This window comes from Martes martes (genome assembly GCF_963455335.1).
Source record: "Martes martes genome assembly, chromosome: 11".
NCBI classification, from domain to species: Eukaryota; Metazoa; Chordata; class Mammalia; order Carnivora; family Mustelidae; genus Martes; species Martes martes.
The window spans coordinates 85,040,414-85,596,652 of NC_137899.1; the positions used below are offsets into that span (position 1 = coordinate 85,040,414).

General features: G+C 47.3%; 16 protein-coding genes across 38 annotated transcripts; 10 read left to right on the forward strand and 6 right to left on the reverse strand.

Annotated features, from left to right (window-relative positions):
* Window positions 1–3,857: 3,857 nt before the first annotated feature.
* RBM28 (RNA binding motif protein 28) lies at window positions 3,858–36,400 on the reverse strand. The gene is made up of 19 exons (XM_080818770.1): window positions 36,158–36,400; window positions 30,834–30,992; window positions 30,432–30,526; window positions 29,951–30,026; window positions 29,192–29,284; window positions 28,342–28,413; window positions 26,948–27,128; window positions 26,637–26,779; window positions 25,339–25,411; window positions 22,684–22,793; window positions 19,659–19,732; window positions 18,368–18,503; window positions 17,098–17,162; window positions 15,154–15,312; window positions 12,047–12,196; window positions 11,659–11,733; window positions 8,892–9,154; window positions 8,180–8,279; window positions 3,858–5,478 (listed from the first exon to the last, which is right to left on the reverse strand). Exons 1-19 carry the CDS (start codon window positions 36,273–36,275, stop codon window positions 5,344–5,346), a joined length of 2,277 nt encoding a protein of 758 aa, XP_080674896.1. The 5' UTR covers window positions 36,276–36,400; the 3' UTR covers window positions 3,858–5,343.
* A 5,464-nt stretch (window positions 36,401–41,864) lies between these two features.
* Window positions 41,865–50,619, reverse strand: PRRT4 (proline rich transmembrane protein 4; the record flags this gene model as incomplete). Of its 2 annotated transcripts, none has more annotated exons than XM_080819004.1 (4): window positions 41,865–43,690; window positions 49,322–49,441; window positions 49,779–49,883; window positions 49,968–50,619. In XM_080819004.1, 4 exons carry the CDS (start codon window positions 50,617–50,619, stop codon window positions 41,865–41,867), a joined length of 2,703 nt encoding a protein of 900 aa, XP_080675130.1. The 2 variants fall into 2 exon arrangements, with proteins under 2 accessions (XP_080675130.1, XP_080675129.1); XM_080819003.1 differs by having other exon boundaries at window positions 41,865–43,711.
* Window positions 50,620–67,520: 16,901 nt separating this feature from the next.
* Window positions 67,521–83,510, reverse strand: IMPDH1 (inosine monophosphate dehydrogenase 1). 4 transcript variants are annotated; one of them, XM_080818044.1, is made up of 16 exons: window positions 83,377–83,510; window positions 79,386–79,484; window positions 77,197–77,245; window positions 74,876–74,977; window positions 74,675–74,749; window positions 74,216–74,422; window positions 73,995–74,082; window positions 72,958–73,157; window positions 72,250–72,340; window positions 71,888–71,983; window positions 70,433–70,576; window positions 70,170–70,314; window positions 69,729–69,872; window positions 69,507–69,590; window positions 68,919–68,935; window positions 68,090–68,294 (listed from the first exon to the last, which is right to left on the reverse strand). In XM_080818044.1, exons 2-16 carry the CDS (start codon window positions 79,481–79,483, stop codon window positions 68,194–68,196), a joined length of 1,641 nt encoding a protein of 546 aa, XP_080674170.1. In that variant the 5' UTR covers window position 79,484; window positions 83,377–83,510; the 3' UTR covers window positions 68,090–68,193. The 4 variants fall into 4 exon arrangements, with proteins under 4 accessions (XP_080674168.1, XP_080674167.1, XP_080674170.1 ...); XM_080818043.1 differs by having other exon boundaries at window positions 79,386–79,487; window positions 83,377–83,465; XM_080818042.1 differs by lacking the exon at window positions 68,919–68,935 and having other exon boundaries at window positions 67,521–68,294; window positions 83,377–83,509.
* Window positions 83,511–131,005: 47,495 nt separating this feature from the next.
* On the forward strand, window positions 131,006–132,388 carry HILPDA (hypoxia inducible lipid droplet associated). The gene is given in 3 exon segments (XM_080818557.1): window positions 131,006–131,138; window positions 132,021–132,232; window positions 132,235–132,388. Coding segments are annotated over 2 exon segments (189 nt in total). The 5' UTR covers window positions 131,006–131,138; window positions 132,021–132,081; the 3' UTR covers window positions 132,273–132,388.
* A 12,742-nt stretch (window positions 132,389–145,130) lies between these two features.
* On the forward strand, window positions 145,131–154,522 carry GARIN1A (golgi associated RAB2 interactor 1A; the record flags this gene model as incomplete). Its single annotated transcript, XM_080818653.1, has 5 exons — window positions 145,131–145,283; window positions 148,495–148,679; window positions 148,857–149,106; window positions 151,552–151,670; window positions 154,327–154,522. 5 exons carry the CDS (start codon window positions 145,131–145,133, stop codon window positions 154,520–154,522), a joined length of 903 nt encoding a protein of 300 aa, XP_080674779.1.
* Window positions 154,523–170,067: 15,545 nt separating this feature from the next.
* Window positions 170,068–182,043, forward strand: GARIN1B (golgi associated RAB2 interactor 1B; the record flags this gene model as incomplete). The annotated part of the gene is made up of 7 exons (XM_080818652.1): window positions 170,068–170,316; window positions 171,917–172,101; window positions 173,213–173,465; window positions 175,185–175,306; window positions 177,735–177,772; window positions 180,475–180,644; window positions 181,444–182,043. 6 exons carry the CDS (start codon window positions 170,068–170,070, stop codon window positions 180,642–180,644), a joined length of 1,017 nt encoding a protein of 338 aa, XP_080674778.1. The 3' UTR covers window positions 181,444–182,043.
* A 6,658-nt stretch (window positions 182,044–188,701) lies between these two features.
* CALU (calumenin) lies at window positions 188,702–218,519 on the forward strand. 3 transcript variants are annotated; one of them, XM_080817994.1, is made up of 7 exons: window positions 188,702–188,826; window positions 198,661–198,892; window positions 203,790–203,983; window positions 208,091–208,257; window positions 209,074–209,134; window positions 214,693–214,892; window positions 216,132–218,519. In XM_080817994.1, exons 2-7 carry the CDS (start codon window positions 198,672–198,674, stop codon window positions 216,234–216,236), a joined length of 948 nt encoding a protein of 315 aa, XP_080674120.1. In that variant the 5' UTR covers window positions 188,702–188,826; window positions 198,661–198,671; the 3' UTR covers window positions 216,237–218,519. The 3 variants fall into 3 exon arrangements, with proteins under 3 accessions (XP_080674120.1, XP_080674121.1, XP_080674122.1); XM_080817995.1 differs by lacking the exon at window positions 203,790–203,983 and adding an exon at window positions 204,057–204,250; XM_080817996.1 differs by having other exon boundaries at window positions 188,765–188,826; window positions 203,790–204,250.
* Window positions 218,520–220,595: 2,076 nt separating this feature from the next.
* Window positions 220,596–223,965, reverse strand: OPN1SW (opsin 1, short wave sensitive; the record flags this gene model as incomplete). Its single annotated transcript, XM_080818864.1, has 5 exons — window positions 220,596–220,715; window positions 221,838–222,077; window positions 222,481–222,646; window positions 223,154–223,322; window positions 223,623–223,965. The coding sequence occupies 5 exons, from the start codon at window positions 223,963–223,965 to the stop codon at window positions 220,596–220,598; spliced, it is 1,038 nt and encodes a 345-aa protein (XP_080674990.1).
* Window positions 223,966–236,598: 12,633 nt separating this feature from the next.
* CCDC136 (coiled-coil domain containing 136) lies at window positions 236,599–263,731 on the forward strand (the record flags this gene model as incomplete). 7 transcript variants are annotated; one of them, XM_080818947.1, is made up of 18 exons in its annotated part: window positions 236,599–236,650; window positions 237,439–237,546; window positions 239,366–239,614; window positions 239,692–239,766; window positions 243,799–244,122; window positions 247,117–247,228; window positions 247,794–247,962; window positions 248,234–248,374; window positions 248,710–248,868; window positions 249,173–249,343; window positions 249,757–249,942; window positions 251,815–252,009; window positions 252,499–252,726; window positions 254,158–254,655; window positions 254,988–255,215; window positions 256,243–256,524; window positions 257,211–257,516; window positions 263,391–263,731. In XM_080818947.1, 18 exons carry the CDS (start codon window positions 236,599–236,601, stop codon window positions 263,499–263,501), a joined length of 3,594 nt encoding a protein of 1,197 aa, XP_080675073.1. The 7 variants fall into 7 exon arrangements, with proteins under 7 accessions (XP_080675073.1, XP_080675074.1, XP_080675075.1 ...); XM_080818948.1 differs by lacking the exons at window positions 251,815–252,009; window positions 252,499–252,726; window positions 254,158–254,655; ... (2 more) ...; window positions 257,211–257,516; window positions 263,391–263,731 and adding an exon at window positions 259,347–259,448; XM_080818949.1 differs by lacking the exons at window positions 251,815–252,009; window positions 252,499–252,726; window positions 254,158–254,655; ... (2 more) ...; window positions 257,211–257,516; window positions 263,391–263,731 and adding an exon at window positions 259,347–259,448 and having other exon boundaries at window positions 243,799–244,089.
* Window positions 263,732–268,995: 5,264 nt separating this feature from the next.
* On the forward strand, window positions 268,996–295,918 carry FLNC (filamin C; the record flags this gene model as incomplete). 2 transcript variants are annotated; one of them, XM_080818208.1, is made up of 48 exons in its annotated part: window positions 268,996–269,354; window positions 273,830–274,074; window positions 275,622–275,719; window positions 275,869–276,019; window positions 276,116–276,234; window positions 276,440–276,517; window positions 276,717–276,879; window positions 277,035–277,235; window positions 278,410–278,547; window positions 278,895–279,021; window positions 279,164–279,300; window positions 279,500–279,693; window positions 279,787–279,900; window positions 280,501–280,644; window positions 280,850–280,973; window positions 281,173–281,333; window positions 281,542–281,632; window positions 281,727–281,896; window positions 282,114–282,231; window positions 282,321–282,583; window positions 282,955–283,552; window positions 283,990–284,163; window positions 284,285–284,447; window positions 284,751–284,911; window positions 285,548–285,715; window positions 285,800–285,923; window positions 286,421–286,577; window positions 286,653–286,842; window positions 287,012–287,035; window positions 287,148–287,395; window positions 287,844–287,918; window positions 288,199–288,298; window positions 288,559–288,699; window positions 288,932–289,060; window positions 289,152–289,325; window positions 289,934–290,095; window positions 290,186–290,389; window positions 290,822–290,974; window positions 291,059–291,181; window positions 291,288–291,530; window positions 291,692–291,961; window positions 292,057–292,194; window positions 292,477–292,592; window positions 293,111–293,243; window positions 293,340–293,516; window positions 293,695–293,913; window positions 294,684–294,893; window positions 295,019–295,918. In XM_080818208.1, the coding sequence occupies 48 exons, from the start codon at window positions 268,996–268,998 to the stop codon at window positions 295,204–295,206; spliced, it is 8,157 nt and encodes a 2,718-aa protein (XP_080674334.1). In that variant the 3' UTR covers window positions 295,207–295,918. The 2 variants fall into 2 exon arrangements, with proteins under 2 accessions (XP_080674334.1, XP_080674335.1); XM_080818209.1 differs by lacking the exon at window positions 287,844–287,918.
* A 3,136-nt stretch (window positions 295,919–299,054) lies between these two features.
* ATP6V1F (ATPase H+ transporting V1 subunit F) lies at window positions 299,055–301,470 on the forward strand. The gene is made up of 2 exons (XM_080819028.1): window positions 299,055–299,318; window positions 301,108–301,470. Exons 1-2 carry the CDS (start codon window positions 299,161–299,163, stop codon window positions 301,307–301,309), a joined length of 360 nt encoding a protein of 119 aa, XP_080675154.1. The 5' UTR covers window positions 299,055–299,160; the 3' UTR covers window positions 301,310–301,470.
* Window positions 301,471–302,131: 661 nt separating this feature from the next.
* Window positions 302,132–304,504, forward strand: SPMIP1 (sperm microtubule inner protein 1; the record flags this gene model as incomplete). Its single annotated transcript, XM_080819085.1, has 2 exons — window positions 302,132–302,555; window positions 304,395–304,504. The coding sequence occupies 2 exons, from the start codon at window positions 302,132–302,134 to the stop codon at window positions 304,502–304,504; spliced, it is 534 nt and encodes a 177-aa protein (XP_080675211.1).
* Window positions 304,505–312,295: 7,791 nt separating this feature from the next.
* On the reverse strand, window positions 312,296–336,686 carry KCP (kielin cysteine rich BMP regulator; the record flags this gene model as incomplete). The annotated part of the gene is made up of 38 exons (XM_080818738.1): window positions 312,296–312,740; window positions 312,872–313,178; window positions 313,636–313,800; window positions 314,424–314,525; window positions 314,624–314,735; window positions 314,823–314,995; window positions 315,299–315,441; window positions 316,555–316,654; window positions 316,870–316,949; window positions 317,827–317,947; window positions 318,581–318,663; window positions 318,905–319,078; window positions 319,905–319,998; window positions 320,087–320,169; window positions 320,299–320,389; window positions 320,658–320,743; window positions 321,407–321,583; window positions 323,204–323,374; window positions 323,632–323,820; window positions 323,917–324,010; window positions 324,107–324,189; window positions 324,334–324,507; window positions 325,213–325,306; window positions 325,384–325,490; window positions 325,585–325,737; window positions 325,957–326,038; window positions 326,112–326,197; window positions 326,536–326,629; window positions 326,706–326,785; window positions 326,918–327,011; window positions 329,604–329,686; window positions 330,559–330,652; window positions 330,900–330,982; window positions 331,122–331,218; window positions 333,773–333,849; window positions 333,939–334,128; window positions 334,675–334,841; window positions 336,608–336,686. The coding sequence occupies 38 exons, from the start codon at window positions 336,684–336,686 to the stop codon at window positions 312,490–312,492; spliced, it is 4,713 nt and encodes a 1,570-aa protein (XP_080674864.1). The 3' UTR covers window positions 312,296–312,489.
* A 19,846-nt stretch (window positions 336,687–356,532) lies between these two features.
* Window positions 356,533–367,512, forward strand: IRF5 (interferon regulatory factor 5). 3 transcript variants are annotated; one of them, XM_080818158.1, is made up of 9 exons: window positions 356,533–356,642; window positions 360,889–361,094; window positions 362,892–363,081; window positions 363,484–363,596; window positions 364,037–364,070; window positions 364,254–364,526; window positions 364,767–365,159; window positions 365,245–365,363; window positions 365,664–367,512. In XM_080818158.1, the coding sequence occupies exons 2-9, from the start codon at window positions 360,900–360,902 to the stop codon at window positions 365,910–365,912; spliced, it is 1,566 nt and encodes a 521-aa protein (XP_080674284.1). In that variant the 5' UTR covers window positions 356,533–356,642; window positions 360,889–360,899; the 3' UTR covers window positions 365,913–367,512. The 3 variants fall into 3 exon arrangements, with proteins under 3 accessions (XP_080674284.1, XP_080674283.1, XP_080674285.1); XM_080818157.1 differs by lacking the exon at window positions 356,533–356,642 and adding an exon at window positions 356,976–357,015 and having other exon boundaries at window positions 365,664–367,138; XM_080818159.1 differs by lacking the exon at window positions 356,533–356,642 and adding an exon at window positions 356,976–357,015 and having other exon boundaries at window positions 365,636–366,504.
* A 28-nt stretch (window positions 367,513–367,540) lies between these two features.
* TNPO3 (transportin 3) lies at window positions 367,541–457,176 on the reverse strand. Of its 3 annotated transcripts, XM_080818156.1 has the most exons (24): window positions 456,707–457,176; window positions 444,287–444,447; window positions 427,509–427,709; window positions 426,467–426,540; window positions 424,622–424,778; window positions 413,816–413,959; window positions 410,647–410,822; window positions 410,048–410,186; window positions 408,112–408,258; window positions 405,593–405,700; window positions 403,796–403,887; window positions 401,484–401,623; window positions 398,696–398,887; window positions 395,744–395,835; window positions 394,790–394,866; window positions 392,924–392,984; window positions 390,883–391,023; window positions 386,982–387,098; window positions 385,601–385,695; window positions 384,079–384,235; window positions 382,273–382,440; window positions 377,943–378,055; window positions 370,469–370,560; window positions 367,541–368,668 (listed from the first exon to the last, which is right to left on the reverse strand). In XM_080818156.1, exons 3-23 carry the CDS (start codon window positions 427,629–427,631, stop codon window positions 370,500–370,502), a joined length of 2,574 nt encoding a protein of 857 aa, XP_080674282.1. In that variant the 5' UTR covers window positions 427,632–427,709; window positions 444,287–444,447; window positions 456,707–457,176; the 3' UTR covers window positions 367,541–368,668; window positions 370,469–370,499. The 3 variants fall into 3 exon arrangements, with proteins under 3 accessions (XP_080674282.1, XP_080674280.1, XP_080674281.1); XM_080818154.1 differs by lacking the exon at window positions 444,287–444,447 and having other exon boundaries at window positions 456,707–457,170; XM_080818155.1 differs by lacking the exons at window positions 444,287–444,447; window positions 456,707–457,176 and adding an exon at window positions 430,821–430,939.
* Window positions 457,177–491,759: 34,583 nt separating this feature from the next.
* TSPAN33 (tetraspanin 33) lies at window positions 491,760–548,579 on the forward strand. 6 transcript variants are annotated; one of them, XM_080818000.1, is made up of 9 exons: window positions 491,789–491,925; window positions 514,344–514,550; window positions 536,405–536,462; window positions 537,135–537,262; window positions 537,595–537,669; window positions 538,715–538,810; window positions 540,117–540,245; window positions 540,648–540,809; window positions 541,021–542,138. In XM_080818000.1, the coding sequence occupies exons 3-9, from the start codon at window positions 536,414–536,416 to the stop codon at window positions 541,120–541,122; spliced, it is 741 nt and encodes a 246-aa protein (XP_080674126.1). In that variant the 5' UTR covers window positions 491,789–491,925; window positions 514,344–514,550; window positions 536,405–536,413; the 3' UTR covers window positions 541,123–542,138. The 6 variants fall into 6 exon arrangements, with proteins under 6 accessions (XP_080674127.1, XP_080674126.1, XP_080674128.1 ...); XM_080818001.1 differs by lacking the exon at window positions 514,344–514,550 and having other exon boundaries at window positions 491,760–491,925; XM_080818002.1 differs by lacking the exons at window positions 491,789–491,925; window positions 514,344–514,550 and adding an exon at window positions 522,154–522,465 and having other exon boundaries at window positions 536,378–536,462.
* The last annotated feature ends 7,660 nt before the right edge of the window (window positions 548,580–556,239 follow it).

Consider the following 556,239-nt stretch of genomic DNA (forward strand, 5'->3'; position numbering starts at 1 on the left):
ATAAAGAACAACCTATGGTTACCAGAGGGGAGGTGGGGGAAAGGGGGAAAGAGGTGATGGGGATTAAGGAGTGCGCTTGTCATGATTAGCACCAGTGATGTATATAATTACTGAATTGCTATATTGTACACCTGAAACGAATAGAACACTGTATGTTAGCTACACTGGAATTAAAATGAAAAACTTAAAAAAGAATGAATTCACATGTCCTAACTCCATCTCAGAAGTTTACAGATCTCACTTCAAGACAGTTGAAACATAATGCTGTTGCAGGCTAACCACAAAGGAAGGGACTGTACCTCCTAGATCAGAGTCCTCAAAACTGTCAAGTAACCCCTTCAAAAGCAAAGAAATAGCACACAATCTTAAGACTCTATAAAAGAAAGATTTCTGAGCCAGGGTACCATAACCAAGCAGGAAGACGCTCCTGAAACTTAACAATCTGACTGAAGGCATTTGGTCTTAGATGTTAACGAAATGGTGGTGTTTTTTTAACTAAGCAGTCTAAACCTCTATCTTCATGTTCAATTCAGAAAATTCCATTTCATGAAACTTTAGGCTCTGAAGTGAAGAAGCAAGCACAACTCTCATGCATTAATACTCCCAAGGAAAAGGTAAATGGAGCTACCCAGATAACCCCCAGTAAGGTGTCCCGAAGGACAATACCATATAAGGAATCTGGTTGTTGAGAAAGTGGATGACTGATCTGCATATCACTTTTTAAAAGCACTGAGCACTAACTCTGCTAGGTTGCTAACGCTCTCAGAAGCAGCATCTGGATCTAAGAGAATATGGCAAAGCTATCTGAATGAACACCAATTTTTATCTATTCTAAATGTTAAGACATATGAATGTTAATTTATATATATTTGTATACTCCCCCAAAAAAGTATCTGGTGAGCAGAGTTGGCCAAGAGAAAACAGACTAGCTGACAGGCAGGTGGTGGAGAGTCAGTCCGTGTACACCTTGATAATGTATCTTGCTCCCTCTACGGTATACAGACCCTCCTAGGACAGGTGTGTGGCCAAGCTACTAAAAGAATGTTTCAAACTTCCTAAATCACACTGTCTCAAGAGAACTCTGGAGATACAGCCCCTGTCCTTTGGTTCTTGCCCAAGGAAGGCTTTTAAGTATTTTCAGGGTCTCTCCTTTATCCATTTTTAACCAATGTAGGACATTTTTGAGCATTCATTGGTCCTCCCAAGATACTACGACAGCCATAGCCCTAGGGTTGCAACAGTTCTCAAGTAAGCACCATTTATTATAGCACCAGCTTGGACTAGAGAGTCAAGAACCTTGGACTATATTTCCAATTCTTTCTCTGACCCACTGGGTATTGTTTCTTCCTTTGCCCATTTTTTTTTCATTCAAAAAATCTTTACTCCTTATATGGAACCAGAAAAGACCTCGAATAGCCAAAAGAATATTGAAAAAGAAAGCCAAAGTCGGTGGCATCACAATTCCAGACTTCAAGCTCTATTACAAAGCTGTCATCATCAAGACAGTATGGTACTGGCACAAAAACAGACATATAGACCAATGGAACAGAATAGAGAGCCCAGAAATAGACCCTCAACTCTATGGTCAACTAATCTTCGACAAAGCAGGAAAGAATATCCAATGGAAAAAAGACAGCCTCTTCAACAAATGGTGCTGGGAAAATTGGACAGCCACATGCAGAAAAATGAAATTGGACTATTTCCTTACACCACACACGAAAACAGACTCAAAATGGATGAAGGACCTCAATGTGTGAAAGGAATCTATCAAAATCCTTGAGGACAATGCAGGCAGCAACCTCTTTGACCTCAACTGCAGCAACTTCTTCCTAGGAACATTGCCAAAGGCAACAGAAGCAAGGGCAAAAATGAACTATTGGGATTTCATCAAGATCAAAAGCTTTTGCACAGCAAAGGAAACAGTTAACAAAACCAAAAGACAACTGACAGAATGGGAGAAGATATTTGCAAACGACATATCAGATAAAGGGCTAGTATCCAAAATCTATAAAGAACTTATCAAACTCAATACCCAAAGAACAAATAATCCAGTCAAGAAATGGGCAGAGGACATGAACAGACATTTCTGCAAAGAAGACATCCAGATGGCCAACAGACACATGAAAAAATGCTCCACATCACTCGGCATCAGGGAAATACAAATCAAAACCACAATGAGATACCACCTCACACCAGTCAGAATGGCTAAAATTAACAAGTCAAGAAATGACAGATGCTGGCGAGGACGCGGAGAGAGGGGAACCCTCCTACACTGCTGGTGGGAATGCAAGCTGGTGCAACCACTCTGGAAAACAGTGTGGAGGTTCCTCAAAAAACTGAAAATAGAGCTACCCTACGACCCAGCAACTGCACTCCTGGGTATATATCCTAAAGATACAAACGTGGTGCTCCGAAGGGGCACGTGCACCCGAATGTTTATAGCAGCAATGTCCACAATAGCCAAACTGTGGAAAGAGCCTAGATGTCCATCAACAGATGAATGGATAAAGAAGATGTGGTATATATACACAATGGAATACTATGCAGCCATCAAAAGACATGAAATCTTGCCATTTGCGACGACGTGGATGGAACTAGAGGGTATCATGCTTAGCGAAATAAGTCAATCGGAGAAAGACAACTATCATATGATCTCTTTGATATGAGGAAGTGGAGATGCAAGGCAGGGGGGGTTGGGGGGAGGTAGGAAAAGAAAAAATGAAAAGATGGGATTGGGAGGGAGACAAACCATAAAAGACTCAATTTCAAGAAACAGACTGAGGGTTGCGGTGGGGAGGGGGGACAGGAGAGGGTGGTGGGGAAATGGACATTGGGGAGGGTATGGGCTATGATGAGTGCTGTGAAATGTGTAAACCTGACGATTCACAGACCTGTACCCCTGGGGATAAAAATACATTATATGTTTATTAAAATAAAAAAATTAAAAAAAAAATAAAAAAACAAAAAAACAAAAAAACAAAACCAAAAAAAAAAATCTTTACTCCTTACCTACTATGTGCCAGGTTCAACTCTAGGTGCTGTGCCCCCAGGACCAATGAGAAATCAAGTTCCTCTCACAAAGCATACATTCTAACTAGGGGAACAAACACACACTCTCGGAGAGACTGAGTGCTTGTTAGAAAACAAGCACAGTAACAGGACTCAATGATGGGGGCGGGATAGAGAGGAGGGGAAGAAGAACACTGCTTTGGCTAGGAAAGAGATCCAGGAGGAGTGACAGCTCAGTGGAATGCTGAGTGAAAAGCAAAAGATCTGAGGGAAAACTTCTCCAGGCGAAGGGAACAAACACGAAGGTTCTGAGGTGGTAGAGTCAAAGGAACTGAAGGAAGGGCTGGGAAGCCAAAAATGAAATAAAGGGAGACAGATAGAGACAAGCAGGAGAGGGGGCAGGGGCTGGCGAACCGAGGGCACTGTCTGTTGCGGGAGCTATACCATCTCAGCCTGGGGCAGACTTCATGAGGACCAAGTAGCTGCAGAACCCCACAGAGAGAATGAGGACGTCTGCCTTAGAAAGGGGCCTCAGGGACTAGGGTAGAGACATAAAGGCCATCTTCAGGTCATCCTGGGGTCAAACATTACTCAGCTGACCAATCCTTACGGCCTCCTCTAGCCCAGTCCTCGGGTACTGGAACCCCCTGGCACTATCCCGAACTTACTCTACTTGGTCTGTTCCAGAGATGGGACTCATGCCCCTCTGACAGCTACACTGAAGTTCTTCCAAAACCCAATTCCTTGTGACTTTTACTCATTTGCCTCCATATATCCTTCTGCGCTCTACCAACAGTTAATAACATTCCAAGAATTCCCTTCTCAGGCAAGTCAGACCAGTTTCTTTCAGTTACTCATTTGACTTTCTAAAGTCTAACTTTTTATTATGGGAAATATCAAATGTCCACAAAAGCAGAGAGAATGGTATAATACATCTCCATTTACCTATGACCAGTTTCAACAACAACCAATTCATGACCAATTGTGTTTCCATCTCTCTTTCTGACTTCCTTCACCAACTTGGTCATTACATTTGTCTCATAGGTATGGTATGGCCAACCCAGAATACCAGCAGCTCACTCACTGGAGACGTCCCATTTCTACTGCTAATGATCCCATTACATGTGTGGCAGCCATACTGTTGCTTCATAATGTGAATTCATTCAACTCAAACTCTCCAATCAGAACTTGTGCCTGCAGGGCTTTTGAACCCAAGTGAAGGAATTAATGTTTGCCCCAGTGATTTTCATTTTATCAGATTCAGCCCATCCCTTCAGACTATCATGATGTTTTTTGGATCTAGACTCTCTAATATTTACTCACCATCCCTCCCAGCTTTTGCGATACCTCCAAAATTTGGGGAAGTAATGAGTCATCTCTATCCTCTCTGAGGATAAAAAAAGAAAGGATTAAAAAAAAGAGTATGAATTAGAATGAATGAATTAGAAAAAGAGTATAGCCAAAATGGATCAGAAAAAACCTTTAGTTCAACTGCTTACTCTACAGATGAGAAAACCAAGGCTGAGAGAGTCTGTGTCTGATTCAAGGCCATCCATTAGGTAAAGGCAGGACAACCTAGAGCCTAGGCCTCATGCTCACCGCTCCCTCCACCAACTCCTACCTCTGCTAAGTCCTGAGGAGGGAAAATGTGGGTCATCACCAGTGAGGCTACTGACAGTGGGTCACTGCAAACCGCAACTGCTCATAATAACCCACTTATCTGGCTAGCAATTATCAGGGGTTGCTCTCTGCCAGGCCCCACTGCCCTCAATGACTTTCCCAGTCTCTCCCATTCTCTGAGATTAGGTTGGAAATCATCTTTTTCCATTCTTACTTAATTCCTGCATTATGTAGAACTATGTAACTGAACTAGAGTTACGAATGTCAATGTTCATAAATAATAAAGGATTCACATCTATTAGAAATGAGAAATAAGTTTGTTATTCAAAAAGCCAAAAAATAGCTCATTTAAAGGAAACACTTAACAAAATACACATCTTAAAAATTCAGCCCTCAAGAATCCTCTTTCCCACTGTTTCCATTTGAGAAACAAAGGACTGAATGGGTAACAATTACAGACACAATTCACACAGTAACTTGGATAATACACAAAAAGCATCGATGTTTTTCTGAGATTTCTCTTTGTGGTTCACTAATCACACACTGAGGAGGGGCCCAAAGTTCAAATGTGCACAGCCCAAGGGGCCTCCCAAAAAAGTGGCAGTGCCCTGGGGAGGAAGGGGGGGGTGTCCTTCCCTCAGAGAATAACATTAGGGGGTGGTAACCTGGGAGCTTGACCAAGAATCCAGCTTCTTATCCAGTCCGCTGCCACCATCAACTGTCAAACCATTTGCTCCTCTTTGCAAGAGCTCCTCCTTTAGAAGGTCCCAGTAATTTCTGCTTGTATTGTTCGACCAGCTGGTTGAAGCGGATTTCGGTCTTATTTCCCTTAGCTTTTTTCCTAAGAGCCTATAAATGAAAGGTAAGGAAAAACAAGATCATCAATTTCAAGCACTGAATGTCACCTTGCCTTTATGCCAACCAAGAGAGAAAATAAGAAATCCTGTCAGCCACAAGAGGTGGACATTCAGAGAGTGACCCTTAGAAAAACCCAAATGAACCATCCGTTGGCAAGAAACCAGACCGGGAACACCTAAGAGAAGGTCCCACTAAAACACTGCAGGAGCTGCAGAGCTCTCGCTCTCAACTGCTCCTGCGAGAATCTTTTCACACGAGTCAGCCCAGAGTTTGCATTTCTTGCTGGCCCTTTCCCTCAACAAGAATCCTGCTTACGCAATTTCAGAGATGGAGCTCTATAAGACAGTATGGTGTGGGTCAGACTTCCCAGAGGCACAGACTCCTTGAGTAGGAGAAGCTAATGCTTCTTTTACCCTTGAAACTTAGAAGGAACTAGGGAAGGGGAAAAGAAATCTTGACCTCAAATATTCAAGAATGTAAAACCACAACTTTCTACTAAAAGGAACTAGGGCCGCTTGGAAAAATGGCCAATGCCAGGACCAGGGAAGAAATATGTAAGATGAGCTGGGACATCCGTTCTACCAGAAAGGACTCCACCAAAACAGGGTCATATCGGAAGGACTCAGGACCCAACTGAAGGGCCTTCTGCTGGCCAAAATGGGACAAGAATAATAGCTGCATTTGATTGCAACACATCAAGTATACAAAAACTCAGGAATCTGTAATACTGAAAAGATCTTACTGGTCACCAAAGGAGGGTGGTAGGGCACCAACTCATTACTCTGAAAACTGATAAAGAGAAATGAAATCAAGCATTTATCCTGCCTTTCCTATATAAATGGTTATATCATGGTAACCATATAGTTGACCAAGGAAGATTATTTTCTCTAGAATTCTACCAAAACAATGCAAAAGAACTGGGGGGGAAAAAAAGCCCCAAAACCAAAACGCTAGAAAATCACCATTCTGCACCCCATATTGAAATCATGGATATAGACAGTAATTGTCAGTGGGTGCTAAAACCATTAGATGCGAGGCTGACGGGAACTTCACAAATGGGAGAGAGGCAGACAACCTCTAAGCCTACAGATCTACTGATGAACCTGAGCATCACTAAAAATGGGGCAACCAGACATTATGTGCCTTAGGATGCTGATGCACCAGTAAGCACCCAGCACCACCCATGAAAAACTCTTGCCGAGAAAACTGAACTCAAGGGGCGCCTGGCTGGCTCAGCTGGTGGAGCATGCGACTCTTAATCTCTGGGTTATGAGTTCAAGGCCCACACTGGGTGTAGAGATGATTTAAAAATAAATAAAATCTTTACAAAGAGTAAAAGAAAACTGGACTTGAATCTAATCGAGCCTGTACATCTAACTACCAGTTTATAGGCAATACCATGTATCACAGGAACAGGTTAAATGATACCACAAGGCAGCAAGCAGCTAAACTCAAAATGTAATATTCTTTTTTTTTTTTTAAGATTTTATTTATTTATTTGAGAGAGAGAGAGAATGAGAGAGAGAGAGCATGAGAAGGGGGAGGGTCAGAGGGAGAAGACTCCCCTCGGAGCAGGGAGCCCAATGTGGGACTCCAGAATCGTCACCTGAGCCACCCAGGCACCCGAAAATGTAATACATTCTAAAGAGCAAATCACTCAGTTTCTTCAACAAATTATCAGTATAGGAAAAAGGGGGCTGATGAGGAAGACTGAGTTTTATAGGGAAAAAAAAAGATTTAAGAGATATAAAACCAAATGTAATGTATGAATCTGTCTGGATCTTAATTTGTACTAACCAACTACAAAGGAGTATTTTTGAGGTAACTGGGGACATTTTAATATGGGCTGCATATTAGAGGATATTAAGGGCTTCTTATTAATTTCATTAGATATGATAATGGCATAATATATACATATTTTTAAGGCCAGTCAGTTGAAGATGCATTCTGAGGTTTTTTCTGAGCAATACACCTCATTTTCATAGAAGGCATATTTACATGTAAAGCTGAGTTTGCCTTAATATACTTTGGGCAGGGGGGCAGGATGCTCGAGGAAAAGGTAAAATAAGAGAATTGTTGAAGTAGAGAAAGTAATATGCAGGTTCTTTCTACTTTTATTTTATCTATTTATTTACTTACTTAATAACTTATTTATTTACTTATTTCTTATCTATTTTATTTAAGATTTTTTTTAAGTAAGCTCCATGCCCAGTGTGGAGCCCAATGTGGGGCTTGAACTCACAACCCTGAGATCAAGACCTGAGCTGAAATCAAAGTTAGATGCTTAACCGACTGAGCCACCCAGGCGCCCCTAAGATTTTTATTTTTAAATAATCTCTACACCCATCATGGGCCTCGAACTACAATGCCAAGATCAAGAATTGCATGCTCCACCAGCCAGGTGCCCCCATTTCTTTTTAAGTTTATTTATTTATTTTTTAAAATAATTTTTACATCCAACATGGGTCTCGAACTCATGACCCCAAGATCAAGAGTCACATGCCCTTCTGACTAAGCCAGCCAGGCATCCAGGTTCTCTCCACTTTTAGAACTGCATACCTCAACAGCCTCTAAAAGAGGGTGTTGCAATCCGGAAGCCCTTTCTTTTTGCTTAACTAATCAGAGCACAAAAGTGGCTACCAGCCATGGCAGAGCCCTGCCATACCAAAGCCTCATGCCCTATAGAACTCACCTGCTTGGGAGGTAATGTCTGCTTCTCCGGCTTCTTCTGGTTCATCTGGGGCTTTGGCTTTTTGGGAGGGAGAGACTTCACCTTGCCTTTGTCCCGCAGCCTGAAATGAGAGGTCAGGTAAGTGTCACTCTGAGCTCTCCCTCTAACTGGCTCCTCCGAGGCTGTCTCCACCGCCAGATAAAATGCTTTTTCTTACACTGGCTCTTTCTAAGCCCAGGATAAGTCATTCTAAAAGGGGAAACTGTAACATAATATCCTAAGGCTCAACATGTGTATACTTTTTATTTTGGCTTAAAACCTCAAGGGATTCTCAAAAACCATCATTTATTTAACAAGTATTTTGTAAAGATTGACTTTTGTTGATAGCACTAATCCGTTGCCTCAAACAGGATCTGCAAGATAAGCTCAAGTAAGAGGGCCTCAGCTGACAGAGAGAGCCCTCCGGATGGGAGGCAGCTCTTCAGAAGAGGAGAATGGCACAAAAGCCACCCCAGGAGTTCCTCCCAGGCTATTTCTATTCCGGCCTCCAACTGCTCCCAGAGCACAGCTCTGTCAGTGTGGAGATGCCTGCACATTAACCCTTTATGGGGGGCTGACACAGTGCTAAATGTACCTTTCATCCAAACAAAAGCCACAAAGAGGAAAAGGGTAGAGTAAAACCAAACCCTGGGAGAAGCCCACCGCCGTGCTATGCCGCCACTCTGCATCTCACCTAATTTTGGGGCCTCGGTGTGAGGGGAGCACCAGGACCTTTCTTCTCTTCTTTCCATCAGGCAGCTCCACCTGCTCCACTTCAGCCTTGGTCTGGAACCCTGTCCACGAGGTCGGATGCACCTTCCCCTTCTGCTCCAGGGGGGCCTTGGTTTGTTCCTGCGTGTGGTTTTGAGCTGCTTTCCGTTGCTGTTGCTGGTCTTTTCCAAGTGCTGGTTGTTCCTGCTGGGGCCCACCAGTTGCAGGCTTGGATTTCACTTTTTGCTGCACAAAACAAGAGACTGCCATCTAGTTTCCGGATGAGGTTTATTTGCTGAAAACACTCAGCAGAAAAGGAGCTTTACGCAAGCTTAGTGAAAGAAGGAGAATTCTTCCCCTGTAGAGTACAAATTACAGGGAAGTGAATTCAAGTTCACAGGCCCTGACGTGGTAACAGCTGGTTACCAGGTTGGGGGACACAAAACCACCACTTCCCTTTCCATATACAGGAACAAGGGAAAGTGTATGCACGCCCAAGACTTGAAAGCCAGTAGGAAGAAAGCAAAAAGAAAAGCCAGTAGCATGGGGCAATTACTAAACATGTGATGGGAATCCCAGAGGGAGAAGAAAGAAAGGAACAGAAGAAATATTCGAAGTAATAAGGGGTGAGAATTTGCCAAACTTGGTGGCAGATACTAAACCACAGATGCAGGAAGCTCAGGCAAACACCGAACAGGAGACATACGACAGCCTCTCTACCCAGGCATATCACACCAAACTGTAGGAAATCAAAGACAAAATGAAGATCTGGAAAGAAGGGGAGGGGGTGAGGTAAAGGATACCTTACCTACAGAGGAACAAAGATAACATTACACTGAATTTCTCTTTAAAGCCATGTAAGAAAGAAGAGAACAGAGAAATATTTAAAGTTTTGGGGAAGTCACCACCCTAGAATTCTGATCACCTTCAAAAATGAAGGACAAATACTTTCTCAGACAAACTAAAGGAATTTGTCACCAAGGGACCTGTCTTGCAAGAAAGGCTAAGTGAATTTCTTCAGAGAAGGAAGATGACCTAGGTCAGAAACTCGAATCTACATAAAGAAAGGAAGAATGCAGGGCACCTGGGTGGCTCAGGGGGTGTCTGCCTTCAGCTCAGGTTATGGTCCCACAGTCCTGGGACTGAGTCCCTGAGGCCTGCTTCCTTGCTCAGCGGGGAGCCTGCTTCTCCCTCTCCCTCTGCCACTCCCCCTGCTTGTGCTCCCTTGCTCTCTTTCTGTCAAATAAATAAATAAAATCTTTAAAAAAAAAAAAAAAAGGAAGAATGCTAGAGAAGGAATAATTGAAATAAAGACTAGGAAAAGATGCTATAAGAAGGAAGACATAAAGTATGTTACAGATTTAGCTGCACCGTAGTGGAAGAAGAAAAAGATCCACATTAAATTAGTGTAATCATTGATACAACAAAGATCTACTATATGCCTATAAAGTGCCAGTCTCAGCTTCTAAGGTAAGGGTACAAAGGGAAAGAACAGTGTCTACCTTTGAGGACTCACAGCCTGGTGGCGGATTAGACACATACAAATAGGGTGAAACTAAAAACCTTAAAAAAAACTAAAGACCTTAAGGAAATTCATGAAAGTACAAGTTATGAGGTCTTACCTCCTTTGAGAGAGGTGGTGAAAATGCTACTTGAGGAAGCATATTTGATCTGAATACAGAAACTGGGTAGAAGTATCCTTGAGTCAGGGGAAAGGGGCACTTTCACACAGAGTAGTACGTACACAGGTATAAGCAACAAATAAAGCCATCTGAATCATTTTTTAAACCTCTAGTTTCAGAATCACTCTGAAGCAACAGCTTAAGGCAGTAAGGACAACAAAGCTGCCTCAAACAAGAACCAGATCCTATATTTTCAAGTCCAGGACCACTGTATCAACTCCTGAAACTATTCTTCTATTGGCCAGGCCCATGGTACACACCACGAAGAGTGCAGATGTTTGGTATATAAGCGAATCCAGGTACATTATCCATGAAAGCTATAGCAGTTACGGTATCAAGAATATTCTGGCCTCCTAAGTCCTAGGGCAAGAAGGGTAAGAGAATGAGTACTGATTGTGTGCTGACCATGCACTGTGACCATTTAATCCTTAGCAGTCATGTGAGGCAGATACTGGTAATCTTACTTTATAAACTAAACTGAAGCTGAGAGAGGTACTAACTTGCCACAGAACTTAGGGGTACAGCCTGATTCTGAACATGAGTATTCCTGGTCCCGTTCTTTGCTTTACACCACACTAGATTAAAAACAATACTAAAACTATCAGGCATCACATTTCTGGAGACATCTAAGAAGAAGGAAGAATCACGGCAGAGACAGCTGAAATCTACAGCAATGTAAACTTTCATGTGGGCCATTAACTTTCACAGGTACATCACAAAACACTGTACTGGTATTGTTCACTGCTAATAACATTAGCCTGACTCTCCTCTCTCCTTCCTTTCCCCTCGGCAGAGCTATCGCAAGAAAGGCCAGCAGAGAAGATGGCCTGGAGAGTTCTAGGGAACTAAGAGTAGAGGGTAACAACCTAATGGGGTAAAGACCTACTTCAAGGGTGCAGAACCACAAATTGAGTTCTGAACAAAAATTGTTTTAAGTGAACTACTATTATTTTTAAGTGAACTACACTTAAAAATAATAAATTTATGTTATGTGTATTTGTGTATATGTGTATTTGACCACAATTTTAAGAAAACAAGCAAAAACAGAAAAACATTTCAGTTCTGTACCAGGCTGCGCTGAATCCTCAGTTCCTTTATTTTAAGTTTCCTTCGATCCTCCAAAGAGAACTCCACTATTGGTCTCTGGGTCAGAAAGAGAATAGCATCCATTAGATGTCTTAGTTTCTGAGTGCAAGGAGCTGAGCTGTCCCCCACCACTGCCCCCTCTCCTGCTCACTTACTCTACTTAAAGGTAAGGGGCCCTTCTGCACACAGTCTATCCAATTTAGATTCCAATTCATTCTAATCTTATCAGCTGAATCACTGCTTATTCCCTCCACCAACTGGCTACTCTTTCCACCACACACAAGTCGGAGGACATGAGACATAAAGGAGAGAAATGGTTTTGTGCAAGTGGCCCTCAGAGGAACAGGTGTGCCCACAGGCTGAGGCTCACCTTCAGAGGCCCGAAGATCTCTGGGTTGTTGTTGATGTGGCGTAGGGCTGTCAGGGCATGCTCGTGCTCCTGGAACTCTGCAAAGGCATAGCCCAGGGACTGACCCTTCACCTTCCCAAGTGCTCCTTTGAGGTCTCGCATCACCCTACACTAAGAGTAGAACAAGAGAAAGAAGCCGTGGTTACAGGATGAGAGCACGAACAGGCTCACTGAGAAATCAGGTGACTGGAACAGAACCCTCATCCAATCAGCCACAACAGTCACACTGGAGTCACACTTACCAAGGTCTTATTAGAACACCCCTACTGAAAGCACAAAACTAATTAAACAGATTACTTTCTGGCTTTCTAAGAGTTTATAGAGATCAACAAAAACCTATAAATAAGCATGTAAATAAAATACCCCCCCCCATTTTAACAGTCAACTGTGGACAATACATGCAAGTTGAGAGGTATATTGTACTTTAAACGGTGTAGGTTATCACGGAGACTGAAGTGCTGTCCATAGATCTCATCCCTGAAGAAGCCACTCAGGAAGGAAATCACTGAAGAAGGAAAACAAGGGCGCCTGGGTGGCTTAGTTCGTTGGGCGACTGCCTTCAGCTCAGGTCATGATCCCGGAGTCCTGGGGTCAAGTTCCGCATCAGGCTCCCAGCTCCATGGAGAGTCTGCTTCTCCCCCCTGACCTTCTCCCCTCTCATGCTCTCTCTCTCTCTCTCAAATAAATAAAGAAAATCTTTAAAAAAAAAAAAAAAAAGGAAAAGAAGGCCTGATGGCTTTAGTGAAGAAAGACATTTAGGGGCGCATGGGTGGCTCAGTTAGTTGTATCTGACTCTTGATTTCAGCTCAGGTCATGATCTCAGAGTTATGAGATCGAGCCCCACATCAGGCTCCCTGCTCAGCAGGAAGTCTGCTTCTCTCCTTCTGCCCCTTCTCTCTTTCTCGAATAAATAAATAAATCTTTAAGAAAAACATTCAGGCATGGGAAAGGGCCTGCCTAACATATAGCCTCAGGATTATAGGAAGAAGCTTCAGTTGGCTTTGCTCAGAGCTCAGATCTTCTCTGGCATGATTTTTTTCTTAAATCCTTAAGCTGAATGTAATAGGCGTCCTGGGGCATCAAGGATACCAAACTATAATAGCATATCTTGGAAAAACTGATTGTTTATATGCCATTACTCCTGAAAGCCATAGTTCTGATCTAATAGAGACATCTAGATATTAGGACACATGGATGCTGCTAGTACCTACTTCTAGATACTTCTAGTACCTATGCTGTCCCTACAACTGTGCCGTGTACTATAGGGAAGTTACAAAAAGCTGAACATGAGGTTCCTGTTCTCAAGAAGTTTACCATCTTGCTGAGATCCTATATCTACACACATTAAAGAATTAAAGAGAAAATTCAAGGGGCACTGGGGTGGTGTAGTTGGTTAAGCATCCAACTCTTAGTTTTGGCTCAAGTCATGATCTCAGGATAGTGAGAGTGAGCCCTGCAGGGGGCTCCATGCTCAGTGTAGAGTCTGCTTCAGATTCTCATTCTCCCATTCTTTCGGCCCCTCCTGCTCATGCTCTTCCTCCCAAATAAATAAATAAATCTTAAAAAAATAAAAAATAAAAAGAGGGCGCCTGGGTGGCTCAGTTGGTTGAGTGACTGCCTTCAGCTCAAGTCATGATCCCGGAGTCCCAGGATTGAATCCCGCATGGGGCTCCTTGCTCAGCGGGGAGTCTGCTTCTCCCTCTGACCCTCTACCCTCTCATGCTCACTCTCACTCTCTTTCTTGCTCAAATAAATAAATAAATAAATAAAAGGAAGGAAGGGAGGCAGGGAGGGAGGGAGGGATAGAAAGAAGGAAGGAAGGGAGGAAGGAAAGAAAGTAAGTCCCCTTAAAATGACAATAGTGGGAGTTTTTTAAAAAGTAAGTAAAGAAGAAAAAAAAAAAAAAAGTAAGTAAAGAGAAAATTCAATACAACACAAATATTGTAAAACACATAAATTCACCTAACTGGGAGCGTCTGGGTGGCTCAGTGGGTTAAACATCTGCCTTTGGCTCAGGTCATGATGCCAGGGTCCTGGGACTGAGCCCTGCATCGGGCTCCCTACTTAGGGAGACCGCTTCTCCCTCTCTCCCTCTGCTGCTCCCCACTTGTGCTCTCTTGCTTGCTCTTGCTGACAAACAAATACATACAATCTTAAACAAAATTTCCCTTTCTGATGACAGGTTTTCAATGTGTATCGGCACTTACTAAGTATTGTGGATGCTGATATGAGAAATTACACAACTGACCTCTACGCCAGTAACACTTTGAACAGTTTTACTAAGAGTGGTGTCAGATATGTGCCGATATGTTCACATTCTTTCATGTAATTCCCCAAATACCAATGCCATACATTTTGAAGAGGTTTTCCAGGATTAGGAAAACAGTTTCTAGTCACAAATCAGAGCAAAGCAGATTTATAATACTGCCTGTGTTACTTACTCAGTAAATACAGATTGAGAGATTACTATGTTCCAGGTACTCTGCCAAGAACTGGGAGCAATGTCCTACCTGCTCTCAAAGAGCTCAGTGTGGTCGGAAGAAATGACTGGCAGACAATGACAGGACAGTGTAACAGTAAGTGCCATGACAAAGGCTTGCAGTGGGGGGGGCAGGGAAGTCTTTGTACTCAGAGACTTGGTGTGAATCCAATGTTTGTCTAATACAACTGTCCAAGACCCCCAGGGCTCTCTGTGCTTGCCACACAGCACTTTCATACAGTAAGAGCCTAAATGGCACTAAAATGTCCTTCTAAAGAGCAAACTACGCAGAGTATTTTCTCTGTGAGAAAATTAACATTACAGCACCTGCTATGATGTTGAGAACACAGCAAGCATTCAAATTAATTCATGAGGGCAGACACTTCCTCACATTCTGCTGCAATTTGGACAATGCGTGTGAAAGGCAGTTCTAAGAAGAGAAAACAAATATATGAAAACTGCCAAACCCAGCCTCATCTGTCGACAGTGCGTGCAAAAGAAACTGTCAGTCTGCTAGCAGCACAGTCTGAACTGCTCAATCTGACCCATGATGAGAATCAAACTTTGGAGTAGGCACGGCCCATCTCACCTCCTTGAGGCGCACCCCCTTCTCCCCTCGGGTGGCACTCAGCAGCAGCTTTCTGAGCTCTTTGTCATCCACACTCTTTGGGAGGTTGTGCAGGCACAGCCTGGTCGGGGAGACAAAGATATTCTGGTCCTTGAGTTTCTGATGCTTCAGCAGCTCAAACTGAAAGAACAACAAATTGTTAACAATACAATCCACCCTTTAAAAATGCAGGTTCATAATTCTCCAAAAGGAAAGAACTGTGACCACCACTCCCCAACCTCCAATAACACATATAGATAAAAGAAGGGAAATCACCCACCTACAGTCATATGATGACTAGATTAGGAAAGGTTCAGAGAGGCAAGATGGGGGTCAGGTGGTAAGATCATGGGCTCTAGAATTCAAACTAAATTGGAAAACCATCCCTAACCGGAGAAGTTACATGAAATTTTTTAAGCCTCAGTTTTTTCCCTCTACAAAGTAGAACCGTAGGTCAAAATACCCATCTCTCAGCACTGATTTGCGGCTGAAATGAGGGAATATACAAAAAAATACCAAACTCAAAACACAGCCCAAAGCAAATAATAAGTAATACTGTGATTACCATCTATGCCCAATCCTTATCTGCCCACCAACTCAAGCTAATTATCTAGTCCTTCCAAAAGGAAATGGAATTTATTTAAATACTTGATAGAATTCTATCTCAACTCTGCCACCTTGAGGCAAAAGTGTGTCCATGACCACAGAAATGAATTTTGCTTCTAGAGCATTGGACTCAACTATGCTGCACAAAACACCAGTTCCAGGGCAACGTTTGCTAAAGTAAGAGGATAACATTCTTCTCCTGGTATTTTTTTTTAAATCAGTTAGTAGAAAAAGAGTTTTAAATTAATTTTTTTCTTTTACCAAGTCTTATTTCTGCTGTTCTTAATTGGTAAAGGTGCTAACAAATTACAAAATAAAGATACTCTGAAAATGAATATAAAAGGGTTATTTGAAGAGGCTCTCATGCCTGAGTTCAACAGTATGATTCTTCTCCCAGGAAAAGCTGTGCCTGCTGTGAATTATAATGCATATAATTTACTAAGCTTTTTGCTAGAAAAATTTGTTCTAAGGGAAAATTAAATGTTTCACTATCATCCCATGATCAGAAAAGGGCATACAATGCCCCCTAAATACCATGATTTCCAGATGCTCACTAACAAAAAAAGTTGTGAACACGAGACTAGAAACTGTACAAAGGAAAAACACACTGACTCTTGGTGTCTACATTCTCATCTCTGTTCTTCATCTTCTGTACCTTCAAGTTCCAAAGCTCATTCTCTTAATGATCATGCCTCTTTATCATTCTAGGATGGCTTAGCTATTTGAAAGTACGCTACTTGGGTAAAAGTTAAAAATTACTGGGAATGAAAAACTAAGCAGCAAAGAAACTCAATATCAGTTATCAGGGGGAACTCCCATGATATGGACCCTTCCTAAGATGATTTTATAATCTGGACATAACCCCCTACCAAAAAAGGACATCTTAACTCTTTCTTCTAAGACCCACATCTACCTTCTTCCCTACTAACTCCAGCCCATTCTGATCTTCCTCTCTTAGGTCATTCTGCCTTTACACTGATTATATATAGCCTTACACTAATTATATATAGCCTTAGCCTCTCAGTGTCTATTCTATTTTGTAGAAGCATACTATTTGGCAAACATTTATTGCTGAGCATTGGGAAATTAAAGAATAAGACCCAGTCCTTTTAATGGCATACAACGCTCACATTATATGATGTACAATGTTGGGTTATTTGCTGTTTCACTCATACACTTCCCTCTAACAAGAATGCAAGCAAGCAGGGTCTGTGACTGATGCTTGGCTCTCTGACAGGCACCTCCAGCATTCAACAGTCATTATATATTGATTTATAGTAAGTCATGCAGAACCTGAAGGATGGTGCCTAATCTACCCACCCGTTCTCTTTTGGCCATATCAGCAGCGCTCACACCCTCGGCAGCCTTAGTCCCAGCACGAATCACTGCAAAAAGAGGGAAAAAGGCCAAGACATCAGCAAGGGAATTTTCACTGAGCAACAAGAGGAATGTGATTTGAATGATGCAAGTTCTTTGTACAGGGCCCAGAGGACTATGCTGGCCAGGACATAGTGGCATTTGGGTAGGTCCAGAAATAGGCTACAGGGCTAAGTTCTCAGATCTGTGCTGCTCTCAAGGACTAAAACTGAACATTTTGTGAATTTGTTCCTCTTCTCCTTCCCTCCTCTCACAAAGCTCCATGTGTATGCCCAACATCAGATGGAAAGGCCTAGAGGAAGTTCTGAAAACAAGTACATTTTAGGTATTTGGGATACAAAAATGCTCCACCTATAACCTGCCCTTAGAATTTTACTGTTCTTGGGGCGCTTGGGTGGCTCAGTGGGTTAAGGCCTCTGCCTTCAGCTCGGGTCGTGATCCCAGGGTCCTGGGATCGAGCCCTGCATCGGGCTCTCTGCTCTGCGGGGAGCCTGCTTCCCCCCCTCTCTCTGCCTTCCTCTCTGCCTACTTGTGATCTCTCTGTCAAATAAATAAATAAATAAAACTTAAAAAAAAAAAAAAGAATTTTACTGTTCTTTATGTACTTGGGGTCAGTACTGAGTAAAGCCAACCTGAAAAGAGCCACCTGGCCATACAGAGGCCTAGAACCAACGGCTAAAAGGCCTTACATCACTAGTCCAGGCTGTGCAGCCGTGCAGCAGGTAGGCTGACACATACCATATGACCTAGAGAAAGGGAATCTTCTGGGTTTTTTTTTAATTGAAGCTAATTTCTGATTATCTTTCTGACATTAAGGGAAAGGTACTGGGTGCACATTTTAAATCTATGAATAATTCAAAAGAGTAATTTTAGTCATAATTTTCAACTCCTTCAGAAAAACTATCAGGAATCTTGACAAGAAGTGAAGGTAATTTGAGCTTTTCCTCCCTCTTTGCCCTGCTAATCCTCTAATCTAAAGGTCTCAAGGCAAGCAGGCAGGAAGGAGAACAGGACTGGTTAATCCACCAACTGAGTGAAGGCTTCCTAACAGAAAGCCCCATCTGCTCAAGTGGAATAATAATGTAACACTGTTGACGAGGACATGTGGGTTTTGAATCTGAAACATGCCCCCAGACATACTATTGCTGGTCACAGTCATAGCACGGTGCCCGCCACTCAGAAGCTTGGTTCACATCTCCCTTCCACTACTCACAGCCTTCTCGGGCCAGGTAGAGGTTCCGGGTTCCAGTCGGCTTCTTCACCTTCTTTGTCTGGAGCTTTGCAGCCTCATCACGGGTCACTGCCAAGTCGACCCTGAGCTGCCGGCCATCCAGTTTAAGCCCACCACCCTGTAACAGATTGCAACTTTCTCTCTTAAAATTAATAATGAGTAGAGACTAAGCACCTGACAAGGAATGCCAAGGAAAGGGAAAACAGCAAATCCCAATTATGCTACGGAGCCCAACCCATAGGATGTTTTAGCCCAGACAGCTGCAAATGGACCACTAAGCCTAATACCTAGTAGAGCTGTGCAAAAGTCCACGTGTATACTGAGGGCAGTTAGTAGTAATTTATTTTATGGGAGTTGAATAGGCCCAAAGTAAGCCCAAATTGAGGAAAACCATATATAGCCAATTTTTTAAAATTCTAAGGAAAGCTAATGACATGGTAGTACTAATTCTACTTAAGAGAACGTAAGAGATAATGGCAATACAGGATAACTTGTCTCAAAACAATATATACTTGGTTTTAGAATACACAGAAAAGGGGCTCCTGAGTGGCTCAGTGGGTTAAGCCTCTGCCTTCGGCTCAGGTCATGATCCCAGGGTCCTGGGATCCAGCCCTGCATCGGGCTCTCTGCTCAGCGGGGAGCCTGCTTCCTCCTCTCTCTCTCTCTGCCTGCCTCTCTGCCTCCTTGTGATCTCTGTCAAATAAATAAATAAAATCTTAAAAAAAATATATATATATTTTAGAATACACAGAAAAATCCATCACCCATACATTTTCTCTCATTTACTCCACTTTATAGATGACATTAATCCCTTCCTGTCCCAACCTTTCATGTTATCAGCCTATGATGGAGGCTGGCATACAGACAGTGCTTAATAAACATTAGACACATTATTATACCTGCTTCCTCACTTATAAAATGGGTATAATAATTGATCTTTTTTTTTTAAGTATACTCCATGCCCAGCATGGGGCCCAACATGGGGTTTGAACTGAAGTTAAGAGTCAGACCCTTAACCGATTAAGCCACCCAGGCACTCCAGTAGGTATAATAATTGTAATTACCTTACATACTCCTGTAGAACTGATGTAAGGATTAAATAAGGTACTACATGTAAAGCTGAGTGCCTAACACACACCAAGTGCTCAGTAAGTATCAGCTTTATTACTATGATATTATTGACAGTACTAATAAAGCTGGGTATAAAAAGCAGATGCTGGCCTTCGGAGCCACTATGCCCTAAGTTATGGGGTAAAAGAAATGTTATCTTTACCTCAGTCTCTGGAGAAGCAGCTTCAAGGCATTTCTGAGCTGCTTCTTGAGTCATGAACTGGGCAAACGCACAACCTGCATGGAGAAACAAAATTAAGTGAGATGCCAAACTCCCATGGCCCACCAGGATGCCAAAGATAATGCTACAAATGGTGGCAGCCTGACACAGGGTGGAAGGGGGAGCAGCCAGGTGCTAGGAGATGGCACTGTGCCAGGCACTGAAGGTTCAAAGATAGCTAGGACACATGCTTACAACGAAATTTTATTATTTCTTCATCTTTTCTAATGCTTCTTAGAACTTTAGTCTCACCATTGCTCTCTTTAGTAAGAAAAAGCCATAGGATATGGTAGAGAAATTCCACTTAAATCAGCATTATTTACTGGCTTGCTTTTTAGAGGACTAAAAAATGAGGCAGGAACCACTTAACCTGAAATTAATTACAGAATCTCACTGTCATCAAAGCCACCTGGGAGACATCAGATATTGGTAGACTGGCCTCTATCACATGAATACAGCAGTGAACCAGGAAGCCATAAGCTCAATTCTTGACTCATACCCTCAAATTTGCACAGGCTAACCTATCACTGGTTAAATGCAAAGCCAATCAACCCATCCTAATTTCTAATATTGATAAAAAGCAGTTTTTGTCAGCAAAGGAAAAAAGTTCACCTTACAGTAGGCTCCAAAAAAGAAATACAAGTTTCATAATATTTTATAAGTATTCCTTTATACAAATTGAAATATTCCCTCATATATGAAAAAAATATCATATTTCCTGGAGTTGCTGGGGCATTGATTGATTGGTTCTTTGCCCTCTACAAGAATGAATGGCAGCAGACTGAGACAACACACGTGGCAGGCCAACCCAAGAGTCACCATCCAGGTGAGGTGTTTTCTGACTCCTCCAGGCAGGGCCAAGTGCCCCATCCACTGGGCCTCCAATCACATCTCTCTTTTACAGTGCTGGTCACATGCCATCTTCTCAAACAGAAGAAATGCCTCAGGAGTAAGGGCTATGTTTCTAGGCTGTTAGCATCTCCCATAGTGTCTGGCATTAAGAGATACTCAATAGGAAGAAACAAACAATACAGAAAGAAAGGAAGGAAGGAAGATGGGAGAAATATGTTCTAACTGACAGATCAGCTTATTCATCCAATATGAAGAAAACGGGTACTTCTCTCTGAATGGTAAGAATTTTAACACTGGAAATCCCTAGGTCAGTATTGGGTTTAGTCTTAACACTTCCCTAAAAGTCTACAAATAATTTTTCGCTCTCCTACACAGCGAAATGGCATGCTGACAGGGATAAATGATAGGAGGCGGCCAAGGCTTTGTGAGTAGGCAAAAAAATTTAGTAAGAGCTAGAAAAAGACAATGTATTTGGGACACCTGGGTGGCTCAGTCGGTTAAGCATCTGCCTCAGCTCCGGTCATGATCCCAGGATCCTGGGATCAAGTCCCTCATCAGGCTCCTTGCTCAGTAGAAAGCCTGCTTCTCCCTGTCTGCTGCTCCCCTTGCTTGTGCTTGCTCTCTCTTCCTCTCTCTGACAAATAAATAAATAAATAAAATCTTCAAAAAAGAAAAAAAAACACACACACACAATGTATTTAAAAAAATGCAGGATGCCTGGGTGGCTCTGTCCATTAAGCACCTGCCTTCAGCTCAGGTCATGATTCCAGAGTCCTGAGATCAAGTCCCACATCAGGCTCCTCGCTCAGCAGGGAAAGTGCTTCTCCCTCTGCATGCTGCTCCCCCTGCTTGGGCTCACTCTCTCTCTCTCTGACAAATAAATAAAATCTTAAAAAAATAATAACAATGAAAACTATACTTATTAAGATCATCAACTCTCAGCTAACATTAATAGATCAAAAGAGACTGAGCAAGTCAGCTATTGACTACACTCTGAAAATACCAACCCAACAGACTACTGCACTCAAAAAGAAACAAAAGGTATCAAAGTAATGCAATATCCTACAGTACTAGGAACATTCTATGCAATTCTAGTTTCCAATTCCAAAAACATACTGGAAATGGAGAAGGTCCAAGAGGTATAGCTGAGTATTAGAGCTAAAGACACATTAAGTGATTACTCTAGTTGAACCTACTCATTTTACAGACATGAAACTGAAGCCTGCAGTGGTTAAATACTTTGCCAAAATCACCCAGCTGGTCTATGGCTCAGCTACAATTAGATCCCTAATTCCAGGAAGCAGTTCATCTTTCTTTCCATCATCCTGCCCTACTTATATCTTTTTGGCTAAGGGAAAACCTAAAATGATCAGGTCTCATCAATTTGGAAAGTAAGGTTTAGAACAGAGATTCTTAACCCTTGAATAGATTCCAGAAAGCCCACAAACCCTCCGGAGTGGCATTTTTCTGGAGAGAGAGAGGGTTCATAGCTTTTGCTTAATCAAGAACCAGAATGAATTAAGAATTCACTGCTTTAGGAGAATGACTGCAGTTGATGAAATCAAAGATTATGAAAAGACTGAAAAGATGCTGCTCCCCTAACAACAGTACTCTAGAATGAACTAGGGCTGATCCTTGAAAGTTCAAAAGAAATAGCTTTAGGGAGAAAAATCTAAGGCAGCAGTCCTGCTATATAACAGCCTTCCTTCTGACTGTTGCCATTGCAACAAAATTTCTGTTAGCTTCCATCTCTAACAAAAGCAACTGAAAAAGATCCCAGTAATTTCAAGCAATGTGGAATGATTAATACCCATGAGATGCTATCACATTTGAAATTCAAAGGAGAACAACAAATGGAATTCATTACCCTAAAGTAAATAAGCAAGGGCTTAAAAAGCTTAGACAAAATTGTGGCTGGCAGCACCATTAAAGATGCTGAGTTTGATATCTTGGAAGACAACCTCAGAATGTCCTTCGTGCTTCTACGGACCACAGAAACCTGGGCTGGATGGACTGTAGGCCCCTCATAACAGCACACATTATGCTCTCAAGTAACCTAGTCAGTGTCCACGGCAGCAGTCTCTACCTTTTTAGGGCCTGACAAGCTGACAAGTACCTTTAGAATGCTCTGTGTCTGGATGCAAGACAATACGGACATATTTAAGATCTCCAAATTGCTGGAGGAGCTCCCCGAGTTCTTCTTCCTCTGAGTCAAAAGACAGGTTTCTATGGAAGATAGTCAAGTCACAAGAAAAGTCAATTACTAAAGTGAGATCCTGTGTTCTAGTACAAGGTGAGTAAGACACCAAATTGAGTGGTACCCTTGCTCATGACCACCCTCTGTGGTTCGGGAATAGCACCAATACATAGGGGAGGCCCCCAGGGGCCCAGCCTCTAATATGTGACTCTGCCCCTCAACCATAATTGATTGGCCCTTCTATGTCAATCAGATTCTCTCCCTCAGGAATTTAAAACTTGAACAGACATACACAAAGGCCAGAAGCTATTGATGCAGATTTATTTCAAAATAGCAGTAGTCCACCCAAAGAAAACTTCTGGGAAGCGGAAATCTGAAAATGTCCTATATCTTGATCTGGGTGATGGTAACATGGATATATATGCATGAAAAATTTCACTGTACAAATGTGCACAGCTGTACATTTAGATTAATGCAATTCACAGAATACAGGTTATGCCTTGAGAAGGAAAAAAAAAAGGCAGTGAGTGTTCCCAGAGAAAAGACCCACAGCCTCCTACAGCTGGGGCCCGAAACAGTCCAGATTTTCATCTCCTTCTTCGGGTATGTTCTTCGACAGTTTTGATCCTGTGAATCACTCAATGTTCATCCAACAAACCCACTTTTTCATTTACGTGGCCAAAATTAGTTTCTCTTATTGCAACCAAAAGATTCACAGCAGGCTAATGAGAAAAGTCAAGTGTGTTCATATGTCTGTCAGTCTCTCTTGATTACCCATTTTCCTCTCTGCATTGCTGTGAAATCCAGGTTTCAGTTAAAACTTTACAAAAGTCAGAAAATCCTTCAAAATAATAACTCAAAAGCAAACACAGTAAAGTTTACTAGCTAAGTGCAAAATAAGAAAAGCACTTATTTCTCCTGTTGGGATTAAAAAATGTTGAAAGATTTTCTAGCAAATTTCAATACATTGTAAAGATCTTTCATTTCCCCAGCTATGCACATCCTTCCAGGGTAAAAACAAAGAAACAAAAAAACGGTCCCCAATAAATATTTATAATTTTTCTTCTCTATACTCAGTTAACAACCCCATAAACAATTCCATCTTACGAAGTAACCGAGACAAAACAGATGTTCTGGAATAAGACATACCCTAGCCATGTCACTTCTCCTAATTTGTCTCACTGTATATAGTTTTCTCTCCCCCATCCTTTACTTTCCTAAGTTTCTTTAAAAGATGTAGAAACAGGGACGCCTGGGTGGCTCAGTTGGTTAAGCGGCTGCCTTCGGCTCAGGTCATGATCCCAGAGTCCTGGGATCGAGTCCCACATCAGGCTCCTTGCTCGGCGGGGAGCCTGCTTCTCCATCTGCCTCTGCCTACCACTCTCTGCCTGTGCTCGCTCGCTCTCTCTCTCTAACAAAAAAAAAAAAAAAAAAAAAAAAAGATGTAGAAATAGTAAGGAATGGTACCCTTGGTATTAAGGTCACAGGCTCCTAAGTATGACACTTTCTCCTTCCCATTAGACAGCATCTTCTACAAATACAAAACTATTGATATGGCTATTCCTTACAATACAGTAAGAACAACTATGAAGAGACAAGCTGTGAAGGAAGAGAATGGGCTAAAATGCAGCTTGTGGAGGCTAAACTCATCTTTGATATGGGCATGTTTGCGGGTGTTCTCTGAGTAATCAGTAAGGTTAATATTTTGTGTCTTTTTGCTCATTTATTTCCTAACTTTCCTACAATAAGAGTAAGTTACTTGGATAATAAAAACAACCTTAAAAGACTATACAGGAAGATAAAATACACATCTTTAAAATAAGGCCCAAATAACCCTAGCACGCTGGCACTTAAGAAAGGACAAGAAGGCACGCCTGAGGTAACCTTAAGATATCCTGACTCTGTGAAATGACCAATGTAACACAGTCAGTAGCACTAAAATGGCAATGGCAACATGAAATAAAACCCATCTCCACCTGACTGCCTCCTTAAGTTTTCCTGGAAACAAATGGATGTCTTATTTTATTCTGGACAATACTTTAAAAGGTAAGTTAGGCAGAGAGAAAAATTATCTGGGACAAGTGGCAGTGGCATCACCCCTTCCCAGCACTTCCCCTAAAACAAAAGCCAGAAGCAAGATGTTTCTAATAGCTGAAGAACTGATTTATTCCAAATGATGCTACCTCAATTACAAAAAAGGAAATGTAAATGCGGACAAAATCTGGAGACCCCTGCTCTTTATCTTGTGTGTGCAGTTCTGATTCTCCTATATTCTCACCGTTTGCTATGTTCCTATGGTCAGATGTATTAATGGTTTTAAAGGCATCTAATTTTCTGGCCTACCTAACAGAACTAGTATCGGGGTGGGGAAAGGTGGGGTGCCTGGCTGGCTCAATCACTGGAGCATGAGACTCTTGGTCTCGGGGTTATGAGTTCAAGCCCTACTCTGGGTGTAGAGCCTACTTAAAAATAAAATCTTTACAAAAATAGAGAGAGAGACAGAAGAAAAGAAAAAAGGAGAAAAAAACCTGTGAGGGCAACACAAACAGCAGTTCCCAAGGTACAAAGGCATACCTGATAAAAACAGTTTTCCCTTCATTCACATCAGAGGGTAATTTCCTCTTCTTTTTCTTTGAGACTTGCACATCTAAAGTACAAAGAAAAACAATGTTCTAAACAATAAACACTTTATTCGACGTGTGTGTGCATGCACATGTGTTTTTGCTTATAAAAGTATTACACAGATACGTAAGAAACTTTTAACACTGGTTGTCTCTGGGGAAGGGCCCTAAGCGGCTGAGGACCCGGGTACAAGGAAGACTCAATGTTTTTAAAAATAGACATATGGGGCGCCCGGGTGGCTCAGTCGGTTAAGCATCTGCCTTCGGCTCAGGTCATGATCTCAGGGTCCTGAGGCTGAGTCCCACATCGGGCTCTCTGCTCAGCAGGAAGCCTGCTTCTCCCCTTCCCTCTGCCTACTTGTGCTCTCTCTCTTTCTCTGTCAAATAAACAAAAAAAAATCTTTAAAAAACAATAAAAAAATAAAAATAGACATATATGCTTACATATACATAAAAAATTTCTCAAATAATATGAAAGAAACAGCTGTGGTTACTCTGAGGCACTCTCGGGGGGAGTGGTGAAGAACTTTTCTTTCTATACGACATTCTCCTGCACTATTCTTTTTAGTTTTCTGCCATTATCATGAATTGGCCCAATAATTTTTTTCAAAGTAGAGAATGGTAAGAGATGAACCTGATTATTAAATGGTCATAGTCCCACCAGTACAGAAGCTTCTTTAATTCTAAGGTGTCTACCATTCTCTCCTCATGGAAAAAGCTTATTTCCTCAGATTTTTTGTATGGCCAGGCCAACATGCCAGACTTAACCTAAAGAACCAGTTATTGACCATTCCTCATTCTGTAATGACCTGTCGCCCTCAATAAATAAGTTGAGTTTATGTTCAACATTCTTTATAAAGAATGTTTGATGATTATAGTTTGATTACAGTTTTACAAAATGCCCCAAGAGGTCCTTTAGCCCCATCTCAACTTGTCAGAGTTGTTTAAAATCCACTTGATGTTAGGATACAATATCCTGCTTATCCAGTTGTTCATTCATCTTGGATAAGCAAGAGAGAAGTACCGCCTCGGCATTAAGCCAGGTTTTAAATTCCCTGAGAATTGCAACCCTCAAATACTATTCCAAACGTATTTAAAAGACAAAACAAAAACCTTGAGAAGGAATATAAAGGTATCCTTTTCAGCACTGAAACATAAATCTGACAGAACACCTTAGGGTCTATTTAAAAAGAGGCGTGCGCTGAACTGAAGCACATTTGCCAGTAACTGGTTTTAAATGCAAATGCAAACCTTCGTCCTCTTGCTCTTCACTGCTGGTGTCGCTCTGAGCCAGTTCCTCTCCACCGTCGATACTCTCTCTTTCCCCCAGGTCACTGTCGTCATCAGAATGCTCCTCCTCACTGCTCTCGGGAGGCGCGGCCCTCCGAACTACTCTGCAATGGCACAGTTCAGCACTGAGGATCTGGGCTGCTGGAGGGGTCTGTCCACTGTCATTACACATGTCACCTCTGCCGTGATGGGGACAGGGAAGACATCACTGTCCCTCACAGAGACAAGCCTACATCTGCCTCTGTTGTCTCAGAACAAGCTGAGCTGCTTACCTCTTTTGAATTTGTGCAGGCTTGGTCACCCTTGTTTCTTTGCTCTCCTCCGCTTCCCTCTCCTCATCTTCTTCCTCTTCTGTGTCATCCTCTTCTCCCTCTTCCTCTTCCATATCCTTTTCTTCCCTGCCATTCTCTTTACCTAATTCCTGATGTTTAGGTTCAGTCCTCTTCTCCTCACCTATACACAGAGGTAAAGAAAGTTAGGTATTCATTTAGAATCCAAGATTAAGGGGTGCCTGGGTGGCTCAGTGGGTTAATCATCTGCTTTCGGCTCAGGTCAGGATCCCAGGGTCCTGGGATCGAGCCCCGCATTGGGCTCCCTGCTCTGCAGGGAGCCTGCTTCTCCCTCTCCAATTCCCTCTGCTGCGTTCCCTCTCGCTGTGTCGCTCTCTGTCAAATAAATAAATAAAATCTTTAAAAAAATAAAAAAGAGGGGCGCCTGGGTGGCTCAGTAGGTTAAAGCCTCTGCTTCAGCTCAGGTCATGATCCCAGGGTCCTGGGACCGAGCCCCGCATCGGGCTCTCTGCTCAGCAGGGAGCCTGCTTCCCCCTCTCTCTCTGCCTGCCTCTCTGCCTGCTTGTGATCTCTGTCAAGTAAATAAATAAAATCTTAAAAAAAAAAAAAAAAGAATCCAAGATTAACTTAACACCCCAAGTTCCCAGTTCCTTGGCACTGGGACTAAGACTTTAACTATTTTTCTCAGTATTTTTCTTACTATATGTAAAAGAAAGTATGAGAGAAAAAAACAAAAACAACAACAAAAACCCCTCATCACTGAGACTCCCTGGAAGCCTGTCCCATTCATCAGAAGGTTGAAGGTTAAGCAGGCTCTGAATGAGAGAAATAGCAACTGAGCCTCCATAAATAGCCTGCCTTTGTGCACCACAGCCAGCACAATGCTCACCCAGGGGACCAGCCATGAACTGTCATCTCAGTGAGTTCTGTTCTCAGAGCTCCTGGTGGCTTAAAAGCCACCTGCTTTCTAAAAAACCCTCAAGTCTTAAGTTTCTCTATTCTTAATATTCCATCATTTTATGAGAAGTTGGGAAAGGACAGCCAGCAGAGGGGAAAATGAACTCAGGTCCCATTCCTCATTCACATTCATACCTAGGACTGGGCTTAGACTTAAAAGACCCTATGTTTTGAGCCCAGATCACCAGATGGTACAATATGAATCGACAAACAGCCCTGGGCTCACTACTGAGCCCACAGGAACTCGGAGCTTCTCCTAATTCTCAGTCTCATTCTTTCCATTAATCTTGTTTTTGGTACCTTTGACCCAGTATTCTTACTGACAAGCAGATTCCCTTATAATTTTACCGCAGGTAGAGCTGTTTCCATACCCACCTCAGGACATACAAACCCTCCTACCCAATACGACCACATCTTACCTGGGGCAGAGGCAGACTGTGTATTTTTATATTTATCCTTTGCCACGGCCCAATCCACAGCCACCGTCCGCCCTGGCAAACAGAAAAATAGCATCAGAAAGGTCTTCCTCTTTTTAACGTCTCTTGTAAATGACTTCCTATTCATCGAAGACCGTGACAGAACCAAAACAGACAAAAGAAACTGCTAATTCAGGGAATGCTGGTACTGCAATAAAGCTCAGAGTAGCCTACCCTTGTTAACCCTTAAACTTTTTTTATCAATTTAAACAGTTATTTTGCCTTTCTACCACAGCCCCCACACCTGGGATAAGAGAATAAAAAAGTTAAGAATGAAATAATGGGAACAGTGTTTCCAGTTAGACAAGTTTCCAGTTAGACTAAGCAACAGCTGAAACAAGTGGTCTGGAATAATTTGCACTCTGCACGGAAGTTACCAAGTCTCCAAGCAAGCCCTTCTTTAGCATCTAGTAAAGGTGCACAGCCAGTTCAACAGCCTGCTGATGCTGAAGGGTGCTGAAGAGGGACCACGACCAAGACAGAGAAACCTGCAAAACCCACAGCCCCTGGACAGCAACCTGCATCTATCAGTGATTATTTCAGGAACATTTTTTCATTAAGGATTTAAATGCACACTCATCACCCAAATAAAGAAAAGCAAACAACGGTATGTGTTCTTTCAAGTTTAACCCTAAGATCAAGCACTAGGAATATTTTACCACACAGTTTCTGTATTAGCAGTAAGACTCTCAATAATTCAAACACCTTTTGAAAATGTAGAAAGTGGGTTACTGTGCTAATTCACAAAACAGCAGAAATATCTGGGTGAACGGTACGGGTACAGAAAACTTACCTTTTATCTCTTTCATGTTCATGCTTTTGAGAGCTTTTCCTGCTTCTAGAAGGTTTTTGAACTGGACAAAAGCAAAACCGCGCATCTTTCCATCTGTGTGCAAATGTACAAAGAAGTCATAGACAGTAGGTGGGGAGCCAACAAACACCAAGGACATTATAGCAACCTGGGCTGGCAAGATGACCCAAATCCTGCCAACCAGTCAGCTCCTTGCCCAGAGCAATAGCTTTTGTCCTCCTGCTGGGTATACCCTGACTCAAACTTGAGGAGAAATGCATTTTCTCAAACTATCGCTTGTCTTTTAAAATTTGTTCCAATTTAACTAAAAATGCCATTGGGGGAATAAGCATTATTTTTGAGTTTTTGCTATGTGTCAAACACTGTGCCTCATACTTTATATATGTCATGTGATCTGGGGCTCACAAGGAGTATGACATGACCTTTGTATTTCTATTTTGTTTAAAAGATTTTATTTATTTGAGAGAGAGAGAGAGAACACATGCGCGGTGGTGGGGAGGGGCAGAGGGAGAGGGACAAGCAGACTCCATGCTGAGTGTGAGCTCTACCTGGGGCTCCATCCCACAACCTTAAGATCGTGACCTGAGAGGAAATCCAGAGTTGAACACTCAACAGACTGATCCACCCAGGTGCCCCTGTATTTCTATTTCAAATATCAGTTAGTTCAAGGGTGAATTGGAAAAACACCATTATATTAAATAATCTTAACCTAATCCACAGAAAATGAAAGTTTGCTGGTACCTGGCTTCCGGGGGATGTTTACTTCCAGGACAGCTCCATACTGAGCAAATACTGTCTTCAAGTCATCTTCTGAACACTGATGCCACAAGTGAAAAGATATTATCACAGAAAATAAACATCAAACATCAAATATTAAATTAGCTCATTACAAAGAAGTTGAATACTTTCACTCCTTTTTTACTTTTGAGACTAGGACATCAAACATTTCTAAACACAAACACCTTGCTTTGGATCTAACAAAGAAGACAGATATCAAAGAGCTCTTCCCCTCCTCCCTAACTCAGTAGTAGTGTCCCAAAAGGAAGTCTCCTTTACACTTACAATCCTTAATTGTTTATACAGGCCCATTTTCTGTATCCAACAAGGCTAAGATTCATGCCCAGAAGGAATTAGGTCCAATTATACTATCCTGGTGAGGAGCTCCACCAATCAGTACCAACAGCCTGCAGAACAGGTAGTGTCAGTGCTCTCTGTTACTCACCTTAAAGCTCAGATTCCGAATAATTAATCTGGCTTTCTTATCTGCTAGTTTGGGTTTTTTAGGTTTCAGCTCCTTCTTTGGGGGTTCTGAATTTTCTAAAAAATTAGAGGCAACAAAATAAGTCTGTGATCCAATCTCAGCCCTGATCACAGGAAAGAAGCTACTAGCAAAAAAAGGCATTTCCCACAGGGTTAAGTATGACAACACCCAGGAGCACCAGATTTCCAAAGTTAGAATTAAATAAAAGACAAAATGGGTAATAAAACACATTAGATGATTTTGGACATCAAAAGGAAATTAAAGGAAGTTTTAAATTTAGAGGCTATCCCCCATTTCCCCTCTCCGTCCTCCCCTTCCTCCCAACTGAAGAGGGAAAATTCTCTTCAGTTACTAGAAACTCACCATTTTCCCCCTTTTCCTCGGACTTGTTCCTCTGTTTTTTCTTGGCAATAGTCACATTGATCTTACAGCCTTCAAAGGTGGTAATCTCCTTGAGGGCCCTCTGAACATCTTCCAGCATAGAAAAAGTGACATAGCCAAAGCCTCGACATGCCTTACTCCCTGAACAGTGAAGGGGGAGGGGGAGCACAGTTAGCCAAGAGCCCTAAAACACTAACTTCTCTCTTTAAAACCCTGTAAATTCTCAAAGTCCTAACCAGCAGATATACTGCCCGACCATCCTATTATCAGTTTGCCAAAATCCTCAGGAAGAATAGAAACAAAGTTGGCATCAGTGGCCCTTTCCCCACTTTGTTCAGAAATTGTTAGGCTTCCTTTTCAAATCTGTTGTCTTCGGTGTTAGCTTGTCTTCTTCCTCCCTTTTTTTTTTTTAAAAGATTTTATTTATTTATTTGACAGACAGAGATCACAAGCAGGCAGAGAAAGAGAGGAGGAAGCAGGCTCCCCACCGAGCAGAGAGCCGGATGATGCGGGGCTCGATCCCAGGACCCAGGGACCACGACCTGAGCCGAAGGCAAAGGCCTTAAACCACTGAGCCACCCAGGCATCCCCTTTCTCCTTTCTTGATAATCTTGAGAATACAGAAGATCCATGATACCCATTATAGCCCCAAATAAGAACTCACATCAAACAGAATGGGAACATCACTAGAGAAGGTGGGAAAGGTAAGTACGGTAGCTTTGAGAACTGCAAGGCAATAATGCAGCAGATCAGAAATGAATGCCTGAGGCCCTGACAAAAGAACCTCAATAAACAATAAACGTTGCTTCGGGAGCCTGCAGATACTATTACCATTATTACCAAGCCTTAGCAGTCAATATCAAACTTAACCTGTCCAAAGTAGCTGTAAATCTCTTATCTCACTTTCATCTTCAGAACACAGAGGTAGGTAAAGTGAATATTACCATCCCTTCTTTCCAAACGAATAATTTGAGATGGAGGAAAGTAAGTGAACTGGTTGGTGTGCCAGGGTGTTAGTAGCTGAATTAATTCCTCATTACTGGCCCCATGTTCTTTCCACGGGACTCCACCAATATAAAGGCCACAGAGAAGAATATTAGGACCAAGCAGATGAATAGTTGCAAATAAAAACTTGCCTTTGCCCTTTTTGGTATGCTTTTTTTGATTTAACATTTTTGTGTAGTAAAATTTTTTTAAGCCATCTACTGCATCAAAAAGGAAAAGACCAGGTAGTCTGCCTACGACCCAAAGAAACACAGCTCACATGCTCTGCTTCTTTTTCAACTATACTCAGACCGACGTCAGGGTACAAGCCCTCAAACACAGGACAATGATCCACGTAAATGGTTAAAGCTGACACTATGCACTAGGAAGGCATACTGTGATCTGAAGATCAAGGTTTTTCTCCTGGCACTCCTCATAAAAGCCTGCCCACTCACTGTCAGAATCAGAACAAGAAAAATCAGGGCCCTTCCTGATCAGTACACTGAAATGTGAGGGAGTTCAGCACCAAAATAAAAGCATGTACTCACAATAAATGCCATTCACTGTTCGCACAAAGCACTCTCATTCTACTTGAATCCTCACAACATCTTGTGAAATTGTTCCCATCTTCAAGAGGTTAAGTGACGTGCCCAAGTCACCACTACTAAGACCTCATCCCACAGACACCCCCTCCTTCCCATCCCAGTAAGTATAACACTCTGTCCAACACATCCTGACTATCTGAAAAGAAGAGCATATAGTCTTTTTTTTTTTAAAAGATTTTGTTTATTTATTTGACAGAGAGAGATCACAAGTAGGCAGAGAGAGGCAGAGAGAGAGGAAGGGAAGCAGGCTCCCTGCCGAGCAGAGAGCCCGATGCGGGGCTCGATCCCAGGACCCTGGGATCATGACCTGAGCCGAAGGCAGAGGCTTTAACCCACTGAGCCACCCAGGTGCCCCGAGCATATAGTCTTTTAAAAATATAGTCTTTTAAAAAGGGAATAGAGTTGTTCTGGGTTTTTTGTTTTGTTTTGGTTTTGGTTTATTTTTTATTTAGACCACAAACATAAGACAGAAGGTAAGATTACACTTCAGTTATAGAGGACCCAAAAGAGAATTGCCATTCAATGCCTGTTCTTCCCTGGAACAGAACCACCAAGCATGGGACAGTAGTGTCTCTCAAAGTGTTCTGACAACCCACAGTAATGAATGTAACATATATATTCTTTATATAAAACCAAAGAGGTGCCTGGTTGCCTCAGTCAGTAGAGAATGTGATTCTTTTTTTTTTTTTTTAAGCTTTAATTTATTTATTTGAAAGAGAGAGAGAGAGAGAGATGGCAAGTAGGCAGAGCAGCAGGCAGAGAGAGAGAGGGAAGCAGGCTCCCCGCTGAGCAGAGAGCCCGATGTGGGACTCCATCCCAGGACCCTGAGATCATGACCTGAGCCGAAGGCAGAGGTTTAACCCACTGAGCCACACAGGAGCCCCCGAGAATGCGATTCTTGATCTTGGGGTTGTAAGTTTGAGCCCCACGTTGGGTGTATAGATTATTTAAAAACAAAATCCTTAGGGACACCTGGGCGGCTCAGTTGGTTAAGCATATGCCTTCAGCTCAGGTCACGATCCTGGGGTTCTGGGATCAGTCCCACAAGGGGCTCCTTGCTCAGCAGGGAACCTGCTCTCTCTCTCTCTCTCTCTCTCTCTGACAAATAAATAAAATCTTTAAAAAAAAATAAACAAATAAGAATCAAATAAATTTTTTTTAAAGATTTATTTATTTGACGGAGAGAGATCACAAGCAGGCAGAGAGGCAGGCGGAGAGGAGGAAGCAGGCTCCCTGCTGAGCAGAGAGCCTAATGTGGGCTTGATTCCAGGACCTGAAATCATGACCTGAGCCGAAGGCAGAGGCTTTAACCCACTGAGCCACCCAGGCACCCCTCAAATAAAATCTTTTAAAAATTATAAATATGGGGGCACCTGGGTGGCTCAGTGGGTTAAGCCTCTGCCTTCAGCTCAGGTCACAGTCTCAGGGTCCTGGAATGGAGCCCCACATCGGGCTTTCTGCTCAGCAGGGAGCCTGCTTCCCTCTCTCTCTCTGCCTGTCTCTCTGCCTACTTGTGATCTCTGTCTGTCAAATAAAAAAAAAATTATAAATATGGGGTGCCTGGGTGGCTCAGTCATTATGCGTCTGCCTTCGGCTCAGGTTATGATCCATGTCTTGGGATGGAGACCCCTGTCAGGCTCCCTGCTGAGAGGGAAACCTGCTTCTCTCTCTCCCACTACCCCTGCCTGTGTTCCCTCTCATTCTCTCTCTGTCTCTGTCTCTGTCAAATAAATAAATAAATAAATGATCTTTTTAAAAAATTATAAATATTAATCCTTTACCATATATACATATACTTTATCTTTGAAAAAATTCTTGTCATGACCCACTCAAAACCCACTAACAGTAATGATCTGCAGTTTAAGAAACACGGCTGTAGAGCACTCCCATTCTCTCACGCACCCATATCTATACCAAAAATGACAAAGAACCAGGCTCGTGTCATGGCCTGTATGGCAACCAGAGCCATGGGGACAATCCCAACTCTAGCCTCTGTTATTAACAAAATAGGAGCTAGCAACGGAGGGATTATTAGCACACAGTTAGCATGTCTGCTCGCACACTCAGATACCATGCAGGGAAAAAGGGGTCCACAAGGTGCCAGTTCCCTTCAGTTGTTCTGCGGAAAAGCAAAGAAGCGGCCCCCTACAGAGACAGCCTGATGACTTAGAAGGGAGCTAAATATAACATCAGGTGCCTGTCTCAAGTGTCCCTTGAAGTTTAGGTAAGAGGAAGGAATGCTTCTCCACAATTAAAATCCTTACAATTCTTCCTCATTGCAATACATGCCAACCCTTTCTCACAGCGATGCAATGAGCATCACACAGAGTATGAGGCATACAGCAGGATTACACTTTTGGCTTAAGCCAAAAGCCTTGGGAATAGGACTTGACTCCTCTTTTTCTCATACCCTGCATCTGATCCATCAGCAAATCGGTTCTACCTTCAAAAATATCCATATTCCAATCACTTTTTACCACCTCCACTGTACCATCCTGGTCCAACACCGTAATTTCTCACCTGGATTATTGCAAAAGCCCAGTATTTGGTCTCCCTGCTTCTGTCCTATTCTCCAACGGGGCAGCCTCAGAGAATCTTTAAGCCAGATCATACTCACTGCTCCCTATTCAGTTTCTCATCTCACAGTAAAAGCCAAAGTCTTTGCAATGGCCCGTAGGTCCTCCATGATCTGGTCCCCTAGAATCTCATCTCCTAAGTCTCCTACCTTCACTCACTTACTCTGGTCACCCTGCTCTCCCTGCCATTCCTTCCATATACAAATAGTCCTCTTCAGTATTCCTGAGCTTGCTGTTTCCTCTGCTTAGCTTCCTCCTCCTGGAGAGACATATGCTCACTCCCTCACCTCTGGGAGACCTTCTCTGGGTTCTCCATCCATAGATAACTGCCATTCCTCACTCCTCTACAACCCCCTACCCCACACTCACTGTAATTACAGAGACTCCTTATCCTTCTTCCTGACTTATTTTCCTCCTTAGTATTTACCACCATTATCACTCTATATTTTGCTTGTTTAATTGGATGTCTTCCCCATCTTGAAGGTCTAAGAGCAAGTTTTTTGGCTCGGTTTGGGGGCACTGCTGCATCCTCAGGACCGACAACAGTGCCTACTACATAGCAGGCCTTCAAAAAATATCTGAATGAATGAATGAGTAAATGAGTAACATACTGGTTAGGAGCTTGGGGTCGGGCGACCAAATTCTGCATCCACTACGTACAAGCTGTACGAACTTCAACTGAATTTATCAAATTTTCCCCAAGCCCCAGATTCCTGTCTGTAAAATGGTGTTCAGACTCTCCACCCAAGACTGTTGGGAAAATTAAATGAGATTAACACGTGCGGAATTCAGCACCGTGCCTGGCAATCAGCTGACTCTCAATAAGCCGTATCGATGTTATTAAATGTTAACTGTATTAAATATTAAATGTTAACACTGTTACCAAATAAGATACCGTCTGTGAGCGCCCACAGAAAACGGAAAGCGCTATGGAACCCTGAGGCAATGACTTGACTGTCAGAAATGGACCCCTATGGACTCATCCAGAACCGAGTCCTTTTAGAAAAGAAACTCAATTCCCAGCCCCTTCTCCTAGGAGCGGGTCAAGAACTCTATGGCTTCCTGAAGTCTGGGAGGGTGTCCTCGCGCGGACCCTGCTCCCAGGAACCCCAGCCCGGTCCTCGACAGCCCCGCCCCCTACCTTTCTCAGTCACCACGAAGCACTGCTTCACCGGCCCCACCTGACTGAACAGCTCCTCCAGCTGCTCACTGCGGGCGGAGGGCGGCAGGCGGCCCACAAACAGGGTCAGCCCGGCCATGAGGCCGGGGGACCGAGGCGCGCGAGATCACGAGCGAATCGGGCCCTCGCACGCGAGGCGAGAATCAGGCTTTGGCAGGCCAACCACGCCAAGCGGCCCGGAGATTCCGGAAGTGCTCGTTGCTCAAAAGAGTCCGGAGGAAAACATGGCGCGGAGGGGGGGGTGGGGAAAAAAGCGTTCCGGCTGGGTGAGGGGCGGTTCTGCCCGGGGGCGGAGCTTCTTGAGCGGGGCTCCACCCCTAATCCCAGCACGGCCCCTCCCGTCCCCTTCGCCCCCCGGGGCCGCGGTAGGAGACTGGCATCGCTAGGTCCTACCTAGTTTAAGATCTCACTTCCAGGAGATGATCCCAAAGTGCGACGGCCGGCAGAGGAAGTCGTTTTTTGCTCGGAGTCTCACCCAGGATCTGACACATACTGGATATTTAATAAATACTTTTTTCGGTGCCACCAAAAACACCCAGTTTACATGTAAAAAGTGGAACCAGAACGCACATAGATGCATACATCACACATATTCTCAGAGAATGAGACAACTGTCACACTATAACAGATAACTATAACCATGCCTGTAACAGTGTACAAATTATAGCTACTAAAGCACAAGCAGACACAGATCGTACACAATCATTCTTCCAATAAATATTTACTGAGCGCCTACTATGTGCCAGGCATTAGGGATAAAACTGGTGAGCTAAAACAAGGCAAGAGTCCCTACTCTCATGGAGAATGAAGTCTAGTGGGGATAGACAGACATTCATTTTAAAAACTTACAAATAGGGACGCCTGGGTGGCTCAGTTGGTTAACCTGCAGCCTTCAGCTCAGGTCATGATCCCAGGGTCCTTGAATCGAGTCCCACATCCGGCTCCTTGCTCAGCAGGGAGCCTGCTTCTCTCTCTGCCTCTGCCTGCTGCTCTGCCTGCTTGTGTTCTCCCTCTCTCTCTCTCTCTGACAAATAAATAAATAAATAAACTCTTAAAAAAAAAACAACTTACAAATATATCATAGCAGGCACCCTACAGGATAACAGAACACACCCAAAGCAAGCATAACATACAGACACTGAATGTAGGTCCTCCCAGAAACAGGAGAAAACCTTCCCTCGGGTCAGCTTATCAGACAGACCCAAGGCTGAGGGATCTCACCCACCAGCAGGAGATCTGGGTGTTCCTGGAAGCTGGAAGGCAGAGACTATTAGCCATTCCACTGGGTTCAGGAACTGACCTGGCGCAAGACTGAAGCACCCTGGAAGGGTTCCAGCTGAGAAAAGTTCCAATGCACTTTTTTATTTTAAAAGATTTTATTTATTTATTTGACAGAGAGCAAGAGAGAGATCACAAGTAGGCAGAGAGGCAGGCAGAGGGGGAGGAGGATGTAGGCTCCCGCTGAGCAGAGAGCCTGATTGGGGGTTCAATCCCAGGAGGCCGAGATCATGACCTTAGCTGAAGGCAGAGGCTTAACCCACTGAGCCACCCAGGCGCCCCATCAATGCACTTTTTAAATAACTTCTCAATACTATAACCTGATAATTCAGAAAGTACAAAAGGTACAGTGAAAAGTAAGTTTCCGCTTCTCTTCAAAACCCATTTGCTTTCGATACATTTTGGATGGATGGGATGGCTGGTTGACAGTAATGGAGTGGGGGGTGGGGAGAACACAACATCAGATTTATGAAACCCTAGTCCAAGTATATAATGTGTGCTCAAAAGAAAACACTAGTTATTTTTACACACATAACTCAAGAGAGCAAGTACTGAAATACAAAACAGATTTTTAAGGCTATGGGGTTAATCCTATCCAGGATAAACAGAGACAAGTAGACAAAGGAAGTGGGATGGGTCATTTGAATAAAGTCGGTTTGGGATTCCACATTCCTCCTCTTTTTTTCTCCTCCTCTCCTGCCCCCTCAACACTTTAGAAATCAAAATTCTATCCCCAAAGACTTAACTGCAAGGTTTGGGGCCCTAGGTATAAGGAGGCCTTCCCAATGCTGGCTGCAGCATATCCAGGAAAAGAACCCTAAGAAGGCTGTTCCAACACCCCTTTGGGATGCCCCTACAATGCTGTTTAAAATACTTCTCACTCAGACCTTCCTTAAAGAACAAAACAAAACTGTGTGCCTGTGCCCATCAGGGGGCAGCAGCCACCCACAAAGCAGAGGAATTCTGTGCCCCTAGGAGTAGATAATAATGCTGCTGACCCTTTCTACACTTCTGGAGTTTCAGACCTGGCGGTGGGGGGGGGGGGGGGTGCATCTCAGACTCCCAACCTCAACCTCAGCCCTGTCCCCTCCTATCCCTGCACATCAGGGAGACCACATGGTGCTTCAGTCAGGAATATTTGCTCATCCATCTCCCCAGGACACACGCAGGGTTCTTTATTAAATAGCGGGAGTTGTGGTCCCCTGCACCACATCAGCAACGTGGCTTCCAGGGGAAATAAACTGTTGGCTTCTCCCTCATCCATCACTGTGCAGGAGCCCGGGAAGGAAGGAAGAGAGGCCTGGGCTGTGCTGTCTCCCAGCCAGCCTTTCCCAGGCCCCATCCCTCTAGTTCCACTCCCCCTTGCAAGTCAAACCTTCTTATTATACCACTTATTTCTTGTGCTTAGCACTTCTCACAGCTGTAGTTAGTGCTATTGTAATTATTTATATGATTTGTTCTTTTTTTTAAGATTTTATTTTTAAGTTGGAGCGCCTGTGTGGCTCAGTGGGTTAAGATTTTATTTTATTTTTTAAAGATTTTTTACTTATTTATTTGGCAGAAAGAGAGAGGTCACAAGTAGGCAGAGAGGCAGGCAGAGAGAGGGGAAAGCAGACTCCCCGCTGAGCAGAGAGCCCCATGCGGGGATTGATCTCAGGACCCTGAGATCACGACCGGAGCCGAAGGCAGAGACTTAACCCACTGAGCCACCCAGGTGCCCCAAGATTTTATTTTTAAGTCATTTCTAGATCCAACATGGGGCTCGAACTTACAACCTCAAAATCAAGAGTCATATGCTCTACTGACTGAGCTAGCCAGGTGTCCCTATTTGATTAGTGCTTCAGTGTCTGCCTTCCCCCAAAGACCTTCAAATTCATACATTCAGGGGTGGTGTCCGCCTCGTTTACCTCTCTCTGCTCAGCACCTAGCATATTGTAAGCATTCCATAAAATGTTTTAAAGAGATTGAATGACTGACTGAATGAATGAGTTTGTCACTCCATCCCCTGAAGTACTAAGAACTGGGATTGAAGGGTGTGTGCATTAGGATCTACCTGGGCTCCTCTGGGAAACCTGCCTTGGGTAAGGGCCAAGGCATGGGACAAAAGGGAAGGGTTGTTTCACCAAAGTCTTGGCCTCTTTATAGTCAAAGTGCTGAAGTAATCCTTGCAGAGGAAAACCAAAGAAGTGTTGGAGTTGGTGAGCACTGAGCTGTCTTCCTCCCCCTACGCTTCCCCATCTCATCAGCCCCATTCACAGCTTCTAGACAGAAAAGGAGTTTGTGTATGTGTGTGTGTGTGAGGGAGAGAGAGACAGACACACAACCCTGACAGACCGACTCAGGGTATGTGGGGCTTGGACTGCCCTGTTGTGCATGAAGCCAGGCCCCCTGTCGAGGAAAACGAAAGAGCCAGCTGATAAGCATTAGGGCGAGGAAGAAGGGGCCAAGAGGAGTTGGGTGTGAGCAGAGGCAGATGGAAGGGTTGGTGGGGAAGAAAAAGAGCCATTTTTTCCAAGCAGGAAGAATCCCTTCCATGATACAAAGCAGCTCCAATGCTGGGTCCGCTACAGCCACTATGACACCAGTGAGAAATGCCTGTAATTAGGAGGCTGGCAGTTCCCTGGGCCTCAGCCCAGAGTGACGATGCAGCAAGAATTTCTGAGCCAGGCTGAGCCAGGTGATGGAGGAGACACAGTCAAAAACCACTCCAGTTCCATTCCTCAGCGGCTCCTGTCTCACTGAGCTCCCTACCATGACCCTCACTCTCTCCAAACATCACTGACTCTTCCTCCTTCCGAGGTCCAAGACCCTGGACCATCCTCTCAGGCAAGACAGATCTTTACGTGCACGGAGAACAGTGCTCTAATTCTTCCACTAGTGCACGGACCTAGTCTGGTGAGGCCCCACCCCTCGGGGCCTCCCTGCCTGCTTTCCTCTTGACTCCCTGGCCTCCCTTCCTCAATCCCCATGAGCTGATGGGAAGACTTGGAAGAAAAACCACTTCTATTCCTATTTTTCCATTTCAAGCCTGGGATGTTGTGCCCCTGTCGGTTTTCCTGTGACGTGCAAGACATCTGCCAAAACACTGCCAAATTTTCATTTCCAAACCTAATCTACGACCCTGTTTTAGTGCCACTCTGAACTTAATGGCATTTTAGCCAAATGACGAATGCACACCCCAGAGCTCAGAGCCAAATGCTCTGGACAAGTGAGAGGTTCCAAAGTCCCCGGAGGCCTGGGTCTCTTCATTGTGAGCTCTGCTTTGGTGGGTAGATTGGGGCCAGGGTTTGGGGGAAGATAGGCTCCCTTTAGGGAGGATCTGCACCATGGGAGACGAGTGCAGGGAAAGAGAGCTTGTAAGTCCAACCTTGAAGAGGGCTTGTTGGTAGGCGGAGCAGGTCATGTCCTCTGTGAGTTCCTCTGGGAACATGGCAGAACATGCTGGGGATCCCAGCTCAAAGTGGTCAAGCCCTTGATGTGTGTATCAACATTTCCACAGAGGACTTTACCATGGACTCACTCATCCCTAGCCAGCTGTCCCCAACAACCTGCAGCCAGGCTCCTAGAAATGCAGAGGTTTCTACCAATGGGTATAGAGGTCCCACCTCACTTCCCAGGGCCTGCTTCATCTCTGACAAGGCACTTCCCAGAGAGTCAGAGGGTTTTCACAGGGTCACTCCCAGGGCCCTCACTCATCCCGGCTGTAGGACAAGGCTCCTTGCAATTGGGAGGAAAGGTCACCCAGGTGTGAGATGAAGTCTCCCCACCCAAACACGGCTTGTCTTCCAGTTCTGATGGAACGGCTGCTGCTGTGGGCTGATCTAAGCTTTTCCAAGAAGATTAGACCTTTCTCTGAAAATATTTTATTGATAAATTAACTCTGGAAGCGCTCACCTCCCACCCAACTGCTGTGGAGTCTCCTGGATGGGCCATGGACCCTTCTACAGGGAAGGATCGTGTGGAGGACAGGGAGTCTCACTCACACAGGAATGGGATTCCTGGGCATGGCACAGGTGGGTGTGGGGACTGAAGCCAGTCTCAAGGTCCTTGGAGGACAGCCCCTCTCACTCAGCACCAGAGTGGGGAGTTGGTGGTCAGGAGTGGAGCACCTTGGAGCTTTATTGCTGGTGAATGCCAAGGCAAGTGGGACCCCTGCCAGCCTAGAATTGCAGCAGAGGGCATCCATGCCCAGGGCTCCAGGGGAGGTGGCACTAACCCCAATCAACAGAGCCTGGCTGCTGACCCACCCACCCAGCGACCCCTGGATGGGGAAGAAGCGGGGAGCCGTATCTGAGCCAGGCAGGATCGGGAAAGGGCTACAGTGTGCAGGTCTCGGGCAGAGCAGGCTCCAGGAGGGGGCGTAGGCTGGGGCGGCCAGGGGGCCGCCTCTTCACAGGTCTATGGTGTCGCTGCCCACACTCAACTCGTCGATCTGTCGACAGGCGTCCAGGAATTGCTCCTGCAGCAAAGCCTCTGCGGCCTGCAGCTCAGGAGTAGGCTCTGGGGAGTCGCGGGAGGGTGGGGATAGGGCCTGGTAGGAGCCTGAGCCCGGGAGGCTAGGGCTGCTCCCCGAGGGTCGCGGGGGACTGAGGACGCAGACCAGTGGACAGTGTGGGGGCCTGTCGGGGCTGGAGCACAGTAGCATGGACGAGCTGTCCCGCGAAAGTCCGCACAGTGAGCCCGAAGAGGCGCTGCTGCCCATGGGCCAGGCCCGGGGAGAAGGGAGCTCCAAGGGCACAGGGGAGCCAGGGGCCTCCTCAGACTTCCCCTTGGGCCCGACCCCCATCTTCGCCACCAGCGAGGTGGTGCGGTAAAGGCCGAGCCCAGGCGGGGTTTCCCCGAAGGCAGGGCCCTGGAAGAGGCCGGGGGTGAGCAGCGCCTCGCTGCAGAGGGCCTCCTCAATGCTGCGCCTCAGGTTGATTGGGGAGGGCGGGCGGAAGTCCACGGTGTAGTCGCTGCAGGGGGAGGAGGCCGGAGAAGGGGCCGGGTTGGCCGCCGCGCCTTCGAAGCCCCGGCAGCCGCCTCCCTGGAGCAGGAGGTCGGGGCCAGGCCCTGCCAGGGCGCACAGCTGCAGCAGCTCCGCGTCGCCACGCGCGATGGCGCCACCCAGGGGCTCCTTGTCTGGGGGCCCGGTGACCCAGCCCCCGGGCAGCAGTGGGGCTGCGTGGCCCGGGGACAAGCGGAAGAGCTTGGCCCAGCAGCGCGGCGGCACACGGTGGCTGCTGAGCGCCGGGTAGAGGCCCAGCAGCGCCAACGGGATCGCGACGCCCACCTCGCCCAAGCGCAGGCCTAGCTGGAAGGCCCACCAGGGCCAGGGTCCCTCCAGGCCAGGCTGGCCGCCATAGCCCAAGGCGTGCAGCACCTCGTAGCCCTGCAGGGCTCCGCTCAGCAGCCCGAAGGTGCCAGCCACTGGGGCTGTGCGAGCCGCGCGCCGCCAGGATTCGCGCGGGGCGAAGGGGCTGCGCGCCTGCGGGAGCGGGGTGGCGCCCTTGAAGCCCGACCCTCCCAGGGGCGCTCCGGCCCGCCGCCGCCGTCCCCCCCAGCAGGAGAGCGCCAGTAGGAGCCCGGAGAGGAGGGCGGCGAGGAAGGCGTGCAGCCCGCGGGAGGCGAGACGCAGAGGCCGCATCGGGCGGTGGGCTGCGCTCCCGACGGCGGCGGCGGCCGCCAGCCCCAGCCCCAGGAGCAGCAGCGCGGCCAGCCCGGCGGGACACCGCGGCGGGCGCGGCCGGGCCAGCAGCAGGCAGGCCAGGCCCAGGCCGGCAGCCAGGCAGGGCAGCGGAAGGTCCTGCAGCAGCAGCCAGGCGAGCGGGGGCAGCCGATCACGGTGCCCGTAGGCGTCGTAGAAGAGCGGGAAGGCCCGCGTGGTCCCGGCCGAGAGCAGGAGCAGGTCCAGCAGCGCCAGGCAGGGGGCGCCCGGCGGGCAGCGCCAGGGCAAGAGGGCTAGGGCCAGCAGCGCCAGCACGGCCACCAGGCCGAAGAGCGTGCCTACCCCGTATACGTGGGCCTCCCAGGCCAGCCCCCAGCGAGCTCTGGCCTCTGCCCAATTGGCTTCCAGGGTCAGGAAGAAGAGGGGCAGCGGAGCCACAGGAGGCGGCCCTTCGGGTTCGGGCAGTTCTCCCATGCGGCAGGACCCTGACCCACACTCTGGCTCCACCGAAGGCTTCCCAAGGCCGGCAGGAGAGGAGTCATCTGGGCCAGAGGTGGGGGTGGTGGGGTCTGTGGGCAAAGAACATTCGTCTGAGGCAATTGTGCAGCCTTCCCCTGCCTTCCCTACAGCCAGTAGCCTGTGTGCCAGTCAGAGAGTCTTCATAACATCTAGGACACACGTGTCTTCCCCCCCCCACCCCAAGTAACCTGATGCGGGATTTGATCCCAGTGGGATCATGACCTGAGCCAAAGGCCAGAGGCTTAACCAACTGAGCCACCAGGTGCCCCACACCTGTCTTTAGTAGAGATTCACCCATCTCTCATCCCCTTGTCTTCCCCTCCCCATCAAACTCTTCAACTCTCATCCCTCCGGCATCCCTAACCCATCCTTAGCTCTCTGCTGTTTATTTCCCTTCATCCCTCTGCGATTCTACTGAAAAGGGTTTTTCTTTTTATATATTATTTATTTATTTATTTATTTATTTATTTATTTATTTGAGAGAGAGTGCTGCATACAAGCTGGGGGAGGGGTAGAGGGAGAGGAAGAAGCAGACTCCCTGCTGAACAGGCAGCCCCATGTGGGAGTCTATCCCAGGACTCTGGCATCACGACCTAAGCTGAAGGCAGATGCTTAAACGACTGAGCCACTTAGGCACCCTGAAAAGGGTTTTCTTAAGAAGCCACAGAATTTTACTGAAGGAACTGGAGAAGGCCCCTCTAGTTCAATCCTCCCACCACAAAGTAAGCTTCATAAGAACAAAGATTTCTGTCTGTTCTGCTCACATCTGAATTTCCATTCCCAAAATGGGGCCTGGCTCAGAGCGGGCACTGAGTGGATATTTGTTGAATAAATGAATCCTTTTATTTCTCCAGTGAAGACACTGAGGCTCTACAGAGAGGCAAAGCGACTTGTCCAAGGTCACAAATTGGCAGATCTCAGAATCCAGATCTGAGTACCGGTCTGAGCCCCTTCTCACAATTCCAGAGCTTTTTCATAAGACTAGTTTGCTTATCTCTTATACTGCACCCCTAACTCCGAATTCCCACCTTGGTGCTAGGAGAAACCTCCGCTGCCCTTTTTCATCTGCTTCCCCCTTCCCCCATCTCTTCAGGAAAAGCCCCTACACCCACATGTGGACACATGCAGCAGCGGGGGTGGGGGGGGGAGGTAAGACACTCCTGTTCCCAGCATCTGAAGAGAACACAACCTTTCCTGATCACTGGCCTTCCTGTCTGCCACACCCCCAACCCTTAGCTTACCCATGGCCATGGTCCCCATCCCAACTCAGTCACAAAGTCATTCATCCAAGGCTCTTAAGGTACATGCCCCTTGAGTTCTCACTCTACTTTATAGAAGTTGACATTGAAATGGACTCCCCTGGGTCTTGAGGCTACCCTTGAACTCTCCAGAAGGAATCACTGGGGCCAGCACAGAGGGATAAGATGACTTCTTAGTGAATGAGCTCCTCAGGTGCTCTAGGATTTGCTAACTTGAGCTCCCAGCCCCAGTCTGGGCTCCAACACCTTCCCCACATCCCTTCGGGAAAGGGAAGTCACAGGGCACCAGAGGTGGCTCAGTCAGTTGGGTGTCTGACTCTTGGTTTCTGCTTGGGTCATGATCTTGGAGTCATGGGATTGAGTCTGCTTGAGATTCTCTCTCCCTCTGCCCCTCCCCCACGCACGCTCACTCCCTCCCTCTCTCTCTGCCCCTCTCTCTCTAAAATAAATAAATACATCTTTAAAGGTGGGGGGAGGGGGGAGTCAAGTAAAGGAGGATGAGGAGTAAGATCCCTAATTTACTTTCATGGAGCAAGAGAAGAGCTAAAAAGAGATCCAAGGATTCTTCCCATGGCCAGGCAGCAAAGGAAGATGCTTCCGGCTCAACCTCTCCCTCCTCCACCTAGCAAGCTCAGCAGATCTGCAGCTGCAAATGAGTACGAAGGGAGAAAGATGGTGGGGAAGAATGGAGACACCCTGGTGAGGGTGGGGAGGGCACAGAAGGCAGACATAGGATGAGGAAGGGAGGGTCTCCTGACAGCGAGACTCCTACCCCAACCACCTGGCCGTGCTCCCGCCTGATGTCAGGCACACACTACAGGAAGACCCCAGATGCACTCCCACCCCAGGCCATGCCAGTTCCTGCTAGGAGCATGCAAAACAGCAATCCTGAGTACCAGGCAAAGGGGTGGAGAGGGGGGTGTGCAGAAAGCGGCTCTGGAGAGAGAGAGAGAGGGGAAGACAGAATCAGATATCTGGGGAGGGCAGAGAGGGAGCAGCCAAAAAATTAAGTCTACACTGCTTGCTGCCTCTTACAAATGGCAGCATGGACCCTGCTTCCCCTTCCATCGCTTTCCCCAAGTCTGAGATGGGAAGAGTCCCTTCTGCCTAAGACTGTTAAGAGGATAAATGTTCGATGTGGCCAGAGCTCTTTGGAGTGCATGGTGCGTAATAAGCATTCAGTATGTGTTTGGTGTTGGTATCATCATTATTGGGTGATGTTTATCACTGATCAATCATCAGTTTGTGTTCATGTGACAGTGACTATTTCTGGCCTCAAACTAGTTCTTGATCTAATCAACAAAAGAGTGTTGTCTCTTGGGGCACCTGGGTGGCTCAGCCAGTTAAGCGGCTGCTTTCAGCTCAGGTCATGATCCCGGCATCCTGGGATCAAGCCCTTCGTGGGGCTCTCTGCTCAGTGAGGAGTCTCCTTCTCCCTCTGCCTGCTGCTCCCCCTGCTTGTGTGCTCTGTGTGTGTGTGTGAAATAAATAAATGAAATCTTTTAAATAAATAAATAAATAAAATCTTAAAAAAAAAAAAAAGACTGTTGTCTCTTAGCTCATACTAATCTTGCTTAGAAAGGCAACACATTATTTCACCTTGTGAACCCTATTTGAAGAACACCCTTTAGTTGGACTGATTACCCCTGAACACTTAAGGAAGATGCAGCCATGAGTTAAATGAGGTTCATTCAGCTGGGATAGCTTGTTGATCAGGGGTGGGTATCAGTCTGATGTTAGCAGCATCAAAAACTTGCAACCCGTCTATCAGCTTCATTCCTTTGTCCCCGCTGGCGCTCTGGCCCAACCTACTTCAGCAAAGTGGATGACTTTGCTTGGCTTTTCCTCAGCGTTGGCGGGCTCTGCAGAAAGGCAATGGGACTGTGCCCAGGAGTGCTATGGCTGGAGCCAGACTGCCACCCCTCACGGCCTCCTCTTCGCTCACTGAGCAGACAAGCACAGCTCTCAGAGATCTGCTCTGCCTCGCCTTCTTCCAGCTCCACTTCTTACCCGAGGGCCACAAGAAACCCCATCTCTCACCTCTGTCCCCCAAGCACTACGGCAACTAGAACAAATTTTTAATGTGACTAAGAAGCCAGGAATAAAAGAGGAAACCCAGAAAACAGACAAAGCACAGGCAGAGCTAAGGTCTCAGAGGAGGTAGTTTTGAAGTAGGAGCATTGCTTTCTTGGGGGGAGGTGGGCCTGCCCTGTGGACCCAGGGCTGGGCCATGTCGTGGATGGGGACAGGCAGAGAAGACCCAGCTTCTTCAGCCTTGGAAGAATCCACTTGACCTCATTCCCGTCTCCCCACTTGAGGCTTCCCCAGAAGGAGCCCTCAGTCTCCCCCAGAAGTTAGTAAGTTCCTCCGATCCCTGAGCAGCCCTCTCTTACAAGGTGGTCCCCCTCTGGCCCCGTGACCTCAGGGGCAAGAAAGGAGGTAGGATGTCAATGTGAGGGATTGGTGAGGTCATAGCTGGCCAGGGAGAAGTCAGGGAGCAGGGCCTGCTAGATTTATGGAAAAGTCAGGCCTGATTATGTACCAGCTGCCCAGATCAAAGGGCTGGGAAATCACTCTCCCAGTAGAAGTGGTAGCCCATGCAGCTGCCTGGCCCCATTCCTCTTCCCCACCCCCTCCTCTAGGATCATGGAAGATTGATCCTCTCTGTAAGGGTAACTGACATTCGAAATATTTAACAACTATAAATGGCACAGACGGCAGCCAATCAGAACAGATGTCACCAAGGGTGGTCTAGGAGTAGAGGGGAGGGCTCAGGGGGCTAAGGCCAGTGGGTACTTATCAACCGGTTGAAAGTCTTTCAATATGTAAATGACCAACCCAACTTCTCCCAAGGTGTACTGGCTGGATACTAGCTCTGCCCCAGGTGATGGGAGCCTAATGCAAGAGAAGAGAAGACCTAGATTCAAAGTTTAAACACACCTAGGTTAGAAAGATCCTAGAAGAGACACACAGAGGCTCCCTTTGTCCCCTAACTGCCTCACACTACTCCCTACACATACTGCTGGCTAGAGCAAGGCCCTTGACCTTCTGGCCAAGGGACCTCTAGCCCTCCTGGGTTTATCTGAGAGAAAGAGCCAGGAAGTGGCTGAGTTCCTGCAGCCATCAGTGAGGAGGGGGGAGGGGCGGGGCAGTGAGCTGGGCTTCCTCTGATACTGTCCAGACTCATTAAACCTGCCTGGCCAGCACTGTCACCAAGGCTGACAGACTGCCAGCCAGCATCCTTCCCCAGGGGCCACAGAGCCTGCCCCCCCCCAACCCCAAAGCAGATCCTGCCACTGCTACACACTGGGTTGAGGGGGGAGGGGTCAGCAGCTTCCCCCCCAACACACACAAGCCCAGGAGTACAGCGGCTGCTTGGAAGGGAGCTAGAGTCAGGTTCTGTGTTAAGTCTGGAACTGGAAGAAGCTAGGAGATCAGCGGTTTCCACTGCTGAGCTGGTTCCTACTGTGGCAACAGTATAAAGGCTTTGCAGAACAAAGCTGGGCCTAGAGGTTCCTCTCCATGGCTCCCTTGGCCTGACCTACTAAAGCCTCTCCCTGAGTGTGCCCCCTGCCCTGTGGGTTGGGCTGGTTGGCCTTGGGGCCAAGGGTACGGTGTTAGGTAGGGTCTGGAAGTGAACTTGGGATGCAGTGGGGAAAAAACCAAGGTTAACAGCTCACCCTTAATAAACTTCTACTTCATGCCCAGCCTCCTGCCAGGAGCTTGCATTATCTGGAAGCTTCATGATAACAAGATCGGTACTATTATTAAACCCTAGATAGATGAGAAAATTCAGCCTTGGGGAGGTTAAATAACTTGCCCAAGTTCACCCAGCCAGTTAGTAAGTGAACTGGGATTCCAAACCAAGTCTCAAGATTCCAGAGGCTCTTTCCTCTGCATCACCAGCTGTCTATGCACATATTCGGAAAGGTTTCCTTGAATAAGGATGGCATCTGTCTACTCAAAGTCTTCTCTTCAATGTCTTCCCAATGAGGGGCCCAGCTCTGCTCGTAACTGACAACATGTCCTGTCAGATCAGACGGCAAAGGAGAGAGCCCCCAAGGTGGAGGGTGCAGGGTGGAGAGGCAGGCCAGGCAGACTGGCGTGAAGGGTGAAGTTGGTACTGAGGCTGTGGGAACCAGAAGGGAGTTCCTGCATCTGTCTGCCTCTCATACATCTGTCTACATCCTGCTTTGCCTGGGATTACAAAACTCTCAGAGGACTGTTACTTAACTCTGTGTGGGACTGCCCCCAGTGACACTTGTTTTCAGACCGTTAATATATATCTCCATGGTGGTGATGAAGAGAATGGTGATTATGATGATGAGGACAAGGAAATAAAAGAGTCCCAGAATGCAGATGAGTGGCTAGCACGTAGTAAGTGCTAAATAAACATCAAGTTCAAATGAATCAGACACTTACCTACTGATGCTGTTGCCATCGTGGCAGAGTTTAGGGAGGCGGCTGGGTCCCACAGGCCTGTGCTTGGGAGCTTTCTCTCCAGGGGGGATGGGGGCGGGGACAGAGTGGTGCCAAAGAACCCTGCAAAGGGAGCATGTGGGGTTCAAGGGCCATCCTACCAGCCAGCCTTGGCCTCTGGGGCTTTGGAGAAAATCCTGTCCTTCCCCCAGGGCTTACGCTAAGAAAGCCAATGTACATCAAACAGGAACTGTAGCCACATGGACGCTGGGAGCTAAGCTACTAGGACTCAGTATGGCGAAAAGGGCATTTCCCCATGGGAGCAGTGGCCCGTGTCCCAGGCCCTGGGAGCAGCAAGACAGAGTCAAAAGAGAAAGGGAGGTGCTGATTAGGCCTACAGCACAGTGCCTGGCACATAGGAGTGTTCCCTAAGTTTTCATTGCAGTGAAATAACACTCACCTGGAGAATCTGAAACTCTAGATGCAGAGCTTGGGGATGGAGTTGGGCCTGGAGGGCTTGGGCCTGAGAAGTTCCGCAGTGGGGACAAAGTAGTGCCAAAAAAGCCTGCAAAAGGAGCCCAGGCTGAAGCTTCCTCCTACCTGCCAGGCTGCCCAGCAGGGGCTCTCCTCCAGACGGGGTGGTACTCACCAAAGGGTCCCAGGCGCCCTGCAATCTCTGCGAGACTGGCCCGCAGGCTGGGCAGCAGGGGCAGGGTCCGATGCCCGAGCGTGGGGGCTGCGCCTGCCCTCAGTGCCATGTCAAACTTCAGCTCCAGCTCACTCTGGTGGAGCCTGGGAGCACTGGATAGAGGTGCTGTGGCTGTCAGAGCAGTGTCCCAGGTCACAGTGCCCATCCTGGGCTGATAGGGAGCAGTGGGCCGGTCAGTGGGCCCAGAGAGGGGGGAGGTGGACTCTGGAGACAGGGAGGAGGCCCACGGAGTAGAGCTGCCTTCAGCAGAGCCCCACTCTGGGGGGGAGTTCCCAAGGGAGCCCACCAGCAGTTCCCAAAGGGGATCAGTCCTCAGCCCACTGGCAACCTCTTCCTCGGGCTCCCGGCTTGGCCCAGGAGAGAGCGGCTGGGTCTCCGTGACTGAGATCCCCCAGGCGGCAGCAGGTCCCCGAAGGTGGAATTTGAAGTTCAGTCCCAGGTTGAGAGACAGCATAGAGGCCTCACTCTGAGGTGGTGGGGTCATAGCGGTGAGAGGGACACCTGGGACGGAGGAGGCAGGCTGGGGGCCCACTGGAACAGCAAGCAGGACCCAGCAGAACAGCCCCAGCCCCAGACAGCCCTGCCCTGCCATGGCCCCACCTGGCCTCAGGTGGCCACAGTGGGCAGGGCGCTCAGTTCTTCGGCACTTTTTGAGCCTGAAGGTCCTGGAGAGAGGAGAGGCGCTATGAGCCCTGGCTGCCTGGGGTCGGATGCCCCCCGGAGAGACACTGCTGATCACCAAGAAGCAGGTGGTGGGGGCAGGACGCAAAGGGCTCTGCCCAGGGAGAGTTGCCAGCTCCTTCCTCCATTCAGGCCCCAGACCACATCTCTCACCTGCAGCTCTCCTTCTCTTCCAGCTAAAGCCTCTTTCCCTAAACCCCTGCCTCCCCTACCTGCTCACTCTGGGGACTGGGGTCTGAAGGCGACCAGCTGCCCCTATCCTCTCCCAATAGCTGAGGTTGTGGACTTGGGGTCCCAGACTCAGATCCCTGCCTTCCCTGCCTTCTCTCCTCCCGTCCACCTTCAGATACTCACTGAGGCCTACTATGTGCCAAGCACCCTTCTGCTGATACAACTGTGAACAAGCAAACCTTCACAGAGGAGCTTCGGCCTGCTTCTACCCCCCTCCGGCTCCAACCTAAGGTGCTGGCACTCTCTCCCCCACTCAGACCCCGGGGAAGGCAGGCCCTGGGAGGGGCAAAGCACAGGGCTGCTGTGATCTGGCCCAGCGGGAAAAGGCAGCCAGGCTCCAGCCAGAGAAGCAGGGTGCACTGGTCTGGCAGAAGCTGGCCCATTTGGCCTGCCCCCTTTTTCCTGGGGCTTGGCCCTGCTCCCTTCCCCTTAACCCTAGAAGTATTGGGGGGAGGGGCCGCTTGGCCATCTCGGGCTTCCTGGGGATGATGGCCAGGCAGGGAAGCCCGGGCGCGGGGCTGCTGCAGTGGAGTCCGACCTCCCCCTGAACACCCCCTCCACGCACACACATCTGGTGGGGGAAGGGGAGGGTAAGCCAGGGGCACACGTGCACCCAGCACCCTTACATCACATACACAGCCACACCTAGCACCCGGGACACACTCACCCACTCACCCTTCACACACCCTGCACACACACGTGTACACACACACACACACACACATCCGATTCTGCCGAGCCCCCTCCCTCTTACACAGGTTCAGATCCAAGCTCTGTGAGCTCCCAGCCTCCCCTGTCTCTCTCTCTCTCTCTCTCTCTCTCTCTCTCTCACACACACACACACACACGCACGCCCCTCACAGACACGCACAGTATAGACAGTCACACGGAGGCACACACGCCCCTACACACACATTCACACACTCCGTACAGACACATCACACACCTTCGTCGCCCTACACACCCACCCACCCCTCGAAGGCTCTCTGGCTCTCTCGCTCCCGCTGGCTTTCACTCTCTCCCTCTCTCCCCCTGCCCGGCCCCGCCGACCTGCTCCTCCGGCTCCCTCCCGCAGGCGGGTCTCCTCTGCCAAGTCCCCCGAGAACCGGAGGTCGCGGCGGCCAGGCGCCCAGCTGGACAACGCTCCGGCGAGTGTCGCCGGTTCTCTCGGTCGCGCCCGACGACCCCCTCGGCACGTCCCGGCGACCGCGGCTACGCCGCCACGCCGCCCCCGGTCTGGCCCGCAGCGCTGTCCCCCGCGGCCGGCCGGGTCCGGCTCGCAGCCCCGCACTCCCTCCCCGCGGCGCCGCCTCCTGGCTGCGCGCCCCGCTCCCCGGCAGAGCCGCCCGCGCCGGGCTCCGCGGCAGCCGCGCTCTGACCGCCCGCCCTCCCTCCCCGCCTTCCTCCCTCCCGCCCGCCCCTCCCTCCCTCTCCCCTCCCCCTCCCACCCGCGGCCCGCCCCCCACCCGGGCAGGCAGGCGGGCGCGCACCGCAGCGCCCCGCGCCGCCGCCTCTGTGCCAGTCGCCTCGACGCGCGCTCATTCACCCAGCGCTGCCCATCGGCAGCGGGTGCGGGCGTCTCGCTCGCCGCCCGGCGCCGGCAGCCGCGCACACCCCTGGCGGCCGGTCACGCGCATCCACGCGCCCTCCTTCCCTGGGAAACACAGCCGTGGGCCGGAGTCCCGCGCGCGCAGATGCCTGCACACACCCGCGTGCGCGCGCGACCCCGGCAGCTGGCCCCGGGAAGGCACCCCAGGCAAGAAGAGCCGCCGTGAGCAGAAGTGTAATGGCTCATTAGTCCTCACCACAGTCCTCTGGGTGTCCACATTTCACAGGTAGGTAAATTGAGGCTCGGAGAAGTCCCGAATTTGCCCAAGATTACACAGGTTGGCAGGGGCTTGTACCCAGTCTATGTGCTTCCCGCTCCACAACCTGGTGGCTTCCAACAGTTGTACCGCTACATGGGAGGGCCTGCAACACTTCACAGTTGAACTGCAGAATACCCATCAGTGTGTAACTTTTTTTTTTTTTTTAAACTAAAACTGATCTTTCAAAAATACTCAGAGTTTCAGAAATGTCTGCCAGGAAGAATGAATGGTGATCTTCAGCTGCATGTGAGAGGTGGATTATAACCAATCTCCAGGAACAGAGGAATCAAAGAATGTGCAGCTTCAGGAATATAGGAGAGCCCAGACCAAGGCTAACCTGGGGTTAAAGATGACAAAGGAGCAGGGAAGTCCCTGTGGATACTCTGTGGACCCTGTTGGGCTGTCCCAGTGACTGGCTTAAGCAGTTCCAGCTCACCTGTGTTATCTCTAGTCTCTAAATCCCTTCAAGCGTTCCTGCAAAAATGCTGATATTTAAATGTATCAGGAGAACATAAGACAGGAAGCTCCCTCACATAAAGCTGTCCCTCAAAATCTAGACACCCTGCTGTGTGCCAAGCTTCGTGCTAGATGCTTTAGGAATATCCTCACTTATTCCTCATCACAAGCCACAGAGAGAAAAATTATTGTCACTGAGTGATGGCCTTGGATGTGCCTCTGACCCCGGCTCTATCTCCACCTCTCTTGCTGCTCTGTGAGGTTGGGGGTGGCTGTGTTGAAAGAGTTACTGAGGGCAGATTCTGTCTCAGTCACAGAGAGCTCCCAAAAGGGGCTCACAGAGTCATAGAAATTTCTCGTAGAGAGATGCCCTGGGTAGGGGCTCAGTGAATATCAGATAAGTGAATAATGACACCAACAAAAATAGATGAATTCTGGGCTCCATGTGGGCAATGAGATGTGTTTCAGAAAGGCATCTAGGCTTCATCTTTTTTTTATTTTTTTAATCACAGAATTCCTTCAACTGATGTAAGATAAAATCAGGCAACAACTGATCCTCTCTCCCCTCTCCCGGGAATGTCAACGATGAACTCTGGTATGTATTCTGGGTCCCTAAACAAAACACTGCAAAGGGCATTCCCTGGATGCACCCTCTGGGATCACTATGGGATCTCTCTCCTAGTAGGGAACTTCCCCAAATCCTCCAGAGGCTGCCCGAAGCCTGCTTACGGGGACCCAGCCTCTGGTTTTCTCTCATATACTTAATAAACGTTATCCTGCTAGAGACATTTCCCTTGAATCCTCCTCATAGAAAGGCTCATTTCCTGCTAATCATGTTCACTTAAAGACTTTAAATGGGAAACCAGAGATAAACATACCCCAGTACATTAAAACAGCAATCTTCTATGACCACGTAGAGTTATTCCCAGGGATTATATTTTTTTAAAATATATTGGAAAGGGAAGTTAGGGTTCTGAGTTAAGAAGATGATTAAATACGTGTATCTAATTTCACTTCCTTCTAAAACCCCACTAAAAAACTTCAATAAAGAGATTTTAAAATCAAGAGATAAATCCTCAAGGATGGAGAGAACAGGAAAACAGACAACAGCCATAGAATTTTTGAAGCAGGATGGCAGACGGCCATGCGGTTACTGACTTATCAGCCCTGAGGAAAAAAAGACATCTCAACTGGCAGTGGGGAAAATGGAGAGCCGATTTGATTTACACTGCAGGGTTCTCAGAAGACACAGGAACTGGCAAGCCAAGGGCCCTCTGGAACTGTGGAAGAGGTTGTTAAGATTAGGGCTAGGATAAAAAGCAGTTAGATCCCTAGATTTCTACCCTAACTCCAAGCCAGTGGGCTACAAGTCCCTCACCCATCCCAGCCAGAGTCTGGAAGATTTTCCCCTGAGGAAGGTAAGGTAGAGGGTATCTGGATTGAAGAAGCTCCAAACGCAGTTGTGAACAGAGATAACTCTACTGAAAATGCTGGAAACGGGGATTAAGTGACCATGTCACATGAATGCGGAGGCCCCTAGCCTTCTCCTACTATTGGGCTCCCAAAGAGCTGGGAGTAGGACCTTTGCCCTTTAGGCAGGAAAGACCTGAAGATACTGACATACAGGTTTCCCTCAAAACAACCCAACTAGATCACCCTACAGTGGCGAATCCAATCTGTGAGTTGACTCGGGGTTTTTGACAAGCCGTCTCACCTTCCACAACCTTAATCATGGCCAAAAGTTACCAGACATCCGGGAAATTTCTTTTCTTTCCTTCTTTTTTTTTAAATATTTTATTTATTTATTTGTCAGAGAGAGAGAGAGAGAGCATGCACAAGCAGGGCAGGCAGAAGGAGAACCAGGCTCCCCACTGAGCAAGGAGCCCAATGCAAGACTTGATCCCAGGACTCTGGGATCATGACCTGAGCTGAAGGCAGACGCTTAACCGACTGAGCCACCCAGGCATGCCCATCCAGGAAATTTTCTAACGCAAAGAGAGACAAAACAAACAGCAAAAAGTAACTTGCAGGAAACAGGTTATACAGAGATCGAGGAGTGTCAAAAGCCCATTGCTAATGTTAGAGAAGTAAGACAAGCTAGTACATCCATAAAACAAGAACAAGATTGTATACAAAGGAACAACCAGAACATAGCGACAGTGAGAATTATGTCTTGAAAAATAAAATCATGACAGCGGCCACAAAACATCAGTAGAAAGATGGGAAGATAAAACTGATTAAGTCCCCTTAGGAAGTAAAGCAAGCATACTAAGAAAATACAAGATTATATAAATATATATATATAAAGACAAAAGATAAGAATGTTCGAGGACAGCCGCAAGAGTTTGACACTAAGTTAACAGAAGCTCCAATAAGGAACACACACACACACACACACACACACACACACACACAAACCAGAGGAAAATGCAAGAGAGAAAATCCTCACTAAACTAATTTGAGGACATTTTCCAGAACCGAAGGACATGAGTTGCCAGCTCATTAAAGGTGTGTCCAGCCCTATAGATGAAAGTAAACTCACACCAAGACAAATTAAAGAGAAGTGTCTAGAAACTTCCAAAACAAAGTAACACACAAAAGGTTTGTATACAAAATAACATCCAGAAAGGTTTTGGATTTCTCAACGGCAAGGACAGAAGTTCAAAGCAATGCTTTCAAAAGCATGAAGAAAATTTACTTTCAACCTAGAATTTATATCCGTTCAAGCTCTCAGTGAGGTAGAAAGACAGGATATATCAATTTTCAGACATAAAAAATTTCAAAATGTTTACCTCCCTTGTACAGTTTCTGGAAAAGCTACTAGCGAGAGTGTTACTAGCAAAACCAGAAAGTAAACCAAGTAAACCAAGAAAGCAGAAAACGTGGGGTGCAGAACACAGGATATCCACCACAGGAGAGAGGCAAAGGGGCTCCCTTGGAAGACAGTGAAGGGGGACCCAGGAGGTCAGCTGAGCCCCACAAGAGAGTGCCAGTTGGAGCCTTGTGACCAACCCAGAAGACATGCTGACAGCTGCATCACCAAGATCTTCGATGCCAGTGTGCCATCTTTGGAACCTTGGGTCAGAACGGTCTAGGTGAGCCTACCCCAGTTCCTCTGTGTCCTTGCCTTGTCTTGGCCATGCGCAATGAAGCTGCTGTTCTCCCCTCCATGCCCCTCTGCCCTCTCAGGAAGTGTTCCCCTTTGCCCTACTCCTGAAAGGAGAGAGGAGTGAGCTCAGAAGCAGAGGGCACAGAGCTCCTAGGGCTGGGGGACACTCCAGCCTCCAACCCATTGCTCTGGGTTTCCCAGGACCCCCCTTGTGACCTTGCCCATGGGCTTTTCCAGAAAAGGTTCTTGTAATTCTCAGAGGAGCCAAAGCCATACCAAGAACCAGGGGCTCTGCTCAGCATCCCTTCTCCAGGACGCCTCTGCCTAGTACAAGACCATCCTTTCCTTTCCCAGTTAGGTTATTCTTGCTCCTTGCCCTTGTTTATGAATACACACAAATGTGGTGAAACCATACATAAAAGCTCTGTGGGGCAGTCCTCCCCCAGGAGGTCAGAGCATCCTCCCAGTGTCCAGAAGGCCGGTGCCTGCAGGTGACTGCCTGTTGTCTATAAGGGAAATGAAGAAAAATGGAAAGGAATGGGAAGCAGAGCTGGGAGGGCAAGGAGAGCTGGAGAATGGAGATGGGGACCAAGGAGCCCTATCTTGCTCTGCTCCCCATCCTTCTTCCCTCCTGCTGCTGGCTCCTAGGGTCAGGGAGCTGGGGCAAGCTGGTGAAGGGTCCCTCCAGTGAGTCCCTGCATTTCATCTCTTTGTGTTTTTAGCTCTTGGGGATTAGGGTGGATAGGGCTGGGGTCAGGGAGGCCTGTTGCACACATTATTTTGTAATTAAAAAGAACAAAACAAAACAGTGCTTTAATCTTTTGACAATGACAGCTGTTCCCTAGTGTCCGCTTGGTGGGTCTGTATCTCCCTGTTTCTTCAGCCCTTAGACTTAACTCAACCCTATTGTTTGCCAGCCTATCAGATTCCTCATTTGTAAAATGGGGATAATAATGGTCCTTCCTTTGTAAACTTACTGAGACCGCTAAGTCAGTTAGTATGTATGACGTGCTTTGAACACTGAAATACCATACCAGGGCTTACTACCGTGTTACTACGGTGTTATGGTTCCAGGAGGGACAAATAAAGCTGCTGCAGGGAATGAGGACGTGGGGAAGTTTGGGGGCAGTGGACAGAAGAGATTGGTGGGGGCTGGGGGAACAGGAGTGTGGTGGGGACAAGTGGGAGATGAGAGTGGCTGGGGGAGGAGGCTTCCTTCCAGGGGCCTGAGCTGCAAGATCCCCGCTAGCCAGCAGGGAGAGGTAAAGAGGTTGGGGCCGGTAGGAGCTGGGATGCCATCTGCAAGGTTGATCTGTTTAAGTTTTATAGGGCAGAGGAGGCCCCAGGGAAAAGTGTCCTGGTTCTCACATCCCTGTGAAAAAGCAGACGCACTGCTTAGGAGCCACGGTCCCCTCCTCTGGACCACCCAGGCACAAGATGGGGGTGGCCCTGAGGGGACAGGTCCCCGGCTGGGCCACAAGCCCCTCCTCCCACACAAATGCACTGGAGCAAATTCAGCTGGGCTTTGGCTTTTGACAGCCTGAAGGCTTCCCACAAGTGCCCCAGAGAACTCAGCTGTTCCCCCCAGCAGGGGCGTGGAGACCCGTAACCCTGAGCCACTTCTGCCCTTGACCCTCTCCTCCCCGCTCCTCCCAGGCTTGGAGGACAGGTGGGACAGGTGGGAGCAGCCGAGGGGCATTCAGGGCTGAGGGGGGGGACAATGGAACTACTAGGTTGACACCCCTGTGAGGCCTGACCAGGGTGTCAGTGGAGGGAGCACCCCCCCTTAGCGAGAAGAGGAGCCAGCAGCCCCAGCACAGGTCCCATTCCCCTAGCTCTCCTTGGCAGGCTTTCCTCATCCCTGCTTCCACCTCCAAGGGCTGGGGAGGAACCTTAGAGCAATCTTTGCTCCTCATCTCAGCCCTCCTCCCCTGCTTCCTGAGACTCAATGCCTTGGTTATGTAAATGGCAGGATCTCTAAATGGCGAAGTTGATGCTGGGGACACTCAAATCTCACTTCCCAGAGGGCCTGGGCTGGCCAGGGAGTGAGGGAGGGGACCTTCTCTGTGGCTGAGCTGCAGAGAGAAAAGAGAAGAACTCTTCTGGATGCCCTCAGGTCCTTTCTCTTTCCCTCACCCACCCCTCCTGTCCTCTCTCCTGGGCAGTGAGTGGGGGGTTCACAGTACAGCGGGGACCCACTATATACTTCACATCTATACCGTGGGGATCCACGCCCACCTCCGAGGAACGGTGTGAGATAATACTGACGGGGTTCTGCATGGAGTAGAGCGAGGCTCCTGGTAAATGTTGCGTACATACCCCCTTAGCTATGGAGGCTGTGGGTTCACTGACTGGTGTTCTGTTTCTGCCCCCTGTGCCCGCTCCCGACACAGGCTTGTTCCCTGGTCAGCTGCCTGGAGGAGGAAAACTGGAGGAACTCCTTTGTGAAACCTCCAGGAAGAAGGGCGCAGGCAAAGAGGGCAAACCAGCAAATTCCATTGCTTCCAGTGAGGAGAGCAGATTGCTTAAAACACACTGGTTGTTTTACAAGGTGAAATGAGCCATTCATCGAACTCCATCCCCAGTTTTAAGATCCTAACAATGCATCTGAAGCTGTCTTACGGGGGAACCAGGAGACCTGTGTTCCAGTCCCGTGGGCAGCGCCATGAAGAGTGCTCCACCCCTTTCTCTCAGGGCTGGGCCAGGGCTGGGCCAGGGCTGATAGGAGGGTGAAGTCATGTCTGCAAGGGCAGTGGCAGGAAAAGCTTGGAGGACGGGGCCGCTGGGAGACTCAGGGCAGGCAGGGACTTGGAAGGTGATAAGGGAACCCAGGGGTGAGGAAAGCCTGCTTCATCCTGGTCTCCTGGGGAGGACTATGCTCCTTCCTGAAGTGCCAGACTCTGCCAAGAACAGTGCAGAGTAGGAACGTGTCCTCCCAGCCAGTGTGCATGTAGGGGACCGGGGCGGGGTTGAGGGGTCATTAACATGGGAGCGAGGGCAGGCAATGGTATATTATAAGATCGCAAGAATGTGGAATCATTGAATGGGTGCAGAGGGGTTCTCAAGGTGAGTCCTTGAGAACCATGCTGTTCTGTGTTTCCCGAGGACCAGCCCCATGTCCCAGCATAGCTTCCCCTGGCCTTGGCCGCTGGGGCTGAGTGAACCCTGGCCTCGAGCTGGTTCAGAGAAGAAAGCCCTGGAAAGGGAGGCAGAAGCAGACCCTCGAGCAGGCCTTCTTAATCCTTGGAGAGTGAGCCCTTTCTGAGAATCTGGTGGGAATTCTGCTCCCTCTGCCTAGAAAAATGGACAGACACAGAACCTTACACACCCATGACGGGGGTCATAGATCTTGCAGAGCCCGTCCCTGAAGCCCAGTCCACAAATCCCATCTTTCCTTCTATCTCAACATTGCCCACGTCCCTCCTCTGTGTCCCACACCAGGGCCCTGAGGGTCTCAGGGTGCTTCCAGGCCAGACCAGGATGCAACCCCCAGGTCTTAGAGCCAAAGCAGAGGGCTTCCTGGAGGAAGCCGCTCATTTCCAGTCTGAGGAGGCAGCCTTGGGATGGAGGCAAGCCCGCAGGCTCTGGAGTTGGCTGGGCTCTTCACCTATACCGTGGGGATCCATGCCCACCTCCAAGGAACAGTGTGAGATAATACTGTCGGGGTTCAGCATGGAGTAGAGTGAGGCCGTGGTAAATGTGCTATAAATACCCCCTCAGCTGTGGAGACAGTGAGCATCCTCGCTGGGTCCTAGAAATTTGGATAATGGCCCTCCAAACATGTCCACATGCTAAACTCTAGAATCTGTAGAAATGTTACCTTGCGTGGCAAAGGGGACTTTGCAGTTGTGGATCCGTCAAGGGTTTGAGATGGGGAGATAATCCCCGTGGGCCCAGTGTCATCATAAGTGTCCTTATAAGAGGGAGACAGGAGGGTCGGGGTTAGAGCAGACATGCAAAGGAAGCAGAGGTCAGAAAGACAAGGGGATTAGAAGATGCTGAGCTGTCGGCTTTGAAGAGGGAGGAAGTCGCCACCAGCCAAAGAATTCAGGTGGCCTCTAGAAGCTGGATGAGATAAAGGATTGTCCTCTCCAGCCTCCAGAAGGAGCACAGACTGGAGGATCTGCTTCAGATTTCCAGCCTCCGGAAATGTAAGTTAATAAACGTGAGCTGTTTTATGCCGTTCTGTTTGCAGTGATTTGTTACAGCAGCAACAGTAAACTCATACAAGACGCCTTGACAGGAGGGACCAGAGCCCACGGGGGCAAAGCTTTGATGCAGGAGGGAGTTTGGAGGGGAGTTTTTGCAGTTGGGCAGGGCAAGGAGTGGGCCTGTGATGAGAGAGGAGGGCCGGGCATGGAGTGCTCGGCCCGTGACCTCACCCTTGGCCAGCCACAGCTGCCCTGGCATCCGGACGCCTGTCAGCCCGGGCTTACATGCCTCACTGGGCCAGAAAGGGATCCCTGTGTAGCCAGGCCCCAGGCAAGGGTGGGGGTGTGGCAAAGAAAGCTGGTGCCAGGGGAGGGAGCCCAGTCAGCCCTGGGGCTGTGGAGGCCACACGAGTGGAGGGAGGAGGCCCGTAGGGGCTGGCAAGGTTCCTGTCACCCATGGCCCCACCAGCTCAGTCCTGATCTATTTCTCTCCTGAGGGGGTAGGAGCATTCCTTTCCTCTTCTTTTTCCTTCTTTGCCCCTGGGCTCTCCTGGGCTCCCCTGGGAGAGAGGGAGGGATACAGAGTTTGGGGTCAGAGAGCAAATGGCTGGGTCACAATTGGCTCAGTGGTGGAGTAGCTAGCTGGGCAGCCTTGGGCAAGTCACTTCGCCTCTCTGAGCCTGCTTTCTCCTCCAGAAGAGAGGATGGTAATAAGCCTCTAGGACATGGGGCAGTTTTAAATGACCTAATGCGTGGAACACAGTGCCCAGCATAGCATCAACCCTGTCTTTGCCTCCTCTGCTTGCTGTACTCGTGTTAGGTGACGAATATGAGTTCTACGATTTCATTCATTCTATTCAACAGGTATTTCAGAGCAAGGCTGTTTTCCATGATGAAAACATTACAAAGGAAAACAGACCACATATATACAAACACAGTATGTTTGTGATGTGTTATGGAAAACAACAGAAGAGGAAAAGGAAGTGCTAGGGACAGAGGTAGGGGAGTGGTTTGCTGTTCTGTGCATGGGGTCAGGGAAGGTCTGTCCAATCAGTTGCTGCCGGAGCCGTTGCCCAAAGGCAGTGAAGGAGTGAGTTGTGTGGCTCTCTGGGGGACCCAGAGGGAACAGGCCTGGTGGAAGCATTTGAGGTCAGCAAGGAGGCCGGCATAGTTAGAACAGAACTAGCAAGCGGAAACAGATGGAAAGCAAGGTCGGCTAGAGGGGGACTAAATGGTGAAGGGCCTTGTACACTGGATTTTACTTTCACCCCCGGGGAAGCCACTGGATGGTGTTGAGTAGAAGCATGAAAAGAACCACCCAGGCCATTATGTTGGGAAGTCTCTGGCAACACTGGGGGACTAGGCAGGCACCGATGCAAGAGACGACAGTGGCCCAGACTGCCATTGCTGGGGGACAGGCTGGAAGAAGCGACCAGACCGAGGACATATTATGGAAGTTCGCCAACAGGATTTGCTGATGGATTTAACACAAACGTGAGAGAAAGAGGAGTGCAGGGTGGCTCCACGATTTTTGTTTTTCATCTCAGCAACCAGAAGAAGAGAATTGCTATTTTTTGAGATGGGGTAGATTTATGGAGGATCAGGTTCGGGACGATGGTGAGGACGTGTGGTGATTAATATTATGTGCCCACTTGACTGGGCCACAGGGTGCCCAGATGGTTAGTCAAACGTTACTCTGGGTGTGTCTGTGAGGGTGTTTCTGGGTGAGATTAACATTTGAATCTGTAGACTGAGTAAAGCAGATTTCCCTCCCCAATGTGAGTGGGCCTCATCCAATCTATTGAAGGTCTGAATAGAACAGAAAGGCTGAGTAAGAGAGAATTTGCTCTCCCTGTCTGTCTTCAAGCTGGGACATTGGCCTTCTCCTGCTGTTGGATGTAGACTCCGACTGGATTGTTCTCCTGGTTCGCAGGTATAGGTGCACATTCATGGTTACGTTCAGGGCGAGATCCTATTTGATATCCTGATGGACGTGTGGAGCAAGCAGGTGAATGCCAGCACAACACAGTGAGAGTAGATCAGAACTTTGAACTGAATTCGAATCTTCCAGATCTGTCCCTTGACCCAGTTGAAGCTGGCTTTCTCTGCACAACTGCTGAAATGAAATCCATTCCTGCACAGTCCTGGACGCCAGCTTTGTCCTTCTCGGACCTCTCACCTGTCCTCGGTTTCCCTAGAAAGTTCACACAAGCTCCAGAATTCCTAAATCCCCTCCCCTCCACCTCTGTGGGTTTCAGACAGAGGGGACCCTCAGTGCAAGGTCAGGGGAACCCTGAGCAGAGGGGTGCCCCACGCAGGCTGAGCCAAGGTAGCAGCCGTGTCGCAAAGGGCAGATTGGTCTTCGGCCCTTTTCACCCACGCCTACTGCTCCCAGTCCCCAGCCCCCTCCTGCCAGCTTCCCGGAGGGACTTGGGACACCATGCTCCCCCAGGAGGTAGGGTGGAATGGAGGGGAGGACATCTGGGCGGGCCCTGCTTCCTAACTGAGCTCACCTCTTGCCATCTGGCGACTTGGAAAGTCACTGTCTCCCCAGGCCTCATTTTCCCCGTCGGTAATCAAGGAATATGTGCTGCTCCCACCTCATGGGATTACTGAGGATAAGACGCACCCACCACAGAGACTGCTGCTTGGTCATAAATGGCTGCGGAAAGCAGGGCTTTTAGACTCCTCTCCGCCACCCCCCGCCCCCCCCCCCCAGCTTCTCTCCTTTCTGAGAGATTTCTTTACTCCCGTGCTCCTCCTGTCCTTCAGAAACCAAATTTTACTGGCGACGCTGGCAACCAGGGAATGGTTGCCAAGGGCAGGGCTTTCAGAAAGGCTGCCTGTTGCCTAGGAAACTGCCCCACTCCAGGGTCCCCGAGGTCTCACAGGTCGGCGGGTCCTGGCGCCACCTGCTGGACGCAGTGCCACACTGCTCCTAAAGCCCGCGGAACCAGGATTCCGGCTTCCTTTCCCAAGCAGGGAATGCGACGGCCCCCGCTCTTCTACCCCCAACATCTCCACCGTAAAAAGTCCTTTTCTCCTTTATGTCCCTAGCTTTCCCAGAGGCAAGAGCCATGGAAAGGAGTTAGAGGCACCGTGGACGATGGGAGGGATGGAAGCGACATCCTTCCCCACATAGAAGGACGGAGGGGAGGGGAGCAGGGCTCCTGGTGGTGTTGAGTCCAAACGAAGTTTCTCCTCTTGATTCCCGGAAGCCCAGAACACGTTTCGTTCCCCACTAGCCCGTTTCGCAGGGAAGGAGCAGTAGGGAGGAAGACATCAGAGTTGGGAGTGGGAGAGTGACAGGCTGGCTCATGACAAGGACCTCACATCACAGCCACCTCTGGCTCCCTTCTTCCTTCCCCGCCTCTCCACCCCTGGTGAGCCTCGTCCTGGCCTCCCTTCTCTTGGCTTTCCCTGAGAATCCTCCCACCCACCCTGACAGCTTGTCAGAGAAAGCTCTGGTTGCCTCAGATGATCCTGCCTCAGACCAACCCCAGGGGGGCAGAAAAGAAAGAGAAGCAGAAAACTACTCTGAGAGACCAGGTCTCCTGAGTTGGTCTGCCACCTGAGGCAGCCCCTACCTGCCCTTGGCCACTCTGAGATGACCCTGCCCTGAGAGGTGAAGGGTGAAGCGGACCTGATGTGCAGGGTCAAGAGACAGAAAGCTGTGGAGATGCCTGACGTGCCGGTGGGGGTGGGGTGCTCTTCCTTCCCTAAGAGAAGAGAAACTGAGGCACCTTTCCCCTCTTCCTAAGTAGAGAAACTGAGGCACCCAGAGAGGGAAAGGCTGGTCTCTACCTGTCCCAGGCCAGGTGAGATAGCACCCTCTCACCCACCTGCCTCCTTCCGACTAGCTGGGCTGGGGAGCGCCGCTCACTTGGGAGCCAGACACCAAGCTCTCAGGCCCAGAGACTGCTGTTGCCAATGGCCTTGAGAAGGGGTGGGGCAGAAGGTTGGGACTAAGGTCTCTCGGGTGCCTGACCCTGCCTATCTTCCGTCTGGAACTGACCTGGGAGAAAGGTACAGGAGGCTGGTGAAAGTGACTCCCACACTCTACAGGTGAGGGGCCCCATCCTGGGGACAACAGGTATGGGGAGCAGGGTTTGGGAGCTGGGGCCTGGTCAGTGCTGTTGGGGTTGCGGGGTGGTGGACAGAATGCCCCCAGCCCCTGAATAAGGAGGGGTCCAGGTATAAAGTTAGGGGGAGAGGCACGGACCCAGAGAGGTTGGGGTCGGAGTGTGGCTCTCAGGCTCCAGGAGGAATCCTGAAGGAACAAAAAGCTTAGTTCGAGGGTGGAGGGAGGAGCTGCCTCTCCCCCCTCTCCCCAGGGCTGGCCCCTCTTTCTCTCTAGACCCCACTCCTGGATGTGAGGAGATGGGGTGGAGGGAGAATTGAAGGTGGCGGAGTCGTACACAGCTGGGGTGCTGACCCCTCCCCTGGCTGGCTGCCCACCCACTCCCTGATCGGCACTAGAAGCACAGCTGGGGTGCTGACCCCTCCCCTGGCTGGCTGCCCACCCACTCCCTGATCGGCACTAGAAGCACAGAAGCTGAAAGAGCCTTCAGAGGGCTCGTGCAGCTCCTCCAGAGCTACGGGGTGAAGCCATCTGAGAGCCCCTGCCCTCTGCTGGCAGATGTTGGGGGGGAGGTAGAGTCGAGGGCCACCCACCACTCTTCCATCCGTCCTCCAGGGTGGGCAGCCACAGCCCCACGGCTACCCCCCGGCTCTCGGGCTCTGTTCACCTGCACTGCAAGCCGCACCTCCCAGGGTCCCCTGGTCCCCCACCAGCTGCTGCTGCTTCTGCTCCTGCCCCGGCAAGGACAAGTAACTGCCGCTCTCCCTGGCCCGTGGCTTCGAGGTGCTGGCCACGGAGAGAGTGCCAAGCCACTTCCCATGCCAGCACCGGAGCCCAAGGTGGACTGCCTGGGTGCTAGTGTCGCTGTGGGCCACTGGGACCCTGGCCGGCTCCCTGCACAGATGCTACCGCTCATGAGGCAAGACCTGGGGTGCCGTAGCAGTGAGTCCTGGGGCCTGTGCAGCCACATCTTCCATGGCCTGGTGGCAGGCACCCTGGGCTGCACAGAGCTAGGCGAGGGTGCCGGGTCTGCGCGAGGGGGCGCCTGCACCTCACGAACTAGGCTGGACTGCGGGTGGACACATCCTGCTGACTGTGGGGTCTGTGATCTGCATCTGTCCCAAATGTGGTTCTGGACCACCTCAGAGTGTCCATATGATGTGGCCTTCCTCCCTAGAGCAACTCTCCCCTTGTCCCACCTGGGCCTGAGTGTACTGTCCGGGCCAGCCTGGCATGCGTTCATCTCTAGCCTCTGTTCCTTTGCAGAAGGGGAGGGCAAATAGGGTGTGCTAAGACTAATTTACAGAGCACCCAGAACCTTCCACACATTCTCTCATGTCAACGCTACAATGAGGTCACGAAGTGGGTACCGTGTCATCTGAAAGTCTCATGGCACGTGCTTTGGTGAGTCTCAGAAATCACAGAAACTGGATTCTCCAATTTCTTCTTACAACAGTGATTCTCAAGCTTAGGTATGCGTCAGAATCCCCCGGAACTGAGTGATAACTCAGAGGCCCAGACCCTGTCCAACCTCAGGGAGCCCGGGCTTCTGGGTTTGTTTTTAGCTTTCCGGTGGGGTTGGATACGCACCAAAATTTAAAGACCACTGTGCCTGAATTCCCTCTAGGAGCACCAAAGTAAGGCTAACATACCTCAAGTAACAGGAAAGTCATCGATCTGAGGTAACCCATTCTCCTGGTCAGCTCCAATGGACCGCCGGGGTCTAGCACGGAAGAAAAATTCTCCCTTTGAACCACTCACACCCTTGATGCTGGGTGACTCCGGAGTTCTCTAAAAACCCTTAGATCTGGCCAAGCCGATTCCTGTACGGTTTTTGTAAACCGATGTGCAGGACAAACTACGAGACACAGCCTCGTTTTGGTCCATCCCCTCGAAGTTCCTACCATCCCCTGGTATCCGTGGATCGTTCTCCCACATAGCTGGACCACCTTGGACTCTTAGGTGCTCACTGAGGCCATGGACTCCAGGGTTCGAGGCCTCCGCGGACTCTCAGTGACCCAGTCACTTTGCAACAACTGAACCGGCTCTGAACATCCCCCCACCCCGGCAGTCCTGCCCTGCAGCTCTTTGCTTCTCACCCCTGAAGATGCCACCATGAAAGGCTGGCCCCAGACCAAGGGGCTCTTTCCGGAAAGGTCTGAGGGCTGGCAGGTCCCGGCAGGCAGGCGGAGAGGAGCCTGAGGCAGCCCCTCCCCGACAGTCAGGGGAATGTTTCCAGCTGTTCACGGGCCACAAACTGGGTTTTGTTTCGACAGCCTCTGCTCGTTCCTGCCCCTGGAGCACTTGGGCCATCTTCTTGGCTTACGCGCCTGAGTGGTGTCTGTACCTAGGTGGCTTGGCTGTGAGACCAATGCCCAGTTGCAACAGAGGCAGAGGAAGGCAAGGGGAACGCCCCAGGACCCCCCCTGCCCCCAGGAGATGCAGCAGCCCATGCGTCATTGCCGTCCCCACAGGGCGGGGTTTGAGGCTGGGACACAGGGTCTGAGTGCAGACGAACAGTGGGAGCTGGGCCCCTCTACCCAGTACCCACACACGGGTCTCTGCGGGTGAGGTTGCCGGTCAGGGCTGCAGCCCCACTCTGCGCCTGCCTGTGTCCGGGCTGCACCGTTTGGTGTTGCGAGGCCGCAGGGGGGACTTGTGGTCAGCCACCAGGGAGGCTCCTGACATTCGTCTTCTGCGGCCTCGATGGCCCCAGGCAGCAGGGGCATATGCCCGCGTAGGCTCTGCCTGGCCATGCGGCCCAATTGTGCCAACGCCCCCTAGAGTCCCACAACGCCCTCCTCCCCTTCCTGGGGAGGCTGGGCCTGGTGCCCCCCAACCCCACCCCAGCCCGGCTCTGATGGGGGCTCGGAGCTACCAGGATGGGGGCCAACTGCCCAGTGGACAAGGGGCAGAGACAGGATGGAGAGGTATTAAGACCTCTTGATTTATTCTGATTATTTAATATACAATGACGTAACTGTGACCCCAAAGTGTGCAAAGTTAAAGCCTTCGACTGCAGCTGAGAGGAGAGGGCAGGAATGGTACACCTGGGGATGACGGTGAGTCAGGAATGAAGGGCAGCCTCCTCCCCAGGGCCAGGGACAGGGGTGGGGGTGGGGGCAGCGGCCTGAGGAGCTGGGCCCGGGTAGCCTAGGGCCAGGGGAAGGGGGCAGAGACCTCCCTCTGGCCTAGGTCGGGAGCCCAGAAGTGCCACATGGCTGAGGGGGCAGCAGCCCAAGAAGGGCCAGAGGCAGGGCCAGGAGAGCACCATTTCCGGGGTGGGGGTGGGGAGGGAGGTGCCCTACGGAAGCCAGGAGGGGCCACCTGCCCCAGGGGTGGGCGCCAGGCCGGAGCAGGCTGCAGCGAGAAAGACCTGAGGCAGGCACACGGCCTGAGAGCCCAGGCTGGCTAGGCTCAGGGGGACTGAAGGAGGGGGAACCTGGGGTGACCCCCAGGGCAGCCGAGCCCTGGGAGCAGTCCGAACTCTGCAGGGGTTGGCCAGGAGGGGGCCATAGACCCTCGGGGGCTCCCCTCCTCTCTCCCTGGAAAGGAGCTGCGGAATCCGTAGTGCAAATCTATGGACCACTCAGTTATGGAGGGAGGCAGTGCTCAAAGGGGCACCCTGGGGCGCACCCCCTCCACTGCCCCGGCTTCCACCACCATCCTCAGTACAGCCGCTTCTCGTAACTGTGGGGACAAGGCAAGAGGGAAGCCAAGAGTGGGTTTCTGGACCCTGCTCCCTTCCCAGATCCCCTTGCCATTAGGCCTTGGGCTGCCAGGGCACCCCCACATGGGGGGCATGGGGGAGGAAAGAGCAGGCCCTGTGCCTCTGTGTTCCCCAGGCCAAGGCTCCTGAAAGAACCATGCCAGGTCCAGAGACAGCCATGCTCCTTCTGGCCACAGCCACGGCTGAGCGGACTGTCCTCAGTGCTGGGGGCGGAGATGCAGCTATGGAAGACACAGTCCATCCTCACGAGCAAGCTCAGACCAAGCTGCACCTCCGCCACCCACGTCCACCCCACCCCTGCACACACAGCGGCCTAGGCCTAGGTGGTCACTGGGTCCAGTCCAAGACAGGGTAGCCTGAGGCCTGTGGTCAGGGACATTGGTCTGCACCCCAGAAGGGGTGGTTTCCGCTGGAGGAGAGGCCACAGTCGGCTGCCCCCAGCTTGGTGTTGGTCCTAGGGTCCATGTCCCCTGCTGACACCCCAGGGCCACCCCCGACCCAGCAGCCCCTGCCCCCAACCCAGGTCCCACCCAGACTGCCCCTGCTCTACTCTACGCTTGGCCCCGGGCAGCGCAGTTACTTACACGGCAGAAAGGTATAGCTACGGGAGGGTGGGGCAGAAAGAGACACAGGTTAGACGCCCGCGGGTGTCTGGGGGGGGGGGTAGGCCCTCTCGACCAGGGCGGGGACACATGCCTCTGCGACTACTGCTGCCAACTAGCACTGCCCCCACCCACGGCCGCCCCAGCTCTGGCCCTGGCATCTGTCACTCTGCCCTTGTCCCCGCCAGAGGGCGCGTGCCCCCAGCCTCCACCTGCCTGCCTGACGCTGCCACCAGCAAGAGCCCGGCGCCACCAGCCCCTGCCACCAGCCACCAAGCTTCTGAGCAAGCGAGGGACTGGGAGCCCAGGAGGGTCAGCAGCCACAGCCTCCCATGTCCTGCTCGGGGAGGTGCCCGAGGGGAGCGGAAGGGCCTGCCTGCCTGGGGGCTAAAGGACAGGGTCCCAGAGTGGGCCCAGCCCTGGAGGGAGATGGGCTCCTCCTGCGGCAGCACCCATCACTGGAGCAGATGGTCCACGGGTTCCCTGAGACCTCAGCCTGGCCTCAGAACCACGGCCCCACCTGCCCAACCCGGTGCCGGCCAGCTGGGGCGAGGAGGCTGCCACACTTACGAGTGCAGGCCGTGGACGCCACCCTCGATCTGAGCCGACATGGTCCGCTTCTCGAACTTGAGCTCTCCTGAGTACATCATGGACCTGCGGGCAGGTAGGTGGAGAGTGTCGGGGACACCGAAGACAGAGAGAGAGAGAGGAAGCAGGGAGGAGCCGGGAGTCTCCCAGGGACCCCCAACCTGTGTCCCCCCACACCGCCCCAGCCCCAGTCACAGGACTCACCGCAGGACAGACAGGCTCCGGGCGCCGATATCCTGGCAGCCATGTTGGATCCCCGCTATGAGGTAGGGCACGAACTTCTGAATGGAGCCTTTGTCCTGAATGGAGCCCGAGACACCCTGTGCGATCTTCACCTTATCCCCCTCACTGTGTGGAGGTCAAAGAGACTAAGCCAAGCGGGCCCCCTGGCTCAGGGGAGCCCACCCTGCCTCTTGAGGGAACCAGCAGAGGGGACACCACACAGAAGGCCCCCCAGAGCAGCCCCTCCCTGGGTTCTGAGTCAGACGGCCCAGGGACCATCCCAGGTCCACTACTTGCACCCTGTGCCCTAGTTTCCAGAACTATCATGTGGAGACTGGGCACCACGTGGGGAAGTCACAGGCGGTGGGGACATAGGAGGGTTGTGGCTGGTCTGCCCGGGGCCAGGGTTCCACGGCGGGGCACCTGAAGTATCGTTTCTGGCTGCTGCTGCTCTTCTCCATGGCATCCAAGGAGCCCATGCCCCGGTACTTCTTGAGCCTCACCCCATCGGAGAAGAAGTACTCGCCAGGGGCCTCCGTGGTGGCGGCAAGCAGGGAGCCCATCATCACTGCGATGGTTGAGGGGTCAGTGTCTCTAGCCCCACAGACCTCCTACTGCCCTTGCCCAGCTCCCAGCCCCCCACCTCCCCACCCCACCCTGCCCCGACCCCAGCAGAGCCCCCTCACCTGTGGAGGCTCCCAGGGCCAAGGCCTTGACCACGTGCCCCACGGTCTGGATGCCACCATCCGCTATGACCGGCACCCCAAAGCGCCGGGCATACTCAGCCACCTTGTAGACGGCAGTGCCCTGGGGCCGACCACACGCCATCACTGTGTGTCGGGGGGGATACCCATCAGAGTTCCAGCAGCAACACAGGGAGAAGCCCCCTTCTCCGTGTGCCCCACCTCCGCATGGGGAAAGGGACCAGGCTAGACGGTATTTCTGAGGCACAAGATAGGTGGCAGCAAAGAACACTAGGGGCAACGGCACCCCAGGGACCTGGCCCACTCCACCCAGAACATTTGCACCTTGCAGGATTCTGGTGGCCTTCAGAGTAGAGCGCCCCCACCCCCAGACCGGGGCACATGGGTCTGGGGGAGGGGGTCCCCAGGCTCAAGGTCTCTCTCTCAACCTCTGTGATTTGCGAAGCCTGTTCCCAGGGTGAGGTACTCACAGCCTCCTTTGGGATACAGGTGTGTGTTTCTCTGAGTTTAATTGTCCAGGGTCTCTAAGTATGAGGTTTTAAGCGGGAAGTCTAAGGAACTAGCACGTACCTGGGGAAAAGAGGCCTTCTCAGGAAGCACCTGTGGTTGGTTTTGTCCCTATCGCCTCCCAAGAGTTAGAACAGTGCCTGACACACAGCAGGTGCTCAGTTTGTCGAGTCACCCAGTGAAGGCCCCCATTTTACCAGGGCGGTCAGCTTAAGGGTCAAAACTTAAAAGCAGAGGCTCTGAAGGCTCTGAAGACCAAAAGGAGGAGATGTTTTGGGCAGAGAAGACCAAGACCAAATGGGTTACTCGGTGTTGTGGAGAAATGACCTTCCCTCGAGGGGCCAGATACATCCCCTCAGGCCAAGCCAGGACCTACAAGTCAGACCCCAGCCTCCAGGGAGCACCCCTCAACCACACAGGGATACACAGCAGGGTCTCCCCCACTTCACGGGTAGGAGCACACCTCAAAAAAGGGCTTTGTGACTGAGCTGGATCCCCGTCCCCCATTATTGCCACACGGTGATGAGCTCCTATGTCCTTACACACTCAGGGACATGCTATCTCCATGTCCCAAGTTCCTGCCTTGTCACAAAGCTGATCCCAACTCTGAGCTGGGTTCCAACGAGCCCCTCAGAGAAGGATTCACACCAGCCTTGGCCCTCCAGACTGGGCCTTCTGGACCAGAATCTGAGAAGCAGGCTGGCACATACCCCAAAACTCACAGTAACCTGATCTCACACCAGCCTCCCCCAAGTCAGTGGGCCACAGAGACAGAGTTGGAGCCCAAGTCACCCCTGAAGCACCCCTCATCCTGGGAAGAGGCCCGGCACAGCGAGTATTCAGCACGCATCTGTGGGACACGAGTGGGGCCCCAGAACCTGCGGAAGGCCCGGGGGGCGTTCTTGTTGGCATCACTCTCCTGACACCTACCTTCCTGGGTGATGCAGATGGAGCCACAGCCCATGCCCACGCGCAGCCCGTCCACGCCGGCATCAATCAGGTTCTTGGCCTGAGCCGCTGTCACCACTGAGGGGGTGGGGACAGGGGTTTGGAGAAGCAGGGAAAGAGAAACACTGTGAGGATGGGATGCCCTTGCCTTGCTCTGGGGCTGCCTGGGACCCCAGTCTAGCCCCCCTCACCCCCCCCCACCAACCCCCAGGGACCAAGCCCGTTCATTCAGCCTTCTGCCCCCACGCAGGAGCAATGCCATCACCTAGAGAGGCTGAAGGACAGAGGGAAAGTTATGCAGTGAGGGAACAAGGGCTGGGGGCTGACGGGGACCCTGCACTCACCATTCCCCCCAATCACCTGGAGGTGGGGGTATTTCTGCTTGATGTAGTGCACCATGGCGATCTGATACACGGAATTCCCTTGGGAGGAGTCCTGCGAGAAGGGGGACAGGAAAGCTCAGGCTTCAGTGGCTGAGTCCTCACAGGAGGAAGGGGATCATGAGTGGACAAACTCCTGAAATATTATGAAAAATGTTAGGAGAAAGCTCTTTCTTCTGCCCCCTGGGGAAACAGCTTGACAGCTCTCAGCAGACTGAGTCTCGAAGAGGCCTGCTTTCCCCCAAAGGTTGAACGCCACCGATTTACGGTCTCAGAGCAGAGAGGGCCCCGGCATAGCCACTGTATGGACCGGTCCTCACAGCAAGCAGGTGTTGCCTGGGGCCATAGCCTGTTCCCACCAACTCACTACCGGATGAAACCACTGCATTCCTTCCACCCAGGTTTTTCCTCTGACAGGTGGGCGTGGTCTTGACCCTCAGGGAGTTGTGGCGAGGATCAAACGAGTTCATCCACATAAAGGTCTCAGTGCAGGACCTGATGAGCGGGAGGTTCTCAAAGAATGTGAGCTCTGAGTGTTAGGGTGCGGAGGGCCTGAGCTGTTGGAGGACTAGTGACCCTCCTAATCTCGGCTTCAGGCTTCATTAGAGGCAAACCCGGGTCTCCGTGAGCCTCTCCTCTCCTGAACCACCGCGCCTCCGGCGGTGCCCGTACCAGCACTATGACGTCGGCGCCTGCCTGGGTGAGCAGGTCCAGGCGGTATTTGTCATCCTCCCGGGTGCCCACGGCCGCCCCACACAGCAGCTGCTTGTGGGAATCCTTGGAGGCCAGAGGGTAATCCCTGTTCTTCTTCAGGTCAGTGCGGGCAATGATGGCCACCAGCTCATCACGATCGTTGACAATGGGCAGCTTCCCTGATGAGGAATGCAGAGGTTTGATAAAGGAGCAGGCCTCTTGGGGCGGGAGTGGGACTGGGGGACTGGGGGACCGTGAGGAGGAAACGAGCCAGGTCAGAGATTCCACCGAAGTACCCAAACCAGCCACTAGGTGACAGAACCCACCCAGGAAATGCTCCTAGGGACCTGGCCCTCTTCCCAGGAACAGGAAGCAAAGAAACCTCCTAGCCTGGTGGGTTCCGGAGCTCTTCCTGCCCTGTGGCCTAACCAGGCTGGGTGGGTGGCCCCTGAGCACTGGCAGCCTTTCACCTGCTAGGCCACAGGCCACAGTGGTCGAAAACCCCTAGCCAGGGCACAAACGTAAGGCTGTCTTGCAGGAAGGAACACATACCCTCTCCAACATCACCCCCAGAAAACAACCCAGTAGGAGCCAGGGAGGCATTGCTAATGTCTCCCATAGGGCCCTAATGAATGTCATGTCAGCAGCTCCAATGTCAACTAAACTTAACTGCAGGATTTCTCAGGGCCTTTAATAAGCGAACATACAATTTTTTTTAATGGAATGTGGGAGATAGAAAGCAGCATGTTTCAGACTTTTTGTGTGTGTGTGATGAGCATTTCACAGGACGAGCTTTATGGGGAGACATAGTGTGAAGATGTTGAATAAAGGACAGGTTCTCCTATGCCAGGAAAAGGACCTCAGGATTCATGCTCTAACCCGGGATTGCTCAAACCTTCCCTAAGGCCTGGCCAGTCTGGTTGCTGGGACAAGACAATGGTCTGCAGCAACAGCAGGCCTGGGGTACCAGAAGCCAGACTGGGGGGGTCTGGAGCTTTCTGCCCATGCCCGCGTACCTTTCTTGCTGCGCTGCAGTATCTCATTTGCCTCTTTCAAGGTTACACCCGCTGGAGCCACCACCAGCTCATTCCGTGGCGTCATCACCTGTGGAGCCAGGAACATTTGCCTGCAGGTTGGCAGGTGAGAGAGAAGGGAGCCAGGCCTCCCTCTGGTCCCTGGTCACAGGCACCAGCCTGAGGCCCCAGGATGTGAGGTCCTCCCTTCGCCCTGCAGGTACCTCGCTCAGGAGGGTGGTGTGGTCCTTCTCGGCAAGAAAGTCAATGTCTCGGGAGGTGACAATGCCCACCAGCTTACTGCCCATGGTGCCTGTCTCAGTGATGGGGATACCGGAGAAGCCATGCCGGATCTTGGCCTCCAACACGTCGCCCACGGTATGCGAGGGGCTTAGCACCACGGGGTCCGTGATGAAGCCCTGTTCAAATTTCTGTGGGTAGAGATGGGGAAGGAAAAAGCTGGAGGAAGGATGGAGGCGGCATACAGCCAAGCCACAGGGGAGCCAGGGCTCTCAATGGGGAGAGGGGGCAATGGGCAAATGAGGGCTGGGCCCTGTGTCCCCAGTGTGGGGAAGGGTAGACAAGACCCCACGGCAGTCAGCCAGGGGATGTACCAGCCTGCAGGGATGGCAAAGGAGGGGATGGCTGGGTCACATCTTTCTGGGGACAGGCCTGGTACTTGCCTTGACCTTCCGCACCTCGTTGGCCTGGAACTCCGGGGTGCAGTTGTGGTGGATGAAACCGATACCGCCCATCAGCTGGGGTGGAAGGGGAGCACGATCAGAGTGAGGGCTCAACCCTCTTGCTCTGCAAACCCCATTTCTGAATCCAGCCTCCCATTCAGCCCACCCACCCCAGGGACGCCATCCTGGTGCCTGACTCACAGCCATGGCAATAGCCATGTCGGCTTCTGTCACAGTGTCCATCGGGGAGGAGATCAATGGCGTCTTCAGGGTGATCTTCCGAGTCAGGGCTGAAGTCAGGTCCTGAGAATAGAGGCACGGTCTAGGTGAAGAGTTTTACCATTCACTCAACAAACCTTTACTGAGCTCCCATGGGTCCCCGACACCAGGATGGGCCTGCAGACACAGCAGGGGACAAGGCAGGTAAGGTCCCTGCTGTCCCTCCTGGAAGTTACAATCTACTTGGAAAGATGACAAACACGAAAACAACATGTATGAGATTATTTCAGTCAAGATAAAGGCTCCAAAGAGAGAAGACAAAGCCAAGTCACCATGGCAAGAAGGATGTGGTGGTCAGGAAAAGACCCTTCTTGGGACGTGACACGTGGGAACCATTCGAGTCAGAGTCTGAGGGACTGTCGTGTCAGGCAGAGGGAGCTGTGAGTGTGAACCCGGCCTCTGTTCCGAGTCTTCCTGAGGTGTATTTAAGACAGGAAAAGGCTAGCACAGTAGAAAGGGGGAGAGCAGGGGATAAGGGGCGAGATGCAGGCAGGGGGTGGGTGGGCAGTGAGGGTGTGTAGTCTTGAAGGCCACAGAGAGGAGAGGAACTTAGATTTGCCTCTAAGATGAGAAGCCCCAGGAAGGTCTCAGGCAGAGGAGAGACATGCTCTGCTTCATGTTTTAAAGAGGTCGCTCAGGCTCTGATGTGGAGAATGGACTCTGCGTGACAAGGCCTGAGGCAGGGAGGCCACCAAGCAGGAGGCTGAGCAGGGCCAGGCGGGAGAGGCTGTGACCGGGAGGAGAAGGCATAGGAAGGAGTCTATCAGACACCCATGGAAGTAGGGAACCAAGGGTTTGCCACTCAGGGGAAAGGTCAGGGAGGCAAATACACACTGGGGAGGAATCTGCCTCTGAGATTCAGGCCAACGGCTCCTGGATCCTAGCCTCCCAAGCTCTCACAGACTTTGGTATAGCATTTTTGGAGATTTGTAGGCCCCTGAAATCCATCTCACAGACCCTGGTTCAGAACCATGGCCCTGCAGTCTAGAAAACCCCACCTTCTTCTCTCCCGTCATGCCACAGAAGAAGAGCCACACAGCCTTCCTGACCTAGGCCACAGGACAAGGAGATCCTTGATGGCTGGGAGGGGACCTTTTTGTCCCTTTCTTCTTTGCACCCTGCCCAGGGTCCGGCACAAAGCCAGAGGGCTTGGTAAACTTTGTTAAACTGAACAGCTGAACCAAGACATCCTGGTCACCATCACCAGGTGCATGTTCAGAATAGCTCAAATTTCCCCCCCAAATCTGTCCACATCAGCACTGGCTACACAGGCTAAACAGGAGTCCCCCTGATGTAAAAGTGATTCAGGCACACTCTAGCCTTTGGTCTTTCTTGAGGATCAGACCTGAATAAACATCAGTAACAGCAACAAAGGAATCGATTTCTTTAACGTGCGTGAATTCATCATGGAATAATCTAACTTGGGGCGCCTGAGTGGCTCAGTGGGTTAAAAGCATCTGCCTTTGGCTTGGGTTATGATCCCAGGATCCTGGGATCAAGTACCCCATCAGGCTCCTTGCTTAGCAGGGAGCCTGCTTCTCCCTCTGCCTCCCACTCCCCCTGCTTGTGCTCTCTCTCGCTGTCTCTCTGACAAATAAATAAATAAAATCTTAAAAAAAAAAAAAGAATAATTTAACTTTTCCATGAAATGACTTATACTCATCAGCACCTACCCCTTGGCTTCTATGAGCTTGTCATATCTTAATTGTGTAAAGAACACTGTTCATTCTCTTGGCTCATTGCTGAGCCCCTCCAATAAAGCGAGGCACCATGTTTCCTTGTATCTGTCCAAAATCTAATTCTTTCAGATCCTCTTGCCAATTCCTGTGCATTACGGATCCACAAACAAGTCTGTCCACCTCATCCAAAGTCTCCAGAATTTTACTGGCTTCTGTCATGTCCTTGCTCAGCATTTCAGACAAAATCCAATCCTTCCCTGCAATGGTAATAGGGCTGCTGCACCCATGCCCATGCCCCCAGGGTCTTTTTGAACCTCACCGCGGGCTCTGTCTGCGACAGCCCTCCCGCCCTGTGCTAGGCCCACTGCTCAGCATACCCCTGAGTCCCCGCAGCCTCTGCCCCATTAGACATGACCCACTGCTCTGTGCCAGTTTCTCCGGCAGCAATAAAGGCTACATGCCCAAGATAAGTCTCTCCCACACCCTGCCCTTGAACAAGAAGCCAGCCTCTTCTACCACATACATGGTCCCTCTCCCCCCCAGGTCAGCGGAAGAGGTACTCACCACCTCATCAGCTATGAAGTCTATGAATCCTGGGAGAATCAGGAAGTCGCTGTGGAGACAGAAAAGTGAGTGTTACGGGGTAGGGAGGGGTCCCCAAAAGGGGCAGGGCCTACCATGCCTAGGGGAGGGAGCCTGTGGGTGGGAGGAGGGGCAAAGATTGGAGCCCTCTGGTCCACGTTGTTCCCTGGTCAGGGCTGAAGCACCCCCCTGCCCTCCAACCAGCATCTGGCAGACTCCAGCCCAGAGACCTCGAGCCAAAGCCAGCGGAAGGTCTGTGGACTGGGGTGCCACCAAGGCGGTTGGCCCCGGATGCCCACTGCCTTCAGGGTTCAGAGTTCATCGAGGGACACAGAAGTCCCTGTAATGACACACAGAGCACATACAGTGCCTGCCCTCGAACACTTCTCCATCTTGATAGGGGGAGACAGTCAGCAAACACGGAATGAACCTGAAAACCATTTAGTAGCACAGGATGGCATAAACACCTCAAAGCACAGGACAAGTGGCTCAGCCCAGGGCCAGGGCTGCTGAGTCACGCGGGTTCAGAGCAGCATGGAGGGACCCCAGGGCACTGAGCGTGGGGCATGTTCGGACAGAGCAGGGACTCCACTCCAGTTGGAGTGGGGTACACCACAGACACGGCCTGGGACGGGAAAGGGGAGGAAGGGGGTTTCCCAGAAGTTTAGGACCAGGACACCTGGGCCCTGGTCAGAGCGTGGCAGCTGCCCACACTAGGGTAGGTCGTGGTCACAGCAAACCCGAGAAGGAGAGTGTACGCCTGCAGGGGTATGGCACAGAAAAGTGCTATAGCCACCACCCTACCCCCACCACGGGCTAGACTGCCTGAAATCACAGGGCCTTGGTGGACACACCCAAAAGCAAATGCTCCATACTTCAGGAACACTCCCAACCGGACTAAGCAAAGCAGCAGGCACCCCAGTGCAGGAAGGAAAAGCTCCAGGGTAGATCGGAGAGGTGGGGTCTTTAACCTGCCCCAGACCTAGAGAAACTCCTAGCAATTTCCCTAGTGAGTTTTCCTAGAAGACTCCAGTGAACAATATATCAAAGAGATACTTTCTCCCCCTTCATCAAAGACCCCCAGACAAATCAAGAACCTTAACTGTCCCTCCCCCCTTGGCAGCCCTTCTGTACAGTGAAAAGGCCTCTGTGGTTCATGGAGAGGCGGGAGGAGAAATGCTGGAGTCTGGGCCCCCGGACATTGTCTCAGCATTATCTACATCCCTCACCTGGCCCACACCCCAGCTGCGGCCAGGCAAGGGGGCCACGCAGGAATGACTGGGAATCCTGGTGTCTAGGGAAACTGCCTGCCAAGCAGGAATGCTTCCAGGTGAAGGCAGGGACTGGCAGGAGACAGGACTGGGATTCTTCTGACTTGCCAGCATCCCCACTCCTCCCAGCCCCAGGTTTTGATGCTCTTTCCTGGCATGGACACAATCCTGCAGCCCGTAGAGGAGCTAGTGCCAGGCCTGCAGCCCGCAGGACAACTGGCCCAGGGCCCATGGAAAAGCAAACTAAGCCAGAGGCAAATGGAGAGGTCTCATCCTCCTTCAAAATCCCGTGTGGGGTGGGCTTGGGGTGGTAGTCACAAAATACCCACGCCCAGGGGGGAACGAGTGCTAACCAGTGGGCGGGCAGGGCACAGGTGGAAGGAAGGCTGGACAGGTCCGTGGGGGAAAAGGAGCCATCCCAACTGCCCAGCTGGGCCTCTCCTGGAGGTAACACCCAAGCAGCTGCCTTAGCTGGACTCCAGGGTCCCTTCTGCCCTCTTGTGAAGCTGGGAGAGAGAGGGTGTCCTGGACCAAGGTCTGGAAAGTCCCTCCACAACTCCCACATCTCCACTTCCCACCCGTCCCAAGGTCCCTCCATGGGGTCAAAATGCCCACCAGAGGAGAAAGGGGGCAGGCCGACCCCGGATCCGGCCATAAACGGGGCACAGCACGGAGGGCCCGCTATGTCGCTGTGCCACGTCCGTCTGCTCTCAGCGCGGGCCTCCTTCCTGCCTTTGCCCGGTCCCCCCACCCCCACCCCAAGTCATTCGAATCCGGGCCGGAGAACGCGGGCGTCCCCGAGGGGGGAACGGTGCACGTGCAGGGCCCCGGGCTGGGGGAATCGCGGTGCACGGGTGGGTGCGCCGACCCCCTCCCCCCGCTCCCCTCCCCGGCGCTTACTTGTAAGTGAGGCCATCGGCGTTGGCGAAGAGCTGCTGCGCGGTGAGCCCATCCTCTGGCACGTAGCCTGTGCCGCCGCTGATCAGGTAGTCCGCCATGCTGCTGGGAGACACCGCGACCCGACATAAACACCCGCGCGGGCCGCCCCGCTGCTGTTGCTGCTGTCGCTGCTGTCGCCGCTGCTGTGCTGACGCCGCGCCGCGGCCACGCTGCCGCCGCGGGCCAGGCGGGCCGGGGGCGGGGGCTGCGGCAGCGGCGAGGCGGGCCCGGGGCACCGCCCTCTCCTCCCGCCCCTCCCCGGGGAGGCCGCCGCCTCCACCCCGCGCCGCACAAAGGCCCCGCGGAGCCGGGCCCAGCCGCCGCCTGCAGTGGCACAGCAGCCCCGCGTACCGGGCGGGGGAGGGAGTGTGGATCCCGTGGGGGGAGGGGACTGAACCTGACCGGGACACGCCCCCTCCACCAGTTGTGGTCCCGCCTCCTAGCGCCCCCTTCCCCCGCTCCGCAACGCGCCCCTAGGTTCACTCCCAACCTGGGTGGCCCCAATCTGGGCTCCCCCAGCCATCGGGTCCCCGTCTCCCCTTGTCCTAACTCCCCAGCCCAGGGATACCTCTAACACGGTTTGCCTTTACCCAAGACCAAGGGAAGGGCTCTCTGATGGGGACTTGGAGCCCTGAGGAACTGGTGTGGGCTCACCGCTCCCCAACATACTGGAGTTTGTGATTGTAGGCTCCCCATTTCCCCCAACATCATGCCTAGGGGGCAGGCAATCTCAACAATGACGTTCCCTGACCTTTGGGCGGCCTTGAAGCCCTCTGCAATTTAAAAGGCATTTTTCATAAATGATCACACTTACTCTACAGTCCATCAGCTGCCAACTATTAGATAGCCCCACTTTACAGATGCAAAACCTTCAGTTCAGAAAGCGAGGGAGGATGGGTACTGCCTTGGCTTCCTGATCCAATGCTTCTGTCTGACATCCCTGTCCCCAGCTCAGAAAGTGGTGTATAATCATCGGGGTTTTAACCCCAGAGAGGAAAGTTAGTTTTTATTTGGGAGGATAGTGCCCTAGGAAGGTGAGAGAGGATCACAGGTCTGGCTTAGGCAAGTACACATACAAATTAGGACAGGCTAGGGAAGTTCTGAGGATTTCCCCAAGCAGAAGTTTGGTGGCTCTGTGGGCCCAACAAGACCCGCATTTCTACATGGGGGCACTAACATTTGGTAGCAAATTGATTCACATGAGGAGACGTGGGGTAGCAGAAGGCAGACCCTTCCCTCTGTGTGACCAGCACGGTTAATGCTACTTCCTGATCAAAAGCTAAAGTGCAGATCTCCCAACCCCCAAACTCCATGGTGTCCTGTGGTCCCCACAGCTCACTCCTTGGTAAGGGGAGAAAAAGGCAGGGCAGGGACACAGTCCTCTTCCTGGCAAGGTGGCTGGCTGGCTGTGGTGCTCCTTCCCCACCCCCACCCCCAGCCCTGGGAGGCTGCGTTTGTTTACTGCACCACAGTTTGGTGGCAGCCAGGCCCAGGGGAGGATCGCTGGGATGCCCAGCCTCCCCCAGTGACACCCCAGGACCCAGGAAAATGCAGACTGTTCCATCTGTGTGCAGAGGGGAGGGGGACCTTCCCACAGAGCTAAGTGATGAGACCCATGAGGAGTGCCGGAAGAGACTCAGACGTCCAGTGCCCTCTTTCTTCTTACTGTGAGTGATGGGAACATCACAGACCATCATATGGGGGAGTGAGGGTATCCTGAGGGGCACAGCACTAGGACCTGCCACTGGCCACCTGGAGGCAGAACAGTGAGACCTGCCAGAGAAATGACCCTGCCCACCCAGAGCTGCTCTGGGGGCACCTTTGTAGTCATAGGATAGGGCTGGAATGGCATTGCAGACAAAGAGCACAGACTGCTAGATCTCTAAGGGTCTCTCTAGATCTCTAAGGGACCTGCTCTGGTGCACTATCCCCTACAGAATGGGTCAGAAATGGGTAGGGTACTAGTCAGGATTCCACCAGACCTGGGGCACAGGACAGCAGCTGGATTCTGGTATCTCAAATGAAATGAATGTGACATCTGCCCCAGACTAGAACTTGGACCCAGGAGAGGAGGCTGCTAGGCTGAGTGATGGGGAGGGTCACTTTCCCAGTGATGACAGAATGGCCCTATGCCCCTTCTCCTGCTCCCCCACACCCCCTCCAGCTCTGACCTGTCTGGGCTCCTCATTACTCTAAGCTCCTGGGCTCAGCCTGGGTTAGGCTGTCCTTTTCCAGAGACCGTTAATCCATCCCCGTGGCTTTCCTCCTCCCTCTTCCTGATCTTCCCCAGCTGCTTCCTCCATGGGGAGGAGACACCGAGGCAACCAGTGGGCCTCCTCAGCCAGAGGAAGGGCTGTTGGTCCCCTGAGGCTCCCCACCTAGCAGCTGTGAAGGCAGCAGGGCAGAGGAACAGGCCAAAGCACCTTTTTCAGGGTCGCGGGTCGCGGGGTAACAGTGCCAGGCGGGGAGCCAGAGGACTCCCTCTGCCTGGTCTGGGGCCCTTTGAAGGGACAAGATTTCAAAACACTTTTGAGGGGAGGGTGGGGATGGGGAGAAAAGGTAACAAAAACATTGGCATTGTTGAGCTGGAACAAGGAACATGGTCGCCCAAGTTCAAGCCAGAGAACAGTAACACTAGCCTCAAACCCAGGACCCAGGCTTTCTATGCAACCCTGTCCTCTTCCCACAGCTCTAAGCCAGTGAGAGCAGATGGAGGTCTAGTGAGCAGGTTTGGAATCTCATTACACCACCTGGCTGGGGCTCAGGTTTGACACAGGTTCTTCAGGGACGGGTTGGGGGTGGGGATGCCCCTTTGTGCAGAAGTACAGGGAGGAAAAGGAATGCTTCTTCACGGCCCCGGTCTGAGCTCTGAAATGATACTTTTGCAATACCTGCGTAACCCCCATCAAGCCTCCAAGTGCCCCAGCCTGCTCCCTCACCTCCTCTGGCCTCTCCCTATATAACCCTAGACCCTGAGCCCCACGAGCTGGATTTCTAGGATGGGAGGAAGTAGGGCTGCCAATCCTGAGTCAATTCTAGAGAGGCAGCCTGCCAAGGGAGGGGGGCGGTGGACAGGCTTCACCCAGCAGCCCCTTAAGCCTTTAAAAGTTCTTACATAAGCTGCCAGCTCCTGTGCAGAGCTCCGGGGCTAATTCCCCCAGACCACCCCCCCACAAAACCCAGCTTCCAGGTCACCTCCCCAGGCTGCTGAGCACCAACAGATGGGGCAGAGAAAGAAGTCCAAATCCTCTGGACCAGAAGGACAGCGGGTTTGCATTTCAAGCTGTGATACAATCCAGAGATTAGCCACTGTCTCCTTTGCAGCCAGTACCCCTGGGGCCCAGCTCAACACCCCCACTCTTCCTCCAGTGACTCTTACAGACCCCAGCAGGCTACGGGCAGGAGGGCGTCTTGAAGGTTAGGAGAAAAACCCTGAGGTGAGCTGCACTGGCGGCCTCATCAGACCTCAGTGAATGGTGAGGAGGGGGCGGTGTCCTCACGGGGCTCTGAGGAAGCATCCATCTGGACACTGACACCTGCCAGGAAGATTCTGGAGATAGTTCTAGGAGGAAACGGCTATAGGAGGAGCAAACAAAGTTGGACAGGGACTCCAACAAGCACTGTCTCCACCCCAGGAGCTGGAGCCGCTTGGACCAGGTACCGTCGGGTGTGTAACCGAAATCCGACACAGGGCTAAGATTTCAGGGAGCGTTTTTCTGCCCCGCTCCCAGACGCGGCACAGTACCGAACCGTTGGCCCAGTGCCTGCCTGCATCCCCCAACCAAAGCCAGGTGCGTGGCGTCTGAGCCCGGTTTCAGGAAGTTAGGGGTTGAGGCAGTTAGAGGGCAAGGGTGCTAGGGCCTGCCCTTCCCCTCCCCCGCAGCGTCGCCGGGTTCCCGGAGCCACCGCGCCCGCCCCGGATGCGCCCCGCGCGCTCTGCCCTGGGCGTCACCTCTCGGGCTCGTAGCCGGCCTGCAGCAGACGGGCGCTGTACCGCTGCGCCGCCGTCTCGTGTCCGGGGTGTTGCCGGGCTCCGGGCTCCGGAACGGCGGCGGCTCCGCCTCCCCGCAGCGGCGGCGGTGGCGGCAGCGGCCCCGACCCCGCTAGTGGAGCAAGCGGCCCCTCCATGCGGAGGCCGCTGCTCAGGGCGGGCGGGAGCCTCTCCGCCTGGAGGCTCCCCGGGCCCCCGCTGGGGAGTGAGCGCAGCCCAGTCGGGGGCCGGGGAAGGGGCGGGGCCTGAGGGCCGGGGTGGGGCTTGAGGGTAGGGGGCGGGGCATCCAGGGTATATAAGCTCGGCCTTGGCACTGCGCTCCGCCCAGCGCGGTAAGCGGGTGTTCAGAGTCAGCCAGTCTCTCGCGTCCCGGGATCAGTGAGAGGACACCAGGAGATGGAGGTGGAACTGCAAAGGAACGCCTCCCCCCGCCCCATCGCCTTCCCCTCCGTCTAGACCTTCCAGTTTCTCCTGGCTCCTTCTTAGGAAAAGCAGAAAGGAAAAGGAGCCGGGCGCCTAGGAAGACTGATGGAATGGTCCTCTGGAGCGCCTCCTACGGGCCAGCCGCAGACCTACTTCAACAAGGACAAGATGGGCGGGGAGATAATCCATCTCCTTTTGCCTACTGCCCCCTTTACCTATTCAACAGACTCCCTTAGATTGGAGGAAAATAGGTCTCCTCAGCTTTTAACTGTCACTACCTGAGGAAGGAACAGATAAGGCTGCAGGATCCTTAAGGAAAAAGGCCTTGTCTGCCCTCTTTTTGGGGGTACCCCATAACCAGATAGTGGGGCTGAGCACGCAGGTGCTCAAACTTGTTCATTGACTGGCTAGAAGGCATAACTCTTCCTATTTCACCACTGTTATTATTCTTGTCAAAAATGATCGCGCACCTAGCAAAGATGGCAAAGAAAAGAGTCCTTGCCTTCGGGCAATTTCTTTGAGGAGACGGAGTAGACAGAAAATAAACACTTGACAATTCTTATACTGTATAGTTTAAAAAAAAAATCTGACAATCCAAGAGAGCAAATGGTAAACATTGAATGACTGGGGGTGTTAAGATGTATTTCAAGAAGGCAGAGTTGTGGATCAGACTTTTCAGCAACCATCTCACAAAGGAAATTGAATTTTTGCAGTGGTAGGATCTTGCGTTTTATCCTGTCTGGTATCTTTTCCTATACATGTGCACACCCACTCCCCAGATTTAGGATTAAAGCACAGTTTCTCTGATTCTTGGCTACAGATGAAAATCTTGTTATCATGAATGCCATTATAGACAATATTTTTGCTATTGAGTGAATGTTTGTGTCCCCTCAGAAGTCATATATTGAAACCTAATCCTCAAGGCTATGGTATTTGGAGTGGGAACTTTGGGAGGTGATTAGGTCATGGGATTAGTGCCCTTATAAAAGATACCCCAATAAGCACCCCAACCCCTTCTGCCACAAAAGGACACAGTATCTATGAACCAGGAAAAAATTTCTCACCAGACATCAAATCTGCCAGTGTCTTGATCTTGAACTTCTCGGCCTCCAGATTGTGAGAAATAAACTGTTGTTGGTGTTTTCTTTTGTTTTTTCTTTTTTAAGATTTTAAAAGAGAGCATAAGCAGGGAGAGCAGACAGAGGGAGAAGCAGATTCCCCACTGATCAAGCAGCCAGATGTGGGGCTTGATCCCAGGACCCTGGGATCATGACCTGAGCCAAAGGCAGACACCTAACCAATTGAGCCACCCAGGCATCCCTAAACTGTTGTTTAAGCCATGCAGTCTACGGTACTTTTGTTATAGTGGCCCAAAGGGACTAAGACAATTTTGTATAACAAGATTATTTCCATGGTCCTGCAGATCTCTCAGAGAAGCAAGGTAGTCTGATTTTTTAAAAAAGATTTTATTTATTTACTTGACACAGAGAGAGAGGGAACACAAGCAGGGGGAGTGGGAGAGTGAGAAGCAGGCTCCCCACCGAGCAGGGAACCCGAAGCAGGGCTCCATCCCAGGACCCTGGGATCATGACCTAAGCCAAAGGCAGACGCCTAACGACTGCACCACCCAGGTGCCCCAAGGTAGACCGATCTTAACTGTACACAATGATTAAAGTCATTTCTCTGGTCGCTAATCATGAACTAATCATTCTTTTCACAGAAAGAGCCAACACACAGGTTTACGACTATAGACAGGAGCAGTAATATATCAAAGAGGACTAGGACTTGCTATTCGGTGAGCCTAGGTCCACATATGGACTTCTTACTATATAATCCCTCAAGTCATAAACTCTCTCTGAACCAATTTCTTCATCTTTCAAATGGCGTTAATAGTATCTACCTTTTAACGTTGATTTGCTATTAGTGAGAAAACACATATAAAGTTCCTGACTTGTGGTAGGTTTGTTTGTTAGTTTGTTTTTAAGATTTTATTTCAGACAGAGAGAGAGAGCTACTTGTGGTAGGTTTGTTTGTTAGTTTGTTTTTAAGATTTTATTTCAGACAGAGAGAGAGAGCATGGGTACGTGGGCACATGAGTAGGGGGAGAGGCAGAGGGAGAGGGGACGGGGGAGGAGCAGAGGGAAAGGAAGAAGCAGACTCCCTGCTGAGCAGGGAGCCCAATGGGAGGTTTGATTCCAGGACCCTGAGATCATGACCCTGAGCCACAGTCAGACTCTTACCCAACTGAGCCACCCAAGCCCCCTTCTGGTGAGTTCTTAATAAACATAAGCAATGGTTATTGTAAAAGAAGCAAGTGGTAGCTAAACTTTTCACTCACAGCTAAGTGCAACATATTATAATTTCTATGGCACCGTTCCTTCAACAAATGTTTATTGGGCACTTCCCAAGTGCCAATTACATGGTCATTGTCTCTGCAGCTGTGGCCCTTACAGGCCACTGGGGCAGACAGACAGGCAGGCAGGGAGAGTACAGTGTGAGAGGGGCTCTGACAGAGAGGAGACCCTTCTCCACAGTCAGACTCCTGGGCAGCACACAGAACACAGCGACTTGCTCGGAGAAGGACATAAGTCAGGCTCCATCTCAAAGTCCACTGGAAGTAGGCAGGGTGATAAATAAATGACACATGTATGGAATAAGTGACCCTGAGCAGTGACTGAGACCTGGCGCTGGCTGCAGAGTGGTTCTGTCTTTTCTCCAGAGCTTGCTGGCTACAAATGAAATTTGCTGGCAAACTATTCATTAAAACAATCACATTTTGATGGGATAACCCGAGGGCCGCAGCATTTCATACGAAGGGATCTTACCTTCAGTAATGTCTGGGTCAGTGGTTCGTTCTCCCTGGGATGTTTGGCAACGTGTAGGGACATTTTTGATTGTTCAGACAAAGGGAGAAGAGGGTGGATTACTGGCATCTAGTGGGTAGAGGCCAGAGTGCCATTAAATGTCCTCAAGGGCACAGGACAGCCCTTCACAACAAAGAGTTAGTCAGTCCCAAGGTCAATAGGGCTGATGTTGAGAAACGCTGGTCTAGAGGAACTATTTGAAGAAGCCGTAAGGAAAGCAAAATGACTTAATCTTCCTAAGCCAGCAGGACAAAGGACTGTTTCAGTTGTTTGTACCTGAAAGAGCTACGTATCCATATCCTCGCTGGGACTGTTTCCTCGGCTGAGAAATGAGAGTATTGGGTCAGATCTTGTGGAAAGCCTTTTCTAGCTCAAAACGAAGTATACGAGTCAAATACATATATAGGATTAGGACACAACTAACATGGGGCTACCGATTGAGGGGGGTGGTCATCCCAGGTGCTGATGGGTCTGTACTCCCTCATCTCCCAGACTTCCTGAAGTTGGGTGCATAGTCCATTCATCAAAAATGTATGGAGTATCGTGGGGCACCTGGGTGGCTCAGTGGGTTAAAGCCTCTGCCTTCGGCTTGGGTCGTGATCCCGGGGTCCTGGGATCCCGCCCCGCATTGGGCTCTCTGTTCGGCAGGGAACCTGCTTCCTCCTCTCTCTCTCTGCCTGCCTCTCTGCCTACTTGTGATCTCTGTAAAAAAAAAAAAAAAAAGTATGGAGTATTGCTATCAAAATTTAAAAAAAAAGTGTGGAGTGCTATTATGGGTAAAGCATTGTGCTCAGGTGTCAGGGGGTACAAAGAGGAATTAGATACAGCACTTGCCCTTGAATTAGAGAAGACCAACATTGAGTATATATGCACCAGACACTACGTTAAGTCTATACTTTTCTCAGCAATCCTGCTTCCCATCATTTGTGTCTATTTCTCAGGCAAGGAAACTTGAGGCTCAGGAAGGTGAAGCAGTCTGTAAGACCAGGGCTTGTTTCCTCCAACGCTTGAGCCCTTAAATATTGTCTTAGTGACTCTTATGTGCTCTCCACTCCCACAGAACCGGACACCATTAGCAGAGAATCTAATACAAGGTACGGGCCCCTTGCAGTGAACTTCAAAGGATGGTTCCAATTCTTTTGTGATCCAGATTTTGATCTGAGGAAGTTTTACTTGAAATAAGTGGAGTTCAGGGCGCCTGGGTGGCTCAGTCTGTTAAGCATCTGGCTTTGACTCAGGTCATGATCCCAATGCCCTGGTCTTGAGCCGGCATCAGGCTCCCTGCTCCGCGGGGAGTCTGCTTCTCCCTCTGCCCCTCCTCCTGCTCATGCTCTCTCTCTCTTTCTCCAAAATAAAATAAAATAAAATAAAATAAAATCTTAAAGATAAAAAAAGAAGAAAGAAGTAGAGTTTAGCTTGGAAATATTTTTGTTATGGGTCCCACTTGTAAATTTCTATAGTAGACATCACAAAGTTTCTTGCTAACAGTTGTTCCTCAAGATCTGATTGCAGGAAGAGAGTGGATTGACTTTTAGGGGCAAATCTGAATGTCTCTACCCCATAAAAGTATACCTAGGCCTATAGGAAGCTGTAATAATCACTTTTACTCACACTTCTTGCATTTGAGAAAGCATGTTAACTGGAGCACATGGTGTGTAACAGTGTGCCAGGCACACTAGGGCATACAAAGGAATCTCACTGGGAAAATGAAATGTTAAAAGCTAAATAACAATATAAGGTAATGGCTCTCAACTGGGGCCGGGGTCGGGGGCGTGATTCTGCCCCCCCGGGGTTCACTTGGCGATGTCTGGAGGCATTTTTGGTTGTCCCATCTGGAGGACTGCTGCTGGCATCTACCGAGAAGGGGCCAGCGATGCTGCTGAATGTCCTAAAATGAACAGGAGAATCCTTCACAGCAAATAATTACCCAGCTCAATTTGTCAATAGCGGTGAGGTTGAGAGTCCCCGATATAAGGCAATTTACATGCTTGTTCGTAATGCCAACTCTGAGTGTTACAGTGGGTGGAAGGAGAGACCTGACACCATCAGCCAGAATCATCAGAGGAGATTTTGCAGAAGGAAAAGGACCAGCCTGGGTTCCTGAAGCTATGATTTAGGAAAAGAGGGCCCCTGGAGGGGACATTCCAAGAAGAGAACATGGCATGGGCTAAAGTGCGGAGAGGGAGTGAGCAGGCCAGCCTGGAGGGAGCGTTATCTCTACCCTACAGTCTGAGGGTTAGGTCAGGCAGATGGTGGTAAGGCCCTGCGACACCTGAGGAAACCAAAGCATAGAAAAGCTTAAGAGATGGGGCACCTGGGTGGCTCAGTGGGTTAAAGCCTCTGCCTTCGGCTGAGGTCGTGATCCCAGGGTCCTAGGATCGAGCCCCGCATCGGGCTCTCTGCTCAGCGGGGAGCCTGCTTCCTCCTCTCTCTGCCTGCCTTTCTGCCTACTTGTGAGCTCTCTCTCTGTCAAATAAATAAATAAAATCTTTAAAAAAAAAAAAGAAAGAAAGAAAGAAAGAAAAGCTTAAGAGAGGATCCTGTGATGTCCCCTGAACTGGGGGGAGCAGCCAGGCTTCCTGTCCTCGGGCCCCGGGCTTTCCCACAGGAGTGCAGCTCACCTGAGCCAGGGCCCCACCTGGTACTGATGTGTCTTCTACCGGGAGCCAAATGGAATTTTGGGGGACATCACCCAAACCAAGGTTTCCTTCTGTCCTGAATCCCACTGGTCTTCTGGAATATCACCGCCTCTTTCTTTGAAAGGACACCTATAGAAATGTAAGCACACGCACTCACACGTTTATCAAATCAGAGAAGGAGGCTGGTAGAAATAGAATCACATTCTACATAGCACAAAACACACAATTACTAGTTTGTCCACAGACTAACCAAGGGAAGAGAAGCCAGCCGGTCAGTAGACGCTTCTGGCCAGCTGTGGCATGGTCACCAGGCCACCCTGAAGGAAGGAGCCAACAAGCACAGCACAGTGAGGGAAGGAGGAGGATGCTGGGTTCTCAGGGTTGTCGGAGCAGGTGAAATGGGGCAAGGGGGGGTGGGAATCTCACGTGGTGGAGGGAAAGGGAGAGCCAGGAGTTTCCCACCTGGACCATCAAAAAGAGACATAGGGCAAAGGTGCCAGGAGGGCAGAGGTTCTCCTGACTGCCTGGTGCCTCTCCTGTCCAGTTTCCATTTAGAGGAGAAGGGATCAGAGGCAAAGCATGGAGGAGCAGGGTCAGAACAGGATGGAGAGGCGCTTTAGCCTGGAGGACAGGAGGCAGAGCCTGGGATTTGAGGAAAGGTCCCAAGTGCATTGCCAGGGGCTGCCCACGGGCTCCTCAGAGACAAGGAGTCACTCATCTGAGCCCCAGACACCGAGGACTCGAGCAAGGTCAGGTGAGAGGGAGCAGCCCGTGGAGATCAGCATTTGAAGGTGCTGCAGGGGCTGGAGCCCCAAACCTGGGTCTTACTCTCCCCCCTGCCAACCGCCAGCCAAATCCAAGCCATGGGGGTTGACGGGAGAAAGTAGGACCCACGTGCTAGCCTCACGACTCTTCTCCCACACCCCTCCTAGTCCCGGCCCTGGCCTCCAGGGCTTACGTAACCTGACAGCTTTGCCGCACGTCATCCAGATAGGGCAGGCTTTTGCATCACCGGTGAAGACAAGGCTGGCATCAGGCAGGGCTGGTGTAGAGGTGAGGGTAGAGAGGGGTGGTGGCTGGAAGTCACCAGTTCAGGAAAGATCTATGCCAGGACCACAGCAACGCCTTGGGCCCCTCAGCATCCTCTGGCCCGGATGCCCCCTGCCAGGCCCTTCCTTTCATCCCCCAAGGGCACAGACTAGGGACAGTCTGCCCACCCTCTCTCATTTTTATTTCCCAGCATTTCTCAGCCCAGCTTCATAAGAAAAATGTAAGCAATGTGCAAAGTGCACTTTTCTCTTGCCTGGGAGGCCCTGACATTATCACAGCCACAACAAACCCTGGCCTTCACCCCAACCCACTCCTGCCTCTGGCTCGAGGCTGGAAAGCAAAGGGATGCAGGGCGATGGTGGTGCCAGTGTGGGCCCCGGGGCACCAGGCCAGCCCCCACCCTGGTCACAGCACTGGCCGGCCTGGGGAGTGGCTACTGCGGTGCTTTCAGTTCCCCAGGAAACCAGGCGGGCAGGAAGGGGAAGGTGTCCCTGTCCAGGTCAGCAGGGCAATTGGGCCCTAGGTTCCAAAAGCACCCTCCTCTCCTCCCTGCATGCCTCGGCCCCTGCCTCCTCCTGCCTCCTGCCAGGTCACAGTGGGCAGGCAGGACGGAGGGCAGGGTGAGAGTGGTGAAGGGGGGCCTCTGCCTCGGAGGCGAAGGCCTGGCTGCTGGTAGGGAAGAAGGACAGTCCCCAGAGTGATGGTCCCTGGCCCACCTCATCCCCACAACCGTTGCCTCCCACTTGTCTTATCTGTCCACGGGCACATCTGGGAGTGTTACCTCTCTACCCTGCTCTCACGCCTTGAGACCCTGTGGGATCCCACACTGTATTCTCTCCTGCCCCATCCACTCACTCCCCTGCACCATTCAGGCAGGTATGAGAGGAACGATGGGTTCTCCTATTTCCACCCCTCCCCCAAAGACTCCAGCTTGGATCGCAGCTCAGTCCTCGGGGTGGATGTGAGGGCTGCCCAGGGTTTCCTGCTGGAGACTCGGGCCCCTTGGCAGATCCCCAGGGCCCCAGGCGGGCCTCCAGCCCCACCTGGTTACCTACAGGCAGGCCCTGTATCCACAGCACTGCTTTCCCCTCCCTTCGGTGCCTCAGCCCAGAGCCACTGGGGAGGGCGTTGGCACCCAATTACCAGCAAGGGCAATCTTGGGGGTAAGACTGGGGAGGCAACACCTCTCCTCCTTTGAAGGTACAAGGGTGGGCCTGATGACCGCAGCCCGGAGGGAGACCTCGCTGGAATACGATGCCCCCTTCTCTCTCCTTATCACCCATCATTATAGGCCCTACGCAGTCTCCACTCTCCCCTACCAGAGCTTCAGAACCCTTGCCACAATCTCACCCACCTTCCAGACAGGTCCATGAATGTGTGTGTGCCTGTGAGAGACAGACAGACAGACAGGGAGATAGAGTTACAGAGACAGACAGACAAAGAGAGACAGAGACACAGAGAGAAAAAGAGAAAGAGAGAGCAAGAGGAAAAGAGAGGCTGCCCTAGGGCTCCTCCTCTCTATATCCAGTGAAGATAGGAAAAAGGGCGTCTTACTTGCCTATAGGCCCCAAAATGCTGGGAGACCTCCCTGTTTCACTTCTAGCCAATGAAACCAAGAACCCTCTCAAGACTGAGAGCAGATTTAGGAAGCAGCTTGGAAAGCTGACATCAACACCGACCCGCACCAGAGTGGGTTTCTGTGGCCCCTGGAAACCTGGGGCTCCCGGGGGAGGGGCAACGGAGGGGGCATCCACCACCAGCCCACTGAGAGCCCCAGCAGCTCTGTCACTGACCCTGGAGCGCTGGCTTGGAGGAGGTGGGGAGTGAGCCCTGGCACCCGGCCCTGACCTTGGGTCCATGTGCTCCCAACAGTGTGAGCAGGTGGGAGCTTCAGCAGCAGCTCTGAACCAGGGCCCCTGGGCCCAAGTCTGTGTTGGCTCCCAGCCAAGCACGAAGGGCTTCCTGCTGGTTCATCGCTCCTTCTTCTGAAGCTTGACCATCAGATGCTAGGTGAGGTCACAAGTGAGCTAAGTTCCTCGGGGGGACTTTGAGAAGTGCCGAGAACCATGTGGACACAAATTCTTGTTCTGGGGATTTCATCAAACAAGGAGTACTGTATGGGTCTTTGCCAGTCTGGGGTGGGGACGGGAATCTGAGAACTGGTTTTCCCAGAGCCGCGCAGAGTGGTTAAGCAAGAATAGGAATCCTGGGGGCTCCTGGGTGGCTCAGTGGGTTAAAGCCTCTGCCTTCGGCTCAGGTCATGATCCCAGGGTCCTGGAATCGAGCCCCACATCGGGCTCTCTGCTCAGTGGGGAGCCTGCTTCCCTCTCTCTCTCTGCCTACTTGTGATCTCTCTCTGTGTGTCAAATAAATAAATAAAATCTAAAAAAAAAAAAAAAAAAAAAAAAAGGGAATCCCGGAAGGCAGTGGTCATGAACATCCGGGGGGAACACGGCTGTGTTTTTGTGGACATGAAACCCATTCCACACAACCTGTCAACTAGGAATATTTCACAGATGAGGAACCTGGCTGAGAAAGGTTTGTTTTTGTTTTTGTTTTTTTAATTCACTTTTCCAAATTGAGATACCATTCACAGAGCATAAAACTCCACCAGTTAAAAATGTACAATTCCCCCCAAAAATGTACAATTCAGTGCTTTCTAGTGTAGCCACAAGGTTCTACACCTATCAGTGGTATCTAATTCCAGAACATTTTTCTCACCCCGAGAAGCACCCCACCTCAGCCCATTTGCAGTCACTCCCCATTTTTCCATCGCCCCAGCTCTGGCAACCGCCAAATTACTTTGTTACTATAAATTTGCCTGTTCTAAACTTTTCATATACATAGAATCAGACAATGCATGGCTTTTCTGTGCGGTTCTTCACTCACTTTAAAATGTTCACTTACAGGGCACCTGGGTGGCTCAGTGGGTTAAAGCCTCTGCCTTCAGCTCAGGTCATGATCCCAGGGTCCTGAGATCGAGCCCTGCTTCCTCTTCTCTCACTGCCTGCTTCTCTGTGATCTCCATCTGTCAAATAAATAAATAAAATCTTTTTTAAAAAAGTGTTCATTTACATAAGGGAAAATTCACTCTTTTTGATATGCAGTTCTGAGTTTCGACCATGATTAGAGTCATGGAACCCCCAACACAATCGAGATACTGAACGGTTCCCCTTTGTAGCTGACAGACCCCCTCCCCATCAGCACCCCTGGTCCCTTGCAGCCCCTAATCTGTTTTCTGTTCCTATCATTTTGCCCTTTCCAGAATGTCCTATAGGTAGGGTCACTCAGGACGTAGCTCTTTCGAGTCTGGCTTTTTTCCCCCCGTAGCAGGAGACATTTGAGACCCACCCACGTTGTTGCCCGTGTCCCGTGTTGGTCGCTCCTTCCGTCACAGGCTGCTCACCCACTCACGACCGAACCACATTTGGCAGTTATGAGTAAAGCCTCTATAAACATTCATGCATAGGCTTTTGTGTAAATATACGGCTTCATTTTTCTTGGGTGGACAGGAGTGGGATTGAGGGGACACTGAGTCTGCATGTAATCTTTTAAGAAACTGTTGAATTAATTTCCAAAGTAGCCAAACCCTTTCCATTCCCCCATCCTAATCTCTCTGCATCCTTGGCAGCATCTGGTATGGGCAGGGGTTTTGTTGGTCTTTTAATAAGTATGCAGGAAAAGCATTTTTAAATTTGCTTCAGGGGGATCCTGGGTGGCTCAGTTGGTTAAGGTTTGCTCTCAGTTCCGGTCACGATCCTGGGATCCTGGGATTGAATCCCACATCGGGCTCCCTGCTCAGCGGAGAGTCCACTTCTCCCTCTGCTCTTCCCCGCCGCTCGTGCTCTCTCCTCACTCCCTCTCTCTTAACTAAATCAATAAAGTCTTTTAAAAAAAAAGAAGCACCATTTATTAAAAAAACAAAATAAATTTGCTTCAAATCCCACATATACTGAGCGGCAGAGCTGATATTTTACTGTAATCTACGTGTGTCCAAAATCCATCCCCTCTCTAAGCACATACTGCCCCTTGAACAATTCATTTACGACGACAACCACCACCCTCGCCCCCCCCCCCCAGAGCGCAGTGATGGGGAGCTAGCGCACACCCTCTCCCAGGGAGAGCAACCCGGGCTATATTGCAGTAAGAACAGCAACAACAAAACCCAGCGTCCAGGGACTTCAAATAACAAAGCTTTCTTTCTCATTTATTCTGCATGTCCACTGGGTCAGATGGGGCCTCTCCTCCACGTTCTGCTCCCTCCAAACTCAGGCTGACAGAGGAACCTCTACCTGGAGCATCACCACTTGCTGCCAGGAGGAGAGCTCTGAAGCTCTTACAAAGACATTTTCTGGCACTGGAGGCCAGAAGCGATCCTACCACTTCCCTTCCATCTCCTTGACCATAACCAGTCTACAGCCACACCAGTCCGTGGGGACCAGAGACCAGGCAGTGCAATCCTACCACAGGCCAGAAAGCAGAGACGAGGAAAAATTTGGTGAATGGCTTTAATATCTACTGTGAGCTTTAGAGACCATTGTTGCTTATTTAGAAGGTGTAGGATAACACTAAGTGAAAAGAGTTCTTATAAAACATCACATTATTCTAAAGAGTAGTCCCTTCCAGGATTTTCTACACCCTCTTCACGGTTGCCACAGAAAGCCTTGGCTGGGGGCAGGGCCCCCGGGACTACAGAGACAGGCCCCCTAGCTGCCCTTCTTTCCGGATTCAGGAAGAGCCCGCATGGCTTACAAACATTGTTTCCATTAAGGTCCAACAATGGACAGAAAATTCAACCCTTCTGCCCCTTACTTCATTCCTCAGATTCATATTGTTCTGCTAGCCATGCCCTAATTTCCTTTGATTCGTGACTGTGGGCAAAGCCCTTTCTCCTGGGGTGGGGTGTGTGTGTGTGTGTGTGTGTGTGCGTGTGTGTGTGTGTGTGTGTGTGTTGGTGGGGGGCCCATCAGATGGGCCCATCTGAGCCTCAGGGTCTTAAAGCTACAGGCGGCACATACTGGATAGACCAGGAAGATGTAGGGACAGACACTTCCTTTACACAGTCCTGCCAGAGACCTTGGACTCGGGGTAGGAGAGTCTCCGAGTCAAAGCCACGTGGACTAGAACAGCTGGGTAGTATAGTGAATTGCCATGAGCTTGGCTGACAGAAGGCCTCCCCCAATTTCCCCCATATCAGCTGTGGGACTGTGGGCAGAAACTCTCTGAGTTGTTTCTTCATCTGGAAAATGAGGGTGAGCATAACTTCTGTTCTGCTATGAGGAGTAGCGGTTTGCAAAGGAAGCACCTGGCACATAGTAGTTGCTCAATAGATAGTAGCTATTATTATGACACTTGGAGCTAAATGAAAGCCCTGTGCATTTTCATACAAATCTGCAGAGAGTGAGTTCTGGGGTTTGATTTTCCCTTGACCTTCGGCTTTGGAAAGAAAGGATGAAGGTATTATTATTTTTTTTTTTTTTTTTTAAGATTTTATTTATTTATTTGTCAGACAGAGTGAGCACAGGCAGACAGAGAGGCAGGCAGAGGCAAAGGGAGAAGCAGGCTCCCTGCTGAGCAAGGAGCCCGATGTGGGACTCGATCCCAGGACCCTGGGATCATGACCTGAGCCGAAGGCAGCCGCTTAACCAACTGAGCCACCCAGGCGTCCCGGATGAAGGTATTATTATTCATTGGTTAAAACTAGTCCTTTGTCTGTTATAGAAATAATTCTTTCATTGTTATCGTTTTCATTATATGGGCACACCTCTTCTGCATGGCTGAAATATAAGCCTAGTACCAAAAGGATGTAATTATCAAAAGTCCAAATGGTGATTAAAAACAAATCTACAGAAACCTTTTGCTAAGATCTACTGCCAAAAAGCCTTAAGCAAGAAACAATCAGCTTTCATTTCTTTCAGTTTTTACAGTTTGTTCTTGTTTTAATTCTTGAGTTTGTAATTACTTGATGTGTTATTGTACAATGGACAATAAATAACATCTAGATAAATAACATCTAGAAGTTTAAACTTTTATTCACTTAAACTTTTTCAAAACAAATTGGTTTGAATGGTTAGACTCAAACCCGCGTCTGGGGTTGGGACAAGAGTGCCCCCTTCTGGCACTTTCCGGTACTGCAGGGCCTCTAAAAACAGGCTGTTGGCTTTCCATAGCTGAGAAGGGGGCCCTGGTGAACCCCACCATCTATTTGCATCTTCTCAGCTGTGGGTCTGTGGGTCCACACATCGGCAGAGGGCAGTGGCCCTCAAGTGTTCTGGGGTTTTGTTACTCTTTGGGATCTCATTTTCTAGTGTCCAGCAGTGCCTTCCTTCTGTGGAGTGCCATATAGCTGAGAGAACAGTTTCACACACGTGTTACCTCGCGATAACCCTGTGCTTTAAGACTGAACACACTTATTATCCTCATTTTACATGGACTAATAGAGGTCAAGAGACAGAAAGTGATTGGCCCAAGACCACACAGCCCCTAAGCGGAAAAAAAGTTCTAGAACCCAGGCCTTCAAACATCTAGGGTTTGTGTTCTCTCTGCCTGACCATAATAAAAATATTACTTTTATTTTTTAAATAGCCTATTCACTGTGCACTAGGTCAGTGAATCTCAGCTCGGGCCACACATTAAAATCTCATGGGTTACTTTAAAAAAGGCACTCCTATGCCTGCGCTCCCCCATCCCCACTCAGTTACATCGGAATCTGTGGCTGGGTTCCAGGCATCCCTAATTTTTATTAACTTGCCAATGTGATTCAAATGTAGAGCATAAGGACTTTACACACACCTCATGCAAACCTCATCACAAACCCATCAGCTAGGTGTTATTCCCCAGGTCGCAGGTGAAGAAAACACGGCACAGAAAAGTAAATTGCCAGCTAATCCTGGATATTCTAATACCACAATTCACAGACTGTGTGCCAATGTTCTCCAAATTGCCATAGGGAGGTTCTGCAGAATATCTGAAAATTTTCAGGAACGGGGAGGGAGAGGGCACCAGAATGGCTCAGTGGGTTGGGTGACTGCCTTCAGCTCAGGTTGTGATCCCGGCTCAGCAAGGCTTCCTGCTCAGAGAGGTGTCTGCTTCTCCAACTTCCTCTGCCCCTCCCATCCCCGCTTGTGCTCCCTCTCTCTCTCTCTCTCTCAAATAAATAAAGAAAGGGAAACAAAAATTTTCAGGCCCAGTTAATCCTCGACATCTGTCAACATTCACGTGAGCTACTAGGTCAAGGCAGTTCACTCTTTCTACAGTAGGTGGCACTACATTCCTTTCAGTGACTTATTTTGGCAAAGCCAAACATTTCTACCTGAAGTCTGTGTGGAACATAAATTGAGTGTAGTCGTGTTCAATCTGATTCCAAAGTTAGAGAAGCAAAACAACACCCAAAAGTCACAGTTTCCCATTAATGATTGTGGCAATCTAAGAATTAATTAAAATATTTTTTTTCTTGGAGGACGCCTAGGTGGCTGGGTCAGGTAAGTGTCTGCCTTCAGCTCAGGTCATGATCTCAGAGTCCTGGGATCAAGTCCTGCATTTGGCTTCTTGCTCAGCGGCAAGCCTGCTTCTCCCTCTGCCTACCACATCCCCTGCTTGTGCTCTCTCTTTCTCTGACAAATAAATAAATAAAATCTTTAAAAAGGAAATATTTTTCTTTTAATTTATTATTTTTTCAAATGTCTGCATTGTTAGGATATAAATATTTACAAGTTGTTTGGACCTGACTACTTAATAAAGGGAAATTTCTGACATTTTAAAAAAGGCACCGATGCACTGAGGTCTCCACGCAAATGCCAAGGTCACACAGTAAACGTGCAGAGGTAGGATTTGAATTTAGTCAGTCTGACTCCAGAGTCTTGAAGGTTTAATCTTTCTTCTTAACCAGGCTCCATCAGGGCTTTACTTCTGTGTCCTGTCTTAGAGGCCAAACCATTGACTTAGGAGTCAACCTAGAAATGATAGAGCAGACCTGAACTAAACATTACTATCAAGACCACGAATTGTTTCTGTGTCCTTTGGCACAACACAAAACATCCACGAGCCTCAGTTTCCTCATCTGCAAAAATGGGGAGAACAAACTCAGGTGCACCTCACAATTGTGCAGAGGGTTGGGACATGGTTATGATCACTTTGGAGTCTTTTTGAGTGTAAAACTTGCCCCAAATTTTTCATTTAACAACTATTTACTGAGCTCCTGCCACGTGGAAGGACTCTTTGCTGATGCGGGGCCTGTGTGGGTGAGGGGACCCTCACTACACTACAGTGTGAGCGCCACATTCTTCTTTACTCTCTTGCCACATACAGACACCACTCCTTAAGACTCTCGTGATCCCAGGCTAGTGTCCTACCGAGATGGCAGTCCTGACTGGAGGCTTGGTTCTCCTGTGTCTTAGCTATGGTCATGCCCTGGGTCCTAGCGGCCCTAATGAGAAAGTTCCAGAGTTAGACAGGGCTAATGTTAACCCTTCGGCCTCCAGAGGCCGCGCGACAGAAGTGAGGTGACACAGTAAGGTGCTACCGCGCCCATCCTGAGTCTGAGGGGCCTGGAGACATCTTATTGCTCCATCAGAAACGTCAGCATTGGGAAAGGTGGCAAAGATACTATTTACTTTTTAGCTGAGGATTGAACACCAGGACTTTGGCCAGAGCTGAGGAGATGATTTCACTTATTCTATTTAAACCACTGGAGCTTCCAGGTTGGGCAAGACAGGAGGCTGGGGTGGGTGGTGCTAGGTCAGCCAGTCTCAACATATTTGCTATCTGATGTCCACAGAGTGCCTTCTGGGCATGACATCCCGGGCCAGTCCTGATGCCCACCCCATCCTCGCCCTGGGACTCTGAGTTACCTCATACCTAAATCACCAACCTCACCATCTTAAAAAAAAAAAAAAAAAAAAAATTAATAGAAGCAAAAGCAGTCAGGATAGAAATTGCCCCTGAGGAAACACTGCTTCTCAGACGGCACTGGCTTCCAGCTGGAGGCTCAGCCCTTGACCTGCTTGTGACTAGGGCAAGACCTATGCCCTTCCCAGCTTTTGGGAAAGACTCATTCACTCTGACCCTCCCTGCCTAGCCCAGGTTTGCTGACCTCATGGGTTCAGGTGGAGGCTTAGCTGAACAGGGACCTTTCACCTCCTTCCTGCCCACTCACTTCCCCGTCGCGGCTAGGTCCCTACAGAGTGCCAGCGGACACCTATCACACAGACACTGACTCCTCTGGTTGGGGGAGGGGCTAGACCCTGACCCCCTGCGGGGCACTGGGGAAGGGGAGGTACGATTCTGGCGCGCAGGTCCTAAGGGCTCGCTAGGGCTTCTCGTCAGGTTGCTGTGCGGCTATGCTCAGGAAGGCAGAGGAGCCGCCTCACTGAGTTCTGGAACCATCTAGGACAATCTAGGACAAGCACTGGCGGACCCCCATCCCCCACCCCCGCTAAGAAGCAGTGGCATCCAGGTGACTGGGAGTCCTTGGTACCCCGAAGCACCTTCAAATCCACCTGCCGGTCTCGCTGGAGGGGAGCAGGGGCTCTGGGCCCTGGGGTCCGCCGCCTCTCCCTACCTCGTCTGTGCGACTGTCTGTTCCAGGGGAAAGGCGAGCACAAGCGCCTTCCGCCTGAGTCAGCCTCTCTGGGCAGCCCCGCTCAGGGTCAGCTCCGGGTTGGGAGCCGCCCGCAGGGACTTGCCCGCTCCTCCGCGCTGGGCACTCCCCGCGGCGGTGCTGCTGGGGCAGAACGACCCACGGACCGATGGGCGGGGAGAGCGAGTTCCAGCCTGGAGGGGAGCTGGGCTGCGGGGGTGTGGAGGGGGCGGTGGTCCTGGGCCCCTCGGGTCATCGCCCCCTACCCTGCGGTCCAGCCGGAGAAGGCAACTCCTTGCCGGCAGCAAGTCGGAGGGCCTCGCTGAGATTTCCCTTCCCTCCTGGGACAGACTTGGTATCATCCAGGCCCCTGCATCAAAAAGAGTGGCACGTTCCCCACTCAGAACTTCCTCAGTAAAGGAACCCCGCAGCCAGGAGGAAGGAATTGGTTCCCCGTGGCCCCTTCCACTCTCAGGAAACACGGGGAACGGGTATATCCACAGGAGGCATCAATGAGAGGCCGTGCGAAGGAGAGTTAACGTGGATTCCTAACTTGGGTTTGAGTCCCCATCTGGCGATCTGGGTTACCCTAGGTGAGGGTTGTTTCTCAGAAGTCAGCTTACTCATACGTAAGATGTATAATAATTATTATTGTACCCGTTTCTTAGGATTGCTGTGACGATTGCTTAGTTCCCTCCTGGCTCATTGTCCCAACTTAACAGCTGGTTGTAAAATGTGCCTTTCAGGGCATAGCACTGTACCCCAAAGGGTAGGGATTTCATCCAAAAAGGAAAATACATTTGGGCAGAGGGGTTTCGTATCACCACCCAAATCATATAGGGCAGAGGACAGGAAGCTCCCTACCAACAATTTCAGTTTCCTTTCTGGATAAAGCAGCCCTAATGAAAGGCAAGCTGGATACAAAGAGCGTCTCCTAAAACTCTTAAAACATGACCTAATAGGGGATGCCTGGGTGGCTCAGTTGGTTAAGCCACTGCCTTTGGCTCAGGTCATGATCCGGGAGTCCTGGGATGGAGTTTCATATCCGGCTTCCCCTGCTTTGTGGGGAGCCTGCTTCTCCCTCTCCCTCTGCCTCTCCTCCTGCTTGTGCTCTCTCTCTGTGTCAAATAAATAAATAAAATCTTAAAAAAAAGGGGGGGTGCCTGGGTGGCTCAGTGGGTTAGGGCCTCTGCCTTGGGCTTGGGTCGTGATCTCGGGGTCCTAGGATCGAGCCCCGCATCAGGCTCTCTGCTCCCCTCCTCTGTCTCCGCCTGCCTCTCTGCCTAGTTGTGATTTCTCTGTCAAATAAATAAAATATTTTTTTAAAAATCTTAAAAAAATATGACAATGGATCCTCTCATCTCTACCTGCCCCCCCCCCCCAACACACAAGGTTTCAGCCCAGGCCCCCAGAGCCACAGGCCAGGAGGCAACATGGACTTCTCCCTCTTGGCTTCATATAATTGAAATCTATTGGGCTTTGTTTTTTCAGTCATGGGATATAGATCCCTCCCTTTCCCTTTGTCCTTGTTGCCCTTGTTCAAAGTAGAGTCAGTTCCTTGAGGCACCAAAAATCTCAGCTGAGTCTGAAAAGATGAATAAAGATTCCCCAGATAAAGAAAGAATAGGTCATTTCTTTCTTTTCTTTTTTTTTTTCAATTTAAATTCAATTAATTAACATATAGTGTATTATTAGTTTCAGAGGTAGAGTTCAGTGATTCATCAGTCTTTTATAACACCCAGGGCTGATTACATCATGTGCCTTCCTTAATGTCCATCACCCAGTCACCCCTCTCCCCTCCAGGAAACCTCAGTTTGTTTCCTATGATTAAGAGTCTCTTATGGTGTGTCTCCCTCTCTGATTTCGTCTTGTTTTATTTTCCCTTCCCTTCCCCTATGCTCCCCTGTTCTGTTTCTTAAATTCCACATGTGAGTGAAATCATATAATGGTCTTTCTCTGATTGACTTATTTCCCTTAGCATAATACCCTCTAGTTTTACCCACGTCGTTGCAAATGGCAAGATTTCTCCTTTTTGCTAGCTGAGTAATATTCCATGGCATATATCCATATCTTCTTTATCCATTCATCTGTCGATGAACATCTGGGCTCTTTCCATAGTTTGGCTATTGTGGACATTGCTGCAATAAAAATTGGGGAGCAAATGCCCCTTCAGATCACTACATTCGTATCTTTGGGGTAAATAAGAACATGTCATTTCAAGCATTGAGAAGAGCACAGGCAAGGCCCAGAGGCTTCACAGGACGTGCTGTATGGAATAGTATACAGCTCTGTGTAAAGGAACCCAGCTCCCAGCTGAGGCACTATGGCCTAATGGGTTAGCACATGAACTCCTGGGCTATGCTGCCTGGGTTGCAATTCTATCTCCATCTTTCATTAGCAAGTTACTTAATTTCTCTGTGTCTCAGCTCATCACCTATAAAATAGGATTGTATCAACACTCAGCTCCCGAGGTGGTTAGAAGGATTAAACAAATTGATACATGGGGAGAACTCTGAATAACAATGGTATATAACAGGTGTTCCATACATATTAGGTAATACTTCACAACTCATACGCCCATCTTTTTTTTTTTGTCATTCAACCCCAAGGACACTCTGTATTTTGATTAATCGGAAATGGCTATCTCTTATAAACCACCCCAATGTGCTTTATTTCTCTGTGTAAGTGTTTTAACAAACTCATTCTCCAACACTGGCCTGGAACTGGTCCAATTAGTAGAGAAATTTACTGCAGAAAATCAAGGAGTTGTCTTGTGACACAATGACTCAGTTATACATTCAACATTAGCCAGCAAGTATTTATTGGGCGCTTACTGTATGTTAGGTGCTATGCTTCCCATGCCTTCCTCCAGAGTCCCACATAGGAGAGTTAGGTGGAAGGGAATTGATTTCAAGGTCTCAGAAAGACCAGCCTTTGTCTCTAATGGCACCCCTCCTGACTACTCGAAAGATTTAGCACTGATTTTCACTTTTTTAAAAAAATCATTTATTTATTTGACAGAGAAAGAGCGCAGGCAGAGGGAGTGGCAGAAGGAGAGGGAGAAGCAGGCTCCCTGCTGAGTGAGGTTCAATGAGTGAGGTTCAATGTGGGGCTGGATCTCAGAACCCCAAGATCTTGACCTGAACTGAAGGCAGAAGCTTAACTGACAGAGCCACCCTGACTTCACTTTTTCAAACCCCTCTTAAGGGTGAAGCTTTCTGGTTGGTTCAATATTCTACATTAGATGGTGAAGTCATACATCTAATATCTACCAGCAATAGGAATTCCATTCTCTGATTAACTCATCTTCTGGAGCGCATGGATAACGTCTTCTGTGGGGCCGCAAACACTAGAAATCACGTGTTTATTTGTGCATTTTTACCCCCCTGGGAGTTCTAATTCAGGCAATATAAGAACTAGGTAATAGGACAATCTTCCAAATACAAAACACCAAAAACATAAACATTCTTTTAAATGCATTGCAGAGTTTGAAGAAAAAAGAAAGGGAAATCTACAGAGGCAGAAGACAAATATACAAAACAAAGAACAGAGAAATCTGAAACCCAAAAAGATTCTAAGTGACCTTGAAGCTGGGGCTGTCCTGTGGGTGTTGGCTAATCTCAAAAACCAAACCTGGCAAAGAGTTGGGGCCCTCAGGGCTGTGCTCTCAAGGAAGATGGGCCAGGAGAAATCAGGCCATTAGCAAAAGGAGGGATCAGAGATATGTGTACAGATCTGTGTACATTCCAGACTTGAAAAATATTTTTCCCATGGGAATTTGGAATCACATGCTTCGGATGAATATAAGAATAAAAGGTATACTATGTCTGGTCTGGGAAAACACAAGAGGAAACATTAACAAAAATTTGGAAAGATTGGGGCACCTGGGTGGCTCAGTGGGTTAAAGCCTCTGCCTTCGGCTCAGGTCATGATCCCAGGATCCTGGGATTGAGCCCCACATTGGGCTCTCTGCTCCTCAGGGAGCCTGCTTCCTCCTTTCTGCCTGCCTCTCTGCCTATGTGTGATCTCTGTCTGTCAAATAAATTAATAAAATCTTTTAAAAATTTTTTGGAAAGATTGGTGGTGTAGGGACCTATTCAGGCAGCCTTGAACTGCCATTTTGTTGCAAAACTTAAATGGACCTTGGCGTCCCCACCCCCCCCAGGGGAACTTATTTAAAAGCAAGTCCAGGAAACCAGTCCCAGGTAACAAAGTCCAAATACAAGGGTGGGTCAGGCCAGGTGGAGGTATTCAATCAGTGGGGGCGCACACTGTCTCCTAGCTACCAAGGAGTATGGGCCCCGCCCTGTGGACACCTTTTGGGCGCCAATTCTGAACTAGGTGATAGGCTGGTTCAAATGTCTACTAGGGTAAATTGTAATTCAATTGGTCACCTAGCATCTCTGTGGAGTTTCCTGTGTGTCTTACAATCTCATTGGCCACCTGTGTGTGGCCAGGCCCAACCACATGGCCTTTGCTCTATAAAAGTTAGTCTGGAAAGCAGGGAGGCGTCGTCCTCTCTGTAGGTGCGGACCCGACTGGTCTGTTTGACGGTCGGTTTGATTCCTGATGCTTGGCGCGAAATAAAGCTTTGCTTGACCTTCACTTTGTATCAGTCTCGCTCCTTTAATCACGGACCCATTATTGGGGTACCCAATTTTGGGGGGACCCAACATTGGGGGCTTGTCCAGGATTAAATGACAAGAACTAAGCCAGCATCGGAACTTCTGGGTCTGAATCTGTCTGTCTGGTTGCGGAGCTCCAGATAGAGCCCACGGGGGAGAAGCTGGATGCAGCCATGCTCCCCAGGGCTGGAGTGGATGCGGGGATGCCCCATCACTCTTCTGGTAGATCGTCTAGGGGTCCGAGTCCCCCCTAGGCGGTCATCTGGGTCTGTAGGGGGCCAGGTAACCCCTATCAGCGGGTGAGAGCCGCTGGGTCTGGTTCTGTTCTGTGGCTCGTCCCAGCGAGCGTCTGTAGGGGGCCGGGTAACCCCTGTAGGGGCCAGGAAAACCCCCACCCATGGCAGGCTCTGGGTAAGGGCTGCTGGGTTTGCAGTTGTATTTGTCTTGTCTTTATATTGTCTGTTGTGTTGTTGTGTTTGAAGGAATGGGGCAAACAGTAAGGGGACTCTGACTTTCATCTCTCCATTCCTCCTAATAGATGTGGGGCTTCTCCCTCACTCATTTCGTGTGTTTAGGGCTATAACTGGAGCCAACTTGGGTTAGTCTAACTAAAGACAGAGACTTTAAGGAATATTCCCAAGCAGCTGCTGAAACTTCCTTTGTTTCAGGGAAGTTCCTTGCCCTCTCTGGCCCGATGCGGACTGCCTAGCCCCCTCCCCCTTGCTGGTGGGAAAGCATGGCGTCTGCTCCTCTCTTGGAGCTGATGAGCTCTAGAACTGGGAACCCTTTCTCTGCCTTCTGGTGGCACTTTGTTCTGTTCTTCACTGTCGGGAAACAAGAAGAGCACCCCCTGGACCTAACACCCCCCACTCCGGATCTTCCCACCCGGGTCCCAGGTAAACATTCAAAACGGAGTGGGCCCAGGTGGAATGTAAATAAGTATTTGAACTAAGTTAAGTTTGTTGGGTTAATTAGGATAAACATGTCTTTTGAGTTATCAGTAGTAAATGTGAAACTTCAGAGTTTTTAATTAAAGTCAAATAAGCTCGTGTTATCTGTTAAAATCTGTGTTAAAATCTGTTGAAATCTGTTAGCAAAGAGATGACTAAACTGATGGTTAATTGTCTGTCTCAAAGTTTTAATGGGTAATTGTTAAAGTAGCTTTTAAAGTCTTTGCTAACCTGAAACTTTAAACCAAATGGGATAAAATGCTAGAGCGCTGGTTGCTGGAACTAGGTTTGTGCTTTTGAAATCTGTTGAAATCTGTCTGAGCTAGATCCATTCGTAAAGAATGGAAGGGGGGAGGGTGTCCAACCTGTTTGAATCTGAAGAGTGTCTGACTGTGTGAATCTGTCTGTATGGCTCCACCGCTTCGGCTACGGGGTCTGAGTGGGCTGCACCCTGAGTCTCGCGGGGCGTCATATGGCATAACGGTCATCTACTCCACCGAGTAGCCTGGACTGGGGTTTATATGGACAGACGTTAGCTAAGATGCTCGTAAGTTCCCACGAGGGACGCGAGCAGGACAGCATCTGAAAGATCCCCTTCCCTTTGTCTGCGACATCATTTACAATGGGAGGGAAACCCAGAAAACTCACTATCTTAGGGGAAAAAAAGAGGAAAGACACTGGTATAGAAAAGCTGGTTTTCTCCCTGTTTAAAAGGCAAAGTTTTCTTAGGTTAGTTGATCTGTAAATGGTTTTCTCTTTGCCTGCCTAGAGTTGAAAATGAGGTCTCTTTGACTCATAAGGCTTTTCCTTGATATGCTAAGTTACTCGGAGTACTGCTAAACCAAGGATAAACCTTGCATTACATTTGGGTAACCGCCCTAAAGGAAAGTCAAATGGGAGACGTTAGGGACAAATACAGGTCTTTGATATGTTAAAATCCTGGGAACGGAAATGGGTAAAAATTTATAGAAGTTAAAAGCTGCATTTGGACTAAACCAGAATTACTAACATGGGACTAGATGAACTGAAAGAAGTTGTAACGTTGTGTCTCTTAATGTGTTGTCTTATTTTAAACATGACTGGTTCTGTAATGTTTGCACTTCCAGACTAGGAAAACTTTTTCTTAAGTTATCTGTAACTTACAGAGATGTAAAAGTGCTCATTTGTAAACGAATCAAGGCACTCAACTTTTCTATCTGAACCCTCTGAAACCAAAAGGTCTTAGTAAGTATTCTTTCGTGGCAATCAGTCATTTGCATAAGTTCAATAAGAATCTGTTCTCCTTGTAACAGGACAGCATTGGAAACAGTGGTTATTTTACCAAGGCTTTGACTGGAACGTCATATTCGAAAAGACTCAGATATGACTAGACAGTTTAAAGGAACTAAAGTTGACTTTATGAAACTTGGAGTCGTAAAGCTCTTTGGAACTGTTGGCCTGATACTTTGCTTACAGAGTTCCCAGCAGCCTCACCAGGCGAGTAAAGAATGTCACTCCCTGGCGGGGGCAGGACCTCAGGAACAGTAATTCACCCAAAGTGGCAGGTATTGCAAGCATGTCTGATGGCAAGTACGTGGCTTGGCTTCTGGCCTGGAGAGGCTACTAAAAGTTCAACCTAGAGATTCCTTTTAAGAAGTTCCAGGAAAGCAGATTCTAAAAGACCTATACGATCACAATCACTGTTCTTGCTGAGCTTATGTAAATAATCAGGCCAAATTTGTTAAAAACTGGACTTGTTTTTCAAGTGAATTAGTCCTGATTTGGCTATCTCTGGAAATGAGGGTTATTTTAGAGAGAAAAATTAGTTTTAATAACACACCTTCATGGGTGTTAAATTCTAGATTTGGTTGTCTTTAAATGTTTGTTTACCTAAGCTAGGCAACTTGACGTAAACTTCAGAGAAGTTGCACGATAACTCGTGTAGACGATCTTGCCTTTGCCAGTCAGTCAGCCCCAGAGATAAGGAGGAAACTTCAGAAAGTTGAAGGATTTGAAAGGAAGAATCTGACTGAGTTTGTGGGAATAGTGGAAATAGTCACTGAGGACTATGGGTCATGCTTATGGGGGACAAGAGCTCTCTTACAGACTCTGCAGGAAAAGGGTATCAGGTGTCAGCAATGATAGCACAGCTTTGTCAGAGCCATGCCACTTATTTAGGCTTTGATCTCCAAGAGGGAGTTTCTTGGGACGGTGGACTACTGCAGGCTGTGGATACCGCGGTTCACGGAGATGGCGCGACCTCTCTACGAACTGACTAAGGGAGGTTTGACTCAGACTCTGAGGCCTTGACGAAGGCCAGTAGCCTATCTAAGCAAGAAACTAGATCCAGTAGTGGCTGGGTTCCCCCCCTTGCCTCTGCATAATTGCTGCCACGGCCTTCCTGGTCAAGTTTGCAAGCAAATTAACTTTGGGTCAAAATCTCATCTTGACCACACCCATGCTGTCGAGGGCCTTCTCCGGACTCCACCAGATTGGTGGATGACGAACGCCCGAGTGACGGGGTATCAGGCCCTCCTCCTCAATGAACCAAAAGTGACATTCCAGCCTCAGGCGGTGCTAAATCCAGCCACGTTGCTACCAGAGGTGCTGGCTGACCACCCACGCGACTACAGGGAGGTCCTAACCTAGGTCGCAGAAATAAGGCCGGACCTCAGAGACACTCCCCTCCTGGATGCGGAGGTGACTCTGTTCACAGACGGGAGTAGCTACATGGTCGATGGAAAGAGGTATGTGGGGGCTGCGGTGATTTCTCCTGAGCAGGAACTCTGGACAGCAGCCCTGCCACACAGAACCTCGGTGCAAAAAAGCGGAGCTGATTGCACTCACCAAGGCACTACAGATGGCCAAGGCCACTGCAGGCATTGCCGTCTGTCTTGGAAGGAGCTACATCCTCGCCAACCCAGGGACTTGGTTTGGATGCGCTGCTGCCAAGTGGGAGGCTTGGGGCCTCGCTGGAAGGGACCGTTTGCTGTCATCCCGACCACCCCCATGGCAGTGAAAGTAGAAGGCATCAGGACCTGGATTTTCGCAGGTCACATCAAACAAGCCAAGGATGAGGACGCCCCCCAGAGGTGGATGCCGCTGCGATGGACCCTGCCGATCATGGACTAAAGCTAAGACTTGGAAACAATGAGTTACATTGAGTTCATTGTTGCTCCTATTGTTAAAATATAGGTGGGAAATATAGACAATTAGGGCTTGACATACTATTTCTAAAAAGGGAGGGCTCTGCGTAGCCCTAGGAGAGAAATGTTGTTTCTCGGTAAATCACCCCGGAGTCGTTAAAACAGTCTGCCAGCCATTAAAAGGGATGGAGAACTGGCTGAAAAGTCAAAGACTTGACTAATCTCCAAAGAAAAGGGGGGAATGTAAGGGTCTATTCAGCCAGAGCAGCCCCACCCCGGTTGAACTGCCATTTTGTTGCAAAACTTAAATGGACCTTGGCGCCCCCCTCCCCCCCCCCCGGGAATTTATTTAAAAGCAAGTCCAGGAAACCAGTCCCAGGTAACAAAATCCAAATACAAGGGTGGGTCAGGCCAGGTGGAGGTATTCAATCAGTGGGGGCGCACACTGTCTCCTAGCTACCAAGGAGTATGGGCCCCGCCCTGTGGACACCTTTTGGGCGCCAATTCTGAACTAGGTGATAGGCTGGTTCAAATGTCTACTAGGGTAAATTGTAATTCAATTGGTCACCTAGCATCTCTGGAGTTTCCTGTGTTTCTTACAATCTCATTGGCCACCTGTGTGTGGCCAGGCCCAGCCACATGGCCTTTGCTCTATAAAAGTTAGTCTGGAAAGCAGGGAGGGGTCATCCTCTCTGTAGGGGTGGCCCCGACCGGTCTGTTTGACGGTCGGTTTGATTCCTGATGTTTGGCGCAAAATAAAGCTTTGCTTGACCTTCACTTTGTATCAGTCTCACTCCTTTAATCACGGACCCATTATTGGGGTACCCAATATTTGGGGGACCCAAAAGGTGGTTCTTTTTTTTTTTTTTTTCAAAGATTTTATTTTGTTGAGAGAGAGAGAGAGAGCACATGCTTGAGCGTGCCCTAGTCGGGGGAGGGGCAAAGGAAGGAATCTTTAAGCAGACTCCCAGATAGGTGAGGGGCCCTTTATGGGGCTCGATCCCATGACTCATGAGATCATGACCTGAGCTGAAACCAAAAGTTACACACTTAACTGATTGCGCCACCTGGGTGCCCCATGATTGGTGGTTTGGTTTTTGTTGTTGTGGTTGTTGTTGTTTAAGATTTTATTTATTTATTGGTCAGAGAGAGAGAAAACAAGCAGAGGGAGAGGCAGGCAGAGGGAGAAAGAGGCTCCCTACTGAGCAAGGAGCCCGATGATGTCAGACTTGATCCCAGGACCCTGGAATCATAAGCTAAGACTAAGGCAGATGCTTACTTTTATGCCCCAATAATGGGTCCGTGATTAAAGGAGCGAGACTGATATAAAGCGAAGGTCAAGCAAAGCTTTATTTCGCGCCAAGCAGCAAGAATCTAACCGAACGTTCAGGGACACACCTCTTACAAGAGAGGGTGACCCTTCTCTGTTTCACAGACTAGCTTTTATGGGCAAAGGCCATGCAGTCAGGCCTGGCCACGCACAGGTGGCCAATGAGATTGTAACACACAGGAAACTCCACAGTGATGCTAGGTGACCAATTGAATTACAATTTACCATAGTAGATATTTGAACCAGCCTATTACACCTTGATTAGGATTGGCGCCAAAAAGGCTCCCAAAGGGCGGGGGCCCATACTCCTTGGTAGCTAGGGTGACAGTATGCAACCCCCCACTGATCGATGTCTCCACCTGGCCTGACCCACCCTTGTATCTGGGCTTTGTTACCTGGAACTGGTTTCCAGGACTTGTTTTTAAGTGAATCCCCTGGGGGAAGGGGAGCAGGGACAGTTAAAGGGTTAAACAACAAGGTTTTTGTTTAACCTCAGTGAAAGCCTCTTGCTAAAATATAAAAATATAAAATAGGTCCTTAGACTTACCTGACCCAGCCACCCACGCATCCCCATGATTGGTGTTTCTTTAAAGAAGCTTTGCACAAAGTTTCTCTAGAGGAGCTGCCCCTTCTCCCAGGTTCCACAGGATTCCCTCAAAGAAGTTTGGACAAATAAAGCTCAAATACAAAACAAAGCAAAACAGAGAAAAAGGCCTCTGTGAGCTGTTGGGTCCATGGTCAAAGGAGCAAGACTGATACAAAGCAAAGGTCAAGCAAAGCTTTATTTCACGCCAAGCATCAAGAATCAAACTGACCGGCCAGGGCCATCTCTTGCAAAGAGGCGACCCCTCCCAGCCTCATAGATTAACTTTTATAGAGCAAAGGCCATGTGGTTGAACCTGGCAACACACAGGTGGCCAATTGAATTACAATTCACCCTATAGTAGTTATTTGAACTAGCCTATCACTCTGGTCAGAACTGGCACCCAAAAGGCAGGGCCCACATTCTTGGGTGGTTAGGGAGGTGCTTTCCTGATTGGATGTCTCCACCTGGCTTGGCTCATCCTTGTATTCTGGGCTCTGTTACCTCCCCCTGACCTGACACGTCCTGGTATATGGGTTCTGTTACCAGGGGCTGGTCAGTCATATTTTTCTGGTTTCCCAGACTTGTTTCTAAGTAAGTTCCTCTTGGGGGAGTGGGGGCGGGCAGGATCAATCTAAGTTTACTGCATAAACAACAAAATGGCTCACTCTGGCTAAGCAGGCCCTTACATTCCCCCCTTTTCTTTGGAGATTAGTCAAATCCTTGACTTTTTAGCCAGTTCTAAGTTCTTCTGTTGTAAGGGGTTATATTGAGCATGTACAATTAACATGTTTATCGCTCTAATTTTCTTTTGTACAAATGACATTAGGGCGTTTATAATACAAGGGCCACAAAGTAACATTAGTAATTATAAAACCAGGGGGCCTGCAATTGCTGATTTTAGGAAAGTCTTCTATGGAGACCAGTTGAAGAAACTTTTATAGCATCCCTATCGTGCACAATAGTACTCTGGTGGGCCCCCAGGCCCTTCCCCCCACCGCATTGGGGAGGCCCAGTGTTAGGGCACATGTAAAACTGTAAGGCATCTAAACAGGGGTTAATGGGTGCCAGTTGGCATAAGGTTACATTAAATTGCACAGTCGGCTGATGAATTAGCCATTCACCGCTTTGTATAACCTTTTCCACTTCTCCTAATTCTGTTCGTTTAATTTCCCACCTATATTTTGCTGTCTTATGAGGTGGCTTAGAAGCTCTTACATAAACAGGTAACAATAGGAGCAACAATGAACTCATAGTCTTTTGAGTCTTAGCTTTAGTCCATGGTCAGCGGGGTCCATCGGCAGCAGCTTCTATCTCTGGGGGGCGTCCTCATCCTCGGCTTGTTTGACGTGACCCGCATGAATCCAGGCTCGGATGCCTTCTACTTTCACTGCCGTGGGGGTGGTCAGGATGACAGTAAAGGTCCCTTCCAGTGAGGCTCCAAGTTTCCCACTTGGTGGTGGCGTATCCAAACCAAGTCCCTGGGTTGATAAGGATGTGGTTCCAGCTCCGTCTCTATCTCAGTGTGGGCAGTTTGGATCCCTGTGTGGGCTAGACAGACTGTAATGCCTGCAGTGACTGGAGTACAGACCGACCAGTCATTTTTGCTAGGGCAACCTCTTGTAGCTGAGGGCAGAGCAGGGGGGGAGGGTCTCCCAAACATTATTTCAAATGGGGTCACCTTGTTTAAGCAGGGTGTACATCATGCCCTGAGGAGGGCGAAAGGAAGGAGGTCCACCCATCCACCGCCAGTCTCCAGAATTAGCTTTGTTAAGGACTCTTTAAGAGTCTGGTTCATTCTGTCTACTTGCCCAGAACTCTGGGGCCGGTAGGCACAATATAGTTTTCAATTAGTGCCCACCGCCTTGGCCAATACCTGTGAGACTGAACTCACAAATGCAGGGCCATTGTTTGACCCAATCGCGAGAGGTAACCCAAACCTCTAGTAGTTTTTTGGCTACCACTTCTGCCATCTCATGTTTGGCAGAAAAAGTCTCTACCCAGCCTGAAAAGGTAACCACAAAAACTAACGTATGCTTGTGTCCATATTTTCCCAGTTTCATCTCTGTAAAATCCATTTCCCAATAAATTCCTGGCTCCTTACCTCTTTTTCTCTTCCCTCTTCGCATTCTAGTTCTTCCCACATTTAACGCCTGGCATTGAGCACATCTATCAACCACATCCTGAGCCATATGCCATAATTTAGAAACCTGAAACTGCTTGCCCATAAGCTCCTTAAGCTTGCGTGTCCCCAGATGAGTGCCCTGATATATTTGGCTTACTAATTTCTTCCTAGTCTTAGCCCAGTCCCCTTCATATTCTAGTTTAACCCATTTTTGTAAATATTTTAAATCTGAACTTTACTTCAAGTTGTCTAGTTTAGGTAAACAAACATTTAAAGACAACCAAATCTAGAATTTAACATCCATAAAGGCGTGTTATTAAAACATAATTTTTCTCTCTAAAATAACCATTCCCAGAGATATCCAAATCAGGACTAATTCATTTGAAAAACAAGTCCAGTTTTAACAAAATTGGCCTAATTATTTACAGAAGCTCAACAAGAACAGTAAGTAATCATATAGATCTTTTAGAACCTGCTTTGCTGGAACTTCTTATAAGGAATCTCTAGGTTGAACTTTTAGTACCCTCTCTGGGCCAGAAGCCAAGCCACGTACTTGCCATCAGACATGCCTGCAATACCTGTCGATTTGGGTGAATTTCTCTTCCTGAGTTCCTAAAGTATCCTGCCAGGAAATGACATTCTTTACTCGCCTGGTGAGGCTGCTGGGAACTCTATAAGCAATGTATCAGGCCAACAGTTCCAAGGGGCTTTACGGCTCCAGGTTTTATAAAGTCAACCTTAGTTCCTTTAAGCTGTCTAGTCATATCTGAGTCTTTTCAAATATGACGTTCCAGTGAAAGCCTTGGTAAAATAACCAGTGTTTCCAATAGTGTCCTGCTACAAGGAGAACAGATTCTTATTGAACTTATGCAAATGACTGATTGCCACGAAAGAATACTTACTAAGACCTTTTGGTTTCAGAAGGTTCAGATCGAGAGAAAAGTTGAATGCCTTGATTCATTTACAAATGAGCACTTTTACATCTCTGTAAGTTACAGATAACTTAAGAAAAAGTTTCCCTAGTCTGGAAGTGCAAACATTACAGAACCAGTAATGTTTAAAATAAGACAAAACATCAAGAGACACAACATTACAACCTTTTAGTTTATCTAGTCCCATGTTACTAATTCTGGTTTAGTCTGAATGCAGCTCTTACTTCTGTAAATTCTTACCCATTTCAGTTCCAGGATTTTAACACATCAAAGACCTGTATTTGTCATGAAAGTCTCCCATATGAAGTTCTTTTAGGGCAGAATTCATCTTACAAGAGAATTAAAACAATTACAAATGACAAAAACTCAGAATAGATATGGTTAAATTACCAGGTGATGACCTTATCAAAACATTAAAACTTTGGGAAATGCATAGAATCTCTAGAATAGTTACAGCATTTACCCAAATGTAACCCAAGGTTTATTATTGGTTTAGCAGTACTTACTGAGTAACTTAGTATACCAAGGAAAAGCCTTATAAGTCAAAGAGATCTCATTTACAATTTAAATCTTGTCGACAATAGCTAAAACCTTAGAAAGTTTTAAAACACATGCCTAAATATAATTAGGCATGTTAAACACCTGATAAAACAAAACATAGAAACTGGGTTTTCTGGGCAGGCAAAGAGAAAACCATAACAGATCAATTAACCTAAGAAGACTTTGCCCTTTTAAACAGAGAGAAAACCAGCTTTTCTATACCAGTGTCTCCCCCACCCTTTTTTTTTTTATTCTTAAGCATGCAGTCTTAAGATAGTGAGTTTTCTGGGTTTCCCTCCCATCGTGAATGAAGTTGCAGACAAAAGGGAGGGGGATCTTTCAGATGCTGTCCTGCTCGCGTCCCTCGCGGGAACTTAGGAACATCTTAGCTAAGGTCTGTCCATATAAGCCCTGGACCAGGCTACTCCGTGGAGTAGATGACCGTTATGCCATATGACGCCCCGCAAGACTCAGAGTGCAGGCCACTTAGACTCCGTAGAGCGGTGGAGCCATACAGACAGATTCACACAGTCAGGCACTCCTCAGATTCAAACAGGTTGGACTCCCCCCTCTTCGTATCCCTGGCTAGTGGGAGGTGATCAGTCTCCCCTTCCATTCTATATGAATAAGGGTAAGTTTCTATGGTTACAGGCAATGGGGGATGGTAATGGGGTGTTTTCACAGTCTCTCAAGGCCGGGGCGATTTCCCAATCTCTCAAGGCCAAATGGCCCTTTCACTTGGAAGTATAATCTATGTGAAGGTATGTCAGGAGAGTGTTAAATCACCTTTGGGGCTGTTTTTCTTTCTTTCTTATTTAAACAGGATCAGGCATCTGGTCTTTTTTTTCCTTTTTTTTTTTTTTTTCCCTTAATCCATCCTGACCATATCTAAATTTTTTTTTCTGAAGATTTTCCTTCACAAACCTTCTATAATTTTCCTTTACATTCAGGTTTTGTCCCAAGCCATTTCCTTTTAAACAACTATTTCATTTAGGACAAAATTATTTTTTCTTACTTTTAAGAAGATGTATTCCCATTTCTTTTTTTTTTTTTTTTACATATCTTCTACTTTTCCACATACAGAGTGGTTTTCCTTATTTTTATCAGTCTTAGTTATACCCAGCAGAATTTTGTACTCTTAGAAACACCTTAATCTCTAGTGGAGACTAAATATAAACCAATTGTAAACTGTTAAAACAGAATTCTTAAATGGCAAATTTATCAGTTAAGCACAAAACATGTTTACCAACAGATTTAAATATTCTTCATTTCTTTGCAGTAAGAAGTCAAAAGCACAAACCTACATCCAGTAATTAATGACTTAGCATTTTGTCCTGTTTGGTTAAGACCTAGATGTCCATAATTTAATTCCATTTGTCATCCAACCAAAACTTTAAAGTTTCCAGTTACCAAAGACTTTGAAAGTTACTTTAACAAATTACCCATTAAAACTTTGAGACAGACAATTAACCACCAGTTCAGTCATCTCTTTGCTAATAGATTTTAACACAGATTTTAACAGAAATAACACGAGCTTATTTGATCTTAAGTAAACTTTGATTGAAGTTTCATATTTACTGCTGTAACTTCAAAGACATGTTCATCCTAATTAACCCAACAAACTTAACTTAGTTCAAATACTTATTTACATTCCACCTGGGCCCACTCCGTTTTGAATGTTTACCTGGGACCCGGGTGGGAAGATCTGAGTGGGGGGTGTTAGGTCCAGGGGGTGCTCTTCTTGTTTCCCGACAGTGAAGAACAGAACAAAGTGCCACCAGAAGGCAGAGAAAGGGTTCCCAGTTCTAGAGCTCATCAGCTCCAAGAGAGGAGCAGACGCCATGCTTTCCCACCAGCAAGGGGGAGGGGGCTAGGCAGTCCACATCGGGCCAGAGAGGGCAAGGAACTTCCCTGAAACAAAGGAAGTTTCGGCAGCTGCTTGGGAATATTCCTTAAAGTCTCTGTCTTTAGTTAGACTAACCCCAGTTGGCTCCAGTTATAGCCCTAAACACACGAAATGAGTGAGGGAGAAGCCCCACATCTATTAGGAGGAATGGAGAGATGAAAGTCAGAGTCCCCTAACTCTCTGCTTGCCCCATCTCTTTAAACACAACAAACAACACAACAGACAACAAAAAGACAAGACAAAGGCAGCCACAGACCCAGTGGCCCTTCTTCGACCAGATGTCAAGCCCAAAGGTATGCAAGATATAATCCCAACTCAAAAACGCAACCTGCCGCTGGAGGAGATTTTCTCAGTCCCCTGTGAGCATCTGTAGACCCAGCGGCTGGAGGGGATTTTCTCGGTCCCCTAAAGACACCCGCTGGTGGGGATTTTCTCGGTCCCCTGACCGCCTGGGAGGGCCCGTATCCCCCTGGTGATCCCCCCCAGAGGGATGGGGTGTCCCCGCATCCACTCCAGCCCTGGGGAGCAGTGCTGCATCCAGTTTCTCCCCAGTGGGCTTTACCCTGGAGCTCCACAACCAGACAGACAGACAGACAGGATCTAAAGGGGTCTTGAGATCTTACCTCCGGAGGCTTTTCCCAGAAATTCTGATGCTGGCTCAGTTCTCGTCATTTGATCCTGGACGAGCCCCCAATGTTGGGTCCATGGTCAAAGGAGCGAGACTGATACAAAGCAAAGGTCAAGCAAAGCTTTATTTCATGCCAAGCATCGAGAATCAAACTGACCGGCCAGGGCCATCTCTTGCAAAGAGGCGACTCCTCCCAGCCTCATAGACTAACTTTTATAGAGCAAAGGCCATGTGGTTGAACCTGGCAACACACAGGTGGCCAATTGAATTACAATTCACCCTATAGTAGTTATTTGAACTAGCCTATCACTCTGGTCAGAACTGGCACCCAAAAGGCAGGGCCCACATTCTTGGGTGGTTAGGGAGGTGCTTTCCTGATTGGATGTCTCCACCTGGCTTGGCTCATCCTTGTATTCTGGGCTCTGTTACCTCCCCCTGACCTGACACGTCCTGGTATATGGGTTCTGTTACCAGGGGCTGGTCAGTCATATTTTTCTGGTTTCCCAGACTTGTTTCTAAGTAAGTTCCTCCGGGGGGGAGGGGGGGGCAGGATCAATCTAAGTTTACTGCATAAACAACAAAATGGCTCGCTCTGGCTAAGCAGGCCCTTACATGAGCAAATATCAGCATACCCAATGAACAGCTATGTAAGACCTTTTCCATCCTCTGATAATGGAATTATTAGGTATAGCGTAAAAAAAAAAAAAGAATGTTTTAAATGTTTGGAGGAGAAAACAAGAAGAAACTGAAAACCTGAAAAAAGAACCATAAGCTATCAAAAAAGACAAAGGAGGTTTGAAAAACAAGTCAAATTGAGGGGTGAAAGAGATGAAAGCCTTAATAATCAACATTCAAAACTACACAAGCAAGTTAAACTGCAGATTACTCAGAATGGAAGACAAAGTAACTGAAAAAAAAAATCTAAAAAATTACACAGAAGGCAGCTTTTTGTCCAGGGATGGACAAAGAGATGGAAAGTATGATGGAAAAGTTAAGAGAGATGGTGACCAGAACAACTAATGCCAGGACTAACTGGTGTTCTATAAGGAGACAATAGAATAAAGGGAGGAAATGCTCTTAGAGATAGTGGCTGAAATTGTCCAGAAGCAAAGACTGACAGGAGTCCCCATCTTCTGTCATTAATGTAAACTGTATGACAAAGGAATAGTACTTTAAATGTCTAAGAACAAATAACCAGCAAAGTAAAATTTATGCTTTGCCAGACTACCATTTAAAAGTCAGACACCCCCGCAAATAAATTTTTAAAATAAAAATACAAGTGAGAGTTACCCATGGAATGAGAGAAAATATTTACAAACCATGTATCTGATAAGGAACTTGTACCCAAAATACATAAGAATTCTTACAACTTAATGACAAAAAGACAGTCCAATTTAAAGATGAGTAAAGGAGCAGAAAGACGTTTCTCTGAAGAAAATGTGCAAATAGTTTATATACATATGAAAAGATGTTCAACATCATTCGTCATTAGCACTTGAAACTTTTATTTTACTGTGGAAGTACTATTTGCATATAGTAAAATTCACCCATTTAGAGTGTACGGTTGCTAGGTTATATAGTCACTCCATACATAATTTCTTGAGGAACCAGCATACTTTTTTCCAAAACAGCAACATCATTGACATCCCCAGGCCCAGTTTCTGAGGGTTCCAATTTCTCCACATCCTTGTCAACACTTGTAACCCTCTGGGGTTTTTTTTTGTTTGTTTGCTTTATTTTGTTATTGCCTCTGTGTCTGAAGGTCTATGGGGAGTGGCATTAAATCTTGCTTTTATGATATTTGTATTGCAGGGTCTGTGATCTCTATGTGGGGTTTACAGAGTTGGAAAACAAAAGACTCTGCTCTCTGTTCACCCTTCAGAATTAGGAAATTAGCCTATTAACGCTAAAAAGCTCCCAGGACTATTTTCAACATTGAAAACAATTCTGATATAACCCATACACTCCCTTTCATTAGGGTTCCTAGGTGAACTGAGATGTCAAGTGACTTAATTTTGACTAAAATTATTTGAGCTGCTAAAGCCCAATGTGGGACTCGATCCAAGGACCCTGGGGTCACGACCTAAGCTGAAGGCAGACATTTAGCCGACTGAGCCACCCAGGCATCCCTAATAAATGGAAGTTATTTAATAACTTGTCCATAGGTCAATTTCATGTGAGTTTTATTCACAGTGAGTTATTATATTAACCATATATTATACATTTTAAAATAATTTTTACCTTTTTGTTACTTACACGAACCCACCAAAAGTATGACTATACTATCATGCTTCTAGACCTGTAAGTTGAATAATTGGAGGGTAGGTGGGAGGAAGGGCCCCAAAGGTGAGTAGTTCAGGCTCCAAGATGCCTTGCCCAGAGCTTATTCTTGGTGATGCTTAAAAAGAGTTGTTGAATAAATGAGTGTAAAAAAGAGGAAAATAGTCATCAACAAAATTAAAAGCAAACAGATTGGGAAATATTTCTCTACACAAAATACAATAGGAATGGACTCAACTTCTTAATGTAGCAAGAACTTGCAAAGTTGATAAGAAAAATGAGATTTTTTTTTTTTTAATTTTATTTATTGGGGCACCTGGGTGGCTCAGTGGGTTAAGCCTTTGCCTTCGGCTCAGGTCATGATCTCAGGGTCCTGGGATCTCTGCTTGGCAGGGGTCTGCCTCTCCCTCTCCCTCAACCTGCTGCTCTGCCTACTTGTGATCTCTCTCTCTGTCAAATAAATAAATAAAATCTTTTAAAAAAAAGATTTTATTTATTTATTTGACAGACAGAGATCACAAGTAGGCAGAGAGGCAGGCAGAGAGAGAGGAAGGGAAGCAGGCTCCCTGCTGAGCAGAGAGCCCGATTCGGGGCTCATCATGACCTGAGCCGAAGGCAGAGGCTTTAACCCACTGAGCCACCCAGGTGCCCCCAAGATATCTTTTTTTTAATTTTATTTATTTAAGTAATCCCTACACCCAACATGGGGCTTAAACTCACAATGTGGAAATCAAGAGTTGCATGCTCTTCCAACCGAGCCAGCCAGGCACCCTAACAAGAAATCTTTAATAGAAAAATGACAATTCCAAATCCATGTCCCTTTTGGAACTTGGCATATGGATTTTGTAAGAGAGCCTGGGGGCGCATGAGGATAAGTGGACCACAGGTGTGTGAGAAAGGAGGCTTACTCAGAAAATGCAAGGAGCCTAGCAGCAGAGCTGGGTTTGACCTTTTTCAGACAAGCAAGAGGGCAGGACAGGGATTGCTGTATGTTCTGACAGGATGATCAGATATCCCAGGTTGGGAAAAGCAGCCAGATGAATCCGAGGTATACATTTGATGAGCTTCCTGCTTTGGGAGCAGGAATATGACTTTCCTGAGAAGGGGTTAGAAGGTGAGCCCACCCGTTGGGGAGGAAATCCAGCTCCAGCAGTGGACAGTGGCCTTGGGGAAGAAGACAACATCCCCCCCAGAACTAGGACCAGCTCTGTCTTGCCCTGACAGGTCAGGGCAGCCCAGCCTCGGGAGTAGGTTTTGTTGAAATCTGGGCTCTGATGAGAGCAGCAACTTCTCATTCTTGTGTGGCACAAGAAAATGTCCTTTCCTTGGTCGGTGAGGCACAATGCAACTTGGGAGCTTAGCAATGCAAGTTTGGTTATTGAGCTTGGTTCCAGGCCATTGTCTTGACTCCAGATTCTGGAATGATTTAGACTTTGTGCCCTTCCCACCAGGGGCCTCATAAATGATGTCTGCAGTGATGTCTCCTCCTCAGGGGATGATTTCACAATGCATTCCCTCTGCGGGAAGGGGCTGTTCAGGCATGCTGGCCTCTGGGAGCATGGGGGTGAGGGAAGGGACTTCCCTCCTTTCCTGGCTTGGAAGAAGTAAGGGAACTGTGGGCAGCTCATGTCCACTATGTACTGGGTGATTCACTGTTCCAACCAAAGAACTTGAACTTCCTGTAGTGACGAACCCTGCACACAGTTTCAGGTACACAAAACAACAACAGTCACATGCCTCTTGACTAAGTGACCTGTACCGGGAGGCCTTGAAAGCCACACACCCAGGCATTCTGGGGCCGCGGGAGTCCCATCGACAATAACATCAGCAGGCTGAGAGCCACTGACAGTACAGTTTCCCAAGTGTGCACACACTTGTCCTAATGTACACACTCAGAGCCCAGGGGTTCTGCATGTCCCATCACACACCAGGCTCAATCTTCTCGGAGACCCCCATCTTGCGTGAGTCCCTAAGCTGACATTATCTTTTCTGTGAAAAGAGATTCTCCACATCCCTTTCTTTTTCATTTTCCTTGACTTCTCCATGTTTTGCAGGACAGAAGAGGCAGGAGATAACTATGAATTTACTCCAGAAGTCAGAGGACAAGAGGCTGCCAGGACACCATAAGAGGACTGAGTTATAGAACCTAATCTGCCAAAAGGAAATTTCGAGCATTATGGACCTCAGCCTGCCTGTTTTAATGGAGAGAACCCTGAGGCTGGAGAGAGGAAGAGATTTTCCCATTGCTCCGGGCTGGGCAGTGGCCAAGCCTGAGTTTGATGATGTGGGTGGGACAGACAGAGAGGGTAAGAGTTCAGTCTACCTAAAGTATTTAGTGAGCTTAGGGGGCTCACTGATCTTTACTGCCTGTGTGTGATAAGAGGCTGATTGATCAACAGATAACCACCAAGCATCTGGTTTGTACAAAGCATAGATTAAAAAGATAATATATTTTTGGGGGATGCTTGGGTGGCTCAGTTGATTAAGAGTCCAACTCTTGATACTGGCTCAGGTTTTGATCTCATGATCATGACTTCAAGCCCCACATTGGGCTCCACACTGAGCATAAAGATTACTTAAAAAAAAAAAAAAAAAAGAGGGGCGCCTGGGTGGCTCAGTCAGTTAATTGTCTGCCTTTGGCTCAGGTCATGATCTCAGGGTCCTGGGATCGAGCCCTGCATTGGGCTCCCTGCTCAGCAGGCAGCCTGCTTCTCCCTCTCCCTCTGTGAACTCTCTCGTTCTCACTCTCAAATAAATAAATAAAAATCTTTTTTAAAAAAGATAATATATTTTTAAATCTTAAAAGAGCCCTTCCTCTCAAAGTGATTACAATGTAACAGTGGAATTCAATGAATAAGTAAAATGTTTGTAATACATTTTTCATTTGTAATAACTTTTAAGAACAGTACAGGAGGTTCTCTAGACAGAACATGCTTATCAGCTGAGAGGCAAAACATGGAATGCTATGAAATCAGGAAGGGATACTTCAATATACAAAAGAACCAGAGTTGGGGGGCTGGGGAGGTTTCCAGGGCCAAGTGAGAGAGCTGGGAGCCTGACAGAGTGGATTTTGCTGCCTTTCAGGACCCATCGGGCTTGCGGGGAGGCTTGGGAGGTTGGAGTTGGGTGGGGTGAAAGTCTCAGGACCGCCCCAGGCCACCGGGGTTGAGGTGAAGGGAGAGGAGAATTCTGACCAGACTGTCTTTCCCGGCAGCAGCTTCTGCCCTTCTTGGCTGGAATAAGAGGCTGCAGGGCAGTCCCCTTGACCTCCACTAGCCGCCGCAGAAGAGAGCCATGCAGTTAGACGGCTGGCGGCAGAAATGTCTGGGCATCTGTGTCTGGGGGAAAGGTGTCAGCCTGACAGAAGAGAGAGAATGTGTCCATGGGTACACCTATATGTAAACATAGGGCATATGTGTGTGTAACCACACATGGAAAGGGCGGAAGTAGGTGTTGCGATTATGAATGAAAATAGCACAGAAATCAGGAGAACCCCATTGCCTTCCAGGCCCTCCACCTCCACCTCCATCTCCCTGATGTGACCCCAAGACACCTCTCGGAGCTCCTGTAGCCACTTGCCAAGCAGCAGGAAGCTCACTCCGCTCTGGGCCCGGCCGGGTCACAGCTGACCTGGGCTCCCCACTCTCCATCTATAGCGATCACCAAGACGAGAGGACAGGAAGATAAAAGACTTCCTCTGGGTCTTAATATTTAATACTTTTATGATTCCATGAAGGCAAGAGGGAGCACAATGTCCACACACAGATTTATTCTCATTGTTGGATGGGCATGACTTAATGGACAGCACCAAAAGAGAAAACTTTTTGAAATCTGTGTTTCGAAGTGGTTTCCCTTTTGGTTGTTTTTACCTACAGAAATCGGAGGACTAGGTAGTCCACAGCCTCTGTTAAGATGAGGAAACAGGAAAAAAAAAAAAAAAGATGAGGAAACAGGATCTCTTCACCCTAAATTTTCCTGGCTTTTTTTTTTTTTTTTAATGGCTTTATTTATTTATTTGTTAGAGAGAGACGGAAAGCGCACAAGCAGGGGGAGAGGTAGAGGGAGAAACAGACTCCCACTGAGCAAGGAGCCTCACTTGGGACTCGATCCAAGCAGCCTGGGATCATGACCTGCACCTAAGGCAGACGCTTGCTTAACTGACTGAGCCACCCAGGTGTCCCTCCTCAGCTTTTCCATTCACATGCTTTTTCAAAATTCATTGAATTTTTCTTCTTCTTACCATATATGCTTATAGGAGGAGATTGCAAACTATAGGAAACTATAAACTAATTCATAATCTACCATTCACCCACTTTAAGAACTTCCACAGGCCCTAGACATGCCTTACGTGTGCTGGAGGCTAAAACACTCCCATGACCCCCATTTAAAGTTATCGAGTTGAGTTGAAATTGTCTAGTTGACATAATGTCATATTTCGGGGACCTTTGATTAAGTGCTTATTCATTTTAATTTTGCCTTTGAAAAAATCTTGAAGCAGGGGTGCCTGGGTGGCTCAGTGGGTTAAGCCTCTGCCTTCAGCTCAGGTCATGATCCCAGGGTCCTGGGATCGAGCCCCGAATCAGGCTCTCTGCTCAGCAGGGAGCCTGCTCCCCTCTCTCTCTCTGTCTGCCTCTCTGCCTACTTGTGATCTCTGTCTGTCAAATAAACAAATAAACTCTTTAAAAAAAATCTTGAAGCAATGTGTTTTCTTTTCCGTATCTCAAACATTTTTGAGAGTTCTTGAAAAGTCTATAGGGCACTGGCACTGAGCCTTTTGTGACTAGTGAATGTCACTAATGAATTAGTAAAAACTAATGTCAGTGTTGATATTTCAGAGTCTATCCTGTCAGTCTCTCTATCCGTATTTATCATGGTTAGTGTATACGGGCCACATAGTTTTGAATACTGTTTTCTAACTGCATTGTTCATCCAGGATTTCCCAAATGGGGCTTGGGGACAGAGGTCCATTGTGTCTTTGGGATTCACTCCCACGCATGCTTCAGCTTCTTAGTAAAGGTTTTGGAACCACACACCTCTGAGGTAGAAACGCTTAGAGACAGCTCGCTTCCCTCAGCCCTGTATTTTACAGAAAGAAAACTGAGACCTGGAAAAGCAACTTGTCCCAGGTCAGTAGATAGTTAGCACCAGAATCACACTCAGCATTGAGGCCCCTGGCCCAGGTAGGGGATAAAGAAGCCTCTGATTGCACTGGGTGCCCTTTGCCCATCTTTTGGAACTGGTTCTACCTTCCATGGGCACCCTCCTCTGGTGCCCTGCACTGCCCTAGCCTTCCCACTCACCCCCACCCCCACAACCGCCACTGCTCTTGACCCAATTTCCCCATCCCAACTCCCTTGGCTGTCTTTCCCTCGTTGCATATCTGCTGCTGTCACAATGTTGCACAAGCGATTAATTTTCAAAATGTTAGTTTACATTTTTTAAAAATTTTTTTCTCTAATTATAGAAGTAACACATGCACCTTGCAAGAAAATTTGGGCGAAGAAAATCTCCACCATATCAGGGAGAAATAATTGTTCAGATGTTGCACAACAATTACGGGTAAATAAAACCAATCGTGGAGGAGCTGTTCTTTTTCTTAAAAAAATATTTATTCATTCGATAAGTATTTGTTGTACACCAATACTACATGCCAGACAGCACTCTGGGTTTAGGAACGTAGTAATTGGCAAAATAGTTCCAATTCTTGTCCTCAAGGAGCTACCGTCTAGTGAGGGAAGACAGATGATTAACAAATAAATGTAAAAGAGATTTGGTGGTATTGCGTACTATGAAGAAAAAAATGAAGCAGAGTAAGGGAGATGGACAGAATGGGGCTCTGTTTTATATAGGATGATTTGGAAGGTCTCCCTGAGAAATGACGTTTGATCAGAGTCCGGAAGGAAGTGAGAGAGTGAGCCATTCATTCGACCATCCATTTATTTCACGAATATTTACTGAACACATTTCAGACACTGAGGATACAGTAGAGAATAAAAGAGATTTCCACTCTGGGCCACTGGTCCTCTCCATCACTGCGGCACACCTGCTCTGTTCCACCCAATGGCCCGAAGACCGAATTGTTCAAAAGGGAACAGGAAGTGCTGTCCTGAACATTTTTAATAAAGACTTTAAGTGTCTGAAACTAATCAATATCTCCTTTCCTCCCCAATAAGACTTGTTCAACTTTCTCTGCTCACTGTTTCCAACTTAAGATCTTGGATCTTTATGTTGTGATGCTCAAGCCGGGACGTTTGCACTGATATAACTCTCTTCACGAACCCACCACCATCTCCTCCTTCAGATGCCATCCGTGGTGCTGGTGCCGTCTCCTCCAGCAGAGGACCCCTCCGATCTCCCACACTGCCCTCTGTTGAAGTGTGTCCTACTCTCTTCCAGCCTGGAAACATAGTTTTCAGGACTCATAATTTTTCTCAATGTTTTCTCACCATTTCTTCTTGAATCTCACTATTTGCTTCTGGGTTCAGGTTTCTTTTTACGTGCTTGAAAAGTTTCCTTAGTAAGGGTCTATAGAGGTTAACTCAGTCTTTGTTTGTCAGCTGAAGATGTCTTTAATATGCTTTCCTTTTTAAAGAATAACAGCTTTATTAAGATCTCGTTCACATGTTTTTTTAAAATGTACCGTTCTTGGGATGCCTGGGTGGCTCAGTTGGTTGAGTGTCTGCCTTCCGCTCGGGTCATGATCTCAGGGTTCTGGGTTCAAGTCCCCCCAGTCCCTCTTTGCTCAGTGGGGAGCCCTCTTCTCCCTCTGCCTGCCACTCCCCCTCGGGTGCTTGCTCTCTCTCTCTCTGACAGATAAATAAATAAAAATTTTTAAAAATTTTAAAAATAAAGTGTACAGTCAGTGGTGTAGAGTATATTTACAGAGTTGTGCAACCAGTACCACTGTCTAATTTTAGAACATTTTCATCATCCAGGAAGAAACCCTGTACCCATTTGGTGTCACCCCTCCTTCCCCCCTCCCTCTAGCCCCTGGCAACCAATAACAGACTTTCTGTCTCTATAGACTCACCTATTCTGAACAATCTCATATAAATGGAATCATACAATATGCATCCTTTTGTGTCTGACTTCTTTCACTTAACATAATGTGTTCAAGGTTCACCCAGGTTAGAGCATATATTAGTACTTAAATTTTATGGTTGAATAATATTCCATTGTACCACATTTTGTTTACCTAATCATTAGTTGATGCACATTTGGGCCATTTTGGGGCCTTTTTTGGGCCATTATATATAGTGCTGCTGTGAATATTTGTATATAAGTTTTTGTGTGAACGTAGGTCTTCAGTTTTCTTGGGTATACGTTTCAGAGTGAAATTATCGGATAATATGGCAACTCTATGTTTAACTTTTTGAGGAACTGTCAAACTGTTTTCCCCAACAGGTGACCATTTTACATTCCCAACACCTCCCAAAAGGAGGTGGATAGGAGGTGGTATCTCATTTTTTAAAAGATTTTATTTATTTATTTGAGAGAGAGAGAGGGAAGGAGAGGGAGAATCTCAAGCAGACCTCCTGCTGAACGTGGAGCCCCATCCAGGGCTCAGTCTCTAGACCTTGAGATCATGACCTGAGCCAGTCAAGAGAAGGACATTTAACCAATGGAGTCCCCCAGGAGCCCCGTTTGTATCTCATTCCCCACATCCTATCTTGGGAGTCAATTTTAACAGAAACTGTAGCATGTAATACACACACTATACACTTGGCTTTTCCACTTAATATATTATGGAGATCATGCCAGTATGTACAAAACTGCTTATTCTTTGGGCTGGCTTTATGGTAACCCACTGTATGAATGTGAAATCCCGGTACTGGTCGTTTATTTCACCAGCTCCCGCTGCTAAGCGGCTCTGTTTCTTCCCGGTCTTTTGTATTTCATCAGTGCTGTAGCAACCGCCTCGGATAATCCATTCTCCACATGCAGTAATTCTTCTGTAATGATCATTTCTTGAAGTGATATTCTAGGTTAAAGGGCATATATGTTCTTTTGTTTTTGTTTAAAGATTTTATTTATTTATTTGATAGAGAAAGAGAGAGGGAGGGAGAGCACAGAGGGAGAGGGAGAGGAAGAAGTGGACTCCCCACTAAGCAGGGAGCCCGAAGAGGCTCCGGGATCCCAGGACTCTGGGATTATGACCTGAGCCAAAAACAGATGCTTAATGACTGAGCCACCCAGGCGTCCCAGGACATGTCCTTTCAATGGACCCAGTATCTTAAGATCAAATTCTAGAGGCTATTGTCTTCTTAGTATGGTACTCCTGTGTGGGCTGACTATGGAAACAATTTTTTTGAGGGGCTTGAGCGAAGGATACGGTTCACAAGGAGCCCTCCTTGATTAGCAGTTCCCAAAGAGGAGGTAGACCCTGAAGAGGGTTTGTCTTGAGGTCCTATCTTCCCTTCTTTGGTGGAACAATGGGGACTCACGGAAGATGCTGAGTAAAATATTCATTTGTTCATATATTTCTCCAGTCAACAAGTATTTACTGTGTGGTGCTAAGCGCTAGGATGAAATGAAGACAAAATCAGACTAGACCTTATTTTCACTGATGTTTTCAGGCTTTTGAGGGGGAAGCAGACATTAATATAATCCAGGGTAAAGTAACATAGTGAGAGAAACGTGTATCATGTATATCGTGTCGCTCTAGCCTGTAGCAAGAGTCTGAGGGTCAGCAAAGGGTTCCCAGAGGAAACGTGTTTTTGTTTTGTATTGTATTGTTATTGCTGTTTTTTAATATTCTATTTATTTCAGAGAGAGAGAGTATGTAAGTGAGAGAGAGAGAGAGAGAACACACCTGAGCCACCCAGGCCGCCCGAAGAAACATGTTTGAATTGAGGTATGAAAAATTAAGATAAAATAAATAAAAAATGAATTGAGATATGAAGGATGAGTAAAAGACTAGCTGGAAGGAAAAAGCACAGTTAACAAAGTCGGGAGGCACCAATTCCTGCTACACAGGGTTGCTAAGGGAATTCAGTTAAACACTATTATGAAAGGTATCTAGCAAAATGCTTGGTGCATGTCAATTATCTGGTGAATGCTTACTTTGCCCCCAGTCTTCCCTTCACTCACAGTGAATGCTAAAATCCCAGATCCCCAAGCGGACCATCGCCACCCTAGCTATGCTTGTCCTTCGTATTTCTCTCCTACCCACTTCCCTCTCTTCCTCTACTTCTGCCCTGAAGCCCTGCAGTCCATTCACAGAGGTCTACCTTAGGAGCTAATTAGATTTAGTAACCATCATTTATCCTGCCCTTAGTCTACGCTAAGCACTTTGCATCCATTGTTTAATCTTCATAACAGCCTTAATAGGTTAGAACTATTATTACTTCCATTTTATAAAGGAAGAACTGAGGAAAGCAGAACCCAAGGACAATAGCAAGCAAATCACAGAGCAGGACTCACCTTCAAATCTAATTTCTAACCACTACCCCTCAGGTGCCTTGGGTTGGTAGTTATCTTTTGTAGGTCTTACTTACCCAACTAGATGACAACCTGATTTAGGATAAGGACTTGCGGAGGGGGGTGGTGGCGGGGAGAGGGGGGCTGGCCAGTTCAGTTGGCAGAGCATGTGAATCTTTCCAGTCCCACATTGGGCAGGGATTATTTATTTATTATTTTTTTAAAAAGATTTTATTTATTTATTTGACAGACAGAGATCACAAGTAGGCAGAGAGGCAGGCAGAGAGAGAAGGAAGCAGGCTCTCCACGGAACACAGAGCCCGACGTGGGGCTCGATCCAAGGACCCTAGGATCATGACCCGAGCTGAAGGCAGAGGCTTTAAACCACTGAGCTACCCAGGCGCCCCCGCCCCGGGCAGGGATTATTTAAAAAAAAAAAAAAATCTGCCTCTAAACGGTTTAGTAAGACAATAGCCCCGCCTTACCGAGCAGCTCCTATGTATTTACTTGTATTTACTTGTGTATTAGTTTCCCCACTTTACAGATTAGGAAACTAAAGTTCAAATAGATTAAGTAATTTGGCCAAGGTGGTGGAGATGGGACACGACTCTTGATTTAGATATGCCCAGTACCTACCCAAAGATGACAGCCAATAATCTTTGTACTTAATAGAAGGGAAGCATAGGGCTATATTCACCCAGACCCTGGTTAACTTCAGCTGGCATGACATTTAGGCAATGACAGTGACTATGGGAGAGAGGGAATTGTTGGAGCGTCCATCTCTTCCTTCCGGCTGTGTGAATATAATTTAGAGCTCACAGTAAGCAGAGCCCAAAGGGTTACTGTGGAATTCCTGGGTTCACACGCCAATCATAGGCTACTATGAACGAAGCCCCTTTTTGGGAGTTTGTAGTCAATGATAAAGATAATGTTAGCACTTACGGAATGTTTTCTATGTGCCAGGCTCCATTCTTTGTGCTTTACAAGGATGAATTCATTTAATTTCCTGTTAAGGACTGTTACTATTCTATGTAACATCTAAGGAATCCGAGGTACAGGAACGTTAAAGGATCTGCCCAAAGCCCCCAACTAGCAAGTAGTGGTCCTTGGGACATCTGTCAGTGTGACTTCAGAGACCTAGTGTCTCCTGACAACAGTGCAAGCGTCACTGAGTCCAGCACAAAAACAGACAAAACTCTAATGTAAGGAAAGGCCAAAAATTCCTGCGGGCTAAGTAGAAAAGTTAGTTTTTAAGTGCCTGCCTGCCCGCACGTCTCCATCCCCAATTTCTCCTTTTCCCACCCACTCCTCCCGGAAAAACAAGACCTCAGAGCCGAGAAAGTAGGGGAAAGGTCGCGGTTGTGATTTGGCTCCTCCCATCCTGCCTCTTCCGTCTTTTTTTAAATTTTCTTTCTTTCTTTTTTTTTTTTTTTTTGCAAAATCGCGGAGCCCGTGCAAGCTCCCGGGTTCTTGCCCATCTAGCCCCGGCACTTGACCCTGACACATGGAACCGCTGATCCTACAGCTCCATGGACCTGCCCAGAGTCACCTGCCCTAGCGCTTTGGTCCATTGCCCTCCTCCTCCCCAGGAGGAAAACTATGAAACCGCTGACAGCCTTAGAGGTTCCTTCCCAGAGTCTCCGGAGGACTCAATTTCCTGAGATCCGCCACTGGGTGCTCTCACAGCAGAACCTCTACATTTCTCTAGGTTCGCGGCGGGGTGGGGGGGGCGGGCAGTGGAGAGCTGCTAAGTAAGTCTTCCCAGCCCCCAGGTCAAGGTATGAAGCTCGATCGTCACGTCCTAGCTCTTTGGTTCTACCTGAAAGTATCTCTTAAAAACTACATCTCGTGGCCACGTTTTGGGTGAGAAAACAGGCCCAGTGAGTACAAAGTGACTTGCCGCGTGCAGTCAGGCACAGACGCCAGTGCCCGCTGAGTAGTTCACCTACTTACATAGGACAGACTTTTGTAGAAAGCAGAACTTAACAGGATGTGAAACGGCCGCGCCCTTCCAGTGATATCAATGGCAAATTAAACCTCAGGACTTGGAATGGGAGGGCGGGGCACGTGCCCGGAATCTTGGTACTTCCAGAAAGCGAAAGCTCTACCGTCGCGGGAATTTAAATACTGGGGGTGGGGGAATGGATGGGGATCTGATGCCTTCTGGCAATCTGTGCTTTGTTGGACCGTCTGGTGAGGGAGGCCTTCTCTGCGTTCCCGCCTTCTTCCGACCGGAGAACCTCTGGATTTGGACACTTCAGATGTGTCTCCAACCCACTTGGAATGGGAGTAAATGTGCTGATTCCCTCCAGTTTCCTGCGGCAGAAAAAGGCGGTCTGCGTTAACACACACGCTAGTCCTATTGCCGACATCAGTGACTCAGAGCTCCAAAACGGCTATTCTCTGAAACAGGTCAGACTGGCAGCAGTGCGCTGGGGTCCAGACCTCGGACCGCCCCCGCGTGGGGGCGGGGCCGCGGACGTGCGTCAGGCCGGGGCGTGCGGCCCGAGTGCGCGTGCGCGGCTCCGGGACGGGGGCGGGGTCGGGGCTATAAGAGGGCAGCGTGAGCACCGTCGTTCTGCTCCTCTTTGCCTCCGGCTGAGGTTTTCCCCTCAGAGGTTCGTCTGGGCTGTGATTTAGCGCTCTTCGGGAACTGCCTTTTCTCCGGACCTCTGCGCGACGCGCTGTTATAGCGAGCGGGCCCTTGCTGGTCATTCCTCCTGGAGGTGAGCGGCCGTGTGGGCTTCCCCGGCTTTCCGCCCCCTTTCCCCAGGCTGCGTTGCTCCGCGGGCCGCCTGGGGGGGTTCCCGGGCTGGGGCCGCGCCTCCTGGGCTCCTGCCCTTCGCGTGGTCTCCGTCTGGGTCCGGAGTCAGCCTCTCCTGCCCTGTTTCCAGGGATGGCCCTATGTTTCCTGTGGCTCTCCCCATGCTCTCTGGTGTTGGGTTAGGCGTCCCAGTCCTGCCCTCCCAAAGCACCCTTTGTATCACAGCACTTGGCGTGTTGTGTGTCTGACTGCCTAATTTCTTGCCCAGATTGTAAGCCCCTGAGGGCAAGGTTCATGTCTACCGGACCCCGGCCCTTCGTACCTTCCTGGGTGCTTATTTAACACGTTGTAGGTATTCAGGGTGTGTTTGTTAAATATGTGAACTTGATAGTTTTTAATGTCTTAGAATTATTTTGGCTTTACCAAAAAGTTTATGATGGACTGGAACCTGACTGAGATGTGAGGAGAAGCCCTAGGCAGGTTGCTTTCTTAGGGGCATGTCCTTACCTACCCCCCTCAAAAAGACTCCGTTTAGGAAGGTTTTTGGTCCCTGGGCTGTGGCACGGGGATTGTGCGATGCACCTGGCAAAAGTAAAAGGTTTTATTTTAGACGAGGTCAAAGTTTTAAGGAGTGCTCTTGGATTAGTCCAAGAAGCAAGACTAGCTTTGCAGCCATGGAGTTTACAGTGTAAATATGCTTGGAGATTCTGTTGCAGAAGAACATCTACTGGTCCCTGTCTCCCTGGCTGAGCCTCACCCTTAGTTCCATGGGAAGATAGAAGTCCAGACTAGGAGCATACATATCCCAAAAGGCTGTAGATTAATCTCACCTCTCTTTCCTCAGTATCCAGAGACCTTCGAGAAGTGAAGACTCTACTGCTCCACAGAGAGGGGTCCTTTCAGCCATGAAGCCTGTGTTGAACCTCTATCTCTTAGGTGTGGTGCTGACCCTGCTCTCCATCTTCGTTAGACTGATGGAGTCCCTAGGGGGCTTACTGGAGAGCCCGTTGCCTGGGAGCTCCTGGACCGCCAGAGGTCAACCAGCCAGCACAGAGCCCCGGAGGGTGTTCCAGACCATCCATCCAGAGGGGTGTGATAAGCCCTCTCTCCACCAGCTGTAACCTTGGAACACTGGCCTAAACACATCCAGGCAGGTGTCCAGTTCCTGGGCAGGAAAGCTCAGAACCTCAGTGTTACCAGAACTGTTACCAGGCCCATGAAGGGCCTCCACCTGGATGCTTCTTGCCCTGGAAAAAGAGCCTGTCTAATATACAGGTGTTAGTGGGTTGCCTGTGACTGCGATGGAATGTTTTCACTGTTCTCCTCAGGGTCTGCTGTACGGGCGTTGGTGTCCTTGGCAACATGGCTCTGATACCTCTTAGGGACTTGTGTTCAGCTGTTGGGAGATGGTGTTGTCTTCATCTCTGCTTCGTCAACATCAACCAAGAGTTCCTTCGGGCTTGGGTGTCTTATGGTCAGTTTATGTGGTAGTCAGCTTCTCTTCATGAGAGCTTGTCTGTGTCTGGATGACAGTTGAAGTGGTGTATGTGTTGGCTGTAGGGAGGGGGATGATGAAATAGTCAGTGTCCACCTCTCATTGTTTCACATGGTAGAGTCCTTTCTCCAACAGAGCATGTGTGCGTGCATATTGGTCTGAAGGGGGCAGTGGGATGACAAAGCCTGTGTTATGGCCACCATGTGGCTTAAATGAATTTTTCTAATGAAATAAAAATTGAATATATGTTTCTAGTATGTGTCATTGGCCTCTGCCCTTGAAATTAGTGGTAGGGAAAGATCTTAGTTCCTAGATTTGGGGTTTGACATCTTAAAAACTCAGGAGCAGAAAAGTACTTAAAAACATTTTGTTTAAAACATGATGTCTGGGCTCCAGGGTGGCTCAGTTGTTTAAGCATCTGAATCTTTTTTTTTTTTTTAAGATTTTATTTATTTATTTGAGAGAGAGGTCACAAGTAGGTAGAGAGGCAGGCAGAGAGAAAGGGGGAAGCAGGCTTCTCACTGAGCAGAGAACCCCATTCGGGACTCGATCCCAGGACCCTAGGATTATGACATGAGCCGAAGGCAGAGGCTTAACCCATTGAGCCACTCAGGTGCCGCCCTAAGCATCTGAATCTTGATCTCAAGGTGGTGAGTTCAAGGCTCTGATTGAGCTCTACACCATAGAATTTACTTTAAAAAAAGAATATAATGTAAATCTGAATTTGGAGGCAAGGGCAGTTGGGTCTGCCCCAAATCCACCAGTTTAATGAGCCTGGGCCAAGAATATTCTAGTCTTCTCTTGGCTCTCCACTTCTAAAGAAAAAAAAAATGATTTTCTTCTAGTATCCCCCCCACCTCAGTCTCTGGGGGAAAGACGACTATCAGCCCAGTAGGCTTTTTTTCTTCTATCCTGTTAGCCACCAGAATGCGTGCTCAGTTTTAATTGTTCTCCAGGTAGGCTGGTTAAAATGTCCACACTTCACAGACGGTTATTTCTGCTCACTCCCAGATCTTCACAACTTGGCTTTTACGCAGAAATGGAGGGTTTGCGGTTTTTGTTTTTTGCCTTGCCTGTATCCACTACTTCTCCATGCCCTACTCCATGTTAAGTACATTCACTCCTCTGACCATGTTAATACATCCATTCACACTCTCTTGATGTGTGTCATTTTACATATGGTGAATTTGATTTACCTCAAAAGGTAGAAATGGAGTATGCCTCTACTAAGCCACTTTTGCTTCCTGAGTTGTTCTTGAGCCTAAGTGCCATTACTTTAGAAGCTGGTGGTTTGGGCATCTCTTCTATTTATTGCACTATGGTGGTCACTAGTGCTATTAAGCAAGTGTTTACAGCTTTCCACTTTTTGGGCACATGGTAAAATCTGGCCACCAATCCTCTGGATAGCTGGGGTTCTGTGGCTCATCTATCAGTAGCATAGTACAGTGAAAGATTAGGTTGGCTTTTCGTCTCTGATTTCAGGCACTTTAACGTGCCAGTAGCTATCCTAGAACATACTACTTAAATTTGATACATTTTTCTCATTCTCACACCTCCAACTCATTTGGGGTGTCTAAGTGGGAGAGCTGCACCTTAAGGCTCTTTCCCAAGCAGCTTAATTGAAATGATTCACAGAGTGCCAGAACTTTTGTGAGATCTTCGCTGTAAGAGAGTTGAACCTACTTGGAGATTTTAACAACAGACGTGGTAGCCATACCACTGTTCCCATCTTTCCTATGAAAAGGGTGACCTGCTGTCCCCATTTGCCTGGCAAAGGGATTTTCTGGGATGCAGTATTTTTAGTGCTAAGACTGGGACAGGTCTGGGTTACCCCAGCACAGTCCGTCAGTCATCCTACCTACAAAGCTGAGTTCAAAATGGCATTTGTCCTTGCAAACATTTCTCAGCTTTATCTGTTAACCAGTTAGGGATGAGAAGCAGTTGCTTCTGTGAGCCCTGCAAGCCCACTGATTTCTCTTTGCAGCCCTTGTGCCTGCTTGCAAGCTGGCCATTTCAGTTCTTATCTGAGCTAATCTTGTGCTTTGTCAGTAGTGACCAACAGTATCCGATTCAGCCTGCTAAAATTCTGTTCTCTGACTTTTCTTAACTTCTTAAATAGATTAGATTGAGTATGTCTTCTAAGTTACTGCAGGCAACAGTTTTACCAAATACTTCGCTGCTGTATAACATGAGTTGCCCTCTTCTTATCTTTAAAAAGATTGCTTTGCTGCCTGCCCTCAAGTAAGTTAATGTCAGGCATTGTAAAGTTTTTTGTTGTTTTAAATTATGCAACACCCACCTCTATAGTCCTGTCTCCTTATCAGTCAAGGACACATTAGGTTAGGTTATGCTGCAGCAGCAACAATTCTGAATTCTCAGTAGTTTAAAAAGCAGAAGAGTTGCCTAAGGCTGTGCTCCCAGGAAGCAAAATTAGGGCCTAATCAAGGAATATTCCCTTCCCCCAGGGTAAGGGACCTTCTTCACATCTGCTCTGTGGCTTATCATGATTACTAGGCTGCTGTGTTTCCTGTTCCTCCCCTTCTCCCTTACTGCATTCATCTTATCCCTATTCTACCAATATTTATTAGATGTGTGGGGCTTGTCTTTTGACTGTGTAGTTCTCCATCTCAAGCCACCTCGGAAAGTGATGTAGAGACTACAGTGCATCATTCAGACATTTCTTGATTTTGAACTTGATGTTGTAGCTGAAGGGAATTTTACTGGGTTGTCTTCTTCGGGGAGGTATGGTGAATGCAGAAGGGATAGTGAGCAGGAGGGATAGTGAGCTAAATGATTATTGACTAGAAGGGTCATTAATGGTCTCCAAATATTTCTGCCCTTGTCTTTCAAGCACATGATAGAAGCGCACTTCCTGACACCTTTGTGGTTGGACAAGGCCATAAATTAGTTCTGGCCAAAGAGTTGTGAGTGGAAGTAACTTGTGTCAATTCTAGATTGGAACACCTGAGTACTGGTTCAAAAACCTCCAAAACCTTTAACCTTTTTCCCTCCACTATACTGACTAGCAGTGCTCCCAATGTAGATCCATTAATGTAGGTCCTAGAGTGAGGATGCCATGGAGGGGAGCCCTTGACTGATCCCTGATGAACATGGAGGGTAAATAAGAAAGAAACTGCTGTTGTGTTAAGCACCTGCAGCATAAGTTGGCTTATCCTGACGGATACATTTGCCTTTAGCATCTACCGGCTACTGCACATTTCATACTCCCTCCATGAGATAACATATTTAAGACAGTGGGGCGGGGTGGGGGGGCCAGACATGTGAACAAACATAATGTTCCATAGTTCCATGATAGAAATGTGTATAGGATGTGGGTACATAAAGTTATCTGCTGGCTGGAGGCACACGTTAAAGCTTCTTAGAGGATCTGAATTTTAAGAAATGAACAGGTAGCCACGTTCAGAAAGGGTTTACCTACTAGAGGGAATTGTGAGCCAGGCCGCGGAAAGGAGCCTAAGTATTGCATATTTAGAAAGCTGCAAGTACAAACCTTAAAGCCTTATTAGCTTGAGGCCTTTGCTCTAGTGCCATCTAGTGGAATCTAAGGGAGAAGGAAACACTAACTATACGCTGTGTAATGCTTTCCAGATTTGAAGGGCCCTGCCTCTAAAGCTTATGATAGATACCACAATATTAAGGGTTGGAAGATATGATTTAGTCTAATACTATCCAGTAAAACTATAATGCAAGCCACATGTGTTACTTAAATTTTTTCTAGTGGTTACATTAAAAAGAAACTGCAAAATATTTTAAACACCTTTAACCCAATATACTAAAAATATTTCTACATGTAATCAACCTAAGAAGTTATTTATGAGATAGATACCTTACATTTTTTGGTACTAAGTATGTATTTGTATTGGCATTTTACACTCAGAACATATCTCATTTGGATTAGCCACATTTCAGGTGCTCAGTAGTCCACATGTGGTGAGTAGCTACTGTATTGGACAGCATAGATCTTTTCATTTTACTACAGAGGAAACAGAAGGAAGCTAAGTAACTTAGACAATATCATTGAATTAATGGGTTCTTGGTTGCTGGTTTGCAGCTCTTTCTACAATGTGATTTTTCTTTTTTTGAGGAACTCTTCAAAATGCAGGATAGTAAAATATATTCAATAATGTGCTTTTTCACCCCTACATAATTCTTGTATGAACACATGTGAGTCGTTTTTTTTTTTCCTAAGAAAACCTATTGTAGCAAATCAAAATTGTGAAATGACTGTAACTTAAACAATGTTTACATACTGCTTTGCCCATAGACCATCAATAGTGCCTCAGATTGGATTTGCTTTATGTGGCAAATACATGTATTTAACTCATAATTCATCACTTGAACACTAACTTTTTTAAAAAAGAGCTAATATCATGTGAAAGCTCTTCATTTTTTAAAAGATTTTATTTATTTATTTGACAGATTATAAGTAGACAGAGGCAGGTAGAGGGGAAGGGGGGGGGCGCAGGCCCCCTGCTGAGCAGAGAGCCTGATGTGGGGCTCCATCCCAAGGCCCTGAGATCATGACTTGAGCCAAAGGCAGAGGCTTAACCCACAGAGCCACCAAGGTGCCCCGAACACTAACTTTTTCTTATGTCTCCTCCTAGACTTTGTTCATACACATTGGGCATTTCTATATTGTAATAGTATGAGTGTAATTTGGACCCTTTTTTCCCTATTGCTTAACATTATGAAATGGAGAAATTAACTAATTGATAAAAAAGCAGGTAGTTTTATGTAATCTGAGGAAATCTAAATTGGAGAATATTTTATTCATAAGACTTTTTAGAATAGTGTACTAATACTTATGTAAGAAGAGACAGGAAAAGTTAAATGATAAATGCTGGTATAAGTATGCTTAAACATTCTCTAAAAGGATAGAAAGAAATAACAATAGTGGCTTCATTTGAAGGGAAGTGTGGTGGGAACTGAGCCAATGATAGGGGTGGGAAGGAGCTCTTCACTGTCCCTTTTGAAATTTTATATTATTTGTACCTTGTGAATGCATTAACTGTTTGAAATTTTATTTTTTAAATGCCTATAATCTTTTCCAGTTCTATTTATAATATCCTTCTGAAATTTTAATTGGGATTTTATTGAGCCTACAGATCAGTTTGTGGTGAACTGACATCTTAATATTGAATCTTCCAGTCCATGAACATAGTATATCTTTCCTTTTGTTATTGTTGATTAAGAATTCTTTTTTAAAGATTTTATTTGTCAGAGAGAGCACAAGCAGGGGGAGTGGCAAGCAGAGGGAGAAGCAGGCTTCACACTGAGCAAGGAGCCAGACATGGGATTCCATTCCAGGACCCTGGGATCATGGCCTGAGCCAAAAGCAGATGCTTAACTGACTGAGCTACCCAGGTATCCCAATTAAGAATTTTTTATCTATGTTCATGTGTAATGCTGATCTGTGGTCTGTTGCTTTCTTTACTTGTATTGTCTTTGTCTGATTTGGTAATGCTGGATTCATAAAATGAGTTGGGAAATTGGGAACTGTTTCCTATTCCATTTCCTGAGTTTGTGTAAGATTATTCCTTAAAATTTGATAAACTCCTCTAGTGAAGCCTATGAGCTTAGAGTTTTATTTGTGGCAAGATAGTTACAAATTCAGTTTCTTCTATGAATATATATTTATTTGATTTTTCCTAAATCAGTTTTTGTCACTTTTTTCTAAATCAGTTTCAGTAATATCTATGTGGTGACATTTATATAGAACACCTAAGTTGCCAAATTCGTTGGCATTAAGTTGAAACTATTTCCTTATTATACTTTTTTAAAAAAAGATTTTATTTATTTATTTGACAGCACAAGTAGGCAGAGTGGCAGGCAGAGGGAGAAGCAGGCTCCTTACTGAGCAGGGAGCCTGATGCGGGACTTGATCCTGGGACCAGGGATCATGACCTGAGCTGAAGGCAGACACTTAACTGACTGAGCTACCCAGGAGCCCCTCCTTTTTTTTTTTTTAATATTTTTTTATTTTATTATTTATTTGACACAGAGAGAGATCACAAGTAGGCAGAGAGGTAGGGAGAGGGGGAGGGGGAAGCTGACTCCCCCCATTAAGCAGGGCACCCAATGTGGGGCTCAGTCCCAGGACCCTGAGATCATGACCTGAGCCAAAGGCAGAGGCTTAGACTACTGAGCCCCCCAGGTGCCCCCCAGGTGCCCCCCAGGTGCCCCTCCTTATTATACTTTTAAAATCCACAAGATCCATAGTGATGTTCCTCTTTTTTTTTTTGGCAATTTGTGTATTTTCTCCTTTTTTCTAGATCTCACTAACTATAGGTTTCTCAATTTCTATAAATTTAACTGCTCTTTTATTAACTTTGAAGTAGGTTGTTTAATTTCCAAATCCCTTAACATTTTCCAAATATTTTTCTTTCATTGATTTCATTGTTTAATTTCATTGATTATGGTCAGGGAATGTACCCTTTATTATTTTAATTAGTGGAAATTTATTGAGACTTGTTTTATAGCTCAGCACATTGATATATCTTAGTGAATGTTCAGTGTGCATTTGAAGATAATGTGGATTCTTTGGGTTCTGAGTGTTCTGTTTTATAGAAAAGTGTACAGAATATTTTTTAAAGGAAGTATACAAAATATAAAAAATTTTTTTACAAAAATTACATAAAGTGTGGCATATGGGTGGCTCAGTTGCTTGAGTATCTGTCTCTTGATTTTGGTTCAGGTCATGATCTCAGGATTGTGAGATTGTGCCCTGCCTTGGGCTCTGTGCTGAGCAAGGAGTCTGCTTAAGATTCTCTCCCTCTGCTCCTCTCACCCCAGCTCATATGCATACTCTCTCTCTTTCTTAAAAAAATGAAAAACATAAACATAAACTTAGTTGATAGTTATTCAAGTCTTCTGTATCCTTATTGATTACCTGTTTACTTGTTCTGTGAATTTCTGAGAAAGGATGTGATATCCCACTCTAATTATCTATTTGTTTATTTCTCCTTTTAGTTGCATCAGTTTTTTTTTTTTCATATTTTTGAAACTCTGTTATTGGATACATATACACTTAGGATTGTTATGTCTTCTTAAATTGACCTCCTTTTCTTTTTCTTTTTTTAAAATTTTATTTATTTGACAGAGAGAAATCACAACTAGGCAGAGAGGCAGGCAGAGAGAGAGGAGGAAGCAGGCTCCCCGCGGAGCAGAGAGCCTGATGTGGGGCTCGATCCCAGGACCCTGAGATCATGACCTGAGCTGAAGGCAGAGGCTTTAACCCACTGAGCCACCCAGGTGCCCCTGACCTCCTTTTCTTTTAAAAATGCCTCTCTTTAGGGGAGACAAACCATAAGAGATTCTTTTTTTTTTTTTTTGAGATTATTTATTTATTTATTTGACAGACAGAGATCACAAGTAGGCAGAGAGGCAGACAGAGAGAGAGAGGGAAGCAGACTCCCTGCCAAGCAGAGAGCCCGATGCGGGACTCGATCCCAGGACCCTGAGATCACGACCTGAGCCGAAGGCAGCGGCTTAACCCACTGAGCCACCAAGGCACCCCAAGAGATTCTTGATCATAGGAAACAAACTGAGGGTTACTGGAGGGGATGAGGGTGGCACAATGGAGTAACTGGGTGATGGGCATTAAAGAGGGCATGTGATGTAATGAGCACTGGTGTTGTATATAACTGATGAATCACTGAACTCTACCTCTGAAACTAATAATACACTATATGTTAATTCATTGAATTTAAATTAAAAAGTGTCCCTCTTTGGGGTGCCCGGGTGGCTCAGTTAAGTGTCCGACTCTTTATTTCAGTTCTAGTTGTGATTTCAGGGTCTTGGGATTGGGCCCCACATAGGTTCCTGAGCTCAGCATGGAGTCTGCTTGAGATTCTGTCTCTCCCTCTCCCCCTCCCCCAGCTTGCAGGCATGCTGTCTTTTTCTTTCTCAAAATAAATAGCCTTTAGAAAAAAGTGTACTTCTTCATCACTTGTATTATTCCTTGTCATGAAGTCTTCCTTGCATGGTATTAATATAGCCACTCTAACTGACTTATGATTAGTGGCTGCAAAGTTTATCTTACTCTGTCTCTTTAACTTATGTGTCTTTATATATTGTGGATTTCTTGTAGAGAGCATATAGTTGTGCCTTGCTTTTTATACAGACCAGCGGTATCTCATTTTTAAATGGAATGTTTAGGCCATTTATATTTAGTGTAATTATGAGTAAGATTAGGTTTAAATCTTCTATCTCGTTATTTTCTGTTTCCCATCTGTTCTTTGTCCCATTTTCCCTCTTTTCTTACCTTCTTTTGGGTTAATTATGAATTTTTTAGTGTTCTATTTTATCCTCACTATCGATTTATTAGCTATACATCTCTAATTTTTTAATGGTTCCTGTATTCAAGGATTTACAATAGACATCTTTTAACTTATTACAGTGTAACTTCAAATAGTATTTTACTACCTCGTGTATAATGTCAGAGCAATGCAATAATACACCTTTATCTTCTGCTCTCATCCTCTGTGCCATTCTTGTCATATATTTTACTTACATATATGTTCTAAACCTGATGTTACATATTACATTGTTACAATTTTTAAGTAGTCAATTGTTAGTTAAAGAACCTTAAAAATTATATGTAAAAAAATTATATATATACATATTTAACATTACTACACATGGGGATCCCTGGGTGGCTCGGATGGTCGGGCGTCTGCCTTCGTCTGCCTTCCAGGGTCCTGGGATCAAGCCCCACATCAGGCTCCCTGCTCAGTGCAGAGCCTGCTTCTCCCTCTCCCTCTGCCATTCCCTTTGCTTGTGCTCTATGGCTCTGTCTCTCTCTCTGTCAAATAAATAAATAAAATAAAATAAAGAATGTTTAACATTTTTACTCATGTAGTCATATATTTACAATTTCTAGTAATTACTTACTGTTTGTATAGCAGTAGGTTTATAGTTTTTACTATATTTAGAAATCTTCCAGCCCTTATTTCTTCAAATATATGTCTTTGACTCAGGAGGTAAACAGTATGTCCAATACAGCCCTGACCACATATCCACAACTCTGGGCAGACCACTTTTAGAGCTAATAACGATTCTTCCAATATGTAGTATACCTTGTACATAGTTATTTTTCAGCAAATATTTGTAGAGTCATATGTAGGAAATTTCTTTTAACACTTTTTATTTTAAAATTTATTTAAAAGAAAAACATGTTCATGGTACAAACAGTACAAAAGGTATTTTGTGAAAAAGAAGTCATTTTTCCACCACCATTACCAATGCCCTACCCCTTCTAAGGCGGTCACATTTTTTTTCTCCCAGAAATTTTCTGGGCATGTTCAACCATATATGAGTACATATTCTTTTTTTTTTTTTTTTAATACCTTTTACCCAAGTGGTAGCATTTTATATATACTGTTCTTCATCTTTTTCTGGCTTTATAGGTCTCAGTAATCATTCCTTATCAGTATATATAAAGTTGCCTTATTCCTTTAATGGCTGCAGAACATTACATCGTATGGAAGTTTCACAGTTTAACTGGTGCCCTATTGATGGACATTAACCCTTTACAAGGTAAGGAGAAAAAAATGTCAAGAACAGAGTACTGGGACACCTGGGTGGCTTGGTCGATTAAGCATCTGCCTTTGGCTCAGGTCATGTTCCTGGGGTCCTAGAATAGAGTCCCACATCGGGCCTCTTTCATGGTGGGAAGCCTGCTTCTCCCTCTGCCTGCCCCCCCACCCCACTTATGTGCTCACTGTCTCTCTGACAAATAACTAAAATCTTTTTTTTTTTAAGATTTTATTTATTTATTTGACAGACAGAGATCACAAGTAGGCAGAGAGGCAGGCAGAGAGAGAGAGGGAGAAGCAGGCTCCCCACCGAGCAGAGAGCCCGATGTGGGGCTCGATCCCAGGACCCTGGGATCATGACCTGAGCTGAAAGCAGAGGCTTTAACCCACTGAGTCACCCAGGTGCCCCTAACTAAAATCTTAAAATAAAAAAAAAAAAAAAGTACTGTGATAAAGGAAAAATAATGACCTTGAAGATTGTTTGAATATATGAATTTCCAGTATTATAGACTTTGTATCAATAAAAAAATAAATGTTTTTTCTTCTAATGAGCAAGTCTTAAGAAGAAATAAGCCACTAAGATGTAAACTTCTGCCTCTGATGTAGGCATCAGCTTTGGAAAAACACCAGTAAGAAGCAGGCCTCCCACCTAATGTTAAGAGAATCACCAGGAAATTTAACCCCAAGCATGGGGGGATTGCCCCAGTGTGTGTCTCGGGAGTTTAAAAGACATGGGAGAACTGACTTACCTCCTTGGCTTGCTCCTTGTATAAACACCAAAATGAAAGAGCCTGGTAACTGTCCAGTCATAGTCAGAGGGATAACTATTTTCTGCCCCCTCCTCAACTTCATGCAACCTGAAGAAAGCTTTGAGTGCATGTTTCTTGTCATGGTGCCAAAAATAGATTACGAGGGGAGGAGAGGAGTTGGTGCCACTACAATGCTATACTAGTAAATGTTTGACACCAGCTCTCTGAGGGGGAATATATATAATATATAATACAATAGTCATACATAATACACATGCTGTATATCATTATTACCTATATAGCATAATACAGCATATAATATATAATTATGTACTATATACCCTATAATTCAATATTATGTACTATAAATAGTAATTATATTCATTATATATTATAACAAGTATGTATAATATATATGCATGTATATATACCTATATGTACAAATATGTATTACATATAATTATATATGTTTTCTCTAAAATTTTACTGACATTGGGGCCCCTGGGTGGCTCGGTCAGTTGGGCATCTGACTCTTGATTTTGGCTCAGGTTGTGATCTCAGGACTGTGGGATCGAGCCCCACATCAGGCTCTGAGCTCAGCACAGAGTCTGCTTGGCCCTCTCCCTCTGCTCCTCACCCCACTTACGCACTCTATCTCTGAAATAAACAAAATCTTTAAAAAACAATGTACTGACATAAAGTATGTATAGCACACAATTTATAACTGACAATAAAACATATAGTACTCTTGTACATTTCATATAGGCAGTTGATTCACACAGAAATCCTTCAGTGATTTTTGTCAAACTCTTGCATTCCGAGCCAGCCTATGCAACTGACAAACAAGTGTCGTTTTGACATGAGTGTTGGCTGACTTCTCCACTTACATCAATGACTAAGATGAAAGAGAACTAAGCAAGTCGTATGTTGGAACTTCACATGTTCATCTGTTGACTTAAGCAACTTCTTTGCTAAATCAAGACAGTAACTTTCAATATACTGGGAGACTCCTCAGATCTGTTTGTGTCTACAGACAAATCTGTAACAGCTACAGACCTTTTAAGTTTACTGCATCATTAACATTTCTCTATAACTTCAGACAGCCAACAAAACAATACATCAAGGCATAATTTATAACATTTACTGGTTCCCTGGTGTGAATAAGTCCCAGCACAGCTGGTTTGAAGGAAGTGACCGACAGGAAGTTCCAGAACACACACCTCCATGTGTGATAGGCAGTCGTAGAGCACCATTATATAGTATTTCTACCCTGAAGGTACAAGAGATGTAAAGAACCTCTAGAGAGTAGTAAAATAATTCAGAAGATGAGTGTGGGCCATGACCTTTGCTTTTGTATAATTTATTTAAGTGTAAGTTTATATAATTTAATTTTTAATAATGGCTGTGTTTAACAACAAGTCTGCAAAGTTCCTGAAAATTTAACAGTTTTCACGATCTCCTTTGCTCTAGCTCTGGCACACCACTAGGCCTCACTTCCTCATTTGCCCACTGTTCCCAAAAATAAATAAGCCTCTTTGCTTTGTTAACAGCCTGGTTTTAAAAAAAAATTCTCATTTTATCCCATGAAATGGGTTAGGAAAGATTGAGAAGAGTTGCACGCCTCTGTCCTGAGCTCCTCTGGCCAGGCGAGGGCCTAACTTTAGGCAATCAATTCCTTCAGAGAAAGTTTTTGTCAGGGGCTTCCCCATGGAGGGAGAGGATTGAAGGCTGTGGGTTCCCTGAGAGTCTACCTTGCTGTTCTGATCAGCTCACTGCCCTCTTGGCATAAGCATGGGGCAGTCCTTTTCCTCATGGATACAGAGAGATTGAAAAAGGGACTAAGACTACATTACTGATAGTGTGTAGTGTGTAGGAAAGGGAAGGGAAAAAACCCCACTCCCCGCCCCCCAACCCAGTCCTTCCTTGCTTCTTCTATTTTTGCTTTCCTGTTGTTACCCATCACATTCCTTGATGTCATGCCTGCCATTGTGAGCCGACAGGCCCTCCCTGGCCTGGTGGACAGCCTGTAAGTCAGGAGGGGAGGTGGCGCTGTGGAGGTTGGGGGGAGTAGTGGTCACACCAACATCTCGGAATTGGGCTGGGTCTGCGTGGAACCCCAGAGATGATCCCCAGCTCATTCTTCCCAAGAACCAATGAGTAAAATTAGGGGCCTTCCACCTGAGGTCAGGGAACCAGGCCCTGGAGTGGAACTTGGGGTGGAAGATGGCCTTCTGTGTCAACTGATTCATTCTCCAGAATTCAACTTGTTCTCCGACTCGGTGGTGTTTGAAAGCAACTTTATCCAGGTACCCATGTGCAGCTCAGAGCCTACTCCCTTTCCCTTTCCAAAACCTCCTCCCGAGGGTTGATCCAAAAATGCCATAGCCTCTGAAAGCCCTGGGGAGAGAAGGAAGCCACTAGAGGGTCTGGATCCCAAGTTCAGCCCAGTTTGTGCCTATGGCATCATGGGGCTCCCCACAGGTCCTGTGCTTCCAGGAAACAGAATTATATGCTGCAAAAGGGCACATCAGAGCCCACTCTCCAAGCAGGGTCCATAGACACCCTCCCAGGGCCACTAGGGAGGGGATGGTTGGTTAGAGGGAATGAAGGTTGCTATCAGAATCCCTGCCCTGAAAGCCAACCTCCTCTCTCTGGGATGGTTTAGAAGTAGCTTTGTTTGAGAACCAAGCCCCTAGAATCAGCCTTGCCCAGATTCCATATTCCCTAAAGGGCGGTGATATGGCCAATGGAAGTGAGCATTTTTGGAATGGGAAGCATGGGGCCATTGAGAGTATGGGGTGGTCATTTTGGGTTTTTTTCATTTTTAATTTTTTAAAATTTTATTTATTTACCTATTTGTCCCAGAGAGGGAGCAAGAGAGCACAGGCAGGGGAAGCAGCGGGCAGAGGGAGAAGCATGCTCCTGCTGAGCAGGGTGCCCAGTGCGGGACTCGATCCCAGGACCCTGGGATCATGACCTGAACTGAAGGCAGCCGCTCAACCGACTGAGCCACCCAGACATCCCTGGGGCAGTCATTTTAATATAGCTTGGGGTGTGTGGCTGGCTCAGTCAGTGGAGCAAGCTACTCTTGGTCTTAGGGTGGTGAGTTCAAGTCCCACACTGGGGCAGATTTTACCTAAAAAAAAAAAAAAAGTATGACATCTCATTGAGGGGCTGACCGACTCCCTCTAGAGGTCTAGTGGGGACCTGAGGGGTCTCTGCAGGTGTGCCATGACCAGCTCCTCTGTCGGCAAGGCCAAGGAACTTATGAATTTGTCAATTTAAGGGGCGTGTTATGAAATGCTAACTGCTACAAAAGCTCTGTCAGGTGGTTTGGACCAGCTGATCCCTAAAGCATGAGCAGGGAGAGGGGGCGCCAGTGTCTAGAGAGTTCAGAACACTCTTGGGATTTTGGCAGTTGAAGAAGGCTCCCCAGCAGAGGGGGGTTAAGCCATTCTTCAAGGTATCACTGAGACTTTGGTAAGTGGAAGGGCAGGGGGAGGACATTCCAGGCCAAGGGATTTCAAGTCCCAGGACGAAGGCAGGAGGCTGAAATGCACAGGAGGGTCTGAAGCCAGGAATCCGTGTGACGGAGTCACAAAGCAGCGAGGACTTACAGGAGAGAGTAGAGACAATCTGAGCTTAATTTGGAGACACTTTCATGCAACAATGAGCTACTCCCTGACGGGGTCCCTCAGATTTCAGACAGCCATTCAGGGCTCCAGGCGCTCCCCGGTTCCTGTGCTGCTCTAGAGGCCACCAGCCAGCCGCCTGGGGGGTGTGCTCCTTCCTCACGCAGTTTTGGTGGAGAAGGAATGGTGACATGGGAGATCCAGTCTCGGGATACCAAATTCCAGTCATTTCTATTGGGGTGTGATGTTTTGGCAGGAGGCTTATTCTCTTAACATGTTCTCTTTGACCTGATATGAAAACTGTTTAGATTCTCTGGGTAGATACATAGTGACTCAGGCAGCAGGAAACTCAAGACTGTACCAGGGAGGGGGAAAGCCTGCCTACCGAAGCTGCCCCATGGCGGGGTTTTAAATGTTTACTTGAGGGGCGCCTGGGTGGCACAGGTGGTTGAGTCCCACTCTTAGTTTCTGCTCTGGTCGAAATCTCGGGGTCGTGGGATCGAGCCCAGCATGGGGCTCCATGCTCAGCACAGTCTGCTTGAGATTCTCTCCCCCACTTCCTCTGCCCTTCCCACTCACGCTCACTCTCTCTCAAATAGATAAATCTTAAAAAAAAAAAAAAAAAAAGAAGTTGGGGCGCCTGGGTGGCTCAGTCGGTTAAGCATCTGCCTTTGGCTCAGATCATGATGCCAGAGTCCTGGGATCAAGTCCCACATCGGGCTCCTTGCTCAGTGGGGAGCCTGCTTCTCCCTCTGCCTGCCGCTTGCTCCCCCTGCTTGTGCTCACTCGCTCTCTCTGATGAATAAATGAAATCTTAAAATAAAATAAAATTCTTCCTTCAAAATAAAAGTTCACTTTTCTCGGAGCACATTCTAGTCAGGTTTGTGGGAACTCAAATTTCAGTCCTTCCTGGGGCTTTCCTCTTGTCCCCAGTTCCACGATGGCTGTGAAATGGTTCTGATGGTCCTACAAAGTCTAGAACACTGGGAGAAGGCCCTCTGGTCTTGGGAACATAGGGGTCTGTCCTCAAATGTTCCTTACCCCGGTCCCTGCAGTTCCTCGGAGGCTTCTCTGCCCGCCCTGGACAGTGAGGTGGGGGTGTCTTAGCTGAGATACTGGGCCCAGTGTCAAGCGTCCAGGCTCCTGTCCTGCCCCAGACTCAGATGCTGCAAGAGAACAGGTTCTTATTTCACTCAACATCCAGCAACAAGCTGGGCCCCCCTCACCTTGCAGGAAGCTCCCCAAACCTCCCTCATGTTGGACTGCTTGGGTCTTCCCCATTCAACAGCTCTTTCCTCACTCTCTTCCCCTTCTGGAACTCTCTTTACACAGTCTCCCTTCCAGATCATTAGAAGCCTTATTGGCTTCTTCTACCCAAGGATAGAGGAATAAAATTTCAAAGCCTCTCAGCTTTTTCTTACTAATGCTCCTTTAAAGATTAGATAATGCAGAGGCCCTGGGGGTGACTCAGTGGGTTAAGCATCTGACTCTTGATTTTGGCTCAAGTCATGATCTCAGGGTCATGAGATGGAGCCCCACATTGGGCTCCCCGCCCAGCGCAGGAGTCTACTTGTCCCTCTCCCTCCCCCTCTGCCCCCCCTCCCCACCATCTCTAAATAGATAAATAAAATCTTTAAAGCTAGATCATGCAGAGGACACAAAGAGGAGCAACCCAAGTTCCTGTTACCAGTGAGCTGGTCTCTTTGGGGAGACCCCCCAAAAAGATGGAAGCTGGTCCTGGTCCAGGCCAGTGTGCCACACACCGGCGAGCAGCACAGAAGCTCCCAGCATGTCATCAAGCCGACGTGCTGCTTTCTAGCACCTCCATTCTTCCACCCTTGTCTTCTGCTTCTCTCTGACCCGTGTACCTGGGGCTGATTTCTAGGTCACTAAGCCCGGCAGCTGGATGGATGTATATGAAGGGTCCACCACTGTGATCCTCGGGGTGACGTCCTCGGTGCCCTCCTTGCCACTCCCCAACGTCCTCCTGATGGCCAACGTCACCTGGCCCCAGGGTCAGTTTTCTTCCTGGAGCACTCCTGACTGTGCTCCCGTGGTCACCCTCAGCAGGTAAAGAAAGGCTGGAGGGAGAGGCCGGAAGGGGTGGGAAAGCTGGAGGGGTCTCCCTGAGGCGGCTCCCGGGCAGAGGAGGGAGCCTAGTGAGGTTGGGCCAAGTGCTAGGTAGGCACAGCATGCTTGACTGAATGGGTGAGCTCCTCACTATGGGAATTTCCTGATCATGTCTAGGATTCTCCCCCTGAAGTTCGTGGAGCTACAAATCTGTGACCGGCTCCAACGCATCCTGCGGGTTAGGACAGTGACTGAAAAGATCTACTACCTGAGGCTCCACGAAAAACACCCGGAGGCTGTGTTTCAATTCTGGATCCGCTTGGTGAAAATTTTGCAGAAAGGTCTGTCCATCACCACCAAAGACCCAAGAATCCAGTTCACTCACTGCCTGGTGCCCAAAATGTCCAGCAGCTCCACTAGAATAACAGTAAGTGGGGCCTCCCATCAAGACCTGCGGGGGGGGGGGCGTTGGGGGGGGAGATGGGGAACACAGCACCTCTGAGGACTGATGGGTATTAAAGCCTACCCTTGTGGGGGCAGACTTCATTTTCAAGGGTCAATGACCGCACACACCAAACTCAGGTCTACAGACATAAAGAGCCAATTCATTTACTTTTCCTAAAAAAGAGCTATAAAGTGCTTCGTTCACTCAAAAAAATTTTTTAAAGATTTTATTTATTTATTTGACAGAGAGAGACACATAGCAAGAGAGGGAACACAAGCAGGGGGACTGGGAGAGGGAGAAGCAGGCTTCCCACTGAGCAGGGAGCCTGATGTGGGATCAGGGCCTGAGTCAAAGGTAGATGCTTAATGAGTGAGCCACCCAGGCACCCCTACCCACTTAAAAAATTTGGTGGTTTTTTTTTTCCCTCCAGTATTAAATTAGAAAAATGCTCACTAAAGAAAATTAGAAAATCACAGAAAAACCGCTCCCACTTCTCTCTAACCTCAAGCAATCACTTGGAACATTCTGGCATATTTCCTTCCAGTCTTCCATTTTATTTATTATTTTTCTTTTTTTGTTTGATCTTTATTAGGTTTTGGCATTAAGTTATTCTGTCTTCTTCATATCAACTGAAGAATGGTGCATGTGCTTTCACGTTGTTGAGTATTTTAAAACTTTGAAAATATTTATTCTTTAAAGGTTAGAGGCTAAAATGAATTTGCTAGGAGTCCATTTAATCAAAGTTTTTAAAATTTATTTATTCATTTATTTTTCTTTCTCCAAGTTTCTATTTAAATTCCAGTTAGCATACAGTATAATATTAGTTTCAGGTGTAGAAGTTAGTGATTCATCACTTACAACACCCAGTGCTCACCACAAGTGTCCTCCTTCATCCCCATCATCTTTTTTTTTTTTCATCCCCATCATCTTTTAACCCATCCCTCTCCCGCCACCTCCCCTCCAGCAACCCTCTGTTTGTTCTCTATAGTTAAGAGTCTGTTTCCTGGTTTACCTTTCTTTCTCCCACCCCCCATGTTCATTCATTTTCTTAACAGTCTTCCATTTAAAAATTAATTTTTAATTTATATATTTGAGGATATTAAATATATAATGTGTTTCTGAATGTTGCTTTTTTCCAACTTAGATTATATCAGAAGCATTTTCCCATTTTTTTTAAGTTCTTTATGCACATCGTTCTGATAATTTCATGCTGTTTAGTAGTTGTTTGAAAGCATTAAAACTCACTTTCCTAGGGGCGCCTGGGTGGCTCAGTGGGTCAAAGCCTCTGCCTTCGGTTCAGGTCATGTCCCGCATGGGGCTCTCTGGTCAGCAGGGAGCCTGCTTCCCTTCTGCCTCTCTGCCTACTTGTGATCTTTGTCATCTCTGTCAAATAAATAAATAAAATCTTAAAAAAAAAAAAACCCTCACTTTCCCATTCTCCTGTTATCAGCCATTTAGAGTTGATTCTAACTTTTCATTATTGTAAGTGATGCTAAAACAAGCATGTATGTGTATGGTCCATGTTTCTGATTGTTTTCTCAGGATAGTTTATTAGAAGCAGAATTCAAAGGGTAGGAACATTTTTAAGGCTCTTGATACATTTGGCCAGATTATTTCCAGGAAGCTCATCCCAAAGTATAGTCTCTCCAATGAGTGTCTGTGTCTGTGTCCTTATCACAATTGAGAAGTATACATTTTAATAAATTTTCTAACATAGTAGGTAGAAAAAAGTAGCAGCTCTTTGATTTTCAGTGAGTTTGAACATTGTTTTATATATATATTTATATATATATATATATTTCTTTTTGCATTGTCTATTGTGTTCTTTGGCTATTTTTCTATTGGCAGCTTTGTGTTTTTCTAAATTGATTTGTAAAATAAAGCTTTTTATACATCAAGAATTTTAAACCTTTAATCACAAGTTTCTGCAAATCTTTCCCCCCAAGGATTTGCTTTTCCCTTTCAGTTTGAGGTTCCCCCCACCCCCACCCCCCACGCCTTTTGACACACAGAAGACTTTTCCTGGACCTGCTTAGGGTAGAGGTACAGAAGGAAAGAGTTTGATAGGCTGGATTGCCTAATACCTTCAGGTTTCAGAATCTGGACACTTTCCTCCTCTTGTTTTAGCTGAAAGCTTTAGGTAGGCTGTGCCTGACTTCCAAAGTCAGCTGCCCTGTTTTCTTAATGTCCTGGAGCAGTAGTCATGGCAGCTCATCAGAGAGAGGAGGAGGTGATCCTGCCGGGGCCGGGTGGAGGGGGGCAGTGCGCAACTGTGGTCTAATGATCCTGGAGCTTCATGTTTAAGAAACAGGTGCCCAAGTGTAGGCTGGAAGATTCCTGTGAGTTCCTTCCAGATTCTGGCCCAAGGCGGCCACGGCTCTCAGAGTGCAGACCTGGTCCTCTTGACCTGTCATTTTCTCCACCCAGCCTGAAAGCAGCCTCCCGTCATCCACTCAGCCCAGTGAAAACTTCATGCTGTTGGCGGCCGAGCAGACCAGTGACAGTTTCTTGAATATCTCAGGAAAACCCCAGCTCACAGCAGACTGGTGGGTACCCTCCACAAAGGCAGCTCCAACATCCCTTCCCATGGCACTGAGCTGTGGGTGGGGTCAGGGACACCATCTGCCAAACTAGCCCAGTTCCTTCTTTTATTCTAGACAGTTATGTGTCTGACCTCTCCCCTCAGTTTTATGATAAGCCTGTCCTTGCAAACAGGGTCTATGGCTGACAGGTCTGAATATTTCCTAGGCAGACTACAGGGTTTTCGTAGGCAGTGCTAGATAAAAGGAATGAGGGATGAGTAAATTAATTCAAAGAAGGGTAAGCTAATAAAGCAGGCTCAGGGAGTTAGATATTTATGGTCTCCAGACCCAGTTCACCAGGGTTCCCTGGTGAGACAATTCTGAATTCTCTTTGCCTCACTTATCCGTTCTGTAAAATGGACAGAATAGACAATAACCCGAAGCAGAGATGGCTCCAACACCATTTGCTAAGCCATTGTATGGTACTCTGTGCAATAAGTGATGGAAAACAAAAGCAAGATCATGCAACCAATATGTTGAACAAGTATAACTTGAAGGGTTTCATCAAAATGTTAATTTATTTTTGTCTTCCCTTTATAATTTTTTCAGTGGGAGAAGCTTTCTTCTTTCCCCAAGATAAAAGCTGGTTCTCTGACAGCCTCCATAAGCATATGGGCTTCCCCTCAGAATATAAAAGGTCCTTTGGTCCCTCTAAATTGCAAAAGCAGTGTCAATTCTGAAAGTAAAATGCCTGGTGCCGGATAATTATCAAAACTCTGAACCGTTCACAGCCTCCCTCAGCCTGGCCTCATGTTCAGAGAGCCCTCGGTTGTGGGGACTGGATTGTCACTCCTCTTGTTCTGTTTCCTAATTTTAAAGCTCTCTTTTTCTCTTATGAGCTTTTTTGGGTTCTTTAGAGCCCTGTACCTGATGCCCCCCCTTACCCCCCACTGCAACTCTGGTGATGCTCTGACGGCTTCCTTTCATCCGGCCACCGCCCCCCTCAGGCCCTGTCTCTGCGGGCATCCACACCACCCAGGCACTAGCTGTCACAGCCCCCTTGCCCTTTAAGGGAGACCTCTTGGGCAGGGCTTATTTTAAAGCTAAAGACAGAAGAGAGGAACGCAGCCCCCCTACCCACCCCCCATCATAGAAAATGTAAGGCCATAAACACTTCAAAAAAGCGACACAAGAGGGAGCTCTGGAGCCCGAACCAGAAAGCTACCTCGACCGACCCTCATTCCGAAACTTCAGGAAAACCATTTCACATTAAAAATAACCGTAAGAAAAGGATAGTAATCAAACCCCACGCACAATTATATAAGGAAAAAGGGAGTATATGAAGCATAATAAATGCTTACAGACAACGCAAGCACACAAAAAAGACGTGCCTGCTAAACAAATGAAAACTACAACCCAGCATTTCAAAATGAAAGAAATTAAGAAAGGATAGAATATATGAAAAAGCAACAACAACCCAGAATTTAAAAGACTTATAAAGGTGGTGATGAAACTGAGGAAAGAATCAGACTTTTTTTTTAAGATTGTATTTATTTATATGATAGAGAGATAGACACAGCGAGAGAAGGAACACAAGCAGGGGGAGTAGGAGAGGGAGAGCCTGATGCAGGGCAAGATCCCAGGACCCTGGGATCATGACCTGAGCCAAAGGCAGACCCCTAATGACTGAACCACCCAGAATCAGACACTTTTAAAGAAACAATTATTTCCAAAATGAAGCCTAATACACCAGAGAGGATAACAAAGCAGATCATGCCTTAAGAGAAATGAAAGTATAAAAGAAGAGCTTACAAATTTTTTTAAAAGATTATTTATTTATATATTTATTTGACAGACAGATCACAATTAGGCAGAGAGGCAGGCAGAGAGAGAGGAGGAAGCAGGCTCCCTGCTGAGCAGAGAACCTGATATGGGGCTCAATCCCAGGACCCTGGGATCATGACCTGAGCTGAAGGCAGAGGCTTTAACCCACTGAGCCACCCAGGCACCCCTTACAAAACTTTTAAAAATTTAGCTACACTCTGTTTTTCTAGACACAGTAAGTGGCTGTGACTTTTGTTAAGTTATTACTGTTCTGGAGAGCTGTCTTTTATTATTATTATTTAAGATTTTATTTATTTATTTATTTGAGAGAGAGAGAAGGAGAGGGGAGAGGTCAGAGGGAGAAGCAGACTCTGTGCTGAGCAGGGAACCCAGTGCAGGACTCGATCCTGGGACTCCAGGATCATGACCTGAGCAGAAGGCAGTTGCTTAGCCAACTGAGCCACCCAGGTGCCCCTTGGAGAACTGTCTTAAGGTTTTCTTCAGCTTTATCCTGCTGCCTGGAAGTTAGAATGGGCCTCAGGCAGGTCCCAGTGGGCTCAGATCTTGCCTTTGAGTCTTACCTAACACATGAAGTTCTCAACGCATAAAAGTGACACTTAAGGTTTGGAGGGGTGTCTGTTCCAGTCCAGCGGAGCAGGCCTGAGCTGGAGCCTCCCTCCTGCTCGGCTTTCTATGCTCAAGTCACTCTTGACACATCGCACCACATATACATGCTGTCACTATGCTCAAGGCACTTGTCCTGGAAAAGACAGCATTTAAAAATGGTTCTTAAATTCTTAACAATGCTTTTTCTTTTATTGCTTTCAATGACCCCCCAATTCCTGGGCTCCAACAGTAACACCAACGTTGCCATCAAAATAGACAATCTGGACAGCTATAAGATACCCTCCCGAGTGGCATCTCCGGTCAACTTGAATATACCCATGAGAGCCGCCTTGAGCCACAGTCTCTGGGAACAAGAAAATCCAGATGAGCACTTCCTGCAAGCTCCTGTTGCCAGTTCCCTAGGAGAGAACCTTCTGGGACCCTGACACCAAGCCAAAACAGGGTGATCTTCCCTAACTTCATTCAGCAAACTTGATACAACCTCCTGTAATGCTGTTTTCCCACTGCGGGTCCAAGACCGTGGGAGAGGTATGATGGTGTTTATAGCAAAGTGCTTCTGTTCTTCCACCAATAAACCTCCAAGTGAATTCCTAATTGTTACAGGTTGTGCTCTGTGGGGCTTTGGGCTGGGGATGGACTAATTAGGAGCAGGAGCTCACTCCTTAGGGAAGTAAGTGGGAAAAAATGTTCTGAGTGCTCCATTGAAACCACAAAGCAGCCAAGCCAAGCCAAGAAATCCAGTCCAGAGCAAACAGCCGGTAGTGACACAAGAAAGCCATTAAGGTTGACACACTGTTTGAACCACGGCTCTGCAAATCAGGGCTGGAGGCCTTTCCCTCCTAGAGTTCACACCGTAGGAAATAGAGTGATGGAGGGAGAAAGCACATGGCCATCCCCTCCTTGTGCACACTCGGGTGGACTAAGCACTAAATCCTGGCCAGACTGGGTCAGAAAAGACAGGAGCTGAGAGGATGCCCAATGTTTGTGGGTTTCTTCTTGTCTCCAATAAGTTAAAACAAAACACATTTCGTTGCAGCCTGTTACAGTCCAGCTGAACATTGTTGGTGCTGATGAGGGACATCTAGCAGCAGAACTTAGAGGCTGATGTGAAGGGTAACCTCACTTCCCAATTTATGCCTGTGGTCCTCATACCATTATCAATACGTACCCACACATTCTCATGTCCCTGCATGAATGGCCAACCACTCGACTGCTACGGGGTGTTTACAAACATTTAAGGGCTCTCCACCCTTACTTCCCTTGCCTTGGTTTATGACTCCATCTGCTCTCACCTAGATTACCCTAATAAGCCCAGCTGGTCTCCCAAGCTCTCATCATTATAACAATAACGGCAGACTTCATTAGCAACTTACCTGTGCCAAATCCTATGCTAAGACTTTACAAAGATTACTTAATCCTTACAACTCATTGGGAGGAGATCCTCTTGCTAGCATTTATGTGAACATGAACCACAGAGAGGTTCAAGAACTTGCTCAAGGTCATATAGGGAGCAAGTCCGATGACTCTGATTTCTTCCCAATTCGTTTCCCTTCTGCACTGCTAAAGAGCAATCTTTCTGAAACGTACCTCTGACCACAGCTTCACCCTCGATTAAAAACCAAGCTCTTTGATTGGAAATGACCGGGCCTATCCCTCCAGCCTCTCCACTCCCCAGAGGCTGCTTCCCTTGCACCTCGTGTTCCCACCACATGAAACTTGTTCTGTTTCCTAAATGCACCATGAGCTTCCCTACTGCAAGGGTGTGGCACGTCCTTCGCTCGGCGCCGGCGCCGGGCGCGCGTCACTTCCCTTCCGAGTGTCTATGGCTCTCGCGATACTTGCCCTTCCTGCGGGATCTCCGTGCTATTTCCCTGCGTGTACCTGTTCATGACCTTTCTCACACCCTTACAGTTGTTTACGGGGCCGTTTCCTTGGTGGGACTAGGAACTCTTTAAGAACGGATACCACTTCATATTAGAGTTCTTTGCCCCAGAGAAGGAGCCGACTCTCATTTAAACCAACGGGAATTTATTGGAAGGATAGGAGTTAGCTTACAGAAGAGCCAGAGCCAGAGCTGAATGCCCGGACATCAGAAGAGCTCAGCGGATTCAGGTAAGGGTGGATAATCGAACATCTCACCCATGCTGCAGCAGGCCGGGGGCTTCTCAGGGGAAATGGAGGGGTGCCACAAAAGAACGGCTAGGAGAACAGATGCCCGGTGGCTGATAATAACAAATGTCCACCCCTGTGTGATTCTTTGCTCTCTGTTCAGAGAGGCGCTCTGCCGTGGGCCTCCAGCGTCTCCGCACATCCTTGCTAAGTAAGCCAGATTTCAAGGCCCAAGTGGGTTGTTCTGCTCCCTTGCATGTTTCAGGAGAGGGAAGAGGAGTTTAGACAGATGGTGTTACACTTTGTGTTTTCCTTTGAAACAGTTTTTCAAAGGATCCCATTCTGATGGGCAGACTACACAGTAGCATTTGGGGTACCCCATTGGTGTTAACTCAGAGTCAGCAGCCCGTGGTCCCTGAAAGTTTCTGCGTTTCCCTTTTACGAGGGCACAGTGTCACTGTAAATGGTGTAAGGTCTCTTCGCGGACGTAGGAGGAACACTCATGGTAGGTGGTTTACGGTGCTTGTAATAGGGTCCCTGGTTAGGGATCCCAGCCTTCCCTTCATTCAGGGAGCTGGGGTGTGAGCACCGGCTGGGGACAGAGGAGTGTGAGCAGCCCGGCTCCTCTAACTGTATCCACTAGAGTCGGCTTTCAGTTGATGATACAAATGACCCGAGTCATCGACTCTCCATTTTATTCCTGGGGACCCTAACTCAGGCCTGATCTTTTTAGCTGTCAACAGCCAACTCTTACTACTAGTTCAAGCATAAAAGGAACAGCTCAAAGGATATCCAGTAGCTGACAGACTCTCTGGAAAGGCAAGAGAGAAGTGGCTTGAAGGCTTATACAGCCCATTAATAGAGCAACCACCCAGCCACGCTGCAGGACCACTCCAACAAACACCCCGTGCCCCACCTTACATGCACACTTCAGCTCCCACTAGTGGCCCTGGCCTGGAGTCTGTCGTCCTGCCTTCCAAAATCAGATGCTTCTACTAACATTTGTCCCCCTCCCTCCCCCACCGCCCCTGGGGTGGGTGGGGGAATGTCTCTAAGTCTCTACGAAGTGCTAGCTCCCTTCTTTATGCTGCTTACCCACAAGTCAAGGTCTCCGGGCAGCTGAGTCTGCTCGGCAGAATTCAGCTTACAGGATACACCTTAGCTGAAAGGGAGGCTGAGAACATGCGGTCTGGCTTCCCCTTGAGGAGGTGAAACTCACTATGTATCAATCCCCAAAAAGAAGTACAGGCAGCCTGAAGGCACGAAAAATGTCCCCAAACACCCTTGATTAATTAACCACAGACACAGAATCTCAAAAGGTCAACCCATCCTCAGCTCTGATGACCATGCATAACTATGCTTCTGGTCCTTGAGTGCCTCCAGATTTCTCCTTTTACCACTGAGATTACACAGCCCATTCACTAGCTTAAAAAGAACCTCTTAAACATTCTAGTGCTTTCTCAGAACGTTGGAGAGCCCTGCAAGTACTCAGGACTTTCTTTTTTTTTTTTTTTTTTTAAGATTTTATTTATTTATTTGACAGACAGAGATTACAAGTAGGCAGAGAGGCAGGCAGAGAGAGAGAGGAGGAAGCAGGCTCCCTGCCAAGCAGAGAGCCCGATGCGGGGCTTGATCCCAGGACCCTGGGATCATGACCTGAGCCGAAGGCAGAGGCTTTAACCCACTGAGCCACCCAGGCGCCCTACTCAGGACTTTCTAAAGGGACTGTGTCAGGCAAGGGCAACAGGAGGTACATGAGAGATCCAAGTCAAAGTCAACTTTCTTGTCTCCCGAAGGCTTTGAATTCCTTTTTCTACATCGCTTTAAGGAATTTCTGGTGGCTCATTGTTCTCTAATGTGAACCAGGCCGAATTCAGCTTTGCTTTGGCCAACACAGCAAACTGTAAGAAATATACAGCGCTGTGAGACATAGCACAATTATGATGTCATCTCTGGTAAGAACATCCACATCAGTAAAATCAGCCCTCTCTAAAATTATGCTCTCCCTCCTTGGTGGAGTGCCTTCAAAGTTATTCTCATCAGTATTGCCGACTGTACAGACAGAAATTACCCAGTTCCTTCAATACGTTTTCCTGGGTGAATACTTTGCCTTCCCTGTGCTGATTCCCATACTTATCTACCCACACCCACTGGGGCACCATGGGGATGAATTCTGGTTACCAGCCCAGTAACGTGGAGGGGAATGTTCAGCGCCCTCCTGCAAGGAGGGAAAGTCTCCCTCTCCCTTGGGATGGGTAGCAGGGGAGTGCTCAGAAGGACCCGAGGGTTTGGGTCTTTCGGGTCTTCTCTGCTATCCCTGTGGCAGTTGATGGAGTCTCGCTGTCACCTTGTGCCTCTTTTACACAAGAGACTGGACGGAAGCTGGGACCTGACAGCTGGGACCTGACAGCCTTTGCAATTCAATAACCGAGAGACCCAAATCTCAGTGTTTTAACTTTTGTTCTTTGTAAGTTATTCAGTGTCATCGGAAGCACCCATTGTTTGTTTGTTTGTTTGTTTGTTTTTTAGGATTTATTTATTTTTAAGAGAGAGAGAGCCTGAGGGATGGGGGTTGGGGACAGAGGGAGAAGCAGACTACTTGCTGAGCAGGGAGCCCAAAATGGGGCTCGATCCCAGGACCCCAGGATCATGACCTGAGCCGAAGGCAGATGGTCAACCGACTGAGCCCCCCAGGCACCCCGAAGCCCCATTGTACTCCAGTGTCCTGGAATCCATTCCCTTTATATTGTCCTAAGGCAGCAGGTACCTACTTCCAGCAGACACACTCTGTCATCAAATGGTCCTAGTTACCAGCGACCGGTCATTTAATGAGCTGTGGACCATTGACAGTCAAGTTCTCACCCCAGAATATGACGGAATCTTGATACATTCTACACCATCTCGTTGGGGGTAATAAGCTCCCTGGGGGTCTGTCACCTGCAGCCCCCTCTCTGGTACCAAACTGTACATCAGAGTTCTTCACGTGTAAGCGACAGGGATGACTCTGAGGCAGCAAGAGCTTGGGTTGTATGTCCTTCTGTCCACGTGAGAATGGCTGGCAGAATCAGAGAGACCATTGAAGAAACTGGGAAGGTCGGAAGGGGCAGACCCAGGGTGGCACCAAGGACTTGGATTTAATCTACAGTCTGTTTGGGATACTCGCTGGCATGAATAAGTCCCCACAAAGTTCTCCATCGCTATGTTTTCCACTTAGCATTCAATGTTCCAGGAATCCAAGCTTGGGCCTTGTGCCTCCATGTGCCAGTTACCTTCCTTTCTTCCTCGAAATCCAGTCCTCCTTTCTCCCCGTTCTCTGTGCCCCAGAACTCCTCTGGTTCCTGCCCGTTCTCCAAGCTGATCTGTCTAGGCTACATCAAAGGGCCCATTGCCTCTGGAGTCCAGGTGGGTTTGGCCAGTGGAAGTCCAGGTAGGAGATCAGAGGGAGAGAGGAGAATGGGGTGAAGACAATGACTCCCTCCCTTGTAGGCACAGAAGGGGTGATGTAGGAAAGATGTTAGGGTTCAGAGCCGACAGCCAAGAAAGAATTCTTGACATGTGTTTGGTGCAGAAACGTGGTTTTATGAAAGCATGGGGACAGAACTGGTGGACAGAAAGAGCTGCACTGGGGTCCTATGGAGTGATCCATTATATACTTTCAGGTTGGAAGGGGTTGGGGATAGCATAAGTCTCTAAGGAATTTGGGAAGCAAGGTTTCCGGGATCTTGAGGGGGATAGAGATTCTTAGGAAAAAGTCGTTTATTACTGTCTAGTAAAAACTGAGTCATGAGACCCTTCAGATGTGTATGGGTGGGCCATATGCTTGGGGGATGATTGCCAACATGTATCTTGGTGGGTAGAGATACAGGAAGTTTCCAAAGGAATTTTTATATGCTAAAGTAGACTCAGGAACCTGGTGGTGGGGCTAAGACTGACTTTTGCCCTGAGCAAAGTAGTAACATCGAGGAAGGTAAGTCCCTAGAGAAATGTCACTCTGCCTGTTTCAAGGACTTGTCAGTGGGCTGTAGGTAGTAAGGAAATTTAATTTTTCTTTTGCCTTTGTTTCCCACATCAAGGTGGGCCGTGTCCCTAAACAGAAAGAGATCGCTCATTTCATGGTGGCATCTTCTACTCAAGACTCTCTTAGTTCCAGAACCACTCCCTCTGCTAACTCTTCAGGTCGGTTGTAAGGACTTCGCTGAATTTTACATGCTGAGCAGGAATATCATCTCCCTTACTCCTGAAGTTTACTCTCAGTAAGTTTCCATCCACAGGCCCTCAGCCTGTGCCAGAGCCATGACCAGGCCGTCCTGGCTGCGTGACCCTTGCTGGGCTTCCATCCAGTCTCTTGCTTCTCTTTTGGCTCCTGCCTGTCCCCCAAGCTTGGTTCCCTTCACTTCCATTTGTGGTAAAGACGTGCCAGTAGTTTTCTGATGAATTCCCTTTGGCTTAGGTTGACCTGTCAGTTTCTGTGCTTACAGCCATGAAGTCTAACTAATGTGGGGCTGTTCCCAGAAAAGTGGATGCTGTGTATACCGATATATCCGCCCTTGGTATCTTACTCATTTGTGTGTCCTCCAGTGCCTGGTTCCTGCTAGACACCCAATCAAAGGGTGTTAAATAACTCATTTCTGCCATAGCCAGCACTGGTGCCCACGATGTCCTGCCCACCCCCACCCCCACTACCTCCCCCACTGCCTCCCAACACAGGAAGAAACTATGGCCTTTGCTGAATGGATTTATAATTAAAATTGATTTCTCAGGGGGTGCCTGGGTGGCTCAGTGGGTTAAAGCCTCTGCCTTCAGCTCAGGTCATGATCTCAGGGTCCTGGGATCGAGCCCCGCATCAGGATCCCTGCTCAGCAGAGAGCCTGCTTCTCCCTCTCCCACTCCCCCTGCTTGTGCTCCCTCTCTCGCTGTGTCTCTCTCTGTCAAATAAATAAAATCTTAAAAAAATTAAAAACTAAATAAAGTTGATTTACCAGCAACTATTTCTTAGATGAAAATAACACCACTGAAGTGATCAGTAAAGCTTTGAAGAGCCAATAAACATGCAATTTAAAAGAAAAAAGAAACAAAACATTGTGACCCGGGGTCAATCCAAGCCCACCAGGCTAGGACATCTGCAAAAACCATCACCAGAACAATGTAGGAACACATCTTCAAGTTTCCGAAATGGAATTCCGAGCAAAGAGAAAATGTCCTCCGGGAATAACACTAAGACAGACCCACTTGAAATATGTGATGGAGTGAGATGCCATCACAAATGGAACGAGATGCCATCACAAATACCCTCGTAAATCATAAGAAAAATGACAAATGGGGATGCCTGGGTGGCTCAGTCAGTTAAGCCACTGCCTTTGGCTCAGGCCATGATCCCGGGGTCCTGGGATCGAGTCCCGCATCAGGCTTGTTGCTTCGCAGGGAGCCTGCCTCTCTCTCTGCCTCTGCCTGCCTCTCTGCCTGCTTGTGTGTGCTCTCTCTCTCTCTCTCTCTGACAAATAAATAAATAAATAAAATCTTTAAAAAAAAAAAAAAAGAAAAATGACAAATGGCTGGTCAATTAAGACTCTAGTGTTATTTGGGCCCCTGGGTGGCTCAGTTGGTGAGCATCTGCCTTCGGCTCGGGTCATAATCTCAGGGTCCTGGGATCAAGCCCCGCATCGGGCAATCTGCTACCGCCTCCCTGCCTACTTGTGATCTCTTTCTGTCAGATAAATAAATAAAATCTTTTTTAAAAAATCCCCTGACACTTCCTCAGTAATTTTTCTTCCAGAGACTCCCGCCCTCCCCCTCGGCTATAAGTTCCCACTTGCCCCCAGCTTCATTGGGAATTGAGCCCAAGGCCTCTCCCCACTGCAAAATTCCATCACAATTGTCCTTATACCGACTGTGACCGCCTCCCCTGCCCTGCCACAATAAAGTCTTCCTTACCCTGCTGAAAAACCAAACCAAAACAGAAAACAAAAAAACCCTAAAGCCCACGAGGGTTCGATCTTGAGAAGTACACAAGACTTCCCTGTTTTGATTTCAAAACAGGGAAACAACTGACAGTGGTAAAGCTTCATAAAACAAGCATTTAAAGATGAACATTTAGAATTCTTAAAGCTAAGGTCACTTACAGACGCTATGACTTGAAACAGCCCAAAATACCACAGTCTAGAGATGTTTAGAGGAGGCCGTTCTGGGTTTTGCTCTGTTTCTGCCTCCTGCCTGACTTAGGATAAATTAATTTCCCCACTGGGGGTGGATAATGTTTCTTTAATTAAAATATCACTAAAAATTCTAATTTTGACCAAACACAACATTGGTTTTGAATATTAATAGTCACAATAGGAAACAGACCATGTGTCCCTGACATACAAAGAAATAGTCACAGATGGTTTGTTCTAAAATGGTTTTACAGCCCCCTAAAGTCTCCAGTCAGGCATTTTGCCTTGCACAAAGAAGGAAAGGAATTTCTGTCCCAACCATTCGCTCCCTTCAGTGCCATTCGAGGGGCATATCTAGATGCAAGAAGAATGTGACAGACAACTAGTGGCCTGAGATTGTCGTCACCCACGCGCACCCAGGACGTTCCCTTTGTAAATGCTTTGCATTTTTAAAAGTGTCTCCTCACCAACAATCTAATGTGATTCTCATAATTGCATGAGATAGCTGTTAGGATGAACTATACTTCACAGAGGAGAAAAGTAAAACCCAGTTTGGCCGGGGCAGTGGGCAGCGCATGATTCTCAAAGTCCAGAGGGCGGGAGGACAATGGCCTCTGGGCCTCTTCTCACAGGCGTCAGTCCCCATCGTGCCCATTCCTGTCAGCGTCATCACAGAGACCTTTGGATGCAGGCTTGGCGTGCACTAGTTGCTAAGCCAAGGTGCCAAGCCGGCCGGAGAATCGGCATTCTTTCTTACGTCTAGGTAGCAGAGTGGATAACTGCCACCAGGTGGTGACCCACTGTGGCTGGGACCCCTTGGCTGAGCAGGCTGATCTCAAGCATTTCCTTAACTTCACCAAACACCATTCCATCCCTATTGACTATTTGGAACCCCACTTATCAATTTATAGTGGAGTTTTACTGTTTTCAAGTAGCCAGTTCAATACACCTTTACAGGTGTTGTTGTTGTTGTTGTTGTTGGCTTTTTTTTTGGTAACTACTGCATTCTGGGTATAAGTTTCTGATTTTCTAACTATATTTCATTTTGACCTCTTATATAGAGTCATGCACCAGCATTTACATATTGGAACACATATTATTTTATTACAGTTTTTTTTCTTTTATATTACAGCCAGGCTAGCAAATGAACTTTTTAAAATAAATATAATAAAATAAAAAGTAAAATAAAATAAATAAAATAAAATTTTATTTTAAAAAATAAAAAAAATAAGTAAAATATAGGTAGGTTTTAATCACGAATTTTATTTCAGAAGGTAAGGGGGGAGTTACAATGTATGAGTCATGAAAAGGGGATTTGGGTGTGACAAGGTTGAGAAGCACTATATTGGAGCGTTGACATTTTCCTCAACCCTGCGCTCCTGACTTTGATGGTACTTTGATGGTACTTTGACAGCAACATTTAGCCTACTTTGCTCTCTCCACCCCCACCTCTCCCTGCAGCAGCTCCTCAAAGTTGCTTTGCTCTGCTGGTCCCACACCTTCTGAGCTCTCAGGGAAGCAAGTCCTGGACAGCGCCCCAGTACTGTCCCCGCCATCACCCACCCCCCAGGCTCTCTCCAACCCCTCCCCAGCCCCACAGCCACATCCTGCCTCTTCGACCTCACCCCGATTCACTTGTCATCTCCAATCTCTTCTGGACCATCTGTCTAGTGAGGAGGACCTGGCTGTGGTCTCTCCTGGCAGGGTTTAAAAATGTCCTTTTCTCTAGTTGGGAGTTTATCCTGCTCTCATGGGGTAATGTGTCAATTCAGCCCAAAGATCTAAAGAACCGAGAGCCCAGCTGAGCTTTCTGCCTCAACAGGGACTGCTCCTCTTGCAAATTTTTCTCTTGTTTCCCTTGAGCTGATTACTCACTCCCTCAGGCTGCCTCTCTCCAATTTGGGGGGACGGGTAGGAGTAGGTGTGGGTAATTTGTGAGAACACACACAATTATATTAACTAGCTTTCTTTTTCTGGTATCAGGGCATACCCAGATTTTCTGTTCTATTTTTTGGCCACCACTTAACCTCTTGTTAGGTTGCTACTAGTTAAATTTTTAAAAAAACGATTAATGTATTTACTGTGAATGTCAGAGGGAGCATTTCTGTGACATGGCTTCTTTGCAGAGGCTGCCGATTGTATACTGATATTCCCATCCTTAAATAATAAATAGCAGAACCCCCCAGTTCTGGGTGGGTTCACAGCCATCCAGCTAAAAGCTACATTTCCCAGCTTCCCTTGCACCTGGGTGTGGCCATGTGACTGAATTCCGACCAATGGGATGTGAGCAAAAGTGATTATGCCCTTTCTAGGTCATGCCCTTAAAAGGAATGAGTGTGCCCTCCCCTTCTCATTGGCCAGCATGCAACCGTGATGGCAGGAGCTGGAGCAGCCACCTTGAAGCCCAGAGACAGATAGTGACATATTGACAATGGCAAAGATACTCCACCAGCCCAGGACTGCCTGTCTGTGCCCGTCCACTGTGTAAGAGCAAATCGAAATTCTACTTTAAGTCACTACATTTTGAGGTCTTTTGACTACCTAGACTATAAGTAATTCATGTAAGTCTCATGTCATTACTTTTACCTAGGAGCCTGAAGTTATTTGTACTTATTTGTGTTTTCTTATTTCAAATCATATGTTCTGCGTCTTCCTTTTATAAAAAATTAAACTGTTACTAATAGTCTAATTTTTTTCCCCAAGAACCAGCTTATGGATTTATTTATTCTACTGTGCTTAGTATTTTAGGTTATGTTGGCTTCCTTTATACTTGAATGGATGTCATTCCTGTATGTAAATGTAAATCCTGTTTGTGGAATTACTGGTTCACATCACTTCATTTTCACATCCCATGTAAAGTTGCTGAAGTCTGGAAACAGTCTCATTTTATTCCCCTTGGTAGGAGCACCTGGGTGGCTCAGTGGGTTAAAGCCTCTGCCTTCGGCTCAGGTCATGATCCCAGGGCCCTGGGATCGAGCCCTGAATTGGGCTCTCTGCTTCCCCCTCTCTCTCTGCCTGCCTCTCTGCCTACTTGTCATCTCTGTCAAAGAAATAAATAAAATCTTTTAAAAAAATGTATTCCCCTTGGTAGATTGTCTGCTTCTTCTATACAGATATTTGTAGTAAGATGCTTTTGTTGTGCTTAAGATTTAGCAACTTCCCAAGAGCTATACTGGTCTCAGTGGTTTCTTTACTCAGTTTACCTGGAATAGAGTAAATCCATTTGTGTGCCAAATTGGTTCTTTTGTTTCAGAAATGCCTTTTTCTTTTACGGGTTTGACTACTTTTTCAATTCCATTTGTTCCCTCTTCATCAGGGACTCTAGCTATATGTTCGGCCAACATAAATGTCTCCCACATCCATCATTTTCTTTCCATTCTTTTCATCTCTTGCCCTTCTTTATTATACTTAGTGTGATAGTCTCTGACCTGCTGACCATGTCACTGACTTGGTTTGCTGTCATGTCACCTCCATTTCTTGTGGAAATGTGACTGTCAGATACTGAGCGGGTTTTTCTTTTTTTCTTTTTTTTCCTCCTTACCTCATCAGGTCCCCTTTTCATCTTATTTTGGTATCTCTAATTTTGTTTGTCTACTTGCTTGTTTCATGGGAACTATAAGGTCCCTTGATGGTACAGAGAGGATTCTTGTCAAGGACTTTATTCTATTTCCTGGTATCATTTTTCTTCTGAGATATATTCTTTTAATGTATTTTCCTATGGACATTCTTTGGGAAAGAAGGGTAATATCTTACATAGATCCTATGGTAGCTTTTTGTTAAGAAATAGTGACTATTTAAAAAACAAAACTTTCCTGAATCCATCAGCCCTTAATTTTTATTTTTTATTTATTATTTTATTATTTTATTTATTTATTTATTTGTCAGAGAGAGAGAGTGCACAAGCAGGGGGAGCAGCAAGCAGAGGGAGAAGCAGGCTCCCCACCAAGCAAGGAGCCTGTCGTGAGACTTGATCCCAGGACCCCAGGATCATGACCTATACCGAAGGCAGGCACTTAACGACTGAGCCACCCAGGTGTCCCTCCATCAACCCTTTAGATATAAATTCTATTTTGCAGGAAAAATAGCAGCTAGACAAGCAAACTAGACACCAAAAGGAAGTAACCAGACAGATCCAGAAGGTGAGATATTCTGTAGGACAACTATCTCAATTGCTTCCACTAGTAAGTGTCCTAAAAAAGGGACTGTACTAGATTAAAATAAACTTAAGGGGGATGTGTGCTCCTGGATTGAATACTGATTTGGATAAATCAGGTTGTAAGAATAACGAGTTAATTGGAGAAATTTTAATATGGCCTGGAAATTAGATGAGATGAGATAAAAGTATACCAAAATATGAAGGTAAAAAGTGTTGGCTAAATAATACAGATTCTAAAAAATTTATAAACAATTTTTAGAGCATAATATCTCTTTCTCTGTCACACACACACACACACACGCACATGCACACATCCATGGTTGTCGCAGTGATGTTCTTTGGGAGGTAAGAATATGCTGTTTGTTTTTTAAACTTGTCTCTATTTTCTGATGTTCTACAAGCACATGTACTGCTTATGTAATAGTTTTTTTTTTAAATAGTGACACAGATTTAAATGGGACAGATTTGCCATGAAGATAATAAAGCTTATACTTCAGGGCCCTTTGTTCACATGGAAACTTCCCAGGCCCCTGAGAGGGCTTCTGGCAATGTTTTATCATACTTTTGTGGTAATACCATATTTATTTTCCTTTTTATGTTTTAGAAATGTTTTACTGTAGTAAAATAGACACGAAATGTACCATTTCAAGCGTCCAGTTCAGTGGCATGACGTCCATTCACACTGTTGGGGGCCCATCACCACCCGCAACTCTCGAGCTTTGTCATCTTCCTGAACTAAAACTCTGTACCCATTAAACAATAACTCCCTACTGCCCCAACCATCCAGTATTTTTATTTTTTTTAAGATTTTATTATTTATTTGACAGACAGAGATCACAAGTAGGCAGAGAGGCAGGCAGAGAGAGAGGAGGAAGCAGGCTCCCTGCTGAGTAGAGAACCCGATGTGGGGCTCGATCCCAGGACCCCGAGATCATGACCTGAGCCAAAGGCAGAGGCTTTAACCCACTGAGCCACCCAGGCGCCCCCAGTATCTTTATTTTTAAGTGTCTCCAAAACTGTATAAGCTCTAAGCTCCACAGCACCCTGGTCTAGCCCCAACTGAATATGCAATCAGATATCCTGGTCACTCCTGAGCAAGTTTGAAGCGATACTCAACACTACTAAGTGATTTTAGCCTCAAACCAAAGTACTGTCAACGTTGTCAAGGAGACAAGACCACTGTGGTGGTGAGAGAGAGGGGGGCAGAGGGGCAAGAGAAGCAGACTCCCCACTGACCAAGGAGACTGATGTGGGACTCGATCCCAGGACCCCGGGATCATGACCTGAGCCGAAGGCAGATGCTTAACCGACTGAGCCACCCAGGTGCCCTGCCTGTATCAGCAATTTTTAAGCCTGACTTGGTATAACAGAAAACCCAAATTTATTTCTCTCATATGTAAAGAAAGTCTGGAGGTACACAGTCCAGGAAGGACTAGTAGAGCCGTTTTATGATCATCAAGGAACTGGAGCCCTTTTATCTTTCTATGCTACCATCAGCAGAATGCCACATCATGGCCCAATGCGGCTGCTCAAGCTCCAGCTGTCAAATCTCGATTCCAGCCAGAAGGAAAAAATTAATAAGGAGTGAGAAAGTATGTCCCTTCCTCCTATGTCTCTTCACCAGAGATGCAGGTTGCGCTTACATCTCTGTTGCCACAACATAGTCACATGGCCTTACCCCTAGCTGTAAGGGAGGCCAGGAAATGTAATCTTTATTCCAGAAAACTGTGCCCGACTAAAGATCAGACATTCCACCATTAATAAGGAAATGAAGAGAATGGATATTGAGAATGGCAACTAAGCATCTATCAGAAAGATTTGGTGTGCTAGCTTTTGAGGCTTGATGGGGGCAAGTAGGAAGGGTAGACATCTTAAAGACATTTGATTATTGCTTTAGATTCTGCTTAGAGCCGAAAGCTCAATTCCTCGTAATTAGCTTTCTAGACTGGGTGCTAAACCCTCTTCCACATACCACAGAAATGGGCTAAACAGGCTTGCAGAGAAAACAGAAGAAGCCCTCTTCCCCGCTGAAGGGGACTTCTGGCTGTCCCAATGGCCAAATACATACAAACTACATATCTAGACCCATCAGCTAGACTGTAGCAGGCAAGTTCAACTCATCTCAGCATGTTAACTGCCATCACTTTTGGACTGTGTGTTGCTTCCAGAGAAATGTCAACCTCAGAACGGGGGTCTCTTGACCCCTTCCCTAGAGACCATTCCATGGAGGACATTTGTCCCACGTGATAAACAGAAGAAAACAAGGAACATGAACGCGGCAGTTGCTTTACCAACCAGGGAGTGGTTTCAGGTGCTGAAACCGGCAAACTAGAAGCCACCAGGCGAGGGGCAGATGGAACCAGGTCAGCAGAGCCTCGTGACCGTTCAGCTGCTGCTCTGACTTGATAATGAAATGCAAAAGTAATTCTTCACGCTTGTACATCACATGCACTGGTTGTCCGATTACTTTTCTGAGTTAATCATACTTGATTTTGATTTGATAATACATATCTTAGTAAATTCCGGAATGTCGTCCAAATTAGAATATGATTTCTCCCCGAAGCGGACTTGAATAGCGGTCAGCCTACTTCCTCTTTGCCCTTGACCTAGCCACTGCAGGGTCTGGGGCTCTTGCTTCCGACTCCAGGCTGAGGAATGCTGTCACTCTCTCAGAGGGGGAATGTCTCGTTGATCTAGCGGAACTGCCCCAACGTAGTTCCACTCTTCTCCGCTGGGCACCCCTCACAGAGCCAGCCTCTGGAGAAGAAATTAATTACGTGGACTCCTCCTCCAGTGTGACCTCCTGAGGGAAACAGACCTGCAGAAGTAACCACCCAGGCAGAGCAGAGCGCGGAGCAGAGCCCTGTGATTCCTTCCAAGACGGGTAAGTGTCCTCCAGATAAACGCAGCCTCATCACAGCTGGGGAAGGTGGGGTTTGAAATAGACAACAGCCCTTGAAACTGCTTGGGGTAGGTTGCATTAAGAGTAAGGAAGAGTTAAGGATTCCCATGCGGCTCAGTCAGTTAAGCGGCTGCCTTCTGTTCAGGTCCTGATCCCAGAGTTCTGGGATCAAGTCTCTTATCAGCTTCCCTGCTCGGCAGGAAGCCTGCTTCTCCGTCTCCCCCTTCCCCGGCTTGTGTTTCCTCTCTCACTGTCTCTCTCTCTGTGTCAAATAAATAAATAAAATCTTAAAAAAAAAAAAAAAAAAAGAGTAAGGGAGGGTTGAAAGGCAGGGAAGAAAATACCCTCCCAGCAGCCTTCCTTCCTTGCTCCCTGCCTGGCTCACCCTTTTCCCAGCAACCTCTGGGGGCACTATGTCCCCGGGTTCCGGACAGGGGCTGGGGACTATCAGGGCAGAAACAAGCCCTCTGGAGGAAAAGAGAGGCCCCTCTGCATCTCCCTTTCCCGCAGGCCTGCCCTGGTTTTCTCATGATGTCATCCATTCATCATTGTGAGCTGATTGGCGGTCCCAGGCCTTGGCCAGCCGCCCAGGGCCAGGAGGGAAGAGAGAGATACCAGGCCAAACTTGCAGCAGGCCCCTGAGCATGTGCGGAAATGTTGTCATCAGTTCCACAGAGAAAGACTCGGTGGAAATCAAAGAAGACAGTAAAAGTCACAAGATCTTTTCCAACCTTCCCTTCCCTGAATGCCTGGGAAGAAGTCAGGGGCCTCTTGTCCGTGGATGGGGAGCCGAACCCTGGAGTGGGGCTGGGTGTGGAGGAGGGACTTCTCTGCCAGATGCTTCGTTCTCCAGAATTCAACCTGTTTCCTGACTCAGTGGTGTTTGAAAGCAACTTTGTCCAGGTACCCTTGGGTGGCTCACAATGGCACTCCTTGATTCTTCTCAACTCGTTCCCAAGATGTGGCCGGGAGAGTCTGTCCTGGGGCCTGGAGTGGAGTGAGCACTGAGGCAAGGAGAAGTCAGTGGGCCTGGAATGCAGCTGACCCTGACCTTGCTGAGCCCCACACAGAGCTTCTTCTGCAGACACTTGTCATCGTGGGGACAGAGGTCAGGTGTTCTCTGCTCTGAGTAAAGGACTTGGTATCCGAACCCCTCAATGTGCTTCCTTCTCCAGGCTGTCAGCCCAAAGAGGTGAACAAAGAGGAGGCAGTGAAGGGGGCTGCTCTGGGAGGCTTCGTAGCAGAGATGCTGACTGGTGAAAGAGCAGGAGCAGGGCCCCAAGAGGGACCAGGGCTCAGGGTCTCTGCCTTCTCATCAGGGGGTGTCATTGTGCAAGTGATCTGCATGCCCTGAATCCTACTTTCCTCTATTTATAAAAGGGATTGGACCAAGCTGGTTGTTACATGTGAACCCAGGAAGGAAAGGCGCAAGTACAATGGGCACTTGGGGCATTTTTTAAAAAGATTCATTTACTGGGGCACCTGGGTGGCTCAGTTGTTAAGCATCTGCCTTCGGCTCAGGTCATGATCCCAGGGTCCTGGCATCGAGCCCCTCATCAGGCACCCTTCTCAGCGCGAAGCCTGCTTCTCCCTCTCCCACTCCCCCTGCTTGTGTTCTCTCTGTCTCTGTCAAATAAATACAATCTTTAAAAAAGAAAGAAAGAAAAAGAGAGAGAGAGAGAAAGAAAGAAAGAATAAAGATTTATTTATTTATTTGAGACAGCGAGAGAGCATGTGCAAGTGCACTGCACAGAGGGAGGGCTGGGGGGGGAGAGAATCTCAGGTAGACTCCCCACTGAGCACAGAGCCCACAACTGGGGGGTGGGATGGGCTCCTCCCAGGACCCCAAGATAGTGACCTCAGCCAAAATGAAGAGCCGGCCTCTTAACCAACTGCGCCACCCCGGGGCCTCTCTGTGCATTTTTATTTCCTTGCCTATTCTTCCTTTCCTCTGGCCAAGTGGAACCCAGAATAAACAGACCTTGGGAGCTGCAAGGGGGAAGTGCAGGAGACAATAGGGCCCCTTCAAAGAATGGGGTAAGGACACATTTTTCAAAGAAAATCCAGGAAGCGGTGTGGGAAGGAGTCACAGAAATGTGACACAGGTCCGGGAACTCTTGGGTTATAGTTCCTGTGGGCAATTGTTAATAGGAGGTGGGATAAATACTCCTCCAGTTGTTGAAGCCATATAGGTTTAAACAGTGGTTCTCAACAAGTGTTGATTTCGCCGGCCACCACCAGGGGGCATTTGGCAATCTCTGGAGATACTACCGATGGCCCCAACTTGGGAGGCGGGTCGAGGGGAAGGGTTGCTACTAGCCTTTAATGCATAGAGACGGAGACTGGGTAACCATCGTGCCTTGCTCGGGAGAGCCCCCTCCCCCAAGCAAAGAAGTAGCCAGCTCCAAATGTGGATAGGACTGCGGTTGAGAGACCACCTCTCCTAGAGTACACTGCTGCTTCTGCCCAATGCTCAGGCTGTGCCCCTCGGGCTGCTTTGCAGGTCAGAAAGGGCAGGAACTGGATAGACATCTACAAACCCTCCAACACCATGGCCCTTGGGGTAACCTCCTCCGTGCCCTGCCTGCCCCTTCCCAATATCCTCCTCATGGCTAGTGTCAAATGGCACCAGGGACAGAGCCAGACATGGAACAGACCATCTACAGCCCCAAACATCAAGTTGAAGAGGTAAGCAATAGGGATGGGGACATAGGATGAATGGGGTGAGGGGTGGACCCAAAGCAGAGGCTGCTTTGTGATTCAACTCAAAGTAGGGAGAAACGGAGAAGTCACTGGCAGTGACATTACTTTTTTAGACAATAGTGGCCCAAGACAGAGCATGCACCGGAAGCATTAAGGCCAAGTTTGGGGGAGGGGGGATGGGGTGGAAAAGAGAAGTGTTATGTGGTCAGCAATGAGAAGCCAGTCAGCACACCCACTTTCCTTCTTGCTGCTCTCACCCACTGAATCCATAGGAAGTCTCCCTGCCTTGGGCCAAAGGGCAAGGAAGCAGTGAGGTCCGGCAGATGGAGCACTAGTTATGAGACACGGGTTCTAGTCTTCGGTAGCCAACGACTCAAATCATTTTTGATTCTCAAGCTATCTGCCTCATCCCAGTTTTCCTACTGGTAAAACGAGTGGAACTAAGTCTCCCTTGAAACTGTAACATACAGTGACCTCAGACTCCTCTGGGAAGAAACAGCCCTTTTTGATAGAAGTAATCTGTAGGATATCTCAAGAATCTCTAGAGATTCCCAGAAATCCAGACAAACCCTTCATTTCTCCATGTCGGCTCGGTGATAAACCTCACCTCTATGTTCTGGTTGTACCTATAGAAAGCCCAGCCCAGTTCCTTGAACTTTAGCCCCTTTGGGAAGAGCAGTGAAAGCACCGGGGTCAATGAATGGACAGGCTAGACAGCGCCACTCTGTGGCAGAGAAGGGCAGTTCCTTTATGCGATCAAAGAAACGAAACCCCTGCTACCCAGCCACCTTACCCCAGGGCTATCTCTCTCAAGCAGGATCCCAGGGAACACCAGCCTGAGAATCATGGCAGATTTCAGGGCGACACCCCAGACCCACCGAATCTGAGTTGCAGGGGATTTCTTCAGGTGTCTGCGTTTTAAACAAGCTCCCCAGGTGAATCTGGTCTCTGCAAATTTGAGCACCACGGTGCTGAGCATTCTCTCTCCTACCCCCGAAAGCCTCAGTCCTATAGGAGACATTCCTCATATTAACGAAGATGGGGTTGGATCAGAAGTCACAGGGCTGCCACGGTGTGTCTTCTCTTGTGGCTTCAGGATCCTCCCACTGAAGTTTGTGGAGTTCCAGGTCTGTGACCGGCTTCAGCGCATCTTGCGTTTGAGGACAGTCACTGAGAAGATCTACTACCTGAGGCTCCACCAGGACCATCCTGAGACTGTCTTCCACTTCTGGATCCGGCTGGTGCAAATTCTGCATACGGGGCTGTCCATCACCACCAAGGACCCAAGGATCCTTTTCACTCACTGTCTGGTACCCAGGATCAGCTGCAGCCCCTCGGGAGACTCTCACGTAAGTGGGCAGCATTGCCCCCTCCAGCAAAGGCCAGAGCCGAATGAACTGTGGAGTTTAGGTGAGCTGGTAGGTGAGCTCATAGGTGAGCACCCCGTGAAGGCGATCCCTGCCTTAGACCTTTGCTAATCAGCTTTATTGGGGGCATAATTTACAGCCATAAAACCCAACCCTTTCAAGCATACCGCACAACATTCTCAGTAACTGTACAGAGTTGGGCAACCATCACAACCATCACCCTACAAATTCCCTTGTGCCCATGCACAGTCATTCAAATATCCCTATTTCCTGCCCTACGTAGCCACTGCCCTAGGCAGTCTCTATAATTTCTTATTTCTTAGAAATTTCGTATAAATGAAATCCTACGATACTAGTCTTTTGTGCCTAACCAGGCATGGTGTTTTTTGTGCCTAATCAGGCATGGTCCCTTAGCATGGTGTTTTTCAGGCTCATCTAAATTGTAGCATGAGGCCACTTCTGCGCAGTCACAGACTATCTGTTTTCCTTTTCATTGTGGAGTAGCATTCCGGTGTATGGATATATCACGTGTTGTTTGTCCATTCACCAGTTGGCCATTTGGATTGTTTCCAGTTTTTGACTATTATGAATAATGCTGATGGGAACATTTGTGTACAAGTTTTTGCATAGATGTATGTTTCATTTGTCTTGGGTAGATTCTAAGGAATGTAATGGCTGGGTCATTATTTTTTTTTAATTTTTTAAAGGCTTTATTTGTTTATTGGACACAGAGAGAGACAGCACAAGCAGGGGGAGCAGCAGAGGGACAGGAAGAAGCAGGCTCCCCACCCGATGTGGGGCTCGATCCCAGGACCCTGAGATCATGACCCGAACCAAAGGCAGTTGTTTAGCAACTGAGCCACCCAGGTGCCCCGAGAAATTAATTTTTTTTAAAGATTTATTTATTATTTGACACAGAGAGAGAGAGAGAGATCACAAGTAGGCAGAGAGGCAGGCAGAGAGAGAGAGAGAGAGAGGGAAGCAGGCTCCCTGCTGAGCAGAGAGCGGGATGCCGGAATCGATCCCAGGATCCTGAGATCATGACCTGAGCCGAAGGCAGAGGCTTAACCCACTGAGCCACCCAGGCACCCCGGGAAATTAATTTTTTAAACATCTATTAAATTCCTACAACAGATATTTGATCCCCCTACATTTAAATATAAAACTAAGTAGCAGAAGCTTTATTAAAATTTATAAGAATAGGCTGTTCAGGAATGTATAAAGGTATGTTCATAAGAATAGATGATCTAGGGACGCCTGGGTGGCTCAGTGGGTTAAAGCTTCTGCCTTCAGCTCAGGTCATGATCTCAGGGTCCTGGGATCAAGCCCCCCATTAGGCTCTCTGCTCAGCAGGGAGCCTGCCTCCCCCTTTCTCTCTGCCTGCCTCTCTGCCTACTTGTGATTTCTGTCTGTCAAATAAATAAATAAAATTAAAAAAAAAAAAGAAGAATAGATGATCTATTAAATTACGTCTAAAGTTTTCAGTGACGGTATTATCCTTAAGGCACCAAAGGCTATTTATAACAATACAGGGGACAGAAACAAACAGAGATGGCCTCAGAATGGCCCCTCTGAGCAGCTGACCCAGCAGCCCAGAGGAAGAGCCCCAGTTCCAGCACCTTCATGTCTGGACCGTGATTAGGAAAATGCAGAGACCCCAAGGCCTTAACCACCTGGCTTTGTTTTTTCCCTCCCATCTAGTCAGTACAGAAGAAACCCCAAGTCTCCCAGCCCAGCGAGAGCCTCATGCAGCTGATGGCCAAGGGGGAGAGTGAGGCGCTCTCTCAGATTTTTGCTGACTTGCACCAGCACAATGAGTTCAGGTATGTGCCTTAAATCAGGCCAGCCTCCCGTCCCTGCCACAGCCCAGATGGCCTGGGCCCTAAGATCCAGAAACCAAGCAAAGGGAGGAGCATGAAATGCTGCCACTCAGGATCCAGGTTTTATCCTTGACTCAGAATAACCTTTACCCAGTTCTCTTTGCCTTAGTCTCCTCCACACAGCCAGCACGGTGGGCCTAACTCCAGAGGAATGTTGTACAAAAGAAAAAGGAACTCTTCGATAAGAAGAGTAAGTTAGTAGCACAGGTGGGAAAGGAAAACCTAATTTCTAACCCCGTTCCTAGTCCTTAGGGAGAAAAAGCGAAAACATTGTCCACTCATTGAGTTCGTTTACCTCTTCCCCTGGCCTCTGCTTAGCCTTCAAGCTTCTGTGGTTGCTTTCTAAATAGATAATCTGTTCTGGAAAGCTCCATTGTACCGGCCCATTTCCTCTGTGCCTGAGGAAATGTCCCTGCGTGTGCAGGTGCCTTAGGACTGACAGGCACTGAGAGCACTTAGACCACAGGGCACTGCGACCAGAGGGCAAAGATGATGTGGGAATCGGAGTCCCTGCAATCTTGATTTGTGGTTTGAAAGAAAAGGGAGGACAGAAATAAGTTAGGAAATGTCACCAGAAGAGAAAAACCAGGAAGAAAGGAGAGAGAGAGAAAAGAAAGAAAGAAAGAAAGAGAGGGAGGGACAGAGGGAGGGAGGAAGGGGAGAGGCGAGGAGAGGAAAGAAAAGGAAAGGAAAGAAAGGCTTTTTTCTCAGTGCCGAGAGTGAACCAGTAGAGTTGGAGGGGACAATCTCTTACAGCAGTTCAGAGCTCACCCAGCCCTGGGCCCCAGGCACTGCTCTGACTGTGAGCCCTTGGGTGCATTGCTTCACTTTTCTGGTCCCAAGGGTTCAGATCTGCAGAATGGAAATAGATGATGGTAGTGCCAACCTCACCCAGATAGCGTAAGGTGACAGGAGCTCACACACATCAGTCCTTGGCACGCTTCTCAGCAGATTCAGAGGTGGTCGAAGGACATGCTCAATAAATATTAACTTGTATTATTAACTCAAACGTGGGCTGGAAGTAGAAAAGTATTCGCGCAAGGGAAAGATGTGTCAGTTGCCCACTGCCTAAGAATTTATACCTGAGGTTGTCACTCTGTGTATGTATCAGAGACTTAACTACAGAGATCTGTAGTTAAGAAATTTCTGGGTGAGATGTCACATTGCTGAGCTGGAGACCCCTGGACTCTAGTAGAGCAAGATATATTGAAGCAACTTACTGACCCTCTCAAAATCTGAAATCATGGATTTTTCTTTTGTCATTACCGTTTGCTTCTGTTTATACTCCTGGCCACCATTTAGTCACCTGGCCACACCCAGCTACAAGGGAGCTGGGAAATGTTCTCACCAGCGTGTGTAGCCACGTGCCCAACACAAAGTCAGAGGCTCTGCCGCCCGCAGAAGGAAGGAAGAAGGGGGTCTAGGGGCCTGTTGTCAATCTCTGGCACAGGCAACTTTTAATATTTCTGGAAGGTCAGAGGGGACTTAAGACCAGAAAGAGAAATAGGCTCTACCCAGAGGAAGGGTGGAGAAAGCTGCAGGGGTGGAGGGAACAAATGAGGCTTCATCCTGAGGAAGAGATTGGTGAGTTTAGAAAAAGGGAGGGTGGGCCAGTGCGGAAATGGCGGTGATGGGAGGACGGAGAAGTGGGCAGAGCCGAGCCAGGGCCTGGGAAGCCCTGTGAATGAATTAAGGCTTTAGTGGAGTGGGAGCCTCAGCCTCATTCTAAACTGGGAAGTGACGTGATCCAAGGTGACGCTGGCTGTCGAGGTGACAGTTGATTTGAAGGGAGCCAGGTGTGAAGAGGCCAGCCGGTAAGCTGAGGCAACCTAATCTGGGCTGTCATGTCCCGAATGGATCAGAGGGCTGTGAGGAACAGGGAGAAATGAATTTTTGCTTCACTGTTCTCTCGGGAATTGCTTTGGACGGACATTTGGTCTCGTCTCTTTAATTTCCCAGAACGAAGCCCCCAGTGATGGTTTCTCTCTCCTCATCCAGGCAGGTTCTAGTCTGGTCACAATTCTATCAGTTTTTGCACATTGGCAACAACAAGCAACTTACAGCAAATAAAATGAAAGGCTGAGACAAAGGACCAAACAGGTGGAGTCACACCCACTCTTCCTCAGCGAAAGCAGCAGCAAGGGCTCTGCTCCCACCCCACTCCCCTCTCCCCTCCCCCTTTCCTAGTTTTTCTTCTGGTACTTTGTTACCAGGGGAGCCGCAGCTGGCCTTTTTCATATTTATATCTGCCTCTAAAGCTTTTGCATCAAGAAAAATATAACTGGAAACAAGATTTGAAATGAGAATTTCATGCTCTGTTCTTTTCCTTTTGACCTTCATTTCCTTGATCCTGAAATGGCTGGAGTTCCAGGAGCAGCAAAAAGACACAGACCAAAAGGGACAGCTCAGGTAACGGAGGGAACAGGGCACCCACGTCTCGGAGAACTTTCTGCCCCATAGATGTAGGAAGAAGGTCCCCTCCAGCTCCCCATCCCAGCTTCCTCGGATCTCTGTTGTCCTTCCATACCTGAGTCTGACATCCTCCGGGCTCTTTGGCCACCACGCTCAATTTGGCAGCAGGTCTTAGCGATTTCTCTCTTTGAAATGTTTCTGATATGCTTTCCTTCAGTTCTGCTCCCACAGATTCTACCCTAATCCGCCTTATCACCGCATGCCTGGCCGGTCCAGTAATCTTCTGCTAGTTCATTCATTCATTTACTCATTCCAAAACATGCAGGGAGCCCTTGGTAAGTGTCCAACACTGTGAAGTCCCAATGAGGGCGGACACAGTATCCCCTCAAAAAGGTTTATAATTTGGTGGTCAGATGGGTAGATCCTGAAATCACAAAACCTCTCTTTCTAGGAAACATTTCAGAACTCATGCCTGGGGTACCTCGGGAGCACAAAGACAGGGGTCCCTCACTGCCCCCAGGAGGCTGGTGGGGAGGGCCTGTGAGCTGAGTCATAGAGGAGGGGTACAGGCAGAGCCTTCTAAGAGACAGAGTCTGTGTGAAAGTGCATGACACGTCCTGGAAATAGCAGCCGGTTCCCTAGATACTGCCAGGTTCTAGTTTACCCCAAATCCACTCCTTTTGGCATGCATGACCCTGTGCGAACTTGCCCCCCTTCCCCATCTTACCCGATCCCTTTCTCCCCCTCAAATAGAAGCCCTGTGCCCCATCTTTTTCTCCAGCCCAAATCTGCTCTAGGTAAGCCTTAGCTATCCTTCCGCATGTGTTATTCATCCCGTCTGCTCCCTTCCCCCTGATGCTCCACCCTCGAGCCTACCTATCTTTCCAGACGAATCCTTCCTTGGTCATAACCTCTCTCCCATGATTCCCTACTTGTTTCATAGGCTTAAGTCTTATCTCTTCAACCAATATTCATTCTTCTCATGCCTCTGAGTTATCTGCAGTGGCAAGCCCAGGATTAGGAACGCAATGGGAGCTCGAGAAATATCCATGCGCCACACCACTAAGAAATTATTCCTCCAAACTGGTTCAGGAGGCGGCCAGAATATCGTGTTATATTTAGGAATTTAGAGGAGTGCGTAGATCTCAGAGAAGCTCTGCCGACTTTCGTCCAGTCCAGGGATTGCAACTCAAATGTCTGCAGGTGCTATGAATGGGTAGGGAGTCTAGGTGTCCTGTAAGAAATGGCTGACTTTTCTCTCAACTCCATTGTGAGTTACACCACAGCTGGACTGACCCTTGGTTTCAGCACTGAGGAGGCAGCAGGAGGTGGTGGGGAGGGTAGCAATAAGAAAGTGAAGGTTTCCATGAAGCCTTCAATATTCATCGTGGTGGAACACAGGTCTGGTGTTGCCAGATACTCTGATTTCTCAACAAAAGCCAAAAATCTGGATTCTTACGTAACACAGCCCCTCCCCCATCAAAACTAAAACACAGTCCAGGCTGATACTTAGTGGGCAAACACAACATATCTGGAGGGTGAATTCAGCCTGGAGGCTGCCAGGTCATCCAGTCCCTGCTCTAAATGATGGGTAGAGCTGACCCGGACCCATATTCCCCCAAGCCTGAGAATGCTTTCTCGTGTCATGTGAGCAATGATACAATGATGATGCATTAGTGTTTTCACACGAACATTCCATCACACACACACACTCAAAACATACCCCATGACATTATGGTTGAAGAAGACAGAATAAGTCACACTTATCTCTAGCACTCGAGAGAACAGCTGGAATTTCAGAATCATGAGGTATGTGTCGTCACAGGAACTACAATGCCCATGCTGTCCTAGGCTGATTTCAATGAATCATCCTAGGATGTCCCCAGGACCCTTTACTTTCCTTGGAACTGAAGGAACCCTTTTTCAACTCTTTGGTCCAGATAGTATACCCTTTGAGTTTGGAAGGACAATTATACCCCAGCCTCTGGGAACTTCTGGATGAAAAGAAAACGAGAGCTACCTTTGGAAAAAAACAGTGTCCCAAGGCTTACCTGTGTGGCTGAACCTTTCAACTCCCCCATCAGTGGGTGGTGCGGCCCTACTGCAGTGCTTCCCAAACTACAGTGTGCAAGCAGCCCCCTGGAGATCTTGTTAAAATGCAGATTTTGAGTCAGTATTGTGCATTTCTAACACGCTCCCAGGTTATGCCAAATCTGTTGGGCTGCAAGCCACCTTTACGATAGCTGAAGCCAAGTGGACTGAGAACAGGCTCAGGCTGAAGGGCATCTGGGTTCAAGGCCATTGCCAGTTCAGCTAGCTGAATCTCCTCGGGAAATTCACTCAGGGATCCTCTCCAAGCCGTATTGGTTCCCTCCTTTTACTGGCACTGCCTGGTTCAAACGGAAGAATTGTTAAAACATGGGCTCTAACTGCCTGGCTTTGAATTCTGGCTCTGACTCCTCATTATATGACCCTGGGTAAGTGACTTAACCGCGCCGGGCCTCAGAGTCCTAGTAAGATGGGGACCACAGCAGCACTGATCTCTCCAGCTCCTTGTGAGAATTAAAAGAGCTTTAAGGTACATGATGGTTGGGGACCATGCCTGGCTCATAAGAAGCACCCCACCAGTGTTGGGCTGTGACTGCAAGACTGCTCTGTGAATTAAAGGTACAAACAAATGCATTCCCTTTATGACCTAGAGAGAGAGACTCACAGAGAGGATGGCATCCCTTGCATCCGCGACCTCAGCTGGAGAAATTCGCTCACTTATGGAGAGTGGGAAAGAGAGAACCCCTCTGGGCCGCAGCCCCTTTCACTCCTCAGCACCCTGGCAGCCTCCACGGGGCTACAGCTGGCCCCGCTCATATAGGTACTGTGATGGAAATAATCTGACTGTCTTCATGGGACAGCCCTGGAGTCCCATTTCAGGCCTGGGCTCAGGTCCTAGGGGCCTGGGGGTGATTCCAGGAGGCGGTGGGTGGGAGTGGGGGGTACCAGCCAAAGCCACCTCGGTTCTGTTTGTTCCTTCCCGGTTCTTCTTTACCTCCAATTGGGTTGAGTGAAATCCTAAGTGTGGCAGCTCCAGAGCCTCCCTAGAGGCCCCTGGGAGTTCTTACCAGTGGCCCTGAAGGGACAGAGACCAGGACAACACTGTTGTGGCTAGACCTGCTTTCTCCCCGCTGTGTAGGAGGGGCTGTGTCCTCCTGCACTCCTCCGCAGCACAGTCCCTCCCTCTGGCTTCTTTGAGGGAGTGGGAAGCTGGCTCTTCCTTTTCCTTTCCAGAGCTCTTGGGGAGCCCCAACCTGCTGTCACAGAACAAACGAGAAGGAATTAGGCCAGAAAGTGTGGGCTGGGGGGTGATACTTCTCTGGAGCCCAGCCCTTATCTTTCCATGTGCCAAAGACTCATCCCCCATCCATATTCGTTTGGCCAATATTCATTAAGTACTTCTTATGTGCCTCTGTCTGACCAGAGAGAGATCTCTAAAGAAGGTAGGAGTGGCTTGTGTTTTCTCCAGCCAAATAATATCAATATAACACTAACCCTTATGAGATGCCTATTATTAAGAGTTGACAATTAAAAAACTACCTTAAGTATCTTTGTGTCCACAGACATGTTTTTTAGGCAAGCTGTATCTCATTGGACATTTTTCTCCCCTACGCTAACAGGAAATTCTATCTGAACCCCTTTTGCGCACTGGGGAGAATCTATGCGGCCCTCGCCAACACCACTCACATTCGGCTTTCTGAGGGACTCTGTCTGATGTAGGGGAGGAGAAAGCTACAACTAAGGAAAAATGAGAGTCTCCTCATGTTGACAGCATAGCCTTTCCTTGGAGAACCATTTGGGAGCATGGCTCCGGGTAAGGGCATCATTCCAGCATCATTCCTCTACGCAACTCTGGTCCACACCACCACTGTCCTACCTCACCTCCGTTATCACCACCAGGGCGGGCACAGGAAGCTGTGATGGAGATGAAGTGAAGAAAGGAAAGGGAAGCAGGACTGACAGAGAGGGGAAGAGAACAAAATGGCGGTGAAGAGGAGGCGGAGGGAGGAAGTCAGAGGAGAGGGGAGATCTCACAGAAAGGTGGTAACAGAAGAAAACAGAAGGGACCCGAATGAGAAGCCGAAGAGGACAAGAGAAGAAATACACCACTGAGAGATGCCTCATGAAGCTTCTATTTATCTAATTTAAAACTTGAAAGTAAGGCCATATACCCAAACAAATGTGTTTTCTTCTCTGTGCCAATTATTCTGGATAACTATGAGGGACTAAAAACAATTCCAGACAAGAGCCTTTCCTGAAGTTTCCTTTTTTTCCTTTTTTATTTTATTTTATTTTGTTGTTGTTGTTGTTGTTAGTCCCTCTTTTGATTCAAGCTTTGCACCTTCTTCCTCAGCACATTCCCTAACTTGGATTTGCTAGCCTGGCCCTGGTGTTTCAAATGAAGGTTTGGGTTTGAGGCTGCAGAATGGTTCCTCAGGAGGCAGTATTAAGACAAGGTGTGTGAGGTAGGGGGACTTTCTCTTTCGTGGTCCAACATTCTAAGCTGGCTGTGGTCTCAGTCCTACAGACACTGGCTCAATTTCTTTTGCATCCGATACCCCCTTTAAATGTTGACATACCTTGTTAGTGCTTATGAAACCAGTGATTCCACAGAGAGGAGGTCCTACCTCAAAACATAAGTAAGTCAGAGGCTCCAGGCTTAGAGTAAAGGTAAAATCAGAGGTTCACAAATTATAGATCAAGGGAGTCACCAAGAAGTGTCTGTCTCGTGGCTCACAGACTGGCCACTTTATTTAAAATACACAATATTTCAGGGGCATCTGGGTGGCTCAGTGGGTTGAAGCCTCCACCTTTGGCTCAGGTCACAGTCCCAGGGTCCTGGGATCGAGCCCCACATCAGGCTCACTGCTCAGTGGGGAGCCTGCTTCCTCCTCTCTCTCTCTCTGCCTGCTTCTCTGCCTACTTGTGATCTCTGTCTGTCAAATAAATAAAATCTTTAAAAAAATTTAAAAATTAAATTAAAAAATAAAATACACAATATTTCTCATTCAGTAAAAAATAAACTATGAGTATTTCAACCAACTTTCTAATTAGAAAGTTTTTTCAGATGTCTTGCTCTGATTTAAGATAGCCTATGAGGGTCTTTTCCAACACTGGAGTAGTTAAAAGGGTTGGAGGACTAAAAGGTAAGGTCCTGGATCACCATCACTCTTTCCAGGGACGAGTTTTGTCCTAATTGTTGGTGATTTCAGTATCCACCTAGATGAACCCTCCCATGCCCTGGTCGAGGTTCCTTGAGCTGCTGTACCCCAGTAATCCTGCCCACTACCCTCATCAGCCACTGACTCTTGTGATTTTATCCCAGAGTTTGTCGTTAATAACTGCACCCCACCCCATGAATCCCACTCTCCAGCTCTACTACCTCCTGTCTTTCCCTGAGTCCAGTAATCCTTCCACCCACTAATCGCACAATCTATTGCTGCTCCTGGGTTTTCACTGTCCCCCACTCTCCTCACATCCTCATTTCCTTCCCCTTCAGCCTAGATTCCATAATCAGTCATTATTCTCACCATTCCCTTCCATGCACCCTCAACAACTTTGTGTCTCTTCCACGTGACTCTATTTACTTGGCCAACTCTAACTCTCCACCAACTCCATGCCTGCATCATGCCGCTAAACTTGCCTGGAGAGAACCATGTGATATACTAACCAGTATTACCTCAAAGTCATCTCAGGTTTCGGGAGGGTCCTCAGTGTTGCTTGGAGATCGCACTATGCTCCCTCATCTGTTCTCTCTGCTGAATGGCCACCTCACACCTTCTCTCCCCTCAGACCCCCCAGTGCCTCCCGATGACCCAGCTTCCTTTTTCATTGAGAACATCACAGCAATGGAAAGGGAACTCCAAGCTCTCTCCACCGTGACCACCACTTACCTGGAACCAGACCCGTAGATCTAGTTTCTCTCTTTGTTCCTGTGGAAGAACCGTCTCAGTTCTAAACAAAATCTAACTCTTTCCGTTTTGCACTAGATCCTATCCCATCTCTTCTACTCAAGGACATTGCTCCAGCAATTCTGCCTTTTTCCTACATCAATTTTATCCTCACTCCTAGATCCTTCCCATATGCAACAAGCTGGTATTTCTCCTAAACATATTATTTCTTCCATTTTAAAATAGAAGAAAATGAAACAAAACCTTCCTTGGCCCCACTACCCCTCTGCTCCAATTTTCTCCACCTCTTTAAAGTAAATTCCTTGAATGGGTTTCTAATTTCTTGCTTCCTATTCTCTCCTGAACCCCTCTGGTAGGTTTTGGCACCCACTACCCCACCAAACCTGATCCCCACGTTGCTAAAGCCAATGGCTAATCAGTCGTCCTCTCACTGTTACCGGCATGTGACATATGTGACTACTCCTTTCTCCTTGAAATGCTTTCTTCGCTTGACTTTTAAAACACTACACTCTCCTGGCTTTCCTCCTCCACTGACTTTTCTCAGTTTCCTTTGCTGATTCATTCTCATCAACACCTTCTACCATCTCCAAATCAAAACTCTTGGCTGCATATCACACTAAACCAATTACTCTCAAATTTATATCTCTAGTCCAGAACACTGTGGACTCCACAGACACATACCAACTGCCTACTTGACATTTCTATTTGAATAGTTAATGGGCATCTCAACATGTCCAAAACGAACCTTTCAATATTATCCCTCAAGACTTGCTCCTCCCAAAGTCTTCTCTATCCTAGTCAATGGCAGCTCCATTGTTCTACTTTCTCAAAACTCTGGAGTCATCTTTGACTCTCTCTTTCCCTCCACCCCGTTTCCAACCCATTAGGAAATCCTCTTAAGCTATTTTCAGAATATCTATAGGATCTGACACTTCTCACTGCTAACCACCCTGGACCAAGCCATCCTCATCATTGTCGTCACCTGGTTTGTTGCAAAAGCCTCCTAAATGGGTGGCTTGTTTCTAATCTCACCCTCTTTGGTCACATATAACCCCTTTAAAATGTTAGATCCAGGGCACCTGGGTGGCTCAGTGGTTTAAGCCTCTGACTTTGGCTCGGGTCATGATCTCAGGGTCCTGGGATCGAGCCCCACATCAGGCTCTCTGCTCGGCGGGAAGCCTGCTTCTCCCTCCCTCTACCTGCTGCTCTGCCTGCTTGTGATTTCTCTCTCTCTGTCAAATAAATAAAATCTTAAAAAAAAAAAAAGCAAAGCTGTTTAAAATAAAGTAAAATGTTAGATCATGTCACTTTTCCACTCAAAACGTTCCAATGTCTTCCCATCTGTATTAATTACGGTAATGTTAGCTCTGAAAGAGATAAATCCCAATATATCAGAGGTAGAAAATAACCAATAGAAATTCGTTTTTCACTCAGAAAAAGTCCAAAAAAGTTGTTCCTGTTCACTGAATGGCTTTTCCGCAAGAACCCAGGCTCCTTCTATCTTGTGATGGGCCATCTGTACTACATGATTTCTAGGGTTGCCACAGAAGGAGAGCTTGGAGGAGAATGGCTCATGGCAGGTCTGTAAGACAAGTACTGGAAGTAGTAGACATCATTTCTGCTACTTTTCCTTTGGCCAGAGCTCAGTTACCCATCCATACTGTAGTCTAGCTGTGTCCATAGTAGGAAACAGTCTGGTCAACAGCCAGTCTCTTCGATGTCATAGTCCTAGTCCTTCTCATAGTAGAGCGAAAGCCCTTACAAGAGCCAAAAGGCCCTACATGGTGTCCTCCTGCTCCTCGTCCGCATCTCTGCTCCCTCCTCTCTGACCTCATTTTCTCTACTCAATTACCACAGTCTAGCCACTGGCTCCCACTGCTTCTCGAACACTGCCAAGCATGCTTCAGGTCAGGACCTTTGTTCTTGCTGTTCCTGTTTCCTGGAATGTTCTTCACCACCTTTGGATATTACATGTCTTCCTCTTTATAAGCCTTCCCTGGCCACTCTTTAAAGATTGCAACGCCATCCTGGATAGTCCCAGCCCTCACTTCTCTCCTTCCCTGCCTTATTTTATTCCTTGGTACCTATCATTACCTCCCATTCTCTATGTTTTGCTTTTTTATCTGGACTATTGGCTTCATACCAGAATATAAGCATCATGAGAGAGTTGTTCAGTGCTGTACCCCAATGCCTAGAACAGTGCCTAGTACATGGGAAACAATCCATTTATTTGTGGAGTAAATGTTCAGGATCACTGAAGAACATCATGCTTGAAGAACATCAGCCTTTTGCCATAAACAGTACCTCAGTACTTCTCTGAGAGACAGCAACTGGGACTCATGGGCTTTGGGGGCAGCTAAGGTGACATTTCTTATGTGTGTCACCCTTCAAGTCCTCTTCCTCCTCCACCTACTTTCTAAATCCTGGGCTCCCTGGAGGTTTAATGCACTTTTCTTTCCTCAGAAAGCTCACTCGTTCTCATGGCTCACTCGGCTGCCTCCTGGTCAATGATCCTTCTGAGTATCTCCTCCAGCCTATTAACTCTTTTTGTTTTTATTTTTTTGAAGACTTTATTTATTGGAGAGAGAGAGAGAGAAAGAACAAAAAAGCAGGGTGGAGGGACAGAGGGAGAGGGAGAAGCAGACTCTCTGCTGAGCAGGAAGCCCCATGCTGGGCTTGATCCCAGGATCCTGAGATCATAACCTGAGCTGAAGGCAGACACTTAACCAGCTGAGTCACCCAGAGGCCCCTTATTGACTCTTCTAAGATATTCTGCTATTGTCTTAGGCTCTCCATGTCTTGAACTCATTTCTCTTTTCTTACACCCATTTAATTCATTCTCCAAGTTTCCTATGATTAATAATTTAAATTTTTGAGTGTTCCTTCATTTCTTTCATCTAAGCAGTCACTAAGCTCAGGACTTATTTCCACTTTAAAAATTCCTCTTGTATATGAGAGTTTTTTCCACTTTCCTTGCTCTGCCTTAGGCCAAGCCCTTACCCACAGGGAATCACGGGGTGGAGGGTCCCATCACTGGCAGAGTTCCACTGCCTTATCCAGCTTCCTCTAGGACACTTCTGAGATGGATGGCTCTCCCACTGGACTGCAGTTCTTTGAGGGCTCGGACCATGTCCTATTCATTGTGGGTTTACCAGCACCTGCCACGGTGCTTGACTTCAAGGAGGCATTTCTTAAAGTATTAAAAACACTTCCTGATGCAGTCTCTTCTATAGTTAAGAACCCCTCCTAGAAAGAACCACTTAGAATTTTCAATCTCATTCTACCTCCCACATAGGCACAAATTTAGAAACCTTCAAAAGACCCATAATTCCCACTGCCTTCGGCTCAGAGTCCTCAGATTAAGACTTTATATTACTTAGAGAAACTTACATCTATGCTTTCTCTTCATGCCCAGCCCCACCTTTTTTTTTACCTCCTTCATCCCCTACCTGGCCTAAGAATTTACCCCCCAATCTGTCCCCCACCTTCTCTTGTTCCTTATTACTGCTGTTGCTAAATAGTTGCATTCAGGAATTCCTTAGTCCAGACTGAGTCATAGCTTCTTAGGAAGACCTCTCTGATTACCAGCAAGGGTCTCCGTCACTCTTTTGTCTGAATTTCCAAAGCATTCGTTGTCAGTCTGTCTCCTTAGCACTTAAAAGTGGGTTAACTTGCTTTGTCTTTAAAGCTTTCATCAGCATACTACTTGCTTCAATTGGATGTTAAAGTATGAGGCTTTATGTGCTAAGAACAGAGTAAGTTTATGTTCCATTTGTGTTGCAAACATAGTAGTCCTCATTCAATGTTTGAATTTCATGACATGAAATTGAATGAGTAAGTGAAAAATTTCCTGTATTCCTCTTAAATCAGGGACATGCAATGGGCCCCACCCATTCAGTTCATAACATTATTGAGCTTTTACTATGAACTGGGCAGCAAGGTCAGAGCTGTAGATAAAAACAATGAATAAAGCAGGGGCGTCTGGGCGGCTCAGTCAAGTGTCTGCCTTGGCTTAGGTCATGATCCCAGCGTCCTGGGATCCGGCCCCCTTCCAGCTCCCTCCGCAGCAGTGAGTCTGTTTCTCCCTCTCCCTCTGCCTGCTTGGGCTCTCTCTCTCTCTCTCTCTCTCACAAATAAATATAAAATCTTATTTTAAAAAAAGATGAATAAGGCAGATCTTTACCCTGGAGCTTAGCCTAGAGGAGGACATAGCGATAAAAAGCTTTTTATAGCAAAATTTGGCGAAGTGTATTGAAGATACAAAGTGTTAGGAAGGCAAATAAAAGAGGAATTATGTCTAGCGGGGTCAGGAATGACTTCAAAAGCTAACTGGGACTTCTATTGGCATTCATAAGGCAGAAAATCAGAAAAAAACGTACTTAGTCCTGGCAGAGGAGATCACTTGATAAAGACAGATCAAATCAAATACAGATCAAAGAGATATGAAAGGGCGGCCTGTTAGGAAACACCGAGATGGTGGTGGCCAGAGCACAAGACGAGCGGGAGGTACTGGTAAGAGATAAAGCTGAAAGTTACACTGGAGCCAACGAGTGAAGAGCCTCTCGTAAGCTACATCAGGGGGGTAGCGCTGACGGGAAATAAATTGGGATTATTAATACAGTTGGCGACCGATAGAGTCGAATTAATTCGGCCCGGCGTGCTTGTAGGCTTGAAGATAACTACAAGGGTAATCCAAAAAGCCGTGTGGAGGCCGAGTCACGCGCTGTGAACCGGGGCGTGGCCGCCAGACAGCAGCGCACACAACCCACCCGGAGTAAGGGGCTGGGACCCGTCATCCCCACAGGGCCGGGAACCCGGGTTGGGCGGGAATCCGGTCCACGCACTCGGCGCTCTGGCGGGGACGTGGCGCTTTCCAGCCAATCCCGGTTACGCGACTGTAGGGCCAATGGATGTCCGGGAATGCTGCACGTCTGCGGCGGGTTCGTTGATGATTGGTCAGAAGGCTGCCCGCGAGGCGGATGGGAGCGGGGCGCGGAGCTGCTTCCGGTTGGGCGGTGCTTGCGCGCGTGAGCTGAGCCGGTGGTTGAGCTGCGGCCGCGGGACCCTGGGTTGTGGGTGCTACGAGGAAAGGTAGGTACAGCGGCCCTCGGTTCTTTTGCAGCCTCGTCCTTTTCCGCTTTCTTTTTGTCCTCGGCCCTAGCTCGCGACGCGGCATGGGTCCCCTTCGTTCGGGGTCCTTGTTTCTGCTAGCGCGGGGTACGGGCCCCGAGCCTGCTTGCGACCCCGGGGCCCTCGGCGCGCGGTCTGAGTTGGAGGCCGCCGCTCGCCCTCCCGCGAGCGCTGGGAAGGGGCCTGGGTCTCGGCGAACTCCGGCTCCCGGTTTTGCGTTCTGGGGGTACTGTTCTGTGCCTAGCTCGCCACGTCCTCGCCTGGGCCCGGTCTCTCACCGAGTCCCTCCTGTTTGCCTACTGAAGGTCGGAGAGCGGTGGGGTAGTGTTATTGTAACAGTTCCCTGCCACCTCCCACCAGCCGGCCTACCTGTGTCCTCCAGCGCAGCCCCAAGGCCACATCCCGAGAGGATGGTGCGTCTGCCAAGAAAGTCGTGTTCGCTGACTTTGAGGGTGTAGAAACGGGGCGGGGGGAGGGGGTAGGGGGTCGGGGAGAAAGCCGGAAGACACTATGTGATTAAAACAAACACAAAAAACTTTGATACAATTTTAAAGAAAAGCCGACTGCTTCGAGCTTCCATGTTTGGCTGCATACTGCTGTCAGCGACGGGAAATAGTTTTTAAAGCTTTAGTAGGGAACTGTATTTTACCTTTTTTGTTGCTTTTAGTTGTAGATCTTAGTTCTCGTTTTTGGCATGCTGTGTTGAGAAATAAAGTTAATTTCCAGCAGCTGCCCTGATTAAGAGCATAATTAGGTGGTCGGTAGTTTTGAAAGCAGCTTTTGCACCACGGCAAAAGTTTCCTGCTAAAATTGTAGGATCTCAATTCCTGATTGTATAAATTCCCAGAGTAATGTCTCTGAGAATTGAATTGCGATCACTTCCTGGTGGCATGTACCATAAAGTCAAAGTTAATGAATTGGGAATAAGGTTGCTTCTAATAGGGCTTAGTAGTTGCGAAGTAGAGGACGTGTAATCTCTGATAAATTTATTTTTTGCCCAAGAGTGGAATACACAAGACACATACATGTCTGACCTCATTCCTTGAATTTAGTTAACCAGGTAACAATGGCCATCACTGAAGAATTTAAGTATTATAGTACAAACCTGTAAATTTGTATTTGCGGGTAGAGGATGAGTTGCCTAGGCCTAATCTGAGTTTTACAGTGATTCAGGGGTCTCCAGTAGGATTTGGGGGGGGGATTGGGGAGTATTGCAACTAGGAGGACCATGAACTGATAAAAGTGAATTGGGCATGCCTAAGTGGATGGTACTTGGTTGCAGCTTTAATATTAACTCCTATTGATAACTCTCAATATAATTGTTGGCTTCGTTCATCTAATGATGTGTCACAAGGTATGTATTTGTGGCATTTTCTATATGTTGCACTAGTACAGGAGATCGGTAACTGATATTAACACAAATTTACTATAACATGGGTGTGCCAGGGTGTTAGAAGGACAGAGGTGTAGCCAGGGATAGCCGCTGGAGATGGTAGGCTGTAACATCCTAGATCCTTTGTGAACTCCTAAATACAGGTGTTGGTTGATGTTGTAATTTATGTATTAGAGTTAAAACAGCTGAAATAACACTTTGCCTGTTGCTGCCTGATAGCCAGTTCCGGTCAGGGGAATTGGGGGTTGGAGAGCAGGCAGGAACTACATTGCTGCCAAGTACTGTCCAACTAATCCACTAAAATGTATTGGTATATAAAAAATGCAAGACATTGTATTAGGAACTGTAGAAAGATACTAATTTGTAATAGCTGAGAGTCCTGCCTTTTAAAAATGTAGTGTCTATAGGGGAGCTAAGGAGACAACTTAAAGTAGCCTATGATCATTATTGTGGAGTGGTACAAACAAGTGTTCTGAAAGTTGAGAGGAATGGGTACATATTACTTCCAGATGGAGTAATCATCGTAGATATGTCTTTTCATCTAGGACTTTAAAATTATTTATAGACATTTGGCACCGAAGGGAGGTTGAGCTAAAATAACTACCAAATTCTCAAGGACTTCATGTGTGTTAAGCATGCATTGCAACATTGCAACCAGAAAACAAAACTCCTGTCCCTGCGTTTTGCAAGGCATTCCTATGGCCATTAATTATGTGTTAAAGTTTCATCAGCCCCAAAGGAAACTCTTTTCTCCCAGAGTTTTTATAACTTTTTTCTTAATGTTTTCACTCTGTAACCAGAAAACTTTAAAGTTTGTACTGAGCTGCTTTGGTTATAAAACTAAGGAAACCTGAGTAATGGTTTGTCATTCTCAAAGCTCTTTAGGCAAATTTTGCAGTTTTTGTATTCTCAGCTGTCATATAAATGTGTGCTTTCAGTACCACAAATAATTTAATTAGAATGTGTTAATGATCTGATGTAAATTTGCTTTGTCACTAGAGAAATATTGAATAAATGGTTTGTCATTATATAACTTTTATCAGATCACGAAGGATGACATTATTCCTTGGATGTGATAATCCATTGTGGTGCTTGCACTAAAATTGTAAGTGAGGAATTTCAGATAAACAGAAAACTTTAATTTCTATATTTCATAACATTCATAACAGCCTTAGTACATTTACACTGCTGTCAGGCTGTTCCCCCAACCCAAGATGATGTAGACACTTAGGGAGTGAGATCCTGTTTTTGCTGCATTATAGGGGATTGCCCTTCTTTTGCTGATCCAGCTCAGAGAACTGGAATTTTACTACCACACCCATTTCTCCCACTTGTTAACTTTGAGCAATGGGTCTTTGGTCAACCAAAATACCTGTGGGATCACTCAGTGCTAATGTTCTTGAGAAGTTGTATTTAATCCAGACATCTGAATTTTCCTGGAACAATTTCAATGTTCTGTGACCAATGACTAGGAACAAAGGGAGGGATATGGCAAGAATTTAGAGCTTTCAAGGAAATTTTTGAATGGATAAAATAAACTCTTTCTTAAGGCTAGTCTTTGTTATTGAAAGAAATTTAGGCTTGTGCTATTAATCTTTTCTCCTTACAAATTAACTGGAGCAGTCCATGAAAATAACTGTGGAAGACCATTATTGGTGAGATACTTCAAAAGGATGATAGTTACTTGATATCTTTCCAGTTCGGTTTAATTTATGTCTCTAATATGGCATTATCTAGTAGAAAAATAGTACATGTCACATGAATATATTTTCACCTGAAATTGTTAAACAAATTAAATTGATTTTAATAATTTAATCCAGTACATATAAAATGCCATTTTTCTATGTAAAGTGTAACATTTGATCACAGCTTAATTTACACCAGCCACAGTTCAAGTGCTTAGCAGCTGCATGTGATTCATAGCTATTATCCTGAACACTACAGGTCTAGAGTTTTTTTCAAAGATTCTATTCATTTTATTTTATAGAGAGAGAGCACACGCAGGAGCCAGGGGAGGGACAGAGGGAGAGGGAGAAACAGACTTTCCAGTGAGTAGGGAGCCCGACATGGGGCTCAATTCCAGGACCCTGGGATCATGACCTGAGCAGGAGGCAGACACTTAACCGACTGAACCACCCAAGTGCCCCTAGATTTTTTTTTCTTCTTAAAGAAAAAAAAATTAGATGTTACCCTTGGTGAAGGAGGGATAGAATTTTGGAAAGAAAAACTTACAGGTCATTTGAGAAATAGGAGATGGGGAGATGCTTTTTCCACAACCATTGATTTACCTTCTAGATCACATGATAAAAGTTCATGCAACTAAGTCTTTATGTTTTCCTGATATCCTGTTTTCCATTGATGTGTAGCTGTGATGAAGAGGGAAGGAGAAAGAGAAGGGCCATTTAGTTTTCCATCATTTGGTTTCGGTTTGAAAAGATAGAGATGCTTCAGAAATAACTGCACTAACATAGTTCTTCAAATACCTTGGGTGAAAAGTTTTTTTATACTCTTCTCACATCTTCCCATATAAAATAACCTTTGTCTTGGGGGATATCCTTTGTTTCTACTTGAACATTTTAATGTACTGTATGGATTTAGATAAATCTAGTACAGTCTTTTTTTTTTTAGTGTCTATATTCATAGAATAAGAGGCCTTTGTGAAAGTTTCTAATAGTCAGGAGTTGCTATATTACATGTGGGTACAAAGAGTGTGTATTTTTTAGAAGTTATTTAAAATGCAGGGTTTTTCATTGTCCACTGCAGAGAGATGAAAGTAGGACCATTGGCTTTGTCCATCACGTGGTCCTTGTGACCTTTTTAAGTAGTTTCATCAGTGGTAGATGGAAAGCTAGATTTCAGGGGATGCCTGGGTGGCTCAGTCGGTTAAGTGGTTGACTCTATCCTAGGATCAAGTCCCGCATCGGGCTCCTTGCTTGGTGGGGAGTCTGCTTCTGCCTCTGCCTGCTCTGCCTGTTCTGCCTGTAGCTCTCCCTGCTTCTGCTCTCTCTCTCTGACAAATAAATAAATAAAATCTTAAAAAAAAAAAAAAAAAAGATTTCAGGGTGGCAGTAGATAGTGAGGATCAGAGATAGCACCATAGACACTCCTATGGGAGAAGGAAAGGGAAGGGCAACCTTGAATGAATAGCGAGGTCTGGGAAAGACTGATTTTGGATTGTGGAGACCAGAGAAGGGTTGATGGACAGAGTAGGGGAAGGAGGGGCGTCTGGGTGGCTCAGTGGGTTGAAGCCTCTGACTTCAGCTCAGGTCATGATCCTGGGGTCCTGGGATCGAGCCCCGCATCGAGCTTTCTGCTTGGCGGGGAGCCTGCTTCCTCCTCTCTGCCTGCCTCTCTGCCTACTTGTGATCTGTCTGTTAAATAAATAAAGTCTTAAAAAAAAAAATAGGGGAAGGAACCTTTAGAGGCGTGAGATTAGAAGGTTAATGGAAAGAGAAAGGGAAAGGGATGGATAGATGATAAAGCAGAAGCTCTTGACTTTTACTCTGGAATTCTCTTATCCTTGTTATCAAGATGTTAAGCCTCAAACTTAAATGTAGTTTTGCCTCTAAATCAGCAAGTTACTGTTAATTTCTGTATGTTACATGTATCAAAACTTTGTACAGTATCTTTTCCAGCCTTGGTAATGGGCTTCAGCATTTATTCCTCTTGTAACATTTGGGGTTTGCAGGGGTTGCCAAGGAATTATGCAAGAATTGTTAGGGCATTTTATTCTGAAGATGTAAATAATTATATATAAAATTTTCCTAAATGTAAAGTTCCCTTATTAATAGGCATAAAGAAAATCTTCTGTTGCAGTGACTTGATTTTACTTGATTTTTTTAACCTCTAACATATAGATACTGTTTGGATATATCACAAAATAGACATTTATTGTGGAAAAAAATTGTTTCTTGTCCCTAAAGAGTTTTATTAGTCTAGAGAATTGTTTGTAGTTTGAGATGAAAGTTTTATTTTGCCCTAAAATAAAGGCATACTCATTTTGGCATTTAAGAGAGCCATTAAATCTTTTAATTTTCTTCTGTTCACTGATTTGATTGCTCAGTTGAATTATTGAAGGGCAAGCTGAAGGGTTATTCTAGAGCAACATGTTTTACTTTAAAAAGTTTATGTCTTAAGAATAGATAGGTGAGGGCACCTGGGTGGCTCACTTGGTTAAGTGACTGCCTTTGGCTCAGGTCTTGATCCTGAAGTCCCGGGATCGAGTCCCACATCGGGCTCTCTGCTAGGCATGGAGTCTGCTTCTCCTGCTGACCTTTCTCCACTCATGCTCTCTCTCTCTCATCCTCTCTCTGTCTCAAATAAATAAAATCTTTTAAAAAAAAAAAAAGGTATGTGATTTTTCTTCAGTCTCGTTTTTTAGTCTGGAGAAATAGCTTGAAAATATTTTCTTTGCAACTAGTATTGAAAAGAGTTTTTATAATATTTAAAAAGTAATTTACACAGGTGGTACACTGTGTGTATTCATTTACCAAATATAGACAACAGAGTACAATATTAAAGTCCACTCCACACCAGTCTCACCACCCCACCCCATCTCTTCTTGAATCTGGGGGTTACCACTGTTTTCATATAGATGTTTATTCTTCCACGCTATTTCTGCGCATATGTCTTCTATTTTATACAAATAAAAACAACCTCAGAGGTTGTTTGGTTTCGCTCTTTACATAAATCTTAACATCGTTTTGCAACTTGCTCTTTTGTTGTTCGCTTAACATGTCATAGCGAATTCTCCATTTCAGCGCAAATAGATCCACCTTCTACCTTTGTGTAGTCTCCCATAATATAGATTTAATATGTATTTACTAGTTCTTTAGTTTGTTTTCCATTTTTTATCATTATAAACGTTCATTATGGAATATATTTGTGCAAGTGTCTTGTAAAGAAATTTGGGCGTTCTGATGGGATAGCATGAAACAGAATACTGATAAAGTTTCAGAAGCGTAGCTGAGTTCTGACATTGGTGAGAACAGCTTAAGAAAAGTCCACCTTCTTCCCATTTCCCTAGCAGTCTCATGGTCTTGCTTTCACATTGTTTCTTACGGGTTTTCGTCAGTCTTACCAACCATCCAGTAAGAGTATTTTTTTTGGGGGGGGGGGGGGAGAATGGGCATCCCAGGAGTGACCGCCTCCAGTCATCTCCTTAGAGGTGTTTGTGTTTGACTTACTGATGCTGTCCTATTTACTGTAGAATATTTTCTACAGTCTGTTGATGACTCCTCTGCCATTTCAGGACCTTCTCTCCCTTCCCCACTACACTGCTTTCCCAGGTATGGAATATAGTGTCCTTGTGTGCTTTACAGCCTGAAAGTTATTCATGGCAGCCTCAGGTTGTGCTTTTGTATAATCATCTCTCTAGGTTGTGTTGGGATTAAACCTATTTCTCCATTTGCTTTCCTCCTACTTTTTTTTTTAATTTTTTTTTTTAAGATTTTTATTTATTTGCCAGAGAGAGAGAGAGAGAGAGAGAGAGAGAACACACAAGCAGGCAGAGAGGCAGGCAGAGGCAGCGAGAGAAGCAGGCTCCCTGCCGTGCAAGGAACCCGATGCGGGACTCGATCCCAGGACCCTGGGATCATGACCTGAGCTGAAGGCAGCGGCTTAACCAACTGAGCCACCCAGGCGTCCTGCGTTCCTCCTACTTTTAAGGAATCTTTATGTAACATGCTCACCATTAGCTGTTGTAAGCATTTTTTTAGTTTACTGAATCCAAAGGACTCTATAAATCCAAGGTGATGCCATGTAACTTCCTTTACTATTTGTGAATTACAAGAAAAACATACATTGAAATATGTCTAATCTATTGGCATACTTAATTTCTTTATCTCCTGGAACAATTCATTCTAGCTCCCAATACTTTCAGGCAGGATCACATATATAGAGTTTCTTCATATTAAGTATATTTTCAGGTCAGTTTTTTTTTTTTTTCAAGCTTTTTCTTATTTATTTGTCGAGAGAGAGAGCACAAACAGAAATGGAGTCTGACCTGAGCCAAAGGCAGACACTTAACCAACTGAGCTACCCAGGCACCCCTAAGAGAAATAATTCTTAATCAGGAAGAAACAAGATAGGGTGTTTGTATGATTGCAGCTTTATTATTTTTTTTTTAAGATTTTATTTAAGAGAGAGAACACGAGCAGGGGGAGGGACAGAGGGAGAGGGACAAACAGACTCCACGTTGAATGGGACGCCCAATGCAGGACTCAGTCCCAGAACCCTGGGATGCTTAACTGACTGAGCCACCCAGGCATCCCTCAGGTCAAATTTCTTAAGATATTACCTTGGCTATTTGAGAGGTTAGTTAAAATAGTGGTTCACAGCCTGGCTGCCTTTTAAAAATATTAATAGGGGTGGGACTTAGTGATCATATTTTCTTGAAAGTCTTTGGGTGATTCTAGGGTACAATCTAGAATCAGAACCACTAAGTTAGAAGTCCTGCTGAACGAATTTTCACGTTTTTAAAAATATTCACGAATAAATTGTGAGCCCTTGGACTAGATGATTCCACTAGTGACATCCTGGGGAAGTTGAAGTCTGGCTAGCATAATCTTCAAATTAGGGTAAAGTAATGCATTTACCTTTCATGTGATGCACTGGTCCTCTGTACTGAGCCTTTTACTGGTTTTCTAGGGCTGCTGTAACAAATTAGCACAAAGTGGGTGGCTTAAAAGGTCAGATGCTTATTCCCTCATAGTTGTAGAGGCTAGAAGTTAGAAATCAAGGTGTTGGCTGAGCCATGCTCTGTCTGAAGTCCCTAGGGGAGGATCCTTCCTTCCCTCTTCCTAGCCTCTGGGGTTGCCAGGAATCCTTGACATTACTTGACTTGCGGATGCATCATTCCAATCTGGCCTCTTCATAAATTGGCATTCTCTTCTCTGTGTGACTGTCTAAATTTCCCTCGTTTTATAAGGATATCAGTCATTGGATTAGAGCCCACCCTCTAATCCAAAATGACCTAATTTTAACTTAATTACATCTGCAAAGATCCTGTTTCCAAATAAGGTCATATATTTTTTTTTAAGATTTTACTTATTTGACAGAGCACAAGCAGGGGGAGCAAGAGAGGGAGAAGCAGCCTCCCGCTGAGCAGGGAGCCCAGTGTGGGGCTCGATTCCAGAACCCTGGGATCATGACCTGAGCCAAAGGCAGATGCCCCTAAGGTCACATTCATAAGTACTGGCCCGTTAGGACTTCAGGATATATATATATATATATATATATATATATATATATATATATCTTTTGAGGGGACACAAACCCACAAACAAACATCATGCCTAATAACTACCTGCCTATCCAGTAAGGGGGCCATTGGTTACAAGTGGAAATGAGTAAGAGATTTTCTGAATTTACAAAAACTGACTCCCTGCGTGGGGGAAGGCATTCAGAATCCATGTTCTACTGGTGAAAGATTAGTTAAAATATGAAAGTTGGGAAAATCTTTGCTCTTAATTTTTAATTTGATAGTTTTTTCCTCTGAGACCGTACTGTCTCTAGACAATACTGTGGGGCATCTGTAGAGTGTACTAAACGAGTTACCATCCTGCGCCCTCTCTGCGATTTTTTGGTCAGTATTTTTGGGTAAAGTGTCCAAGCCTTATGCTTGTTCATTAGAGTCAGCTGTGACTGCCAAGATTCTGAAGGTATGGAGTAGGACCTGGGGATCTGTCTGTACTTTGAACAGTACTCCAAGCATCTTCATGCCGGGGAAAGTCGGGGAAACACAGTATAAGGAATGCCGAAGCGGTTGTTCTCTGTCACTGTACCATCTGAATGGTTCGATCTCTGAAGGTGGTTTGAAGTTGACCATGGATATGGGAGACAACTTGTTGCTATATATAGGACAAGGAATCTGCTCAAATAGTTCATGGTTCCTGATCTAATGATCACTGTTATCACCTGAGACGTATTTACAACTTCAGGTGCACGCATTCAACTTCAGAGATTCTAATTGAATGGGGGAATTTTTTTTAAAGCTTCTTAGGTGATCCTAATAACCAGCCAGTTTTAAAGACCAGATTCCTGATGTAGTACAAAAAGTAAAGTTATTTGTAGTCAGTAGGTCTGAATTTAAATAAAGTTGGTCTTTTCGCTTTTAAGTCTTAAGAACTTGGGCAAGAAGGTTAATCTGTTTTTAAAAGGGAGCCTACTTACAGGGTGGATATTTTAACTGATTCTTTGTCAGCTTCCAATCACATGAAGGAAACTGGTGAAAATTCCTCACCATAATATTGGAAAGTGATATTCTACCATTCTTATTTTTTGGATTAAGTAATAGTATTTGGGATAATATCAGATTAATAACTGGATATGAGCTTTTAATTTCTTATTTGATTACAGAGCACACTGTTTCCTGAATTAACTAACCTTTGTTTTTCTTTAAGATCTAATTATCATGGACCTGCGACAGTTTCTTATATGCCTGTCCCTGTGCACAGCCTTTGCCTTGAGCAAGCCCACAGAAAAGAAGGACCGTGTACACCATGAGCCTCAGCTCAGCGACAAAGTTCACAATGATGCTCAGAGTTTCGATTATGACCATGATGCCTTCCTGGGTGCCGAAGAAGCGAAGACCTTTGATCAGCTGACACCAGAAGAGAGCAAGGAAAGGCTTGGGTAAGGCACCAGCTCTCAGGGGGCTAAAGTAATTACATTTCATTACAAATCAGCTCATTCTTTTTTTTCTTCTGGCTTGGCCACCCAGTAGGACTGTTTTGAACTACATTTTCTGAAAGCTAACCACAGAATTGCTACCACTAAAATTTAATTAATTGCTTGCTTTCATAAATTTCTCCTTTAACAGTTTTACCTCATTCTACAAAGCAAAGTCATTTTTGCTTAAAAGTACCAAATGCTACTGCACCCAAATTGAAATGCATCTTATTTCCAAAGGAACATTAAATGGGGGGCCTCTTATCCCTGATGTTTTTAATTTTTAAAAATGATCTGTGACCTATTCATTATTCCCCAAGTCAAGCCTTTGAGTGGAAAATAAACTGCAAATGAGACCCCTGGGCTAATTTCTATAGTTTGTGATTTCTGAGAATGTCCTTCACCCTCTTTGTTTTCATTCTCAGATATTTGCTTAATTAAAAACGAAAGCCTTTTAGAAGATTGTAATAAGTAACAGTCTTAATGTTGAGTGTGAGTTGCTTTTTTTTTTTTTAAGGTTTTATTTATTTTTAAGAGAGAGAGTGAGAGAGAGAGAGAGAGAGCATGAGCAGGGGGGAGGGGAGAAGCAGACTCCCCTGCTGAGCAGGGAGCCTGACTTGGGGCTCTATCCCAGAACTCTAGGATCAAGACGTGAGCCTAGGTGCCCCTGTGTTGCTGTTTTAATAACAGGTGGGCCGTAGCTGAGTTCTGTGGCTCTCAGCGGGCATCTTTTAACCTACTGAGTTGATTTGGTGGAATCCCTACTGATTATTTCTGAGGATCTAAGAATGTCTTTTTTTTTTCTTTTGGCTCATCCAAATCCTTGCTTTTTGAGGAAATGCATTATTAGTGAACATTTTCTCCTTAATGAGCACCATTGGTGTAACTTTCTGAACTATTTTTAAGAGATTTGTTTGGAAAGTTGTATTATGTAAGAATTTCCAAAAGTATTTTGCCATCCTGGATAGGTCTATGAGTAGAAGATGTTATAGAGGGACGCCTGGATGACCCAGTTGGTTAAGTGTCTGCCTTCGGCTCAGGTCGTGATCCCAGGGTCCTGGGATCGAGTCCCACATCGGGCTCCCTACTCAGCATGGAGCCTGTTTCTCCCTCTGCCTGCCGCTCACCCTGCTTGTGCTTTCTTTCTCGCTCTCTCTTTCCAACAAATAAAATGTTAAAAAAAAAAAAAAAGACATAACAGAGTTTGTTTTTGGTGATACTTCAGAATAAATTTATTTTATCCTTTTATTGGATTATCTGCAAACTAAAGGATACAATATTTTATTCTTAAACACTGACAGAAATACTCAAAAGATTTTTGCTATGTAGAATGAGAAACTACAAACATTTCAAAATAGGAAAAACAAATACATTAAAGAGTCGGTCTTCTATTAGGTTGCTTTTCTAACTAAGAGACCATGCTCACTTTTAATTTTAATTTTATAACTGTGCTAACATTTGGGCTAAAAATAGGGATGCATGAGGGTGTCCTCAGTCTTCATGTCTTACCTATTAATAATGTGCATGTCTGACCCACATTTGGGTCTGCACATGGCTCTTCACAGAATTACTCTTAAATAATGAAAGGCATTTAGCCTTGGTGTCAGTCAGTATGTTCTGGCTGTATGCAGGTAGTGGAGCTCTGCTAGCAGTTTTCAGTGGAGAGAATGTTCCTTTTTGTCATTAGTAAATAGCAAAATGTCAGCACATGAGCAGACTCTATATTTGTTTAGAATAAGATGGTTAAAATAATGCTTTTCATAAAATGTATGAGTGAATAGTATTTGCTTCTAAATTTTGGAGATAATGAGAAATAATGTTTATTGGAAGTAAGGATTCCAGATGAACTTTTTTTTTTTTTTAACTTGTTCATTGTGGCATTTCTAAACATCGTTTTGTTAGGTAACTACACACCAGAGGTTGGGGACAACAGATTCCCCACCCCCCAGCTGCCTGCTTCCACCTATATAGAAGGCAGGTGATTAGGAGAGATGATCATTGTTAACATCTATAGTTGCAGAAATTCACCATTATTTTTAAATCTTCAGTAATATTTAAAAACATTTTATTTAATAGAGTTCTCCCTTTTCCTTAAGAATGTTGACAGAATATTTTTTCTTATGTGTGTATTCTCCTTCTGCCATCCAAAGGAGTCTTAAGTGTACTTAATTTTCATGTATGTGTCCTTCAGATGAGGTTTATTTGTTTTGAGGTGGTGGCCCTTAATACTCAAAAGTTTTCATCCTTGGCATATTTGCTTCAGAAATGAATTAGAGCAGTTCCTCATCCTTCTTTAGATCACAGGCCAACCCCTTTAAGAGTCTAAGGAAAGCAAAGGACTACCTCAGAAAAGTACACATATGAATATATATATAAAATTTTGCATGCTAAAAATTTCAGGAATATTATGCATCTTCCTGGAGCCTACTTACTTGGGTTCATTAAAACAAAACAAAAAACCCAAAGGATTTGCTTTTTGATTCTTGAAATGTAGAGGCATGTGTTACTTCTTAGGAGAAATAACATGAGGTCCACTAAGTACATTGTGTCTATCCTGAAATAAATGCTTATTTGGTGGCATCATAACTATATCTGTAGGGTCCTTCAGTGTCACAGGAGAAAAACACCATTAGCTTTATAAATTTGCACAGGTTTTAAAAGATCAGAGTTTAGAGCTTAGTGCCTAAAATAGGATATACCCACTTACACTGTACTTTTACAGCTGCCTACAGGCTGGATGGCCAGCAAGATAAGAATGGCGTGCATATATATACATACATACATATTTATATATTTAAGATTTTACTTATTTATTTGAGAGAGAGAGTAAGAGAGAGCATGATAGGGGAGAAGGTCAGAGGGAGAAGCAGACTTCCCGTGGAGCTGGGAGCCCGATGCAGGACTCAATCTCAAGACTCCAGGATCATGACCTGAGCCAAAGGCAGTGGCCCAACCAACTGAGGCACCCAGGCGCCTGGCTTTTATATTTTTAAATGGTTATTAAAATGTAGAGCTATGTGACGAACCATATGTGGCTGACAAAATAAGAAACATTTACTATCTACCCCTTTCCAGAAAAATTTTGCCAACCTCTGGGTTAAAGCATTTGAGATACGTCTGTGGGAATAAATAGAGTGGAGTTCAGCCAGCTTCATTAACAGACGCCCATCTTGAGCAGTCATATGCCTCTTTATCTGAATGATCCTTCTCTTTAGGCCATTTATAATAGTTTAAAATTTTCGTTTGAGAATGGGAGGCATTCTGATACCGTTTTCTTAATGGTACAGTGGCACTATTGGTAGTCAGTAATACCATTTGGATATAAACTGGATTCCTTTGTAGATAATGCAGAAGTGTATAGTGTACTGGTATAACTTAATGTGTTAATATTTCTTTAAACTCTCCAGGGTTGCAAAAGTTGCAAAAAAAAAAAAGTTGCAAAAAAAAAAAAAATTGTCTTATGCCCGTGTAGATAGAGGAGGGTATTTAAGAGATAGCTTCTTACTGCTTTACCTTTTCTATTAACATTTTAGAGCAAAAGCTAGATTACACATTCCCTGAAGAAAAATTACAGAGTTTAAGGACTAGATGGTTAAGGCTAACAACATACCAATATCAAGATGAATCTCTTTTCATAGTGTCAGTAGTACTCTGTGATTTTAATCATTTTCCAATATTCATGAAATGAATGCAGAGTGGGAAAAGACATTATTTTCTACCAAGTGACAGTCTTTTTCAATCCTGCAAATAGTAGGGCTTAGGAGTATGCCAAGATTTCAATCTCTTGGATGTTTTGAAGTTCCCATTCCAAACTGGGCCACTTAATTGGGTGACACTACATAGGTTGTCTGCGCCTCTGTAAATGAGTGGTTGCATCCTTAGAGGTTTATATGTCATGCACGCATTTTGAAATTCTTAATTAAACTTGAGATGGCAAGCGTGGAAGAAAAGCTCATGAAGGGTGAAGTATATTGATTCTTTAGCTTTGTAGTTTTGCTTTATCATCTGTATCCTCACCCTCTCAGCTTATTAACATTCTCCTAAGCTCATGTATGTTGGGGCAGACTTTCTTATCACATCGTTTCCTCAGAGTTCTCTGTCTTTGTGGTTATATGTGAAAGTTCAACATAATGTATAATTAGCTGCCAGTTGTTTTTTAGAATAAACATGCATCTGTCCTTCTGTCTTTGTGTAACTTTGTGGACTTTTTTCCCCTCTGTTTTGGGGTGTGTGTGCGTGTGTGTGTGTGTGTGTGTGTGTGTGTGTGTGTGTGTGTTGGGTTTTTGGCTTCTGTTTTTTAAATCTTAACTTGAAGTAAAGTGATCCCAGAACTACCTTTGTATCTTTATATTTTTAACAAAAGTGTTAACCTTTTTTTAAAAAGCAACTTGATTTTTTAAAGTCTGGTTTAAATTTTTGAATTTTTAGAAAACCATATCAGTGATTGTGATTATTTATCAAGAAATTGAGATTCTTCTAAAAGCAGTAAAGAAAAACAAAGATTTGCGTGTTTTTTGATACAAAGAATGGAGAATGCAGATAGGAATGGATAGTCACTCCTGAGTTCTGGCTGTTGGCTGTAACCTACCCCCAAAGGGATGAGACTGGGTTTGCTTTTGGATGTAAGTGCACCAGCCGTGAACTGTGCTTGCCTTATCTGGAGGGTTCATTTCAGACCAGTGACAGGTCACTTACGAGAAATACTTACAGTTGCCTGTCTGGAAGGTTTTTTTGGAGACTTTTTTTATGTCCATGCTTTAGCCCTGGGCAACACCTCTGGTTACAGCACACACCTGGCTAAGTCTAGAGGGAGCCTTGTGTCCTTTTAACCTCTCGCTGGATTTCTCTGCATTTTCTACAGAAAGATTGTAAGTAAAATAGATGGCGACAAGGACGGGTTTGTCACTGTGGATGAACTCAAAGACTGGATTAAATTTGCACAAAAGCGCTGGATTTACGAGGATGTAGAGCGACAATGGAAGGGGCATGACCTCAATGAGGACGGCCTCGTTTCCTGGGAGGAGTATAAAAATGCCACCTACGGCTACGTTTTAGGTAGGTCCCTACTATCTGGGGGAAAAAGCCTTATGGAGCTGGCACCTTGAAACGTAACTGTTTTGTCTTGTAGAATGATTGTAGATAAAATAGACGTGGATAAAGATGGGTTTGTGACGGAGGGGGAGCTGAAATCCTGGATTAAGCACGCCCAGAAGAAATACATATATGACAATGTTGAAAACCAATGGCACGAGTTTGATATGAATCAAGACGGCTTAATCTCCTGGGATGAGTACAGAAACGTGACTTATGGCACTTACCTGGGTAAGGGGCAAGTTGTCAGCCTGATAGAGACCATGGTCTTGAGTCAAAGAAACAAATGGGTCACACAGTGAAGGAAAGTGCTTATTTTAAATAGTCCAATGCTGAACTGATTTCCCTTTATTTTATTAACTTTCAATGTGTATATTAAGTATTTTATTTAATTTTGGTTTTCTAAGGTCTGGCATCTTCTATATCTTTAGCATTTCAGATAATATTATTTTGCCAAATTTTCTTTCTGTGATCCCTCAGAGATCATTTTTGGAGTAGATCTCGACTAAAAGGCTGCATTGTTTCAATAATGCAAAAGCAAGAGACTTTGAGATGTCTCTTGACATAGTCACACTAAAGTATTGGACCTGATGGGTGTTGTATGCAACTGATGAATCACTAATTTCTACCCCGAAAGTAATAATACACTATATATTAATAAATTGAATCTAAATAAATAATAAATAATTATATAATATTTATAATATATATAAATAATATGTAAATATAAATACTTTGTTTTTAAGTATTGGACCAGAAATTCAAACCAAATTAGATTCCTTTGTAACTTGTGGGAATAGAAAAATTACTGTCTTTCCTTAATAAAATAAATATCAAATATAATAGCTTTCCCTTGATAAAATTTAACTCCTTTATTTTAGTATGTCTGCCAACCAAAGTTTAGAAATGAAAATTTCCCATTTGTTTTCTCTGGCACATGAGTTTATCAGCCTGCTATGCAAATGCTTCAAGGCAAATAAATGTGACTTTGATTGCTTTCTGTTGATTTGATAGCTTATGTGCTTGGGCCACCTGTTAGTAATTTTCTTTTTCTTATTACATTTGCCTGTTGCTGAATGCTAGGTGGCAGTCTTACTGAGTTGATGACTTAGGATGTTTTTGTTAGTGAGATTCCTGTACTTGGTTACAATTTGAGATAAGAATGTATAAATGTTACTTCTTGCATTTTTATCCTGGAAATTAGGCAAATTTCTGGGTTAAAGCAGTCATTCTCCACCACTGATTAACAAGCAGTGAGTGTATAATAGTCTGTTTACCCCACTGGATAGCCAGCTGTCTGTGTTAGTTACAGGACTGCATGCATTTCTAGTGAAGAAACTTATTTCTGTGTTGGGCTTGTTCTCATTCCTAAGACTAAAGTGGCAGTCTCACTTCATGCTTGACACTTAGCCAAGAACCAAACATATCCTTCACCCAATTAAGAACATGTGTATTAAAAGTCAGTGCAGATGGAGAGGCACCCCGTGCTTCTCGCTTTCTGGCTGAAAGCCAACACCCTCCTGAGTTATTTGGACTTATAAAAATAGAGTGAAGGGTAGGCTATTGGTGATCTAAACAAAATGGTGTGTTAATAAATCTCCATTCAGACCTACGTAGGCACTCACTTGCTATCCAGAATGAATCTTAAACTCTTTGTATGATTATGTGCATAGAAATCTGCTGAGAGCTCTGCTGCTCGATAGGTCAAATGATTCAATGTAATGGGTATTTCTACTGAGACTGTATGCTGAAGCACTCGCTAGAGAAGCTGTATCTTTATAAGGCATCTTTCCCTCAAGGCATGTGGGTGGTTAGTGCTGGGGTAATGAGGCGACTTGCAGAAGTGCTGAGGGGCTTTTTGTGAGTATATTCTTGATTCAGTTTTTGAGTTCAGGCATAAATCATCGTAGCTTTTAATTAAAATCTGTCTTAATGAATCTGCTTTCCACAAAAGGAAGGTTAACTCTGTCTCTGCCACAAGTAAAAATTTAAAAATACCAAGATCCATTCTGGCTGTACCAAAACTAGATCAAGAGCCTGCCCCTAAATGATACTGGCTGGATAGCACAGAAAACGTACTTAGGTTAGATCTGGCACTCCAAGCAATGACAGCAAACATAGGAGTTTAGTTATTAAAAATCAAGTTTTTATCTTCCTTCTTCATCCTTCTATATATCCATGTTTGCAGTCACCATGTTTTACCCTAAGCAGAGAAGAGGGCTCTTTGTTAAGAATCTAGTCTTAATGTATAAGTTGTCTTCTATTACTTTTTTTTTTTTTAAGGTTTTGTTTATTTGACAGGGAGAGACCCGCAAGGGAGGGGACACAAGCAGGGGGAGTGGGAGAGAAGCAGGCTTCTCGCTGAGCAGGGAGCCCAGTGTAGGGCTCAATCCCAGGACCCTGGGGGGTCAAACCACCAGGCACCTCTTCTATTCTTATTTTTGTTACGTAGTTAGGACTGAAACTTTATTTGTTTAGAAGAGATGACTTAGTATCTTTAAAGAGTTGTATATTTTCCTTTAATTCTCCATCTTCAACCTGGTACAGTTTTGACTATCACAGATACTCATGATTCAATAAGCCATCTTACTGAATTTTGACACTTGACAAAGAATGAAGCTTCAAACTGCCCAACTCTCAAAGTATAGCAGTAGTTTGTTTTTGTTTTCTAAACTGTGCTTAATGTATGGAAGGATTGAACGACAGTATCAGCAATCAGCAGTGTGATGTTAATTGTTAAAGGGGTCCTGTGGGTCTTTTTTTTTTTTTTTTTCCCTGTGGGTCTTTATAAAACTAGTGTCGTATCTTTTTTTATTTGATCAGTATGTTGTAGGAAAGATTGTTTCTTAGGTTTACAAGATGTTAATGTCTTTTACATTTCATAATATCTTCACATGTTTCCTTTTGGTCCACACAGCAGATTGAAAGGGGTTTTTTGCTTGTTTTGTCTTCCCTGCAGATAACTCCTTAACATTTGTTTCAGCTTAAACTGAATTTCATTCTTCTAGATTCTTATATAGAGTCTAAATAACTACTGCTTCTGTAGTTCAGCAAACAGATGTTTAGGTCCAGCTTCAATTTGGTTGTAATCTAATGTTTATTTTTTGTTATGGCTTTATTGAGGTATAATTGACAAATAATAACACTGCACATAATTAAAATGCACAATTGATGAGTTTTGCCATAGGTATATACCAATGGACCCATCACTACAATCAAGATAAATGAATATAGCCATCACCCAAAAAGTTTCCTCGTGCCCCTTTATAGTCCTCCCTATCCCTGGGTAACCCCTGACTTATTTTCTATAACTCTGTATTAGTTTTGCATTCTGTAATCTTACAGAAATGGGGAGAGGGGTGTTGGCAAGCAGTACTTATAACTCATGGTAGATCTCTGAGTTGGCTGAAAAAACTAACGTGTGACCTTTCAGAGGATAATATTCTGTTGACTTGAGTCAAAGTGGCCTTAATATGAGATAGGAGGTCTTTGATATCTGGCTTCTCAGTGGGAGCCTAATGTTCAATAAAAATAGCAATAGCTAACACTTATTGAGAGCCAACGATATGCTAGGCACTATTCTGAGCACTTAGATTTATTCGCTCATGCACACCTCCTAATAGTCCTGGGCAGCAGGCACTGCTATTATCATTTTACAGATGAGTAGACTGAAGCACAATTTAGTTACTTGCCCACAGTCACACAGCTAGGAGGTGGTAGAGTTTAGGATTCAAACCGAAATAGTATGACTTTAGAACTACCACTGTCTCTCAGATATAACCAGAAAGCTTGAACCTTCTAGTAGCCTTAACACCAAAAGTAGCAAATGTCGCATAATAGGTTACATAGCCAAGGAGCCAGGGTTCCATTGGAATGGTAAACATTTACATTCAATTTGCCGTGACTTTGACTACCCAAACTGAATGCTTTCACACTGTTACAATTTTACCTGTGTAACTGGGTTATTTCTTCATTGCTTGATTTATCTTTCTCATAAGTTGATTCCTCAGTCCACACATTTTCATGTTTTGTGGCAGTCTTATGATTTGACCTAAACGTTTTGTTTTCTAGATGATCCAGATCCTGATGATGGATTTAACTATAAACAGATGATGGTTAGAGATGAGCGGAGATTTAAAATGGCAGATAAGGATGGAGACCTCATTGCCACAAAGGAGGAATTCACAGCTTTCCTGCACCCTGAAGAGTATGACTACATGAAAGATATAGTAGTACAGGTTGGTGGAGAGCAGTGATTCTCAAAGGAAACCTAGTTCCTCTTTTTGTTGGTTATACTGTTTTTCCTCTTTATTCCTTACTCTGTATCTAGAAGAATGACTTGCTTTTATTTTTAAGCAAGCTCTAAGCCCCAGTGTCGGGCTTGAACTCACGACCCCGAGATCGAGAATTACATGCAGTACTGAGTCAGCCAGGTGCCCCAAGAAAATCCTGTGGGTTTTTTTTTTTTTTTTTTAACACTTAATGTATTATTAGCCCCAGGAGTACAGGTCTACACAGGTTTACACACTTCATAGCACATACCTTCCCAAATGTCCATAGCCCCGCCACCCTCTCCCTACCCCCCTCCCCCCAGCAACCAAAAATCCTGTTTTTAAAAATGTCCCATAACCAGTGATCAGACACTAATAACAGTAATATTGAAGAATTCTCAGAAGGCAATTACCAGTAAACTACAGACTTTATAGTTTTGTAAACATAAAATATAGACTATAGTTATAGACATACTGGTCACATCTCTTGTTAGAATGACTTTAGCATGACTCGGGCTATTCCGCATCATCATGGGCTTGGTGGGATAGATCATTTTTTAAACGGTACCACTGTTTCCCAAGAAGATTCATAGTTATTTTGGGTTGAAGCATAAAAAATAAATGATGTTTTACCATTTTTAGCTGGGAAAAAGGCAGTTTCCTGTGGTTTAACCATACCTACACATAAACATATACATATGTGTGCGTGTGTGTGTTTTAATGAATGATAAGGTATTGCCTAAATCTCATCCAGATACTTACTTTGTCTCCTCTTCTGTCTAGGAAACAATGGAGGATATAGATAAGAATGCTGATGGTTTCATAGATCTTGAAGAGTATATTGGTAAGTCTGTTTCTACTGTTTTTCCTAGGAGAAGCTGAGAAGCTCTATGGAAGTGTGTTAGCACATAGAAATAATTTACCCCATGGGTCAACTCTTAGCGTGTCATTAAGGCCAGACGAGCATGAGGAATAGTGGGTTGTGATAAAGTATCTGAAGCAGCACTGTCCAGTCAAAATGTAAATGTGAGCCACATATGTATTTTTACTTTTCTAATAGCCACGTCAAAAAAAAGTTTCTTTAAAACATGATTATTTTCGGGGCACCTGGGTGGCTCAGTGGGGTGGGCCTCTGCCTTCGGCTCGGGTCATGATCTCAGGGTCCTGGGATTGAGCCCCGCGTTGGGCTCTCTGCTCAGTGGGGAGCCTGCTTCCCCCTCTTTCTCTCTGCCTGTGTCTCTGCCTACTTGTGATTTCTCTTTCTCTCAAATAAATAAATAAAATCTTTAAAAAAAATGATTATTTTCAATAATGTATTTTATTTAACCTAATATTCTAAAATACTATGCTTTCTATGTGTTATCAATGTAAAGTTAGGTTTTTTTTTTAATTCTGTGTTCAAAAGCATATTTTACACTTGAAGTACATTTCAGTTCAGACCAGCCACATTTCAAGTTCATGATAGCCCCATGTGGCCAGCATCTACCATATTGGATAGCAGTGATACAGTGCATCCCAGATGCCTATGGGATTGACAGTAAAGAGTTGCAGGGAGCCTAGGCTGGCATTAGGAAACCCAAGAGAGGAAGATAGGGAATAGAATAAAAGAGATTGGTGGGGTGCCTGGGTGGCTCAGTGGGTTGGGCCTCTGTGTTCGGCTCGGGTCGTGATCTCGGGGTCCTGGGATCGAGTCCTGCATCATGCTCTCTGCTCAGCAGGGAGCCTGCTTCCTCCTCTCTCTCTCTGCCTACTTGTGATCTCTCTCTGTCAAATAAATAAATAAATAAAATCTTTTTAAAAAAAAAATCATCGGTGGGTAAATAAATGACCACGAGTTGCTGATTTCTCTTAGATCCTTTCTTTGTTCCTTTTCATGATTTTCTGTTGTGTTTTATGTCTAGGTCTTCTGTCTCCTTTTTTTTTTCAAACCTGTCCCTTGAATTAAACAATTTATTTCTTTTCTCAGATTTTTATCTAATTATTCTTGCTATTTATATATAGGGTTATTTACTTATATTACTCCCTGAATATTTACCCTTCTTCAAAGACTCACTGATGTGTTTTGAGTTTTTTAGAAAAAGAGAGATGAGCAGGAGAAGATAGATTTTTTTTTGTTGTTGTTAACCAAAATGATTATTTTTAATGGAGTTCATTAGCACAGTGGAAATAAATGTCTGGGTGCACTTACTGAGCCTGTTTCAAAGTTGACTATTTCTGCCTTTAAATATTTAATTATTTTATCTTTCATTCTTGTCTTTTGCCATTTTATCACCATTGCTAAAACTGAGGAACTCATTTGACCCTCCAGAGGAGAGGAATTAAGGTTTATAACTGTTAAGTACCATCATTTATCAAGCACTGAGGTCAAATAAGGAGATACTTCTTTCTACATCTCTATCATATAGGTCCAAGGGCAGAGGAATTGTATTTTGAAACTATTAAAACTATCAACTGTGTGTATGTATGTTTGTTACTTTCTTTTGTAAATGATCAACTAAGGTAAACACTTTTACACTGAGGATGCGGGGCTTTGTGAACCTGAAAGTCTCCCAAGCAGTGTCTCCCAGTTTCTGGGGATTGTGCTAGTTTCTACCCTGTTGAGGAAAGAGATCATAAACCAAATGGTCATTGTCTCTCATATTTAGCATTAATAAGAAGTCCCTGGAGTTATACTGTTGAGTATTTTTAGTCTTTAAATTTGTTATAGAGGCACCTGGGTGGCTCAGTTGGTTAGGCGTCTACCTTTGGCTTGGATTGTGATCCCCGAGTCCTGGGTTTGAACTCCATGTCAGATTCTTTGCTCAGCAGGAAGCTGCTTCCCCTTCTCCGCTCCACCTACTTGTGCACTCTGTCAAATAAGTAAATATAATTTTTTTTTAAGATTTTATTTATTTGACAGAGATCACAAGTAGGCAGAGAGGCAGGCAGAGAGAGAGAAAGGGAAGCAGGCTCCCTGCTGAGCAGAGAGCCCCATGCGGGGCTCGATCCCAGGACCCTGAGATCATGACCTGAGCCGAAGGCAGAGGCTTAACCCACTGAGCCACCCAGGCGCCCCAATACAATTTTTTTTTTTTAATGAAAAATAAATTTGTTACAGAACATTGCAAACACATAAAATTAGAATAGTATAATGAACCCCTGTGTACCTGTGCCCAGCCGTAACAGCCATCAGCCCATGGCCAGCCCTTTTAAATCTTTAACTATTTCCCTTTTTTTTTTTTTTAATTATTTTGAAGTAAATACCAGTCATCATCTCATCTCATCTATAAGCATTGAGTGTGTATCTCTAAAAATTTTTTTGACATAATCTCAAAAAAGTTTTTGAGATTATATTAAAAAAGGATTTAATCTTTTTTAAATAGAAAATTCAATATTGTCATCTTTACTTATTTAGCTTTAAAATGTACTTAAATTATGTTGTATGTCATATCTTCTATTAATAGTATGTCTTTCAAGGAGTGCTTGGGGGCTCAAGCATCAAGACTCTTGATTTTGGCTCAGTGATGATCTCAGGTCAGGGTCATGAGATTAGCCCCTCATTAGGCTGTGCACTCAGCATGGAATCTGCTTGTCCCTCTCCCTCTGTTCCCTTGCTTGCTTGCTCGCTCTCTCTCTCAAATAAATAAAATCTCTGAAAAAAATAAAAATATATAAAAGTATGTTTTTTTTTCATTCATTTGTTTATTCAAAAGTATGTCTTTTAATTCAGAATTTCAGTATGTCTCTAATTCAGAATTTCCTCATAGGTGTACTGTGAAAGTTCTTCTTGGCCCGCAGGAGAGCCAAGGCAGGGTGCTGGCCCAGCAGCTCATACAAATAGATTTTCTGAATGTGCTATAACATAGATAAAGAACTAGGAAGTCCTGCTTTGAGCTATTCTTTCTTTGTTTAAAAAAAAAAAAAAAAAAAAAAAAAAGGTAGGTCTACTCTTAGCCCTCAAATTCAGAAAGACAACAATACCAAATGACAATAATATAGTTTAGTAATGAGTTCATCCTTTATTCAAGGGAAAACAGTCCATGGATTGGGGAGTACAGTGCCTAACAAGTAGTGGAGCACTTTTCCCAAGGGATTTTGAGCAAAATTGAGTTTTATAAAGCATTAGAAGTAGTAACAGAAACAGGATATGATTGGCTAGAAGGCTAGGGATTTCCTTATAGGGCTGGCAGGTCCTGTTTTCTAGGGTCAGGTAAGCTGCAGGTGGAGTTGGAGAATTGTGATTGGCATATGTTAAATTTCCTTGCAGGGTGGTGTTTCCCCTAAGCGCAGGCTAACTTGGGTTCAGATCTGTGGTGTGGGCCGTGCTACCTGAGCGACCTCCATTTTGTGGGTTTCAACGTATGAATTAGCTTTATCACAACTAAATAGCTACCTTTCCTTAGAACTGCTAGACATATATAAGGTGTGTTCCCATACCTTGTATGCAGTGCACATACACTTCGATGTAGTAAACTCATTAGTCTTCAGACTTCTTCACTCACATAATTCTGAAAGAATTTTGCTGAAGTATTCCCTTACACATTTTAAAGTTGGCATCTACAGTATTTAAGTAGAAGTTCATATTTTTTTTTAAGATTTTATTTATTTATTTTAGGGAGCAAGCGGGGATGGGGGTACGGAGAGGCAGAGGGAGAAGCTGACTCCCTGCTGAGCAGGTTGACCGACTTTGGGCTCAGTCCCAGGACCCTGAGGTCGTGACCTGAGCCGAAGGCAGACACTTAACCAGTTGAGCCACCCAGGTGCCCCTAAGTAGACATTTAAACAATTGTGAAGAATATCTCTCTTGGCTGTAATACTGAATTTTAAAGTACCTTAACTCTTTTTTTTTTTTTTTAAAGATTTATTTATTTATTTATTTGTCAGAGAGAGAGAGAGAGAGAGGAGCGAGAGTGAGCACAAGCAGACAGAGTGGCAGGCAGAGGGAGAAGCAGGCTCCCTGCCAAGCAAGGAGCCCGATGTGGGACTTGATCCCAGGACGCTAGGATCATGACCTGAGCCAAAGGCAGCTGCTTAACCAACTGAGCCACCCAGGCATCCCAAGTACCTTAACTCTTACATAAATCTAGTAAAATTCAAGTACCATAGCAACTTCTTGCCTATAGTGTTCATATAAGTAATTTGAACAAACCAACTTTATTTGTTTATTTATTTATTTTAGTTGGGGGGTGGGGTTGGTGGGAGAAGGAGAGGGAGATAGAGGATCCTAAGCAGGCTTCATGCCCCACACACAACCTGACTCTGGTCTTGATCCCACACCCTGGAGATCATGACCTGAGCCGAAATCGAGAGTCATATGGTTAACCAACTGAGCTTTGCAGGTCCCCCTGAACAAACCAACTTCAGAAGATAATTAGGAAATTCACATTTGGACTGAGTATTCAATAGTCCCAAAAGTTGGTTTTTTGAAATGTGATAATGGACATTATGGCGTATATATAGCCATCATTTTTAGAGATACATTTTTTAAAGTACTTAGTAATTGGTTATACACAGTTTGGGTTTCTAGCATACACTTCTCAAGTTTTCTTGAGAATTTAAAATAGCACCTTTCTAGTAGCAATACGTTTAGCTAGCTACCTTGGCTGGAAATGGAATATAGGGAACAGCTATCTTTTAAAAGTTAATCTTTATCTTTCCAGATGCTAGTCACTGCCCTTTATTTCTGCATTTCTTGAGGGCTAAGGATTCTCTTTGCACTCATATTACAATCAGCAACTAGAAACATTCTTCTTTTTTTTTTTTAATTCAGTTTAGTTAACATATAGTGTATTATTAGTTTCAGGGGCAGAATTTAGTGATTCATCAGTTGCATATAACACCCAGTGCTCTTTGTGTCGAATGCCATCTTAATGCCCATCTCCCTATTACCCATCCCCCACCCTCAGTTCCCTATAGATAAGAGTCTCTTATGGTTTGCCTCCTCCTCTGTTTTTATCTTGTTTTTCCTTCCCCTGCCCTATGTTCATCTGTTTTGTATCTTAAATTCCACATATGAGTGAAATCGTACAGTATTTGTCTTTCTCTGAATTATTTTGCTTAGCATAATACTCTCTAGTTCCATCCATGTTGTTGCAAATGGCAAGATTTCATTCTTTTTGCTGGCTGAGTAATATTCCAGTGTATGACTTTACCACATCTTACCCATTTATCTGTTGGTGGACATCTGGGCTCTTTCCATATTTTGGCTATTAAGTACATTAAGCAGTTGGAAATATCCTTGTTATAAGGTCATTGAGTAAGCCTCAGGAAAATGCCTTGCTTTCTCTGACCTAAAATACCTTTGTAATTGCTACTAGGTTCCAGACAGATGGATGAGGAAGAAGAGTTAAGCCAGATTACCATGTGGCAGTCTTGAGAAAAAGACAAACTTACCTTTTGCATTATGTACATGTGTGCGTGCAGGTGACATGTACAGCCATGATGGAAATGCTGATGAGCCAGAGTGGGTAAAGACAGAAAGAGAACAGTTTGTTGAGTTTCGAGATAAGAACCGTGATGGGAAGATGGATAAGGAAGAGACCAAAGACTGGATCCTCCCCTCAGACTATGATCATGCAGAGGCAGAAGCCAGGCACCTAGTCTATGAATCCGACCAGAACAAGGTAAGTCTGGCTAGGCCCAAACAACCTGGTAGCAATCGAAGTCTGTTTCTAGGGAATTGCCTAAAACATTCCTATTGAGGTACATAGAGCATGTAAGGTCTTAATTGGTCTAAGTCTGCTACAAATATTAAGTCGACAATTGAAAATTTACAGGGCAGTGCTAGCTAGGTGATCTCATTTTAGAAATCCCTTTGCCCAGTAGTGTTCACATCATTGGAGGCATTTGTCTTCAGGAAAGAGCCTCTGTATATAGTCTGTGTCCAGTTTGCGTCATCTGTTATCTTCGGATCCCCAGGAAATTTTCTCTGCTTTTTTCCCTTTGTTATTTCCTTTGTGCTTTTACCTATTACAGGCTCATTTGCCTGCTCAGAGTTGGTCATTTTCTTCTTAAATACACTTTTTAAAATTCAGTTCTTTGTAGTAGGTTATAAATCAGCGTTTATCTGGAGCTCGTTACAAGTTTTCTTGATCATTTATCTGAGGCATTTGTTTCATAAAAAGACCGGTAGTCTCACTAAGCCGTCACCTTTTCAGCAATTGAATCCTCTGCCTAGAGTAGGCTGAAAATCAATCTAAAGATGGAGGGTTTTGTATTCTGAGCATTCTCCTGTCTAGGCCAGTCTTTGCTTTCAAATGCAGTGTCTTATCATCTGAGCCGTTTCAAGGGACAGTCTGTTTTGAGTTCTTGCTGCAGTCACTTCAGTAGCCAGGTGCTGTGTCTCAAGATACGTGAGAAAAGGAAACTCCCAAGGTCATCCCTTGTGAATCCGGCCTAGATAATTTTTGAGCTGAGTGTCTGAGCCTTCGTGGGGGGTTGTGTCTGGAATCTGTTGCTGGCTAAGGCATAGTGGGGGTGAAGACTTCGAGCGGATGTTAGCAGATTTTATTGTTCCTGTTAGGCAATGACTGGATTCACTTTAAAGTATTTTCCCCAGTTCTTCCTGTCTCTTACCTATACATAGGAGATGGCCCACATTTTGCTTGATGCATTAAGTTACTGAGCTGTGTTGTTTCCACCCTTCTACTTTTAACTTTCTTGATAAGAAAAATGTGTTAATTGCTATTTTCTTCCCTCTTTGTATGTTGTGGAGGGTTGGGGGTGAAGGTTGAGTTCACATTTAATTTAGTGGGAATTAGAATCTTAAATCCTGACTAACCCCGTTTTGTTTTATAGCGGTGTTGCTAAATTGGGAGTGGGAAATCGTTTTTTCCTCAATTTACTCTTCTCTCTAATTTCAGGACGGCAAACTTACCAAGGAAGAGATTGTTGACAAGTATGATTTGTTTGTGGGCAGCCAGGCCACAGATTTTGGTGAGGCCTTAGTACGACATGATGAGTTCTGAGCTGCAGACAGAGGAATCCACATTTCTTCCAAAGTAATTTATTTTTACAGCCTCTGGTTTCACAAGAAATTGTTTGCGCTACTGAGACTGTTATTACAAACTTTGAGACCTGAAAAGGTGTAATGAAAACCATCCCGTCCCCATTCCTCCTCCTCTTCGAGGTACTGGAGGGAACTGTGCTTCTGAGGAACAACTCTAATTAGTACACTTGTGTCTGTAGATTTACACTTTGTATTATGTATAACATGGTGTGTTTATTTTTGTATCTGTTCTCTGGTTGGGAGTATGATATGAAGGATCAATATCCTCAATTCACGCTATAGGCAAACATTAGCCCTTCACTCTTTCTCAACCCTTGCCATATAATTTTTGTAATTCTGACTTAAAACTAATTTTTTAAGCCTGAGATCAATAAGAAATGTTTAGGAGAAAGAAAAGGGAAAAAATACACCCCACAATTTTATTTAGAGAGACAACACTTCATCTTGCCTGTTGAAAAGTGTTTCGTAAGTAGTAGGGGCCACATATTCCATTCAGTTGCTCTCAGTCCAGCAACTGATCATGGCATTATCTGGGCGAGGACAGATCCCTGTGCTGTCAGAAAGCTTGGCTCGACTTGATTTCGTTCAGTTTTTTTCTTCCCAGTAGGACTAGCTGTTTGCTAATTTTGCCAGGCACAGCTGTGGTGGGAAGAGTTAGGGCCAGTGTCTTGAAAATCAATCAAGTGAGTGTGATCTCTTTACAGAGCTATACATAGAAACAGCTGGAAAACTAAGGGAAAAATACAAGTGTTTTCAGGGCACACACTTTCTTTTGGGTGTGCATCTGTTGAAGTGCTCAAGACTGTCTTGCCTATTGAATCACTGTAAGTGCCCCGTTCAGCTCTATTTCCCCAGGTGTTCTAGGAATTAATCTTGCTTTCACTACAGTTAAAACGTGCTCCTTTCCAATTATGTAATTTCATTGAAAGTGCCTTTAATGAGAGAAATGATCACCGAATGAGGGTTTTCTTGAGAAACCCTGAGATGAAATAAAGAGTTTATTTGGGCCACCTTATATGAAGCTTAAACCTCCCAATGTATTCGGGATTTTTTTTTTCTTCTCTTCCCTTTCTCTTTCAGACAGTGGTTAAATAGCAGTATTAGTTAGGAGCTTGGTTGCAGTGTTCTTACCTTGTGGGCTGGTTTCCAAAAACCACATGCTGCTGAATTTACCAGGGATCCTCATACCTCAGAATGCTAACCACTTACTACCAGGCCTATTTCTGTGTCAGCTGAAGAGCTTGAACTCAGACTCAAAGATGAGAGGGCCTACTGAGAGGACTCTTTGGTTTGAGGACCATAGCTCAACCTTCTTGCCTTTGACCCATTGCCCCCTCTCTGCGCTGCCCCCAAAAAAGTTTATCGTGGATCAGCAGGTTGCCAATCCTTGTCAAAGAGAGGGACGTTTAAGAAAGAGCTGAAGAAGCCGCCTTCTGTTCCCAACTCACCTTTACCCATATTTTATGTAACACGAACTCTGTCTTTTTTGGTCCTTTTCTTACAGATGGACCTCTTTTGAGAAGAATTATTGTATTCCAAACCTTTTTAGCCCTCAGGTTACTAAGATAAATATATGTATATCTAACCTTTATTATTTCATATATCTTTCTGGATAATACATTCAGGTGGTGCTGGGTGATTATTATAATCTGAACCTAGGTGTATCCTTTGGTCTTCCATGATCATGTTGAAGTGGACTACTTGGCCTGGTAAAAAGCCAGACTGTCACGTAATTTGATCCTGGCCTTTGCATTGAGCTCTTGAGAGTGGATACACTCTTTTTAACCCCAGTATAGGGGAATGTAAATTCTCTGCTCTCCAGATTCCCCATTTTTATCATTCAGAAGATCAAAGATGATAACATCAACCCAGGATTAGAGAGGGCACATCGGGAACGGTGCGGCAGGAGGGCCTTGCAGCTCACTAGGTACAGAGAACCCAGGCCTGATGTTAAAGTTATGCACTTAGAAAGCAAACCTTCATATGCTGAAATGGCAAGTTCTGGATGCTGGGTGCTCAGCAGCAAGTGTACTCTAACCTCTGATGACCCCGGATTATCTTTCTGGTTTCAGTCAAGCCCGAGGCTGGTGAACAGTAGCTACACACCCACATTGTGTGTTCTGTGAATGCTAGCTCTCTTGAATTTGGATACTGGTTATTTTTTATAGAGTGTAAACCAAGTTTTATATTCTATAATGCAAACAGGTACCTATCTGTTTCTAAATAAAACTGTTTACATTCATGGTGGGGTATGAGTATGTCCTTTATTCTCTTAAGAAATGGAATTCTTGCTTAGAAAGATGGGTGCTATAAAATGTCAAGAAAAGGAGGTCTAGGGGCGCCTGGGTGGTTCAGTGGGTTTAAGCCTCTGCCTTCAGCTCAGGTCATGATCTCAGGGTCCTGGGATCGAGCCCCGCATCGGGCTCTCTGCTCAGCGGGGAGCCTGCTTCCTCCTCTCTCTCTGCCTACTTGTGATCTCTCTCTGTCAAATAAATAAATAAAATCTTTAAAAGAAAAAAAAGAAAAGGAGGTCTAGAAGTTTTACCATGCTTCCTCCCCATCCCAGAGAAGTTCTGCCTTCTCCCAGATTAGCTATTCCTTTTTTATTTCTGAAATTTTCTGGCATCTTTCTCACTACAGCTGTAACCCTTCTTTCCCTTCTTTGCCTTCCTTGGGCCATATGACTGGAGAGGAGTCCAGCTGCTCGTTACATAATTATCTGATACCAAACACAAGCCATTCCTGAATGTACACACAACATTTATCGTGACTTTTATTTCAACAAGGCTCTTTTTCAGGGGGTGCAGAGGGGAAACATAAAGTATAAAGTAAAACAGTTTTTTGAACATTTTGGTATATAGTTTATAAATGATATTAAGAAGTACATAGACATTTTGAGAACATGAAGGGAATTAACTGTTAACTTTACTAAATAATGCAGCTTAAGACAGATATATAAGTTTAGCCAAATTCGGTGGGAGGAGCTCAAATAATTCATGCTGGCTCAGGAACTTCTGGATATGGCTGTTCCTGCCAGAACTATTGGGTTATTGGCTGTGGTGGCATAAAGACGGTCTTTCAAACTCATATTTTGGGCCTACTCAAGGTTTTGTTTCTTTCTTTCAATCTCCCATTTCTAGGGTGTGTGTTTGTTCTAATTCCGAATGTATCATCTCAGAACAGATCCCCCAATAAGGAAAAAAAAATTACAAAAAAGATAATTTTTTTATTTTTTTAACATCTTAATTTTATTTTATATTTTTCAGCGTTCCAAGATTGTTTATGCACCACACCCAGTGCTCCATGCACTATGTGCCCTCCTTAATACCCACCACCAGGCTCACCCATTACCCCCCCGACCCTCGCCAAAACCCTCAGTTTTTTCTCAGAGTCTACAGTCTCTCGTGCTTCATCTCCCGCTCTGGTTTATCCCAATTTCACGTTTCCTTTCCTTCTCCTAATGTCCTCCGTGTTATTCCTTATGCTCCACAAGTAAGTGAAACATCTAATTGACTCTCTCTGCTCGACTTATTTCACTCAGCATAATCTCTTCCAGTTCTGTCCATGTTGATACAAAAGTTGGGTATTCATCCTTTCTGATAGAGGAATAATACTCCATTGTATATATGGACCATATCTTTATCCATTCGTCTGTTGAAGGGCATCTTGGCTCTTTCCACAGTTGGTGACTGTGGCCATTGCTGCTATGAATATTGGAGTACAGATGACCCTTTTCACTACATCTGTATCTTTGGGGTAAATAACCAGTAGTGCAATTGCATGGTCATAGAGTAGCTCTTTTTTTAGTTTTTTGAGGAATCTCCACACTGTTTTCCAAAGTGGCTGCACCAACTTGCATTCCCACCAACCATGTAAGAGGATTCCCCTTTCTCCACTTCCTCTCCAACACTTATCTTCTATCCTGTTAATTTTGGCCATTCCAGCCAGTGTAAGGTGGTATCTCAATGTGGTTTTGATTTGAATTTCTCTAATGGCTTATCCATACACTGAAAAATCCATACTCCTTTATAGTGGCCTCATACTTAATCAGTTCTCCAAGTGCTATGAATGATGCCACTTAGGAGTAGAAATTGAGGATTGTTGCCATGGCCTTTGGAGTGACCTGAAGTAGACCCAATTGGAACAATAGCTTTGTAGGTAGGAAAGGAGCAGTAGGAAAATGGGAAGTTGACTACCCGAATTCCCATTACTCCCTTCCCATCTTACTCTGCATTTGTTAGTTTGGTTTTTGAGAGAGAGAGAAGAAATTTCTCTAAATGTAAAATCCTAATTGCTGCAGATAAGCCAGTATGGCTCCTTAGTTGGGGCCAACTTGACTGGGAGAGACAGAAGAGACTTCTGTTTTCTGGGAGCTGGACATTTCAGAATCATCTGTCATGGGCTTCCCACACACCATCTCCATGATGCAGGCTCGGAACTGGAAGGAAAGGGCAGAATTGGAGCCGGCCCCTTGTGACCGGTACGGAGGAAGTGACATCAAGAAATGTGGGGGACACAGAGATCTCTTTGTTTTCCCAAAGCCTTGTGCAATGCCTTATACCCAGGATCTCCTCACAGGTTTTTTTTTTTTTTTTCCTTTTAAAGATTTTATTTATTAAAGAATGAGTGGAGGGAGGGGGACAGAGAGAGAGAAAACAGACTCCATGCTGAGCATGAAGCCTGACACGGGCTCTATCCCAGGACCCAGAGATCCTGACCTGAGCTGAAAGCAGACGCTTACCTGAAGAGCCAGCCAGGTGTCCTCTCCTCAGGTGGTTTTGAATACAAATGCCTAATCCTTAGAGCTATTCCTGGGTCTACATGAATAATTCCTACATATTTTGGCTCAGAGGCTTCACTTCAGGAAACCTCCAAGCAGCACTTGCCTCATCAAAATACTGAAAAGCAAGGCCAGAGTAGGCCTGCCCACCCACCCCACCATTATTAGGGTTGCTCCCAGTTGGAAGGAATTGCCAGTTTTGTTCTCATCCAGAAGTTTTGAATCTGTCTTTGTGGACTGAGGAAACAAAACAGCTATTAATTCTCAAAGCAGGGAGTTTGCCCCGCAAGAGAAGAACTCTCCTAGATTCATCTAAGTTTGGGTTTTTATTAGCTCAGATACAGAATTTGGGATAGGAGGCCACTTGGTACCTTCAGGTGATAAGCTGTGTTAGATATTTATGAATGTGTTGGATTTCTGTGCGTTTGCATACACTCTTGCAAGCTGGAAGTTGGAAGGGAAAGGATTTAGAGCTTCTGAAATGGAGGGACTAGGAATTTAGGAGAATGATTAATCTATAAGTTTTTCAGAAAAACTCCTTTCGCTTCACATCCTGCCCCTGGGAGCAAACTGATTTTTATGGCTCAAGTTCTGTTTTCTCTGGATTCTATTACCTTGTCTTGGTAACCACACCCATCTCCCTGTGCTTACCAAGGGCTTCCCTTGTTCACCCCTCGGAACCTTTTGAGTGGAGTCTAAGGTGCTCTGAATCAAAAGTTGTTAGAAAAGAACCAGGTCTTACCAACAGGATTTCATAGGAGTGTAAATAGAGAGCTTTACCTGCTTATTCATGAAGCAATAGATGATGGGGTTGTAGACACAAGCACTCTTGGAGAAGAAGGCAGGAATGGTGACCAGCCGTAGGTCCACCCCGTGGTTCCGGTTGTTGATCAAGTACATGGCCATCGCAGCATAGGGCGTGTAACAGAAACAAAAGGACCCCACCATCACCACCACCATCCGGCTCACCTCCCGCTCGGCCTTCTGGGTTGAAGCAGACTCCTGTTGCTGGGCTGCAACCTGGGCAGAGCACAGAGAAACACTCTTCTCCCTGGCCCTCACCTCCCACGTCTCCACCCTTTCCTACCAGGGGGGCATCCCCTCCAGTGGCCGCTCTTCTGTCCCAGCTTCTGGCCTAGCGCCTCTTGCTCTCCTTCCCTGAGGAAGGCAGGGTGGAGACGGCTCTCTGGTCTGTGACTTCGGAAGGGATCACACGAATCTCTTGCCACACATTTGAGCCCTACTCTTCCCACCATTCCATCATACTCCCTGGCCCCACTTCCTTCACTGCTTTTAGATATCCCCTCTACCTGACTGTGGACGTTTCCAGATGTCTCCTGTTCTAAAGCCCTCACCCACTCTTCCCGCTCATTTGGAGCCCCCTGACCGCCCCCCCCCCCGCAACCTCACAAAAATAACTCACAGCTCGGAGGGCTCCCAGCAGCTGCGAGTAGGAGAAGCAGATGAGGGAGAGAGGCACAATGAAGCAGAAGATAAAGAGGAACCAGGTGTAGTACTCGCTGCGGTATTTGGTGCCCACGGTGTACCAGTCGGGGCCACAGGAGCACTGCAGGCCCTCAGGGATGTACCTGCAAGGGACCAAGCACTCACCCACCGGACAACACTTACCCACTGCGGGGCTCACCACAAGAATGAGTGGAGTGGGACCTGAGGTTCTGGACTGTGCTCTCCGCTTAGAGGATGCTCCAGGACTCCCTGCACGGGCAGTTTCTGTCCTTACCAGCTGAGGCTATAGCAATTCCAGCTGCAGGGTGAACGTTGGCCCTTGCCTCCCACAGCCTGACCTACTCCACCAGCTCTTTAAAAGTGGAAGATGGGGCGCATGGGTGGCACAGTTACGCATCTGACCCTTGGGTTTGGCTGGGTCTCAGGGTCGTGAGACTGAGCCCCACGTCGGGCTCCACATTCAGGGCAGAGTCTGCTTAAGACTCCCTCTCCCTCTGCCCCTCCCCGACCCCCGCCCTCTCTCTAAAAGAAAGAAATTTTAAAAAGGTCAAAGACTAAGGTCATACCCAACTCTTTCCACCCACACCAACCTGAGCTCCTAGCTCAGCACCATTGCCCTACACTCTCACCGGCTCCAGCCAAAGAAGGGTGGGATGGAGACGCCAATACCAATGGTCCAGGTAGCCAGGACCACCATCAGTGCGTGCTTGGAGCTGAAGCGGAAGTTGCCGAAGGGCTTACAGATGACCAGGTAGCGCTCAAAGGCCAGGAAGGCCAGTGACCAGCCTGTCACCAGACCTGTAGTGAAACGTGAGGGTAATTGGGGTAGACAGCCCCACCCAGCCTGGCAGGCAGAGTGGCTTACAGACGGTGGAGCAAGAATGGGTAAAGAAGGGATTGGACTGATGGTTGGTGTGGAGTTTGGGACTCGGTTAAACTTCTAGTCCCGGCTGGTTTGTACCCCAATGATAAAGAGCACCAAACTCCTTTTTTCCCGGGCTCCTCTTTTAAGGGCCCACTCTAACCCAACATTCTGGCCCCTGGTTCCGATCCTGAAGCAGTCCTTTGTCTCCCCCAAGTCTCCTTCCCTGGCAGTACCTGCTGTAGAGCCCAGGAAGGCCTCCAAAGCACAAATATGGTGCCCAAAGATGAAGTATCCATGACAGCTGGCGATGAAGACGCTGGACACAGAGATGCAGTAGATGAAGCCCCCCAGGGACACATTGACCAGAATATAGTTGAGTGGCTGTCGCAATTTTTTGTAGCGGAGGGTGGCCACCAGCACCGTGGCATTGAGCGGTGTCCCTGCAAAGAAGACAAAGCCCATGAAGACTGCCTGGAGGCGGAAGGCCCAGACCGGGGCAATGTGGTACTGAGGCCCATCCCATGGCCCCACCAAGGAGATGTTCTTGAACAGATAAAACTCCTCCTCCCCTGACATCTTACTCACGGGATGTCCCCCACCCTCTCTGATTCCTCTTATAGGTTACCGTCCCACCACCACTTCCCCCGCCTCCAAAGCCCCTTTCGGGCTCCCTGAATGATCAGTACTGACCCTAAGCCTCCTAAGGATGAGTTTGAGATTAGAGATGTGCAAGCCCCCACCTAAACCTTTTGTGGCCCCAAAGCCGATTGTGTGTTCTGGGGAGGATAAAATACTGGACTCAGAATCGACAGGCAGTGCTGGGTGCTGGAATGAACAGGAGTGGGCTCACGGCAGCTGAGTGCTAAATGCGTGCTGACCCATATTTAGCAGAGATGTGTCCACTTTCTGTGTGTGTGTGTCCTTTCAATGGAACTATTGAGGGTCCGCCTTTCCATTTGGCTTCCAGCGTGACTACATCCCTATATGTTTCTGCACCCCTCTGCTCCCTTGTGGAAGGTGCCCCCTGAGGGTGCCCCCTGAGACTACCCCTCCAGAGATCTTGGGCTCACAGCCAGCCTGGGAAGCAGCCTTGGGCCACAGAAGGGCCAGGGGATGGGGAGCATCCTGGGTGGGAGCACCTCCATGAAGGGCCTTCACAGACCAGTACAGGGGCAACGGGACTATGCTGCCGCTGTTTCTTCATGTGGAGTGTACGCAGGGAGGTTTTCTGCTCAGAAACCCCCACCCCCAGCCAGGCTGAGGTTGGTTGGCTCAGTGGCCCCCCACCTTGAACTCAGCAGTGCCCAAGTCGCCAGCATGTTGCCCTGTCTGGTCTCCAGTCCTGCCCGGCTCTCACAGCCGGACTCAAGACCTGGCCCGTGCAGCCTGCCCCAGTGAGGCCAGCTCTGCCCTTAGTCCTGTAAATGTGTCCCCCGCCCCACCTCAGTGGTCCCTGAGCCCAGAGATAAAAGCGATGCACTTTAAATATAGGTATAAGGGGAAGTGAAAAGTGGCCCCTATTGGCACCGTTGTTTGTATCCCATGAATCCCCCCACAGGGAAAAATTATAAACAAAATATGAAAAACGACTCCTGGAAAGCACGATCAAGTACCCCAAGACAGGGCAGCAATGGAAAGGACCCAATCCTTGATTGAATGAAGGAACCATCTACATGCAAATGGATTATTTACTGAGGGCACTCCCCAGTCTATAGGGGCAGGGGACCACTGAAACTCCAGTGGAAAGTCCCAACCTTTTTCCCCTGAAGAGTCAGAGGACACAGTCTGGGACTCCAGAGTAGCTGAAGATGGAAAGTGGGTCCCCTGAAAGGAAGGATGCCCCAGAAGAAGCAGCCTTCAATTCCGCACACAAACTCCCCTCCAATCCCAGGCTGCTTGCCTGCTGAGCTATGCAAGGAGGAATGTCCCAGAAGCCCAGCAAAGGCAGGAGCTGGGGTGTCTGAAAGCTGAGCAGAGGTTCGGGCTGCTAGCCAGGGCCACAGAGAAAGAGTATGAGTTTGATTCCTCCAAGTTAGAGGGGCGGGGCAAACACTTCTGGCTTTCCATCTGAAACTCCAAAAGGCCACACCTTAGGACTAACATCTATGTCCCTTGAATCCTGAGCTAGCCATGGCCTCTCCTAGGTCCATCCTGAAACCTTTCCAAACAGTCCCTTCCCACCTTATTCTACCCAACCTCAGATAGAGGGCCAAGGGGCCCAAGCTGGGAGCAGCTCAACCCTAGGTAAGATGGGGCTGATGCCCAGCACTCAGGGGTGGGAGGGGTGGCGACAGCTCAGGCCAGATAGAGCCTTACCCAAGTATAGGTCTTATTGGTACTGACGCAGGAGACAACAGACTTTCAGAGTCAGTGAAGCCATGGAGTAGGGAGCAGGAAGATTTTGAGGATGGGGCATGGGGTAAAGGTGGAGGGTAACGATACAAAAATGGGAGAAATTTTGAGTACATTTGACATACACAGTGCCCTTTTTGGGTTTAAAGTCACTTTATTAGTTTGGGAAAGTGATAATATACGAAGGCTTTACAGAAGATTATGTTAGAGAGATTTAGATCAGGATTTCTCCCCCTCCACACTAGTGATACATTGGATCAGACAACTCTTTGCTGGGGTAGGGTGTGCGGCCGTCTTGAGCATTGTAGGACGCTTAACAGCATTCCTGGTTGCTACCCACCGGATGCCAATGGCACCAGCACTGCCTCAGCTGTGAGAACCAAAATGTTTCCAGACACAAATATCCCCTGAGAGGCAAAATCACCCCCCTTTTGCCCCGCACCTCCAGTTAAGAACCATTGACTTAGGGGCACCGGGGTGGCTCAGTGGGTTAAGCCTCTGCCTTCGGCTCAGGTGGTGATCTCAGGATCCTGTGATCGAGCCCCGCATCGGGCTCTCTGCTCGGTAGGAAGTCTGCTTCCCCCTCTATCTCTGCCTGCTGCTCTGCCTACTTGTGATCTCTCACTCTCTCTGTCAAATAAATAAATAAAATCTTAAAAAAAAAAAGAACCACTGACTTAGATTTAGACATATAAATGTCCTGAACCAAATGGAAGAAACGGTCAAGAGGGAATTTGTTTTCCCAGTCGTTCTCATTGTCTAGAAAAGGGGGATTTTTATAAAGACTTATTTTTTCATTTTATTCATTTATTTTTTAAATTTTTTTTTCAAAGATTCATTTATTTATTTGACAGAGAGAGATCACAAGTAGGCAGAGCAGCAGGCAGAGAGAGAGGAGGAAGCAGGCTTCCCGCTGAGCAGAGAGCCCGATGCTGGGCTTGATCCCAGGACCCCGAGACCATGACCTGAGCCGAAGGCAGAGGCTTTAACCCACTGAGCCACACAGGCACCCCGATTTTATTTATTTATTTTTAAAGATTTTATTTATTTGACAGGGAGAGAGAGAGAGAGAGAGAGCACGCGCACAAGCAGGGAGAGCTGCTGGTAGAGGCAAAGGGAGAAGCAGGCTCCCCGCTAAGCAAGGAGCCGCATGCGGGACTCAATCCCAGGACCCTGAGAGCATGACCTGAGCCGAAAGTATACACTTAACCGACTGAACCACCCAGGTGCCCCTATTTTTCCATTTTAGAGAGAGAGAAAGAGAGAGAGGAGCTGGGGAGGGGCAGAGGGAGAGAGAGAACCCCAAACAAATGGTGCTCTGGGTGCAGAGCCTGATGCAGGGCTAGAGCCCACCACCCTGAGAGCATGACCTGAGCTAAAACCAAGAGTCGGATCCCCAACCGACAGAGCCACCCAGGAGCCTCCAAAAGAGTATACTTTTTGAATAGTTTCAGTGTTTTGGTTTTCCTTTTTTTCCCCCTATTCTCTTCAGGAGTTCATTCATTTATACTCCTACCTTTTCCAAAAGTAATTTAAGGGAAGTTTGTGGGAATCTGTGGGACACAACAAGAAGTCATGAATCAAATGTAGGAGCAAAAAGAAGAGAACAACAGCGGGGAGTTCAAAAGTCAGGAATTAAATTGAAATATGACCACACGTTCATGCTTCCTAGCTGCTAGAGTGGATTACAGGTATGTCCAGGACTGAATATTCAGAAAGTACAAAAGAATATACAGTGAAAATCAGCTTATCTTGCAAACCAGTTCCCCTCTCCCAAGGCAACTAGTGTTGGCTTTCCGCTGTGTTGTTGATACGTAGGAGGTGACAGTGAACTTGAAATGTTGTGTTGTGACAATGTTAAATCTGTTGAATACAGACCCATAAGGGTTCTCCAGACAAATGATGAGATAAGAGAAAAGGTCTACATGCTGACATGGATATGAGCAATCATCAGAGAATTTTTGCCTGACCAAAGGCCACCCTCTCTTGGGCCGAAAGGGAGGAAGCTCCGAAAGCCACAATTCTCCCCCAGAGAATTCTGTCTACAGCTTTTAAGCGCAGACAATCAAGTCATTGAAGGACTAAAGTCCCAGTGCCCACAGCAAGGCCACAGTAATTTTAGCCTGAGGGGGAAAGCGTATGGTAGGAGCCAATGGATTCTCTCCCCAGACCCCTGCCATCCTAGAGGAGGCGGAGTGTTGGGGGACTTTTATGACTGTCTCGGTGGTGAAGAAAGGATTACTGGTATTTAGTGGGCAGGACACTATTCCAGACAGGCCACACAAGGAAGAACGAGCCTGCCTCAAATTCGAACAGCACCCCCCTAGAGAGAAGCACTGGCTGGAATCCAAGCCCCGTCTCATCCCTGAAACATTCTTAGCCCCTAAGAGCCTCTCTTGGAGCCACCTCACTTCCTGGCACATTTACCAAGAGGAGCAATTTAGGGAATGCTTGCTGAGGTAATGGAATGACGTGTTGTCGACTATGCTATTATTTATAAGGCAGTTTAGAACTGGGGAACAGCTTCCCAAAAAAGTCTCTTTGGTTTTAGAATAGATGAGCTGTTGCCTTTGTCCCTGGCCACGATGAGTTAGCAGAACCAGTTGTCTGGTCCAGCCCTCCTGGATCGAGACCATGAAACTTCCCCAGATACAAACGAACGCTGGCCAATCCTCTCTTTAAAGTGAGGGGCCATTCTTCCTGCCTATCCAAGAAGAGGCTGGGCTCATTAGGAAGCCTGCTTGAAAGGATGGAGGCAGGAGGCTTTCTTTGGGCTTATGGTTTCCACTCAGAGCCAAGAGATGAGGATAAGCCCAAATATTTGTTGCCACGAGTGATTTTTTGTGTACTCCCCTGAGACTTTTCTTTCACATACTCACTCACTCATTCATTCCACAGACATTTGCTAAGTGATGTCTACACTAACGGTTGTCCTGGGAAGATGAGATTAATTTGGTGAAGTGATTACACAGAGCCCAGCGCATAGAAACGCTTGGGAGTCTCTTGTCAGCGGGACTGCTAAGTGCCAGACACGAGGCTAGACCCCAAAGACCAGCAAAACAGGGCTCTGCCTTCTGCGGCCAAGCAGGGCCCGAGGGGTAGTAGGTGGGGAGGAGAAGTGATGGCTATGGTACAATCAAGAATGAAAGATAGAACCTGGCAGGGCCCACTGGGTTCGCCCACAAGACCCCAGTTTCTGAACCTCCCCCTCACTCTCACTGGGAAACTCCCAGCCAGAAGGAACCCACCCAAGCCACACTTAGCCTGTTGGCAGGTTTTTTTCCTGCAGCCTCCTGGGCAGGATGAGCAGGGCAGGCTGGGGTGTGGGAGGGAGTGTGAGTATTTACAGGATGTATTCCCATCTCTAGTTTTCTAGAAAGTCTGGGCAGCAGTGTCTACTGTGTTTAAAACAGCCATCGGATTTAGATAAATGTGCCTCTTGTAAGCCAAATGCAGATTGATTTCCTATTCTTATGATGGGGACAGGACCTGTCTCACATGGTTGTTATAAGATTAGATAAGATCTGCAGAGCAAGGGCCCCTGGGTGGCTCAGTTGGTTAAGCCTCTGCCTTTTGGTCAGGTCATGATGCTGGGGTCCTGGGATTGAGACCGGCATCAGGCTCTCCGCCTGTCTCTCTCTCTCTCTCTCTCTCTCTGCCTGAAATAAATAAATAAAGTCTTAAAAAAAATCAGCAAAGCACAGAACCCACCACCCAGCCCCTATTAAGCATTAAAGAACAACTCTCCTATTGAGTATTTCCCCCCATCCTCTGCTCCTTTGTACAGCATCTTACAATTTGCAGACCACCTTCATGGACATCATCGCGCCTGTTCCCCAAATTACCCTGCAAGGCACACAGGGCAAGTGTTCCTTCCCTGACTGACAGATGAAGAAACTAAGTCGGCAAATGTCTTCCAGTCAAGGTGATCTGGGTCAGGCTTCTCCTTCCTCATCCAGGAGGCTGATGATGTAGAGGATTTATTTTCTGGTGGTCTGATCATGAGGAACGAAAGAAGGGTTGTTCTTCACGGGGTGCAGTCTCCCTCTGGCCTGGGGCTCCCTGGGAAAGTAGAGGTTGCTGGACCCTGGCTTCTTCTCTGCCTTTTCTCACCAGCACCCCCACCAAAGTCCACGTGGTAGCCCCGGGGAAGAACCGGCTGGTCCTGGGGAGGGGGCCCTGCCTGGAGCTGGTGCATGGCTCCACAGTGGGCCAGGGAGGGCCAGAAAGAGCCAGGAGAGAGGCAGCCAGGAGAGAGGCAAAGCCTGTTGGAGTGCAGCCGGCCTGGGCTAGTTGCCAGCCTGGGAGAAGATTCCACCTCTAAGAACCACAAACCGAGCCTGCTGCTGATGTGGCAGGGAAGGCACATCTGGCCAGACATAATCATCAGTGGCTCGTTGGTCTAGGGGTATGATTCTCGCTTAGGGTGCGAGAGGTCCCGGGTTCAAATCCCGGACGAGCCCTTATTTTCCTGATTTCTTTTTCCTGCACCCCAACATACACTGCCTGCCCCTTTTAGGGTTGAGGCATAAAGACAGCCTAGTGGTGAGTGGATAAAGGACCCTAAGGACAAGCTGCCAGTCATTCTCCCCATTAGCCATGGCCCACATATACCCCATTATTTCCTCAGGCCAAATGGAGAGGGAGGCGACTGGCATCAGGAGCTGAGCTAGAGAAGGTAAGAGTCAAAGAGTTGTATTGTGTTAGGCAAAAAGAGCCTTTTGGAGGGCCTCAGATGAAGGATAAATAATCAGGACAATTTGGGGGGTGGGTCTGAGCCCAAGGTCAAGAAAAGACAAGCTCCTTGTATAAAACTCAAGCCATGAAATGCACTGGATTCGAAGTTCAAAAGGTAGGATTAAAGTTACAATTTTGAGTCTCAGGTTTCCCATTGGTAAAATGGGCACAGTAATACTTTTTTCTTAGAGTTCTTGGGAGGATTAAAGCAGAAATTGTATGTGAAAACCCTTTGCAAACTATAATGCGTCTTACAGACATAGGGATTATTTGAAATAATGCTAAAGGTAAAGTAAATGTAGGGGCGCCTGGGTGGCTCAGTGGGTTAAAGCCTCTGCCTTCGGCTCAGGTCATGATCCCAGGATCCTGGGATCGAGCCCCACATCGAGCCCCACATTGAGCCCCACACTGAGCCCCACATCGAGCCCCACATCGGGCTCTCTGCTCAGCAGGGAGCCTGGTTCTGCCTCTCTCTCTGCCTGTCTCTCTGCCTACTTGTGATCTCTGTCTGTCAAATAAATAAATTTTTTAAAAAATCTTTAAAAAAAAAAAAAGATGAAGTAAATGTAGAGACCAACTTCTGGAAACACAACAGAATAAACTAATGTAGCTATCTCCTCACCCAGTGTCCCTAAAACACATACACAGAAATGTTGAATACAATAGGATTTAAAAATTAAGATCAGAGTGCCTGGCTGGCTCAGCTGGTAGAACATGTGACTCTTGATCTCAGGGTTGTGAGTCCAAGCCTCACATTGGGCATAGAGATTACTTAAAAAATTAAAAGAAAAAAAGAGCATTAAAACAAAATTAATATTTGGATGGGGCAAAAATTTTTCTTAAAAAAAAAAAGAAAAGAAATTCCCTGGGTGGCTCAGTTGGTTAAGCATCCAACTCTCGATCTCAGCTCAGGTCTTGATCTCAGGATCGTGAGTTCAAGCCCCACACTGGGCTTGAACTGGGCATGAAAAAAAAATAAGAAGGAAATTCCCAGATATCAGAATTAAAGAAGGAATACAAAGCCAAGGAAAAGAGAAGTAGGGGACCCATGGGTGGCTCACTCTGTTGAGTGACCAACTCTTGATTTCAGCTCAGGTCATGATTTCAGTGTTGTGGGATCAAGCCTGAGTGGGGCTCTGGGCTTAGTGTGGAGTCTGCTCAAGACTCTCTCTCTCTCCCTCTCTTCTGCTCCTCACTCCACTTATGCTTGCTCTCTCTCTCTCTCTAAAAATAAACAAAATCTTTTTAAAAAACAAAAGAGAAGAGAAGAGGAAGCTGTCACAGTGGCCCGTGGTGGGTTTCAGAAACAGATATAAACCAGGGACCTGGAGCTGTGTTTTAGTGCTTCTAGTTATAAGATACATCACTTCAGCACACCAGAGATGAGAAGCTGGGTCTGAACCCCCTACACAAAGCTTAGAACATCAAAGATCTAATTTATCCATGGAAAAAAGATGAAAAATGATGCACACCAGTCCAAGGAACCAACGAAAAGGAATAGAAACACAAGTCATGCCAGAAATTAAAGTCTTGAGCCTGAGCAGATGCTTGTATTGCATTGGACTTATGTTATCTATATGACACTCAATCTCCAAGCAGAGAAATTAAATATAAACCTGGTTCAGTACCCTTGGAATACCGTATAGCCCCACAGAAGCAAGAAAGATCTCTGTCATTGAGACACCTGGGTGGCTCGGTTGGTTAAGCAGCCGACTCTTGATTTCAGCGTAGGTCATGATCTCAGGGTCCTGGGATAGAGCCCTGCACTGGGCTCCATACTCAATGGGGAGCCTGATTGAGGATTGTATCTTTCTCCCTCTGCTCCTCCCCCTGCTCTTGCTTGCTCTCTCTCTAAAATAAATAAATAAATCCTTTTCTTTTTTAAAAAATTAAAAAAGAAAAAAAGCACTCCGTTGCAATGTTTCATAACATAGGGCATTGGAACTCTCACTGAAGAAACAAACACCTACTGAAGAAGAGTTCACAATAAAATATCAAACTAGACAAGGAAGCAATCCACCATAAGGAAGAGTCAGCAACACAAGGAAACAACATGAAAAACACTATATGGTAAGTATACTTAAAATTATTAAAGACAAGAAAATAAACCATAATGAAAATGTTGCACTGTTAAAAAAAAAAAAGCACCTTATTTAGGGAAAAAAATAAAACATGAGGAAAGACACACCATTGAAATTAGACTCAATGACACATTAAAAAGTAAACTAGACCCAGCTGATAAGAGAATTAGTGAGTGGGAAGATAGAGCTGTTGAAATCACTCAAAATATGGAAAGGGGGAAGTGATGAGATATGAAATATGGAAGAATAGTTAAAAGATACTAGTGAAAACATAAGACAACATTAGCAACAAAAGACTATAGAAAAAAAGAGAATATCTTCCAAAGGCCAAGAGAAAGCTGTCAACCTAAAATTCTAAGACATTTGAGAATGTTCATCAAAAACTTTCACTGAAATGCTTCTAAAATATACACTTCATAAGAAGGGAACAAATAAGCAAGGAGTGAAATGCAAGAAGGAATGGTGAGCAGAGAAATTTATAAATACGTTAGCGACTTTAAACAAGCCCTGAAAGCTACTGTTAGTGGAATGTAAATTGGTCCAACTGCTTTATGGAGCCATTTGGTAAAAATCAGTAAAGTTTAAGGTGAACATATTCCATGACCCAGAAATTCTACTTCTTGGTATCTACACTAGAGAAGTGCTTACGTATATGCCAGAGACACAGGCACAGCACTAACCACTAAAACATTGTTTTCTTTTTATTTATTTATTTATTTATTTAGTTGTTTGTTTATTTGAGAGAGAGAGCACCTGCAAGTCTGGCCAGGGGAGGGACAGAAAGAGAAGGAGAGAAGCAGCCTCCCCACCGAGGGCCAAGCAGGAGCCCATGTGGGCCAATCTTGCAACCTTGAGATCAAGAGCTGAGCTGAAATCAATATCAACCAAGCCACCCAGGCACCTCTGAGGTGTTGTTTCTAACACAGAAAAACTGGAAACAGCCTGGATGCCCATTAGCAGAAGAACGAATAAATTGTGATATATTCAAACACTGAAATAATATTCAGCAGTTAAAATTCTTTAATTAGAGCTATATGAAATACAGATATATGCTTAAAAAATGTCGAGAGAAGAAGAAAGTTTGCAGAATGTTTATTTATTTTTAAGTTAACTCTAGGCCCAAAGTGGGGCTCAAATTCTGGACCCAGAGATCAAGAGTCGCATGACCTACCAACTGAGGCAACCAGGAGCCCCCAGAGAGATGTTTTAAAATACACGAATCAATATTTTGTTGTTTGTGGATACAAACATATAAAGTAAAACTGTGAAACCATAAATAGAGGGGCTATCCCTGAATCAAATATGGCAAAAGGAACAGTTGTTGGATTTCAGTGGTGAGTACATGGCTATTTGTTGTTATATTCTGTACTGTGCTTTTCTGCCTGTTTGAAATATTCACTTTCTTTTTTTCTTTTTAATGGGCCTTTCGAAATAAGGGTAAAGGGAGATAAATGCCTGCATTGATCCTCAGAGGGGATGATCTGATGGGATGGGATTAGGGGGAGGCTGAGTCCAGAGTACAGGGATTACAAGGATTAATTCAGATCATCCCCCCTAAACTGATTACCTGGCTGGCATCCCCACCACACCAGGGCCCTTCACATATGCATCCCTGGACCACAGTCCCCATCTGCCCATGCCAGCTAAGTTTTTACCTCCTGCCTCCTAACTTCAACCCCACCCTCAACCCAGTACTGATCTGTCCAGGATTTGCCCAAATTTGGGTCCTGAAAACAGACTGGTTCAGGTCTCTCCTGAATGCTCCCCAAATCAAGGGTGAATGGTGACCTGCACCCCAGAAGCCAAGGAAAGATTAGTCCTAATACTCAGGATCAGAACTCCCTGAGGAAAGCCTAGATCACTGAATGTCATAGTGGACAACTTCCTCTCCTGCCCCTCCCTCCATGAACCAAGAAGTTGACAGTCAAGGTCAACTGTTACCTGAACTTGCTGGCTGAGCCAGGACTACAATGGGCTGTGCTTGGGCATAGCAAACAGCCATTGGACTTCCAACCTTCCAGCGTGTCAGTCTCCAGAGCTCTATGCCCCCATCTTGACACCCTGCCACCCCCATGCCAGCCATGTTTGAACAGGCCTGATATCCGCAGCAGACTCCCTGAATGGGGTCCTTGTGGGCTTGTTCAACAGCCTTTCCCCACACCTGGATCACCATGACCACAGGATCTGGGGTGTAATCCTGTCTTCTGAGGAGCAAATGAAACCCTCTTGATCTGACCTCCTCATTTCTCAGAGCACCAAGCTGGGGGTTTGAGAGGGAGGAAAAAAAGAGGTGGGGGAGGCAGACACTTATAGGGCAACATTATGCCTAATAGGTCACATTTAACTCCATGTGAAATCATATATTGAATGTTAAGACAGCATTCACTGGGTAGTTGAGAGATTTCTCATTCATTGTGTCAGATACTTCGTCAGATGCTGGAGATACAAAAATGACTAAAGTACTTCCCAATCTTCCAGAACTTGGGCAGACACAAGAGTATATACCTGACCTTGACACCTGAAAGTGACAGGGGCTGCCCTAAAAGGAAGGATGGGAGGGGAACAGCTGGCCTCTACTGTTCTAAGGGTGGACATTAGGGAAGGCTGCTAGGGGTGACTCCTCATGGATGGTTGGAGAATAAGTAGGGATGTCCCCGCAAAAAAGGGCCTCTTTGGGGCGCCTGGGTGGCTCAGTGGGTTAAAGCCTCTGCCTTCGGCTCAGGTCATGGTCCCAGGGTCCCGGGGTCCGGGGTCCCGGGTCCCGGGGTCCTGGATCGAGCGCATCAGGCTCTCTGCTCAGCAGGGAGCCTGCTTCCCTTCCTCTCTCTCTGGCTGCCTCTCTGCCTACCTGTGATCTCTGTCAAATAAATAAATAAAATCTTTTTATAAAAAAGGGGGGGCCTCTTTCCTGAAGAATATGGAGGGCTCGTGAACCTGCACGCCCGTAGGCGTGAACACAGACAATGTATGTCCATAACCTGGTGAGCGAATATGGAAGGAAAGGGATTGGTGTGCGTCCCTGGCTCAAGCATCTCCTAATACATTTCTGGATGTGTTGGGACTGCCTGGTTGTCGAGTGTACTCACTTCTTTACTGGCTGAGACCTGGAGAGACGCGAGAACAATTGCCTCCTTAAGATCGCGCTCACCAGGTAGATGATGTTCCCTGAATGAGTGACTAAGTGAAATAAGCCCTCTGGGTTTCCACATCTCCTTCGTGTGAGAGCAAATATCAGTAGTGCTACAGAGGCAGGGTGAGTAGGGGTGGTGGCTCGAAGCTCAGAGGGTGTGGGGTCGGGTGGGAAGGCAGAGCGGTGGAGAGAAGAGGTCTTCAGGCAGCGAGGAGTGCGTGGGGCCAAGGAGCGGCCCTCCCTAGAGAGTCCCTGGTTCTGGCTTGGTGGGGGCGCGAGGAAAGCAGAGAGATCGGGGCCCTACAGTTCACGGATCTTCGCCTTGACTTCCCTTCTCCTGCCTTCACGCAATCCTGGGACGCAAGAGGCCACCGCACAGGAATGGGGCTTGGTGGTCTGGGGTCCGCGTCCATTGCGGAGTTGGAGGACTCGGGTCCTGCTTGGTGGGCGTGTGTCTGAGCGTTTTGGAGGAAACAGGACCAGAGGATTCGTCCCGCTCTGTCCTCCTCCCCCATCGCTGCGCGGGACGGGGCTCTGAGGCGGGGCGGCGAGGGGTCCCCCCGAGCGCAGCCGACTGGGGCAGGACCCTTCGCCAGAACCAGGGGATCTTGTGGCCACTCCTGGGGCAACCTCAAGCCCCGAGTAGCTCCCGTCCGCTCCCCCTCTCCCACGCCCGGGCCCTGGGGTGTGTCGGGGGACCGGCTCCCTTGGCCTCTCTGCGCCCGCTCGCCTCCACCAGGTCCCGGAGCGCGGTGCAGGGAGGGCTTCCGGGCGGGGGCGGCGTCAGGTGGCCGGCCAGGCCCCGCCCCCTCGGCCCGCCCTCCCTCCCCCTGCGCACCCGGCTCCGGGTCCCCGGCCTGGCGGCTGCGGCGTCTCCTACCGGCGGCGGCGGCGGCGGCGCGAGCGGCCATGGAGGCGGGCGCCGGGGCCGGCGCCACGGGCTGGAGCTGCCCGGGCCCAGGTCAGAGCCGCCCCTCCCTCACCTCTCCGCCGCCACTCCTTCCTCTTCTCCATCTCTCCTCCCTCCAGACCCCCTCATTCTCCCCCCCCCACCCTCCCTCCGCTGCTCCCACCTTTCCGTCCCGTCTTCCTCCCTCCATCCTGCCCCACACCCCGGGCCCGGTCTCCATCTTTCCGGGTTGGGTCTTCCCCACACCGGTCGCATCCTCCCCCGGCGGTCCTTCGCCCCGAACCGTCTCTACCCCGTCTGTCTAGCCCTGGGGGCCCCAGACCCTACGCCCACTCCGGCCCGAAGGCTTGGAGCGCAGGGCGAGGTTGGTGTGGACGAGGTCCAGGGGGAGAATGGACAGGAGGGGAGCGGCTCCGGCCCAGAACCCCTTGCCATACGCCACTCCCCACCCGCCGCATCACCTCGTTCCCCTTCCACGCACCACCTCACCCTTTCAGCCTCACCTTCCCTGGCCCTTGCCCTCGCTTTCATCCTTGCCGGTCTCCTCCCTGTCCCCTCCCCGCTAAAGAGACACACACCCTTTCCGTGCTGGGAAAGGAGCCTGGAGCAGGGGATGCTGCGAGGGTTGGGCAGCGCAGGGCGGGGTCCCCTCAGGCCCCGCTCGAGGGGCGGCTGAGGGAGGAGAGTCGCAGCCTGGGCAGAGTGAGCCAAGCACTTCCACCGGGATTTAAAAAAAAAGTCCAGGGCTCCAGAGGGCTGGAAGGCACGTCCCCCTCTCTCTCCCGGGCACACCAGCCCCCCCTAGCAGCCCACCGCACCTCCTCTCTCCCTGCTCACAGGACCCACAGTGACCACTTTAGGCTCCTATGAGGCGTCTGAGGGTTGTGAAAGGAAGAAAAGCCAACGCTGGGGGTCCCTGGAGCGGCGGGGGATGCAAGCAATGGAGGGTGAGTTTTCCCCATAAAAGCTTGGTTTCTCTCCCCTCAGCCAGTTGCCCTTCCCTCCTCCTTACCCCATCTGGTCCCTAGAACTCCCAGCCAGGACAGAGCCCTTTCTCTAGCTCACCTGAGCCCCCTCTACCCTTTAGGTCTGAGTTCTACCCCTCCTCAGCGCTCAGGCTTTGAGGGAGGTTCTGGGCACATCCCTTTGGGGCCCTAATCACCAGCTAACCAGGTTGTGTGTCCTGGGGGAGCTGCCAGACAGAGAAAGAGGCCTCGTTGGACAGAGCTTTGAAGCAGCCTTTCAGCAGGGGGTTTGTTCTCACTGCCACCCGACCCAGATCCCAAGCTGTCTCATATTTTTGAAAAGCAGGGAAGTGAGCATGTGAAGTGAGCATTCTCTTTCTGGTGCCACCACCACTAACTTTGAATGTAAGCCTTTTGGCTTTGATTCTCTAGGATCTCTTCCGGCCTGAAAGAATTGCCCGGGAGGGGGCTGGTGGGAAGGCCAACCCTCCAACACTCACATAGACCCACCACACCCCTGTGACTTGGCAGTTGCTGCCAACACCAGGCCCCTGAGAGGATGCTGGTCTGCTTCCTGGGACTTCTTGTGAAGTGTCCCCAGGTCCATGTGCACACTGTGTGGGCAACCCTGCTCCCCTAAGGGGGACAGATGACACAGGCAAGGGGTCCCAGATGAACCTTGGGCTGCTACTCTGAGACCAGGGATTCAGAATTGTAAAACAAAGCAAATAATCAGTGTTCTGATAAAATGTTGCTATTTCAAGGAACTGCATTGCAGCAAAGGAGGGGGTACTCACCAACCAGAGGCTAGGGACCACTACACCCCAGTTTCTTGTGCATTAAAATGGTAGGCTTTCTTTTCTTTCTTTTTTTTTTTTTTTTAAGATTTTTATTTATTTATTTGACAGAGAGATCACAAGTAGGCAGAGAGGCAGGCATAGAGAATGGAGGAAGCAGGCTCCCGCCCAGCAGAGAGCCCAATGCAGGGCTCGATCCCAGGACTGAGATCATGACCTGAGCCAAAGGCAGAGGCTTAACTCACTGAGCCACCCAGGTGCCTTGGTAGGCTCTCTTTTACACACAAGTACAACCTTGGACTTGAACCTGAAAACTGCCCTATGGTCAGCGTGGAGGGAGGGGCTTTATAAAACTCAGGGAAGGGTGAGGCCTCCTGACACTCTGCAGAGAAAAGGTGGACCTTGCAGAAAATTTCAAAAAGGCTACGTGAAAGAATACATTTGAAAGGGCCCCAGGGTTTGTCTGTTGAAATATTTAGAATCGTTTCATTCAGATGTTTTCTTTCTCTAACTACTGATAGGCAACCCTTTCTAATTATGGAAAGGCTAGTTTTTCCCAAGCCACCTGGATAATTTTTTAACTTTGGACAAACCTCGAACTGTGACCCTTGCCCCATTCAGCCTAAAGACATACCCAATGTCTGAATCCTTTCTTGAGTACTTGTCCCACTCCGTAGGGACCACCAGGACTGGAAGAAGCAGGTATCCTTGTGCAAGCTCCCATGGCTGCCTGCCCCCAGCTGCTCAGTTTGCCCGAAGGCAGTAATAGGAGGCCACCTGGTACAGTCCTGGTCCGGAAAGAGCCTGGGCCAGGTGGAGGCTGGGCGACCTTCCACCTGAGGACTCATCATGAGTGCAGGTCCTGCCCAGGGGCTCCTTGGGGGACACCAGGTGGCACTATTATACCATCCCTGCCCTGGGACCATGAGCTTTCCAGAGTTCCTTGAAGGACTCTGGAAAGGAAGTTGACTCTGAGCCCCTGGTGGGATGGGTTTCTCCTCCAGGGGAAGTGTTGCTCCCCGCTCTCTATGAGGAGGAAGAGGAAGAAGAGGAAGAAGAGGTGGAAGAAGAGGAAGAACAAGTGCAGAAAGGGGGCAGCGTGAGCTCCCTGTCCGTCAGCAAGCACCGGGGCCTGAGCCTCACAGAGACAGAGCTGGAAGAGCTGAGGGCTCAGGTGCTACAGCTGGTGGCAGAGCTGGAGGAGACCCGGGAGCTGGCAGGGCAGCATGAGGACGACTCCCTGGAGCTGCAGGGTGAGTGCCCGGGAGGGGGCCAGAGGGCCTGGGCTCCCCGGATCCCCGGATCACGCCTGCTTCCCCTCTCCCCACAGGGCTCCTGGAGGATGAACGGCTGGCCAGCGCCCAGCAGGCAGAGGTGTTCACCAAGCAGATCCAGCAGCTCCAAGGTAATTCCCAGCACTCGGGCTGGAGGGCAGGTGGCCATCCGAGTGCTTTTGTCCTGAGGGTTTGGCTGAAGCCTAGCAGACAAATATAAACTAATTCAGTCCTTTCTCCTCATTTTCCGCTTACTATTCTCACTTTCTTTTCCTCTCTCCATTCTCTTCTCTACCTAATAGCCGCTCTTCCTTGCATCACTGCCTGACTCTTCTGCCCTCCCCTGCCCTTTCTTGCCCTCCTATTTCACATCTTCTCTCTCTGGCTGACAAGCTCCCTTTTCTCTCCTCCAGCTTCCTCCCTTCACACCTATATCCCTTTCCCTTTGTTCTGGGGGTGGGGGCAGGTAATTAGGGCTGAATACCAAACCAGACTACTTTTCCCTGTCCCTACAAGGACACCATGGGAAGAGCAATGAGCCAAGGAGAGGGGACTGAAGGGGACTCTGCATCTTTTAAGGGAAGCAGATGAGAACTTGCTCCCTAGGACCAAGCTTATGGCCCCAAATCCCTTTCTTCTAACGCCCACATCCCTTTGTCTCTGGAAAGCAGCAAGGCAGGTGTCCCACATTCCACTGCACCACCAAAAAAAGAGGCAGCTTTTGTTGCTTCCATGGTCTTCCAGAAGGTTTAGGGGAACTGCCCTAGAAAACAGCAGGGACTCTCCCAGGAGAACTGAGATGAAACCAAAAGAGAAATATAAATGGAGAAAAAAGGAAGGCTGGGAACCAGGCCTGGAGAGGAACAAGCAAAGGTGTAGGAAGGGGAGGAAAAGAGAAGGGAAAGATATAAGGCAAGGTAGATGCAGGAGAAGTAGACAATGAATGAGAAGAGGGTGAAGGAGAGAAATGGCTGGAGATGTGTTGTAGCTGGGAAAACTGTGAGCATTGGTCTCGGATCACCTAGATTCTTGGGTCCAACTCTGCCACGTAACAAGCTTTAGGATCTTCAGCAAGTCACTTTTTCTTTTTCTTAAAGATTTTATTTATTCATTTTATAGACAGAGATCACAAGTAGGCAGAGAGAGAGGGGGAAGCAGGTTCCCCACTGAGCAGAGAGCCCGATGCGGGGCTCGATCCCAGGACCCTGGGATCATGTCCTGAGCCGAAGGCAGAGGCTTTAACCCACTGAGCCACCCAGGCGCCCCCAGCAAGTCAATTTTATCTTTCTGAGACTCAGTTCCTTATCTGTACAATGGTGCTAACTTATTTATCATTCATTTATTGAGTGCCTATATACTTGGAGGACAACCTATGAATAAGACAGACCAGATCCCTGCCTTAATGAAGAGTACATTTTAATGGGGAGAGGCAGAAAATAAACAACATAAGTTCAGGTGGCAATAAATGCTATGAAGACAACATAACAATATGATATAGAGCGATGGAGTGAGATGGGAAATTTTTTTTAAGGGGGCATTTAGAAAAGCCCTCTTTGAGAAGGTGACATTTGAGCTAATAAGACTTGAATAATGAGAAGGATCTGAGGGAAGAGCATACCAGGCGGAAGGAACAGCAACTGCAGAAGCTCAGAGGCAGGAATGAGCTTCATGTGTTTGAAGGACGGAACAAAAGCCATTGTGGCTGAAGCAGAGTGCATGTGAAGGACCCTGGTAAGAGAGAGTTCTGAGAAGCAGACTGAGGCCAGATTACAAATGGCCTTACAGGCCGGCTGGGAGGTTTGGTTTTTATTCTAAGTATAGTAAAAAAAAAAACATGGGAGGGTCTTACATTGAAGGTGAAGCCCTCCAGACTTCTGATGAAATGGATAAGGTGGAGGGTGGGGCAGGGGTGGGAATAGGAGAGACGTGAAAGATGACTTTGCCTTGAGAAACTGGATGGACAGTGCAGTCATTTATTGGGATGGGGAAGACTTGGCAAACAACAAGTTTGAGGGCTCAGGGAACCACTGGAGACATCTTTTTACATGTTGAGTTTGAAATGACTATTGACATCTAAATAAATATGTTATAAGGGAACAGTTGGATATATGAATCTAGAACAGGGGAGAAATCAGGGCTGGAGATAGACATTTGGGAGGCATTTGAATCCCTGAGAGATCACCATGAAATCACAGGGAGAGGTACAGGAAGAAGAGAAAAAGGCCCAGTCCCAGGGATATTCCAATATTTAAAGGTCCAGTAGAGGAGATAGGGACAAAAGAGACTGAGGTAGGAGGGACCGGCAGAAGCATTTCACACCCTGGCCACCACAAGGAGAAAGTGCTTCAAGGAGATAACAATCAATGTCAAAGTTGCTAAATCAAATAAGATGGCCATTGGATTTGGCAAGATGGAAGGCTCTGAGGTATTTCAGTGAAGACAGAAGCCTGATCGGATTGGGACTAAAGTGGAAAGGGGAGGAAAAATAGAGAAGGTGAGTATAGATCATTACAGTAGTCATATTTTGAAGACAAGCAGAGAAATTAGGGGAATGGAAATGAAGTCAAGGGAGAGTTTGTTGGGGGCGGCTTTAAGATAGGACTCACTACACTAGATCATGTTTGTACGGTTGAAGGAAACTATCCAGTAGAGCGGAAAAAGACCTTCGCTTGGGGAAGGGACATCCCTTACAAAGAGGAGGGAAGTCCGTAGAGAGGCAGGTAGGCAACTACTTGGGAAAACAAATTCTGGAGCGACTCCTTACTCAGTAGGGTTGTTTCTATTGAGCCTCAAGCAAGCTAGGGGCTACAGGGCTGGTGAAGACGCCCCCAAGCCCCACCCCGCGGGAGGAAACAGAGACCGCCCTTGCGCACGCGCGTTGCCCGTTTCCGCCAAGAGGGGGCGCGCGCGGCCTCAGAGGTAGCTGGTGTTGACAGGCCGTTCCGGCCGCCACAGCCCCGCGGGGGCCGGGACCGGCCGGCGGCGGGGGGGCCCCCCAGGGAGACCGCTTGCAGGGGGGCCGACGAGATGGAGGCCATAACCAGTGAGTAAGAACCCGCTTCTCTGTCCCACAACCCATCTCCCGAGCCCTCGGCTTCGACCCGACGGACCCATACCCCCTGTCAACCGGCGCTGGGTCTTCGGAATCCCGGTCCAGCCTTCCCAACTCCCGGCCAGGGTCCGCCCCGCCCAGTTTTCGACAAGCCCCTCCCCCTCGGTCCTGCAAGCCCCGCCTCTCCACCCTGGGCGGGCCCTGCCCCTTTGCGCTATGAATTATGAGCTCGCTTGGGGGCGGAAGACTTTCCTCCATTATCCAGTGGCTCTGAGAAAGCCGTTTTTATAGGGCCAGACCTTAGAGGGGAACCTAAGGGAAGTTAGAACCCTAACAAACGAGGATATAGTAGGGAAGTGAAGTACATAACCATGTTTGGTTACCATTTGATGAGCCTACATCACACAGCTGAAAAGCTGTGAACTCAAAATACAATTTAGGGGCCAGTACTTACCACAGGCAGCTCATGGGAGCGATGAGGCTCCGTGATTTCTAAGCTTCCAGACTGAACAGATGAGAAAAGTCTGTGTAAATTTTTTTAGTCGGGAAATTTTTGGAAAGACTCAGTGCATCAGTAAAATACTGTACATGAGTTTCGGTCTTCAACGTAGAAGCACTTAATACTTTGTTTGCAGTAGCCCAAGGTGTTGCTTTGGTGCCAGAATCTACTTTTTTTTTTTTTAAAGATTTTATTTATTTATTTGACAGCCAGAGATGACAAGCAGGCAGAGAGGCAGGCGGGGGGGGGGGGGAGGCGGGGCGGGGGGGGGGCGAGCAGGCTCCCTGCTGAGCAGAGAGCCCAATGTGGGGCTCAATCACAGGACCCTGGGATCATGACCTGAGCCGAAGGCAGAGGCTTTAACCCACTGAGCCACCCAGGCGCACCCAGAATCTACTTTTCTACCTCACCTTACTACATGGAGTCCCTCCATTCCCTTCTTAGATATTCCTTTTATTCCATAGCGGATGAAGCTATACTTTGTTGATGGGGTAGAGAGACTAGAGAGCCAGTAGTTTCCAAATAATAAGTCTGCCTTTAACTTTCTGCCTCTAGAACATGGTAGATGCGTTTGCTTATCTTCTTGACCATCCCAACCCCTGGGCTTTGCAGGTGAGCTGCGGTCTCTGCGAGAGGAGATTTCCCTGTTAGAGCGTGAGAAAGAAAGTGAACTTAAGGAAATAGAACAGGAGTTGCACTTGGCCCAGACTGAGATCCATAATCTGCGGCAAGCAGCAGAGGATTCCGCAACCGAACATGAGAGTGACATAGCATCCCTGCAGGAGGATCTCTGCCGGATGCAGAATGAACTCGATGACATGGAGCGCATTCGGGGAGAGTATGAAATGGAGATCACCTCCCTCCGTGCAGAAATGGAAATGAAGAGCTCTGATCCATCCAATAGTTTAAATCTTTCTGATTACTCTGAGATGCAAGGTATGAGAGGGCAAGCCTTTTTCCTGGTCTATCAGTAGAGCCAAGCAGAGGGAGTTTGTCTCCAAGAAGATGGTGGAAGGTGGTCTTAGATCATGAATTGGGAACCTCTAGAGAAAACCTCCAGGTTGAATTCAAGACTATAAGGGAGGAAAACGTACCCAGATGTCTCATAACCAGTCGGTGGTATAAGAAATAGCACTGTGGAGATGTACCCTGAGAATTTTTCTCAGAGAGCCATTGATGTGTTGATTTGACTGTGGGAAAGCCCTTCCTAAAAAAGTCTCCAGTTCCGGGATGGGAGGGTAAGGGACTGGTCACCTAGGGAGCCTCCTACTGCTCTGGCATGGTAGTTTGCCTGGCCCATGTGTTTTTTTGGTGGTGGGGGGGGCCCTCCAGTCCTCCTTCCAGGTCCCAAAATGCTAATGCTTAGGCTCCTTGAGCCCTCTCCAACGTAGAAGCTTTAGGGAGCAGCAAATCAGAGCACAAGACAGCTGGAGAGGAAGACAGGTTATTTCCAGTAATACATGAGATACTAAAAAGCTTAGAGCTCTGCTTTCAGACAGTGAGTCTCCCAACTAGTTGCTAGGATTCATGACATCAGAGAGTCTGCCTTTATTCTGAGGCTAGATTTATGATCTGGGTATAATGGAAGGCCCTGTATTAGGCCAGGTCAAGCAGAGGCAATCAACCAGGAATCAAAGAACTGCAAGTTTTCCCAGCTGTAACAAGCTTCTCAGAAGAACCTTTGGACTGGTGGTGCCAGGAGAGTGAGGCCAGCACAGTGGGAAAGCTCGGGTTGAAGTTAAACAGACCTGCGTTCAGAATCTCAGTTGTGCTAATTAGCGGGATGAACTTGGCCTGGTTATTATCTCTCTGAAACTTAGTTTCTATATCTGTAAAAATTGGTTAATAAAACTTTACAGCCAAAGGGGATCCTGGAACAGGAAGGGGCCTTAGGGAAAATGGGAGAGAAATCTGAATAAAATGTTGAGTTTAGTTAACAGTAATGTATGAATGTTGATTCCTGAATTGTGACAAATGTACTTATGGTAAGATGTTAACAATCGGGGAAACTAGTTGAGAGCCCTCCTGGGGACTTTTGCACTATCTTTGTGAATCTAAAGTTATAAATTAAAAGTTCATTTTAAAAAAAGAGAAAGAAAACCTAACAAGGCTATTTTCAGGATTAAATGAAATGCCTGGTATGTTGAAGTACTCACAGACTAACTCAATGTGAGGCTGAAACCATCAAGTCTAATGCTTAGCACATGGTTGGCTTGTATTAAAGATTAGTTTCCTTCCTTCCATGATAATCTGCAGTATTCCAAGAACTTTTGATTGGAATAAAGAGGGAACATTAGACATGAATTTCAGGGTGTTGAATCTTACAGCAGATAAGATAGGCCTTGTGTTCTAATTGGAGCAAGTTAACGTTCTTTAAATATCAGTAGAATTGGTATTCTAAGAGAAATAATTCTTTTTTTTTTTTTTAAGATTTTATTTATTTGAGGGGCACCTGGGTGGCTCAGTTGGTTGAGCGTCTGCCTTCGGCTTGGGTCATGATCAAACCCCACATCGGCTCTCTGCTCCGTGGAGAGCCTGCCTCTCCCTCTCCTCCGCTTGCTGCTCTGCCTGGTTGTGCGCTCAATCTCTCTCTCTCTGTCAAATAAACTAATACAATCTTTAAAAAAAAGGAAAAAAGCAACTTTTTTAAAAAAAGATTTTATTTATTTGAGAGAAGGAGAGAACACAAGCAGGGGGAGCTCCTGCTGAGCAAGGAGCCCGATTCGGGGCTTGATCCCAGGACCCTGGGATCATGACCTGAGCCAAAGGCAGGTGCTTAACTGACTGAGCCACCCAGGCTCCCCTAAGATAAATAATTTCTTAATCAGGAAAAAACATAAATAGGGGTGTTTATATGATTGCAGCTTTATTTTTTTTTTTAAGATTTTATTTACTTATTGGAGAAAGAGAGCATGAGCAGGGGGAGGGGCAGAGGGAGAGGGACAAGTAGACTCCATACTGAGCAGGGAGCCCGATGCAGGGCTCGATCCCAAGACCCTGGTATCATCACCTGAGCTGAAGGCAGACGCTTAACCGACTGAGCCATCCAGGTGCCCATGATTGCAGCTTTAAAAAGTATTGGTACCTGGGGGCACCTGGGTGGCTCAGTGGGTTAAGCCTCTGCCTTCGGCTCGGGTCATGATCCCAGGGTCCTGGGATCGAGCCCCACATCGGGCTCTCTGCTCAGCGGGGAGCCTGCTTCTCCCTTCCTGTCTGTCTGCCTCTCTGCCTACTTGTGATTTCTCTCTCTGTCAAATAAAAAATTAAATAATTTAAAAAAAAAAAAGTATTGGTACCTGGTACTTAGGAACATGTGCTGGGGCATTTCAACGAGATCTGTGCTGATGATTGAGGATGATATGTGGGTCTGGTTGGGATGGGCTCTTCTGTCAGCAGATAAAAGATCATTAGAATTCTTGACCACATGCCGGCTAGTGTATTTGGTGCGGTGATAAAGTAAGTAAAAGGATGTTTGAGATGCCGGTGTGGTCTCCAGAGGGCCAGGACTGGCATTGTGACATCTGGCAGTTCACATCTCTCAGCTCTTGTACTAAAAGCGTAATGGGAAGGTAATCATAAACAGTTCAATGGAAAGTTAAACTACGATAACCCAGAAACTCAGTGAAAACCTTCACAAGCTCCTAAAATCTCAAGACTCTGCCTTGGTTGAGGTTTTGAAGATGGGCACACAGGGCAGATCTTCTAGGCAGATGAAAAGAAGGGCAGCTACCTGAACGAGGACACAGACACAGAGCAGTGTGTAATTTTGGGGCCTTGTCTTCCAAGCCGCTGCACGTGGTGTCTCTTCTGTCTTTAGGAAAAGAGAAGCTATTCAGCCTTCTGCGGTCCGATTTTTATGCAGGCAAATTAGGGGCTGATTACCAGTGCTTATTCCCTGGGATCTCACATGTCTCTATTTGTCCCCTGCAGAAGAGCTGCAGCAACTGCGGGAACGCTACCGCTTCCTGAACGAGGAGTACCGGGCCCTGCAGGAGAGCAACAGTAGCCTCACGGGGCAGCTTGCGGATCTGGAGAGTGAGAGGTACAGTCAGCAGGACTCCATTTTGGGCTTGTCTCTTGAGTAGAACTAGTGAAGGCAGATGTCAGGCTAACGAATGTCCCTCTGCTCCTAGACAGCGGTCCTTTCCATGGTATTACTCAAAGGGTACAGATGCCACCTACAAGCAGGCATGGAGATCCAACTGTCTCAGGACTGGGGTGCTAAAATGTCGTTTTCTTCCATTCTAGGGATTGAGGTTTGGTTTGTTCTGCCCTAGAGTTGATCAGAAGTGGTTCCTTCGTTACCTAGACAGCCTGGATTCAGTCTAACGGTGTAGGGCCTCCAGATTAGAGCTGGCTCGACACAAGGCCCAGCCTTGAGCCCAAGTAGACTAACACTCTTAGGTCTCCCAGAGTCAAACATGCCTTGATTGAGGTGCTGGGACCTTTTTCTTCACCTTCTCAGTATGTTTATTTGGGAGATAAACCACAGTAGAAGGCTCTTTACCATCTTTGCCTAAAATAAAGACATCGGGACCAAGCACACTTAGCAGGTGATGCCAGGCAGAGCCCTTACTCAAACATGGCTCTGGGGTTCTGGATCACAGGACACGAAGAGCAACAGAAAAGTGGCTGGAGTCCCACATGCTAAAGGATATGATGTCAGCAGAGTCTCAGACTTCAGAAGTGGATTTTCTAGAACCTGATCCTGAAACCCAGTTGTTGCGACAACAGCTTCTGGGAGCTGAAGAGCAGATGCACGACATGCAGAACAAGGTAGGGGAAGGCAGGCATCTTGGTGGTCTCTCTTTTACCCTCTCCTGGCCCGTGGTAGAAATGCCTGCTTAGACACAGGGCTGACAAAGGGGGCATGTACTGTGGCAGGCGGTAGTACTCTGGGGTCTCACTTGCTTCCCTGATGTGAATATTCCAGTGAAACAAAGGTCATATTCTCTCCAAGCTATTCTTTGCCTCCCCCCCAAGCCTATTCTCAAAGAGCATGTGGCACCTGTCCTCAGTCAGCCTTTCCGTTCCGTCTCCTGCGCAGTGTAAGGAGCTGTGTTGTGAGTTGCAAGAACTACAGCATCATCGTCGGACCAGTGAGGAGGAGCAGCGGCGGCTGCAGAGGGAGCTCAAGTGCGCACAGAACGAGGTGCTCCGGTTTCAGACTTCCCACAATGCCACACAGGTAACCATGGCCAGGGGACGGGCGTCTGGGGAGGGCAGAAGGGCCTCCGTGGAGTCACGGCTTCAGGGAAGGATGGACACAGGGCAAGGCTATGCTCTGCTGACTCTTGCCCTTGACCGAGGGTACAGTCTGCTGGAGACCAGCTGGAGAAGTCACGTAGCGCTGCATTCTAGAGATGGTAGTCATTATCAAGTGTCTGCCTCACAGAACAAACCTGACCATAGACCTGTGGGAGCTCCTCAAGATGTCTGCGTCTGGAAAGGACCCAAACTGGTCTGTGGAGGGGTCTGCTGTTTCTCGAGAGTAACTGTTCTGCCCACATCCTCCCACCACAGAACGAGGAGCTGAAGACCAGACTCTGTGCCCTGCAGAAAAAGTATGATGCTAGCCAGGATGAGCAGAATGAGCTCTTGAAGGTGCAGCTCCAGCTTCAGTCTGAGCTCCGGCAGCTCAAAGTCTTGAAATCCACATGCGTAGAAAGCCCAAGTGAGAAGGTAACAACAAAAGGAGGTGAGGGGCAACCGAGGTGCTAAGAGGTTTTGGGGAAGGTGGCCCAGAGTGGAGTTAGACTAAGGGCGGCTGCCAGCCGGGCCGCACCCCCGACAGGGGCCTCCGGCCTCCAGCGAGTGCTGCGCCGGACGAGAGGACAGCCGGTAAGCCAGGGGCAGGGAGAAGGCAGGCCTTAGACTGGCCGTGTCCGAGCGGGGCTCGGGCGGAAGAGCGAGCGGGTTGCTGACCCCCGAGGTGCTGCCCGCGGCGGGCCCGCTGCGCCCACTGCCACAGCCCCCTCCACCGCAGGAGTTACTCTGCCGGCTCCAGAAGCTGCAGCTCCAGTACCAGCACATCACGTGCGAGAAGGATAAGCTGCTGGAGGTGCAGCGCCAGCTGTGCGGGGACCTGCGCTACCATGAGGCCGAGGTACAGCGCCTCAAGGACATCGTGGCCTCCTTCCAGGAGAGCAGTGAGAAGGTAAAAGAAGCTCCAGGTGAGGGAGAATGTAGCCAGATGGAATCTTCTGTGAGAGCAATAGGACAGAGGAGGGGGCTTCGGAGGAGTTCTGTGGTCCAGTCCTTGGTGCGGGGGACAAAGAGGTACCTAACGGAAAGGTGATCTCAGAGAGTCATGACACTCTCCACTTCCTTTGATTTTAGATCAGAAACTCAGCCTATAAAAAGGTAGCTCTCTTTCTTCCCCACCTGCCTGAAAAGGAAACCCCAGAAGGTCCCTGTGTAGAGCCTGTTAGGGTCCATCTCTGGAACCCCCAGTGGGATGAAATTGGGACCAGAAAGGACCAAGCAGATCCCTTAGTCCCCGTCTGAGAGGAGAGAGTGCAGCTGCAAGGGCTCCTGGGATGATGGCGGGGCCTGCCTCCCCTACCCCAGAACGCAGAGATGCACGCCCAGCTTCAGGAGATGAAGCGGCTGTACCAGACCAGCAAGGAGGAGCTGGAGCGGCAGAAGTACATGTATGATCAGCTCGAGCAGGACCTCCTGCTCTGCCAGCAGGAGCTGAAGGAGCTCAAGACCACCACACCCATCCCAGAGGACAAGGGGAAGTGTGCTAATAAGGTAATTGTACTTAAGAGAGGTTGAGATCTCCTGGGTTCTTCCTCTGGAGAGAGGAGGTGTGAGGGCAAAAGGTGAAGTCATCCAGCGGAGGGGCTTGATGAGCTCCCTGTCCAGTCACAGCTGAGTGTGCCAGTCAGGAAACGGAAGCAGAGTCCCACCGTTAGCTGTTAACTTGTTTTTTTTTTTTTAATTTTATTTATTTATTTGACAGACAGAGATCACAAGTAGGCAGAGAGGCAGGCAGAGAGACAGGAGGAAGCAGGCTCCCTGCTAAGCAGAGAGCCCAATGCGGGGCTCGATCCCAGGACCCTGGGATCATGACCTGAGCCGAAGGCACAGGTTTTAATCCACTGAGCCACCCAGGCGCCCCTAGCTGTTAACTTTTAAACAGTTCGCCTTGATCTTGACTTTGGGCCCAAGCCACAGCTTAGTAGGATCAGTACAGCCGGATCCAGTCTGAACACCTGAAGATTTTGCACTTGATTCCATGTGTGTAGACATTCATTATCCTTCATTATAATGAAGGATTTCATTATTACAACCGTAGTGATATCTTGTCATTTGTGGAGAAAGACATACAAAAAAGTCCACATATACAGCTTTTCTCATTAGACCTAGAAAGAGAAGGTCCAGTTTTCTCAGGCAGTTGCAGATGCTCTTGTCAGATGACGTGGTCTTGTGCCCTGAGTGCTGATTGGATGTTCAAAGGACCTAGGTGCTTCGAGGGTTTACTCTGTGACTTCAGAGGAGCGAATTTCTCTAAACTTGAGTTTTACCCTTTTTAAATTGAACGGAATACTATTTTCTTCGTACTTGGCTTGTAGTAATAAATCCTGGTAGTGATAAGTAAGGCCTTCCTTATTCATTTTCTTTTTTTCCGTAGTGTGTAAAATGCAAGCCATTATAAGTTACCTTGTGTTGAGCACTTTCAGCTCCTGATCACTGATAGGAAATGAAGGTGTTGAAACATGATGGAAAAAAGGCACAAGATTCTCAAAAGATGGTGGAACAAGTCACCTTCTGCCAGAATACTCAGTGGCTCCTCCTGCAGCAGGCTGTGTCCCTGGGGAAGGGCCTCTGGAAGACCCAGAATGGGGAGGTTGTTTCCACCACTCCCAACAGCCCACCTGCCTTTCTACACCCAGGCTCACATTTCCTTCTGTCCCCGCTCAGTTTAGAGGCCAGAGTGTCGGGGGCTTTGCTCATGCCCTGCGCTCCTAGTAAAGGCAGCTGTGGAGCAGGAGAAGCAGGCTGACACGGAGCCAGCTTTTCCCCTTGTCCTAAAAACAGCATTGAGATGAGTTTGATAGTAGAAGGTCTGAGTTCTTGGAATCATGGGATAATTTAGTCTTCTCAACACAAATTCAGCAATGGCCCATATTCTTCTGGAGATTTAAAAAGACGATTATGAAAACAAAAATGGGAACAGATCAGGTGATGTTTTTATTGGTAAGGAGTATAATTAGGTATAAAACCAGTTGGGGATGATGACAGCGACAGGAACTAGAATTCCCAGCAGGGCCAGAGAATGATGTGTATCACAGGGAAGGGCCAAAAGGGCAGGAAAGTGGGGTCATGAGAAGGGAGGGGTGTTGGTAACACTCCCTTCACAGGGCTCTCGGAAGGGACCAGTAGATGAAATCTGCAGCACAGCCAGACGGTCCTGAGCAGCCTGCTGGGGTTTCCCAAGTTCGGTTTCTAAACCTGTATGGGTGCAGCGTCGCTTGGGATGGTCAGTCCAAGGGGACTGTACAGGGAGGGAGCCCCGGTGAACCACAAGGGCCAGGAGGGCACAGGAGGGCTCTGCCCGCTGGAGGGGGCGGAGCAGCGGTTCACCGAGTGACCGCCCCTCCGCGCCCACCCTGCCCACAGTGTGACGCCCTGCTGACCAGACTGACAGAGTTGCAGGAGGAGTACAAGGCCAGCCAGAAGGAGATGGGGCAGCTGCAGAGGGAGCAGTGCGAGCTCCTAGAGGATCAGAGGAGGATGCAGGAGGAGCAGGGGCAGCTGCAAGAAGAGCTGCACAGGCTCTCGTTCCCACTGCCCAAAGCTGGGCTCCTCCCGAAGGTAACCCTGGTCGGGGAGCCGTGGCTAACTATCGAGAAGCTGCTTGGAGAAGCTTCTGAGGTGTGACTACACCTGGGAGAAAGAACAGGGTGGGGACTGAACCCTCTCTTTGCTGCATCAGCCCCTCCTTGTCACCAGTCTCTTTAAACCAAAAAGTTCAGTATAGCTGGTTAGTGTTTTAAGTCTTAAAATACATAGTATAGTCTGGAATCTGTCCAGCATTTTCTCTCTAGGTATTTAGTCCCTCTGGAGAAAATATACTTAGAGAGAACTTTGTAAACTACAGGATACCTGCAAACACATGAGATCGTGGCTACTCACCTAGCGGTTCTCCATAAAAGACTGCTCCCCCTCTGTAACCCTGTCCCAGATGGCCATTCAGAGCCGACCCAGAGACTGCTAAGGGAAGGGTCCCCAGAGGAAGGAGGTACGGTCTTCCCCTGTAGCTACCACAGTTCCTGCCCGCTTCCTTCCCACTCCACTTCGCAGAGTCAGGAGCTCCTTACAAAGTTACAAGACCTGTGTGAACTTCAGCTGCTCTACCAGGGTATGCAGGAAGAGCAGAAAAAACTGGTGCAGAATCAAGAAAGCGTGCTCAAAGAACAGTCAGCTCTGCACGAAGAGCTGCATTTTTTCAAAACGTCTCGTTTCCGGGATGTGTTGGAGAATCCCAATGATTCCAAATCACCTAAGTCCTCCAGGTGTGATCACGACAAGGTAACAGAGCAAGAGTCAGGGAGACGCTTCTGGGGCCAACAGCATGGGAGGGCATAGGGCTCCATGGACGGGTCAGAGTTAGGAAGGTCTGTCCGACCAAGAGTAAGGATGAGACTTAGCCCCCTTCTTCAGCCATGACCACCCATGGGCTCATGAAGATGTGGCTTTAGCTATGGCCTGAGGCCCTCAGTCAGATACACACCCAGCTGAAGCTCTGTGAACACTGAGAACCAGGCTGACTCAGGAATCTAATCACCTCATGATTTGATGCCTCTTCAACATCATTTTCCAGATTTATACTATCAACTTAGTGTTTGTCTGGATTCCTTGAGACCGACTGTAGGCATGTCATCCTTTTCTCATGAGCTGGTTGATAATTGAGTAGTACACTTTCAGCCATCAGAATCTATAACCTTTTGGTGTTCTATCTGAGACAGATCTGGGGCCGTTCGTTTCCAAGGGAAGAATTCCTAGCCTGTGGCATTCCTGCTACTGGCCACACTGTCTTCATTGGAACTTTGGTGGCAGTAACAGCCAGGTCAAGGGTGTTAGACTAGAGAATCCATGCATTGCAAGCACCAGGAAGGGGTCATGCCCCTGAGGTCACACTGATAGAGATTTCCCCATAAGTCTGGAGCTGGGGGATGCATTTGGTCTGAGGTCTCAGGGTAGGCAAGGAAGAGCAGCTACACAGTTTCAATTTAAGGCTAGCCCTATTCACTCAAATATTAGCCTGGATAGGGAAAACCAGGGAATTGCAGAAGTCCAAACTGAGACTTGGTCAGATTCCAGGAGCCTCAGATTTCAGCCTGGATAACACAGAGACCAGGAACCAGGTATAACTATTTCCTTAACCGATCAGATCTCATCCTGGGCATCAGCAGCCAAGAAACCAGGCCCAGAAGCCCTGGGAAACATGCCCAGAGGCCAGATTCAGAATTGGGGCAGGAGGTACAGGAACTCATAGTGAGACCTTAATTCCAGGTCCACATCTTCTGAGGGAGGCATTCTTGTAGGCTCACAAGGCCAGGGCTGATTTTAGAATTGGGGGCAAGGCAAGGGCCTGAGCCCCAAGGTCAGGATAATGGGTATGGCCTGACTGTGAAGAGAGTAGGGTGGGGAGCCAGAGTGTTATTGATACTCTTCCAGCTCTGCTGCAAGGAGAGAGGGACGTACCACAGTTTAGAAACCAGCAGAAATGGGAGCCTGGAAATTGCACATTATCTTTTCTGAGTGGATTTTCCCCCGTGAGCAAGTGACTGACACGTGCCAGTAGCTGCAGGCAATTAAAGACCTAGGCTCTGGGGAGACTGGGGTGTAGGTGTGCAGGTGTCTGAAGCGGGCTCTCACACATCCACCCCAGGAGGGGTGTGTCAAGAAGGACGGCAATGTCTGGAGTAATGGTAATGTCTCCCCACCCACCCCCGGCAGTCCAAGCTGATCATCGTCCAGATGCAGGCTCTGCAGGTGCTCTACGAGGGCACACAGACTGAGCAGGAGCTGCTGCAGCAGGAGCAGGGCAGGCTCCTCGAGGAGCGGAAGAGGCTGCAGGCCGACCTGCAGCTCTGCCTGGAAGAAATGCAGCTGCTCCAGGTCCAGTCCCCCTCCAGCAGAATGAGCCTGGAGAAGAACTATGGCAGCGTGGCCTCCAGCAGCGAGAACTATCGCAAGAGTTACGGGAGCAGCATCGAGGAGAACGAGAGCTATCATAAGAGCTATGGTAGCACCCAGGCCAGCAGTGAGAGCTTTCTCAAGAGCTATAACAGCAGCAGCAGTGCCCAGGAGAGCAGTGAGAAGAATTACGGCAGCAGAAGCAGCAGCGTCATCTACAAGAAGAGTTACGGCAGCACCACTAGCTCGGACACGGGTCACAAGAGTTACTACAGTAGCAGCACCGATAGTGAACCCAACGAGCCTGAAGACATGGAGGTAAAAGTAGCCAGTTGAGAGGTCAGACAGGGAGAGAGAAGCCTCCCGTCTTACTAAGAGATAAGTCACCAGGGAAGGGTTCGAGAAGTGAGGAGGGCGGCAGGGTCAGAGCCAAGCTGGGTCACCGGCAATGGATGAGGCACCCCATCTGTCTAACACGGAGATGCTCCCATCACAGCGATGGTGCTTTACGGGAACAAATGCAGAATTAGCCCTGGGGCGGCTTCAGATCCTTGCCGCATTGTTCCGTACCCAGGATGGGGCCTAGCGAAGCGAGTGGGCCGGAGGGCAGGTCCTTCTCCCCGTGGTCATTACTCCTCCGCCCTCCGCAGCGCTGTGAAGACATGGTCGCCAAGGTGGTGATCAAGCTGCAGGGCGTGCAGGCCATGTACCAGCTCAGCCAGGGGGAACACGACCGGCTACGAGACCGGATGCAAAAGCTGGTGGACAGGCAGAAAGAGCTGAAGGAAGAGCTGGCTGCCTGTGAAAAGGAATTCAAGGAATGCATGGAAAGTCTTGAGAAGCCCGCTGCCTCCCCCAACGACAAGGACAAGAACGAGGTAACTGCTATCTGGGAGGCAAGGTTTCTTCTAGGAGTCTCTAGAGCCAGAGCAGGCCACAGGCCCTGGCCATTTCAGGGAAGCTGAGGAAGTAGGGCCGAGAGCCCGCTGCCTGCTCTGTGTCATTGCTGCCTTCCTGGTCAGAGCAGGGGCGGAATCCTGGGGGGCCGGGCGCCCTGCCGTAGCCCTGATGGGCGTTGCTCAGGTGCTCGCTGTGCTCAGGTGTACTCGTCAGCAGGACTCCGAATAATTTTTCTCTTTTACCTTTTGCCACTTCTCTCTTTGGCTGTGTCCCAGAGCACTTCTACAGAGATGTATTTTTTCACCTTTAGTTATTTTGGGTGTACTTGCCTCTTCAACTGGACTGTAAGTACCTCGAGGGCAGAGCCTCACCTCCTTTCGGATCCCTTATGACAATGCCAAGAAGGGTGCTCTGCACCCGTGAGGGATGGGACAGAAGGCATGCTTTCTGCCCAGGAGCAGTCCACAGTCCAGCGGAACTCACTGCGTGCACGGGAGAGTTCGGACCACAGTCAGTCTGAGGGCTTCGGTTGCTTAGTATTGTTACCTACCAGGGAGACTGTGATGCCGGGAGTCAGGGAAGACAAAACCAGAAATTAGGGAGCAGGGTTGGAATTTGCCTCTGTTTCCAGGGTGAGATGCAGGCGCCCAGGCACAGTCTCAGGAGTGGACCGCACGTTTCCTCAGGTAGTTGCACCTGGCAGAGAAATAGCTTCGGCGAAGTAGGAGCTTCTGTTGGAAAGACGTCCAGACAGGTCCCAGTAAAAACGTAATTTAAATCATCCTTTTTTTGACCCCATTAGGTGTAAATCGTCAGCTACCTCACGTAGAAGCTATTTCTGAAACAGCTTTAGAGGCTTGTAGTATCCTACAGTTTAACGTTTCCTCTCTTGTCTACTCCCCCGTGGGCCTTAGCAGGGCAAACTGTGAGGCAGGGACCCAAGGGCAGGGCCTCGGCTGACCGGCCAGGCCGGGCTGGAGGTGACCGGCCGTCCGCCCCCTGCAGATCAAGGAGCTGCAGGCCAAGCTGCGGGAGCTGCAGCTGCAGTACCAGGAGAGCATGGACGAGCAGGGGCGGCTTCTGGCCGTGCAGGAGCAGCTGGAGGGCCAGCTGCAGTGCTGCCAGGAAGAGCTCCGCCAGCTCAAGGAGAAGAAGTCCTCCATTGCCAGAGAAACCAGGGGGAAAAGTGGCAACGAGAATATGAACAAAAATGCCAACGGGGTTAAAAATAAAAAGGTGACCAAACCAAGCCTGGCTGGTTCTGAGGGCAGCTGTGAGAACGAAAAGGTGAGTGATAACCTTAGGAGCCTGATAAGCAGAAAGGCAGAGGAGATCTTAGGGAGAAAAATCATCACCACCACCATCCCGGCCAGATGAGGTATTTGTAGAGAAGCTTCTGGTCTCTTTCCTGTATTAGAATAGTTCCCTCTTGGTAGCAATTCCATACACCCTTTTCCTATGAAGTTAAGGGGAGTGGAACACAGACCACTCATACCTGGGAGCACAGCCCCAAAGGACCACAGCCCCCAGGATGGACGACGGCTCCCACAAGCTCAGCCCCATCTCCTGGGGCCCCTTTTCTTCCTGGGTTACATGCCCAAGAGGGGGGCCAAATGGATGAAGAGAAGGAACGTATTCGAAGCAATGGCATACTCAGATGTAAGAAGTGAGGAGGAGAAGGGAAAAGTAGGAGTCGCCATCGCCCTGCAGGGGTCAGAGGCGGTGGTTGAGGGGCAGAGCCCAAGATTGTAGCTCTGGTGACTGTCCGAAATGGCCAGTGGCCAGACGGCCATGTGGGTCCAGAGAGCCGGGCATGACTGCCCTCCAGACGCTGCACAGGGAGAGACGCAGTGCCGCCTGCGCACCGTGCCAGGCTGGGGACCCGGGCGCTCTTGAGCTAGCCCAGCTTTGTCACGAGGGTAGGCATCTTTGCAATGACCGCAGCCCCCATCCTGCCCTGCCTCCACCCACAGAGTCTGGAGGTGGTGTTGTACTACAAGGCCAGCCACACGGATTTAGATGGTCTACTACGAGAGGAAGTAGAGGAGGAAAAGGAGGAGGAAATCAAAGAGGACACGAAGCAGGACTCCTGCAATGAACTGGTTTCTGTGCCGTCAGAGCCTACGGAGATGAGGTCCCCAAAAACTGAGGAGGGCTGTTACGAAGAGTCCCAAGAGCAGGAGGGCAAGGAAGAAGACCGCAAAGATGAGAGCGACAACGACGCTTGCCCCGAAGCTTCAGAGGGAAACAACCCCCTCAAGCTTTCTGAGAGCAAAAAGGTAACCGCAGTCGAAGGCTGGATCGAGTGGGAAGTGGGCTCTGGGCCTCAGGTGCCCTGGTGTGGCGGGGTGACCCAGCCCGAGGACGGATTTCTGCAGGAGCGTCCAGGCCCACCGGCCCTGAGGCCCGCCGGCCCTGAGGCCCTGCGCTTGGGGAGAGTGGAGATGGAGCCGGGAGCGCTGGAAGTGGGCCCTCCATGGCCGGTGGTGGGCTGAGAGCACCTTGCTGTGGACCCATCTCAGAGACCACCTTTTCTGGGAGCCAGGGTGGGGCCGTTGCAGTCCTGCCTCCTTTCGCCTCCAGTCGCCCTCGTTCCTTCCATCAGGAGGTTCTTCGCCCCTCACTTGGTGCTGCACTCAGGAGCCCACCATGTGAGGCCCGCTTCAGTCTCTTGGCCAGCCTGTGTCAGTCACTCGGGCCTGCTTCCTGGAGCCGCCCTGCTAGGTTGACCTTTGTCGGCTGTTAGGAGTGTGGGGAGGCAGGTGTGGCTCAGGGTTCTGTGGATTACAGGGCATGGTGGGGGGCTGTCCGAAGTAATAGAATGTTTTAGTCTGCACAGCAGGGGCATGGGCCAGTCTGGGGAGAGCAGCCAGAGCCCTAACCCTTTAGCTGCTGGATCTGAGAGGTTGGGATGGGAGTATTCTGGGTAACGTACCAACCGTACAGAAGTATGTCTATATTTTAACTACTGGTACATCCGAATTCCTGCACTAGTTGAGGTTGTCTGGGGGCTCTGATTCCCTGAAGAGTGAGTACTTCCTGAATCTCAGTTTATGATACAGGCTCTTTGCGTCTCTCTAAACACAGGGGAAGAAAATAAGTCTCTTGTGGTGGGACATCCCAGTCAGCTCTGAGGCTATCTGGAATTTTCCAGCAGCTCAGTCTGCGGCAGTGGCTAAGGATCTAGTGTGCAGTTCTCTGTTAACCTTGTGGCAGAGGACCATTACTTAGGACGTAAAAAGTAGGAGCAATCGCAGCCTCTTCCCCAGTGCTCTATTTCTTCGAATTCATCATATTTCACCACAGCTGGTTCAGAGCCTCTGCGATCTCCTTGCCTTGGGTGCCACATCTCTAAACGCCAGGTGGATCCTTGTACCTCAAAGTCAAGCGCATTCCTTGTGTCTACACATGGAGGCATCCCTTTGCCTCCTCGAGTCCTGCATCTTTTGCGGGCCGCTCTAATGGTGTACGTTACTGCGTGCGAATTCGCTTTCTCTCTGGAAGACCGTTGCGGTCGAAGAACTAGCACTTCTCTACTGTCAGCCTGTTCTAGTGCATTTTGTCTCAACAACAGCATTAGACTCCTCGGGGATCGTAGGGACCAGGGCCCAGGACGGGAGATTTGGTAGAGAGCCGCCAGAGCATGTGGGCTAATGGAGAGACAGGTGGCCAGGCAGGAGACTGAGTGACCCAGGAGAAGTACACGTCCTCCTTATCCGGAGAGCCCAGCTTCACTCTCGGAGCTTCCCTTTTTCAGAGTTGCTGACCTGTAAGAACAGTATAGTACAGATCACCCCTGCTTGACAAGATGTGCGAGGGGTGTGGCAAGCCAGGAGACTGGCCCCACCACCTGGTTTGGCCCTGAGCAGCTGCTTAACCCATTCAGGTCTGCATTCTCCACAGGCTGCCAGTGGGAAGATCCAGGCCTGGGCGCAGAGGAGAGATACGGCTGCCCTCACTGCCTGTTGTTTAACCTCTTGATCTCTTTCTCTTTTCCCTTTGTTTTCTCATCTTCATTATCCGTTGGACTCATGTGTTGCTGTCTTTTTATACCACCCCCCCATCTCCTGGCCTCTCCTTGTGCTTCCTTCTCATTTGATATGTTGCAGCCATCCCCTGCCCCCGAGCCCCCCATCTTCTCCTTGCCTCTTGTAGGCCTGGTGGTCATATCGGCTTTGCTCTGGTGCTGGTGGGCCGAGACGTCGTCCTAACACAGGTACTGGTATCGAGTCCTCTCCTTCCGAGGGGTAGAGGGAGGGTGCAGGTTGCCCTGGCCTCTCCTCTTTCCCCCTTTCTCTCACTTGCTTACTTCTTGCTTTTAGCATTTGACAACAGGATACTCAGGGCTGAGGTTTAGCCTTGGTTTCCCCTTGGGCTACTGCAGAGCCCATAGCACCTCTGAGCACATCTTCCTAACATATAGTGAGTTAGAATGTATACTGCTGACAGGGTTTGAGTTTCTGTCCTGTGGCTGGGAAAACTTTGGATGATCCCAGCACTGTTGCTACTTTGAAAAATGCCTGATCGCTTCTGATGAGCTGATGTCTGTCTGTGAGGCTGCCTGAGTGCTCTTTGTCTTTGTTTGGCCCCAGAACCAAGCTCTCACTACCATCACCACCCAGGATGGCAAAACAAGGCATCGCTGCCTCCCCCGTTGGTTGAGAGAGGAATTCTGGAGTGCTGTGACCCAACCGCAACGCTAACCCCTGCCCAGGGGCTGTGTCCGAGGGCAGGCTCAGTTTGTCCTCCAGACGTGGTGAAAATGGAACAGGGACCACTACCATGTTGTGTTCTTCCTACTGAGAAGTTCTCTGGTGTGGGACTTCTGGTCTTCAGAAAAATCAGAACCAGAATGCCAGGAAATATTTTCCAGTTCTCTGTTTATCCCTTTTGGGTCCAGACTCTATTGTAATTGCCTTCCCAAGCCAGGCTTTCTGGACAGAATGTGGTACTGGGGAAAAGAAGGAGATGCAAGTATTCTCAGGGCACCAAGGCTGACATATTCTGGGCACCTTCCATTTGGCCTCGGTCCATGTAATCTGGTCTGTCAACAGGATACCAAATTTAGGAGGCAGAATGTGGTCTTAGGGCCCAAGATAGAGCCCTAGGGTTCTTCCACCTGTCTTTGGAACCCATAAACTATTCCCTCCTGGCCTGTTCTGGCTCCTTTCTCCTGCTCCCCTGCCCCCTGCCACCACTTCCCTCCCTCCCTTCTCACCCCTGCAAATGGAGTGCAGCTGGCTTAATGCACAGGTTGGGGCAGCGGCTGATGCGTATGTTGGTAGCACTCACCAGACTCCTTTTCTCCTTCCTTCTCCTGTTTTCCCCTCTTCATCCTTTCTCCTCTTGAAGGCGGTCCACTTACTCCCCAAAACAGTCTGACTCCTTAGGGATAGGGTCCTTCCCTATACCTCTTCTTACCCGGTCTGCATCCAGATTTCTCAGTCCCTAGAGGAGGAGACCCAAAGCATTAAGCCGTAAGCTTTCTGCTCCTCAGCCAAGCCCACGCAGAGTGACAGAAGGAGCTCCAGGGTCAGGGTGCTCTTGGGAAGCCTGGCTGTGCCCCACTCTGCAACTCCCAGTCCAGGAGCTAAGGCAGCGTAGCGTGTAGGAAGCGTGGCTGACAGGTGAGAACCTGGCCCCGTCTGTCTCTGCCTCTTACCGCTTAGTCCCAGTGGGCAAAATGCGGAACGGGAACATTAATTTCTTCAAATGACAGCAAAGAATGGTAAAACCTCTGCCTTCCTCACATGAGGATCACAGGAGTTCATGTTTATGAAAGTGCTTCATAAATGATCAAACACCTCATAAACGATTTAGAAAGCCTATACTTACATTCTACATACTACGCGCCTGGCACTGTTCTAATCGCCCTACATATATTAACTAGTTTAATCTTTGAAGAACCCAACGAGGTGGCTTTTGTTATTTTATATGTAATAAAGCTAAGGCATGGCAAGGTCAGGTCATACTGCCAGTGAATCGTGAATTGGATTCTAAGGACTAATGTTAGCAACAACTAAAATTCCAGCCTTGCTTCCCCCTCGCTGTCTCTCCTCAGTTGGAGCAGCTTTCCATGGTTGCTTCCACGTGATTAGGAAGACTCCACACTTCTCTTCAGACGGTCTCCAGTGGCATCGGCTCTCTTGACAACTAATGTCACGTTAACTCACTGCATGTATTGTTTATAAGGCCCCTTTGTGTATCGCATATGCTAAGTATCCTCTCCCCATTCTCTCCCTGCACTTGACTTTTTGGATCTGAGGCAGAATTTTTTTTTTCATTCCTATTAGGTATACTAACATGTGGAGCTTGGGTTTGTTTTTTCTTCTTTTAATCTTGACCTTGTAGTTTCAAATTATGCATTTCCCTTCCTGCTCCACATCCTCCTCAAGGGTGACCAGCCTACCTTCATATGTTCATGTGCATTTTTTTTTTAAGTTTTATTTATTTAAGTGATCTCTCCACCCACCTAGGACTTGAACTCACCACCCTGAGATCAGGAGTCACATGTTCTTCCAACGTAGCCAGCCAGGTACCCTGTTCATGCACATTAAAGATGAGGGCCTAGCCTCTGGGGTGTTGTCTCTCCAGGCTCTCTTTTATCCAGCTCACTAGTCCTCTAACAAACGGTCACACAGCAGCCTGTGCTGGGACCATACTCTTAATTCCTCTCCTTCTCTCCAAGGAGATCATGGAAGATCTGTCAGATATCTTGATAAAATCCAAAAACCTTTCTTTTATCTGTCAACTTAGTAACCTAGTCTGAAAGGAAAGCCTGATGTGATTTACACCTTTGGGACCAGCCCTCCACTCAGCCAGTCTGGAACTTGCCTCTGACTGGTATAATGGGTACCAGTTCACATTTATGGGTCTAACTCTGACCCTTTTTTAAAAAAAAAAAATTATTTTATTTATTTAAGGTGGGGTGCAGAGAGAGAAAGAGAATCCCAAGCAGGATCCATGCCCAATGCCAGGCTAGACCCTGAGATCATGACCTGAGCTGAAATCCAGAGTCAGATGCTTAACCCACTGAACCACACAGGCACCCTGCTTTGTCCTCCTTTAGGAACACCGGACTGACGTTTTCAGCAGTGTGCATTAGGACATACACATCTGAGTGTGTAAATGCTTTTTCTAGCTTCCTTTCCAGTTATTATATAAATTACTGTTTATCCACCTCCAGCATTATTTCGCTTTCCATTTCATTTGTGCTGCTCTTTTTAGTAACCCTTTCTACAAACATAGACTTCTTTGCTCTTTATAGAGGGGTTAAAATCCTCTTTTTAGTTACATTATTCTCTGAGCAAATGCCTTCTTAGCATCAGTACTCTGCTCTGCTCTTACCTAAAATCATCCTTCTGTTAGTATGCCATAGCTTACGACTCAACCCAAATCCCATCTTTCAAGTAATACAGTAACTAAAATAATAACAGGAACTATTTCCCCAAGTAGGTATTGCCCATGATTTCATGTTCCCTAAAGAATGCTGCTTTGTTGTCCCACAAGTCAGCAGGATTCGCTCTGGCCGGCAGTGTCTGGAGGCCTCAGCACACTGGCCCGTGCTCAGGAAGTCCGTCAGTACGGTGGTGCCCAGGGGTCTTTTAAGGCATCTGTCTCCCATGGCCGGCGACTGGCTTCCTTGAGTTTCCTCAAACCAACATCATTGTCCAAAAAAGGTTTGGGCTGCCCAAGAACCTCCTGTTTGTCTGCACTCCGTGGAGTGCTTTCTTTACTGCCCCCTCCGCCTTATCCTTTTGACGGAGTTTGTGGCTCCTACACGAAGCCAGTCAGGCTTTTCCCAAAGGCCCCAGTTGACCCTCTTTGTCTTGCCGTGGCGCTCGGTCCTTTCTCATCGCAACCATCGGATGCTGTTTGGTCTGCCTCCCGGACTGGCTCCTGCACTCAGGAACTGGTATTGTCATTCCACGGGGCGGGAGTACACGCAGCCACCTCCGGTGATACACCTGCGTTGTTCCGGGTACCTAGCTCCGCCAGAACTAAGACCACATTGACTCCAGTTTCCCAGGAGGTGAGAGAGACCAGACTATGAGGTCCCTGATGTCTCTCCAGTGCTGGTAGACAGGGCACTCTCTGGCTTAGGGAAGGGTTCCAAAGGCCAGGCACTCACCATTTGTCTTTGGTCCCCACAGAACATGTTTGGGATGTGGAAGCCTATGGTGTTCTTGGCTATTGCGGCTGTGGCTCTGTATGTGTTACCCAACATGCGACCGCAGGAGTCAGAGTTCTGCCTCATGGAGTGATGGCAGACCTGGGCCAGCCGAGGGGGCAGATCCCCAGTGGCCACTACCCTCAGCTTTGGGCAGGACACACTGTGCCAGAGCCCCCACCCCACCCATGTGTCCCATGTGTCCCCCATCTCCTTAGCCTCAGTCACCCAGGCTGGAAAGGTTATGGGGAGCTGCTGGCTGCCATCTCCTGCCTTGTATAAGAACCTGGGTTCTGTGTCATTAAATATCAACCTAATTACCTGAGACTCTGTGGCTTTTTCTTTGTTAAACACCTCAGAACACAACCAGGACAGAGCGGTTCCCCTTCCACCAGGGACCTCACGTGAGGATCTGGTTCCTAAATATTTCTCACCCTACAGATGACCTCAGGGATTGGGGGGTGGTCCTTGTGCTGCCAGCCGGATTGCAGACTCGCTGATCTGCACCCAGAGACCCTGTCTCCAGGGGCTCGTCCAGGCACAGGGATGGAATGAGCTGGGTGCTCTGTGTGAGGGGGGTCGAATGACTTGCCCCGGGGCCCATGCCCACACCCATCTGCAGTGAGAAGAGCACCCTGAGAAGATCTGCTTGCGAGCCTTCGTGGCTCGGTCCTCGTGACTCCCCATGGGATTCTCAGGATTTACTGATCATGCAGGGTCACACAGTGAAGAGGTGACACACGCAGCTTGAACTTGAAGAGGGCTTCGTGAAGGGACTCCGTACACAGGAAGAGTTAGGAGAACCAGCAAGGAATAGTGAAGTCCCCAGGGCACCAGACGCAGCGTCTCCCATCCTGGGCCCGAAGGGGGGTAGGGAGGAAGTAAGGCCTAGAGGCCTGGAAAGGGACCCCAGACCCACAGGGAGGGAGGTACAGCCCTTGTCAGGGCCTGACACCCTCTCTTCCCACCTGCCAGGTTCCTGTTGACACCTCTCACTGGCTAATCCCAGCTGGGAGCCAGAGAGCAGAGATGCCCAGGTGACGTCAAGTCAGTCTCCTGGAATTGAGAGCAGGGCAGAGGATGGAGAGTGGATCAAAGTGGGGACAAGCAGAATGATGTGGATGACTTCTGAGAGTCCTTGTTTGCCTTCCTTTCTGTGGAACCCCTTGTGATCTGCTGTTCCATATGAATGTTTCCAGAGGAGAGGCCCCGAGGGTATTCATAAGCCACAGTGGGCGAAACAGCTCTGTGACTGCTGCTTTCCTAGAAGCCTTCTCTCTGCCTCTTTGCTGCCTGGCGCCAAATGAGCCTGTTCCATCAGCCCAAATACCCAAAGCCACACATACCTATAGGCTAAGGCACTGTGGTGGGCACTGCTAAGCATGAAATGAATTCACTTCTTGCTCGGCCTTTTCCTAAGGGGCCTGGGGCCAGTGCTAACACCGTGACCAGTCCCTATAAACAGGGCTGCCCCCGGGGCAGCCTTTTGCTTCCCTTTTAATGACTCCTCTTGGAAGACCGTACTGACTTATGGTGGCCTCACCCCTTGCTGCTCGAAGGGTGGTCCACAGACCAGCATGGTCAGCTTGTTAGAAAGGCAGACCCTCAGCCCCCCTCCCCAGACCTCCTGACATAGAATCCACATTTTAACAAGATCCCCAGTTGATTAGTATGCACAGTAAAAATTTGAGAAGAACTGCACTTGGTCACGTTAGGTGGTGTGTTCTCAGTTGTAACCTAAATTGGAGAAATTCTTTCACAACCCACTGGGTACCACTGGCCTCTTGCTGTTGAGTGTAGTGAGACCCTGTTTCTGTTTTTTTATCCACTTTACGCCAGCTGGAAGTTGGCTGGAGAATGTGTGGTGGAAAGGGCTGGAAGATTACCTACCAGTGAGGCTCAGTGATTTCACTTGGAATTAGAAACCAAGACGGAGGTCGTGGTCTGGTAGGTAGTCAGCCTCCAGTTGGGGCTTTATCTGTTCCTTCCCAGGCCTGAGCCAAGAGCCTGAGCAATGGAGGGAAAGTGGTCCTGCTTTTCCCCAGCCTTTTTGCTTAGAATACAGAACTCTTCCCGTTAGGACACTTGCCCGGTTGGCTCATTTTAGAAAGTCGTTCCCTTCGTCACTGGGGGCTTTGTGCCTTCTGGTCCTGTTGATACACCGTTGCCAGAGTAAAGAGGCCTCTCTTCACATGTTACCTCCTTTCATCTTCAATTAAAAACAAAACAAAACAAAACAAAAAGCCCCTATGAGGGTACTATTAACTCCATTTTACAGATGAGAAAACTGAAGCCTTAAAGCATTTTATGACCTGGCCAAGGTTGCAGGAGCCATAAGTGAAGAGGCTAGAACCAGCCTCTGTCTCGTTCCAGCCTCCCGCAGAGTCCCTGGCACGTAAGCCAGGACCACAGTTGGTATCACTGATCAGAGTGCCAACTCTGAGTCTGGCCAACCTGGTATCATCCCAGGTGACTATGGAAATGTCCCTGGCTCCAGAAAAACAAGATTTTCAGACACGGCCCATTAGACCTGGTCACTTCGATTCCACTCAGCCCAAGTTAAATATGGCCAGTGTTGGTGGCTGGTGTCCCTCGATGGGAAAGGCAGGGGCAGGTGAATGGCCAGGCAACCTGGTCTCCTGAGACAGGTCAGTGGGTGGTGAGTCAGGGGGCTATAAACGGCCTGTGGCCCCAGCCAGCACTCCCCAAATACTCAGCTGATGAAACCCCCTGTAAACCCTCTCTGGGCCCCTGCCTGCCTCAGGGAGGAGCACATCAGCCCTTCTCAGGGAGGGGGGCCTCCCTTGGCAGGCCCCAGGACCAGCATTGTGCACGGTCTGTTCCAGCTTTCATGGCTGGGCCCGGGCTCATGGGCTATATTGAGGACTGAGTCACCAGCCTGCGCCTGGGTCAGGCTGACTGTGACTGGCTGGCTGGGGCCTGAGTCAGGCCCCAATTTATCCTGGAGAGCAACAGGTTCGGGTTTCTGTGGGAGGGGGTGAGAAGGATGCCGGGAACCATCCTTGGCACTGGGCACCCTTGTCTGCCAACCATTCACTTACTCCCCTGGAGCCGCACAAAAACCTCTCTTGTACAGAGGGAAGGAGAAGGGGGAGAGAGAGGAGAGAGAGGGGAGAGAGGGGGGAGGCTATACTTGGGAGTTCTTTCTTCACTCACTGGCTTCCCCTCTGAAATCCCCCCGCCCCTTAAGAGGTGCCCTTAACTTACTGGGGGACCTCAGGTAATACCCACAAAACAGGACTGTGAGCCAGTAGAGTTTGTAAAGAGCCTGTCTGCTCCAAGCAAACCCTCCCTACCCCTTCCTCTCCTCCCCAGGAGAGATGTCTCAGATCTGTACCTTAGCTTCTTCATCAGGGCTTCAAAGACAACCTCACTGAACCCTGAGCTGGCACCTCAGACTGGGTATCAAATGTCTACCTTTTTACACACACACGCGCGCGCACACACACTTCACTGTGAGACCCAGCTATGTGTCATGTGTCTCCAGCTGGGCATCCCTCCACAGGAGAGCTCAGCCTCTCAAGCAGACGGTCAGCACTGATGCCCGATGGTTGGTTTTGGACAGGGGACAAAGGTGGCATGGGGGAATGAGCATTCTGGAGATGGGGGGTGCCAACAGGAGAGTGGAATTCCTGAGCACCTCGTCACAGGCAGCCGACAGAACATGAGCCGCAGGGCCCAAGCTATTTATACCTCGCCTGTCACTATCAGGGCCCCCAGAGCTTCCCCCCTCCCAAGTCACACACAGCAGGTCCCTTTTCTGTTTCTGGTCCCTTCTCTGCTCCTCCCCCTCCCTACCTAATGAGAAGGGATAGAAATCATTCATGGACACCTTTTACCATAAGCACTGCCCCCCCACAAAACCCCTGAACTTGTTTCTGAGCTCCGGAACAGGGACTGCCTTCATTCTGCCCTTGAAGAGACAGCCCTCAAAGATACCCACACTCCTCTTTTCATGATGCCTGGGGGTAGAAGAGGAATAAGAATGATTCACCGAAAAGGTCCCAGAACCTTCCCAATTCCAATCACCACACAGTCTGAGTTGGGGACTATCTGGCCCAAACTTACTGGGTCAAGAAGGATGGGGCAGCTGAGAAAGTTTGGCCTAAAAGGGGCACCAGGACATATGAAACGCATGTACGCTACAGAACTGCAGACCATATATTCTCCACACAAGTCCGTTCTGTGGCGCTTTTGCCTTGCTCCAAGCTGCTCTGCTGTCCAAGTGCCTCAGTTTCCTTGCTATCACCATACCGTAGGCCTCCAGCTATCCTTGACTTACCCTGAGCCCAGTCCTGCCTAGGCTTTCTGGCTCGCTTGCTTGGGCTCTCCCTGCCCACCAGCCTTGTCACGTTTCCCTTGGCTGTTCTGGGCTGGGCTCTCCCTGTTTCTGTCTGGCTAACCCGCCCTTTTGCTGGAAGGATCTGCCTGTGGCCCAAATGGGCACATTGCCCAGGGGGCTCCCTGGCACCATGGGGCAGAGTCTCTCACTGCCCTCTCATCACCTTGGTTGAGTCAGACATGGGGGAAGTGGGGGTAGACACAGTCTGACTCACCAGGTACTCTTTTCCTGAGCTCAGCTTCATTCTGAGAGGATGAGGCCAAGCGGACTGGTGACAGGGACACTGAGTCAGGGGCAGCCTCAGTCTTCCCCCTGGGACCCTAGGTTTGGGCTTCAAACGAGGCTTTTCTACCTGTAAAGTGGAGCACCCCCAAGCCTTCTCCCTGATCGGCCTGGGCAGTGTCACTGCTTCCTCTCAGTCCATCTGTACACAAGCACACACACTTCCTTTCCCCTGCAGGTGGACAATAGCCTGGGCCAAGAGCCAGGACTCCCAGGCCCTGTCAACGGCCCTGCCACCAATTCATCCAGAAAAGTCTGTCAACACTAGTTCAGTGTGTTTGGTTCCAACCACTAGCCTCAGTTTCCCCATTTATCTCTTCGGTCCCAGAGCCTCTGAAAGGGGTGTATTTCATCTCTGCCCGGGCAATGCTTAGTTTGGGGGTACTGCGCGCTTTCACCCCTCGCCTTCCATCTCTGTGATCCACGTCCACAGCGCGGCAGTGGCGCGGGGACCGAGCCCCGCCTGGGCCGCAGACCCCGGCCGGGGCGGGGGTGGGGGGGCCCGAGCCCCTCCCGCCACCACCGGGACCGCGTGGGGGAGGGGAGGCAGGAGGCGGGGCCCGCCCGCTCGGCGCGGCCCCCACCCGCGGGCCGGGCGGCATTCCTGGGAGGCCGGCGCTCTGACGTGGACTCGGGGGCCGCAAGCGCGGCGTGGGGGGGCCGCGGCCCCGGGGGCTTCTTAAACCCCCCGCCCCGGCCCGGCCCGCACTTCCCGAGCACCGCTCCGCCCCCGGAGGGAGAGAGGAGAGAGAGAGAGAGAGCGCGACCGAGGAGCGGAGGAGGCCCGCCGAGTCCCGCCAGCCAGGGCGCGAGAGAAGTTGATAGCGCAGCGCAGAGCAGCGAATCCCGCGGTCGCGCCCCGACAGCGCCCCGACAGCGATCCGGCCCGAGCCCAGCCCCGGCCCAGCAGGCAGCCCAGTCCCCGCCCCAGCCCCGCGCCAGCATGATGAACAACAACGGCTACTCGGAGGCCGCCGGCTTCGGCCTGGGCGACGAGGTGGACGACATGCCGTCCACGGAGAAGGACCTGGCGGAGGACGCGCCGTGGAAGAAGATCCAGCAGAACACGTTCACGCGCTGGTGCAACGAGCACCTTAAGTGCGTGGGCAAGCGCCTGACCGACCTCCAGCGCGACCTCAGCGACGGGCTGCGCCTCATCGCGCTGCTCGAGGTGCTCAGCCAGAAGCGCATGTACCGCAAGTTCCACCCGCGCCCCAACTTCCGCCAGATGAAGCTGGAGAACGTGTCCGTGGCCCTCGAGTTCCTCGAGCGCGAGCACATCAAGCTCGTGTCCATCGGTCAGTGCGGGCGAGCAGGGCGCGGGCACGGGGATGGGGGACGTGCCCCAAGGATGGGCCGGCCTGTGGGGGCGTTGGACACAGGGGGTGGGTGGGCGCGGGGAGCTGAGATGGAGCAGAGGGAGACGCCCTGGCAGAGGGAGACAGGGACAGGCCCCTGGCCCCGGCTTGCTTCCCGGCCCATCGATGCAGGCCACAAGGGCACTGCTGCACACAGGTCTGTCCCTATAGCGGTGTCCAGGGGTGTCCGGGTGCGGGGGTCCCGACCTTACCGTTCCTAAGTCCTCCAGTTCAGCCTTCCCTCACACACTCCCATCAACCTGACTCGACTCATTGTCCCCTTTCTTGCCATTGGGCCATCCCAGCCCATGCTTGAGAAGACAGGGTTGGTGCCCATTACTGATTCCTGGGGGTGTCTACTCCCTAAACAAAACAAATAGTTTCTTTGCCTCCCAGCACCTCCACAGGGAAAGGACCCGGCTGAAGACAGGTCCCAACCACTGCGCATCCAAGGGCTGGGAGGCAGAGGGAGAGCTGGTGGCCAGGCAGGCATGGGGCCGGGGGCCCTCCGTAGGCATGTGCTCAGCAGCTGGGTTCAGGCCCCTGGGCCAGGGCAGGCCGGGCCCAGCCTCAGAAACCTAAAAAGGCACTGAGCGAGTACAGAGAATCTTAACCCCTGCCTGTCCACCTCCTGCTTCAGCCTGCCTGGGAGGGTGCTCCCCCAAGTCCATGCCAGGCCCCAGCCCACCCCCTAGGCCCGGATTGGCTGCAGCTAACCGTCTGGGTTGAGGGGAGGGAGGAGAAGGCCTGTAGAAGGGAGGAAGTCATTGAGTGTAACCAGATTTGGAAGGTGTATCAGTGCTGGTGGGGGTGGGGAGGCACTCCAGGCGTCCAAGCCCAGCGGGGGATCTAAGGGTGGGCTCTGAGTGGCCCGAGGCTGCTCGTCCCCTTACACCTCCGCAGTGCTCCCTGCTCGATTAGAACCTAGGAAGACCCCTACCCTCTACCCCTGGGAAGACCGCCTACCTCTCACCCTGTGGTGAACTCTTCCGAGTCTTGCTGTGATTTACAAGAAAGGGCCCCTGGGGTGCATCCCAGGGCCCCAGGAGAGGAGTTTCACACAGTCAGGTGCCTTCCCCCACCGGGGTATCCCAGAGACTTCTCTAGATAATTGAATGTCTGTCCACCCCCACTCTCCCTCAGGGCATCTCTAGGCCTCCTGAATTAGCAGCTGAAGTCAGTCCGGGGCCCTTTGCCCTGTCCAGTCCCTTCTCTAGGCCTTACCCCTCCTGCCCCAATACTGCCCCCTTACCCCACCCTCTCTGGCCTGGAAATAGCCCTGCCTCCGTGACACAGCAGATGTCTCTGAGCTTTCCAGAAGGACAAGCCTGAGGACAGGGGGTGGGGGAGGGGGCCCTGGTGTTTGTAGTGGGGCTGAGGGCTGCATGAATGTGTGTGTGTGTGTGTGTGTGTGTGTGTGTGTGTTGGGGGGCATCAGACAGTGTGTGGGGGAAGTCAGAGACAAGTCCCCTCTGGGGCTGTCATCCCCCTTGAATGCTGGGATTTGACGATGGGACTGACTGTCCCAGGTGGGGGTCTCAAGGGGGGTGCCTGGGGCCTCACCAGGACTTTATAGGAAACTGCAGCCTTCCCCTCCCTTCCCCACTGCGGGGGTGGCCGGCCCCTCTCCAGGCCTCATCCTTCCTAAGCACACCTCTCCCCTCCCCCATGACGGTGCCTGGCTTGGGCCCCTTGGCTCAAGTGTGGAGAGGCCGGCTCAGAGTAGAGGGGGAAGAAGCAAAAGATGGTTTGGGGGTGGGAGGGACGCTCCTCCGTTCCCGCTGAGAGGAAGGGGAACTGTTCCCCATTTGGGCCAAGTGGCTGACTCGCGCTGATGAGATAAGCTGTCAGCAATTCGGGGCCGGGCCTGAGGCTAAGTGAGGGGGGAGGGGGCACCGGCTGTGGGGCTGCTCAGCCCTGCGGGGAGATGTAAAGGGATTCCCCATGAGGGGTGGCATTCTGCTTCCTCTGGTTCCCTCTGGCCCATGTAGTGGTGGGAAGGGACTGGCCGGGGGGTGGGGTGGGGGTGGGGGTGCCTCCGCTGGGCATTGTCTCAGGACTGAAATGGAGCATCTGGACACCCGGGAGGGGGTCAAAAAGACTCCCCACTTCTCTTTCTAGGAGTAGCCTGGGAGCTGGGAGCCAAGAAGCCCACCTGAGGAAGGGGTGCTCAGCCTAGGTTGACGAGCTGTGTGCCCTTACCCCAGCACCCCGACCCGGCCCCCACCCCCCCAGCCCCTCCAAACAAAGAGGCCTAATGAGCTCTGTGCCGCAGCTGTTCCCCAGTTGCTATTCCTTCTAGAGCCAACAGCTGAGGGAGGGGCTGGAGGGGGCAGCAGCTGTGCCGGCCCCTCCCTCGCCCAGGCCCTCTCTCCTCCCCCTCCACTTGAGGCCTGGGGTGGCCTCGGGGACTGGCTGTCAGGCTCCTCCCACCCCCTTGGGGGTGTCCCCAGGCCGGAGACGAAGTGGTAGCTCCCGGTGTGAGGGAGGACTCCTGGCTTGGTTGGAGCTCCCCTCTCCTGCCTGGCCTGGGGGGCGGGGGCGGGTAGGGAGGGGAAGGTCATTGCTCCTGAGCGAGACTCCAGGCCCCTCTCCTGCCCCAGGCCGAAGTGGACCACTTGCTGTTTGGCCCAGGGCCAGTTCCTGGGGAGAAAGTTCTCCCTGAAGCAAATATGAATGACACCCCCTCCCACCCCAGCAACCTCAGGGCCTCCCTCCCAGAAACCTGGCCCCAGTTTGCAAGAAACGCTCCCGGGTGTGTGCGCACTGGCTTTGGAGGCTGTTGGGGTGGTGAGAGGCGGCGGGGCACTGGGTGTCAAGACTGTGTGAAAGTCTTGCGGACTGTGTGTTTGCGAGAGTGCCCCGGAGCACCGGGAGGCCGGGAGGGAGTGTGTCATGGAATCTGAAAGCTGCCAAACCATTGTGCTGCGGCCGAGCCAGTGGGGGAGTGGGGGCGGGCTGGGGAGCTGCCGGGGAAGGAAGGATGAATCAGTGAAAGGGTGGGGGAGCCAAGGGGGCTAGAGCTGGGGGCCAGAGGGACACACAGGCTGAGATTCTCCCTCGGGGGGGGGGGTGGCTGGTGGGGGGGCTGGTGGGGGGGGGACGCTGGAGTTCCGCAGGCCTTTGGTCTCCTAGCTGTTTTCTCCCAAGATAGAGAGGAGAAGGAAAAGATGTGTTAAGGGGCGGGGGTGCCTCCAGCCCCACCCTCTGCTATCTCTCAGGCAACACCAGTAAACAAGGCTGACTCTCCCCGCTCCCGCCCCCTCCTAAAAGTGGTGTTCAGGGAAGCTGACGGATTTCAGTCCTCTGCGTTGTCCTTACATATAAGCTGGTTTGCAAAGATCTATACTCTAGTCCACCTTGGCTCCTGGATCTTTCACTCTGGCTGTGGAAGGAGAACTAGGTCCCCAGATCTTGGGGAGGGGGTTCTGGCATTCCCCCAAGGAGGGGATGGGTGGGGAGTCTGAGCTTCCCAGACTTGAGTCCACATGGGTGACATTCTTCCTGGCTCGTGTGAAATCCCACCGGCCCCAGCATTTAAAAACATGATTTTCAAGCCTTACCCGAGTTTGCACTGTCCCCCCTCCCTCCTTCCCGAACTTTGTTCCAAAAGCCTTTTATGGTGTTCAGAGGAGAATTTGGCTGGAACCAGGTTAGTTTTATTCCTCTCCAAATTAAGTTTTTAAGATATGCATCCATTCAACCAATATTTATTGAGTATAAGTAAATAGTGATAAATAAATAAATACAGATGAGCATAGAGTAATAAAATACTATCTAGTGTGAAAGAAGCCAGACAAAAAGAGCACATACTATAGGATCCCATTTGTATAAAACTCCAGAAAATGCAAACGAATCCATAGTAACCAAAGGCGGACCAGTTGTTGCCTGGGAAGGAGGGACAAGGAGGGGCGGCCGGAGGGATCACAAAGGGTCACGTGTGAGGAAATGTGGGGAGAGATGGGTATGTTTATGACGTGGTGATGGCGTTAGGGGCATGTACAGTTGTGTATGGGCGAATATGGGCAGTTTGCTGGGGGGGGGGCAGGCATACCTTAATAAAAGTGTTAAAAAGTGAAACAAAACAGCGTTCTGCCCCCAGGAGGCTTACAATCGGGATCATGGCCCAGGTGCCTGCAGCCTGATGGAGGACCGTGTCCCACAGGTGAAAGTACCTGTTGCGGAAGCATATGGGGAAGCAGCCTCACTGAGAAGGGAGGGACCTGGAAATGTTAGGCTTCTGGGTCCTGCCTCCTCCGAGGGTGAGAATTTGGTAGGCAGAGAAGAGGGCAGGTTCCAGAATCAGGCGTTCCGGCCCATCCCCCCTCCCCTCAAGGGCTCTAAGGGCAGCTTCGGGAGCTGAGCTGTGGAGGGCAGTGCCCTTGCTGAGCCCCGCTGTCCTCTCCGCTCTGCAGACAGCAAGGCCATCGTGGATGGGAACCTGAAGCTCATCCTGGGTCTCATCTGGACGCTGATCCTGCACTACTCCATCTCCATGCCCATGTGGGAAGACGAGGATGACGAGGATGCCCGCAAGCAGACCCCCAAACAGCGTCTGCTCGGCTGGATCCAGAACAAGGTGCCCCAGCTGCCCATCACCAACTTCAACCGTGACTGGCAGGACGGCAAGGCTCTGGGCGCCCTGGTGGACAACTGTGCCCCTGGTGAGTGGGCCGGCGGGAGCCCATCATGGAGCCCTTTGCTGGTGGTGGTGAGGCCTGTGCTTGTCAGAATGGTGGTGTCAGGACTGGGGGAGTCGGAGCGCCTGGGGCTTGCCCCCTGCTCCAGCCGAGAGTCCTTGCTGGCGTCAGGCCCTTCGTGACAGGTAGTGTCAGATCCCGTACCTGCAGCGAAAGGTTCAGAGTTCCTCCTTTTACAGACAGGGACACTGAGGTTCAGAGAGGGCCAGTGACTTGTCCAAGATCACACAGCTTATTTGTGGCAGAACCAAGCTAGAGCCCAAGGCCTCAGCTTCCTCCTCCATGAGCTTCGTACTTTGCCACAGGGGTACCGTTAATGCTGAGCTGAGAGAACGGAAGTATGGTAGAACTTGTAGCAAGAAGACCAGGAGCTCGACCCTGAGAAGGTTCTTTGTGAGACCCCAGGAGATGCTTGAGGGGGAGCCGTGGCTGGTGGGGCACCCCCTGGTGGCCAGTGGCCCGGCCCTGCCCCCTCTCACTGTAGGCCCTGGCCTAGTCAGGTGGGGGCAGCTCAGGGCCCACGAGGAGATGGAGGCATCGCAGAATAGTGCCCTGCCCCACAGGCAGCTCCTCTGACCGTCACCTCCCAAGCAGATAGGTCATCTTCTAACTCGGCTGGATCAGCTGGGCTACTAGCCCCTTGGGAGAGTCCTCCCCCAGCCTAGGGTCAGCCGGGGAGCAGGGGGTGGGAGGCGGGGGCACTAGCTTGGGAAGCATTCCCAGCTGCTGAGCCATTGCCCACAGCTGGTAAGGCCGCCAGCAGTGAGCTCAGCTGTTCCGGCGGTCATGGATTCCAGCCTTTGAGCCGGCCCCCTCCCAACCAGTGAGCATCACCCCTTCTCCAGCTCTGGCCCAGACCAAGCACCCCCCCACCTCTGCACCCCTCGACAGGAGTCATCTGGAGCCACCTTAGCATTCTTCCCATTAGGAGGGATGGGTTTTGGCTGGCCACAGAGGAGAACCCGTTCTCTGAAAACATGCCCTTAAGTGCCTCAGTTTCCCCAAGTGCTCAGTGAGGAAGGAGAGGGTGTCTCTTGCCTGAAAGCTGATGTGGGAAGTGCCTGGGACTCTAGGACATGAGGCCAGCTGTGAGAAGGCCTTCTGGGGGGACAGGTCCGGGGCATGTGCAGGACGGGGCCTCCGACCTCCCCTATGCACTCCCGGGGCAGCTGGGATGATGGGGCGTCCTCATAGGGTCTGTGCTGGGATCTGGGCAGCCAGGAAGCCAACTGGCAGGGCTGGTGCCAGGCTGCATCAGCCAAGGCAGAAAGGCCTCATTGTTGGTGCTCGGGGTGGGTGGGGGGGGTGGGGCACGCCTCTCAACAGTGATGGGCATCCCAGCCGATGGGCCCGAACATAGGGGGTCAGCAGGAACCTGGCCTGTCAGGGACCTCAAGCCGCGTGGCCTTGGGTGCGACTCCGCAGCGTGTGAGACTCTCGGATGCGCAGATGCTCTGCATTCTGACTGGCTGCTCTCCCCTAATCGTCATCTCCTTCTGCCATCTCTCCAGGCCTCTGCCCTGACTGGGAGGCCTGGGACCCCAACCAGCCCGTGCAGAACGCCCGGGAAGCCATGCAGCAGGCGGACGACTGGCTCGGGGTGCCCCAGGTACACAAGCAGATGGGATGGGGGCAGCGTGGAGGGCCAGAGGGCCCCGGATGCATGTTGGGTCTCTGAGGAGGCCCAGTCAGGCCGTGGGAGAGAAGCAAGGTTGCTGGGCCAAGGGCACCCTGTAACCCCCTTCCTCCCTGTGGCAGGTGATTGCCCCCGAGGAGATTGTGGACCCCAATGTGGATGAGCATTCTGTCATGACTTACCTGTCCCAGTTCCCCAAGGCCAAACTCAAACCTGGGGCCCCTGTTCGCTCCAAGCAGCTGAACCCTAAGAAGGCCATCGCCTATGGGCCTGGTAGGTGCTGAGCCCCCTGACCGTCTTCCCTAGGTGGCTGGGGACACCCTAGGGTGGAGTGCCCTAAGTACCCCGGCCCTGCCTTCCGCCCCTCAGGCATCGAGCCCCACGGCAATACTGTGCTGCAGCCCGCCCACTTCACCGTGCAGACGGTGGACGCCGGCATGGGAGAGGTGCTGGTCTATATCGAGGACCCCGAGGGCCACACTGAGGAGGTACGGAGAGCCTCTGGGGACAGGAGGGATTGGCATGGGCTTGGAGCCAGAGACTTCAGGCTAACAGGGATGGCCTGGAGATGGCCACCAGCACTCGCTGTTGTGCTGGGGACTGGGGGAGGCGTCGCCGTGGGGGGCGCCAGGCACTGTGGGGGCAGGAGGAGCTACAGCCACTGTGACTTCCAATCTTTTTCCTTCCCAATAGGCCAAGGTGGTTCCCAACAATGACAAGAACCGCACCTACGCGGTCTCCTATGTGCCCAAGGTCGCTGGGCTGCACAAGGTAGCTCCTAGCAGACCCTCCCCATTCCAGTCACATGCTTAGCTCTGGCTGAGTGGACCCCCCTCCCCGCAGTTTGCACCACCCCTCACCCCAGCACACCCAGAGGCCCGCCTCTCCCGGACCTTGGCTCTGCTCTGCCTGCCCACCCCCTCTCAGAACTGCTTTCCCCAAGAAGCTGAAGCTTGCCCCCTGTCCCCAGGTGACCGTGCTCTTTGCCGGCCAGAACATCGAACGCAGCCCCTTTGAGGTGAATGTGGCCATGGCCCTGGGGGATGCCAACAAGGTATCAGCCCGTGGCCCTGGCCTGGAGCCTGTGGGCAATGTGGCCAATAAACCCACCTACTTTGACATCTACACAGCGGGTAAGGATGGGCTCCAGCAAGGTGGCGGCCTGGCAGTCCGTGACCGCAAGGGGTGACATGGATGGGGGCCTGGGGCAGAGGGGGGTGGGTGGGCCCAGGGCAGGGGAGCTCTGTGTGCCCGGAGCAGGGGTGCTCACAGCCTTTGTCCCTGGCAGGGGCTGGGACTGGTGATGTTGCTGTGGTGATCGTGGACCCGCAGGGCCGGCGGGACACAGTGGAGGTGGCCCTGGAGGACAAGGGCGACAGCACATTCCGATGTACATACAGGCCTGTGATGGAGGGACCCCACACTGTGCACGTGGCCTTCGCCGGTGCCCCCATCACCCGCAGCCCTTTCCCTGTCCACGTGGCAGAAGGTAAAGGCCCTTCATCCCCATAGTCCTGCTCACTGAGGCCAGGACATAGAACTGCCACCAAATTCTGGGTCGGAGTGCTTATGGGGAAAAGGAGCAAATCCAGGGATGGGACGGGAGAGCTGAGCCTTTGAAATGGGTAGAGAAGCCATGGTTGGCGGGGGAGGAAGAGGGGGAGGCGTAGATCTAGAGAGGCCTCATCCGCATCATCTCTCCACACACTACCCCTGGAGACCCAGGAGACCACAGCAAAGCTTGTGAGACAGGGGCCACCTTGGGATGGTTGCAGGGGCATATGCGACAGGCCTCAGGTGGGGACTTCTGCCACTTGGTTCTCTCCTTGCCGCTCAGAGCCTTTGCTGCCACTGGACCACTCTGTGCCCATCCTCCCCCAGATCGAGAAGGTGGTGGCATATTAGTACTATCCAGGAGAGGTGGGGCTGGCGTGGCCATAGCTGAGCAGCCTCACTTGTGCTGGGGGGCAGGGCCCAGGCAGTGTGGAACTGCCCCCCTTCCGTGGCACTCTGTGGCAGGCCCCAGGTTCCATGCCATTGCCTGTGCCCCATGCCAGGCCCCACCCACCCCCTGCTGGGTTTGATACCAGTTTACGTATTCCGTGGCAGGCTGAGATTGCCATTCTTTGGCCTGTGTTTAGCAGCAAGGTCTGGGTTCATTGCCATTGGTAGCCTTCTGTGGCAGGTTGATCTCCATGCATTACCTGTGATCTGTAGCAAGCTCCCTGTTTCATCCGATATCTCCTGTTCTGGGGCCTTGCATAATGTTTTGGGGTGTGACTTAGTCCAAAAGCTGCTGTGGAGGGTCTGACTGGGAAGGCTCAGGTGGCCGTGGGTGGGTGCCTTCGGGTGGTTTGGGGCCCTCCCCTGTCTCTCTTTGCCCTGCTGTATGCCCGGGCTCTGCCATATGTTTGTCCCAGGCAACACTGACTCTGAGAAGCCCAGCAGGGAGGGTTTCTTATAGCCGGCTCCCTGTCCCGGCATGGCTCCCAAGGGCCCCGGTTGTTTCAGGGGCCCCAGAGAAGGATAGCATGAGGCCCAAGCCCATGCCTTTGAGGATGTCACGAGACCATGCCCAGGGAGGTGGTGGGGAGGAGTGGCGAGAGGCTGAGGCTCTGTCTCAGGCCCCTCAGCACCCCTGATCTTCTCTCTCAAACCCCCAGCCTGTAACCCCAATGCCTGCCGCGCCTCGGGGCGGGGCCTGCAGCCCAAGGGTGTGCGTGTGAAAGAGGTGGCAGACTTCAAGGTGTTCACGAAGGGTGCCGGCAGCGGGGAGCTCAAGGTCACAGTGAAGGGGCCAAGTGAGTACCAGGGCCCAGGACTGGGGAGTGGGAGAGCAGGGAGGAAATCTGGCCAGTACCATGCCTGCTGCCCTGGAGAGAATCCAAAGAGAGGCTGACCAAAGGCACCATGGAGTCTTAGGCACATTGTCTCTTCTCTTGCATCAGTGTCCCGACTACGAGCCGGGAAGTATCCTCTCGCCCCTCCATGCTACCCTGGGGGTCGTGCAGAGGGAGGACATGTGATCTCTGCCTGAGCTTCAGTTCTGCCCCCTAGTAGCAGTGCCCTCAGGCTAGGCCTGGGTCCCCAGGGCTCCTTGAGGGGACTGAGGAACTCTGACCCCCTTCTCTGCCCCCCATCTCCTCAGAGGGCACAGAGGAGCCGGTGAAGGTGCGGGAGGCCGGGGATGGTGTGTTCGAGTGTGAGTACTACCCAGTGGTGCCTGGGAAGTACGTGGTGACCATCACATGGGGCGGCTATGCCATCCCCCGCAGGTAAGCCATGCACCCCGTGCCTTCCTGGCTGGGCCCTCACAGGGCGGGAGGAGGACGAGGGGCTACCTGGTACTCCGAGGGGAGGGTGGTACCTCTAGTGGAGGTACTTCCTAGCATGGACGCCAGATTCCTCTTTGCCCAGCCCCTTTGAGGTACAGGTGAGCCCAGAGGCAGGAACACAGAAGGTTCGGGCCTGGGGTCCCGGCCTGAAAACGGGCCAGGTGGGCAAGTCGGCCGACTTTGTGGTGGAGGCCATCGGCACAGAGGTGGGGACACTGGGTAAGTGGCTGGGTTGTAGCAGGTGTGAATGCTGGGGAGTGGTATGTTGGAGGGACGTGGGAAGTGGCTGGGGGCACAGGAGGTGGGAATGCTGGGTAGCATCAGGATGAGATGGAATGGGACACTGGGGGACAGAGGGAGTGATGGGCGTGTCCGAGCTGCCTCTCGTGGCCTCTGATCTTCCCTACCTTGCACACAGGCTTCTCCATTGAGGGGCCCTCACAGGCCAAGATCGAGTGTGATGACAAGGGGGATGGCTCCTGCGATGTGAGGTACTGGCCCACAGAGCCCGGGGAGTACGCCGTGCATGTCATCTGTGATGATGAGGACATCCAAGACTCGCCCTTCATTGCCCACATCCAGCCGGCCGTGCCCGACTGCTTCCCAGACAAGGTGCGGTTGGGGGCCCTGCATGTGGGGCCAGGATGGGGCCAGGGGGCCCTCCTCCAGTCCCTTACCTAGCCCTCCGCTCCTCCCCCTGCACAGGTGAAGGCCTTTGGGCCTGGCCTGGAACCCACTGGCTGCATCGTGGACAAGCCTGCAGAGTTCACCATTGATGCCCGCGCCGCTGGCAAGGGAGACCTGAACCTGTATGCCCAGGTGGGGCACCACCCAGCCCTGCCACCCCCGCCACCCCCACTGTCCCAGGCAGGAACCCTGGGAGGGTGGGGGCAGGTGAGAGGCAGAGGAAATTGTAACATCTCAGGACTGACTCTCATGGATCCAGGAGAACTATGCAAAACTGAAAATTTTGTGTTTTCTAATGATAATCTTAACATATTTTACCAAAAGTGTATTTGGTTGCACTAATGATTTTTCATTTGAAAGATGATTTGATTCAGACATCGGCTTCCCAGATTAGTTCCTCCAACTGGTGTCCACCAACCCCTAAAGTTAATGAATGTATTCTTGGGTCCAAGAGGATGATTTTTCTTTAAAGTGTTCATTATTCAATTTTAGAAACGTGGATTTAGCCCAGCCTCTCCCCCACTAACACCTTTCAGCTGCCTAGGCTGGGAGGCGAGGGGGCCTAGATGTTTTCCAGACAGATTCCAGGCTCCCAGAGTATGCTCTGCCCCTGGGTTCTCTTGGCCTGAGGTCTGCGGCGATGAGTAAGGAGGGAGGCCTGAGGCCAGCAGAGGGCGCCAGTGCTCTGAGGAGGCCTGAGCACCCTGAGACTCTGCTTGGTGTTGCCCACAGGACGCTGACGGCTGCCCTGTCAACATCACGGTTATCCCCAATGGCGACGGCACCTTCCGCTGCTCCTATGTGCCCACCAAGCCCATCAAACACACCATCATCGTCTCCTGGGGAGGTGTCAACGTGCCCAAGAGCCCCTTCCGGGTGTGTCCTCCTACCCTGCCCCTTGACCCTGGGGTCCCAGAGGGAGAGTGGAGGCCTACGCAGGAGATGTTGGTTGTCCCTGGGCCCTTGTCAACACTCTCCACCCACGGAGGCCAAGACTGGTCCCAGGGCTGGGGCTGGTGGTGCTGGGGAAAGAGGCCTTGTGGGAGGGGCAGTGTGCTGAGCATCGACCCCCTCCCCACAGGTGAACGTGGGAGAAGGCAGTCACCCTGAGCGGGTGAAGGTGTATGGCCCAGGCGTGGAGAAGACGGGCCTCAAGGCCAACGAGCCCACCTACTTCACGGTGGACTGCAGTGAGGCTGGGCAAGGTGTGCCGGGCTGTGGCTGGGGACAGAGGGGTACATGTGGCCTGGGGTGGGGTCCCAGGCAGGGTCTGCGTGGGTCTGGGTTGGTGGGGTGCCTGTTCTGGCTAGATCCTGTTTCTGGGCAGAGTTTGAGTGGGACTAATTAAGTGGGGGTGGAGGCTGTTGGGACCTCACTCATGGCCTCGTGCCTGCCGCCCCTCAGGTGATGTGAGTATTGGCATCAAATGTGCCCCTGGCGTCGTGGGCCCTGCAGAAGCTGATATCGACTTTGACATCATCAAGAACGACAATGACACCTTCACAGTCAAGTACACGCCCCCAGGAGCTGGCCACTACACCATCATGGTGCTGTTTGCCAACAAGGTACCCCCCCTTGGCTTTTGGCAATCATCGGCAGCCTGCACCCTCCAAGTCTCAGCCAGTGGCTTGACATGCTGTCATTTACAGACAAGATCACAACCATCGCTCAAGCCCTTCTTGCGTGCAGGCAGTGTGCCTTAGAAGGCACAAAGCAGGGGGCTTTTTCAGAAGCCGCCTTTGCCTACCCTCACCGAATCTTTCTTCCATCCAGGAGATCCCTGCCAGCCCCTTCCATATTAAGGTGGACCCATCCCATGATGCCAGCAAGGTCAAGGCTGAGGGCCCTGGGCTGAACCGTACAGGTAGGTGTCTGGGCAGGGGCCGGGCCAGGCTGGGCTGGAGTTGGGGCTGCGTGTCCACCAGACCCTCACCACCGTCTCGGCTGGGCCCCCCCAGGTGTGGAAGTTGGGAAGCCCACTCACTTCACGGTGCTGACCAAGGGAGCCGGCAAGGCCAAGCTGGACGTGCACTTTGCTGGGGCCGCCAAGGGTGAGGCTGTGCGGGACTTTGAAATCATTGACAACCACGACTACTCCTACACTGTCAAGTACACAGCTGTCCAGCAGGTGCGTCCCACCCCTTCCCTGCCTCACCCATCCTGGCTGACAGGGTCCTGCATCTCCTTCCTCCAGTCTCCGAGGGCCACTTCTGAGTGTTGGCCCCTTTCCTGCCACCCCTGTGCTGTGACCGTGCCCCTCTGAGCCTTGAGTCCGTGGCCTCGGGCATGTTGCCATTCTGTGTTGTCTAAGCCACCCAGTTCTGACCTGCTCTTGTACCCAACAGGGCAACATGGCAGTGACAGTGACCTACGGTGGGGACCCTGTCCCTAAGAGCCCCTTTGTGGTGAATGTGGCGCCCCCGCTTGACCTGAGCAAAGTCAAAGTTCAAGGCCTGAACAGCAGTAAGTGGGGCAGCAGCGGACCTGGAAATGACAGGGATCGTGGGGTGGGCTGGAGCCCCTGTTCACTGTGCCCCTCGCCCTCTCCGCAGAGGTGGCTGTGGGGCAGGAACAGGCGTTCTCCGTGAACACCCGTGGGGCTGGCGGTCAGGGCCAGCTGGATGTGCGGATGACCTCCCCCTCCCGCCGACCCATCCCCTGCAAGCTGGAGCCCGGGGGCGGAGCTGAAACCCAGGCTGTGCGCTACATGCCCCCCGAGGAGGGACCCTACAAGGTGGACATCACCTATGATGGTCACCCCGTGCCTGGCAGCCCCTTTGCTGTGGAGGGTGTCCTGCCCCCTGACCCCTCCAAGGTGAGGAGACAGGAGCTGGAGGGAACTGGGATTCAGGGGTTTACAGGGAAGATGGAGGAGTCACAGGGGCAGAGGCCAGAGGGCCCCTGTTTCTGGAGTGAATACCAAGGGGATACCAAGGTACCCCCCTGGCCCCAGACCTGCCTCTGAGATAGCTTAGTTATTAAGAGTGTGGCCTTTGGTCGCACCCGGGTTTGAATTCCAGGGATAAATGATTTGGGCTGTCTGCCTGCACTTCCTCACCTGGAATTGTTCTAAGAAGGACTCAATCTGTGGTGGTCGCAGAAGGGGCAGAGCTGGGTGGGGAGCCATGGAGACCAAGCACGGCAGGGGCCCGCGGTGAGGACATCATATCTGTGCTCCTCTTCTAGGTCTGTGCTTATGGCCCTGGTCTCAAGGGTGGACTGGTAGGCACCCCGGCACCCTTCTCCATTGACACCAAGGGGGCTGGCACAGGCGGCCTGGGGCTGACTGTGGAGGGCCCCTGCGAGGCCAAGATCGAGTGCCAGGACAACGGCGATGGCTCATGCGCTGTCAGCTACCTGCCCACAGAGCCGGGCGAGTACACCATCAACATCCTATTTGCCGAAGCCCACATCCCCGGCTCGCCCTTTAAGGCCACCATCCGGCCTGTGTTCGACCCGAGCAAGGTTCGGGCCAGCGGGCCGGGCCTGGAGCGTGGCAAGGCCGGCGAGGCAGCCACCTTCACTGTGGACTGCTCAGAGGCGGGTGAGGCTGAGCTGACCATCGAGATCCTGTCGGACGCCGGCGTCAAGGCCGAGGTCCTGATCCACAACAACGCCGACGGCACCTACCACATCACCTACAGCCCTGCCTTCCCTGGCACCTACACCATTACCATCAAGTACGGCGGGCACCCCGTCCCCAAGTTCCCTACCCGCGTCCATGTGCAGCCTGCTGTCGACACCAGCGGAGTCAAGGTCTCGGGCCCCGGTGTGGAGCCTCACGGTGAGTGAGAGGAGGAACCCGTGAGGGAGCCATGGTCATCAGAAGCAGGGAGGGAAGTGGGGCTGAGGGCTTAGGAAGGGCCATGGTGGGGTTAAAGGAGGGTTTGGGGGCAGCTGTCAAGTCCTGAGGGCTCAATACCCCAGAGAGATGGCTAGGCACGGGGGCGCAAGGTACAGGGAGGCAGAAGACCCAGACACACCCTTGCAGCTGTGGGGCACCTGAGGTGAACAGAGGATCACGGGATGGGGGTGGGAAGAAAGCAGGGGCCATGGGAGACAGGCCCAGAGTGCACAGGGGTGCAGAGGGAGGTTGGGCTCAAGCTGGGAAGTAGCATGTGTCTGAGAGGAAGAGTCTGGGAGCTGGGGAGGGTGGAGGCGTGAGTGCCCTCAGGAGAGCTGCCCTGGCCCCACACTGAGTGCCCCTCTCCTGGGTCCCAGGTGTCCTGCGCGAGGTGACCACCGAGTTCACTGTGGATGCCAGATCCCTAACGGCCACGGGTGGGAACCACGTGACTGCGCGTGTGCTCAACCCCTCGGGGGCTAAGACAGACACCTATGTGACGGACAACGGGGACGGCACCTACCGGGTGCAGTACACAGCCTATGAGGAGGGTGAGGGCCCGGCAGAGTGGGTTGGGGGTGGGGGAGTGGGGATCTGATGACACTGCTCCCGGCACGGTTGCAGTCTTGGGGCCTTGCACATCCCAACCCGCTCTGTGTGGCTGGCTTCCAGGAGTGCATCTGGTGGAGGTGCTGTATGATGAGGTCGCTGTGCCCAAGAGCCCCTTCAGAGTGGCTGTGACGGAGGGCTGTGACCCCACCCGTGTGCGGGCCTTTGGGCCAGGCCTAGAGGGGGGCTTGGTCAACAAGGCCAACCACTTCACCGTGGAGACCAGGTAACCTCCCCCTTGCCCAGACACTGAGGCTGTGGTCACCCTGATCTCAGCCCCTTGCCCTTCTCCTCTGTCCTTCTGTGTGTACCTCATGCCAATCCCCTCTCAAGGGTGACCAGAAGCAAACCTGTCCTCCCCCCAGCTCCCTCCCGCCCCAGAGTCTCAGATCAACCCCTGTAGCTGGGCCCTCCTCAGCTGGGCCCTGGCGGCCTGCCCTCCTTCCTCCGCTCACCCCATTCAGCCGCTCTTCCCTCTCCCCACTCGCTCACGGTCACTAGCAGAACTGAGGAGGGTGTCATCTTGCAGGGGAGCGGGCACTGGAGGCCTCGGCCTAGCCATCGAGGGCCCCTCGGAAGCCAAGATGTCCTGCAAGGACAACAAAGACGGCAGCTGCACCGTGGAGTACATCCCCTTCACAGCCGGGGACTATGATGTCAACATCACCTTCGGGGGGCGACCCATCCCAGGTGCGTGTGGAGAGAACTGCAGGAGCGTCCAGGGGCTGTGGTGGGCTAAGCAGCTCCCGTCCGCACTGCTGACACAGTTCCCAACTCATCTCGGACAGAGAGATAGAGAGCATGAGCAGGGGAGAGGGAGAGGCGGAAGCAGACTCCCCGGTGTGCCGGGAGCCTGATGCGGGGCTCCATCCCAGGACCCTGGGATCGTGACCTGAGCCGAAGGCAGGCACCTAACCTTACCTGAGCCACCCGGGCGCCCCAGAAGTGGGTTTTATTTTTAAAATCCATTTTTCGCATTTTAGTTAGGAAGGACTTTTTATTTATTACTTTTTAAAAAATTAACGTATAGTGTATCATTAGCCCCAAGGGGTACAGGGCTGTGAATGCTCAGGCTTACACCCTTCCCATTGGCAGGACTTCTTCCAGGCCAGTGGCTCAACTCATGAGGTTTGCCCAGCCTCAGTCTGCAGCCAGGTTTATCTGTCCCTGTTTACATTTTCTTAGCAAGTTCTTAAGCGTTTGCAGACATTGGTCTGGCCTCCCTGGGGCATTTCGGAGGCAGGGAAGACCTCCTCCTGCCGGCCTCCTCAGTGTCTGCGACCTTCCTGGGCAGGTGGACAGGGGCTGATGTCCTTCTCCTTGCAGGGAGCCCATTCCGGGTGCCAGTGAAGGATGTGGTGGACCCTGGGAAGGTGAAGTGCTCGGGGCCAGGGCTGGGGGCCGGCGTCAGGGCTCGGGTGCCCCAGACCTTCACAGTGGACTGCAGCCAAGCTGGCCGAGCCCCACTGCACGTGGCCGTGCTGGGTCCCACAGGTACAGAATGTCAGGGCAGGGCGGAAGGACGGGTGGGAGGATGGGGTACTGGGAGGCTCTGCTGACCCTGCACCCCTTGTCCAGGTGTGGCGGAGCCCGTGGAGGTGCTGGACAATGGAGGCGGCACCCACACGGTCCACTACACCCCAGCCACTGATGGGCCCTACACGGTAGCCGTGAAGTATGCTGACCAAGAGGTGCCACGGAGGTAACTACTTTGGGGCTCCCATGCTGTGACTGAACTTGGGGGGCCCTCCTCCTGGGGCCACACTTGCGGGCCCCTGCCAGGGCCCTGGGGGTGCTCCTTCCACCTGTCTTGGTCTCAGCTGGTCTCAGTCTCAGCCACCCCAGCCTGCTCCTCCTTGGGGCTCCCTGCCTGTCGCCACAGAGAGGCAGCACAGACCCTGGGGCTTTCCTTGGCCCAGGCTTTCCCACCACATAGCTACAAAATTAGTGCCTTGGGAAAAGACAGGTGGGGGGAGAAGGCAGCCCCCGGCATCCTCCTCTTTAAACCGACCCCAGCATCTTCCTGGGGAATGCAGAAATGCTCAGGGTCCATCCTGGGCATCCTCGAGTAACCCTCCCACAAAACTCAGGATGTGGTCTGTTCCCTCCTCCCTGCCCCAGAGAATCCTCCCTCCTTACGTGTGTGGGGAGGACTCCCCCAGGCTCCCAGCAAACTGTCCATCCTTTCTGCCCCTCAAGCCCCTTCAAGATCAAGGTGCTTCCTGCCCACGACGCCAGCAAGGTACGGGCCAGTGGCCCCGGCCTCAATGCCTCTGGCATCCCCGCCAGCCTGCCCGTGGAGTTCACCATTGATGCCCGGGATGCTGGGGAGGGTCTGCTCACCGTCCAGATCCTGGTGAGTCCCTATGTAGCTTGTCTCCCCTGTCAGGGTTTGGCCACAGGCAGGGCCTGACCTCTGCTTCTCTCCCAGGACCCCGAGGGAAAGCCCAAGAAGGCCAACATCCGGGACAATGGGGATGGCACATACACCGTGTCCTACCTGCCAGACATGAGCGGTCGGTACACCATCACCATCAAGTATGGTGGCGACGAGATCCCCTACTCACCCTTCCGCATCCACGCCCTGCCCACCGGGGATGCCAGCAAGTGTCTTGTCACAGGTGGGTGCGTGCCCCCCACGCTCTGCCCCTGCTCACCATCAAGTACCCCTCATAGCTCTTCCAGGTCCCTGGCCTAGTCCCTAGGGGACTGCCAGTCAGAGAGCCCCCCTGCCCTGCCCCCCTCCCCCCCCCAACGGCTGTGTGGCCTCACACTCTTCTCTGTTTCCAGTGTCCATTGGAGGCCATGGTCTGGGTGAGTGCCCTTTCTCTTCTCACTGTGGGCTGAGGTGATGAGGGCAGCTGGGAATGGAGAGGGACTGGGCACAGCTCCCACCGACCCTCAACTTGGCTCTTCTGGGTGGCAGGTGCCTGCCTGGGACCCCGCATCCAGATTGGGGAGGAGACCGTGATCACGGTGGATGCCAAGGCAGCAGGCAAGGGCAAGGTGACGTGCACAGTATCCACACCCGACGGGGCGGAGCTTGACGTGGATGTGGTGGAGAACCATGATGGTACCTTTGACATCTACTACACGGCGCCCGAGCCGGGCAAGTACGTCATCACCATCCGCTTTGGAGGCGAGCACATCCCCAACAGCCCCTTCCACGTGCTGGTAAGCTCCATAGCCCCGGACAGTGGTTGGGGAGATGGGCCCTGTTAACAGTAGCAAGGAATCCCAGAACCCGCCCCCTGTCTGGATTCTGGGCCCAGAGCGTTCTGGAGTCAAGCCTTTGGTTTTTCCACAGCCTCCCAACTTGGGAGTTGAGCACAGCCCATTTCCTGGTCTCTCCAGTGGTCAGTTTTCTCTGGAGGAGCTGGCCATGTAGTTCTCCAAACCTCGGGCCCAGAGTCCCTAGACTTCCCCCCTTCCCCCGCCAGGGAAGGTCCTGCGGGACGATGCAGCCCTCCAGAGGGAACGCTCCCAAGATACCCATCCTACCCCAAGGGCGGGGTACCCCAAGATCTCAGGTCCCTGGGCCGTTCTCGGAGGCAGCTCCTGAGTGCTCGGGCTGGCACGAGCTGGCCTGCCACAGCCCGTGCTCTCCGTGCCTTGCCTCCAGGCGTGTGACCCCATGGCCCACGTGGAGGAGCCCTCTGATGTGCTGCACCAGCCCAGCACCTACCCCACACATTGGGTACTGCCTCCTCCTGCCTGGGCCGCTCCTCGCCCTCCTCCTGCTGTTTCATTTCTTCCTTCCAGTCCTCCATGGCCAGGGCTGGGGCTCGGCGTGGGGCCGTACGGGGGAGCGGGCGGGCCCCCGGGCTGAGCGCGGCTCCTCTTCTCTTGCAGCCTTCTGCTCTGGTTTCACCATTAACCATCTTGTTCTTTCCTCCCTTTCTCGGACTTCTGGTGGGACTCAGGCCAAGCTCTGCAGGCCTTCCCCAGGCAATGACTGTTCCTCTCCCCTGCCACAGGCCACAGAGGAGCCAGTGGTGCCCGCAGAGCCAATGGAGTCCATGCTGAGGCCCTTCAACCTGGTCATCCCCTTCACCGTACAGAAAGGAGAACTCACAGGTAGTGTCCTGGGGCCCTGAGAGAGGAGGGCTGGGGAAGCCAGTGGAGGAACCAGCTCCTCCAGGCCCAGAGAGGGGAAGCGAGCTACCCAGGGTCACAGAGCCAAGTCGGGCACAGCTGGAACTCAGACTCAAGCCTTCTCTGCCCAGTGCGGGCTTCACCTCACTGCTCTGGGCTGTCTCTCGGGGCCTGGGGCAGTAGGGAGTCGGGGGCATGCTAGGGAAAAACAGGGTCCCTTACATAACCCTGCTACCCCGCAGGGGAGGTACGGATGCCCTCCGGGAAGACAGCCCGGCCCAACATCACCGACAACAAGGACGGCACCATCACGGTGAGGTACGCGCCCACCGAGAAAGGCCTGCACCACATGGGGATCAAGTACGACGGCAACCACATCCCTGGTAAGTCGGGGCCGGGCTGAGAAGAGGCCACTGTGGCTTTGTCCTCACCTGCCTTCTTTCAATAAACATTCATTGAGCACCGGCTGTATGCAGACACTATGGGAGGCAGACTTCCATCAGTCAGGCCCCCCACGGCAGACAGGGCAGCTGCAGGAACGTCCAGGGGGCTGTGGCGTCTTAGACAGCTCCCGTCTGCGCTGCTGACACAGTCCCTTCTCTTGGTCTCCTTCAGGAAGCCCCATGCAGTTCTACGTGGATGCCATCAACAGCCGCCATGTCAGTGCGTACGGGCCAGGCCTGAGCCACGGCATGGTCAACAAGCCGGCCACCTTCACCATTGTCACCAAGGACGCCGGGGAAGGTGAGGAGAGCTGGAGGCAGAGGGCTGGGCTAGGAGGCCAGGTGCAGGGCTGAGGGCAGGACCTCTGATCTCACCCCTGCTCCTCCTCCAGGGGGTCTGTCCCTGGCCGTGGAGGGCCCCTCCAAGGCTGAGATCACCTGCAAGGACAACAAGGATGGCACCTGCACCGTGTCTTACCTACCCACGGCGCCCGGAGACTACAGCATCATCGTGCGCTTTGATGACAAGCATATTCCAGGGAGCCCCTTCACAGCCAAGATCACAGGTGGGGCAGGGGTGGGCCCAAGAGCCAGGAGGGCAAGCCCAGCATGTCCGAGTAACCTGGGGTGAAAGGGTGGCGGCCCCTCTGGGTGCAAGGGGTCATCTTCGGACAAATTCAAGGAGCCCTCCATTCCCTAGAACAGATGAGAGGTATCCGCCCACCCCCTGTGCTTTCACACACCTCACCTCATATTAGGTCACTGTAGTAACTCTGGAGAAGTTAGGGTACTGCTAATCTCTTCTGGTAGGTCGGCAGGTCCAGAGAGGCTAAGCCACTTGATCAGAGCCCCATGGCGGCCAAGGAGTCTGTGTCCTCTGCTCCAGTCTCGTGTTTCGGTTCCACGAAACCATGTGACTTTCAATTAAAATACACAGATCGGGGCTGAGCCCATTCAGGCCTGAAGCACTTACGGGGCAGCTAGGGTACTGGGCCCGCCTGTAATCTCCAGCAGCCAACGTGCGACTGAAGAACCTGCTCTCTCGGGCCTCTCTGCCCTTTGAGGGGTCCCAGCTGTCGAGTCCAGCAGGGTCAGCTAGGAGGTCTCCCACGCCCCGTGAGGACATGGCCTGCCTGGACTCCTACCCGTCTGACATGTCAAACTCCCCCACCAGGTGACGACTCAATGCGCACGTCACAGCTGAACGTGGGCACCTCCACGGATGTGTCCCTGAAGATCACCGAGAGTGATCTGAGCCTGCTGACTGCCAGCATCCGTGCCCCCTCGGGCAACGAGGAGCCCTGCCTGTTAAAGCGCCTGCCCAACCGCCACATTGGTGAGCACGGGCCATGAGGAAGGGCCGCCGGAGGGGGAGGGCTGCTCTGCCGGGCCCAGGGCCCTGTGCCTGACCACCCCCTCTCCACAGGCATCTCCTTCACCCCCAAGGAAGTTGGGGAGCACGTGGTAAGCGTGCGCAAGAGTGGCAAGCATGTCACCAACAGCCCCTTCAAGATCCTGGTGGGGCCGTCTGAGATCGGGGACGCCAGCAAGGTGCGAGTCTGGGGCAAGGGTCTGTCCGAGGGACAAACCTTCCAGGTGGCGGAGTTCATCGTGGACACTCGCAATGCAGGTGCTTCTCGCCTCAGGGACCACCACCCCCCCCCCATTTCAGCTGGTGCTTCTAATGAGGACTTGGAACTTTCCTGCCTAACCGCCCCCCCCCTCAGGAACTGCCTGGCCCAGTCCCTGGGGATTCACATTCTGAGGGAGAGGGTAGTAAATGTTCCATGTCACTTCTCTCAAGTTTGGAAGCTCAGCTGTCCTGAGTTTCTGACTCTCCCTTACTCACTAGAACCTAAAAGACTCACTGAGGGACTTTTCCAGACTGCCGCCGCCCTGGCCCTCTGGTTCAGTGCCAGGCTTATCCCTCCTCCCACAGAGCCCGCTGTCATTAGTGGTTGTCATACATGTTGGGCCCCTGGTCCAGACAGAGCCTATAGCATGGGGAGGGGACAGCAGAGTGGCAGGGCCTGAGGGAGAGGTGTCCTTGGCTTCCTGCCAGGTTACGGAGGCCTGGGGCTGAGTATTGAAGGCCCCAGCAAGGTGGACATCAACTGTGAGGACATGGAGGATGGCACTTGCAAAGTCACCTACTGCCCCACTGAGCCTGGCACCTACATCATCAACATCAAGTTTGCTGACAAGCACGTGCCCGGTAAGCTCTGGGCGACGGCTGGGTGGGGGGAGGCCATGAGGCCGGGGGTCTGACCTAGCTGATGGCCCCCTTCTCCCCTTCCAGGAAGCCCGTTCACTGTGAAGGTGACTGGTGAGGGCCGCATGAAGGAAAGCATCACGCGGCGCAGACAGGCGCCTTCCATTGCCACCATTGGTAGCACTTGCGACCTCAACCTCAAAATCCCAGGTGTGAGCCCGGAAGAGCGAGGTGGGGCTCCAGGGAGGGCAGTGGGCCCAGAGCCCACCCCAGGGCAGTCCTGGCTCACTCACCTCTGTGGCTCCGTGTCCCACAGGGAACTGGTTCCAGATGGTGTCTGCCCAGGAGCGCCTGACGCGCACCTTCACCCGCAGCAGCCACACCTACACCCGCACGGAGCGCACAGAGATCAGCAAGACGCGGGGCGGCGAGACCAAGCGCGAGGTGCGGGTGGAGGAGTCCACCCAGGTTGGGGGTGACCCCTTCCCTGCCGTCTTCGGGGACTTCCTGGGCCGGGAGCGCCTGGGCTCCTTCGGCAGCATTACCCGGCAGCAGGAGGGTGAGCATGGCTGTGCTGGGCCAGGGGCCTCCTGGAGCCTCCGGGAGGCTGGGACAGGACCGGGAGGGCGGGGGTGCTGGGCAGAAGCAGAGCTTTCACGGAGGAGGGAGGGAGGGCCCAAGGCTGGGAGCAGTCGCCCTGACGCTCCCCACTCCCTGCAGGGGAGGCCAGTTCGCAGGACATGACGGCACAGGTGACCAGCCCGTCAGGCAAGATGGAAGCCGCAGAGATCGTTGAGGGAGAAGACAGTGCATACAGCGTGCGCTTCGTGCCCCAGGAGATGGGGCCCCACACAGTCACTGTCAAGTACCGTGGCCAGCATGTGCCTGGTAGCCCCTTCCAGTTCACTGTGGGCCCACTGGGTGAAGGCGGCGCCCACAAAGTGAGGGCTGGAGGCACTGGACTGGAGCGAGGGGTGGCCGGCGTGCCAGGTGAGGGGCAGGGACCGGGCAAGGGGGTGGCGGGGTGGCCAGGGGGCTGGGCAGGGTGCTAACGAGCTGCCTCTGCGCTGCTCCCCTGTCCCCAGCTGAGTTCAGCATCTGGACCCGAGAAGCAGGGGCTGGGGGCCTGTCCATTGCCGTGGAGGGCCCCAGCAAGGCGGAGATTGCCTTTGAGGACCGAAAAGATGGCTCCTGCGGGGTCTCCTATGTTGTCCAGGAACCAGGTAGGTGTCCATGATGGAGAGGGAGGCTGAGCCTGCCGATCATTTCAGACTGGGATTCTGCTCGCCGACCAGAGCAGAGAGGGGCCCCAGAGCTCCCCCTTCACCTGGGCACCTGCTCTTGCTCTGCCCCATCTCCCTCCACCCCGCACGGCTGCAGATGTGAGACTCTCTCTAGACCTGAGCCCTGACCCAAGGAGCCTGTCCTGGCATAAGGCGGGCCAGAGGTGCCGCCACCGCCATCTCCCATCCAGGGGCCTGTGCTGACCAGCCTTCCCTCCTCAGGTGACTATGAGGTCTCCATCAAGTTCAACGATGAGCACATACCAGACAGTCCCTTTGTGGTGCCTGTGGCCTCCCTCTCAGATGACGCTCGCCGCCTCACTGTCACCAGCCTCCAGGTATGTGCTCAGGGATAGGACCTGGGCAGGAAGTGAAGGCAGGTCCATGTGTCCAGGGGCTTAGCGGTGGCCTTGGAAGAGACAGTCAGCAGGGGAAACCATGCCTCACCCCCAGGTTCACCTTCACTTACTCCCATCCCCAGTTGGCCTCCTTGTGCTTCTTCCAGTCCTCCCATTGACCCACCTTCTCCAGGGAGCCCTCCCCAGGCCAATCTAGGCCACTCTTCCTTCCTCATCTGGGCCTCTGGGCCATACAGCACGGTCAGGCACTGGCCTGCTTTATGGTGTCTTGCCCCCTCAGCCAGGACAGGGTATGTCATCTCATCCCCCCACCGTGCCCAGCACAGCCAGGTGGGCCCACCTCTGGGCAGGTGGATGCCAAGGCCACAGGCCCAGCCCCTGCCTCCCACCTCCCTGAGCTGGGCCGGCCGGGGGTGGGAACCTCTAGGCTAGGCAGGCAGCAAGAGCAGTGCTCCAGACCCTCCCCGGAGTCTGAGCACTCTCTGTGGCCTTTGCAGGAGACAGGTCTCAGGGTGAACCAGCCAGCGTCCTTTGCAGTGCAGCTGAATGGTGCTCGGGGCGTGATCGATGCTCGTGTGCACACGCCCTCGGGCGCGGTGGAGGAGTGCTACGTCTCTGAGCTGGACAGCGGTGAGCTGGCCCTGGCCTTGTCCCCCCATGCCAGGCCCTTCTGGGGGATGGGGAGGGGAAGAACAAAGGCTTACTCACCAGCCCTCTGCCCAACAGACAAGCACGCCATCCGCTTCATCCCCCATGAAAACGGCGTCCACTCTATTGATGTCAAGTTCAACGGTGCCCACATCCCTGGCAGTCCCTTCAAGATCCGTGTTGGGGAGCAGAGCCAGGCTGGGGACCCAGGCTTGGTGTCAGCTTACGGTCCTGGGCTTGAGGGAGGCACTACTGGTGAGTGTCTGGGTCTGGGGAAGAGGGTTGGATATTGGGGTGCTCGGCTTCTGGTCCTGTACTGCCCTGACCCAGAGGGTTGACTTCCTGCAGAGGTCTGCTGTGGGAGCCTGGGGCTCGGCCCAGCCCTGGGCCCCAAGCCCTTCCTGCCTACAGCCTTGCTACCTCCAACCCCCAGGCGTGTCATCAGAGTTCATCGTCAACACCCTGAATGCAGGCTCAGGGGCCTTGTCTGTCACCATCGATGGCCCCTCCAAGGTACAGCTGGACTGTCGGGAGTGTCCTGAGGGCCACGTGGTCACTTACACTCCCATGGCCCCTGGCAACTACCTCATTGCTATCAAGTACGGTGGCCCTCAGCACATCGTGGGCAGCCCCTTCAAGGCCAAAGTCACAGGTGAGTGCCCTGGGTGGGGGGCATCCCTCCAGCCCAGCCTGGACGACTCCAGTGGCTTTTCACATTGAGTCACAGTCTGACGGGAAAACCACAGGCAGCTTAGCAGGAACAAGTGGGTCTGCCCTCACTCTGCGCTCCGTATGTGCAGCCACAGAGAATCAGTTTCGAAGATCAAATCCTTCTCTTTACTGTTGCCCATTACTTGATTTTCTGTCCACCTGGCTTCTAGGTATCTGGGTTTCTAGAGAGCAAAACTCAGTAAATACTTAGCAGGCTTTCCTTTCGGAAGCAGGGTGAAGAAGTAGTTGGATCTGTGTTTTTTTTTTTAAGATTTTATTTATTTATTTGACAGACTGAGATCACAAGTAGGCAGAGAGGCAGGCAGAGAGAGAGGAGGAAGCAGGCTCCCTGCTGAGCAGAGAGCCCGATGCGGGGCTCGATCCCAGGACCCTGGGATCATGACCTGAGCCAAAGGCAGAGGCTTTAACCCACTGAGCCACCCAGGCGCCCCTGGATCTGTGTTCTTTTTAAAGCAAGACTCTTACCCTTTGACTTGGGTTCCCAGACCAAGCCAGGGTGAGGGCTGGAGCCATCCAAAGCCCAGGACTTCAGGACGAGCCGGAGCTGGCGCATGCAGCCGGGCTCGCTGGGCGCCACAGCAAGGGAGGGGACACGGCCCATGGGGCTGTCAGTGTGGAGCCGAGGGCCTGCAGCCCAGGGGAGGGCAGGCCTCTCCCCGAGTCTGTGCTTACCCCAACTCTGTCCCTCAGGTCCCCGGCTGTCTGGAGGCCACAGCCTTCACGAAACATCCACGGTCCTGGTGGAGACCGTGACCAAGTCGTCCTCCAGCCGCGGCTCCAGCTACAGCTCTATCCCTAAGTTCTCCTCAGATGCCAGCAAGGTGGTGACACGGGGCCCAGGGCTGTCCCAGGCCTTTGTGGGCCAGAAGAACTCCTTCACTGTGGACTGCAGCAAAGCAGGCATGCTGAGGGAGGAGAGGGGTGGTGTCCCAGGGTGGGCCAGGGCACAGGGACAGGGGGATGGGGGATGCTGAGGTGCTGCAGGCCCCTGGGGTGACCCAGCCCTTTTCTGTCTCCTCCTCCAGGAACCAACATGATGATGGTGGGTGTGCACGGGCCCAAGACCCCATGTGAGGAGGTCTACGTGAAGCACATGGGAAACCGGGTCTACAACGTCACCTACACTGTCAAGGAGAAAGGGGACTATATCCTCATTGTCAAGTGGGGCGACGAAAGTGTCCCTGGAAGCCCCTTCAAAGTCAATGTGCCCTGAATCCCAGAAGTGCCTCCCCCAGCCTCGGCCCCCACCTCCGGCCAACTCACTCACACTCACACACAAACACACACACAAGTACCACACCTAGAAGCACACGCAGAATCAGACCACAAACACCTGCCTGGGGTGTGGGACGGGCGGCACAGCCTCCCCACCCCGCCATGCCCCCCCGGGCTTGGAGGGCCTCACCTGTCTCAGGGCAGTGTTCCTCCCATCGAATGTGACACAAGGGTGGGCTAGGGGTCGGGAGGGGGTGAAGGGAAGCCCCGAGTTTTCTGGTGGGGCTGAGGCCAGCGGGAAGCATGTGTTTGGGGGTGTCTGCGTGTGTGAGAGAGGTCACCCTCAAACCGCACTGCCAGCCAGACCACCTTGCTGCTAAGGACCGTGTCTGGCCCCTCTGGTGGCCACAGGACTTGGAGAAGAAAGCACAATCAGAGGAGAAAACAGACCCAGACCCAGCAGCAGCGCTGGACGTGGCCTGGCCCTGGGCAACCTCTAGCTGCCCAGCCAGGCTTCCTGGAGGACTGCTTTCTCTCTCTCTCTTTTTTTTTTTTTTTTACGGTTGCACAGCTCTGCCCCATGGGGGGCCTTTTTTACACACTGCGAGGCCCAGCTTTCTGGGGGGACTTTTGCACATACCATGCGGCTCTGCTGAGAGTCGCTTTCGTGGAAAACTCCAAATAAAGTGCGGCCTGTCGCGGAGGCTCGCTGTGGTGCGTGTGCTTTCTACGGGTGGCCGCCATCCGTCTGGGGAGGGCTGGGGCTGTGGCGGTACCTGGAAGAACCAATGACAGGGCCCTTCAGGATTAGTCCTCCGACCCCTAGAGAGCTGGCGGCTGGGACAGGGAGGTGAACGCTGTTCTGGAAGACTGTCCTAGGGCTCCTGGGAGGCCAGCTTCCCTTCGGCCTGATCTCAAAGATGTTCAAAAAATTAGGTCCTTAGAACAGTGAGCATAGACTCAAACAGGAAATGTTCCTTACCCAGCAAGCAGGCAGAACCCCACGCAAACCCAGGAACCTGCAATCCAGCTAAGGCCAGGGTCAGCTCTGGATCTGCTCTGGCCCCACCGGCAGTTCTGACCTCGCTCAGGACCCCAAAGGGAGCCAGCCTCCTCATGGGTCACCCTGGCCCACGAGCATCTGCAGGCAGCACCCGCAGACGGCCCTGTTTCAGGGTCCCCAGCTCACGGACCCCTGAACTAGTCTTGGAGGCCCACTGCTGCCGCAATTGGCCCCCCTGGCCCACCAGCCTCTTCGTGAACATAACCTCCCCAGCTCACAGACCCCTGAACTAGCCTCCCTGGCCCTATAAGCCTTTTCACTTAACTTTCCAGCAGCCACTTACCTGAGCCTCCCTGGCAGGCTTGCTTCCTCTACTAGTCTCTCTGGCCCGCTGGCCTCTCCCCCCCTAGTTGCCCTGGCCCACTGGCCTCTCCTCCACCCCTGCCAGACTCCCTGGCCTGCCAGCCTCCCCCCACAGCCTCCCTGGCCCCAGCCAGTTCTCTCAAACCCACCCTCCACACTGTAGCCCGAGAGGCTCACATCTAAAGGAATCTGCCCTCTCTGGTTCAGGGCCCTTCTGCAGCTCCCTCTGGTTCCAGGCTAACGTCTAGTCTTCCTAACAAGGCCTCTAAGTTCACACACCAGCTTTACCCACCAGTTCATGCAAGAAGTCCCGAGTCAGCGCGCCCACTCCACACCACACCCTCTACTCCAACCCCACTTTACAGCTTCTAGCTTCCTAGGCAGCCATGCTGCAGTTTGGGTCTGTGCCTGGGAACACCCTTGCCTCTCCAGCCTCTGCATCTTCCTGGCTCCCTCTCTGTCCCTCCTAGATCTGCCCCCCACAAAGTTCCCCAGGACACATCTCTGCATCACTACACTGATCTGTGACTTTTTATTTACACATCCCTCCCCCAGCCTGAGCTCCCTGACTCTGGAAGGTCTAATATAGACAGGTGTAACACATGAATAAATGAGTCATTCAGTAGCCAGAGCAGGGCAAAGAGAAATTTCACACAATTGACCCCCCAACTCTAGACCTACCCCTGGACATTCAGTACATAGTGGTGGGTCAGGGAACACCACCTTCCTCACCTCTTTACTCAGTAGCCTATCTGCCTCTGGGCTCTTTTTAAAGTTTCTTCTTCCCTTCCCTACTTCCTTGCTCTGAATCCTGCTCCCATAAGACCCTCCAGGGCCTCTCTTAGGTTTGCCTCCCCATCTTGCAGGGAGCTCCTTGAAGAATGAGATCATATTTTATCAAGCTTATGTCCTCAGCCTCCTCATGGCCACATGTGATAAACGCTGGTTGAATGAATGAGTGTATGGTAAGTGTGTCCAGCTCTTTACCTGATAAAACCCCTGAAGGCAGGATCCATTTTCTTAAGTACCAACCACCTGTGACCACTGTGGACCAATTCTGTGCCAGGCACTAAACCAGGTGCTTCTACACACACCCCTCCTCATTCTCTACCCTCCCACCCCACTCACCCCAGGTATGAGCACTTTCCTGAATGGCCTATTGGCCCCCGCTCAGCATCACCTGATTCCCACCTGCTTATAGACATCCAGCCCAGCTGCTCTTCCCCAACCAAAGCATGGCTCTGGGTGCTGAGCACTTATGGGTTCTAGTCACTTAACCCTAACAGCTTTATCAAGGGGGTGAGCATACTACTACCTGAAGAACTTGAGGCCTTGAGAAATTTGGGTGATAAATCCAAAATCATACTTCTAAGTAGCAAGGCCAAGATTCAAGCCAGGTGTGCCCAAGCCCCAAGCCTATCATACAAATAACCACCAGCCGAGACCATCTGGGTGTCTCAAGCAGTCTAAACTCACAAACCATACGCTGAACGCCAGGACGCCTGTTGGCTAAAATGGAGGAGGAAAGAGTGGCCCTTTCCCTTTCAGTCTGTATCTCACAGAGCTCACTCTCTCAGGGATGTTACTGCTATCCATCTAGTTGCAGTGGCCAGAAGCCTGGGAGTCACTTGGATCTCTACTTCAATCCCCAAACACATCCAATCTGAAAACCAGTTTTGTCCATTCTGCTCTAAATATCTCTTGACTCCATCTCCTTCTCCACATTCCCACTATCAAAACCGGAGTTCGGACCACCATTATCTCTTACTGCAATGGTATCCTTCCAGTCTTGCCTCTGCACACAGCACCGTGACAGCACTATCTCTCAAACATGTATCTCACGACATCATTTTCCAGCGACTTCAGGATACTTTGTCTTCAGGATAACTTCCAGATTCTTTACCTTTGCTTGAGGGCACTTATGCCCTCTAGTCACTAAGCCTTTGCGTATGCTGTTCCTCTTGCCTAGGACGCCCTCTTGTTCTTATTTCTATCTCCTGAATTCTTCTGGCCATCTTCTTTGAGCACACCCTCAGCCCAGTGGGCTAGTTACCCCTTCAGTGGATGCTTCCACGTCCTTCTTACATTTTAGCAATTAACACACTGCTTTGTAATTGCCTGTTCACTTGAATCCCTACCTCACTAGTCAGAGTCACGATTAACTTGTTCAATCTTTTATCCACTAGACAAATATGTACTAGCTGTTAACTCTGTGCCATAGTTAAATACTTACATACAAGATACAGACCGGACATTACCCTGGAGAACAGAAACCTCACCTTCTCTTTCGGGCTCTAGATTTGTCTCCGCAGGAGGTTCAACAGGTTTATAGAACCAGCGACGGAATGCGCTTGCGTGAGCCCGTGTTGCCGCGCGCACTTCTGGGAATCGTAGTCCCCAGGTTCGGGCCTCTCTTTATGGCGCAGGCATATTCAGATTGAGACCGTTTTACTATTGATGCGCATGTCCCGGGAGGCGGAGTGGTGAACTGCGCATGTCTAAGGGGTGGAGGTGCGGTCGAAAAGGCGGCGCACTGCGGAGGTGGGGCATCGGTGACTCCCGGCCGTCGCGAACCTGCCTACGAGAATGGCGGGTAGGGGGAAGCTAATCGCGGTGATCGGAGACGAGGACACGGTGACTGGCTTCCTGCTGGGTGGCATAGGGGAGCTTAACAAGAACCGCCAGCCTAATTTCCTGGTGGTGGAGAAGGATACAACCATCAATGAGATCGAAGACACTTTCCGGTACGGTAGCCCGCGAGGCCTGAATGGGTCCCTTTGCCTTGGGTGGGAGCGCGGAGAGTAGGCGAGGGCGGCGCGGGGACCCGGCGGCCGGGCCTGCGCTGGGCTTCCAGACCTCGACGCGGAGGGTCAAGGAAGGTGGTCTGGCAGCCCTTCCGGAGGAGGCCTCTGTGCTCCAAGTTCCCTTTTGGGGCTTGGGAGAACCCGGGCATGTCGAGTCCTCATCTTCACATGACTGTCAAGGAAGAGGAAACAGAGCTCGTGACGGGCGCCGCCCCAGGGTCCCATCTCAGCTCCGCCCACATTCGCCCCCAGGGTTGCTAGCGCTCGGCTCTTGCGGATTGGCCTGTAAAGGAACCACGCACTCATCGGGAACACCTAGGCAGTGGGGTCGGGGTTTCTTGTATTTTCATGTCCCTTAGAGGCTAACAACAATCCTGTAAGGTAGGGGTTATCGTTCTCCTTTACACGTGGGAAAACTAAAGCTCAGGGAGGTTACGTACCAAAGTACGTACCATTTGGAAGAGAGGGAGAGGGGTTTGAACCCAGTCCCAACTCTCTTAAGCCAAGTCCACGCTTTGCTTGTACAGTTCCCTCAATCTTAGAATTTCCCATTGTCCTGAGCACAGCAGGCAGATACTAGGACAGTCAGTGTCCTACTTTCAGCTAAGATCTTGCATTTGAAGTTCTCATTTCTTGCCCTGGGACAAGGGTGATAGCTTCATAGTGTGAATGCAGGCATGCCCCCTTAAACCAGGAGGTGAGACTTGAATTGAGAATGCCAGCCCCCTATGCTTTCTCACCCCTTCTCTAAGGCCCCTGTTGCCAAGTCTCAGGGACAAACCACATTCACCTGTTTTTCCCTACACAGTCAGCCCTGAGATGCAGGCTCAAACTGGTTCCTGCTGCCTGGGGTATGAAAAGCCCTCAACTGGCCTGATCTCTAAGCATTCTGGCAAAGTGACCCAAGTTACCATGGGAGAAGGACAGATTTTACTCCAAGAACTTTCCATGCTTCTATCTAAAGGGACCCAGAGATCATCAGGTCTAACCAGCTCTGGTGCCTGGCACAGAGCAAGCACTCAGTAAAATTAGTTTTTAGTATTTTAATTAACTAATGTATGGGTGATCACAAGGAAGGGAGATCCCAGTCTAGGCTCTCTCTCTGGGGAAAGTACGATTTTCCTCCTTTTGTCTGTATTCTTGGCTCACACCAAACTTCCCCTCTGATCCATCCGCCAGCCTCATCAGCACAGACCTTAAGGACTTTAGTGGTCTCATCAGCCCCCTTAAAAAAATTGTTTTCCTTTGAAAAGTTAAAGTATTCATGTGGTTTGCAAATTAATGTTTAAAAGGTATACACATTGAAAAGTCTTATTCCCACCCCACCCCGTCTTTTTCCACTCCATTACCTCCTTTCTCCACCCCTGTAAACACTTAATTGCTTATTTACCTTTTTAGGTAATAATGTACCTTTTTCTTCATGTACATATAGAGGGACAGACATGCATATTCTTACCCTCGTAGCATACGGAATATGCCAGCATGTGCCCTAATCTTCAGCACCAGTTCACGTGGAAGCCTTCCAAGCAGGGGGGGTAGAAGCCAACCCTGACAGCCAGGGCCCTTAGATTTTTTAATGAAGTTGATCCTGGTTAGAATGGAGAGAGTTTAGCTAGCAACCTTTGCCCTTGAACTCTGCGGTTTCTGGGTCAAGCCCGTTCCCCTCTACAGCCCAGCCCCAGCACCTCACAGTGTACTGCCTGGAATCCCTTCTCCTCTCTCTCAACAGGCAGTTTCTAAACCGGGATGACATTGGCATTATCCTCATCAACCAGTACATTGCAGAGATGGTGCGGCATGCACTCGACGCCCACCAGCGCTCCATTCCAGCTGTTCTGGAGATCCCGTCCAAGGAGCACCCCTATGATGCCGCCAAGGACTCCATCCTGCGCAGGGCCAGGGGCATGTTCACAGCCGAGGACCTGCGCTAGGGCCTTCCCCACAGCCAGGCAGCGTCTCCCCAGGCTTGCCATCGGCCCTTCTCTAAGTTGTGAGCCCCAGCCCCCTGCCCCTTCCCATTCCACTAAGAGGCTAAGTGAGGGGCTTCCAGGTTGCTGGGGCTCTGCCATTAAAGTCAAGCCTGGTTAGGGAACAGGAAGCCTTGAGTGTTTTCTCTCCACTACCTCTTCCCTGTGCTGTTACACAGTGTCATTGTTGGTGTTAAATTAAAGTAATGTTCTTATTTCTCTCCACACTGAGGCTGGGTGCTACAAAGCACATGCATGGGATGAGGCCCTTGGGGGGATTAGATTGGCAGGGCTGGGAAGGGTTCGGCCAAAGATACAGGCATAGCAAAGTTGGACCAGGAAGATTGTGCCAGGAGGTCATAACTCAAGGATGGGTCTTTTGAGTCAACAGTGACCTGCTCTGGTGGGGAGGAATGGGAGAAGGCTTGTGCCCAGGCCCTTGGCTCCCCTACTTCAGTCTCTGTTGGGCTAGGAGAAGACCTGACCCCAACGGGTGAAAGCAGAAACACAGGAAACCTAGAAGCCTGTGGTATCAGACCGAGCCGGGTCCTGCAAGAGGCTTGGAGATCAAGGGTCTTAGCCGATTGGCCCTGGCCTGAGGTTGCCTCTGGAGCGAGGCGTGTGAGGTCTGCTCCAGGCATGGCGAGTAGAACCCTGGCCCTGTGTGAGGTGAGGCCTGGTTGCCGGGTGACTGCCTGTGGCAGCCCCTGCTGTCAGAATGACTCTGCTTGCTGTTGCTCACCCCTCGGGGACAGACAGCCAGGTACCATTCCTTCCCCTGCTACCATGTCACGGCAGCTCAACATGGATACGCTGCGGCAGAACTTCTGGAAGGAGGAATATCTGCGGGAGAAGATGTTGCGCTGTGAATGGCACCGCAAGTATGGGATGATGGTGAAGGCCAAGCAGAAGGCTAAGGCCGCAGCGCGCCTACCCCTCAAACTGCCCACCCTGCATCCCAAAGCCCCACTTCTACCTCCACCGGCCCCCAAAGCGGTGCCAACCAAGGCCCCCAGCCCTGCGCTGGAGACCCCTACTATTCAGTCAGAAATGTACCCAGTCCCGCCCGCCACCCGGGCTCTGCTGTATGAAGGCATCTCCCACGACTTCCAGGGGCGCTATCGCTACCTCAACACCCGAAAACTGGACATGCCAGAGATGCGCTACTTCTTCCCCATCACCACCAGCTTCACGTACGGCTGGCAGCTGGGTGAGCCCCAACTTCTCCAAAATCATTCCCCTCGCGAACACGGAGCCCCCACCCTGAGCCAGGCCATGCTGTTAGCACTAGGCATGCGAGACATGGTTGGGGGTGTCCATTCTAGTGGGGGGTCCAGGCCGTGAACATAAGACAAAGGACCCATTCGAGAAGGACCAGTTCCACGATGAGACTAGGAAGTGATGGGGGAGATGGCAAGGGATAGGTGAGGCTTTAAGCTGGATTGTCCAGTCGGGCCTCTCTGGGGACCTAACAAGTGAAGTGACACAAAGGAGGAAGTTGGATTTTATCCAAGTGGGAGATAAGCCACAGAGTGTTTTAAGCCCGTGAATGGTACTGGTAGGGTACTAACTATTCTGTAAGTAACGGCCTTTCCTGGGAAGGAGTCAACTCTAGCAGCTGAGGTCTGCATCTTTTGGGTCACCCTGGCAGGAAAGGATGATGGCTTGGGCGAGGGTGATTAGCAGTAGAGCCGAGGGACATTCAGGGTATATTTTGGAGGAGGAGTCATGAAGCCTGCTGATGGACTGAATGACAGAAGGGGAAAGGAGGCCATGGCAAAGCCCGGGTGTTGGGCCCAAGCGCCTAGACAAGGAAGATGGGGAGGAGCAGGGCTGGAGGGCGTGTGAAGACAGGTGGGCCCTGGCCATGCTGGAGGGGCCAACAAGGCGGCTATGTATGGAGGTCCCCCCTCTGGAGGGAGGTCAGAGCAAAGATGCAAATTTGGGGGTCATCAGGATGTAGGTGCTATTTAAAGCCTGAGGTTGGGTGGGCTCACCTGGGGAACTCCAGGTGCTGGAATGTGACACGAGAGACAGGGGGCACAAAGAAGGGTAGGGAGATGATGGTGGGAAAGCTGTCCATCTGGACCGAGTCTGCTTTTTCTGTGAGGCTGAGAGTCAAGGTTGTCCTCCTGGAGGAGAGGGGGAGGCAGTGGTGTAGCTGGAGATGCAGAGTTAAATGGCACAGGAAAGGGAACATGCCCACAAGCATGGCAGGACTGCTGGGTGAGGCCATGTCCTTTGCTCTATGTGCTCCTGAGTTGCAAGTGAGGCTGCTCAGTCATGGGTCACCGTCCGTGTGTGTCGGTGTGTGTCGTCGTTGTCGCCCCCCGCCCACCCGCGTGCTTGAGTGCCTGGGCGATAAAGGTGGATGGCTGGGGATAAACACAGCTGATGTTTTTTTGTTTGTTTGTTTTTTGTTTTTTAAAGATTTTATTTATTTATTTGACAGAGATCACAAGTGGGCAGAGAGGCAGGCAGAGAGAGAGAGAGAGGGAAGCAGGCTCCCCGCTGAGCAGAGAGCCCGATGTGGGACTCGATCCCAGGACCCTGAGATCGTGACCTGAGCTGAAGGCAACGGCTTAACCCACTGAGCCACCCAGGCGCCCCAGCTGATGTTTTGCCTAAAAATTTCCCCCACTTTCCTTAGGGTCCTAAAGGGGAGGGGAAAAGAGGAAAAAGCAGGAAGCATGTCCCAGGAGAGCAGGAGTTAGAAGGAAACCCTCTCTCTCCCAGAGCCGTCTAGCTCTGTCCGTCCCCATGACCAGCAGTACTGGGTGTCCTGCCACCTGCTCTGTGGAGGAGCCTGAGGTGGGGGAAATGATGGCACGTGGCAGACTGACCAGTTCGGCCGTCACTGCTGGTCTGGACCCCCAGCTGGCTCCCTGTTTGCCCACAGCCAGTGTTCCTCAAAACTACCTTTTATTCCTTCACACTTCAAAAGTGGATACAATACAGGCAGATTCCTAGGGCTTCGTAAGCAGGGCTCCCACGCTCCGCAAGTTCCCTTTCCCAGGCCCCATTCCTGGCCTCTGACATCTTTTCGCAGGCCCCCCAGTGAAGCAAGAACTGGTCTCCTGCAAGATGTGCCGCATTGAATCGTTCTTCCGAAAGAATGGGGCCTTCTCGCTGCTTGACCCTCAGGACCTGGCTCTCTGATGGTGGCCGGGCAGTGGACTTAGCGGAGGGAGGAAGAAATAACATGCCTCCTGGTGGGGCTGAAGCTGCTGTGTGTGTCCATGTGTCTGGCCTCCCAGGCCCTGAGGCAAAGTTCTGGGCCTTTCTTGGAACTACCTCTGTTCTGCCTTTGCTGGCCTGCAGGTTGCCGGCTTGCTTTTTCCTTAATCCCCATCTCTTTAATCATCCGTTTGAAGATTCAGCAACGACTCGAGGGGGCTGGGAAGGGTGGGCGCTCCTCTCCAGGCAAGGGCTCCTCAGCGCCAGGAGGCCACAGTAGCTGCTGGAAGCTCTGCGTGTTCCTGGGTGAGAGTGGCCTGTCATCCCAGAGGCCAGGAAAAGGGAACAACCCCTGCCCCATCAGCGTCCCTGGCCTCCCCCTCACCTGGCCCCTACGGCCCGCAGCCGCCAGGTCCTCTCCTGGAGCCCTCGCTGCAGCTGCTCCCGCAGGGCCCGTCGCTGCCCCACCGCGTCCTCCTGCGTCCGGGCCGAGCGCTGAGTCCCCGGACGCCCGCCTCGCGGGCCCGAGGGAGCCAGCAGGAGGCAGCACCCGGCAGACGCGCCCCGCCCGCCGTGGGTCCGCGTCGGTGCCGGTGCGCGAGGGAAGGGACCCGGGAGGCGCCCCCACCCACCCCCGCCCTGGCAGGATCGCGGGGGCCCCGCCGTCTTCTCCCGGGAGTCTTGCCTGTGGCGGGAGCTGGGCCGGGCTGGGTGGGGGCCCTAGAGGGTGCACCCGGCAGTGGCGGTTCCAGGCGAGCCGGAGGCGTTCCAAGACCTGGGGGAGGCGGCTGTCAGCGGCCACCCGGCCGCCCGTCGTGTTCCTCATGCCCCTTGTGCCCCAGGACTGCCGGGCGCGGCACGCGTACGCACCCAGAGCCGCTGCTGTTCGCGGGCCTGCCGCCGCCGGCGCCTGGCCGCGCGGTGCAGCTCCAGCAGCCGCTGCAGGGCCGTCTCCTTTTGCGCTGCTGCGCTCACGGCCGCCGACGCCTTCTCCCGGCCCGGGAGCCCGGGCCACGCGGCCTTCGAGGCCCCGGAGGCCTCCGCGCCACCCCCCGGCTCCCCGACCGCGCCCAGGAGCCTAGCGGAACCGCCGGGCACCTGCTCCGCTGTGCCCGGGCTTCCTTCCAGGTCCTGAAGCCCGTGTGGGTCGCGCACCGGCCCTGGGCGCCCCGGGAGAGCCACGGGGTGCTCCTGCGGGCCTGAGCCCCCGATGCCTGGGGCCACTAGCGCCTCGGCCCCTGGGCCTGGGAGCCTCGGCGGTGGAAGGGGAGGCCGCGCCCCCTCCTGGGCGGCCCTGGGGTCTCCTGCGGCCGGCTTTGGGCCGTCAGTTTGGTCCTGCGTCAGCTGGGTGGTCCTTTCCCCGGAGCCAGGGCTCTCCCTTCCCCCAGGCTGAGGCTTCTGTTCTCCCGGGGACCTGCAGAAATCCCTAGAAATTCCCAGGGAGCCGCCTTCCTCCGGGGGCTGTGTGGGCGCCTCTCCCTCAGCCACCCCCCAGGCTTGTGAGACTCGGCCTGGGGAAGGCGGAAAGCTCTTCACTTCCCGACCCTGAGTCGTCGTCTGCGGCTCCTGCAGGACCTCTTCTCTCTGGCACTCAGGGCTGTTGCGTCTTTGACCTTGAAGACACTGTCTCCTCTCACTCTGGGGAGCCTTCCCCCCAGGATACACGGAGGCTTCCTCCCTCAGAGCCTGAGTAGCCTCCCCACTCTGACCCTGGTGTATCTTCTCTCTCCCACTCAGAACTTCCTTGCTCTCCCCCCTGGGGGCCTCCCCTCTCTGACCCCCAGGGCACTCTTCTTTCTGCTCTCTCTGCCTCTGAGGAATCTCAATCCTCAGCAGTTTCTGAAGTTCTGCCCTCTCCTGGCCCAGGCTCCAGTCCAGCCCCTCAGGGGGATCTTGGGGTTCTGACAGGCCCTGGGAGGGCAGGCCTGAGGGTCTTGGAGACACGAGCTTCCTCCCCCATAGGCTTGTGGATGGCCTTTGGGTTGTAGGTCGGGCTTGTCTTCTCTCTCCTCTCTGGGCCAAGTCCTGGGAAGGAAGAGCATTTGGGCCCAGGCTTGTGATGGAATCCCCACGCCAGGGCCACTTTCCCCAAGCGGCCCTGGAGACTTCAGAGGCTGTCCCAGTGGACCTCATTTCCATTACAGCCCTTGCCTGATTCCTGAACTCATTAAGCCTACTGTATGTAGTGTAAACAGTGCTTCAGGGAGAGTCCCTCCTTCTACCAGCCTACAGGAGGTGGCATCACCTCCCCCAAGTAGCCTCTTCCAAGGCAGACCCCACCCCTGCTATCCCCAAATGAGAGAGCCTTTGCCCAGAACATTTTGACTCTCACCTTGAACTCAGAGCTTCCTGGGTCCCCAAAGCTACTGCTGGTGGTGGGGTTCGGCTCTTGTAAGCCACCTGAGGGAGAAAGACCAATGTCAGGAATCCTCTGGTCACGTCCCAGCCCCTCACACACATTCCACCTGAACTGGAACCAAGAAGCCTAGGGAGCCCCCAGCACATAAGGGGAAGGGGACGCCCTGACAACTGATGTTTGAACTTCAGCGCTGTCGCGGCTCATTGGTCCACCTTTCTTCAAACTCCCTGCCATGTGCTGGCTTGTTGGACCAGCCTGCCAACAGCCGGCCACACCTTCCTCATCCTCCCAGCCAAGGCAGGGCACTTCAGAGGAACGTGAGCAGAACCTGCACACCCTTGTCCTCAAAACCTCCACGGGATGCCCGGGGGTGGGGGTGGGGTGGGGGTGGGAGGAGGGTCTGTTGGCCAGGCTTGTCAGTGCCTTATAAGGGCACCCCACTTCCTCCTGGTGGGCCCATCTAGGCCCATCAAGAAACCCACTGTATGCACCTTACTTTGCTGTTATTAAGAAAAATCCTCTTTAGGTCTTTCTTGGTTGCTGACAGTAAAATCAAAAGAAACTCAAGAAACGGAATTTTAGGCTGAAGCCTGCCCTAAAAACTGCAAGTTTCATAATTAACAAAATAACTCTAAAAAAAGATAGGAAACGTCTCTGCTCCCGTGCAGCTGTGAAGGAAGGAGAGTCATTCTGCATCCCTAAAACTGTTAAAAGAACTTGATTTCTTAAGATCCTAAATGGAGAACTTTCACAAGAATATTCCATCTATGCAATGTGGATGTGTGAATATTCACAACAGTAACCAAATGGGTATGTTCTTTGTGAAAATGTCTTTCAAACAAAGGAGTCTGATAAGACTCCCAAGCCTTTAGAAATGATTGCCATGGGGGCACCTGGGTGGCTCAGTGGGTTAAAGCCTCTGCCTTCGGCTCAGGTCATGATCCCAGGGTCCTGGGATCGAGCCCCGCATCGGGCTCTCTGCTCAGCAAGGAGCCTGCTTCCCCCTCTCTCTCTGCCTGCCTCTCTGCCTACTTGTGATCTGTCAAATAAATAAATTAATTAAATCTTAAAAAAAAAATGATTGCCATGAACAGTGAACATAACCCCCAGCCCCTGTCCCCTCACAATTCTTTTTTTTTTTAAGATTATTTATTTATTTATTTGACAAAGATTATGACCTGAGCCGAAGGCAGAGGCTTTAACCCACTGAGCCACCCAGGCGCCCCTCCCCTCACAATTCTAATCTGTTGTCTTACTCGATAACTTCTTTCTCTGGTTATAAAGTTTGTAACTGATACTTCTGTATTCCCAAGAGATCTTTGCCTTGGAAAAACCTCTGTTGATCAGAAAAACAAGCGTTGGCTCTTTGCTTTTTCTCTCACGTGCGTGATGCAACAATTAGAGGCTTATGGCTCAACTAGGTTTATTTAACCAATAATTTGAGAGTCTGTTTCATTCAAATTAATAGGCCCAGGGTTCACAGCATCTATCCCATGGGATTCTAATTGCCTATTTATGGTTATAGCCTCACTAAGCTGTGAGCCCCGCAGTGACAGGGACCAAATAATGAGGCCAATGAGGCCGACATGTTCTGTATGTTCCCAGTGCCCAGCGGGGAGGGGGAAGGGGTGGCAAACAGGTGACATGTGCCGCTGTCCCATCCCCTCCTCCCTGGGCCACTGCGCACAGTCACTGCCAGCACTCCCTCCCCAGAGCCCAAGTTTAGCTTCAGAATCCTGGACCCAGTGCCTGAGACAGCTGGTACGGAACAGGTAGAACTGGGACATAAAATAAAACCTACTTCTTGTCCCCGGGTACTCCTTGGCACCCAATAAGAAGTATGAGATGAAGAATGACTGAGAAGGGGACTGGAATCGGGGCATTTAGGATGAAGACTTCCCACCTCCTCCCCATCTTGTCTGGCCACCAGCCAGGAAGTCAGCGTACCCGGTGTAGGCTCTGCAGGCATGGGAGGGCTCTCCCACCGGGGGTCTCTGTCACTCCTAGCTTCGCCCAGATCCAGGGCCCATGATGGATCTACTGCCTGCCCCCTGCAGGGGTCAGAGGCTGCCTCAGAATCACCCTTGTAGCCCATAGGCTCTGGAAGGGGGAGGCAGCCTGTCTGTCTCCCCACCCCAATGCCTGAGCCCAGTCCAGGGTGGTCTCTCCCAGCTCTGTACCCACCCCTGGGTCCCAGGAGCTGGAACTCGGGGGTCACCCTTTCCAGAGGCTGTGGGGCAACCCTATGGGTACAACTGAGTGAGAACCCCAAGAGGAATGTTGGGCATAAGGAAGAAGTGCTGGGCAGGACTGTGGAAAGAGATAGGAAAAAGGGTTCAGTGTTTGGCCCTTTTGTGTGGCAGTACAAACTGGACAGAGTTTCCTGGGAGAAAGACTCACCCGTCTGGAAGCTGGTGGGTCTGGCTCAGAGAGTCCCCAGCCTGAGGCAATGGGCACAGCCTGGAACTCTGGAAAGTTGGAGGGCGCCCCAGTCCACAGGGTCTCATCCCCTGTGTGGTGGGCAGCCTTGAAGATGGCCCAAGATCAGCCCTCCTCCTGGTGTCTGTGCCTATGTATGACCCTGCTCTCTTCCCCTCCTTGTGAGGAAATTGATCACTCCCACCCATTCGAGCCTTCAGATGAGACTTCCGTTCTGGCCAACAATGCTGGCTGGGCCCTCCCTTAGCCATTTCCTGCTAACACCCCCTCTTGCTACAGCTGAGGATGCCTCGGCTCTCAGAGAGGGCTGCCAACCTGCCCCAAGAGACTCTGACCGTTGGTGACTGAGACCCCGGGCCTCTGGGCCTCTGCCCTCAGGAACCAAGTCATTCTTGCTTTCCTCCCATGCTGCAGCCATGTCTAAAGCCTTCAAGATGTCACCATGCCATTAATTCGATCAAGATGGTCATTAATTGTGCAACCGTAACATCAGCCTGTATGTAATGAGCAGGTCCTGGGCACTAGGCAACATGCAAAACCTTCATGGGGATGAGTTCACTGGGGCTCCCTCCGAGTAAGATCGATTATCTTCCCCATTTCATAGCTGAGGGAACAGAGGCTTACATTCCCCAGGGAGCATCTGTACAGAGACAGAACCCAGGCCCATCTGTGTCCGAAGCCCCTACTTCTCCCACCTCCTTCACAACCACCATCACCCCAATGTCACACTGACACCCCCCCTTGCCTCCAGCCAGGCCCCTGCTCACCCTGCTGGCCCACCTCTCAGGGCCCCTGCCTGTCCCACCATGGGGCTTGCTGCGCTGGCTCCATACACGCTGGGCCTGGTCCCTCAGACCACAGAACTGGGCCCAGGGGGGCCAGAAGAGGCTCAGCCCTGCCCCAGTCAGCAGCTCCAAGTCCCACAGGAGCTGCAAAAAGATGGGGTGCCAGGGTAGAAAGGGGTGCCCACTCTGCCCTCTGCCACACCCCTTGGCCAGCCCCCTACCTGCTCCTGGGCCCTCCGGCTCCACTCCATCTCCAGCAACACAGTGGGCAGCTCCAGTCCTGCGCGACAGGCCTGACTCTCTTGCACCTGCGGGGGACAAGAGTCAGGCCTCCGCCTTGCCCTTCGGAGGTCATGCCCCACCTCCCTCACCTGCTGCAGGGCAGCCTGGAGCTGGCCCAGGGCCGCAGGGCGTCCAAAGAGGTGCTGGTACAGGGCTAAGGCCTGCCTGTGGCTGCAAGGGAGCCGTGGGCCCCCAGGTGCGGCCGTCTGCTCCATGGAGAGGGGGCGCCAGAGCAGATGTCCCCTCCCTCCCTCCTCTCCTCTGCTGCGGGAGCTGGGAGAGGGGAGGGGAGCTGGGGAAAGAGGAGGAGACAAAGGCTCCCAAGCTCAGTAATGCAGGGGACCTGACATGTGAGCCGGGGCCTGGACCCCAGCCAAGTCTCAGGGAGCCTCGGCCTGCCTCTGACCTGGGGTTCTTGGCTGTAAGGGGCTGCAGGGCGGGGCGAGGCCTGTGCTGAGAGCATGTGTTTTATGTGTACGTATGACGCTGGCAATGGTGCTCCATCCAGGTAACCTGCCCCACGCAGGCCGCAGCCACCGCCGCACTTACTGTGCAAAGTGGGTCGCAGCCTCCCCATCCTGTCTTATGGAATCCAAGCCGCCCCACAGAGGCGAGGAGCCCTAGCTAACGTGGGGTGTGGTCTTCCTCCTCAGGAGGCAAGTGGCCGTGATGAACTGGCTGGGGGTAAACATGGTCTGAGGAGGGGGCAGGAGCCACCACAGGCAGGACAAGGGCGAGCACTTCCCAAGTGCCTGCTCCACGCTATCCAAGTGCAAGGCGCTGGCCCCGGGTCACTCTGCTTACTCATCCGACACACGAGATGCAGCAGGTTGAGGGCATGGTTTGTGTAGGTTATGACAAGGGCAGGGACAAGGACACGAGCTGGTCTGTCATTGCCATGTCCCCTGCTGTCCTGAGCAGCCTTGCCTACCCGCTGCTTTGCAGCTGCTCAGCGAGAGCCCGGGGCCGCCTCTGCTCCCTGGGCCTTGGCACACGTGGAATGAGCTGGCCAGATGGCTAGTCTTGGGTCAGTCCAGCTCTCCCTCCACTGCTGCTGAAAGGTTAGGGAGCTGGCAGTAGAATGGGGTACCCCCTCATCTTTTACCCAAGGCCCCTACGTCACCAAAACAGTCCTTTTTGCAAAGAGACTTTTCAAAGAAATAGACTTATTTTTCTATTCCCGAACCAATGTTCTTTCCCCTACAAGGATGTCTGCTGCTCACACGACCATCCAGGGTAGGCGTGGCTGTGAATGCACACAGGGGCCCACGCGTGTGCTGCATGTATTTACCTGGGTTTCTGAGGAATGTGCATATGCACGTGGGTGCACACGTGTGTATTCATGTGTGTATTATGTGCATGTGTGTATTATGCGCATATTATGTGTATTATGTGCATGTGTGTGCGTGTGTGTACGTGTGTGCCTGTGTCTGTATTTCCTCATGGTCTGTTGTGTTTCCTGTCCCCCATCCCAGGCAAGGAGTCCCTGTCACCAGCTCTTAGAGAGGCCCTGGATGCACCTAGCCTCCCCAAAGTCGAGAGGAGAGGGAACGCCACGTGAGGACTGAGCCCCTTTTCTATGCTCCTCAGCGCCCCCACAGGATTCTACGTGAACCACCGAGGGACCAACATGGGGACCATGGGCCACGCTTGAGACATAGTGTGAGCACAGAGCTGAGACTGAGATACCTAGGTCCTCCTGCTGTCCCGTGCAGGTTTTCCCAGGCAACCCCAAGGTATGGCAGGCGCGGGCAGCCCAGGCAGCTGCGAGAAGTGAGCAAGGTCCAGGGCTCAGTTCCCACAGCTGCCACCTCTCGGATTCAGGGGACACAGACCACTGGACCCCATGTTCCAAGCAGCCCATGCCACCATCTAACACCAGGAGAAAACACACACACACACAAGTATGCCTTAGGAGAGCCCCCAGTTTTACTTCCTCTTACTGAACACACTGAGGTCTTTGTGTGACACAGGCCCAGGATCCTGGGGCCTGGATGGGGCCCTCTGTCCACGGCTCTGGCCACGATGGAAGCCATTCTCCAAGGGGAGGCTTTTGACCTGATGAGTCCTGGTGTCATCCTGGCTCCGGGTGACCCCTGGGGCTACTGGCCAGGACTGGGCAGAGGTCTGGGGGGCTGGTCCCCAGTGAGTTGGACAGGGGGGCAGGCCTCGGGTGAGATACAGTGGGCCTCGTGCTCCACCAGGCCCGCAGGGCACTGGCAGCCAGGAACGCAGGGCCTCACGCAGTGGGCTGCCAGCTCTCCCAGGGGAACGTGCTGGTTGAAGCAGGTACGGGGACAGGGCGGGCCACACTCATCGAACACAAAGCCACGGTCCAGGGGACAGCCCACCACTGCAGGTAGAATGGAAGGCAAGGTCACGGGGGAACCCCGGCGATGAGGCCCTCCTGGTACCTAACCCCGTCCAGACCTGAGCCCCCTGTGCCACCCTCTTCCCCAACTCGCACTGGGCATCGCCCCTCACCACAGAGTGTGGGGCCCCTCCAGGCAGGCGTCACCCCTGCCTGGCGGCAGTGGCTGGCGTAGGCCTCCAGGGCATCACAGAGGCAGGCATCGGCCAAAGAGCCGGGGCCACAGGCACATAGGTCGTACACGCAGGCGGCGAAAAAGGGCTCTGGTGGCACAACAGCGTGGCAGCGACGGAACGGGGAGGACTTCAGCACCGCACACCGGGCGTTGGCCTCACGCCTGGCCCGGTAACCGGATGCCTTGCACGGATCCACCTCGCGGCCCTTGAAACATGGCCGGCTAGGTCCTGGCCCTTCTGGGACCTAGGTGGGAAGAGTGACCATGATGGGACAGCATCCACGGGCAGCTGACCTTTGTGTGCTACGTTCTTCAAAACACTTTCCACCAAATATTTTGGTTTAGCTTCAGAAACCTCCCTACAGGAACAACAAAGGAAGTACTGGCAACTTTCTCCTGGTCCCCATTTTACAGACGGACAAGCCAGGGCCCAGAGCAGGTAAGGGACTTATCCAGTGTCACACAGCCGGCGAGTGGCAAGGCAGGGCTTGCGGATTTAGGTGATGCCTCTTTCATCAGGCCGTCCTGCCCCCCACCCCTGCCCCTGCACCATGACAGGCCAGAAGCCCCCAAATCATCCTGAAGCTGCCAAGCCCATTGGTGTGCCCCCCCCCCCACTCCCCGACTTCCCATGTAAGCAGGCGGCTCTAAGACTCCCACTCAGTGTGCCTCCCTCAGCCACCCAGCTCCGGTGCCACTCACCTGCCAGCTATTGCCAAAGGCAGCCTCTGTAGGCAGGAGCAGCCCCTCAGGCCCCTGCAGGTCATCCTGGGCAAAGCCATTGAAGTTCCCACAGAGCCCGCACATCTGGCCCCGGTAGGAGCCTGGTACGCTCACCTCCACCTGAGACTGCCCGTCCCACAGCACCTGTGCAGAGAGCCTGGGATTGGGGAGTGGGGAAAGGCAGGGACCCCATCCTGGCCCCAGGCACTGTCAGCACCCTCCACAGAACTGGGCCCCTGGTGAAATGCAAACCCGCTTCCAGAGGGTCACTTTCACATGGGCATTAGGGCCTTACAGAGGATAAAGCACAATTTGAGTCCAGATCACAAGGGTAGACAAGCCTTCTTTTAGGAATTTACAAAGTGTACTACTTGCCAAAGGCAAGGAGAAATTTACTCTCTGGCATGGGAGTTGGAAGGATCTCAGAAGCCACCTAGGAGACCTTAACTGACATCCCTCCAAAAATTCCTCCCCCCCCCTTTTTTTTTACCAGTGAGAAAACAGACCCAGAGGGGGTTGGTACTGGCCTAGGAGCCCCACTGTGTTGGTGGCTGAACCAAGATTAGAAACTAGGCTCAGATCTCCTTTCACTCCACCCAGGGTGTCTGATCGTGATTCCTCTCCTCCCCTCAGATTCCAACAGAACCTTCTCACCTCCCTGGCCTGATCTGGCCCTGGCCCTAGCTGGTATTCCCACTGCCTCTCCAGATAGAGAGGCCTGAACAGGCCGGGGACTCCCACACCCTCACTGGCCCTGGCAGCGGCACCTGGAGCCCCGGCTGGGCGTGCAGGATCACGGTGCGTCTCTGCAGCTCCACGTACAGCAGCGGCTCCTGCAGGAAGGGCAAGGCCACGGGGCGCCCGTCCACCTGGAGGAGGGAGGCAGGAGGAGGGGCGGCCTCGGGACTGATGAGTGGACGGCAGACTGCGCAGGACCGACCTTCCCCGGGTCCTCAGCTCTGCTCACCGTGACCGCTCCGCCCTGCAGCAGCCCCACGGCCACGTCTCCGAGCTGCACCGTCACCTCCTGGGTCCAGGCCACACCCCTCCGGCCCCGGTTGGCGTTGGTCACGTGCACGCTGTGACGGGACAGGCCCAGGTGCCGGGGTCAGCAGGGACAGGTGTAGGGAGTTAGGGAGGAGGCATGGGGGGGGGGGTCTGCGCACCTGAAGTCCCCTCCGCGGCAGTCCTTGGCCAGCACGTAGCTGCAGCTGCCCTGGAAGTGCAGCAGGCGTCCGTCGAAGGTGCGGTAATGAGGGTCTCCGAAGGCCATGCAGGAGGCGGGTCGAGGCAGGCAGCGGGGGCAGCAGCTGCCGGGACTCAGGGCGGGGGCCTCGTCCTGGCCTCAGCCCCAGATCCCGTCAGCAACATCGCCCTCCCCGCCATGCCCCACGCAGAGACTGCCCGGGACCGAGGAGCGACCGGGAATCACCAGGGACTCCCGCACCGCTTCGGGACTCACCGCGAGCGGGCTTGGGGCGCCGCCTTGTGACCACCCCTAGGAACTGCACGGCCCCGGTACTCTCGGCTCCACCGCGCGGCGGCCGCTCCCCAAGCCCTACCTCCTTCCTCCCGCCGGGTCTCACCCGGGTGTCGGTGCCACGTGCCCACTCACCCCACCGCCCTCGACCGCGGCACTCACGGGGCCACAGGAGAGCGGCGGGCAGCGTTGGCTCTGGCAGCGCACCGTGCCGGCCACGCAGGAGCAGGTGGTGCAAACGTCCACGGCCCAGCGCTCCCCGGAGGCCACCGCCCGGCCCTGGTGCGCGCACGACTGGGCGGGGGCTGAGGGAACAAGAAGCGCGGTAGGGTCAACTGCCCGTCCCTCGCACTGAGTCTCGCTCGTCCCCAACCCCCTCGTCGCTCTGGCTGGCACCTTGGCATCGCTCACAGCAGCGGCCGGCCTCTGGCACCTTCGCCCAGCCCTGCGGGCAGGAGAGGGCGGGGCACTCCTCCAGGTCGCACTCCACATGGCCCCCCTGAGGAGGAGTCATTGCGCTAAGGACCTCCTGCAGGACCTGGGGGCCCTGAGCCGCACACTTCTGGGGGCCCTCTGGGTCACAGTCTGAGGCAGCCACCCCTTCTCTCTGACCCTGCCCCAAAAGAACACCCAGGTCATGTTCAAGTGGGGGATGAAATCAACCCTTAGTTCCTTACCCCAGCACACAGGTGCCGCTGCCCGCCCTCACTCAGAGGGGCCGCCTTTTTCTATTTACCTCAAAGACCCCATATTCACTGGTCCAGTGTCCTGAGACTGCTCTGTCCATCCATCTGTAAGGCCCTCTGCCCCACCCCTGCCCGCCCAACGACCCCTCCTCACGTGGCAGGTGCACGTAATGCACGGGTTGCTGGGGTCCTGCCAGCTCTCTCCATCTGCCACTCTCCGGCCCTCGGCCTCCACCACACACTCTGAGAAGGAAGAAGTGAGGACGCGGAAGCACTGTCCTTCCAGCTACATCCTCTCTGGAGCTCACCCAGAAGGCCCACAGCAGGGGAGTGCCACAGCAGGGGAGTGCCACACCCCTCCACGGGCACCCTGATGCTGCTGATTTCCTCAACCAGTGTCCAGATGACCTACTAGATGGTAGGCCCTACCCCGGGGCTCAGGAAGCAGAAAGGGCCCCAGAAGCCCAAAGAGCCGGAGGCTGGAACCTTCCCATGGACCGGCTGCCAGCTCACTGCAAAGCCTGGTCAGTGGACCCGGGGTCCCTCAGCCCACCGACAAGTCTCAAGCGAGGCCTCAAGAACCCAGACTTCATTCCTTGCTTTTCTTGGCTTTCTGCACGCCCATGAGTAACCCTTTATTTCTCCAAAAGAATGAAGCCTGCGTTTGGAGTATAGACCCTAGGCTCCCCCCTGGGCTCAGGCTCAGAGATGCAGGTCAAGGCTGGCACTTACCTCGGCACATGGGGCAGCAGCTCCCAGGGTGGGTATGGCGCTCTGACAGGGGACAGCTGAGCTCGGGACAGGCCCGGTGAACGCAGAGCCATGTCAGGTCCTGTGGAAGGGCGTGTGACCACCACCAGCAGAGATCAGCAGGGAGGGAGCACGGTGTCATTGGGAGCAGGCCTAGGCCCGGTATGATGTCCAAGACAAGTGGGGGGATGTCGGGGTGAGTGGGGAGCCTGGAGCTGCTGCAGGATAGGGGGCACTGCCACAGCTTACAGAGGAGGAAGAAAGAGCTTTGGGAGTCCCCGAGGCAGAAGGGCTCACCTGGCACTGGCAGGTGTAGCAAGGGTCGGGCGGGGCCAACTCAGAGCCCAGCAGGCCTTCTGTGCAGTTACTCAGCGCCTCTGTGAAGACAAGAACTCCGTGTTGGGGGGAGAAGGGGGCAGCAGGGGGCAAAAGCCCACCTACCCACTGTGTCCCCAGACATCTTAGGCCTAGGGCATACTCCTATCCCCAGCACACTGAGTCCAAGAGAAGTCCTCTTTCTTCTGGGGTCAGCAAAGAAAAGTTTAGACTTTTTAAAAAGAACATTTACTAGGGTGGAGCACCTGGAAGTGGACAGGGCGTGGTTTCCTTAGCCTGAGGTCCCTAAGGACCATCAGGATGCCTCCCCAGCTCCCTCTGTTACTTCCTTTTATGTCTCCTGGCGAAAATGGCACAAGGAAGCCCAGAGAGCCAGGTAGGTACTCCAGGTTCTAATCCTGGCTTCAGCATTAGATTCAGCATTGTGCAGATGAGAACACCTCTGTTTTCTCATCTGTAAAAAGGAACAATGCCTCTCACTGGGCAACCGAGAATTAAATGGGATACTGTTTATTCAAAGCACCAAGTATAGTGTCTAGCATGCAGGAGATGCATAATAATGTCAGTCCTCTTCTCCTTCCCTGAAGCACATCCTAGCAAGTGTTGGAAGAACAACTCCCCACCTCTGTAGCCCCTCTGGTCTCCCTTTGGTGCTCTCAAGAAGCCAGAGGAGGGCAAAACTCCCACCCCACAGCGCCACCTGCTGGACAAGAGGCCCCATAAACTGTGTGTGGCTTCAGTCAAGGATCCCCAGTTCTCCCTGGGGGTTGCCTGGCCAGCGCATGGGCTTCCGTAAGTCCATCGGACTTAAGAAAGGGTGAAGACTGGGGCTGCAGAGGACAGCAGGCTGGTTCTTCCAGTGTCACTCTCGGGGTGGCCGTCCTACCCTCTTTTTTACCCCCATATCCAGGGACTCACGGGCACAGGTGGGGCAGCAGTGCTGGGGCCCAGGGGGCAGGAGCTGGCTGGTGGGACAGCCCACCAGGCTGGGACACTGCCGTCGATGACACTGAATGCTGGGGGGTCCCTCAGGCTGCAGCTACAAAAATGAGTGAGCAAAGGGGGTGGGTCCCAGGCCCTGGCAGCCGGGACACACCCTTTTCCCTTGGACTCCAGGCCCTTCCATCTGCCTACTGCACCTTCCCCTGGATACATCTTGGGCGATTAAACTCCCGTCTACAGAGACTTACCGTCTCCCCAGGTTGCTTCTCACCCTGCGCCCTAACCCAGAGGTGATGTCCCCTTCTCTTGCCAGTTACTCAGGCCTGACCCTTCATGTGACCACTGATCCTCCCGCACTCTCATGCTATCCTCCCCCCTCCCTGCCAGGTCTCCAGACATGGGATGTCATATGTCTGCTCACCATTATCTTCATATGGAATTCTCTAACATCCCCCCACAACCACTTCCCAGGTGTCTCCCCCTACCTCCCATACACACCCACACTACCCTCCAGCCAGGACAGCCTTCCCACTGCCCCCATCCCCACATCCCCACATCCCCACTCAGTGCCTGTCCCACCCACACTTCCTGGCCCCACTTAGCTCTTCGCTTCACCCCAAGTCCTGCCTCCCCTCCTGGCCACAGAGGCACAATCCTCTCTCTGACCCTCCTAGTGTTTGTGCCCCCCAGGGTCCGGGCTTCCCCACCCCTCAGCGTTGCTGTCACCCACCTCACAGATGCACACTTCACAGGGGTCTGCCCCAGGCTGGAAGCTCTCCCCTGGTTCATACTTGCGGCCCTCATGCTCACAGTCTGGGGCGGGATGGGGGGGAGGGTAGGAGCAGAACAGGACCAGGGAGCCTTTAGGCTGGCAGGAACGCCAGGGGGTGGGGTTCTCTGTCCCTGCAGTGACCCCCAGCTCCAGGGACTGGAGTGTATGCAAGAATGGAGGCCACTTCTAGAACAGCCCGGCTCTGCCACCCAGCCCTGGAGGGAGATGTGGACCAGGTGCTGCCTCCTTGCCTTCCCCACACTGGCCCCAGGTTCCCAGTACCAGAGCATCGAGGGCAGCAGTCATTGAGCCCTTGGTGGGGCCGGGCACAGGAGCTGACACACTGGAGGCGGGCACAGGTCACGACGCCATCATGACACATGCAGGAGGAGCAGGGGCTCTGGGGGTCCACCCAGCTACTGCCTTCAGGGTGCTCCTCCCCACCAGTCAGGCAGCCTGTATCCCAGGTGGGCACGGATGAGCTCTGAGTTCTGGTTCTGCCAGTATGCCCTTGTCCCCCCAACCCTGGGTGCTCGGCAGGGCATGTGGGTGCCAGGAGCGGGACCTTCAGGGAGGAGGTGAGAAGGTGGCCTGGGGCAGAGCTCTTGTGCATGGTAGTGGGGAAGGACCCTGGCTGAGGGCCAGAACCCCTGGGTTCTTAATCCCATTCCACGTCTGTTTGCTTTCTAGACCATGGGCTACAATGAACAGTAGACCGGTACCAGCAATGGCAGTTGGCATGCAGTAGGTGTGTAATAAGTGCATACAGAAAGAATGAAAGGCTCCATCACTAAGCATGTGCCCCAGGTAATAATATGGAACCAGATGGCTAAGATGCAAATCCTGACTACCACTTACTAGCTTCATGATTACAGACAAGTTATGCTTACCTCTCTGTACCTCAGTTTTCTCATCCATAAAATGGGAATCATAACAGTACCTATCTGATAGTGTGTGGGTTAAATGAGATATGGGTCGAGTGCTGAGCTCAGATGGGATGTGCTCAGCAAATGTGAATCGTCATTATGATGATGATGACCAGAGTGTGGTTAGGAAGGTGGCAGTTTTGAGGGGTAATGGTCTTGGCGGGCCAGGAACAGGGAGAGGTAGGAAGAACTGAAGACCAGCAAGGAGAGCGCTCAAGAGCCAGGGCGTGAGAGGGCCAGGTGGGATGGACAGGGAGGGGGTGGCCAGGGGAGCGCTAAGAGAGGGAGGTGGTGTGGATACAGGGCATGGGGCCAGGGGCAAAAGCAAGGGGACAGCCCCATGGGGCCAGGCATACCTCTGCAGCGAGGGCAGCAGCTGCCCGGATCCGTGACCTGGAGCGGGCAGGACAGAGGAGGGCACGGCAGCCGCGCACAGCTGACCCGGCCGGCCTGTAGGAGACGCCCTCTAGGCCAGGTGCCCCAGAGGCACTGTGGCCCTGTCCCCATCCTACCCCACTCTGCCCCCTCCCTACCATACCTGACACCAACACCACTCACAGCTGCCTGGGGGCCCCCCGAACTCTTCCCCATCCTGGTGCTCCTGGCCCTGGGAGAAGCAGCCTGTGGGAAACACATTTCCTGGGTGAGGGGCTGTGCCAGCTTGCTCTGTCCAACCACAGGCCTGGCGGACAGAGGCGGGGGGAGGGGAGGGGAATGAGCAGGGAGCAGGGCATGTGGAAGGCAGCTCACTGTGGCAAACAGGGCAGAAGCAGGGTCCTGGAGAGGGATGGGGGCAGAGAGCTGGAGGACAGGGCTTCTTCTGACACTGCACGGAACCTTCCTGAAGGAGAGGGGTCACACTGCCACTTTTGACTCCATGTCGTCACCACCTCCAAACAGGCTACACATTGTCCCAGGGTAGGGTGTCCCTACTGAGCCTGCCAGGCTCCAGCCCCCCTCCCTTGGCCCGGGAGACCCGAATCCAATCCTCTTCCACCAGATGGTACCCCTGGGAGACGGTGGGGTGGGCGGGCAGAAACAAGGTCTTCCTGGCCAGAGAGGAGGACTAAGCAATGAAAGGTTACCAGGTTTCCAATAGGCCACCTCACCTGGCAGGTGCAGAGGGAGCAGCCGGGGTCAAGCGGGTCAGGAAGGGTCTCTCCAGGGGCTGCAGTGACTCCATGATAGAGGCATCCTGGCAGGGCAGGAAACGCAGCCAAAGAGCGGCCGTCAGCGCAGTCCCCCACGGCCTTGCGCGGCTGGGCCCGGGGACCTCTGCCACGGCTGGGGGAGACGGCAAGTGCGGCCTGCCATGGCCAGGGAGGGGAGGGTGGGAGGACAGCCTCTGGCTAGCTGCAAGTGGGGACCCCAGCAGACGTGAGGGGAGCGAGGACCGGAGCTGGGGTCAAAGATGGCAGACAAGTTGCCGTCTTGTGGGGCCCATGGGAAGACGAGGTGAGGAACGGGTACTCCTGGAAATGAAGGCTAGAGGTGGCCCGGGCTCAGGATCGTGGCCAAAAGAAGCCAGGAGGGAAGGAAGCTGCCTCTCATGACTGCTGACTCAAGGGCCTGGGAGCCATCCAAGGGTCTGAGTCTGGTAATGTGCCATTTTAGGAAGGCGATGAGACAGTTTAAGAGCAGGAAGTTCTGCAAGCACGAGGCCCAGTTATTTGATGAGCACAACCGTGAGTCTTAGGGGACAGCAGGGACAGACAGGAGGGCACAGGCGTGGTGGGAGGAGAGCACAGGGTGTGGGTTTGCCTTGTGGCTCTCTCAGGGGAGGGGTGACGGTGGTGAGGCCTGGTGACGGGGCCCCTGGGAGCCCCAGAAGGGGCAGGGAGGGCAGGTGCTGTCCTACCCTGGCAGGTCGGGCAGCAGTGTCCAGCTGGAGTGAGTGGGTGGCTGCAACCCAGGGGCTCGCAGGGCCGGCGGCCACATGTCACAAAGCCTCCGAGGCAAGTACACAGATTGCAGGGCTCTCGGGGATCTGGGAACTCCTGGCTGCTCAGGTAGGACTCCCCTAGATACTCACAGCCTTCAAGAGAGGATGGCGAGGGGGAGGGCAGAGGGCAGAAAGGGTGAGAGGTGAGCAGTGGTCCAGTTCCCAGCTTGGGCCTGAGCTGGGGCTAGGGGAGGGCTCGAGCCAGGCAGGGGAAGGGGGGCAGAGGGGTCTGGGGTGGGGGAACTGGCGGAAGGGCAGACTTCCTCCCGTTCAGCCTGCCGTCTAGTCTATCGGGAAAGACCCACACAGAATCTGTCCCTAGAGCCCCTGCCCAGCCAGAAGGCACCAACGTCCCCAAGCTGAGGAGAGCTGGAGATAGCCCAAGATGGCTCAGGAGATGTGGTTCCAGCCCTCTGATTAATCAGGGACGGGGAGGGGGTCCCAGAGTGGTGGCAGCCTGACCCAAGCAGCTCTCCGACTCTTGCTGACCACTTTTTTTTTTAAAAAAAGGGGCTCTTCAGGTCATAATGTGTCAGTGTTGGCTCATAAAATGCCCCCCTCCAGTGGGGGCATGTGGGAGGCTGTGCAGGTGCGGGGACGGGGGACACGGGAAACCTCTGTACCCTTCTCTCACTTTTGCTGTGAACCTAAAACTGCTGTAAAGAAAAAAATAGACTTAACAGGAAAAAAAAAAAAAAGAGGCGTGTCTGAGTCTCAAAGCCTTGGCAGGCAAGTGTCAGACTCAAATTTAATGTTTTATTTTTAACTGCATTAATATTTATGGTCACCTTCATTCCTGGCAAATCGAATTCATTTACAGTATGCTATAAAGACTTCTTTATAAAAAGATTTAAATTTAAAAGTTGATTTGAAGAAAGTTCATTGGGGTGCCTGGGTGGCTCAGTTGCTTAAGCGTCTGCCTTTGGCTCAGGTCATGATCCTGGAGTCCCTGTATCGAGCCCCGCATGGGAGGGGGCATCCCTGCTCAGCGGGGAGTTTGCTTCTCCCCCTTCTTCTGCTCCTCCCCCCAACCAGTGTTCTTGCTCTCAAATAAGTAAAATTAAAAAAAAGAAAAGAAAAATGGTTACCTAAATAAAATTATAGGTGGTAGAGTATCTGTAACAATATTGCTAAGTTAGTACAAGGGTGACCAAAGACTGGGGAACTGGGTTTTGTTCATCTCTCTCTTGTTTACAGGAACTAAAGTTAGAGTTGCACTTAAAAATGGTTAAGGTAGGGGCGCCTGGGTGGCTCAGTGGATTAAGCCACTGCCTTGGGCTCAGGTCATGATCTCAGGGTCCTGGGATAGAGACCCGCATCTGCCTCAGCATCCCTGCTGAGCAGAGAGCCTGCTTCCCCCTCTCTCTCTGCCTGACGCTCTGCCTACTTGTGATCTCTCTCTCTGTCAAGTAAATAAATAAAATCTTTTTAAAAAATGATTAAGGTAGTGAATTTTACGTTATATATATCTTACAAAAATGCACATTTTTAAAATGCATTTTTAATTTAAAAAAAAAAAAAAAGGAGGCCCGAAGAGGTTATGTAACTTGTCCAAGGTCACACAGCCAAATGGCATCAGTGGCAGGAGCAACTCCAGGTTTTAGTCCAGTGTTCATTATTATGTGATAGATGTTGTGGATTCACTGTGGGCAGTAAAGGTGATGCTGACCCCGCCCTCCCAGCCCCTCATCCCCACAGTCCCCTGCCCCTCACCTTCACAGACAGGGCAGCAGTCACCCCTGGCAGGAAAGGGGCACTGAGCAGGGGCACAGGCCCTGGGTTCGCAGCGGACGCTGCCCTCCCAGCAGAGGCAGACGTGGCACGTGGCGCTGGGCGAGGGGAAGCGCTCCCCGCTGGCAAACTCCTTCCCCTGGTACAGGCAGCCTAGGGGGGCAGGCAAGGAGGGCAGAAGCGGGGCTGTCTGCCAGGCCCACAGCCTCCCAGGCCTTGCGGACTGGGCACTGTCTCCCCAATTCTTAGTGAGAACCCGGAGGTGGGAGGGGTGGGCTTGGAGGGAGGAGGATGCTGCGATGGCACAGCGTCAGGGGCTGGAGAAAGGGTGCTGTGGACTAAGAGGGCGCCAGGTAGGGCGAGGCTCTGGGGCAGAGTGGGAAGGAGCAGGGGGCGGGGGAGGGCATTACCATCGCAGGAGGGGCAGCAGGGTCCCTGGCGCGGGTGGGCGCAGGGTGCAGGTGGGCAGGGCAGCCGCTGGCAGGACACGGAGCCGTCGAGGCAGAGGCAGCGGCGGCAGGGGTCGTCGGGCAGGGAGAAGTGCTCCAGGTGCCGGGCAGGGACCCCGCCCCCCGGCCGTGGGCAGCCTGAGGAGGCGGCTGCAGCGAGAGAGAAGAGCGTGTCAGGGGTCCAGGGAGAGGCTGCAGAGTCTCCCGGCTCTCTCCAGGGCAGATCTGCCCGAGGGCGGTGCCTACCGGGGCACTGGGGGCAGCACTCGTCGGGCAGCAGGACCGGCTCTGGACAGGGCAGCGGAGGGCAGCGGCGGGCGAGGCACTGCACGCTGCCACTCTGCAACAGGGGGGCCACGGGCCAGGGCCGCTTAGCGGTGGGGGGCAGAGGAGATCCCCCTCCTTGGGACACCTCCTCCCACAGGGACAGACTCACCAGACAGCGACACTGCCGGCAGGGGTCAGAGGGGTGAGGGAAGTCGGCTCCATTGGGGTACTCTTTCCCACCAAAGGCACAGCCTGGGGGAAGGGGCAGCTATAGTAACGGGAGGGGCCCTGCTCCTCCCTGGGTATGCCGCCCTTTGAGCCCTAAAAGCCCACAGATGGGACCAAGCCATCCCAGGAGACCCCCCCACCCCCCCTTTCCCTACCCCCCCACCTCACCGTTGCAGTTGCTCTGGCAGCAGGAACCAGGCAGTGGGTGGGCACAGGGGGCAGGGGGGCAGGCCCGAGGCTGGCAATGGGCATGGCCTTCCCGACACTGGCACTCTTGGCAGGGGTCTCGGGGGTGGGAGAAGCTCTCTCCATCCACAAATACTTGTTCCTCCAGGATGCAGTCTGAGCATGGGGGCAGGGGAAGGGGCACCGTGGGGGCTGACAGTTCTAGAGCTGCGCTGGCAGCCCATTGATCCTTGGGGTCCAGAGCCACTGAGGCAAGGCCAAGAGGCAGCCCCATGAAGAGAGTGGAGGAGAGGTCCATGTAGGCGGGCATGGGTATCTCTCTGAGCACACCCCATATGTGCGTGGGCATGCACACGCGCGTGATCGCACGCGTGTGTGTGTGTGTGTGCGTGTTTGTGTGTGTGTGTATTTGAGCCCATTTACCTGCCTCTGAGAGGGAAGAGCCTGGGAGCTCACGCGTGCAGGTGTGCGTGTTTGTGAGACGCACCCTGGCACAGACCCTCCACCGGGGCAGATCCGGGCACGTGGCACGCCAGCACCCAGTCTCCGCATGCCAGACCCAAATGTTTGTGGCATGAACCTGCTTTATACAGAAAGATATGCAAATATACCTGACTGGTGGGCGGGGGGGAAGGGATGGGAAAAGGACATACATAATGGGAGGGAAGGGTCCTGGAGTAGCACAAAGGGAGAAACAAATCTCTACTCTCCCTCCCGCCCATACTCTGTGAGTTCCAGAGAGTTCCAAGCTGTGTCCGGCTGGAAACAATTCCAAAGGTGGTTGCTTTCTAACGTATCTGGTGAGCCCAGGGCGCCACGGGAGAGCTGGGTCTAGGGCCCCCAGGTGCAAGAAGCACATACCTGGGCACCTGGGACAGCACTGGCCGGGTCCACTCTGGGGCCTGGCACAAGTTGTGGGAGGGCAGTCAACCAAGGAGCACCTCACAGTCCCCTCCTGGGAGCAGGGGAGAGGGCAATGGGGGTGGGCCCCAGGAGGGGCTCAGCAGGGTGGTGGCGAACCCGGGGAGCTACCTCACAGCGGCAGGTGTGGCAAGGGCTATCTGCGTCTGTGAAGTTTTGCCCATTGGCATACACTTGGCCATGGTAGGTGCAGCTCTCACAGCTGGGGCAGCAAGCACCTGGGTGGGACAGACTGATCAGAGCCCAGCAAACTAGGGGTGGGGGGAGCTGGACAAAGCGGGGAAGAAAGCCAGACTGGTGTGGAGCACTCACCAGGGGGCTGGGTAGGGTGCTGACAGGGAGCTGGGGAGCAGAGCACCGCCCCACACATGGGCACGCCATCATGACAGGAGCAGGCCGTGCAGGGCTGACCATCAGGCTCCCACTGGACCCCCTCGGCAAACTCCTCTCCATCGAGCACACAGGCTACAGCGGGTTGGGGGACTGTCACCGGGGCAACTGGGACACCTCCAGCCATCCCTGACCTTCCCAGACCACAGGAACCTGGCTTTGCCATCCCCACGGTGGTCTCTGAGCCCACACCGGAATGGGAGGTGGCCCCGGCAATTCCCCTCTTCCGTCTGCGGCGGCTGGAAGCAGCCCTCCTTTGAAGCTTTTCCTCCCTCGCCCCCTCCCCACACATACCTGGGCAGAGTTGGGGGCCAGAGGCAGGCAGTGCGCAGGGGGCAACCGGGCACTCCTGCTCCTCACAGGAGACCTCGCCGGCCTAGAAGGGACGCTGGCTGAGGGTCCCCAAGGGCTGACTCAGATCTGGGGTGGGAGAGGGTGGGACTCGCTACCTGGCAGGAGCAGCGGATACAGCGCCCACTCTCTTGGAGTCTAAAGGTCTCCTCACTCTGATACTGGTGTCCCTGGTACTCACAGCCTGGTCAGGAGGACAGGAGGACCGGGGGGTAGGGACAGAGCTGGAGGCTGACGGTGAAGCCTCACACCACCTCGAGGCGTCCACCGCCCACCCTGATGCACTAGGCTCCCCCACCTCCAGGATCTCGGGCCCCACCCTGGGGCCCTGTTTGCCATGAGAAGGCGAGGTGAGAACGTGCCCTTCACCCATGGTGATGGAGCTTAGGCTTTTCAAGGACTTCTCCCGTACTGTAGTCCAAGGGGCTTCCTATAGGTCCGAACCCCTGTGCCCGGGCACCCCTGGAGCCTCTCTGGGGCCTGTGCTTGCCCCCCTCCAGGTGACTCAAGCCCCAAGCTCACCGTCACACACTGGGCAGCACTGTCCAGGGATCCTGCCTGGGTGTCTGCAGGGCACAGGAGGGCAGGGCAGAGGCTCGCACTGGATGCTCCCGTTCTGCCGATAGGGCCTGGTCAGCGTCCGAGAGGCGGGCCTGGGAGCCAGGCCCTCCCTGCCAGGCAGCCACACTCACAGCGCAACGGCAGTGCGAGCAGGGGTCCCCAGAGCCCACCGGCTCTCCGCGGCGGTACTCCCGCCCATTTAGGAAACAGCCTGTTGGGGAAGAGGGTACCTCAGGAACCCTGCTCCCCACGCTGCCTGTCCTGGCTGGCCTTTGTGGGAGACTGCGCTGGGCCATCCGTGAGCTTTCTGCACCCCTGCACCAGGCGCCACTCACCGACTCACCATCGCACAGCGGGCAGCAGGTGCCCGGCAGGGGCCGTGCAGGGTACGGGCACAGGCTGGCACACTCTCGCTGGCGGCACTGAATGTGGCCCTCCTGGGAGGGGGTGGGGGGGGCAGGGGAAGGTGCCGTTAGAGCTCTGTCAGGTGGCAGGAACAGCAATCAAGTCCCTGCGATCCACTTACTAAGCACTGTTATGGGTTGAACTGTGTCCCCCCAAATTCATATGTGGAAGTCCTAACCACTGGGACATCAGAATGTGGCCTATTTGGAAACAGGGTCATTGCAGATGTGATTAGTTAAGATGAGGTCATACTGGAGTGGGGTGGTCGCTCCAGTAACTATGTCTTTGTAAAAAGGGGAAATTTGAACACACACATGTGTGTGCACACACACACACACACACACACACACGGAAAGCAACATGTGAGGACGAAGGAAGAAGCTGAGGGACACCAAGGATCGCCAGCAGACCACCGGAAGTCAGGGGAGAGGCCTAGAACAGATTCGCCGTCACAGCCCTCAGGAAGAACCAACCCTGCTGACACCTTGATCTTGGACTTCTGATCTCTTGAACCACAAGAGGATACATTTCTGTTGCTTAAGCCAATCTGTCTGAGCTACTTTGTTATGGGGGCCCCAGGAAACCAATACAGATGTATAACCCATCATGTAACTGAAGCGTTCTATGACTCAGTTTACCCATCTGAAAAAAGACAGTAATAGTTCTGTCCTCGGGCACCTGGGCGGCTCAGTTAAGTGTCTGCCTTCCGTTCAGGTCATGATCCCAGGGTCCTGGGATTGAGTTCTGCATCCGGCTCCCTGCTCAGCAGGCAGTCTGCCCCTCCCCCCGCTCGCTCTCACACGCTCTCTCTCTCTCTCTCTCTCTTTCTCACTCAAATAAACAAATAAAATCCTTAAAAAAACAATAGTCCTGTGCTCACAGCCTGTTATGGGAATGAAATGAGATGCCCAGCCTGGTGTGACACCCACCTCTGGGAGCTGGCAATCAAGCCACAGCTGTCGCTACTCCCCACAGCTCCTCCCAGACAGATCCCACCCCTTGAGCTCACACCTGCATCGGGGCTCCATACTGCCAGTCCCTTAAGTGGACAGCAAGTCACTCTTCTCACAGATGTTGGGGAGAGTGGTCCGTGTGAGCAGGGAGGGGGAGCACATGGTTACAGAGGGGAAGGGTCCAACCATTTCAGTTGCTGCAGCAAAATCCCATAGGCTGGGGGGCTTATGAAGAGCGGAAATTTGGTTCTCATAGTTCCGGAGGCTGGGAAGTCCAAGACCAAGGTGCCAGAAGGGTCTGGTAAGGACCTGCTTCCAGGTTCCTAGACACCTGTCTTTTCACTGTGTCTTCATGTGGCTGAAGAGAGGAGGAGCTAGCTCTCTGGGGTCCCTTCTACAAGGACACTAATCCCATTCATGAAGGTGCCACCCTCAGGACCTAAATACCTCCTAAAGGCCCCACCTCCTAATACCATAAGGATTCAATATAGGAATTTGGGGGTGGGGACACAAACATTCAGTCTCTATCACCTGAAGTGTCTTTCCTCATTTCTCCCTGCTTCAATTCTACTCACCCTTTAAGACCTAAACCCACCCTTTCCATGATTTTCTAGATCTGTGCTGTCCAATAGAAGCATAATACAAGTCACAAGTCCCTTTAAACTCTCTAGTAGTCAGGGGCACCTGGATGGCTCAATAGGCTAAGCCTCTGCCTTCAGCTCAGGTCATGATCTCAGGGTCCTGGGATCGAGGCCCCCATCGGGCTCTCTGCTCAGCGGGGAGCCTGCTTCCCCCCCTTTCTCTGCCTATCTACTTGTGATCTCTCTCTCTCTTTCTGTCAAATAAATAGATGAAATCTTTTTTTTTAAGATTTTATTTATTTATTTGACAGAGATCACAAGTAGGCAGAGAGGCAGGCAGAGAGAGGGGGGGAAGCAGGCTCCCTGCTGAGCAGAGAGCCTGATGCGGGGCTCCATCCCAGGACCCTGAGATCATGACCTGAGCTGAAGGCAGAGGCTTAACCCACTGAGCCACCCAGGCGCCCCAATAAATAAAATCTTTTTAAAAATTTCTCTGGTGGTCAAATTTCAAAAAGTAGAAAGAAAGGGAAAAGAAAAAAAGAAAAAAAAACCCAAAAAACGAAAATAGAAAGAAGCAGATAAAATGACTTTTTAAGATATTCCATTCAACTCAATCTATCCAACAGTTATTTCAAGATACAATCAACATAGAGTATTAACGATATATTTTATATTCCTTTCTTTCACACTAAGTCTTTAAAATCCCATGTGTATTTTATGCTCCAGCCCAAGTCAGATTGAACGGCCCCATTTCCAGGGCTCAGTGGCCACACGCTTTAGGTCACAGATTGGACAGCCCAGTTCTAGATGTCTCTAGGAAATCTCCCCAGAGCTGTTGCTGCCTTTCCTATCGTGCCCTGTCTCACTCCTGGAGCTTGCAAGCTCTTTGAGTTACTTCACAAATCCATGCTGCACACCTGCCGTGCTCAGAACTTGGCACACAGACAGGCACAGCCCCGTCCCCCCGCCCCAAGTGCCCGGCATCAGGTCTTCTCCAACTCTGTCCCCTCCCAGTGCCTACGGGATGTGCTCAGTGAAATGAAAGAATGAACACGGGGGACCTGGGGTGTGGAGTAGAAGCAGGGCTTACCAGGCACTGGCAGATCCGGCAGGGGTCCCCAGGGGCAGTCCACTCTTGGCCGTGCTCCCAGTGAGAGCCCCCTTCCATGCAGCCTGGGGTGGGGGTGAAGATGGACAGAAAGGAAGCCTGGTGGGAGCCAGCCTAGCTGCCGGCTCAGCCTGCCCCTACCGTCCTCCACAGGCCCCCTGGGGGCTCTCTCCTGAGCCCAAACCAGACTATGTCATGCCTTGGCCTAGCCTCTTGGGGGCTCCCAAGGCCCAGACAGGGTAAGACCCAAGCTCCTTAGCCTGCCCTTCCAGGCCTCCCTGGATCCAGTGTGGCCACACCCTGCTCTGGGGCGGGGGGGCCCCCTCACCTCTCACCACAGGCTTTGGCCATTCGTGCGTGCTTGCAGCTTCCCACCTAACACACTCACCTCACACTGTCTGTCCCACGCCTCTGTGCAAGCTGTCCTCTCTTCCTGGAATGCCCTCTGGCTTATTCCGCCTGTCACCTAGCTAACTGCTCTCCATCCTCAGGGTTCACCCAGAACACGCTGTCTCCAGGACGCTCTCCTTCCTGTGACCAGGCTGGACTGGGTCTCCTTCCTCTGAGTTTCCGCAGAGCCTGGCACCTGCTTCTCAGCCTGCCTTTGCCATAGTACTGCTGTGTGACTCGGCGTCCCCCTCTAGGGGTCCGCCTGGATGGCCCACCTGTGTCTTCCGTGCACAGAGTGGGTAATGGTGGTCAACATTTATCAGGGTACAGAATGTCATCATCCACAGCTCACAAATGGGGAACTGAGGCACAGAGTAGCTCCCTGAGAGGTACACAGCCATGACGTGGCAAGGGCAGAATGTGAGCCCAAGCACCTCATCTCTGGAGCCAGCTTGATGGGGCATTGTTCCCCGACTGAGCAAACCCCCCAGGTCAGGGCCAGCAGAATGGGCTCCAGAGTGGAAGAAATGGCGTGGCAGCCTCTTACCTTGGCAGGTTGGGCAGCAGCGCCCGGGCCTGGGAACGGGCTCAGGGCAGGGGCTGGGCGGACACCTCACGGGCATGCAGCGAACCAGGCCACTCTGTAACGCACCGAGAGCTGTGAGAAGCAGCCAGGCCCGGGGCTGGCTCCCAAGAGGGCGGGGTGGGCAGGTGTCTGACACCCTTGGGGGACGGGCCACAGGGCCAGGATGGAGGGGAACCTCACTGGCAGCGGGTCTTGGAAGGTACGTGAGGGGATGAAAGAGCAGCAGGTGTGGCCCAAGGTAGGGGCAGGGGGTGAAGAAGGAGGAGCAGGGCCTGGACCAAGTTGGGGGGGTGGGCACTCACCAGACAGGAGCATTGGAGACAAGGGTTGGAGCTGGACAGGAAGCTGGCCCCCTCTTCGTAGGAGTGGCCCTCATATTCACAGCCTGGGGAGGGATGCCAGGACCACAGGTCAGCTGAGAGCAGGGCAAGGGGACATCACCCAAGGCAGGGCATGACCCCAAACAGGTACTGGACCGACAGGGGGGCTGGGTGATGGAGTGGCGGGGCAGGGCAGGAGGTCACCTGGCCGGCAGACAGGGCAGCACTCCCCAGGAGGGGTGTAGCTCTCCAGGCAGTTGAGCTCCGAGCACGAGGGCCCCTGGCACCGCACGGTCCCAGCCTGCAAGGCGGACACTGAGCCCTCCCTCCCTCTCCACTGCCCAAGCTGAGTTACTCTGCTGGCCTAGTGTGCCCAGCAGGCTGCAGCCTCAATTCCTGGGGCGGGGGGATGGCATCAGCTCTGTTCTGCCCCCAGGCTGGGCTTGGTACTGCCAGGCCGGGGGTATGCCGAGCATCAGGGATGTGCGTGGTGGTCGGGGCTGGGCTCTGATTCTCTTACCTGGCAGGTGCAGATGACACAGGGCTCTGGGTGCCAAGTTTCCCCAGCCCTGTGGCCTCCAGGGCAGCCTGCAAAACCGGGGCCAGGCCCCCACATGAGAGACCCATAGTCCTGGAGCCAAAGCACGTACAAGGGTACCGCGTCGAAGGGCACCATTCAGGTGAGAACCTGAATTCCTACCACTTCCCAGCAGATGGCAGTCAAGTGTCTGACGTAAATGTTACCAGTAGATTTCCATTATTTTACCATAGAAGCATTAAGGAAAGGGTGCTTTTTTACAAAATTTCACCAACGATATATGAGCCAGCAGTGGCCTCGAGGCACCACGTATCCTGTGAGTTCTGTGTGTGGTGCGTGCGCGCGCGTGTCCCTTTTCTCTGAGCTCCACCAGCTCCCCAGACCACTCCCCAGCCTGGGTCACAACTCCCAGGCTCCATTTCCAGACCCCACTGGTCTCCTGAGCCCCTGACCCCCCCTTCACACTACCAGCTGATATTCTGCTGGATAAAATATGGGATGCTCAGCTGAATCGAATTCCATATAGACAATCTATACTTTTTTAGCATAAGTATGTTCCAAACAGTGCATAAGATGTACTTAACACTAAAAAAGGTATATGCTGTTTAAATTCAAATTTAACAAAGCATCCCGTATTCTCTTTGCTAAATCTGACAGCCCTGTCCCTGACTGTGAGCTAGTAGTGTCCCCGGAAAGAGCCAACGCCCCCCCCCACCCCCGCTTCTCTTCACGTCCCTGGCACCACTGCCTTCTTAGCTTCGCACTATTCCATGGGACCTCACCAGTCACCAGCTCCTGCCCGTTCTTTAGAAACAGCACCCCCTCTGCAGCCACTGCCATCCCTGGCCTCCTGGCTCTATGCCTAGATGACTACGGTACTAACCCACTAACTGGTCTCTCACATCTAGCCCAAACAGATGAATGTTCCTACAATACTCCTTTGAACAAGCCACATTCTGGCTCTGCAGCCTTCTATGGCTCCCCATGGCAACAGAAGAAAATCCAAACTGCAAGGCTTAGAGCAGGCTGTTTCCACTGGGCCTTTCCAGCCTGATTTACTGCAACACACCTCTCCCCACCCTGTTCTTGCGCCGAAAGGGCCACATATAACTGTCTCCTGCTGGTGAAATCTCACATTCTCTTGAAGATGCAGCTCAGATGACCTGCCGTGACACGGTCTTGAGTGGCTCCCCCTGCCTTCCCGCCATCTGCTCCGGCAGATACCCACACGCTGCTCTCCTGCAGTTCTTTTAATCTGGTCATTGGATCTTAAATCTTGTGTTATATTAACTTTCAGTTTATCTTCTCAACTAGGTCAGAAGCCCCCTGAGGGCAGGAAAAAGATCAGACAGAGGCTCTGGCTCCGCCCCAGGCCAGAGCCGCATTTGCAGGCTGTGCTTCCCTTCTGAATTCCCCGGACTGCCAGAGTAAGTGTGCAGGCGCCCTCTGGGCACGTGGTGGGTGGCACACCATGGCCCTGGGGGCCAGAATGAGTGCAGGAGGTGGGGCCGGGGCTGGAGGGAGGCTGACCTGGCTCACAGTCCGGACAGCACGCTCCTGGCTCTGGGCAGGGTCCCCTTGGGCACGGCTTCTGGGTACAGGTTATGGCTCCTTCCTGTGAGGAAGCCAAGAGGGGGGCTGCACAGGCCTCAGAACTCTGAGGGCCCGGCCTCCGGAACCCAAAGCTCACCCTGGACCGTGACACAGCGGAGGAACAAGAGGCCAAAGCGGCTCAAGGTACGTGGGCTACCCTCGGGCTGAGGTCAGAAGAGACCTCCTACCCCCACCCCCATCTTCTCCTGCTGCTCCTGAGTCCCAGAAACCGTCTCTTCCGGGTGCCAGCAAGTTCCCAGAACGGAGAGCTCATAGGAAGGGACCTGAGAGCTTCCTAAATAGAGAAGTGAGGAAGGAAAGTCTGGAAGAAGGTAGATGTGGAGCCAAGGGATGGAGACGAGGCAGGTAGATGAGGGGGACAGATAGATGAGCAGGGACAGGGAGGGTCCACAGCTGAGGGGGCGATGTGGGAAGACAAGCAGCTCCAGCCCCTCCGCCCTCTATGCCACTGTTTGCCAGGCCCCAATCAGAGGGGCTGGGGGACCCCCACCATGTGCACGGGGGGGGGGTTGAGCCCCAGAAAACAGAGCTACTTGGAATCATCTGGAGCCACTGGTGGCGAGGCTTTGGGGGAGGGGCGGGCAGACCGCATTGCTCACCTTGCGCGCCAGGCTATAGTGAGAGGTAGCTTACACGAGGCAGGTGAGGGGGACAGGTATGGGATACCCATACCTGGATACCCAGGTGGGTCCTGGGAACTCACCAAGCAGCGGCAGGTGGTGCAGGCGTCGGGGGAGAAGGTCTCGCCATTGCGATAGGCCTGACCACTGTGGCTGCAGCCTGGGGAGGAGATGGTGCCATCACTCAGGCGCTCAGGGCCATCCCCAGGTGCCCAGGTGGGCCTGGCGGGCAGACAGGGCAGCACTCACCGTGGCAACGGGGCAGCCCGGGCTTGGGCTCACAGTGTGCAGCCCCCTCCCGGCAGACACAGGCTGTGCAGGGCTCAGGCTCCCAGCGAGCACCCTCGGGCCAGGCCCGCCCCAGTCCCCAGCACTGAGCAGAAGCCTGACGGCATTCACAAGACTCCAGCTGCCTCACCCTGGCCTCCAGCTCCTTGTTCTGGGGGAAAGAGGTGGAGGGGGAAGCAGGAGGTGCTGGCTCAGCTCTGCACCATCTGACATGCCTGGCAGATTTGTGGCTCGTGAAGCCTGACCAGGGGGAGAAGGAAATCTGACGCTACTAGGGCAGAGGCAGGTGGGTCCCCTCCAGACAGCAGCCTGCTTAACCATGGTTCTCAAGACCTGGAGTCTGGACAGGTTCCCGGGGGGGCCCCGGGGCTCCCCAGACCTCTCCTTTGGACAGAAGCGGACCCAATCCCTTCCCTCAACAATTGAAGACCTTTATCCATCCAAAAATCTTTTCTGATTATGTATAATATGTGCAGTAGGTGCTCCATCTAAATTGATGAATCAGTACTCTGGGGTTCTTCCTTTTTAGGAAAGAGTAAGTATTAAGAACTGTTCCTATAAGAACTTCTCCACGTGCATTTAAAACCAAACTCTATTTTACTGTTCCCGCCCACCCCCTCAAGGCGCAACCCTTCTTTCCTTTAAGGGCTCACCCCTTGCCCTAGTCCGCACACACCCACCCGGCCTCCCTTGCTACCTGCTCTCTGAGTGCTATCATTTGGGCCTCCAGCCTTCCCAGACGTTCCTCCAGGGGGCGCCCCTGCTCCTGGGGGGCCCCAGCAGGGGCTGAGGGGTGGGCTGGCTCCTGCTGCCCGGAGTCGTGGATGTCCGCAAGCCGAGGGGGCTCCCTGAGGATGACCCCACCTGAAGGGGACAAGAATACAAGGTGGGCCTATAGGTGAGGGGCTGCCAAGGTTTCCTGGGTCCTGTCTTCCAAACCCTGCAGGGGTGGCGGGGGGCAGCCTGAGCCCCAACCCGTCTGCCTGCCCACTCACCTTCCAGAGAAGGAGCATGTGCACAGGGAGGGGCGGCTGTTCCCTCTGCTCCACACCCCTGAGTTTGGGCCTGGAGTTGGACAGCCATTTCCACCCCACTTGAATCCTTCCCCAGCAGTCAAGAAAGTAAAAACCTTTTGGGGGGGGGGTTGTAAGCTGACTCCACAGACATCCCATAGACCAGTTCCCTCCTCCGGGTTGGGGTGGGCAGTGGAGGGTCTGGAGGAGGAAGAGGAAGAAGTAGAGGGGAGGGTTTTCCCCACAGAGGTAGCAATTATGAGGCCAGGTCTGGGGTGGCTAAAGGGGTTTCTAGCAGACACTAGTCCTGTGAGGCAGGGGACTGTGTCACCCATTCCCCACCCCCACTCTCCCAAGGGAGGATTGGAGAACCTCATTTGAACCCTAAATTGTCTTCTTTCTTCCAAACCTGCTTTGGCCCGAGTTCCTTGGCTCGGTTCCAGCCATCCCCATGGGCTCTGATATCTGGGGCTCAGTTTTCCTCTTTTGTGTCCCCCCAAAACCTCTGGTCTCATCCAGTTGTCCCCAGCCCACTCCCCACTCTTCTCTCCTCTTTCTCCACTTGGGAGGCTGAAGTCAGAGCCGTCCTCCCTGCCCCCATCCTCCCTCTCCCCACCTGCTGGTCTCTGGCACCACTTCTCTATGTCGCACATCTGAAGATCCCAGCGCCAACTCCAAATGTGACCTTTTGCAAACGCCCCCCATTCTTTTCAGGATGGCCTGCTACTCCCCACATCCAGGTGCTAACACCCCAACAAATGCCAGCCCCCAAGCCTCTTGTGCACGTTCCCATCCCCTCTCTAGCGGGGTATCTTGTCACCTGGAACTCCGTAGGGCTCCTGTAGGTGGCGCTCTTCCCCGACCTCCGCAGGGCCCCTGAGGATGAGGGCTCCGCATCTTAAACCCTCCGTCCCGTGCTCGCTGCGGCAGCACATATACTAAACCCTCCGTCCCAGCTTGACACCCCCACGCCCACGGTCCCTCCTCTCAGGCCACGCCTCCAGGTCTACTTCAGCAGGCACAATAAGGGAGTCAGAGAGAGGGTGGGGGTCCTTTGGGACTCTCAGGGAAGATAGGGCCAGTCCTTTGCTTGGAGAGACCAGCAGAAAGCGCTCCGGCTTGTTTCACAGAGCCTGATTGCTCCCCATGGAACTGTCCTCGGCTCCCCTCTCCCCAGCCGGCTGCCAAGTGCTTGCACTGACCCCTCAATTCCCGCCGGCACCCCCCACCCTCCAGGAGAAGGCCAGACACAAACTCCAAGTCAGCTCCCATGGCGGGCCTCCTTCCCCGCCCCCCTTCTCAAGACAAATAATTAACTTCAGACTCCCGGATTCCAGGACAGCCTCTCCCCCACTGCTGCCTGCAGGAATTCCTCCCGAGGCATTGCAGGAAGCCCCCTGTCTGTCTCCTGGGCCCCGGGTCTCAGCCTCCGTGTGCGCCCCCACGCGGGCTCCTTCACCGACGGGGAGGACCGAGGCTGGCCTAGGAGGCGCTTGCACCCCGCGGCGGGGGTCGGGAGAGGCAGCCTGGCCCCAGCTCCTTCCCTCGGGCTGCGCTGAGTGAGAAACGGGGTCCCCCAGACCGCCCCCGCCCCGAGGCTTCGGCGCCCGGACTTACCTCCGCGGGTCACCGAGACCTGGGCCAGGCTGGTGAGCTGCAAGACGAGGGGCAGCAGGGCGGCCCTGGGCCCGGCCATGCTCGCTCCGCCTCGCTGTCTGTGGTCGCGGCTCAGCAGTCGCCTGGGGAGGCGGGGTGGGGACACACCAGGCCGCCTCCCACCCAGTCTTTGTTCTGGGAGGGCTTCTGGAGTCTGTCATCCTGTCTGCCGGCGTCTGCCTCCCTGATAGACTCCTCCAGCCCTGAACCCCAGCTCTGCCCTGATCCCAGACCTGTGCCAGAGGGGCAGCGGCTAGAGAGCCTCCCGAGCCCAGCAGGAAGCTGGGACCATCTCCCGCCTATGGTTCCTGGTGGGGACCCTGACAGTAAACACAAATTTATCACTCTGAGACCCTGGGACACCTGGTTTTCCTGCTCCCCCACTCCCGTGGGGTCACTCCATGTGCCCTGGGGTTCCCAGTTCAGCTTCTTTCTTGCTTACAGGAGAAAAGGATGCGACTGGGTTCAAAACCCTATTTAGGGGTGCCTGGGTGGCTCAGTGGGTTAATGCCTCTGCCTTCAGCTCCGGTCATGATCCCAGGGTCCTAGAATCGAGCCCCATATCGGGCTCTCTGCTCAGCAGGGAGCCTGCTTCCCCCTCTCTGTCTGCCTCTCTGCCTACTTGTGATCTCTGTCTGCCAAATAAATAAATAAAATCTTTAAAAAAAAAAAAACCCTATTTAGCTGACTCCACGTGTCCTTAGGCAGACCCCAAACTGTGCCTCAGTTTGTTTGCAAACTGGGGATTCTGATACCTACTTTATAGACTGGAGATGAGAGTATACAGATAGGGCAGTGGTTGGCACACGCTAAGTGCTCAGTAAATAACAAATTGCAGCCAAGGGGCTGCTCCAGGCCTCTGAGATCAAGGTCTCCTGCTTTCTTCCTCCTTTGTCCACCTATGCATTTCTTTCCTGGACTTCAGTCACCACCCCTATCCATACCAGCAACCCCAGGCTTGGCCCCAAATGCTAAGGCCTCCCTTTGCTGGCTGGTCCCTGCCCATTTTCCAGTTCCTAAACTCAGACCTGGGGGCAGGGGTGCCGGGACTGGGAGCAGGGCTGTGCCCTGGGCTCAGCAGGCAGAGGAGGCCAAAGGGAGGAAGTGAGGAAAACTGGCCACGAACTCCTCAGTGCAGCTGGGAAGCAGGGGGAGGTGGGGATGGGCCCCCGGGCTCACAGCAAAGGGACATTGAGGGCGGAGCCATGAATCCTGCCAAAGCAGTCTCCCTTCCCACTGTAAAGGCCAGCAAGTCAGAAGGCACTCTTCCCCCAAGCCCAGGCAGGGGCTAAAGTTCCCCCTCCCCTCCCGGCCCACTCTCCATGCACCTTAAGAGAGGGCAGCATCTCCCCCAGGAGTAGGGACCCCTAAAAAGGCCTGAGCAGTTGGCAGCAGGGGGAGGGGGGACCGTGAACCACTGCTGAGAGGGGCCTCTGCAGGCCTGGAGCTAGGTTCATGGGGGCAGAGGAAATCAAGGGCCAGCAGGCCGGAGAAGAAACCAGGAAGTGGTAGCTTTAGTCCTATCAGGGTTAAAGGAAATGGTGCCTGTTATAAGGCAGGTCCCCTGGGACACTGGGTGGAGCAGAGGCTAAGAGCAGCCATTGGTGAGAGCTGCCAGACTTTCTCCTGGGACCTCTGGCAAGTCATTTAACTTCCAGTGGCTCATTCTTAGCGGTGACCTGTCGCTCTAAGAGCACCCCCCCCAGAAAGTGTTTTGTGAAGCTTAACTGAATCAGTGGCTGGAAAGAGCACATTCTTTATCTGCAATAGAAGGTAGAGAATCTTCTGGAAAACTCACTCTATGAAATAAAAACCCAAGGCCCCAAGGAAAGGGTATTTGAAGAGTCATTTGAGTTCTACCATGACTGATCACTGTGAGTCTCTTTTGTGCCAGGCATCAAGCCAGATACAGGGATATAGCAATAAACGAAACATCGTCCTTCGTGGAATGACCCGTGCAGGCCAACGGAAGGGGGATGGGGCTCCTGGCAGAGGCGGAGTGTGAGCCGGGGATCGTAAGTGCACACAAGCATCAGGCTTGGAATACACGACTCTCCTTTCTCTGCCAGATGCCGCTAACCTGACCAACACCCAGTCCATTCTTTAGAATTCTGGGTATTCTGGTTGGAGAATGCAGGAAAGACTCAGGCTTGGGTCCTTAACTCGGCAGCATGACCCGACATAGAGAGTGGTGTGTGGGAAGCAGGGGGATATGTGGGCAGCAGAAGGACTCCAGGGTTTGGAGTCCGTGAGTTTTGAGTTCAACTCCAACTCCACATTCAACGGTCTGGTCTGCGCTGTTGGTTCTGTATTTCTCCCCATCCCCATTCATTCTCCCCACTCTCAGCCCCTACAGACTGTAGCCCCCCCAACCCCCCCACCCCCGCTTCCTGTTGGGTCAGCCAATGAGAGGCAGGAGGGCAGGCAAGGAGAGTGGTTGAGGATATTTCTTCCCTCCTTCTGCTCACCTGGGCTCCCCATGGTAACACTATTCCTTCCCCCTTGTTCTCTCTGGCCCCCCAGGGGTGGTTCTGGCTTCCTGCTATTTTTAGTCCCTGGTGTTCATTATCCCTTGTGGATTCTCTTACCGCTGAGTCTGCAGGTCTGTAAATAGTCCCCTTCTTCAAGTTCCCCTGAACTAGGGGCACCTGGGTGCCTCAGTCATTAAGCACCTGCCTTCCGCTCAGGCCATGATCTCAGGGTCCTGGGATTGAGCCCTGCATCAGGCTCCCTGTTCAGCAGGGAGTCTGCTTCTCCCTCTCCCTTTGTCCTACCCTCACCTGGGGCACGTTTTCTCTCTCTCAAATAAATAAATAAAATCTAAGAAAATAAGTTCTCCTGAGCTAAACCCTTTTGACGGGAATTCTGTTTTCTCCTGGGTCTTCTGCCAATAGGCGAATCTTACTACTTATTTCACTAAGTTACTCCGTCTCCCTAAGCTGAAATCTTTCACCTGTAAAATGAAGTACTAACCCTACTGCAGGTGGAGAAAGTTCCATGAGGATGTGTGCCTGACAGAGTGTGGCGCCTGGCACACAGAAGACCCCAGCGTAAGTTACCTCCCGGACCTCACCTGCTTCAGGCTGTACTGCCAAGAGTAGCAGGTTGATTTTTCTCTCGGGATTTGCTGGCTGGAAGCAAAAGGTCTTTGCGAGGAGGGAGGGACAGAAAGGATTAGTAAATGATTACTTTTTTGTACATTGTTTGCTATCTTTCAAATCATAGCGGTTGTAACAAATGCAGGGAGATACTACAAAGGTATGCAGACAAAACGCATCATTACGTCTGTTCCGGCCCCTTTTCTTGCCCAGCTCCGCCCACCCCGTGACCAAGGTTAACGGTATGTTCTTCCGCACCCTTCATCTGGGTCACACAACCACTTGCAAGCACGCCTACACCACGTGGCTTTGTCTGGCGAAGGCATTTTGCAATTGGCTGTGCGGGATCTCATGCCCCCAGCCCTACTCCGACAATCCTCTCCAGCTTGCCCCGGAATCAGCAATCTCAGTGGCTCCTGTCTCAGCCTCGCCATTCCCCCAGGACCCTCCCTCCCCACTCACAACATCACGTTCCCCCCCAAGGGCAAAGGACACCCCTGGCTGACCAGCTGAGCTGCGGTAGCAGGTGGGGGGATGTGTTGTTGGTCATTGATCTGAGATTCAAATCCCACAACTGTATCCCGCAGCCTGGCTGCCCCTCCCCCATGTTCAGGCTAAGTAGCCCACCAGTTGCCCTCCGGGAAGGTCATCCTTTGCCTGTCCTTAAGGTGCCTGCAAAGGTGCCCCTCCTGACGTTCCAGGATCTGTCCCACGCTGTGGCATGTCTGCTCCGTACGGAATGCCAGTCCACACATTTGACCAACACTGCTCGAAGATTAATACTCACAGTTGGAATACTTCCTGGTTGGATTGAACCTGCTGGGGTTTTAGGAGCATGTGTGCATTTTTTGTTTGGCTTTTGGCACAGAGAGACTGATGCCATCTAATCGCATATCTGAACCCTGCGGCAGAGCAAGGACCTAGGGGGCAGGCAGAAGGTTTCCAGGCACCCACACAGGGACTGCCAAGCCTTGAACTTCTCCAGCGGGGAGCGGAACCTGCCCATCATTTTTATGCCTACTCCCACCTAGGGTTTCTCCAATCTCTTTTGTGACTTTCTTTTCTAAAGGACTGACCCCTGGGGATCCCATGAGGGCTTGGAGAAGCTAAGAGGGTGGGGGAAGAGAGGTGGAGATATAGCTGTGTAACTTCCTGCTGGCAATCCCCTCCTCTCCCTAACCCACCTCTTCCTCTTCTTCTATCCCTCACAGCCTTGACAGGCAAGGAAACTGAGGCTTGTGGAGTTTACAGCCTAAGCAAGCTCATTCAGTTGGAGAGTGGCGGAACCGGCTCTCCCCCCCAGCTCTGATGCCTAACCACTGCGGAGATGTCTGCTGGCCCTTCTCTCGCCTGCCTGTGACTCCTGCACACGGGGAACTTCTGCTTCTGGTTGGTTCTTCCGCAGCACTGGGAATCCATGCAGTTACAAGATTTAGGCATATTCTCCCTTGCACGGAGGGCTGGGAGCACCCCTCGGGCAGGGGGATTGCTCAGCAAGTACCAGTGGGTGGACACACATAGGGATCTCTCTTGCCATTATAAAATCCAAGGATTGGGTTGGGGGTACTGAGTCTCAGAAGTACCTTTGGACCCTATTCCTGTGATCCTGGATCAGGGCCCTAGAATTCAGATTCCCAAACAAAGGCAAAGCCTATCATTAACAACCTCCCTCAGAACAGACCCAACTCACCTGTGGCTCTGAGGAGCCAGATGGAGGCTGGTGAGTGGGGGGCACTGCCCACACTTGCCCAGGGCCCTCTGTTTTGGGTTAGCTCAGAACCCCTTGGCAGTCGGGCTCTGAGAGGCCCATGGGCTCTCTCATGGGCTGGCCAGAGGAGACACTGTCTCACTGGAGTTTGGGCCAAGACAGGCCAAAGGGGCTCTAGTCAAGAAACTGGTTTCACCCAGCCCCAGCCCACAGTTTTAGGGAAACACGAGACCTAGGACAGGGACCAAGGGAAGGAGAATAACCACTCCTCCTTCCATGTAGCACGAAGAGAGGGATCAGATGACAAGGGGGAGAGGCCAGCAGATCAAAAACCACAGCTGGCCCATCTTGAGACACCAGATGTCCTGGCACCCAGTAGTAACCTTGGGTTCCCTCCCCCACCCCCCGCCGGTAACAGCTTTATTGAGATATAATTCACATATCATAGATTAACCCATTTATAGGGTACCGTTCAGAGCTCACAAGATGGCAGGGCGGTGACCTTCCCGGGCTGCTGGGCCTGAGCCTGCCCCAACTTCCCACCCAGGTGCCAGGTGTGAGCCTGTCCCCCCTACCCCCAACCCCGGACCGCCAGGTGTATGATGATAAAGACTACAGGAAAACTCAATTTGTAGGTTATCAGAAAGAGGTGAATGAAAACTTTGCCGATGATTTGCTAGCTGAGCACCTCCTGAGTGAAGCTGAAAGTGCTGTGATCACATGTGACAGCAGCGGGGTGGCTCTCGGCCACCCGAAAGTGTATATAAACCCGGACAAAGAGACATATATTCACAGAGATACGTTCACAGAGCGGTGCTAACGGTTGTGCAACCGTTAGCACAATCAGCTTTAGAACATTTCAGAGAATCCCTGTACTCTTTCACAGTCACCCCCTGTTTCCCACCACCCCCCTTCCCCCAGCCCTGGGAAACCACTCATTTACACTTTTTCAAAAAAGATTTTATTTATTTATTTATTTATTTATTTATTTATTTATTTTTGAGAGGGAGAGTGCACATGAGCAGGGGAAGGGGCGGAGGGGGAGGGAGAAGCAGGCTCCCCGCTGAGCAGTCAGCCCTACTCAGGACTCCATCCCACAACTTGGGGATCATGACCTGAGTTGAAGGCAGACACGTCCCTGAGCCACCCAAGCGACTCTACACTTTTTCTCTGTAGATTCATTTGCCTATTCTGGACACGTCCCCTAAGTAAATTATACAATATGTGGTCCTTGGTGTCTGACTTCTTTTCACCGAGCTTGTTTTCAAGGATCCTCGGTGTCATGTGTCAATACCTCATCCCTTTGTCCTGCCACATGATATTTCATTGTAGGTATACACCGTATTTTCATTATCCACTCATCAGTTGATAGACATTTGGGTTGTTTCCACTTTGGGGCTATTATGAATAATGCTGCTATGAATATTCATGTGCGAGTTTTTGTGCGGACAATCACATTCATTTATCTTGGGTGTATGCCAAGGACTGGGATTGTTGCATCGTGTGATAACTCTGTCTTTAACCTTTCGAGGAACTGCCAAACTGTTTTCCTAAGTGGCTGCTCCATTTTACCTTTCCACCAGCAATATATGAGGGCTCCAATTTCTTCACATCCTCTACAACACTCATTACGATCTGACTTTTTTATTGTTTCCATCCTAGTGGGAGTAGAGCGATATCTCATTGTGGTTTTGATTTGCATTTTCCTAATGACTCATGATGTGGGACATCTTTTCATGTGCTTGTTAGTCATTTATATGACGTCTCTGGAGAAACATCTACTCGAATCCTTTTCCCAGGTTTAATTGAGTTGTCTTTTTATTATTTAGTTCTAAGTGTTCTTTATATATTATAGATAGGAGTCACTTATCAGGTATATGGCTAGCCAGTATTTTCTTCCATTCTGTGGGTTCTCTTTTTTGATAGTGTCCTTTACAGCACCCAAGTTTTCAGTTTTGATGAAGTCCAATTTATCTTTTTTTTTTTTTCTTTTGTAGCACACTTTAGGTGTCATAGTTCGGGAACCATTGCCTAATCCAAAGTTAGGAAGATTCATCCCTTTGTTTTCTTTTTTTTTTTTTTAAGATTTTATTTATTTATTTGACAGAGATCACAAGCAAGCAGAGAGGCAGGCAGAGAGAGAGAGGAAGGGAAGCAGGCTCCCTGCTGAGCAGAGAGCCCGACGTGGGGCTTGATCCCAGGACCCCGGGATCATGACCTGAGCCGAAAGCAGAGGCTTTAACCCACTGAGCCACCCAGGCGCCCTTCCCTCTGTTTTCTTATGAGACTTTTGTAATATTAGCTCTTACATATATAAGTCTTTGATCCATGAGTTAATTTTTGTATACAGTGTGAGATATAGATCTGTTGTTAGGTGTATATATATTTATAATTGTCACCTCTTAGATGGATTACACTTTTGTCATTATAAAATGTACTTCTGAAACAAATAATATATGTCTGGTATAACACAGCCAAATGTAGTCAATAATATTGTAACAACTTTGTACAGTGACAGATGGTCATTAGACTTATAGTGATGACCATCTCATAATACAAATAAACATAGAATCACCATGTTTTATGCCTGAACCTAATACAATATTGTGTTCCAATTGTTCTCTTTCAATGAAAAAAATAACATGATGATACATATATTAGAAATCCACTAGTTAATTTAAATTTACATTTATTATCTATATTAAACATAAATTCAATTTCGTTCTCTACACATTAAAAAAAATGGGTGGGATCTGATATTAGTATAGCTTCTCCAGTTTCCTTATGGTCACTGTTTGCATGACATATCTTTTCCTGTCCTTTTACTTTACATCTATTTGTACATCATTAAATCTAATATGTGTCTCCTATAGACAGCATATTGTTGGATCTTGTTTCTTAATTTGGTCTGGTGATCTCTGCCTTTTGATTGGATTGTTTAATCCATTCATATTATTATTATAGTTGTATTTGCCATTTTTCTAGTGTTCTAATTATCTCATGTCTTTTTTGTTCCTCTATTTCTTCCAGACTGCTTTCTTTTACATTGTGAATATTTTCTAGTATAAAATTTAAATACCTCCTTGAATGATTTTTTTTTTAAAGATTTTGCTTATTTATTTGACAGACAGATCACAAGCAGGCAGAGAGGCAGGCAGAGAGAGAAGGGAGGAAGCAGGCTCCCTGCTGAGCAGAGAGCCCGATGCGGGGCTCGATCCGGGACCATGACCCGAGCCGAAGGCAGCGGCTTTAACCCACTGAGCCACCCAGGCGCCCCCCCTCCTTGAATGATTTTTTTAAACTGTTTTTTAAAAAGGTTTTAATTGTTTATTTTGAGAGGGAGAGAGAGTGTGCACGACCAAGCAGGGGGAGGGGCAAAGAGAGAAAGGGAAAGGCAGAGGGATGAAGAGGGACAAACAGACTCCCCACTGAGCAGGGAGCCAGACATGGGGCTTGGTCCCAGGACCCCGAGATCTTGACCTGAGCTGAAGTCAGATACTTAACTGACTGAGCCACCCAGGCACCCCTTGCTATTTTTAAGTTATTTTCTTAGTGGTTGCTCTAGGCTAAGCTGTAGACAGCTTACTATACTGTCCTCCTGTTCCATCCAGGTAAGCTGTCCCCAGGAAAGGTCCTAGGCAGAGTGTGTGGGCAGGAAAGTTACCTAGGGAAGGATGGCCTTGGACAAGGGATGCTGCCTGCAGGAGGACTGAGGCACTGAGATGGCCACACGGTGGCCCTAGTGAGCAATACGGACGCTGCAGCTTTGACAGAGCACTTGGTGGGGGGCTGCACAGGCCTCGGGATCAACTCCGATTTTATGAGTCAGATGTTCAGGCCCAGGAAACACGTGTCCTAGGGTCTGGGCGCAGCCCATTGGTAGCCCTGTGGTCAGGCTCCCCTGGCAACGGCCCTCGCTGCTCCTTCTTGCCCCTTGAATACACCCCAGTCTAACCCTTGAGCTGGTCCACATTCCCTTCTATCCCCAGGAACGAACAGGCTGTGAGGGCAGAGCTCAGTGGAAATGGTAGCTATCCTCTGCCCCTTTCCCTAGAGTATCCTAAAATTCAAAGGCTGAGCAGAGCCAGGCTGGAGGGCAGACCCAGGGAGGACGCCTGGAGTGGGGGATCTGAATGCGAGGAAGTGTGAGCAGCGGACAGCTGCTGAAGGCTGCTGCCTTTCTGGTTTAACCAGCAGCCCTGCTAAGAGAGCAAAGCGTGCCTGTCAGCACATCTGGAAATCTCTGGGAATAGACTTGGGATCTGAGAGCACGTAGAACACAGGACAAGGTACAGACCAGGGTCACCCTCACACCAGGGATCGGCTCACTCGCTGGGGCTAGGGCTCCCTGCCCCCAATCACACATCTGTGGGGACCCAGACCTAGGGCTTTGGAGGTCAGAATTCAGCTCCTGTCTGGGGCAGGGCAAAGCTGAAGCATAAGAGGAGTGTTCTGCCCTTGAACCCCCATCCCAGGCCCCTTGCCCCTCATCCCGGGTGACTCCCAGTATCAGGATTTGCTACCTTTCCAGCTCCAGTCCAAGGTAGAAGTGGGGGACATAATGTCTGAGGACTCCAGGAGAGACTTCTCAGAAGGGGTCCTGCCGTAGGCCCCCCTGCAGTCCCCCCTAACCCTCACCCCCCACCCCAGCACTGGTTCTTGGACCCCAGAGACTGAACCCCCATGAGGTCATCCCTATGAGATTTGGGGCTCCCCTCCTCTCTGCCTTGGACCCTTGGACCCACACAGTAGCCTTCACCAAACGCCCACCCCAAGTGAAGGAGGCGCAGGGTGTGTGTCTAGGACACAGAATGCACACATACAAGTGTGCGCCTGCCCAGCACAGGGCCAGGCCCCTCCAGAAGGGAGAGCCTCCCTCACCCCATCAGTGGCCTCCAGCCCTACCTCCCAGGGTACTCAGAGAATATTCGAGGTCCCAAGGCCAAGCTCAGATCCTCCCACCAGGAGGCTTGCACTGGAGAGCATGGTAGCTGCTGTGCAGGGGTACATACTGCAGCAATCAGGGTGACAGTTCCTTCGGTCTCCACCCTGCGGTCCCTCCCCTCCCCTGCAGCAGCCACACCTAACTGAGCCCTGAAGCCAGCCCTGAGGGACCCAGATGGAGGAGGTGAAAGTTTGGGGGTAGGGGTGGGGAGTTGAGGGGTAAGGGAGGTAGGGGGTAGGGGTTGGGGGTAGGGGCTGGGCAGCCCCATGAGTGTGTTTCCAGTGAGAGGGAGGAGCCAGGTCTCACCAGCAGGACCCTGTAGGCTCCTTCATGCCTAATGGCACCTGTGACCTTGCCATGGCCTCTGTTTCTCTAGCTCAGGGTCCTTTCTAGGCCTCGAAGTGGCTCCTTAGGAAACATTCCTTCAAGGTCTAGATGGTGAAATCTAGGTGAAATCCTGGGGAAAATGATCTACCTTGTTCTCAGTGGCCATTAGGAACCAGCCTCTTCCCATTCTACTGTCATTCTTCCATTCTCAAATTCGTCATTCATTCATTGACTCACCCGGTTCATTCAGGAGCTCCCATCCCAGAGAGGAGCTGGGATGCTTTCCTTTCTCGGTGGGGAGAAGTCTGGGGTGACTGTGGGCGCCAGGGTGTGCCCCTATTCCCCCATTGGATCCCTCTCTTCCGGTTTCTCGGTTTCTCTCCACTTGCCGCTTGCCACCCATCCCCTTCCAACCTCCACTTTCCTCCCTGCTGCAAAGAGGCTCACTTCCTCAGCCTGCGTGCCCCCGGCTCCCTCGGCCTCTGGATTCTGGGGGGATTTGGCTAATGGGAGGCATGGACAAAGACGGGGGCAGGGAGAGGGAACAGACTGCGCCCCTCACCTTGCAATGGTCACAGATCCCGGAGGGTGTCCCTCAGAGGCTGATAATTGCTCCCCCCTGATGCTAGGCCTTGGGTGCCTGGACACTCCCCCCCGGCTTTTGTGACCCTGTTCACGCCTCTGTGAACTTGCCTGTATTTGATGGCGCCTGTGTCCTGCCAGGACCCTGAAGTGTACACCTGTCACCTGGAGCCACTCGTGGGGTGGGGGGGACAGTGGGGAAGCTTGATAGAAGTCAGAAAATGGCCAACCTCCTGAGAGCTGAGAGGAGGTCTGGAGAGGGGCAGCAGGGCCCCCAAGGCAGTGGGCTGGAGGGAGGGAGAAACAGAGCGGGGGCAGGCGCCGCCGCACCTGTCTGTGAAGGATGTGTTCTTTCTCTTTGCTTTGCTTTTTGTAGTTACTTAGAATTTTTTAAAATAATTTTTTATTTTTTAATTAACATATAAGTATTATTAGCCCCAGGGGTACAGGTCTGTGAATCGCCAGGTTTACACACTTCACAGCACTCACCATAGCACATACCTTCCCCATAACCCACCACCCTCTCCCTACCCCTCCCCGCCCCCTGTTACTTAGAATTTTTGTTAGATTTATTTAACAAGTTTTCTAAGACCTATTTATCAGACATTGGTCTTTTGCTTGCCTAAAAAAGAAATTAAAACTCAATAAATATGTTAAGCTATCCCCCAAACTTCTTGACATTTAGTATTTGGCTCTTCTGAATCACTTTTTTTTTTTTTAAGATTTTATTTATTTATTTGACAGACAGAGATCACAAGTAGGCAGAGAGGCAGGCAGAGAGAGAGGAAGGGAAGCAGGCTCCCTGCTGAGCAGAGAGCCTGATGTGGGGCTCGATCCCAGGACTCTGAGATCATGACCTGAGCCAAAGGCAGAGGCTTTAACCCACTGAGCCACCCAGGCGCCCCCTGAATCACTTTTAAAGTTTTTATTTGTCATTTCCATGCAATAAAACTCACTCTTTTTAGTGTACCCCCCACTGTTTGTCTTCCCACCAGTACAAGCTGCTCCTTTGTGGTCAGCCCCTCCCTGCACCCTACCCCCTGGTCTGTACTCTGATTCTACAGTTGTTGTTGTTGTTTTTTTAAGATTTTATTTATTTATTTGACAGAGAGAGACACAGTGAGAAAGGGAACACAAGCAGGGGGAGTGGGAGAGGGAAAGCAGGCTTTCTAGCAGAGCAGGGAGCCCAAGGTGGGGCTCAATGGATCCCAGGACCCTGGGATCATGACCTGAGCTGAAGGCAGACACTTAACGACTGAGCCATCCAGGCGCCCTGATCCTACAGTTTTAAAGATTCATTTATGTATTTGAGAGAGAGAAAGAGTAGAAGCAGGGGTGCAAAGGGAGAGAGAGAACCTCAAGCAGGCTCTGTGCTGAGCGGGGAGCCCAAAGCCAGGCTCGATCTTATGACCCTGAGATCGTGACCTGAGCCGAAACCAGGAGTCTGAACGCACTCAACCAACTACACCACCCAAGCACCCCTGATCCTACAGTTTCTCATGGACTGTCCCTGAGGGAGAGGGTGAGGCAGCTGGAGAGTGGGCAGCCTCTCTCAGAGGCACTTTTTCTACACAGACAACAAACACCCTGCGGCCTGAGCACCAGGAAGGAGGCCCCCAGCTGCCGACTCCTATCTTCCCCCTCACTTCGCATCTGGCAGCAGTGGAGGGAAGGACTTGGGGGCAGGTGAGGGCCGTGTGGCCTAGGATGGGGGGCAGCCCCAGGGAGCTCTGGGCGGCCTGGGGTGCAGGATCTGAGTGCCTCCCCTGCTCTGCCAGGCCCCACCCACCCCGGGACTCCGAGAGGACAGGTGGTTACAGTGGAACAGCGACCCGGAACCGACAAACTGAGGACATGCTCCATGGAGTCACTGCAGGGTACGCTTATATGATGATCATTTCTTTGGCTGTGCATCAGTCTCTGGGCTAGACCTCATCCTCACCCCGAACAACGGTGTTTTGTTGCTGCCAGGTTAGTATTGACCCTGTTTTATCAGCGAGGACACAGAGAGTTGGAGAGGCTGCTCCCCAGGTCACACCGCCAGGACCTGGACCCAGGTCTGTCCCACTCCAGAGTGATCAGGTGTCACTCACGGTTTAGTCTAGTGGCTGTGTGCCTTCGGGTGAACTACCCAGCCTTTCTGAATTTCAGGGTCTTCATCTATAAAACAAAGGCAACGTATACTCTTGCCTTCTAGGGCTGTCGTGAAAGTCAATAGTGACCCCGGCATTTGGCACAGAGTAGGTTACGCATTAAATATTGTTAGAGGTTGAATTGTGTTCCCTCAAGTTCATATGTTGAAGTCCTAACCCCCAGTACCTCAGAATGTTGCCTTATTTGGACATAGGATCATGGCAGATGTAATTCTTTTTTTTTTTTTTAAAGATTTTATTTATTTATTTGACAGAGAGAGACAGAGAGAGAGAGGGAACACAAGCAGGGGGAGTTGGAAAGGGAGAAACAGGTGTAGGCTTCCCGCCGAGCGGGCTGCCTGATGCGGGGCTTGATCCCAGGACTCCAGGATCATAACCTGATCCAAAGGCAGATGGTTAACCAGCTGAGCCACCCAGGTGCCCCTGGGTGACTTTAAGTTAAGTCAAAGTCATTTGTGTGGGCTCTAGTCCAATATGACCGATGTCCTCACAAAAAAGAGGAAATCTGGGCACAGAGATACAGCAGGGAAAGTCCCACGTGAGGACCAAGGCAGAGATCAGGGTGGTGCTTGTACAAGCCAAGGATAACAGCAAGACTACAGAGAAGTAAGCAGAGTAACTTGTTCAAGTTCACCAAGTTAGCAAGTTTCTCAGCTTGCTTCTTTGTAAAGGGGGATACTGATAGCATCCACTTCATGTTGGCTGATTGAGGCAATTAAATACAGTAACATTTGAAAAGTGCTTAGTAGTGTCTAGTAGGTGTTAAGGACTCATTAGTATTATCTGGTTGTCTTTGCTCCTCAAGTCAGCCCAGTCTGGGGCCTGCCCCCTCCCCAGCACATCCATTTCCATCACGGCCTTGAACCAGCACACCCCCTCGGCCGTGAGCTGCCCCCGGGCCTGTGGTGACCACTCCTGGCTCTTCTCCATAGCTCGGGATAGGCCGTCCTCTGCAAGGCACTGGCTGCCCTCCTCTCTCCCTCCCCTGAAACCTGGGCCCCAATTGAACACACTTGCTCTCCAGATGGCCGAGTTCCGGGGGGGGGGGGGAATCAGGATCCCTGGGCTCACTGTCCTCTTGCCCAGTTCTGGGTACTCTGTGACCTGCTACAGCAAAGCAAAGCCTTTTTGGTGAGTTGGGGCGGGGGGTTGGCCCCCTGTGAGCCCCTTCCTGCCTGAGCAGCTACCTCTTGTCTTCCTGTTCCCACGATGGGCCTCAGATCAACTGTGAAGCCAGGCCAGCCTCCCTGCAGCTTTCGAAGAGCTGCCCCCAGAAAGAGGGAGGAGGACAGGCTGAGAGAAACAGGATATATGTGGCCTGAGCTGGCCCAGATCTGTGGAGACACCTGGATCCCACAAGCCCACCAGCACCCCTATGGCTCTAGTTGGCCCAGCACGGGGACTTGGGTGGCCATCAGGGTTCCCTCTGGCTCCTGGCTTGGAGGGCTGTGAACCAGTGGGGTTCTACAGCACTGGCCTGGTAAGACCCAGCCCCCAGACTCCCCTCCAGAGAGGCCTGGCAGCCAGCCTCCTCCTCTCCAGAGCAGAGTGGGCTCCCCAGGGCCCTTCAGGCCCTAGAGCAATCTTGCTTTCTTGACTTTCCACCCCTGGCATCAGAAGCTACCAGAGCAGTAGAGCAGCCTGAGGGACACCCCACCTAGGGCCCCCCCAGAGGCCTGACCTCCCCATCCCCTGGAATTGTAGCCCAGGAGGACCTGGCTGGCAGGAACCCAGCACCAGTTCCCACAGCTCTGTTTGGCTTCCAAAAGCACGGACTCCTCCCTCCACCCTAAGCAGGAAATGCTCAGCCCACAACCACAACCCCCACCCAGCCTGCCTCTGAGAAGGCCGAAGAGAAGACAGTCGCCTTCCAGCCTTCCACGCACGGTGAAGTGTTGAGAGGCCTTGTAGGGGGAAGGTCTTGCCCCTGTGCCCCTCCCAGGACCTCATGCTTCAGCCGCTCTAGGCCAGAGAGCCCCTCTTCCGAATTCCCAGAGCCAGCCCTGCACCCTCTGTCATCTCCCCACCACCCTGAGGTCCTGATGTGAGCTGAGGAGCGCCTCCTATGCTTTGGGGCTGACCCTGACCTCCTGGACAGAACTGACTCCGCCCTCGTGTCTCCTCCCAAAGGACATCAGTCCTGCCCCAGGCAGGATCCCAAGCCCTGGCTTCAAGGGCCAGGGGCTTTGCATGGATCTGGCTGGTAAGCCCACTGGAGCCTGACTGTAGGACCTCCTGCACTCCAGCCAATGGTGGACAGGCCTCGTGCTCTTGGATGGGAACCCTGTCCCCCGTGGGGACACCTACAGACTCTGGGCATCAACCAGGTTTGTCTGGGACAAGAGAGGACACTGAGGTCCACAACTCAGTCCTGTGGGGCCGAGTGGCCTCTGTCCCCATAAGGCAGCTGTTCACAGTGCAGGAGCCTAGAAGGCTTGAGTTGCCTCCTCTTTCTTTTCCTTCTTATCCAGGTGCCTCGTGCTCTTCAGATAGGCGGGAAGAATGGGAGTCCTCATCCCTTCTCTGACAGAGCCCACTTGTGGGGACGGAAGTGGTTTGAGTGGAACACTGAGTTCAGCAGATTTTCTGAGCGCTTGAATCATGGCAGGCAGGGGTGGGGGGTAGTATCAGGATGTCTGGGCGAGGCATCCTGGCAGTCTAGAAGGAAGATGTGAGTGGGGGAGGGGTCAGCAGAAGGACCAAGGATGAGGGCACGGAGAGGCAGGGCAGCTCCAATGGCGGGGTGGGAGGGGTGGGGGTGGGGGGTGGGGGAGTGCTGGGAGACAACACTAAGGTACTGAGCTGAGCTAGGAGAGTCTCCACCACCTTTATTTGAAGAACTGATGAGAGGGGCGTCTAGGTGACTCAGTTGGTTAAGCGTCTGATTCTTGATCTGGGCTCAGGTCATGATCTCAGTGTTGTGAGATGGAGCCCCGAGTCAGGCTGCATGGAGCCTGCTTAAGAGTCGCTCTTGTGTCTACGGCCATACCACCCTGAAGGCGCCCGATCTCGTCTGATCTCGGAAGCTAAGCAGGGTCGGGCCTGGTTAGTACTTGGATGGAAGAGTCTCTCTTGTTAGGGCACCTGGGTGGCTCAGTGGGTTAAAGCCTCTTCAGCTCGGGTCGTGATCCCAGGGTGCTGGGATCGAGCCCCGCATCGGGCTCTCTGCTCGGCAGGGAGCCTGCTTCCTCCTCAGTCTCTCTCTCTGCCTGCTTGTGATCTCTATCTGTCAAATAAAAAAAAAATAAAATCTTAAAAAAAAAAAAAAAGAGTCTCTCTTGTCAGCTCCCTCTGCCCCTCCCCTCTCTAGCCCTCTCTTAAATAAATAAATAATGAGTGAGCAGTTGAGAAATCCAGACAATAGGGCTACCCCGGGATCTGAGAGTTTATTCGAGAAAGAGATGTGGAAACTGGAGTTTCTGAGCTATTCCTGCGAATATTCCAGAGCCTGCTTGCACTGTGGGACGGAGGTCCAGAGCAGAGTCCATGGAAGAGGGGCAGAAGCCAGGTTGCCAGGGGTCAGGGCGAGGGAAAGTGCTGAGCACGAAGGAAAAGGGAAGTAGCCTCTGTTCTTAGAAGGGCCAAGGGAGCAGAGAGCCAGGACCGGGGATGGCGACAGCACAGCTCCTGAGACCTCGGGCCATGGGAAGAGGTGAAGGGAGCAGCAGATTGCGGGGGTACGTGGGGACGTGAGGTCTAGAGGTGTGCGTGTGACAGTGTTAGCCCAGTGGGGGACTTGCAGGCCATGCCCTGGAAAGCTCTGAGGGGGTGACAGTTGGTAAGAAATGGGGAGGCCTCCCCAGGATGGCCTTCCTGGGAATCGCTCATAATAAGGCTACCATGTGCATGTTTACAGGAGCCAAGAGTGGCTCAGCCTGAACAGTGATCCACAGGGACCCCTCATTTTGTGATGTAAGCACTTTCGCTCTCCCTCCACAGAATGGAAGCTCCAGGAGGGCAGGGGGCTTCTCCACTGTTTCGTGCTGGCCTGTGGAAGTTGCTCACTGGGCACTCATTGAATTCAGGCCTCACAGCCAACCTGTGACAGAGATGTTATCCTCATTTCACAGGTGGGAAATGGGGGCTCTGAGAGAGTCTGTGGCTAGCTCCAAGTCACATAATGCCTCTGTGGCTGAACCAGGGACTGCCTCAGGCCTGTTCAACTCCAGGGCCTGACGTCTAGTCAACATGTTTCCAGAAACAGGAGGTACCCAGGAGACAGGTGAGCCTGGGGGACTCCCAGGGGCTGAGGCTGAGGGGGTGGGTCTCTTGGAGGGGAGGTAAAGGCAGCCATCCTTCGCATAGGCCCGCACTGAAAGGGGCAGGTCCAGAGTCGGGGGGGGGTGGTTTTTGTCCCACTGTGCCTTGCACCTCTGTCCTCTGTCCCTACCACTCACACTAGGCTTCTTTCAGTTCCCTTTGGTAACATGGCTCCCCCCACCCACACACCCATGCTCCCTGGCCTCTACCGGAATCGGGCCTCTCACCGCACCCTCAATCTGCCACCCCATTCAGGGGAAGTGGGGGCAGGTGTTGGCTCACCGTTGGGAGTGAGGGGCCTGGACACATATCTAGGGCTGTGGAGGCAAAGTCTCCCTGTTCCCATGTGACTAGGGCCTGCTGAGAGTGTGGGGGTGGGGCCGGGAGGCCAGGAGTGATTGCGTGGTCTTGGGGTAGCCTCACTTCTCTTTTGCTTTTGCTTCACCACAGACAGCATGGGGAGGCAAGGGGACCCTTCTGTTTCGGAAGAACCTGAAGGATGAGCTCTGCCCCTGCCCCTTCCTCCCTAGGCCATGTCTCTGGCCCAAAGTGGTTCTTGGTTCAGGTTCCCTTGGTCCCAAGGCAAGACTCCAGGGGAGCAGAGCTCCTGCGTAACCCCTGTCACTGGGGCCTCGTACCAATGCTGTGAGCTCAGTAACCTCTTCTCCCCTTCACAGACAGAGAATGAGACTCATAGGACCTGCCTGAGGTCACTTAGCACCAGAGATGGACGCCCGCTCAAGTGTGGTGAGCTTCCTCAACGCACAGCCCCTAAGTTTAGAGTCTCTAAGAGTAGGGACCTCCCCTGAGCAAAAGGGACAGTGCGTAGGGGGCAGGGGGCAGCATCCTAGAATCTCATGGTCCCTCAGACTATGTGTGGGACATCTGACAATAAAAGAAGTCTCTTGGTGGCTATTGCTCCAGATATATTTTCTGGATCGACATAGAATATTTTTTCTATCCAGCGTAACTGATCTCCGGTGGAAAAGAGTTCCCATTTTGTGGCCACTTTCTATTTAATGGCAGTTTCATTTTTACAGAAGAAAAATATAAAACAATCTACCTATCCACGTTTCCCCCATCCACACTTTAAATTTTCAAAAATACGAGAAAGCAAAATACTCAGCAGATACAAATAATAAAATACTTACACATAATTATATTTCCAATTTATGTTAGGGCTGGGGGGTGGGGGGGAGGGAGAGAGATGCAGAAAAGTTGAAGAAAAGACACCACACAGTAAATAATGATACATATTAGTAGTGAAGAACAACCCAGGCTTTCCTAGAGGGAAAAGGAGAGGAGGGAAATGTCAAAGTTTTGATTCATCAGCTAATACTGGATTTGGGAAAAACATAGGAACCTCTGAACTTTAAGGGCAAATAATACTATCAAAAATGTATATATTTTAGTTGCTATCTAAAATTTAATCAATTAACTTGGAAATTTTCTTTCATTTAGATTTTATTTATTTATTTGACAGACAGAGATCACAAGTAGGAAGAGAGGCAGGCAGAGAGAGAGAGGGGAAAGCAGGCTTCCTGCCGAGCAGAGAGCCCGATGCGGGGCTTGATCCCAGGACCCTGGGATCATGACCTGAGCCAAAGGCAGAGGCTTTAACCCACTGAGCCACCCAGGTGCCCCAATTTTCTTCATTTAAAAATATTTTTATTAAAAATTACTATAGGGGCACCTAGGTGCGCTCAATCAGTTAAGCATCTGCCCTCGGCTCAGGTCATGATCCCAGGGTCCTGGGATTGAGTCCCACATCAGGCTCCCTGCTCAGCAGGGAGCCTTCTTCTCCCTCTCACTGTCTACTCCTCTGCCTTCTTGTGCTCTCTGTCAAATAAATAAATAAAATCTTTTTGAAAAATAAAAATTACTATAGAAAACAATGAAAAGTCAAAAATAGTCCCTGAGTAAGCTGATTCCAGTAGGGATCAGACATTAAAATAAAAATTTCGTAAGTGAAGCCAATGAGGAGGAGCTTGGGAACTCAGAAACCCGACCAAGCAGCCAAAGTCGAGGTAGGCTTTTCCAGAAGAGATGATGCTGAAACAACATTCCGAGAGCAGTCATTATCAAGCAAAGAATGCTTTCAAGAGGAAGAACAGGACATATGAAGGTTCAGTTGGTGAGACCCATTTATGGAACCGAAAAACGATCAGGACAGCAGGTGGACAGTCAAAGTAGGGTTAAGTGTGACCCTCAGGACAAGAGACCACGCACTGACCCCGAGAGGTCCCGTGGCGACCAGGGAGGAAGAGCTGGGGCAGGCAGGTGTGAAGGTTGAGACTTAGAAATGGACAGAGTGGCTTGAGGAGCCCTGTCTGCAAGCACGTGGAGGAGGAGGTGTCCCGACCCTGAGGCCCGCGGCTTGGCCCGGGAGAGACCCCTTCCCCCCCCCCCCCCCAGGAGCGCGGGCGGGCGGGGCAAGGTCCCGCGAGCTGTCAGTCGGCCCTGCGGCGCCCTCCTTTGCACTCTGTTGACGGTCTGTGACTGCCCGGATCTTGAGCTCCCGGAGGGCGCGGGCTGGGGAGATTCCCGGGCCCCGCGGTGCACTTGGGCATCATGAGGAGGGGGTCTGGGGTTGGCAAATGACTGTCCCGCAGTTCCCGATTGCGGAAGGAGCCCAGTAGTCTGCCTGACGTCTCCCTGGAGGGCTTGGGGTGCAGGGGAGTCCGGCCGGGCCCGCTGCTCAGGGGCCTTCGGTCGCGCGTCAGCGCGGTGGGGGGCGGGGGCAGGGTGGTCCCGAGGGGCAGGGCGGGGCGCTGCGAGAGCTCCCAGGCTAGGCGGCCGCGGCCCAGGGGCGGGGGCGGGTGATGCGGAAGTGCCAGGCGGGTGCAGCTCGGGGAGAGCGCAGCTCGGCCCCGCCGCCCGGCCCGTGCTCCCGGGCGCAGCCACGCGGGCGCACCGTTGACAGGTAGGTCCCGACCGCCCGCGCTCCTCTCAGCGCCCTCCCGGCACCTGCCGGCGGCGGGCGGGGGACTGGGGCGGGGCGGGAGCGCGGGAGGGGTCGGCGTCCGGCTCCGCCAGGTGGTGGAGCTCCAGAGGGGTGTTGGGGTCGGGGTGGGAGCTGCGCCTACTGCAAGGCGCGCCCCTCGGATCTGGCGGCCTCCAAGGGGCTTCCTACGTCCGGATCAGCGCGGGATGCGCCGTACCCGCAACCTCCGTCCCGCAGGCGCCCGGAGAGCCCGGAGGCCCGGGCGACGTGGGGTCACCAATGCAGGGGCGCCAGCTCCACTCTTCTGTCGTTCCCTCCGCAAGGATGGAGAGCGCCGGGGCGCCCCACGGCGGTATGGCTTGGGTCTTAGAGGGGCGAGCCCCTTAGTCCCCCTTTCGGCGCGCTTTGCAGCCACCCTGTCGGTTAAGAGGATGAGGCTTCAGGGACTCGTCTTCCCAGGACCTCAAGGCCAATGGCAGGAACTCAGGCAGAGTGTGTAGGAAGATGGTGTCGGGTAGGGGCGCCGTCTTTTGACTCGCGACGGACAAGAAGCTCTGACTCTCCTAGCTGAGAAGCCTGGGGAGAATTCGTGGACGAGTTTCTTTACGCCCTTCCCTCGAACTTAGAAACAAAACAAGTAAGAGTCTGAAAGTAGAGGGAAAGTGAGATGGCTGGGGCCGCGACGCGGGTAGAAGGTGTTCCCCACCTCCTCCCCGCAATGCGTAGGGGTCTCTAGACAGTCGGGGGAGAGGGCACGAAAGGGTGGGGAAGAGACTAGGGGCGCTGTGGGCTGGAGGAGGGCTCCCGAGGCAGAACCCGAACCCGAGCCCGCGCTCAGAGCTAGGATAAGTGACGGGGACCTGCCAGGACGCAGGCGGGGCCGATGGAGGAGGCTAGAGGTGCAGCTGGGGCCAGAGGTAGAGTCCCCGCCCTCCCTGGAACTACCTGGTCGGGCGCGGAGACTCCTGTCAAGTCTACGGAGGCTCGGGGAATCCACTCTTTTGTACCTAAAGGCCTTGCTTTGGGGTTTCCCCCTGCACGTCGGCCTTCCCCTGCAGGAAGCCGAGAGAGGCATCTGCTACCTCAGAGCCTCAGCTTGGCTCGGGATGTGTCAACCCACCTGGAGGGTGTGGGGTTAGGGTCATACCAGGTGCAGAGAACCCTTTGCATTCTCCCGAGCTCAGTGTGGGGTCTGCGGGGAGACAGTGTGATTCAGACAAACTCCACAGGTGGCAAGGGCTTGCAGCTCTTCCCTCGAGAGGCTGCCCAGCTTCCTCCTAGGTCCCAGGCCCTGGTTGCCACAATGTTGCAGGTTCCTCAGGTGGTTGGCTCCTGGAATTTTAGGGCTCTGGGGTGAATTGTGGGGCTTCCCCATCTCAGCAGGAGTTCCTGAGCTGCTCCTCTAGACGCTTCACTTTTATACAATTCACCCATGAAGGCTTCCTCAGGTCCTCAGAAGCCTCAACTCTTTTCTTCTTTCTTTTTTTTTTAAGATTTTATTTATTTATCTGACAGAAAGAGAGAGAGCGCGAGCGCACACACATACAAGCAGGGGGAGCGGCAGGCAGAGGGAGAGGAGGAAGTAGGCTCCCCACTGAGCAGAGAGCCTGATATGGGGCTCAATCCCAGGACTCCAGAATCCTGACCTGAGCCACAAGCAGACGCTCAACCGACCAAACCACCCAGGCGCCCCTCCTTTCCTCATTTCCATGGAAACTATGCCGGTTTTTCTGGCTTTCCTCACTCTCCAGGGCTCAAACCCTAGGTCTGGGGGCTGCAGAAATGTCACCCCAAGTCTCCAGACCCCTGAGAAGGCAGAACTGGCCAGGCCTGCCCTCTATTGAAAAATCAAGTCCTCAGAGCAAGGGGGGTAGGTTGGAACATGGGCTTTCTGAGGTGGTGCAGTATCTTCCAAGGTCCCCTGGGAGTGTAGGTGACTGTTTCTACCTGGAGGCAATGCAGGGATGGGGCCCAAAAGGGTTGAAATTTAGAACTCTTGGCCTTAGGATAGTCTGAGATCTAAGTCCACCCCTAGGCAGGAGGCAGCCTGCTTGGGAAACACTGAGCCTGATCCTGGTGCACCTGAGGCTGAAGACCTTTCTTTGGCCTGCCCGACACCCTCCCTTGGCCCTGGCCGGACTTGTTACGACAGCCTCTTCTCCATACCCTGCTCCTTAGCTGCCCAAAGCGATTGTACCCTACTGACATGAGTAATTTCAAAATCTTTGTCTTGAACAGCCCCACTGGGCCAGGCTAGGTGGCAGAACTCACCCTGACTTCCTCCTTGCCCTGGGCAGAGGAGGAGGCGCTCTCTGGTCTCCCAGTTCCCACCACCCCAGGCACAGCTGTGGGCCTGACCATGTGGAGGGCTGGCCGTCAGGGTAGCTTACTTTCTCCTTTGGGTCGACAGAGCTTTCCTCTGTCCACCCTCACTTAGCCGCAATTGGCAGCTACTGATGACTATCACTGGTCTGTTCTAGGACCAAGGCCTCCCGGCAGAGGGCACAGGTGGGGACTATAAATAGCACTGCGGTGGGTGAGGCTGTGAACCACACCAAACATATAATGACCCTCAGCAAGGCTTGGGGATTGGGGAATGAGCTATAGGGTAAGGGATTGAGAATTCGGTCTTAGGGACCCAAATGCCAATTTTTCCATGTATCTTCCCTCCCCCAGTTCACAGTGAGTCAGATTTCCGCGTTGTCTTGTCTGGCCACTTTCATTTCCCCTGGGACTGGGTGGAGGTTGGTTCAGAAAGGGGAACTGAGCCACCAGTCTTATGAGGCTTGGGGACAGGGCTGGGGGCTCTCCCACTCTCCCTGTCCTAGCCCAGAGCTGGGCACTGCTTTGAGGAGAGGCCTGCGGATGGAGACGTCTTCCCAGCAGGAAGGTAGCACTTAGCGACTCCAGTCCCAAAAGATACTGGGCAGGGAATTTCTGGGGAACTGAGCTCCAAGCAAGCCTGGAATGATAGGGTCTACACCTGAGAGATCGTCTTGTTCTAATCTCCCACCTAAAGCGGGCCAGGAAGTCCACCTGGGCTTGAGTAGCCCCAGAAACCAGTTGCTCCCAGGCCTACCCTAGTAGTTCCATGGCTTTAGCTGTTATAAAGTTCTTTTTCGATCTGGGTCTAGTCTGCCTGGGTGGAGGCTGTCCAGATGTTGACTCAAACCCTAATCCTTTTGTCCCATGCTGGTACCACAAATGTTATGGATAGCTCTGGTCCCTATCCACCAACCCAGAGGCTCCATTTCCTTCAGCCATTCCTTCCGTGACAGGCCCAACCCACCATAGATCCTTGCCTGTGTCACAGCCCCAGCGGCCTTCCTCTGACCTCTGGTCTCACCCCACTCTGAGTCAGAGGAGGATCCCAGAGAGAGCAGGGCTGGTGGTGGGGAGAAACAGCTGGAGGACAGAGTCTTCCAGCATCCGGGGTATATCAGTTAGCTGGTATTTCTCAAGTCCCACTTAAGGCCCCTATCCTGGTGAACAGGAGGTAGACCGAGGGGGCCGATGGGATTTCTCTCAAGACATCCAGATGTGGGGAAGCTTCAATCCTGAGGGAAACTGAGGAGGAAAGGAAGCTCTGAGGGAACGGGTGTGGGAACCCTCTCTTCATTCCCACACTATGACTTGCTCTTTGGCCAGGTTTCCTAGAAGGTGACAGAGTGAGGGAATTCTTGGGACAAAGAGAGGAAGGTCAGAAGGGAAGGGAGGGAAGCAGGTGGGCAGGAGGAAAGCTGAGCAGAGAGGTGGAATGGGCTGCACTGGTTTGCTCCACCTGAAGCAAGGGGGCTGGCTTTTTGTCCCTGCCTGTCAGTCATTCGTCAGCTGTGCTGCCCTGGAGCAGCTCCGTACCTTTGTGGCCTTCCAGCCTCACAGCAGCTGGGGAGTCAGTGCCCCACCTGGTACAGCATGTCTGGGGTGGGGAGGGGCATGCACAGCATCCCCTCTCTCTGTAACCCCCTTCTTCTCCCCTCTCACCCCCAAACACAAAGCACAGACACAGTGACCCTATGACAAAGAGGTTGATGGTTGGAAAAAGGAATTGGCTGGGAGCATCCGGGCAGACGGGAGACACTCCAGCCCCCAGTGCTGGGAGAAAGAGAAAAGCCATAATATCCCTGGCTTGGACCCCATGTACTCCAGCCCCCCATCTTCCTGCTGCAGGGAGCATCTATCTGCAAATCTTCTGATGACTAATGACCCCCCTTTTCTCCCACAGACCCCTTTGCCATGAACCAGCCTGCCTCCAGGGCCCCCCCTCCGCCCCGCCGTGTGCGACTGAAGCCCTGGCTGGTGGCCCAGGTGAACAGCTGCCAGTACCCAGGGCTGCAGTGGGTCAATGGGGAAAGGAAATTCTTCTGCATCCCGTGGCGCCATGCCACACGGCATGGACCCAGCCAGGACGGAGACAATACCATCTTCAAGGTAAGCTCTGGGTGGGGGTGACTGCCTATACTTCTAGGGCACCCTCGCCGTCGAAGAGGATCCCCATACATCTCACACTGACACCTCTCCTGGCCACCTGGCTGTAGGTGACCCCAGGCTCGGACCCGGGGATGTGGGCCTACCCCCAGCTGTGTCTTTTTTAACCTCTTGCCCAGAGCAACATGGGCATGGAAAGGCCCCCCCCAGGAGACCTTCCGCCTCCTCCCTTTTCTTGTCTCATTCTTAGCACCCGAAAGTGTGGGTGCAGTGTGCGTGTTTGGTGCGTGTTGAGTCTAAATGGAAACCACAGATTGCCCCCGTGATGGGAACACGAGGAACTAACTGTATTTGCACTTTTCTGTATGTGCGTCGATAAAATTAAAACGTGAAATCGTTGTTTTGCATCCTGCATTTTCCAGCCAACATCAGAACCAGCTTTCCTCTGCCACGAAGGCCACGTCACTTTCAGTGACTGCTGGAGGGGTCAGCAGTTTAGTTATCCAAACCTGACATTTGGACCCTTCCCGTTCCTTCTAGCGTTCGGGCGTTGAAGACCTATTGCCCTGTACCCTCCTCTAAACCCTTCTCCATTGTGGATCTCACGTGATTTTCTTTGGGGGTTGTTCCTGGAATTCAACATTGCTGGGTCAAAGAGAATCCTTATTATTATTATTATTTTAAGATTTCGATATGCTTTCCTTTGTCTTGGCAGGTTGATATTTACCCTTTGAAAGTTCTTTTCAAATCTCTTATTTTTGAATAGGTACCGCAATTCAAAATTTAAAAAGTGTAATATGGTTTGCAGCAAAAAAAAATCTCCCTCCCACCCCAGAAAAGTCTCCAGCCACCTCTCCCTCCCCAGAGGCAATTAGTATTGTCATTTTCTAGTTCTTCCTTCCTGAGAGATTTTTGTGCATACACGCAAATAGGTACCTATCTTCCTCTTGCTACCACTTTTCACAAAATCATAGATGTAGATGTACCTTTCTGCATCTCCTATTTCTTGAAGATTATAACATGTCAGGATATTGAAAACGTCTTCCTTTTTTTTTTTTTCTTGCTGCCCAGTATTCCATTCTAAGGATTGGCCGTAATTTAACCAGTTCCCATGGATGGACATTTGTTCGGGGTCTTCTGTTTTTATAAATAGTGTTTCAGTGAGTAACCTTGTAGGTTCAGAATTTTGTGTGGCTGCTTCTGTATCCCGATGATAAATTCCTAGAGGTCGAATTGCTAGGTTAAGGGGAAGAAATATTTGTAATCCTGCTATCAGCCAACTTACCCCCAAAATAATACCAACAGCTAAGGTGTATGGAGCCCATCCGAAATGCAGGCACAGTTCTGGAAGCTCTGTGGGCCCTGGAGTCTTCACTACCACCCTGTGAGGTGGGCACTGTGATGGGGATGTTATGGCAAAAAGAGGCAAAGTGACATGTCCCTGGCATACAGCTAGTGGGTGGCTGTTTCCAGATTCAAACCCAACCCCACTGCAGATCCCATGCTCTTATCCACCATGTGACACCGTCCTCCTTAGAGACTACCTATATGTACCCTGGCAGGAGTAGTGAAGGAAATGCCTTTCAAAGCCCTTAGGTAATTCCTTTCCTTCGTCGGAGTCCTGAGGGCGGGGAAAGACTGGAGTCCTGTCTCCCACCTGGCAGAGGGAGACTCAGGTCAGGCTCCGTGTGTCCCTGAAGTTCTCACCGCTTAGCAGTGACTCCCATGAGCCAGGAGGGGCTGGGGCTTTGGTGAGGATGGAGGTTCTCTGAGGTGGCCTATCTTTTCTTCCTGCCTCAGGCCTGGGCCAAGGAGACAGGCAAGTACACGGAGGGGGTGGACGAGGCGGACCCGGCTAAGTGGAAGGCCAACCTGCGCTGTGCCCTTAACAAGAGCCGTGACTTTCGCCTCATCTATGACGGACCCCGGGACATGCCGCCTCAGCCTTACAAGATCTACGAGGTCTGCTCTAATGGCTCTGCTTCTGCAGGTATCAGGCCTGGCCCTGTGCGGGCTCCCTAGGAGGCTGTTAAGGAAGGCCCAGGGCCCCTCCAGGATGCAGTGTTGAGGGACATGCTTCGAAGTCGTGACACCCCGGGTTCCTGGGAGTAGCCTGTGATGGACCCTGTGGTGGGGCCCTGAATGACTTGGCACAGACCGGGTTTTGTGTCTGTCTGCCTCAGCTTGCCCCTGTTCTTGGCTCTTGGTTCCAGGGCGTGTAGGTCTAGTGACCTGAGGAGATTAGTGCCACGGGGTCAGGGAGGTCCCTAGCGGTTTCTGGTGGCTGTATGGCCTTTCACCTCACTGCTGGAGCTGCCCTACGGAGCCCCGGTGGCCTTCCTTCTCCTCCCCCACTGACTCCCTTGCTTTGTGTCCTCTCCCTGCTCTGCAGAGTCACAGCCCAGTGAGGACTACACTTTTGGTGCGGGAGAGGAGGAGGAGGTGGAGGAAGAGGAAAATGCGAGCTCAGGACCGTTCTTGGCAGCATCCGCCTGTGCAGATGTGGTGGGTCTTGTTAGGGCCTTTCTGCTGTCCTGCTCTGCTTTCGGGTTAAGCGGTCCCTTTCCTCCAGGGCCCTGCTGCCCTTTTTATAGCTCTTCCCTTGGGTTTGTTCTTGGGGTTCTGAGGCTAGCCTGGACCTCCTTGGGGCTTTGCTGGTACAGAACATGCCCACACATGTCTGGCACACCCTCCTGGGAACTGGGGCTGAATAGGCACTATTACCTGTAGAAGGCCCATGAGGACACCATGGCGCTGAGAGTTCACAGAGCTGCCTGGGGGTGCAGAGCTGGGACCAAAGGCACGGTCCGGCCTTGCAGAGCTGAACACCGGGGAATTGCCTGTGTGGTTCTCGTGGGTTATTTCTTTAGCATCTGATTAACCTGTCCTCCCTTCTCTCTTTCTCTGGCCTATTCCCTTCTCCTTTGCCTGGGTCTTCCCTTCAGCTCCAGAGGATGTTACCAAGCCTGAGCATCACAGGTGGGGCCGGGAGGAGGGTGTGGCTGGGGGCCTAATATAAGGAGAAGCTGCAGGTCCCCTCAGTTCCTGGGAGGGGGCTGAAGGGAGGCTGCAGGGTGGGTGCCCAGGGTTGAGAGTAGGTGGGCCTGGGAGGAACGTTCTCAGAAGTGGCATTAAAATTCTGCCCGCCCCCACCCTCTGTAGAAGCCGTGCAACCTGGCCCCCCCATGGCACCCTATTCTTTACCCAAAGAGGAGGTTAAGTGGCCACCCGCTCTCCAGCCGCCTGTGGTGCTGGGCCCTCCCGCACCGGACCCCAGCCTCCTGGGCCCTGCCCCTGGCAACCCTGCTGGCTTTGGGGAGCTTCTCCCTGAGGTCCTGCCAAGCCTGCAGCCTGGGCCCCTTGCTGCTGGCCTGCCCCCCACGGGTGAACAACAGCTCCTGCCTGACCTGCTGATCAGCCCCCACATGCTGCCTCGTAAGGACCCTCAGGAGGGCTGGGCCGGGTAAAGTGGGCCTGGGGGGTTGGTTTGCAAGAAGGGTGGTGAAGGGCGAAGATGCTCAAGCCAGGCCCTCCCTGGGTGGTCGGGGGGAAGGAAGTGGGAGAGCTGACTAGACGGGCTGGCTGCTGCTGAGGAGAGGACAGAGCAAGTCAGGGGCTGCAGAACAAGGAGGCGTGGGGCTCACAGACTGGCCGGGCCTGCCCTCTGCCCCACAGTGACTGACCTGGAGATCAAGTTCCAGTACCGGGGGCGACCACCCCGGGCCCTCACTATCAGCAACCCACAGGGCTGCCGGCTCTTCTACAGTCAGCTGGAGGCCACCCAGGAGCAGGTAGAGCTCTTCGGCCCCGTGAGCCTGGAGCAAGTACGCTTCCCCAGCCCTGAGGATATCCCCAGCGACAAGCAGCGCTTCTACACGAACCAGCTGCTGGACGTCCTCGACCGCGGGCTCATACTCCAGCTGCAAGGCCAAGATCTGTATGCCATCCGCCTGTGCCAGTGCAAGGTGTTCTGGAGCGGGCCCTGCGCCTCGGCCCACAGCTCGCACCCCAATCCCATCCAGCGGGAGGTCAAAACCAAGCTCTTCAGCCTGGAGCATTTTCTCAATGGTGAGGAACTTGCATCGTATTCCTCCTGGATTTCTCTTGTGCAGGTGCATGGTTCTAGCCTCTAAGTCTCTTGATCTTGCTGCAGAGCTCATCCTGTTCCAAAAGGGCCAGACTAACACACCACCGCCCTTTGAGATCTTCTTCTGCTTTGGGGAGGAGTGGCCTGACCGCAAACCCCGGGAGAAGAAGCTCATCACCGTACAGGTAGACCACCATCTCCTCTCTCAAGGCTCTGCTCTGCTTTGGCTTGAATATTGGGGGAATCCTGGGGCTCAGCCTTTGCCCCAGGGTGGAGGCTTAGGGCTCTTTGAGCAGTGTGGACTTGGCAGCCAGAGATAATCAAAGCCCGGAGCTGCCCACACATAAGCAGCCTTTATTATGAAGTAGAAATTGGTGCCCCTTCTTCCTGGTGGATGAAGTCCACCTGCCCCATGGTGGATGCCTTGGGAACAACTGGATTTGACAGTCCGGCCAAGGTTCTCCCTGTCCCTCTTTGCCCCCCAGGTGGTGCCTGTAGCAGCCCGGCTGTTGCTGGAGATGTTCTCAGGGGAGCTTTCTTGGTCAGCTGATAGTATCCGGCTACAGATCTCAAACCCAGACCTCAAAGACCGCATGGTGGAGCAGTTCAAGGAGCTCCATCACATCTGGCTGTCCCAGCAGCGGCTGCAGCCCGTGGCCCAGGCCCCTCCTGTGGCAGGTCTCAGTGCTGGCCAGGGGGCCTGGCCCATGCACCCAGCTGGCATGCAACAATGAGACTGCAGACAGGGACTGGCACAGGCTTCCCAGGTGGCTGTGTGGGCTCATGTGAAGGTATGATGGCCCCTGTGGGCACTTGACCGGCTGCAGGGCCCTCTACCTGGGTCTCCTGGAAAGGGATTTGCACCAAGGAGAGGGAAGAGAGGTCCAAGCTCCAGGCTCTCTCCCATAGCACCTGAGGGAAGCTAGAAGCCAGTTTTGCTTTGAGGGCTATCTTCCTCTATGTGCCTCTCCTCTGCTCCCCCTGGAGGAACTGAGCCATTAGCCCCAACGAGCAGAGAAGTTAACTCCACCAACCCTGGGGCCTAGTTGAGAGGGAATTGTCCCATAGTGGCCCACCCTTTTGGTTGCCCCCAATTCCTCAGGCAAAGAGACAAGTACAGTGGACCATGCCCCCTCACCAGGACATGGGTCTAATCCGATGTTGGCGTCCCCTAGTTTGAGCTTTACTTCCTCACATCTTTCTCCCTCTGAGATAGACAGGCACTTGGGTATCATGCCAGATCCTTAAGGCCAGCAGCTACCTCCTCCTTGAGAGTCTAAGAACACAGGGCAGAAGTAGAATTTTATGTATTTTTCAATTAATAAATATGAGAAACAGATTCAGCTATTTACTTTTTCCAGTACCAGTTGCTTCCATGCTTTCTACTAGACCTTATTTCTGATATTCGCTGGCCCTGTTTCTCCTAACACCTGCCCTCCATCTCTGGGGCCACAACAGGAGGAGGGCCTGCCTTTTCAGGCTGATGAGTCAGTGGGGCTCCATAAGCACTCAGTTGGCCGGCTTTGCTTTCTAGGAGGAAGCTAGCTGAAGTAAGGGCGTGGGTCTTTAATTGTGTGCAGTCTAAAATCCTGTCCAGATCAAATTCTGAGTACAACTGATGTTATGCAGAAAGGTTTGTTTCATTGATTCCAAATACTATACAGAGCTCCGCAGTCAAGCTTATTAGCTCAAAACCCAATACGGTAGCATACTGTGTGACCCTATTTATATAAAACTAAAGAGAAGGCAGACTAATCTACAGTGACAGAAAGCAGATCAGTAGCTACTGGAGGATGGTAGGAGGCATGAGGAAACTTTTGGGAGTAAAGGTGTGTTCACTATCTTGATTGTGTTCATGGTTTCATGGGTGTATCCTATGTCAAAGCTTATCAACTACAGAACTGAAATCCGTGCAGCTTATTCTATGTCAATGATACTGCAATACAGGTTTCTTTTTTTCGAAGACCAAATTCTGCACTCAGTGGGTTAGGAATCAGTCTAGTTGGGCGGCTGTTGAGAAAGCATACATACAGCACATTTCTGTTTAACATGCTCAGGGACCCATTCTCCCCCCACTGAAGCTATATGGAAGGATAAAATGTAGCATGAGGAGTTTTAGGGTGAACTAAAATGAAAGATGCAGAAGGAGCCGCTCCCCCGAAATATGAAGGGCCTGTGCGTGGCATCAAGGGCAGGGCCCGCCGTTTAAACTCCATCTGCAGCTGTCTCCCAGGTAAGGGCTGAGACTGCTCGCTCACGTCGTCTAGCCATCATTTCAGAGCTCTGAGGCAGTGAAAGGAAGAAGAAACAAACACTGATTAAATTTTAAAAATTTATTGTTTTCTTTCCTTTTTTTTTTTGTTGTTGTTGCTGTTGATTTGTTCTTGAGATGGCTACAACACCAGACAGAACAGTGCCCTCAAATCTAACACCTGTGCAGGGCTGCAACTCCATTAAAACAGTACGATCTGCTTTGGGCTTCCCTCTCCCGCCTCACTCCCCCAACGAAGTCAAATAATTTCCACATTTTTTTTAGTAAAATACAGTTAGCCCTGTAAACACTTTCCCCCATAATCCCACCCTCTTTTTTGTCTTCTCTCATGTCTGTGGGTGAAAAATTAACTAAAAAACACAAAAATCTTTTTAAAAAACCCCTAAAACTTAGAATATACATTTATATCCCACTCACCCTAATTTTGGCTCTTCTCTCCAAGGCTGATGATAACCCAATATGGATTGGAAATGGACTGAGAGACTAGATAGGGTCAGGGCTGGGAATATACATGAATTTTGGCCCTGGCAGGTCCCAGTATCACTGATGTGACCATGATATAAAACAAACAGGCTCCTCTAGAACAACTCTAGAGGTGGGAAGAAATGTTGGGCGAGTGGGAGAAATTTCTACTCATTTTTGTCAAAAGAGGAGGGGAAAGGGAAGAAGGGAGGGTGGGAGAGAAAAAGAGGAAAAAATAACAGGAAACCTTAAGAGATGATCCTGACCCCTTTCTTCCAATTGCAGCTATTTCATCTGAATTCCCATTTTCCCTAAGTAAACGGTTTCTGTTTCACAAAAATTTGTACTTTTATTTCGTGTGCACATGCGTGTTAGCATGTGTGGGTACGTGTGTGTGTGTGTGCGCGTGTCACTGCTACCAAGTGAACATTTCAGTTCTGGTTTTAGTTTAGTTTTCCTTTTTTTCCTTTTATTTCTTTAAAATTATTTTTCCTTTGAAACAAGTTCACCAGGAAACCAGCTCCCCTCCCACCACGCCGGACAGGCCGCAGCCATCTCTTTTTTAAACCGCGCTGATTTTCCCTCACACCCCCAAACAGGAACTCCTCAGGATGGCCTCGGAAGGCTGGAGTCTCTCCCTGTCTGGCGGGACGCCGTGGTGGCGGTGAAGGCCCCTCTGCCACAGTGGAGGTTTCTGATTGTGGGACACAGTCTGGTTTTTGTTTTCTTCCTGTCTTCTAATTAAAAAAGACATTCCTGACAAAAGAGAGAAGACAGTCAATAACTATGCTTCAGGAGATAGTAAACTTCAAAGTCAAGGTAGAAGTTTTCCTATTTGCTCAGGTACCTCATTCGGGCCTCTGCTGTAAGAACTCAGCAAAAAAAAAGTTGGAGTATTTACTTGTGAATCAAGAGCACTACAGCTCTAATGATACTGCCTGCAGTCCTCTGAGTGTGCTGTGGAAACTAGGGTAATATGTTGGGGGTTAAGAGTATGCCAGCAGGTCTAGGCTGCCCACCCCAAACCAACCAGAAAATCTCTACTTTAATCCATTTAAAAACTGGGGTTTCAGGCAAGTTTTCTGAAGGAAGACTTTGCCTATCATCTAAAGTTTAAAAATCACTGATTTAGTCTGTATGAAAGGGTACTATGTGAAAGTATGAAGTAGAGTAGTTAAAAGGACAGACTCTGGCACCAGAATACCTGTGTGTGAACCGTGGCCTATCAATTACTGACTGTACCTCAAGCAAATCGTTTAATATCCTGGAACCTCTATTCCCCTATACAATGGAACTAATAATGGTAATAACCCAGAGAACCACCTGAGGATTATCTTAGTTAATACACGCAAGTACTTAGAACAGTACCTGACACAGTTAGGGCTCCATAAATGTTAGCTATGAGCGTCCATAGCTGTCCACCAATAAGCCCATGTGTACCAATGATACCTATTACTGATACTACAAAACTCAAGAATCCCAAATGGTATCACTACTCACTAAAGAAGAAAATTTAGAAATAATTTCTGGTGTGAGTGACGCACTGCTGAAGAGGGGCCTTCTTCACCCACTAACGCATTAAATGACAGAAACTACCAGTGAGGAGCTACACATTGAGAACTGCCTCGTGGGAGAATAAATTCTGCCTAAGACCTCAAAAGGGGGTCCGGGTGCTTAAGAAAGCTGCCTTTCTTCTCTCAGTCAAGAAACTGGCACCCACATCCTACTACCCAGTTCTTCCTGTCCTCAGCTAAGATTCCTGCTTTGCTGCAGAACCAGGAGTCAGGAAGCACATGGAGAAAAACGGGTGATCAGGAGCCTTTCCTCTACCTCCTGCCTTGGGCAGAATCTGGCATTTCAGTGTTCTGATAGTAAAAGTGTTCAGAATAATCATCTTTGCTCATTAAATCTGAAAGGTCAGTTTTAGAATGGTGTCACTGTAATCATGGTCTGCTTTAGGTCAGCATTGTTTTCGCCAAAGTAGCCAGGTTAAAAAATACTTGTTTACTAACATACACACTTACCATCCTAAAGTTTAAGTAAGGGGATACAAGGAGGAATTTTTTTTTTGGAGATCTCCTACAATAATAACTTTTCTACAGGGGTGAAGATGGTATCCAGATGCAGCTAACAATCATCTGGCTGCCTGGGCCCAAGCAAACCAGGGTCCTGCATTTTTCTTTCTTTCTTTTTTTTTTTTTAAATGACTTTGCATTTTAATGATTTATTTATTTGACAGACAGAGATCACAAGCAGGCAGAGAGGCAGGCAGAGAGCGCGACAGGAGGAAGCAGGCTCCCTACTAAGCAGAGAGCCCGATGTGGGGCTCGATCCCAGGACCCTGGGATCATGACCTGAGCTGAAGGCAGAGGCTCTAACCCACTGAGCCACCCAGGCGCCCCGGGTCCTGCATTTCTTAATCTGAACAGCACTGTTTAACTGTTAAGTCTTTCCCAAACTAGCTATAGTACAAGCCCCATGATGGGCATTAAAACCTATGTCATCCCCAAGCGCTCCGAACAGCCAGGGAAAAAGCTGGGAACTGTAACCACTCACCTGGGTGACAGGCACAGTGCAGGAGTGTGAGCTATCGAAACAACCTGGTGAAGTCTCTCAAGGCCCAGCAAACTTGTTTACATTCCTCAGCACTAGAAAAAAAAAGGTAGGTTGGCCCCTGATGAGAAAGACACAATACGGTGAAAACAACCACAACACTGAAGTCCACTGAGAATTATCCTAGCTCTGCTTGAAGCTCTCTCCATTGTCCCGACTGTTTCTGATCTTTCTGTAACTAAAAGGAAAAGATTAACTACTGCATGTGAGAATAATTATAAGCTGTATGGTCTCTAAAGAGCAGCGGTGGAGAAAAGCTGCTTGGGTTTGAATCTTGGCTCTACCACTCTTGGGCAAGTTACCAAACTGCTTTTGTTGCCGCATCTGCTTACCTACCTTACAGTGTTTGGAAGATTAAGTCAGTTCAACACTTCATTGGGAGTCCCTGACACAAATACAAGAAAGCCAGAAGGCCCAAATAAAAAAAGCAAGCATATTCTACCTAAGGCTGATAACTTTAACTCTATGAGTTGAGCTAACTTAGGTACCCTGGTTCCTCATTCTCTTCCAAAGGCAGATTTTGTTGACCAAGCCCATTTCGGCAACTAAGTCTCTATCCGTCATCGATATTCTTGTTGGAAAGGCTGCCCAGGGTTTCCTCCTGTGGAAGGTGAATGGAGAGGAGGGAGGAAAGGGTTAAGGCATGTAGAAAGGGGGGAGGAAGCAGGACTTGGTCCTCAGGCAAGCACTGAAATGGGATTTAAATAGCCCAATATTTACCTGACCCTATTTTTTCAAAAGCCTCCTTTGTCTGAAACTGTCACCGAGAAACCAGCTGATGCCCACTTCATTGTTTTGTGTCAGTCTTCAGAGCAGGTTTTGGTAACTGAACATGAAGCTAAGCTAAAAACAGTAGAAGAGGAAGAACTTCTGAATATGCCCTTCTTCTATGGCCCTCTCTCTGGCTCAGAAAAATTCAGGGACCACAGCCTATTACCTAAGATTCAATGTTAGAAGAAAGAGCTTTCTCTTTCTCATAATGTTAAACACCAGGGGAGGGAACTGCCAACACTGGTTCCACAGAAAAGTAGGTAAAAGGAGAGCTCTCTCCTTAGTGCCTACATCTAGATCTCCCTACCTATTACAAGGTCTGGAAAAATCATTCAGAACCTTGATTCAGACCCCAGGATTTGATTCAGCAGAGTATCCCAGAAACTTTCTCCAGTCTCTCTTCATCCTAAAAATGTAATAAAAATGATAAAGTCTTCTGGTTTTATTGAAATTCTGCCATTTCTGAATTTAACATGCTTCAATACAACCATTACCTTCCCTCCGTCTATTTCCAAATCAATAATGACTCTTGAGGCAGTTGCGGGGGCAAGCACAGATCACTCATGCTTCCAATGTCACAAAGGAAGAAGATATTATCCAAGAGAAGCCACCATGTGGCATGTTATCATAAGGAACTACAACAGTAAGAAACATTTAAACGTGAGGTAACAATGAAGACTTAAGATTCTTCTACCCTTGGTTTAATCCGAAGAGAAATGGTAACTCCATTCTTCACCTCTCTTGTGACACAGGAGAAAAAGTGCCGAAATCAGAATGCAGGTAGAGAGAACTATGCGAGCCAGGGTGAAAGAGTGGTACGCTGTGATCCTGAGTCAGCAACTGCTCTGGTGTCCAGAGCCTCAGCCAAGTGTTTAATGTGTCCTTGACTAGGCCCAAAGAAATGGATTAAAAAAACCCCAAAAACCAAACTTGTAAGCTACAACTATTTTCTGTTTTCCGCCTCAGTCCTTCTGGCATTTATTTCCCATTTCATCTCATTGCATTCACTGGGGCGCATGGGTGGCTCAGTTGGTTGGGCGTCTCTGCCTTCGGCTCAGGTCATGATTCCAGAGTCCTGGGATGGAGCCCCTCATGGGGATCCCTGCTCAGCAGGGAGTCTGTTTCTCCCTCTCTCCCCTCACACTCTATCTCTTGTAATCTTTCTCAAATAAATAAAATCTTAAAAAAAAGAAGTTCGAAAAAAAAGAAAAATAAAATGGCCACTATTTTTCTAGATTCTATTTTCTGGCTTCTAGTCCCACAACCCCGATCCTTTTGCCATACTTCTGAATACATTTATGGTGACCATCTCAAGCCGCATAATCCTAGTGGTGTGCTGAGAAATACAGCCCTCCTCACCTGATATTCACGGATAACGCAGAGTAACCAAGCTCTAACTAACGACATGAGCAAGAAGACACCCCATCCTGGCTTCTAACTCTAGAGTCAATGCTTACTTTATTCAACATCTTCTGACCTTGAGATTCTCATGCCGGTGTTAAGAATCAGAGAATAAATATCAACACAGAGAAATGGGAAATGATGGCAGGATTTCTTCTAGTCATAATTAGTAGTGTTTGGAGAATAAGAATGATGTTTCAGAATGAAAAACCTCAGCTTCCTTCAAGTTGACCAATGAAAAATGTTAGGGAATTAATTACCAGCACCATTTGAAAAACAGGCTTGGACTTGCTGAAATGAAACTGAACCAGTTTGCCCTCCCTGTTAGAATGGCAAACAAAGCAGCATGTTCAGACAGGAATTACAGGACCTTACAACCAAAAGGGAGACTGAGTCATGCATGGAACAGAAGGTTCAAGAGCAAAACTCATACCAGAGAAAGAGAATTACTACAAGGAGGTGAGCAATCTCAAAGCTTTTCTCTAGTACCTCGACATTACCTCTTCTGTTCATTTCCCAGCACCGTGTCATCACAGCCTACTATAGGAGGAGCTGCAAAACTTGTTCCGCAGTGGGAGATCAAGTAGGCCAGGTTGCTGGTGCACCTTATTTCCCAATATCACAGGGCAAAGATCATAGGTATTTTTGTTTGTAGCCTTGTGTTATTTGGGTTCCTTTCTGTGCCACTTAATTTTCCTTAAATGGGGGAATATCCGTGACTTTTCAGACTTATTCTACAGTTCTACCTATCACAGACTAGTTCAGATAAGGGAATACAGGTTTGGTGGGTACTTATTCTAGAATGTGTGGGTGGTTGCCTTAGAGCTGGCAGGAGACATGCTCCAGCTAGCTTTGCAAATGCATTAACAACATTCCAGCAGTTTCTTTTCCAAGGAGAAAGTTAACATTCACTGATCACCTACTACATACCAAATCTTTAGATTTCCACTTGGTATCTCATAATAACCCCTTATGAGTAAGAGAGGTAGTACTAACCCTATTTTACAGATGAATAGGCCAAGGTTCAGCAAGTGGCAAGATTCATGCCAATATCCCTGACGCTAAACCTCGTTCTTTGAGCGTTCTCTCCAGGCTTCCATTTGCTTTAAGGAAATTATAGCCAATATGATCCTGCCCAATACTAGATGGAAAAGAACAAAACAGAAGCAGAAAGAAGCTACTACACTCTTTTCCCTGAGACTGCTTAGAGGTGGAATACTACTACTGGGAAGATTCACCGTAAAAAAAAGTAAAATAACTGTAAAGTCATCCCAGTCAATATACACCTACGTAGAGAAGGGGAAATTCCCTTCTAGCAAAATATATCATGAAAGTAGTCACATGCCATTTTTTTGGCCATATGTGTCACTTGATCTATGGCCAAATATCAGTTACTTCTGGGACATGAAGTTAAGCCACTTTTAGTAAGCTACAAAATAACAGCACTCATAGGTTTGGAATTTTAACAAATTCTTTAGCAAAATTACTGAAGAAACTCAGGGAGATAAGAAAATAAGCCATTTTGGAAAGTAAGATTAAGAAATTAAGTCTCAGAAAAGACGATCAGTTATTGAACCACCACCTACAATTTACCCCCCGCTTTTGCCCTTTTATTTTTTTAAAGATTTTATTTATTTGAGAGAGAGGGCATGTGCGAGAGAGAAAAAGAGAAAGAACACACACATGCACAACCAGGGGGAGGGGCCGAGGATGAGGGACAAGCAGTCTCCCCACTGAGCATGAAGCTGAGGAGACTGGGAGATCATGACCTGAGCTGAAGTCAGATGCTTAATGGACTGAGCCACTCAGGCATCCCTCTCCCCTTTTTAAAAACTAAGTCTGGTTTTAATTATAAATGTATACCATATGCTTAGAAAAAAATGAAAATATTATAGAAAGTTATGAAATAAAAACAAAGTCCCATCCTGGTCCCAGTTGTCTTCAGAAATTTACTATGCATAATATATAACAAATATAATAAAAGAGCTTTTAAAAGTGCAAGCTGGTTCATTTACAATAGCATCAAAAAGAATGTAATACTTAAACTACAAAATGTTACTGAAAGAAATTAAAGACACCAAAAAAAAAACAAAGACCTCTCCTGTTCATGGACTGGAAGACTTAATTTTGTTAGGACATCAATACTACTCAAAGTGATCTACAGATTCAATGCAACTGCTATCAAAAATCCTACTGACATTTTTTGTGAAAATAGGAAAATATATCCTAAAATCCATATGGAATCTCAAAAGACCCCAAATATTCCAAATAACCTTAGACAAGGAACAAAGTTGGGGGTCTCACATTTCCTAATTTCAAAATTATTACAAAGCCATGGTAATCAAAACAGTATGGTACTGACATAAAGACATGGAGATCAATGGAATAGAACAAAGGGCCCCAAAATAAATCCCTCACATATATGGTAAAATGATTTTTTAAAAAAAGATTTTATTTATTTATTTAACACAGAGAGAGAGGTCACAAAGAGGCAGAGCAGCAGACAGAGAAGGGGGGAAGCAGGCTCCCCGCTGAGCAGAAAGCCCGATGCGGGGCTCGATCCCAGAACCCTGGAATGACCTGAGCTGAAGGCAGAGGCTTTAACCCACTGAGCCACACAGGCACCCCAAAATGATATATTTTTTAAAAATTTTATTTATTTATTTGACAGAGAGAGAGAGAGAGAGAGAGAGAGAGGTCACAAATAAGCAGAGAGGCAGGCAGAGCAAGAGGGGGAAGCAGGCTCCCCGCTGAGCAGAAAGCCCGATGGGGGGCTCGATCCCAGGACCCCGAGATCATGACCTGAGCCGAAGGCAGAGGCCTAATCCACTGAGCCACCCAGGGGCCCGGTAAAATGATTTTTAATAAGGGTGCCAAGACCATTCAGTGGGGAAAAGAACACTACTGGGAATTCTTTTCAATCCAAAGAAACTGAAAACAAGGTCCTTTTTTTTTTTTTAAAGGTGGGGAAGGGCAGAGAGAAGGAGAGAATCTTAAGGAGGCTCCATGCCCAGCACAGAGCCAGCCCAATGCCGGGCTTGATCTCACAACCCTGAGATCATGACCTGAGTAGAAATCAAGAGTTGGGACACCTGACTAAGTCACATAGGCACCCTGAATGCAGTGTCCTGAAGAGATATTTGTATACTCATGTTCACAGCAGCATTACTTAAAACAGTCAAGAGGTAGAAGCAATCCAAATGTCCACCAATAGATGAATGAATAAATAAAATGTGGTACATACATAAAGTGGAATGTTATTCAGCCTTAAAAAGGAAAGAAATTCTGACACATGCCTCAGCATAGATGAACCTTGAGAACATTACAGAGAGTCACAAAAGGATAAACACCATATGATTTCACTCATAAACAGAAAGTAGAGTATGACTGCTGGGGAATGGGAGAAGGGGGAGTTGCTGTTTTATGGGTTTGGGTTTTTTTTTTTTTTAAGATTTTATTTATTTATTTGACAGAGAGAGAGATCAAAAGTAGGCGGAGAGGCAGGCAGAGAGAGGAGGAAGCAGGCTCCCCACCGAGCAGAGAGCCTGATGCAGGGCTCGATCCCAGGACCTTGGGATCATGACCCGAGCCGAAGGCAGAGGCTTAACCCACTGAGCCATCCAGGCACCCCTAGTTTCAGTTTTATAAGATGAAAAAATTTCTGGAAATTGACTGCACAACAGTGTGAAAATACTTAACACTACTGAACAGTATACTTGAGAATAATTAAAACGATAAATTTTTTTTTTTAAGATTTTATTTATTTATTTGAGAGAGAGAGAGAGAGAGAGAGAGAGACCACAAGCTGGCAGAGAGGCAGGCAGAGAGAGAGGGGGAAGCAGGCTCCCCGCTGAGCAGAGAGCCCGATGCGGGGCTAGATCCCAGGACCCTGGGATCATGACCCGAGCCGAAGGCAGAGGCTCAACCCACTGAGCCGCCCAGGCACCCCTAAAATGATAAACTCTATGTGTATTTTATCACAGTAAGAAACTTAAAAAAATTATCAGGACAAGTTGGGTTATATAATACTGTTATTTTTTCCATTTATAATATACCTTACATATATTTCTGTATCATGACACTTATATTCTTGCTCCTTCTCTTCCAGTGCCTAATCATTTAGTTATACTCTATTAATTACTTAACCATTTTCTATTAATGAGCAATTAGAGTATCTCCAGTGTTTTTCACTATTACTTTACACTAGTTTACACTATTACCTTACTCAACATTCATTCTTGGACCTGTAAGTCATTCCATTACTATATGAATATAAGCCAATGCCTAAAATTTAGGCAAAATTCTAGAGATTCTAGATATATATAAAGGTATATGAGGGCAAGGTAGCACACAGTTACAAAACACACTTTAACTTGCTACCATTAACACTTAGTAGCCATAAAAATCTCATAACCTTTGAGTCAGTGATTGCATTTTAAGGAAAACAGCCAAAAGAAGGAAAAGGCTAGAGTTTTAATATTACCCATAATACTAAAAAAATAACTGAAATGTTTACTAATAGAGGCACTGTATGGAAATTAAGCAACACCTTTTTGGCTATAAAGCAGTAATTAGGAAGACTATGTAGCTACACTTAAAATGGTTACTACGTTCACAATAAAAAATATACTAATGTATACTTAACATTTTAACTAAGCTGTAAACAAGCAGCTCATGGGCTCAATGCATCTCAGAGATATATTTTGTTTGGCCTCCATGAAATTAAACTTCAGTATCTTTAAAAAAACAAAACAAAACAAAACTTCAGTATCTTTAGGCACAGTGAAAATTTTCCATTTCACTGCAGTTTACATCATCTATGTTTTACAACTAATGCTTCATCTATTCACACCTGCGTTCCTGACCCCTGAATACAGAAGAGAACAGAGGACTTCAGAAAGATAAAGACAGATCCCGTGAAGGGTAGTGGGCTGATGAACGCATTCTTCTTTTGGAAGAAATAACGCTTCCACTTACCCATTAAGACCTTATACCAGTTAATAAGTTTGCACAGTAAAACTGATGGTACACCTATACAGCATGGCGGTTATTTCCCCTCAGATTGGTTTCTAATGTCAATTTGTGCAATTCAATGCTAAACAGACAAACTGAATTAACGAAGGCACACAAGAAACATACTCCTGGGTAAATTTGGTGTAAGTAACGAAGATATATTTTTTCTGCACACCCATTTCTGTTTAGTTTTAAAAAAGCAACAAAACCAGAAAAGTCCCCCATCACTCACCTAGTGACTTGTTTGTGGAAATCTGTAAGTTGTTTGTGTGTCACTGTGACTGCTCCCACGGTTGTCTCCTTTGGCAAACCTTTCAAGGAGTTCTCTAACCATCGACAGAAAGTCTGTGTAGAGAGACAGTAAGAGTTTTGAGAGGAGGCAGGACTTACTCAACTGGACCCTGTAAGTAATAACAAAACCTGCAGGCTTTTCTTAGCACCATCAGCTCTTCCAGACTTGGAAGTAAGTAAAGGAATTAACAAAAGCACTACTATCTTTAGGCCTGCCAACCCTCTGGGGTTTGGAACAGTCTACAAAGGCAAACCTAGACTTCCCATCAAAGGTGTGGCATGCATCATTTCAGCAAGCCCTTCTCTACCTTAGAAGTGAAGTCTCTTCTGGATGAGACTATTGCTCTGTTTCTGTCATTAAACTTCTGTAATACTTCAAAAATTAAACAGCTGCCAGAAAACTCTAGAGTGTACAGATCAAAGGCAACCTACAGCAAAAGTTCAGTACCACAAAGAGTAAGAACAAAAAGTATAGTTACGTAAACTTGTCAAAGAATATATATATATAGTATGAACCGAGGGTCTAAAGGATTTTAAGGTCAAGTCTCAGTAGAATATTCATATCCAGTCAGCTCCTTTGTGATGCCTGCCTGTTCTCTGGGTCAGAAAATTTTGCTGCTCACTCTGCTTGCTATTTAATAAAATACTATTGGGGCGCCTGGGTGGCTCAGTGGGTTCAGCTGCTGCCTTCGGCTCGGGTCATGATCTCACAGTCCTGGGATCAAGCCCTGCACTGGGCTCTCTGATCAGTGGGAGACTGTTTCTCTCTCTCATGCTCCCTCTGTGCTCTCCCACTCTCTCTCAAAAAAAATAAATTTTAAAAATCTTTAAAAAAAAATAAAAGAATACTATTGGGGCACCTGGATGGCTCAGTGGGTTGAGCATCCCACTCTTGGTTTCGGTTCAGGTCGTGATCTGATGGGTTGTGGGATCCAATGCTCAACAGGGTGTCTGCTTGGGATTCTCTTTCTCTCCCTCTGCCCCCCCCACCCTGACTTGTGTTCTCTCTCTCAAATAAATCCTTTTTAAAAATGTTGTAAAAGAGTATTATTTACATCTAAGCATAGTCTCTTTACGCCTTTTAAATGCACAAAAACTGTCTACCCCTCCCTCCCCCTTCCTTCCTCTTCAAACTAAAAATCAAATCTAGAGACTTCCTCTGGGTTACTTTCAGTTGAACCCTTCTTCTTTGAGCTAGCTCTCATTTTCCATGCCTTTCTTAAGTAGGGTGTACACTTTGGTTGTAGTTTTCAGCAATAAAATAACTTTTACAACTAAATTGTTTTACATTATATATTCCATTATGTTAATTTATGGTAACAAACCGGAGCAAAAGTAAATATTACATTATAAATGCTTAAGAAGTACTGCATAATTCTCCAAATGTTGCCCCCCAAGGAAGACAACACTCTACTAAGACAAACAAGGAGGGTCAAGAGATTCAGGAAGAACCCTTACTTGATAGAAGTTTTGGCATCCAAAATAGCCTGTGAGTTAACTACAATGTAGCCCCAAACAAGAACATTAAGAAATGAAACTAAAAAGCAAAATTAATCAGCTAGCACACAAAGGAATCTCAGAAATCCGGTTGAAAACATGAATAAATTTGCCACAGATGGGTATCCAACAAAGAAGTAAGGGTTTACTTATTTATTTTTTTTAAAGATTTTATTTATTTGACAGATAGAGATCACAAGTAGACAGAGAGGCAGGCAGAGAGGAGGAAGCAGGCTCCCCGCTGAGCAGAGAGCCCGATGCAGGGCTTGATCCCAGGTCCCTGGGATCATGACCCAAGCCAAAGGCAGAGGCTTTAACCCACTGAGCCACCCAAGCGCCCCAGAAGTAAGGGTTTAAATAGTATATTCAAGCCATGTGACAAAGCTGATATGCCATCTTCTATTGAAAAAATCCCTGTGTTGACTTTTGAAAATGGCATGATTAAGAAAGTGCTCAAGAATGCAAATTTTCTTTCGACCTTTAATCCCTAGAATTTCAATCAGTTTACAGGGTATGGACAACCCATATTTATGTAAAAGTTCCTTTACAAAAATTGTAAGCTGATATTTATAGAAAATAATCACTTTAAACTGTTTGACACCCATCCTGTTGCTATCTATCTATATAGTAAACACTTAAAAGCCGATGGCTATCTGGTTTCTGTTCCTGCCTCAACTTGCTATTCTAATTTTCTTCCTCTGTTATCACTTAACCTTATGTTTACAAATTAAGAATATTTTTATTTATTTTTTAAAAGTTTTTTTCTTTTAATCCACTTATTTGAGAAAGAGAGGGAGAGAACAGCAGGGAGGAAGGTCAGAGGGAGAGAAAGAAGCAGACCCCCCCACCCCCAATGAGCAGGGAGCTCCACATGGGGCTCGATCCCAGTACCCTGAGGATCATGACCTGAGCCAAAGGTAGCTGCTTAACTGACTAAGTCACCCAGGGGCACCAAGAATGTTTTATAAAGTTAAATTTACATAATAAGTTTTCTGCCACCTGGGAACCAAGTATGCTTGTAAAAAAAGTAACAGTATGGAAATTTTATTTCTCAGGTCAAGGACTTTTTTTTTTTTTTTTAAGATTATTTATTCATTTATTTGACAGACAGAGATCACAAGTAGGCAGAGAGGCAGGCAGATAGAGAGATGGGGAAGCAGGCTCTCCGCCCAGCAGAGAGCCCGATGTGGGGCTCGATCCCAGGACCCTGGGATCACGACCTGATGAGCAGAAGGCAGAGGCCTTAACCCACCAGTGCCACCCAGGCACCCCAGGTCAAGGACTTTTGTAATCAAACTTGTTGGCGCTCAGGGGTTCACTGAGTACTTTCTTTAGGAAAACACAAAAATATAGCCATATTACACTGAAACAAGAACATGCTGAACAACTAGGGAACTGTAGGTACTATTAATTCCTGAGGCATTGAGCTTACGAGGAAGAACTGCAGAGCTACCTGACGAAACCAAAGTCACATAGGAGCCTCACGAGTTTGATATAGAAGAAATAGGGGTGCCTGGTGGCAAAGTCAGTTAAACGTCCAACTCTTGACTGGGCTCAGGTTGTGAGACTGAGCCATGGTGGGCTCTGCACTCGGCTCGGAGTCTGAGATTCTTTCTCCGTCTTCCTCTGCCCTTCCTACTCGTGCCCCCTCTCTCTCAAATAAATAAATCTTAAAACAACAACAACAACAACAATTAAAAGTTCGTGTGGCTGTTCTGGAAGATAAACCTAAAGAAAATGTAGAAATTTATCAAGCATCTGCCCTACACGGGACCACCTTTCGTTTCAGCCAAAGATCAAGTAAAGCATATGCTCACTAAAACAATATAAACTAATCACTGAATTTTGGAGATAACATACAAATCCAAGGAAGAACTTTTGGCTCAGTAACATCAGAATCCAACACTAGAAATGTACTCTGTTTTGTGAAACTACTGAAGTTGAGGCTAACAATGTCATCAATGATACAAAGCAAGAGACAACATTAAGATATACGTGGACTTAAAATTTACAATAAACTTGTGCATCTGGATTTTTCCGTGGTTCTGAAAGATAACTTACTTTAACTAGAACCAACTGTGCACTTTTCTAAACTGCTTTTGTATTAATATTAAAAACTATAAATCTTATTTAAAAAATAATGTATAAGCTATATATACTTTACCACTATGCTCAAAACTACCACGCAGTACACATAACCTCATTTATGATCATGGCCCAGTACTGAAATTACTTGGACATTACTGGATAGCCTAAAAAAACCTTCCATGCTCAGGTGATAAATGACCTGGATCAAGAACTGAAACAAGATGCAAATTAATCTAAAGGAGAAATCCAAGTGTATATTGTGAGCTGATTTTCTACTTCTGTATCCCCAAATGCTCTGGTGAGACTTATTACCAAGGAAAACCATACAATGTTATCTAAGGAGCTTGGAGTGAATTCCCTTCTTGAATAACCTGTACCACTATGTAACTGATATATGGGCATCTCTTACAAATGAACAAATTACTCACTGGCCAGCCACACAGCTGAATTCCATGCTTAGTATTCGGTAATATAAACCCTATGACAGTGACACCAACATGCTTTCAAAAACCTAATAATGCATTACTGGCCTTCTATAGGCCCCTTCATCTAATAATTAAACTTAGCAATATGCCTAGATTAGGTACCATGGAGATACAACAGAGCTGGTTTCAAAGTTATAGTCTGCCTCCAGGAACCAAAGTTTAAGGACTGTGAGAATGGCTTCTTCATGAAAACAATCTTACCGGTCTGTCAACCTGCATGATCTCCCAGAGGACTTCAGCCACATCTGGTAGGGTATAGGGAGGGAGACAAAAGCAGCATGTGTGGAGCAACTGGCTTACAAGTTGCTGTCCAAGCTGGTTCATCACCTGTCCAATAAGTTCCTTCCGTAATTCAAAGTCTTCTTCGTGCTGTAAAGAAACAAGAGCAAAGATGAATTCTAATTTCAACTCTCCACTCTAGTAATTCCTCCTTCCTGGAAAAAGAAGTATATATAATACATAACAGCAAGATTTACAGACTCCACTAAAATGTTCTGTCCTTAGGAAGAAAATATTAAAAGAGTTTAGTATCAAGGAAATGGGCACGGATTTCAGCTGAGATTAACCTTAACCTTTAGAATAGAGAGCAGAAGAGAAACAATGACTAAAGGTTACAGGTAGCAGTTTTAATTATTTTTCATAGAAAAATGTGTTCCTATTTCCTTTTTTTTAAAACCAAGTGAATAAACAAGAACTTCTATCACATACCTAATCTTTTCTATCAAAAACAAAAAACAAAAAACAAAAACCCTTATTTTCTTCTTGGCACAGAATACACATTGGCACTTCTTAAATATACACTAGAATATACGTATATTTCTAATATCTTGGAAAGAAATAACTTTTTATAAACTGCTTTTCACATCTAGTTTTCTTCTTTCTCCTTTATGACCAAACTTCTTAAATAATTAGCCCATTAACACAGTTGCTTTTTTCTTCACTGTTCTCTATTAACCTTAAATAAACTCTATTCCACATTTAGCCAAATCTACCTTTGAAAATTTTGTGGGGCACCTGGGTGGTTCAGTGGGTTAAGCCTCTGCCTTCCGCTCAGATCATGATCTCAGGGTCCTGGACTGAGCCCTGCATTGAGCTCTCTGCTCAGCAGGGAGCCTGCTTCCCCCCTCCCCGCTGTCTGCCTCTCTGCCTACTTGTGATCTCTCTCTGTCAAATAAATAAATAAAATCTTAAAAAAAAAAAAAAAGAAAACTTTGTGAGCCATTTTACTACTCCAGCCAACCAGGTCTCTTAATTGTCTAATATACTTAGTACTATCCTTTCTACTGACTATGATTTATGCCCCAGTTAAGACTGCCCTCCCCTCTCTAATCCATCCAAATTCTACCTATATCCGATGGGCCCAGTGAAGTCTATCTTCTTCCAGAAATTAATCCCAACCCACTTCTGATCAAGGAGCTTTCTCTCCTCTGATCTCATAGCAATCATGACTTTTATCACTCATCTGGCAATCAAATACTGCCTTCTTATTGTTACTTAAATCTTTTTATCTCTGTTTATCTGTTTATCTCTTCTACTAAATCCTGGACGATAGGGAAGCAGAAATACTTTTCGACTGGGGGCGCCTGGGTGGCTCAGTGGGTTAAAGCCTCTGCCTTCAGCTCAGGTCATGATCCCAGGGTCCTGGGATCGAGCCCCACATCGGGCTCTCTGCTCAGTGGGGAGCCTGCTTCCTCCTCTCTCTCTCTCTCTCTCTCTGCCTGCCTCTCTGCCTACTATTGATCTCTGTCAAATAAATAAATAAAAATCTTAAAAAAAAAAAGAAAGAAACATTAAAATTAAAAAAAAAATACTTTTAGACTGTTTCATATAGCTTATAGCACTTAGTAGAGGCTGTCTGAAATCTAATAGTTTATGTTTTGGTTAGTGAATGGTATGACCTACCAATATAGATCAATTAAGGAGAATCCAGTTTTCCCCTAAGAAATGAGGAAGAGATATAAAAAGGTGATAAGGTACAAAGTAGAAAGGTACAGTGTTTCTACTTACATCATTGGCTACCCCTGTATGGATAAGGTCTCGCAGGAACCTCATGACACTGCAATTGGCATCCCGGTGGTCCAGGGTAGTAGAGGCAATGGCCCACTGCAAGATAGGGATGACCACTTGGCTCCTCAGCAAGGTGACAGGGCTGCGCTGAATAAACCTGGTGTTTTGGAAAGACAGGCTAGGTATAAATGAAAGGATTAGGTTCCAAAGCAGCCAGAGTAAAAGGCAAAACAATGGATGGAGACAAAAAGATCAGTGGTTGCTAGAGGTTAGAAGGTGAGGGACAGCTGAACAGGTGGAATACACTGATTTTTAGGGTATGAAAACTATTCCATATGATATTATAATGGTAGATACATGCATTATACGTCTGTCCAAATCCACAGAAGGTACACCACCAAGAGTGAATCCTAATGTAAACTATGGACTTTGGATGATAATGACATGTTAATACAGGTTCATCAATTCCAACAAACAGACTACTCTGGTGGGAGATGTAAATAGTGAAGGAGGCCATGGGGTTGTGGGGGGTAGAGCAGGGGTATATAGGAACTCTCTAAACTTTCCACTCAATATCCTACAAGGTTTCAGACCCTTTAACATACATGGAGACTCTCCACAAAAAAGACACAGCGTTTCCCAAATTTACTTCATAATGCTTATCTAGCAAAGAGCATCTCAGGGATGTTTTTCAAGTAACACACACTGGGTAAACAGGGACTGGAGAGTCTACCCAAGGTTCTCTCGTATCAACAACAACAATAACAACAACAAAGGTGTTTCTAACGTGTCCAAAAATTAACCAAAAAAGCATTCAATATTCAATTCTGAAATAGTTACTACTACTTTGCATTTATAAGTGATAAAATATATAGTAAGTGTGTATTTACATATAATAATCTATTTTTCATAATTTTTAAATGCTTTTATGTTCACTAACCGATTTGATTCAAATTCCTTAGCTAGGAACTAAAGAAGGAATTCAAAGGTTTGGCAATAATATAGTCAGCGTTACTGGTAAAAGGAAATTTAAGTAAAAACTGAGGTGGAAAGCTGGGGGTAGAACCAGGAAGTGCAGAACAAGATAACTTCTAAGGCACCTTAAAATCCTAAGAAATTTTTACTCTGAGATATGACTGTATCTAAAGGATGCCAAGTTTCCTAAAGGAAAAAGCTGAAGTGAAACATGTCATCAGAGCAGCACAGAAACATAAAACTACAGGGGATTCTACAGATTTTCTAATCAAATGTTTTTACCAAGCTGGTTTTAACTGTCTTGCGCATGTTCCCTCCTTTGTGACAGAAACCCAGCCCAGCTGCTTTACCCTGCTCCCATCCAACTCCTCTTCCTCACTTACAGGGATATTCTGTTCACAATTTAACTATGGGCTATGAGAATCACTGACCTACCTATACTTCACTAACTTCATTTTACAGAGAAACAGTCAAGCGTTACAAGACAAGATGAAGCAGTGATGGGGAAAAGCAATAAAAGAAAGGGTTGCTCTTCAGAAGGACTGACCTGGTGGCCAGCCTGAACAGGTCATCCACAGTGTCGGGGTGATTCTGAAGCCCATTCTGCTGTTCCAGCAGCTGAAAGGTAGGGATGCACAGTGCCTAAAACAGAATGGTGATTTTAAATAAATACTATATACTAAATCCAACAGCATTCAGACTTGCTAAATATCATAACATATACAAAAGGTACAAAATAGGGGAAGTACAGATGGGAAAAGAAAAAAACTATGATGAGAATCAGATCAAGAAAAGGAAGAGAGAAATCTTTCTCAACTGTTAATAGTTTTCACATATGTAGTCCACAGTTCAGCAAGGGTTGAGGGTATCAATTTTAGTTGATGAAACTGGACAGATGTTATCTCAAAGTTTCAGAAGTTTCTGCAGGGGCCTTGGTGGCTCAGTTAAGCGTCCAACTCTTGATTTTGGCTCAGGTCATGATCTCATGGTCGTGAGAATGAGCCCTGTGTCAGGCTCCATGCTAGGTGTGGTGCTGAATTCAGGTTCTCTCTCTTCGTCTTCCCATGCTCACTACCCCCTACTGCCACCTTGTTCTCTATCTCTGTCTCTCTCTCTCTTTCTCACAAAAGCTGTAGAAGTTTCTGAAAGTAAAGACTGCTTGTGTACTAGATATGGTCAAGTCCACTAAAGGAGTAGATGAAGGATTTTTTTTGAGATTTTAAAATAATAGTATGTTGATTTTATTTTATTTCTGAGAGCGTGAGGAGGGGCAAAGGGGAGAGAATCTTAATCAGACTCCATGCCCAGTGTGGGGCCTGATGTGGGACTCGATCTCACAACCCTGAGATCACGACCTGAGCCCAAATGAAGAGTCGGACACTTAACTGAGTGAGCCACTCAGGTGCCCCATGAAATGTCAGTTTTAAAGGGTAAGACATCTTGTGAAAAGGAGCATGATAAACTCCCGAATATATTTTCTTCCTTATGACTAGGAGGGGAAAAAAGCAGTATATCAAGAGCCTTTTCCAATGCCTGCTATTTACCCTAAGACCAACCCTGCTAATAAGTGAGCTAGTACACTGGTTATTCCAGGCAAGCAACTAAAAAAGAATTATCCTTGAGTTTAGAGATCCTTTTTTTTACATCCATTTGTTCCCTTCTCCACCTCTCAAAAAACCATCATCTCTAGAGAGCATAAATCTGGCAGTAATAGCTGTAATGATCTTTATTTACAGTCATATGGTCAATCTCCCTCACATACTCCCAGGCATATCTGTCCAGGGAACAACTGGCAAGTTGCGACCTCCCTGTTATTAGTAAATCAACATGCCTGGAGGACAAACATAGAGAAGAGAATTCAAAACATGGTGAAGAACAAACTGCTCAGGCCTTTAGTCCCTCCAAGAAACTCCCCAGGGAAAACAAACCTGGAGCATGTCTAGGAGTCCCTGCCGACAGCCCTCTTCCATGCCATATTCATCCACAAGGATACTGCCAAGGTACAGGAAACAGGAATGCTGATGTACGTGGTACACATTCACCATCTGCCAAGGGAGAAACCAGTTGTTCAATTCTTTACCCCCCCAAAAGTTATCAACTTAGGAAACTGCCTAGAGGAAGAAATTCAGACAGACTGATTTCTTCTCTTTAAGACAACATAGTAAAGCTTGTTGGCAACATTTTTTGAAACACAGGGCTCAATTCTTCAGTAATTTTCAAGTACTCTCTTTAGAGTCCTTTCAAGCCTTTGATCTTTTACCTTCCCAAAACAATGCTGTAAGAGCTACATAATACTTCAAGCTGGAAGCCATGAGTTTGCTATCATCCAAGCTATTTGCAGATTCCTAGCATAAATCCCAATACCTAAAGGTTGTTCTTATTTGCATTCAAGATTAACTCTTAAAAAAAAAAAAGGCATATAAAACTACAGCAGGGCTAAAAATACCAAATACCCTTATCCTGAAAGAGGCAGTGAAAGCACTGTTTGAATTCTGAGATGCTTCTAAACTCCTCTAGTTAAATGTTTTAGTAAAAAAAACAGTGTCTCTTATCAAGATACCCAGATCTACTCATGGAATAAAAATGTTAATACACATATTTTAATTAAATGATTTGTTTAGGATTTTTTCCCTATTCTCCTCCAAAATGTGTACATTCATCTACTTAAAATGCCATCACGACACACATATATTTTTTTAATGTAGGGCTTGAACTCATGACCCTGAGAGCAAGACCTGAACTGAAATCAAGAGTTGGATGCTTAACTGAGTGTACTGGTTTTATTATATAAATTCAACTTAATGAGTATGGGTGGGTGCCGAAAGACAAAGTGACTGACTCTTATTATTAACACCTACCACGGAATGGGCATATGATGAGAGCTATGGATCTATTTGGTGTTGTACACTCAAAACTATATGCTCTACTTAATGCATGATTTAAGTCTGGAGCTGGTAAACATTTTCTAAAAGGGCCAGATAGTAAAAATTTTAGGCTTTGCTGGTCATATGATTTAGCTATTCAACTCTGCCACCACAGCACAAATGACCAATACAAAATATATAAATGAATAAGCATGGCAACCTTTTAGTAAAATTACATTTACAAAACCAGGTAATAGGCCCACTGGTTCTAATTTGCTGATTTCTGATTTTTGGATTTTAATAAATACTTATCATTTTTTCACATTTACTGACTTTAGAACACATTTCCTATACAAGGTACTCGATTGGGTTGGTCACATACTTGATTAGCAGGATTAAAAGAAAATCAAAGTCATGAGTGTATCCTCCAATAGCAAAGGGACATTAAATCAAATTATGTTTGACCTAGAATGTATTACACTGAAGGGGACATATAACCAAAGGTGTAAAGATATGCAGTACAAACATACGGTGTCCTCAGGGTACAGAAAAGGTAAACTTTACTCAAATCTATAATATAAAGGATACAGGGCTGTGTATATGCCAACTGATACTGCATTAGCATGACTTGACTTGGGGGTGCGTGCTTCCTTAAGAATGAGGCGCCCAGGACAGAGAGGCAGGGCAGGGTCACACCTCTGGCGGCAGTCATCACCAACTTTGCTCTCCATCCTCAGGAGCGGAATTGTAAATAAATGCTGGCCTCTGCCCGCTGCTGTCTGTCCTCACCTCTCTGACCACTCTGCACAGAGTGAGCCCAAGTTCTGCTTCACACACAGCTGCTGCTCTCCCCTGCTTGCCCCACTAGCCCGGCAATCCTGCCTCCCACCAGCCACCAAGGAACCAATGCCTCCAAGACCAGCCTCCGTCTGATCCTTCTCAGAGGCAGAGTTGCCAGGCAGGAGCTAAAACTGGCAAGAATAAAGGTGCCATGAAAAAATGCGCCTGATCCATAAAGAGATTCTGATCCAAACCCTATATACTATATAAATGGACACTGTTCTATTTTTATCATCATTTTTAATTTTTCTTTTTTTTAAATATATTTTTTAAGATTTTTATTTAACTATTTGATATACATAGAGAGAGAGCAGGAGCAGGGGTAGGAGCAGAGGGAGAAGCTGGCTCCCGGCTAAGCAGGGAGCCTGATGTGGGGCTCATCCCAGGACCCCAAGATCATGACCCGAGCTAAAGGCAGACATAATCAACTGAGCCACCCAGGTGCCCCTTTAATTTATTTTCTTATGGGTTTATGATTTTGAATTTTTGTTTGAAAGACAGAATTTTGATTATATCAAGCTGAGTTCAGCCTGTAAAAAGGATGTTAAGATGTGGATAAAATACACAAATGAAGAGAAATATATTATACAAATTCCATTTTTAAAAAAAGTGTGTGGGCTGCCTGGGTGGCTCAGTGGGTTAAAGCCTCTGCCTTCAGCTCAGGTCATGATCCCAGGGTCCTGGGACTAAGCCCCGCATCAGGCTCTCTGCTCGGCAGGGAGCATGCCTCCCTTCCTCTCTGCCTACTTGTGATCTCTGTCAAATAAATAAATAAATAAAATCTTTAAAAAAAAAAAAAAAAGCGTGGAGAGTGGGGGAAACGCGTGGGTGGCTCAGTCGGTTAAGCATATGCCTTCGCCTCAGGTCATGATTCCAGGATCCTGGGATCGAGTCCCACATTGGGCTCCTTGCTCAGCAGAGTGTCTGCTTCTCTCTCTGCCTGCCATTTCCCACTCTCTCTCACACAATTCAAAAAAACAAAAACAAAAACAAAAATCTGTCTGGCTCAGTCAGTGGGCCACATAACTCTCAATCTCAGGTTCGTGAGCTTGAGCCCCACATTGGGTGTAGAAGTTACTTTAAAAAAAAGAAAAGAAAAAAGAATGAGGCACCTAGGGTGCAGAATTTAAGAGGGCACTCACCATCAGGGTCAGATCCTTGGAGGGTTTGCCTCCTTAGAATCTGTACCATGGATTCACTCTCCTGGTAGACAAAGGTCACTTCAGGCTTTTGGGTGTGGCCCAGCATTTCCCTCAATGCATGGAAGCAAAATTTAAAAAGGCACTTACGCCAAGTCCTACAAATGCCAAGACTTACACTTTGCCTTGCCTCAATCTAGTTCTGGCTTTGCTGTACGGTTAACATCAAATTGCTTAGTGATCCAAGTCACTAGTTATAGGTATCTCATATAGAATAGTTCTTGATGTGAATATGTTCTTAGAGAATCTCATACATACATACAGAATCACACCATCATAATTATGTATCAATCTTGGTGATTATAAAAGAATCAAATCAAACATTTCTTGTCAAATAACAGACTTATGTTACCAACTGTGACTGAGATAGAAAAAAATTCCCTTGGGCCAAGCAACAGCAAAATTTGACATGACACATTTTAAAAAGAAAAATTAATATAAAAATGCTCAGCATTGGTATATGAGAGCTGGGCATTAAAGTCATTCTCTTAATTTTACAGTGAAATGTGTTACTATTTAGACTATCACAAAACAGATTATAGGCAGTTTCCTTCAGAGACAACATACCATAGGCACTATTTATCTCTTTCAAATATTTTGGAATTTGTATTTAATAAATACAGAAGTGTTTTCATTTCATCAGCAAAGTTTTTGTTCTAAAGAATCCTATTTCAGGGATGCCTGGGTGGTTTAGTAAGTTAAATGTCTGCCTTCCGCTCAGGTCATGATCTGAGTCCTGGGATCCAGCCCTGAGTTGGGCGCCCTGCTCAGTGGGGAGTCTGCTTCTCCCTCCTCCTCTCCCTGCTGGTCAGGATCTCCCCCTTCCTCTCTCTTCCAAATAAATAAAATCTTAAAAAAATAAATAAATAAAGACTCTTACTTCAAATTCTGTACACTTCACATTTTCCCTCAAAGGAAGAACTTACCTGCGTAACTAGTGGCTGCAGCAGGGCTGCAGATCCTTTGCCTACACAGCGAACAGCAAAGCGGAGGCACCTGCAACAACGCTCCACAATCCGATTATCAGCCCGGTGTTTATTTAGAGTCTCAGATAAAACTGGCCATATCTGAATCAAAAGTCAAAGAGCACAAGAAAGAAAACAATGAACAACTAAGAGCTGAAAAAAATGCTCCCAAGTTGGTAACATCTGAATTGGTTTTCAAATAATCTGGAAAAAGCTTTCTTTAGAGAAAAACATGTAGCGTGAACCTGGTGTACATGAATGCACGCATGCGTGCGTACGTGAGTGTGAGAGTTTCAATACGCTATCCAATTCTAAAACACAACCACTTCTTTTTTTTTTTTTTTAAAAGATTTTATTTATTTATTTGTCAGAGAGAGAGAGAGCGCGAGCGAGCACAGGCAGACAGAGTGGCAGAGGGAGAAGCAGGCTTCCTGCGGAGCAAGGAGCCCGATGTGGGACTCAATCCCAGGATGCTGGGATCATGACCTGAGCCGAAGGCAGCTGCTTAACCAAATGAGCCATCCAGGTGTCCCAAACACAACCACTTCTTAAGAAAAGTACAGTCACAGGGCACCTGGGTGGCTCAGTGGGTTAAAGCCTCTGCCTTTGGCTCAGGTCATGATCCCAGGGTCCTGGGATCGAGCCCCGTATCAGGCTCTCTGCTCAGCAGGGAGCCTGCTTCCTCCTCTCTCTCTGCCTGCCTCTCCGCCCACTTGCAATCTCTGTCTGTCAAATAAATAAATAAAATCTTTAAAAAAAAAAAAAAGTGCAGTGACTCTTTAGAACTGGAAGAAGAGCATGTCTAACTTCACTAAAAGATAAACTCTGGAATTCCTGACTTAGGATGAAAATAATTAGTATGATTTATAGAGGAATAGATATTTAAAGACAGTTCTGAGTTGGAATACACTGAACAAAAGGACATAGCTAATGAAATGGCATTATTTGATACTGTCAAACACTTAAGGTACTTGGTGTTTTCCCCCCTGAAGTCTGAAAAGCACTTCTCAAAACATGCCTTTTGATCCTCATATTACCCTCAGTGAAAAAAGGAGAAGTGTGTTTACAATGGGGAAACAAAAGCCATGAGGGATAAACAGCTTTGTCAAAAAAAATTTTGCTTGCAATGTCCACAACAGCCAAACTATGGAAAGAACCTAGTTGTCCAGCAACAGGTAAATGGATAAAGATGTGGTGTGTGTGTGTGTGTATATACACACACACACACACACACACACACACACACACACACACACACACACACACACACACACACACACACACACACACAATGGAATACTATGCAGCCATCAAAAGAAATGAAATCTTGCCATTTCCAATGACATGGATGGAACTAGAGGGTATTATGCTGAGCGACATAAGTCAATCAGAGAAAGACAATTATCATATGATCTCCCTGATATGAGGAATTTGAGAGGCAAAGTGGGGAGTTTGGGGGGTAGGAAAGGAAAAACTGAAACAAGATGGGATTGGGAGGGAGACAAACCATAAAAGACTCTTAATCTCACAAAACAAACTGAGGGTTGCCGGGGGAAGGGGGGTATGGAGAGGGTGGCTGGGTTATATGGACACTGGGGACAGTATGTCCTTGGTGAGTGCTGTGAAGTGTGTAAGCCTGACGATTCACAGACCTGTACCCCTGGGGCAAATAACACATGTTAAAAAAAAAAAAAGATATGCATAAAAAAATATTTGCTAGTATTAATCAGGCCTCCTAGCTACTCCAGGATTCACATAGTTAATCACTCTCTACTTCTCTGGACTTTGAGTGCATTGCCCCACAGGGTGTTTTCTTATCAAATCTGAGGTAAAAAATATTTATTTGAATGGTTCTATTCTATTCACTGAAATTTAAACTGTATCAAGAACCTGAATCTTCCTATGAACCTAGAAGACAATAACTTCACACTTTAGTTACCCACAGCCTTATAAGGAAAAAAGGAAGGAAGCCTTGTTCCACAGGCATCCATTAAGCACTTACTTCCTGTATGACTTTTTGGCACGGATGAGTTTGTCCATTTTCCACAATGGGATTGGTGTGTCTGGGAAAGGCAACAACCAAAAATAGTAAAAGAGCAATTTAAATGAAGAGCCATAGCCCCGAACCCTGCTAGCTTACATAGTAACATTGTCACCACATAAAGAGTACCAAAATAATAAAGTTATTTACAACTCAAAACTTTTTCCTTCTATTCCAGTCAAACAAACACAAGCACATAATTTAAAACATCCTCTTCTGGGGCGCCTGGGTGGCTCAGTGGGTTAAAGCCTCTGCCTTCGGCTCAGGTCATGGTCCCAGGGTTCTGGGATCGAGCCCCGCATCGGGCTCTCTGCTCGGCAGGGAGTTTGCTTCCTCCTCTCTCTCTCTGCCTGCCTCTCTGCCTACTTGTGATCTCTGTCTGTCAAATAAATAAATAAAATCTTTAAAAATAAATAAATAAAAATAAAAAATAAAAAAAATAAAACATCCCCCTCACGGTCACCTGGGGTGACTCAGTGGGTTGAGCCCCTGCCTTCAGCTCAGGTCATGATCTCAGGGTCCTGGGATCCAGCGGCAGGCTCTCTGCTCAGCAGGGAGCCTGCTTCCTCCAAACCCCCTCTGCCTGCCTCTCTGCCTACTTGTGATCTCTTTGTCAATAAATAAATAAAATCTTAAAAAAAAAAAAAAAATCCCCCTCACCCTTTTTTTGCCACCTTTAAGCCACTTCCACCAGAGCTTGAGAACTCAGTCTAACTCTGGCTTATATAGGTTGTAGAGCACTATAATTATCTTTTTCATTTCCCTCTCTTTAAAAACCAGAATATGTAGACTCTTCCAAATTAATAAAAAATATTAATTAAAAACCAGGTTATCAAAAAACAAACAAACAAACAAAAAAACCAGGTTATCTAAATCCACTATAAGAAACTAAGTACTGCTCTACTCTCAGCATTAAAAGGCAAAAGTCAGGAATTCTACTCTACCCAAGATGTTTCTCATGGTTCTAGTCTGAATCCAATGATATATAATATGGGCCCACTCACAATATGTCAAATCCAATTAGTTGCCTTGTTCTAGAATCCACTAATTTGAAAGGAAGCAGGAAAAAAAAATCCTGTATGATTACCAACATTTTTAAAGGAAATAATAATTCTTTAATTTCAATAAGCTCAACAGCAATTTAATAAAAATCTCATTTTCTTTTACACAACTACTCTGATAATCCAGTTCTATCTACGAGTCTGACAAATTATAAATTATATAACTCAGTAAGGATTCACTCTTTCAACATTGTCACACAAACGCTTTTTAATCATTACGCTCCTCCTGATTTCAAAGAAGGATTAATTTCAGCTGATCAATAAAAAGGCTTCATTATTTTTTTGCACCCTTATAAGACACAGCAATAGTTCTGAAAGTGTGAGCCTTGGAATACCAAGCAGCAGCAATAGCAAAACCTGGGAACTTAGTAGGAATGTAAATTCTTGGGTCCTACCCAGAATCCAATTGAATCAAACACTGTGGGTCTAGGACCCAGCAATCTGTTTTGATAAGCCCTCCGGGTGGCTGTGGTGCATGTTAAATTTAGTCTGATAATCACCAACGTAGAGACCAAAAAATTTAATTACATTTTAGAGGATCTTTTGACAAAGGTCTACCAAGAATATATTCTTAGAATTTGTCTTTGCTCCAAAATTTCAAGTAATGGGCTTATCAGTCTCCTAACAGAAGAGATTATAGGAGGTACCTGGAAGTTTCGGGAAAAACACTTGCTTTCTTTAATACATAATGGTCTTATTTGAGCTGTTAACCCAAGGCAGGCAAGCAGTCTCCCTTCTTTTTTTTTTAAGCAGTCTCCCTTCTTACCTAAATATTACTGCAAGGCGATCTAAGAACACAGTGGGATCTGAGGATATACCATTGCTGGGCTCCTGAGACAACAGCTGAAGAGACAGAGAGGTATCAATACTGTGTTACACATACATACCTACAGCAAACACTGCAAATATAAACCCTTATACATCAACTTCCCTCCCAATCTCTGCTTATTTCCTTATAAGAGATTCCCAATAGTTACCCAAATGGTGCAAACTTTTAAATTCATATTGTCAAATTACTTTCCTTCATCTTGCTGCATCATGGCCAAGACTACATAATACAACATTTTTACTACATGATCACTGTGGAGTGGAAAACAGTATTATTTAATGTTTTCCCATTTACTTTCATAATGACCAAGACACTATATACATTATATATTACAGTACAGATAAGTAACATTATTATATAATCTGTATCTTTATTTCACTTTCTATTAGGACACTTTTTTCCTTTCTTTTTTTATTACACTTTAAAATGACTAAGGCTTCACGATGTATTTTAAGAGATACAGCAAGTTGCTTCTTACTCTTTCCTAAAATTTCTTAAATGCTCCTACCAGCATATGATTAGAGATAAACTTTAGAATCATTATGTTGAATTCTCCTATTACTGCACTATAAATGTAACTTGAGAAGAGCTGACATCTTTACAATATTCTTGAAGGAAATATGGTAGGTTATGGTTTTGAATCCTAACTTGAATGTTACTTTCCCCATTGTATCTTCTAAATTGTATTACTGGTAGTGAAAATCTACTGATTTTAGAATACTTATTCCTTGTATGCAGCTCCTTTGATAGACTGATTAATTTTAGTAACTTTTTAGTTCATTCTCTTGGCTTTTGTAGGTAGATAAAGGATCACCTATATATTCTGTCTTTTCCTTTCTACCATGTAAACATCATAAATATGTACTAAACCCCTATTGTAATTGGACTCACCTTTTTCAATGCCATAACCTGAACAGAACATAGTTCACTAAGGCATTCAGTAATCTTATCCAAAGGTAACCTGGCTAGGACAAGTGCTGTCCCTGCAAGACAAAGAAAAATACAAGTAAAATAAATGCTAAACTGAGGTAATTCATTGGTCTCCATCATTTGACTAACAGAAAAGGTTGGCTGGTTTCATTCTTTTAAAAAGCTCAACACTGCCTTTTTAGTTAAAGTATTTTGTTATTTAGGCTGGTTTCTCTTTTATTGGCTTAGACAACAAAGTGACCTTCACACTAACATTTATAACTGAAGTTAATATTAAATTCTCTCTCCTCAGCATCTATGGGTTTCAAGATGTTTAAATACAACTCCCCTTTCAATTCTTCAAATACTTAAGAAAAAAAAAAAACTCCTTTACAAAGCCAACGCCAAAGCTATTTTTATATAGCATAGCATAATCACTCTCAAACTTTCCAGAGGTTTAAGAAGAGCCTTTACTTTTGATAAGTACCATAGGCAATTCTTACCATCAAAGAGGTTTGAGAAATAGACATATTATTTTTTTTTGTAAGAATGGGCTAAAATTGGGGTGCCTGGGTGGCTCAGTGGGTTAAGCCTCTGCCTTCGGCTCAAGTCATGATCCCAGGGTCCTGGGATGGAGTCCCACTTTGGGCTCTCTGCTCAGCAGGGGGCCTGCTTCCCCCTCCCCCTCTGCTGCTTCTCTGCCTACTTGTGATCTCTCTCTCTCTCTCTGTCAAATAAATAAATAAAACCTATTTTTAAAAAAAGGTAGACAAAAAAAAAAAAAAAAGAATGGGCTGAAATTAGAGATCAGATTCTAGTTATACCATAACAGAATCTATCAGCCAGGTAAGATATTATCTCTGGGCCTCAGTTTCTTTATCTGTAAAATGAGTGCTTTGAAGAGAAGAGTAAGTTAAGTTTGCCTTCCATTTTTTAAATAGTTGCAAAAGCCTCCACCACCTCTTTTTTTATTAAATAAAATCTTAACTTGGAACTCCAATAAAATAGGTTAAAAAAATGGAGCTAGCTTAAAGTGGAAATAGAAGGTCCAGACCATTCTCATTCAGCCTTCCTCTTGTCATAAATCCCACCGAAGTCTGAAGCATCTCCCCCAGATCCAAAGGATTACATATTAGCCTAGGTCCTTTCCAAGGTAAAGAAAAAAAAATTCCATGACTGGTTTTTCTCATCTTCTATATTTCATTCAACAGAATGGTAATCAATCCATAAGTCTTCAAATATGAGTTAAAAAACTAAATGATTTCTCCTATCTATAGTCTATAAGCCATGGGTGAGTTAGACTTATTTAAAACTACAGGGGAGAATCTAACTTAAATACGCTTTTTCTTTTTAATTTATTTCTACAGAAAAGAATGTTATGGAATTTTTTTTTTTTTTTAAGTTGTATATATGGGGCACCTGGGTGGCTCAGTCAGTTAAGAGGCTGACACTTTGATTTTGGCTCAGGTCACACTCTCAGGACTGTGGGATGGAGCTCCAAGTCAGGCTCCCCACTCAGTGAGCAGTCTGCCTGGAATTCTCTTACCCTCTCCCTGTTCACGTGCATTCTCGCTCTCTCAAAATACATTTTTTTAAAGATTTTATTTATTTATTCGACACATATAGAGAGAGGTGTGAAAGAGAGAGCACAAGCAGGGGACAGAGGAAAGGGTTGTGAAGCAGGTTCCCTGCTGAGTAGGGAGCCCACTGTGGGGCTCAATCCCAGAACCCTGGGATCATGACCTGAGCCAAAGGCAGATGCTTAACCAACTAAGCTAAGCCACTCAGGCGCCCCATAGTTATACCTTAAAAAAAATTTTTTTTTTAAATAAAAAGTTTTCTTTATTGAGAAGATATCAGTGATAAATGAGATGCCATCTAACTATAGGTTAGATGTCACGTCAGTATCAAGGTTAAATTTCACTAGAAAATTACAAGATGGCAGAAGTAACCACTAGCAGTAGTTCAATAGTAGGAATATTTGACTCTGGTTCAATGTCTTATTATCTATGCCTATGAATGGAAACAATAAAAACCCATGCTACAAAAAGAAAATCTGTCTTGGAAAATGCAAATACACTAGCTGGAAAGGAACTTCGTCATAAATATAGGAAAGAACAGTTAGTTTCCACACAAGGTCATCCAATCTAGCCAAGACTAACTTGTTTGCTGCTCACAAAGGCTTAAATGATATCATAAAGGTTATATTACCCAGTCTTTTATTTGATATATCCTTAATCCCCTCTAACTGCCAGCTGTAAAGATTTCACTACCTCACAGGGCACCTCAATCTATTTTCAGAGTTTAGTAAGAAAGTGTTTTCTTTCTAAAAGCCAGTATGTGTCAACAATTAACTACTACTCATAAATCTATTCCTTCTTTTATAGGATAATCTTTCAAATATTTAAAAATAGCCATCATGCTTAAAGTCTCTTCTTTTTCCTAGCCCTAATATCTTGCTTCTTTGAACTTCATCACCACTCTCGCTGCTTGCCTCTGAATAGGCAATCACTGAGCGTAAAGCTGATTCATAATGGTTAAAGAACACTAAGACACCAAGTTTCTATGGACAGGACTGATCCACACAAACTACCTTTAAATTTCCACCTACTGCTTTGGTATGGCAATGCTATTTGGTCTCCTTTTTTATTCTTCCCCCAACTCTAAAAGAACTGTATTTAGTTCAAATGTGTCATCACCACCCCAAAATTTAGGTCTGTGCTATATATACTGTAAGCAGTTTGAAGTAGTTATACAGCCTTAAAGTATTCTAAGAAAAGAGTACAGGTATATATCAACACCCTCCCCTGAGTGGAACGGTCAACTTTCTCCGTCACTAAGTATACTGCAACTGAAAAACTGGGATATGATTAGTATAAGATAACCCCCCAGAAGAGCTTAGAGATGATATTGGTTAATATCTGAAGTAAATACCTTTTAGCAAGCCCACAGCAGCTTCTGGAGACAACATGAAGGAATCAAGGGAACGGGCAATCTCCAGGAGTCCATTAAAGTGCTGAGCCATGTGGTCTCGGCAGACAGAGCAAATGTTATGAATGGCTTTGGCTGCAGCAGAAGCCAGAGGCTTTTCACACAGGCCCTTCATCAAATAGCCCAACACAGGGTCTAAGGAGAGACACCACACAGCAGAGATTACAGATCTAAAACTCAAGGAAAACTTGTAGTTCCTTATAACAGAGGTTTATATTCCTGCCCCCACCCCGCCTTTAAGCAAAAGAACCATTTAAAAAAATGAAATGTGTTCAAACCCCAATATATAAAACATAAAAAAGGAGCTGATCTCACTGACACAGTGTCAGGGAGCCCTGGGTCCTATCTATTCACCTTCTATTTCTTTCCTCATGGCTAGGCCTTCACACAGCACAGTTAGAAAACCACTGGTGGATAAGGCCATCCATGTATTAAGAATAAGGTCATATAAAAAAGAATATAAAGCTCAGGGAACTACCATTATTTATACTCAGAGATGAGTCACTATGTAAAAAACAGCCTATGTTAATCAGGCCGACAGTTATCTAAGTGGACACTTTTATACTTGCTTCTTTATAGTTAGAAAAGGCCTTAAAAACATGCAGATTGAGCTTTAGTACTTCTGGAAAAACTATGCTTTACTTTTGTAGCAAAAATAAGTGTTCCAAAGACACTGATCATAAAGGTGAATTTCTATAAAGCACATTCTTCTTATCTTTTACCTTACTTTATAAAAATCAGAATGATTTTCTATGGAAAAATCACATATGATTAAGGAACACTTTGAAAGTACATCAGAATAATCTCATACCAAACCAAAAAAGAAGGAATCAAAAGAATAATGTCATAAAGCACATTAAAACGTTATCTCCATTTCCCATCTAACGACCAATATAATGCCCCAATCAACATGAACCCCTGGTCCCCTCCACAAAAGCAGCCTAAAACTTTTAAGCTTAGGAATCAGAAGAATTAAGTATACAGTATAGGGAACTATAATGCTGTAAGCTTCTGTGATTCTCAGATGGGATATCCATTGTTTTAACTATTCTAAAGTACGTACAAACATGGAGCAATTTGTCTTACTGCTGATGCACGCATTTAAATGAGATACTGCACAGTGGTACTGAGTGATAAGGTTTTTTTTTTTTTTTTTGGAGTGATAAGGTTTAACAAACAAACCCACTTTAGTTTCTTGTAGAAGAATCATTTGGAAAAGAAAGTAAAATGTTGAGACAGATTACAGAAGTGAAGAATCTAAATTAGAAAACAGGTATTCTGAAAAAAATTTTCAATGGTATGTTGAACTTGAAAGTGTCTCAGCTATAATGTGAACATGTCTATCATACGCTCTATACACAGAAATAAGAAAAAAGAAACATCACTTTTTAAGCAACAGTTTTAAAACAATAAAAAAGATCGTATGTAAAATAAAATCAAGCTGAAAGTGGGTAATAGATGTATAATCCAGTAATTTCACTATTGGGTATTTACTCAAAAGAATACGAAAACACAAATTTAAAAAGATATATGCACCCCTATGTTTAATGCAGCATTATTTACAATAGCCAAATTACAGAAGCAACCCAAGTGTCCACTGAAAGATGCATGGATAAAGAAGAGGTGTAAACACACGTTCACATACATGTGCGTGTGCGCACGCACACACACGGGTATATTAGTCATAAAAAAGAATGAAATCTTGCCATTTGCAACAACATGGATGGATCTAGAGAGTATAATGCTAAGTGAAGTAAGTCAGAGAAAGAGAAATACCATATGATTTCCAAAACAAAGGAAAAAAAATTAAAAAAACAACAACAACAATAGATTCTTCACTACAGATAGCAAACTGATGGTTATCAGAGGTGGGGTGGATGGAGGGGATGGGTGAAATAGGTGAAGGGGATTAAGAGTACACTTATCTTGATAAGCACCAAGTAATGCACAGAACTGTTTAATCACTATATTGTACACCTGAAACTAATACAGCACATATGTTAACTATACTGGAATTAAAAAAAAAAAAAAAAAGATGGTAATATAAGCATAGGAAATACATCAAACAATATGACAGACACAAGTTTGGGGGGGTATCAGTCCTGAGTATCAGGGAGGCTTAATATATACTACCTTAGATAAATTATTTACTTTCTTTGGATTTATCTGCAAAATGAGAGAGATAAAAGAAATGATTTCTACCCTTACTTTAGATTCTAAAGTTACTTTGTATAATCTTTAGTTATTTTTTCAAGCCAATAAAGGGCATCCAGAGTTGATATAATTCAACATTCTTTTCATTTTAATTTGTACTTATTTTGTCTCAAATGATAATTCTTGGTTTTTAAAAAAGAGTATTTAATGCTGAAAAAAACCTTTCCTTTGCTTTAGCCTATTAACCAGCATCTAAGTTAGAACTACAGGGAGTCTGATTAGTTCAAGCATGTGCCAAATACTAACAGAAAAATTCATCCCGAAGCAGACTACTAGAAGCAAACTGTTTCCCTATCTAGAGATCTAATCTTTAAAGATCCCTCTTCCAAGAGATGACCAGTTTACAAATGTGTCAACTAAGCAATAGCTCATAATACAGTATTTACTTTCACTGTCTAGAAACATTCTACCTACCAATAAAAATAAAGAACAAGAGAACAAGAGCGAAAGTAAGAAAGGAAGAACAAAATCAGAAAAATCACTCCCAGCAGCTGCAGAAGAGTGAGTTCACACATACCAAGAAACTGAGGATTTCGATCAACCACTTCGCTCATCTCTCCAACCAATTCAATGCTGGTGTATCGCACTGCTGTATGTACAGTCTCTGGAAGGCGGACGACTCCTTCTAGGACCTCCACCAGTGTTGGATTGTTCTCCCTGAGTAAAAAAGGTAAGTACTCACAGTTACTGATTTCAGAGGTTAGATTCTGGCCTAATAACAGGCTGCAAAAAGACAAATCATTGCTAAAGGGCTTTTTTCTAAACACATAACCATTTGGATGAAAGTGCTTAACATTTGGTATGAAAGTTTTTTAAATCCTCAAAAAAAGGCAAAAAGATAGAAACAGTAGATACTGTTTCACGAGAAGCATACTGCTCCTTAATCTTCTAAATGCCAATAAAGTATCTAAAGACACATCCTGCTATCAGATTATGTTCTTCAAATTGGAGAGGCAGGCATTTACTGTGGATGCATGACTTCTTTTAAAGAATCCATTTTAGTTATTCTTATATCTGCAGTACCTAGAACAGTGCCTGGCACATAGTGGGCACTCAATAAATTTTGCTGCATGACTAAATGAATGAATGAATAATTCTCACAGACCACTTGCTATTAGTTCTTCTCCAAAATATTTCTTACAGCTGGATACTGGAAATTTTAAGCACAGGTAAGTACGGGTGGGCCAGCTCCCTAACTAAAGGAACAAGAAAACAAGCTGCAAGAACAGGTAAAGGTGACCTGACTTGGAACATGAGGGAAAATTAAAGTTAACCAAATACTCTCCATGGCTCCAAGAATTTCTTTTTCCCCTTTCCTTGTCTTCTTTCCACTCCCCAAGAATACTGGCTGAAATTCTTTATGCCCCCATAGTGGTAGGATATAATACAGAAACAAAAGATGTTTAAAATCCAAATAATGTCCTGGATTAGAGCAAAAGCACTCCATGCTGATGAACTAAGTCTAAGTCCTTTACATACACTAAAAAAACTGTAATCATGCAGTTGGCTTCAAATGTGGATTAAATAAAAAAAACAATGTAAAATCTTCTCTCATTTATGTGTTATGTTTCCTGAGAGCACTAAGCTAATTTTTGAGACTCTCTACACATCCTTTTTCACACCAACACATATCAGAATAGAAGTGATTTTAATAATCTTCAGACTATCACTGAAGGTTCCAAAAGATACCAAAATGAATATAAGAGCAAACAATATGGTATGTAATTCAGGACCAATACATCTTTTTTTTTTAATTTATTTTTTTAAGATTTTTTTTTCAAAGATTTATTTATATGAGAGAGAGAGAATAGAGAGCAAGACAGAAGGAGAAGGGGAGGGCTAGAGGGAGAAGCAGACTTCCCACTGAGCAGGGAGCCCGATGCAGACTTGGTCCCCGGACTCCAGGATCATGACCTGAGCCAAAGGCAGTCGCTTAACCAACTAAGCCACCCAGGCATCCCAGTACCAGTACATCTTAACAGAGAAAAGCAAACCTGCTCTACTCTCCTTGAGTATTTACTGGATTACAAACAATGTAAGATTTCACTGACTCAAGTCTAAAAGGTAGCTAAGAAAGAAGCACTATACTTTTCATAAATACATGCCTTAACCATCTCTCTAACCAAGGCTTGGAATAGAGCTCAGTTGCAGGTATCTGATCACAATACAAGAAAACTTGATAGATATTATCATCAATTTATAAACTCACAGCACAAAGTAAATTCTGTTTTTAGGAATTCATATTAAAATCAAATAAATTTCTATGCTACTCAATTAGAAATCAAATTCTATTATAAAAAAAAAAAAGAAATCAAATTCCTGTAACTTAAAGGTTTCCCATGGCAATAACAAACATAATAATTGCTTCTTAGATTTTGCTACTCTTTTAAGGTGAAATGGTACCTATCTTGCCTTTCTAAAATGATTCTCTAAGGCAGACAAAAAGGAGAACAATATGATGAAATATTTGTGAGGATAACTTACCCAAGGTCCAAAAGCAGATGAGAGCTTATCAGTGCCTATTCAACTGCTTTTAAGCAAGCACCAACAATTTAACAGCCTAACAATTTTTTTATTATATCAACTTTTACAAGGGAGCCTCAGCTGGAAAAATAAATCAGCATTATCTTCCTAACATCAAGAACAAAATATATGTGGTTATGAGTATCAGCAATGCATGCTACTCTGGAATAGACTCTAGAAGTCAGAAGACTAGGCAGTATTATAGAAGTTCTAAGTGTTTCCAAACATATAGCATATGAGAAAAATGGTGTAATTTTCCTTCCTTTGATATTCAGAGTTCCCGCAAAAGACTTATTAGACACTCACGGATCAACACTCTTTGCTATAGCAGCCATGATAAAGAGAACCGCTTCTGTCACCTCCCAGGGTGGGTTGCCTTCTTTCAGAGTAGAATATAACTAGAGAAGAAGAGGTGGATTATGGATCCATTAAAAGGAAAACAGAATAGAATTCCAAAACAAACAAAACAAAAAATCCTTTTAGTTAAAATAAATCCAGCCCCTCATTTCTAAATCTAAGTATCTCTCAGAGCCAGGGGAGAAAATTAACTCCTTTTTCACATCTTCACTAACTACAAGTGATTGCTATTTTAATATCTGAAATAAAACCAGTTAGATTCCCCAGGAATGTATCAAAATTATCATCTGCTCCGACAAAATGAGTATTATGGAAAGCAAACATATTACATGAGTGTCTTTTTGTGATCCCTACAATAACTGATAAATACATAAATACACTTAAAATTGAAATACAATGTAAATTTCTTATGTATGTATTGATTTTAACATTTCTACTGTTTTAAAGACTTATCCGCATCAACACTAGTAGTACAGATTAAATTCTTAAAAAGCAGCTATTTAGAATACCATATCCAAGCAAGGGGAGGAAAAAAGGAAGACCAAGCAGAATACTCAAAGATGTTCTAGTCCAGAAATTTCCCAGCATATATCTATCTGATTGGGTGTTAGTCTAAGTAAGATTTCTGTAGTCAAATAACAAACACTGCTAAGTAAGATAAAATTAAGTAATTCTCTTGTTGTAGGACTTTATCGAGCCTTTAATACACTGTTTAAGTCATTTCCCAATGTTAATTGAGGATTCTCCCCTGACAAAGAATATCTCATATGACTGGTGTTCCACAGAATACATCTTGGACAACACTGACAATTTAAGTAAATTTGTAAACTGAGATTTGAAGAACAAGTAACTTGCTCAAAGCCACATAGCGAATGACAGAGAGCTGAAATGTGAACACAGGTCATCTGCCTGTGATCTGGTGATCTCACTGAATCTGCTTTCTAAGAATCTCCAACCCTTGGTAATTAGATCAATAAACACACTTTAACATAAAGAAAAACAGATATAATTTAATTAACACTTTCCAAATCAGATTATACCCCCAAATATACAAAATGGCTGGCTTACCAAAAAAAATAAAATAAAGTAAAGGTTAGTTCGGTATTGCTGATAAAGTATCAAAACTAGTATATTTCAGAGCTTAGAGAGTGATCCAGGAATACGAAAACTGCCTGAAATTATGCTAATGTTAAGTGATGTGGAATGGTGATGATTGCAACCTTATGAGGTAAAATATTACTCACTGTCAGGAAAATCACAGGACTATGAATCTTCTACTCTAGTATAGTCACTTCTGGGATGAAACTGCACAGGAATCTAACCATAAGTGTGGACAAAGGAAATGCCAAATAACTAAAAGAGTTGCCAGGATTCGGTACATAATTAATAAAGCAGAAAAACTTGCCTATTTTTCCTGGCTAGGTCCAAGTTCCCTATAAATACCTTGGGGTCCTAAGGTTTATCTATGATTTTCCACTCCGACTGGACAAGCAGAACAGCTTTCAACAGCAAGAATCACAGGAGTAAACCATAACTGAACCATCCACGGACTGCAGTTGGCTTGCTTGTTAAGATAATAAATAAATCAAGCTACTATATGCCAGGCAGTGTGCTAGGCACCTGCATATCTACTGTCCCACTGAGCCATTAAAATTTAAGAAAAAGGTGGAATATTTATAGGAGACACCAAAGTGAACAAAACTCAAGTGATCAGTAAAACTGGTAAGAATCTCCAAATGGACTTACCTGAGCAAAACACTCCATAGACCCAATCAAGAAAATCAAGTCTTTCACCAGATCTGATACCCTCATCCGAAACTCTCCAAAGTCATCAGTCTCCTCAGGAACCCCCTCCTGAAATTTCAAGTCAAATAACATTTCTTTTAAACTTATCATAAGGCTTTAACAGACCTCTATAAAAACAATAAAGAAAAAGCCATTAAACAGTTCAGTCCCAATGAACTGTTAAGATAAGTTGCCTATATCAAAGGTTATTTTAATATACAGGGTCTCTTAAACTTTTAGGTATGTCAAGTCAATACAACCTATCCTCTACCTTTACTATGAGAAACTGTTCTTCCTTTTCCCCCATATTCCCAAGTCACACCTTGCTCTGTTGTTGAAAAATTTGAGTGGTCAGAGTGGGAAGTAACCTGGAAGAGGTGATAATTTAAGAGTTTATAAGTTTATTTTATTTTTAGTACTGAATATGCCCCTGAAGCTTCACGGTTCAATATTTACCAGAATCAGTCATTATCACAACTAGATACAGAATAGAATTTTAGACTTTTAAAAAGAATATTATATAGGTAGACAGATATATAAAAAAACATAATAGTATAGGGGCGCCTGGGTGGCTCAGTAGTTTAAAGCCTCTGCCTTCGGCTCAGGTCATGATCCCAGGGTCCTGGGATCGAGCCCCATGTCGGGCTCTCTGCTCCTCGGAGAGCCTGCTTCCCTTCCTCGCTCTCTGCTGCCTCTCTGCCTACTTGTGATCTCTGTCTGTCAAATAAATAAATAAAATCTTTAAAAAAATAATAATAATAGTATAACTTAGGTATAGGTATACAGACAGTCAATATAAAATTTTCACCTTTGCCAAATATTTGAAAATTTTCATTAAAAAATATGAGATCAGGGATGCCTGGGTGGCTCAGTGGGTTAAGCCTCTGCCTCAGACTCAGGTCATGATCTCAGGGTCCTGGTATCGAGCCCCACATCAGGCTCTCTGCTCAGCAGGGAGCCTGCTTCCCCTTCTCTCTCTCCGTCTGCCTCTCTGCCTACTTGTGATCTCTGTCAAATAAATAAATAAAATCTTTAAAAAAAAAGAGAGAGAGATCATTTATGTTTTATGCTTTCAATTGGGAGATGGTTAAGGACATGTATAAAAAGCTTTATCCATGACTATCTGGAAAAAAAGCCCTAATACTACTGAGAATTGCTGATCTAGTCCAAAATCCTTGCTTTAAGATGAAGAAATTAAAGTCAGAGAATGAGAAGGAAATGACAGCTATCCTGAGATAAGAAATTATAAAGTACCCCACAAGGACACCTGGGTGGCTCAGTCATCAAGTATCTACCTCCGGCTCAGGTCAGGATCTGAGGGTCCTGGGATCAAGCCCTGCACTGGGCTCCCCGCTCAGTGGGAAGCCTGCTTCTCCCTCTCCCACTCCCCTTGCTTGTGTTCCCTCTCTCACTCTTTCTGTCAAATAAGTAAAATCTTTAAAAAATAAAAATAAAAAAATAAAGCACCCCACACATTACAAAGCACTCATATATCCACAAGTATAAGGAACTGCCACAAGGGAAATGGTGCCAGGGAACTAGCAAAAGGAAGAATGGGATCAAGTCAAGTACAGCCAACTGAAACCAGAGGCCCTGCTTTTATTTTTACCTATCAGGCTTCCATGTAAGATGTAGATGAAGATAGAATTCCTCAGTTAAATAACAAAAAAATAAAGGTTGAGAACCCCTACCCTAGACCATCACTAAGATTCTTTGAAGATGCAAAATACCATGACTCAACAATGTTAACATTAAACTGAAGAGAACAGAAACAGTTATAGTTTTCACATCAGATCTAATTGTGAGCAATGAGAAAAAACTCTCTTCAAGTCCTGAGTTAGAAAAGAAGAATTACAACAACTAACCAACCAATCAAAAAGATGCTGTAAGATTTAGGAGACTAAGCAAAGAACAAAGGTTAAAGAGTTTTCTAATCGACTATTTTATGGTATCTCTAGTATGTATTCTTCTAAGCAAGTAGATTATTTCTCTATATTCTTTTTTTTTAAAGATTTTATTTATTTATTTGACACAGAGAGAGAGAAAAAATTTGCTAAATTTTTTTCATTTAGCAAATAGCATTGCTATTTCAAGTCATTATTTTGCATAATGGTCCATCAAGCTGCAACATCCTAATTTAGGTTAACTCTTCTTATATTGTTGTATGTGAGTTTACCCTTTTTTTTACTTTACAGATAATGCTTTATACCTAAAAGAGCTATTTTTTTCTTTTCAGCGGAATTATTTAAGGTGAATTTCCAGGAGAAGAATTACTGGCTCAGCAGAACTTACTTCTTTCTATATAAGCCTTATACACACTCTTCATTACACTGATTTTGATTTCTTTAGTGTATGCTACAGAGTGACAGAAAACCTGCAAATTCCATTAGCTTTATTTTCTTATCTTTTTAGTTCATTTTTAAATTAGGACTGAAAAGAGTAGGAAATTAAGATCTGAAGAAGTGGGGAAGGGAACTTACATGGTCTGGTTCTAGCTGGCAGTGTCGAGCCAAGGCGTGAAGCAGCCTCTGAATATAAGCTTTGAAGATTCCATGAATAACTTCATCATTAGTTTTGTACAAATGCTCCCCGAGTCGGTACCAAAAGTTAAAGGAAATTTCTACTACCTGTCATATTGAAAAAGAGAAAAGGAAAAGAAAGTTAATTTTTGATTCAAAAAAGGAATGGCATATGAAGACAGCTTTATTAGTAGAACCATACAGGAAAGAAGATATAATCTATAATAATACGAGTAGAACCAGTTAAGAAGCCACCTGTTCTCTAGCAGATTTATTACTATCCTACCCAACTATCCTATGAGAGGCCCCAAACTCCATTTACGATTACTGGGAGTATAGTCCGTCTTTAGCTGATAACTTCTCCAGCAGAAGAAAGGATTCTAAATTTAGAGAAACAGATACAGAAATGGGAAGTCTCTTTTAAATACTTTTTTCTCAAGGGGCGCCTGGGTGGCTCAGTGGGTTGAGCCTCTGCCTTCGACTCAGGTCATGATCTCAGGGTCCTGGGATCGAGCCCCGCATTGGGCTCTCTGCTCGGTAGGGAGCCTGCTTCCCCCTCTCTCTCTGCCTGCGTCTCCGCCTACTTGTGACCTCTCTCTGCCAAATAAATAAAATCCTTTAAAAATAAATAAATAAATAAATAAATACTTTTTTCTCAAATCAAAAATCATTTCATGTTTGAAATTAAAACACCTCTTGACAGGGGCACCTAGGTGGCCGAGTCAGTTAAGGGGCTGCCTTAGGCTCAGGTCCTGATTCCAGGGTCCTAAGATAGAGCCCCACATGGGGCTCCCTTCTCAGCGGAGTGTATGCTTCTTCCTTTGCCCCCCACCCCCATGCTTGTGTTCGAGCTCTGAGATAAATAAAATCTTTAAAAAAAAAGAGAAGATAAAGAAAAAAAACCTCACCTCTTGACAGACAAACCATCTGCAAATCCCTGAACATCCCAACCTTGTGTCGTTTTTACTCACCTACTTTCCTGAGTGGGACTGAAAAAGAACAGAGTCTGGGACTTTATCCACAGCTTATCTTACTTATTGCACTATTTAAAGGAGTGATAATCATTACACAGTGTACACTGGGAGTGCTACTCCCAGAAATGTTTTGTGTTTCATCCAAATCTAGATACCCTCATGAGATCAAGTCAAACAAATAAACATTATTTGAATGTTTATTATTTGAATAAGAGAAAAAGAGATACAGGGCTGTGCTCCTGCCTAAGAGAGGCCCTACAATCCTTTTCCCATCAAAGATCCAAAATAGACCTATTTAAAACAATACCCAGTTTGGGAGTTCTTTCTCACTTCTTATACTATTAAGAGGCGGTAAAACTTCTTGAATATACAAGAGTTTAAAAAATCTAGCCAACTTTTTAAAGAGGCAGGGTGTTGTAGAAATTTTGGAAAAGAGTAGACTTTTAAATCCTTTCAATCCCTTTCTCATTTCCACTCACAATTTAGAGAAAAAATTCTGGGTATTAGGACTTGTACAGTTAAGATTTTATGTGGTTTTTTTTGTTTTTGTTTTTAGCTACAACTACAAAGTTCTAAAAAGAAAAACTGGACCTAGAGAGGGGGCTCAGTTAAAAGGTAGGAAGCTTTCTTCCTAATGGGTTCCCTGAGGTGCCTATAGCAGTCAGCCCAGCTAAATGGGTAAGAAAATAGAGAATAGAAATTTTTTTTAGAATTAGAATATTTAGAAAATAGAAAAGATTCTATAGAATAGAAAAACCCAAACATAATTCAGAAAGAAAAAACTCTAATACAGAGGAAACGATAACCTCACACTTCACAGCTTCCCACAAATAAAAAGCTATGACACAAGGTGTCAATGGAATATAGGTAATACGCAACATACAACTTAGAGAAAAATGGGTTTAGCATAATATAAACACTACCTCATATTGAGGATGTCCTGCACAAATAAGCAGCAGTTCCAGAGTTCGTAGGTCGCCAAGACCTTGGCCTGGAGTACAAACAATTTTTTCAAGAAAAGTTTCACATAGTTCAGTGAAAATACGGCAGTAATTCAGAACTCTGCAGATGAAAGAGTAATGAGAGCACCGAGTCAGAAATCTGTATATATACATACCCACAGACATACTTAAATAAATAAAAGGATCCTCAGCCTAAGTGATCTCCGTAACAGCCACCTTTCCTTATCATATATTTTTATACATATAAGCAAATGACTCATAAGTCAGTTCAAATTCTCAATTACTAAAACATATGAATAAAATCCTTATCAAATTACACTTGATACTCCAAAGTTCATCCCTAATTCTTAGAGCCTTTTCCTTTGTGAGTGGAAAAAATTACTATGATTACTATGATTACTATGAAAATTCTATGATTTCAACCTCTCCTGCATCCATTTTCCACTCCAGGTTCAGTCAAGAACAGAGCATCTTTAGGAAGTGGTGTCTGTATTTACCCAGAGTCATTAAAAAATCATGAAGGATGGAATCCAGAGCTACTGCCTTAAATAATCACTCACTTGTCTAAATCTTCACGTGCCACAGCCATGTGATAAGCAGTCTCCAATGTTAGGACTCCTTGAAAAAGCTGCATGGCTAATGGCAAGTTAGTCTCCACATTCTCAATGGCATAGAGAGCTGAGCACACACAATCTGAAGCAGCTTCGTGTAGGTTGGACGAGGTCTTATCCTGTTGCTGGGAAATGGTAGGAAAAGGGAAATAAGATGTATGATCATTAAGCTGTAAACCAAGTACTAGCAAAACAATTATAGCCTGTTTCTGAACAGGTACTTTAAATGCGTAACAGCCTAACAGTCACGGCCTTCAACCAGACAACATTCATCAATCTTCCCTATTTCCCTATATGCCAAACAAATCAGCCTTTTTGTACCCCATTCAGTCACATGACTTCTAAAATTCCACGGTGGTTTTTTTTTTCCACACCAGCCCCTCCAAATGTAATGCAATGTGTTCCCTACCCTGTTTCAGTCTGTGAAAATCTTTCCCATCCTTTTTTGATATTCGAGTACTATTTAAAATGAAAGGGTCTGGGTTGTCTGGGTGGCTCAGTTGGTTAGGTGCCCGACTCTTGGTTTCACCTGATGTCATGATCTCATGGCTTGTGGGACTGAGCCCCACGTTTGCTTCCACACTCAGCGCCGAGTCTCCCTGGGATTCTTTCCCACTCCCTCCCGCTCTGATTCTCCCCTCACTGGCACACATTCTCTTTCCCTAAAATAAATAAATAAATATTTTTTTAAAAAATAAAAAATAAAATGAAAGTGTCCAACAAGTCTCAAATACCCACACCTACCTAACATATCATCATAATATTTCAGAATACCAAGGTTCAAAAGAGATTCTTAAAGCTTCTGGGAATGAGAGAAGGTAACTGAAAGGAGCAAAATCAGTTATTTAGATTCTCATTAGCAATGATGCCTGCCAGTATATGAGAGAGAAAGGCCTTGGAAATCTTGAAAGAAAATTGAACCTAGAACTCTATACCTAGTTAAACCACCAGTTAAGGATAAAAGCAAAATATAAATATTTCTCAGGAATACAAAAACTCAAAGTTTATTTCCCACATATCTTCCCGAGGAAGGTATCTGAGGACATTCAAAAAACAGTTAATCCAATCCAGAAGCACAGTAAAGAGAAGTTTCAGAACGACAGCTGGAAAGTAGATCTCAAGAACAATTGGGACAAATTGGAGTAGAGTTCAAACAGTGAGACCTTCAGTGTTTCTATTTAGAAGAGTACAGTTGAGAGAATGGTTACATTTAGTGAAGGCATATTATGAATAATAAAAAACAAGGACATTTAGAATTGTGGGGAAGGAGCTATACAAGCAGGGTTGGGAGAACACAAGGATAAATGCAAATTATTCATTAGATTATTCTTAGGTTGACAGATAGATTCAAAAATACTTATTATTATTACTCTGTTTTAAAAGTTAAGTAAATGGGGGTGCCTGGGTAGCTCAGTGGGGTTAAAGCCTCTGCCTTCAGCTCACGTCATGATCCCAGGGTCCTGGGATCGAGCCCCGCATAGGGCTCTCTGCTCAGCAGGGAGCCTGCTTCCCTTCCTGTCTCTCTGCCTGCCTCTCTGCCTACTTGTGATCTCTGTCAAATAAATAAATAAAAATCTTAAAAAAAAATTTTAAGTAAATGTCCGTATTTATTCTTTTGTATATATATCCAGCATTACATTTGTAAAAGCTTAAAAAAAAAAAAAAGAACTATGGGAGAAAAGGCTATATGTATCTGTAATAGAGATGTGGTCCAAATATAAAGCAAACTAAAATATGGCATGATTTTGAACCACTGAATGCATGTAAGAATGAGAATATATTTGACTCTGACTCTAAAACCACACTTCTGTTAAGTGGCAGAGGAGTCCTGACACTGGATCAGTGGAGAAAATAATATAATCCTGTCACAATAGTTTGCTTGTTCCTTATCCTTAATTCCCAGAAGTAACCACTGCATTGAGTTTGATGTGTATTCTAAGCGGCCCTCCCTTCATATGTAATCAATCATATTCATAAATTTTTAAAAAGATTTATTTAGAGAGAGAGAGTGCACATGCATGAGCAGGAGGGGCAGAGGGAGAATCTCAAGCAGATACCCCATGGAGCACAGAGCCCAAAGCAGGGGTCAATCGCATGACCCTGAGATCACTGCCTGAGCTGAAACCAAGAGCTGGCTGCTCAGCTGACTGCACCATCCAGGTGCCCCTCATATTCATAAATTTTTAAACAAAAGTGGGATATTAATTTATTTATACTGACTACTCTTCTAAAGACATGAAACAAAGACAGTGAATAGCAAAACAATTACCAGAGTCCTAATCCTGTCTTAGCTCCTGATGCAAGAAAGCAACATAAATACACTAACAACAATGAAACACCAAAATGCCTCCTAGAAGAATGTGCTTTCCTTTTCTTTAATTCACAGTGATATCAACCCATTATCCATTATCGTGCTACCATCTTCTAAATAACAGTGCACCAGCATATAACCAGTACACACAGAGCTTCTATATTAATACGACTTCATGGAAGGAGACTATCCAGGAAAACAAGACAATGTCACTCCCATCTCCAAAGACCTGATCAATATGTGCTTGAGACATTGTTGTTTCTTGTTTTAAAAACTAGTCTTATTCTATGCACTCACTCAGTCCTATCTACCAAGACAAAAGAATGTATTACTAGATACTATTATTTTCAAAGCTTATGGAAAACATGCCCAAGTATATAAAAAGATACTACATTTTATCCCATTTATCTCAAAAGCCTCAAATCCAACCTGTACATACCCTAATGCTTAAGTAAACTATCACAACTACAAAGACAATATTCTGATCTGTAACTGTCTCAAAGACCCAATGACCATTATTCTATTTTTAAAAGAAGAAAAAAACCCAATGGTTTTTTACTTGTTTAATATGTAAATCATTGATCTACATGTAAAACTGCTTTCTTATTAAACTTAATTATATTCTATTCTGAGTATTAATACTCAAACCTTCATTTGATACTCTGTAATAAGGAAGAGACACTGCCACTTTCTTACTCTACACCTTTCAATCACTATACAGAAATCTGAAAACACTATGTCCCAGAAGGTTAGTTACTACTGTGACTACGTGGTAGAAATACTTTCATAAACAAAGCCATTACTTACCAAAACCTCGAAAAGGAGTGCTAGTAACTTATTGTTAGCCATGAAGTTACTGTCCAAAACTCCTAGGTTAAACCAACTTCCTAAACAGCGAAAGACCTTCATAAGCATTTTCTCATCTGTTCCTGCTTTTTCTACACAGGTCATCTGAAAAGGAAAAAAAAAGTTAAAATAATGCCAACCTCTATATTTAAGCCATTATTACAATCACCTCTCAGGTATAATAATGAGAAGGAAAATTAATACTAACAGTTAAGTGCCTTTTTTTAATAAAGATTTTATTTATTTATTCGTCAGAGAGAGAGAAGAAGCACGGACAGCTGCAGGAAAAACAGGCAGAGCAGGCAGAGGAAGAAGCAGGCTCCCTGCTGAGCAAGGAGCCCGATGGGAGACTCAATCCCAAGACCCTGGGATCATGACCTGAGCCAAAGGCAGACACTCAACGGACTGAGCCACCCAGGCATCCCAAAAATGCTTTGAAAGTACCAGATGGTGCTCTCAATACTCTTAATTCATTAATCCCCACTAAAACTACAGTCAGGTACTATCTCCACTTACTCAACTGGGAAGCAGAGTACACAGAGACTGTAGACTTGCCCAAAGATAGTTCTGTTTCAGAAATAGGGGTTTCTTAGATCCTTCTTCTGCATTAATGTAATCTCACCGAAGAAGTATCTTAAAGTAATATTCATCTACACAGTTGATTTTATAGAAAACAAGACAGTCCTACTATTTAATGTCCCCAAATGAAAAGCTGATGTTTCAGCTTCTGCGCTTGAATACTCCAGCAAATAAATATACCATTCCACAGAAAGTGACACTACTATAAATATGGCAGGTTGATAAAACAGATAAAATGAAAAGTCAGACGAAAACTCACTGTTTCTCTTTGCAAATTGTTTTTGTGATGTACATTTTTTCCAAAGTAAAGTGTAATCCAACTTTTTTGGATTTAAAAAAATGTCTAAAAATAATTTCTACAAGCAATGGGTCAGAAACATCATAATTGCCGTGGGGTTTGGGAGGGCTGTGGTGGAGGCATGGGATTACACAATCCCACAGTGATCTAAATGTTGACTCTTTTTTTTTTTTTAAGATTTTATTTATTTATTTGACAGACAGAGATCACAAGTAGGCAGAGAAGCAGGCAGAGAGAGAGAAGGAAGCAGGCTCCCTGCTGAGCAGAGATCCCGATGCGGGGTTCGATCCCAGAACCCTGGGATTATGACCTGAGCTGAAGGCAGAGGCTTTAACCGCTGAGCCACCCAGGCGCCCCTAAATGTTGACTCTTATACTTCTAGGTAGCCATGCTTCTCCTATATTTACTGTATCAGGTAATTATGATTACGTTCTTCTCAATTAGTTTGAATTGTACTGAACTGAATTGAAATGAAAGAAGAAAAACAAGAATGCTTCAAGTACATTCATGGCAACCACACACATACTTGAATCTTTGAAGCTCTGGATGTGAAATTACACAACTGTTTTGGCCTTTATACTTCCTGAATGACATTTCAGTTTACTAAGACATGATATTTACAAATGGAAGGACCAGACCATACATTCTAACTTCTGACTCAAACTCAGGAACAGAATTTTGGAAAAAGCCTACATCTAAATCTAATGCTTAGAAGAGAAAAAAAAATTCTGCTAATTAAATCAAACACATACCATAAAGCTTCAGAACTAAGAGAAAGTTACCTTGAGTTCCTCTTTGAAAACTGTATTGTTAAGAACTCTGTCTCTTAAAACAAGGCCTCAAAGCTGAAACAAATGCCAGAAGAGTTCCCCAGTAAAAATACAGCAGAGGTAAATAAGAATAGATCTTGGATTAACAAAATGAAGAATAAATGAAGGGAGAAAAATATATTAGAAACAGGCTCAGTTCAACTATAAGGGCAAGAAGAAGAATATTTAAAACTTTTAAAAGTTCAACACAATGTTTAGGAATGGCTCCATTCTAATAGACCACAAAAGTATAATACTGACAAAACGGGATGGAATAGAATGAGTAAGAGGAATGTGGGGGAAACAGCCAGCCTATTTTTCATGGCAATTCTGGACTATTTCATTTTCTGGGCTCTGTAACATGACAAGCTATATGACAGAATTACAGAACTTATTAAGTACCACTGGGACAAATTTTTTAGATTTCATTACAACAAATCAAGCTATTGCCTGTTGTCAATTATGAGGAAGTGTTAAGTCAAGCATATGCCTTGGAAGTCCAAGTGCCTGCTGCACTTGACCACTGTGCCAGTAATGATGCCTATGAGGACTGTAGAGTTGACTGGATTCTTTTGGCTTCACTTCAGTCCTGACAAAAAAAAAAAATAACAAGCTCAGGTTCCTTAACTCAAGTCATAGCCTGAGAACCAAAGCTTCTACAACCGCTCTAAATGAGGTTGTTATTTTGTGTAGCTCCAGGGCTGATACTCATACACATAATTTGTGTGGCTTGCTAAATTATAAACAGCTGAATTCACAAACTCAACAAATTTCTCATGTGAAAGTTAAGAAACTGTAAAACATGGAATTCTGAAACTTGAAAAAGAGACATCTGGTGTCTGGACCCTAATGGAACAGATAATCTTGAACTCCCAAATTACTGAGTCTCCCTTACCAGTACATGTAGTGTGCCTTCCAGTGTCTGAGAAGAATAGGCTTCTTCAGTTTGAAAGCCCTGTTATAACCTCCTCTGAGACAGGTGCCTTCACAGGGGAAGGGATGCCCAATCTCTTGAAGACTTACCATAACCATTTTCTGTGCCACCACAACTATGGCCAAATCTTAGCACCTTCCAGGGGGGTCAGGTATATACAAGAGGAAATAACTCATCAAGAAAACTATAACTTTGCTAATATGTATTTGAAGAAACCTGGGGAACATACATGGGAATGATTCTAAAGGTATCAGACCATGGGAGACTGGAATATACCACTAACTTGAGCCAATCTCATTGATATGAATGTACTTCCTAGAGATTCTGGATTTAATGAGTACATGGCACCTCTGGGAAGTACGCAGGAAAATGAAGAGTACAGATATCTAGGAGCAAATCTGCACCTTCTTCTGCAGGTGATTATTCTTTTGAGAAACACCTTCTGGCTTGCTACTAAACCTTGGTAGAAACTGAACATCTGTCCACAGGACATCAGGTGATCACAAGGCCTGAGCTTCTCATCATGAACTGAGTACTGTCTGACATACCTAAATATGGGCATGCAATTTGCGACGACGTGGATGGAACTAGAGGGTATTATGCTTAGCGAAATAAGTCAATCAGAGAAAGACAACTATCATATGATCTCCCTGGTATGAGGAATTGGAGATGCAATGTGGGGGGTTTGGGGGGTAGGAAAAGAAAAAATGAAAGATGGGATCAGGAGGGAGACAAACCATAAAAGACTCAATCTCAAAAAACAGACTGAGGGTTGCTGGGGGGAGGGGGGACGGGAGAGGGTGGTGGGGATATGGACATTGGGGAGGGTATATGCTATGATGAGTGCTGTGAAATGTGTAAACCTGGCGATTCACAGACCTGTACCCCTGGGGATAAAAACACATTATATGTTTATTAAAAAATTTAAAAATTAAAAAAAATATGGGCATGCATAACAGCAACCTATCATCAAACACAAACGGAATACAAGAAACTGAGTTCAAAAAGGTGTAAGAAAGCTGCATGAGCAGGTAGGTCAGATTCCTTTGACAAAAACTCTTCTTGCATTGATTCATTTCCCTCAACCCGTGCCTATTGCCTCCTGTCTCCTGGATGTTTCTTACAACCTAGATAACTAACGAAGAAAACTCAAGCCCAAATTACAGAATGATGTACACAACATGCCGGTACCACCTGAAGGTGGACAGTTGCAGAATTACAGACCCATAAGGGCAGTGAAGGACAGTGAGAGACAGTGGTTGTAGTGAAAGGGCAGTGGTTGAAGGAAAATCCTAAAGGGCAGAACTTCAAGCAATATAATTGGTTGTCCACCACGTATGGAGTGAGAGGTGACCAAAAACATGGATCTGTACTTATTTATGGACAATTTTCAATGATTTGGACGACAAGGTATTTGGAAGAAGCACGATTAAAAGTTTGGTGACAAGGAATTCTGAGGCAGAAGTATGTATGAATGGTATATAAATAGGCACAGACTGTGGAGAAATTTCTGTCCTGTGCGAATACCCACCAAAAGATATCCACTACAGAGGAATCTTTCAATGACAGATGGACAAAATGAGAAACTCTATAATGTCAGCCTCTTTCCCCAGCCACCTTGCTCAAGAGGCTCATAAACAAAATGGCCATAGCAGCTGGGATAAAGGTTACACAAGGATTAACAAGGACTTCCACTAAGTAAGCTAAAAACTACTGATGAGTGTCAAATCTACCAACAGCAGAGACCAATACTGAGCCCTAAAATGGCATCATCTACCAAAGGACCAGGCTGATTGATTACATTGAACTTCTATCACAAAGGAAGCAGAGATTTGTCTGGAAGAACAAGACTCACAGGAAGAAAGAGACTTATATGCTGGATATGGATTTGCCTTCCCTGCTTGCAGTGCTTCTGTCAGCACGGTATTAATCACAGGCTTACAGAATGCCATATCCAATCATAATGGCATCCTATGTAATCCAGGAACTCCTATCAGAATAAGGGAAATACAGTAATGAGCAACTCTGACCTCTGTTGGAGATTTTGGTCCCCAAGGAAGGAATGCTTCTACCAGGAAATACAAACATGATTCCAGTGAACTGGAAGATTAAGTCAACTACCTGGACAATATGGGCTTTTTATGCCACTGAACCAATAGGAAAAAAAGGGAGGAGGGTGTTAATCTGTAAGATGGGAGTGACTGATCCCAATAACCAAGGAAAAACAGTTCCGGGGTGCCTGGGTGGCTCATTTGATTAAGCGTCTGCCTTTGGCTCAGGTCATGATCCCAGGGTCCTGGGGTGGAGCCCCACGTCACGCTTCCTGCTGTTTCTCCCTCTCCCGCTTCCCCTGCTTGTGTTCCCTCTCTGTTTCTCTCTCTGTGTCAAATAAATAAATAAAATCTAAAAAAAAAAAGAAAAACCGAGTTCCTCCTACACAATCGAAGCAAAGAGTTCTCAGTGTGGAACCCACAGAATTTTCTAGAGAGCTTCTTAGTACTTCCATGCTTAACAATAAATGTTAATGGAAAACTACAGAAGCAACAACCCAAAAAGGCAGGATTATTGAGGGCTCATACTCTTAGGGAATGAAAGTTAGGGTCACTTCAAAGAGTAAAGAACACCAACCAGCTAAGGTTCTGACCAAGGCAGGTATCTTAGTCCATTCAGGCTGCTACAAGAGTACAATAGGATGGGTGGCACAAACAACAGAAATTTATTTTTTACAGATTTAGAGGCTGGGGAAGTTCAAGATCAATGTACCCCCTAGATCCAGTGTCTGGTGAGGACTGGCTTCTTGTTTGATAATCAAGGACCTTTCCTCTATGTTTACACATGACATAAGAAGGAAGGGAGCTTTCTGGGGTTGGGGTCTCTTTTATAAGGACACTAATCCCATTCATGAGGGTCCCATATTCATGACCTAATAACCTTCCAAAAGCGCCACCTTCTAACACTACAATGTCAGGCACTAGGTTTCAACATATAAATATATAAATTGGGGCTGGGCACACACACAAATATTCAGTCTATAGCAACATTTAATTTTGGTGGGGGGAAAGGGGGAGACACACAAATATTCAGTCTATAGCATCAGGGGAAAGATGAAATGAGTTGTGCAAGAAAGCCATACATATGAATTATAGAACTCCTGTGATAAATACACACATGAGGGCTTTTCTCTTTGCTTGTTATGCCATTGCATACGAGTTTTTGTTTTTTTAAGATTTTTATTTGAGAGAGAGCATGAGAGAGAGAGAAAGAGAGACAGCGTGCGCATGGGCGTGCACACAAGCAGGGGAGAGGAAGAAGCAGACTCCCTACTGAGCAAGAAGCCCAATGCAGGCCTCAATCCCAGGACCATGAGATCATGAACTGAGCCAAGGCAGATGCTTAACCAACTGATCCACCCAGCCCCTGCACATCATGAGTTTAAATGTATGTAAAAGAGTTAACCTAACAGAAAGCTAAGCTAGTCGAACAGGAAGACTAAGGCTGGCTATAGATATATTGCCTCCCAGCACCAAATTCACCCTTTTAGACTACTCTGTAAAAATGGATCTGGGCTCTTTAAATATTTTCCCTATGCCAAGCAGCACTGACTTTTTGCCAGAAGGCCACTAGAGAGAAAAAAGAGGAAATGAGTTCTGCTTCCCAGTGTTAGCGTGCTCACTTGGTAGCCTTCTACAGAACGTGCAGCTCCCCCAGACCAGACTCGTATTTCCTCTGGTGCCTGCTTCCTGCAGGGCACTGGCCACCAGCTTCCCTGGCATTTCCCCCACTCTCTCCAATGGATTTATAGCAAAGTGCTTCTGGCTCCTAAAGAATGTACTTCTCCAGCACTGGATTCAGTGTGCTCAGTTTCTCCAGTGTCTGCAGTACACAGTGGCCAGAGGCTTCCTCTGGTACTGCCACACCAAGGTGATTTTGTGGCAAAGAGACACCTTCCCTGAATAGCTTTCTGGGCTTCCTAGAAGGCATATTTCCAGCAAGTTCAAAAAGACTAATTTTCAGCAGCACAGAGTGCCAAAACAACTTCTCCACAACACTGTGCCTTCTCTAAATAGGGTCTGGATCTCAGCCCTGGGAGGGGGTGACCTCCTCCTCCCTTGGGAGCCCTATCTCAGCCTTGGGGGCTAATGTCTGCTCCTTCTATCTGCTTTATGCCTATATTCTTTAGAGCTCTCTTTACTTCTTACTAGACAATCCCTCATCACTGTAACCTCCTGTTAGAATTAATCACTCTTTATATTAAACACTCCTACATACTACTATGTGGTTTCTCTCTTCTGACTAGATCCAGACTGATACTAAAAGAAACCAAGGATTATAGATCTGGGGCAAAGAGGTAACAAGGTGAGTATTAATCCTTTTTTTGTTAGGAAGGAGAGAAATGCTCTAGTGGCCAAAGTTATAATATTTTAAGCATCAAAACAATGATTTTAGTTGAGACCCTAAATCAATGAAAATCCGTGAGTCCTAACACTCCATAAAGAGGTATCAGAAAAAAACAGTGACACTTGAGGCAGGTTTAAATCAAAGCCTTATTTTGAAACAGGAAATTAAAAAAGAATTTAAGATTTATGGTGCCTTTCTAGTAGAATGCCAGACTACTCACAAGAATACCGACTAATATATACACAGAAAAAATGACAAAATTATTAAAATATTATTTTGCAAACCATAATGAAATTATTAAGACAGTGATTACCAACTAGAATTTAAAATCCTTAGGCAGGAGCGCCTAGGTGGCTCAGTTGGTTGAGCGACTGCCTTCAGCTCAGGTCATGATCCTGGACTTCCAGGATCGAGGCCCGCATCGGGCTCCCAGCTCCTTGGGGAGTCTGCTTCTCCCTCTGACCTTCTCCGCTCTCATATTCTCTCTCAAATAAATAAATAAAATCTTTTAAAAAATAAATAAATAAAAATTAAAAAAAAAAAATAAAGCCTCTGCCTTCGGCTCAGGTCATGATCCCAGGGTCCTGGGATCGAGCCCCGCATCGGGCTCTGCTCAGCAGGGAGCCTGCTTCCCTTCCTCTCTCTGCCTGCCTCTCTGCCTACTTGTGATCTCTGTCTGTCAAATAAATAAATAAAATCTTTAAAAAATAATAATAAAAATAAAATCCTCAGGCAAAAGTTGATATGGAATTGAACATTTTTATTTTATAAACTACCATCATACAAATTGCATTGTAAGGAGGAAAACTTTATAAATGGAAGAATCAGACCGTCATAACCCTAATCTAGTTAACCCTAACATCACTAATGGAAGGTCACCCAAAAGTATTTTCTCTTCTGATAGGATGCCACGTGAGGTATCTATGATGTATTCCAGTAAAAAATGTTTAACCTTTTGGGGCATCTGAGTGGCTCAGTTGATTAAGTGTCCGACTCTTGATTTTGGCTCAGGTCATAATTTCAGGGTTCTAAGATCAAGCCTAATGTCAGATTCTGCGCTGGGCATGGAGCCTGCTTTAAGAGTCTCTCCCTCTCCGCACCACCCCCTTAAAAATTAATAAATAAAATTTTTAAAATCTTTAACCTTTTAAAATCAATCATTAAGACTTTCTTTCTCAACCAGCATTCTAGAAAGAGTAAAGTCTTGTAGAAAATGATTTGGGGGTGCCTGGGTGGCTCAGTGGGTTAAGCCTCTGCCTTTGGCTCAGGTCATGATCCCAGGGTCCTGGGATCGAGTCCTGCATTGGGCTCTCTGCTCGGCAGGGAGCCTGCTTCCTCCTCTCTCTCTCTCTACCTGCCTCTCTGCCTACTTGTGATCTCTGTCAAATAAATAAATAAAATTTAAAAAAAAGAAAATGATTTGGGTGACTGTTTTCTCCATCATCCTAAGGATAGTATACTCGTACCATTATTAATACATGGGAGAGTATCTGTTTATACCATGGATGCCTTAGGGCATTAAGGCTTAATTCTCTAGAGGAATTCCTACTGAGAAGAGCTGTTTTAGATACAACTTCCAATTAAAGGAAAGACAGAGAACAGAAAAACAAACTAAATGAAACAAAGACAAGGCAACCAGAAAATCCAAAAGGCAAGACAGTCTATAAAATAACTGGTCCAATCTCAACTCAAATCAGTGTTGTTTTGAAAAGAGGTGGAAGAGAAGCTGTGATTAGGAATCATAATAAACTGATACAAGGCATGGTGCTAGAATGAATACTGATTTGGAAAAATGCTGTTAAGGATATTTTAGGATTAACTTGGGAAATGTGAAGAGGATCTGGGTACTTATTAGAGGATATAAAAATTTACTGAAATGAAAGGATGAAGCTGGATGACTGAAAAAGAAACTGCAGGAGGACAGGTAAAATATAATCTCATTTGTATTTAAAAAATTTAAAAAATTTGTCGGGGCGCGTGGGTGGCTCAGTGGGTTGGGCCTCTGCCTTCGGCTCAGGTCATGATCTCAGGGTCCTGGAATCGAGCCGCGCATCGGGCTTTCTGCTCAGAAAGGAGCCTGCTTCCCCCTCTCTCTCTGCCTGCTGCTCTGCCTACTTGTGATCTCTCTCTCTCTTTCTCTGCCAAATAAATAAATAAAATCTTTAAAAAAAATAAATAAAAATAAAAAATAAAAATAAAAAATTTGTCATATGTTCATGGAGGATATGTACTAAAAGGTTAATAGTGTGATCTCCAAATGGTTTGAATATACTGTCTGTATTTTCTAATTCTCAATAATACTATTTCTTTAAAATAAATGGTAAGTTGAAAAACGCATTCAAAAGAATAATTTTCCAGTGAATTTCTAACACCAATCTGAACACAATTTTAAGTAAAAAATGTCTTTTCAAATAAAAAGTTCTATGATGGTGCAAAAGTACTGAAGCAAATCTCTGAAAAATAATCTATAACCACATTATTGAAAAAACTGCCCTGGGCTTATAAAGACCTAAAATGAGATGTGGGCTAGATAATTTAATACAATCAAGTTCAAGAAGTAGCAAATATTTTCTTTAAAGGGCCAAAGAGTAAACACTTTAAATTTATTATAGACTATATGTGGTCTCTGTGAAAATTATTCAACTCTGCCACTTCAACTCAAAATTACAGACATACACAATATGTAACTGTATGAACGTGACTATGTTCCAGTAAAACTCTATTTACAGAAATACATGACTAGCTCATAGACCATAAATTTACCCATCACTGGTCTACAGCATTAAAATATTCCTAGTCAAAAAGGACCTAATCACATTTAACTCTTTTTATTTTTATTTTTTTTTAAGTTTTTATTTATTTATTTGACAGACAGAGATCACAAGTAGGCAGAGAGGCAGGCAGAGAGAGAGGAGGAAGCAGGCTCCCTGCTGAGCAAAGAGCCCGATGCGGGGCTCGATCCCAGGACCCTGGGATCATGACCTGAGCCAAAGGCAGAGGCTTTAACCCACCGAGCCACCCAGGCGCCCCACATTTAACTTTTTTTTAAAAAATGGTGTAGTATTATCTCATTTATAATTGTGATATTGCTCAAAGGTCAACTAAAGACCTGAACCACCTCCCTATCAAAATCTCAACTGATCCTTAAGAGAAGGATCCTTTCCTTAAGTAAATTTACACATTAGCATGGTCCTTTGTCAAGACCCAACAGTATGTCGCATGAAGTAGTAGAAAAGCAAGGAAGTGTAATCAGAAAGCCTGAGTTTCAATTCTGAATTAGCAGTTGTGTACGTCTAAAGCCTATATATCTAATTCATAAAATGGAAATAACATCACCCTCACAGTGTTACTTACAAGCTCAAAAAGTACAGTTTCTGGGGCGCCTGGGTGGCTCAGTTGGTTGGGCCGCTGCCTTTGCCTCAGGTCATGATCCCAAGGTCGTGGGATCAAGTCCCACATCAGGCTCCTTGCTTGGTGGGGAGCCTGCTTCTCTCTCTGCCTCTGCCTGCCTCTCTGCCTGCTTGTGCTCTCTCTCTCTCATAACTAAATAAATAAAATCTTAAAGAAAAAAAAAAAGTAGTTTCTGAATCTGAAAAGTATTTAATTGTAGTGTTCTACAAATGTCACAGTATTATCATTGCCAATTTTTGCAAAGAAATCTGTATTTCACAATAATGCAATGAATTAGAAAATAACCACCATGGCTTTTTGCCCTTATAGAGCAACTTAGTAATTTCATACTTCCTCACCAATAGAGATACCACTGTACTAGAGTAGAAGGCCAAATCTTCTATAATTTCTGTGCGCCGGTTAGCCCCAATTCGTAAGGAACGACTATGTACTTCCTCAGGTAACACTGTAAGGATCTCCAGCAGAAAAGGCAGAGAAGTTACATCATTGCTATATCTGGAAAAGGAAAGGGAGAGAGTGAAGTTATTTAGAGTCAGAAAATACACAATCACATAAGGTAACAACAAGCTTCAGAATAACCTATAACAACAAAAGCAGCATTCTCACTACTGGTAAAGTAGAGGACAAAAACAAAAATTTTTGGAAAGGTATCTGGAAATCAAAATTTCAACTTGCATCATCTGTGACCCAGCAACTCCACTTACAGAAAATTCTCTCTCAGAAAAATCTCACATACACATGCAAAGTATACAAAAATAAGCACTGCAATACTTTTTTATAGTATCAAAAATATTGGAAAATATAAAGGTCTTCCATAATTAGGATACAAAAGGTTACAAATAGTTATACAATGGAATACACATAGCCGTTATAGTGAAAGAAGCATCTATGCCTTAACATGAGAAGATGTCCACAATGTACTAAGCACAAAAAGTATATGAAATACGTTACATATGAGTGAACAAATACATAGGTATATTGAAATATATATGCACTGATTTATTTTAAAATGCTTAAAGTCTGGAGGACTACATAGTTAACCATTAATAGTGGTTACCTAACGAAATACAGAAATAGGGAGAGAAAAAGGCTTTTACTTTGAAAGTTTCCACACTATTAGAATTTTTTTAAGGAACATGTGTTAATTTTCTTAATGAAAATTTTCTAAAAAAAAAACATAAAACTATCCATATAAAGGCTTTAATAACACATTATAGTTGGAGGTAAAAAGGACATCCACTTTGTTAAAAAATAGTATCCTAACCAAATGCCAAAATGCAAGCAAATATCAAGATTATCTGGCCAAGACCATGAGGAAATGCTTTTATTCAAAGTAGCAGGCTCTGTGTATCTAAAAATCATATTGTCCCTTTGACAGATATGAAACAAACCCCAATTAGTAAGAACTTTTACGCATGACTTCTAATTTAATATAATCTTACACATTCTGACAATATTTTTGTTTTTTGTTTTTAAAGATTTTTTTTTAAAGATTTTATTTATTTATTTGACACACAGAGAGAGAGATCACAAGCAGGCAGAGAGGCAGGCAGAGAAAAAGGAGGAAGCAGACTCCCTGCCGAGCAGAGAGCCTGATGCGGGGCTCGATCCCAGGACCCCAAGATCATGACCCGAGCCGAAGGCAGAGGCTCAACCCACCGAGGCACCCAGGTGCCCCTGTTTTTAAAGATTTTACTTATTTATTTGACAGAGATCACAAGTAGGCAGAGAGGTAGGCAGAGAGAGAGGAGGAAGCAGGCTCCCCGCAGAGCAGAGAGCCCGACGTGGGGCTCAATCCCAGGACCCCGGGATCATGACCCGAGCTGAAGCCTGAGGCTTTAACCCACTGAGCCACCCAGGTGCCCCATTCTGACAATGTTTTTATAGAACTGCTGACATGTCAGTTAGTGGGGGTGATCCACAAGACAATGAAAGACTTTGCTGCAGTTAATTCAAAAAACGTGTGTATAAATTATGAGGGCCTTTTATGTTCCACACAACATACTTCTGTAATATTTAAATTTTCAATTATTTTCTTTTTATCTAACAAAAGTTAATAATAAATAATTCTTCATTAAGAGTTTGGGGAAATATTCCAAATATCTAGTTAATGCTAACAAATTTCTCTTTGTAGGTTAATAGCAATTCCAAATGCTAGAATATAATTAATACAAGTTACTTACTTTTCCACCAATGTTTGTACACACCCCTTCCAGGAAGGCATCTGTAGGGCAAGGTCTGCTATTGCTAAAGCCAGCTGAATAAGAAGAGAGATTAAATAAATGAATAGAACGCGTGAAGAGAAATAGGGTTACCATCAATATTAACCGGAAAGCAAAGAAACTAAACTTTATCCAAACAATATGACAACAAAGACTGACAACCAACCTACCTCTCCTCACCTCCACACCTCCACAATTACATATAGAATGTAAACTCTTCTGGGCTAGCTACAAACTGTTAGTATTTAAAAGTTAACCTCTAAAAATGAAAACCAAAACCAAAAACAACAAAAAGAAATAAGAAAGAACAGACTATAGATCTTCCTCAGAATATATCAATACTTACTTTTATTTGGCAATACCACAGAACTTCATGGACAGATAAATTACACTTTGCCAAAAGGCCAAAGCTACTGACAAAGTCAGCCCTTTGATTCACTCCTCAAGTAATGGAATGCCATTTCCCTTCTCTTTCCATTTCTCATCTTGAAGCCTTATGCAAAAGCCTCCTTCCTCTTCAAGGGCACTTCTATGCCAGGCAGAGAACACACATGGAGTATGTATTCACGGAAGCTTCCAGTTTTCCTTTTTAATGTATTTACCAGTCTAAAGGGGGAAGGGCCAGATGCTGCACTATTTCATTCATGAGACTTTACTAGCCAATTGGTCCAGAAATGATTTTTTTAAAGGCATCTGACCCAGAACAGTACAGTATACAGTGTTTTTACCACCTGCAATTTTAATGGGGGGGGGGCGGCCCACATATGCCTGCCTGTGGAAATCTATACTCACCTCCCCCACTTCTGGTATTTAAATTGGTTTGAAATCAAATAAACTCTAATATTAACACAGAAGATTTTCACTTTCTATCCACTTAAGAATATAGCAGTAAGTCCATAATAAAGTTAACAATACTTCATATGGCCTAGCAATGTCAATCAAAATTAATTTGACAAATCCAAATGGCCTTATTAACTTCCCTGATGAGAAGCACAGGATTTACCTGCGTTACAATGACAGGTGACAAGTCTTTCAAGTTCTGGATATGGGTTAGTAATGAGTCCCGTAAAGAGGCATGAGAGTCTGTGGGGAGCTCATAAAATGAGGTCTGAATCTTCATTTTCATGGTCTGTGCAGCAAAGTAGCATGATTCCACATCCTGTCGGATCTGTAACAACTGGTCTGAAATCTCCCATGCATGAACCTAAAAGAAAACCAGACAAAATGTCTTAAAGACTATTGTACTAAGTAATTTTAATGTTACACCTCAACATATATAAAGACATATGCAGACCAAAGTTAAAAACCCGACAAGCTAAATTACCCACTAATTTAGCCAATACCTCAAACTATATATTTAAAGGCCCTGTTCAACGAAAGTATTACCTAAATCCTTCTGACTCATTCTAGGAAGACCTGCGAGTTATCAATCAGATCAACAGATCTAATCTTGCTGATTAGAATCATTAATTGTATAGCGGGGAGAATATGAAGAAAAAAGTCCCAAAAGCTCCTACTAAAACTAAAATGTCACTGTGTAACTTCCAACCCCATCTATAGGTTGGATATTCTTTTCCACTTAAAATTCACTTTGAGAATTGAATCTAAGAACCATTTTAATGTATCTATAAATAGGTCTCAGTAGGCCTACATTTCAATCTTTAGTTCCTTTTAGCAGAAAAACCATCTCACCCCAAATGAATATTTCATATACTTCTATCATTTTCTAATGGCAAAGTGCTTTATATACATAATACTAAAATCATTTTCACAGGAGAAAATAAATGTATCTCTGGAAATAATAATGGAATGAAAGCATAGGATTTGGTCTCTAATAGCTAGTCACAGTTACAAAAAAGTTCTATTTTGAAAGATAACTTTGGGAACAAAGTTGTGCAGTACACAGTAGGCAACAAATTAAAACTGATTAATTTTAATCCAATTCTACCAAACTGCCTCTTCTTGGGACAGGCTAAAATAGGTTGGCAATAATGAACTGAAAAAAAATTTTTCAATCCCAATTCAGGAGCAGAGGCAATTGTAGGAGGTCACAAAGAGTCACCCAGTTAATTTCTTATGAAGCTAGAGCACTTCACAAGTAATACAAAATGATTCAAGATCTTTCCACAGATAAACAGGAGTCAACAAAGAGAAACAGGTAGAATAAATGGCCTGTACAAGTTCCCAAAGTAAACTGAAAATAAAGACCCTGAAGGTTATTAGAGGTTTATTAACATAAAACTTAGCCTTCAATCAGATAAGATAGTGGAAAATAACCTAAAACATTATGTCACACAAAAAATCTTCCAGCCACATTAGTTTTTAGCTATTTAGTATCTAACCAGTAACTCAAACATACCTGTAGTTTAATATGCCATCAAAATGTATTTTGTGCAAATTGGTATTTTATGATCTAGTTTTTTTGTTTTTTAAGTAAGCTCTATACCCAAAGTGGGGTTGAACTCATGACCCTGAGATCACAAGTCGCATGTTCTACCAACTGAGCCAGCCAGGCGCCCCTCTAACTGCTATTTAAAAAAAAATAATAGCAAAAAGATTCTATGAAACCTTGGAATCTCCATAAATGCCCTCATAAAAACACAGCAGTCAAAGAGCAAAACTAAAGCACTATGGGCATTTACAACAAAACCAGGTATTATCCAGTTATGTCTAAGAACCCCAAAATATAAGTCATTGGGAAAAAAACCAGTGACATCTGTAAGACCTGTGTAGTTTTAGCTTCAGTAAAAGCAGAAGCAGAGGAAAACAACAGGGTATCTAATGGATGTAAGGGCAGAGGAACACCTAAAGAGCCAAAAAGTATTCAATGGAAAGAACACAAAGACAATTTCAGGACTGAAAATAGAAGAGGTTTTGTCAGATCTGAAAGCAGGTGAGTAGAAGAGGTGAGTGGAAGAGGCCTACATAAAATCTAAGGAGATGGTATAGTCTAGCTTCTATAAATTCTTGAAGTGGAAGGATGGGACTCCAAACTGAGGATAAAATGCTGTCAAGAGAATCAATATTATACAGGATAAGTAAAACAGAGACAAAGGAAGAAAAGAAGAAGGTAACAAAACCAGGAAATCTCAGAAATCAAACCACATTTGTAAATACTATCTGACAGAAAAGGAAGTTCTTTGAGATGAATATACTACCCTCAGCCATGCCTCCTAAAGTTTAGAAAGACTAATTTCACACAAAAATAAGCAATTGAGGCCAAATGCTATATACAGATATAGGAGGAAAAAGAAAATAATGAACCGAATAATATCTCTACAACGCAAGCAGGCCAGAAAACACATTCTTTAAAAAGTAGTCTACCAGAAAAATATAGAGATACTAGACATCCATCTAAATAAATTGGACATGGTAACATTAAACAACGGCAGTATCTAAAACAACAACAAAAACAATCTAAAGTCCAAAGGAATAGAAGCAAACCTGAAAGAGCTCAATGGATGAAGATAAAAAACCTGGTGTAAGAAAATGGACTATACGATAGTACTGGATTACAAACTCAAAAATAAAAAAAGCAAATGCCCACAAGTCCATACTGATGTGAACAATGATCAAATAACTAACTGCGAAGTTATCTGTAAGACATAAGACATCATTTTTACAGAAGAATGCTTAGTTAATAAAGGTAAGAAGAAATGAGAAAAATAGACAGTTATTATTTCAACACCACAGTAATAACTGCAACAGGCGATATTCATGGATAGGGGATAAAATGAGTGGGTGAAATTTAAAAAGAAACAGGATATATCAAAGTGTCTCCCTCAAATATTTATTGGTCTTAATACATGTCCACAAATTCTTGGACAGTTACTATTTAAGAACTCCGATTTTTCTTCGGAGAGACAATGTAAAGAAACCTAAGACTACATGGAAAGCCAGAGGAGCCCAAACCAGCGTTCTAGCCATGTCTATCAGTGTCAGGCATATAAATGAAGCCATCTTAGAATATCCAGACCAGCCCACCCACCAAGCTTCATGGAGCAGAATTATCATCCACAGAAGCCCACTCGAATCTGTGACCTACAAAACTGTGAGATACAATGAAATGATTTTTGTTTTTGTTTCTTAATTTTTTTAAATTTAGGTTCCATGCCCAATGTGGGGCTTGAGCTCACAACCCTGAGATCAAGAGTTGCGTGCTCTACTGACTGAGCCAGTTGGGTGCCCCCGAAACAATTTCTAAGTCACTAAGTTCTAAGGTAATTTGTTTCATAGTGGATCATGAGAACAACCAAATATTATGTGCATCCTGACAAAAGAACAATGACAGGATCAAACGTGTGTCTCATCAAACCTCTGGATGTAGCCGGCAATTTACAGGATATACAGAGGAGACAAGCTGCAGCATAACTACACATATGGCAAAATCCACAATGAAGAATAACTCAACAGGTCAAATGGCCCAGATTCCTCAACAGTTAAAAAATCTAGAGAGAGAAAGAGAGAGAGAGAACTTACTGGTTAAAAGACACTCAAAAGGCATATTTTTTAAAACAACAAGACTAAAAACTACAAAGAAACACAAAGAAAGGATTACTATGAAAGGACAGTAGTTACTTTGAGGGAGAGGGAAGCAGTATGTCAAACAGAGCAATGAAGACTTCTGGAATGCCGAGAAAAGTTCTATTTCTTGATTTGGGTGGGTAGCTATAAGGACACCCATATACAGTAATTTACCAAGTTATAAATTATACATTTGCTCCACCCCATTTTCTGAATCAGCATTTAAGAAACAAAATAGAACAAAACAAAAAACTCCAATATTGCTGCTTGTTAAAACTGAACCATAGGATGTCTTTCTCCCAAGTGAAATCTGTCAACCTACCAGATCAGGAGTCTGGTAAAAAAGTTCGTTGACTGCACCATGTCAAGTTGTGCTTTAATCTGAATGGTAGAAACTAGTAAAAATCTTTATTACTGATTTAAATGTTTCCACCTCCTTAAAAGTAGAGATGTAGAGGTGTGCCTGGGTGGCTCAGTCGGTTAAGAATTTGCCTTCAGGGACACTTGGGTGGCTCAGTCAGTTGGGTGTCTGTCTTCCCCTAGGGGCATGATCCCAGAGTCCTGGGATGGAATCCAGCATCGGGCTCCTTGCTCAGCAGGGTGCCTGCTTCTCCCTTTGCTTGAGCATGCGCGTGCTCGCTCTCGCGCGCGCTCTCTCTCTCTGACAAGCAAATAAATAAAAAAAATAAAATATTAAAAAAAAAAAAAAAGTCTGCCTTCAGCTCAGGTCATGATACCAGGGCCCTGAGATTGAGCCCCACATTGGGCTCCCTTCAGCTTCTCCCTCACCCTCTCCCTCTGTGTGCACCTCCTCCACTCTCTCAAATAAATAAATAAATAAACAAATCTTTAAAAAAATAATAAAAATAAAATAGAGGTCTCAAAAAGGAAGGGCAGAACCTAAAGTCAAAAGAAAACAAAAAGCCCATTTCCCTCTGGACTGTTAAATGTAGGAGTAGAGGGGAGACCTGGGTGGCTTACTCAGTTAAGAGTTTGCCTTTGGCTTGGGTCGTGACCCCAGAGTCCTGAGACTGAGTCCCACATCAGGATCCTTGCTCAGCAGGGACCCTGCTTTTACCTCTGCCTGCCACTCCCCCTGCCCTGCACTTGCACTGGGTCTCTCTCTGACAAATAAATAAATAAAATCTTTAAAAAACAAAACAAAACAAAAGTAGGGGTAGGGATGCAAGCAGTTATTTTTCAAGCATCTTTTTTACTTTAGATTTCTCTTTAAGATTTTATTTATTCATTTGACAGAGAGAGAGAGAGAGAGAGAGAGAGAGGGAGAGGGAGAGAGGGAACACAAGCAAGGTAGTGGGAGGGGAAGCAGGATTCCCACTGAGCAGGGAGCCCAATGCAGGGCTCCATCCCAGGCCCCCAGGATCACGACTTGAGCCAAAGGCAGCCGCTTAACTGACTGAGCCACCCAGGCACCCCTACTTTTTAAGAAGTAATCTCGACACCCAGTATGTGGCTTGAACTCACAAGCCTGAGATCAAGAGTCACATGCTTTTCCAACTGAGTCAGCCAGGTGCCCCAAAAGTAACACAGTCTTAAAACAAACAATAAGACAAGAAGGGAAACTGAAAATATCTTAACATAAATGAAAATGGAAACACAATATACCAAAGTTTATGAGATCCAGCAAAAACAGCACTTAGAGGGAAATTCATAGCCATACATATTTATGTTATTAAAAAAAGAAGTATCTTGGGACGCCTGGGTAACTCAGTCAGTTAAGCCACTGCCTTCAGCTCAGATCATGATCCCAGGATCCTGGGATCGAGTCCTACATTGGGCTCCTTGCTCAGAGGGGAGCCTCCTTCTCTCTCTGCCTGCTTGTGTGCGTGCGCGCTCTCCCTCCCTTTCGCTCTCTCTCTCTGACAAATAAATAAATAAATAAAATCTTTAAAAAAAAAATATCAGATCAACAACCTAACTTTACACCTTAAGGAGAAAGGAAAAGAACAAACTAAACCCAAAGCTAGCACAAGGACAAAAATAGTAAAATTAGAGCAAAGATAAATAAAATTGAGAACAGAAAAACGAAGATTTGATTCTTTGAAAAGATAAAAAAGAAACTGTCACACCTTTAGCTATCTTAACTAAGAAAAAAGTGGGGACTTACTATCAATTTTACAGAAATAAAAAAAGATTATAAAAAATACTATGAACTACAATATACTAACCAACCGGATACTCTAGATGAAATGGACAAACTATCAGAAACATACAATGTACCAAGACTGAATTGAGAAGAAAGAGAAAAATTAAATAGACTATACTGCTATAACTAGTAAAAATATTTAATCAAAACCTCCCAGTAAAGAAATGCCCAGGACCAGATGGCTTTACCAGTGTTTTCTACCAAACATTTAAAGACCATTTTTTTTCAAACTCTTCCAAAAAACTGAAGAGGAGAGAATGCTTCCTAATTTATTCTATGAAACCAGTACTACTCTAATACCAAAGGTGAAGATATTACAAGAAAACTAGATATCAATTTAAATACTGATGGAAAATACCCTCAACAACATGCTAGCAAACAAAATTCAACAGTACATTAAAGGATTATACACCAAGACCAACTGAGATTTATTCATGGAATGTGAGGATGGTTCAACATAATTTAAAAATGTAATATACCACCCGTTAAAAGAACGAAGGGGGGAAAAAGACAAACATCTCAACTGATGCAGAAAAAGTATGTGACAAAATGTAACACTCTTTCATGACAAAGACACTCAACAAACTAGGAAAAGAAGAAAACTATCTCAACATAAAAAAGACTATACATGAAAAACCCACAATGAACATCCTACTCAGTGGTCACTGACAGCTTTTCAAAACTCTAAGACCAAGAATAAGACAAGGATGCCCACTTTTGCCACTTGAATTCAACATAGCACTGGAAGTTCTTACTGGCAGTTTCAGCCAAAGCAATTAAGCAAGAAAAAGAAATAAAAGGCATTCAAATCAGACAGGAAGGGATAAAACGAGTTACTTACATGTGGCATGATCTTATACGTAGAAAACCCTAAAAATTCCCAAAAAACCTGTTAGAACTATTAGATGAATTCAGGAAAGTTGCAAAATACAAAATCAACACCCCAAAATCAGTTTCTACACATTAACAATGAACAATTTGAAAAGGCAATTAAGAAAACAATTGCATTTACAACAGCATCAAAAAAAGAACAGAATACTCAGGAATAAAGGAGGCAAAAAAACTTGTACATTGAAAACTACACAACAGGGGCGCTTCGGTGGCTCAGTCATTAAGTGTCTGCCTTCAACTGGGGTCCTGATCCCAGGGTCCTGGGGTCAAGCCCCGCATCAGGCTCCCTGCTTGGCAGAAAGCCTGCTTCTCCCTCTCCCACTCCCCCTGCTTGTGTTCCCTCTCTTGCTGTGTCTCTGTCAAATAAACAAATAAAATCTTTAAAAAAAAAAAAAGAAGAAGAAGAAGAAGAAGAAGAAAGGAAAGAAAACAACACAACAACATGGGGCACCTGCATGGCTCAGATAGTGAAGCATCCACTTTTGGCTCAGATTGTGATCCCAGGGTCCTGGGATCCAGCACCGTGTCAGGCTCCCTGCTCAGTGGGGACCCTGCCTCGCCCTCTCCTCCCCACCTGTGCTCTTTCACTAATGCACGCACTCTCTCTCTCAAACAAATAAATAAAATCTTTTTTTTTTAACTATAAAACATGCTAAAAGAAATTAAAGATGACATCTATAAATGGGAAGATATCCTGTGTTAAAGGACTGGAAGACTAACTATTGTTGTCAATACTATGCAAAGTGATCTACAAACTCAATGCAAGCCCTATCAAAATCCCAATTACGTTTCTTGCAGAAATAAAAAAAATCCATCAATGAAATCCATATGGAGGGGGGTGCCTGGGTGGTTCAGTCAGTTGAGTGTCTGACTCTTGATTTCATTGTGGAGTAAGTTCCATGTCAGGCTCCCCACTCAGCAGGAAGTCTGCTTGAAATTCTCTCTCTCCCTCTGCCTCTACCCCCCAGTCTCTCTCTCCAAAAAAATAAATCAAAAAAAAAAAAAAAAGAAAAGAAAAGAAAAAAAATTTATATGAAGGGGCATCTGGGTGGCACAGTCAGTTAAGCATCTGACTCTCGATCTCAGCTCAGGTCTTAATCTCAGGGTCATGAGTTCAAGCCCTGTGTTTCACTACTCAAAATAAAATGAAACAATATAAAATGAACATAACTGAGCATACTTTATAATGACCATACTCTATAATAAAATAAAACAAAACAAAGAAAAAGGACAAAAAAGAAAATCCATATGGAATCTCAAGGACCCCCAAATAGCCAAAACAGTCTTCAAAAAGAACAAAGTTGAAGGTCTTCCATTTCCCAATTTCAAAATTTAATAAAAAACCAGAATAATCAAAACAGTACAGTACTGCCACAAATACAGATATATAGACCAATGTAACAAAAAGAGAGCCTAGACACACACCCTCACAAATATAGTCAAATGATACTTGACAAGGGTGCCAAAACTACACAATGGGAATAGGAGAATCTCTTCAAACAGTGTTGGGAAAACTAGATACTTATATACAAAAGAAAGGTGGAACTATGTACAAAATTAACTCAAAATACATGAAGATCTAAATGTAAGACTTGAAAACTATAACTTTTGAAAGAAAACATGGGGCGGGGGGGACAGCACAACACTGAACTTGATGGTGAATTCATGGATGTGACACAGAAAACAAAGGCAAAAACAGACAAAAGGGACTACATCAAACTTTGAAACTTTTACACAGCAAAAGAAATAATCTGTAACAGAGTGGAAAAGCAACCTATGGAATGGGACAGACTATCTGCAAAGCATATTTCTGATTAGGGGTTAACATCTGGAATATATAACGAACTCCTACAAGTCAAATCAAAAAACCAAATAACCCAATTTTAAAATGGACAAAGGATTTTAAAAGGTATTTCTCTAAAGAGGACATAAAAATGGCCAACATGCTTATGAAAGGATGGTCAACATCACTAGTTATCAGGAAAATGTAAAATCAAAGCCACAATTAGCTAACGCAGTATGGAAGTTCTTCAAAAAAACTAAAACCAGAATTAGCATACAATCCAGCATTCCACTTCTGGGTATATATCCAAAAGAATTAAAAACAGAATCTTTAAAAGGTTACACACCCATATACACCGCAGCTTTACTCACAAAAATAGCCAAAAGTTAAAAACAACTCAAATGTCACCTGACAGATGAATGGATAAACAAAATGTGTGTGTGGGGGGGGTGTACATATATACATAACGATGGAATATTACTCAGTCCTAAAAAATAAATGTTACATACTATAACATGGATAAACCTTGAAGACATTATGTTTTGTTTTGGTTTGGTTTTTTGAGGACATTGTTAAATGAAATAAGTCGGTCAGTCACAAGAAGGCAAATGCTACATTATTCCACTTACATGAAGTACCTAAAGTAGTCAAACTCAGAGCTGGGATGAGGGTTAAGTTGGATGTTTTTCAGTAGGTACAGAATTTCAGCTATGTAGAATGGGGGGATTGTTTTCAAGGGATCTATTACTCAACAATGTACACATGGTTAACAATATTATACTGTTCTCCTAGAAACTGTTGAGAAGATAAATTCATGTTATGTGTTTTTTGCCACAATAAAAAAGTGTGGGAAAAAAAAAATGTGGTACTAGCATAGAGAGAAACACAAGACCAATAGAATAGAAAAGAGAATCCAGAAATCCAGAAATAAATCCTTGCATATATGGTCAAATGATTTTCAACAAAGACAATAGGACCCTTATTTTACATCCTATACAAAAATTAACCCCAAAAGGATCACAAACTAAATTAAAGATCTAAAATTATAAAACTCTTAGAAGAAAACATGAGGGAAAAGTTTCATGAATATCAGATTTGGAAGTGATTCTTGGATCAAAAGCACAAGCAACAAAGGTAAAAACAGATAAATTGGGCTATATCAAAATTCAAAACTTCTAGTTATCATCGATAAGTATGAAAAGGCCACCCACAGAATGTGAAAAATATTTGCAAATGATAAATCTGTTAAGAGATTCATACCAGAATATTTAGAAGAACTAAACAACAAAAAACCTCAAACAACCCAACTAAAAATCAGGCAAAGCCCTGAATAGACATTTCTCCAAAAAGATATACAAATGGCCAATAAACACATGAAAAGATGCTCAACATCATTAATCATTAGGGAAATGTGAATCAAAAACCACAATGAGACAGCACTTCACTCTCTTTAGAATAGCTACTATCAAGATCAGAAAGTTATGTTGGTGAGGATGCAGAGAAACTGGAAAACTGCACTGCTGACGAGAATTGAAAATCGTACAGTCACTATGGAAAACAGCATGGCAGTTGCTCAAAAAATTAAAAATGAAATTACAGTGTGATCCAACAATTCTGCTTCTGAGTATATGCCCAAAACAACGGAAAGTAGGGACTCAGATATTTATACACCAATGTTCATAGCAGCATATTTCAAAAGAGCCAAAAGTTGAAAACTCAAATGCTAACTGAAAGATGAATAAACAAAATGTGGTACACACATACAATGATTATTATTCAGCCTTAAGAAAGAAGTACCATTACAGGCTGTAACATGGATGAATCTTGAGGACATTGTGCTAAATGAAATATACCAAACACAAAAGGTCAAATACTGTATGATTCCACTAATATGAAGTACCAAGAGTAGTCAAATTCATAGACAAAGTCAGAATTTTGATTACCAGACATTGAAAAGAGAGGATAATGAGGAAAGTTACTGTTTGATGTGTACAGAGTTTCATTTGAAGAAGATGAAAAGGTCTGGAGATGGACTATGGTTATGGTGGCACATTAATGTGAATATATTTAATGTCACTAAATGTACACTTTAAAATAGTTAAAATGGGTGCCCCTGGGTGATGCAGTTGGTCGAGCAACCGATTCTGGGTTTCGGCTCAGGTCATTTAAAGGTCCTGGGATCAAGCCCCGCATCAGGCTCTGAGCTCAGCGAGGAGTCTGCTTAAAGTTTCTTTCCCCGCTCATACGCCTTCCCATGCACACGTGCACATGCTCTCTCCATCTCAAATAAATATTTTAAAGATTTTTTATTTATTTATTTGACAGACAGATCACAAGTAGGCAGAGAGGCAGGCAGAGAGAGAAGGGAGGAAGCAGGAAGCAGGCTCCCTGCTGAGCAGAGAGCCCGATGCGGGGCTCGATCCCAGGACGCTGGGATCATGACCCGAGCTGAAGGCAGCGGCTTTAACCCACTGAGCCACCCAGGCGCCCCTCAAATAAATATTTTAAAATAAATAAATAATAGAGTTAAATGGTAAATTTTGTGTTATGTATATTTTATCACCAAACAAAAGAAAGAAACACAGTTTAGAATCTGCTCAATCTCTTCTTGGATTAAACAGATTTGGTCCAATTCTAAAGACCTGTCAGAAACAAAAGAAATCATGTCAGTAGGAAAACATCATTTATTATCCCTTCAACCTTTCATAAACAATATACCCATTATCAAACAAAAGCAAGATAAAATAACAACAAAGGGAAAAGAGACAACAGAAAATAATGTACTTACATAATGGAATAAGGGCTAAAACAACTATGATGTCTTAACTCAAGTGACAAAACTTAACATCACCAATAAGGGAACAAATTTTTATACTACTCCTGACGTGTTTCACTGAAAAAGAATTATCAACCAAGTAGTATTCTTCCAAAAAATTTTTTACCTGAATGAAATCATGAGAAAATGATGAGATAAACCCAAATAGTGGGGCATATTAAAACAGACAAAATGGGCCCAGATTTGTTTTTTTATGTCACTATTATAAAAGAAAAACAAAAATACCCTGAAGAATTAAAAAGACCAACTATAAGCAATGTATTTTCCTTAAATGGATCCTGGATTAGGAAAAATTTAAAAGGTAAAAGCTATTGGGAAATCTGAATATAGGCTGTGTATTAGAGAATACCATTACGCCAAAGTTAAATTTCTAGAGAGTAGCAATGATTTTAGTTTAGAAAAATGTCCTTGTTCTGAAAGGAGATATGTCAGTGTTCAGGGGCACAGCATTATAACGTCTTCACTTCACTTCCAAGGTTAAAAAAATACACTCAGAGAAGGACAGAAAGAGAAAGAGAAGAAAATGGAACATTGTCAAATTGAGGAGAAGGGTTATCAGAATTCACCCTACAGTTTTTTCAAGTTATAAACCTTTCAAAATACATAGTTGGGAAAAAATTAAGTAGGTGATTAATTTATTTGAGGAATTAGAAAACAAACTGGAGAACATCCATTAAGAAACGTAATCTAGGGGCGCCTGGGTGGCTCAGTGGGTTAAAGCCTCTGCCTTCAGCTCAGGTCATGATCCCAGGGTCCTGGGATCGAGCCCTGCATCAGGCTCTCTGCTCAGAGGGGAGCCTGCTTCCCCCTCCCTCTCTCTCTGCCTGCCTCTCTGCCTACTTGTGATCTCTGTCTGTCAAATAAATAAATAAAATCTTAAAAAAAAAAAAAAAGAAAAAGAAAAAAAGAAACGTAATCTACAGGCGCCTGGGTGGCTCAGTGGGTTAACCCTCTGCCTTCAGCTCTGGGTCATGATCTCAGGGTCCTGGGATCTAGCCATGCATCAGGCTCTCTGCTCAGTGGGCAGCCTGCTTCGCCCTCCCCCTCTCTGCCTGCCTCTGCCTACTTGTGATCTCTCGCTCTCTCTGTCAAATAAATAAAATCTTCAAAAAAAAAAAAAAGAAATGTAATCTATAAAAAAGAATCAAACTGGAATTCTAAAACTGAAAAATATAGTAACCGAAATTAAGAACCAAATGGAAGGGCTAAAACTACAAATTAGACAACTGAAGAAGAGATTACTATGTTAGAAAGAGATCAAAAGGAAATAACAAGACCAAGGCACAAAATCAAAAAAGGAGAAGGGAAAGAATGGAAAAAATCAGAGTGACATGTGGGAAACAGTGAAAAACTTTAACATACGTATAACTGAAACCCTAGAAGGAAAAGAAAAAATGGGGCAGAAGCACTACAGATAATGGCTGAGAAATAGCCAAAGTGGTAAAAGACACCAACCCATAGACTTAAGAAGCTCTGTAAACCCTAAGGACTGAAAAACCAGACCTACGCACATCAAAACAACACTGTTAAAAGGCCAAAGAAGAGGGGGGCCTGGGTGGTGCAGGTGGTTAAATGTCCAACTCTTGGTTTTGGCTCAGGTCACGACCCTCGGTCTTGAGATCTCAGCCCTGCACTGGGCTCAGCCCTCAGGGCAGAATCTGGTTAAGACTCTCTCTGCACCCTCACCACTGTGCACACACACGTGTGCACGCTCTCTCAAATAAATTAATAAATCTTAAAAAGGAAAATCTAAAGGACCAAGAAAAGAGAAAAAAAGATATATTACCTTTAAAAGAACAACAATTAGACTGATAGCTGGCTTGTCAACATTAACAATGGGAACCAGTATCTTCAAAGTACTGAAAGAAAATAACTACCAATCAGTTATTTTATACCAACAAAAAACTCTTCCAAAACACAACAAAATTAAGGCATTTCCCACCATGAAGAAAAGGGTGCCTGGCTGACTCAGTTGGTAGACCATCTGATTCTTGATCCTGGGGTCATGAGTTCAAGTCACACATTGGGTCTAGTGCTTGTTTGCTTATTTGCTTGTTTGCTTGCTTTGCTTACTTACTAGCTAACTAACTAAAATAAATAAATAAATAAATAAATGGAAAATTTTTAAAGAGAATAAGACAGCTTATGACCAACATACCCAAAAAGAAGAAAATACTAAAGGGTGTTCTTCATGGAACAGGAAAATAATTCTGGATGGAAACATGTTAATAGGAAGAAATGAAGAGTCACAGAAAGATTAAGTACATGAGTAAATCTTTATGGACACTGACTATATAAAGTAATATCATCTTGTGGCGTTTAAAACATGTGAATAAAAATACCTGAAAGGAGGTACACCTGGGTGGCTCCGTCAATTAAGCACCTGCCTTTGGCTCAGGTCATGATTCCAGGGTTCTGGAATCGAGTCCCACATCAGAATCCCTGCTCAGTGGGGAACATGCTTCTCCCTCTGCCTGCTGTTTTCCCTGCTTGTGTATGTGCCCCCGTGCTCTCCCTCTCTGACAATAAATAAATAAAATCTTAAAAACCTGAGAGGAGGGAACCTGGGTGGCTCAGTGGGTTAAAGCCTCTGCTTTCGGCTCGGGTCGTGATCCCGGGGTCCTGGGATCGAGTTCCACGTCGGGCTCTCTGCTCAGCGGGGAGCCTGCTTCCTCCTCTCTCTTTGCCTGCCTGCCTACTTGTGATCTCTGTCAAATAAATAAATAAAATCTTTAAAAAAAAAAAAAAAACAACCTGAGAGATGTTCTATATCTAAGATATAGCAAGTCAGAAAACACAGCTTTTGAGTTAATAAGAAACAAAAGCAAATAAACTACAAAATAACTTCTTTTGCTTTAAGATTTTATTTATTCATTTGACAGAGGGAGAGAGAGAGATAGTAAGAGAGGGAACACAAGCAGGGGGAGTGGGAGAGGGAGAAGCAGGCTTCCTGCCAAGCAGGGAGCCCGATATGGGACTCGATCCCAGGACCCTGGGATCATGACCTGAGCAGAAGTCAGACACTTAACGACCGAGCCACCCAGGCTCCCACAAAATAACTTTTTTTTTTTCAAAGATTTTATTTTTTATTTGACAGACAGAGATCACAAGTAGACAGAGAGGCAGGCAGAGAGAGAGGGAGGAAGCAGGCTTCCTGCTGAGCAGAGAGCCCGATGTGGGGCTCGATCCCAGGACCCTGGGATCATGACCTGAGCAGAAGTCAGACACTTAACGACCGAGCCACCCAGGCTCCCACAAAATAACTTTTTTTTTTTCAAAGATTTTATTTTTTATTTGACAGACAGAGATCACAAGTAGACAGAGAGGCAGGCAGAGAGAGAGGGAGGAAGCAGGCTTCCTGCTGAGCAGAGAGCCCGATGTGGGGCTCGATCCCAGGACCCTGAGATCATGACCTGAGCCGAAGGCAGAGGCTTAACCCACTGAGCCACCCAGGCGCCCCCCCACAAAATAACTTCTTAAAATGCATTAGAAAACTCAGGTCCCAGGGCAACCAAGCAGGCTGAAATCTAAAGACAGACCTCCAAGGAGACAGGAGGCATGCACTGGCTCATCTGTAACATGACAAATGAAGATAAGACACAGGGTACCACATAACCAATTAATAAAAATTCTGCTAAAATTATAAACAAATTGATAAAGGCTGCCTATGGATAGCATGAACATATAAAACCTCTGGGACTCAGAGACACAAGGGGAGTTCACAACCACCTACAGGCTCTTCTCCACAGATCTCTCCCAAACATTCAGAACAAAGACTGGAGAAAGGGCAAAAGACCAGAGAAAACCTTCTTCGGTTGGATGCTCCTGGACAGAAACCCTCAAACGTATAGAAAGCACAAAAAGATCCTCTCCCTTACTGAACAAAAGCCTCAACCTGTGTGGGGGCATTAAATCCCGTCACCCTCACGGCACAGGTTAGGATCTATTGCTGTTACAGACCAACGCTGTCTCCTAACGCTGAGGGAAGGGCAAATGAAAGTATCCTGCACGAGACCTGTCAGATGTAAGGTAAACCAAGAATCCCATAGCAAGAATCCCATAGAATCCTAAATGACCCCAGGATCACTGAGAACGCAAACCCCACCACTGAGAACAGCAGCACTGGAAGTAAGACTATGGTAGACCAGGGAACAGAGAACATACTTGCCCCCACCCCCCCACACACACACAAATAACCACTAAACACATATTTAAACTACTGAAACGCAGAGATAACAAGAAAATACTGGAGGCAGGAATCTTTTTACATGGGCTCCATAACAGCTCAACCGTAGAACTTTGTGCTATAATTACTTGGGCCTTTGTTCAATTTTTCTAATAGACTGTGAGCTGTTCAAAGGTAAAGAACTGTAACTATCTCTACATATCACAAAATCCTTTGGCCGTAAGAGGTAAAGTATGTATTAAATTATAATATGAAGCAAAATGACAATATATTATAATCTCCTAAGTCTCTAACACCCCTTTGCTTTCCCAATCATGAAAAGCCCATCCTTTTACTACATAGCTAAATACTTACGGATTGGGAATCAGCTCTAAGAACAGAATCCAAAACATTTAGCAAGAGAAAGGGCAACAGAGAATAAGCAAATCAGTTCTTTACAGATAAAGAAAACAAAGGCCCTGAGAGGATGAGACATTTTTCATTCAGAATCCTCATTTGTAGAACTTTGCATGCCTTGCACAGATGGGAGCCTTGGTTTTGTTTTATTTCAAATATAGATTTTGTTTTAGCAATGAGAAGAAGCTCAATAATTTCCTAGCTAAAATCCGAAGATTTAGACTTTTCAGAAAAATTTCAGTGAAGAGAACCTTAAAATTTCCCTAAAACAGGAATCTTCTGGAATGAGCTGACTTTAAAATATTACCAGTATTTCTGAAATAAGAAAAAAGAGAACAGCACTTAACTCCAAGCAACTAAATCACATATAAAACTTGTATCTTTTAATGCTCATTATGTAATTATCCAGGGGTTTTTTTTTTTTCCACTAAACTAAAATACAGATGGCAGCTATATGAATTTCACAGGACACTTCTATGAGAAACTGGTCTTCAGAAAATTCCCAAATTGCTCTTTGTGTGAAAGTATCAGGGAGAACCAAAGTAAAGAGCCATCCTCTCATTTTAACCATCCTTATTTATCCTGATGCTGCCTCACCCAATGGTCAAATGTGCCTCTCTTTTCAAATACTTATCTTTCAGAGTAAGAATAAAATATAAGCGTGATCTCTAAAGAAACCTAGCAAACTTAAATATCACAGCTACTAAGCAGACTGTCAATGAAAAATCACTTGGGATGATACTGCCAGTACTATATATTAAGGAGTCATAACTTATCACTTTATTTTAAATTCTAAGAGGGTTTAAGAATTGTTGACATCCAAAAACAAGTAATCTTATTTTGGTCACTGAATCATAAAGAAAATGCAACCAAATCCTGATACCCTAGACACTACAGTACATTGCTCATTGTACTTCCCCTCTGCTGAGCTGCAGACAGAAGGAAGATAAGGAAGGAAGGAAAAGGGATTCTTGACAAGGAGAGAATAAAGCACTTACACTTCATAGGACTTTCTAGCCACAGATGCCAGGTGCTACCCACTGAAATCCAGGCTTGGACTAAGCTCCACATTTCTGAAAGGACCATCTCAACCGAAGCCTGGGGCTCAGAGTCAGCAGGAGGAAGCTGCAGCTCCCACCAGCAGCACATTTCAAAGAGGCTGCAACAAGAGAACATTTTCCATTTAAGCATCTAATTCCAATCTCCCATTTCACAAAGCAGTAGCAGAACAAGCCTTTATATCAGTCTTTTCAAAAGATATTTCCATGACTATGTGATGAATATGAAACAGGCTATGGCCCAGCAGCCCTTTCACTAACATGCTCTAAGTCTTTCATTACACTTCACAGCAGATCCTAAAAGTACTTGCCCTTTCCTTTTCTTTAATGGTGCCCTGTTGCTCCAAGACTCCCTTCTACACCAACAGTTCTAAAACTGCTGAATCAACCTAAATCACTAAGCAGGCGGGCTGTCAACAATGCAAGCACAAACCCAGACAGGAGCCTAAGGATTCATTAGCTGCTAAGAACTGGAAATGGATTAAGGCTGCTAGTTAATCCTACAAAAAAAACTCCTCAAATTAAGCAGAATTACTTAAAATACTTCACTGAGGACAGAAGAGCTCTGGCAAATAGAAAATGAAGTTCCAGAAATATAAATATTCCAGTGAAATTTGAAAAGTAACACGAAAGTGTCAGGTTGCTGTACTTTCTTAAGCATTTCAATTAGTGAATAATATATTTACTACATAAAGACTTTTAAAGATTTACAGTACATTGGGGGAAGAGACTAAGAGTAAAAAGACAAAACCCCCCAAAAAACTATCAGTCCAAGAACACAAAGCTTTAGACATATACCCTACAACAATGTGGTAAAGAGCTAGAAAACCAGAATTTCCCAAATCAAGAAAAAAAATCACTCCCATGAGACAGATTAAAAAAAAAAAAAAAGAGTAAGTCTAATTTACCTGAAAAGAGAGAAAGGAACTTTTTAAGTTGGCCAACTATCTTGAGCCTTTGTATCTAACGTTTTATGAGGATTTTACAAATATAGGACAAACTGCTAGGTCTGTCACAAGTTACTTTCTGATGGTTTTCTTAGCAGGGAAAGAAAATGATTTGAAGGAATATTAAGAAAAACTATGACGCCTAAAAGATAACCATTACTACCTAAAAATTATATTTTTCAAAATAACGTGTTTTGTAAGATGGCCTGAAATGCAGAAACCAAATGAAATGAACTTAGCTAAAATCTTCACCACAGCAGTGATAAGTAAACAACTCCCATCTTTAAAACCAGAGTGTAAATGAAATACAGTCACATAAAGCCACTAGCCAGTTCCCATACCCACAGAATACCCTTGTGTGCATTAAATAACTTTTCTAGAAGCAAAAAGGCTTATGTATAGAGACAAATTCAGTCAATTTAAACTATTTTCACAGCTATCTCCATAATAATTGAATAAATAATTAATAGGGAGATACTGTTTCCCTTATGGGAGAGAAGAGATTCCTAGCTAAAAATACTTCTTTAAAAAATCATAAGCTATTTAAAGTCCACGAGAAAATTCCAAACACTCTTCAAGTCAACTTTCAGAAGACTGTAGCACTCATATGCACTGTTCTATCTTGATTTCAATGAAAGGAATCAGTAAGGCCAAATGACAGCACTGAATCCTGTGGCCTCCTCAGTTTCTGACGAGATCCCCTACGTTTCTGGGACAAGCATTTTCGAACAATTCTGAGCCCTAATGAACACTGTCAAATGAAATCTGGCTCAAATTTGTGACTGTCAGTCACGCATAATATGGTACTGAGAAATCTTGCCAAAATATTTTCATGACAAGTGTAAGAAAATCCCTATCCAGGATTTAAAATCCTCAATAACCTAAGTACGTGAACATTAACCTCAAGAATGGCCCTGAAAAGAGATAAACCTGGATCCATAAAATCAACTTTGCGAGTGACGAAAGCATGCATTCCTTAGTAATCATTTTACTTGCCTGCTTGCGGTGGGCCTTACCAATTATACTAGGCAGTCCTATTTTAAAAGTAAGAAATGCCAAGCTTAAAACCATGTGAAACAAAGCTGAGGTAAGTACTTCCTAAAAGCCAAAATATAGAAAACTTATTTCCTTTCATCATTGGTCTCTATTCCTGCCCATGTGAGCCAAGTTTTATAACAACTCGTGCAAACCAGAAGAATGAGGACATTATCAGACATGTTAATAAACATATGTTAAGGGGCGCCTGGGTGGCTCAGTGGGTTAAAGCCTCTGCCTTCGGCTCAGGCCATGATCCCAGGGTGCTGGGATCGAGCGCCGCATCTTGGGCTCTCTGCTCAGCAGGGAGCCTGCTCCCTCCTCTCTCTCTGCCTGCCTCTCTGCCTACTTGTGATCTCTGTCAAATAAATAAATAAAATCTTTTAAAAAAAGACAAAACATATGTTAACACTATGCTGAAGATTCAAGTTGTTCAATCTTATATGAATGTGAAATGTCTAGCTTAAAGTATTCTTTACAAAAAAAAAAAGCACTGAAGTTAGAAAACTCTGAATCCTTACGTAAAAAACATGTATATTTTCAGGTCTAATTCCAAATACACTCTTCTATTCTAGGGCTATTTAAATATTATAATACTATGGCTGAAACAAAATACAAGAGAACAATTAATACAGAGGAAAAACTGAAAAGAACTGTGCTTTGGGCTTGGGAAAAAAATAAGCAAATACATAATGTAAACTCCATTAACAGAAAATTTCTTACCAGAAGAAAAAAAAAAAAAAACAATGTTTCATAATACTGTCATTTTGGAAACTCGACCAAAAAGGAAAATTAAATCAGTATTTTTAAGGAGTTCTGCATGCCAAATACTACAAAATTTTCTCCTTTAGCAACAACTATGAACTTCCAAAAAAGAGAAATAAAGCTTCTATCTGAGACTTCACCTGTGCAGCAGTAAAACACTCTTTGGCAGTTATTTCAGTACCAGGGTACACGCTAGAAAAATACAGGAGAGGTAATCTGAGCAATCTCGACTTCCCATGAATTAAAGTTGTTTTTAAGTTCAACAGAGCTTAGAATTCTGTTAACATCTGGAAAACAGTATGGCAGTTCCTCAAAACAAAGGAGAAAACAAGCAGAATTACCAAGCAGAATTACCGTATGATCAGCAATTCCCTTTCTGGATACATAACTGAAAAGAACTGAAAGCAGGACTCCAAAAGGTCTTTGTATACCCATGCTCATAAAAGCATTATTTGCAATAGCCAAAAGGTAGCAGCAACCCAAGTGTTCATTGACAGATGAAGTGGATAAACAAAATGTGGTACATACATTATTATTCAGCCTTAAAAGAGGATGAAATTCTGACAAATGATATACCATGGATGAACCCTGAGGACATTATGCTACATAAATAATCCAGTCACAAAAATTCAAATACTGTATGATTCCATTTATATGAGGCACCTAGAGTAATGAAACTCAGAGAGATAGAAAGGAGGTTGCTAGGGGCTCGGGAATGGGAAGGGAAAAATGGGGAGTTAACTGTATTTAATAAGTAGAGTTTCATTTTTACAAGATGAAAAAGTTTGGAGATAGATGGTGGTGATGTATGTACAACATGAATGTACTTAAACCCATTAATCTGTACACTTTAAAGTGGTTACATGGTGAATTTTATGTTATGTAGATTTTAATGCAATTTTTAAAAAGGAATGATCATGAATGAACCTTAAAGACATCAATGAACCTAAGTGAAATAAACAAGACACAAAAGCACAAACAGCCTAAGATTGTACTTATGTAAGGTACCTGGGATAGTCAAATTCATAGAGACAAAAAGCAGAATGGTGCTGCCAAAGGCTGGAGAGAAGAGGGAATGGACAGTTATTATTCAATAGGTACAGAGTTTTAGTGTGGGAAGATGAAAAAGTTCTAGAGACCAGTGGTGGTGATGGCCGCACAACAACATGAATGTACTAATGCCACTGCACTGTATACCTAAAAATGGTTATTTATGTCATGAATGTTTTACCACAGTAAAAAAAAAAATATATGCAATCTATTTTCCATCTTCCTTACAGACATCAGTGCAATCAACATGAAAAAAAAAAATGAAGAACTATCTGGAAAGCTTTGGAAGAAAATTGTGTTATAATTAGAAAATGCAGCACTACCCTGATAATTTTATATCCTGAATCGCACTACCAACTCTGGTCCAAAGCCTGGGGAGACAAGAAATAAACTAATCCAAACATGGATGAATGCCACCGGCTAACAGACTACCATGCCAACATAAATACCATCACAAATTCTCACTCAGTCTCCAATACACCAAAGATATGAAATATCTGTATTTGCACTAAGACTTGGAATGTGACAAATAAGGAACTGACTTTAACTTTTATTTAATTTTAATTCATTTAAGTAACCACAACAGCCATCTGGCTAAGGGCTACCATGGTAGATGACCCAGCCAAATTGTTAAACTCTGGAATAAAGGTCTCTGGTTTTTATCATTTATGTGTTTCCAGTTTTCAGCAATGCAAGGCATATAATATTCTTGTTCATTAAATTAAATGACCCACAGAATCTGTAGATGAACATTTTGTCTTTTCTAGAAGGCTTTCCTTTCAAAAGCATGCCATGTTTTAAGAGTCACTTAAATGGAGGATGAAAGCGTAAGCATAAAAAAAGCCCAGATTTTCAGGTAAGTCAAGTCAATAACCGCAATTGCTAAAAGAAAAACCAAAGACCCTAGGTTTTTTGAACTAGGCTAAAGCATCAAATTCTAGGGGCACCTGGGTGGCTCAGTGGGTTAAGCCTCTGCCTTCGGCTCGGGTCATGATCCCAGGGTCCTGGGAAGGAGCCCCACATCGGGCTCTCTGCTCAGTGGGGAGCCTGCTTTCCTCTCTCTCTCTCTGCCTGTCTCTCTGCCTACTTGTGATCTCTGTCAAATAAATAAATAAAATCTTAAAAAAAAAAAAAAGAATCAAATTCTAGAGAGGAAAATTATTAAGAAAGAAATGTGAAGCTGACATTCCATGACCCACGACTTCCCTGACAGGATATTTAGAAGAAAATTCCCAAGGATATGTGACAAACCAAACATGACAATGTCAACTTAGTCCATCAGAGCATTTCATTTGATTGATGCTTTTTATGATTTCATCATTCCTTTTCAGTTTCCAGGCTGAATATAACATTCTTGAGCTAGGGCACCTGGGTGGCTCAGTGGGTTGAGCCTCTGCCTTCGGCTCAGGTCATGGTCTCAGGGTCTTGGGATCGAGTCCTGCATCGGGCTCTCTGCTCAGCAGGGAGCCTGCATCCCCCTCCCTCTCTGCCTGCCTCTCTGCCTACTTGTGATCTCGTTTTCTCTCTCTCCGTGTCAAATAAACAAATACACAAATCTTCAAAAAAAAAATGTTTGAGGGGTGCCTGGGTGGCTCAGCGGGTTAAAGCCTCTGCCTTCGGCTCAGGTCACGATCCCAGGGTCCTGGGATCGAGCCCCATGTCAGGCTCTCTGCTCAGGAGGGAGCCTGCTCCCTCCTCTCTCTCTGCCTGCCTCTTTGTCTACTTGTGATCTCTCTCTGTCAAATAAATAAATAAAATCCTAAAAAATAAATAAATAAATAAATAATTTTTTTTTGAGCTAACCTCTGACCAACAGATTATCTCTATAATAGTCTCCTTATAATCTAAATTACAAAATTAGAACAAATGCACAGCATAATTCATTAGCTGTATAAAGAGAGAGTCTTACCTTCTATTACTTGCTTTCTACATGGTCTCCTCACTTGGGTTACCAGAGAGGACAAAGTGTTCAGAATGGTTCCCTGTTAGATAGGCTTCCTTTAAGATCTGTCTCAAAGTAACTTGCTTTATTTTAAAATACTCTGGATATTAGTGATACCTGCCTATCTCACACATCGAAACAACGGCTTTAGGCTGTTTCCAAGAATTTTGTCAGAAAAAAAAAATTTAGAGTAATGAATATAGATTCTTTGGCAAATGGTTATTTTATACAAATACCAGAAAAAGAGAGAAGATGCTAACTTATATAGCATGGACTAAACCACATCTAAATTATATCCTTAAACCAAATCTACTGTCACCAGGTCATTAGAATGCTACTAAATGACTTTAAGATTAGTAAAGTGAGAGTTAGAGGGAAGTGATACGTTTTTCCAAAATGTGTATTCTTCAAAATGGTTTTCAAACAAAACAGGCAAATCATTCCTTAACAACAAACTTAAAACCAAAACACTATGCCTGTTACTACACTAGAGCAGACTTTTAATCTGTATTTAGTGACTACTTCGAGAAACCTTTATTGAGTCAAAAAGTTCCTCTTCCTTTCTGTATCCAAGTCTTTTAAAGAATATTTATTCATTTGAGAAAGAGCAAGAGAGAGCGTAAGTGGGAGGGAGAGGGAGGAACAGACTCCCTGCTGGGTTCGATCCCAGGACCCTAAGATCATGACCTGGGCTGAAGGCAGATGCTTAACCGACTGAGCCACCCAGGTACCCCTCACAAAGGTTGTTTTTTGGGGTTTTTTTTGGTTTTGGGAAAAAAAAAAAAAGGATGGAAAGACTAAACACAACCTCATAGGAGGCTGAATAATATTGTTTATTTTCAATTAGTCATGGGTATGGTAGAGAAAGGCAGCAAAAATAAATGAAATCGGGGCGCCTGGGTGGCTCAGTGGGTTAAAGCCTCTGCCTTTGGGTCAGGTCATGATCCCAGGGTCCTGGGATCGAGCCCCACATCAGGCTCTCTGCTTGGCGGGGAGCGTGCTTCCCTCTCTCTCTCTCTACCTGCCCCTCTTCCTACTTGTGATCTCTGTCAAATAAATAAATAAAATCTTTAAAAAAAAATAAATGAAATGAAATCCATAAAGACACATTTGAGATACCAACTAATCCCTTCAGAGATGCCTACAAGCAGCTATTCTTTAACACACATTTTTTTAAAAAAGATTTTATTTATTTCTGAGAGAACAAGCACAAGCAGGGGAAAGAGCAGAGAGAGAGGCACAAGGCAGACTTCACACTGAGCATGGAGCAGTGATGTGGGGCCCTGAGATCATGACCTGAGAAGAAACCAAGAGTCAAATGTTTAACCTACCATCCAGGTGCCCAACAACGCACTTTTTTTTTTTTTTAAGATTTTATTTATTTATTTGACAGAGAGAGAGAGATCACAAGTAGCAGAGAGGCAGGTAGAGATAGAGGGGGAAGGAGGCTCTCCGCTGAGCAGAGAGCCCCATGTAGGGCTCATCCCAGAACTCTGAGATCATGACCTGAGCAGAAGGCAGAGGCTTAACCTACTGAGCCACCCAGGGACCCCTCAACACACATTTTTAAGAACCTTTGTGTCAGGCATCTTGATCATGCTTTCTTAATAACCATTAAAGTATTCCCTCAACTGTATCATATAAACAAAACAATTCTACAATCTAGTAGGGGAAACAAAACAGATTTTCAAAAAGGTAAAAAAAAATTACAAATGCAATTATATATAGTGCTCTAGGTGTTCAGTGGAGGCAGAAATGATTTTTATTTGAAGAGAATCAGCTAAGGCTTCAAGGAGAAAGAATTCAGGCTGGGCTTTGAAAAGATGGATTAGTTTCTTCATTAGAAGATTGGTAAAGAGTAAAACTACAGAGGTACGAAAGAATTAAAGAAATAACAAAATTGGACGGAGGAAGCATTCTCTACCACCTCCCTTCTCCTCCCCACTATAACCATTTGCTTACTATGGGAAATACTACAGTTATATGAATCCTGATAGGAAGGACCCAGTAAAGAGGGAGTCTGAAGATGCAAGTGATAGAATAACCAAGAGATCAAGGTTCCTAAGAATTCAGAAAATAAGATGCAGAGCACCTAGACCTGACAGGAGAAGGGAGAAGCAGTTGGCTATACCTATGCTGAAGTTCTACCAAACCAGAGATGAAGGGTTGATGGTATAGTATATATAAGAAAATTACTAAATGACAGACCTTGTAATCCAAATCAGATAGAAGTAAAGACAAGACCTAATGAAGAAACAACAGGAGCCAGTCAACTGAATAAGGTTTTCATGAAATTCAGGAACTAACTAATTCAGGGATTTGTTTAACATGATTGAACTGACTGAACACCTTTGTTTGCCCACAAGTCTCTTCCAAAAAATCCACTAAGATCAGAGTAAAGAGATTTTTAAAAATGTGGGGGAGAAGGGACACCGGGGTGGCTCAGTTGGTTGAGGGGCTGCCTTGGGCTCAGGTCATGATTCCGGGATCCTGGGATCGAGTCCCGAATCAGACTCCTTGCTCGGCGGGGAGCCTTTTTCTCTCTCTGCCTCTGCCTGCCACTCAGCCTGCTTGTGCGGGTGCGTGCACTCCCGCTCACTCTCTCTCTCTCTCTGACAAATAAATAAGTAAAATCTTAAAAAAAAAAAAAAAGGGGGGGGTGGTGCCACAAGGACAGAAAGAATGGAAACATGACTGATATTAACAAAACTGTGAAAACCAGAAAGCTAATGGAAGAGTTAACCATCTTAGTAGATCTGAAAAACTTTTTCAGAGAAAGGGGAAGCCAAGAGAGCAAAATTATTCATGTAGCAAATTCCAGTTATGCTCAGGAATTAAAAGTACCAGGTACATCTGAAGACAGATGCATAGGTGGAACAAAAAACAAAGGAGTGGGTTCAAAATCTGTATGAGCAGTTAGACTGAGATTTTCCCCCATGACTGAGTGGCCAGGCTACCATCCTCCCACCATCACTGAAGACTCAAGATTTACTTTGAAAAGAATGACGCAGAGGGACTCTGGACTCTTAGCCAAGAGACTCACCTAAGGACAAGAATATCATATTGAAAATAGATTAAATTAAAGCCTACATATTTAGTGGTAAGATCCATACCCTGATTCATTCTCCCACCTGCCACTGGCAGTCCCAGTTATATCCAGAGAATAGCTCTCAGGACAAAAGTGATTGAAGAAAAAAAGACCAACAGAAATATAAGGGAGAAGGAGTAAAAGTTCCCTTCTCAATTAGCCATCAAATGAGGGAGTAATCAAAGAAAAGATCATGAGATCCAGGATTCAATGCATCTGACACAAGAAAGAGAAAATAATTCCCCAGGAGCGTTAAACAGAGATCCCAGGACAACAATTATGCAACAGACCTGGAGAATAACAAGGTCAGACTGGAGCAGGAAGATAGAGACCTCTAGGGAGAGGTTTCCTTCTACCAAAAAAGGAAGCAGATTACCAACGTGAACACACTAAGAGGATATTTACATACTCACAGAGAGTTTTGAACAAATTATTATAGATATATAGAAAATGAAGTATATGTGAAAGAAAAAGGTAATGACTACCACCAGGAAAAGAAAACTTGCACAAAAAAAGAAAAATTACCATGTTATATATGCTATGTGGTTCACAATGCATGTTGTGTGTATTTAACCAAAACTGATAGAACTATGTTAGAGAGATGCAACAGAAGAGAAGGTGAAGGGAGCCCAAATCCTCATCTTTCATAGAAGAAAGTCTAAACATAACTGCTCTTTTACATCCTAGGCCTTTTTCTTGTAAAGTTACCATTTTATAACTTTTGAAAGTTTTAAAAGTTTATTTTAAAATATTTTAAGTTTTAGGGGCGCCTGGGTGGCTCAGCTGTTAAGCATCTGCCTTTGGCTCAGGTCGTGATCCCAGGGTCCTAGAACTGAGCCCCGGGTCGGGCTCCCTGCTCCCCAGGAAAGCCTGCTTCTCCCTCTCCCACTACCCGTTTGTGTTCCCTCTCTCACTGTCTCTCTGTAAAATAAATAAATAAAGTCTTTTAAAAAATAAAGTAAAATAGAATATTTTAAGTTTTAAAATATAACTACTTTTTGGGGGGGGGGTTGTTTGTTTGTTTTTAATTGAGGGAGCATGTGAGTGAGGGGTCAGGGTGTGAGGAGAGAGAATCTTAAGCAGGTTCCCTGCCCAGTGCAGAGCCCCACACAGGGGCTGGATCTCACAACCCTGAGATCATGACCTGAGCCAAAATCAAGAGTGGGAAGCTTAATTGACTGGGCCACCCAAGTGCTCCATAACTTTTTAATTTTGATAGAAATTAAAATTAGAGATTTCAAAAAATTTCAAAAATTACAGATCTCAAAAAATGCTTACAGGTTACTTGAATTCTTTTTTTTTTTTAAGATTTTATTTATTTATTTGACAGACAGAAATCACAAGTAGGCAAAGAGTCAGGCAGAGAGAGAGAGAGGGAGGGAAGCAGGCTCCCTGCTGAGCAGAGAGCCCGATGCGGGGCTCAATCCCAGGACCCTGAGATCATGACCTGAGCCAAAGGCAGAGGCTTTAACCCACTGAGCCACCCAGGCGCCCCGGGTTACTTGAATTCTTAAGCCAACAAACTGGAAGAGAGGGTTGTGATCAGAGCAGATACCTGAGTTAGTGATGTAAAGGGCTGGTGACTTTTTTTTTTTTTTTTTTAAGTAGGTTCCACACCCAGCATGGAGCCCAATGTGGAGCCCAACTTGAGTTTTAAACTCAAGACCCTGAGATAAAGACCTGAACTTAACCGACTTAGCCAGCCAGGCACCCCCCCTCTCCTTTATTTTAAGTAAGCTCTACACCAACATGGGTCTTGAACTCGTGACTGCAAGAACAAGGGCTGTATACTCTACCAACTGAGCCAACCAGGCACCCCAGGCTGGTGACTTTCCAAAAATGACAAGATTCAGGGTGCCACTGTGTGACCATGGGGCTGAGTTAGGGGTTGGTGACTTTTTACTAATGAAAAGATCCAAGATGTGACACTGTAACCATGAGGCTGAGAAAAGGAAGTAAAGGAATTAAGGGGCTGAAATGTCAGCTGAGTTGTGAACCCAGATGCTGAAGTTGCCTAAAAATGATGTGGGAATGCACTAGATGTTTTCCAGGTCCACTGGAAAACATATAGGTCCATATAGGTCAACATACTGCTTTTCGCCCCAGTATGTTGACCTATATGGACTATATCAACAGGTTCTGGTGTCCCCAAGCTTTTGGTTGGGTTTGCTCAAAGAAGAATCCCAGAAGTGTAGGGGAATAAGGTCAATATATTTATTCCTCCAGCCCCCTCCTTGAAAAACCATCTCCTGAGGACTGTGTCCCTTCAAATGAAAACTGCCACTCCTCTCAAGGCAGCCAACTCTGGTCAGCCGGGAGCCTGCTTCCCCTCCCCTCTCTCTGCCTGCCTCTCAGCCTACTTGTGATCTCTGTCAAATAAATAAATAAAAATCTAAAAAAAAAAAACAAAAAAACAAAAAACAAAAAAACAAAACTTGGGAATATAAAATGCAAAAATAAGAAAGGTAAAGTCAGCAAGATCACCAAGTTTACACACACACACACACAGAAATAAAGCACAGAAAAACTGGGTATGAAATTTAGAGGAAAGTGGGGCACCTGGGTGGCTCAGTGTGGTTAAGCCTCTGCCTGCGGCTGGGGTCATGATTTCAGGGTCCTGGGATCGAGCTCCACATCGGGCTCCCCTTGTTCTGCTGGGAGCCTGCTTCCCCCCACCCCCGCCTGCCTACTTGTGACCTGTCAAATAGATAAATAAAATCTTTTTTAAAAAATTAGAGGAAAGTTAAGGCACGTGAATCAAAGAATGCAGATACACAATAGGTTTACCAGGGTGAAATTAAACCCCTAAGCCCCTCACTGGATGTTCACATAGTCATATGGAATAATCAACGCAGGATCTTACAAAGAATCTAAAAGGGGTTAAAAAACAAGGTTAGAGAACAAACGTGCTGCAAGATGTGAACTGCAAGGATTTTCTGAAACCAGAACTGGTATTTTTTTCTTTACATCACGTTGTACTCCAAAACACGGAGGAAATTCACGTGTAAAAGAATCTAGAAACCTGAGAAGTTTCGAGAATAACAGACCCAAACTATCACTGTTACTTAGTGAAAAATCAGTAAGGCACAATGAAGTGCAAGGCTACGACTAGGATGGAATTGCCAAACCCCAACACTGGGACACCAAGAGGAGACGGATAAAGCATCCGTTAAGTGGAAGATGGAGAAAGATTGGGACTGGATTTGACTGAAGAAGACTACACGGGAAAGCAGGGCCTAAGAAGCAAGCAGCAAGCGTAAAACTTAAAAGAGAACCAGATCGTTGCCACAAGCGAGTACGGGACCTACAAATCAGATTGTACGGGGTGGGGAAAGGGCCAGTTCGCGACCGTCCAGCTGCGGCTCGCTTTCGAAAAGTGGCGTAAATGTAGCCTCGCAGCCCCACCCCGCGGCGGCAGCTCCTCCCTAAGGAGCATCTCACGAGGCCAACCGCCGGGTTCAAGCTCCAGCTCGAGCCTAGGTCCCACCCCGCCCTTGCCCCGCGGCGCAGAACGGCCTCGCAGGGCCCCTCACCGAACGCTGCAGCTCCCCAAGCCAAAACGAGGCGCGCTCCTTTCCGCTGGGATCTGGGTCGTGGTAAAGCGCCTGCACTGCCTGGTATACGAGCTGCAAAGTCGGCTTTGCCCCTTCCATGGTGGTGGCAGTGGTAGCGGCAGCGACGGCTTTGGCTGTTCTCCCGAGGCTTCTCCGGTTGCTCCGCCTTCAAGCTTCCTCACTGTGTCGGCCACGGCCGCTCCCTGACTGGCGCCATCTCCTCTTTGGCCGTTACCAGGGCAGAGGGGTTCCCGTGCAAGATGCCCCCTCGGAAACAGAGGTTAGATTGTATTCAGGTTCCTGGCTTTTCTACCTATCCTCCCACTAGACTCCAAACTTCTGAGTTCAGACGCCAATACTCGCCTCCTCACCCACTGAATTGCCCTCAGAAGTCTGTTCCCGCGCCACACAAACCACGCAGTATACCCAAGCCGCGTTAACCCGGACCGGAAGCTGCAGCACCAATACCTTTGGCACACTTCCGCCGGGTGCAGCTCAAACGCCCTCCTTCCCGGCACGCCTCCTCCTGTCTCCCCGCCCCCTCCCGGAAGTGTCCCCGTAGGGCCAGGAGCCGGGAAGAGGCAGTAGGTTGTGGTTCTCTCGGTGACTTGCATACGACTGGAGCTGTATGACCCACGTGTGTTCCATACCTGAGCCGCTCTTCCGTCCTTGGCAGTGGGTCCGAGGTCTATCCAGGGAATCTTTTCTGACGCCCTTAGGCAAGGCGGCTCAACTGAACCATCCGTGCAGTGTCCACAGTACTGGAAATGCAAAGATGACTGAAGACAGGGTGTCTGCGGACTCTGGTGGATGAGACAGACACATAATGAAGCAATGTGCAAAACTGAAAATATGTGCTACACTGAGATGAATCCAAAACGCCTACAATCCCTGCTCAGCCCCTTGACTACTAAGTTCTTAACCCAAAAAAGTAGTTTATTCTATTGCTCAGGACACTCTGAACTCCATAGTATTTACATACATCTTTAGGGTCATTTACACATTGAATTGAATTTTTGTGTATGTCTTTCCGAATCAAAAATCAATGCTCTAACAGTTCTCAGTTCACAAAAGAAAATAGGAATCCTGGAATCCGCGTGCTGAAGAAATTCTGGGCAAAAGTATGTTACTGGATTTCAAAACATTGCTGCTAATCCTTTGCAATAATAAATGCACTATTTGATGAATGCTTAAAATGTGTAAAGCACTGTAGCTAAAAGATCTGATATAATCCTTTTGACAGCTGCACCAACTAAATCCCGATTTTATTTCTTTATTTTTGAAGATTTTATTTATTTATTTGACAGAGGGACAGGGAAAGAGAACACAAGCAGGGGAAGCAGGAGAGGGAGAAGCAAGCTCCCTGCTGAGCAGGGAGCCAAGCGTGGGGCGGGATCCCAGGACCCTGGGATCATGACCTGAGCCCAAGGCAGACACTTAACCAACTGAGCCACCCAGGTGCCTCTAAATCTCCATTTTATAGAATAAGAAGTAGGTAATGTACTTTGCCCAAGGTTACACAGTTCTTAAAGTCAGGATTTGACTGCATGGAAATCAGTTTCACTACCACAAAGCCTGTTAAATAATACAATTCCTATCAGCCTGTGTATTCCCTTCTGAATTGTTATTGTCAACATATCTGAATTGCCAACATCATAATGAAAACAGTGTTACTGCACAGAATTGATATAATTTCAGACAAAAGAAACTTGATACTCTGGCAACCTAATTCATCCATTCATTCAGAAAAAATTTAGATCATTTTGGTCTCTGTCCTCATGGAGTTTATGTCTAATTGCAATTCAATTCAAAATAATTTAAAAGTTCTGTGAATATTCACAAGCTAAAGAATGATGTTGAACCTACCTTGCACATAAATGAAAAAATAAATCCCAGAACCTAAATGTAAGAGCTAAAACTTGGAAGAAAATAGGACAGGAAGAAAATAGGACTGTATCTTCATGATCTTGGATTAGGCAATAGTTTCTTAGATACTGCACCAAAAGTGCAACAATAAAAAGAAAAATAGATAAACTGTACTTCATCAAAACTAAAAACTTTTGTGTGTCAAAGGGCACAATTAAGAAAGTGAAATAAGGGGCCCCTGGGTGGCTCAGTGGGTTAAAGCCTCTGCCTTCGGCTCAGGTCATGATCCCAGGGTCCTGGGATCAAGCCCCACATTGGGCTCTTTGCTCAGCAGGGAGCCTGCTTCCCCCCCCCCCCGCCTACTTGTGCTCTCTCTCTGTCAAATAAATACCTAAAATCTTTAAAAAAAAAAAAAAAGTGAAACGACAATCCACAAAATGCAAGAAAATTTCTGCAAATCATGTAACTAAAGGATTACCATCCAGAATGTATAAGGAACTCTTACAATTCAACAATGAAAAGACAATTCAATTTTTTAAATAGGCAAAGGATTTGAATAGATATTTCTCCAAGGAAGGTATACAAAACCATAATGAGATCCCGCTTCATAGTCCCTAAAATGGCTAAAAAAAAAAAAAAACTTTACTGTTGGTAAGAATGTGGAAAGACCAAAACCCTCACACACTGCTAGTAGGATTATAAATCGGTAATACTGCTTTGAAAACAGTCTGGCAATTCTTCAAAAGGTTAAATTTACCATATGACCCAGCAGTTCCACTCCTAGGTGTATACATACATACACTTGTACATGAATGTTCACAGTATTATTTATAATAGCCAAAAAGTGAAATCAACCCTAAGCCCACCAACTGATAAATGAATGGACAAAATGTGATATATCCATATGACAGAATATTAAATATTAAGGGAATGAAGTACCCATCTGCAAGCCAAGGAGAAAAGCCTCAGGAAAATTTGGTCTCATCAATACGCTGACCCAGGACTTCCAGCCTTCCAACTATGAGAAAATAAGTCTATGTTATTTTAATTTAAAAAATAAAGGAATGAAAATAAACAAAATCTTTAAAAAAAAATAAAGGAATGAAATCCTGATACAAGCTACAATGTGGATGAACCTTGAAAACATACTAAGTGAGGGGCGCCTGGGTGGCTCAGAGGGTTAAGCCTCTGCCTGAGGCTCAAGTCATGATCTCAGGGTCCTTGGATCAAGCCCCACATAGGACTCCCTGCTCAGCAGGGAGTCTGCTTCCCTCTCTCTCTCTGACTGCCTCTCTGCCTACTTATGATTTCTCCCTCTGTCAAATAAATAAAAATAAAATCTTAAAAAAAATACTAAGTGAAAGCAGCCAGACCTTCCCCCCAAAAAAGGCCACATATGATATGATTTCATTAATTTGAAATACTAGAGTAGGCAAATCTCTAGAAACAGAAAATAGATTAGTGGTTGCCAGGGGGCAGGGACATGAGGAGAGACGGAATATTCTGGAGTTAGAGAGTGGAGATGGTTGCACAACTTTGTGAATATAAAAACCATTTAAAAAAAAAAGATTTTATTTATTTATTTGACAGAGAGAGAGAGAGAGTGAGAGAGGAAATATAAGCAGGGGGAGTGGGAGAGGGAGAAGTTCCTGCTGAGCAGGGAGCCTGATGCAGGGCTTGATGTGGGGCTCAATCCCAGAACCCTGGGATCATGACCTGAACATAAGGCAGATGCTTAATGACTGAGCCACCCAGGCACCCCTAAAAACCATTTTATACGTCTTTAGGATGAATGTTATGGTATGTGAATCATATATCAATAAAACCATTATTTTAAAAAGTTTTGTGATGTGATTAGAATTCGTAAAATACCACGTAGATATTTGGCCAATATTGGCCAAAACAAACAAACAACCCCACCCATAGTGTACTACTCCTCTTCATGTCCTCAAATCATTGTCTAATATACAGTGGGTATATAGTAAATGTTTTAAATAACTCGTCTCCTTGCTCTTTAGTTGGAAAAATCAATCTAGTTGCAACACTAAGTGGCTGGGCGAGGGGGCAAAAACAGAAGTAAGAAACGTGTAGGGGCACCTGGGTGGCTCAGTCAATTAAGCATCTGCCTTCAGCTCAGTCATGATCCTGGGGTCCTAGGATCGAGCCCCCACCGTGGGCTCTGCACTCAGCGGGGAGTCTGCTTCTTGATCTCCCTCTACCACTCCCCCTGCTTGTGCTTTCTCTCTCTCTGTCAAGTAAATAAAATGTCAAATAAATAAGATGGTTTAAAAAAAAAACCAACTTGTAGTAATCCTAGTGAGATGTGGTGGCCTAAAGTGACACAGCAGTGCTGAGGGAGGGAGACATGGATATTTAAGGTGAGTTTAGGAAGAACTTTGATATGGTGATTGAGCTTTCAGTTGTGACAACAAGAAAGAGAAACCAGGCTTCTGAGTATGGAACCCAGAAAAAAAAACAACTTTTGTGGTAGTGGGGAGGGGTGCAAGGGTGAAGAATGATGGAGTTTCGTCTTAGTTATGTTGAGCACTGAGGCATTTATGAATTAGACAGTAGCATGTGTGAGACTGAAGGCAGGGACTGGGCTGAAGATACAGATTTGAGAGTCATTATTATATACAGGTGGTGGGTGAACACAAGGAAATGGTTGAAATGAGCCAGGGAGAAGAGGGACTAAGGCAAAGCCTTACAGATAATCCCTAAAGGATTGGTAAAGAAGTAGAGGCTACAAAGGAATAGCCAGAGAGGAAAGTGGAGAACCAGGAGAATGTACAGCAAAGGGGTCATCTCTGAAGCAGCATCAAATGCTCCAAAGAGGTCAAAATACTGTTCAAATAATACATCTGAAATAAAAGTTTAGAAATATTTGAAATACTTGGGCACCTGGCTGGCTCAATTGGTAGAGCATGTGACTCTTAATTTCAGGGTTGTTAAGTTTGAGCCTCATGTTGTGTATAGAGATTACTTAAAATCTTAAAAAGAGAGAGAGAGAGAAATATATAAAATACAGAAAGCTCTACAAATTCGGTCCTAAGGCACAATGGCCACCCTAGGAACACTGAACTCTGATGCAAAGTTCCATGGGCCTGACCCCACTTCCAACAAAAAGGTCCTCTTCTTTCTCCAAGCAAAGAAATGTGTTTTTCTGAAGGGAAGAAGGAAAGAGAGGGTGTTTCTTTTACTCACTAGTGGTGAGCTTACCCAAAGGTGGAGTATCATAGGTCAATAAACATGTTCCTCTCTACTCCCGGCCAGTTGCTGCCATGGGGACATCCATGAAAGCTTAGATCTGCCATGGGATGGTGCTTGTGACATGTGGTGAACTTCAGTGACACCAAGCATAGATCATGGCCCATCCAGTTCTCCTTAGTTCTCTTCTCTCATCCCCTGACCCCCCACTCCAAACTCCAAGGTGAGGTGAGCCACTGAACCCTGGGGATAAGCTGTAAACGAAGCCTGGCAGAGGCCAGTGGTTTCCCTCAGTACCTATTCTTTTCTTGTTTGGGTTGTTCAACCTTTCCTAGGGTTCCCTGAATGAATACTTCTTTTTTCCTTGCTGATTCAAACTGAGTTTCTGTCACCTGTCATCAAAAGAGTTTTGATTAAATACTCTGCTGTCTTACTTCATTCAGGTTGCTATAACGCAATACCACAGCCTGAGTAGCTTACATGACATAAATTTATTTTCTTGCAGTTCTGGAAGCTTTCTGGAAGTTCAAGGTCAGGGTGCCACCATGGTCAGGTGCTCGCTCTCTCTGGCTTGCAGATGACCAGATTCTCACCACGCACTCCATACCGAGGGAAAGACCTTGTGATTGTTCTCTCTTCCTCTTCTTCTTCTTCTTCTTCCTCTTCCTCTTCCCCTTCCCCTTCCCCTTCCCCTTCCCCTTCCCCTTCCCCTTCCCCTTCCCCTTCCCCTTCCCCTTCTCCTTCTCCTTCTCCTTCTCCTTCTTCTTCTTCTTCTCCTTTTTTTAAGATTCTATTTATTTATTTGGCAGGGGGAGATAGAGAGCACAAGCAGGCAGAGAGGCAGGCAAAGGGAGAGGGAGAAGAAGTAGGCTTTCCACTGAGCAGAGAGCCCAATGTGGGGCTGATCCCAGGATTCAGGGATCATGACCTGAGTCGAAAGAAGCCGCCTTACTGACTGAGCCACCCGGGCACCCCTCTCTTCCTCTTCTTATAAAGTCAAAGTCCTATTGGAATAGGGCACCACCCTTATGACCTCATTTAATCTTAATTACCTCCTAAAAATCCTATCTGCAGATGCAGTCACAGCAGAGTGAGGGCTTTAACAAATGAATTTGGCGGTAAGGCAATTCAATCCCTAACATCTGCCTCTGCTAGGACCTGGAGAGCCAGGAGAACGCCCTCCTATTCATCCAAAAGAACCAGATAACATCAGACTTCTTTGGCACACAGATGATAGTAAAAACTCAAAACTGTGCTGACGCTCCAGGATAGAGATATGCTATGCTTAGCTAGAAGACAAAGGCCTCAGATTGGATTTCATAGCTTCCTGCCAGGAACAGACCGCCACAATTTTCTCCGGTAGTAAAAGAACACTTGTAGGGTAAAAAGGGGCATGCGTAGGAATGTTCATCCCCGTGTGGTTTGCCCTCGTGAAAAATGAAAATATCCTAAATTTCCATTGATAAGGAACTGACCATTAGGGTATATGCATACCTTAGATCCCAAGGCAGCCACTGAAAATCGAGTCAGAACTATTGTTAATTTTATTACATATCGATGAGGGACAGGAGCAGAAAAATGTTCACCTTTAGCCCAAAAGGTTGTCCTATAACCTGCAGAGTTCTGATAAGGATATAACATGTGTTGGTTGCTACATTCTAAAAAAACGACACGACTGCCTGTGCATCTCACCAATAGTTAATATGAGGCTGAATGAAAAGCACCAGAGAAATCTTGCAAAAGTAGTTTTACGAGTAGGAACTCAAAGACATTTATGATCAAATATTCCTTGCACGTCCCCTCCTCCTTGAGCACTACGTATATAACCACCGGCTTCACACAGCAAAAGTGCAGCTCTTTCTGCCCACGGGTCCCATCCCCATGCGATAATAAAAGCACCTTCTTGCACCGAAAACGTCTCAAGAATTCTTTCTCGGTTCACTTCCGGTCCCGCACCACATACGATAGTGGTATTTTGGTTAAACAGAAAAATGTCCTTATATATTTAGAAATACAGACTAAATTATTTAAAGGTGATATGGTACAAAAAAAAAAAAAAAAAAGAAGATATCTGGTCTTTGTCCCCAGTTCCTGTTATGGTACTTTAAAAAGTCTTGGAATTTCCTAAGTGATAAGACCGTCTTTGTTATTATAATGAAGGGACTTATGGTGGCCCTCTTGGGATGTGGGTTGGTCACCACAGAGACCAATTCAAGCTTTGTAACTTTGGGCCCAACTGACCTCCTAAAAGGGAAACGGAGCTAGAAACTGAGTTCAGTGATATGACCACTTGATTTAATCCATCATGCCTAGTAATGAAACCCTGATCAACACTCTGGACATTGAGGGGTTCCTGGGTAGATGCCCCAAGCGTCTGACTCTTGATTTCACCTCAGGATCCCGAGATCAAGCCCTGGCTTGGGCTCTATGCTGGGTGTGGAGCCTGCTTTAGATTCTCTTTCTCCCTCTGCCCCTCCCCCACCTCCCTCAATGAAAAAATAAAAAACAAACAAAAAACCAAAAAAACTCTGGATATTGACTCTCAGGGGAGATGCTGACAACATTGATGTGCCTGACTCCATGGAGAGCGGGGCATGGCAGCTCAGTCTTCCTCTCATGCTTCACCCCATGAAGAATATAATAGAACTTGAATCGTGAATGTTGCACTTTCCTGAGTTCTGTGAGTTGTTCTGGCAAAGTACTAAATTTGTGGTGATTATGGGAACCCCTAAATTTGTAGCCAGTTGGTCAGGAGTGCAGGTGGCCTGGACTGCAGCGAGGCTACCATCTGAAGTGAAGGCCGTCTTGTGGGAGACTGAGCTTCAGCCCGTGGAGTCTGAGAGTAACTCCCGGTGGTTCATGTCAGAATTGAATTCTGCATCCCGCCCCTCTCCCCACACACAGATGAAGGAAATACGGCAACACACGTTAACAATTGTGGGGCGTCTGGGTGACTCAGTCAGTGAAGCGTCTGCCTTCGGCTCAGGTCATGATCCCACCTGGATCCTGGGATCCAGCCCCGTGTCAGGCTCCCTGCCCAGTGGGACTTGTGTGTGCTCTCTCGCTTGCTCACTAGCTCTACCTTAAATAAATAAACGAAATCTTTTTAAAAAATGTTAACAATTGTTAAATGGGGACTGGTAAAAGTGTCACTCTATCATTCTCTCTACTTTCTATATGTTTGAAATTTTCCAAATTAAAAAAAAAAAAGTCAAAACTGGGGGGAAAAAATCAAAGATGTCAGAAAATCTTACTAGAGCCTCTGCCTTCAGCTCAGGTCATGATCCCAGGGTCCTGGCATCAACCCCCACATCGGGCTCCTTGCTCAACAGGGAGCCTGCTTCCTCCTCTCTCTGCCTGCCTGTCTGCCTATCTGCGATCTCTGTCAAATAAATAAATAAATAAATAAATAAATAAATAAAATCTTTAAAAAAAAAAGAAAGAAAGAAAGAAAATCTTACTAGAAACAGATGCAGGGATGCCTGGGTGGTTCAGTTGGTTAAGTGTCTGCCTTCGGCTCAGGTCATGATTCCTGGGTGCTGGGATCGAATCCCGAAATGGGCTTCTTGCTCAGCAAGGAGACTGCCTCTTCCTCTGGTGCTCCCCCTGCTTGTGCTCTCTTCCTCTCTGACAAATAAATAAATTAAACACATTTTTTTTTTAAGTTAAAAAACAAAACAGAAGCAGGTTGTGCTCAGCATGTGAAAATACCCATTGATATAAAATTATATCTCTATTTGTGTACAGGCAAGAAGACGGGTCTGCGAGGATACTCACCAAAAATGTTAACAATGTTTTTCTTCTAGTGATGGGATTTTGAGTGGTTTATACTTTCTTATCACCGCTTGGTATATTCCATATTTCTTCATTTTTTTGGCTACTCCTTCCATTAACATGTAGGCTCTGTGCAAATAGGGACTCTGTTTTGATCACTGTCATACCCTCTGTGCTTTAAATGCTGGCAAATGGCACACTCACAACAATTATTTGTTGAATGCATTAATAATGATTATATAAATTGAATTTTTTATATGATTATTTACATTTTTAACCAACATATTTTATCAAAAACAACACAGCTGGGGTGCCTGGCTGGCTCAGTTGGTAGAGACCCTTCATCTCAGGGTCATGAATTCAAGCCCTAAGCCAGGCAGGGAGCCTACTTAAAAAAAATAAAATAAAATAAAGCAAAATAAAATAAATAAAAATACGGGGGCACCTGGGTGGCTCAGCCAGCTCAGTGTCCGACTCCTGATTTCGGCTCAGGTCATGATCTCAGGGTCCTGTGACTGAGCCTTACATGGGGCTCTACTCCCTGCTGGGAGTCTGCCTGAGATTCTCTCCCTCTCCCTCTGCCCCTCCCTACCCCCTCTAAAATAAATAAATAAATATTTTTTAAAATAATAAGAAATGTAAAAGTTTTAAAAATTCAAAACACAACACAGCTGCCTTTCCCCCTCCCCCCCCCAAACGATGACACTATATAAACTCAAAGAAGTCACGGGGCGCCTGGGTGACTCAGTGAGTTAAAGCCTCTGCCTTCGGCTCAGGTCATGATCCCAGCATCCTGGAATCGAGCCCCGCATCGGGCTCTCTGCTCAGCAGGGAGCCTGCTTCCTCCTCTCTCTCTGCCTGCCTCTCTGCCTACTTGTGATCTCTGTCTGTCAAATAAATAAATAAAAAATCTTTAAAAAAAAAAACCAGTATAAATTCAAAGAAGTCATAACCATCAGGGACCAGTGTAGATTAAATCTTGGTGGCTATTTGCCAAGAAAAAGCAGCACATCATGAGCCTCTCCTGGCTCTTTTCCTCACTACTCAACCCTTAGGACACATGTTCTAGACCAAACGACTTCAGCTTCACAACCTGAGATAGCCACAAACCCAGCATTGGACAAATCTCTTTTCCCTCAATTAAACCCACATTAAGGGCTCGCGTGCTGAGGACATCATCTGCCTTTGGCTGGCTCTCCACTCAGAGTGCCTTCAGCCCTAGCCAGCTTTTCACCCGATTTCACTTGCCAAGCAAATCCAAGCTGGTGGAAAAGGCTGGGAGAGGGGGGTTGTGAACAGAAATCCATGAATTTCTTTTCTTTTCTTTTGAGATCATGAATTTCTATGGAAAGATGAGAGCACAAATAAAATGTTCACGGTCTGAAGGAACCTTGTTTAAAGATGTTCTGAAGGACAGTTCTGATATAATGGGGTGGGAAAGCACTGAGCAGGTTTGAATTTTTCTTAACATTAACAAAGTGAGATTTGTTTTATTTAATTTATTGTTGTTTTGTTGTTGTTGTTATTTTGTGCCAGGTATCCTGCAGTTCAGATACCAAAAAAGGTAGATTTGTTTTAGCAAAGCACATCTACTACTGTTCAGAGAACCCAGGGGCAATGGAGAAAAAACATACACAGTTCCGGAAGGTTCCACCAAACTCCCCCAGCATCCGCTCTTTTTTTTTTTTTTTTAAGATTTTATTTATTTATTTGACAGAGAGAGAGAGAGAGAGAGAGCACAAGCAGGCAGAAAGGCAGGCAGAGGCAGAGAGAGAAGCAGGCTCCCCTCTGAGCAAGGAGCCCGACGCGGGGCTCGATCCCAGGACCCTGAGACCATGACCTGAGCCGAAGGCAGCGGCTTAACCCACTGAGCCACCCAGGTGCCCCAGCATCCGCTCTTCTATCTCACAAAGTCTTCCTTCCTCTGTTGAGCTCTTCTCTTTGGAACCCAGCTTGGGGTAACGGGAGTAGCTTCCTCCCGACAAGATTAATTTTTAGAAGACATATTATATCCACACTTATTGACACTTAGTCCAGTTTTCCTTCAGGTTTTTAAGCAGTGCATTGGGACTGGAGTGATCCAAATTGTTGCCCAACCAGGCTGAAAGGAAAATGCCCTTCCCTCACAAATGCAGAAGGCCCCCCACTTGGCTATAGGAAAAGAAAAAGAACTTTCTCTTGTGTGGTGGTGGAAAGAGGCTTGTCCTAAAGTCAGACCCCGGTGCCAATACCAGCACCACTTTTTTCTAGCCAGGTGACTCTAACCAAGTTAACTGCTGTCCTAAGTTGGACTCTCCTGCCAAAAGGGGTCCTGAGAGTTACCCATCATGCTCAAGCAGGACCCAGGAAGATCAGGTGAAAGTGCTTTCGTCAGGCTTAGTGTAAACAACTGTTAAAGTTATTCAATACCGTTTTACAAATATGTGAAGTCACGCAGTCTCTTCTGGTTTTATGGAGAAACTCAGAAGCCACAGGTTCTTACCCCAAACCAACAGGCTTTGCAAATACTGGAGGAACCGTGTGTTTAATGAGCCGCCCAGGCAATAAGCAAGCCAGAGGCTTGCTTACCTCACCAGCCCAGCCCCTGTAACCACAGTCACACGGGTCATGCTGCCTATCTCCCCCTGCCCCCACTTCCCTGGGCTCTTGCTTCCTGGAGAACTTAGGTGTTTATTTTTTGTTAAAGATCTTATTTATTTGACAGAGAGAGATCAGAAGTAGGCAGAGAGGCAGGCAGAGAGGGAGGAGGAAGCAGGCTCCCCACTGAGCAGAGAGCCGGATGCGGGGCTCAATCCCAGGAAACCGAGATCATGACCTGAGCTCTAGGCAGAAGCTTAACCCACTGAGCCACCTAGGTGGCCCAGAACTTGGGTATTTAGATCTACCTCTGACTCTCACCTTCCGGGCCACTCTGCTTAGCAGGCGCTGAGAACGTACCTGTTCTGGTTCCAAGCAGGTACTTCTAGGCGGCAGGGCCTCTTTCCAAATGAGGAAACCTTAAGTCTTCATCCTTGTCCTCCAGCCTTCTAGATCGCTCTACAGCCTCAGACATTCCGACTTCCCTCTTCCCCCAAGGCCTAAATAATTCACCTTCCGGTACTCCAACTTCCGTGGCTGATCCCTCTCTAATTGTCACAGTCCTGTCAACCCGGATGCGCTTTAATTTTGGCCTGGGGTACCTCCTTAGACCAGTGAAGTCAGAAACCCTGGGGCTAGGTCTGAAGGTCCAATTGAAGCACTTTGAGGTTCCCAGGTGATTTTTTTTCCCCCAGGTGATTTTAATATGCAACTCCCTTAGTAGTCACGCCTTCATTTTGCTACAGAAGTTTCTCAGCAGGGGAGCTACTGACATTTGGGGAAGGACAATTCTTTGTGTAGTTCTGACCAAACTATTGTAGAATGTAGCACACTCATCACAGTGACAACCGAACCTGCATCAAATACCTCCATTTGCTAGTCTCGCCTCCTTTTTTGCACCACCCCCCCAAAAGTGAAAGCCCTCCCTTTCTGCCCCAGGCCTCAGGTGACCAATTGTTGTAGTTGGCTCAGGACCTAGGGGTTTCCCGGGACATGAGACTTTCAGTGCTGAAACTAGGAAAGTCCCAGCTAAACCATGATGCTTAGTCACCCTAGATTGTCTTCTGTCACCACGCATAGAGGTCATTGCTTTTTCTTCCATCTCAACCCCACCTCCCTCCATTCAAAGATTGTTGACACAAACCAGGCCACCTGATTATCTCCCCCAGAATCTTCAACTGGCACTGGATGCTGGTCTCAATTTGGCTAGTGCTTAATAATAATAATAATGATAATAATAATTTGGAAATTGTTGGTGGCCATTTTCTACCTTGACAACTACTGCGGGCTGCGGGGAGGATGGGCAGTGCCAAGAGTCTCTCTGTAGCGACAGAGCAAACACACACCCAGAAAGAGCAGAGGGGAGTAGAATCTTCCTGGCTTTCCCCGCAGTGCTCGAGTGACGACCAAACTTGAGACTGCACCAGCATGCATCACCAGAGAGTTCCTGAGAACACAGACTGCTGGGCCCCATGGCCAGAGTTTTGATTCAGTAGGTCTGGGTGTGGCCCGAAGATCTGCTTTTCTAAGGAGTTCCCAGAGGGTATTGATGCTGTGAGTTAGGGGCTCCTAGGAGGAGGACCCCTGCTCTGGGCCAGGGTCCTCTAAGAGTCCTTCGAGGGCCCAGTGGGCATGGCCTAGAGTTACAGGAGTCTGATCTTTCCAATAACTTTTTTTTCCTAAATAGCTTTATGGAGATATAATTCACATACCACACAATTCACCCCCTTAAAGTGTACCATTCAATGATTTTCAGTAGATTCATAGCTATGTACAACCATCACCAGTTTTAGACCATTTCATCACCTCAAAAGAAATCCCAGGCCCTTTAGCAGCCATTCCCCTTGCCCCTGGGCTTCTCTCCCCACCCCAGCTGTAAGCAACCGCTCATCTAAAGATTTTTTTTTCTTTGACAGAGAGAGAGATCACAGGTAGGCAAAGAGGCAGGCAGAGAGAGAGGAGATGCAGGCTCCCCACCGAGCAGAGAGCCTGTGTGGGGCTCGATCCCAGGACCCGGGCATGGTGACCTGAGCCGAAGGCAGAGGCTTCAACCCACTGAGCCACCCAGGTTCCCCAACCACTAATCTACTTTCTTTATATAGTTGTCCCTTGAACAGCATGGGGTTGTAAGGGCCTATTTAGCCAGAGCAGCCCCACCTCAGTTGAACAGCCATTTTGTTGTTTATGCAGTAAAACTTAAACTGACCCCCCCCCCCCCCCCCCCCCCCCCCCCCCCCCGCAGAACTTACTTAAAAGCAAGTCCCGGAAACCAGTCCCAGGTAACAAAGCCCAAATACAGGGGTGGGTCAGGTCAGGTGGAGATAACGGCCCAAATGCAGGGATGAGTCGGGTCAGGTGGAGACATCCAATCAGTGGGGCGCGCATCTGTCTCCCTAGCTACCAAGGAGTGTGGGCCCCGCCTTTTGGGCGCCAATTCTGACCAAGGTGATAGGCTAGTTCAAATAGCTACTGTGGGGTGAATTGTAATTCAGTTGCCACCCGTGTGTGACCTAGCATGACTGTGCAGCTTTCTCTGTGTGTTGCAATCTCATTGGCCACCTGTGTGTGGCCAAGCTCAACCGCACGGCCTTTGCTCTATAAAAGTTAGTCTGTGAGGCAGGGAGGGGTCGCCCTCTCTGTAAGAGGGGCGGCCTCGAATGGTCGGTTTGACTCTCGATGCTTGGCGCGAAATAAAGCTTTGCTTGACTTTCGCTTTGTATCAGTCTCGCTCCTTTAATCATGGACCTATTATTGGGGAACCCAACTTTGGGTGACCCAACAGGGTGAGAGGCACTGACTCCGTGCACTGTTGAAAATCTGCATTTAGGGATGCCTGGGTGGCTCAGTCGGTTAAGCAGCTGCCTTCAGCTGGGGTCATGATCGTGGGGTCGTGGGATGGAGTCCTACATCAGGCTCCTTGCTCAGCAGGGAGCCTGCTTCTCTCTCTGCCTCTGCCTGCCACTCTGCCTACTTGTGCTCTCTCTCTGATGAAAATCTGCATTTAACTTTGATTCCCAGACTACTAATAACGTACTGTTGTTTGGAAGCCTTACCAATAACATAAACAGTCGATTAACACATATTTTGTATGTTATGTATATTATACATACTCTCTTTTAAAAAATATTTTATTTATTTATTTGAGAGTGAGGGAAAAAGAAAGAGAGAGAGCGAGCGAGTGGGAGGAGAAGCAGACTCCCCACTGAGCAGGGAGCCCGATGCACGGCTCGATCCTAGGACTCTGGGATCATGATCTGAGCCAAAGGCAGATGGTTAACTGACATCTGAGCCACCCAGTTGCCCGTATACACTCTCTTTTTTTTTCTTTTTTCTTTCTTCTTTTTATTTTTTTAATAAACATATAATGTATTTTTATCCCCGGGGTACAGGTCTGTGAATCGCCAGGTTTACACATTTCACAGCACTCATCATAGCACATACCCTCCCCAATGTCCATATCCCCACCACCATCTCCCGTTCCCCCTCCCCCCAGCAACCCTCAGTCTGTTTTTTGAGATTGAGTCTTTTATGGTTTGTCTCCCTCCCGATCCCATCTTATTTCATTTTTTCTTTTCCTACCTCCCCCCAAACCCCCCACATTGCATCTCCACTTCCTCATATCAGGGAGATCATATGATAGTTGTCTTTCTTCAATTGACTTATTTCGCTAAGCATAAAACCCTCTAGTTCCATCCACGTCATCGCAAATGGCAAGATTTCATTTCTTTTGATGGCTGCATAGTATTCCATTGTGTATATATACCACATCTTCTTTATCCATTCATCTGTTGATGGACATCTAGGTTCTTTCCATAGTTTGGCTATTGTGGACATTGCTGCTATAAACATTCGGGTGCATGTGCCCCTTCGGAGCACAACATTTGTATCTTTAGGATATATACCCATACACTCTCTTTTTATGATAAGTAAGCCAGAGAAAAGAAAACGTTGATAAAAACATAAGGAAGAGAAAATACATTTGCTGTACTGTACTGCACTTATTGAAAAAAAATCCATGTATAAGTGGACCTACACAGTGCAAACCTGTGTTGTTCAAGGGTCTACCGTACATAGCTCTCCCTGTTTAGACATTCCATATGAATGGAATTACATCATACAGAGCTTTTTGTGACTGGAGCCTTTCACTTAGCATGTTTTCCAGATTCATCCACACTGTAGCATGATTGATCAGTTCTTCATTTCCTTTTTTTAAAGATTTTATTTATTTCAGAGAGAGAGAGAGTGAAAGCATGAGCAGGGGGAGGGGCAGAGGAAGAAGCAGACCCCCCGCTGAGCAGAGAGCCCCACATGGGGCTCCATCCCAGGACCCGGGGATCATGATCTGAGCCGAAGGCAGCCTCTGAACCAACGGAGCCACCCCGATGCCCCTATCCTTTTATTACTGAGTTGTAACAGTTTTTGTATATTCCGGATGCAACTCCCTTACCAAATACATGATTTGCAAATATTTTCTCCTATGAGCTACTTTTTCACTTTCTTGATGGTGTCTTATGAATGTTTGTGTCCTCTCAAAATGCATATAATGAAACCCTAATGCCCAATGTGATGGTAGTAGGATGTGGGACCCTTGCGAAATGCTTAGGTCGTGAGAGTGGAACCCACATGAGTGAGGTTATGCTCTTATGAAAGAGACCACAGAGCTCCCTAGTCTCTTCTGGCACAGGAGGACACAATGAGAAGTCTGTGATCCAGAAGAGGGCCCTCACCTGACCATGCTGGTACCCTGATTGCAGACTTCCTGCCTCCAGAACGATGAGAAATAAAATTCTGTTGTCTGTTGTAGTATTTTGTAGTATTTTGCTCAGACAGACTGAGATGGTGTCTTCTGAAGCACAAACGTTTTTAGTTTTGATGAAGTCCAATTTATCTATCCATTTTGTTGTTCATGCTTTTGGTGTCACATCTAGAAATCCTTTGACAAATCCAAAGTCATGGAGATTTACCCTTACATTTTCTTCTAAGATTTTTTTTTTAATTTTTTAAAAAGATTTTATTTATTAAAAAAAAAGATTTTATTTATTTTTTTGACAGAGATCACAAGTAGGCAGAGAGGCAGGCAGAGAGAGAGGAGGAAGCAGGGAGCCTGATGTGGGGCTTGATCCCTGGACCCTGAGATTGTAACCTGAGCCGAAGGCAGAGGCTTAACCCACAGAGCCACCCAGGTGCCCCCTTCTAAGAGTTTTATAGTTTTATATTTTACAACCATTTTGAGTAAGTTTTTATTTTTTATTTTTTTAAAGATTTTATTTATTTATTTGTCAGAAAGAGAGCACAAGCAGAGGAAGAAGCAGGCAGAGGAAGAAACAGGCTCCTGGCTAAGCAGAGAGCCCGATGTGGGTCTCGATTCCAGGACGCTGGGATCATGACCTGAGGCGAAAGCAGACGCTCAACCTACTGAACCACCCAGGCACCCTTGAGTAAGTTTTTATATATGGGGTGAGAACTTCATTCCTTTGTTTGTGGATAACTAGTTTTCCCAGCACCATTTGTTGAAAAGATTAGTCTTTTCCCATTAGGTGGTCTTGTACCCTTAGTGAAAATCAGTTGGTGGGGCGCCTGAGTGGCTCAGTGGGTTAAAGCCTCTGCCTTCAGCTCAGGTCATGATCCCAGAGTCCTGGGATCGAGCCCCGCATCCGCAGGGTGCCTGCTTCCTCCTCTCTCTCTGCCTTCCTCTCTGCCTACTTGTGATCTCTGTCTGTCAAATAAATAAATAAAATCTTTAAAAAAAAAATCAGTTGGCCATAGGTGGATGGGTTTATTTCTGGACTCTCAAGTCTACTCTATGAGTCTGTATCTCTATTCTTATGCCAACGCCACGATGTCTTGATTGCCATTGCTTTAAGTTTGAAACCGAGAAGTGTGATCCTTCTGCTACTTCTCTTCTCTTTTTTTTTTTTTTTAAAGATTTTTATTTATTTATTTGACAGACAGAGATCACAGATAGGCAGAGAGGCAGGCAGAGAGAGAGGAAGGGAAGCAAGCTCCCTGCTGAGCAGAGAGCCCGATGTGGGGCTCGATCCCAGGACCCCGGGATCATGACCTGAGCCAAAGGCAGAGGCTTTAACCCACTGAGCCACCCAGGCGCCCCACTACTTCTCTTTTCAAGACAGTTTTGGCTATTCTGTGTCCCTTACTATTCACTATAAATTCTAGAATCAGCTTACTAAATTCTACAAAGAAATCAGCTGGGACTTTGGTAGAAACTACACTGAATCAGTAGATCACTTTGGGAATATTCCCATCTTAAAACTTCATGTATATAATATCTTCTACACCACAATAGAATTATATTCATTTTATCATTAAGGTAATGATTTTTTTTCAAGCTAAGCCTTTACTGTACGATCCAACAATTTTTTTCTGGATATACATCCAAAAGAACTGAAAGCAGGAAACTGAAAAGTTATTTGTACACCTCTGTTCATAGAAGCATTATTCATAATAGCCAAGAGGTGAAAGCAATCCAAATGTCCATCAACAGATGAATGGATGGGGCGCCTGGGTGGCTCAGTAAGACTTGTGATCTCTCTCTCTCTCTCTCTGTCAAACAAAAAAAATAAGTAAATAAATCTTTAAAAAAAGAGAGAGAGAAAAAAACAGATGAATGGATAAACAAAATGTGACATATATATACATATATATATGTATGCATATATATATGAATGAATGAAATGGAATACTATTCTGCCTTAAAGAGGAATGAAATTCTGACATATACTACAACATGGATGAAACTCGAAGACATTAAGCTAAGTGAATTAATCCAGTTGCAAAAGATGAATATTATATGATCCACTTATATGTCTAGGGTATTCAAATTCATAAAAGGAAAAAGAATAGTGGTTGCTTGGAGCTGGGCAGAATGGGAGGCTGTTGTTCTTTTTTTTTTTTTTTTAAGACTTTATATAGCTATTTGACAGAGACAGACACAGCAAGAGAGGGAACACAAGCTGGGGGAGTGGGGGAGGAGAAGCCGGCTCCCCACCAAGCAAGGAGTCCAATGTGGGCTCCATCCCAGGACCCTGGATCAGGACCCAAGCTGAAGATAGACACTTAAGGACTGAGCCACCCAAGCGCCCTGGGAAGCTATTGTTCAATGGACACAGAGTTTCAACTCTGCAAGATGAAAAGATTCTGGAAAGTGGTTGCACAATAGTGTGAACATCCTTAATAGAACTGTTCAGTACGCTTAAAAATGGTTAAGATGGTAAATTTTATGTAATGCCTCTTTTTGCAACAATGAAAAGATAATTTAGAAATTTTTTAAAAGTTGAAAGAAGGCCTTATGATTTGATCAAAGGAAGCAATTAATGATTAGATTCAGCTAAACTTCGGTTTAATTTATGGAAGTGTTTATATAGTCAACTTTTAATTATACTGTAGGGACTTCTCTGCCCCAACAATCATCCTAGTCCCCAAGCCAAAATAAACAGAAACAGAGACAGAGGAATAAACTACCAGACTCCCAGTGTGTCTCTCTTATGCCAGGTGGGCCTTTCTGGGTCACCTCCTATTGTTTTAAGATGCTTTCAAATAAACATACTTTAAGGATTAGGCTTTATTAGGAAAGGGGAATTCTTACAAGGTTGGGTCAACAAGCAAAGAGAAAGCAGGAGTCCCCCATCCTTCTAGTATCCCACAGAGAAGTATTCTGGGGTCAGGGTCCTCTGCTGGGTCCACAGAATAAGTCTATCTCCTGCGGAAGAGACGTTGCCACTCTGTTCTGTCTTGTTCTCACAGCGCTGATGAATCACAAAGGAGTGAGCTGACGAATGTCTGACCCAACAAATGGCTGGAAATACCAGCCTTTGGAGCACTCAGTACACCATTCCTTTCCCTGCATTCATATAACAAATGTTGAAAGGCTCAGCCCCATAATCTTGCCCCTCATACCTTTGTATCTCTCCTTAATAACAGGTTCACCATGCCCTCAATGTCTAGATCTGCCATGCGCGGAAGTACATGACAAAGGAAGGTCAATCAGAATTTTTAACAAAAGAAGGGCCAGCAGCAACAGATCCTCCTGTAGAGAAGAAACCATGATGAAGCTATTTCCCAAATAGCCTGAGATTCTTTCTTCCCCAGAAACAGCAGCCCACCCAATTTTTGGCAAATCTCCACCATCATCCCAAATATAAGTAAGTGCAAACAGTTATCTAGGCTTACTACGTGCTGGGAACTGATCCAAACCTTTTACATATGTTATCTCATTTAATCATCACACCAACCCTATGATATGAACACTATTTTTATGCCCATTTTGTTTGTTTATTAAATTTTTTGAAAAATGTGAGTATGGTTGATGCCCAATGTTCCATCAGTTTCAGGTGTACAACACAGTGATTTGACAAGTTCATGCATTATGCTAGGCTCACCACAAATGTAGCCACCATCTGTCACTATGCAATGCTATTACGATTTCACTGACTATATTCCTTATGCTTTGCCTTTATGCCCAGTTTTATATGTGAGGAAAGTAAGGCAGATACAGGTAAATGAACTCACTTATTGTCTCAGAGTCTGTGCTTCTTTTTTCTTTTTAAAGATTTTATTTATTTATTTGAGAGAGAGAGTGAGAGAGAGCATGAGAGGGGAGAAGGTCAGAGGGAGAAGCAGACTCCCCGCGGAGCTGGGAGCCCGATGCGAAACTTGATCCAGAGACTCCGGGATCATGACCTGAGCTGAAGCCAGTTGCTCAACCAACTGAGACACCCAGGTGCCCTCAGAGTCTGTGCTTTTGATTGCCAAACTAAACCAGAGTTAAGATATGGGGCTAAGTTCTGCCGGAGTCTTAAGCATGCATCATCCTGGGATCTGGGCAGCCTTTAGGGAGAGAAGCACCAATGAATGTGGTGGGAAATGGGGCATATCCTGGACTAGAGCATTGTGGGATGGGAGAACTTGAAGAACATTGGCAAGTGTAGAAGAGCAAAATAGATTTTAGGGAGGACAGCTGGGAGGGAGCTTTCATGAAAAAGGTCAAACAGCGGAGTACTATAAAGTTCTTTGGACTCTTTTGAACTAGCTTTCTTGAGGCATAACTGACATATGATACACCACACATGTTTGAAGTGTGGAACTTGACAATTTTTGATGTATGCATACACCTGTGAAACCACACTATAGTCAAGATAATGAAAATAAGGGCGCCTGGGTGGCTCAGTGGGTTAAAGCCGCTGCCTTCGGCTCAGGTCATGATCCCAGCGTCCTGGGATCGAGCCCCACATCGGGCTCTCTGCTCAGCAGGGAGCCTGCTTCCTCCCTTCTCTCTCTGCCTGCCTCTCTGCCTACTTGTGATCTGTCTGTCAAATAAATAAATAAAAAATCTTAAAAAAAAAAAAAAAAAAAAAAAAAAAAAAAGATAATGAAAATAAGCATCATCAACAACAGTTTCCTTGTGCCCTTTAATAAACCCTACCTCTCCGCACCTCCCTCCAAACTCTCCCTCTGGTAGTCCAGGATCTGCTTCCTGCAACTTTAGATTATTTTACATTTTCTAGAATTTTATATAAATCGATTGTACCACATTGACTTTTTTTGGGTGGGAGTCTGGTTCCTTTCACTTTGTATAATTACTTGAAATTCATCATGTTGTTGTGTACCAATGGTATATTCCTCTGATAGGGGACTTGTGTCTGCAATAGGTAAAGAATTCTTATAACTCACTCATAAAAGACAATTAAGCCAATTTAAATAAGTGTGCAAAGAGGGGCACCTGGGTGACTCAGTCGATAAGCGTCTTAGGCTCAGGTCATGATCCTAGGGTCCTGGGATCGAGACCCACTTTGGGCTCCCTGCTCCGCGGGAAGCCTGCTTCTCCCTCTCCCACTCCTCCTGCTTGTATTTCCTCTCTCACTGTCTCTCTCTCTCTCTCTGTCAAATAAATAAATAAAATCTTTAAAAAAATAAAAATAAAGAAGTGAGCAAAGGATCTGAGCAGACATTTCTCCAAAGAAGATATACCAATGCACATGGAAAGATAACATTAGTCATCAGGGAAATGCAAATCAAAACCATAAGGGTGGTTTTGATGAATCCACCCATTAGGATGGCTATAATGAAAAAATCAGGGGCACCTGGGTTGCTCAGTGCATTAAGTGTCAGACTCTTGATCTCAGCTCAGGTCTCACTCAGTCTCACAGTAGAGAGTTCAAACCCCAAGTTGGGCTCCACGCTAGGCAAGGAACCTATTTTAAAAAAGAAAAAGAAAAAGTCAGATAATAACAAGTGATAGAGAGGATAGAGAAATTAACAATCGACTAGTGGTAGGAATGTAAAATGGTGCAACCACTTTGGAAAACAGCCTTTGGGATTCCTCAAAAAGTCATGCCATTTGACCCAACAATTTCATTCCTAGGTATATGCTCAGGAGAAATGAAAACAAATGGACTCACAACTTACATGTGAATGTTTATAGCAGCAGTATTCACCATAGCCAATAGGTGGAAACAACCCAGATGTCTTCCATCTGATGAATGGTTAAACAAAATGTGGTATGATCCATAAGGCTGAATAATACTCAGCCATAAAAAGAAATGAAGTACTGATACAGGGTACGGAGAGGGTGAATCTTGACAATGTTATGCTATGTGAAAGAAGCCAGACACACACACAAAAACCACATATTGCATGATTCCATTTTAACATGAAATCTTCAGAATTGGCAAATGTATAGAGACAGGAAGTAGATTAGTGGTTGCCTCAGGCTGGGGGTGAGAGCTGGGGAAATCGAAGGCAATTGCTAAAGAAAACAGGGCTTCTTTGTGGAGTGATGAAAATGTTTTCAAGTTGACTGTGGTAATGGTATACAACACGGAATATATAAAAAACCATTGACTCCCACACTTTACATGGGTGAATCTTATTGTATGGACAATATAGCTCACTAAGGCTGTCATAAAAAATAATTTATTTCTTTTTATTGACGAATAGTACTCCATTGTGTGAATATATTTCACTTTGTTTATCCATTTAGCTGTTGATGGACATTTGGTTTGTTTACCATTTTTTGGCTATTAACCATAAAGTTGCCATGAACATTCCTATCCGGAGAAAAAATAAAGGGGGGGGGGGGACTGCGTGGGCAGGGGAAAAAAAAAAAAAACAGAAAAACCACATTCCTATACAAATCTTTGTATGGGATATGCTTCTCTTACCCTAGGTAAATGCACAGACGTGGAATGGTTAAATCGTATGGTAGGTGTATGTAACTTTTTAAGAAACTACCAAACAGTTTTCTACAGTGGTTATACTCTTATTTTACCACCAACAGTTTATGAGTTCTCATTCTTCCATATCCTTGTCAACTCTTGGTATGATGGGTCTTTTTTTTTTTTTTAAGATTTTTATGTTTTTATTTCAAAGAGAGAGAGTGAGAGTGAGTGGGGAGGAGCAGACAGGGACAATTCCAAGCAGGTTCCACACGCAGTATGGACTCCAACACAGGGGCTCAAACTCAGGACCCTGAGATCACAAGTTGAGCTGAAGAGTCAAACACTCAACACACTGAGCCACCCAGGCACCCCATGTGAACTTTTCCCCACCTCTCTCACCTTATGACCTCTCTTTTCAGTCAGACATCCTAATAGGTATGTAACAATAGCTCATTGTGATTTTAATTTGCATTTACTTAATGACTAAGGATGTTTTGGCATCTTCTCATGTGCTTATTTGTCATTCATATATTTTCTTTTTTTTTAAGATTTTTTTTTTTTAATTTTTAAGTAATCTCTAATCCAACATGGGGCTTGACCTCACAACCCAGAGAGGAGTCACATGCTCCACCCACTGAGCCAGCCACGCACCCCTCGTCCATATATTCTCTTTGGTAAAATGTCTGTTCATCTCTTTTGTCCATTTCAAAAAATGGAATCGTCTGTTTCGTTATTGAGTTTTCAAAGTTTTTCATGTACTCTGGGCACAAGTTCTCTATCCGATATGTGTTTTGCAAATATTTTTTCCCAGTCTGTGATTTGTCTTTTCATTCTTTTCACAGTGTCCTTTCAAGAACAGAAGGGTGTTTTGGGGGTGAGTTTTTTGTTTTTTGTTTTGTTTTTTTTTTAGTTTATTTTTAGAACAGAAGTTTTAATTTTGAGAAAGTCCAATTTTTTGGACTTTAAAGACCAAATTTTTCTTTTATAGATTGTGCCATATCTACAAAATCTTTGTTTAATCAGAGGTCACAAAGATTTTCTCCTATGTTTTCTTCCAGTAGTTTTATAGTTTGAGGTTTTAGATTTCAGTCTATCATCTAGTTTGACTTAATTTTTGTGTATGGTATGAAGTATGGATTGAAGCTCATCTTGCATATGAATATCCAAATGTTCCAAACTCATTCATTGAAACAGCTATCTTTTCTCTATTGAGTTGCCTTTAAATCTTTTTCAAAAATTAATTTTTGTCATTATATACTTTTTTTGTTTTTTTAATTTGTTTTCGTGGGTTTTTTAAAAATTATACACTTTTTTTCCTCTATTCATTTCCATGATTTATCTTGAGGTCAATTGCACATGCTCTTAATTACCATTTTATAAAAAGTCTTGTTACATTAGCTCTCCAGAAATGTTAGCTCTCCAACTTTGTTATTCTCTTTCAAAGTTGTTTTGGCTACTCTAGATCTTTTTCATTTTCAAATGAATTTTAGTTTGTCAATTTCTACCTGTTTTTTCATGTGGAGAAGAGACAGAAATATAGCTTGTCAGTGAAAAAGCGCAGTGATCTGAGGTCAGTCTGCTTAGGACCCAGCTTTCTCTCTTCACAGGGGACTGACTTTGGGCAAGTTACCTAACTTCTCTGCAACTCCATTTCTCATTCACAGGGCTGAGATAATAACATGAACAGTCTCAAGGGGCTGTAATGGGGCTTAAGTAAAACGAAGCATATAGGTCTGAGGGCCTGGAAAAACAGACAAGGGACAGACCGTATAGGACAACAGAACTCTGACCCACTAGTCTAGGAAGCCAAGTCACAACCTTCGTGGCCAGTGGCCCAGAACAGTCAGGACTTGACCAAGTCAGTGAGTATCAACTTCCCTAATTTTTGCTCTGGCTTCCAGCTCAGACCAAGCAGAGAGAGCCAAACATGCTCCCCAAACCAATCACATAAGATGCCCCCTTTCTAGTCAACCCACCTCCAGCTTTCCCATGCTAAGAACCTCCCGTCAGGACACACCTGAAGCCTTCCCCTCTGTCGATGGAGCTAAAGCTTGTCCGGTCCCCGCCTGCCTTTCAAACTCTACCAAATGCAAATGATGGTGGCTGCCTCCCTGGCTTTGGGAAAGCTTTGAATAAATAGCTTCAGGTTCTTCTCATTTGGGTGATCTTTATTTATTTCCACAATGCTTAACGCTGTGTTTTTGGAGTTTAATGGGTGCCCAAAAATGTGATACAGAGTGGCGGAATGGTTTTGTGAAATGAAATTTTACAGGATCCCAATACATATATAACAGATAAAAATGGCTTTCAATAATTTATCTAAGTCAGTCAGTACTAACAATGAGATTTTCATGGTGATCTCAGTAATATTAAAAGGTGATAATGAGTCATAATGTAGACACATTATTTTAAAAAATCGTGATTTGGGACACCTGGGTGGCTCAGCCCTTAAGCCTCTGCTTTCAGCTCAGGTCAAAATTCCAGAGTCCTAGGAGAAGTCTCACATCCGGCTCCTGATCAGTGAGGACCCCGCTTCTCCCTCTGCCTGCTGCTCCCCCTACCTGTGCTCTCTCTTTCTAACAAATAAATAAAATCTTAAAAAAAAAAAAAAAAATCCTGATTCACGGGTGCCTGGATGGCCCAGCCTGACTTTGGCTGAGGTAATGATCCCAAGACGTTGGGACGGCTTCTCCTTTTCCGTCTGCCCCTCCCCCTTGCTCCCAGGAGCGAGCGCATGCTCTCTTTCCCTCTCAAATAAATAACATTAAAAAAAAAAATCCTTATTCACACCATAAACATGGCAAATGCTAACTTTTTTTTTTTCTTTTAAGCAGATAGCTTTTCCATCAAATATTTGCAGAATCCCCAAAACACGTCTTCAGAACACTGGGGCTCTCAAGAATGCAGAGTAAAAACTGCGGGTTTGAAGTCAGGGTTCAGGGTCTTGATTTTTTTTTTTTTAAGATTTTATTTATTTATCAGATAGAAATCACAAGTAGGCAGAAAGGCAGTCAGAGAGAGAGAGAGAGAGAGAGAGAGAAAAGGAAGCAGGCTCCCTGCTGAGCAGAGAGCCAGATGCCCCTGGGATCATGACCTGAGCCGAAGTCAGAGGCTTTAACGCACTGAGCCACCCAGGCGCCCCTCGGGGTCTTGATTTAAGTGGTAGGGATGCTTTCAACCATCTGGGTAGCATAGGTCAAGTCACTTGACCTTTGCCTGGGTTTGGTTTCTCCCCCTGCAAACTGAGGAGGCTGAACTAAGCCAGAACTCAAAAGTTAGCGCGCATCACCCGCAGGGTGCAGTGAAAGGGGACTACGGTGTGGTGTGAGCACCCGTTTAAAAATGCAAGTTTTGGGGCCCCTGGGTGGCTCAGTGGGTTAAACCTCTGCCTTTAGCTCAGGTCATGATCTCAGGGTCCTGGGATCGAGCCCCAAATCGGGCTCTCTGCTCAGCGGGGAGCCTGCTTCTCCCTCTCTCTGCCTGCCTCTGTGTCTACTTGTGATCTCTGTCTGTCAAATAAATAAATAAAAAATAAAATAAAAATGCAAGTTTTCGGTCCACCTAGTGGCGGTAACACTGTAAGCCTGGATGGCGCCCGGGGAATCTCCGTGTTAAAGAAGCAGCCAGAGGGTTGGGGATAGCACCTCGAGTGGTCTTTCAGGTGCCCCTTGGCTCCGCCCTGTGCTGTTCAGGTGGAGCTGGTGAAGTCTCAGGGATGGAACGAGGGGAGAGGAAAAGCGGAGGAGAAAATCACTCAACAGTCAAAGAAAATGTTGATGGAGAGTGTTTTAAAAAGCCCATTGTATCAATATTCCCTTTTGGAAAGCCCCCACGACTCTGGTCCAGAGTGAGTTGGATTCCCAGCGTTGGTCGTGGAGCCCTTGCGAAGACAATGCGTATTTTATTCTCCGGTAGCCCACAGAACAAAGCACTCCCACTAACTTCCCAGCCCTCTGCCCCAGATTTGAATACGCCAGAGATGAAAGGCAACATGCAAAATGCTTCCTGCCCTCCTGCTCCACGGCTTCCCCATGGGTCCCTTGGGGTAGGAGAAGACAAAGGAGGATTTGGACAGTCTGGGGTCTGGTTCTTTGAACCAGATTAAACTCTAGGCCATTCCTCAGCAACACCCCCCCCCCCATCCCTGCAATCCCACAGTTGACACACCAGCTCAGCGTGGCCATACCGCCCTCTTGCGGCAGAAAGCGGGATTCCGCCCGGGGAGGAGAACAAACGCCAGCGGAGGAAAACAGTCCCCAAAGACACTAAGTTCTCCGTTCCAAGATTGGGGAAGAGGAGAAAAGTAAGATACCGCCAGAGAGACACTCTCCATTGTCTCTTTCTTCTTTACCTTTCCTTTTTGCATCCCCACACCAGTTCTCCCACTTGTCCTTGCCCTCTGTTAATAACTTTTTGGATGCCTTGCAGTTTACAGAGTTTTCACAAATATCCTCTCCTGTGATCCATTCTCTCTCCCTTTTCACATCACCTGTCATCCCCTTAGAGAATGAGAAGGAAAAACTGAAAAATAATAACCTATGTAAATGCCTTTCTTGTATGTTGCAAAAGGGTAGTAGCCCGGACCACACCCTTATTTTTGGGTTGCAGGACCTCAGAGCTATGTTCCTGACCTTGACCCCTGTAGGAGCCCATTAACTTTGTTCTGCTTTGTTGTCACAGACAGAGCCTTAAACTTTCCAGGGCTTGATCACTGGGGGAAAAAGAAAGCCAATCATGGGACTAAAGCAGCACAGGCCTAGATAAACAATTTTTTTAAAAAGATTTTATTTATTTGACAGACAGAGGTCATAAGTAGGCAGAGAGGCAGGGGGGGAGCGGGGGGGGGGGCCACGGGGGGCGGGAAGCAGGCTCCCCACTGAGCAGGGAGCCAGATGTGGGGCTTGATCCTAGGACCCTGAGATCATGACCTGAGCCCAAGGCAGAGGCTTTAACTCCCTGAGCCACCCAGGCGCCCCAACAATTTTTTTTTGGTTTAACTTTTTAAAAATTAATTACTTATAATAAGACTAGAAATATGCATGGGGCGCCTGGGTGGCTCAGTGGGTTAAAGCCTATGCCTTCGGCTCCCGTCATGATCCCAGGGTCCTGGGATCGAGCCCTGCATCGGGCTCTCTGCTCAGCTGGGAGCCTGCTTCCTCCTCTCTCTCTCTCTGCCTGCCTCTGCCTACTTGTAATCTCTCTCTGTCAAATAAATAAATAAAATCTTAAAAAAAAAAAAGACTGGCCTTCTCCCTCTGCCCCTCCCCACCAAAATAAATTAATAAATCTTTAAAAAAAAGAAATATGCACAAGTCATGAATGTACAGTTCAATTCACTTTAACAAATTGAGCGTACTGTGTAACCTGCATCAAGATCAAGAACAGACATGACCAACATTCCCTTAATGCCCTCCTCGTAACCCCATCCAGTCCCAACTCACCCTCAAGGTAACTGCTATTCTGCTTTTTTTTTTTAATTTTTTTAATTTTAATAAACATATAATGTATTTTTATCCCCAGGGGTACAGGTCTGTGAATCGCCAGGTTTACACATTTCACAGCACTCATCATAGCACATACCCTCCCCAATGTCCATTTCTGCTATTCTGCTTTTAACACCAAAGATTAATGTGGTCTGCTTTTGGATTTCATATAAATGGGATCCAACAATAAGCACTCATGGAGATGACCTTTGCTGAGCATTGTGAAATTAATCTATGTAGTTGCACATGGCTCGTCCTCATTAGTGTGGTATATCATAGTAGAAATATACCACAATTTGTCCCTTTTATTGATGGTAGACATTTGGGGTATTTCCAGTTTGGGGCTATTATAAGGATGCTCCCATGAACATTCTTGTCCGTAGCTTTTAGGAAATGTATGTACACATTTGGGTTTTGTAACTGGGAGTGGAATTGCTGGGTCCTGAGATTGCTTTAACTGAAATTGCCAAACAGATTTCCATAGAGTTAAAACTAATTTACACTCCCATGAGCAACGTGTGAGTTTCCACTGTTTTGTATTATTGACAATGTTGGGATATTGTTTTTCATTTTAGTCATCCTGGTGGGTGGGTAATGATATTATTACCTTGTAGTTTTCATTTACATTTCCATGATGACTAATGAAGTCGAGCACCTTTTCGAGAGCTTGTGGGCCATTTGGTTTGGGTATCTTCTTTTGTCAGGTACCCAGTTAAATCTTTAAAGCAAACAACTTAAAGCCTACCTTACCCCACCAGGAATGGTAAAAGCATTGTTAAGTATTCAGTGTAATCCCAAGTAATCATGTTCTATTCATGGCTACACTGAGCAATATTCCTTATACTTGTATTTACATGGTGTCATTTGGTTAATACAAGTACTCTGAGAAGTAGAAGGCGGACATTATGTTTGTTTTACAGAAGGAGAAACCACCTCCGGGAAATTGTAATATGCCCCAAATCAGTGGCAAAACCAAGCTCTCCCAGCAAGATTTTGCTGTTTCCTGGCTAAGTGTTCTTTTTGCTACGGTCGTTCTCAAACCCATTTAATCTCCCCATCTTTTATAACCAATATTTTGTATCACCCACTCTTTACTACAATGAAATCAAATGTATAGATCATTTCCAAAGATAATATACCTACAGTAGAAAGGAAAAATAAAAGAACTATCATTTGGGCACCTGGGTGGCTCAGTCAGTTCAGTGTCTGCCTTCAGCTCAGGCCATGATCCTGGAGTTCCAGGATCGAGTCCTTCTCCCTCTGACCCTCTCTCCTCTCGAGCTTTCTCTCTTTCTCTCAAATAAGTAAATAAAATCTTAAAAAAAAGAAGAACCTGTGATTTATAATAAATAATTGCTATAATTACAAATAAAATATTAATAAGTGCCCAGGACAACTGGACTAGGACATAATGAAATAATTGATGCTTACCCCTAAAAGCAGACTCACTTTAAATTCAAACAGCCACGAATGAGACAAATACAAGTGGTCATCCTGACAAGTCTGACCCCACACGTCGCTGTTCCTGACACGATTTTCCAAATAAGCAAACAACTTTAGGTAAAATTCTGAACAAATAAAGTACAATCACCCTTTAACTTATACAGTAGTTTGTTCCTGAAAAAGTCACTGTATTTTTTTTATGAGACTGACATGCTGCCTACTGTGCTAAGAAGGCGCTGAAGAGTCACTGTATTTTTTTTTTTTTAAGATCTTATTCATTTATTTGACAGAGACATAGAGAGAGAGCACAAGTAGGCAGAGCAGCAGGCAGAGGGAGAGGGAGAAGTTGGCTCTCCACTAAGCAGGGATCAATCCCAGGATCCCGGGATCACAAACTGAGTCAAAGGCAGCTGCTTAACCGACTGAGCCACCCAGGCATCCCAAAAGTCACTGTGTTTCTACCATGTAAAAAATATTTTATGTGTATATACAAAAAGAGGTAGGTTTTAGGCCCAGATAATGAATATCTGAGGATACATTTAAAAATTGGACAGCATGCAACACAATTCTTCATTTGGGGGATTACCACGCTTGTTGTGGGACAACTTAGCAGTCGTGGCTCCTGTCCTCCATATGGCAATAGTGTCCCCCGATGACCGAGACAACCCAAAACTCCTTGGGGCAGTACTGCTCCTACTGAGAACCCAATACTACACACTCCATACAGTAAAGTCCCTGCCTAAAATATGGAACGTGACCAAAAAGCTGGGTTGGGGACGTGGAAAGACCTGGGTTCAGCACTCAGCCAAGCTTACTCTGTGAGACCTTAAGCAAGTTGCTTAACGTCTCTGAGCTCAGTGGCTCCAGTTAGGAGGTTGGCTTCTGTATCCTGGAGCAGCAGCAGTGGCGCTATTGTGATGTTTCTTGGCACCTGGTGCATGCAGAGAGCCTCTATCCCTTACATTCCTAGTCTACCTCCATCCCGCCCTGCCCCATGTGGGAAGCACCTTGCAAGGTTGACCAGTTACTCCTGCACGTGGTACCTTTGATAGCCCCAGTCCCTGTTGATAAATAGATTCAGCCGTAGATCGTATGGAAGATATGAGCATGAACTCTCAGAAAAAAAGTATCAAAATTCATATCTATTGCCTGGGTGGAAAATATTCCTGAAGGCCTTAGCTATTGAAAAAAATACACTATTTGACATGCTCCCGAGTTTGAATGAATTACCACATCAGAGCCGGAACCTTGGTAGATATAACACCTTCTCATTGGAATCCCAACTGCAGGCCTTGCTAACACATGCCTTTTTAAAAATTGGTGATAATTGACTGCCTGAAAAATAGGAATCAAATTAGTGAGTAAGATCACAGTGGATTCAAAAGTATTAATAGAGCCTAGATTCAAAGGCCCAGGGGTGCAGAACGTGAACATCACATGATTATAGATACACTGTACTATAGTTTTTCTAGTTAATCACATGAACTTATACAAATACAAAATTAACATGTGTTGGAGATTTTATTCAACTTATTAGTTAATGAAGGAAGCAATAAGATGTTAAAAGCATTTCAAATGAGAATTTGACACACTGGACAAGGCATTTTTTTTTTTAAAGATTTTATTTATTTATTTGTCAGAGAGAGAGAGAGAGAGAGCGAGCACAGGCAGACAGAGTGGCAGGCAGAGGCAGAGGGAGAAGCAGGCCTCCTGCCAAGCAAGGAGCCCGATGTGGGACTCGATCCCAGGACACTGGGATGGTGACCTGAACCGAAGACAGCCGCTTAACCAACTGAGCCACTCAGGCGTCCCTGGACAAGGCATTTTTACAGTTCTTTGAACAGAAACCATTTGTATTACTATGAACAAGAAGCATTTATATGGCTATCAATTCCCCCCAATTTTTTTTTTAAAGATTTTATTTATTTATTTGACAGACAGAGATCACAAGTAGGCAGAGAGGCAGGCAGAGAGAGAGGAGAAAGCAGGCTCTCCATGGAGCGGAGAGCCCGATGCAGGGCTCGATCCCAGGACCCTGGGATCATGACCCGAGCCGAAGGCAGAGGCTTTAACCCACTGAGGCACCCAGGCGCCAATTTCCCCCCAATTTAACTTCTATCCCTACAGGTAGAATGTTTTGTTTTGCTACAACCTGGTACCAGTTTCCTGTTGCTACTGTAACAAATTAGCACAAACATAATAGCTTCAAATAACACACACTTATTATCTTACAGTTAGTTGGAGTAACCTTTTTTTTTTTAAGATTTTATTTATTTATTTGACAGAGAGAAAGATCACAAGTAGGCAGAGAGAGGAAGGGAAGCAGGCTCCCTGCCTAGCAGAGAGCCCAATGTGGGGCTCGATCCCAGGACCCTGGGATTATGACCTGAGCCAAAGGCAGGGACTTCAACCCACTGAGCCACCCAGGTGCCCCTTAGTTGGAGTATCTTTTTTTTTTTTTTTAAGATTTTTTATTTATTTATTGGACAGACAGAGATCACAAGTAGGCAGAGAGGCAGGCAGAGAGAGAGAGAGGAGGAAGCAGGCTCCCTGCTGAGCAGAGAGCCTGATGTGGGACTCGATCCCAGGACCCTGGGATCATGACCTGAGCCGAAAGCAGAGGCTTTAACCCACTGAGCCACCCAGGTTCCCTTTAGTTGGAGTATCTTAAGAGTTATAGGTCAGAAGTCTAAAATGGGTTTCACTTGGCCAAACTCAAGATGTCCTCACCACTGTGTTCCTTCTGGAAGCTCTAGGGAAGAATCATTTCTTTGCTTCTTCCACCTTTTAGAGGCCAGTCCCGTTCCTTGGCACATGGTCACCTCCTCCATCTTCAAAGTCAATACTAATTAATGGTCAGTTGAGACTTTGTCACTCAGCAGCACCCTAGATTCTTGATTTCATTGTCACGTCTCCTCTGACTCTCACCACCTACCTCCTTCTTTCACTTATATGGAGCCTTGTGATTATATTGGGCTCACCTGGATAATCCAGGATAATCTCTCATCTCTAGATCTGCAAATTCCTATAGAATCAGATAATGCCCTAGGAGTCTGAGAGGCTACACCCTGCAGGCCACTGATGGGACACCATTAATCTCTTTTGCCCTTTTTCCAGTTTCAGACAATTTTTCCTGATGATGACAATGCTTATAATCAGGGTGACTATGCAAAACACAAGGTCAGGCAGCCCTGAGAGCACAGCCCCTGAGGAGGGAAGCAGCTGCCCCTTTAATTGGGCCATGGTCACTGTCCCTCCCCAACTGACTTGGCTCATTTCCCTTGACCTCTGCAAGCATTTGAGTTTTACAGACCTGGTTACTGATTGATCAAATTCCCTTTCCTCCACCCTGGAGGGATGAGAACAGAGCAGAAACATTTAGTCCACAAACTGGGCAAAACAACAATGAAGGGAAATGGGCATATGGTAGGGCAAAGACAAAGCCAAGTCTTATGATTTTGTGTCGACCTGGCATTGTCCCAGGGTTGGGGCAGGACTGGGGATAAAAGAGAGTGGAAGAGGAGTCTGTCCACACTGCCCTCTCCCTCTCCTCCATTTGGCTTTCATGGAATAAGGGGGAGCCAAGACTTGCCCTGTCACAAGTCCAAGTTGGCTTCAGGCTATTAACTAAACTAAATGGCTACGGTGCTATGGGAAGTAGCTGGCCGCTCTTGATCAATACAACAATTTTCAGATTGCTCCTGCTCAGAATCGTGTTTAACACTACATTTTCACAGGGCTTAGTTTTTCATCTCATCTCTCCTAAGCAAATCCTCTTAAATAAATGGCAATTAACCAAGACAAAATGAGGAGCTGCCTGACAGAGGCCAGAAGCTCCCTTCAGTCAAACCCAAATTCCTTCCCCCAGCAAACACTGACTTAGCCTCTGCTGAATGCAAGGTACCGGGTTAGGCTCTGAGGGAGACATAAGTAAGTCCTGCTTTCAAGGAGTTCCAGTCTAGGGGAAGAGAGGTAAGGACAAAGTCACATGTTCAAAGCAAAGAAAGGGGAGAAGAGAGTTCCAGATGGATGGAATAGCAGTAGAGAAAACACAAAGATGTGGACACAGAGAGGATGTGTTCTTGGCAGAGAACCTGAGAGAGAAAGAAGTTCAGTGTATTAACTCCAGCTCAGGACAAATGGCACAATGTCATGCAGATGAGACTGGAGAAGGGGGAGGAGGACCAGATGAATATGTGTGTACCTTCAATCTTGGATTGAGTCCTTTGTTCGCTAGGTATTTACTCAGCACTCTAATGCACCCAATACCAAGTCAAGCACTGTTAACACAAACAAAAATGAATAAAAAATGGTTCTACCTTCAATAAACCACAGTCTAGGGAAGTTCAAATAAATGCTTTCAATAGTGTGAAACTGAGGGCTGAAGAAGATGTGCTTAAGGACTGAGCCAGAGACCAACAAAGTCTGCTCGCAAGAACAGCGGAGAGGAAGGAGGGTCACTTGGAAGGTTTTGCAAAGGAGCCCTATAATTAGTAATTCTGCCTGGGTAGTAAGTAAAAGACAGGAGAAATTATTAAATGACCACCCGTAGTCTACACAGAGGGTCTATGATTATAGACGCTCCAAAGGCACAAAACTCATCATGTCCAGTCTGATTGGGTCCTTGATGGCTTGGTTCCCATTGCATCAAGACAGTCTGAGGCTAAATTGAAACCCTGTACAAATTCACTTCCCTTTTGCTCCATTCACTTGCCTCCTGCCTTACATGCCTTGGACTGGTTTTTCTCTGCCCTGCAGCTCTGCAATTTCGCCCAGGATTTGGTTCGTCCCAGCTTTTGACCTTGGACTCATTGTCTGGCTGCAGTTCTTTAAATTGCTGATTCTATGAAAGGCCTTCAGGTCACATCAATGCCTCTACCAGTTACTCAGTAACTAACTGGCAAATTCTGAGATTCCCAGTCAGGCGAGAAGGAAGAGCTTACAGGCACTCTGCATTCGCTCTGCTTGGCTAACTTGGCATTGTAAAGAAAGTTTCTCCTTCCAGAGGTGAATTCCAGCCTTTACAGCCAGTAGAGCCAAGAGCTCTGAGCCTGTTCATGTCATTACCATCTTCCCCCAATGCTGGCCAAATCCACAGTATCTTCTCCCCACCCTCCCAACTATGCCAAAGACCCTGCAGTTTCATGGCATCCTACTGTGGCTGCACAATTTTTTGACCCTCCACGTCCCATGTTTTTTGCACAATGAAAATCATAAGATGATTTCTGTGTTCCTGCCCTCCTGGGATCTCTGAAAGGGCTTGGGCCCCTCATTGTAGCCAGAAAGACCATGCGCAGAATCCACTTTGCTAGAGTTCTCGTGGGACCATTTAGAATAAAAAAAGACCCTGGCAGGCATTGGCCAATGGCCAGCTTGGCTAAGGAAGGGGTTAGTGAGCCTCCCTTTCATGGAATTCTGCTTCCTGGCTCTGGGTTTGACCTGTGTGCAAATTTCCAGGAAGTACTGAACATCACGATGCTATTAATCAGCTTGGCTGCTAAAGGAGGTGGCTTTTCAGAAATGATGGCTTTGAGGTTGTGACAGAGAAGTAGGCTGGCTAACTGTCTACACCTCCCCAGTAGTCTGGTCAAGTCCAGAACCCGGCAGGGGGGTGTCTGTCCACAATCAGGAGACCCACGCGGACGACTTGAGCTGTGTGTTCACAGCCATAGAGGTAAGTGTTATTTATGGTGTAGGTAGGGCTTGTTGTAGGCTCCTCCCTAAATAACATGTCAGTTCCAATCCTATTAATACCTTCTTTTTCTTCATGCCTCACTATTTATCTGTAGGAATTTATCTATGGTTCTAGCCGAACAATTTTCTAGGTGGTGAGCCACCTTAAAGAACAGGGCCAGTCCAGTGGGTCCAGATCCAATACATTCTGGTCTTGGCGAATGTCAATACCAGATGTGCTCTCCTGGGGATGAGAGGTTCAGAACGAGTTCATTCCAATTGAGACCTCACGACAGCTGGTCATGGAACTTATGAAGCCACTGACATTTTTATCATGCCCTTGACGTAATGATACCGGTACTGTTTCAAGATGCCAGAGTAGTGCCTGGGGACCTGAGGTGGCAGCGTCTCCCTGGCTACCTGCTGCTTTTCAAGCCTCATAGTTAGGTGCCCCACCACCTCTGTCCTCACCCCTCCAGCCTCATCTCACTTCCTGAAACCTGCTTTCATCTGACTCATCCCACCGCTGGCTAAACTCATGAGGAGTAAACAACTCATGGGACAGTGACTGTCTGTATTGTCACCCTTATGCCTACTGGGCATATTTACATATTTATATAAAACGTCCAGCACAAGGGAAAGCAGTGAGCAGGCTCTTTATAAACAGTATTTATTTCCATTTTCATTATGCTATGTGATGACCCCCTAAATATAGTTTTAAAATTCCAGGATCATCTTTCTTCTAATTGTCACTTGAACATTCGTCCTTTAATGTCTTGCCCTGACTTCAAGTTCAACATGATCAAAACTGAACATAGTCCCTCCAAATTATGGTTTTCCTTCCTACTTCTCTATTTCTCTTACCATTCTCTCAGTCTCTGGGATTAAAAACTCGAGAGTCCTCCCTCCAGATCCTCACTAACAACTGTCTCTCGTGTTTTATCAGTTACCTGATACTTCAGATTCTTTTCAAATGCTTCCCTAACCCAGTCATTCTCAACCCTGGTTGTACCTTAGAATTATTAGAGGAACAGTCTTAAAATACAGACGTGGGTCATGTCTGGGCCACCTCCCCCATACAGTTGTGCAGATCATTCAATGCACGAGGGTGGGTGGGTGGTCAATTCAGTTCATGTTCTGCTTGTTAAGCTATTGGCCCCGGCATGGAGCTACATCTGATGGCAGAAAGGAAAGCCTTTTGAACTCGCACAAAGGCACTGTATGGACCAAGAGAGCCCTTTGAACTCACACAAAGGCACTGTGCAGGCCAAGAAGGTCCTGGCCATCCCGCTGAAATTCTGATTCAGCCAACCTCAGTATCTATATTTAAAAGAATTCCCACGAAACAGATAAACTTTACCCCTAAATAGTCACGTTCCTTTCTCTCTCTTTTTCATGTCATTATTGTTAGACATACTACTTCTAAGTGTTATAAACTCAATGAGGCATTCTTATCATTATTACTTTTAAGGGAGCTGGAGAAGTAAAAGTAAATACAAGTAAATACAAGTATGTATTTATAGAGTTTGTTATATTCACCTTCTGATTTACCCTTCCTGTTTCTTTCCATTTTTTCCTGTGGGTTTGTATTACCATCTGGTGTCATGTCCTTACTTCAGCACAGCTCTGTTCCCACCTGCCTCCTTTGTGCTATTATTGTCAAATAGATTACATTTTTTTTTCATGTTACAGGCCCAACAATGTATTTTTATACATCTTATGTTATGTCATTGCTTTTTTAGAAAAAAGAAATATAACTCAATACCATAAAATTCGCCCTTTGATGACCCTTGATGACTAGTCCTTGTTGGTCATTGGTCTATCTTCTGTCTATTCAGAGCCTTTGCCCATTTTTAAACTGGGTTAATAGTCTTTTGACTGGTGAGTTGCAGAAGTTGTTTAGATATTTTATGTATAAAGTCCTCTATCAGACATGTGATTTGCAAATATTTTCTCTCATTCTGGTACACTGTCTTTTCACTTTCTTGATGCTGTCCTTTAAAGCACAAAAGGTTTTAATTTTATCTATTCTTAATATAAGTACATTCATCTAGTTTTTTTGTTTGTTTGTTTGTTTTTGTTTTTGTTTTAAGAGAGGGAAGGGGGAAAGGCCAGAGGGAGGAGAGAGAAAATCTTTAATCTTAAGCACGCTCCATGGCCAGCACAGAACCTGATAGTAGGGCTCAATCTTACAACCCTGAGATTATCACCTGAGCTGAAATCAAGAGTCAGAGGCTTAACCACCTGAGCCAGCCAGACAACCCTGAATTTATCTTGTTTTAATAATTGTATCTACTTTTTTCTTGTTGCTTGTACTTCTGCTGTCATATTTAAGAAATCATTGGCTAGTCCAAGCTCATGAAAATTTACCTTTATGTCTTCTTATGAAAGTTTCATAATTTTAGCCCTTATGTTTAGGTCTTTGATCCATTTTGAGTTAATTTTCGTACATGGTGTGAGGTTGGGGTACAACTTTATTCTTTTGCACCTACATATGTAATTGTCTCCGTACCATTTGTTGAAAAGACCATTTTTTCCTCATTGAATAGTCTTAGCACTTGTATTCATTTCCTAGCCCTGATGTAACCCATTATCACTGAGTAGCTTTAAACAACGAACATTTTTTCTCTCACAGTTCGGGTGACCAGATATCAAACGTTAAGGTATCAGTAGGGCTGACTGCTCCAGAGGCTTTGAGGGGAAAACTATCCTAGCTTCTGGTGGCTGATGGCAATCCGTAGTGTTCTTTGGCTTATAGATTCATCACTCCAATCTCTGCCTCCATAGTCACATTGCATTCTCTCTGGATATCCATGTCTCTATGTGTCTTTTCTTCTTATAAGGACACTAGTCTTTGGATTTAGGACCTATCCCTATCCAGTATGATATCATCTTAACTTAACTAATTACAACTTCGAAGACCCCATTTCCAAATAAAATGACATTCTGAGGCTCTGGGTGGACATGGATTTGGGGGGGGGGCATTATTCAATCCAGTACAGTCTACCGTCTGGTCACTCAAGTTCACATCCATCCATTCACTTCATCCCAAGACTTCCAAAAGTTTTAACCCATTCGGCAACCCCTAAGTCCCAAATGTCATCTAAATATCAACTCAAAAAGTCCACTCATCTTCTAAATTATCTAAACAAGGGGCACCTGGGTGGCTCAGTCAATTAAACATCTGCCCTCAGGTTGGTCATGATCCCAGGTTTCTGGGATCGAGCCCCACATTGGGCTCCCTACTCAGCGGGGAGCCTGCTCCCCATCCCCCTGCTGGTGCTCTTTCTTTCTCTGTCAAATAAATAAATAAAATATTTTAAAAATAAAAATAAATTATCTGAAGAAGTATGGGCGAAACTCTGAATATAGTCCGCTGTGGGGCACAATTCCTCTCAGTCCACAAATCTGTAAAACCTAGAAAATAAGATCTCTGCTTCCAAAATGCATTGGTATAACAGGCATAGAAGAGAATTTCCTTTTTGAAAGGGAGAAAAATAGAAAGGACAAAAGGGATATTGATCTAAAGTAAGTCTGCAACCCAACAGGGCAAATTCCATTAAGTTTCAAAACCGAATCATCTGTGACCCGATGCTCTGCCCTCTGGGTTCCCTAGGGTGATCCTGCCATCTCTGGTCTCTGCCTCCATAGCCCTGCCCTCAGATTCATTCTTCCCCCATCATCTCATCCCTGTCCCTTTCAGTCTAGGCTGGCAGTGTTTCTGCTGGTATAAAATTTTCAAAAACCTTGTTGGTCTTCTGTAATGTCGAGAAGACCCATGCCGTTAGACCCCATTGTTCACCATGGAGTCTTTTTGTAAAACCCTGTCTCTATCCATTGGTTTCATCTGAGATGGCCGATCAGCTCTGTAAGTCATTACTAATCTCATAGCAAATGGTTGTCTAGGTACTGTTGGTGTTTCTTCTAGAGCATGTTCTCTTATCTTTTGCAGCATGGATGGACTAAATCATCAAGCTCTGGCTCCTTTTTGTTTAATGGTTCCTTTTTCAATTTATCACCTTCCTTTTGCATTTTACCAAAAGCAACAAGAAGAAACCAGGCCAAACCTTGGATGTGTAGATTAGTGCTTTTCATTAAATTTGGGAAGTTTTCACTCATTATTTCTTTGGCTATTTTTATTTTTTGTCTCACCTCTTCTGGTACTGCCATTATACATATGTTGGTGCACTACATTTCTCCAAGGCTCTATTCATTTTTTCACTCTTTTTTCTCTTTGTTCTTGCAATTGAGTAATCTCTACTGATCTATCTGCAAGTTCACTGATTCTTACTTCTGACAGATCAAATCTACTCTTGAGTCCCTCTTGTGAATTTTTCCTTTTGGCTATTGTTCTTTTCAACTCCAGAATTTCCATTGATTCTTATGATTTCTATTTCTATTAATATTAACTATTTGATGAGACATTGTCATCTTGTCTTCCTTTAAATGTAAACATGTTTTTTTCCTAAGCTTTTTTAGAAAAAGATATGTATGTATGTATGTATGTATGTATGTATTCATTTGAGAGAGAGACCAAGAGCATGAGCAGGGGGGAGGGTCAGAGGAGGAGGGAAGAGCCAACTCCCCACTGAGCAGGGAGCCCAATGCAGAGCTCCATCCCAGGACTCTGGGATCATGACCTGAGCCAAAGGCAGACACTTATTCAGCTGAGCCACCAGGCGTCCCTTTCTCTAGCTTTTTGAATATATTGATAATAAATGTTTTGGAGTTTTTGTTGGCTAAGTACATCATCTGACCCCCTCGTGGCAGTTTCTATTACCTGCTTTTCTCCCTGTTTTTGTTTTTTGTTGGTTTTTTTTTTTTTGTATGTCTCTCTTTTTTTTTACTGAGAAGTAGGCATTTTAGATAATATATTGTAGCAACTATGATGTTGATTTCCCACCCAGAATGTTGTGCTATTGTTATTTGCTTTGTCATTTGTTTATTTATTTAATGACTTGCCTGAACCAATTTTGCAGCCTATTTCCCTTGTGGCATGCAGGCTTTGATGTCTCTGCTCAGATATTCACCCCTTATTTTTATCTTTTAGCTTGGCTACCTACAGGTCACCCTGGTTGGCACAGGTTGTACCTAAGGTTCCTCAGCCAGTTTCATTTTCACATCTTATTGTTGGGCGTGTGTTTGGCTTGGAGGCTGTAGTCACAGTTCGGGTAGGCTTTTTTTGTTTTTGCTTTTGTTCTCCCCATGCCTGTTCACAGCCTAGTATCTTGGATGTTCCCTCCTGATCACTCCTGAGAGGCTGCAGCCTTGGCCATGCCCACGTGTCAGGCATGTCCCAACTGCCAGGAATGAGCAATTTTACTCTGAAATCGATTTCCCAGGAGTTGCCCCTAGTCAGAGTAGCTTATTGCTCAGTCATCATTTGGTCAGAGATTGTGTTTAAGCCCCTTGTTTCATGAGGGGCCCTGTGTGAACAGGCCTGGATATAGCATGAGGAACATTTTCAAGTCTACCCCATGCCCTGCTCTCCTTGCCCATGAGTGAGTGCGGGCAGGCAACTGTGCATAACCTTTCTGAACCCTAGAACTGAGTGGACTTTCAAGAGGATCTTTCTTGGCTTTCTCTTTCCCCAGTTCCATATTAAATTTTTAATTGCTCTGCCATTTTGCTGCTATCATGGAGCTACCAGCCTCTTCTTAATTGCTTTACATCAAGATCTCTGATGTTTTCCATAACACCTTAAAGCAGAGATTTCCAGGCTCTGTTCCAATAAATTAGGGTCTCAGCCAGAGCTCTAGACCTCTTTATCCTTATGGATTGCCTTTCCTTCTGGACAGAACCCTTGTCCATCAGAGCTGGGGGTGGGACCCATTTTTCCTAGAGTGACACCCTGCTTTGAGAGAGGGGAGAGAGGGGAATGGAAGCTACTGATCTTCTCTACTTCTTCTTCCCTGCACAGGACCCCCACTCTACAAACTGGCTTGAGGGAGGGGTGAAGTGATGGGGCCCTAGTATTCTCAGCTTGCCATGTCTATAACAGAGTTTCTGCAGCAGAAGACTAGGGGAAGGAGAAACCTCAGCTATCTGCCTCTCCCAGGATGAAACTATAGCCACAGACTGGGACCTGGGAGGAAACTTCTTGCTGAGAATAGAGCTCTTGGGTAGAACTTCTATAACAAAGGCAGGGTGATGGTGGAGAAGGGGCAAGGGAATAATGGGTCATGGCATTTCTTCCTAAGATTTAGGTTTCCTTGTATATTACATCTCCATTTGCTCTATGTCCTTAGAACAATTTCCAGGGCTTTTAAATTATTGTGTTTGTTTCATTTTATAATTTTTACCAGTTAAGTTGTTGTTTTGCTGGAGAGAATGTCCGCTTAACTTTTTATTCTGCCATCTGGAAGTCCCACCCTCTATGTACTGTATCTAGAACAGTGCCCATCATGGTAAGTTCTCAACAAATGATGATAACTGTGTTCTACTTTTGTTTCTCCCCATTTATCCTTCAAGATTTAGTGGTTTCCATCTGCTCAGTGAAGCCTTCCTCAGTTACATAGCTCATGACAGCCAGCCTGCCTCTAAAACCAGTAACACATATTATGTGCTGCTTTGCACATTCACTTACCTTCCATGCATGGGTGCTGCTGCCTCTTTGGTTGGGCCATGAAATGTCTTCTGCTTTTTTATATTCCCAACACATCTGATGCCCAGCAAATATTTGTTAAATGATATGTAACAAAGGGTACTATATAATTATAGAGAAATAGTTTTTACCTGACCCTATATATCCCATTGACACATCCACTCCATAGGCTATTTTTTTTAAAGATTTTATTTATTTATTTATTTGTTAGAGAGAGAGAGAGAGAGAGAGAGAGAGCATAAGCAGGCAGAGTGGCAGGCAGAGGCAGAGAGAGAAGCAGGCTCCCTGCTGAGCAAGGAGCCTGATGTGTGACTCAATCCCAGGACCCTGGGATCATGACCTGAGCCAAAGGCAGTGGCCCAACTGACTGAGCGTCCCTCAATAGGCTATTTTTAAAAATACGTTTTAAGAGCATCTGGTTGGCTCAGTGGGTTAAGCCTCTGCCTTCGGCTCAGGTCATGATCTCAGGGTCCTGGGATCAAGCCCCACTTTGGACTCTCTACTCAGCAGGGAGCCTGCTTCCCCCTCTCTCTCTGCCTGCCCCTCTGCCTACTTGTGATCACTCTCTCTAATAAGTAAACAAATAATCTTTTAAATAAATAAATAAATAAATAAAAATATGTTTTTATCATAATTAACATAGGATACTATTCATCCATCTAAAGTGTCCAAGTTGGGGTGCCTGGCTGGCTCAGTCAGTGGAGCATGTGACTCTTGATCTTGGAGTCTTGAATTCGAGTTTTTACTTAAAAAAAAAAAAAAAAGCAATGTGTCCAAGTCAGTGGTTTTTAGTATAATCACAGCGTTTTGCAACCATCAGCACAATTTTAGAACATTTTCATCACCCCCATTAACAGTCACTCCCTGTTTTTCCCCAATCTCCTATCTCTAGGCAAATGTACTTTTTCTCTCCATGGATTTGACTATTCTAGACATTTCATGCTAATGGAATCATACACTATGTGATCCTTTGTGATTGACTTCTTTCACTTAACATAAGGCATTCAGTGAAGCCGAACTGCAGCACATTTCAGTACTTCATTTCTTGTTATTGCTGAATAGTATTTCACTGTATGGATATGTCACATTTTGCTTACTCATCAGTTGACGGACACTTGAGTTGTTTCTACTTTTTGGCTATTCTGAATAATGCTGCCATGAACATGCATGCACAAGTGTTTTGTTGTTTTTTTTTTTAAGATTTTATTTATTTATTTAACAGAGAGAAGGATCACAAGTAGGCAGAGAGGCAGGCAGAGAGAGGGGGGAAGCAGGTTCCCTGCTGAGCAGAGAGCCTGATGCGGGGCTCGATACCAGGACCCTGAGATCATGAGCTGAGCTGAAGGCAGAGGCTTAACCCACCGAGCCACCCAGGCACCCCAACGTGTACAGGTGTTTGTGTGGACATGTTTTCATTTCTCTTGGGCATACGCCTAGGAGTGGAATTGCTAGGTCATATGGTAACTCTATGTTCAGACTTTGTAGGAACTGCCAAACTGTTTTCCAAAGTAACTGAACCAGTTTACATTCCCAAAAAGAGTATAGGAAGGTTCCAGCTTCTCTACATCTTCACCAACATATTTTGTCTTTTTGATACCATCATCCCAGGGAATGTGAAGTGAGATCACCTGGTTTTGACTTGTGTTTCCTTGACAGCTACTGATATGGAACATCTTTTCGTGTGCCTATTGGCCATTTGTATGTCTTCTTTGAAGAAATGTTTATTCAAATCCTTGCCCATATATAAATTGAGGTTTTTGTCATTTTATTACTTACGAGTATTTTATATGTTCTATATACAAGTCCCTTATCACGTATATGATTTGCAGAAAATTTCTCTCCCATTCTTGGTTTATCTTTTCACTTTCTTGATGATATCTTTTTTTGTTGTTAAGCTTTACTTATTTATATGAGAGAGAGAAAGCGTGGGGAGGGGCAGAGCAAGAGGAAGAGAGAGAGAGAATCTCCCTCAGATTCCCTGCTGAGCATGGAGCCTGAACGGGGGCTCAATCCCATGACCCTGAGATCATGATCTGAGCCAAATCAGCCCTGAGGCTGTGGGAAAGGGAGAGGGACCGTGCCTGAGGTAGTCCTGGTTTTCCAGTGTTGTTTCGGAATTCCAAACTCATGAGAGACTCTAACCTTGCTTATATTATTTGTCCATTCACATTATTACTTGAACGCAGCCGTCATGTTCTATATCGGTGCAGACTCCTTCCTCTTTCCTACACTTGCATGTCAACACCCATACAAGCCAGCAAACACCACAGCATCTGTTTTTTTGTGTTTTTTTTTTAAGATTTTATTTATTTGACAGAGAGAGAGATCACAAGCAGGCAGAGAGGCGGACAGAGAGAGAGGGGGAAGCAGACCCTCTGCTGAGCAGAGAGCCAGACACGGGGTTCAATCCCAGGACCCTGAGACCATGACCTGAGCCGAAGGCAGAGGCTTAACCCACTGAGCCACTCAGGCACCCCATAACACCACAGCATCTGATCCCTTAAAAATAATCCAGAGCTGGGTCTAACCCTTCCAACCCTTCCCTTCCAAGAATTAAACTGCCTTCCAAGTTGAGGGAACTCGGTTAGTTCCTGCTCACAGGGACATTCTCCACCTTGTTCTGGAGAGTAGGGTGGGACAAGGTGAGTGGCAGAAAGCACGGGCCTGGGACCCAAACTCAGAGTGGGCAAACTACTGGAAATGGAGAGTTGCCCCTTCTTCTTCCTTTTTCTTTCTAAAAATTTTATTTACTTATTTATCTAACAGAGAGAGAGAGAGAGAAAGCACAAGTAGGCAGAGGGAGTGGGAGAAGCAGGCTCCCTTCTCAGTGGGGAACCTGATGCAGGACTTGATTCCAGAACCCTGGGATCATGACCTGAGCCGAAGGCAGATGCTTAGCCAACTGAGCCACCCAGGCGTCCTAAAATTTGCCCCTTCTTCTTCTTCTTCTTTTTTTTTTTTTTTTAAAGATTTATTTTATTTATTTATTTGACAGACAGAGATCACAAGTAGGCAGAGAGGCAGGCAGAGAGAGAAGTTGCCCCTTCTTAATGTAGATCTGGAGACTCCTGAAATTCAGCTGGTCTCTTTGTATTAAATCAAGTGTGGTTTTACTTTATAAATTGTGGTTCCTTTCTCTGGTCTTGTTTTAAGCTCAGGCCCTGATGCCCTGGGGCTAGAGATTGGATTGCAGGAGACTCCTTAAGGGGCATAGGAATGGTGCGTGGAGGGAGCACAGGGCAGGCAAACCTGAGTTCTCAGAGAGTGCCAAGATTCCACATCCCAGCATCAGGCAATACAACCTATGCAGAGCCAGAGACATCGGAGGCTGGGCCCGGATTTAAGGAGGAAGAGAAAAGATCCCAGAATCAACAAAATAATATCGTGAAATGCAGGGAGGTTGGCAAACGCAATGTGGCAGATTTTGTTCTGGGTATTAAAATCGCAGAGCTGATCATGAATAGGATGGCACTATTGGCTCAGGGGAAGGCCTGATTGGCCAGGCTTCCCTGGTGAGCTCTGACCTCACCAGTACCCAGCCTCCTCTAGGTAAGTGGAGGGGCCAAAAAAAGGCACTTCCTTAAGGACAAAAATATCTCCCATCATCGGTCTGATGCTGAAACAACTTTGTTCCTTTAATGGGATTGTTCTGCCAAACTGGATCAGTGTTCCTGCTAAAATGCAAATATATATTTGGAGCAGTGGCAGGGGGGATGGGAAGGTAATGAGTCTTAGCAACTACCAGCACTTTAGCAGGAATTTGTTTAGGGACAGAGAAAAATTTCCTAAGAGGACAAGGTACATAATTGGTGTGTGTGTAGCGGGGAGATGTAGGGGAGGGGACAGGTTGAAGGAGGGCTCAGAGCCGAAGCTAGGCTGAGAAAGGCAGGAGGCCATCTAAGGTATCATAGTCCTTGCTCTCAAAAGATACAAAATCCAGGCACTAAGATTGAGACAAGATAAACCGCTGACATCCAGCTTCTTGAAGTAGTCATTGAAAATGGAAGGAAGAGCCAAGGTATATTAGAGAGTGTAGTCACACAGAAGGGGCTCATGGAGGTGGGGGATCCACCACCTCCCCGCTGTGCAGAAAGCACTTGCTAAAGGAAAGAGTTGTGCAGAGAATGTTGAACTCAGCAAGAAATATGTCTTGGGCCAGACTCTGTATTGCTAAGGAGGACTTCCTACCCGCAGACCCCCAGCTGCCAAGCCCTATGAAGACCACACCTCCAGGGAGATGCCAGGGGTCCACTTCCATTCCAAGAACCCATCCGATTTCTTCTTGTGCTTCAACCCACAGGCTGCAGAGTGTCCTGATCTATGAAAAGGTCAGCGTTCTGTGAATGGTTAGGTGCTCCCTCTTCTTCTAACCAACTAACCACTGCCAACTACCTACCACTTTGGAAGAGGGCCTTGGAGTCTCTGGGGAGTCAGTTGTGCTCAGCTTTATGTCCCACTGTGCTGTGGCCCCTGGCACCCAGGGCAGGGGCTCTCTCTCCTGCACACCCCAAAATAGCGGCTGGCCTCATTAACGCAGGCCAACTTGCTTATAAATTAGACCCTTCAGGCTTTACAATTCCCCAAGCCACAAAACCTCACAGCTTTAATGGCCCCCGGAAGATATCAAGGCCAATCCCCCCAGGAAGCCTCAATGCCACCATTTTACAATGGAAGAAACAGAAGCACAGAGAGATCAAGGAGCGTGTCCAGGTCACACAGCTACTGAGTGGCTGATGTGGAGGAAAGCCCACTCAGTGTCCTTTCCTCTGCCCCTTGTTATTTCTAGCAGAAGATAGAAAGATAATATTTATGGCCCTAGGAAAGTGTCGTTCTTGGATTGCATTCTGATCTTTTCCTCTTAAGACTCACTGAAAGCCATAGAAAAAATTTCCCCACTGGATTTTAGTTTAGTTTAGTTTTTTTTTTTTTTTTTAAACAAATCTGAAGGGAAAAATAGCAAATCTGGTATCCTAATGAGATAATTAATGCACAAGTACTTTGAAAGAGGTACAGCACTTCAGCGCTTTTCAAATAGAAGGTATTATTATGCTCTTGAAAGAAATGCATAGGCCTCACTGGTGTGGGGGTGGGGCGGAAGCCTGCTCGGGATGGTGAATCACAGACTGGGGGAAGGCGTTTTCTCCAGAAAGCTGACTCATTTCTTGGTTGTCCTAAGCTGAGGGAGCCAAACTTCTTGGGGTTATTTACTACCTTGGTAAGGAGCTGGCGATGGGTTCTTTTTGGGTTCTGGGTGGGGTTCTTTCTAGCACTGCCGGGAGAACGGTCTTCATACCGGGGTGACTTGTCTGTTTAAGGAAGGCCCCCGCCAACCGGCCAACCGCGGTGACTGCACTTAACTGTTAGTCATCACCATCACCAGCCTTGGGGACCCACCTTTTAAAAAGAGCTCTGCTGTGCTTCCTTTTACTGGAGGGGCAGAAAGGGGGTCATCGGGCAATTACCAGAAGTAAAGAAGTCTAAAGAAAGCAAAGTGTGAGAACAAGAATGCTAGGTCTGGCTACATCGCGGTGACCTTGCATAAGGGATGAATTCCTAAGAAAAGGTCAGTACTTGTCTGGATCTGTCTGGCTGCTATAACAAAATACCACAGACAGGGTGGCTTATAGACAACGGATATTTATGTCTGTTTAAAGTCCAAGATCAAGGCGTCCAGCAGATTCCATGTCTGGTGAGAATCTGCTTCCTGGTTCCCAGGCGGCTGTCTTCTTGCTGTGTTATCATATGCCTGAAGAGAGGAGCTAGTTCTCTGGGGTCTCCTTTGTAGGGTTCCACCCTCATGACCTAATAATCACTTCACAGAGGCCCCCACATCCTAATACTATCACATTGGGCATTAGGTTTCCCCATATGAGTTTGGAGGGGGACACACATATTCAGACTGTTGCAATGATTTTATGTTGCAAGGTGACTGAAAAATCCATTTTAATCTGAATAAGGCAAAACAAATGAATTTATTGATTCATGTAGCTTGACAGTCTAAGGACAGGGCTGATTTCAGGCGCTATTGGATCTTGGGGCTCAAGCAATGTCATCAGGACTTAGTTTCACCCGATCATGCAGCTCTGCCTTTCCTCTGTGTTAACTTCATCCTGGGTGGTGGCTCTCGGTGGCAGCAGGTCACTTGTAATGCTGGGAGTCCCAGCCAAAGAGAGAGGTAATTTCTTTCCCTCTTGTTCCTCTACCCCCACCCCCACCCCGCCCAAATTCCAGGATTCCTTCTGATTGGACCAAGTTGGAGCAAATATCTATCCTCGGGTTCTGATTGGCTAGAACAGAGAAAGCGGCTTCAACTCGGGTGCTCGAAAATATATCACTGCTTTCCAGATTCAGGCTGAGAGGGAAGGTAGCGGTTCCGAAAGGAAACCTTGAATGCTAGTAGCAGTAGCAAGGGATGGATGCCGGGGTTGGAAAAACAATGGGTGGGAAGTCAGTTAAACTCGTTTAGGTGTTTGAAACAGTTTCTCCCCGGAAATCAGAGACTGAATTTCAGACTCATGAGATTCTGTCTGAACTCTATCATCTTTAATTTCTGGGTGACTTGAATGGAGGGCATACAAAATAAATGTTTTCCTAAATACATCCTATCTACAGCCTGAAGTGTAGATACTGGGCTGGGTATCCCTCCCAAAACTATTTGCATTTGAATAAGCAATTCAGTGCCTTAATCTAAAATGAGATTCGATTAGGATTCGATTAGAGAAAGGATTCAGGTAAACTGGTAAGGGTGAGAAGTAGGGGAAGGGAAACTTAATGGAGCCCCTGAAATGACAAAAGAAATGGACTGCGATCTAAACTTATTTGGGTATAAAGCTGCTTGTTGGGTATAAACCTTGTTTGCTTTGCAGTGGATAGTCCTAGTCCCAATTCCACAGAATCATGCTTCTTCTGAGGTCACCGCTGGATTGATAAGTCACCTCCCTGACCAGACCTGTTCTACAAAGGCCAGTTTTCCTCTATGTCTTCTACTCTACAGCTGCAGTTCTGACTTCCTACACATGATCCAGTTCCAGACATCCTTCTTTTTTTAATTTTTAAAGAGACTTCATTTATTTATTTGAGGTAGACAGCAAGAGAGAACACAAGCAGGGGAGGGGCAGAAGAAAAGGGAGAAGCAGGCTCATCCAGGAGGGAGCCCAATATGGGGCTCCAAACCAGGCTCCATCCCAGAACACTGGGATCATGACCTGAGCCGAAAACAGACGTTTAACTGACTGAGCCACCCAGGCAGCCCTCCAGTTCCAGACATCCTGTAGACCAGACATCTCCAAGGCATGCAGGGCTTGAAATCCCAAACCTTGTTTGTTTCCCCGCTCACACAAGCTGAACTCTTCTCCCTGTCTTCTGAAACCCTCCACAATCAGCCCCAAACTTCTTCCTTGCTCCTCCTCTATACAATCTGTTCCAGGTTTCCAGGTCCCGCTACTTCTCGGGCTCTTCCTCCCTGGAAAAGGCACACCCCGCCTCACCTCTTCACCTTTGCCCATGATGCTCCTCCCAGATGCCTTACTGAGTTCTGCATATTGTTATCTCCACCCGCTGTGATCTAGAAGGATGATAATGCCAGTGGAAGTTGGGTATGATCGGAATTTTTCGCTGGGTTCTGACAGACCTCAGGACTTTTGATTTCTTCAGAGAGTGCAAAAGAACCCGAAACTTCTCCACTCTTTTGCTGGTTGGTAATCTTCCTGCTGAAAACAAAACAAAACAAAACACCAAAGTTTTCTAGGGCCTTTTGCCACCTTACATGTCCACCAGGATTATCTTTTCACCATTCCCACAGTATGTTGGATTTTTTAGATTCCCCTGTAACATGTTTCTGTCCTGTTAGCCTTCCCTCTAGCTAGCCTCACCCCTATTAACAACGTGCCCCTAATGACTTTGAATCATTTGTCGCTGGCTGCTCATCGGCTGTATCACTCCAGCATCGCAAAATCTCTCTCTTTCTCTCCTCGTGTCCTCCATTCCTAACGGGGTCTAGTTCTAGCCCCGAGACTGTAATCTTACATGCCTACTAGGGCCAGGGAGGTAATGGAATATTTGAAGCTGACTGAATATATATAATTAGGAGTTAATTGGAAAGGGTAAGGCAAAGCTAAAGGCATTCGATTTCAGAATTTTTAACACTGGGACAATGGAAATTCATCTATTGTTCAAAGAGGCCTATATGCAAACCATTGTTTGGGCTTGTCCTAAAGTTTTTCTGTTTTGCAGAACTCCTCCTGGGCAGCATGTTGCCTTCTAACCTGGTGGAGTTTGAATGTATTGCTTAAATCTTTTGTAGAAAATGGCAGCAGTTAGAGATGAAGACTCAAGGGACACCTGGGTGATTCAGTCAGTTAAGCATCTGCCTTCGGCTCAGGTCACGATCCCAGGATCCTGGGATGGAGCCCCGCATTGGGATCCCTGCTCAGCGGGAGCCTGCTTCTCCCTCTGCCTGCAACTTACCTGCTTCTGCTCTTTCTCTCTCTCTCTCTGACAAATAAGTAAATAAAATCTTTTTTAAAAAGGAAAGAAAGAAAGAAAGAGGAAGAAAGATAGAAAGAAAGAAAGAAAGAAAGAAAGAAAGAAAGAAAAAGAAATGGAGACTCAGGAGGGGGGTTACGTAAATATTAGAATATCATTTCTTTATATTTTTCATCAGCTATGTATCCTGTAATCACAAGTGGGTCATATGGAGACTTCAGGGCAACCTAGAAATATTGCACATTTAACACCAGCTTCTTTTCACCCTTCTTCAGAATCTGATTTTGGACCCTTCATGGACTCAGTCAGTTCCAAGTCACTTCTCCTTCAGACACTTTTCTTGTAAGAGGCACTAAGGTTGAGTGGTTGTGAGCACAGATCTAAAGCTAGTCTATCTGGGTTGAAACCCAGACTCTATACTTTTCTGGCTGTGTCTGTCTGTATGACCTTGGGCAAATTAGGCAACTCATCCTGCCTCAGTTTCCTCATCTGCCAAGTACAGATAATAAATAGTACCTCATGCCATCATAGAAAGGGAGAAATTAATTCATACATACAAAGAGTAGGGTGTCTGAAAACTCAAGGAACATAAAATAAACTTGTTTTTAAACAGTATGTTAGTTACATAAGATATTGTATCTTTTTTCTAACCCTTGAACAACCCCCAATTTAAAGCAATGAGTCCAGAGGGGCCTGACTGGCACAGTCAGTAGAGCATGTGACCCTTGATCTCAGGGTTGTAAGTTCAAGCCCCACAGTGTGCATTAAAAAAATACTGTTAAAGTAAAAATATATACTACTTTAAAATAATAATAATAATAATAAAATAAAGCAATAGGTCCAATTATAATAATTAAAAAGTACAATAAACACATTAAAGAATATCTAATAAGTCTGAAAGTAGAAGGCAAATTATATATATAATTATATGTATTTATAAAATATAATAAACTTTTTTTCGTTATCAAATGTATCCATTGCTCCAGATTTAGAGGTAGTTCACTAAAAATACACCTTAGGATTAAAAAACCCAACATATTATTTAAAAAGCTAAAAAATGGGGGTGCCTGTGTGGCTCAATGGGTTAAAGTCTCTGCCTTCGGCTCAGGTCGTGATCCCAGGGTCCTGGGATTGAGCCCCGCATCAGGCTCTCTGCTCAGCGGGGAGCCTGCTTCCTCCTCTCTCTCTGCCTGTTGCTCTGCCTACTTGTGATCTCTCTCTGTCAAATAAATAAATAAAATCTTTAAAAAAAAAAGCTAAAAAATGTGTGATTTAAAAATATTATCCTGTGTCTCCTAATTTTTCAGACACCGTGTACTTGGAACAGTGACTGGCACTTATTAAGCATCATTACAAATATTATTTTCCTCTGACTAGTTAGGTCCCATGGCCTTTACAGGGAGTATTCCCTCCTCATCCTGAACCATTGTCTGGTCCAACATCTCCACTTTGGAAACCCTTAAAGCAGCATGTTTCCAAAGAGCCTGGTCTGCCTACACCATTCCTTGCTCTTCTTGAAGGGCGAAGTGATGTGTGTGGAAAGAATATCATGGGGGCGCCTGGGTGGCTCAGAGGGTTAAGCCTCTTCCTTCGGCTGAAGTCATGATTTCAGGGTCCTAGGATCTAGCGGCGGCCTCTCCGCTCAGCAGGGAGCCTGCTTCTCCGTCTCTCTCTGCCTGCCTCTCTGCCTACTTGTGATCTCTGTCAAATAAATAAATAAAACCTTAAAAAAATACTATAGGGGCGCCTGGGTGGCTCAGTGGGTTAAAGCCTCTGCCTTCGGCTCAGGTCATGGTCTCAGGGTCCTGGAACCGAGCCCCACATCCGGTTCTCTGCTCAGCAGGGAGCCTGCTTCCTCCTCTCTCTCTGCCTGCCTCTCTGCCTACTTGTGATCTCTGTCTGTCAAATAGATAATAAAATCTTTTAAAAAAAATATTATAGACACGGTCAAAAAGAGTAAATGAGCAAGGAATATGAAAACCACTGATTTTATAAGTAACCAGGAAAGGCTTCATTGTGGTAGATGCATAGAGACTTTAAATTAATGCTGACCACTTTTTCCCCCCAGTAATTTGCTATATTTATTTTTTGCCCAGGTAATATGGTCACGTGGTTCACGGTGAAGGATGCAAAATTATATACAGTGAAAACTTTCCCTTCTACTCTTACTTTCCAGCCGCCTGTTTCCTTCCTGAGGGGAGGGAGGTTTGACCTGTTGCTTATGTCTCCTTCCAGACACAGTCTATGTACATCTAGACTCACTGTCCTTCCTTCTGAATCCTTGGGGACAAGTAGGTTTCAGAATCCAGAACTTTTCAGATTTTAGGCTGTAATAAGGTATGGATAGCAAGCATTCTGTGGGCACCCCAGGCTCTGTCTAGGATGACCAGTCATGCTGGTTTGCCCCAGACTAGCTCACTTTTAACACTGTAAGTCCTATGTCCTAGGAGTCCCCTCAGTGCCAGGCAAACAGGGCCATCTGACTACTTTTTAATTTAACTAAGTTTTTATGAATGAAGACTGCTTTGTCTTTGCTACTTCTTATTTTTTAAAAAGATTTAATTTATTTATTTGACAGACAGAGATCACAAGTAGGCAGAGAGGCAGGCAGATCATGACCTGAGCTGAAGGCAGAGTCTTTAACCCACTGAGCCACCCAGGTGCCTCTGTGTTTGCTGCTTCTTAACACCAATTCAAGACTGTTTCTTTATTTTTTTTTAAAGATTTTATTTATTTGAGAGAAAGAGAGAGAGAGATGAGCAGGGGGGAGGGGCAAAGGGAGAAGGAGACTCCCCACTGAGCAAGGAGCCCAACACGGGACTCTGGGCCTCGGGACTCAACCCCAGGACCCTGGGATCATGACCTGAGCAGAAGGCAGACGCTTAACCGACTGAGCCATCCTCGAGATTGTTTCATTGTCACTTCATTCTTTCTTTTCTTTGGTTTTCAGACTCAACTTTTCTTTCAAACCACTAGGCAAAATATATTTGTTTTTGTTTTTTTAAGATTTTATTTATTTATTTGACAGACAGAGATCACAAGTAGGCAGAGAGGCAGGCAGAGAGAGAGAGAGAGGAGGAAGCAGGCTCCCTGCTGAGCAGAGAGCCCGATGTGGGGCTCGATCCCAGGACCCTGGGACCATGACCTGAGCTGAAGGCAGAGGCTTTAACCCACTGAGCCAGCCAGGCACCCCATAAGCAAAATATATTTGTAAATAAATTTGTATACTGGTAATTTCAAACCACTAGGCAAGTTTAAGCCATTTTAGCACTCACCAAGAGTTAACCTCAAAACAGCTCCAAAGTAAAATGAGGAATTATTAGGACAGTTCAAAAGGCAATTACAGAATTCTTTCTCTTGTTCTTTTAAAAATTCCAGCTCTTCTTCATAATGCTCTCTAGGTCTCTGGAAAACATTAATCATTAGACTTAATTTTATGAAGAATATGTGTGTGCTCAGAGAAAACTCTGGAAGCCAGGGGGCTTACGGATGATTTTTCTTTTTTGTTGTTGTTTTTATTTTTTATGAATAGGTTATGATTGTAAAGCAGTTTGAAGTATTTTTTCTTTCCTTCATTTTTAAATTTATTTTTGTTTTCTTTTTAAAGAGGTGCTGACATGTTGTTTCCAGAATTATCTTGATTCTTTTCAAATTTACTTTCTATCTCCATTAATCAAGCAGAGTCCAATTTCTTTTTTGAATCTAAACAATTTAAGTAAGCTTACAGCTAGATTGTGTGCTCTTCAGTTTATGCCTAAGGCTGGATCTTATTTGTACTCTGGTACTTAGCACAATGCCTGACATACAGTGGGTGCCCACAGCGTGTTTGCTATACTGGGTTTGACATTCCTATCAGCATAATATCATTCTGGATGCAAAGATTCCAATTATTTTCACGGATTAAATAGTTTCAACCTATTATCACAGGTTTGTACTCATGGTTAGTGTCCACAAAAAGTACCACAGAGAAGAGTACCCTAATTACAAATATATCACCCTGAAAAGGTGAGCCATGGCTTTCCTTTAATCGAGGGGACATAAAATCCAAGACTGAGAGTGGTCAAAATTGCCAGTGGTAACTTCTATCCTAGCACTTGCTGTCACAAATACGTGGATTTCATAAGAGAATGAATGTAGACTATGAAACCTGATTTATATCCAACCTCTCTTTCAAAAAGAGACAAATTCCGTCTGTTTTTATGTAATGAAATCACATCTTTAAAGAACGGATCATACTTGAAATGCAAAATGCAATTACACTTCCATACTTTTATTTATTGTTTCCATGTCATTCCATTAAGAACTGGCAACAGACTCCCCTCTCCTGAAGACTCTTAATAGCCTGCCCCCTGCAAGAGAGTGCAGGTCTTCCTAAGGATTCATCCCTACTGCTTCTCACTGCTCCTAGATCCATATGATTTAAGTTATAACATACCCCACAGGATGGGGTACAGAGTATAACCCATGAAGGGGTCACATGCATACTGAAGAATTGTAGTATTTTACCAATTTATATCAGCCAACTACTTCCCAGCATGGAACAAGTTCACAGACCCAGAGCCCCTTGCATGAAGGGGAACGCAGGTCTTCTTGAAGAAGGAACCTACCACACATAAACATGCACACTGTAAATCCTCCTAGCCTTCTCTCATAGGAACTGTGGCCATTTCCCCGGAAACATTAAGAAAGAAGAAATAAACATTTTAGGGAAAATTAGACACTGGATCTGAACAGATATTAACTCCTGAGTACCCAAAATGTCACTGCGGTCCACTAGTCAGTACAGGAGCCTACAGCTGTCGGGTGATCAGTGGAGTTCTGCCTCGGGTGTGTCTCAACTGTGGGACCAGTGGGTTCCTGTAACCAACTTCTGGGTAACTTCCTAGTTCTGTACAGTTGGCATAGACATGCTCAGAGACTGTCTGAATCCCCACATCGGATTCTTGATACATGGAGTGAGGGCTATTATGGTAGGGAAGTCCAAGTGGAAGCCTTATGGAGCTATACCCATCAATATAGTCAACTCAAAGCAACACAATATTCCTGAGATTGGTGCCACTATCGAAGATGTGAGCAGCATAGTGGTCATGGTTCCCAATACATCCCCATTCAACTTGCTTATTTGGTCCATGACAACAAGTGCATCTTAGAGAATGAAAGCAGTTCAATGTCAACTTAATCAAGTGGTGACTTTCATTATAGACGCTGTTCCAGCCGTGGTTTCTTTGCTGGAGCAAACCAACCTATCTCCTGGCAATCTGGTAGACAGCTATTGACTTGGTGAATGTTTTTTTTCCTCCTTACCCATTAGTAAAGGCCATCAGAAGCAGTGTGCTACCAGCCAGCAGGACAGTTTACACCTCCACTGTCCTACCTCAAGGCTATGTCAATTATCCACCGCTATGCCATGATCTAATCCACGGGGACCTTGGTCAACTTTTCATTCCACAGAACATCGTGCTGGTCTATTACATTGATGATATGACTTTGACGAATGAGTGAATAGGAAGTAGGAGCTAGGTAGACACATTGATAACACTTATGTGTGCCAGAGGGATGGAGATAAATCCCACAAAAATTCAGGAGGCTTCCACCTCAGGAAAACTTCTAGAAGCATTCAAGATAACCCCTTAAAAAAAAATGAGGGGCGCCTGAGTGGCTCAGTGGGTTGAGCCTCTGCCTTCGGCTCAGGTCATGATCTCAGGGTCCTGGGATCGAGTCCTGCATCGGGCTCTCTGCTCAGCGGGGAGCCTGCTTCCCCCTCTCTCTCTGCCTGCCTCTCTGCCTACTTGTGATCTCCCTCTCTCTGTCAAATAAATTAAAAAAAAATTAAAAAAAAATGAACCGATTGTTCCACCTGGCCCCTCCTATCTGTAAGAAGGAGACACAGTGGACCTCTTTAGATTTTGGAGGCGACATGGGCCTCGTTTGGGAGTGCTGCTTTTATTTATTGGATGACCTGAAAAGCTGCCAGTTTTGAGTGCAGCTCAGGACAAGAGAAGGATCACAGTAGGTCCAGGCTGCCAGGTAGCTGCTCTGCTACTTGTCATAAGACCTAGCAAATGCAGTGATGTTTGAAGAGTCCAGGGCAGCAGCTGCATGAAGCCTTTGGCAGACCCCTATAGGGGAATCAAAGCACAGACCCTTAGGACTTTGGAGCAAAGCTGTGCTATTGTCTGCAGATAAGTACTCTCCTTTGGAGAAAGAGCTCTGCTCTGCTTCTGGACCTTAGTTCATATTGAATGTTTGCTTGGCCACTATCCCCCTGATCCTGTCCTGAGCCATCCATCCACCAAGTCATAAAGTTGGACATGCACAGCAGTAGTCCATCAGCAAGTGGAAGCTGTGTATATGATCAGGAGACTGAGCTCAAGCTTGTATCTTGTATCTCAAGATACAAGAAATTTGCATGAATAAGTAGCACAGAGGCCCATGTCCATATTCCTGCCACACTGCTTCCTGCTCCTCTACCTGCATCTCTGGCTTTGTTGGGAGCTCCCCATGACCAGCTGACTAAGGAAGAAAGAATTTAGAGTTCACTTACAAGTGGTCCTGCATGATAGGCTGGCCCTACTCAAAAGTGGGTGGTCATAGCACTATAGCCCCTCTCCAAGGTGGCCCTGAGGGTGGTGTGAAGGAAATCCCCCCTGTAGGCAGAACTCAAGCTGGGGACCTTGTGGTTCATTGTGCCTGAAAAGAGAGGTGGCCAGATGTACATACATAAGCTGACTCATGGATAGAGACTAATGATGTGGATGGATGGTCAGAGACACAGAAACACCATGATTGGAAAGTTGATGACAAGAAGGTCTGGGGAAATGGTGTGTGGGTAGGTGTACATGAATGATCACAGAATGTGAAAAGATACTTGTGATCCATATGAATGCTTACAAAGAGCAACCTCAGTCAAGGAGGGTGTTAGTAATCAATTGCGTAAGAAGACCCGTCCTCTTTCTCCAGCTATCCCTGTTCTTGCCCAGTGAGCTCATGAGCAAAGCAGCCGTAGCCCCATGAATCAGTAGACAAGGGAATGAGTTACTGTACTGGCTGGGGTGATCGATCCCGACTACTAAGGGGAAATCGAGAAGTTACTACACAATGGAGATAAGGAGGAGTATGTCTGAAATGCAGGTGGTCTCCTGGGGTATCTCTGAGACACATAGAATCACATAAAGTCAGTGAAGAACTACCATAACCCATAGAGGTGGGACTGTGAAAGGACCAGACCCTTCAGGAATAAAGGTTTGGTTCTCCCCACAAGATCACAACTACTTTTTTCCCTTCAAGGAAGTAGTATATGTATAGTGACTACTTTTCTAAATCTTTTGCAGCTAAGGTGGCAAAATGTGACCTAGTTCTGGCCAATGAGATATTAACAGAAGTTGCTGGTAGAACATCTGTGAGCACTTGTGAAAGTGACAGATGCGTCTGGTTTGCTCCTTTTCCTGCTCCCTTCCCTTGTCTGGAGTGTGGACTTGATACTTGGATGTGAGGCAGCCATCTGACCATGAAAATTAAGGACGCATTCTAACACGAAGGTAACAGAAGAATAGAAAGAGTTTGGCTCCTTGGGGACATTACTGAATCTCTGAATGCAAAGGACCAGCCCTAGACAGTCCAGCCCCTGACTTCTTGTTGCCTGAGATACAAACCAAACCAAACCAACCAACCAACAAAAACTTACTTGGTTAAGCTACTGTTGTTTGTGTTTTCAAATTACTTGCAGCTGATCTAACAAACAGACCTCACAAAATGATTTTTAAAAAATATTTTAAACTAGAACTCATTTTTTAATTGTGCAAGTTATATTCTTACCTAAGAAAAGATGGGGTCCTTTAGAGAAGTTTCTTAAAGTATGTTCTGCAGATGATCTGCATCAGAACTACACAGGCTGCTTGTTTAAGAAGATAATTTTCTCATGTGATTGTTTGCCTAACCTGCCCTCCCAACTAAGATTCAGAATTAATGGGGCTACGTCCTGGGGAATCTGCCTTTTTCACGAACTCCCTCAGTGACCCCTGTGTTCAGAAAATCTTGAGAACCAACCTCAAAATATAATCCAAACAAGTTTGAGTTTTTTCCTGGCAGCAAGGCAAATGTAGAGGGTTGTTTTTTTTTTTTTTTCCATTTGTGCAATAATACTCAAACCTCCCAACACTAACTTGAATATAATCAAGGAGGATCTGTCCTTCTTCTGGAAGGGGAATAAAGCGTCAAGCTTCAAAAAGAACACACAATTTCCTATGTGGTTTTGAGCAAATGTTCTTTCTCTATTAAGTTTAACTAAATTTGCTAACACTGCCAATCATATTTCCATGTTGTATATGCAGTCGTACTCAGTATTGTATTTCAATTGTCTAACAAATTTGAAATGAACACAGTCCAATATAATTCTGATTTAATGTTCCCTTCATTTAGGCTTTATTGAGTTATTGATTCTTTTTAGGCTCAGAACGATCTTATCCAATTTTGTTTTTTCATTGTATGTAAGTTCTTCTTACATGAAAAAACATAAGTAGACACAATTTAAAAAACCCCAAATCCTGAATTCAAGTGCGATCAGCAGCCATTTACTAAGTAATAATAGAGATCATTGACCAATTTTAGACCCCCGAACCATTCCTGGCCCTATCTTTTGGAATCCCATTTCTCAGAGGAAATGAGAAAATGAAAATATTTTCCTCGCTGGTCATTATGCTATGCTCAACTCATTCCTGAGTTCTTCTCCTCTTTGCTTAGGCTGTTTCCCCGTCTAGCGTAGCCCAGCCCCACCTCCTCCACAAAGCTTTCTTCAGTTGCCCCCATCTAGTCAGTTCTCTGAATTCTTACTCTACTCACCGTCATTACCAGCCAATTTTCTAAACCTTCCCAAAGGAGATTTTAGCATGTTAGTCTTCAACTAAAAATTCTTCAGTGACACCACGTTTTCAACAACAAATACATTCTATAAGTATGCTCCGCTAGATGTCAGGGATATACAGGTGTTTAAAACACAGCCACTGTCCCACAGGGATTATGGACTGATGGGTTATTCACTGGAATTCCCAAATGGTCTACACAGTGGACTGGAAAAAACTTTAAGGCCCTCCCTGATCTGTCTCCAATTTGTTTTGCTAATTCTATCCCCCATTATTCCTTTTCCTTTGATCCAAATAAACTGGGTTACTTGCTGCTCCCCAAACACATCTGCTACCTTTTTCTCTTTCATATTCTCACTTTGATCTCTGTTCCTGAAATGACCTCCTTGCTTCTCTTCCCATGTCAGTTCCGCTATATACTTAAGGTCCTAGATTTCAAATGCCACCTTCTTCATGAAATGTTGTGATTGCTTATGAAGTTTCAATTAAGTCGGGTTTCTTAAAAAGAAGCCTATGTAACACCAAATCACCCAGCAATGGTTGGTTCTTGATGAAGTCCTAGTTTGAACAAACCAGCTGTAAGAGATATTTGGGAGTAAACTGGCAAAATCTGAGTACGAACTAGGCATAAAATAATACTAGGGAATTGTTGTTAAATTTATCGGAAATTATGTTATTGTAGTTATGTTTAAAAAATCATTATTTTTAAAATTTATTTATTTTTATTATTTTTTTATTTTTAGATATGAAAACTGAATTAATTAGGGTGGAATGTTAATGATGGCTGGGGCTTAAAAGTGAATGAAGGAAACACGGCAAAATGAAAATTTGGTTTTGGGAATATGATGTTCTGGGATTATTCTTTCCATCTTTCTGTATATTTGAAAACATTTCTGATCAAAATTGCGAAAACATTGGGAAGCCTGGGTGGCTCAGCTGGTTGGGTGTCTGCCTTCGGCTCAGGTCATGATCCTGGGGTCCTGGGATCGAGTCCCACATCGGGCTCCCTGCTCAGTGGGTTCCTGCTTCTCCCTCTGCCTGTGGCTCCCCCTGCTTGTGCACTCTCTTTCTGACAAATAAATAAAATCTTAAAAAAAAAAAAGTGAAAACAAGAACCCCAAGCATCTTTTTCCTGTAAGAGTAAAACATGTTCACTAAAGAGAGTAACACCAATAAAGCAACCATTATCCTACTGCACTGAGATCATTATCATTTATATTAAAATGCATTTCCTTCTATATAGTTTCAAATATACTTCTTTTTACTTTATAAAACTGTGGTTATTCTGGACATACAGTTTTATATTGACCTCAGATTTTATTTTTTCTTATTTTTTAAAAAGACTTTTTATTTTATTTTAGAGAGGGAGAGAGCACAAGTGGGACGGACAGAGGGAGAGGGAATCTCAAGTAAATTCCACACTGAGCACAGAGCCCAACTCAGGTTCAATCTCACCACCCTGAAATCAGGTCCAAGCCAAAATCAAGAGTCAGTGACTAAACTGACTGTGCCACCCAGGAGCCCCTGATCTCAGATTTTAAATATTTTTATTTATTTATTTGACAGACAGAGATCACAAGTAGGCAGAGAGGCAGGCAGAGAGAGAGAGAGAGGAGGAAGCAGGCTCCCTGCTGAGCAGAGAGCCCGATATGGGGCTCGATCCCAGGACCCTGAGATCATGACCTGAGCGAAAGGCAGAGGCTTTAACCCACTGAGCCACCCAGGCGCCCCCGATCTCAGATTTTAAAAGAACATGTGCAACAAGTAGAAGGAAGGGCACATAAGTAAGGGAACAATACATTTTATAGATATGTTACATATCAATAAAAAATTAAAATAATGAGAAAAAAATTTAAAGCACTAAAGAGATTTGCCTCGCGATTCTCTTAGACTTACATACCAGCAGTGAATTCTTTTACAATCCTAGAACCCACAGATGGGCTTTTCAACTTCATGTTTCAAATCATCACTGAATCACTTACTTGCCTTTTTGCAGTTCCCAGCATTTGCAGTTCTCATGGTGGGCTCTCCAGGCTACCACCTGTTTTTTAAAGGAAATCACCAGCCTGGCTAACTGGGACCACCACAAAGTCATCAGCCACCCCAGCTGGGCTTTCATGGCCGCTGAACTGCCTTCCTTCCAGTCTCCTGCCCTGTTCTACTTCAAGCTCCTCCTTCCCAAAGCTTCAGATCTGCATCTTCTTTCCTCCTTGGCACCCTTCCTGCCTTCACACACTCTCTTGCCAACATTAGCTCCAGCCATGTGACTAGGGTTTTTTGTTTTGTTTTTCGCTTTACAGAAATACTGTTCAAATATTTTAATTCTGTTCATAATCACATAAATAATATAAAACACAATTTTAAAGTTAGAAACTGCTATACATCCTACCACATCAGTGCAAATAATTTTACTTTTACATTTTCTTTGGTTTGTCTCTGTCAATATTTACATATATTGTGTAATACTGTAATACTGTGAATAAGCTATTTTCCACTTACATTTTTCCATATTACATATTATCACGTAATCTTTGTGATTTCAACTGAAGTGGCCACATAATATGGTCCAAGTGATTAAAATGCCTTTCAACTGTCCTGCCTGGGCTCCCTTGCGGTATATTCAATAAACTTCTATCTCCTCATAAATAAATAAATAAATAAATAAACAAACAAACAAATAGATAGATAAAATGCCTTCCAAGGACCTGAAATAAGTCAAAGACCTTTCCTGGTTATCAGATACTTTATATACTTTATTCTACCATCTGCTTTTTTGCACTTTCTGTATCATGGAACTTTTCTCAAGTCCCTATCTATATTTTCCACATTATTTTAAATGGCTGCATTGCATGTCAGAATAGGGATGTAAATTTTTAAATTTCATGCTTTGAAGAGTTAATATACTCCATGCTTCAAAAATCAGAAAAAATAAAATGGCGCACAGTGGAAATTCTCTTTCTTCACATCTCGGTTCTCATCTATTCCAGGACATAACCTCCTTCCTCAGTGTCTTTTGTGTCTTTCCAGAGTTTATTTAGGTAGATGCAAGCAAATACAAATGTCATTTCATATTTTGTCTTTTTTAAAAATCAGAATGTTATACATTATATACACTGTTCCTCATTTTGCTTTTTTCACTTAGTAATTTATTTTGGAGATTGCTCTTGGTATATGGAGCATTTCCTCATTCTTTTTTCTACAGCTTTATGTCTTCCTACTACACAGCACCATCCTTGATGGACATTGGGTCATCCCATTGATTCTTTTTTTTCTCCTTTTTTCTCCCCAAACTTTTATTTAAACTGTAATTAGTTAACTTAGAATGCAATATCTGTTTCAGGAGTAGAATTCAGTGGTTCATCACTTCATACAATACCCAGCACTCATCAAAACAAACGTCCTCCTTAATACCCATCACCCATCTAGACCATCCTCCACCAACCCTCAGTTTGTTCTCTTATTAAGAGTCTTCTATGGGGGCACCTGGGTGGCTCAGTTGGTTAGTCAACTGCCTTCGGCTCAGGTCATGATCCTGGAGTCCTGGGATCGAGACCCACAATGGGCTCCCAGCTCCATGAAGAGTCTGCTTCTCCTTCCGACCTTCTCCCTTCTCATGCTCTCTCTTACTGTCTGTCTCTCAAATAAATAAATTAAAAAAAAAAAGAAAAAAGAAACGAGTCTCCTATGGTTTGTTTCTTTCTATCTCCTTTCCCCCCTCCCATATGTTCATCTGTTTTGCTTCTTAAATTCTACATATGGGTAAAATCACATGGTATTTGTCTTTCACTTATTTAGCTTAGCATAATATACTCTAGCTCCATCCATGTTATTGCAAATGGCAAGATTTCATCCTTTTTTGTTAGCTGAGTAGTATTCACACATATATGTATGTGTGTGTATATATATATATAGTTCTGATTATCTAGACCATTAATAATGGTCTCCTAACAAACCTTCCTCTCTGCAGCCTCTTTCCCACTCTAAATGAAAACAAAATACAAAGAACAAAAAACAGATCTTACATCATTCCTTCTTCAAAACTTTTATTTCTGGGGATGCTAGGCTGGCTCATTCCGTAGAGCATGTGACTCTTGATCTCAGGATTGTAAGTTCAAACCCCATGTTGGGTGTAGAGATTACTCAAAAATAAAATCTTTTTAAAAAAATATTTATTTATGGGCGCCTGGGTGGCTCAGTGGGTTGAGCCACTGCCTTCGGCTCGGGTCGTGATCTCAGGGTCCTGGAATCGAGTCCCGCATCGGACTCTCTGCTCAGCAGGGAGCCTGCTCCTCTCTCCCTCTCTCTGCCTGCCTCTCTGCCTACTTGTGATCTCTCTCTGTCAAATAAATAAATAAAATCTTTAAAAAAAAAAAATATTTATTTATTTATTTATTTGACAGACAGGGATCACAAGTAGGCAGAGAGGCAGGCAGAGAGAGAGGAGGAAGCAGGCTCCCTGCTGACCAGAGAGCCTGATGTGGGGCTGGATCCCAGGATCCTGGGATCATGACCTGTGCCAAAGGCAGAGGCTTTATCCCACTGAGCCACCCAGGTGCCTCAAAAAATAAAATCTTTTTAAAAACCCAACCTTTTATTTCAAAACCAATGAAGCACCAACTCCCCAGTCTGGCATTCAAGCCCTTCCAATGATTTTAACTTAATTTAACATTTATTGGCATCAGTCAGTGTTATCTTCTACTGCTATACTAAGCTTATCCAATGCTCTAGCCAAACCAGTCTGGTTATTTTTCACTAAACACACAGTGTGTTTTTACACTTCCAGGCTCTGGCGCACCCTTTTGTCCACCTAGATTACTCTCCCCTTTCATCTCTTCTGTCCTAAGTCTTTTCCTCCCTTGATTTCACTTTCTATGATATCCTCACTAACTGTCCACCAAATAAATGTGCTGTAGTTATTTGTGTAGTTATCGTAGTTCCCTACTGGATTCTAAATTCTGCTCAAACAAAATATTGCCTTGAGTGAACCCTTCAATGTGCCAGCCTATGCTAAGTGATTTGCATGCATTATCTTGTTTAATCTGCACATCAGCATTGTAGGACAGGACTTTCCCATTTAACATTGAAGAAACTGAGGCTCAGGGACATCAAGTAGCTTGCCCAGGTCATGTAACTAAGGGTGGAAACTTTCTTAGTCTGTTAAAGCTGCTATAACAAAAATACCGCAGCTTGGGTAGCTTATGAACAGCAGAAACTTATTTCTCACAATGCTGGTTGCAGGGGAAGTCCAAGATCAAGGCTCCTGCAGATTCTGGGTCTGGTGAGAGCCGCTTCCTGGTTCTTGGGCAGCTGTCTTTTCCCTGTGTCCTCTCATGGTGGAAGGCGTGAGGAAGCTCTCTGGGGTCTCTTTTAGGGTGTCTTTTATAAGGACGCTAATCCCATTCATGAGGACTCCATCCTCATGACCTAAGCACCTCCCAAAGGCCTCTTTGCCTGATACCATGGCGTGGGGAGGAGGTGGTTAGGAATATGAATGGGGGGAGGGTGCAAATATTGGATCAATAACATTCTTGTTACGTATTCCTTATGGTAGCCAGCACAATGCCCACTACCTACACTGCACTCAACCTATTTGTGTCAGATCAACATGTTAAGCACAGTGTCTGTCCATAGACCAAGATTCTACGGAAATAGGAAGGGGGTGGGGGGGGGTGTTGAAACAGTAATGAGCTGAGATGGCAGGATTGCTGGTGATGCTTCCAAATTTCCACTAGTGGGTTCCAGAGCTTCTGAAATAAGCATTTAAAATATATAGTTACTAAACCGGATAGCCGTTACTCTTAAATATCTTCCAGTTGTTACACGTAGGTTAGTTTTGTCTCCTTGATTTTATTGCCATCCCCCCGGGGATTCTCTCTCTTCTTTTGTATTCCCACAGCTTTGGGCGCATTGCTGAACACAGGACGTACGTACTTGTTGATTTTAAGGCATGTGTGTTTGCATGTGTGTACAGCAACAGGGTAGAGGACATGGGTGTGTAATGCAGTGTGCATTCCATCTCATCCCCTTTCCCTTGAGCAGCTGCTGCCTGGATGCTTCCCTTCTCGGGGGAGGCGGCAGAACCACTGACCCTTTAACAAGTTGTCCCTCACAGAACAGGTGTCTCCCCCGCCTTTCGGAGGAGAGGGATGGCGGGACGCTTAGTGACATCAGCGACAGACCAATGAGAAGTCAGGCTTCGGCGGCCGCGCCAATGGGCGGCCAGGGGCGGGCTCGGTTTCCTGGGAGCCGGGCGGGCCAGGCTGGTCCTCCCGCCGCCGCGGAGTCTCCGCCGCTCACGCTGCCCGCCGCGGCTCCCGCGACTCCCGGCGGCGGCGCTCCTCCCGGACGCACGGCTCGGGCATTTCCCACCGCGGCGCAGCTCCCCCGCCTCCCGGGCTCCCGCGGTGGCGCGGCTCATGCCCCAGGGCGCAGGGCGCGCAGGTGGGCCGGCCGCCGCGGGGAGATAGGCCCCCGGGGGGACGGCGGCGGGACCATGGCCCGGAGACCCGGGGCGCCGGCCGGCTATGGGGAGGAGTTCACCTTCGTCAGCCCGCTGGTGAAATACCTGCTCTTCTTCTTCAACATGCTCTTCTGGGTGAGTCGTGGGGGTCTTGGGGGCACCTAGGCAGCAGGGCACCCCTCGAGGGTGCAGTGGGCTGTCCACGGCCGAGGAGGGGGCGTCCCGGGATGCCAGGTTCAAGGCGAGCGTCGTGAACGCCACTGCTTAGTTCTGGGCTGATGACACTTTGGGGTAATTTATCCTGGGGAGGGACACCATACTGGCACCGCGTCTGGAGGGGATGTTGGGGGTGGGGAGAGGGGGAGGATAATGCAAGAGATTCAGTGAAGACTTAACGGATATCCTCTGGTCATTTGATGAGGATCTGTGACAGGTCAAAATAATGGGTTTGCGCAGGAGAAGCGGGTTTTCCTGTTGGCTCAAAGCAGATCCAATGATACATTCATGTTTGGGGGACTTTCAGGCCTGGGGGCTGGGAGGCTGAGCAGCAAAGAAAAAAGAGGAAGGGGGGAAAACCCAGACTTTCCCTCCCCCTTACCTCAGAGAGGATAGGTTAAAGGGCTTCATCTTTTCCTTTTGGAGGCCTCTGGTGCCCCCCTCTTCCCAAAGGCTGAGAAGGGGTGGGAATGGCCTCCAAATGTGGATGTCTTTCCCAGCACTGTCCCAAACTTTGCTCCACCTTTCTCAGGACCAGACTCCATCCTCGGGACCCTGATAGTCTTCAGCTTCTTTTAACTGGACCCTGTGTTGGGCTGAAAGGCCAGCAGTCCTTTCAGAATCTTATGATTAGCGTGGAAAAGTGGAAAAAATATTGGACTGGGCCCATCTGGATTCTCGTCTCCAACCTGTAGTTGTTGACTTGACGTTCATCTCTGTAGGCCCTAGTTCCCTCCTCCATAAAATCAAACCCAGTATGATCAGGAATGGCAGAAACACTCTGCTGGAGCCGGGAATCCAGCTGGAGCAGATCATGAAATGCTAGCTCAATCCTGTTTCATGTCTATAGAGTTCCTGAGCTCCTCTGGGTTTGAGAACATAGAGAGGTCCTTCTCCCTTCCCCCATTCTCTTCCAGCTCCAGCCATGCCAGAGCGGCTGCTGTAGGTGCCCATTATCCCTGCCCATTTCAGCCTGAGACCGAAAGTTCAGACTTGCAGGAGGGAGAAAGCTTGAGTCTAAAATGTGTTTCCTAGGAGAGGGAGCAGACCAGGCATCTAAGCCAGTTGCTGGAAAGGTTCACAGGGGCCGTGGTTTGAAGAACAGACACAAAGTACATAAGTGCTAGCCTGTTGGGACAAATGAGAGGAACCCCAGAGGGTGGTGGTAAGAGTTCAGCCATTGTACTGGGAATAAAATGAAGTTTGAGTTCCTAACAAATTCTCAGTTTTAGAACTGGAAAAAAAAAAATCTAGAAGATATCCCGTCCAGCACCCACATTTTATATATGAGAAAACTAAAACACAGAGATGTTAATTATCCAACATCTGACAGCTGGTTAATAAGTTTGATCTGGTGGTTTTTCTACTGAAGTACAGTGCCTCTAGGGGAAGTCCGGGGCCCAGATAACTGCTACTGTAGCTGGGGCTTTAGTATTCCTAGTTAACCCAACTTCCCGTGGTCTAGGGTCTGCCTCAGCTGGAGGTTAGGGAAGAACAGACAGAAACTCACCACCGCTCTGCCGGGCTGGGGGATGTTCTAAGGGAAACTCCCCGCCTAAGGGCAAGTCCCAGTGAGCCCTCCTCCATGCTCACTGAATGTTCCAGGCCAGGAACATGCCATTTTTGGGGATGACATACCATCCTCAGAGCCAGCATTAACATCCCAGGGACCTCAGATCCTCATTCTGAGTTTCTCTGTCAGCCGAGACTGCTTCTTCTTTGGAGCGCTTGGCACTTCACCCTTATCTGTGTTCCCCAGCGACAACAGCTGGGTACATCTGTTACACTTGCGTTCATGGTCATTTTCTTGCCCCCACCCTATTCCCCACCCCACCCCCCTTTTACCAGACAAATGACTTTGGGAGGTTGCAGTCAGGGAGAGAGTGTGGCTCCATAGACCCATTTACCTTGGTAAAAATGATTCATTCAGGGTCAGAGGACCTGGCTAACCAAGCTGGCACCTCCCCAAATTAGAGAAGAGCCCCTTCTTGGCCCTACTTTAGACTCATAAAAAGTCAGAAGCTCTAGAAATAGCACAATGAAGGACAAGAGGCCCAGTTCCTTTCTGGCATCAACTTACTGTGTGACCCTAAGCCAATATATCTGTCTCTCTGTCCTTAATCTTTCTGCTCGAAAGGAGAAAAATTTTCTGCCTCTGTGAACTATTTAAAGATGAATGCATCACTTTGGGGAACTGTTTTCTTTCTTCAGGACCTGGGGCTGGATCTAAGGATGCATCTTTCTGTGTCCCAGTGTTCCTGGGACACTGACCTTCCCAGAGGCTGGTACTTTTTGGGTGTGACTGAGTGTTACCTCTCCCCCAGGCCCAGAGACACAGAACTACATTCCACACAAATGCAGCTGGAGATGAAGGGCTGCTTCCCCAGCTCAGCAGTCCTCTTTCTTCCTACCACCCTTCAGGGACTGGTTCCTGTGCTTTCTTCTTTGTAAGCTCTCGCCATCCTAACCAAATTCCCCTCTTCTGCCTAGGAGGCTCCCATGTTGGCCCTCTCCCTTTCCAGGCAGAGTGCCTGTTCTGGCCAGCCCCTGGAGGAGCTGTGGATGGGTGGTGTTTGTGCTGGAACACACTGGGAAGGTAGCCAGTATTGTCTGGGGTCACACTCAGTGCTCGTATGACACTGGCTATCCCTGCTGCGGCTCTAACAGCCCCGACCCTTGGGTCATTTAGTCTGACTCAGAAGGCTGCCGGCATCTTTGGGAGCCGGACCCGTTCCTCCTGTTCATGTTTCAAATCTCACTTCTCCTTTTGCCTAGGAGTTCTGGTTTTCTCCCCAGAATCATGCTGCTGGATGACTGATTGTCGAGATCCCATAACCCAGAGTAGTTGCCCCAAGATCCCGAAAGTTGTATTACAATCTTTCAGTTAAGAAGTGGCTGACTGGGCGCCTGGGTGGCTCAGTGGGTTAAAGCCTCTGCCTCCGGCTCAGGTCATGATCCCAGGGTCCTGGGATCGAGCCCCACATCGGGCTGTCTGCTCAGCAGGGAGCCTGCTTCCTCCTCTCTCTCTGCCTGCTTTTCTGCCTACTTGTGAACTCTGTCTGTCAAATAAATAATAAAATCTTTAAAAAAAAAAAAAAAGAAGTGGCTGACTTTCCTCCCCTCCCTGTGCTGGACAGCTCTGCGCAGAGGCAAGACCAGTGCCATGGTATGTGCCTTATCAGCCTCGGGCACACACTGGTGGGGACATTATCAATGCTGCCCATAGCGGGCCTCTCCCTCCTTGCTGGTCCTTTTTCCACCCAGGGCCGCAGTTGTGGTGGTTTCCAGTCATGCTGCACTCAGACCTCCAGTCCCTGTGACTCAGCCCAGACTTCCTTGGTGGCCATGCCTCAGGGCTCCCATGGCACCTTCTGTATACCTCAATTGCCTCATCCCTTACCTCTGCTGCAATGATGTGTTATTTATGTCTCCTCTTCCAGACTTCAGGCCCCCGAGGGTAGGGTATGCTGCCTTATTCACTTCTTGCTTCTCAGGGCCCATCTGAGTTTGGCAGGGTGGGTATTTACTGAATGTTTATTGAATGGCAAATGATGGAGCAGCCCATGCAGGGTGAGGGCGTGATGCCCCTCCGCCCTCTTTTACGGACACTAGTCTCTCAAGATGCAGTACCACCGGAAGTCCTTGAGCATCCTTGGTGGGGGAGAGGGATCTGACTGTGTTCTCCTCTGCACTGGGTCCTGTGGCCTAGCACCCCTCCCTCAAGCCAGGTCAGCCATACTCCTCAGCATCTCCCTTGGGGTTGTGCATAATTACTACCTACAGCTCCCAGATTTTTTCACTCCCACTGCAATGCACATGGACACCTGTCCTGATCTTTCCTAGACTGATCCAGGCCTCTAGTGAGGAATCTTCTTTAAGAAACTCACTCTTGGGGCACCTGGGTGGCTCAGTGGGTTAAAGCCTCTGCCTTCAGCTCAGGTCATGATCCCAGGGTCCTGGGATCGAGCCCTGCAATGGCTCGAGCCTGCTTCCTCCTCTCTCTCTGCCTGCTTCTCTGCCTACTTGTGATCTCTGTCAAATAAATAAATAAAATCTTTAAAAAAAAAAAAAGAAACTCACTCTCCCCTCCAGGACTACCGTACTGGAGTCCCCAGGGCAGTGAGAATGCCCCAGACCACCTGCAGCACCATCTGTGGCCATCTGGCTCAGGAGCCATAGGGAAATGGCCAGCATCGAGCCTGGCAAAAACCCTTCCTAGTGGCAGAGGCCCTTTCTACCACTCAGCATAACCCCCAGTGTACGGGCGTGTGCACACGCATACCTAAGTACCTTAGAAGGCAGACCACCCCCCACCACCTCAGGTCTCCTCCTTCCCCTGTAGACCAGGCAGGTTGTAATAAGTGACGTAGTCATGTTCTTTTAATTAAAAAACAAAACAAAACATTAAAAATGAAGACAAGGGGCACCTGGGTGGCTCAGTGGGTTCAAGCCTCTGCCTTCGGCTCGGGTCATGATCTCAGGGTCCTGGGATCGAGCCCCGCATCGGGCTTTCTGCTCCGTGGGAAGCCTGCTTCCTCCTCTCTCTCTGCTTGCCTCTCTGCCTAGTTATGATTTCTCTCTGTCAAATAAATAAATTATTTTAAAAAATAAAAAAATAAAAATGAAGACAAGAAGCATATCCTACACTGTCAAGTCACTCATATGCTTTCTTATCTCAACAGCTCTGTTTGCCTTGTACCTAGTAGAAAATCATAAACTTAAAGAAGCCTTTAAAAGAATAAAAGAAAACATGTAACACCTCTCAGAGTCTTGATAGCAGACTCTGTGTCAGGCTGGGACCTCCAGGACCATAGTTTGAGTGTTTATACTCCCATGAGCCCTTATGGACTTCTGTCTCTCATGTATAACCTTGAGAAACCAAGATCAGCCATGGCTAAAGAGAAGCTGAACGGTTGGCTCCAGACATTGGAAAGGAAAGAGTTCTGTGGATTCCCCCACTCCAGCAGGGCATCCAATCCAGAGGGAGAAGGCCAAGAGCTAGTTTCAAACAAATGGTTGCCACCTGAGAAACCCAGGAATAATGGTGCTGGGATGGCCACATGAGGATAGGGCATGCAGAGCCTGGGCAGGGAGAGAGGAGGCCCTGCTTTAGGTTGAGCAGGCTTATCCAGAAATAAGGACAGAGAGGACTGAGAAACCAGAGGTACAGACCCCTCCTTCCTCATGTCCCTCTGGGTAAGAGCAAGGTTTTGGTTCCCACTCTATCCCCAGCTGTCCCCCACCATCACCTTCAAAAGAAAAGGGGAAGAGATTCCAAGAAGAGGAGAGGACTTTGAGACAGATGCCCACACTAGATGTGGACTGGACTCTAGAACGTGGAGACAGACATGGCCAGAGCTTTCTCTCAGGGGCTGGTGGGCCCTGCGTGGTGATGCCATGTCTTCCCCTTTCAAGGTGCTGTTCCAGGGACTTTCCTCTGGGCCCTGCTGGCCCCATCACCTCTTGGTGCTCTCTGACTCTCCCCCTGGCTGGAGCCCCACCCAGTTTGGAGATTACCAGCTGCTCCCCCAGGAGGACTGCAGACAGCTTCTTCCCATGTCATGTGATGCCCCAGGGGAATGCACGTGCCCTGGATTTGCCATGAGTCAGGGAGAGGAAGGCGGCCATGGGGCCCAGGTCACACGGCTCCGGCTCTGGGGACAGAAAGACTTAGGTTCCTATCCCATTTAGCTGCTCACTCCCTAAGGGAGCTGGGGAGAGTTACTTGAATTTTCCCAGCATCAGTTCTGTAAAATGAAGATGCTAACACCCTCTTGGGACTGTGGTCAGAAGTCAAGGAAAGAGTTGATATAAAGTGTCTAGCCCAGTGCCTGACCCTTAGCACTCAACAAAGGGTAGCTATTACTGTTGCTAGAAAGAGCTCCTAGAGCTCACCCGTTAGGGATGAGCTTGGAGAACTAGGATGAGTGCTTCTTCTGACAAGTCGTAAGTAGCTGAGGTTTGAGTCTAGGTGAGGGCTAGCTAAACTTGGGCCTGACTTCCTTCAGCCTCAAACCCCCTTTGCTCATATTTCTACTGTTAGCCAGAGAGAGGTGATAATGAATAATGCCTTTATATATTTTATAGTTCACAGAGACATTTCCTATCTATCATGGGAACAGAGACCCCACTGTGTCTCCAAGGGCCTTCCCGGGGTCCACTTGTCAGGGCTTGTCACACCACCTTGGTCTTAAGGTACAATCCAAGTGGACTCCAAGAGCTAATTTGCCTGTAATTATTAGCATTTGGGTATGAAAGCCAGGATAACTCTTATTCAGAGTTTCATCTTGGTGCTCTACAACCTTTCCTCCTGTCATGCATTATAATATCCCTGAAGCTGTGAGTGTTCCAGGGGCTAGAATAGGGTTTTTCTCATATCACCAAATCAGGGCTGTCTTTCTGCAATTTGCAAGAAATGAAGTCAAATAATGGAGAGAATTTTCTCCATTTTCTGTTTTCTCCCATGAACATTAGTATCTGTGGCTGCTTATCTGCCAGCAAGAGCTAGCAGAAGACAAAGGGAAGAGGACAAGGAGCAACCAAATATTATGGAAAACCAGAAACTATTTAGAGTAGTGCCTGTCTTACTGTTTTATGAGATGTAGAGACATATGCTTAACAGCCTTGTCATTGCTTAGTAAATTGTTCCTTATTTCTACAATAGAAATTAATACATTGTTCTTCCTCATTGTTCTTCCTCACCTGACACATTGAGAAGGACACAACATTACCTGTGTAAGATTTCTGTCAAAAATGTGTCACCTGAAAAAAAAATGTGTCACGTGAATCTAATTGTGAGGAAACAATCAGATAAATTCAAACTGAGGGATATTCTGCAAAACAACTGGTCTGGGCTTATAAAAAATGCCAGTGTTGGGGGACCTGGCTGGCTCAGTGGTAGAGCATGCAACTCTTGATCTTGGGGTCGTGAGCTCCAGCCCCACACTGGGCATCATGAGCTTCCAAAAAAAAAAAAAAAAAAGCCATTGTCAAAAATATGTCAGAACATATAAAATATTGACAAGGACATGGAGAAATTGGAACCCTGGTGCTTTGCTGGTGAGAATGTGAAATCATGCAGCCACTAGGGAAAAAGAGCCTAGTAACTCCTCAAAAAATTAAATATAGAATTAACATATGACCTGGCAGTTTCGCTCCTGGGTATATATCCAAGAGAGTTGAAAATTGGTATTCAGGGGTGCCTGGCTGTCTCAGTGGGTTAAGCCTCTGCCTTCCGCTCAGGTCATGGTCTCATGGTCCTGGGATCGAGCCCCGTATCGGGCTCTCTGCTGAGCAAGGAGCCTGCTTCCCCCTTTCTCTCTGCCTGCCTCTCTGCCTACTTGTGATCTCTCTGTCAAATAAATAAATAAAATCTTAAAAAAAAAAAAAAAGGTATTCAGGTGCACCTGGGTGACTCAGTTGGTTGGGTGTCTGCCTTCCACTCAGGTCATGATCCTGGGTTCCTGGGATTGGGTCCTGCATCTGGCTCCCTGCTCAGCGGAGAGTCTGCTTCTCACTCTCCTTCTGCTGCTCCCCCTGCTTGTGCTCTCTCTCTGTAAAATAAATAAATAAAATCCTTAAAAAATAAAAAAAAAAAGAAAACAGGTATTCAAACAAAAACTTGTACACCAACGTTCACAGCAGTACTATTTATAGTAGCCAAAAGGTGGGAACAATTCAAATGTCCATCCGTGGATGAATGGATAAACAAATTGGGTTATATCCATACAATGAAATATTATTAGGCCATAAAAAGTAATGAAGTACTGATACACGCCACAGCATGGGTGAACCTTGAAAACATTATACTCAGTGAAAGAAACTGGACACAAAGAGCCATATTTATAGGCAATGTGCAGAATAGACAGAACCATAGGAATAGAAAGCTGACTTGTGGTTGTCAGGGGTTGGAGGTGTGGAGGGAATGGGGGAGTGACTGTTTCATGGGTTAAAGGTTTCTATTTGGGGTGATGAAAAAATCCTGGAACATGATAGCAGGGATGCTCACATAGCAACGTGAATGTACTTAAGGCTGCTGAACTGTAAAATGGTTAATTTTTTGATATATATACTTTACCACAATTTTTAATTTATTTTTATTTGTTTTTAAAGATTTTATTTATTTATTTGACAGAGAGGGAGGGAGAGAAAGCATGAGCAGGGGGAGAGACAGAGGGAGAAGCAGACTCCCCACTGAGGAGGGAGACCAATGTGAGGCTCATTCCCAGGACCCTGAGATCATGACCTGAGCTGAAGGCAGACGCTTAACCAGCTGAGCCACCCAGGTGTCCCTTACCACAATTTTTTAAAAGTCAGTGTCTTGAGACCAAAAAAAAAGGAAAGAAAAAACTGCAAAACTCTTCCAGGCCAAAGGAGACTTGATCGCTAAAGATCACTAAATTCATGATCTTTTATGGGATCCTGGATCAGAAAAAAAGAAAAAAAAACAGTTATAAAGGACGTTATTGGGAGAATTGGGGAAAGGTAAATATGCACTGTAAATTAGATAGCAGTGATAGCATATTAAAGTTTCAGAAAAGAATTTAGTGTTTCAAAATTGTACAGGTTATACAAATAGAGAATTGTAGATTCATGGTGCTCTTACCCCTGAACAGTTTTAAGATCCATTGCCTTACCCTTTAGTGTAAGGACAAACCCCTCCTGATTAAGGTTTGTGAAATTGCTTGCAAGTAAATCCCAGTTTAGGAAAATCTGATATTAAAAAATGTGGATTTACTAACCAATTAACACCTAACAAATTGGGAATGGCTGTGTTTAAATAGATTCCATTTTTTAAAAGATTTTATTTATTTATTTGTCAGAGAGAGAGAGTACAGGCAGACAGAGTGGCAAGCAGAGGCCGAGGGAGAAGCAGGCTCCCTGCTGAGCAAGGAGCCTGATGTGGGACTCGATCCCAGGACTGGGATCATGATCTGAGCTGAAGGCAGCCGCTTAACCAACTGAGCCACCCAGGCGTCCCTAGATTTCATTTTTTAGAACAGATTTAGTTTTACAGAAAGATTGAGAAGATGGTACAGAGAGTTCCCATATACCCTACATCCAGTTTCTCTTGACATCGGACGTGAGTATGCTAACATTCGTGCATGAGTACACATTCATGACAATTAATGGTATTGTCATTATCACTGAGGTCTGTGCTTTATTCAGATCTCAGGTTTTTTTTTTTAAGATTTTATTTATTTATTTGACAGAGATCACAAGCGGCAGAGAGGCAGGCAGAGAGAGGGGGAAGCGGGCTCCCCGCCAAGCAGAGAGCCCGATGCGGGGCTCGATCCCAGGACCCTGAGATCATGACCTGAGCCAAAGGCAGAGGCTTAACCCACTGAGCCACCCAGGTGCCCCTCAGATCTCAGTTTTCAGGTAACACCATTTTGTGTTCCAGGAGACTATCCGGGATACCAAATTTCATTTAGTTGTCCTGTCTCCTTAGGTTTTTGTTGGCTGTGACAGTTTCTCAGAATTTCCTTGGTTTTGGGGGTGCCTGGGTGACTTAGTCAGTTAAGTGTCCGCCGTTTGATTTCAGCTCAGGTTGTGATCTCAGGGTTGGGGGATGGAGCCCTGCGTGGGGCTTGCTCCAGTCTGTCGTGAGATTGTCTCTCTGCCCCTCCCCCCTCCAAAAAGAAAAAAAGAAAGAAAGAAAAGAATTTCCTCGGTGTTGATGACTTTGACAGTTTGGAGGCGTTCTGGTCAGTTATTTTGTAGAATGTCCCTGTGTTGGAACTTGCCTGGTGTTTTTCTCATGGTTGTATTGGGGTTCTGTGTTTTCAGGAGGAAAACCACAGGAGTGAAGTGTCATGTTCATCACATCATATCACATACCTGTGATTTACTTCTGCTGATGTTGAGCTTACTCACCCAGGCGGTGTTTGCCGGGTGTCTCCACCCGTGAAGTTAGCCTTTTCCCCCCTCTTCCATCCCGTGCTCTTTGGAAAGGAGTCACCATGGGGGCAGCCCACCCAGGGGAGTGGGGAGTTGGGCTCCACCCCCTCGAGAGTGCAGCGTCTATACCAGAGTGCAGCATCTACACACAAATTATTTGGAATTCTTCTGCATGGGAAATTTGTCTTTTCTCCCTCGCTTATTTATTTAAGTCCTTTTTAAAAAAAAAATTTAAGTCCTTTTTATCTGTATGGACTCATGGGTATTTATTTTATGTTTGGGGTAGTAATTTCATACTTCCTCATTTCGATGTCCCTTTGGCATACCCACGTCAGTGTGGGGGGTGTGTGTGTGTGTTTGTTTTTGAGCATTTCCTTACTTTCTGGCACCATGAGACACATACTCCAGGCCTATCTTGTATATCTCCTGCTCCGGTCGTAGATTGAACCATTTTCCAGGAGCCCAGGGGATGGCTATTTTCATTATAAGGTGATTATTCACCTTCTATAAGGATAAAGGCATTGGTGCATGCAAGTTATTTTATATAATTTGATTGACAATCTTCGGGAACATGCCTTTTGCTAGACTCAGCTATTTTAAAAACTGTGTCTGGCTTTTAAAAATTTCCAGTGAGGCTTCATTCTCGCCAGAATATGAAAAGCCATTCTAAGAAGTGTCTTTATCTCCATCCTCATCATGAAAGGAGGTCATTGGCGATATTGCGGGGTGTTATAAGGATTTTGTAGCAAAGCCTGACACGGTGGAAAGAGTTCCAGACTGAGACTGGAGACTGGGTTTAGTCCAAATGTTTCCTCTGCACCCATGTGCACTTGGTCAGGCATCACTGTGCTCTTTGGGCCTCATCTATAAAAAGAGGTGAGTGGCTGAGCTCATTTCTAAGGTTCTATTCAGCTCTAAAGCGCCGTGCTATTAACGGCAGTGGCGTTAATTTTGGGACAGCAGTAGCTTTGAGGAATTCAGGGTGGGAGATGTGGGCAGGAATGGGGTGTGAAAGGGCAAGCTGTGACTCCAGGATGAAGAGGCACATCAGTGATAAAAATGTCGCATTTTAGTGTTAGCTAGTGAGCTCCAGGTAAGCAGTGTCATTAGCGATCGTATTAAATATTAATGATGGTATTAAAGTCTTCATCTGGATTTTAATGTAACCTGCACCTGCTGCTCTAGATCCCTGGCTGAGTGTGCTTTAGGCTTGTGGTGCTCAAACTTGGCTGCACATTGGAATGACCTGGAACGCATTCAGAAGTACCGTTGCCCGGGTTCCATTGTCAGAGATTCTGAAATAGGTGGTTTGGGGTACAGCCGAGGCATCAGCAGTTTTAAGTTCTTCCTTCCCTGTCCTCCCTCCCATTCTAATGATACCAACTTTGGAAAGGATACGCTCTGGATGTTCTTGTCCCTCTCCCATATAACATACAGGTGTCCTTAAGGGCAGGGACCATATCTCACTCATCTCTGCGGTCCTCAGAGTACCTTGTGCCTAGCAGCTGAGGAACAGAATTTGGACAGTGTGTTAGTTTCTTCTTGGAACTGTAACAAACTTACAACAAGCTTCTTAGCTTACTAGGACACAAATTAATTTTCTTATGTTCTGAGGGTCAGAATTCCAAGATGGGTCTCACTGGGTAAGATCAAGGTATCAGCAGGGCTGGTCCCTTCTGGAGGCTCCAGAGAACCTATTTCCTGCCTTTCTCTGCTTTCAGAGGCTGTTCATCTTCCTTGGCTCCTGGCACCACACCACTCCAGCCTCTGCTTCCACTGTCATGCCGATCTCCTTCTCTGCCTCGGACCTTCTTGCCTCCCTCTTCTAAGGCCCTCCAGGATAATCTCCCCGTCTCAAGACCCTTCATCACATTTGCAAAGCCCCTGTGGCCATGGAAGGAGACATATTCACAGGTTCCAGGAATTAGGACAGGACATCTTTGGGAGGGACACTAGTCTACCTACCACAGATAAAGACAGAGCGACTGCTGTAATTACAGGCTCCACATGGAATTAAGTTATCGTGTTCTGTGGCATCTCTTTACTTTATCTTTCTTGTTTTAGCTGTGTTAGGATTTAATCAGAGACCAACTCTGTGGAAAGTTACACATCCTGGTGGAAACTTAACATGTTGCAAAACAGCAAGGAGCCTGGGGAAAAAAAGAGAAATAAAGAGCAGATACATATCTTTCAGTGATTCAGTAAAAAGGATATTCAGAAACCTTAATTGGCTGTGGGGAGTTTTAAAGGGCAGGCCAAGATGCTCAGTCACTCTGGCAAAGGGCTGTGCCTGCAGGCCTTGGGGTGGCTGGGACCTGTGCCGTGTGGTTTCCTCACCTCCCACCCACTCCGCCTTGCTCCTTGCTCTGCTTGCTGGGGGACAGCAAGCCAGCCGGCACCCCCAGCCCCACTCCCAGCTCTGCCAGCAGCTCCCTCTCTCCTGCACAAAGAGCATAAGGGCCAGCAGATAACACATCTAGCCCTGAGTCCGAGGCAGTGTCAAATGATTGAGGGGGGCAAAGCTGTGTATCTAGCCAGAGAAGAGTCCGGAAAGATATGGTTTTAGATAAGGGTTTCCATTTACTGCTAAATGCACTTGAAGGCAGAGGTCACGAAGGAAAATTGTCTTTCTGCTGAGGGGCTACTCTGACCCTATTACCTCTCTAGGGGCCCTATTCCCTTCTCCCACCGAAGCCCCAAGATGGCTCTTTCCAGCTGGTCTCTGTCATGTAGGACAGTGGAGTCTAGCCAGCCATCTCCTTCCCCACTGAGCTGGTCAAGTCCCTGCTGCTGAGAACTCCTCCAGCCAGAGCTTGGTCCCAGCTATTGCCATGGTGACAGCCAGCTGCTGCTTAGCACCAGCCTGGGGACTGGGCACAAAGAAAGAGTGGCCAAGAGATGTGCACCCTGGGCTGCCCTACACTCCTGGAGGCCTGGCGGGTGGGTGGGAGTGGGGGCAGGAAAGGCCCCTTTGGGGATTGCTGGTAGTCTCTGATGGGTTTTTTCTCTCGGGGAGGAGCCGGGAAGTTTAAAGCGCCTAAACTCTTTTGCTCCATGCTGGGATCGAGGTTTACAAAGACAAAGCCTCCTTTGCCAAGGCAATTTGGTATTTTACACACATGCATTCGTGCATGCATCCTTTCACATTGAGATGCACTTGCTTTCTTGCATTTGACACCATTTTGACCCCCAAGAGAGTAAGAGACCTGGGAGTTTATATCTACTCAGGCCTGTTTCAGCTTTAACACCTGCCCATTGGGGGTGCCCGGGTGGCTCATTCAGTTAGGCATCTGCCTTTGGCTCAGGTCATGACCCCAGAGCCTGCTTTTCCCTCTCCCTCCGCTCCTCCCCCATCATGCTCTTTCTTGCACGCACACATGCACTCTCTCTTTCAAATAAATAAATAAATATTTTTCAAAAACCCTTCCTTTTGATGTAGTTGAACTCAAATTCAAAACTTGTGATCCTGGACAAGTTAACTATTAGTAATGATAGACAATATTTATTGTCAGGCATTGTGTTAAATGCTTTCCATGCGTTATCTAATTTCACAGTAGTTTTATGAGATGTAGTTGTTTTAAATATCCCATCTTCAGACACAAAAACTGAAGCTTAGAGATTTGTTTATCAGAGGCCCAGGTTTCACTGGCTCCAGAGCCCACATTCTTACCCACTGTTAATAACCTTGAATTGCCTTAATTTCCTCATCTGTAAAATGGGGAAAAGAGCTGCCCCACAAGATAACTGTGTTGTGGGGATCAAATGAGGTTATCTTGGTAAAAGCTTTTCTTGGAGACAAAGCAGACAGATCCTATCAACTGTATCTCTTGGGGGGACAGAGATGCTCATCTCTGGCTCCTAGGAAAGTCATCTTCCTCCTGTTCTTCCTTAAGGTAACTTACGAGGGGCTCTCTGGTTTCTAAAATCTCAGGGTCTGCCTCCTTCCCTGTGTCCACAGGTGATTTCCATGGTGATGGTGGCTGTGGGAGTTTATGCTCGGCTGATGAAGCATGCAGGTGAGCTATAGGCCCCCTCCAACTCCCCATGATTCTTGCCAAGCCCCTTCCTCCTCTGCCTCCTTCAGCCCTGGCCCTTTAATATGCTTTCCCATGTAAGCTGTGGGGCTAAAGAGGACAGCTGCCTTCTAGCCCAATCTTTCCCCTACTCCAAGGCATCAGGCCAGCCATGCCCGTTCACCAGGATTTCCCTGAGCTCCCACGAATCTTCCAGGATGTGCCTGCATGTTAGGCTTGGGAAGTGTCAAGGAAAGGAGGTAAGCCTCTGGGAGCAGGGAGTAATCAGAGGCCTCAGGCCCTCCCTCCCTCTGTCCTGAAGTAACTCAACCTCCATTCCTGTTCTACTGCACGAAGTCTCCGGGAAACGGAATCTGCAAAACTGGGAGCCTAATGCCATTCTAATTCTTTCCTGGAGCGGAAGTGGTTCCTCCTCTCTTAATCCTGGGAATAAAGGCTCTCACTTTGTTAGTTCCTCAAATGAAATGTCACAAACCCTTCTAGGCCCTTTTTATTCTCCCCATGGGAGGGGAGTACTGCTTCCCTATAACCGTCATCTAACCCCACTAGAGATTCCCCCAGCAGAGAACAGTTTTGGGGGACACCCCTACCTCGTCCCTGGGTATTACTCTCAGCCAGCCCCAGGCTCAGACTGAGAGACAACCCCTCCCCCAGAAGCAGCCTTGGCCTGCCTGGCAGTGGACCCTGCCATTCTGCTGATTGTAGTGGGCGTTCTCATGTTCCTGCTCACCTTCTGCGGCTGCATTGGATCCCTTCGTGAGAACATCTGCCTCCTACAGACGGTGAGTGATCAGGGGCCCCACCATAAAGACCCTGGCCTCCTCCCTATGTCTCCCAGGCTCCTGATGCCATTCCTACAACCTTTCAGTTTTCTCTGCCCCTCCTCCAAAGGCCTGTACTGTCTGCTCCCCACTATAGAGCTCAGCCCAGATGACCCAGCACAGGATGGCCACCCTTAAGACAGCATGGTGGAGGCAGAGGCCTTTATCATGCATGGGGCATCTGGGAGAAGTGCCCCATAGCCCCCCAGTATCCAGGACTCCCCATGGCCCTGGGAGGGGCTGGAGCTCAGCATGGTAATCAACGGTCTCCTTTTCCTGCCTGCTCCCCACAGTTCTCCCTCTGCCTCACCATCGTGTTCCTGCTACAGCTGGCTGCAGGGGTCCTGGGCTTCGTCTTCTCAGACAAGGTAATGTTGGGGGTCAAGGGGCCTCCTCAGGTGTGAACCAGAGGGAGGAAGAGAAGGTTCCTGCCTGTGCTTAGCCTGATTAATTAACCACAGTGCTCTGTCCCCTGAGAAGCATCAGCCTTTGAAAGATTCTCCTTAGGGGTGAACGAATGGCCTTTAAAGTCACCATATTTAAGCAGGATTTCCAGATCATAAGGTGTTTTCCTCTGACAGCCTGAGAAGCCAACAGGAAAACAAATTCTATGAACACAAAGTTAAAATAATCTGCAAACTTTAATGGCAAATTATTGGGTAAAACACAATTATCAAGTAGACCATAGACAATATGAAGAATCTTTTATTTCCTCTAAACATTGCTTATTGGGATAAACAGAAGGAAAGAAGAGGGAAAGTAAACGAGATTTTGAGCAGTGCTCACCATAGCTGGAAGTGATCTGCTATTTAGGGACAGTCCCTTTAGTTAAGAACAAGAATTCCTTTCTCAAAGGGCAAATGATTGCCAGGGATAGTACTGGACTATAGACAACAAACTTTGAGAAAAGTAGCAGAGGAAGAAGGAAGAAAGCATGGTGGAAACTCTGAAATGGGGAGCCACTGAGTTCATTCAGAATGTCCTAGTCCTTCTGGCTTAGTAAAATCCTAAAATGATTGTTTGGAGTCGAAATAGATGCTATTCTCTTCTGTCCACTAGAGGTCAGTGTCTCAGCTTAGAAGCACTACCAAAATATGTCTGTATTATATTCTCTGCTTTGCCTCAACAAGTATTTTGTGGTAATAGTGTTCAGAGGTAAATAAATCTTGGATTATCTCGAAATGTGGCTCTGTGAAGAGGGAGCAGCAGGTCCTGTGTTTGTTCTCTTGCCTCCTGGTACCTGAGGGCCCAGGGATGATGGGCTTTGGAACTGGCCATCAACCTAGGACCTGGTTCTGATTTCAAGGCTGACTTAAATGAAGAAGGATGATCACTGTCTACTGTTATTCCTGACTGGAGAAAAGGGTTAGGGATTAGTCCCATGTTCTGATTCCCTACTTATGTCTCTGGCAGGCACGAGGGAAAGTGAGTGAGATCATCAATAATGCCATTGTGCACTACCGAGATGACTTGGATCTACAGAACCTCATTGATTTTGGCCAGAAGAAGGTATGGGTGAGGAATGGGGGGAGGTCAGCTGTGGTCTCAGAGGCTGTAGGCAGAAGTTAATACCATCCTAATACGCACCTCACCCTCCAGGCCTAAGTGCTTCCTCATTACCTGCCAGGTAATGGATTCTGGAAGGAGGTTTGGCAAAAAACCATACATAGCAGAGTGCTTTCAAAGTACTTTTAAGAGAACAGAGCAGTAGTGTATATAGTAATCTACCATGTGTATAAAAAAAGAGAGAGGAAAGAATATGTATTCATATTTACGAAAGGAATCTACAAGGATATGTAGAAACTATTCTAAGTGGTTACCTATGGGGGGATAAGGAAATGGGCAGATTTTAAATATTACCTATTCAAAAGTGAAGTTTTTTAAATTGTGCCAAAATATACATAACACAAAATTTACCATTTTAACCTTTTTAAGTATATAAATCTGTGTCACCAAGGACCTTCACATTGTTTACATCCATCACCACATCCCTCTCCAGAACTTTTTCATCTTCCCCAAATGAAGCTCTACCCATTAACCACTAACTCCCCATTTCCCCCTGCCCCAACTCCCGACAACAACCATCTCTTTTCTGTCTCAATTTGACCACTCGAGGCACTCATATGAGTGGAGTCGTACAGTCTTTGTCCTGTTGTGACTGGCTTATCTCACTTAGCATGTTTCCAGATTTCATCCATGTTGCATGACATGTTAGTTTCCTTCTTTTAAGGCTGAATAACCTTCTGTTGTATGTATCTACCACATTTTGTTAATTCATCCATCTTTTGATGCACACTTGGGTCACTTGCACCGTGTAGCTATTGTAAATCATGCTGCTATGAATCAAAAGTTGAATTTTAAATAAAAGTGCTTTTGAGATCAGTACTGAGTTCCCCTTCCCTTGGTGCAACTTACTTGGATCCTACGTGCTTTCAAGGAGTAATTATGGGCCCATGATATTGAAGATTCTCTTCTGTTTTCTCTGTATTCAAAGCAATATTTTTAACAGTAATCCTTTAATTATTTCAGCCAGTGTTTTTGAAACACTCCCTTTTGCATCCTCTATCCTGTGCAGAAACTGCTCTCAAGGAGCTCCTAGTTGAATGTGAAAAACAAACTATATGTACAACTATGGTCGTCATAACAAGGCATAGAAAGGGAAAGGTCACTGAGAAATGTGGGCTCAAGGTTTAAAAACAACCTGAATTTATAAATGGAAGCTGGCCACGGACTTTCAGCTGCTCTGAGAATGCCCCTGGTCACTTCAGTGTGAGGACTGGGTGATTCTTAACCTCTTTGGTGGGTTTTGTTGCAGTTCAGCTGCTGTGGAGGGATTTCCTATAGGGACTGGTCCCAGAACATGTACTTCAACTGTTCAGAAGACAACCCCAGCCGTGAGCGCTGTTCTGTGCCTTACTCCTGTTGCTTGCCTACCCCAAACCAGGTGAGCCTACATCCCACGTCATTTCCTCCTGGGCAGCAATTTCAGTTACTTGCGGACTAGGGTAGCCACTGTGGGGAATCCCCATTCCCTAGCTTAACCAATCAATCTTGTAGGACAGCTGTCAGATGTTTCTTTTCACCCCAATCTAATGGCTCTGTTTCCTTTTCCCTCCTGTGGTCCACACGGGGACTCAGAAGGTGCAGGTCTCTAAAGCAAGGAGAACTGAACTCAGATCTTCCAGAGGAAAGGAAGCGTGCATTTTGCAACTCCCAAGTTAGGATCCTTTGCATATATTCCCCACCAATTTAGGAATTTAGGAAGGGTGGGAAGACCATCAAGGAGGGCATGAAATAAAAAGTTTGGGAGTGGGAGTTCCATTAGGCTTTTCAACTCTTTCCGCAGGCAGTGATCAACACCATGTGTGGCCAAGGTATGCAGGCCCTTGACTACTTGGAGGCTAGTAACGTCATCTATACCAATGGCTGTATTGACAAACTGGTCAACTGGATACACAGCAACCTCTTCCTTCTTGGTGGTGTAGCCCTGGGCCTGGCCATCCCCCAGGTAACTTACCCCGTAAGACTCGTGGGTCCTACAACCCTGCAAGGACTCCTTTGTTTTGGGGAGGGCTCCTGGAGACCAGCTAGGGTGTCAGGCACTGACATTGCTAAGAAGCAGGGGATTGGGATGGTGCTAACCGTACTGGGAAGATTGATTCAGGGAAAACAAAGACACCACTCATTGCTGAGGGCCCAATCCGTCTCACCCCTCCCAGCTGGTAGGAATCCTGCTGTCCCAGATCCTTGTGAATCAGATCAAAGATCAGATCAAGCTACAGTTGTACAACCAGCAGCACCGAGCTGACCCGTGGTACTGAGAATCCATCCTGCACATTCTCACTATGGCGACAGGCGAGCATCATCAACCAATAGCAGTGGGTAGAGCTCTCGGCACCAAATGGAGATTTGGATTCCAGTTCCCCAGCAACTGCCCAGTGGGGAGAAGCCAGCTCCAGCCCAGCAGAAGGCAGGGTGCACAGGTGGCTCAAGTCTAGGAAGGCTGTCCATCCTACTCTCCTCCATCCTAGCCCTCGGCATTGTTAGAGTTATTTTGCATTATTTTTAACCATACACATTTGGGTTTATGGTTTTGGTTTTTGTTTTTTGTTATTTTAATTTTGTCTGGGCAGAGATGTTTGGGAAACATCGGTTGCACAGAGTCTTGGGGATACTAGGTGTTGCTTTTCACCAAGGTGCTACAACCAGTGGCCCTACCAGGGCTGCTACTGAGTCTCCTGGACATAATGTGATTCCATCTGTTGCCAGCAAGACCTGGCTGGAGAGTGGACGCTAACAGCCCTACCTGGAGTCCAGTTGGTATGATACCAACTCCAGAAGGGAAGGGAGTGGAACAGGCAGTGAGCTGGGGGTCGACTGGGGACAGTTGTATGTGTTGGGTAAGAGTGGAAAGCGATATGTTTACTAAATGCTGCCCTGCCATCCTCCCAGGTAGTCAAAGTGAACTACATCCTGCCCCTCCCTCATTTCCATGGAAACGTGGCAGCAAGGGCAAGGGGTACAACAGCAGCCAAATTCATCCCTCTCCCCCACTCCACCCCTTTTTAAAATGTTTGGAACCACGGTCCTTATACTCTGCAGCCAGCGGAGGTGGGACTGAGCCATTTGTGTCCTTGAATTCCTCCCCTCTGGCCCTCCCTCTCCAGCAAGTGGGGTTTCTTTAACCTTGGCAGCACGCTGAGGAGGCATGGTTAACATCCCTCCTCCCGCCCCCATTACCCTGCACCAAAGCTCAGTATTTCTACAGTGTTAGAAGCAGGGATCTTGCTGGGGCAGGGGAGCCAGAAGTGGCAATAAAAGTTTGTTGACCTGCGCTAAATTGGACTCCATGAATTTTCCATTCTGGCAACCAGAAGGGGAGGGGTAGAAGGGCGCAGCGGGTGGGCCCTCCTTCCAGGTGGGGACTGGAAACTCCCCTAAACATCACAGTACCTCCTGGGCCCCATCCCTCGCCCCATCTCCCTCAACCAGAGGCACCACTCCCCTCCCACAACCCCACCCTCTCTGGTCTGAATTAGGTCTAAAGGTTTCCAGTTCCGACCTGGGAATGGCGTAGTGTTATCCTAAAACCTGATGTTAATTTTTCCCCAAACTAAACTGAATTAAAATTGGCCACCCAAAACTTTTAGGACGGGGGCAGGTAAGAACACAGCTGGAAATCAGAGTCTAGCAGTCTGCTGGGACGGGGAGGGGAACGAGGAGGAAGAAGGCCGTCTCTTCACCCACTCCAGCCCCCTCCTTCATCTTTATCTGAAGGAGCTGGTACCGCTGCCCGCCGTACTTCAAGGAATAAAAAATTCCCAGCCGGGCGCGGGGCTTGCTCACGCCCTGAGAAGCGTGCGAGGGCGGCTAGCCTGGAGGCCCGGCTGGCGCGTCGGGGGCGGGGCCGGGGCGGGGCTGCGCGGCGCTGTGGGTGGTCCCCGCCCCCGCGGCGGCTGGAGCCGGCGCCTCCGCCCCCCGCCGGGGAGGAGCTGGGAGCTGGGTTGCCAGGGGGCGGTTGCAGGCTCCGGGACGCACCTCTGCTGTTTGTGTTCCCCTAAGTCTCCTGGCTGCGCTCTGCTGTCGGGGGGTCTCTGCCTAGGAGCTTTGGCCTGGCCGGAGAAAGACTCGAAAAAGTCCCTACTGCGCTGGGGAGACGGAGTCGCGAGTTCTCTCCCCGCCCCCAGTTTCTTCTAAACGAGCCTTCTGCTCCTGGGAGGGCGCCTTTCCAGCAGCCGCCTGGGGCCCCTGCCAATGTTTAGCTCCAGCTAGTAACACAACTGAAGAAAAAAAAAATCATCACAAATAAAAAAATTAAAAGTAAGGGCCTTTTATTCTGAGAGAAGAGGAAAACGCGCTTTCTTTGTGTCCAAGATACATTTTATAAAGCATTTTTTGCTTTTGGTGACGCGGACCGTCGTTTGGGTGAGGAGTTGAGGTGACGCACTTCCCCGGTTCACACCGGCTTGGAGGAGCTCGCCTGGCAAGAGGCTCATCTGGGGCCTCTTGGAATAGGGGAACAGGAATGGTGGTCCGCAGAACCAGGATTCAAATCCAGACTGCTTACCTCCAAACTATACTCTTACTTAGGTCTCGTAAGTAGCCTCCTGGGCTTGAACAAAAGGCTCAGGAATTTCTGCCCAAGTCCCAGGCCTTAAAGGGCCTTTAGCAAAAGTTCAGAAGCTTATAGTGCAGTTCATCGTTCCCAGCTAGATTGATTTCTCAGTGTCTCTGGTTCTCAGTTTCTCAAGCCTTATTTCTCTTTGGCCTGATGCTGGGAGAGAAAATGCCCCGATTTTTAAAATAGTTTCTCATTGGTATTTCACGTTTCATTTTAATTTGCTGCCTGGATTTCAGTTTCTAATAACCCTAGTCTCAAAGATCTAGGCCCCAGAGGTGGGTGAATAGAAGAAAATTCTTGGGGTGGCGGAGATCAGACCAGATGGACAGAAGTGGAGAGAAAGGCCTGAAGGTTGGTGAAAATCTGGCTGGGGTGAGGTGGCAAGAACAGTACTGCTAGGTCTGTGGGCCTCAAACCCAACTATGTAAACAGGGACTTTGAGTCCAAGAGTGCAAATTTTGCAGAATGTTCCATGAAATAATGATTGCCTCTGAATTTGTTTCCTATTGCTGCTATAACAAATTACCTCAAATTTAAAACAATACAAATTTGTTATCTTACAGTTCTGGAAGTCAGAAATCTGAAATGGGTCTCACTGGGCTAAAATCAAGGCGTCATCAGAGCTGAGTTCCTTCTGAGGGCTCTAGAGGATCCATTTATCAACTTCTAGAGGCTGTTTGTTTGTCTGGCCCCCATTTTCATCTTCAGAATATGTCAGCCTCTGCTTCTATGGTCACACCTTCTTTTTCTCTGCCTCTGACTCTCCTGTGTCCCTCTGATTATATTGAGCCTACCCAGGTTATCCAGAATAATCTTCCAATTTTAAGAGTCTTAATTTAAGCACCTCTATAAGGTTCCTTTTCCTGTGTAAGGTGATAAACACATAGGCTCCAGGAATGAAGGCATGGACATTTTGGGGTGGTCATTATTCAGCCTAGGACACTCCCTTCCCACTCTCATGTATCTCTTAATGTGGGGAAATCTAGGAATGAGCTTTTGTTGGTTACTGGCAAGAGCTTGAGGTGGGCGTTGTCTGGCTTTGGTTCTAAAAATTGCCTAACATTTATTGAGCGCTTACTGTGTGCTAGGCACATGTTTATTACAAGTTTAACATGAGCGTCCTTTAATATGCTATTTTCTGACATGTCCTCATCCCAAAGAGCAGATATGTTAACAGGGTCAGGGACCAGTTTCAAAAAGGGGACACAGAAAGCTTCTTTCTTTCTTTCTTTCGGTTCCAGGGGAACCGGAAGAGTTCCCCTGGGCCATTACTCTAAAGAGGTCAGGAACATTTTGTAAACCTTACTCTCTCCTCACAAAAAACAAGTTAAGAGTAATTAGATATTCCAAACTGCCATGGATAAAACACTTAGAGAAGGGGATAAAGTGGGGAGTAACCAGCCTCTAACCAGGCTCTAACTATTGGAAGTTAAGCCTCTAGAGTCTTCTCACCACCACACCAGGAGCCTGGTAAATCAGTCAGATGATTGGAAGAGCATAGATACTCCAGAAGCATTTTCAACCATCAGTACTGACTAATAAACACAGTGATGAGAGGAAGGGGTGATCACTAATAATGTCAGGACAAGTAGATTATGGTATGAGAAAGAAGTAACTGAGAGTCATCTGTCACACATACTAAGTTACATTCCAGAGAGTAAAATAATTAAAGCAAAACAAACAAACAAAAAAGAATGGAATATCATATTGATCCCAGCTGTCGGGAGCGAGAGTGGAGAGCTTCTCAGTGCACCGGCCAAGCTCACAGTGGTTCTTCCTTCTTTGGAAATTGGCCCCCTATCTCCCCCTCAAGCCATAAGGGTGAGTCTTAAGGAACCATATTTGTACTGTAAGACACGGTCTCCCTGACAGAGCTAACCGGATCAGTCATAGGCACTGCATTACTTTGCCAGGGCTGCTGTAACAAAGAACCACAAACTGGGTGGCTTACAACAACAGAAACTTATCATTTCACAGTTCTGGAGGCCAGAAGTTTAAAATCAAGGGCTGGTAGGGCCCTGCTCCTCCTGGCACCTCTAGGGGAGGATCTTCTCTTGCCTCTTCCAGCTTCTAGTTAAGCCTCCAGAGCTGTAGCCTTGGCTGGCATTCCTTGGATTGTGGCAGCTTAACTCCAACCTCTGCCTCCATCTTCATGTGGCAGTGTCCCTCTGTGTCTGTGTCCCAATTTCCAATTTCCTCTTCTTCTTTTTTTTTTTTTAAGATTTTATTTATTTATTTGACACAGAGAGAGAGATCACAAGTAGGCAGAGAGGCAGGCAGAGAGAGAGAGTGGGGGAAGCAGGCTCTCCGCCGAGCAGAAAGCCTGATGTGGGGCTCGATCCCAGGACCCTGGGATCATGACCTGAGCTGAAGGCAGAGGCTTAACCCACTGAGCCACCCAGGCGCCCCCCAATTTCCTCTTCTTATAAAGACACCAATCCTGTTGGAATAAGGTCCCATCCTATTCCAGTATAGGGGTTAGGGTATTGAGGGGGTTAGGGCTCCCCTTTTAGAATGGAGGAACGAGAAACACTAATCTATCCATAACAGGGTTCCTTCCCTGGGATTTGGAATTGAGAACAAGATTCTAGTCACAGCCTGAGCTGACTGGTCTGGTGAAAAAAGAGAAGCAAGTGGAAACTGGGGCTCAGCCTTCTTACACTTTATGCCCTAAGTAGCAGAGAAAGTCTATTTACGGAAAGAGAAAAATGAAACAGACGGGGGTGGGAAGGCAGAGGGGAAAAAAAGGGCAGAGGAAGGATGCTGTGGGTAGCAGCTTTCACTATGGTCCTACAACCTTTCTGCAGCTCCACTGCTGTCCTGTCTTGGGTTCCCAGAGACACTGTAGCTTCCTGAAAAGCTTGATTTGTTTGCTTAAGGAAACTCAACTTGCTTTCTGCTGCTTATAAGCAAAGCTAATAGAAAAGCTATAATCAGAATAAGATACCCTATTAGTTTTCCTTGCTTCTGTAACACCTTATCAAAAACTTAGTGCTTAAAACAACACAAATTTATTATCGTATAGTTCTGTAAATCAGAAACGTGGTATGGGTCTCACTGGGCTAAAATCAAAGTGCTGGGCGGCCCGCATTCCTTTCTGGAGGTTCCAGGGGAGAATCTCCTTCCTTGACCTCTCCAGCTTGAAGGCCCTTCTTCCATCTTTAAAGTCAGCAACACCATTTGTCCTATTCTCTACAGCCAGGAAAAGTTTTCTTCCTTTTAAGGGCTAGAGTGATTGGATTGGACCCACCTGCATAACACAAGCTAATCTCCCCCATGTCAGGGTCCTTAACTTTAATCACATCCATCTGCAAAAGTGCCATACGAAGTGTAATATTCACAGGTTCAGGGATTCGAATGTGAACATTTTTAGGACGCATTATTCTGCCTTTCACAGATCCGCAGCAAAATGAGTCATGACCATTTGTAATAAGAAAGATGGCTGAGAGTTTAACGGTCTTTCTTTGTACTGTTTCTCTTGTAAAATTGTTTCATTTTATTTGAACCACTCATTCTGAAGCTTTGGGCTCCTAAAGCTCTTTTTGAGGACCACAGAGTGAACTCTGTCAGATTCAAGGACCTTTATTTAGCTGCCTTCTCATAGCTGAAGGTTTAACTATCCCGGAAAGACACTAAACGAGGACATATTCCCAAAAGACCTGATTGGAGCCAGGAAGGAATAAACAGAATGGAATCAAATTGCTTATACCCCATTAGAGAATTGCTTGTATTAAAATGTTATTACTGAAAAAAAGACAATTGAAATTTCTCTGAACAGAGAGACTGGGGTGGATACCTTGATAAAGGTGTTGTTTCTGGCAGAAAGCTGTAAAGGCCAATTTATATAGACACAGTAAAGGAAATGTGCATCTACAGGAAGGCAGGTAAACTCATGTAGTCAACAAAGACAAATGGACCAGATGCCTCTGTAGGACTGGGCATACAGTGGAGAACACAAGTTCCTGCCTTCCTAGCTCTACTGAAGGGTATAGATTTATACAAATATGTGATATCTTATACATTACATACACTAAATGTTAGGGAGAGATACAGGCTATGAAGAAAAATAAAGTAGGATATGAGGATAGAGAGTGATAGAAGAGGTGCTGTTTTGGATGAAGCAGTTTTAAAATGCCTCAAATTTAAAAAAAAAACATTATTTTTGGAAACAATTATAGACTCACAGGAGGTTACAAAGAAACATACAGAGAAGTCCCATGCACTTTCCTCTCATCTGCCCCAATGTTAGCATTTTATGCAATTACTGTACAGTATCAAAACCAAGAAAGTGACATCAATGCAGTGCATTGGACTCATTCAAATTTCACCAGTAACACATGCATTCAGTTGAGTATGTGTGCATAATTCTAGGTAATTTTAACATAGGTGTAGTCTTGCATAGTCATCACTACGATCACGGTAGTGACCTACATATGCGAATTATACTCAATAAAGCTATTACAAAGAAACACTCAACTGTGCCATCATCACAAGGCCCATCAGTGTTACCTCTTTGTAGCCACACTCCCTCCCCACCAGCACTAAGCCCTGGCGTCACTAGTCTGTTCTCCATCTCTATCGTTATGTTATTTCATGCGACATAAATGGAATCATGCAGTAAGTATCCTTTTGAGATTAGTTTTTTTCACTGTCATTCGCTTGAGATCCATTCAAGTGACATGTATCAATAGTTTTTCCTCTTTGTATTTCCAGATAGTTTTCCCATGGTATGGATGTACCACAGTTTGTTTAACCAAAGATGCTTGGTTGGTTTCCAATTTCGAGCTATTATGAATAAAACTGCTACGAACATTTGTGTACAAGTTCCTGCGTGAAAATAAGGCTTTGTTTCTCTTGGCTAAATGCCCAGGAGTGTGATTGCTGGGTAGTATGGTAAGTGTATGTATGGTTTTTCCAGAGACTGACAAACTGTTCTCCAGAGGAGCTGTATCATTTTATATTCCCCAGCAACGTACAAGTGATCCAGTTTCTCCACAGCCTTGCCAACATTTGGTGTTAATCACAGTTTTTCATTTTAGCCATTTTGATAAGTATGTTGTGATATCTCATTGTGGTTTAATTTGCATTTCTCTAATGACTAATGTTGTTGAATATCTTTTCATGTATTTATTTGCCACCAATATATTTTCTTTGGTGAAGTGTCTGTGCATGTCTTGCTCATTTTCTAATTAGATTGTTGGTTTTTTGTTTTTTTTAAATGCTTAGTTTTGAGAGTTTTTAAAAATTATATTCCAGGGGCACCTGGGTGGATAAGTGGGTTAAGTGTCTGCCTTTGGCTCAAATCATGATCCCAGAGTCCTGGGATGGAGCCCCATGTTGGGCTGTCTGCTCAGCGGGGAGCCTGCTTCTCCCTCTCCCTCTGCTGGCCACTCCCCCTGGTTGTGTGTGCTCTCTCTCTCTGTGTCAAATAAACAAATAAAGTCTTTAATAATAAATAAATAAAATATATTCCAGACATTAGACCTTTGTCAGATATATGATTTGCAAATATTTTCTCCCAGTCTGTAATTTGTCTTCTCATTCTCTTAACAGTGTCATCTGGAACGAAGTTTTAAATTCTGATGAAGTCCAATTTATCAATTTTTTTCTCTTATTGGTCATTCTTCTGGCATTAAGTCTAAGAACTCTTTGCCTAATCACAGGTCCTGAAAATTTTCTCTATGTTCTTCCCTAGAAGTTTTATAGTTTTACATTAATATTTAAGTCTATGATTCCTTTTGAGTTAATTTTTATATAAGGTGTGAAGTGTACATTGAGTTTCATACTCTCCTATGGGTGTCTAATTGCTCCAGTACCATTTATTGAAAAGGTTATACCTCTTCCATTGATTTTTTTTTTTTTTTTTGCTTCTCTGTCTCTATGAATTTGCCTCTCCTAAGTGGCTCATATAAGTGAAGTCATTCACTCTTTGTCCTTTTGTGTCTGACTTATTTGACTCAGCATATAGTTTTCAAGGTTCATCCATGTTATACCATATATCGTAATTTTATTCATTTTTATAGCAGAATAATACTCCACTAATTGGGCATATTTGTGCGCTTGTTTTTGAGATCTTTATCTGTTCCATTGGTGAATGTGTCTATCTTTCCACCAATATCACCCTGTTGTGATTACTGTAGCTCTAAAGTAAGCCTGAATATTGAGAAATGGTTTCTCCTACTTCATTCTTCTTTTCCAAAAATTGTTTTGGCTAATCTAGAGCCTTTCATTTTCCACACAAATTTTAGAATAAACTTGTCTATGTCTAATATAGAAACTTGCTGAGATTTTGATTAAAATTGTGCTAAACCTAGAGGTTTAGGGCATCAGTTTAGGGGAAAATGACATCTTTCCTATATTGAAATTTATTTCTTTCATCAGCATTTTATAATTTTTATCATTACAGATCCTATATTTATTTTTGTCAGATTTATACTTAAGTATTTTATTTTCTTTGGAGTGATTTATAAGTCATGCCTTCTTCACCGGGAATATTTGGATGGAGACCTGAATGAAGCAAGAACATGGAGTGAGCGTGAGTGCAAAGGTCCTGAGACAGGAGCTTGCTTGGTGTATGTAAAGAGCAGCAAAAAGAACAGCATGTTTGAGGCAGAGTTAGCCAGAAAAAGAGTAGTAGCAAATGAGCTCCAGGTTGTCAGGGGTCAACAGGTCCTTGATGAAGTCATGATGAGACTATATTCTAAATGTGACGAGATGCCATCAGAGAGTTTTGAACACAGAGGTGATATGGCCCAATTTATATTTTAGAAGGACTCTCCTGGCACTGGAAAATAGGCTGTAGGAAGGTAAGAGGAAACAGGAAGCTGTATTAGGAAGCTCTTGGAGTGGCCCAGGTGACAGAGGCTGGTAGCGCAGACCAGGTCAGCAGCTATGGAAGTGATGAGGAATCGTTGGAGTCTAGACATATTTCGAAGATGTAGCTGAGAGGACTAGGTACAAGATGTTAAAGAAAGGGAAGAGTTGAGAATGATTCTAAGGTTCTTGGCCAGGGCAGTTGGCTAAGCTGAGAAGAAGAGAGAAGAAGAGAGCTGAGAAGAAGAAAACCTCATTTTAAAAATTTTTATTTATTTATTTGTCAGAAGGGGAGAGAGAGAACAAGCAGGGGGAGTAGCAGGCGGAGGGAGAAGCAGACTCCCTGCTGAGCAAGGACCCCCCCCCCCACCTCCCCATGCAGGACTTGATCCCACGACCCTGGGATCATGACCTGAGCTGAAGGCAGACACTTAACCAACTGAGCCAGCCAGGTGTCCCTGGAAAACTTCAATCTTTAGCATAAAAACAAAAATTGTCACTGCCCAGAAAAGACCTAAAACCTGCCATCCAGTGCACAGTCCCAGACCATCCACATTTCTGCAATGTTGGCTACTAGTTGGACTTCCAGAAACTACTGAAATGGCCCCATTAGAAGGATGTTGGAGATGAAAGAAGGGAAATGAAACCAATAGTTATTAAGCACATAAGGACCAAGATTTGTCATGCTACTTCTCATTAAACCTCATTAGTTTCCTTATAGCTAAATAGTAATATGCTTTTTTCTCTTTTCTTTTTTAATTGCTATAACACATATATAAACATAATAGTTATCATTTTAACCATTGTAAGTTTATACTTCAGTGGCATTAAATACATTTACAATGTTGTATTACCATCACCATGATCTAGATCCAAAATGTTTTCATCATCCCTAACAAAAATTCTGTACCCATTAAACAATAACCCCCCTTTCCTCCCTCTTTAGTTCCTAGTAAACCATATTCTACTTTCTGTCTCTATGAATTTGCCTATCCTAAGTGGCTCATATAAGTGGAGTCATTTGCTCTCTATTTTTTTGTGTCTGGCTTATTTGACTCAGCATATAGTTTTCAAGGTTCATCCATGTTATACCATACATCAAAATTTTACTCATTTTTGTAGCAGAAGAATATTCCATTGCATGCATATACCACATTTTGTTTATCCATTCATCTGTTAATGGACACTTGGGTTGTTTCCACCTTTTGGCTATTGTGAATAATGCTGCTGTAAATATTCCTGTATAAGTATCTGTTTTACTTTCTGCTGTCAGTTCTTTTGGACATATACCTAGAAGTGGAATTGCTGGGTTGTATGGCCATTTTATGTTTAGCCTTTGAGAAAACCATGAAAATTTTCCATATGAGTGGCACCATTTTCCATTCCCACTAGCAATGCACAAGGGTTCCCATTTCTCCCTGTTCTTGCCAACACTTGTTACCTTCGTGTGTATGTTTTAATAGCCATCCTAGTATAATAGCAGTGAAGTAATATCTCATTGTGGCTTTGCATTTCTCTAATGACCAATGATGTTGAACATCTTTTCATGTGCTTATGGGCCATCTGTAGATCTTCTTTGGAGAAATGTCTATTTGAGTCTTTGCCCCTTTTTAAAGTTGTGTTGTTGTTGTTATTGTTGAGATTTAGGAATGCTTTATTTATCCTGGATATTAATCCCTTATTAGATATATGATTTGCAAATATTTTCTCCCATCCTATAGGTTGCTGTTTGTTTGTTTTTGCTTTTCTGATAGTATCCCTTAATGCACAAAAGTTCTTCATTTTGATGAAGTCCAATTTATCTTTTTTCTTTTAGTGCCTCTGCTTTTAGTGCCAACCCATGAAACTGGTGCCAGATCCAATGTCATGCAGATTTTCTCTGATGTCTTTTTCTGAAAGTTTTATAGTTTTAGCTCTTAAATATAGACTTTGATCCATTTTGAGTTAGTTTTATACAGTGTGTTAGTTAGGTGTACAGCTTCATTTTTTTGCATTTAAATATCCAGTTTTCCCATCACTATTTGTTGAAAAAACTGTCCTTTCCTGATTGAATAGTTTTGGCACCCTTGTAGAAAATCAGTTGGCCATATATGTGAGGGTTGGTTTTTAGGCTCCCTATTCTATTCTATTGGCTGTCTTCATGTCAGTACCATACTGTTTTAATTACTGAAACTGAATAGTAAGTTTCAAAGTTGGGAAATGTAAGTCTCCCAAATTTATTAGTTCTTTTCAAGATTGTTTTGGCTATTCAGAGCCCCTTGCAATTCTTTATGTACTTGAAGATCAGTATTTCCATTTCTCTGAAAAAGGCTATTGGAATTTTGAAAAGAGTGTGTTGAATCTGTAGACCACTTTGTGTGGTATTGACATCTTCCTCTCCATGAACACAGAATGTCTTTCCATTTAATTTAGGTCTTCTTTAATTTCTTCAAGCAATATTGTGTAATTTTTAGTACACAAGTCTTTTACCTCCTTGGTAGATTTATTATGTATGTAATTCTTCTAGGTGCTCTATAAATGGAATTGCCATTGTAATTTCCTTTTCAGGTTGTTCACTGCTCGTGTATAGGAACACAATTGACAGTGTCCCATTTTTTGGAAAGGAAGAAATAGGGACTTAGAATAAGTTGTTCAAAGGTCCTTGGCTAGTAAGGCCCAACTTGGGTCTCTAACTCCAAATCTGTTGTGCTACCTCTCAGAGGAGGTAGCTTGCCTGGCCCCTTTCCCATATTGTCCTTTCCCTCTGACTTGATGCTCTTAGTTGCAAATTAAGACACACTAGAAAAAGAAGAAAATGGAGCACTGCAACAATTAGGCTCAAAATTCTGGCCAGTATGACAACTGAACCATAAGGAGGCAACCAAATTCTCAAGGACACCCATGACATTCCACAGATATATTCACGTCCATTCTTTTTGAGTGGAGGGCCCAGAGACAAATACCAAAGAGTCAACATTGAATGTGTGACCTCAAAATGCCAAAATGGTTGGTGAGAATGACTCAGAAATCAAGAAGCCACTTGTAGCCAATCAAGTACTGTAATGTGTTGTCAACATAGGAGAGTTTCTGACGGCCCTGACCGAAGGACTGTGTATGTAGATGGGGTTAATGCTCTTGAGGAACTGGGTGAGGTGCCCTCTGCAGCCCACCACCAGGTTAAAGACCAGGAGTGTGTCACGTAACACTGAAGAGTCTCTAACGGCCATGGCAGTCTTCATATGCCTGCAGGTGGGGATGGATGAACTTTGTCCGAGACTCTGAACGCCATTCAGGAACCATGAGGTATTCTTCCAAAGTCCCCACTGAATACTTTTCCTCCTTTCCCACACCTGCTGTCTCACAGGATTTCTGAGTCTCCACCTCCTGCTAATTCTGCAGAACAGCACAGGAAGTTTGAATGTGGGACCATGACTCTTGTTGCAGCTGCCACTGATGGGAACCTGGCCCAGTGGCTGTGGACAGTACTATGAGAATTTCCTCAGTCCGCTCTCCTGCTGCCCCTTGCCTAGGCCAGCAAGATACCCAGAAAGGAATGCTGAAGCCTGGTGAACAGAAGTATACTTCTATGTCTGCTTCTATTACACATATATACACACATACAGAGTTGAGAAATCAGGATATCTTCTCCCTCCTCTCGAAGGAAAGAACATTCTGGCCAGGAGATAACACCCTAGGATCGTCTCAATTTACCCTCTTCTGCCTCCAGTGTAAAGGTGCTCTATCGCACTCTTCCTCATACCCGCCAAGAAATCCCAGACAAGGAATGATAGTCTTCATACCTAATGAATTACTAACATTTTTAGGTGGAGAAGTAAGGAGTTGCCCAAGCACATATGTAGGTTCCTCCTAATATGCAGAATGCTGAGAAAATCCCCCAGGGCATCCCAGCTCCCTCAGTAACAACCAGATAGAAGAGAAGTGAAGAAAGTTCACAAAGCAAAATGTCAGCATGGTAACCAGGTAACTTTCTCTGTGGCTCAGACTTTGGACATGTTATAACAGCATTTCATTTATATCACAGAAAAAATTTAATAAAGTAGGTCATAATGCTTTAAATTACTTTTCCAGCAGGAATATGATGCTCTAATGACACAGTCTCTTCTCACTTCTTCCATAAATCACTAGCGACTTCCCTCAAAACAGTCCCTTACCTCCAGCTTCTTGCCCTTCAGACCATCCTCGCATTGTGTCATTAATACTCTTAAGCATATCAACCCTTCGATTAAAAGTCTGCACTGGGGGCGCCTGGGTGGCTCAGTTGGTTAAGCCACTGCCTTCGGCTCAGGTCATGATCCTGGAGTCCCAAGATCGAGTCCTGCATTGGGCTCACAGCTCCATGGGGAGTCTGCTTCTCCCTCTGACCTTCTCCCCTCTTATGCTCTCTCTCACTCTCTCTCTCTCTCTCTCTAATAAATAAATAAAATCTTAAAAAAAAAAAAAGTCTGCACTGTTTCCTTATTGCCAATAGAATTAAACCTTATCTCCTCTCTATGCCATTTGAGGTTTCTTAAATCAATCTTCCTCCTTATCCTCTACTGTGTCCTGATCACCAGGCCAGTCATGCTCTGGGGTAAAGTCATAGTTTCCTGCACTTGTAATGGCAGCTCTGCTCCTCTCTACTTTTCTAACTCCTCCTTCTCACATTTCAGGGCTGGGCTCAAATCCCACCTCCTCCACTTCTACACACACCAATCTCTCCCTGCTAGAAATTCCCGTTGCACACTCACTGTGCACCTCATTTTGGCAGCTTCTTTACTAAGTGACTAATATGCATGTCTACTGCACTAGATGCTTTGTGATTACAGAGAATAGAACAAGGTCCCTGCCCTGCTGGAGAAGACTTAGCTCCTTTATCATGATATATTACTCTCTCCTGAGGGCAAGGCTAGCTCCACAGTCAAATGCAAGTTCTGAAGTTCTACAAGGATATCATGCTTATTATGGTGCTAGGGACATTTCAGAAAGACTTGCTAAATTGAATTGAATTGAAACTCTCTCTGTGTCTCTGTCTCTGGGGCTTACCTACTAATTGAGGACTGTAGCTCAAGTGTGATAGCTAATTTGCTCTTAAATGGCCAAAACCTAACAAAACTCATCTACTTCAACTGTGTTGAAGGGGTAAGGGTAGGGGTGAGAAAGGAGAAACCATCCCAGCCTGTTTAAACATGGAAAAATTGCTCCATGTAAGTCCACTCTCCTGGAGGGACCCCTGGCCCTAGGTGTAAGCTTTGCAGGGTGAAATCAAGTGTGGTGACTCAAAGCCCCACAAGAAAAGGAGTGAGGAAAGGCCAAATGAGTAAAATAGGGAAGGAGAGCAGCAGAAACTTCCTCCGCGAGCATCCAAGCAACAAGGGCCATAAAAAATGGAATGGCTTCCTTTGAACGTAACCAAAGACATGCCAGGGTCAGTCGTTGGAAACCACGGTTCACACATCACACATCTGTAGCAGTAAAGGCTGATGTTGGTGCGTTTGATTTCCAGACACACCTGCTTTCACAGGTAACAGCAGCTGGGCAGCTGCCCCGAGTGACTCTTGAGTTCATCTCTCACACCCGTCCTGAGTTGGAAGGATTGAGACAAGCGAGTCCACCAAACCCTGGTTCTCTTCCATGGGGCCCCGGGACAAGTCGACAGATCTAACCCAAAACAGAAAAAAACTGGCGAGTTGGGGGACCGGGCAAGGATGTAGTAAAGACTTCTGCTGACTTCAGGCATCCCCGTCTCCCCCATCGTAAACCAGAAAAGTCTATTCCCAGCAGAGGACCAAGACGAAAGATCCTCAGGCCGATCAAGGTGCCCGCTGAGTCTGGTTACAGCTCCCGGCCACGGTTTCCTCCCATCTCTTGTCCCAGGGCGCCGAACGCGGTCACCAGAGCCCCCTGGCCCGGGCCCCTCTGGGCGCCCGGGACAGTGAAGCTCGCGCTCCTCCTCTCTCGCATCCCCTCCCCTCCTCTTCCCTCCCTCTGCCAGTCCCTCCCCAAGCCGTGGCGGAGGTGGGGCCGG

Excerpts from the sequence above, each read along its gene's own strand:
- TSPAN33 (XM_080818002.1), top strand. The coding sequence starts at position 522,364 with ATGGCCCGGAGACCCGGGGCGCCGGCCGGCTATGGGGAGGAGTTCACC. Across the intron at positions 537,263-537,594 it reads ACATCTGCCTCCTACAGACG|TTCTCCCTCTGCCTCACCAT; the intron begins GTGAGTGATCAG and ends TGCTCCCCACAG. Across the intron at positions 540,810-541,020 it reads TGGGCCTGGCCATCCCCCAG|CTGGTAGGAATCCTGCTGTC; the intron begins GTAACTTACCCC and ends CACCCCTCCCAG.
- IRF5 (XM_080818157.1), top strand. The coding sequence starts at position 356,988 with ATGGAGAGCGCCGGGGCGCCCCACGGCG. Across the intron at positions 357,016-360,888 it reads CGCCGGGGCGCCCCACGGCG|ACCCCTTTGCCATGAACCAG; the intron begins GTATGGCTTGGG and ends TTTCTCCCACAG. Across the intron at positions 365,364-365,663 it reads AGAAGCTCATCACCGTACAG|GTGGTGCCTGTAGCAGCCCG; the intron begins GTAGACCACCAT and ends TTTGCCCCCCAG.
- CALU (XM_080817994.1), top strand. The coding sequence starts at position 198,672 with ATGGACCTGCGACAGTTTCTTATATGCCTGTCCCTGTGCACAGCCTTT. Across the intron at positions 209,135-214,692 it reads AGATCTTGAAGAGTATATTG|GTGACATGTACAGCCATGAT; the intron begins GTAAGTCTGTTT and ends GTGTGCGTGCAG. Across the intron at positions 214,893-216,131 it reads ATGAATCCGACCAGAACAAG|GACGGCAAACTTACCAAGGA; the intron begins GTAAGTCTGGCT and ends CTCTAATTTCAG.
- TNPO3 (XM_080818154.1), bottom strand. The coding sequence starts at position 456,826 with ATGGAAGGGGCAAAGCCGACTTTGCAGCTCGTATACCAGGCAGTGCAG. Across the intron at positions 408,259-410,047 it reads CAGGACATCCTCAATATGAG|GTAGTAGAAATTTCCTTTAA; the intron begins GTAGTGTTTATA and ends TCAATATGACAG. Across the intron at positions 401,624-403,795 it reads ATAGCAAAGAGTGTTGATCC|GGAGAACAATCCAACACTGG; the intron begins GTGAGTGTCTAA and ends TTTTTTACTCAG.
- IMPDH1 (XM_080818044.1), bottom strand. The coding sequence starts at position 79,483 with ATGGCGGACTACCTGATCAGCGGCGGCACAGGCTACGTGCCAGAGGAT. Across the intron at positions 74,423-74,674 it reads ACGAGGTGCGGAAGGTCAAG|AAATTTGAACAGGGCTTCAT; the intron begins GCAAGTACCAGG and ends CTCTACCCACAG. Across the intron at positions 70,315-70,432 it reads GGCCCTGGGAGCCTCCACAG|TGATGATGGGCTCCCTGCTT; the intron begins GTGAGGGGGCTC and ends CAACCATCGCAG.
- ATP6V1F (XM_080819028.1), top strand. The coding sequence starts at position 299,161 with ATGGCGGGTAGGGGGAAGCTAATCGCGGTGATCGGAGACGAGGACACG. Across the intron at positions 299,319-301,107 it reads GAGATCGAAGACACTTTCCG|GCAGTTTCTAAACCGGGATG; the intron begins GTACGGTAGCCC and ends CTCTCTCAACAG.
- RBM28 (XM_080818770.1), bottom strand. The coding sequence starts at position 36,275 with ATGGCCGGGCTGACCCTGTTTGTGGGCCGCCTGCCGCCCTCCGCCCGC. Across the intron at positions 28,414-29,191 it reads GAACATGAAAGAGATAAAAG|GGCGGACGGTGGCTGTGGAT; the intron begins GTAAGTTTTCTG and ends TCTGTTTGCCAG. Across the intron at positions 15,313-17,097 it reads ATATGGCCAAAAGAGAACGG|TTTGAGCTGCTGAAGCATCA; the intron begins GTGGGTAGATTA and ends TTGTTCTTTCAG.